The following is a 576,716-nucleotide window of genomic DNA, read 5'->3' on the forward strand; positions in this document are numbered from 1 at the left end:
GGTGCTTATTACTCAGGAACTTATGGGCTCTGTGCCACTTAGTAGTCTTCTCTGGCAACCTAGACACACTTGGATAGTAGGTTTGGTGCTCCCTCCCCTCCACACTTATGCTGCTCCAATTATGGCAGCAACACGGAACTTCTTTAGTGGGCAGTAGAGCATATCATACTAGCTCGGCTTTCACAGTGTGGAGGAGGAGGGGAATCAAGCATTGGGGGCATGTTTGGGGTCAAACGGCAATGCGCCCTTTTGCTGATCTTCAGCGAGCTTATGCTTTGCCTGATTCGACTTTGTACCCATATTTACAATTAACTCATTTTGCCTGGGCCAATATGCTTGCTTTGCATCTTTCCCTGGGAAAATCCGACTTTGAGAAGTTGTGTGAGAAAGCTCATGGTTGTACTAAAGTATTATCGATGCTATACCAATTCCTATTGCCACATGACGTGCCTAACTATACTTTTCAGCAGACTTGGGAAAAAGATCTCCAGGTAATTTGGACTCCTCGAGTCTGGACGTCTATTTTTCAAAATATAGGTAGAGGGTATATAGCGGCCTCTCTTATTGAGAATTCTTATAAGGTGCTATACCACTGGTATCTGTGCCCCTCTCAGTTGCATAAATACACACCTCTTTACCTGGATACCTGTTGGTGGTCCTGTCTGGAGAAGGGTACTTTTTACCATATGTGGTGGGCATGTCCCCGACTACAGGTGGTCTGGGAAGAGATACTTCAATGGTCGAATACTTTGTTTCCTGGGCTGACCTCCCTTACACCTGCGCAAGCGTTATTAGGCATGAAACTACCTGGGCTATCGGAGGATTCTAATCGGTTAGCCCAGTATATATTAACTGCTAGTCGATGCGAGATAGCGCGATTGTGGAAATCCCCCAGTGTTCCCACAAAAGCAGCCATACAACAAAAAATGCAAAAGATTGTTTTATTATCCCAAATTACAGCTTATAAGCATAAGAGAGTTTCTCGCTTTGAGTTGATTTGGAAACCCTACCAAATGTGGCTATCTTCTATGTCTCTGGGTAATTCAGCTTAGCCACTACCTTATGTTTCACGTGTGACCAGATTCCTTGGGCAGCCTGGCTCCTCACTTACACCTTTTGTGTATTTTCTATGGCTTACCCATTTCCTTTTGTGTGGCACCCAATAATTCTTTCTGTTACAGCGTTAATGTGAGCTTGGGGGGGGGGGGGGGGGGGAGGTTTACTACTTATAAAACTCGTGGTTCCTATTTTGGGATGTAAACCGTATCTGTGAAGTCTGTTATACTCTTGTTCACCTTGCTGTTTTATTTTCATAATAGCTATCCTTTATGTTTTGTACTGTTTACATGTTCCATTATTTGGTTTAATAAAAAAACTTTTAATTACAAAAAAAAAAAAAATATCCTTAATTTAGGACAGCTATTCATTTTACTAGAGTTAGGATCCTAGGTTAGGTGCCTAGTGCTGAAAATCTATGCTAAGCACCTAACATTCCCCCCCACCCAACAAGAGCATGGGGTAACTTACTACCCTTAACCAAAAAGCCTGATGCTACACTTCTGATGCAACTCCAACACTGCTCTCTGCTTCAACGGCAGGGGGCTGAAAGGAAATTTAACTCAAACAGTAACCAAGAGCCCTGACCTTGGTGGTCTGAGTAACTGATAAGTATGGGAGCTTGCTGGGCAGACCGGATGAGCCATTAGGTCCTTTTCTGCCGTCAGTTCTATGTTTCTATATTTCTATGTTTATGTTTCTGTCCCAGTAGCCACCCACTTTTTAGTGAGCTAAATTTAGGAATTCAGCCCTAGTTCATTTTCAAAGGCACTTACACTCTTTGAAAACTGACCCCCTAATGAATTCAGGTGCTACAGTACTGTTTATCAGCAGACATCTGTGCTAATTTCATCCTGCTACATCCAAAATGCAGGAGAAAAATGATCATAAAGGCCATAGCTAAATACAAAAGAAAGATGGTGGCCAAGTGAGATGCAAGCTTTATTGTAGTGAACCTAATAATACATCCTGTCTTGTAATTTGCTTAATGAATGAATCTAAAAATGGGAAGCACAGATCTAGGATGCCAATCTTTTAGTCAGCTGACTGGTTGCATTACCTTGTCTTTCACCATGGGACACAGCATTTAGACTCAACACCTGTAGATATCATCCTTACTTTTCTGCATGAACATAACAGCTACTCACACATCTCTACATTCATTGGAGCTCAGAGTGGTCAGGGTATAAAGGAAAACCCCTACGGTGAAGAAATTCGACCTAAAATAGTCTTTGTCCTTAACTCATCAAACTTCGTGCCCTTTGAATTACTGGACATACCGTGACTAATCTTTGAGTTAAAGGTCCCCTTTAAATAACACTTGTATATAGTTATTTTCTAACCTTTCAGAAGAGGAACGTTTCCGATCTCTGATAGCAGGAGATTCCCTGCTGTATCAGTTCATTGAATGAGAAGACGAGCAAAGACTCATGGGAACAGCATTTAATTTGACAGCATTCATTACATCATTTCAGAATTCCTACAGAGCATCTGTCAGAGGTTCAGTTTGCAACGATTCTCCCGATCCCCGCATGGAGTTAAAGCATGTTCAGTGTGCAAGTCAAATGCTGGGCGTTTAGTTTGCATTTACTCTGGATTCTGCTATTTACAATTACAGTACCTCTCGTTGATCAAACAAAACTAAAACAAAATGCCAAGGGATATATACTACCCCAAGTCAGGAAAGACCAACTTTGCTCATATTTATATATTTATATTTATATATGTACACACATAAGGATATTGTTTGCACCTCCTGAAATTATTTTTAAAAAAGTTGCTCAGCCTTCATTCTATAAAAATACCTACAGTACTCTACAAGATAGAAAAATTTGTCCCAATATACACTGATTTACACACACACACACACACACACACACACACCTGAGGCTCTTTGGAAAATGTACACTCTCCACAGCGTGCCCCGCCAAGGGGGTGCTATCCCAGAGTATATATGGGCCTACCTTGGGCCACAATTGGGTGCTAGAGAAACGCTGGCTCATAATGTAACATCAAGCCTCTTCCCTAAATCACAGCACTCTTGTGCTGCTCTTGATATCTTCATCCAAAACACATCCCTATAGTTTTGATGGGTGATGAAGACTTTCTGAGGTGGCAAGTAAGTGGTAGAATCTGTATTTGAAGCTATGGTTTCCTTACAGAATCATGTCAACCTATGACAAAAGTGATGCTAAAATGTAAATGCTCCGCAAGGGTGCACAGTGCTAAATATAGTGCTGTCCACCCAGAAATATAACCACCCTTATGATTCAGAGAACTTGTATTTCCATTGGTTCAAGCCCCTGCACAATCAGGGGGCTGGCCACTGGGCACTGCACAGGATCTCTGTGATAGGCTCTGTGTAGACAGATGTACGTCAAAAAAAGCAGACTTCAAAGTTAAAAGGGGAAATTATTTTACATTTTTTTAACAATATATAGTGCTCCAATTTAGCATTATGTATGTTGAGATGGCATTTCAACCTTGAGTTATTCTATTGTCCAGGGCCTGCCTCCTTTCTCAGCGGATCCTGCTCTCTCTTCTACTGCTTGGAGGTGAGTAGTAGAGTCTGCCATTCAAGTGAACCGAGAGGAATCCCAGCTGCAATATTCTGAGGCAGAGCTGATATGGAATGACAGGCAGTTACAGCTGTAGGCAGGGGCAATATGCAACTGATTTTACCAAACAAATGAAAAAAAAGACAAGAAAATGGAAGCCAAGATACTCTCTGAAAATACAAAGTTGCACATTTAAAAGAAAACTCTCCAGTGTATGCTTACGAGGAGGAGAAAACTTTACTGCCCGCCTCAAATAAGAGGTCAGAATACCTCAACGATGGGAGCAGTGCTGCTTACTGCAGGGAAACCTAACAGGTAACAGACAACCACTAAAAGAAATAAACTAAAACTAATTGAAAAAAATAAATAAATTTAAATAAAAATTAAAAACAAAATTATTGAAAGTTTCTCTTTTCTATCTGATGCAGTCCTGCTACTAAGTAAGCTTTGTAATAGTGGTCAAGCTGTGTTAGAACCACTCTACAATAAATGTATTTGTTCTAAAGAGAGCCCATTGGCAGCTTTCTCCTTCACCCTCACCTAGAAGAAACATCACAAGTCCAAGGACTACCTCCTCTCTGCACAACGGGACAGTCAAGTCAGCCAAAGCAGAGTATTTGGTTGGTTAATAAAAGTCTAGAACTGTGGCTAAGATTGTACTTTAACTGAGAAGGGAGCTCATTCCTTTGAGAAGATCAAGAAAAGGCCACAATGGGGCCGATGCAATATTTGTGCACAGAAAACGGGCGCTCAGTGTTGCATGCCCGTTTTCCTAACCCGTGCCCAGCCACCTCTCCTGGGCACGCGATGCAATATTTAAATTAGAGGTCGCGCAGAAAAGAAGGCGCTAGGGAAAATGTGTGCGTCCCTAGCACCTCCTCAGCATCGGGTGCGCGGGAGAGGTGGCTGTCAGTGTGGGTTGGGAAAACGGACGCTCAATCTACGAGCGTCAGTTTCCTCCCGCTACAGGCATAGACATGCACAAGATACACGGCCTGGACCTTGTATCTTGTCTGTGTCTATTGGACATCCAGAATTTTTTTTTTTTAACTAAATCTGCTTTCTTTGGTTCCTCCGACTTAGTATCATTACAATACTATTAGGAGGAATCACAAAAAGCTGGATTTTTCTTTTTTTTCAATGCGCCCCTTGAGCATGGCATACCTTTAAGCCAGCCCCAGGCTGGTGTAAAATCTGCCTGGCAATGGGCACGCGGGCAATTTTTTGCATCGCAGGGATTAGCTAATAGCCTCATCTACATGGAATTTACATGTGATGAGTGTTTTTAGCTATGTGGCGATTTGGACGCGCGTTTTGGACATGCTAATCTCCGTATGACATCGGGGGTTATGGACGCGTGTCCAAAACGTGCATCCAATCACGTGTTAAGCCGTGCACTAGCTGCTGCGCCTGGTATTGCTTTGGCCTCAATGTGTTCATACATAGGGCCTCCTTTAATCATCTCCTCCAACAAAAGTACATGAGCACAGACCTCTGCTAGGCCCTCTTACCTGCCAGCCACACATCCTCCTGTCAGACTGAATAAAGGACTTGAGCAAGCAGAGGAGAGAGAGAGGAATCAAGCAGTTTGGCCCAGCTGGAAGTTAGTAAATCCTGTGTGAAGGGATTCCCACTTTACATTCACTGTTCACAATGGGCCCTTTTTCACAACAGATATACCAAGAAAAGATCCAGAATAGGTCAGTTCAGGACTGAATACAGATGCTTTTTCCTCTCAGTATTTAGCCAGCTCTTCAATGCAGCAATTCAATAGCAAATTTCAACCTTTGGGATATGAAAGGAGTCGTCAGTTACAAACTAGCAGCAGCAGTTTCTTGTTTCAGAAGAACCAAAATAATTAACACAAAAAAAAAATCAACACTATTTTGTAATCTTCATGCTGCTGGTAAATTCTGAAGACATGTAAAATATTAGAGATTGTCAGGGAAAGATTTCTCAGGTAGTGTTTTAAATTCCTGCAAGGGGATCTGCCTCCATTGTTTACAGTGTCATTAGCAGAGTCCCACATAACCAGGACAGATTATTGCAATCGACTGCCCCACCTTCCTGTTGAATTAACGTCAAATAATGTTCAGGCACGTGGGAAATCGACCGAAGTCCAATGATCAGTGCATCCTGAAATAGAAAAGCAATGTTCACATGTCAGGGACTGACCTACACCAGTTGAAGCACCCTGCTGAGTCACAGGGCAGGAGCTGGTTTCTGCATGTTCTCCTGAAGGTGCCATGGGACTCCAGACTCAGCAATGCCACACATACATATGCAATGTAACATGGAAACTACCACCAGCCTGGCACAGGTGCACACTCTGCCTCTCCTCTTTTCTTTAAAGAGTTCTCCCGGTTGAAGTTTCCTTTCTGTGGTTAATGTTACACCACCTCAGCCATTCAGCTTGTCTTTCTTTATTTTGCATCTGCTTGTTTAATCTTCTCTATTTTTTAGAATTGCTTTAAAGCATTTATTGTGATTACATTTTACAAATGTTTTGTGTGCTATTTTTTTTTTGCATGGGATGACTTGATTTTCTGTTTGAATGCAAAAATTCAGAACAGGATGGAGAAGTGAATGATACAAGCCCCCTCCCACCAATTCAGCATCAGCTCCTGCAGAACCCAGCTGTATGTCATAAGGAAGCAGAATGGTCACCAAAATAATTGTATGCCGATGTGACATTATGGTCCAGTCCTGCGACAAGGACCAGAAGGCACTGGATGGAGCTAGAGAATCAAGACTAGATGCTTAATCTCAAAATAACAAGGAGAACAGCTGCTAACATAGATACAGGGAGAGATCCAAGCTCAGCTGTTTTTTTCACTGTATTTAAAAGTTAAACAGTTTCAATTGTAGAATGTTTGTGTCCAGTCAAACTGGCCTACTAGTCATAAAGTACTACAAAGAAAGCCAATTATACAATCTCAGAAACAAATACAAACAGAAAAAAAGGAAATAGCCTGTAACAAATGATGTAAGAGGCTCCTTCCTAAAATCTGCCATATTGGTTCAGACCAAAGGTCCATCAAGCCCAATATCCTGTTTCCAACAGTGGCCAATCCAGACAATAAGTACCTGGCAGGTTGACAGATACCATGTTGCTTATCCCAGGGATAAGCAGTGGATTTTCCCAAGTTTACCTTAATAATGATGTATGTACTTTTTTCCAGGACCTTGTCTAGATCTTTTTAAAATGCAGCTACATTAACAGCTTTGTCCACATCCTCCAGCAACAAATTCCAAGGTTTCATTATGCATTGAGTAAAAAATTATTTTCTCCTATTTGTCTTAAATGTATCACCTAGTAGGGATGTGAATCGTTTTAGGACGATTAAAATTATCGTCCGATAATTTTAATATCGTCTTAAACCGTTATGGAACACAATACAATAGAGATTCTAACGATTTATCGTTATAAATCGTTAGAATCGTGAGCCGGCACACTAAAACCCCCTAAAACCCACCCCCGACCCTTTAAATTAAATCCCCCACCCTCCCGAACCCCCCCCAAATGAGTTAAATAACCTGCGGGTCCAGCGGCGGTCCGGAACGGCAGCGGTCCGGAACGGGCTCCTGCTCCTCAATCTTGTTGTCTTCAGCCGGCGCCATTTTCCAAAATGGCGGCGAAAAATGGCGGCGGCCATAGACGAACACGATTGGACGGCAGGAGGTCCTTCCGGACCCCCGCTGGACTTTTGGCAAGTCTCGTGGGGGTCAGGAGGCCCCCCACAAGCTGGCCAAAAGTTCCTGGAGGTCCAGCGGGGGTCAGGGAGCGATTTCCCGCCGCGAATCGTTTTCGTACGGAAAATGGCGCCGGCAGGAGATCGACTGCAGGAGGTCGTTCAGCGAGGGTTCCGGCGCCTCGCTGAACGACCTCCTGCAGTCGATCTCCTGCCGGCGCCATTTTCCGTACGAAAACGATTCGCGGCCATTTTTCGCCGCCATTTTGGAAAATGGCGCCGGCTGAAGACAACAAGATTGAGGAGCAGGAGCCCGTTCCGGACCGCTGCCGTTCCGGACCGCCGCTGGACCCGCAGGTTATTTAACTCATTTGGGGGGGGTTCGGGAGGGTGGGGGATTTAATTTAAAGGGTCGGGGGTGGGTTTTAGGGGGTTTTAATGTGCCGGTTTTGCGATTTTTAGATTTTTAGATTTTTCACGATTTTTCACGATTTTTCACGATATTTTACCCCCCCAAACGGCAACAATACGATTCCCTCCCCCTCCCAGCCGAAATCGATCGTTAAGACGATCGAGGACACGATTCACATCCCTATCACCTAGTAATTTCATTAAAAATCTCCTTGTCTTTGTACTTTTTGAAAGATTAAACAACCAAATCACATTTACCCATTCCACTCATTATTTTATAGACCTCTATCATATCTCCTCTCAGCCATCTCTTCTCCAACCTGAAGAGCTCAAACCTCTGTGATTTAACAACTTTGAATAATTTTGTATAAACAATTCTGATCGCCTTACTTCTTCCCATCTGTAGGTCTTTTATAAATATATTAAAAAGCAGCATTCCAAATACAGATCCCTGGAGCGCTCCACTATTCACCTTTCTCCATTGAGAAAATTGTCCATTTAGCCCTACTCTCTGTTTTCTCTCTTTTAACCAGTTCTCAATTCACAAGAGAAAATTGCCCCCCCATCCCATGATTTTTTAATTTCCTCAAGTATCTCTCATAAGGTAATCTATCAAATGTTTTCTGAATATCCATATGTACTATATCAACTGGTCAACTTTATCCACATTCACACCTTTATCCACATGCATGCCTTCAAAAAAAAAAATGTAGCAAATTGGTGAAGCAAGGTGTCTTTGGCTAAATCCATGTTGTCTATGTCTATATGTTCAGTAATTTTGTTCTTTAGTTTCAACCATTTTTCCCGGCTCTGTCAGGCTTACCGGTCTGTAGTTTCCTGAATCACCCTGGAACCCTTTTTAAAAACCGGCATTACATTGGCCACCCTCCAATCTTCAGATACTGTAGTTGCTTTTAATGGAAGTTTATAGATTACCAACAATAGGTTTGCAATTTTATTTTTCAGTTCTTTCAGCATTCTGAGATGTATACCATCTGGTCCAGGTGCTTTGCTACTCTTTAGCTTGTCAATTTGCCGTAGTACAGAAGGATGTTAGCAAGCCAGAAATAATATTACATCTCTTAACATGATCTGAATTGGTCTAAAATGGGCTACCTGGTCTTCTCTCAACATTCACCTTGTAAGTCCAGAAGCAGCAAACAACCTACATATATTTAATAAAAATAGTTCAAGACCAAAATATAAACTATTGTAAATGTCTTAATAAAAATAATCATATCCTAGGCTAGTGTTTCCCAACTTTTTCAAGCCCAAGGTACACCTGCAAAAACAAAAATACCAATCTGCACACATGGAGAGGAGTGATATGGTGAAAAGAATAGCTAGGTAAGCATTGAAAGCTCCATGTTTTCTGCCAAATTTTAAAACAAAGGGAGAGAAGAGATGGAGACACACATGAGCCTGTCACAATGGACCAGTTTCCTCTACATAAAGGTACAGGAGAAGGCTGTGGTGAAGGCAACCGGCTCAGTTAGTTACCTTGGCTACTGCAGGTGGCTGTTACAGCTCCTCCACTGCAATTGCTCCCAACACTCAGTGAGCCACATCCAGTGCATGCTCTTCCCATCTCACTCAGCCTAGGGATAAGACATAGGCTGAAAGGACTCAAAAGATGCTCACGAGGGGGAAAAATAAAGAAGATGCTGTGTGCATTGTGTGTGCTGTACAAAGAAGGACCTGGATATCCACATACTGTCCATTAATTACCACAGTTCAGGACTCATACTATAGCTAGGAAGAAAAGATATTGATTGCAAATGTTCTCAGAATGGAACTGCTACATGCTAAGAGACACCTCTGGTGACTATTGTTGCTCTAAGGCAGAGCTTTCCAAAGTGTGTGTCTGGACACATTAGTGTGTCGCCTGTAGTGTGGAGGTGTGTCGCCCGGTCCACAGGGCCGGCGGAAGCAGGGAAGTATAGCAGGAAGATCGGCGGGCAGTGGTGGAGCTTACATCACCACGGCCCGAAGAAAAGGGTCACGTTCACTCCTTCTCCTTCCTGCCTGTGCAGCCCTGGAAGAAAAACGTTGCCGGAGCCGCGTGGGCAGGAAGGAGGAGGAGCATCTGCTGCATACAGAAGAAGAGCAGCATTAATGGGCCGTTGCGGATCCCACGTCGCGACGGCCCGAGAAGAGGAGGAAACCCGATAGCAGGGCCGCTGCAGATCCCATGTCACGGCCAGGGAAGATCAAGGCCTCTGAAGAGCCCATCCTTTGGCAACCCGTGCAGAGGGACAGCATGTGCCAGTGAGAGCCTGTGCTTGAGCAAGAGAGCATGTAGGAGTGAGAGAGCCTGTGTGTGTGAGAGTGAGACAGCATGTGCACGAGAGAGACAGTATGTATGTATGTATGTATGAGAGAGAGGCATGTGAGAGTGAGAGCTGTGGATGTGTGAGATTGCATGTGAGTGAGAGCCTGTGTGTGTGAGAATGTGTGAGATAGCGTGTGAGAATGAGAACCTGATTGTGTGTTTGAGGGAAGACAGATGGAGAGAAAAGAAATAGAAAAAAAGACCCTGTAAAAGGAATTGGCAAAAAAACAAGAAAGGAAAGGTGGAAAAAAAAGCCTGTGACCAACCGATTAGAAAACTAAGATCAGACAGCAAAGGTAAAAAAAAAATTACTTTTTAGTGATTGGCACATGTAATCTTTGGGAATGTGCAAGAGTAGCACTTTCTCTATGCCGATCTCACAATGTACGAGATCAGCATGGAGGAAGTGGAAGCCTGCAAATATTTATTATGAGATAGGTTGTGTTGTGAAACATTTTATTTATGTACATATTTAAGGAAACATACATAAATTGTTGAAATACATTTTGTTCGTTTAACCTTTAACTTCTGGTTTGCTGGTAGACTGAATTACTGTGTCACGAAATTATGTTTGTCTAAAAAGTGTGTCACCAACATGAAAAGTTTGGAAAGCTCTGCTCTAAGGTGTTGAGAGCAGAGCCCAGGTGCAGGTCTGGATCTGAGCATCAGGCAGTGGTGACTTTTTCGTGGCACACCCAATCAGGTCTGAAGGCACACCGGTTGGGAAACACTATTCTAGACACAGGCATTCAAGAATACTGAAGGCATATAATCCCACAGTTCAAAATGTAACTGCACTTGACAACCCCACAGTCCATGTGTAATGCTGAGGAAGGACCCTCAGTCTCAAGATACTGAAGTGGTCTTAAGACTGAGAGTCCTCCCTCAGCATTTCACCCTGGCTATAGGGTTATCATGTGCAGTTACATTTTGAACTGTGGAACTATTAGGTACTTTCAGTATTCTCGAATGCCTGTGCCTAGGATATGATTGTTTTTATTAAGATATTTACAATAATTTAGATTTTGGTCTTGAACTTTCTTTACCTGCATTCAAGCTTTTTACTTGCATTCACAAGTATTAAAAATATATATAGGTTGTTTGCTGCTTCTGGACTTACAGGATGAATGCTAGAGAGGACCAGGTAGCCCATTTTAGATCAATTCTGGTCTTGTTAAGAGGCATAATATCGTTCCCAGCTTGCTGACACCCTTCTTTATTAGTTTAGAATGGTGCCTCTTACATCATTTGTTTCAGGCTGTCTCCTTTTACTGCTATTTTATAATACAACTATGGATAAAACAGCTTAACCTGTATCCTTCACATGACTGTTTAGGACCTCATATTCCTATTTCTCTTCCTGTCCTCAGGTGCTCTCTGTCTTTGGGAAGACAAAAATGGGGACAGACTAGAACAGTAGAATATACTAAGCTGAGGACAATAAAGGAAACAGTGAGTCTTATAAAACTAGCAGACTTCTCAAGCTGCTGTGAATCATCTGCTAAACAGGACAAAAATCCAAAAAAGGTTTTCTATAGATCTAGTGAGGGCATTTTTCAAAGAATAGAAGGAGGTATTTGGGGTCCTCACACACAGGCTTATGCTATATATTAAAGCTCCATTTGAATATGCAAATCTTGTCAAATCCCTTTCCATTTCTTCCAGGAGTTGGTAGCCTTGTGCTATGAACTGTACCAATATATTAATACACCTTGGCCAAAATAAATTGTGATGCTAGGCCTCAACAGACCAGCACTGTAGCTTGGATTTAGCTATCCTTGAGAGGGGTGGCTCCTGGCCTGACATAAAGCTCATTGTTCTTTGGCTGGGGAAATGGCTAGTATGGTCCTAAAATAGCTCTTAAAGAGTATCCAGCACACATTTTTGTTGGAAATAGCACTATAATTGAATACTAATCATTTACTCTAAGGGGCTGGGATTTTGGAAACAGTGTCTTTTTAAAAATCACTCCTTTCTAATATGTTTAAGGTGGTAGTAAGATAATAGGAACCTATCACTGAATGAATACAGCTCTTACTCTATATGTACTGCTCTCTGTACCAGCCTCCTAAGTGATAATTTGTGGTACTGTTTTTGAGAACACTATAATACTCCTCTAAGTTGATGTCTGATAGTGCTGAAAAGAGCTTAGAGGAAATGTAACCTACATTGAGCACAGGAGCTCGATATGATATTAGAAAACTACATATCAGAGTAGGAAATAGAGAGGAAAGTGTTGCAGGAAGAAATTATCATTAAAAAAGGTCTCTAAAGCAGAAGTACTTGAGGTATTTGTAACACAACATACCCCAGTTCATAATTCAATATCCATATTATGGGCACATCTCTCTGGGTGAAGAAGATAAGCCCAAAGTTTAAAAAAATGCCTAAATCCTTTTCTCCTGTGTCCTTTCATTAGTTACAAGATAAAGACCAATTTTGTTCTATCCAGTAACTTGATATTAAAATCTCTTGACTGCCCTAACTTGCACTCATCCTTCTCTTTCCTGGCACCAGTCACAATGGGTTTAGGTCTTTGAGTAAAGTAGAGGGAGAGATAGTCATTTCAAAGCTAGGGTGCAGTAATACTGCAAGCATTTAGGCAGGACTGTCAAGAAGGAAAATAGTGGTCCAGGAAGGGTCTCTCCCTTCTAAAGACACAATTTACAGGAGGGTCCCCCTCTGATGATGTGGTTTGGACCTCAGGTGATGACAGTGCTTGCCACAGAACCTTTACCTCTACTACTAGACTGATTGGTAGCAGAATGGCTCGCTGGCATTTCTCCAACCCCACTCCTTCTGATGGACCTGCATTTGAAGACTTGTGGCCTTGCTTCTTTGGACTACAAGCACCATGATGCACTTTGATACTTGGCCTGACATCTTTTCCTGCAGCAGCAGCACCACTAGTTAGTTATTCTATCACAGGTCCAAGTCACATTCTACCAGAGTCACCATTGACTCATAGGAAAGGTCTTGCTTTTCCCCACTGTGAAGGAGCGAACATTTCTTCCCTGAAATGTGGGCAGCTGACCACTAAAGGGAACTCTAAAGGTTGGAGAGGAGATGATGTCATTGTGGGGCAATATTTATTATAGTTTCAAAGGATCCTGGCCTCCAAGGCCTTGTAGAAGTAATTGGGAAATTAAGAAAGAAACAAAGAAAAGCAAACAGAGGAGAAAAGGCCCAGAGAGAGAAGGGGCTCAACTGGATAGGATAGCTGAATCCGAGAGCTATCATGCTGGTAGGAAATCTCCATTTAAGAAGCCTGTGGGTGTCAGCAGCTAAGAAATACAGAAGCTGGTCAGGCATAAGAACAAGGGTGTTTCTTGCTGCATGGATTTATGTTAGCTTGTATTTAGCTTCCATAAACATGCCTGGAACGCCTTGATAGCTCAGGTCAATGAACTGATCTGTAAATAAGGATCTCTGAGTGGAAAAAAAGAATGAAACTGTGTATGGCATGCTTCATCTCTTGGGAGAACTTTAGTTCCTACCTTAAAGAGCTTACTGAGGGACATGCTGCATCACACTTACTAAGATGGAGAAGATTACAAGTCTCAAAATGTTTTTAAATAACTTAAAATCTCAGTTGTGTCACTGAATGCCATGAGTGATCTCGACTTGTCTGACTACCGCTAAGTAATTATCTTTTATCACATTCAAGGACAGGGAGACTGGTTTATAGCAAATACGAAACTAAGGCCTGTTTCTACCTTAAGAAATTCTGGGATTGTTCTAGCAATTGTTGCTCATCCAGTTTCCAGGCTTCACTGGAAAAATGCAAACTAAAAACCCAACTTTTATCCTTGGTTCTCTCAATGTACCACAAGTACATCTTTGCCAAGCAATTTCTGTCATATTTCAACCCCAGAACATGTAATAATGCCTGAGAAATCAATCACTCCATCCACATGCATCCATATATCATTCGCAGTTAACCAGGTTCTATGGCATTCTATAAAAATCTGTTTAAAGCCACAAGTGCAGTATCCAGAGATGTGAATGGGAGGGGTCCATAGACCACTTTCACCAGATGCGGCATGGAAGACTTACGTAAGAGTCTTAAGATAAAGCACCATTAGAAAGCCTGAAGGAGCACACAGGACACCCCAACTGTCATTTATCTATTTTTTAAAACTATCTTTAGTCATTGTAATCCATGAAAACCAATAAGATGCACACTGGATTAGGACACTGACAGAGTGAAAACTGTCTTTTAAAAACTAATGTGGTAGGAGCTTGTTTGCTGTGCCCTATAATTGTCTCACAATTATTGGTTAGAACTTGAGGTTTGGAAGCTGCTGGTTTTAATGCTTCTGTGAAAAACTGCACCAGGATTTTGGAATCTGTAACAGACTTACCAAAGCATAACAAAATCCGGCATTCCTGCCCAGCAAGAACCATGGCACCTTTCACAGGACATGATACCAGATATAATGTCAAGGGCAAGAAGAATGCAGAAGGGACAGGAAGATCAGAGCAGCCTGCAATACCTGCACTCGACAGACCCTGTACTCTGCTTCGCCTGCCACTCCCTCCTTCCATATTTCTGTGCCCTGGCTTTCTCCACTACAATGTGCATTGCCGCTCCAGACCAGGAAACATCCCAGAACAACAGAGGGAAAAAGAAAGCTCACTCCCTCGTCCTCTCTCATTTCCAATGTCTTGATTCAGTTGTTGCTCCCCCATCCCTGCCCTCACAAGCCCTGCCTTCATCTTGCTCTACAATGGCACAGTCTTTCACGGTTTTCCTCTCAGCTGAAGGAGATCTGAGACAGGAGCAGTGGTGGCGATGGTGAACTGCCAGTGCTCATATGGTCTTACTTCACTTCCAGGATGGATGGATTAGTCTCCATGATGGCTACAATAATGCGGTCAATGTAGTCCTGAAGGCGAAAGTTGATGTCTTCTTGTTTCTGAATCGCCTCCATGAGCTGGAGCAGAAGGGAAGAAATCAGGGAACAGTAGTTAAGTTCAAGTCAGGGCCAGACTATCAGTATTGCCTCTGGTCTTCTACATATCAGTCTGCATATTTCCTTGCTTTATTTCTACTTTGAAAAGTGCTCTCTTTTATGCCCACCTCCTGTTTTGAAATATCTTTTTGGCTGTATTTATGCTGTAGATATTCCCAGGTGAGCTAGCTCAACTATATGATGATTATGAGGAGAACAATCCCTGGATTACTTGGACCCACAATGATGGGACATGCTTAATTAAAAAAAAAAAAGACTTCAGATACTTTACCACTTATTACTCCTCGGGAAAGAAATGAAAACCTCAAGAATAAAGAGAGTAATGTTACTGTTCCAATGATTCTGCTTATACTAAATGTTGATTTAATTATTTACAGCTGTAGGCTATTCTAAATTTCTGAAATCATTTATTTAGCAAAAGCATGCTAATAGCCATTCATTTATTACCATCACAGCCTTGTAATAATATAACCCAAGGTCCACTCCCAGACTAGTAAGTCACTAAAGAACAGACGTTTAGATTAATAAGATGTCTCAGCCAATATGGGCAGAGAAAGGTGGTGAATACAATTTGACTGACACAACATATGATACCTTGTTATATTGAAACGTTTCTCTGTTTATCTATCACAACACTACAGATGTTCATGTAGAAGTAATTATTCACAACTGACACTAAAGGAAACCAGATAAAGACAGGATCTCAGGCTCTCAATGGACAAATTTACCTTTTGACCCACAATCTTAACACAATGTAGTTCAGTTTTTCCCTGGAACATGGGGTTGCCTTGAATGTGTTGTATCATCATTGTAAGTCTACTAGGCAATAGGGATGTGCAGCAGGGACGGATTTGTCCCATTCGGTATTCGTCGGGACCCAAATCTGCTGCATCCATTCTCGGGGGACCCCGATCCGTTCATTACTTACATATGTATTCGTTTCCCAAAAAACCCCCCATCCCAACCCTTTAAATTTAATTTATTACAACCCCCCACCCTCCTGACCCCCTAAGACTTGCCAAAAGTTCCTGGTGGTTCAGCGGGAGGCCTGGAGTGATCTCCTGCACTCGGACCGTCGGCTGCCAGTATTCAAAATGGCGTCGATAGCCTTTGCCCTTACTATGTCACAGGGGCTACCGGTGCCATTGGTCGGCCCCTGTGACATAGTAAGGGCAAAGGCTATCGGCGCCATTTTGAATACCGGCAGCCAACGGCCCGAGTGCAGGAGATCGCTCCAGGACCCCCGCTGGACCACCAGGGACTTTTGGCAAGTCTTGGGGGGGGGGACTCCTGACCTCTCCAAGACTTGCCAAAAGTCCCTGGTGGTCCAGCGGGGGTCCTGGAGCGATCTCCTGCACTCGGGCTGTCGGCTGCCAGTATTCAAAATGGCGCCGATAGCCTTTGCCCTTACTATGTCACAGGGGCTATTGGCACCATTTTGAATACCGGCAGCCGACGGCCCGAGTGCAGGAGATCGCTCTAGGATCGCTTGTTGAATCAACAAAAAGGTCATTAAGGCAGGTGGCACCTGGAAGAAAGCCCCTAAATTATGAAGAAAACATTTTTTTAACATAGTAATTGTTTAGAGGAGAAATCTACAATACAAGAGAACACCCAGGGAAACTTTCAAAAAGAAAAGAGGAGCTGGAAAATAAACTGGAAAGTTTGTAATCTGCTTGTAATGGGTTTTTTTTTTATGAGAGATAAGGCCCTCAAATCACACAACCTATTACCTCCCCAGCCTGTCTGTTGCAGAGATTTTCCTAGGAATAAAGCCCATTTCTGCCAGGAAGTGGCACAGTGAGATTTGGCTCCCTGAAAGCAGAGGTTTTAAATCTACCCTACCTCATCCCTGGAGACAGAGCTGATTTCCGCAGCAAGGGACTCAGAGAAGGAAGTGGAGAAAAGGTTTTTGGCTCCTTGAATGCTGAGGTTTATAATCTGGCCATTGAGCTCATCATTTTGTTCCTTCAGATTTCGGTTATCCTGTTGTAAAAATGTAAACAGCATGTAATAGGATATAAACAGTATTTTGGCCTATCTGACGATAAAGGGCATCTGCCTATTAACAGCATTATATTGTACTATTCCTGGAAAACAGTTATGCAGACATTTCAAAATACAAAGATCAAAAGCAGGGCCTGGTGATGGGATGTCATATTCACATCCATGAATAGTAAAACAGCACATCACAACTCATACTGTTAGCAGTAAAATGTTTTTCTTTTCCCACTAACAAAAACAGGGAAAAGTCAGCAGTGTGGAACTGTTTCTTGCATATATATTTAGGTCAATAGTCAGTGGTGTGGCAAGTAAGAAGTTAGTTAGTTAAAGTTAACCAGCTAATTTTGGTTGGGATGTTTAGCAGGACTTAACCAGGTAAAGTCTCCCACTGAATATACTTGGCCAAAGGTACCTGAGTAACTTTGTTACTCACTGGACTACGAAGCATGTTGAGCAGGTACCAATCCTCCCGTTCCTTACCTTAAAAACAGATGATGGCTAAATCTGCACCCCCCCCAACTCCCAAAGTGGCACACTGGGCTGGATACTAAGTGTGACGGAGCTGACAGCTCCCGGCACATTACTATTAATTTATTCATTGGCTGGACCCAATTCCCATTCAGAAATGAGTTACTTTAACTGTGTAAAGGTGTCCAGATAACTTTACCACTAAGGAGGTGAAAAGCAGCTCCTTGCAGGGCACGAGGGTGGCGAAGGGCCACTCCTGTTTTTCAGGATTTTAAAATTCTACTCTGGAAGTCTTGGAACAGAGTAAGTCCTTACTTGTAATAACTGCTCTCTCAACATTTTCATACATTCACATAGATGGCTTACAAGATCTGTTTGCATGGAGCTTCCCATAGAATCAGAGCACTCTCCTCAAGCCTCCACTGTCTACCTTTTGCTCCAACCTGCAGGGTTTTTTTTCAAGCTAATATCTAGAGAAACGCGAGCATGTGGCTCCCATAGAGGTAGGTAGGTAGGTAGGTATATGGGGTGTGCAAACCCCTTAATTTGGAGAAGAGCAATTACAGCTAAGTAATTCTTCTTTATCTAGAGGTAAGTATTTCATTACATTCACATTGATGGGATGTCTGTAGAAAAGGATTAAAATAAACACTTTCAAATACTAACATTGGGAATGGGAGCTGTATACTCGGTGAGAAAGACCAACAGCACGGGAATGTAACTAGCTGAACTCTAGGAAACCAACAGAGAGTCTGACAGAGGATTTCCTTCTTTGTAGCCAAGAACTGAAAACATGAGCATTAAATTAATATATAAGTAGTCATAAGGGGCTTGCTTCAGAGCATGCAATCCTAAAAGGGAAACTCTCCTGCCAGCAGGGTCAAGAAGACGCGCAAGAATAGGAAGGCAATTTTTAAAGGCATTTCCACGCGTAAAACAGTCTCTTTGAAAACTGCACGCCCTCTCTATGCATAAGAGTACATGGGTAGTGCTAACACATGCGTACGTTTTCATGCAGGGAAAGGAAGAGTCCCTGGGGGAAGAGTCAAGGAAAACTTTACACTTCTGTGAATAGTTGTGCACATGTGCGTGCGCATGAAATTTCAATGGAAAAAGTATTCTCACAATTAGTAGGTGCAGGTCTCTGTGCATACTTTTCCCAACTCAGTTTTCAAAGGGAACTTTTCCCCTTTTAAAATTGATGTAAAGTCTGTGGATAAGAGGCTGACGTTACACTTCTGTGCATAATTTGAAAGTTGCCCTCTAGAAAATCAACCCACTTTTAGAAGATGACATACATAAACAAATTCTGGTGTTTTACATAACAGCATCATGCATTAAATAAAAAGATTTTACACTGTAAGGATCAAAACATCCCCACACACAGTTACAGGAGACTAGTACTCATAAGAAAAGATGGCACTCATTAGAATATGTGAGGGCCATGGGATCTTTGTGAAAAGGACAGTGATGAGTTATAAGTCAAATCACAATTAGAATATGTGTAAAGAAGAATATCAGGAAAAATTCAGACTAAGAGCTCCCAAACCAGTAGATAAAGAACATAGGTTACAAAAGTAACAAAGCATGTTTCTTATGGGTATTTGATCCTGGGACCTGAACAGCTGTGCCCACAGGCTGGAGAACAGTTGATGTGACTGGAATAAAAAATTGTAAATTATCAATTTACAATTATAATAAAATTGTAATAAAATACAATTGTAATAAAATAAAATAAAATTATAATAAAATTATAATAAAATTGTAAAATATCAAAATAGTTGATGTGACTGGAATAAAAAATTGTACATTATCAATCTATAGATGATATTCAATGCCCAAACTTGAAAGTAGGCTACAAACGGGACGCATGTAGATGTTGAGGATGGCTGACAATGCTGAGCTTTGCAGAACCCTAGTTGTTAATGGGCTTCAGGCTGAAACAGACTATTTTAATTGAACCTGCTGTTTCCTATCAGTCAGATAAGAACAAAACCACTTACATGCAGTGTCCTGTATGCCACTGTCAGCTACGTGGGACAGCAAAATCGAATGGTCTAAAGTATCGAAGGCTGCTGATATATCATGAAGAGCCAAGACAAGCTTTTACCTCCATCAAAGCCTCTATGAATTACATCAAAACTTGACAAATGTAAAATCTCAGTATTGAGACCATGCATAAAGTTGTACTGATGGTGATCAAGAATCTCATGTTCTTCTAAATGATCTTGCAGCTGTTCTAACACCATCTCTTCAAGCACTTTGGATAAAAATGGTAATGAAGAGATGGCTTTTTCAGAATACAGTGAACGCTCACCTGTTTCAGAGAAAAAGGAACAAGCCCAGCCATGAGAGAAAGATTGACAATCTTGGCTAGGGGGAGTTACCAATCTCAGTGCGTTTACTGTAGTAGAACAAAGATTCAAAGGTCAAGATACTCAGCCAGATACTCAGATACTCAGCCAGATAATCAGATACTCAGATATTCCAGATACTCAGCCAGGTTTCAGTTATAGAATCTCACTACCTAATCGTTATCTTTATAAGTTACTCCCCAGTTCCTTGATCCAAGTTTATTCTCCCGGTTTGATGTAATCACATTCTTACATGCTTGTTTCTGTTATAATGTAAACCGAAATGATATGTAACTTTGCTACATGAATTTCGGTATATAAAAATGTTAAATAAATAAATAAATAAGATGAATTGCTCAGTTTATCCAAATAATTATTAATTTCAGTGCCAGAGATCTCAGCAAATGTGCCCGTCTCCTAGTAATGGATCTCTCTCTGGCTGGATCATGAAGAATTTAATTGGGAAATTATCACAAATTTCCATGATTTCTCCTGCTTGGAGGAGGAGGAGGGAGAATCCCATTGTTGATTTATATTGAATGTTAATGGACATGCTGATGTTTTTACTGCTGTTTATAAAATGAATACATCAAAAATTGCTCAGGGGAGAACACAGACTTGCCACTATCTCCAAAGCTATTATTGGACTGTTGTGTCAATTACTTCACTATGCAAAAACGTTCACTAGTCTTACTCTTGACATTACGAATCTTTTTTTTTTTTTAGCATTATTTGAAGAAAGTATAAGATTTTAACTGATCAAGATAAAGAACCTTATTGTCAGAAGTTTTTGATTTATGCCATCACCTATCAGCTTTACAAAAAGTTTGCTTCTCAATCCAAAGTTCAGAATTAAACCAAGGTGGGATATGAGATCTAACCAGCATTTGTTTACTGGAGCTACAACATTTAAAGAATGCCAGAGTGAATCAAACCATACAATAGTCTCAGCAGAGGTTAGCTGGGCAAAGTAAGCAACCAGTTTCACAAGGTGACTTGGCTCAAAGAATGAAAAACAATGTTAGAAGGGGTAGTAACTGACTGTAAAGACTGCATTTTAAATGACACATTAATTAAGAATTAGTAAGACTAGGGAATTTCAGTAGCCACAAAGTTCAATGAATTGTCATCACTCAGTGCATCATTAATAAACACAAGATTTAGAATATGACCATGATGATAGATAGGCTAAACAATTCTCTGCTGCCAATCTAGGGCAACCATAGTAATTAAAATTTCATGACAGACCTTAAGTAAAGGAAATTCATCAACTCTGAGACCAAAATCCCCTAGAACAATTCTGCTCAAATCAACTTTTGGCATAACTAATACCTCAATAATTGGGGAAAAATTACTCATCATAAGTGAGGGAGAACAATAACAGGCATATAGTTTGTCCAGATGTAACAGCTAACATTTCAAACCTAAAATTTAACTGAAGGTCAATTAAGGAGGTAGACAAGGCAAAAGATTTTTTTAAAGCAATTAACAAGCCACCATCACACGTGTAGGTACGAGGTTTGAAGAAAATAGTATATGTAAAGGAGGAAAGCTGATTTAGCAGAACAGTGTTGGTTTCTAGAATCAGGTTACAGACACACAAAAGATATCGGGTTTTACAAACAAAAAAAATCAGATATCAAATCAAATTCTTTACGGCTAGCTTGAGCATTAACCAAGTAAAGCAATAAAAGCACAGGATCATCAAGAGTAACAGCTTTTTTCAATGGAATCACATAATGAGACAAATTAAATAAATGATGGGAGGAACAGGAGATTCCTCACCTGTCATTACCAGTTGTGATCAGTATTATAACTGTAGCCATAGCAAAGTAAAAGGCTTATAATGTAAAATGGAACTTACAATAACAACTGAGGCATAAAGTCAGAAACATAAAGAAGTTCCTTTGTGCAGGTGACAGAGTGCATGCTGCCATTCACCACCAGCTTTTATTCCCCCCTCCGCTCAGTGCCATCACTGGGGGTGTAGGGAAGGGCAGTCAAAGTGGGTATGGCTGGTGCAGAAAGCCACTCCCCACAATAAGGCTCCAAGATGTTAAACTACCAAGATGGTTTGGTGTGGGGAGGCACACAGATGCCTTGGGAGATAGAAGTAAGAAGCAGCATTCACGGCTAGTTCTTTAACACTCTCCTACTCCACTCCCACCAGCTCAGTGGTGTCACTGGGGGGCAGGTAAGGCACCGTTAAGGGCCTCCAATATATGCAAATCTATCTCATGCATATTCCTCATGGATAACTTGAAAACCTGCATGGTTAAGTGTACTTCCAGGAGATGGTTGGGAGACACTGGCCTAGAGCCCTTTGAAAATACCCCCCTTACAGTTAGTTGTAAAGTCTTTAGCAATATCATTAAACAAACAGTCACAGAAAGTAGACTAGATACGTATGGGACAAAAACCAAGAACAGCTCAGCTAAGCGGATGCCAGAAAGATTAATCTTATGGTGCAGAAAATCACTGGTAAACAAATCTGCACCAGAGCTGAAAAACAACATCAGCTCCCAGAGTTGCGACCCATGGGAACTTCAGGCCCAGTGATGGAAGAGAAAGCACCATTGCCAACAGATTTAAAACTAATTACCCCAGCACATGGAGCACTTATTTATTTATTTATTTAGGTTTTTTATATACCAGCATTCATGATAAAATCACATCATGCCGGTTTACATTCGAACAAGGTGTGCAAAAAATACAATAACTGAATCTAGTGCAGAGGAGTTGCAGTTACAATGAACAGGGGTAATGGAACTGGGACAAGAGAGAACGAAGCAGAAGAAGGTTAACATCATAAATTAATAATTATTTACAGCACCGGGGTGGCTACATTCTTTGAATATATAGTTGTGATTCAGGTGTGGTCAGGGAAGGCTTGTTTGAATAGCCAAGTTTTCAATCTTTTTCGGAAGGTTGGCAGGCAAGGCTCCTGGCGGAGGTTCGTGGGGATGGAGTTCCAGAGTGATGGTCCGGCTGTCGAGAAAGCCCGTTCTCTTGAGGTTATATGCCACGTGAATTTAGTATTGGGTATCTGGAGGGATCCTCTGTAGGCTTCTCTGGTCGGTCTAAGGGAGTTGTGTGGGCTGAGCGGGTGTTGAAGGTCAAGTGACGTACGGTGGTGGATGGACTTATATATGATGGTAGCGGACTTATAGATGATTCTGAAGTGAATAGGGAGCCAATGGAGATCTTTTAAAATGGGTGAGATGTGGTCTCTTCTTCTGGTATTCATGAGTATTCTTGCCGCCGCGTTTTGTACCATCTGCAGAGATTTAGTGTATGAAGATGGAAGTCCTAGTAGGATAGAGTTGCACTTGCACCCACTGCCAGGCTAGTACCAAAATGTTGATATATTGTACAGCTTGTAGCATTGTCCAGGAAGATGCTGACAGACAAGAGTGCAGCTACCTCAATCGCCTCACCCAAGTCAGGCCACGGGAAGAAGTGTATGGTGCAACTGTGCCAGTTCCGGGTAGAAAGATGCAGCCTGATGGCAGGCTAGTCAATAATGTGTGTTTTTTATGACATTATGAAAGCCCTAACAAGGAGCAATGTGTCTGGGTCATTGGATGCTCAAACACCTGTGCTGAGTGGAACAATCCATCAGCTCTGGGAGGTGCTCTACAAGCTGACACAAAGTTCAAGCTCAAACTTGTGCCAGTCTGGTAGACATCCTATGAACAGACAGTGAGAGTTCAATCACTAATTCTTTGCAAAATGCGTTGGTATCACTGGCACCAAAAGGCACAGTGCGCTAGCTTCTAAAGGTGGTCCAAGAAGAGGCACAAGACATGGTGCCTCAGCTCTGAGAATCGGTTCAAGCAGAGGCACCAGGAGGCACATTGAGCTGGCTCTGGAAGACAACTGAAGTGCAAGGAGCAGGAAACAGTGCATCAGCTCCAGGAAGTAATTTAAGCACAAGTATCAAGAGGCACAGTGTTGGCAGAGCCTTGACACCCGGATATAGCAAACAAAAGTGCCAAAATAACAAATATTGTGCATATACTCTAAATGGTCCAGAAGAAAAGATGCTTCCTGATCAAGGAAAAGAAAACATCCTAAGCAAATTGAAACAGACTGATGCAATAACCTGTGCATTAAGAGTCTGTGCACTGAATTTCAGCACACAGTTTTAATGCACAGGTTAAAATCTTGTTTAACTCCCGAATCAGTAATCTAATGTATACTAATGCATGGGGAGTTAAACTGTGCAAACACCGAGTCAAGAAGAGCCTACTTTCTACTAGATAGTGTTCCCTGAACAGAATGGAGGAGCAACAACAAACCCCCACCAATGGGAAACTGCCCTCCTTTTACATCAGGATCGGCCCACTTGGGGTAAGTGGACACCCTGAAGAAGAATCAGTCAGCTGCAGTCTGTTGAGCAGATTCAGGAAAAGACTAACTTCAGTGGAAGAGTGTTGATCCGAAGGTGCAGAAAAGATATACAGATCAGAAAGGTATCACTCTTTAAAGGCAGCTGAAGATCTGTACCATGTAAGAAAAGAAAACAAGAAGTGCTACAAAGATTAACATTTATTAGGAGCAAATAGAGAAAACTGCTTCTGCAACTATACCTAAAGGAACTGATGTTTGGACAAGTAGAGGCTTGAGGCGAGTACAGCAGAATTGCAAGCTTAGGAAGCTTCTGCTGGGTCATGGGATCCAATGATTATACTTACCTTTGGAAAACAGTAACTCTTCTTTGCAAGTAACAGAATAGCACTAGGTCCCATGGATGGGGAGAACAATTTTCAAAAGCCATTTGCCTGGATAAATAAAGAATTACTTGGGCAAAGGGGCTGTCTGAAATGTGCTCACCCTTTACCCAGCTAAAAGTATTCTTTGAGTCCACAAACGTGTGTACTTTTAGCTGCATTACAAAGTGACATTCCCAGGGCATGTTCAAGTTGGGGGAAGAAAAGTACATTTTCAGATCTCAGTGCATTATTTTACATGCAAAATGTATCCGCAGAAAAAGTAGCTGCAAATGCCAGCAGATACTAAAAAAATGCATGTACTTTCTCTCTGAAAGCTGATGCAAAGACCACGGATAAAAAGCATCTATGGATTACTCAGTAATGTGGGAAGCTTCAACATTGCCCCAATTAAGCATCTCACTTGAGTAATTTCATGCCATATCTAGCCATTCATTTTCTGTCTCTGTCCATTGCCTTTAATTGGCTTCTGCCGTACCTGTTTGAGTCTCCTGATTTCCTGCTCCAGCTCGCTTTCCCGTGTTCTGCTGTTGTACTCCTGAAGCCCAGTGCTGCTGCTCCGGCCTCTCCTCTGCTCCAAATCCAGCTTAAAGAGCTGCAGCTGCTCCAGCTGTTTCCTGAGGTCCTCAATTAGCTGTTGAAGGCAATACAGCATGGGTCATTACTAATCCAGGCTAATTACTGAGGATGTTGCATTAGTAAAGGACATCTAGAAGAGAATTTTCTAAGCTATTTACCTGGGTAGATTACCCTAGCTGAAACCTGTTTCCCCTCAAAGCTAACATCAAGCATAAACTTTTACATTTCACATACTTGTAGCATCAGTAAAAAAGGACAGTTCTGGGGAGGGGGTGGCGAAGTGGTGTTTAGGCCGGGGGAGCAAACTGCATGCACATTTCCATTTTCAACTGTACACAGGAAGTTTGTCCCCTCTTACTGTCTGCAAAAATATGAAGTGCAAATACAGATGAACATTTTTAGCGTACACATCTCATAGGTGATTTTCAAAGGGAAACTACTCAAGGATTATGTTAGCACTGAAGGGTTCAGTCTGGAGTGGTCCAGACTGAACACTTCAGCATTAAGCAGCTTACAATAAAAAGACATGCAAGAGATGTGGAGGATGGGGACCCAGCCATCGTATACCAGCAACACCTATGGGTGGGATTCAGGGTGCCTGTGTATCAAGTTCTGGATGAAAGTAGGCCTAATCAAGGAAACATAGAAATGATGGCAGAAAAGGATCGATGGTCCAGCCAGTCTGCCCAGCAAGCTTCCCATGGTAGTATCTGCCGCACCGTGCAGATACTACCACGGGAAACTGCTTGACGTGCTTTGCTTGTGGACTTGGCCGTAGAAGCGGTCCTGTGTTTTTCCCTTAATGTCTGAGCATCAGTACTCCAGACTGAAAAAAGTCATGGCTCATATTGGTTGTCCCTGAATCCAAATTTCTCTTTTCTTTCAGCCCCCACCCCCTCCTTCAAAGCAGAGAGCGATGTTGCAGTTGCATCAAAGTTGTCAACACAACAGCGTAAAGGTCTTCAATCTTAAATCAAAACACAATTCCTCAAATATTACACTTTAATAGCCGATGTTGCTGTGGGGAAATGCTATCATCACAGGAATTGTGTTATCTAAAACGTGATGATCTTTTTATACTTTTTTAAGAATTTTTTACTGCATATAAAATATTTTCTGAATGAATTTCACGTCAAATATTATGAGTACTTCACTACTCTCTGCTTCAGGGGAACTCGCCGTCTTGACCAATCGATTGTTTATTTCTGAGAGACAAAAGGTAGTCAATTATAGTCTAACCAATTTGTGAAAAAGTATGTTTCAACTCCAAAAAATGAGTCACCTTAGGTGCTGTCTTTTTTCTATATATAGACTCCTATGCTCAATTAATCGTTTCCTCACAGAGGGAGATGTTCAGCCAACATAAATAAGATCACAGGGACATTTAATTAAATAAATCACAAAAGTAGAACATACTTAATTGGTTGGACTATTACTGATCATGTACCTGAATTGAATAGAGGGGGTGACCGGTTAAGACGGTTGGCAATGAAAGAACAAATGTGGATTTTTAAGTTAAACTCAAAAGCCCCGATCAGGTTAAATGAGGATATCAACTGGAGTAGTATACTGTGATGTGCTTTCATCTCATTGGTTCATTGGAAAAAACAGCATATTGATTGGTTGATGGAGATTTGAAATCAACGAATATCATTGACTACATTTTGTCTCGCAGTAATAAACAATCGATTGGTCAAGACAGTGAGTTCCCCTGAAGCAGATAGTAGTGAAGCACGCTCTTGAAACGCTGCCAGCGTCGGCTGATGTTTGTTTATCCTCGCTGTAAAAGTTAGGACCCTCATTAGTTGCTGTCTAAATCCAATTCTCCTTTTCCCCTGCCATTGAAGTAGAGTAATGTTGGGGTTGCATCAAAATTATCAAGGCTTATTGCTTAAGGGTAGTAACCACAGCACCAGCAAGTTACCCACCATGTACACTTTCTTTGTTTCCTTAAGGACTTGGCCATAGAAGCAGTCCTGTGGTTTTTCCCTTATTGTCTGCATAACAGTATCCCAGACCATGGAAGTTGGGGCTCTCGGTTGTCATAAGAACAGAAGATATGCCATACTGGATCAGACCAAGGGTCCATCAAGCCCAGTATCCTGTTTCCAACAGTGGCCAATCCAAGTCACAAGTACCTGGCAAGTACCCAAACATTAAATAAATCACAAGCTACTATTGCTTATTAATTAATAGCAATTTATGGATTTTTCCTCTAGGAAGTTATTCAAACCTTTTTTTAAACCCAGTAACACTAAATGCTGTAACCACATCCTCTGGCAATGAATTCCAGTGCTTAACTATGCGCTGAGTGAAAAAGAGTTTTCTTTGATTTGTTTAAATGAGCTACTTGCTAACTTCATGGAGTGCCCCCTGGTCCTTCTATTATCTAAGAAAGTAAATAACTAATTTACATTAACTTGTTCAAGTCCTTTCATGATTTTGTAGACATCTGTCATATCCCCCCTCAGTCGTCTCTTCTCCAAATTGAATAGCCTCTAACTTCTTTAGCCTTTCCTCATAGGGCAGCCGTTCCATGTCCCTTATTTTGGTCGCATGACTGCACAGACAATGAATGCAGAATGTTTCAAATTGCTGCATGAATTGCAATCACAATAGAAACAATGAAATTTAAAGGACCACCTCTCCCAGAATGCTCCAGAAGGTTTACTTCAATAATGTGTGGAATACATCTGGACTGTGCTTCTAAGATGGTATTTTTTCAAAATGTCCACGCCTGTTGCACTTTTACCTTTGTAGCTGCTTTCAGTTTTTTTCTATTTTTCTCATTTTATCAAATTTGATCATATTATGATCACTATTGCCAAGCGACCCCAACACTGTTACCTCTCTCACCAAATCCTGCGCTCCACTGAGAATTAGATCTAAAATTGCTCCCTCTCTCTTTGGTTCCTGAACCAATTGCTCCATAAACAGTCATTTATTCCATCCAGGAACTTTCTCTCTCTAGCATACCCTGAAATGTTCTTATCCAGTCAATATTGGGGTAACTGAAATCTTACTCACACAAAGGAGTCGGTGGTTCACCACAATATAGAAACAAATATACACAAATGTGGAACCCAAACAAACTTCAAAAATTAGCCTATGAAGGTGTCAGCAAGCCTTGACGTTATGTGTCACTTTTCAATTAGACACTAACCGGTCTTATCGATCATTCACCTTCCTAAGAAAAATCTGTCAATGGTGATTGAAATTAACCCAAAAATGCATGTAAATCCAGTTCATTATTTAATCCTAATGGAGAAACAGTTTTTAAACGATAGATCCAACGTTGCTCTGATTGTAATAAAATGCGCTCACGGTCGCCACCGCACCAATGTAAGGAAACATGATCTATTGCACAGAAACGCAAGTCCTCAAAAGTATGTCCCTTATCCAAACAATGTGACACTAATGGTTCATTCACTCTTGCATTTTTAATATTGGAGCAATGCTCGATCATGCGTGGTTTTAAAATACGCTTAGTCTTCCCAATATACAGTAAGGAACATGGACATTCAATTAGATATACAACCATGGATGAATCACAAGTGGTATCAAATCGCAGAAAAAGTTTGTAACCAGATGAAACAATCAATTGTTCTTGAATGGTCATAGAAGAATGACAAACTGAACATGTATTACAAGGATTGTGTGAACCAATGGACCGCTGAGGAATAGATGACATCATAGAACTGTCAGATATAACCAAAAAGTTTTTTAAATTCATAGCACGTGAAAAAGTGATACGAGGAGGAAATTTGAAGACATCATTAGTTTGTAAAACATGCCAGTTTCTAAGGATGGATTGACGAATTTTATAAGCCACAGAAGAATAAGGTAATATGCAAGTATGACGTGTAGACTCGTCCATTGGTCGAGGAAGAAAAAGCCAATCACGATTTGAATATTTAGCTCTTAAATAGGCTTTTCGAATACTTGAATATGGATAACCTCTAGCTGTAAAATGGTCAAATAAAATTCGAGATTGTTTTTCGAAATCCCCTATAGTTGTACAAAGGCGTCTAAGACGTATAAACTGGCTAACAGGTAAGTTGCATTTAAAGTTCCTAGGATGTGCACTAGAAAAATGCAAATAAGTGTTTGAACTGACTGGCTTCCGAAAAAGAGATGTTACAAATTTCTCAGCCTTAATAGTGATTTGTATGTCTAAAAACGTAATAGATGTCGAATTGATGGAAGCAGTGAACTTCAAATGTGTATTTTTTGAATTCATCCATTTCAAAAAAGATGCAAAACTGTCTTCATCCCCTCTCCATAGCATAAAGACATCATCTATATATCTTTTCCAGACAAGCAATTCATACTTGTATGGATGATCTTTCAAAAAAGATTCTTCAAAATGATGCATGTAAAGGTTAGCCAGGTCTGGGGCCATAGTGGCCCCCATAGCGGTACCACAAATCTGAAGGAAAAAACTTTTGTTAAAAGCAAAACATTTTTTCTTCAAAGCTATTTGTAGCAGCTGTACCAAAAATTCACTAGGAATCCGATGAGGTCGTGGTCGTTGGTCAAAAAAGGTTTCTGCAATATCAATTGCTTCATCTTGTGGAATAGATGTGTAAAGAGCTTCCACATCTAAGGTCACCATGAATAGGGACCTTAGATGTGGAAGCAATTTCAGTTACCAAATATACACATTTGTGTATATTTGGTAACTGAAATCTCCCATTATTATTACTGCACTACCAATTTGGTTAGCTTCCCTAATTTCTCTTAGCATTTCACAGTCTCACCATCTTGACCAGGTGGACGGTAGTATACCCCTATCGCTATAGTCTTCCCCGACACACAAGGGATTTCTACCCATAAAGATTCAATTGTGCATTTAGGGGCGGATTTTCAGAGCCCTGCTCGCCTAAATCCGCCCAAAACCGGGCGGATTTAGGCGAGCAGGGCCCTGCGCGCCGGGAAGCCTATTTTACATAAGCCTACCGGCGCGCGCAGAGCCCCGGGACTCGCGTAAGTCCCGGGGTTCTCCGAGAGGGGCGTGTCGGGGGCGGGCCCGAACCGCGCAGCGTTTAGGGGGCGTGCCGGGAGCGTTTCGGGGGCGGACCCGGAGGCGTGGTTACGGCCCGGGGCGGCCCGGGGGCGTGGCCGCGCCCTCCGGACCCGCCCTCAGGTCGCATCCCGGCACGCAGGAGGCCCGCTGACGCGCGGGGATTTACGCCTCCCTCTGGGAGGCGTAAATCCCCCGACAAAGGTAAGGGGGGGGTTTAGACAGGGCCGGGCGGGTGGGTTAGGTAGGGGAAGGGAGGGGAAGGTGAGGGGAGGGCAAAGGAAAGTTCCCTCCGAGGCCGCTCCGATTTCGGAGCGGCCTTGGAGGGAACGGGGGTAGGCTGCGCGGCTCGGCGCGCGCCGGCTATACAAAATCCATAGCCTTGCGCGCGCCGATCCAGGTTTTTAGCAGATATGCGCGGCTCCGCGCGTATCTACTAAAATCCAGCGTACTTTTGTTTGCGCCTGGAGCGCAAACAAAAGTAGGCTATTCGCGCTCCTTTTAAAATCCGCCCCTTAGTTTTTATTACATAATGTACTATATTTCCATCAACAAACATTGCAATGTATTTAATTCTTGTATGCTTTTGTGTAAAGTGTATTGTTTTAATTATGAATGTTTTATTTTGTAAACCGCCTAGACGGATAGACTTCTACCCCATTGTGCGGTATATAAAACGTTTAAATAAATAAATAAATAAATTTAGTCTCATGCAGGATATTTATCCTGTTGGACTCTATGCCATCCCAGACATAAAGCCCTACACCGCCTCCCAGATGCTCCTCTCTGTCATTGCGATATAATTTGTACATGATATAGCACTGTCCCATTGGTTATCCTCCTTTCACCAGGTCTCTGAGATGCCAATTAAGTCTATGTCATTATTCACTGCCATACATTCTAATTCTCCCATCTTACTTCTTCTGGCATTAGCATACAAACATTAAAGTATGTTTTTTGTTTGTATTTACATTCTGCTTTTCAGTTGACAGGATACATTTGAATTTTTTAGCTCAGGTGAGTTTTTAGTTACAGGCACTTGGACTACTTTTCATATAATTGGAACCTCACTGTCGGGATGCCCTAATTCTAATGCTTCATTGTATCCTTTGAAGATATCTCTCTCCGAACCATGCGCTGCTGAGTGACTGTCGGCTTTCCCCTTTTTTCTAGCCTAAAAGCTGCTCTACTCCTTTATAAATGTTAGCGCCAGCAGTCTGGTTCCACCCTGGTTAAGGTGGAGCCCATCCCTTCGGAAGAGACTCCCCCTTCCCCAAAAGGTTCCCCAGTTCCTTATAAAACTGAATCCCTCTTCCTTGTACCATTGTTTCTTCCACGCATTGAGACTCTGGAGCTCTGCCTGCCTCTAGGACTTGCGTGTGGAACAGGAAGCATTTCTGAGAATGCTACCCTGGAGGTTCTGGATTTAAGCTTTCTACCTAAGAGCCTAAATTTGGTTTCCAGAACCTCCTTCCCACACTTTCCTATGTCGTTGGTGCCCACCTGTACCACGACAGCCGGCTCCTCCCCAGCACTGTCTAAAATCCTATCTAGGTGATGCGTGAGGTCCACCACCTTCATTTGAATCCAATTCCTCTTTTCCCACTGCCATCTAAGTGTGGAGCAATGTTGCAGTTGCATTAAAGCAACAAAGCATATTGGTTAAGGGTAGTAATCTCCATGCCCTTCTGCTAAGGGTAGTAACTACCGAACCAGCAAGTTACCCGCCTGCATGCTTATCTCATTTCCGCCCTCTAGCCTTTAGAGATCCACAGTGTTTATCCCATGCCCCCTTAAATTCTTTGATTGTTTTCTTCTTCACCACCTCTTCTGGAAGGGCATTCCAGGCCTCCACCACCCTCTCTGTGAAGAAACATTTCCTAGCTTTGGTACTGAGTCGTCCCCCTGGAGTTTCATTTCATGACCCCTACCTTCTATTGTTTTCTTTCTAATGGAAAAGGTTCAAAGGTTCATTGATACTTTTTAGGTATCTGAAGGTCTGTAGCATATCTCCCCTGCACCTCCTCTTTTCCCGCCACCTCCTGGCAGCCACAAATGAATGCCTATGGAGTCTCAATTTCATATCATTCCATTATAAAACAGGAGTGAAGGGTTGGCAGGCTTCAATCAGGTACAGGCTCAACTGTGGAAGAAGCTGAACCAGGTTAAAAAAAAATAATAATAAAAAGGCACAAATATTCCTGTATGGTAGCTCACTAACTTATGAAGAGTTTGGGCAAATGTTATTTTCCTAAAGCAAAAGAGAGGTTCACTACCTGACACAATCCTCTCACCAAAGAGTGTGTGCATCTCAATAAAATATCTTTGGGAGTAACCAAATATCAATTTACATAATGCTGACAGTATACATACAGTATACAGAGTAAGTCAGTGAGTTACAAGATCCCTAATATCAATTTACATAATGCTGACAGTATACATACAGTATACAGAGTAAGTCAGTGAGTTACAAGATCCCTGCCAAAAACAGTGTACAATATTTTTATTTATTTATTTATTTCGAGGCTTTTTTATACCGAAGTATAGCGGGATGCCTTCACTCCGGTTTACAGGATAACAACTTATACATAGTGGTGACCAATTGGTAACCAAATATGAATCTGAATGTAAGAGGTAAGTCACTTGCCCAGTGAATCTCTACTCCAGTCTCTACATTTCAGTGCCGTTCCCAGTGCTGGGCTCTGAAGAAAGGATGAACTGGGTATCGCTCCTTAAGGAGCAAATGTGGAGTGAATGGGCTTAGTTTATTGGGCTTGGTACTTGATATTTGATTGAATTGTCCCGTGGTGGGAGGAGGTCTGAGTAATGTAGTAGATTTGGCCTGTCCTTGGTTTTAGAATGTATTTGGTAATCTTTTAGAATGTGGTATTTATGAGCTTAGGCCCAACTAATGAGTGAGATGTTTAGTTTAACATTTTATTTTTCATGACACCGCTGGCCCCTCCCTAGTAAGAATAGGGTTTGGGTTCCAGCTGTCTTTTACGTTATTTTTTTTATTGTTTGCTGAATTACTTTTCAACTTTGTATTTATTGTATTTTGTATATTTGTGTATTGCATTTTATATAATGTATTTTTACTCTATTGTAAACTGTTTAGGGCATTCCTTTGGGATGGATTAGGCAGTATATAAATGTCAAGGTATCTGAGGCAGGGACAGAAGATGAGTGTGATGACTGCAATATTGTGCAAAGGTCTATTTTTGGGGCTGGACTAACAGTATCCTTGGAGAACAAAGGGAGCTCTAGGAAGAGAGCTGGTGATATTAAATCAGTGACAGCCACAAGTAAAAGGACAATACTTAGTGGTAAGTGGGGGGAAGAAATGATTGTTATTTTTTCTTTCCAGGAAGATTCGTCATCAGTGCAATAGCTGCAATAACAGGAATGACATGGGATGCTGAAATAAATGTGTGCCTTATCTAGCTGCTCTCTGAGTACTACATCACCGACATGGTTTCCTTATACAGTGTTCACCAGTAAACAGCCATGCCAGCCCAGAGGAGCACCCACTCACAAGCACATCTGTGCAAGGCATCTGGAATAGGAGAAGCTATCCACATTGCAATGTGCTTCTAGATCCTCCACCTGTAATATCACAAATTTCTAAATGTAATTTCATTTATGAAAAACTAAATGCAATTTAATTCTGCTCTTAACCGAACATTAGGGCACTCCATGTGGGCGTGTGAGCCGGCCTCTGGTGAGGAAAAGGATGACAGATGGTATGAAGGGTTAGAGCGCTCCCTGCCAGCCTCCACTCACCTCCTGAGTTGACTCCTTGTCTTTAGTGAACTGGTGCCTCTCGTGGCTCAGCCTGTCGCTCAGCTTCCTCTTGTTTTCTTGTTCCTCACTAAGCTGAAGAGAAAGGTCTTCTACCTCATCCAGCAATTTCCGCTTTTCCTGCAACAAGTTCAGGTTAATGCAGCCCAGTCTGGGGTAGTATAGCAGAACATTACGCCTAGTGCATGCACACATTTCCACTCTGCCTTGTTGCCCTCCTGTTTCTTATGCTTTGCTGGATTTTTTCAGCAGTTATAGTATTAGAGCCCTCACTCTATGAAATAATGTCCTTCTTTCATTTGGCATTAAAAACTGTTTTGCTGAATTGATAAACTTCTTAGTCAGACCTTCTTGCCCTCATGTCTAATACTGAAAGGAGATCCTGATGCACAGCTGACAACAGTCTGCGGTGACATGGCACTAATTCTGCAGCAGTTTGCTTTGGGAGGCTTTGCTAGGATTTCAGCATACTCTGCTTAAAGCAAGGAATGTGAAAAGCCTTCATGTTCAGAGATTTTTGCATCAAGTCGTTGGTGAGACTGCAAGGCTTTCACACTGCGAAAACAGGGAAATTAATCCTGCTGCCCTCTGCACACCCTGCTTCTGATTCACTAGAAACAGCTGCAAGGAGCTGGGACTGCAGTTCTACAATATGCACAGGAAGGGTCATTTTCAAAGGCATTTCCATTTCTTCCAAAATGCTTATCCACTCTCATCACCTCCCGTTTACATTACTGTCATTTGCTCTTTGCGGACCTCCCACTGAACCATCTTTCTACACTGCAATCTAATCAAAATTCAGCTGCACAACTTATTTTTCTTCAACATCACTATGCCCATGTAACTCCTTTTCACTACAGTGGCTCAAAATCTGCTCCCACATATGGTTCAAGCTTCTCTTACTCGCCTACAAATTTACTCACTCTGCAGCTCCTCATTATCTATCTTCTCTTCTTTTTCCTTACACCCTTCTTCATGTATTCTATTCACTGGGCAAGTCACTCTTATCTGTGTCATTCCTCTGCCAACTCCCCATTTCCATGATTTCCACCTTGCTGAGTCCTATGCCTCAAACAGATTCCCTGAGTTGGTGTATCAGGCCACATTGAAATCCAGTCTAAAACTCACCTTTTTTAGGCTGCTTTCAAATCTGAACTACTTTTCTACAGTAAACACACTTCCCATAGACTTGTCTGTCAGTAGTTTTGGTGGTATAATTTTCAAAGCAAACTTCCGTGCATATGTTTGCTTTCAAATAGGTGTAACTTATGCATGTTTTTGCCATCTAATTTATGTGGCTGTTAAAAAATTACCCCCAGGGAGAGCAAGTTTCAGCAGCCCGTGTAGGGCTAACATTTGTGCACATAGAGGTAGATTTTAAAAGGCTTGCTCGTGCAAAAACAGGCCACATATGCCCTTAAGTGGGCCGCGTGGGAGCTACTCAAATTTTAAATAGCCAGGAAGAACACACATACATTCATTCTAATAAGAGGAGTTGATCTGTACACTGCAGTCTCTGCTAGCTGCATTGTACAAATCAATTCCTTTTCATAGCTTATAAGGACTAAAATTCTTTAATGATGTCAATTTTACAATGTTAATTTTACAATTTTACAATGTCAATTTTACATTGTTTTTGTAATACTAGCCCCCAAACCCCAACCCATCTCTCAAAAACTCATCCTGAATCAAAGTGCCCCTTTACAATGGTGAAATTATTGAGTGTCAGGTACTCTCTCTCTCTTTCTCCCGGTGCGCACATGTTATACAATTGACGCGTCCATGTGTGTTCGTGCCAGTGAGTGCGCACGTGCACCTTTTAAAATCTACCCCTTGATGTCTACTCATTTGCTAAGCCATATACTTCAGTTCTGTTTTTTGCTAAGCCATATACTTCAGTTCTGTTTTTTCACCTTCTGAGATAGGATGAACCTGCTAATACTCCTGTAAAAGTGATCCTTATGTTATTATGATACGCTTTTTTTGTGAATTTTGAGCGACCAAGGGAAAGCAACTTATAAATGAAAGTGATTAATAATGTCAAGGCAGATTTTACAATATTTTGCTGGCCCATTTGCCTCACCTCCTCCAGCCGTTCAATGTTTGCTTTCAGGCAGGGGACACAGGATCGCAGCTCACTGTTCTCATCCTCCAGCTGATGCAACCTGAACACAGAAACCAAGTACACACTAAGAACTACATCCTACCACCACACTGCCTGCAATACAGGCCACAATACTAGTACAATGTTTGTACACAGATGTCACTAACCCAGCTAGCAGCAAAGGACATCAGAATAACACAGCATATGCACTAGGAACTTCTCCCAAAAGTTTGTTCCATTTTGTGTAAAAGTCTGTAGGGTTTTCTATTAATACATAGAATTTATTAAAAATGTAAAAAGTTACATAATATAGTGCAGAGCGCTTTCAACAGCGGCCTGCCTGCTCTGCTGGCAGTAGTACCTCAAACACAAAGTAATTTCTCTCAGAAATTAAGGAATCATAGCATTTGTTTGAAGTACTGTGCAAAGCCCATGTATTGTATATGTTAAAATGATGAGCAAAAGCCTTAAATCAGATTAGTACATGACCCCATTTTCAGGCCCAAACCACAGAGCCTGTCTGACTTTGGCCTTTGATTTTGTCGGCATTCCAACCCAAGGGAATTAAGAGTCTGTACTTAAGTTCCCAGCAAAAACTCAGAAATCCTTTTCTTTCCTTATCTTCGACATCTTTTATAATTTTTCTGGCATAAACATCTCATGATTTTTAATCATTCATATGCTCTGGAAAAGGATAAAAACATCGACATCTTGTATTTAGTGTCGTGTGCTGCTGCTCTGTACTCAGAACAATACTGGTATTCCATGAAGGAGGAGTCTGCAGTGAACTCCACTGACCAAGGGGAAAAATCGTCTTAACACAGAGCAACAGGAATCCCACTATTTTTCCATAGCTTGCTCTTCCTAAGAGCAAGGACACTCTTCTTATTCCTGTTTCCATCCCCACTGCTTTTATGTGTGGTGAAATGCATGCAACAGTTAGTTTTTTCCCATTCAGTAGATTTTGTATTCTAGAGGGATTTTCCTTGGCTGATAATACTGATGGCATGGGGCTCAGCCATGGAGACCACATTGCACTGTACCTGGCTTGTAGGTTTTCGATTTCTATACTCTTCTCTCTCTCCATCCTGTTCAGAACCTCCTTCTGTTTTCGGATCTCCTCAGAGAGGCTTTCCTCTGCTTTCACTTCCTGCTCCTTCAGCTGTTCCTCCAGGGCATTAGCTCTTCAAACACAAGGAGAAACTAATTTGTACCTCAGTCACAGTGTCCAAGGCTAAAGTACTGAATAGACCAACTGGGGCTTGTGCTGCATATTGAAAATGAGATCTGTTTACATCTGAAGTGCACAAAGATCCTCAAGGGCTACAAACAGGCTTGATTTTCAGGATATCCACAATGAACATTCATCAGTCATATTTGTATATATTTATTCTGTGAACCAGATCAATTTGCAGAACTTGGTTAACTGGAAAACCTGACCTGTTTGTGATTTTCGAGGACCAGAGTGATACAGCTCTGGTTTACATAATCAAAGTGATTTTATAGCCTTCCATTTTCTGTTTGGCTTCATTATTGCAACCCCTGTTAGAATCCTGATGCTGGGTTTTTGCAGTTCTGGCACCAGTGTTGAGGGTTAAAAGAAATGGTCGGGAAAGCTGTTGGAATGGACTCTGCAGGATGGGAAGAGAAAGCAAAACCCTTTCCCCCCCTCTTTTACCATCTAACTGCATCCCCAAAGCAGAACCTCACCAGACCTCCTGCAAAAAATGGCTTCTTTGGCATAGCCACACCCTGGGATTTACAAAAGATTCTCACACAATACTTAAAGTTCCAGTTTAAAGTTCTCTTCTGGGGTGACCTGCAGTAATTTTAAAACAATGGCTCAACACTCGTTTTGACTGCGTGTCCATAACCCCTGATGCAAAACGGAGATTAGTGCGATCCAAAACACGGATCCAATTGAGTGCATAGCTAATAGCGCTCATCACATGTAAATTCATGTTGATGAGGCTATTAGCTATTACGCCAATGCAAAAAAAAAAAAAATGTGCGATGCACATTTTTGCTCTCAAAAATTAACACCTGCCCTGGAGCAGCCATTAATTCTTGAGGAGCCCCAAAAGTTTACAGAAAAGCAGAAAATACTGCTTTTCTGTAGTTCCTCTGATCTAATATTGTGGCGAATTTAAGTCAGAGGAACTGAAAAAGAAGAACCATAAAAAATAAATAAATAAAGTGTGCCAGTGGTCAAATTAGGAAAACATTCGCTCAATTAAATAGCCTCCATTTTCCTAACCTGTGGCTGTGCATCTTTAAAAATGGTGCGGGCCATCCAGTGCTCCTACCATATGACAGGGGCCAGCCAATGGCACGGATACCCTGTCACATGGTAAGGGCAAAGGGCCATCAGCGCCATTTTGATTAGTGGCAGCCGACGGCCCGGGAGCGGGAGATCGCTCCCGGGACCTCCACTGGACCACCAGGTACCTGTAAAATGTTTTTTGGGGGGGGTCGGGGGTGGGTTTAGGGGTTATTTTTGTGTGCCGTTTTTCCCGCCCTCCCCCAAAATGATAAGAGAACCCCCACGAACAATATCGTGGGGTTTTCCTATCGTTTCAGGGGAGCCCCCGATTTCTGACGATTTAGAAAATATCAACGATATTTTCAATCGTCTGAAGCCTGATTCACATCCCTAGTAGCTAAGTGGTTAGAGCAGCAGGCTGAGAACCAGGGAAGCTAACGTTCAAACACTGCTGCTCCATATGACCTTAGGCAAGTCACTTCATCTTCTATTGCCTCAGATATAAACTCAGGGCCTGACTTGCTACAGCTTTTCTCCCATTCTCTATGGAAAAAATGCTTAGTAAATGAGACCCTTAGATTGTAAGGGATGAGAAATAGCTACAGTATATTAATATAACTTGCCTTGAACTACTAATGAAAAGGTGTGAACATCAGCTCCAACAGGACAAATTTTGTTGCTGTGAGGTACACCAAAAAATACAGTGTGAAATTCACCACCCTTGTGATATAATGAGAGCAATGTCTATAAGTTCTCAGGTATACTCCTTGGTCCTGACCTGCAGCACTCATAGCTGTTCCAGTACAGAGTCTCTCCAAAGGGACGACTGTTAATCAGAATTTATTGGGCAGATATTTTGAGATCTATAAAAATTTCATTTCTTCCATAAGCCATCTACAAGCCTCAGTCTCTTAAGGTGAAAGACTGAGGACTTTTGTTGCTCCCATCTTATAAACAGTACATTCCTAGATCTATTAGGGAAATTCTCGACAATTATTTCTCTTGATTAGTTATGTCATATCATGAGCCCTTGTAGTAATAATCTCAATAAAAAAAAAAATAGCAATTGCAAGAGTGCCCTAAATAAAATATTGAGTTGAAGTCCAAGAAATGCAATAGTTTTTACCCAGATCTTTCCAGAACAACTCAATTAAGGAGAAAAAAATTCTTAGAATTAAGAACAGACGTGGAAAGTAAAGGTGGGAAAATGATTGTAAAATATCCATGTAGGTGTGAAGTTTGGAGAAATGGTCAAAAATATGTTTATTTTGAGATAACACAGTTAAAAAAGTTTCTTGAATCTTCCCCCCCGTGAAAATTAGCAACAGGAACGAAGCAGAAAAAAAATATATCTCTAGGTTTGTCTTTTCCTTTTTTCAATTGTAAAAGGTATTCCTGTTTTCCTTAAACCGCTCAGATTTCTTTCTCAATCCTGGAGCATTACCTCTTACATTTCTTACTGCAGAGTAGAGATATTTACCTAAGTTATTATTGTGATAACAGTATGCAAAATCTGTAACTAATTGTTTATTTTCTTCTATGTAAGATTGTTAAAATCAGCATAAATAAAAAATTAAAAAAAAAAAAAAAGAAATGCAATAGTTTAAAGAAGGTGGAATTAATTCCAAAGAAATGCCAGAAATCTGCATTCAGATCATTCCAGGGTCCTGTTCCTAATTTAAAAATCTCTCACCAAAAAAAAAGCAAAATTAAATTTCATGTTTAACAGCAATAATCCCCCTTACTCAGGACATTACTAGCAATAAATGGTCCACTATGAATAATTCTCCTTGCTTTTGGCCCCCAATTTCCTCCTGCTGCCTAAAGACACTGTGGATCTGCCTATGATCATGCATGCCTTTTTCTTTTCAGAATTTGCACCAATGCTTTTTTTTTTTTTGGAGACCTAAGTCCTGATATTCAGAATTTGGTAGAACTTCATTTAAAAAGCAGCATGATTTCCTGCTATTGAACAGCCATACAACCTTTTTAAAGCAGCAGTACTTTCTATCTGCTCAATTTTAGCCATATCCAAATGAGAGTAATGCACTTACAAGAAGCCTTGATAAAACAAATGGTGCTTCAGGGACAGCGTTAAAAAAACAGTTCTTAAAAGGAAACTTAAAATGGCTTGGCCATGTGGGAAAGCAGAGTTGCTTACCTGTAACAGGTGTTCTCCGAGGACAGCAGGTTGTTAGTCCTCACACATCATCAGATGGAGCCCCGACATGCCAAAGTTTCTAGAACTTTGACTTGACACACTGAGCATGCCCAGCACCACGCGTCCACGTGGGGTCCCTCTCCTTTAGATCGAGGCATCTTGAAATGGCTTGGCCATGGGGGAAATATTGCTCCATCTTTTTACCCCCTTACCACCTTTGTCTCCCTTCTTACCCTTCACACAGCCCGATCCAGTAAAGTCCGTGGGAAAGCGGACTAACGCTCGCTCTCCCGGCGCGCGCACCGGCCCCTTGCCGGTGCGCGCGATCCAGTATTTAAATTAGGCGACGCGGTGCAAACGAGGAAAAGGAGGCGCTAGGGACACTAGCGCGTCCCTAGCGCCTCCTTTTGGCCTGGAGCGGCGGCTGTCAGCGGGTTTGACAGCCGACGCTCAATTTTGCCGGCGTCGGTTCTCGAGCCCGTTGACAGCCACGGGCTCGGAAACCGGACGCCGGCAAAATTGAGCGTCCGGTTTTCGGCCCGACAGCCGCGGGCCGAATTCAAAATTTTTTTATTTTTTTTTTTTACTTTTTTATACTTTTGGGGACCTCCGACTTAATATCGCTATGATATTAAGTCGGAGGGTGCACAGAAAAGCAGTTTTTACTGCTTTTCTGTGCACTTCCCTGGCGCCGGAAGAAATTAGCGCCGACCTTTGGGCGGCGCTAATTTCTTAGAGTAAAATGTGCGGCTTGGCTGCACATTTTACTTACTGGATCGCTCGGGTATACCTAATAGGGCCCTCAACATGTATTTGCATGTTGAGGGCGCTATTAGGTGCCGCGGGTGGGCCGCGTGTTTTCCTCCCCTTACTGAATAAGGGGTAAGGGAAAACACGCGTCCAGAGCAGGGTGACAGTGCGCTCCGACGGAGCACACTTTACTGGATCGACCTGACAGTTGGTGTGGATCCTTGGCTTTACTTGTTGGCTGCCTGGTATTCTGATAAAGATCAGTTTAAACATTATTTTCTCCTTGGAAAGATGCAGGCCTGGATTTATGAAAAAAGTATATTAGGACTGTGCCTAGGGCAGTAAAATTCTGGGGGCGGCATCATTCCAGCCACCCTGCAAGTCTCCAAAATCATCCTGATGCTCCATCCCTTCCCCCACGGGCCTCCAGTCCAATTTTCTTTCCTCTCGCCTCCCCCCCCCCCCCCCCCCCCCGACCAACCTCAGTTCCCAAGCTGGCACAACTGTCATAAGGCGGCAGCATGCAGGCCCCACCTCCTGCACAGAAGCCTGGAAAAGGAGGGGACATTTCAATGCCTGTGAGCACAGGACCGCAGGCTTAGTCTCTGCATACTATACTGTGATAACAGTAGTACCAGCAGCAAAACTAGAACTCTGAGGTTTGTTGGTGGGTGACAGGGCAGTGAAGAATCAGATGACCAGCTGGAGGGAGGAAGGTGGGAACTGAATCGGTTGGGGTGAGGGAGAGGAAATAACGTGTGCACGAGGCCCAGGGAATAGAGGTCTGCTGTAGGAGAAGGCGTTGGGAAAACTGAAGATCCTTGGGGGGGGAGTGGGAAGAACAGCAACTCCCCAGCACCAGTAGAACCAAGAGGTGGCAGAAGGCAAAGTTCCTCATCAGAAAGATGCCCAGTGCTGTATGATAGCAGAGGAGTACTCTTTAAACAAGAATTAGCAGCTCACCTGTGTACCAGCTGCAAGTTCTCCTGTTTCAAACGACTCTGCTGCTCTACATTGGCAGCTGTATCTTTTTCTAGCTCTGTTACTCTCTTCTCCAGGAAGACCACCTGTATGACACAAACACAGAGATTCCTTGGAAATCACAGTGATTCAGCACTATTCAAATCACAGGCACTTATTATCGCAAAGATTAAGGAGGAAAGAGCAGAAAGGTTGCTGAAAGGGGGGGCTTAGCTTCCCCCATCCCCATGAAACTGAAGCAGGTTCACAGAGGAGTGCACATCATTTGCTGCGGTAAAGAGCTGAAAATGCATCACTGTAGCAGCCAATGAATTCTGTTAACAAGCTAAGATCAGGAAACAAGAAAGTAGAAGACATTCGAGCATGAAAAGGGACATTTGAGCATGCAAGAAGGCAGAAAAAAAAAAGAGGAACAGCAGTTTTAAGGAAGAAGATGTACATGTATTTACAGATTTATGCATTGCTTTTAAGCAACGTGCATTTCCAAATTAGAAAATAAAGAAGCTCCTTGTTGCCATTCAGATGGCAAATAAATGGAGGAGGACAAGATTTCAGAACAAAGTCAAACTGTTTATGGCACATCTTTTGTTACATGTAGGTTTTCTAAAGATAAATGCCAGTTTTCAAGGATAAATGTTGCAAAATGTATATCTAACTCCATTGCTTTGGTCATTTTGCTTTAAACTTTGCTAACTAGTAACCTGAATTGGGATGTAAATCTTCAGGGATCTTAGCCACGATTGATTGTATTTAAAGGTGTTTATGACATTAGACTCCATTACTACTCAAGCTCCCTTTTTCCATCCCCCTTTGACAACCATAAGCCAATAATTGCCTTCAGTAACACAAAATCCTCGCAATAACAAATGTGCTGGTACAGTATCCTATTTGTCATCACACAGCACAGGATCAAACACCTCAGAGAACAGCAGGCCCACTTTTCAGAATCAGACCACTGCATTCATGACCTTATGATCATGATAATGAAAGGAAAATTAAACAAACATTAACATGATTAGACAATTTGGAACTGACTTAAAAGGACTCAAAGACCTATCAAAGACCTATCACATTAACTTGCCTGTCCCGTTCTGATCATCCCCTTCCCCTTATCACTGGAATGCCTTTTATGGTTCACTTATGGCAACCACACGACTTTGTATTTCCTGATAATATCCTATTTTGATCATTTGAATTCTGATCTAAAGAAGAGAATTTTAGCTCTTAAAAGCTAATCAAAAAAGGAATTAGTCCACTAAAAAGATATTGCCTGATATGTATGTCTATATTTTGTTTTTATTTGCTAACCTTTATTTCTGTGCATTCAAGTGGACTAACATAGCAACCACATTACTTTATCCATTTATCACTATGTCTGCAACATCTGACAGCATATGTGTTTCACAACTTTCTGTTAGTCCAATTTTCAAAGTATAATACCAAAAATAGTTTATAACTAAAAGCATTGATATTTACAAATAAATAGATTACTTTTTCCTGCCTGATTAGGCTTTCTTAGCCTATGGCATCATCAGTCATTGCTGTGGCAGGGACCGGATTACAGCAAGTATTAACAGCTGCTCCTCAAGGCTGTGTCTTTGATCCCCCACCTGCCAGGCGGGAAGTAACTAACTGTTATGTGACCTCCCAAAAATCTACAGTGAGTGTAAATAATGCCTGCTACCTGCAAGATTACTGAATTCTCACAACGTACTCATGCTCTGGAGTGCCGGATCCTGATGCTATTGGCCATGAACTACTAGGGAACGCACATATCAGACAAACTTCACAGCACTCACACTTTATTATCCCTCTCAAACTTCAGGAGGCGCAGCATGGAGGACAAACAGAGCTCCAGTGCATGGGTTATAAATCTATCCTGGGAATAATGCCAGGCCTTGGTCTGGTCCTGCTGCCCCATACGCGCATCATGTGATTTAGGTAACACACTGAAATATTCTTAATTTTCATTCTCTCATCTGGCAATCTTGTTTGCATGATTAATAGATCTGCTATAATAACAACATGTTTATAATATGAAAACCGTATGTTGAGAATCGGGTGGTTTAGTGTGCCCTTGGGCCTCAGCCCGGGCCCAGACCTTCAGGACCGAGCCAAGGGTTGACGGTGGCTCCGCATGGCTGACAATCTTACCCTCCGCCAGGCCGGCAAGCTCCCAAGGCCAACATCCGAGGATGTTGGAAGTTGAATGGTCCTCCAACCATTCCGAGCCCTCTCGGACCTGCTGCGAGCAGCAGGCCTGGCCTGAGTTGAGGGCAGACGGCCTTGACACGAAGACATGATAATGAATGATGCAACGGCATCCTTGGACGAAGACACGGGGTTGATGCAACGGCATCCATGACGAAGACATATGGCTGATGCAACGGTATCCATGACAAAGAACTTGACATCCAAATAGGCAAAACACAAGGCATGGACATTGGCACTGTCTCTCAGGGCGCCCTACTCAGGCCACCCGTGGGACTGAGTCGCGGACCACCCTGTCCCACTGCGCGCCCTACACAGCCCTTGCAGGCTGGTCACGGACCACGAGGAGAACGGGACAGCACAGGAAAGATCCAGGACATGACAGCTCGAGAGCGCAGGACACCAGTCCACTGCAGGCCACTCCAACCCGGGAAAGACGTCGTCCGAGGGAGTCCGGCCCACAGGACCAGAAGGCTCAGGAGCGAGAAGACGAGATGCAGGAACACACATCAGGACGTGGAGGAACATAACGAGACATCACAACATGGACCGGGACCTCAGGCGGAACACCAAGACATGAAGACTTGGTAGAAGGCAGATGAGACGAGACGAGGAGCTCCACGAAGACAGAGGACCTTACAAGGCTCTGGCAGGCAGGAGCCTCCAGAGGGAAGTCACCATGATGCAAGGCCAAGAACAGACTGACAAAGCAGCCCTTTATAGGGCTAAAGCAGGAAGTCCCATTGCAGGTGGGGCCAGCACACTTCCTGTGCCTGGCACTTTAAATCCAGCAGAGAGGCGCGGGCCGGCGCCTAAGTGAAGCAAGCAGGAAGCTGTGCAGGACCAAGGACAGCGGCCTGCACTGACGCACAGCGTCAGAAGAGGCAGGGCTGAGCCTGGATGCAGGCTCCGACGTCGGCAGTGGCTCCAGCCGCTGCAGGAGGCCCCGGGGGCGGCTCCAGCCGCTACTCCAGCCCGGGGCTGCGGCCTTAGCACCGCAAAGATGAAGAGCAATGTCGGGGGTGGTCCCGGGCCGCAAAGAAGGCTGGAAAGTCCGCGGCTCCGGCCGCGGTGAAGAGGAAGATCCAGGGCAGCCTCCGGGCCGTGAAGGGCAGGCAAGACCGCGGCTCCAGCCGCATGGGAGGCCCGACGGCAGCGTCCTGCCACGTCAGGTGAAGATATAGAGCATTGCGTGAGTGTCTGCTCGCAGGGAAACCCGCGGGCAGCGAAGTCATAACAGTACCCCCTCCTCAAAGCCCCCCCTCCTCAAAACTCCTATCAACAGTCCGAGGATAAGGGTATCAGTCCATACTGGAATGAAGGTATTCGAGGGTCCAAAAAATGGAAGCTGGTAATCCGGGGACAGCATGACACAGAGCAAAGCAGCAGAAACACAAAAGACAAACCACAGGAAACCAGACAAAAGAACAAGACAAAACAGAACACACAGCACAAAAGGCGAACAACAATCAACAAAAACAAACAGCACAACCAACAAAAACAAAACACACAGCAGCCACACGCGCAACCGCAACCAAACACCAACAGCCAACACACAGCAGCCAACATACCAACCAAACATACAGCAGCCGCACACGCAACCAAACCAACACAGCCCACGGCGCAAACACACCAACACCACGCCACCAATCAAACATACAGCAGCCGCACACACAACCAAACCAACCCTAATACACAAACAACAACATACAGCAGCAACACGCACAACCACAGCCGCAAACAAGCGCAACTACAACCAACAACACAAACAAGCGTACCAAACAACACAAACAAGCGAACCACCAAACAGCACAAACGAGCTAACAAGCACCAACAAGCACACAGCAGCCACACACGCAACCATAAGCAAACACACAGCAGCCAATACAGCACCGCGCAATCAACCAAACGCCACCATACAGTAGCCGCACACACAACCAAAGCAACACAGCGCAACCAAACAACCAACCACGCAGCCAACCATAACACAGATAAGCGCACCCACAAACACACAGCACAACCAAAGCAACCCTGGCACACATACAACATACAACAGCAACACACCCAACCACCGCCACACACAACAATGACAATCAACAAGGAGCCAAACAGAACAATCACAGCCAAAGCGAGCCACACAAAACAGCACAAACAAACAAACCGAACACAGCACAAACAAGCGCAACCAACCAACACACAGCGCAACCAACCCACACACAGCGCTAACGAGCAAACACCCACACCAACATACAACGGAAGCAACCATACAGCACAATTCATACAGACAGCACAAACAATACAAAACAAAACTGACAGCACAAACAATACAAAACAGCACAGCCTACAAACAACAAAACACAGCACAAACAACAAAACAAACCAACACACACACACACACCACAAACACACGTACCAACAAACAGCACAAACAAGCGCAACCAACCAACACCCACAGCACAGACAGACGATCAACCAACCAACCACACCCAGCACAAACAAGCAAAACACAAAAACATACGGCACAAATGAGTGCAACCATACCAACCTACAACGCAAGCAACACATACAGACAGCACACACAGACAGCACAAACAATACAAAACAGACAGCACAAACAATACAAAACAAACAAACGAGCAACAAGCAAGAACCAACAAGAAGCACCAAGAAACACCAAGAAGACCTGGGGGAGGGAACCCAGGGCGGGCAAAGAAAAACCAGCAAAACCAGTAGGGGTGCAGGCGCCTCCTGCAGGTCGTAAAAACCCAACCTGGCAATATGATGACAAAAAGTCTGGATGCAGGCGCCTCCTGCAGGTCATTACAAAAAAGAAATCCAGACAGCTGGCGCCTCCAGCAGGTCGTAACTATGGCAAACTGGCACCTCCAATAGGTCGTAAACATAAAAAATCCTGAAAAGATTTTTCCGATCCTGAAACAGTCCAGGAACACAAACAAGACTTGAACAAGGCGAATCCATCGCTGAAACACCGTCGGGCACATGGCCTTGCATTCTGTTAAGAACGGCCTTGAAAGGCCTTGAATTCTGTTGAGAATCGGGTGGTTTAGTGTGCCCTTGGGCCTTCAGGGCCCTTCAGGGCCGAGCCGAGGGTTGACGGTGGCTCCGCATGGCTGACGGTCTTACCCTCCGCCAGGCCGGCAAGCTCCCAAGGCCAACATCCGAGGATGTTGGAAGTTGAATGGTCCTCTGACCATTCCGAGCCCTTTCGGACCTGCTGCGAGCAGCATGGAGCAGCAGGCTTGGCCTGAGGTTGAGGGCAGATGGCCTTGACACGAAGACATGACAATGAATGATGCAACGGCATCCTTGGACGAACACACGGGGTTGATACAATGGCATCCTTGGACGAAGACACAGGGTTGATGCAACGGCATCCATGACGAAGACCCATGGCTGATGCAACGGCATCCATGACAAAGAACTTGACATCCAAATAGGCAAAACACAAGGCATGGACATTGGCACTGTCTCTCAGGGCGCCCTACTCAGGGCACCCGCGGGACTGAGTCGCGGACCACCCTGTCCCACTGCACGCCCTACACAGCCCTTGCAGGCTGGTCACGGACCACGAGGAGAACGGGACAGCGCAGGAAAGATCCAGGACATGACCGCTCGAGAGCGCAGGACACCAGTCCACCTGCAGGCCATTCCAACCCGGGAAAGACGTCATCCGAGGGAGTCCGGCCCACAGGACCAGAAGGCTCAGGAGCGAGAAGACGAGACGCGGGAACACACATCAGGACGTGGAGGAACATAGCGAGACATCACAACATGGACCGGGACCTCAGGCGGAACACCAAGACATGAAGATTTGGTAGAAGGCAGATGAGACGAGACGAGGAGCTCCACGAAGACAGAAGATCTTACAAGGCTCTGGCAGGCAGGAGCCTCCAGAGGGAAGTCACCACGATGCAAGGCCAAGAACAGACTGACGAAGCAGCCCTTTATAGGGCTAAAGCAGGAAGTCCCATTGCAGGTGGGGCCAGCACACTTCCTGTGCCAGACCCTTTAAATCCAGCAGAGAGGCGCGGGCCGACACCTAAGAGAAGCAAGCAGGAAGCTGTGCAGGACCGCGGACAGCGGCCTGCACCATCGCACAGCGTCAGAAGAGGCAGGGCTGAGCCTGGACGCAGGCTCCGACGTCGGCAGCGGCTCCAGCCGCTGCAGGAGGCCCCGGGGATGGCTCCAGCCGCTACTCCAGCCCGGGGCTGTAGCCTTAGCACCGCGAAGATGAAGAGCAACGTCGGGGGCGGTCCCGGGCCACAAAGAAGGTTGGAAAGTCCGCGGCTCCGGCCGCGGTGAAGAGAAAGATCCAGGGCAGCCTCCGGGCCGCGAAGGGCAGGCAAGACCGCGGCTCCAGCCGCATGGGAGGCCCGACGGTGGCATCCTGCCGCGTCGGGTGAAGATATAGAGTATGGGGTGAGTGTCTGCTCGCGGGGAAACCCGCGGGCAGCGAAGTCATAACACCGTAAGCCAATCAGAAACAAAAGCATCCTATGTTGGATCAGAAATTTTAGCTTCTCACCTCTGAAGTATTTTGCATTTAAAATGGGAAGAAATTTTCGACATCATGCAGAGACTGGTGGACTGGGCATCTAAGTGGAAGATGAAATTTAAATGTGGACGAGTGCAAAATGATGTACTTAGGGAAAAATAATCCCATCTACAGATACATAATGCTGGGCTCTGTACTGGGAATCCTCACCTTGTGGATAATACATTGAAATCCTCAGCTAAGGGTGCAGTGATGGACAACAAGGCAAAGAGAATGTAAGAAATGATCCGAAAAGGAATGGAGAATAAAATGAAAAATATCACATTGCCTCTACATGGATGCATTGTGTGACCGAACTTTGAGGAGTGCAGTTTTGGTTGCCCCCATCTCTAAAAAGATCAAGCAGAATAAGGTACAGAGGAAGGTAACAAAAATGATAAAGGGGTTGCAACAGCTCCCTTATGAAGAAAAGCTAAACAGGTTAGGGCTCTTCAGCTTGGAGAAGAGGCGGTTGAGAGCAGATAGGACAGAGGTTTATAAAATCACTGGGTTGGAACAGGAGACATTTATCTTTTCAAACACTATTAAGACTACAGGACACTCCATGAAACTAACAAGCATCAGATTTAAAACAAATTGGAGAAAGTATTTTTTTTTTTACTTAATGCACAATCAAGCTGTCAAGGCAACTAGCAGACCTGAGTTTAAAAGGGGTTTGGACAAATTCCTGGAGGAAAAGTCCATAAACCATTATTATCCCTGGGAGTGAGCAACAGGAAATGGATCTACTCTTGGGGATCTGCCGGGTACTTGTGACTGAGATTGGTCACTATCTGAGTCAGGCTGCTAGATTCACAGGCCCTTTGGCCTGACTCAGCATGGCATATCTTATCTAATAACTTCTTGTGGTCCATCACTAGTGGATGGATTGGATGGCCTGAATATGCCAATCTGTTCTTTTGTACCATGAGGGCTCTGTAACAGTGAAAGAAAGCTGAGTGCCAATGTGCTGCTAAAAAACCTGTTCATTATGCAACAGGTTAGAGTTTTTTTGCTTGTTCAACAAATTCAACAAATCCTAAAACAAGTACTGTGGTTACTCGTATAATATATTAATCATAGATACCTGCTCCATCCACCAATGAACCCATGCATGATAAAGGCTAGAGGAACGGGAATGAGAAAAGCATGCAGAGGGCAAACTTGCTGGTGCAATGGTTACTACCCTTAACAGAAGGCATGAAGATCACTATCCTTAACCAATATGCCTTGATGATTCTAATGCAACTGCAACATTGCTCCCCACTTCAATAGCAGGGGAAAAGGGGAATAGAATACAGACAACAACCAAAAAGGCCCAACTTCTAGACATAAGGGAGAAAGCACAGGACTGCTTCTATGGCCAAATCCATAAGCAAAGCACATCTTGCTAGCTACAATGTCTGTGTGTTATCATAAGGCTTGGGAGTAATCTGCACAGAGTGGCAGTTACTATCTTGAGAAGCTTGCTGGGCAGACTGGATGGACCATTTGGTCCTTTTCTGCCATCATTTCTATGATTTTATGTATTTTTAGCTTCTAATACATATCCAGTTCAAGAACAGTGCATGCCCCTGGGACTAGCCAGCCCTAAACGTTAGATTTGCCAGTCCTATGCACATGTACCTTATCAGTGATATCTATCTCTCCACAATCCATGAGGCCCTGGAAGGACTCTTCAGCAGCATCCACAGAGAAAGTGCTGTTCTGATGCAAACGCCTAAACAGCAAGCCAAAAGTTAGTCAGAAAATTGCTTTATTTGCAAATAACTTCATTTCTTCTACTTACTAAAACCATTCTTAGATTATTACTAATTAATATATTCTAAAGAAGCAGCATAAACAAGAAATGCTCAGCAGAAGGACTTAAAAGCAAATACTGTCTATCCATTTTCTAGGGATCCATGAAAAGTCCTCCCTGGAATTTGTCAGTAATTTCAAGCAACTTGGAGTCTGAAATCCATTTTTTACATTATAAGGAAAAAAAGGTGTTCAAGACCCATGAAAGGGATTCAGTATTACAAAAAGGAGCACATTCAAGTAAATGTGTTTCTTGATGCTGAACGATATTGTTCCTTTAAGACAAGTAAATTTCACTTCTAAAAAAAGAGAGTGGAATGAAAGATGCTTTCTCCGGGTTTCAGCAGTGACATCATTTTCCCTGAGATACTCTCAATAAAGTGAGGGCCAGAGAAATGTCATAGAACACCACTGTCACTAGAACTGGTATCCTAAAGGAACTGTAGAGCTTGCCACTATCGGAGACAGTTCTGACTCACTCTGCACAGTTTCAGTTCTGTACCAAATATTCTTTGCAATTAAAACCCCAATCTGGAGTAATGGACATAAAGTGTGGCCAATTAAAGATGGTTATGTGCAGAGACATCTAGCTCAGGGTGGTGGTGCCGGTGAAACAGGGCTGTTTCTTGCTGTGTGAAGTTGTCCCCTAGCAGCACTTATTGGCGTTTCCCCGACTCTGTGCCCTTAAGAGTTAAGCACTACATCCCCTGAGCTAGATGTCTCTGCACAGAACATCTTTATTTGGCTATTTCTGAAATTCTAAACCTGCTTTCCTCTCCCCTTCAGCTCTGGAAGCACATGGAGGATATGTGCAAAACTCACTAAAGGTCCATGACTGAAAAGTAAAATTACTTCTTGTCAGCTCTGAACAAACACACTTGATCTCAGAAATAAGTGAACTAATATATCTAAGCAGAGAAAAAAAAAAGAGAAGTTATACCTACCTTGCCACCTTCTTGCTGGATAGTCGTTTATCTGAACTGTGAAGGGAACAGAAATAACAGGAAAAGTGAAGGGATGAGAGAGAGGAAACAGGAAATTCACTTTCCAACATGCAGGGATAGGGGCACAGCCTTTACCATGAATGACAAACACAAACAGTGCATTCATGCATTAAAGTGCTTATCTGCAGAAACTTCCCCATGTAATGTTCCGGCTATTGCATGTGCTCTGTGAGGTACCAAATGACACACCAGCGTCCATGGCCTGAGATAATTTTTTTTCTTCTGGACAGGCTGATTCCAACTCAGAAAGCTAAGGGCTAATAATAGACTTGAATTTAGCAGGCCTCAGCTCTATGGCTTCTAAACTACTATCTATATTACATTTAATCCACCTACCAGTATGCAGGCAGCAACACACTCCCCTCAGTTGGTATGTAGCAGCAGGACATGTAGCTAGTTAAGAAAGGACATGATGGGAAACAGGAGCAAAGCCTTACACAGTACAACACAAAGCCAGTGCCCAAGTGACCCCAGACCCACTATCCAAGAGTGCTATATTGCTATCATAGAATAGATTTCCGATTTGCTGTGAGACTCAGTGCAAAAGTACTATTCAGAAACAAACATTCCAGAAGGTTCACTATTCCTAGGATCAACTGTAAAAATCCTATTTATTCAAAATCAGGTGAGAAGGGGGAAGATTTTAGATTTTTTTTGTCTCTCTGTTTGTTCTAATTCCCCAGATGCAACATATTATGCATTTTGGGGAATTGCCTTTTTTCCCCCCAGTTTTTTCATGTTTATGAAACTGAAATGTATTTGCATGGCTAAGACATCATAACTTAAAAAGTCCTTCCTGAAATGAAAGAGACACAGATGAAGACAAAAGCTGCAAAAGGAGTGATTATTTCACAGTTGAGGAGACGCAGAACATTAAAAGGGACCGACCAGCACAAGCAGTCACATAGCACATAGCAGTGTTGTCTGTAAACAGCAGTACCCACGTGGGGTGACATCATCAGACGTTGCAGAGACAGAAAAGCTATCTTAAGAGTTCAGAAAAACCAAGGTGGTCTTTTCTTCAGCATGTTCAGATCTTCCTGTGAAGTTGCCACTGTGCAAAGTCTCCTCTATAGCAAGCTAACCTTCAACTCTAGGGGAGGCGGGGAGGATCGTGCAGCCGATTTGTCCTCTTGTTTATGGAAAACATCTGTTACAGGTAAGCAATTTGGCTTTTCCCGTGGTCAGACAGGACAGATATCAGCACACACATGGGGACTCCCAAACATATGAGTTTTTTTGTAAATGCTTTTATATCACTAATGAAACTTGCAAACTGTACTGTGTTATTGAGGATGGAGGGAGAATTGAATATCCCCATGAGAATTGCTTGGCCAAAACTGTTGTTTTGAGGTAAAACATTTTCTAGGCAGTAATGAATAGTGAAGTATGGCTAGAAAACCAAGTGGCAGCCTTGCAGATATCTTGTATGGAAGTGGAGTAAAGAAAGGCTAAGGAAGCTGCCACTGCCCTGACTTGTTGGACTTTCACCTCCCTTAGAAGATGTTGTCTTGGTTGATTATATCATGATGAGAAAGGTTGGTGACCACAGTCCAAAGGCCAAAAACAGAGTGGTGCATGTTTAAATACAGCAAGGGTAATAAACATAAGGCACAATAAAAATATATAATAAAAATTTTAAAAAACTAAATACAACAAAGTTTATAAATAATGAAAGGCACAATAAAAAGATTTAATAAATTGGTACAGCAAAAAAATATATACACACACATATATATGTATATAAATACAATACAATACAAATACAATACAAATTAATTAATAAAAAAGTACAGTACATAAAAGCATTAAAAAAAACCCTCCACATGATCATGTTTCGGCATACTGCCTGCATCAGGGGTGCATACAGGCAGCAATAAAACAATACCGTTGTACTGTAAAATGCCTCTGTTTTGTGAGGAAGAGAAGAAACAGCAAAAAAAAAAGTCTACTCCTTGGGATGATGGTATTAAGGTCCCATACCAGAAAGAGCAATATGAAACGGACAGAAAATCCTAAGTAAATGTATGTCACCTGACATCAGAGGCTGGTACATCTGTGCCACTAAAGGCAGTGGCCTTATCCAAAGCCACCACTTAGATGGAGAAGTGGAGCACATCTCCTATATGCGTGTCTTTGTGCTCCTAATTTCACACGCATATTTTCCTTAGCATTTGTTAGCTTTTACATGCACAAGTCAGCACATTTTTAAACATGCACGAGTGAAGGAAATTACCAGTTTTACCAATTTGGCCACCAGTTTGCCCAATCCATCAGTCATCGATACCCTCTGGTTCTTTAGACTGAACTCCCCCCAGTTTACCTACATCCTCACCCAGTCACTATGTGGCAATAAACGTTTCTACTCTCACTTATATCAGACAATTAGCAGATGTAAATATATGCAAGTATGAGACAAAGGTGAATTTTAAAAGCCAGACACATGCATCAAGAGGAGGATTTTAAAAACTTGCACGCGATTTTATAACATGTGCGTGCCGGTGTGCGCGTGTTATAAAATCAGGGATCGGCGCGCGCAAGGGGAAGCACATTTATTTATTTATTTATTTATTTATTTATTTATTTGTGGTTTTTTATATACCGAAGTATAGCGTTTTGCCTTCACTCCGGTTTACAGGATAACAACGTAATACATACAAATATCTTATAACTATCTTTAACATTCAAAGAGTAGAACCTTATTTAACATATTAAATGGGAAAATTATATACACACATACGTGCACCGACGCTCGCGGCCTTCCGCAGTTCCCTCTCAATCCGCTCCAATTTAGGAGCGGATTGGGAGGGAACTATACTAACCTTACTATCCCTTCCCCTAACCTTCCCACCCCCTAGCCCTGTCGTAACCCCCCCCCCCCCCAATCCTTGTCTTACCATTTACTCCTGCCGGCACGCCATCCCCAGGCACAGTGGGGGCTTCTAGCCATGCCCTTCCCTGCCCCCAGACCGCCCTGCCCCTTTCCTGGGGTTCCGGGACTTACACACGTCCTGGGGATTTACGCGCATGGCCGGGCGTTTGAAAATTGGGCCAGCGCATGTAAGCCCGGGATTTACGCACGCAAGGTTTTGAAAATGTAGCCCTGATAAGGGGATTTGCAAATATGTTGGGCTTGTGGATGCTGAGCAGATTTTAAAAGCTGCTGAAATATGCGTGTATCTCCTGGAGAGCACACATCGCGGAAGTTTTCAAAAAGGGGCGGAGCATGGACCTGAGATGTGCGCACACCAATGCCCCCCCCCCCCCCCGCTGCGTAATTTAACTTCTGCCATGGATGACGTGAATGTTGAAAAATAAAGAATAGGCAGGTCTGCAGGGTTTTAAGCATCAGGGATAACCGAAGGGAGCGAAGGCTATTAAACTAGGGGGGTTTGGAAGACCTATTTCAATTGGGCGAAGCAGGGACGAACTGGGAAAACTGGGAAAAGCATCGGCATGTGTCCCTTTTAAAATCCACTGATTTATGTGTAGAAGCAGCATTTGTATGCACAGATGAACACCCATTTAAAATTTGGCACACGTGCACCTGGCCAGGCTATTTTACAACATGCAGGCATATGCCTGGAAACCATACGCAAAAGTCACTGGGAGAAGATAAGAAAAAATACCAAAGGAAACAATTTGCTGAGTGGATTTAGGAGAAAGTGCAAAAATAAGTCCTTTTGCAAAAGCTCTGAGAGCGCGTGTCTGCTTTGATGCTGTTGGATGATGTCACCCTGTGGCTGATATCTGTCCTGCTTGGTCATGGAAAAAATGCAGTCCCACTACTGCATTTGGTTTTCAAAATATAAATAAATCAATTAATTAGAATGCCCTGAAAAAAACCCTACTCTCTCCTTCGCTCTTGAACTATTATTGAAATCCATCCTCTCAGAAGTGATAAGGCTCAAGCGGACGTTACCCTAGCTGCTTTATATCTAACATATGTCACCGTGCTCTTGGGAGAGCCCTCACTTTGAATCTACAATCTGTTGATATTATAACCAAGGGCAGAATCTGCTCTTCTGCACTGTAGGTAATAGAGATCTTTTCTTCCAAATGACACGAGCACCAATATTGTGATAACCACCAACTAATCACATCACTGGGCAGCTACACTAACAACTTTTCCTTTCAAGTGTGGGGGCTCCTGAACCACCTTGCCTACTTACCACTAGTGGCAATCAAAGCGGGAACTCAGCCCCAACAAGATGAGCATCTGGCATAAAGGGACATCATCTTTCAGCTCCAGACGAGGGGCCGCTTGGGAAGTGAGAGGCTCTTGCTAAGGATTAGTTCTCGTCACATAACTAACTTCTAGTTACTCAAAAAGTAAAGAAACTTACTGTGGTTTGTTTTTAATTATCAAAGACACTTCTGTATCCCAGACCACTGAAAATTAATTTAATTAGTTTGGAGAAGCCTTTCTGGAATTTTGATGCACTCCTTAAAATAGTCTTCAAATACAGTATGTTGCCATTTCCAAAAGGAGTGGAATGAAAGAAATTCAGTACACTAACTTAGTAGCTATGCAAACACACAAATTCAATTGTCAAAACTGTTACTAAAATAGCACTGTAATAAGATGGTATTTATTTATTTCTATTCCACTTTTTGCCACTTCAAAGTGGATTACATTCAGGTACTGTAGGCATTTCCCTATCCCCAGAGGGCTTACAATCTAACTAGGTGATACATCAAGCTGCGTTAGTGCTCTAAGGTGCATTATATTGCGTGTATCGCACGGAACACATGACATTTTGCATTTCTCCACCCAGATACCCTCCCCTATTACAATGACCTTCTTTACATGAGATTTGCATGCATGAATAGTCGTGCATAGTTAATTTGATGTTAATGAGATGGTCAGTCACCTATCAGAAATGCATTAGATGTGTGGCAGGAGGCTGGGACCCTAACGTGGGTCCTGAGACTCCCACCGCACATTTAAAGTGACAGAAAAAAAAATAATGGCAAAATGGAGAGGTTGGCGGGGGGCAGTGCTGAGCCCCATCTTAACGTGGGGCTGCCTTGATCCCCCAACCTTACCCCAGTCACATGGCTGGGACAAGATCAGGTTGGTGGACTTTTGAAGGTTCGGAGGGGTGAGGGGACAGTTTTTTATTTTCTGGCTTCCAGTGAGGGGAGGGGTGGGTGGGTATGGGCAGGTGAGGCCGGGACACCATTTTTACTTGGGGGAGTGGGAAGGGGAGGCCAGGACACTTTTGGTCACTTTGGGAGGTAAGGAGGGCTGGGAGCCAAAACAGATTTTTTCTGTACGGATGGGGTAGTCACTGTGCAGGTTTTATCTATTTTTTTTTTTTTTTACTTTTTGGGAGTGTCTGGGCTGCCTCAACTAGTGGCCCCAGATTGAGACAGGAGTCAGCACTCAACCTTCCAGTTTTCGTGTGACTTTTATTTTTCAGGCCAGCAACCCTTTAAGGCAACGGTGGTCTCATGAGGTTGGGGCCGCCATCACATTAAAGAGCCACTTGCTGTATTCTTTTGGGCAGCAGTATTTGGCTGTGAGAACAAAAGAATGCGCCATACATCCTTGATACATTTTCAGGGGAGGGGCCCCACTATTGCGGCAACACCCTCCATGATAATGGGACCCCCCTCCTGCGATAAAACAATGCAGCTTGGTGCATCCAGGGTAAGTTTGTACTTGAGGCAATGGATGGTAAAGTGACTTGCCCAAGGTCACAAGGAGGAGCAGTGGGATTTGAGCCCTTGTTCATAACCCACTGCTCTAACCATAGAATGGTTTAGTAGCACATGCACTGGACTTTGAACTAAGAGAAGACCTGAAATACAAGTTCAGATCTCTTCTTTGCCACAAACGATATTACCAAAAGACATTGTCTACCTGTGCCTCAGGGACCTAGCTGAAACCAGGACCCTTGTCTTATTCTGGATTTCCTGGTCACCAAATTAAAAAAAAGAATGCCACACTAAATTCAGATTGTACAGCGATTACAATATTGTAAAATGCCACTTGTCAAAAGGTATTTTATAATACTGTACAGAATATCCTGGCTGCTTTCCTGTCTCTTCAAAGCAGGAAACTCCATATAAGCAGAGGAAACGGGAGATGAGAGGTCAAAGTATCCTTGTTATAAGCACCCATTGGATCCTGCCACTGTATATCTACAGGGATATGTAGTAGGAGATAGAATTGTTTTTAAGTGTTTATTTTATCCTAACAGTTTTCTCTTGCTCCTTGAGTGGGTTCTCAGCTCAATCAGAATCAGACCTAACTGAGCCATGGCTCCATGAGATTTCATTTGCTGCTGAGAGGCTTATTTCAGTCTAGCTTTGTAATCTATTCACAATAGAACAGACTTTAGTTTGAATTCCAGGTACGACTGTGCTAGTGGGGACTAAATGGTCACTCTCCAAAGCAGATGCAAAAAGCTGCCAGAACGGCTTCTATGGCTAGAGACATTTTTAAGAACCCAGACCACAACAACATGACTATGCTTTATCTCTATCCAAGTCTGTTCTAGTTAACAAATCTTTTAGTTTCTCATCTTAAAGCGTTCTACACTGCATTTATTCAAATATACTGTTTATTATTTAAATAGTGAGTTACAATGGGCACACTGGGTGTGAATATTCCATGCGCTGGGTGTACTGTGAAGAGATATTCCATTACAATATTAGCTCACAAATGTTTATTCCTATACAGTTTTTTGCCATTTTACTGTATTCAGGCTTTAGTCTATGCTATCGTGCTTAGACATGCTGGAGACAGAACAATTTACAACTAATCACATCTTAGTGATTCCCACAACCACTCTACAAAACTAGACAATAAGAAGTGACAAGGTGCATATGCTGTTGGTGGCTATTAGTACACCTCAGGTGTGTTGCAATGCACAAGGCCAACTGTAGAAGCAATGCAGATTTTTAAAAGTCCCTATGCTGCTAAAAGTCACTTTATAAGTGAGAGAGTTGGGCTATATGGGTTCTACATCTGTTTGCATGCTTTCAACATTTGCTTAAGTTTTTCTAATAAAATCACAAACTACTTCTTTATCCTCACAATTTCTGCAGTGTCAGACTATTTTCTGATGGTGCCATGGGCAGGAAAACCTAAGCTTCAGATAGACAATTCATGCCCAACACTCTGAAACTGAGGGGAAAGGGGCTTTTGTTTTAAAAAGTATGTGTTTAAGCCATATGTGCTCAGTTTTCTCAATAATCGCATGACATTCTGACCCATCATTTTCATAACAGGATCTTTAGCATCCCTACAGTGGGGATGATGAGTTCATGATTGGAAATGTTATAAAATTATCCAATAAGAAAATGAAAATTTGGAAGATATTGCCAATGCTCTACAATAGCTCAAAGAATTGAAGCAGTATGACTGGCTGACATGTGATCATGCTCCTGTGTGTAATATCATGCCTTTACCCATAGGATTACATGCAATCATAGGCCACTACATACGATATTGCATTCACGTGCATAAATCTCATATGCAGGGCTGTTCAAGTCCTCCCAATCCAGCTTAATGATAAACATTTATATTCTGTAACACAAATAACCAGGCTTACATCCACATGCATAAATGATAATGATGGTAAGATTAGAATGAAAGACTCCCATTGCTTAGAACTGTTTTTTTAGACAAGTGGTCTATCAAATTGTGCAACATACCCATATTTCTCTTTCAAGAAGAGCTATTACTGGTGAAACAGCACCAGATAATTCCACTACACTAAATAGGTTTAGGGACTAAATAGCCCCAACAATTCTTACATAATAAAGCAATTTTGTTTGAGGTTGGGTCAAGATCAATAACTTGTATTGCGCAAACCGTTTCTAGGCCTTTTAAGATAACTGTAGAGTTCTTATGAATATAAATCAGCAGAACTAGAAACCCAAAAGACAGCCTTGTAATTGGGAAGAGGACACCTTCCACCCATCTAGCCTGGTCTTTGTGTGACTAGAAATTTGTAAGAGTACAATGAGAGTCTCCCCTTCCCCTTGTCAGGATGGCGTGCAGACACTAACACCACATCACACTGGATCTATTACCTATTCATTTCCAGATTGTTCAGACGAGCAGAGAGATCCTCAAGGCGGTTGATTTGTTTGTGGCACTGGCTACAGTAAAACGCAAATGCCTCATCGGTGATAATGCTGTGCAGTTTTGCAGTAAGAGGGTCAGGGCTAGAGAAATCAAAAGCATCATATTCTTTTAAAAAGATAATTTATTAGATTTAATGTTGAGGCCTCCACAACTTATAGACCACCACCACCAGATAGTTAAGGAATAATGCCCTAGAGAAATATTTTTACAAGAGCTACGTGTACCCAAGTAAATCAGAGTTTACGGAATAGCTATTAATAAAAGCCTCTGTTATCACATCCTATTTAATTCTGTTAAGTGGCATGCTGGCTTTATCTTTTTTTTTTTTCCTAAGCAAACTAGAGAAACATTCTCATTTTTGGCAGGGAGCACACCGCTGCTTTAGAGATCAACTTTTATCCTACTAGGATGGAGCAAGCTGTCATATGGCTAATAACATTTAAGAGCCTATGCAATAAAACTCACACAAAGCCAAGATCAGCATGGGCTCGCAAAAAAATTTAACCGGCTCACTGAAAAGCCACTTAAAATGCAATGCAAAAGATTTATGTGATCGTGCTCAAAAATGTCAGAAATAGCGTACTCCTGACATTCTCATGCATGCAAACCCCAAAATGCATACACTAAATAGCAGGGCACACTAAATAGTGTGGGTATGCCAAGTTGTCATTTCCACTTAGTGCCTCCTGCTGGTTTCCAAGGGGCACGCAACTAAGTCTGGTACATGGGAACTGCTTGTCACTGAAGAGATGTGGAAGAGCTAATATACTCCAGGGGAGGAGATCAAAAGAGAGTGGAGAGATCCAGGGCAGAAAACGTTTATGATTTCATGTTTGCAACCATCTGACCTATCAGTAAGGATCTTCAAAGAGTGCTGTTGTAGGATGTGATTAGAGGCAGAAGGGAGCATGCAAGGGAGATTAGTTTATTGTATTTAATATACTGCCTTTCTATATCACAAATCAAAGCTGTTTACATAATTATAAAATAGATCAAACAATATAATTTGCATAATGATATTTATAACATAAAACAGACATAATATGTCTAACTCCACAAAACATATCAAATAAAACAAGAACTAAACTAGATTCAGAAGGGCACTAACGTTTGATCATTTCCCACCCTGTAGTGTAGACTAGCATTTTCCAATCCTGTCCTGTAGACATTCCTAACTAGTCAGGTTTACAGGATACCTATAATGAATATAATTTGCTTTGAAGTGCCTGATCAGATAAATAAAGATGCATGATACATTTGCATACTTTGGAGACCTAGTGTATGCAAATCTATCTCAAGCATATTCATTGCGGTAATCCTGAAAACCTGACTGGATAGGTGTGTCTCCAGGTGTCAGTCGGGACACACTGGACTGTGGGCACTACAATAACTGTACCACACAGTCTGCTACTGCCTCAAAGCTCACTGACAAGAGCTACGCATTCAAACCAAAACAATTGATCATTTCAAAAAAGCTTTTTACACTGCAAATGCTATCAATGACAGCAAAAAGCTTTGTCCTCTAGCAACGTTTTGCTTGGAAATATATTTGCCTTGTGATAAGAAAGGAGGATTTATTTTTGAAGTGCTCAATTGATTCTTCTCTGACACCTTCTTCTCTCCATTAATCACTCTTCCTCTCCTCCCTATTTCCCCGGTCTTGCTGGTACTCTGTGAAAACTTGTTTTTAACATTGGATAGGGGGTTAGAGGAAGGACTGAGGGACCCACTGGCTAGCCATGTGCCCATGGGGGAAACCCCCTTCATAGGAGGCCCCCTGTTCTTGAGACTCATCAGAGAATATTCCCTCCCCCCCCAAAAAAAAGATATTATGGACAGACATTCAAAGAAGTAGCTGGTGAATTAGTCTGGCAAGTGCAACTTGCCAGACAGATTCACCAGCTGCTACTTCTGCTTTCTTTTCACTTTTTTGCAGCTAAGGTTTCTCTGTGCTTATCCCATACCTACTCAACATTAGTTGCAAAAAAGTGAAGAGACAGCAGAAGTTAGTCTATCTAGCACGTTGTACTTTCCTCCTCCTTTTCCTCTACCTCCTTGCAGACATCTAAGATGTATATATTTTGGGTCTGGTTTTTGCTCTTTAAGAACTCCTCTGACCTCCTGGCCTCCTATTTTTTCGCTGTCACTGACAAGCAACTTTCCCATGTGCTAGGCTTTCTTATATACACCTTGGAAGCCAGCAGGAGTTAGGAGAAAAAGAAAACTGGGCATGCTCAGTTTCACATGCTCATGCTAGTTAGCTTTCCCTCGGTAAATAACAAAATTACATTAACACCAGTCTGAGGTAGGTATTAAATAGCAGCCATTTACAGTATGCCGTGCTATTTGGTATGAATTCAGTAACCCTTTATTTGCATAAGACATTACTTTATTTGCATTTGCGAACATACATTTTTCCCATATTCATGCTAAGATCTTCTAGAATCCCTTTAACAATAATATTAAGGCTTTCCTGCACTAGAATTTATTGCATAGACCCAATCATGTATTATGTATTGTTCTCTGGATTCAATTTTATAATTTTATTATTTTCAAAATGTAAAAATTGAGTTCACAGTTGTATAAGGGCAGACAAGGGTACAGAGTTAGAAATATATTTATGAAGAAAAAAGCAGGATAAACATTTGTAACCATGTTAGTAGTATAGATGGCACTTTGACGCCAATCTCGTCACAATTCCATTCATCTCTATGTAAAGCAGACATGGCAATTAAGTGGTCTGGGATAGTGGTGTTCTTAAAAGCTTTGCCAACAATAGATAAAGTTATTGCTTTAACATGACAATTTTCTGCTGTATTTTCTTTTTTAAAAGTCCTTGTTTTGATAACAGTAGCTTAGAGTTATCATGAGGTGCCATGAATAGATTTCTCAGAGGCAAAGATATCTGCACCCTTTCCTTTTTCCTCTAACAGGAAACATCCTGAAAGTCTCAACACAGAGTCAAGGAAAGTTTAACAATGAAAATAAGATATAGTAAAAATATAACTAAGTGAGAGGACAGGAGAGCACAGCAGAGTGGGAGGGAAAGGAGATGATTGTAATAGCTTATATATTCATATGGTAGAGCACCATCTGATGGACAACACAAGTATTTGTACTCAAAGGTGAGCTATGAGCTGTATTTCATTCATTTTAAAATCATGGAGAAACAGGGCTGTAATTTTGTCCAGGTACACAAAATTTCAAGAGAAGTCCTATATCATTCATGATAAAAAATCTCAAGTCCTGAAATACAAGAGAAAGAGGTTGAACACCCATAGGTATGCAGCTTGCTATGGAGAGCAATAAAGGACTAACCTAAAAATATAGCTTGCATAACTGGGGATACATTTCACTTCTGTTACAACATGAAAAAAATTTAGTATGAGGCTTTCATAAGTGCAAAGGCAAGTCACTAGAGTTACACGGCTCTTATAGAATCTATGCTTGCTTGTATTTTAATCATAGCCTCCTTTTTTTGTAAAATGTGTGTCCACAACAAAACTATATCCGATATAGTGATAACTATGTACCCCGGTAATTTAAAAAATAATTTTTACTGGGTTATTTTAAATAAAATGCCACATTTATTAATTCTTGCGACCAGCTCAAAGGCCATAAAAATGAAACTTATCTTAAAGATGGTCAGTGCTGTCATGTGCACAAATTCCCAAATTTCCTGGTATTTTCCATGTTTTTACAGAAGTGAAATGTATCCATGGTATTGATTATGTGGTTTCTCTGCAGCCGCAGAATTACAGGAGCTTAGGGGGCACTGCTCATAATGCCTCAGAGTGGACTCCTTTCCCAACTGGTCTCACTGAAGGGATGTAAAAAAAAAAAACGTGTGGTAGGAGCTGTGAAACCTTACTCACGGCCCTGCAGGCCTTAGGTTTCTCCCAAACCGTATCAGCCCCCACACACAAAGCGGGGCATACTCTGGACCTCATTTTCACCAACTCCTGTATCCAGTCCACCTCGCCCCCCACCTATACTCCTGTACTCCTGCAGGCCTTAGGTTTCTCCCAAACCGTATCAGCCCCCACACACAAAGCGGGGCATACTCTGGACCTCATTTTCACCAACTCCTGTATCCAGTCCACCTCGCCCCCCACCTATACTCCTCATTTATTGAGACCCATATTACCCTTAATGCCACTAACCCCTGCAACCACCCACAAAATAACTCCTTCTCCTATCGTAAAGCCTGCAACTCTGAGGAGCTCACCTCTGCGCTCTTAGAATCCATGGACAACCTCGACTGCTCCTCCTCCGACACCGCCCTCAGTTCCTGGGTCAGCATCACTCAAGACCTAGCCGATAAGATGTGGCCCCTCATCACCCGTAAGCAACGCACATCCCCCTCCAACAACAAACCATGGTACACAACGGAACTTCACCAAATGAAGCACAACCTTAGACACAGAGAAAGAGTTTGGCGTAAATACCCTCCCCCACAGCATTCCACTTCCTACAAACACTACCTACACACTTACCGCCTCGCCATTCAGAATACCAAACGAGACTACTACGCCTCCAAAATCCATCAGTACTCCTTCAATCCTAAAGCCCTCTTCTCCTATGTCGCAGCCCTCACCAACCCCTCCATACCCATCATTGCTGAGGAAGAAACCAGCTCGAAATGTGAAGAACTCGCCTCTTTTTTCCACAACAAAATAGCTAACTTACTCCTCAGATTTCCCCAGCTGCTACTCACACACCCCTCTCTCCCAAGCCCAACTGCAACCCCCCCCCCCCCTCCATGAAAAACTCTCTCGACTCAATCGACCTCACCTCATCTAAGGAAATTGAGGCTATTCTTAAAAAATCCAAGCCCACATCCCACCCATCTGACACCTTACCCACGAAAACGCTTCTCTCTATCCCCACCGTGATTGCTCGACCCGTGGCTGATATTATTAACTGTTCCTTGTCCACCGGCACAATCTCGGACCCCCTTAAGCATGCTATAGTCAAACCCCTCCTGAAGAAACCCTTCCAACTATCGTCCTATCTCCAATCTCCCCTTCATATCTAAAATCATGGAGAAGGTAGTTAACACTCAGCTCATGGAATACCTTGACAACAATAACTTACTGCATTCCGCTCAGTTTGGCTTTCACAAAAATCTAAGCACTGAGACCCTCCTCCTATCCCTTACAGACTTCCTCCTCACTGGTCTTGATCAAGGTCACAATTTCCTCATTGCCTTCCTCGACATTTCTGCGGCATTCAACACTATTAGCCATGATCTCCTCATCTCCCGCCTTATCAACATCGGTGTCTCTGGCACTGCTCTCCTGTGGTTCCGATCATACCTCACTAACAGACGTTTCTCCGTAAAACTTGGCCCCTCTGAATCTTCCCCCTTCACACTTTCGCAAGGAGTACCCCAAGGTTCCTCCCTCTCCTCCACCCTCTTTAACATTTACCTCCTCCCCTCCTGCCAACATCCATCTGATCTCGGACTTAGATTCTACATCTATGCAGATGATGTCCAAATCATCATCCCCATCCGTGAATCTCTTTCTGCCACCCTTTCTTTCTGGGAGAAATGCCTCGCCTCCATTAACACCCTGCTCACCTCCCTCCAACTCGCCCTTAACTCTAATAAAACTGAGCACCTCTTCATTCAAAACCAACAGACCTTCATGCTGACCCCCCTCAACAACCCCTCATCCACCTCCCTCAGCCCACAGCCCTCTGTACGAAACCTAGGCGTTCTCATTGACCCTCATCTGAACCTCAAGAGCCACATAAACGCAGTCATAAAAGGAGGTTTTTACAAACTCCAGGTCATGAGAAAGCTCAAGTCCGTGCTCCGCACTCATGATCTAAAAACTGTTATTCAAGCTACCCTCACATCTAAATTAGATTACTGCAACTCATTGTACCTTGGCCTCCCTTTCTCCACCATCAGACCCCTCCAGATACTTCAAAATGCGGCAGCAAGGTTAATCAGTAACACACGTAAATTAGACCATATAACCCCCATCCTCAAACAGCTTCATTGGCTCCCCATCTCCTCCCGTATTCTGTTCAAAACCCTCACCATCATACATAAAGCTATCTACATTCATAACTCCCTTTGGCTCAATAAACCTTTACTACCAGCTCAATCTGCCCGCCCTACTAGAACGAACCTCAAATGCACCCTACAAGTCCCTACACTTAAGTCAGCCCGTCTCTCAGCAACAAGGACTCGTGCCCTATCCATTGCGGGCTCCACCCTCTGGAATTCTCTTCCTCCCGACCTTCGCCTGGAACAATGTCCTTTTAAATTCCGTAAACTGATAAAACCATGGCTTTTCCATCAGGCCTTTCCGGTTCAGCACCTCGCCCCCCCCCCCCCCCCCCGCTAAACACCCTGTAATCAGTACAAAGCTATCATATAGACCATGCTATCTCAATCAGTTACAATTGTAAATATGTATATCAAGTAACCTTGTATAATATAGATAAGTTATTTCTATCCCTCTCTCTTCTTTTTTCAGTTTGTTCAGTTTCCGCTGTTGGAACTCTATCAGTTGTTCCCCCCCCCCCCCCTTCCCTGTTTTTTGTACTTTCCTCCTTTTGTTATTATGTAAACCGATATGATGTGTACTTTAATGTCGGTATAGAAGAGCTGTTAAATAAATAAATAAATAAATAAATAAATAAATAAATAAATAATAAAATTTAAAAACAAACTAAGTATAGCCTTCTCCCCAATAATGCAAAATGAACTATAATTCCCCAATGGGACAAACCTGAATGTTTTACCTGTATAAAATAATACAATGAAAGTACAACCTGCCATACAATCAACAAACCTAAAACTGCCCTTTCTCCTAATCCAGTTATCTGAAGAAAGCTACATTGTGCCTGCCTTCAGGCTCAGCTGGGTTCTGTTTGCTGTTCCAGCTCCTCCTTTCCCAAGCAGCCTGCAGGGAACAGGAAGAAAGGGAACTGCAGCACCTCCTCTCCTGTTGTTTTACCCCTCCCCCCAACCTTTCTCCTGTCCTGAAGGGAACAAAGGGAGGGGGTAAGGTTGGAGTGGACAGAGCAAGCAATCAATGTTTGATTCCTCAAAGATCTCTTAAACTAAATCAAAGATTATTCTGATATAAAATATGTTATACTGGGTCAGACCAAGGTCCATTGTGCCTAGCTTGTCTTTGACACTGGCCAGTCCATATCACAAGTGCCCAGCAGATCCTAAAAAGTAGATCTATTTTTTGTTACTTCCTTTCAGGGACAGCAGTAATAGTTCCTAGTCTACTTGGCTAATAATGTTTTATGGATGTTTCCTCCAGGAACATGTCCAAACCTCTTTAAACCTTTGCTGTGCTAGTCACCTTGGCCACTTGGCAACTGATTCCACAGCTTATTTTATTAAATGCATAACCCTCCCAAAGTATGAAGTTTAGTGGGGTGTTCAGTTATGGTCCATGGAAAAGTTGGCAACCCTAGCTGGAGGGTCTCATTTTAGTATTGTTTGAAAGGATAAATAACCATCCTTTATTTACCTGTACCACCCCTCTCATGATTTTATAAACATCTATCATGTCTCCTCTCAGCTGTCTCTTTTCTAAGCTGAGAGTCCTAACCTGTATAGCCTCTCTTTATTCTGCATATTGCTTTGCTATTTCCTGAAAAGCAGTTTAGAAATGTGTTAAAATAAAAGAAATAGTGGAGCCAATCTATCCCCTTTATAACTTGTGTTGCCTTTCTCTGCATATTTGCTAGTTCTGCTATATCTTATATAATTCCTGGATGGAGTAATGTCCCTTTAGATGGATTTCATCTTTATTCAAAGGTTTTTGCACCTGCATATGTAGCCATCCATAAACCAATTACAAAGGCTTGGATATGTTTTGGAAGTCTTCAACTACTGGTGTCCCACTGCTGTCAGAGAAAGCATTGATTTCAAGTTTCCAACTTCTGTTAATTCAACCCCCTTTTGTGTCTGTTACCAACACAACCCCCTTTTGTGTCTGTTACTAAGCATTTTTCCCATAGACACAATATGGGGGAAAGCCTTTAGCAAATAGGCCTCAATGCCCAATATATATATACACATGTATTTTTCTGTGTAATTAACAGCATAACAAACTTCTGATGTTGAGGGCAACTTCAGCAAACAGATCATATTCTCGGAAAGACAAGCACGTGCTCAAGAAAATATAAAAAGGATGGTTGCACTGTTTTTCAATTCAAAACAAAAATGACATTTCACAGGTAAATGTGTAATGTATATACCTTTACTTGATAAATAGTTGCTTTTTGTACTTGTTAAATTTTGTATTTATACATAGTTTTATATTGTTTTTAAACAATTTTTATAGGTTTTCAATAAAAAAATTAACTATTTTGCATTGTGAGATATGTGAAATTTTATGCAAAATAATGCAAATTTGCCATATAATTGCTGCAGAATCTTGAAAATCTGTCACAGTAAATTGAAAGCTCTGATTATGTGCCTATTATCTGTAAGCGTTCATTTCATCTTGTCCAACACTACTCCTGCTCTTCCCCTCACATTCCTACCATTAAACCCACAAATATTGTGGTCTGGTAAAGAAGACCCCTCTCACCTAAAGTTCAAAGGTTTGACTCTTCCCTCTAGCTGTCAAGTCCAGAGCCTGGGCTTCTTACCTGACTCTAAACTTTCTGCTGAAGCCTAAGTTCTAGCAGTGGCCAAATCAGCCTTCTTCCATCTACACCAAATCCAACACATCTGAGTGTTCCATGAATCCCCTGCTTTTTGCAACAGTCGTCCAGACCTTTGTAATCTCCAGCATGGATTACTGCAATTTACTGTACAATGGATTGTCCAACAAACAAATCATATCACTGCAACTCATTCAGAACACTATAGCTCAATTGATGCATGGTTTCCAGTTCTCTAGAGAGTCAAATTTGGCCAAAAGAAAAGGGAGGCAAAAATGAACTCGTTGGTGGTGGTGGCTTGACAGTCGGCAGGCATAGATAGCACACTGCCATGGGCCAAGAGAATCAAACGAAAACTTACAATAAATGACCAAAAAACTTTAACCAGGGAAAACCACGAGGAACAAAACCACAGGACCCCTCAATGAACAATCCTGTGATTCTGGCCAAAAACCCCCCCAAAGGCCCAGAACAGGAGTGTGAAGCACAAAACTAGGACAGAGAGCTCCATGGAAAAAGAAAGACCTAAGGGACCCGCATGCATGGGCATGCACTATTGAGGCACAATCAAAGTTCTAGATACTTTGACACAAGTTTTTCATGCCAAGCTCCATCAGAAGTTGTCACAGTAAGCAACAAGAGAATCCTTTCTACCCATGCAGACCCAAAAGAGGAAAAGAGGCCATTCAGCTTGCATGTAGCAAAAGCAGCAAGAATCCTCATCATCCACGTGGGCCCGGAGGAGGTCAGTGGGCCTGTGCGGAGCAGAAGCAGGAGGAGGAATCACTTCCACTACTATTATACATCTTTTATAAAGTGCTAACAGACATACGCAGCATTGTACAGATACACATAAGAGATAATACCTGTTCCACAGAGTTTATAATCTAGTCAAGCAAACATACATGACAACCGAGCCCATGGAAAGAGAAGTATTGTAGAGGTATGGTAAGAATTTGAAAGCATCAATGCGGATCGAAAGAAGGAAAAGCAGGAGTCATCGTCCCATCAGCCCATGTAGCCAGAAGAAACAAGATTTGCTGTCGGCCTAAAAGAAATGCAGTTGGGCTAAATAGGTGGGAGGATTAGGCTGATGGGGTCCTGGAGTAGTAAAGGGAAGGGTACTGGGGATGGGCAGGCAAGAGAGAAAGAAAGAGTGTGGGTGTGTGTGAGAGTGTGAGAAGGGGTGAGGGAGGGGAATAAAGATTTCCCTCCCTCACCCCTTCTCACACTTTTATATTTACATGCACCACTTTTATATTTACATGCACCTCTACACTCCGGCTAATACATTTCAATCTCAGGAGGACCTAAATCAAAGATTCCCAGTTATGAGAGCCAGGCAAGCCTGCTTTCTAGCTAACACACATCTATTGGTTAAAGAGATTTGCAAGGAAGGGGTTGTTTTTTTTTTCCTCACCAGGGCTGATTTGGCATTAAAGAGATTAAGTAAGAGCAGACCTGGCTTTCTAGCCTAGATTTATACACGAACACCTCAAGCATTAGAAGGAATATCTTGTTTCAACTTCATACCTTAATTGTATTTGTAATTTAAACATGTTTTATGAACCAAAATACATTTCCTTTGATGCCATTACTCTATTTTTTTGTATTGTTCCTTAGATGCTTCCCATTTTGTTACAAACATCAAGCACCTTATGTGCATCAGTCTCATACTTCGCGATTTTGCCATAATCATAAAATGTGTTGTATGTGTGTGTGTTCATGTGTATGTATGCTTAGGGTGGTGGACAAGGCAAGTGTATATATTGCCATACTTGTTGGATCAACAAGAATCCAAAGGCGGATGAAAAAGACTGTTTTTAAATAGAACTGACGTCTTAATATGAACACTGTGTGATGGAGTGAAGGTTCTGAATGAACCTAGAGACATGAAGCAGTGACATAAAATACATTATAAAAGGAACAGCAAAAGAGAAGTAAGAAATATGGCTTTAAAGTGGATGCTCCTGGGGACTGTAGTCAATTACAGAGTTAGGACTCTACTCCTCTGAGAACAGACCAAGAATAAGATGGTTAGCTTGTCAGGGAAGTAGATGGTGTTGCAAAGGAGAAAATGAAAGTCAGATCAGAAGTGATATCATTACAGCCAGGAAGTTTCTGGGTTATATAGCTCCTATAGCATAGGAGCAGTGGAGATTGATTGCGTTCAATTAGGGTATGACTTCTATATACCCTTTTGGCAAGGCTGAAAAGGAGCAACTGATGTCAGAAGGCCAGGAAACAGCCAGAAAAGGCCCAGATGGAAGGGGCCCAGATAAGCTGAGAGTTACCACCTAGATGGAGATAACTGTACAAGCAGGCTGGCTGAGTCTGCTGCTTAATGTAGCAGCCTGTACAGGGTACAGTAGGAAAAAGTGCTGGGTTGCAGCATAGAGCTTAAGTTAACCCATTTAAGAGGTGCCTGTGTTACTGAGAGGAACACCTAGGTATTTCAGGGAATGGAACTGTGTTGCTGCCTGTGGAGGAACAGGCTATATAAGAAAATAAAGGCATTATTTTATTTCAAGGATCTGACTATGCAGCTATTTCTGGCGATTCATCAGTGGCCAGGGCAGGCCATGAGCAGAAACCTGAAACATTTTATTGTTTGAAACGTTCTAATTCCTGCAACTTTAGGGTGACTCATATTTGTAAAATATTATCCCAAAATGCATGCACATATCCTTAAAACAATAGGAGTATATGCCTCCTATTTCCATTAATCTCTGGGACTCGATGAAGGAACAAGTTGCTCTTTCAGTAGGCACCCATAAATGTCAAACCTTAATGGAAATTCTGTTAAGTATGATTGTGTAGTCTTAATCCAAATAAAACCAAGAGATCATCAGGTTAATCAGTGAGGTTAAATGGTGTTATGCTTCCCTACTAATGGTGGATGGGGGGGAGCAATTGTGCTTGATGAATTTTTTTTTAATGGTTCTGCTGATTATTATGTAAATTGTTGTACATTTATTTTAATAATGATGTAAATGTGATTTGATGTAACTTTTGTGCATCTGTTTTTATTGTTTTAAGAATATGACTTGCTTTGAAATTGCTAATTTGCTGTGGAAGATGGAATCTAAATTTTGTAATTAAATTAAATGAGTTCATGAGTAGGGTTCTCTTTGCCAAAAGCTGTGTTATAAAAAATTGCTGAGGTTTACTTCGAGTTAAAAAGCAAGGATGCTGTTCATGTGAACTTTAAATGCCAGTGACATGAACAGGTTTACATTTTTCAGCTAAAACGTAATAAACACTCCTGAAATATAACCATGTCTTTTGGTAGAGCTGTATTAGTCATTGCACTTCATCAGTAAACTGACCAAATACTACTACAGATTCACAAATATTAGGACTAGATTTAAGAGAAATCAAACACAATGTAAGAGAATAGCCTTTTGCTTTAAATACCAACTGCACATGTCCTTACAGTGGACTCTTCTAGCCACTTCACCTGGGACTTTAAAAACATTTTGCACATCCAACTTCTGTATTAAAATGAAAGCCAATCTGCCTTTTGCTTTTCACTTTATCATAAGCAGAACGGACCTGCAGGTGAATTTTGATTTTGAAGCAGACATAGACCTAGATTTAACAAATTGCTATAAATATCGTGGAAATAGCACCTGCAATAAAAAAAGGGGGCGTGGTTAGGCTAATTTTCCTGATACCGGAAAGAGAGACAGACTCTATAGAGCAGGGGTCGGGAACCCATGGCTCGCGAGCCAGATATGGCTCTTTTGAGGGCTGCATCTGGCTCGCAGACAAGTGTCGCCATACTTCGCGGTTCCCCGCTGACCCAGCTGCTCCCCGGTCCTCCGCCGCCCGGGCTTAAAATGCTGTCAGCCCGGGCGGAACGCGGCAGGACAGCTGGAGTCAGCGGCACCGGCGTGCTCTCTTCTCCTCCCCCCCCCCCCCGCGGCCCCGGAAGAGGAAGTGGAGAGCATCGGGTGCCTGCGCGGGAAGAAGAGACCACACTAGCGTGGTCTCTTCTTCCGTGCAGGCACCCGATGCTCACCACTTCCTCTTCCGGGCCGCGGGGGGGGGGGGAGGAGAAGAGAGCACGCCGACTGGAGTCATCCGGGTGCCTGCGCGGGAGTCATCGGGTGTCAGCCAGGTGCCAGCGCTGGAGTCATCGCGCAGGCACCCGATGCTCTCCACTTCCTCTTCCGGGCCGCGGGAAGAAGAGAGCACGCCGGTGCTCTCTTCTTCCCGCGGCCCGGAAGAGGAAGTGGAGAGCATCGGGTGCCTGCGCGGGAAGAAGACTGCAGCGCGGCTCGGAGGAAAATGAAAATCTTCAACCGCGGCCGATGGGACTCCGCCTTCGCCTCTGCGAGGGCTGAAAATGAAGGAGGTTAGCGTTGGGAGGTGGCTGCTGCTGCCGCGAGTTCCCGGGGGGGGGGGGGGGGGAGAGTGAATGAGCGAGCAAGCATGTGTGTTTGAGATCCTGTGTGTGTGAGTGAGAGATTGCATGTATGTGAATGATTGAGAGCCTGTATATGTGAAAGAGAGTATGTCTGTGATTGAGATCCTGCCTGTGAGAGAGAGAGCATGAATGTAAGTTTACCATTGGGAACCTGTATGTGTAAGTTTGTAATTGAAAACCTGTTTCTTTGAAAGAGTATGTGTGTATGATTGAGATCCTTTGTGTGTGAGAGAGATCATGTGTATGTATGATTAAGAGCCTGTGTGTATAAGTAAGAGAGAGATCATGTGTGTCTGTGTCTGATTGACAGCTGGTTTAGGTGATGGAGCATGTGAGTATGTGATTGAGAGCCTGTGTTTAAATGAGAGAGAGAGACCATGTGTGTCTGTGTGTGATTGAGAGCTGATTTAGGTGAGGGAGCATGTGAGTATGTGATTGAGAGCCTGTGTGTAAATGAGAGAAAGAGAGGACATGTTTGTAAGCATGTGAATGAGAGTCTGTGTGTGAGAGAAAAAGACAGCATGTATTTATGTGATTGAAAGCCTGTGTGTGTGTAAGCGTGAAAAGATAGACAGCATGTGTGTAAATGTGTAATTAAGAGCCTATATAAGTGAGAGAGAAAAAACATTTGTATATGTGAGTGACTGAGAGCATGTGTGTATAGGTGTGTCATTGAGAGCCAGTGTGAGAGAGAGCGCTGGTATGTGACTGAGAGAGGAGAAAGTTCCAAGCAAACCACCCCACCTCCTGCTAATTCAGAACAATCTCAGGACACCTGGATATCAAACGTTCCCAGGTATGCAGAGCAAAAAAAATTTTGTATCCTTATTATTTTTCATTACTGGATCTTTGTGTCTGCTATTTTGAAATATTTTGTTGGTATCTGGAAATGTTTTATATGAGTTTTTAATTATTGGATATTCCACTCATCAGCTGTTTCGAAATATGTTCTTTTTGTTAGTACAGTTTTACTGCTGATGATTTTATATTTCTTGATTTGTTTTATAAGGATGTGTGATGTTTCTTTTTTCCTTTGTTACACTGCATACAGAGACTCTGGCTTGTTGCAGTTTCCAATTCAGTTTTTGTCTGCATGCTTCTTGTTATGCGTTTTGGTCTCTTTATTCTATGTTAGGTGAGGGACAGCACGTGATTCAGGTGAGGTTTTCTGCTGGCGTGTAGTTTCTGTGTAGGACTCTATAGCAGCCTGACTTGGTCTGTTTTCCTAATAGGAGATGTATTGGTGTCTTAAGGCCTGGTGTAATATTTTCAGAGACTTATTGTACTTTAAAAGTGTGATCTTACATAAAATGCACACATTTACTTGTATTTAGTTTTAAACATATTGTATGGCTCTCATGGAATTACATTTTAAAATATGTGGCGTTTATGGCTCTCTCAGCCAAAAAGGTTCCTGACCCCTGCTATAGAGGTTCATTTATAATTGAACTATTTATACCACTGTAAGAGAGGCGAGGTAGGTTTTGGGGGGGCATTTTTACTTGCACAGTCATACATACAAACAGTACAGTTGCCAACAGTGAAGACTTTGTGTGATTTGAAACATAGAAACATAGAAACATAGAAATGACGGCAGAAGAAGACCAAACGGCCCATCCAGTCTGCCCAGCAAGTAAGAAAAGGTAAAAAAAAAAAAAAAGAGTAGATTTGTACCATTTACACTCTACCTAGCTTGGTTGCAGCTAGATAGAGAGTGCATCAAGCTAGGTAGAGAGAATATGGTACAAATCTACTCTTTTTACCTTTCATCACTCCGAATGACAGTAAATCTTTATTGATGGCAACTGTGCTGTTCGTACCTATGACTGTGCAAGTAAAAATGCCCCTCAAACCTAACCTACCCCCAAAACCTCACCCCAAGTTCATAATGCCCCCTCTTAAAGTGGTAGAAAAGGCTCTCGCTCTCTCTCTCTCACCCCTCCCCAACCAGCATTTGCAATAAAAAACATTTTGGCCAGTAACATACAGCTAAAGCAGGCACAACGCACAGAAAAAAGGTGGAGTTATTTCCGGCATTAAAATCTGCTTTGCTGTGCTTTACTTTATCACACACCATGTTAACCAACCCTCATTTCCATTTACTCTGCCCAAACTCTTCCCACTCAAATACTAATTTTAAATTTGCATATGCATTTTGCGATGCGGTATTTATTGCATGCGTTACGGCGTTATTGCAGGTGATAGGGCCCTAATGCCCACGATAACACCCTAACACATTTTGATGAATGACCCTCATATTTTGCTCTTTTAAACAGCTACTTATTGTACTGTTAAATAAATATTGCATGCCACAGCTCAATAGATCGCACTGAGTAACAAGGAAGATAAATTCTTGGAAACTGAAAAACTGTATTTTAAATATGCATATATCCAACATGTGTGCACATGGAATGGATTATAGATTCATCTTTAAACTGAATCCATTTTATTCTCTTTAAGGTAGATATTCAAAAGGTGAGTTGTTGTTTGCACTGATTTTCACCCATTCTTCTTCTTGTTGAAATAAACAACGACAAATTTCCAGGAAAAATACAATAAAGTAGACATCAACATTAAAGAGTGGGACTTGTTTTTACCTGGGAGAAAGCAAGGCTGAGCTATCCAGGGGGTTAGTGAAACTGGAGTCCCCATTACAAAGGCTGCTGGAGGACACATCAGCCTCATGCCCTTCTCCATAATCCTCAAAGTGCTCCTCTCCCACTGTAACCATTAAGCGACTGCTGACCTCCGTGCTCAAGGTGAGATTATGTGGGTGATGTCTGTCAGGAGCAGAGATAAACAAGAGAGAGTTCAAACAGCAGAGTGAGCTTCCTTTGTACGTATGAAAGCACTGCTATCACTTTTCCCATTTATAACTACAACATTCATTGTTTTGTCCAAAATCATTCGCCTTAGAATTGTAGAAAATTAAAAAGTGAAGAACTGCAGTTCAAAGCAGGTTCAAATCTTTCTTTATTGCCTAGAAAAAACACTTTACTGGCAGATGTAAATGTTTTACTGATTATCGGAAAAGTGGGTGTGGATGAGAGAAGAAATACCTGGTTAAGAAAAAAACACAATTAAAATTTTTTTTAGAAACATTAGGTGTTGAATCAACTGAGAAAAATCCTAAAAAGTGGGTATTTCAACTACAATTCATTTCATTTGAACCAATCTTAGCGTCAATCAGTAATGACCATGCAAGATTCCAACAAAGGGAATTTACAATGCTCTAGGGGCTAATACAGAAATGCCTGGGATGGCTTTTGGGACATGGTGAAAAAAAGGCCCAAAAAGAATATTTTATGCACTTAGGGGAGGATTTTTAATGCCCTGCGCGCGTAAATCCGGGCGGATTTACGCGTGCAGGACCCTTGCGCGCCGGCGCGCCTGACCCTTGCGCGCCGGCGCGCCTGACCTTTGCGCACTGGCGCGCCTATTTTGCATAGGCCGCCGGCGCGCGCAGAGCCCCGGGACACGCGTAAGTCCTGGGGTTTTTTTAAAGGGGCAGGAGGGGGCGTGTCGGGGGTGTGGCCGAACGACGCGGCGTTTCGGGGGCGTGATGCAGCGTTTTGGGGGCGGCGACGCAGGCGTGGTTTCACCCCAGGGGCGTTCTGGGGGCGTGGCCGTGGCCTCTGGACCAGCCCCCGGGACCGGAACACGGACGGGGCAGCCGGCCAACGCGCGCAGATTTACGTCTGCTTTTCGCAGGTGTAAATCGTGCGATAAAGGTAAGGGGGGGGTTTAGATAGGGCTGGGGGGGTGGGTTAGGTAGGGGAAGGGAGGGGAAGGGCGAAGGAAAGTTCCCTCCGAGGCCGCTCCGATTTCGGAGCGGCCTCGGAGGGAACAGGCAGCACGCGCTGGGCTCGGCGCGCGCAGGTTGCACAAATGTGCACCCCCTTGCACGCGCCGACCCCGGATTTTATAAGATACGCGCGTATCTTATAAAATCCAGCGTACTTTTGTTTGCGCCTGGTGCGCAAACAAAAGTACGCGATCGAGCAATTTTTTTAAATCTACCTGTTACTGACCAGTCAGAATGCAGGACAATTCTACTTTAGTGTAAAATAGTAATCTCTAGAAAATGTGCTTTATAGGAAGGTTACTAAAGCTGCTCACTTTGGCCTACTAGCATTTGAGTATAGGGGAATGATTTTGGGTTGCCCTCCTTTCTGCAGGCTGGTTTATGGTGTGAAGGTTAAATGCACATCCAGAAGCAGTAACGTCCTTTTATTAGAAGCCCAAATAGTACGAGAGCAATTTTGATACTGTCCTCAGTTTCCCATTTGAAAATCAGATCAGTACACACAACATGGGTTCAGATGAAAAGTACACACTAGAAAGCACTCATGACAATTTGAAAGTTAAATCTCTGTGCATACTTTCATTCTCCCCTCCCCAAAGCTAACTGGCACAAATTTAGGCCTAGACTAATCAAATTGCTATAAATTCTACGGAAATATTGCACGATAGCGGCTGCGATAAAAAAGGGGCATGGCAAGGAAAATTTCTTAAACACCTCATTGCATAGGTAAATTTCATCACCCGCAATAAAATCTTGCATGGCGGGGCAAAGTATCATGCTGTGCGACGCATTAGCATGTCATGCGTCCAAACCGGGACATATGCGCAAAACTCTGGCCGGCACGCACCGACCGAGTGCACACATTTCTCTCGCTAAGCGCACGTGTGAGAAAGTATAGAAAAATGGGCGGGGCGTAGACGTATCGGGGGAGGCCAATAGATGTGCGTGTATATACTTACACACTCATGCGCATGCCAGGGTCTCCCGCCTCTTAATTTTACTATTGCTATGGATGGCGTGTAAGTCATAAAAGTAAAAATCTCGGCTAGTCAGTGGGCTATTGCAGTTGGGGATAACAAGGGGAAAGGAAGACATATACACTAGGGGGTTAGGAAGTCCTGTCCCTTGCCTGGGCGAACTGGGAACAAACTGGTGAAACTGGCAATGGCATCGGTGCATTTCTCCTTTGGTTTAAAACTTTAAATTAACCAAAGTAACCACATACAAAACCCCTCAGAGTGCAGTGTCTCTTATGCACTCCAAAGGCTATTCAGAAAAACAAATCAAACATTTTCAATTAACACTTTCTCGTTTCCTCTCAACCCTCCCCCCCACTTGCCACCCAGAACACATCTATATGAACCCCTATCCAAGCCTTAAAATACCTTCACTTACACAACAGAAGCAGGATTTTTGCGCACGTGTGCATACATTTCAATTAGGGTGCACATATACGATCTTTCAGCCTATGTTATACCATGCACGCATATACACACATATGTAATAACCACGACCACTATAACATAGGCGCGTATATACACACGTGGTATAACGGCTGAAAGTGCGTATATGTGCGCCCTATTTGAAACAGACGCGCACATGTGTGCACAAATCCCACTTCCATTGTGTAAGTGGGCCAGTGAAGCAGCCAGTATCCCGCTATTAGTACACTTCTCCCTAACATTGAAGATTTAGGAAGACAGGCAGATAAGAAAAGATGTTTTTTTTGGCCTAGCAGGGCTGTGTAGGTGTGTGTCTGAAAAATCCTTGTTTTATTGCTCATGGTAATAGCCGCAATAATGGTTGCTATAGCAAGATATAAACTGTTTTTCTCCTCTATCAGACAAAAAAAGGTGTAGTTAAATCAGATGTTAAATTTCACTTTAGTGCACATTATTTTTCTGCAAAGTGCTGTAGGAGTCCCTCATTTGCATAATTTTCTAGCTTTTGCAAACTCATCATAAGGCCCTAACGCAGTTTGATGAATGATCCTGTTAGATTGTAAACCCCTCTGGGGATAGGGAAATCCTTACAGTTCCTGAATGTAATCCGCTTTGAAGTGCTGAAAGCTGAATATAAAATAAATAAATAATAAACTGTGCACACTTTTTTTATGTGGGTATTCAGGGAAAGGAGGGCAATAACCAAACCATATTTTTATGCTAATAAACATGCATTTACCCACATAAAAACTTTTGATTATTGCTCCCCATATTCTGTTTATTTATTTATTAGATTTATATACCACCTGTCAACATTTCCAAGTGATTTACAAAAAAACATAATATAAAAATATAACACAACATTTCTGATAAAAATAAATACAATTACTACAAACTATTAAGAATGACATAAAAGCATAATCAAGAACATAAAATCAACCAAATATCTAAACCAGACACTTGTCCCTTGCTGTTGAATCACCAGATAAAACAAGAGGATTCACTGCTCAAGTAAAAGCTTTCTGGAATATACAGGACTTGCTCATCTTTAATTTCTTTTGGCAGAGTATTCCATAAGGAAGGTCCCTGAACATAATATAGCTGCTCCCAAGATGCATCCAACCTTATTTGTTTAAAAGAAGGAACACTTAAACCCTGAGAGGCTGATCTTAAATTACATGTATTCTGGTACAATTTTAAAACAGAATGTGCAAATCAGCAGATTTTGCTGACTCTGCCTTGTTCCTGAAGTAAACTTTGTTGCCTAAGGAGCCTAGAAGTTGATTACAAGCAAAGTTGCTGAGATTAGCTATTTATAAGCTTATCCTGCCAGAAAAGCCAGCCAACTATTTTGAAATTTGGATTTTCACAGTTTATCCTGACAGGCTCCAACATACTTTTTAATGTAATATTTCAGAAGTCTGTAGACATCTTTTGGGATGGATGAACTGGCAGCATATTTCTGGCACTTGGATGGCATGAAGAGTTTTCAAAGAGAATAAGAAAGATTGAACAAGGTTTACATTATTAACACCCAAGTTCAGCAAAATGAACTGAGGCCCTGGAAATAGACTCACCCAAAGTCACTCCCAGTATCGGAGCTGGGATTAGAAGTGAGACCCACTGAGAGAAGTAACATTCCCAAGTTTACAGTCAGAAGGAGGAGGAGATTCAAACTTAGGTGCAGGGATTTCTCCTGTCTGCGCTTCAGAGGTTGTCTAGTATAAGCACATTTTAAATTCTACAGGGGATGGATAAGTCTTCTCTCCCAAAATCCTAACTCTGCAAAAACATCCTGGAGCAAACAGAAGTCAGGTTTAAGGTTTAAGCAAAATTTGGGTCTAAAAGCGATGTAATTTCCTGTAATTTCTGGTCAGACAACAACCTGTAAGGAAAGTATGACCTTTTCAAAGTCAATACAGAACCTTATGCTCCCATTTGGCTTCAGTACCAATACCACGGGTGAGGAACAATCACTGTTAGACTTCTCTATTATCCCAAGCTGGAGCATCCCCTTCACTTCTGTCTCGATGACGTGGAGCCTAGGGTCGTTGTCATTCCACAATTCCAGGAGATGTAATGATGTCATGTTGCATCAGGTGGGTACAACTGGGCAGGTTCAAGAAGATATCCTTATTTTTCTCTACCAACTCTAAGTCAGCTGTCTGTGTAGTGGACAGCTGCTCCCCTCCCCACTTCAGGTCCAACCTCGGGATCAAACTCTCCGTTCTGTATCACTCCGCACTCCTGTGCAATCCACTTCTTCAGGAGGTTTACTTGGTAGATTTGAGTTTTCGTTCATTTATCTGGCTCAGTGATTTTGTAATCCATGGGCCCTTTTTTCTTCATAGGGTCCTCGCCACTGGGCTAAGCTTGCTCTCCGAAGATGGGAAGAGGACAAGGTTGTGGTCTCCCGGCTGGAATACTCGTTGGACTGTGGAATGATTGTACGCTTGGGAGCTCTGAGCCTTTTCCAGACATAGGTGGGCCGCCTCCCCGTTTTTTTTAGGTGATTCTGCACTCTGAGGACATAGTCAATGCTTCATCTTCCCAGGTATCACATGCTACGTTCAAGATTCCTTTTGGTCTCCTCCCATATAGTAACTCAAATGGAGAAAACCCCAACGAACTCTGTGGGACTTTGCGAATTGCAAACAGCACATTGTCCCAGTTCTTGCCACTTTCATCCACAAATTTCCTCAACATTTGTTTGAGCGTCTGATTGATGTGCTCAACCAGGCCATCATCTGTGGGTGATACACTGAGGCCCACAGTGTTTTTACTTTGAACAAAGTGCAGAGTTGTTTCATGACCTTGGATATGAAAGGGGTACCCTGATCCGTCAAGATCTCCTTAGGCAGCACAAGTTGTGAAAAAACTTCCAGTAGGGTGGTTGTAGCATAATCCAGTGTGATTAGAATGTACTTATTTCCTTGCATTGATCTCTCTGGTGGCCTCACAAGATCCTTATCCACTCTTTCAAAAGGGGTCTCAATTATAGGCATTATAGGCTTTGTAAGCTGGCAGGCAGGGCAGGACCAGTAATACAACTGGACCAGTTTATAAAAGCCTGGCCAACAGAACTGTGCCAGTATCTTTTTCCAGGTCTTTTCCTCCCCTAGATGACACCCTAGAAGGTGTGCTAACTGCATGACTTGCTGACAACAGAGTTTGGGAACCAGGAGTTGTTCTATAAAGTCCCTTTCCATACTTTCCTTTGTGATTCTGCAAAGTAAATCCACTTTTATCACAAAATAGGGAGGAACCGGGTCTCTAAGCTGTGCTCCCAGAACTACATTTCCATCCACCCTTTGCATATGCTCCTGGGCCCAATTAAAATTCTCCCTCTGAGCCCGCCTAAAGTTCCTCGGATCAAACCTGGTTTCCCACTCCAAGGGGCCTGATGACATTCTGGGTAGGTGGCTGTTCTCCCTCTGACTCCGAACCCTCCTCCCGGCTGCCTCTAAATTAGCAGTGTAGATGTATTTGTCTTGTCGGCGTTATCTCCAGGACTTAGAAGTCTTAATGAAAAAGAACAGAGTTATCCAATGAAAAGAGTTCTGGAAACTCCAACTCTTCATGGTTGAGGCTGGATGAACCTGTTCTAAACTGGTTCCAGAGAGACGAAGTTTGGACAGTCCCATCCAGTGATCACGGGGTAGGGTACATAAGAACATAAGATTTGCCATACTGGGTCAGACCAAAGGTCCATTAAGCCCAGCATCCTGTTTCCAAACCAGGATGCACAAGTACCTGGCAGGATCCCAAGGGGTAGAGAGATTCCATGCTGCTTATCCCAAGAATAAGCAGTGGATTTCTGCAATTCTACCTTAATAATGGTTAATGGACTTTTCCTCCAGGAACTTGTCCAAACCTTTTTTAAATGCAGCTATGCTAATAGCTTTCACCACATCCTCTGACAACAAATTCCAGAGTTTAATTATTTCAAACCTTCCACCGATGGGAATTGAGTGAACCCGTTGAAACTGCATTCTATGAACTGGGCTGTTGGAGTAATAACATTATGTGAATTCAGATATTTGACAGTCATCGTTGGAACTTTGATTATGGGATATTGAGCTCTGAACCATTAGAGAAAACAAAGAAAACAAGAAAAAAGAAAAAAAGGAAAAACCGCTAATGAGAAGTTAGCAATCAGGTTTGGACTTATAGGATATGCACATTTGGGGTATGAAATAAATGTGGTGTTTTTGGGTACTTGCCAGGTTCTTATGGCCTGGATTGGCCACTGTTGGAAACAGGATGCTGGGCTTGATGGACCCTTGGTCTGACCCAGTATGGCATTTTCTTATGTTCTTATGTTCTTATATGTACTAGTACATTTTTAGTGTGAATGAGAGGTGTATGGTGGTTTGAATATAGTGAAAACATTGTGAATATAGAATTTATGAAATAAAGATATTTAATCAATATGATGAGGTATATACATTGACAAACTGGTGAGCAGAACAGCAATGTCTTCTTGTTATTTTTGAAAAAAAAGCTGTCATAGTTACAAGTTTTTTGTATATGATTTCTCCAGGAGTACTGTAATAGTGCACCATAACTAGGGATTCTGGATTCCAGGGATTTTACTTTAACAATCCACAGAGCCTGTGGTAGAGCTCCGAGCAGCACCGACTTATAGCTGCCAGCAGCTCTGAGCTCTTTTTTGGCTCCACAGACTGTCAAACTAGAGGTCCTAACCATAAATTATTAAACCATTCATCCCCACTGCTCCCTCCACTCAAGCTTATCCTTCTGTTTCTCCCTGCCCTCAGCTCAATCCCTTTCTCACCTTCCCCACCTCGTTTCCCCCAACCCATTCCCAATTTGACCCCTAATCTTTCCTCAGAGATTGTCCTCTCTCTCCCTCCAGCTCATCCCTTCTCTCCTCCTGCCCCAGCTCATCCCTCCTTCTCTAGTGTCCTCCGGACCCCACTGTCCCCTCTTCTTTTTCTTTTTCCCTGCCCCAGCTTGTCCCCTCCTCATCCCCCACCTGTCTCCCACTCTCCCCCTCCACACACACTCCCCCTCTCTCACCACCCACAGCTCAATCCCTAGGTCTCTCTCTGCACCAGCTAGCCAGCAGGTTCCTCCTGACAACTGTCCTCCCCAGCCTGTCAGTTAGATAGTTCTTAGCAGCCAAGCAATGCCACCTCATCTCCCCAGTCAGCCAGTCCCCACTCTTCCTTCATTGCTTTCCTGGTGCTGCCCTGAAACAGCTGATGTCGGTTCTTAGTGAGCTGAGCTGCACAGTGCCTATACTCTCACACTTGGTACTGGGACCGGAAGGCCAGTGCGGATATACAGGCAGCATATGGCTCCAAGACGAGTGCCAGAAGACATCAGCTGCACTCGGAGAGACTGTAAGTGGCATAAGAAGGTGGGAAGGAACTGACAGCCTTGTGGGGATGGGTTTGAGGGAGGTGAATAGGAGATAAAATCCTGTGTGAGGATCCCAGTGGCTGCCTCTTCCTGTTTCACTCTTATCAGCCCAGGCGGACTTCCAAATTCTGTGAGGGAGGGGAATTCTGTATTGCACGACGGTACAGAAATCCATAAGGAGTGGACGTTGCAGAAAATTAAAGCCTTGTACCTAAGATGTACTATTGTATGCGCAAACATGAAGGCTTCTTTCCATTGTTTTCCCCTTCACTTTACTCCATTCTTAAATTTGAACCCAAGTGTTGTGCTGTCTCCGCCAGATGCCAGCCTGCATTTACCAACTTGAGCAGATCTCTGCAATCCTATATCAGAACAGGCCAAATGAACAGATACTAAGTTTAGTAGCCAGACTTTTTTTTCTAAGAGGGCTTGAGAGCTTGTTTGCCTTTTATTGGAAATATATATATTAAGATTATCACAGTAAGTTTTCTCATGTTTCATTTTAAATGCTATCTTTGTTAAAATAAATAATGCATTCTGTCCTTTTTTTTCTCTCATTTTCCAACCTATTCTGTCAGAGCTGTCTAGCAGCATTGCATCAGAAGTCAGCTGAGGTGGTAGCACAAATTCAGGCTGACAAGGCTAATTTTGTGTATACAGTGTTGTAGGAGAAAAATGACAGGCTTACAATGACCTTGTCCCAACAGCTCACAATACTGACAAAGTAGCCAAGTTTACAGACTGTAAAAACACACATTTTTCAAATGTTGCTTAGCCTTCTTCCAAGTGTGGAAGGCACCTACTGTAGATTCTGAGCTTTGTACCTCCTTGGACCCAAATGTAAACCGCCTGCCTTAGTCTGTGCATTTCTCTTAGGCCGGTGTGACTGTGCTCATTAGCTGAACACAAGCAGCGTTGCTTTCTCACTGTTCCCCACATGTAAACACATCCAAGTGTTTGAGTATTCTCTCAAGATACCCTAGGCCCTTTGAAAAAAAAATCCAAATATTGTTTAATGCCCTCTACCTGATTCTTAATACATTCAAAACTTACAAAATAAAAGGAAACAAGTTTGTGCAAACAGATGAATCCATCAACGTCAGAATGTCATAAGAACGTAAGATATGCTATACTGAGTCAGACCAAGGATCCATCAAGCCCAGCATCCTGTTTCCAGCAGTGGCCAATCCAAGTCTCAAATACCTGGCAAGTACCCAAACATTAAATAGATCCCCTGCTACTAATACCGGCAACCCAGTCTTTCCTGTACAAAGTCTGATGCTGCTAAAATGAAACCTGCTTTTACTTATAATGAATAGACAACATGCTACAGCCGGCTGTCAGCAGTGACCTTTTCTGTTTCAGTTTCTAGAGTTTTGTACTCACCGGCCAGGAGTATGCAGGAACAAGCCATTCTCCATTTCCTCTGTGTTGTCAGGGAACTCGGAGTTAAGGGTGGCATCAAGAGCACTATCCGTTTCCACGTCATCATGCAGCTCGTGATGCACCAGTGTGCTGGTGTCCTCGTCTGTGAAGGTTTCACACTCGCTGTAAGTGCTCTCAGATCCCATATAGGCACTGTCAGTCACCTCATTTGCCTATTATAAAATTTCAAAAAAAGAGATTGGTATTGCTATTTAGCAGGATTAGACATATACATTCAACCACAGGTGTGTCTGTGAGTGACAACCCACTGTGTGCAATGCTGTGGGAAATCTATGCTTTAAAAAAATGCCAATGTACTCTCACTCCCTGGGGCCAGTGGATGTGACAAATCTGCCATGTTTGGAGGCCGAACATCGGAAGTGCCTGCTGTTGGATGAAAAACAACAGCACTGACAACCTACGCTCTGGAGGTGCCTTCCGATCTATCTCACTGGTATAAGTAGAGGGTCTGAAATCCAGAAAGGGGAAGGAGTGAAGAAAATGGAGCTAATATCAATAGAAGACGAGCTGTGGGCTCTTCACATCTCTACCTGTGTAAAGATCTGCCACGAAAAAAAAAAAATGGGGAACTCCAGAACATACGTGAGAGATTAAAAAATGTGGCCAATGAGATGAAGGTCTTTGGTTTATGCCAAAGGGTCCACTGACCCAAAGTATAAAAGTGGATTTTTACACGAACAAAACCTGGACCCTGTAGCTCTAGAGGTCATGCCTCCTTGCCAGCATCAGCAATGAGACACCAAACAGCAAAGCTGATTTGTAGCCATCCCTGACAAATGCTATTTTTTAAAATTACAATTATATACTATTTTATTTAACCTAAACTTGAACAATTTCCAGGACTCCTGCTCCAGGGCTGTCATCTTTCTTTTGCCCTGGAGAGGGGAGAAACATTTTCTAGCCCTCTCCCTTTGGATTTCAAACTGAAGTTACAGTTTAGCACTACCCATTTGCATCTCCTGCCTGGCACCTCTTTGCATCTGGTTTTCCTTTACTTCAGTCAGTCGTCAGTCCTGTGGTCCCTGCAATGCCCAGGCAGGACTTAATTTGTAGATAAAAATGAAGTGAAATTGTAGAGGGGTGGGGAGGCGCAGTGGGGGAGCGGAGCTAGGATAGGGAGCAATCTGCGTTGGGGGGGAAAGGCCAGGACCAGTGCCGGATGTGAACCCTCTCTCTCTCTCCTAAACACAAACTCACACTCATACGCTTATATGTGAACACACTTCATGCTCTTCCTCCTCCTTATCCCAGCAATCCCTCATCACCAGCCCCAACCCCCAGCCATTCTTCAGCCATCAATGCTCAGTAAGCAGTGGGGATCAGCGAGGTAAGAAGAAAGAGGAGAAGTAGAGAGAGAATAGGGCCCTTTTTTCTACCCTTCTTCCTCTCCGCCCTTGTGACCCTGGTTCTCCATCTCAAGCCTCCTCCCTTCAACCCCCCATTATTCCTCCAGTGGACCTCATCTCCTCCCAGATCCCCCAAGTCTCACCGTCAATCTCTGAAGGTTCTCAGGCCCCACTCCCCCCTGAGGGTCACTAATTCCCCCTTTCTGGAAAATTATTCTCTCAAGTATCTCTCCTCATCTCCTTGACCATTAAGATACAGCTGTCCTCTTTGAGCTGGAATCAGCTGGCCATCCTCTGCCTTGCAGATGGGGGAGAGACTAGCATGCATAACCCACTCTCTTCATGTTGCGCCCATTGGTCGCAGACGGCTGCGACCTTTGTTGCTCATATTTTTTCCTGCACCAGCGATTCTCGGACGAATGGTGGCTTCTGCCTGTGCTTGCCGCTCTCACCAGCATTCCCGGGACAGCGTGAGCGATCCCATCCACCATCTTGAATCGGGGATTACCTAAGACGCACGTGCCAGGCCCCATCTTATGCACACCATGGCGGGACCTCAGGGGCGTCCCCGCCACATGACGTCGCCCGCCAGTGCATACTTAAACCATCCGGCCTGTGCATCCTACGAGTTAGCAAGGACTTCCTTCCTGCTTAATTCCACTCCTCTTGGAGACGCCTCGCTATTGCTATGCTGAACTCGTTCCTGACCCTGAGATTTGAATGCTATAGGTACCCGCTCCTCGGGGGCCTTGTCGCGTTCCGCTATCCACTCCTCGGAGGGCCTTCCTGTCTGGAGATTCCTCTATGACTGCTCAGGGCGTGTCTTGCTTCAGCTTCGTGAGTACACCTTCATCTGCTGACGGAACCTCCGGTATAGCCCGTGCCATGGGCCATTACCATGCTCACCTCAGCAACCTTCCATCTACACTACACAGTGAGTGTCATCATCTACCCAGCTTTGCTGACCTCCTGCACCTCTCTTGCCAACTACAGCGTGATCCTCGGCGTACCCTGTGCTGCGGGCCACTACTGGATCCATCTGAGAGGTGATTCACCTGAAGGAGGATTTCCCCAGTGTACCCCGCTCTGCAGGCCACTACCGGGGATATCATCACTGGGCAACCTTACTATTCTGGACTGTGTCTCTTCCCCCACTTGGTGGGTATTTCCTCTACGTTCCAGTACAATAAAGCACATTCTATCTGTGTCCGTCTTAGCTGAGGCCACGCCTATCATAGGAGTCCCCACAGGGCTCCTCCCTGTGAGTGGAGTCAACTCTCACTACGATCCAGGGTCCACAACCATACCAAATTATAACACTTCAGACAGGGTGGAGGAGGGTCTAAAATTCAAAAGTGCATCCTGTTCTTTGCCTCCTCAGGGGAAGAAGTAAAGGAGCAGCATCATGTGATATCCTCAATCATTCTCTCCATCCACCCACCCAACCACACATCCTATCCCTTTCCCTCCCCTCATTTACTTTTTCTCTGTCTCCTTCAATCATCTGCATTCACAGACTGCCTCTTCAGCTTGGAGAAGAGACGACTGAGGGGAGATATGATAAAGGTTTATAAAATAATGAGTGGGATGGAACAAGTAAATGTTAATCAATTGTTTACGCTTTCAAAAAATACAAAGACTAGAGGACACACAATGACATTACTAGGTAATACATATAAAAACTAATAGAAAATATTTTTTTATTCAATGCATAATTAAGCTCTGGAATTCGTTGCCAGAGGATGTGGTGAAAGCTATTAGTGTAGCTGCGCTTAAAAACAGTTTGGACAAGTTCCTGGAGGAAAAGTCCATAAACCAATATTAAAGTGGAGTTTCAGAAATCCACTGTTCATCCTTTGGATAAGAAGTTTGGAATCTGTCTACCCCTTGGGATCCTGCCAGGTTCCTGTGACCTGGATTGGCCACTGTTGGAAACAGGATGCTGGGCTTGATGGCCCCTTGGTCCGATCCAGTATGGCAAGTCTTATGTTCTTATTTCACTCATACAAAGTATCTCTGATCCTCTAACTCACACACCACAGTGTTGATCCTCTCATTCACTCTCTGCCTCCCATACAACCCAGAGCCGCACCAATCTCCTCACTCACTATTTTATTTATTTATTTAAAACATTTTATCATCCTGCCCCTTCCTATTCAATAGTCCTGGGGGGGGGTCACAATATAAACATACACCTCAGATCTCCTCACCCTTTTTTGCCCCTCACACTTCCTAATTAACTTTCTTGCTTTTCCCCCACCCTCCTGCTTTCCTCTTTCTAATCCCTTCATTCACTCTCCCTTGGTCCTCTCCCACCCCCCTCCCCCCTCCCCTAACTCACGCTCTTCCCCCTCTGGTGTGATCACTGGCAGCAGAGGCAGCAGGACCCAGGAAACCTGCCTGATAAGCAGTAACCTGGCCAGGAAGATGACATATCCAGTAGTGGCAGACGCAGTGGGGCTGACAGGCATTTTCCTTATGTCTTTGTCCTTTACCATTATCCCTCAGAACCTCCTGTATTGTACCAGGAAATTGCACAAAAGTCAAGACCAAGTGGCTGCTTCATCTCAGGATACGCAACTCCAGCACACTCTGCTTTGCTTCCTCTAAGGCCTAGGGGGCCAGAAATGACACATGCTACCACTGCTCTGCTCCTTTTCTGCAGGGGAGCCAGAAGTGAATTATACCACTGACTCTACTTCACTTCCTTGGGACCCAGAAAAAAAGTGACAAAAGGTCATTCTGGGTTGTTCCACCAGAAATTAAATCCTAGGTAACAGAGATAAAAAAAGGTTTGAATTAGCACAAGTTAACAACTTGTGAGTTGTAGTATCAATCATCAAGGCCAGGGTTGAAGCCTTGATGACTGGCACTATTGCTTCTAAGTTTCAGAGGTATGCTACTTCAAACCTTTTGCGTCTGTTCTTTTTTTGCGGTTTCTGCTTCAATAATACCCCTTCCCCTCTGGTTCTCTGTAGAACAGGAGGAGAGGGCTGAATTAGACAGCAGAGTGGTTGCTCTCTGCTCTGTCCACTCCAGCTCAGCCATCCTCTCCTCTTCCCTGAAGGCTGCCTGAAGGGGGTTGGGGGGGGTTTGGAGAAGAACCCTACTCTGTAGGGATGTGTATTCATCCTGGTTCGGGGAGCCCGAAACCCGAACGAGTTTTTCCCGAAATTTCAGGAAAAATTTGTTATCGGGTTTAGTGCGCACTAATCCGAAATTCGGGTCCCCCCCGAAGTTAAAAGGCCCGAACTGCAGGAAATACGAAAAGGTTCAGGTTTCACTCATCTCTACTACTCTGCCTCTTGTCTGAAAAGAACTGCTTTCCAGGCCCTTCCCCCACAAATTAAGCCCTGAGCACAGGAGAGGTAGCGTGGTAAATGAAAGTATATAAAAATAAAAAAGGTCCAGCTAGGCTGCCCAGCAAGATTTGTGTCATTCCGTGTAGATTACCGCTGTGCCTTCTGTTTAGGTAACTGCTGCTCTGTGCATGCTACCCCCTTGCAGAAATGTTACACCAAAATTATTTATTTATTTATTTAGATTCCGCTTTTTGCACTTTTTTCAGCACTTCAAAGCGGATTACATTCAGGTACTGGAGGTATTTCCCTATCCCCAGAGGGCTTACAATCTAAGTTTTATACCTGAGGCAATGGAGGGTAAAGTGACTTGGCCAAGGTCACAAGGAGCGACATTGGGACTTGAACCCTCGTCTCCTGGTTTGTAGCCCAATCCTATTACCTCTGTTCTTCATTTCCTTCCTCCAGCAACTATGAATCCTCTGTGTTAATCCCATGCCCTTTTGAATTCTGTTACTGTTTTTGTCGGAATGGCACCCTAGCTCAGGGATCGATGTTGATCAAACAATCGTGGCTGCTGGGGCTTTTAATCAATTTTTAGTTTTTATTGAAGTTAAGAACACAGAGATCAAATTTAAGAAGATAAGCTGCTGCTCTAGTGCCAAACAGAGTATGCAATTTCCTTGGAAGAAATAAAAGTGGGTGTTTAGGAGATTTCTTTATATGATTATATCCACCTCCACGGGCTTTTTGTACTCCAAATTCAGCTGCTATTAATTCCTAGTTAGTAATGTCGACAGTGACTAATTCAGGCAAATGTTCTCCTGGTTGAGTAATACATTTTCCATTACAAGCACCAGCTTTTGGCAGACCACCCTTTCTCAAGAATGCTATATTATGTATGTTTTATGTCTGAAAACCGCCTAGACCTCCACCCATGTATAAGCGGTATACAAAATTATTTTTAATAAAATAAAATAAATTCTGTTTAAAACGGGAAAGATTCCCTTCCCTTCTCCTCCACCTCACTTTATCTTCATTAATTTCCTCTCCCATCTTAAGGCTCTCATCCAGAAAACAACCCTGCCTTCATCTGCCCTCTCTCCTTTCCTACCTCTTCTCGTCCCCTACATTACACCTTTTTTTTTTAAATTCCCATTTTCTATTTGTTTCCTTTCCCATTCTTCTCATGATGACTTTAAGCCTCATCTGACCCACCTTCCTACCTACTCCTTTTCCTCTTACCTCATGTCCCTCACTAGGGTGGCCAACTGTCCGGTTTTGGACCAGACAGACCAGTTATTAAACGAATTGTACATGTCCGGTTAGCTACATGGACCCTTGCCTAACCCGGCATTCAGGAGAGGGGATGATCGGCAGACTCCAATCCGCCCCATGAAAGTGGCCAAAGGAGGAAGACACACATCACTCAGCAATCCTGCCAATCATTTCACTCCCCTTCGGTGAGGGGCAGATGCATCAGCCAATCAGCCACAGTGCTATGCAGCAAATGGAAGGAGGTGCAGACTGGGACTAGGAGTTCATGTGTCTGTTGATGAGATTAATAGAGCTAGGGATGACAGGGCAAGTACTTGATCATGGGGCAGAAACACCCTGGCTTGAGCTGTGTCCAGCCTGGTCCCGATGAAGCCCAGGCGTGGCGATGGGCTGAGATGGGACTTGGGGTACTTGATGACAAACCCCAGACTGCAGCACCCCGATAGTCAGGCTGAGAGCGCGAAATGCACCCTGCTGAGTGATGCTCTTGACCAGCCAGTTGTCTAGGTAGGGGAACACGTGCACTCCCTGATGGTGGATGTGCGCCCCCACAACTGCCAGGCACTTGGTGAAAACCAAAGGGACTGACGCAAGACCGAATGGCAACACTCTGTACTAGAAGTGTTCCCTGCCCACAACAAATCAGAGATACTTCCTGTGACCAGGAAAGATCTCGATGTCGGCATAGGCATCTTTTAAATCGAGGGAGCACAGCCAATTTCCTCTTTGCAGGAGTGGTATCAAGATGCCCAAAGAGACCCTTGAACTTTTCTCTTTGAAGAAACTTGTTCAAGGCTCTTAGGTCGAGAATAGGGCAGAGGCCCCCTGTTCTTTTTGTATCAGAAAATACTGAGAGTAGAGTCCCCATCCCCGTTGGCGCAGAGGAACAGGCTCGACTGCTCCGGCCGTTAGAAGAGTGGAGAGCTCTGTCAAAAGTATTTCCTGATGAGCGGACGAGGCCCATGATGGACATGGGGGTCCACGGGGACATCTCTGAAGATTAACTGGTACTCTTGGTGAATGATGGAAAGAACCCACTGGTCTGAGGTAATGTGGAGCCAGTGGTCTGGAAAAAGACGCAGCCTGCCCCCAACTGGAGGGCAGGACACTGAGGGTACAGCAGTCTGGCTCATGTTCCCCTGCTCCCAAGTCAAAACCCCATAGCGGGGCTCTGCTGGGGGGCTGGCTGAGTCCTGGAGGCCCGCTGTTGCCTGGAGCAACCCCGAGAGGCCGCACATGGCGTGGGCGCCCTTGAGGCAAGAAAGTAATGTTTCCTCTGGTGACAGAAGGACTTCCTAGAGCCCAGTCATGAGGATTTTCTGACAGAGGACGGCAGGTCAGAAGTACTGGCTGAAAGGTGTTGAAGGGTCTCATGGTGGTCCTTCAACTGGGCCACCGCATCCCTGACCTTATCTCCGAAGAGATTCTCCCCCATGCAGGGCAGATCTGCCAGCTTCTCTTGGACCTCTGGATGAAGGTCTGAGGCACGGAGCCAGGCCATCCTACAGGCACCAATGCCTGCTGCAGCCACCCTGACCGCCGTCTCAAAAACATTGGATATCACCTTGTGTTTACCTGCCTCCAGACTCTGCTGTACCACTGCTGAAAAGGCGACCTGCTGCGGTTGAGGCAGGCATTCCGACAGCTCCTGGACTTGCTTCCACAAGTTCTGGGTGTATTGGGTCATACACAGTTGGTAGGAGGCAATGTGGGCGATGAGCATCTTGCCATGGTAGACTTTCCTACCCAGGGCATCCAATGCCTTATGTTACCAACCTGGAGGAGCAGAGGCATGGGTGCTAGAGAGCTTGGCTTTCTTGAGGGCAGACTCCATAACAGATTGGTACGGGAGATGGAGCCTCTCAAATCCCATTGCTTGTTGCACTAAGTAAATTGTGTCCGCCTTCCGACTGACCGGAGGATCGGTCATGGGGTGTTCCCAGATCCTTAGGAGCAGTTCCTTGAAAATGTCATGGACTGGGACTGCCACTATTTCCTCTGAGGCATCCACAAACTGGCCATCTTTGCTGCTCTTGAGTGTTGATCTCAGGGATATCTGGTTACACACTAGGCAGTTCAGCTGGAAATGGTCAGGGCCCAGGCAGCAGTAGCAGACTTTGTGGTCATCCTTAATTGAAATTATTTGGCTACAAGAGGACTTATAGCCACTGATGGCTTTCTTCAATGCCATTGGGAAGGTTTCAGAAGTTCCTCACAGAACTTCAGCATCCTCTTTTCTTTCTTTCTTTTTTTATACTAATAATAATGTATTTATTTAAAAGTTTTTACACACTGCTTTTCCAAATATGATCCTAGCAGTTTACATGATTACATATATAATTTAAAAACAAACTTTACAATAAACATGGAGAATAGATTCAATTCATCTAGGTTATCAGCCAATATAGCTGGATGTGGCAAAAGAGATGGGCAATTATTATTATGGGCAATCTCAGGTCTGACTTCCTTATCCCATTTTCGCTCAAATTCCATTCTCCTTACCATGTATTCAGCTTGCAGATTAGATATGCACATAAGAAGAGATTTAATGATCCCAGGGAAATAAATTTGTCATTCTTAATTGTTCGTAAACTGATCAATTGACCTATATGGTACACAATTCCTATCCTTTGACCAATTGGTGGATAAATATGCATTGCCCTTCACTCAAAAACTTTGCTGGGTGCAACTACAATCCTCCATACAAACACTGCATCCTGATTCTTTTTCCCGGCCTCCTCAGGCATACACCCTATTACTTTTCGTATCTTCTCACTGTCATATTGCTTCTTATATACAGAAATATTTGAAAAAAATAAATATTTCTCCATTGTATAGGCTTGGAAACACTTGGGCCCATGAATTGTCATTACCAGATGATTTCTCATGGGAGTCCTATTGGAAAATTAACTTGAGACCATTTCTCCTTACATGTAACTCAATCATTTTTTCTAGCACATCCAACTTTCTGGACTCCCTGGACCGAATACAAAGTAGGCCTTTCTTCCTCTCATGTATGCTGGTCCTGTGGAGTAACTATGGCCTCCCTTTCTCATCTTTTCTTTTTTATCGTTCCATCACACACTCCTGTTAGTTAGAGGTATAGGATCAAATTTCCCTCATGTTGATTCTTACTAGTTCTCTAATCTACAATATTATTATTATTTTGAAATCTCTTGCTATCCATCCTAAACCCCCATACCCCAAAACAAAACTGCTGGATATTTTTTTTTATCTCAATCGTTATACAGTTGATTCTGACTAGTTGGAAAAAAGCAACGAACTTAAATATACACTTTTGGTGGCACAGTTTGTTTATACCATAAATATGAAAAAGTGGCACCAGTACGCTACCATAGATCCACCAGTTGGGTTGTTATGTGGTGATCAGTAGACCTTTTTCATTATGCCATACTGTATGTAACTGGTTTGCTCCTATGCATTATCTTATTTACAGTATATTCTGTATAGTCCTTCTTTGTACTCCTTGTTTTATCATTTCTATTTTTGAGAGAGTGTTATAGTGTATTGACATGAATCCATGTATCTAATCTGGTCTGATTCAGTTGTATATGATGTTCTTTCATGGTCTGTTTACTGATATCATTAAAAATATTTCAACTGAAAAAAAAAAAAAGAAACGGAAACATAACAGCAGAAAAAGACCATATAGCCCATCCAGTCTGCCCATCCATCTAATTTATCTATTCTTTACAATTCCCAACATTCCCTCAGAGATCATTTGGGGCAGATTTTCAAAGGGATATGCGCGTAACCCCCGAAAAGCTGCCCCTTCCATCTCCTATGTTGCATAGGCTCGGCGGCGCACGCAAGCCCCGGGACGCGCGTAAGTCCCGGGGCTTTCCTGGGGGGGGGGGGGGGGTCGGGGGCGTGTTGTGGCCGGCACGTCATCTGGGGGTGTTCCGGGGGGGGGGCTGTGGGTGTGGTTCCGGCCCGGGGGCGTTTCGGGGGCGTGGCTGAGGCCTCCGAAACTGCTCCCGGGCCAGGGAATTGCGCGCTGGCAGCCGGCTGGCGTGTGCAAGTTATGCCTGCCTTGGGCAGGCGTAACTTTTATAATAAAGGTGGGGGGGTGTAGATAGGGCTGGGGGGTGGGTTAGGGAGGGGAAGGCGGGGGGAGGCAGAAGGAAAGTTCCCTCCGAGGCCGCTCCAATTTCGGAGTGGCCTCGGAGGGAACGAAGGCAGGCTGTACGGCTTGGTGCACGCAGGCTGCCGATTTTGAGCAGCCTTGCACGCGCCGACACCGGATTTTAAAAGATATGCGCGGCTATGCGCATATCTATTAAAATCCAGCGTACTCTTGTTTGCGCCAGGTGTGCGTACATTTTTTAAAAATCTGCCCCTTTGTATTTATCCCATACTTTCTTGAATTCAGATAACATTTTTGCCTCCAACACCACCGCCACTGGGAAGCCATTCTATGCATCTACTATCCTTTCTGAAAAGTGTTATTGGGGGTCACTGGAATCAGTGAGACAGAAAAATTATAGACTTAGGAGCAGAATTTGTGAGAGAGAGAGATAAGAGGTCCGTGTGGAGCATGGACAAAAAAAAAACAGACTGAGGAGAAACAAAGGCCTCGCTCACACAGGAACTCCTACACATGCTCAGTAGAGCTAAAAGCTTTACTAGCATGGACCTGATGTCACCCACAGATCATGGCTAATTCAGCCCTGCTTATCAATGGAAAAAACATTAAATATTTGTATATAAATGGGAGAAATGGGAAAAAAAAGATAATACTTGGAAAGCCATGCACTGCATGGGAAATCAATTCCCAGATCTAGAGACAGTCTTGGAAGAAGATGATTTAGATATGATGGCTGTCATAGAGATGTGGTACATGGAAATCTATGACTGAAATATACCAGACTATAATCTATTCAGGAAGGACTAGGTAGGAATGACGGAAATGGTTCCTATTCATAAAAGTGGAAGTAAGGAGTAGTCTGACCTCTGTGGTGAGCAAATTAATGGAATTGCTGCTAAAACTGAGGTTAGCACAGTTTTTGGAATCCAATGGATTGCAAGATCTGAGACAGCATGTTTTTTTTACCAGAGGTAAATCTTGTCAGACTAATCTGATCAATTTCTCTGATTGAGTGACCAGAGTGTTGGATCAAGGGAGCGTGCTAGATGTAGTGTACTTGGATTTCAGTAAGGCGTTTGCCATACATAGGAGACATAAATAAATTGAATGCCCTTTGTAAGGGACCTAGAGTGATTAATTGGGTTAGAAACTGGTTGAGTGGGAGGCGACAAAGAATAGTGGTAAACTGAGTTTTCTCTGAGAAGCAGGGTGTTACTATTTATTTATTTATTTATTTATTTATTAAGGCTTTTATATACCGAATTTCTTGATACAAATCAAATCAATTCGGTTTACAATGAAAAAGTAGAATATACAATTAACCAATCAACAAGAGATACAGAGCATACAGTTACATTATAACAAGGAAGCCTTAACTTGGAGTAGGAAAATAAAGAAGGGGTGAACGGAGCAATAAATATATAAAATATATAAAATATATAAAATATATATATATACTAGTGGTGGGCTGTTTTTTTTCAACATTTTCATGAGTGACATAGCAGAAGGATTATCGGAAAAGATTTGAGGGTTTTTTTTCCAATTATACCAAAATTTGCAACAGGGTGGATAGCCAGGAAGGTGTGGAAAACATGAGGAGGGATCTACTGAAGCTTGAGAAATGGTCCAGGGTTTAGTAGCTAAGATGTAATGCTAAAAAATGCAGAGTAATGCTTTTAAGGTGCAAAAACCCAAAAGAGGGGATTCAGTATTGAAGGAGAAATTCTTCTAAGCCCAAAAGAAAAGTGGGATAAAGGGGATGGAATGATTCCCCTATGAGGAAAGGCTAAAGAGGTTAGGGCTCTTCAGTTTGGAGAAGAGGTGGTGAGGGGAGATAAGATAGAGGTCTATAAAATAATGGGTGGAGTGGAATGGGTAAAAGAAAAAGTACTAGGTCATACATTTAAGAAAAATAGGAGAAAATGTTTTTTTACTCGACACATAATTAAACTCTTACTTGTTGCTGGAGGATGTGGTGAAAGCTACTAGTGTAGCTGGGTTTAAAAAAGGTTTAGACAAATTTCTGGAAGAAAAGTCCATGGGCCACTATTAAGATAGACTTGGAAAAGTCCACTGCTTATCCCTTGGATAAGCAGAATGGAATCGATCAACCTTTTGAGATCCTGCCAGGTACTTGTGACCTGGATTTGCCACTGTTGGAAACAGGATACTGGGCTTGATGGACTTTTGGTCTGGCCCAGTATGGCAATTCTTATGTTTTTATGTTCTTATGGGATCTATGGGTGATTGTATCTGATGATCTTAAGGTGGCCAAACAGGTGGATAAAGTAACAGCAAAAGCCAGAAAGATGTTTGGCTACATAGGGAAAGGAATGGTCAGCAGAAAAAGGGAGGTGATATTGCCTCTAGTGAGACCTAATTTGGAATACTGGGTACAATTCTGGAGACCACATCTTCAAAAAGATATAAACAGGATGGATTCAGTCCACAGGATTGCTATTAAAATGATTAGTGGTGTTCGTTCTAAAGCATATGGGGATAGACTTAAAGATCTAAATATGTACACGCTAGAGGAAAGGCGAAATAGGGGAGATAAATAGTGACATTTAATATCTCAAAGGTTTCCATGCACAAGAGGCGATCCTCTTTCAATGGAAAGGAGGCTCTAGAAAGAGGGAGTCATGGGACGAGGATGAAAGAGGGTAGACTCAAAAATAATCTTGGGAATTATTTCTTTACAGAGAAGTTGGTGGATACATGAATATGATGAGATAAATACAGCATCTAAATTCAAGACAGCATGGGATAAATACAGGGGATCTCTAAGGAAGTGATGGGAATTATAAAGCTAAGTTAATTGGACAGATGGGCCAACTGGATGAGCCACATGGTCTTTTTCTGCCATCATGTTTCTATACTATGAAGGCCATCACACAAACTGTATGATCCAATCGGATGTTACTAACTACAATGTAATTCATGACACTCTTCAAAACAGGGCCGTTCCAGAAGTGCAGGGCAATCAAAATGGGAAGTGTTCTAAATTCTTACTTTGGAAATCATTTAAACTTTTTGACTGACCAAGTGTATTAATCTTGCCAAGTGCACTTTTGAACTATTATACAATACAAAATCAGGTCGTTATTCAAAGGCATTTATCTGGATTACATTTTTAGTTATCGATCGTCACAGTTATCCAGATAAATTTTAACCTATGTCATTCTAAGTGGGAAGTATTTCGGGGGTGTTCTAGGGAGGAATTGAGTTAGCTGAATAAGTTAACTGGAAACATCAATATAATATGGATGGGATCTTTAATGTTCAAAAGAAGGGATTCTGGAGGAGTGCATCCATCTTAAAAGGCATGATTTTTCTCCTTAGTTATGTGATACTGGTTTTAAATACACCAAAAACCTTTTGCTGTTAATGAATACTCTTACCATAAGCACTCTGTACCCTTCTGGGCTATTTCGCTATAGGTTACATGTAAATAGACTCAAACATAGGGAAGGTAATTTTCAACAGCATTTTCATGGGTAAACCAGTGTTTTACCTTTAGAAATTGTATTTTTTTTAAATAGCCCACACAATATGCAGGTAAACTTATATGTGTATATTCTGTTTGCATGACTGTTTACCTGGACTGAATGAAAGTATTCCTGGGAGCGGAGCTGTGAGAGCGTTACCCCTGCACATATAATTTTGGAATTTAAAAAGTATGTGCACAAATTTTAACGGCTAACTTTGTGCAAATGCTTAGCAGGTGTAATTGAAGACAGTTGGATTTGGTGGGATAATTTTCAGACTCATGCGCATAAGTCTGCTTTGATGTAACTTATGTGTGAATTTGCTGGCTAACTTATGTGTGATGTTACAAAATGACTTTCATATTGTCACATGTTAAAATTTAAACCATTAGTGGTACAAAAATGTTTTTGCAGAGATGGTTGGGTGCACATTAACATGCTCAGCTTTTCCATTTCACTGTGCAAATGAATCATTAACTTTAAAAGCCTGACTGTAAATTCAAGTCACGTGTTCTCCTCTACTGAAGTTGCAGTTAAAACAAATGAAAGCAGTAAGATTCCCCTTTCTATGTTGTATTCCTGAAGAGATGCTCAGGTTAAAGTGACTGAAAACTCCTACAACTTCCAGTATCTGAGAAAAACCAGTTTAGAAGATCAACATTAAGGATTCTCTCTCATCAAAGAAAGGATTTGTCCTCACTGCTCATGAGTGAGATGAGCAGTTTATATAAATCATAAGTGACAAAATTATTTCCAGTTATAAGGATCCATTTTCTCATCACTGAGCAATCATTATGCACGCCATTTACACTATAAAATAATGTTAAATCAGCTTCTAATTCATTAACAAAATCTTTGTTAAATGTACATTACAAAAAAACAAAAGCAAGATATTGAACCCTGTGGCAGCCATATCTTGCCATCCTTTTGTATGATTATTACTCACAAATGATGTTCTGTACATCATCTCAAAGTTATATCACATAAGAAGATTAGAATTATTAACCAATACCCAGATGTTGGGCTTTGGTCAATAGTTGGGTATTGGTTCTACACTGAAGAATCTTGCCAAGGAGAACAGTTTACTCACGCATTGGCTGTATTGGGGAACATTACAACTTCATTTCAACAGATGGAAAGAGTGGGATCAGCACAGTAATCAGATACATGTATGACAGGACCTAATAACTATAACTAGCTCAGTTTTTGAAGAAACACTTTCTATTGTATGTTTTTAGAATGTGTTTAGTACCTTTAATGCATATCACTTAATTTTCACCTTTTGTTGCTCCTGCAAAACTAACAGAAGCAGTTTTAAAATGTAATTTTAAGCAACTCCGAGCATCACATGTTCACTTCTTGTATTCTTTGGACCCTTAGCATTGATGAATACAGAAAGTAAATGCATTGCTAGAAGTTGAGCAGGCCTATGGTGGTGATTGACAAGGAGCTGTTAGACTCTCTTCCTTTAACTTTTTAAAATTTTTACTGCACTGAAAATAACTGAAGTCACATGAAGATTAACTACATAATCTTGAAAATAGGGTAAAATAAAAGAGTTGAAGGATATGGTTTCTAGCAAGCTGGATCTTTTGACTGGAAAAAAAAGGTGCGTATATACATTGTTGGAAGGGTGTGCCTTTAATGCTGACAGGAAGGATGAATGCCATTAAAAAGCTCAATTAAATTCTCTTTTCACATCTTCCCTTGCATATTGAGGCTAAATAATTCTCAAAGACAGAAAAATTCTAACCAGTTTCTTTGAAGGGGGAAAAAATTAGAATTTTACAGCTGTCCACAAATGATGGAGGCCTAGATCTCCCAAATATCAAATTCTATTATTGGGATTCACAATTGCCACATACCCATGCATTAAATAGGCCATTAGAAAGGATACTGGATTGGGTGATTATTAAAAGAGAACTTTTAAGAGAGTTAAGTATTTTATACCAAAAACGAAACAGAGTAATGTCATCTAACCCCATTTTAAAATCTTCTTGGTTCTTCTTCTTTGTAAACTGTTCTTTGTAAACCGTTGTGATGGCGAAACCGAACGACGGCATATAAAACTCGATAAATAAATAAATAAGGTACAAAATGCACAAGTTATTTAAACTAGTGCAAGGAAATTCTCAGGAGGCCCTACTGTGGCGAAATCCAGAGCTGATGGATAAAAACCCCTTTAATTGGAAACAATGAGAGGAAAAAGGAATCAGATATGTTAGACAATTTATTAACAGAAGGCTGAGGGCCTTTTCTGATTTGCAGTCAGAATTTCACTAGAGTGGAACGGAATATCAGAGATACATGCAACTATTGATTGCAAAGCAAGAGGAATTCATTTGTGGTCAGTTATGGGTTTGAATAAATATAGTAAAAGTTGAGCCTTCTCTCCTAAAGCTATTTCTAAAGAAGATGGTAAATTGTACTTCTTAAAAGTCTGAAACAGGCTGAGGAAAGAGTGGGAGATTTAGGGATCACTTTTGACAATGGAGGAAACTGGATTCAAACAGCAACCGAGGGCCCTGACTTTTATGGTCTGGGAAACTGATAAGCATGGGGGTAACCTGCACAGTATAGCAGATACTGGCATAAGCTTGCTGGGCAGACCGGATGAACCATTTGGTCCTTTTCTGCCGACATTTCTATGTTTCTATAAACTGGAGCACAAAAAGAGCCACGTGAGGCTTGGGATCTGTAGATTGCCAATCCTTGGCTTAGACAAAAGGATATTATTATACAGGGCATGGTACTGGGGGATGGGAGTTAGGATTTTAAACATACAGGTCAATTTTAAAAGCATTAGTCATGCAGAAACGGCCACATATTATGTAAGTGTGCCGCGCGTGTATTTTCGAAAGAGCAAAGTACATGCGTATATACATGTACTTGCATAACATTATGTGTCTGGCACTCCGCTGAGGTGATGGCCCCTCAGATGGCACAGGACCAACCTCCTCTGGCGCATGGCTGCAGGAGGGTGTGTCTGGTTGGAGAGGGACACTGGATGGTGCAGGTGTTGGCTGGGGCTGCCAAGGCGGTAAGCGAGCGAGCAGCTCCCTCCACATTTCTTGGCGCAGGCCCCAAGCTCTTCCCTTAGCCCATCTCCCTGAAGTTCAATGGCCTACTGCAGGTTGTGGATTTAGAGTTTCTCAAGCATTCGAGCATTTTGCTCAATGAGGAGGTGCTCTGCTGGCCTGGCCTCCACCTGCAGGTGTTCTGCACCCTCCTCCTCCTCCTCTGTCAAGGTCTCACGGCCAGCTGACCTGTTATGCCCTGAGGGTTATGCCCTGAGGTGGGTCACCACAGGGTTATGCCTGCTCCTTCCCCACTGATGGACCGAGATGTCACAGTGCCTCATCCTCTAACGAAGATGAGGTTGCGGGCAGCTGCCTTATGAGGCGCCTTGATCTTTGAACCCCACTTGGCCCTGCCTCTGTGTCATCTCAGGTCCCTGCAACAGTAAACATGGTACATGTTGAAGTTTCACATCATTGGTGTGTAATTGTCTAAAGAATGTTTATGTTCACAATCCATGCAGGTACTCAACTTCCCTTTCTGACCCTCTTGATACTCCCATTAAAATATTAATAGTGTACACCTTCCAAACATATCGGGGCGGATTTTAAAAGCCCTGCTCGCGTAAATCCGGGCGGATTTATGCGAGCAGGGCCTTGCGCGCCGGCGCGCCTATTTTCCATAGGCCTGCCGGCACGCGCAGAGCCCCGGGACTCGCGTAAGTCCCGGGGTTTTTTGTCGGGGGCGGGGCCGATCGACACTGCATTTTGGGGGCGGGACGTGGCGTTTCGGGGGCGGGCCCGGGGGCGTGGTTTCGGCCCGGGGCGGGCCCGGGGGCGTGGCCGCGCCCTCCGGAACCGCCCCCGGGATGCGTCTCGGCGCACTAGCGGCCCACTGGCGTGCGGGGATTTACTTCTCCCTCCGGGAGGCGTAAATCCCCCGACAAAGGTAGGGGGGGGTTAGATAGGGCCGGGGGGGTGGGTTAGGTAGAGGAAGGGAGGGGAAGATGAGGGGAGGGCGAAAGAGGGTTCTCTCCGAGGCCGCTCCGATTTCGGAGCGGCCTCGGAGTCTTGTGCGCGCCAATCCTGGATTTTAGCAGATATGCGCGTATCTACTAAAATCCAGCGTACTTTTGTTTGCGACTGGTGCGCGAACAAAAGTACGCGAAGGCGCACTTTTTAAAAATCTACCCCCATCATTTCTATCAGAGGCTTTTACTCAGCCTGCCTAGCTGCTGATATCACAAATTATCTGCATACAGTCTAGAAAATGGTTACTTATTGCCTCTAGGTCTGGTGCACTGCAAGCTCTTCTATAACATTTAGGACATATAGTGGAATAGCAAAGCTGTCAAAGAAGATTCCATTTCGTAGGGTCTGGAGGTGAGAAGACAGTATTGAGCACTAGGTCATGTTTAAATAAAAAGCTTATTCCAAGTACCAGTCCCATACAAAAAAGGCATGCCCTCTATGTCCAGACCACGGGTCCACCGTACTATCATGGCACTTTCAGCAGACACGTAGCTTTTAGTGCAGTGCCCTACTCTCAGACCAGAAGCTCTGGAGCCAAGCCCAGATGCATGCTCTTCTCTGTGGGCACTGTTGACCTATATCATAATAGCAGAAGGACTAGCTATAGGCCATGTAGATACACTAGCACTAGGTATCTTATGTACATTACTAAACGTGCTGCTGCCCAGGCTGTGACGTGTCGAGGTTCCCCACCCCACTCAACGATGCTTGTGAGATGGTGGAGAGCACCCTCCGCTCTGCCGTGGTAAAGGGCACCTGGGAGTCTGCGCCCTCTGCTTCCCTGCATGCCAGCTCCCTTTTGACGAGACATCGCAGACCTCACCATTTGTGGCACAGCTCACCCACGCTCCGGTTGTTTTTAAAAACAGCATTTAGTTTTTGCTGGATCTGCTCCCATATTTTTTCTCTCTGGTACGAGCCTACGGTTTTGGACCTCTCGTTATACAAAACACTGTAAGCCTTCATCACTTTCTTGACAAGGAGGTCAGCCTCCCTGGGCAGGAAATTAGGCTTACACATGTGTTCTGGGTGGCCCTGAGACATGGTGGCACTAAGAAAGAAGGGCCAGACTCCCTGGAGGAAAGGCATGAGGCGCGTGTACCGATATGCGCATAGAAGCGTAAGTCATGTGCAGAATCGTGCGTAAGTGGGCGGGTATTACGTGTGTATATAATTCAAGCAGATAGCATTATTACAAGCTATTATATGTATTTGTGTAAATAGGTATCAGTTACATGCGTTACTCGTAGGGTATGCTATGTTACCTAGCCAGCTTTTCTTCAGGGTGACTGTGAAACATTTCACATCTACATCCAGGTGTGAGGCTAGCTCTCTGGATTGCCTTCAATCAGGACACTGGGCTTGGAAGAGATGGCCTTAGGGCACCGAAATCAGCCTTAAACACCGAAATCAGCCTTAAACAACACATATCAATAAAAGTAAGAGAAGGCTATGCCAAACTAATGGTCCTTAGAAGACTAAAACCCTTATTAACCCAGGAACACGTTCGTACAGTACTACAAGCATTAATATTTGCCAGCACGGACTTCTGCAACACACTCTTCCTAGGTTTACCATACACCACAATCAGGCCACTGCAAATACTACAAAACGCAGCTGCCAGAATACTTACTGGAAAAGGCAGAAGAGATCATATTACCCAAACACTTGCGGATTTACACTGGCTCCCAATAGAACAGAGAGTACAATTCAAAATACTTTGCACAATTCATAAATTAATTAATGACGAAAACGCCGACTAGCTAAACACTGCTTTACGATTACATGGCCCACAAAGAAATCTCAGGTCGGCCAATAAAGCACTGCTAACCATACCCTCAGTCAGAACAGCAAAGTTGACCCAAGCGAGAGAGAGAGCTCTATCTTTGGCAGGACCATTATTGTGGAACATATTACCACTTGAACTGAGATTAATGAAAGAATTAAAACTTTTCAAAAAAGGCCTAAAAACTTGGCTTTTCAAAAAAGCATTTCACAATGAGAGCGATGACTAACAATACATACGGGGGCGGATTTTAAGAGCCCTGCTCGCGTAAATCCGCCCGGATTTACGCGAGCAGGGCCTTGCGCGCCAGTGCGCCTATGTTCCATAGGCCTACCGTCGCGCGCAGAGCCCCGGGACTCGCGTAAGTCCCGGGGTTTTTCGAGGGGGCGTGTCGGATCGGCGCGGCGTTTTGGGGGCGGGCCCAGGGGCGTGGCCGCGCCCTCCAGAACCACCCCCAACCCATCTCTCATTTAGAGTATATTACTGAACTATGTAACCGTAAAATATTGGCACACCATGGATAACCTAGAAACCTAACCAACCTATTTCGTGCCAAAATGTAAACCGTTGTGATGGTATATTACTAAACGACGGTATAGAAAATTTTTTAAATAAATAAATAAATAAAATCCTTTAGATAATTTGCTAAGGATTACCATCTAACACTTGTGAGCATGGAGAGCACTAGGTAAGGTACAGATCATAATAAAGATAGCTGCTTTTTTTTTTAGGACAGGTTGGCATAGCATATGTGGTCATGAACTGACCTCTATCAGTGTTTTTATGATAAAGGTTAGGTCCATGGGGGCCAGAGAGATGTTAATACTAATTTTTAGAATATTATGACACTATTGTTCACACTCTTTACATGGTTCATGAGCACTGGTAGGAGAAGGGCAGCAGGGGTTGGAAATGCTGGATCACAGGGCTGGCGAGGAGAATGCGGCTTTCTCTCTTCATAAAGTCTGGTCTTCTCTACACTGGTTAGTCTGAGCCTCCATCATAATTCTTCTTCTCCCATCCCCTGATTCACTATGTTCAACCTTTTTACCCCCATGTGTGTGCACATTTGCAGAGGCAGCAAAGGCCAGGGGTGGGAGCCTGAGAAAATTGAAGGTAACACAGCCAGGAGTGTGTAAAGCTGTGGGCCAGAGTGCTTTTCAGGAGCTCTACTATTTGTGACTAATACCAAATCCCTCCCTTTGTGTGTATGTTCTGTGTTCTGTGTTCTGCTATGTAAGGCTCTCGGTGACCCCTTCCAGGTCTTCTACCAGCAATACTGGGTGACAGCAAGGGGGAAGGGGGATGAAGAACAGTGAGCCTAGAGAAGAACTGCCCTGCAGATTGGCTTGGGAAGCCTGCTAAGAGGTTGTGGAACAGCAAAACATGTGCCCACTAAATAGGCCCTAGTTACCACTAATGAAAGGAAAGCAACACATGTACACTTGGTCTCTTGACAGATGCCTCTCCCTCCCTCCAGACCTCCCCCATTGCCTGTCCCACTATTCAACTTCATCCATCCCTTCTCTATACATGAGTAACTGCCTTTCACATTTTAAGTGGTGGCATGCTTTCTGGGTCCCCAGGATATGCAGAAATGTGTTAATGAAGGCTGCAATGCAAATGTGTTTAATGTGTTATATTTTCAGGTGCATGTCAATGTCGTAGCTCTTCACTGCTGTATGTGGAGATGGTGATTGCGCTCCTGAAGTTCCTTCCAACGCAGATGCTTCTCACGCCTGCACGCCTCATCTCTTGGCAGATGGCTCTCCCTCCTTGACCATTGGCACATTTCTTGAAGGTGAAATAAACTACCTAAACTCATAATACATGTCTTGAGTTCTTTAATTTACCATCTGTTCTTCCTTTTGAAGTTCTTTCATTCGCACTACATATTCCCTCTCCCAAAACCCTTGTTCCCTTCCCCCCACCTCCTTCCTCCTCTCATTACGTACTCAATAAACAGACAAGTGAATGAGGTGTAAACAATCTTTTTGCAAAACTGTTAAAAAAAACAAAACAAAATGATTTACAATTAAATGAAAGAAATAATAAAGTAACCTGGGAAGGGGGACATCCAGGGACAAAATAGTATACAAAAGTATAAAAACAAAATATCCCAGGGAGTTAGGAAGGATGCTCAGGACAATGGCATCCTGCTACCTAGGAGCTTCACAGCTTCCCCCAGGAGCTGTAAGGCCCATAGGTGTGCATCCAGCATCCCAAGCATCCTCCTTTGGTAGGCATGCAAAGCTCTCTGCTCTACTGCCACCCCCCTCAGGAAAGCACAAAACTCCCATCTTGTGAGAGGCTCATCATCGGGAGCATGTACTCCCGATGATGAGTCTCTTGGCTGCTGAGCTGGGAGTGGGGGAAGCAGAGGGCCATGCATGCCTATCTGGGCCAGCAAATGCTAGTGGGTGTGGGTCTCTGCGTCCCTAACTCCCTGGGAAAAGCAGAGAGGAGGCCTGATGGGAATGGGGTATGGCCCAGTTGTAGGACCAGGGTGCGCCTCTTGCGTGAGGGGTGGCTCCATCGCTGCCACTTCCACTCTTGGTGGTGATGGAGGGAGGGGGGAGGAGCATCCTGCTTCCCCCCCATGGCGGCTGGGGCTTCCTTCTCCACTTCTTCCTGTATTTCAACCTCTTCAGCAGCACCTTAAAACAAAAGCATGTGTGAGAATGATCTCCAGTGAAACTTTGCAATAAATTTAATTTATCTGTGGACAGTGCCCAGTAGGCTGGAAGATTTACTTACCATCAGCCCCATCCTGCTCAGTATGCTGCTGATCAAGCCACCACTTCTTCCAGAGACGCAGCTACCGCGCCATCTTCTTCAGCTCTTCTATCTAACGCAAAGAAATAGGAAGCGAAAACTGAGTGTGCTCTGCAGCTGTACTGGGATCTCCATACTGGTATGTGACAATGATTGCTACTACTATGTGATTTTAGATGGTGGTCTTGGAAATCCATTTATGCACATAGAAGTGGTGTGCTTGCAGCTGCACCTAATGTATACCTGAACATTTAACCTCCATGAAAGAGCATGATACCCCAGGGTCACTAGTCGCGTAGCTGCGCAGTGCAACTAGTGGGAATATCCTTGTGCAGTTCTAAGAACCATGCAACTAGTCCTCATCTATGCCTTCTAAAGTCATTCTTAATGGTTTGCTATCCTATAGGTCATTGCTTCTCAAGTCACTCATTGGGGCATGTGGGTTTTCTGGATATCTTCTAGGAGCATGCATGATACTGAGTAGGGGAGAGTGGCAGCTGTGTATGTCAGACTGGCTCATACATAGTCATTGTGTCTATCGTGAAAGCCTGGTTGGGTGTCCCCTGAGAACTAGCTTACAAGGTATTGCTTGACACATCAGCAATAAAACAATTTTCTAATACCTGCAAAGGTTGGTACAATCTCTTCCTTATAGCATTACTATACTTGTGCCTCTAAGGCTTCAATCATTCCATATAAATCTTCTCTATTATATGTCTGTTACCTACTATGACATAGTTAAGCAATGAACATCCATGCTAGTAATGTCAGGTTAAACCAGTATAGTTAACATACATACCATTTTAATATAACACTATGTGAAGCCCACTGGTGCCCCCCACCCAAGCATTAGCCTACCTTGCCACCCCTGCCCCCATTATGCAACAGCTAAGATTATCACTGTAAGCACAATCAACTTACCTCCGACGGTAAGAAGCCAGCGGGTTGAAGACAAGCTGCAGCTCCCTCCAGGCCCTGCACATTTGGCGGAGATGCCTCCTCTGGCCAGGCACCATGAACAGGTGTCCCTCGTCGGCTACCACCAGATGGGCATTGTCTATGGTGATGAAATTGGGCTGCCTGGCTCGTGCTGACATTTTCTGAAAGCGCACCTAGGATCAGGAAGTCCTACCCTCGAGTTTGCCTGCACACTCGTGAACAATGCATGCCTGTGTATAACACAAGGAGATCTATGTGCATATATGCGCGTACTTGGTGCAAAAACATATGCGTATTTTACAGCGTTCGCACGCATGTGCGCAAACAATACAAACTACTGTAACACTGCTGTGCACGCTCACAAACACACGTTTCTTCGAACGTGCGCACCTTTTAAAATTAACCTGTTAGGTTTTAGACTGTTTGCTGTAAAAGGTTAATTGGGAAAAAAATCTTTGGGAGATTATTTGTGCCAATTTGATATAGGCTGGGAGACTAATCTGATTGTCTTGATGTATTGTATATTAAGCTTCTCTATGTCCTTTCTGTCTATTGATTCTCCATAAAATTTTTATATACCAAAAAAAAAGATGAAACAACAAGTTCAAACTATTTAAATAACTTTTACTGCAGTGGTTAATGTAGGAATGAGAGCTATATAAATACTCCTCTGTTGCTGTAGTCCAGTACAATATAGGCTCAAATAATAAGGCATGAAACGTTTGTAAAGTCCAGGCAGAACCCCGTGAAATCAAACCACTCCCGTTTCATATTAATAAGGGATACAGATCATTTTAGAGTGTAATTTTGTAACTTATGTGGCAAATACTTGCATAAGTTACACCATTTTTCAAAGGGAACGTACACGCATACGTTTGCTTTGAAATGTATTCTATTGAAAAAGTACTTTCATAAGTTACACCTGCTATCCAAAGTATGAACATTTTTTAAAACTGAAAAGTATGTGTGCATGTAAAAACTCAACCCCAACTCCGCCCCTGGGAACATTTCTGCACAGTCTGGGTAAATGTGCGTGCAAACAGGACATTACCTGTACATTGAGAGAGCAATTTTATAAAACTTCATTTCTGCCTTGGATATGTATTGGAAAATTACCCCCTTAACTACTAATTGCAACAATTTTTTTTACAAATTCATATCCTGTAAATGATTTAAATAATGTCCCATTCAAACAGGAGATGGACTTTGTAATTTAGTACTAAGAGTTTGTTTTTACAACAGATATTTATAACTCCCCCAAGCAGTCTGTGTTACCTTTAATAGCCTAAGAATAAACAAACTGAGATAAATGAATAAAGACTTCAGCAGGGTTGTACCACCAATTACAGATAAGGAATCATCTGACTGACAAAACAATCTAATCCCCCATCAAAGCAGTAGTGCTTATTCTCACTGCACAGCTGTATCTGTGATTAAGGGTAACAAACAGAAAAAGATGCAGGTAGTGATCCTTCTACTTAGCTTTTTGGCATGCATAGTATGTTAAGTTTGTAAGGATCCTATCTGCAGATTGATCTTCCTCCAGGGACTCTAAATAGTTCTGAGTATCTTTAGTTATTTCTATTCTTTCATTCTTTCTTTTTTCTCTTCTTCTCCTCAGGAGTTTTTTTGTTCTGTTTTTCCCGTTTTCTAGATCTTGATAAATTAAGGGTTACTATTTAATAACTACTGATATTCCTGAAAGATTATGTTCTTTTGTATAAAGTTTAATGAAAAAATGTTCATTCATTTTCATGACATGCCCAATTTTTGTGATATTTATTTAAATGTATAGTCTGCTAATCCAAAGTTTTTTGCACATTGCAGGTACCAACCACCCAAAATGCACAATAATTATAAACCAATACAATATGTAACACATAAAACTAATTAAAATAACTTATCCAAGAGCAAAAATATCAACAAATACCATTACTAAATAATACCACCAAAAAGCAATTCACAAAATATAAAGCTATAGACTACATTTCAGAGACTCATACTTCTACTACCTGACTACCCAAACTCTTCCTGATCATGGGCTCACTATTTTGTCCATCTGGGTTAATTCTACCTAAATTTTCTTTCTAACCCTGAACCAGATGCTAACTTACAGGCCGATACAGTGCTGTGTGCTCCGGCATTTGGACGTTTTCGACGCGCTAGCTTTACCCCTTATTCAGTAAGGGGTAATAGCGCGTCGAAAACGTGCGTCCAACCCCCCCAAAACTAAAGCACCCGCAACATGCAAATGCATGTTGATGGCCCTATTAGTCATTCCCGCGCGATACAGAAAGTAAAATGTGCAGCCAAGCCGCACATTTTACTTTAAGAAATTAGCGCCTAACCAAAGGTAGGCGTTAATTTCTGCCAGCGCCGGGGAAGTGCACAGAAAAGCAGTAAAAACAGCTTTTCTGTGCACCCTCCGACTTAATATCATGGCGATATTAAGTCGGAGGCCCCAAAAGTTTAAAAAAGTTAAAAATAATTAAAAAAAAAATTTTTAAATGGGCCCGCAGCTTGCGGGTTGAAAACTGGACGCTCAATTTTGCATGCATCCGGTTTCCGAACCCGTGGCTGTCAGCGGGTTTGAGAACCGCCGCCGGCAAAATTGAGCGTCGGCTGTCAAGCTCGCTGACAGCCGCCGCTGCCGTCAAAAAAGAGGCACTAGGGATGCACTAGTGTCCCTAGCGCCTCTTTTTACCGCGGGCCCTAATTTAAATAAATTAACTTACTGAATTGCGCGCACAGGAGAGTGGCCTGTGCGCGCACCAGGAGAGTGGGCACTTGCCTGCTCTCCCATGTGGTTTACTGTATCGGCCTGTTAGTTCCATGAACTCAATTTACTTTTATTTCATTCCCTTATTGTTACCCAATGTACCATATGGACACTTTTCTTATCTATTAGTTGTGCTATTTACACCCAAGAAACATATTTGCAATTTTCTGTATAGCTGCATCACTGACATGCTCATGTTCTTTATTTTTATTGTAATCCGCCTTGTCACCAACTTATACTTTGTATTACCTATGTGGCTCATATTCCTCATTTTAATGTAATCAAACTTGCAACTAACCTACATTTTTTACTTTATCATGTCTTAATTTTGAATGTAATTTGCCTGAGACTAATTTAGGAAAAGGCAGGATATCAAATGTTTATAAATAAATGTTTAAAACACAAACCATTATCTAATGCAGCCTTGACAAACAAGCTAGCTCAAAGAACAAAATGCTTGGTTAAACAGCAAGGCTTTGGTTAACATACAGAATCCATACCTTCAACCTGGGCAGCCTGCCACCATTCTTTCAATGAAGAAATATTTCCTGATTGTGCTCCTGGGATTTTTTTTTTAATAAGGTTAAGATTTCAAATGGAAATCCTTACTAAAGAATCTATGTTTGACTAGTCCTGTTGGTAAGTGTGCAGAAAAATGGGCCAGGTTCCAGCACCAATAAATTAAAGCATGAAGGGCCCAGCAATATTGCTGTCATCAGCAATATTTTAACTGTCTCTTTTCTTTGATCTTTTGTCTCTGTTTCTTGCCATTTAGAGCGGGTTTGGTCATTAAGCTAATAATAAATTTAAGCAATAATAAAGTAGAGTTGCTTACCTGTAACAGGTGTTCTCCGAGGACAGAAGGATGTTAGTCCTCACACATGCATGACATCATCAGATGGAGCCCCACTGTGGAAAATTTATGTCAAAGTTCTACAACTTACTAGGCACCCTGAGTATGCCCAGAATGCCCTATATCACACATCCAGGCAGGGTCTCTCTGCAGTCTCATAACAGAATTGTAATTAAAACAAAAAATAGGAGAAACCCAACTCAGCGGGTTGGCAAGTGTGTTTCGTGAGGACTAACATCCTACTGTCCTCGGAGAACACCTATTAGAAGTAAGCAACTTTGTTTTCTCCAAGGTCAAGCAGGATGGTAGCCCTCACAAAGGGGTGAATCCCTAGCTACAGGCTGCTCCCCAACACAAAAGGGGACAGACAGACACTCAACCAGGTGCCAACGGGCACAACTCCAGTGTTGTTGGTAAGGGGGAGGAGACAGCCTGAACCCAAACAACGGGCCCAAGGTGGGAGAGTTGGGTTCTAAACCTCAAACAGATTCCGAAGGACAGAATGGCTGAACCTACTCTCGTGTCAGCCATCCCTATCCAGTCCATCCCTATCCAGTCCAGTCCCTAGTATACTTGGATTTTCAGAAGGCGTTTGACAAAGTTCCTCATGAGAGGCTTCTAGGAAAAGTAAAAAGTCATGGGATAGGTGGCGTTGTCCTTTCGTGGATTGCAAACTGGCTAAAAGACAGGAAACAGAGAGTAGGATTAAATGGACAATTTTCTCAGTGGAAGGGAGTGGACAGTGGAGTGCCTCAGGGATCTGTATTGGGACCCTTACTTTTCAATATATTTATAAATAATCTGGAAAGAAATACGACGAGTGAGATAATCAAATTTGCAGATGACACAAAATTGTTCAGAGTAGTTAAATCACAAGCAGATTGTGATAAATTGCAGGAAGACCTTGTGAGACTGGAAAATTGGGCATCCAAATGGCAGATGAAATTTAATGTGGATAAGTGCAAGGTGATGCATATAGGGAAAAATAACCCATGCTATAATTACACAATGTTGGGTTCCATATTAGGTGCTGCAACCCAAGAAAGAGATCTAAGTGTCATAGTGGATAACACATTGAAATCGTCAGTTCAGTGTGCTGCGGCAGCCAAAAAAGCAAACAGAATGTTGGGAATTATTAGAAAGGGAATGGTGAATAAAACGGAAAATGTCATAATGCCTCTGTATCGCTCCATGGTGAGACCGCACCTTGAATACTGTGTACAATTCTGGTCGCCGTATCTCAAAAAAGATATAATTGTGATGGAGAAAGTACAGAGAAGGGCTACCAAAATGATAAGGGGAATGGAACAACTTCCCTACGAGGAAAGACTAAAGAGGTTAGGACTTTTCAGCTTGGAGAAGAGACGACTGAGGGGGGATATGATAGAGGTGTTTAAAATCATGAGAGGTCTAGAACGGGTAGATGTGAATCGGTTATTTACTCTTTCAGATAGTAGAAAGACTAGGGGGCACTCCATGAAGTTAGCATGGGGCACATTTAAAACTAATCGGAGAAGATTCTTTTTTACTCAACGCACAATTAAACTCTGGAATTTGTTACCAGAGGATATGGTCAGTGCAGTTAGTATAGCTGTGTTTAAAAAAGGATTGGATAAGTTCTTGGAGGAGAAGTCCATTACCTGCTATTAAGTTCACTTCGAGAATAGCCACTGACATTAGCAATGGTAACATGGAATAGACTTAGTTTTTGGGTACTTGCCAGGTTCATATGGCCTGGATTGGCCACTGTTGGAAACAGGATGCTGGGCTTGATGGACCCTTGGTCTGACCCAGTATGGCATTTTCTTATGTTCTTATGTTCTTAATGTGTGGAGAGAATGCCTCACCTTGCAGATCTCCACGGGAACTGCTCACAAGTGGGCCACCAATGCTGCCATGGCTAACAGAATGAGCCTTTACATGACTCCCAAGACACAGTCCCTCCTAGGCATAACAGAAGGAGATGCAATCTGCTAGCCAACTGGGTAGTGTCTGTTTGGCAACGGCAATGCCCAACCTATTCCTATAAAAAGAAATAAAAAGTTGGGTGAACTGTCTATGGGCATCTGTCCACTCCAGATAGAAGGCTAAGGCTCACTTGCAGTCCAAACTGTGCAGTGTTCATTTGTCTTGGTACGAATGGGGCCTGGGAAAGAATGTTGGCAGGATGATTGACTGTTTAAGATGGAAGCCCATCACCACCTTAGGCAGGAATTTAGTGCGTACGCAAGACCACCCTGGCATGATAAAACAGTGTAAGGTGGAGAAGTCACTAAGGCCTGGAGCTCGCTGACCCTGTACGCTAATGTAACCGCCACCAAAAATATGACCTTCCAAGACAGGTACTTCAGGTCACAGAAGCGCAGTGCCTCGAAAGTAGCTTTCATCAGCTGAGCTAACACACGTGAGGTCCCAAGACACAGTGGGAGTCCTTAGGGGAGGCTTCAATTGAAGCAGGCCCTACATGAAACATACAATTATAGGCTGTACAGAGATGGGCGTACTATCTACACCTTGGTGGTATGTGTCAATTGTACTGAAATGAACTCTACACCGATAGGTGTAGAAGATAGACAAGCAGTTTTTGTGGGGGGGCAGGAGAACAAATCTAGGGCCTTCTACTCACACCACACAGAAAACCTCCTTCACTTCAGTCCATAGGACTTTTTAGTGGAAGGCTTTCTGTAAGGTACTAGGACCTGAGACATATCCTCTGAAAGATCAAGTGGCTGCAGGATTAACTTCTCAACATCCAGGCTGGGAGCGACAGGGCTTGGAGGTTGGGATGCCACAGCCTGCCTTGATCTTGCATGATGAGATCTGGGGAAGTCCCCAGACTGATCGGTCTCTGGATGGACAACTCCTGTAGGAGTGAAAACCAGATCTGTCTTGGCCAACGAGGGGCTATGAGAATCATATTAGTCACTCTGTCCTAGTGAAGCTTCAAAAGAGTCTTCGCCACTAAGGGAATTGGAGGATATGAATACAGAAGACCCTTGCACTGGTTTGCCATCTGACCTGTATAGAGAGCAGAACTGATGCACCTTCCTGTTGCAGGGAGATGCAAACAGATCTATGTCCGGGCTCCCCCAGAGGTAGAACATCCAATTCTTTACCCCCTGTTCCAGGGACCATTCGGGGGTCTGAAGGCTCAACTCAGCCTGTCTGCTTCCACATTCTCTGTCCCAGCCAGGTGTTATGGTTCGCTCCTCAAGAGGGGAGGAGTTAGCAATCTGTTAGGGTTCTCTGTGAGGAGTTAGCAATCTGTATGAATGGGATCCTGTGGAAGAAGGAGTTAGTAATCTGATATGCTCAGCTCCTGTAGAGGGAGTAGTTAACAAACTGTTAAGGTATAGACTGCGGCGTAGCAATCTGTTATGAATCTGTAGCTGAAGACTCCTGATGGGAAGGAGTAGCAATCTGTTACCAGTGGAGTGCTTGGAGAGGGCACCCAGCTGTAGAGGAATGTAGATAGGTAGATCCTTGGGGCGATGGCAGATGACTGCGCCCCCAGGAGGATATCCTGAGAGGGACCACCGGCTAGGCTTGGGTATGAGACAGACACAGATAGTTCTTTTATTAGACAGGTTAGTAGAACCACCAGAGGTGGCAGTAGTGAGCTGATATGCCCGGCAGGGCTGAAGTCCTTCAGGAACTGGAACCGCGATCCCAGGGTAGCTGAGCTATAGAGAAACTATAGATAGTGAGTAGACAGGGTATGCTGTGTTCATAGCCAGAACTAGATGACAAAACTCACATAAGGTCTTAAGGAAGCTCAGTAGCTGGAAAGGGTTAGGCCCTTGAGGAGCGAGTACCTGGTTCCAGGGAAAGCTCTGAGAGAGAGATGGTAACTCACAAATGTCTGTATCTGCGATAGCTTCCAGGCAGTAGAGAATCTTCAGAGTGTTCAGGAACATGGGCCCTCGAGGAGCGAGTACCGGTTCCTATCTGCAATCTGAAATAAAGAAAAGAGAGCGAGGCTCCCGAGGAGCGGGTACCCCTGGTAAGTCCGAGGAGGCAGAGTAGCTTGGGAGAAAAGCTGAAGCAATCCCCAGCAATCCCCTTGCTAACTTGATTCGTTAGCGAATACTGAGACCTTTTATATTGGAAGTGGATGACGTCATTTCAGGGGGACGCCCCCGAGGTTCGCGCCCTTGCTGGTACATCAGAGCGCACACGCCCTACATCATCAGGCAGCATGGCGGATCTGCAGCGTCGTGCCGGTCTGGGGACGCCGGAGGGAGACGGCAAGACGCCGCGGCATCTAACCGTACATCAGATCCAGAGGAAGTCGCCACAGAGGTAAAGAGAGTGGAGTGAGGGCATCGAGCAGCGACGGACACAACACCAGGTACATGGCCCTGAGCACCATCCCATGGGACAGGGTCCATGACCAGATCTGAACCGCTTCCTGGCACAGGAGGTACACCACCATGCCTCTCTGCTTTTTGACATACCACATGGCTACCTGGTTGTCAGTTTGCATCAGAACAACTTTGTTGGACAGCCAATCCCTGAAAGCCCCTAGTGCATACCTGATCGCCAGAAGCTCCAGGAAGTTGATTTGACAAAAGCACTCCTGAGCGGACCAGAGACCCTGGGTGCTGAGTCCATCTATATGAGCTCCCCACCCCAGGATGTATGCATCCATAATTAGGACAATTTGGGTAAGGGGACTTCAAAAAGAGAGTCCTGGAGAGATGGGGGTGACCCGCATGCAATACCGGAGGCTCTGAATGGCATGGTGCCACTGTGACCTCAGGGCCCTTTTGGCTCTGTGCATGTGTAAATGTGCGAAGGGAGTGACATGGATGGTTGTAGCCATACGGCCCAGCAACCTGAACATGTGCCAGGCTGACACCTGCTGGCTCTCTTGGATCTCTGCTGCAATGGTCAAGGTGATGGCCCTCTGGTGAGGCAGGAAGACCTTGGCCTGAGCTGTGTCTAGCAGCGCTCTGATGAAGTCCAATTGAAGTGACAGGCTGTGGGATTTTGGGTAGTTGAGAAGAACCCTAGTGACTCCAACACCCAGATGGTCAAGCATATGGACATGGTGGCCCCTGCCAGAGACATGCTCTTGACTAGCCAGTTCTTCAGGTACAGGAAAACGTGCACTCCCAGCCTGTGGAGGTGCACCACCACCATGGCCAGGCATTTTGTGAAGACCTGTGGGGCTGACGCTGGTAGCACAACACCCAGTACTGGAAGTGCTGTTTAACAACGACAAATTGGAGATACTTCCTGTGACCAGGGAAGATCACAATATGAGTGTATGCATTGGTTGAAGATGCATAGCCAGTCCCCTTTTTGCAAAAGGGGGATCAAGGTGACCAGGAAAACCATCTTAAACTTTTCTTTTCTTAGAAATTTGTTCAAGGTCCTTTGGTCTAGGATGGGATGAAGTCTTCCTGATCTCACTGAAATCAGGAAATATCTGGAGAAGAATCACCACCCTTTGTGCCCTAGTGGTAAAGGCTCGACCGCTCTGGCTGTTAAGAGGGAGGAGAGCTCCACTACTAGTACCTCCTGATGTGCTACCAGGCCCCAAAATGGGCAATGAGGGCAATTTGGCAGGACACCCAATAGGTTCAATTGGTACCCCTAACGGACGATGGACAGAACCCACTTGTCCAAGGTTATACAGGGCCACTGGTTAGCAAAGAACTGCAGCCTTCTCCAGACTGGAGGGTCCATCGGTCTGGGTAGCTGCAACTGGTGTACACTCCATACAATCCAGTCAAAACCTGTTTCTGGAGTTGACTAAGGAGCTGGCTGGCTTGGGGACTCTCTGCTGCCTAGGACAGCCGTGGGAGCCCTAATGGTGTTGAAGGGAGTCAGGAGGCAGAGGATAGTACTTTCTTTGGTGAAAGAAAGACTTCCTTGGCCCTGGTCTCGCCGGCCTCCTAGAAGAGGAGGTCCTCAGTACTGGCAGAGAGTTGTTGGAGGCTTTCATGTTGGTCCTGAGGCTGGGCCACAGCGTCCCTCACCCTATGTCCGAAGAGATTCTCTCCAGTATACAGCACGTCAGTGGGTCATTCCTACACCTCTAGTCGGAGATCTGAGGCTGCAGCCATGCCATTGTGGGCACTGATTCCCGCTGCAGAAACTCTCAATGCCGTCTCGAAAACATCGTGGGTCACATGGATCTCATGTTTTCCACACTTCAGGCCCTTATGCACCAGCGACATAAGGGTGTCCTGCTGCTGCTGGCCAGCAGGCACCGATGAACCACTGCCACGGGGAATCAACCAAAAACTCTGACTAAGAGACGCTACAGGAGGGCACCAAAAAGGACCCGATGAAGGAACAGCAAGAAAAAACGCGAACAACGAGAGAGAACAGCAAAGTTTTCCACAAGGCCAAAAAAGCAACAGTGAGCTCACTCATACCGCAAGGCTTACAGCTCCATGGAAAGAGAGAGACTGGAGAGGGACCCCGTGTGCACACGTGATATAGGGAACACTGGGCATGCTCAGTGTGCCTAGTCAAATTTCTAGAAACTTTGACATAAGTTTTACACATCGGGGTTCCATCTGATGATGTCACCCATGTGTAAGGACTACCATCAATGCTTGTCCTTGGAGAACTGCCATTCTCTTATCCCATCCACATGGACCAATTTGCTAGCTCATAAGTAACTTGCTGGTAATAACTTTGGAGAGTAAATGGTTATGAAAGATCATCTCTAAACCTATTCTTAAAAGTTGATATTCAGTAGGTCGATAAGTAAGTTATCCAGGTAACTTTATCCGGATACTCAATGGAACATACGCGGGTAAGTGTTATATTGAATATTCCTAGCTATAATTATCCATAGAACTTTAGAACAGGGGTTTTTCCAACCAGATTTACCTAGCTAATGTTGAATATCAGCATTCACCAGCTAAAATGTAACTACACCTCCATCACTGCCTCTATCCAGGTAAATTTTATCTAGGTAATAAATCCAGGGAGTGGGGGAAATTTTTCAAATTTTGGCTTTTGTTTAGGTAACTAAATGAAAACCGGACAAAGCTTTTGAATAAGAACCACTTAGTATTTGTAATAAAAATCTACGGTAAATAGAATAAAACATTTTATAGTAGGATATGTTTTATTGTTCATCTTGCCAGAGAATAAAGCAAACAACCTCAGTCGCCAAACAGTGTTACACAAATGCTACTTTCTATAATAGAGTACATACTATAAAAATAAGCTGTCAAAAAGTTGCTCTATACAAATTGAAAAAAAATGTGTTCACTGGGCTTTTTGCTGTCATATAAGAGCTTAGGCTCTTAAAAATTGTCCAGTAGATGAAAACAAATCATGGAGGCTAACTTTCAAACAATAGCATGCGGCAGCATATATACATGTATATAGCTGCATCTAGTTTTACCACAATATTTTATAACATGTATGGATAATATATATGCATTTTATAAAATGCGTGCATCTCTACCCTTCATGTGTATGTAGGCTTAAGCATGAATATATGCTTTTCATTGCATTGCATGTATCAATGCATTGAAAATGATTACTTTTCCTATTTTTAAAATATACACGCATATGTTTTATGCGTGAAAGTAGGACTCATTTGTGTAAGTCCCGATTTACGTGCACAAGTTGGTCAATTTTAAATGTCCACGGGTCAAGGAAATTAAGTTATACTAATTAGTATACCAGTTTGTCCAGTCCTTCTCTGGGACATCAGGAACTTCCTGGTTCTTCAGCCTGAACGCTCCCCAGTTCACCCAGACCTCCCACCCAATCAGTACTACACAAACACGTTAATATCAGTTAATGCCAGATAATTAGCTGGTGTAAATATTCACAACTAAATTAGAAAATGTACATGTGTGTCTTTTAAACCACAACTTACAAGTGTAAGTGTTGGCCCAGCCCTGGAACATCCCTAGACTGCCCCTTTTTTACATGTGCATGTGTGTGTGCGAAGGTGAATTTATGTATTTTTGACTTTTATGGAGTATGAAAGGCTACTTATGTGCATATATGCAAATTTTTACATGTGTAATATTTTGAAAATTCACGTTAAAGTATGCAAAAGGGTCGCTTTCCCTCTATAGATATTTACAAACATCTGGCTCCTTTGTCTTAGTTTAACATTTTTCTGAAACAGTAAAACATACTGACACTTTGCAACAATATTTGAAAGACAAAAACAAAATAAAATTAAAACAATGCAACCTCTTGTCCTTTTCTTCACCTCCTTATTTTTAAATCAATTATAGGATTATTTTCCTACAATTCATCAAATTTTACAGCACTAGGAAGTGCTATCTGGACTCTCTGTCATCAAACTCCAGTTAGCATTTAAGTTATTTCCCTTCTTATATGTTCTACCTGCAGTAGTGTAGACTCTTGGGAGTTTCCAAAGTAGCACCCTACAACATTACAGGGGAATAAAGGCATTACTGTCTCCAAAAATGGTAAAAAATACCATTTTTCCAAAAGCTGTTTTTCAGCAAATATTCCAATGTCAATTCTACTGTGTAGGTATGTAAATATGCCTAATGCCAGCCCTCAAAAGCTAGTCAAGAAATGTATTTAGTTAGCCCAATAAAAAGATATCACCTTATATATTTTTTTATTTTAGTTAACCTTTATTTCTAACTCACTGCTTTTAAGACTTAACGCCAAAGAAGCTAAGCTCCCATCTGCCCAAGATGTAGAAAAGGCTCTAGTAAAATGTGCTTTAACCAGTTTTGAATGCGAATGCCTTTAGGCCTTCTTAATATTTTCCTTAATTCATCTAGACAGATAATGGATACCCTTCAATATAATCCAAAACCCCCCAATATATCAAACATCTTAAAATGTTTTAAACAGAATTTGAAAGCCCTCCTTACATCCTGAATATGAAGCAATTCCTCCATCTCTGAACACAGATTCTGGCAGAAAGGACACTAAGACAATTTTTTGATTATGAAAGGAAGCTGGTACTTTAAAAAAAAAATGGCATTGTCTTTTGATTCAGCCTATCCAGGCCAAAAAAAAATAGGGATGTCTACAAGACAATACTTAGAATTCTCTCACTGTCCTATCTGAGGTGAACTGCTACAAGAAGCATCTTAGCATAGTCACATAGTAGATGACGGCAGAAAAATATTTATTTATTTAGACTCTTTTATATACCAAAGTATAGCAGTCAGCCTTCACTCCGGTTTACAATTTAAACAACATAATACAGCAAACGCATAGATAAACCGTGAACAGACAACTTGTTACAATTAAGGCATAAAGCAATGGTGAATAAGCAAGTAATATTGTGTACAACCAAATAAACGGTACTCACTGAGTATAAACAGTGTACAGACAGGTAAAGATGTGCATAAAATGTAGTAACTTAAATGTATCATTGAGCAACCGGTGTGTTAAAGATCTTTTGAATGGGTAAGATAGGGGTTGAGGGTGAGGATGAGTTCTTGGGAATCAGTAGGAGACTAACTAAAAATTAAACAAAGGACGCAAAAGTGGGGGGTTCGCACAAGAAATTAGATCAAGCAAAGCTGAGAGGGATAAAATGTTTGAGAAGATGCGTTTGGATTATCCAATGCCATCTGTGAATGTTTGTCTAAATAACCTTGTTTTGAGTTCCTTTTTGAATGAGTTGGTGTCGCTGATTGTGCTTAGGTAGTCTGGTAAAGGGTTCCATACATTCGGTTCTGCAATGGAGAAGGCTCTATTCCTGGTGTTGGACAGTTTAGCCGATGGAAGAGATGGTATGTCTAGTTGCAGTTTGCTGGAGGTTCTTGTTGTGCGTAGTGAATTGTGTTTTTGTATCATGTTATCGAGGGCAGTGTTATCTGTTTTGAAGATTGCGTTATGTAAGATTGTTAAAGCTTTGTATTCGATTCTTTGTTCAACCGGTAGCCAGTGAAGGCTTCTCAGAACAGGGGTGATGTGGTCAGATTTCTTCTTGCCAGTAAGTACTCTGGCTGCGGCATTTTGTAACAATTGTAGTGGTTTTAAGGTAGATTTTGGAAGGCCAATCAGAAGCGAGTTGCAATAATCGAGGCTGGAGAAAATAAGTGATTGCAGGACGGTTCGGAATTCTTGCTGGTATAGAAGCGGTTTAAGGTGTTTGAGTATGTGAAGTTTGTGAAAACCTTCTTTCGTTTTCATTGCAATGTTCTTTTTGTGGTTCAGTTCATTGTCGATCCAAATACCGAGGTCCTTAGCATTGTTCTTTAGTTGTATGCTAGTGTTGTCAATTTGTAAGGAAGGCATTGGGGTTGTTTGATCAGAGATGTTTCTTTCAATGAGGATGCATTCTGTTTTGTTCATGTTGAGGCATAGCTTTAGGTGGTTCAGCATGTTTCTGATTGAGATAAGGAGGTTTGCTGTAAGATTGAGTGCATCTTCGATCATTGTGATTATTGGGATGAGGAATTGAATGTCGTCAGCTTACATAAAATATGTGACGCCTAGACTTGAGAGGAGTTGGCTGAGTGGGAGTAGGTATATATTGAAGAGGGTGGCCGAGAGGGCAGACCCTTGTAGTACCCCAGTTTCAAGGGGGAGGAGGTCGGAGGAGATGTTATTAAGGGTGACTTTGAAGAACCTGTCTTTTAGGAATGATGTGAACCATTCCAGAGTTTTGCCTGATAGACCTATGCTTGCAAGTCTCGATATCAGGCTTTTGTGGTCTACGGTGTCGAATGCCGCAGAGAGATCGAGTAAGATTAGTAAGTGGCTTAATTTGTTGTCAAATCCTCTTATTATTTTATTAGATAAATTGAGCAGCAGGGTTTCTGTGCTGCGGTTCTTCCTGAAGCCGTGTTGTGAGGGATGAAGAATATTGTTGTTTTCTAGGTGTTCATTGAGTTGCCTCAGTGCTGCTTTCTCTGTCATCTTTGCCAGTAGGGGAAGGTTAGAGATAGGGCGGTAGTTATTCAAATCTTTTGGGTCCAGGTTGGTTTTTTTTAATATTGGTGTGATTGTAGCGATTTTTAGGTTGAGTGGAAGTTCACCTTCTTCGAGAGATTTGTTTATTATAGCTGCTAAGGTTGGGGCAATAATATGTGCCATTTCCTTTAATTCCCAGGTTGGTATTATGTCCAGATCGTGCCGAGCTGGGTTTATTGCTTTTAGCATCTTTTCCATTTCGGTCTTTGAAATTAGGTCGAAATTCGACCAAGGTGTTATAGGTGCTGTGTCAAAAGGCTCTTCAGTGAATGAAGGTTTGTTGAAGGTGCCAGTTATTTTGCTTACTTTGTTCTTAAAGAACATGGCAAGGTCTTGGCTTAGGTTATTTGTTTCGTATGTGGGGGTGTTGTTATTCTCATCTATGAGGTTTTTCACGATGTTGTAGAGGGAGCTGGATTTGAGGAGTCATTTATCTTTTGACTATAGAAGTCACGTTTTGCGTTCAGAATCATTTTCTTATAGTCGGCTAGTTGCGTGGGGTATCTTTGTAGGGTTGCTGGGCAATTGGCTTTTCGCCATTCTTTTTCCATCTTCCTGAGGTTGGATTTCGTTGTTCTGAGGAGAGAGTTGAACCAAGGGTTGTTTTTTCCTCTGTTTTTTTTAAACTGGTCCATCGGGTTGTCACGTTATTACTGTCCACACTGCCAAGGATATTTCTAATCTAATCTTCAGTTTTTTAAAGAAGAATATCTATAGCATTTAACTCCTTATTTAAGGTAATTTTATCATCTTCCTCAATTGTTCTTCACCTTCCTATATAGCTGAGCATACAAGATCCCCTTCCATCCCATTTCTAACCAAAGGATCCACAATAATTCAAACAGCCACCAATATCATAGCTGTTATTTGAACATCCAGATTCCTGTGGCTCTTCTGGATGGAGCCCCACCACCCCCAATTTGGTCAAAACAAGGAGCACATAGCTTGCCAGACAGACCCAATTTAAAGGTAGATTTTAAGTGTTGCGTGCACATGGACGCACTGATTTTATAACATGCGCGCATTTAATAAAACCTGCTGCCCGCGCGCACGATTTTATATCAACGCGTGCAAATGCCGTCTCGCGCACGTAAGTAGGGGAATTTTAGTAGATGGTGCGGCGACGCATTAGGGCCTATTTCCCTGTTCACTCCTAGTTCGCCCCAGTAAAGGAGAGGACTTCCTAAACCCCCTATCTAACCTGCCTCCCTTTTACCCTACTAGCCCCGACCCCTAAAACCCCACTGACAACCCTAATTTTTTTTTAATTTTACTACTTACTCGCAGTCCATAAAGCAGCAAGTTATGCGGTTGTTGGATCCCGGCACACGGTTATGCGTAACTCTGACTTAATGGTGCTATCCCAGCCTGCCCATACCCCGCCCCTATTTGCAAAAACCTTTCCCATGCACACTGGGAGATACGTGCGTGTCTGCTGGACTCTTAAAATCCGCGCGGCCCGGGTGTGTCTCCTGGATTTGCCATGCAGTGGAGGGCAGCTACATTTCCACTAGAACATCTAGTATTTGTTGTACTTGCAGCATACCATCCAGAATCCACTGCTAATTAATTCTATCACTGCAGCCTACCAGACAAACCCAACTATGTGTGCACTTGCATTTCTGCTAAGATTTCTAATTCTAGTTATTACTATATTTGCAGTCTACCAGAGAGACCCTGCTGCTAATGAATTCTTCTGCTTCCACAGCATGCATAATATTTGTAGGATGTACCCATGCGCATGTTTGGATTAGGGGAACTTTCAATTTTCAAATGTATGTACATGATTTTTACCCGCTTGAACACCCACATAAATAGCAGGTACAAAATACGCCGGTTATTCAAAATTACACAGAAGTAACTAAATGTCTTAAGTAGCAACAGAGTTTTATAGCTAGTGTTGTGCCTTTGAATACAACTGCTGGCAAGGCACAATTTAGGATATGGGATGAAGAACTACCTACCGCTGGATACATTAAAATAGATCTGAAGCCCCAACAAAACAGTTCAAAAGGTGCCAGTACAGACTGGTCAACATGGCCTGCCTGAACCCCCCTGTTAGAGCAAACTGGCAGGTTTAAGACTAATATGATCAAATGAGATTATTATAATGATAAGAGCAAATACACATGCAGTGGAGGGCAGACCATGGAGCCCCTGTTTATTCACCAACTCCTTGGAGAGACTTGTATGAAGGACCACCTTGCTGCAGCAATGGAAAGAGTCATTATGCATAATTCTAGATAAACACCTAAGGCCGGATTTTAATACCTACACCCGATTTTATAACATGCGCTTGCAGCCATGCGCATGTTATAAAATCCGGGGTCAATGCGCACAAGGGGGTGCACACTTGTGCACCTTGCGCGCGCAGAGCCTTAGGGGAGCCCCGATGGCTTTCCCTGTTCCCTCCGCCCCCCCCCCCCACCTTCCCCTTCCTTTCCCTACCTAACCCGCCCCCCAGCCCTACCTAAACCCCTCCCCCGACCTTTCTTTTTTAAATTGCGTCTGCCTCTGGGCAGGTGTAGATTGCGCGCGCCAGCCAAGTGTTGGCGCGCGATCCTCTGGCCACGCCCCCATCCCAGACCACCCATGCCCCGCCCCTTTTTTCAAGCCTCGTGACATACGCGCGTCCCGGGGCTTGTGTGCGTTGCCGGGCCTATGCAAAATAGACTCGACGCACGTAACCCCCCTGCGCACGTAAATCCAGCTGGATTTATGCACGTAGGGCTTTTAAAACTTGCCCCCTAGTTTGTGACAAGGCCACAAAAACATATGGAATGCTATAGTGTCACCTCAGACTACATTTTTGAATATTCTTGACTGTCTATAATTCCAAAAAGAATTTCTTCTAACAGGCAAGTAATTTGCTCTTATTCTTCTATTACAAGGAGCAACAGAATTCTTTGTATTTCCAAGCTTCTTAGGTAGCAATTGTAGATTCTCTCCAAATAATAAATTATCCTTGAAAGCCAAGTGGAAATGTACCTGCATTCCATTCCCTTTACCACAGTATTCTCCTAGCTGCTAAAAGAGCTATAAGATCATAAATGCCATGCCCAAGGAAATTAGCTGCTCCTAGTACAGAACAAAATATTTTTAATAATTCAGAACTTGCTGCAATTTGAGATTGTAATATATTTAACCACTTCACTAAAGCATAAATCATATATGGTGAAGAAATTGTTGCATTCATTGCAGCTTCAGAAGACTCCAAGACCACCTTCTCTCTTAATCATTGGGCCTTTCAGACTTGATGTTCCTACTGGAGAAATAAGCATCCGCTTAGTTAAAGTAGAAACTGCTTAATCTACCTTAGGAACATGTAGTCATTGGGACAAATCTTCATGATGTGATGGACAGAAAGTTGTAAAACTTTTATTAATAAAGAATCTTCAGTCTACATATTTCCATTCATTAAGTGAAATCTTCAAAGCAGAGTTTTAAGGAAAAGCAAAATTGCTTACCTTGTAATAGGTGTTATCCCAGGACAGCAGGATGTAGTCCTCACATATGGGTGACGTCACTGACGGAGCCCTAGTGCGGGAAAACTTTCTGTCAAAGTTTCTAGAAACTTTTGACTGGCCCTGTGAGGCCACTGAGCATGCCCAGTATGCCATGATATTCTCTGCCACAGGTGTCTCTCTTCAGTCTTGTATGTAGCAAAAGCTTTAGCAAAAATGAAATAAGACAAGGTAACATACCCAACTCCGCGGGGTGGTGAGTGGGTTTCGTGAGGACTACATCCTGCTGTCCTGGGATAACACCTATTACAAGGTAAGCAATTTTGCTTTATCCCAGGACAAGCAGGATGCTAGTCCTCCATATGGGTGATTAGCAAGCTAGAGGCTGAGTCATTTGGTGGTGAAGCAACAGTGAAGTAATGTTGGTGAAAATGAGGCAGCCGAAGATCACAGCAGGTTGGATTTAGAAGGAGTTGGGATTAAACTGGAAACAAGTTCTTTAAGACAGATTGTCCATAGGCTGAATCTTGTCGTCCTTCTTTGTCTAAACAGTAATGAGCTGCAAAGTTGTGACGAGAACTCCATGTTGCTGCTTTACATATGTCAAGAATTGGTACTGAACGATAGTGTGCTACTGAGGTTGACATTGCTCTTACTGAATGTGCCTTTACTCGCCCTTGGAGAGGAAGGTCTGCTTTTTCATAGCAAAACTGTATGCAATCTGCTAGCCAGTTGGATAGAGTATGTTTGCCCACTGCTTTACCCGGTTTGTTTGGATCATAAGATACAAAATGTTGGTTGGATTTCCTGTGGACTGCAGTGCGGTTTAAGCAGAAAGATAGTGCAGGTTTACAGTCCAAAGTATGTAAGGCACGTTCCCCTTGGTGAGAATGAGGCCTTGGAAAGAATGTGGGTAAAACTATGGATTGGTTCAAGTGAAATTCCGTGACCACCTTGGGAAGGAATTTTGGATGTGTACGGAGAACCACTCTGTCATGTAGGAATTTTGTATAGGGTGAGTATGTGACAAGGGCTTGTAACTCACTGACTCTTCTAGCTGATGTAATGGCTATGAGGAAGATAATTTTCCATGTGAGAAATTTAAGATCACAGGAATCTATGGGTTCGAAAGGAGAACGCATGAGTCTTGTTAAAACCAAATTCAGGTCCCATTCAGTTACGGGTGGTCGAATTGGTGGTTTAAGGTGCGTTAAACTTCTCATAAATCTACTGACAAGAGGTTGCGTTGAAATAGGTGCATTTCCTATTTGGTTATGGTAAGCTGAGATTGCACTTAAATGTACTCTGACAGATGAAGTCTGGAGACCAGAGTCTGAAAGATGGTATAAATAGTCTAGTAGAGAAGTTGTGGGACAGGAGAAAAGATCAATATTCTTTTGCCTGCACCACAAAGTGAATCTATTCCATTTGGAAGAATAATTCTTTTGTGTGGAAGGTTTACGTGAAGCTATAAGCACTTGAGATACATTGGTTGAAAGATTGAGCGGTTGTAAAATCAAGCTTTCAACATCCATGCTGTCAGGGATAGGGATTGAAGGTTGGGATGGCGCAACCGACCCTCATCCTGAGTGATGAGAGTGGGAGCTACTCCCAGACGAATGGGATCCCTGATCGAGAGGTCTAGAAGTGTGGGAAACCATACTTGTCGAGGCCAATATGGGGCTATGAGTATCATGGACCCCTTGTCTTGCTGTAGCTTCACTAGAGTTTTGGTTATGAGCGGTATTGGAGGATACGCGTATAGTAGGCCTGAGTTCCAAGGACAAGCAAAGGCGTCATTGGCTGGCTGGTTCTTCTGTTTGTGTAGAGAACAGAACTTGTCCACTTTGTGATTCAGGTGTGACGCAAAGAGGTCTACTGTTGGTTGACCCCATCGTTGAAATATCCTGGTCGCTATTGAGGGATCCAGGGACCATTCGTGTGGGTGGAATTGACGACTGAGTCGATCCGCCAGCACATTTTGAATGCCTGCTAGATAAGTGGCCCGGAGAAACATTGAGTGGTTCAGGGCCCAGCCCCAAATCTGTGCAGCTTCTTGACAAAGGAGATACGAGCCCTTACCTCCTTGCTTGTTGATGTACCACATGGCTACTGTGTTGTCCGTTTGGATCAGAACAGTCTTGTGTGAAAGGCAGTCCTTGAATGCATGCAGCGCATAACGTATAGCTCGAAGTTCCAGGAAATTTATCTGATAAGTTGCTTCGAGTTTTGTCCAAGTTCCCTGGGTTTGGAAATTGTCTATGTGAGCTCCCCAACCCAAGGTGGATGCATCTGTAGTTAAAGTTATCGGTGGGACTGATTGCTGAAAAGGTAAGCCTTTGCGCAAGTTGTCCATCTTTGCCCACCAAAGTAGAGATAATCGTAGCTGGTGGGTTACTTGAATTGGAGAATGCAGTGGTTGAATGGCTTGGATCTATTGTGATCTTAAAGTCCATTGGGTTACTGTCATGGCAAGTCTTGCCATAGGAGTGACATGAACTGTGGAGGCCATGTGGCCTAGCAAGGTGAAAAACTGATGAGCTGTCACTTGTTTCTGTGAGTAAATGGATCTTGCCAGTAAAGAAAGTGTCTTTGCCCGATCTATGGGTAGAAAGGCCTTTGCTAGGTTGGTGTTCAATTCTGCTCCTATGAATTGAAGCAGGTGAGTTGGAGTAAGATGGGATTTTTGATAATTGATGAGAAAACCCATGGAGTGAAGTAGAGTAATTGTTCGATTCAGAGAAGTCAGAGCTCCTTGCTGAAATTGACTTCTGATGAGCCAGTCGCCCAGATATGGAAAAACATGGACACTTTCCTTGTGTAGGTGTCCTGCTATTACTGCCAGACATTTGGTGAATACTCTGGGAGCAGAGGCAAGTCTGAATGGCAGTACTCTGTACTGGAAATGTTGATGACCCACCATGAAACGCAGATACTTGCGATGAGGAGGAAATATTGGAATGTGAGCATAAGCGTCTTGAAGGTCCAGAGAACAAAGCCAATCTCCTGTTTGAAGAAGTGGAAGCATGGTACCTAGGGAAACCATCCTGAACTTTTCTTTCTTTAGAAATTTGTTGAGATTTCTGAGGTCTAGGATGGGACGTAGGTCTCTGGTTTTCTTTGGAATGAGGAAATAATGGGAGTAGAATCCTCTGCCCTGCTGAGTCCGGGGCACAGGCTGTACAGCCCTGGCTCTCAGAAGGATGGATAATTCTGCTTGTAAGTGAATTAGTTGAGAAATTTGTTGTGGGAAGAAACTCTGTGGAGATTCTGGTGGAAGTGAGAGGAAATTGAATTTGTAACCTCGAGTTACTATGGAGAGTACCCATTGGTCTGATGTTATGCTTAGCCAATGTGTGTGAAAATAGGATACTCTTCCTCCCACTGGTAGGTCTGGTCGAGGATTTAGGAGATGGACTTGTTCTCTGGCCTGTATTTCAAAAACCCGCCGCTGGGCCTGTCTGCGCAGGAGGTCGCAGGCGAGTAGTTCTAGACTGTCTGGCTTGGGATCGTTGTTGTGGCCTAATTGACCTACCCGTAGAGGTTTGGGGGTAGTATCTCCTTGGCCTGTAATAAGGACGTCTGGTTTCTCGCCAAGGGAGTCAACAAGGAGGTTGTGTAAAGGGGTCTTGTGGCGTCTGAGACAATTGACGTAAAGTCTCTGTATGGTCCTTAAGCTGTTATACGGCTTCTTGGACCTTTTCTCCAAACAAGTTGTCCCCTAGGCACGGTAAGTCCACAAGTTTTTCCTGGACCTCAGGCCTGAGGTCCGAGGCCTTAAGCCATGCCCATCTACGAGCGGTGATTCCAGCAGCTGCTGCTCTGGAAGCTGTCTCAAAATTGTCATAGACCGCCCTTACCTCATGCTTCCCAGCTTCTAGGCCCTTGTTGATTATCGCCTGTGCTGGTTCCTGAAATTGCGTAGGCAAAGAAGTAATAATTTCTTCCATTTGCTTCCATAGATTTCTCTGATACTGTGTTATATACAGTTGATAAGCAGACATTTTTGTGTTCAGGATGGCACTTTGATATACTTTTCTTCCTAAGGAATCGAGAAACCTATGGTCCTTGCCAGGTGGGGTTGATGAGTGTGGGCGGATACGTTTAGACTTTTTTTGTGCAGATTCCACTACCACAGATTGATGTGGTAGTTGTTGTTTTTGATAGCCTGGAGCTGTCTGCACTAAATATGTAGTGTCTACACGCTTGTTTACTGCGAAGACAGAAGATAGATGCTCCCAGATACGGCGTTGAAGATCCAAGAGTACGTCATGGATTGGAATAGCCAATACTTGTTTCGGTGGGTCTACGAACTGCAGAACTTCTAAAGTTTGTTGTCTTGTATCTTGTTCCGCAGTTAGCTTAAAGGGAATGTTGTCTGCCATGTCCTGAATGAACGATGAAAAAGATAAATCTTCTGGAGGGGACTTTTTCCTCTGGTCTGGAGGTGAAGGTTCAGACATAAAGTCCTCCGAAGACGTATCAGTTTGCTGGTCATCGCAAGAGTCATCTGGGTCATCCCTATAAGGAGACCGTGGGGAAGACCTGGGAGGGTGATAAAGGCCTGAAGGGCCTGGCTGTGGATCATCCGAGGAAAGAAAATGAGAAGTGTCCTGAGCCTTTGTTGTTGGAAGATTGTCGATGACATTTTGATATCTTTGTAAAAGACGTCGATAGAATGCTAGATCCTGAGGTTCAGGAGCCTCAGATGATGTTTGCATCGATGGTACAGTAGTTGTCATCGATATAGGCATCGGTAGAAGTGTTCGGGAAGGTATTGAAGACTTCGACGGCACTGGCATCGAGATCGGCATCGAAGAGCCCGATGGTATCTGGGCGTAGATCGAAGTCGATGCCGTGATGATTCTCGATGCCATAGTAATCGACTCCATGGTTGTCCGCCGTGCCAATAAGGACACCGGCATCGGTGGGCCCACCGGCATCGGTAATGCTACCGGCATCAATGCTGGTTGCATCGGCGGGATCGCCAGAGGTGTTTGATCCTTTAAAGCCTGAATAACCGCTTGTCTGATGAGATCAGACAATTTCGGCTGTACAACTGGTGAAACCAGAGCAGTTGTAAGCGATGGTGGAGGCTGCGATGATATATCCTGTGCAGAGGTCTGCGGAGGATCTGGCATCGATTGCAGAAAAGGCCCAGGCGCTGACGGGACCGATATTTCTTGGGTCTGTGGCCGCTTTGCTGTCGATTCCTCCTGGGGCATGGATGCGGACGTCGACGGACGACGATGCCGATGCCTGATTTTAGGTTGGTCAGCCGACTTCGTCGATGCTGTGGACGATGGCGAGGACGGATGATCACCCGATCCTTCTGGGCGAGATTTTTTAAGTAATACTCGCTTAGTCGCTCCGGCGGGAGACGACCTCGATGATTTTGAAGGTGAAGGAATAAGTTGTAATTGGAACAAATGTTCCATTTTTTCCTGTCTAGCTTTTCGCCCCTTCGCCGTCATCTCAGCACATTTGGAATAACTGTTCACATCGTGTTTTTCACCGAGACACAGAACGCATTCAAGATGTGGGTCGGTGATCGACATGGTTCTATTACATATGGGGCATGTTTTGAAGCCGGTAGCCATTGTTTTTAACTGACAGTCGTCGATGAAGAATGGGAATTCGTGAGAGAAATTGAATTTTACTAAGAGATCAAAATTCGAGACAGAGGTACTCACCAGCCGGTGGAAAACCCCGAGAGACTTCTATGAGAGAGAATATTTTGAAAAATCTGTGACTATTCAGTCAGAGAATGTTGTGAGAGACTCGCAACGGCTCCTGTCCCGCGATGCCTGTAGCAGCGCGGAAAAACGAAGACTGAAGAGAGACACCTGTGGCAGAGAATATCATGGCATGCTGGGCATGCTCAGTGGCCTCACAGGGCCAGTCAAAAGTTTCTAGAAACTTTGACAGAAAGATTTCCCACACTAGGGCTCCGACAGTGACGTCACCCATATGTGAGGACTAGCATCCTGCTTGTCCTGGGATAAAGTAGTTACTTTTGGTTTTTGATATAGGAAGACAGGATCCCCTGAATTAATATTATTATTATTTTTACATTCATTAGTGAAAAAATTAAGTGCAAAATTTGGATTGTAAGACTGAGGTGAAAATGAAGAATCTGCAAAGGGTGAAAAGGAAAAAATATATATACAGGGTGTTTCAAAATGATGGACCTAATTTCAAAGCAGTATTTTTATTTGGTGATCACTTGATACTATAAAACGAGTTTGTGCCAGTAGAGCGCATTGGTTTTTATCTCTGTAATCCAATCTTCAGAAGGGTTCACCTATTTCTGTGGATTTCCGTTTCTTGTACAAGGACAGAAAATTCCGAGCACTGCAAACAGGTCTAGTTTTCAGGTCAGAGCAAATATGTAAACTAACCATACATTAAAGTCAAAAAGGCAAATAATCACTATAGAGATCCACAACAGCAGGCCTCATTTGTGCCATGTAGCCTGAGGTGCCAATCTTGCTCTTGCAGCTTTCAGAGCCGATTGGTACCTACCTTAGACCTGGATCTTGGAGCATTTCCACAGTTTTTCCTTCTTGAATAAGTAAATTGTAGTACAGGCCTGAGATAAAGTCAGTATGTTTAATGCAACCTTGGCTAGCATTTTGAACCACTCAAGTTCTTATTGGGACTAATTAGGCACCCCTAGGTTGCTTACCTGCACATTAAAAAAACAAACAAAAAAAACCAAACGTTGTTATTTAACTATTCAGTGCAGCTGAGTGAGCTCAAAAGGAAAGTTGCAATGGCTCAAACTGCAACTTCTTGTACTTCAGACAATTTGTGTATCTTGAGATACTCTTGCCCTCTAGACAAACTAATTTATTAGTAACTTGAAGCACAGGCAATCTGATGAGGGAATATTTAGTATACAATTACAGAATGGGACTTTATTAAAGTGGCTCTGTGGCACAGAGATGAGAGGTTAAGACTTTTTTTCCCCCTAATCCCCCCTAGTGATTTTATTTATAGTGCAAAAATGTCAGCATACACAGTTAGTAACCCCAGCTCCTTAATACAAACTCAAAATAGGCCAGATATATTGAAGGGGCTGCCTTCCCTTATAATACACAGAGAATACAGGCCAGCTATTCTAAGGAGCTGCCTCTCCCTTGCTACTCATGATCAGGTTGCCTTCTCCTAGAGCCTCCTCCTAGAGCCTCCTCCTAGAGCCTTCTCCAGGGCCTCCCTCCCTCCTCCTGGGCCTGTAGTCTTATTCTCCAGTATGGGATCCTCCCTGGGACCATAATTCCTTGCGGCATTATGCCTTAAGGTGGGCCAAGCCAGGTAACTGGAGCCAGTCCTCAAGGTGTTCTGGGCTCTTGGGTACATGTTCTTTCACAAGCTCATTACCAAAGCAAGCCAGGATCCTGGTGAGAAATAAGAAAAAACGAAACAATGAAATCCCCTTGCAAACTGGCCAGAAAGAATAGTTTCTCCTCTGGCACTTCTGCTCCTCAGTCATCAAACTTCCCTTTTGTGTAGTGGATCTGTAATTTACATTTCCTCTTTCAGATGCAATAGTTATGGAATCCTGAATACTTAAAGAATAGCTCACCTGCCCAAATGTAACCCAAGAGTCCTGCACCAGATACTGAAGTTCTAGTTACAACTATTAATAATCACAAAAAACAATTATTTGGACTATTACATGCCCTGCTTAGCTGTCTATGCTTTTTGTTTCCCTTTACCTTGCTGTTACCCTTCTCCTGAACAATTCCTACTATTTATTTCAACCTATTTGACTTGTTCTGTCCCATCAATAACTTAACTGCATTAAGGCAGTTATATCCAAGTTATATTACTCCCTTGTTTTATTGTAACTGCATTCCTTAGCCTTCTCTTGTTTAACATTTTTTACTACTATTACTATTATTTTATTATTATTATTACTTAGATCAATGTTATTTATTGCCTCTTGTTCCCTATCTACTTGTTAATTGTAAACCGACATGATGCGATTTTTATCGCGAATGCCGGTATAGAAAAACTTAAATAAATAAATAAAATAAAGGCAGCCTAGGGTCTTTTTTATTCAGTTAACTCAGAGTACTATTAGATACATTTGATTGATAATTCAGTTGACAATTAAAAGAAAAAGCAAAGGGATCTCAGAGGAAGCTGAGCTTTTTAAAACTTCATATAAGGCTCCCATGCTGGTGGATGTGGAAACTAGTAGTGGCAGGGCTGGATTTAAGAGTCTGCCACCTATAGGAGATGTTGGAGAGTGGGAGGTCGAATATCCTGGAGATTGGAAAGCAATGGACACTTTTCACAGAGTGTAGTGGACTGGAGCGGGCTACTGTACTGTTTGGCCTGGGTATTTGGCACCTTCAATATTTTGCGCCCTAGACAACTACATATGTTGCCTATATTTACATCCAGGCCAAAGTAATGGGTTTTCAATGCAGAACCTGCCCCATGGAATACTTCCGCAATTTCTCCATACAAGTCATATCTGAAAAGATTCTTCAATTCTGTAGATTCTGGTTCCTAAATTTCAAGAGAACTTAATATTTATTTGAATGAGAAGATATCTGTAACAGACCAACTAAAGGAATGGAATTAAAACCTAGCAAAATTCTGGACAAAATTGTCCCACAAAAAGTCCTTCTCACATATGCTCCCTTGGTACTCCCAAGAACTCTAGGTTCTGAAACAACAAGGATGCAGGCTAGAAAGAAAATGTCACTCCTTGAGCAGTACAGACTGCAACTCAAATTGCACATGACAACCTATTGTAGGGCCATAACTAAAGCCAAAAAAGATACTTCACTCAGTGTATTGAACAAGTTCCAATCCTAAGCAAGAAACTATTTGAAATGGTAAATGACCTGCGACAACTCCTACCTTAACAGAATCATACCTCTCAAGCTAAACTAACATCACATGATTTTGCCTCCTTCTGTGACAACAATATCAAGGACTTCCATCAGCACCATCAAGAAATTTCCCACATGAAAACAAAAGTAAGCTTGGTCCCTTCAAATACATTAGAAGTATGGGATTCAGTCACCCCGATCAATGAAGAAAGTCTCAAAAAACTGGCCACACTATACCCAACAACATGTACTCTTGACCTAAGCCCATCCAGGTTAGTGAAGCTAGCAAGCAGAGGCTTCATAACCAGGGCATCCAAAATTGTAATTCCTCCCTTTCAGAAGGATAGCTACCTACAGATCTGAAAAAAGCAGTGGTTTGGCCCTTATTAAAAGGCCACCCTGGATCCAGACAAACCTGAAAACTACCACTCAGTGTCCAATACCTAATTTCTGGAGAAACTAGTAGAACAAACAGTACTAGCTCAACTAAATGACTGGCTGGTAGAGGGAAAGTGGCTGGACATTTAGATAAAGCCATGGAACACAGACAGTCCTTGTCATCCTGCTGGACAATCTCTTCCAATACTGTGATAGAAGCCATGTTCCATTTCCAGTGCTACTGGATTTCTCTGCAGCACTTGACATTGTAGATCACAATATCACCACTAACAGAAGCCAGCCTAACTGGCAAAGTCCGAACCTGATTCAACTCCTTTCTCACAGGCAACAATCTGTACATTTCAGTACTCTAAATCTAGAACTGTGGAGTCCTCCAGGTCTCTATACTATCACCAGTACTTTTTAACATATACTTCAGACCACTAGCACAGCTAATCTGAACCTGGTGTCCAACTTGTATTACCAATGGACCCAGACCCATCCACAGCAATAAAAATAGCTGACTAGGTGTTTCACAGCCATTCAAGAATGGACTAAAAATAACTCCATCTGAATTCCAACAAAACATAGATTCTATGGACACAAAACATGCATGGACAACTCCCCAATTTTAAAATCCCATTCAAAAGCTACGAGCTCCTACTAAAAACACAGGTAAAAAGTTTCGGAGTCCTATTGGACTCAGAACTAATCATTTTCTAACAAATCCAGGCAACAGTAAAGAGCTGTGGCATTCAATTATGTAACTTACAAAGATTATGTCCTCTCATTGAAAAGATTAACCTAATCACAGTAGTCTGTGCTATGGCAACCACTTACTTTAATGTACCAAAGGTCTAACAGATAAAGCCCTCCACAAGCACTAGATAATACAAAATTTCACTGCAAGATTGATAGAAGGATGAAAGCCCCATGACCATATCACATCTGTCCTGCACAAAGTGCACTAGCTACCATCTCCTCAAAACCAAATTCAAAATTCTGACACTGATTTTCAAGATTTTAAGAGGAGATGGACCTATCTAGTTGAGAGAAAGCCTTTCCTTACATGCCCTCCAGACCACTAGCATCTTCACTTGGAGCCTCCAATAGAACTAGGGATCTCAAAATGAAACTCCAGAGAGGATGATAGAGGTATTTAAAATCATGAGAGGTCTAGAACGGGTAGATGTGAATCGGTTATTTACTCTTTCGGATAATAGAAAAACTAGGGGACATTCCATGAAGTTAGCATGTGGCACATTTAATACTAAAGTTCTTTTTCACTCAACACACAATTAAACTCTGGAATTTGTTGTCAGAGGATGTGGTTAGTGCAGTTAGTGTAGCTGTGTTTAAAAAAGGACTGGATAAGTTCTTGTAGGAGATGTCCATTACCTGCTATTAAGTTGACTTAGAAAATAGCCACTGCTATTACTAGCAACAATAACATGGAATAGACTTAATTTTTGGGTACTTGCCAGGTTCTTATGGCGTGGATTGGCCTCTGTTGGAAACAGGATGCTGGGCTTGATGGACCCTTGGTCTGACCCAGCATGGCATGTTCTTAACAAATATCAGGAAAAATTTCTTCACAGAGAGGGTTGGTGGATGCCTGTAATGCCCTTCCGGAGGAGGAGGAATAGACAAAAACAGTGAAAGAATTCAAAAGGGCATGGGATAAACACAATGGATCCCTACAGATTACAGGATAGAAATGAAGAAATGAATGCATGGGTTAACTTCCTGGTGTGGCGGTTACTATCCTTAAACCATAAGCCTTCTTACTGTTGATGCAACTCCATCATCGCTCTCTGCTTCAACGGCAGGGGGAAAAGGGAATTGGATTCAGACAGCAACCGAGGGCCCCGACTTCTATGGTCTGGGGAAACAAATAAGCATGGGGGGTAACTTGCTGATGCGGCGGTTACTACACTTAACCAATAAGCCTGATACTTTTGATGCAACTCAACATTACTCTCTACTTCAATGGCAAGAGAAAACTGGGAAGTGGATTCAAACAGCAACCAACAAGGGCCCGACTTTTACAGACTGGGAATCTATTAAGAATGGGGGAAACCTGCATGGCGCGACAGATGCTACCCTGGGCTTGCTGGGCAGATTGGATGTACTATTTGGTACTTTTCTACCATCATTTCTATGTTTCCATATCAACTTTATTGACAAAAGAAATCAAAAGAACAGACACCCACCAATGACCCTTCTTAGCAGCAGCACCTGCCCAATGAACCTCTCTCCCAGAAGATCTCCGCCAAATGCATGATTATTCCCACTTCAGGAAGCAAGTAAAAACCTGACTTTTGCCAGGCCTGAATGTGAAACCCATGACTTCCTCTACTTTAGAAAGCAGGTGAAGCCTATCCCCACACATGCATTGAATTAAATTGACTTCAATAAACTGCCTGGAACAATTTTGAGTGTCTTGAATGTGCTGCTACAACCTATTATTTTGCCAAGATGTTTTTTTTTTATTTTAAGTTTAGTCATTAGTGTTGATTTATTTCAAGTTTAGTCCTTATTGTTTACCTTCTTTAGACCATTATTATTAAACTGCTACTGATCTCTGATTGTATGCTGCCTTTCTAATATGTTGTACCTTGCCTTGAGTGAATTTCTTAAAGGCGGGTAATAAAATCAAAATAATTAATAAATAAACAAACAAGTAGATAAATAGTTGTCTCTTTTTGATTCTATCTGGACCATCTTTCTTTTATATTTGAGTTAGTTACAAAAACCATCAAAATAAAACAAATAATGATCACATAAACCAGCATGGAAAATGGCACATCTCAGTGGCTACTGGGTGCATCCACACCTGAAACAGTTTTGTGAGACAGACTCATCCCCATTTTACTGCTAGAGAAGCCAAGCAAAGGATGGACACATCCAACAGATGTGGAACACCTCTTTCAAACAGACACCATCCAGCCTGAAAGTTTCTTGGCTGATTGGATAATATGGCTGCCTGTTGGACAGATGTCATTCATAATTTTCCTTTAGGCTTTATCAAAGGTTCCTTATCAGAGCTAGGCAGAACCTCTTTAGATTTTTAGGCCACTCTTGTGTCACATTTTATTCAAGATTCAAGATTCCTGATTGCCTATTTTGCATAGGCTCGGCGGCTCGCACAAGCCCCGGGATGCGTGTATGCCCCGGGGCTTTCAAAAATGGGCAAGGCCGGCCCGGGGGGGGGGGGGGGGAGGGATGGTGGCGGTCCGGGGGCAGGGCCAAATCCTCCGGCACAGTAGCCTGTGCCGGGAGATGGCGAGCTGGCGCGCGCGGAGGTGTAACTCAGCGAGATAAGGTAAGGGGTGGGATTTAGGTAGGGCTGGGGGTGGGTTAGATAGGTAAAGGTAGGGGGGAGCAAAAAAGAAAAGTTCCCTCCAAGGCCGCTCCGATTTCGGAGTGGCCTTGGAGGGAACGGAGAAAGCCATCGGGAGTCCCCTTGGGCTCAGCGCGTGCACAAGTCAAAATCACAAGTGTGCACCCCCTTGTGTGCACCAACCCTAGATTTTATAACATGCGCGCGCCAGCACGCGCATTTTATAAAATCAGGTGTACATTTGTGCATGCCGGGTAGCGCGCACAAATGTACCCCGCGCGCTTAAAATTTAAAATCGGCCCCATTATTAGTTTTACCTTTCCCTAGGGACATCAGTTTGGAAAGAACCATATAGAAAATACAGAAACATGATGGCAGAAACAGACCGTATGGCCCATCCAGTCTGCTCATCCATCCAATTAATTAGCATCTCATCACTTCCGTAGAGATCCCCTGATTTATCCCACGCTTTCTTGAATTCAGATACTGTTTTGTCACTACCACTTCCACTAGGAGGATGTTTGAAGCATCTACCATCCTCTCTGTAAAGAAATATTTCTTAAGAGTACTCCTGAGTCTACCCCCTTTCAACCTCATCTCTAGAGCCTCCTTTCCACTGAAATATGCTCACCTCCTGTACATAGAACTTTTGAGATATTTGAATGTCTCTATCATATCTCTCCTATCTCGCCTTTGCTCTAGAGTATACCTATTTAGTTTATCCCCATATGCTTTAGAATGAAGACCACTAATCATTTTAGTAGCCACTCTCTAGTCCAACTCCATCCTGTTTATATCTTTTTGAATGTGCAATCTCAAGAATTGTACAGTGAGGTCTCATCAGGGACCTATACAGAGGCAGTATTGCCTCCCTTTTTCTGCTGACCAATCCTCTCCCTATGTACCCAAGTATCTTTCTGGCTTTTACAATTGATTTATCCAGCTGTTTGGCCACCTTAAGATCATCAGATACAACTACCCCTAGATCCCATTCTTCCTTTGTGCTTAGACAAATTTCACCTCCAATACTGTACCTTTCCCTTGGATTTTTGTATCCTACATGCATTACTCTGCATTTTTAGCATTAAATCTTAGCTGCCAGACCTTTGACCATTCTTCGAACTTCACTAGACCCCCTACTCATGATTTCCACACCTTCCTGGCTGTCTACCCTGTTACAGGTTTCAGTATCTAGAAAAAGACAAACCTTTCCTGACAATATTTCCATTATGTCGCTCAAAAATCTTGAAAAGAACCGGACCAAGGACTGATCCCTGAGGCACCCCCTCTAGTGACAGCCCTTCCCCCCCCACCTCAGAGAAAACTCCATTTACCACTACTCATTGTCACCTCCCACTCAGCAAGTTTCTAACCAAGTCAGTCCACTCTAGGATCCATACAGGGGCACACAATTTATTTATAAGTCTTCTGTGCGGAACCATGTCAAAGGCCTTGCTGAAATCCAAATACCACTACGTCTAGCACTTTCCCTTGATCCAACTCTTTGGCCACCCAAACAGCAAAGTTGATCAGATTTGTCTGACAAGATTTACGTCTGGTAAAAACATGCTGCCTCAGATCTGGCAATCCATTGGATTCCAAAAATTGCACTATCCTCTATTTTAGCAGTGCTTCCATTACTTTGCTCACCACAGAGGTCAGACTAACTGGCCTCCAGTTACCCAGCCTCTTCCTTTACTTCCACTTTTATGACTAGGAACCACATGTTCCCTTTTCCAGAACTACTCCAAACTCTAAAGAAACAGTGGAAAGGTCAACCAGCAAGGACATCTCTAAGTTCCCATATTACCTTCGGATGTATCCCATCCGGCCCCATTGCCTTATCTACTTTAAGTTTAGCTAGCTCCTCACAAACATACTGTTCTGAAAATCAATTGAGGTTTGCCTCACTTCCAATCTTATTTGTGTTTGTTTTATTTGGTCGTTCTCCAGGCCCTTCCACAGTGAACACCAAACAGAAATATTTGTAAAGCAATTTTACTTTTTCCTCATCAGCCTCTACATATTCCTCCCCTTCACCTTCGAGTCTCACAATGCTACTTTTGTACTTCCTTCTATCACTAACATATCTAAAAAAATAAAAAAAAGTCTTGCCCCCCTTTTACAGTATATGTTATTTTTATTTCTATTTGAATTTTTGCTTTCCTATTTTCCCAGCTTCTCTTAATTTTTCCAGATATGTCACCTGTCATCCTCATATCTGCAATCTCTTGTAGTTTATGAATGCTAACCTTTTCTCCCTTACCTTTCAGCTACTTCTTTAGAAAACCATAATAGCTTTTTCCTCTTCCCTTTATTTACTTTCCTAACAAAAAGAGTTGCCCTTATGATATCTTTTAGTTTTGCCCACTGCCCTTCTATTTCCCCTAGATTTTCCCATCCAGCTAACGACTCCTTGAAGTATGCCCCCATTTTCAGAAAGTTAGTTTTCCTAAGTCTAGGTCCCTTGCTCTTAGAATGAACCTTCATCCTTGCATCCTAATATTGAACACACCATCTAGTGGTCCACTGGCTCCAAGATGATCATCCACATCATCAGAAATACTGTCCCTGTTGGTAACCACCATGGCTAGTATCAGCCCTTCCCATGTGGATTCCTTTACCAGATGATAGAACAGTTCTCCTTGCAGAGAAAACAGGGGATTATATTTCTCTTATTTGGCACCAAATTTATGGAACTCTTTTCCTCTGACCTTGCATATTGAGAAAAATTATTTTAAGTTCATGAAATCCATGAAGATCCTCCTATTTCTGCAGGCTTTTCAATGCAGCTAGGACTCTCCTTATATTCTATGGCTTTTCTAATCATCTTACATAATTTGGCTCTCCTTTTATGTACTAGAAATAACTTAGCATTCGTTGATCTCTGAATTTGATTAGCTTGCTGTTCCTTTACGTTGTGATCTTTTATGTCTGTTTTACTGTGTATGTTTCCTTTTATTTGTTTTTGCTTTCATTCATTACATTGGTTTGTTTTATTTTATTTTAGAATGTTTAGTTTTAATCTATATTGTATTGTTTATTTTATGATTACTTTCCTCCCCTTTCCCCACCTACCCCTATTAATCTTAGCCCCCCTTATAGTTAACAGCCAGTTATGTTATTTGTTAGTTTATGTTATATGCTATATCAACTGTAACCAGATTCGACCTTTTACACCTTTCCTGCGCTTTTCGTTATCCTAGTTTTAATGACCCCTGTTCTATGTAATTTAACCTTCTTTCTAATATTATATACCCCTGTTCTATGTGAATCGATATGATATGTTTACATGAATGTCGGTTATAAAAAGATTTAAATAAATAAATAAGCAAGTTTTTTATTGTACAGTTCATGATTTACTTATGCAAGATTTGTGATTAATCAAGTAATAAATAAACTAAACTAGACTAGTTAGCAAGTTTTAAGTGAGCTGTAATCAATAAAGACCATTTAAAGTATAAAATACATACATGACAGTCTATGAGCAGCAGAGAATTCTAGGGATAGTTTTGACATCTTAAAATTTAGGAGGCTTCAAATGAGACCTAAACTAGAGCTGCTAGTTAATTTACATGTATTTTACAAAGAAACCTGGAAAGAGATTAATTAAAACATAAGGAACTCCAGCTGAGGGCATTGTGGAAAGCAACCTTGCGGAGTTTATAAAGGTTCCTGTAAGAGTGCAAGAGTTCCCTACTAAATCATGTGTGGGGCACTCAGGAAGTCAGTACAATTTTATCTTATTTATTTCCAGGAAACTGGGCAATGTGCAGCACTCAGTCCTCCATGAATAAATGACTCAGTAACTCTCCAGCTGGCTCCTTCAAAGTCTCTGCTCCATTTGAACATATTCCCCATAGCCCAAAAAGTGATAAACTGGGAGAGAGGGAATTACTTAGGACATGCCCCCATACAAAGAGCATTACTAATGATACGAACCCTGACCAAAACCATTTAAATGTTCTCTCCTAAAAAGGGAACTGTAAGGCACTCAGGATTCCCCCACTACATAGTAAAAAGAAGGTCTGGGAGCAGACAATGAGGATTAAGGATCCTTGCCTGGCATTTCATTTTGCGTTGGTCTCTTCTCTTAAGATGCCTTGTATTCAATTTTGTTTTTTAAAGAAAGTTGTTCGAGGTAGAACTAAAAGTTCATCTTCTTGGTTTCAAGCACTGAGAAGCGCAGCAACACCCAAGGTGTTTCCTCCATCCTCTGGATAGGGCACTGAGAGGAGCACAGCTAATTCTGTTTACATGACAGATACAACTAGCATGGAAATGAATTACCCTGACTTGGAGGTGAGCTGAAAAAGCTGAAGTCATGTATATAGAAAACAGGAAGAACAATAAGGCATTTACATGTAAAACAAACAGAAAAATTCACCTCTCATTAACAACTGCTGACAAAAAAAGACCTAAATGTGAATGTTAATCTTAACGAATACACTAGTTACCTTCACCAGAGAAAAATAGAAAGATACAAAAATAATACCAATAATAGACTGGTCACGATTCACGCAATTTGTTTCCAAGGGCAATGCTTTGGAAAATGTGATCAACAACGCTCTAAACTCCTGTTAAACCAGCTGGTTTCAGGTCGCCCAACACTATCCCTCCCGGAGGGTTACTGACAGACGACTCACAACTTCCCTTTCTGACGGTGGCACCTGGAGCACATTTCCAAGGACATGCCACAGTGTCCCGCAACGCATGCATCCAAAGCAACAAGCGACGGTCTGTTCTGTCCGTCTTACCTGCGTGCCAGGGGGATTCCCAGATGGAAGCCAAATTTTGAACACCCTGGGCTAACATGGATTTCTGGTCTGCCTCAGCTCTGAGCTGTAATAATTTCTCCTTCCGTTCACGTGTGCCTTTAGAGGTATGTGTGTGTGTATTCACCTGAAAGTACACAACCTCCTCAAACAAGGGAAAAAAAACCAAGTTTAATCTCTCGGCAGGCAAGCTATGTTGCATGTCCCTGCCACTATCCAGCCAAAGAAGCAGGAGGAGGGGAAAGCAAAGTCCCAGGAAGTACTCAGGCACTGGCTAACCCTTCAGGTCTCTGAACAGAGTTCCTTTTGTTCCTGACCTTGCACCTTCGCAGTAACAATCTGCAAGCAAGCAAGCACATATTTCCCTAGCATTTTACTAAAACACTTTATTCATGTGACAGAGGGAGAGCAATGTTATCGGACACCAGTTTACGTCGTTGGCCACAACAAAAAGCAAACTGATCCTGGTTTCCGCGCTCCCTTGCCAGCAGAAGCCAGCATAGGGCACTTGAAAAAATATACAAATCTGTGTGCAGCAATATAAAACAAATTGCCCCTTTTTGGGAACTCCTTCACCTGGGGATGTGAGGAGAGGTGTTTTTAAGCACTTGTCTACCTTTTCTTTCTTTTATTAAATGACAATACAACCTTCCTCCATGGAAAGTGGATTAGACATGTAAAAGGGTAAAGAAGAGATTTTACAAATTTATGATATAATAAAAGATTGGAGCCAGCACTTATCAGCAGAGCAAGGTTAGGAGAATTGCAAGAGGAATCAGAGTCACAGCCACTCGGGCCGATACAGTTAAAAACGCGGGAGAGCGGGCAAGCACCCGCTCTTCTGGCGCACGCACAGGCCACTCTCCTGTGCGCGCGATTCAGTATTTTAATTTATTAAATTAGGGCCCGGCGGGTAAAAATTAGGCGCTAGGGACACTACCGCGTCCCTAGCGCCTATTTTTTGATGGAAGCAGCAGCTGTCAGCGGGTTTGACAGCCGACGCTCAATTTTGCCAGCATCGGTTCTCGAGCCCGCTGACAGCCATGGGTTCGGAAACCGGACGCTGGCAAAATTGAGCGTCCGGTTTCGACCTGCCAGCCGCGGGCCCATTTTAAATTTTTTTTTTTAATTTTTTAAACTTTCGGGACCTCCAACTTAATATCGCCATGTATTAAGTCGGAGGGTGCACAGAAAAGCAGTTTACCCCTTATTGAATTAGGGGTAAGCTAGCGCGTTCAAAACACGCGTCCAAATGTACTGTATCGGCCTGACTGTTTGTTAGGCTGTCCGAGGGGTGAATACAGGAGCAGCAGATGTGTATGTGTGTCTGAGAGTGAGAAAGTGAGAGTGTGTGTGTGTGTGTGTGTGTGTGTGTGTGAATGAGTAGGAAGAGCAAGAGTGGGAGTGTGTTGGGGAAGGGAGTGAGCGAGGAACAACAATATGTGTAGAGGAGTGAGATGGAAAGCAAAAATGTGGGGGAGTGAAGGGACAGTGAGATGAGAGAGCAAGAGTTGGAGGGAAAGGAAAAGGTGAGAGAGGAGAGCAAGAGTGTATGTGGCATGGGCGATGAACAAGAAAGAGGGAAGAGCAAGAATAGGAGAAAGAGTAAGCATGGGAAGAGGGATGATGTGAAGATGGAGGAATAGGGGAAGGAAATGGAAGAGATGGAAGACAAAAATGAAAGAGTAGGAGAGAGGAAGATGGACTGGAGATGAGAATAAAGATATAATAAAGAGAAGGAAGCTGAGAAGGGAATGAAGAAGAGAGAACAAGCTTAGGTCCTGGTAGTAGGCTGTTAGCAGCAGTAAGTGGTGGCACTATGGTAGAACAGCTCACAGGGTGGGTGGTTTCCCCTCTCCCACATAGCTGGTCACTTGCAACAATTATGTGCCAACAGTAGGGAACATCTTGCACATGCCCCTAAAAAAAAAACTGGAGGGAATATTGCCCGCTATTTTTCAAAACAGAGCTAGCTGATCCAAGGCACTTATTTTGTTGTATGCCATACAACAAAAAAGTGCATGTCTCAGGTCAGCAATCACCATTTTAAGAATATACGAAGTTGTCATACTGGATCGACAGAGAGTCCATCAAGCCCAGCATCCTGTTTCCAGTGGTCAATCCAGGCTGTAGTCAATCCAGGCTACAAGTACCCTGGCAAGTACCCAAACACTAAGTAGATCCCATGCTACTGATGCCAGAATAGCAGAGGCCATTCTCAAGACATCTTGATTAATAGCATTTAATGGACTTCTCCTCCAAGAACTTATCCAAACCTTTTTTAAACCCAGCTACACCAATTGCATTAACCACATCCTCTGGCAATGAATTCCAGAGCTTAATTGTGCGTTGAGTGAAAAAGAATTTTTCTCCGATTTGTTTTAATGTGCTACTTGCTAACTCTATTGCGTACCGCCTAGTCCTTCTACTATCCGAAGAGTAAATAACTGATTCACATTTACCCGTTCTGGACCTCTCATGATTGCTAATTTGAAAAATAGAAATGGGAAGAGAGGAGGGTAAGAGTAATTGGGAATTTTTCATGTGCCTCTTACTCCACAGGTGGGGTAAAAAGGAGGTGATTTGGGGTCTGTAGGAGAATGCCTTGCCAGGGTACTTTGTTTTTTGCAACAGTGGGGTTTTGTTTTTTTTGTTTTGTATTTTAGGGAAAGGAGGTAGCTGGCTGCACCCACAAATTTTTTTTCTTATGTCAGTTGTACTCTCCTAGACAGGAGAGAAAGGTAGAGATGATGAAGGAGAGAAAAGAAGAAAGAAAAAAGGGGGATGGGTGCAGGGAAAGAGGGAGAATGTCAGCTGTGAGCAGAGCAGTAGTTGGTTTGGCGGTGCCCCTTCCCCCAACAAAAAGGTGTTCCACTGTCCTGGTGGAGAGGACACATCCACCTGGCGTGGCCTCTCTCCTGAAAGGGGCCCTGCAGGTGCTTTCCTCTCCTCAGGGGGAAAGGTCCAAGGCAGAAATGTGTTCCTTCTCAAGGGGAAAGTAGCCAGGGGACTTGACCTAGTCACAGAGGTGGAGAGATTCTGGGAGAGCCCATAGTCAGTAGGAGAAGGTGAAGTGAGGAAGCCACAGAAGGGTGAGAGCAGGGACACCAGGAAGTCCTATGATTTTGCTAAGATGGGGCAGAATAAACGTCTGAAGGATTACAGCATTTCTATTAAGAATGGAGGAAATTATGAAATCTCCATAGAGTAAGTACTGAAGCATTAAAACTGGTGAACTGATACCAAGATTGTGAGAATCAGTTATTGCAGAAAGAGAAAGAGACTGTGGTTAGAGTGGTAATGGCTTTTGCTGAGTGCACTTGGAAATGCTGGAGAGAAGAGGGTAGAGAAATACTGGTAGAGAAGTTCTCCTACCTCAGTGGAAAGTGTATATAATTACTAAGGATTCAATATGTTAAACCTTCTGCTTATTTTTGTAACCACTACAGCCTAACTGTGCAAGCCTTTGTAACCTAATTTAATCAGTGTTTTTTCACTCTATGTCACATACTCTGACTACTAACACCAGAAAATAAATGCTGGTTGTTGTAATTTATCTGCACGGTGAGTTCCTATTTTGGTTATGGTAAGATTTGGAGCAATGAGGAGACAGAGTCAGAGGGGTTCACCCAGGGGATTCTCCTAAATTTGAGATCCCTATCCCCAGCTCAGGGTGATCAACATCCTATGCACCTCTGGGCCCGAGTCCTCTACACCTGTGCTTGATCCAAACTCCTTTTCAATTCTTCCAAGAGACTGGCACTCAGCTCAGTCAAGTGCCAGCCCCTCTCACAATGTATGTGCCCCATCCGGGAGAGGTTACACTACTCTAGTACACAGAAGATACTGTTTTCTTTAAATTACTTCTGAATTTTAACAATTAAACCAGAATATGATAGAACCAGTGGAAACGTAAATAAGGTAAATAAAATTAGCAAGCATTGATGCTGAGATATAAATAGATATTGTGAACCATAAGCAAATATGTAGGTTTTCTCCTATGTTACAGGCAATATTTATTCCCCTCCCTAAGCATAATTCAGGACCAAGTCCCCTGCCCAATGAAATCAGCCGCACTCTTATACCTCTCCCTAACATGGGCCCACTCTCTCTCTTCTGAATATAGTCTTGGAAAAAGGCTTACTGGAGAAAGGCCGTGTGTATTTCATGTCCGTCTCATAGATTCAGCTCAATATAAGGTATCTATAGAGATAATGACGGGTGTGCCAAAAAATCAATTGAAAATGGCAGTTAAAATGAATCCAACAAGAAAAAAAAGCTTTGAAAATGCATTGTTTTTCTGTCGCTTTTAAACTAAAAATGTTCCATGGTGCAAACTAAAAAAATCAATATTGCATAAAAGTGTGGTGTGTCAGGAGTTTTTGCTAAGTTTCAGATATAAAAATGTTGCCAATTTCTGTGCAGCTGTGAAAAAGCTCTTTAATTAGAAATACAGGTTCATAGATCCAGTGAGCACTCAGCATACAACTCAAAGCAATTTAGTCAGCAAAATACTTTCTTTTGCAAACAAATATCTGTATATAATGTCAGCTCTCCCTGAAAATGCTCTTCAGCCAGGACTTGCTTGTTGTAGTAGTCTATCAAGTCCTCTCTGCTGCTCAAACTGTCAGCCTTCCAAAAAGAGACTGACCTCAATATATAAGAAACACAAAATTTGCCATACTGGGTCAGACTAAAGGTCCATCAACCCAGTATCCTGTTTCCAACAGTGGCCAATCCAGGTCACAAGTACCTGGCAGGATCCTAAAAGGCAGATTCCATACTGCTTATCCCAGAGCTAAGCAGTGGATTTCTGCAACTCCACCTTAATAATGGTTTATGAACTTTTCCTCCAGGAACTTCTTCAAACCATTTTTAAATGCAGCTACATTAACAGCTTTTGCCACATCCTCCAGCAATGAATTCCAGAGCTTAATTATATGTTGATTGAAAACATATTCTCTCTTCTTCATTTTAAATGTACAACTTAGAACCTTGACTTGAGGTAAACTGCAAATAGCAGATATATCTTTCTAGTTTCCTTTAAATATAATTAAAAAGACAACCAAGAGAGAGTGGTATCAGAAAGTTGTAAGTGTTTGCAGTCTCATGAGCTCTTGCCCTTACAGGGCAGGTTTTTTGAGCCAGTATATATTAACAACTTAGAACCTTAACATCAATATAAAAATTATACTGGAGAATAGATTAGAATTCTCTGATTTTTTCTGTGTTAAGAGATATAATTTAGGCTATGAATTATCTGTTTGATCAGCCCCCCTTTTTGTTTGGTACTTAGAAAGCAAGGAATGATATGTTAATATATATATATATATATATATATATATATAATTTTTTTTTTTTTTTTTTTTTTTTTGTTTTATTTAGGAAATTTATGTAAAAACAATGTTGTAACCTGCTTTCTTAATATATTCAATGTATTAATTGGATATATGTAATATTAAAAATCAATACAATAAATTTAAATAAATGTACAACTTAGTAACTTCACCAGGTGTCCCCTAATCTTTGTGCTTTTGAAAGAGGTAAACAATTGATTCCATTGATTTTATAAACCTCTATCATATCTCCTGTCGGCCGTCTCTTTCTCCAAACTGAAGAGCCCTAACCTCTTCTAGCCTTTCCTCATAGGGAAATCATTTCATCCTCTTTATAATTTTGGTTGTCCTTTTCTGTATCTTTTTCTGGCTATATCTTTTTTGAGACCAGTGGTGACCAGATCTGCACACAATATTCAAGATGAGGTCACACCATGGAACGATAAAGAGGCATTATAATATTCTCTGTTTTATTCTCCATTCCTTTCCTAACAATCCTAGCATTCATTTGATTTCTTGGCTGCTGCTGCACACTTGAGCAGAAGATTTCAACGTATTAACGATGATGCCTAGATCCTTTTTCCTGAATGATGAACCTCCTAATGTGGAACCTTGCATTATGTAGCTATAATTTGGGTTACTCTTCCCTAAGTGCATCACTTTGCACTTGTTCACGTCAAATTTCATTTGCCATTTGCATGCCCAGTCTCCCAGATTTGCAAGATCCTCATAATTTCTCACAATCCTCTTGTGATTTACAACTTTAAAATAATTTTGTGTCATCGGCAAAGTTGATCACCTCATTTGTTCCCATTTCCAGGTCATTTATAAATATGTTAAAAAGCAGTGGTCCCAGAACAGATCCCTGGGGGCACTCCACTATTCACCTTTTCTCCACTGAGAAAATTTACCATTTGGCCCTAATCTCTATTTACTATCTTTAACCAGTTCCCAGTCTACAATAAGACACTGCCCCTTATTCCATGACTTTTTTAATTTCCTAAGAAATCTCTCATGAGGGACTTTGTCAAATGCTTTCTGGAAATCCAGATATAGGAGTAAATTTTAAAAGAAGCGCGCAGGCTACCCGTCGTGCACACTTGTTTGCCCGATTTTATAACTTGTGTGCGCAGGTGCGCGTAAGTTATAAAATCACGGGTCGGCGCGTTCAAGGAGGGTGCACATTGTGGACCTTGCGTACGCTGAGCCACGCTGCCTTCCCCTGTTCCCTCCCAGGCTGCTCCAAAATCGAAGTGACCTGGAAGGGACCTTCCCTTCCCCCTAACCTTCTCACCCCTTCCCCTAACCTTCCCCCCCAGCCCTACTCTAACCCAACCCCCCCCCCCCCAAATGATCTTACCTTTTGCGTCTTCCGGCACACAATCCTTCAACACAGTGGCAATGGCCGCTGTGTTGGAGGCCTCTGGCCCCCGCCCTGCCCCTTTAGTAAAGCCCCGGGACTTACATGCGTCCCAGGGCTTTATGCGCGTCGCCAGGCCTTTTTAAAATTGGCCTGGCGCGCGTAACCTTTTGAAAATCCGGCCCATAGTGTATCACTGGCTCACTTTTATCCATGTTTATTTACTCCCTCCAAAAAATGTAGCAGATGAGTTAGGGAACACTTCCCTTGGCTAAATCCATTTGGCTTTGTCCCATTAAACTATGACTATCTATATGTTCAGAAATATTGGTCTTTATGATATTTTCTATCGTTTTGACTGGCACAGATGTCAGCTTACTGGTTTTAGTTTCCTGGATACCTTTTGAAAAACTGGCATTGCATTGGCAACCCTCCAGTTTTCAGGAACCATAGATTTTTTTTTTAAACATTTTATTTTAACAAACAACATACAGGCATCAATACTACAAGGATTAAATAATGAGGTTTTCATAATTCATGGAATACAGAATCCACTCTCAATAATATAGAGACTCTCTCTACACAACCCCAACCCCTCACTCTTAATAGATCTTCAAACACATCTCTTCGAGTCGAACAACTTTTACCCCCAAACCTCAATAAGGATACCATTATGCTTCCAAATAATCCCAGAACCTCTTCCAAATACATTCATATTTGTCCATTTTCCTAAGGAAATATTAATCTTTTAATAAGTGCATAGACTATTTTAATGTTAGTTTACAAATTACCAATAATAGGTCTTCAATTTCATTTTTCAGCTCTTTCAACATTCTGGGATGTATACCATCTGGTCCAGGTGATTTGCTACTCTTTAGTTTGTCAATTTGCCCCTTTGCATCTTCCAGGTACACAGATTTGTTTCAGGTCTTCTGAATCAATACATGGGTATCTCTCAGAAGTCAATGAATACTGTAGCAGTTATCATTTAGAATCCATTAAACGCAAGTGTTGTGGTATTTATTGTATATAATGGCAGAAACTATTTTCAATAGCCAAAACATGGTTTATTTAAACTTTAAAGCATCAATTGTCACACATGTAGTTGAAGTAGGTGAGTCCCCCTTGTTTCATGGACATGCTGCATTGGGGACAGATCACTAAAATTGAGAAAACAAAAATTGTGGCAAAAGATAAAATGTTCCTTTTACCAAAAACCTCTGCATTCACCAGGAGGGAATAAATTGATAAACAAAATCATATACCCACTTTTGTCAACATAACAGCATCTGTAAAGAAAGGAGTTACCAGATTCAAGTAATCGGTAAGAAATCTGGTTTATTTAAGATTCAATCTGGAGTGCCCCAGGGATTGGCTCTTTCAGCCCTTTATTTTAAATGTATTTGATTAGTCAGGTGTTTCCCTGAATTGGGATGTCGGACACAGAATTTATGCAGATGACATCCAATTCTACATTCTGGTCAGAGGATCCTACCATGATGCGATGTATAAGGTTGCTTCATGTCTGCTGAGTCTACAAGCTTGGCTAACTAAAAACAAGCTGGTGATCAACATGGCAAAAACTGAAATTTTATCTCTCTCTAGATTTCCCTCTGACAAAATGGCCATCACACTTTCTTTACTGATAGATTTAACATTAAGATTCTCAAGAAGTCCGTAACCTGGGTATAATTCTTGATACAAAGCTATCCTTTTGCCCACAAATTAAACAGGTGGTACGCTCTTCTTATTTCAAGTTACAGATGCTTCGACAGCTACGTCCATTCTTAAATGAAGGTGACCTAAAGACAGTTATACACTCCATGGTAATGGCAAGTTGATTTTTGTAATGGCACTACACGTTGGCATACCTTTGAATATGACAAGAGCACCTACAATGTATTCAAATTCTGCAGAACGGGTGGTCGCTGGAATTCCAATTTCCCACCACATAAAACCGTATTTAAGAGAAAATACCATTAGTTGTCTATCATCTGGAGAATTAAATTCAAGGTGGTGCTCTTGGCAATTAAGCGTATAAAAGCGTTGGCTTCAAGTGGCTTTAACTCCACTCTGAAGTTATACTAGCCTTCTAAGCCTTAAGATCTAGCTCTCAATTATTACTTGACAAGCCATCCTATAAAATGATTAGAATAGATGAGTCACATGACTGGCTATTTTATGTGCAGGGTCCTCTAATTTGGAACTCATTATTAGGATATCGAAAGCTGAAACTGGATTGCTGAAAATTTTGAAAATTGGTAAAAGCCTTCTTCTTTCAGACTGCTTAGAATAGAAAGTGCAGACAAGATATGATGAGGCTGTTAATATTATCTAGAAGAAGTAGAGGAATAACATGTTAATGCAAGATTAGGTGATTTTTTTATGTAGTAGTTGTATTTATGTGAGTAATATTTCATGATTTTATGTACCATAATTATGGATGTTGAATTGTAAACCACTTAGAATTGTAGATAGGCAGTTAATAAATATTTAAATACATTAATTAAAAGCATTTCCGCAGGTACAACAGTGGTTTTACCCAAGGAAATGGTCTTTGAAAAAGTACTTGCCCTATATGCAGGTAAAGTACTTGTATAGGACTCAATGCATGTATTTTTTTTTATCCACAATAGGAAGAGGTATTCTTGTTGGGGGAAGTATTTGGATTTACATACATACTTTTCAATTTTCAAAAATATGTACAGAATTTTCCTCACAAAAATTACTCCCACAAATCAGCAGCTCTAAATGTGTACAGCTACTTCTTCAGAGATCATTTTCAAAGAGAGTGTAAAGCTGCAGGTAAAAAGTATCTGCAGACGTTGCACAACTGTGGGCAGTTAAAAAAATGGCCCCCAAAGTGCCAAAAGTCATGCTCATGATCTACTACGTCAAAAACAGTACTGTCTCTTTAAAAGCAGCTTTTGCCACAAAGTTCAATCAGTGGTTTCAGAGAGCTACAGGGATTTGTCACCTTTCTGTCTTCTGGCAAGTGAAAAAGTAAATCGGCAATTAGAGGAAAAGAAAACAGCTAATTATCATTCCTCACAGGCTATAATGGGAGCTGCAAGGCTATGGGGCAAAGGACTTCCTGTAGATACTTCCACTCTGAGGGCCACCTATGGGCACAGCAGATGACGTTAATTAAGCATCCATGGTGGCTCTGCTATTTGTGTATACTGTTTATCCATCTTGAATATCTCTTGACCATCACTTTCATGACAGTTTCTATTCAACAAAACCCGAATATCCCCAGATACTTGCTCTCCAGAGGTCTAAATGATTGGTTGGGGGGTAAGGGGGCAAAAGGTGTGAATCAACCTTTTTCTGCCTGCCATTCTGTGCAACACCTTGACAAAATCCAGACAAATGCTATCTACAGTTTGGCCTGTTAATGGAACTTCAAAGAAGTCTAATTGGTTGATTTCACAATTTCTGTGCCCTAACATCCTTGTTGAACATCTGTAATATTTGCAACACACTATTTATTTTTAACGTTATGATTAACTGTAAAAAGTACTAGAATTTGTGTCACACTAGGCAAATCATAATTCCCCTTTCAGTCTTTTATTTTTTTTTATTTTACATAAGATCTTAATTGTTTCCTTCAGAATTACTCCCATCTAAATAGATTCCTTATGAAGAATGTACAGCAGTTTTTACAATGTAAAAAAAAATAGCGTGTACGATCATTATCTTGGCTGTTTTCTCAAAACTTTTATTTTACAAACTGGAATATTGAGTGTGAACCAATTACATGGATCCTCATCCTTACCGACTGCTACTTCATGATGCTTTAAAGACTTCTCAACCTCATCTTCAATGGGCAGAAAATGCAGAAAGCTTACCAATCAGGCTGATACAGTAAAATCGGCGGGAGAGCTGGCGCTTCGAGGCGAGCGCCCTCTCTCCCAATGCGCACCCAGGCCACTCTTCTGGGCGCGCAATCCTGTATTTAAATGAGGGCCCGCGGTAAAAAGAGGCGCTAGGGACACTAGCGCGGCCCTAGTGCCTCCTTTTTGACAGGAGCGGCAGCTCTTAGCGGTTTGACAGCCGACGCTCAATTTTGCCAGCGTCGGTTCTCAAACCCGCTGACAGTCATGGGTTCGGAAAATGGATGCCGGCATAGTTGAGCTTCCGTCTTCCAACCCACGGGCCGATTTTTAATTTTTTTTATATTTTTGGGCCTCCGACTTAATATCGCTATGATATTAAGTCGGAGGGTGTACAGAAAAGCAGTTTTTTCTGCCGGTGCTGGCAGAAATTAACGTCAGCCTTTGGGCAGGCATTAATTTCTGAAAGTAAAATGTGCAGCTTGGCTGCACATTTTGCTTTCTGGATCGCACGGGAAAAACTAATAGGCCCATCAACATGCATTTGCATGTTGCGGGCACTATTAGTTTCGGGGGGGTTGGCCGCGTGTTTTCGACGCGCTACTACCCCTTACTGCATAAGATCAATGTCACATTTTTAAGTGATTTTTATCTCAGCTTTATAAATTCCTTTCCTGAAGGTTAGAAACTATATTTTAAGATTATTTCTGTATGAAAAATGTTGAGAGGAGTATTCCCCGACTTCATCCCACTCCCAATCAGGCCGATACAGTACTGTATAAGGGGTAAGAATAGCTCGTCGAAAACGCGTGGCCAATTGCGGGCTAACAGTGCGCACTGTACTGTATCGGCCTGATTGGGAGTGGGATGAAGTCAGGGAATACTCCTCAATATTTTTCATACAGAAATAATCTTAAAATATAGTTTTCTAACCTTCAGGAAAGGAATTTATAAAGCTGAGATAAAAATCACTTAAAAATGTGACATTGTTCTAAGGGAAACATTTCTTCTTTTAAGAAACTAAAAATGTTACTGAGCCTTAGCTATTTCTTACTCATTTGCCATATGCTTGTTTTCAGTCCCTCTTTCTCGTCTTCACATCACTGCTGTCTCTTTCATCTCCCAGTGTTTTACTTTGAATTTTGTCTCCCTTCCCCATCATTCCAGCTTTTTCTCTTCTTTTGCCCTTCTCCCTCTTCCTCCCCACTGTCCAGGGCTGAATTTAAAAGTTTTGTGCCCACAGGCAGGATTAGAGAGTGGGAGAAGACCTTTCCCACCCTCAACGTGCCATAACAGAAGCTGCTCTTGCTTCCTTCTCTTCCTGGCCCTGTGGGAAGTTATTCCCTTCTCTTTCATCCAGATTCGAGAGAGAGATCACCAACTCCTGTTCATTTGGGCCCGGCAGGACACCAACTTTATCTTCTCCTGCCTGACCTGGCAGTAAAGCCTCTGATGTTCTCTTCACCCCATGGGGCCTGGACACGAAAGCAGGAGCATGAGGGCGATATGTGCGTGCTCTATAGATCCACTGCTGACTTCCGCTGCTGCTGCCTCATCTTCTTCCTCTCCTCAATGCTTTTTGCTCTCATCTGCTGCTGGTAAAGCAGGAGGAAGACTCTGGATTGGACTGAAGGCTTATGCTGGCTGGGAACCAGGAGGAGAGCGAAACGTGCTGGGCAGGAAGGCCTTGGGAGATAGGAAGTCAGGAGTCTGCTGGGTAGGAAGGGGTGGGAGAAAGGAATTTGGGGTTGCTGGGTAGGGAGAGGTGGAGGAAAGAGGGATTTGGGGCTGCTGAGCAGGGAGGAGAGATGGAATTGGAGGCAGAGATGGAGGTGTGGGGCCTGCTGGGTTAGGGGAGAGGGGAGGTCAGGGGATGCTGAGCAGGAAGGAGTGGGGAAGAGATGGTTAGAGGTATGCTGGGTAGAGAAGGGGAGAGGAAAAAGGGCAGGGAGAGCTGAACAGGGGAGAGAGGTGGCAAAGGGAAGAGGATGCAAGGGTAGAGGGTGTCAGGGATTGAGCATAAGGGACGATGGAGTAGTTGGGGGAAGTTTTGAGAATATGCATTTCTTCTATCTCTGAACTTTGCTTAGTGTAGGAGAAAATATGTTTCTAGTTCTTCAGTTCTGCACTGCATGCAGAAGGTCTTACTGTTACCATTCCAGTTTTTGCTTCCACATTTGTAATTTGTGGTATTTTATTCTATATTAGGTAAAGGTAGGTCTGTCTGTATTCTGTATTTGTGTGACTGAAATGAGGTACTTTACTAGCAAGTAGGGATTTGTATCAGTCTTATTTGTGTATTTTCACAATATAATATTGCACTGGTGAACTGCTGTTGTTTCATTTCTTGGAGTTAGTGTTACTTCGGTATGGCAGATTTGATAAACATGTACAGAGTGGAGTGAGTTTGTTTTTATTCCAGGTTTTTGTATTATTTAACAATGCACCTGGTAGGAGAGGGAGTTTGTGATGCTGTTATTGAGATGACACCAGAATTAGAATATCTTTCTGGTATGGTTTTGTATAGGGAAATGTCTTAGTTCTGCTCTGTACCCATTGTTAGGAAGTGGGAGGTTCCTGTGGGTGCAGAGTATACGTTTATATTTAGTCCCATGATGGTCATGTGTTCAGTGTGTCACGCATGTGAGAAACATCTCTCAGGTGTGTCCTGATAGAAAAAAAGGTTGAGAAGCACTGATCTCGGCAATTGCCTGCGTTGTCCATGCCTAAATCCAAGCCTGCCACTGTCACCCTCTCAGTCTGCACTCCACTTAGGTAGTCTTGGATAGGGATTGCCAGATCCTCTTTTGCTGCATCTTTCCTGGGAGACTTCAGGGAGGGTTTTCCTGGCCTCACAGATGCACAAACAGAAGGGAGGTGGATCTGAGTGCATTTCAGGAAGAGTTCAGACTGAGACAGCAAAACTGGAAGCAAACAAGAAAACAGCACCTTATGGCACACGTTTTAGGATACAAAGGGAGCCTGAAAGATTTACTAGTAGCACTGCTGGTAATCATGTCAGTCACTTCCTGAAAATGAGAGGTTCCATGAAATTAGTTATCAATAGCAGTAAAAAAAAAAAAAAGTACTTTTATTTATGTGCTGTATCAGATGGCTAAAGCCTCCGCAAGGCCAGCAGAGGGCAGTGCTGCCCATGAAATATCTGAACCATTCTTAATGCCTGCTCTCCTCTAGTACTTTTCATTTTAACACCAGTGGCCCATCTTATTTGGTATACAAAGAATCCTAGCTACTAATGGTGATGGTAATATTTATTTTTGCTATACCGATTTTAAATTTTAAAAATGTTTCAAAACGGTTTACAGAAAAAAAAAACAATCATAATAAGCATAGGGTCTACGTTCTCATTGTACTGTCTCTCCTCCAAGACACTAGAGACAAATTTGTCTTGTTCCAAGTTTAAGATCACCACAATGCATTCTGGTAACACCAGGGTCTGAATATAGCACCTTTTTCCTCCACCTGATTGATTTGCCCTATGGTCTCTCTTTAAAAAAAATGCATTCTTTCCCCCAAAAAAACAGCCCTGGGTAATTCACAGAGCTTGATCCACTAACGCTTTTCTCCCATTCTGTGCCTACAGAAAAAAGACCTTGATGAATTAGGCCCATAGTTTATTATTTTTATCTTACCTGGTAAAAGAGGACAAATGGGTAAAAGCATCAAGTTTTAAATGTAAAAACAATTTTACCTCCATCTTTTATCCAACATGCAGTGTAGCCTAGACAGTTAAAATTACCATTCCCTTTGTTTCACAGCAATTTTCAGTGTTTCCTTTTCTATTTTTTTTTCCTTTGGATTTGTTGGAAATAAGTTTGCAGGAAGGCTAATTTTAGTTTCTCGTTTTCTGCCATACACTCTAAAAGTAATTAAGCTCCCCACAGATTGGTAAAGAAGAAAAAGGCCCTGAATTAGTGATGACTGGTACAGTATGTCCCCCAGCGCTGCCCGAGGTGGGATGGAAAGGGAAGCAATTTCCACTAAATTACCAGTGTCACTAGCTCCATTTCCAGTTTCCCCTCCCATCCTCCACATGACCTCTAAAGCATCGCCATCACTTTTTTCCCCAAGACGAAGAATCAGAGAATCTTGTCACAGAGTGAGCTCGTTCCCACACCCTCAAGAAGAAGCCGCAGGAAGCGGAAATAGGGCTTTTCATCTTGGAACATCTCGAGACAGGGAGCGAGTGGCATCTCCTCTGAGAAAAATCAGTAAAAACAGTAACTGAAGAGAAAGCAACCAACACTCAATACAGTACAAAGGAGAGGCAGCAAAAGGAAAGAGTCTTCACCTTTCATTCGAACCTTTCAAACCTAGAGGCCATATAATAGATTGCAACTTCTACAATATAGCAGGCTTTAACACATATTATTGTTTCTCAGCACATCTAATCCATTCAGTGTGTGTCCTACATGCCTATAAATTTTACTAGGGGGAAAAAAGGGATGGTCTAAGGGCGTTCCAGGGAGGGGCTCAGTGATGCGCACAGTAGTTGCTATTTTGTAAGAGATATACATGTTTACATTACTGAACCAATCTGTACACTTTTACACCTAATTGATTCATGCAAGTGAAACTGGACTTTTCTGTGGCAAGTGTTTTCAAAACAGTATACGCGTATACTTTATAAAATATCTGACTGCATTTAATTCTGAGTGTTTATTGATGTTGTGTCACAATTATTTTGTGCGTAAAATATATGCATATACGTTTATAAAATGGGTAGAGAAAGTACGCATTTTCTTGCATTGGAAATATTTATGCGTACTGAAACATACGCTTGTACTTTTGGAGAAGAAATTTATATGTGAAGCTCCCATGCAGTATTTATATGTGAAGCTCCCATTGCACAATTTATAACATATCAGCATTGATCTCTTTGTGTCCATGGATAGGTTTGAAAGCTAGACCCCTTGGCAGTAGTATCCTCCCAGACGAATTAATGTTATATTCACTAAATGGAAACTGTATATAGAAATTCTTGTAATTCAGTAAAACTAAATGAGCACAAAATTATGCCAAAAGGAGAAGAATGAAAGTCTAATGAATAGAAAGAAGTCAAAGTCACTCTGAGAGTAAGTGGGGCTTCCCAAACCTTTCCTGGGAACACCACCCCACAACAGGGTTTGCAAACTTTCAAATGTGAAAATTCCTAACACCTGGACACATGGAGTAAAATTTTCACCTTTTTCTTTCCACACGCCTATTTATTTTAAACTTTTATTACTTGCCTTATTACTAGAAAGCTGTGCACAAACAAGGTGCATATGACTCAAATATAAAAATACCAATAACATTCTATTACAACAGTCAGGAAAACCACAATTACTTAACAACTGCCACTCCCATCATTAGGAAAACCTGCATTTGATTTGAAGAATCACAAATACTTGTTATTTTCAGGTCACACAAACTTTCTAATAACGCAATCTATTTTGCACCATTACTGTTTTTTATTTCCTTAAGCCAGTGATCAGTCTCATAGTAAGATATAGATGATGGCAGATGAAGCCCAAATTGGTCCACCCAGTCTGCCCAGTTGAGATTCCTCTGCTTAGGGTAGATGAGAATAGATATTCTCACATGCAACCATACACCAACTTCTTCCCACTATCTTGTGTGTGTTTTTTATTTTTATTTTTTTTTACCTAATATGACACCCCTTTACCCACCACTGCCATCACAGGGCTGGTGCAAGGATATGAAGTGCCTTAGGCAAAGTTTACAGCCTTGCAGAACTCACTCTCTCACACACAATTAAAAATTATGCAGTTATAAAGATTTTACATGGAAAAGGACATTCAAAGTATAGTCTTCTGAAGTAAAAATATGACTTACAACATGTGCTATGATGACAAACAAAAAATCCTGGAAAAAAAAGATACTTGGAACTCATATGGTATTAGGCCTATTATAATGTGTGTTTGGTGTGGGCTTGGCCATCAGAAAGTCATGAGTAAACTGAATTACAATTACAGTATAGTAAACCTTCCAAAAGAAAACAGCACTAACTGCCAGCACTCAAAAAGTAAAATCCTATCTTTGAAAAGACAAAACTTAAAATATCACATCAGGCCCTAAAACACCAATACACCTCCTATTAGGAAACAGAACAAGGCAGGTTGCTATAGATCCCCACACAGAAAGTATATACAGTACTAGCAGAATAACGCACCTAAGTCACTCATTCAGAACAGACAGATTCTCACCAAATACAGAGACCATAAAGTATAAACAGAAATGTGCAGTTGGAAATCACAAACCAGATTCTTTATATAATACAAGAATGGAAAAAAAGAAACATCACCATTCCTCACAAAACAATAAGGTCAAGAAATATAAAACATCTTAATAGTTAAAGCATATTTCAATATGGTTCATAAATATTTCAAAAGAGCTGATGAAAAGAATAACATCCAATAATTAACAACTCATATTAAAAGTTTACCAAACACCAATAAAATATTTCAAAGCAGTACACATATCAAACAAAATCCAATAATTCAAACAGAGGTAAAAAATATTCCAGGACTCCATACCTGGGAATTTTTGATTTCCAGTCACCTTAGATCATCATGCATTAGTAGGGGAGTGGGAGGGTGCACACTTTATCCTCTCTCATTCACGCATACACTTACACATTCATTCTCTCTCTCACAAACACTCACATATACACACTCCCTCTCTCAGACACACACACTCACACAAAAGCATACAGGCACTCACAAGCCCTCTCTTACATGCTCACTTTCTTTCTCTCACTCATAAAGGCTCTCTCTCACTCACCCACTCATCCACCCAACTCTGGCTCTCACTGACACAAACACAGGCTCTCCCACACTAACTTGCTCTCCCCCCCCTTACACACTCATATACACATACAGATTCTCTCAAACTCCCTGACTTTTGGCTCCTCACACACAGTGACTCCCTCCCCCCCACATACAGGCAGTCTCATACTCACTGACCCTCTCTCCCTCACACACATACAGGATCTCTTATACAGACTGAGTCTCATACACACACATACAGGCTCTCAACACTGACTCTCTCCCTCCCTCACAGCCTGCCCCCTCCCAGGATATCTCTTATACTCAACGACTCACTCTCCCTCACACACAGGCTATCTCACACTCTCTCCCTCACAAACACACAGACACACACAGAATATCTCATCACTCATTGATGCACTGTTCCTCAGATACACACCCAATGACACTTTCTCCCTCACCATACATACAGGTTCTCACTCTTTCACACACACTTTCTCTTTCTTTCACTTATACACATACAAACGCTGACTCTCTCTTCCTCACATACACAGGCTCTCACTCTCAAACATTCTTCTGGCCTTTGCTTCAGCACACCTATGTCCCCCTGGGTCTCTTGTTTTGTTGCAGATGGGAGAGGAGGTGCCAGTGGCTTTTACTTATTGCCCTGCGGGAAGGAGAAGAGGTACTGGTGGCCCCACTTTCTATTGTGGTGCAGCTGGGAGGTGGAAGGTGAGTCAGCGGTGCCAGCGGCCGCTTTTCTTGTTTTGCCCTGAGTGGGAGCTAAGAGGGGTGGTGCCAATGGCTCACTTTGTGCTGTACTGTGGCCAGGAGGAGGGGAGCCACGGGCAGGAGGTGAGTCATTGGCGGCTGCTTTTCTTGTTTTGCATAGGCTAGAGCCAGGAGGGGTGGTGCCAGTGGCCCCGCAGGCCTTTCATTTTAGGTCCATGGGCAGGAGAGTAAGTGCCAGAGGCTCTGCTGAACCTTTCTTTTGTGCCACAGGTGGGAGGGAAGTTGCCAGTAGCCGAGATCATAGCAGGGAGAGAGGGTATGCGTGTATGCATAGGCAACTTCCTGGAGGATGTATAGTGCTACCTTTGGCTGTGAAGTTAAACCACAGCTCCTTCAGGCTGGTTGAGGAGTTGCAGATACTGAAAGCTGCTATGCTCGAATGGAGGGTTAAAATCCAGACAATTTCCGGACATTTTAGCCCTCTATCTGGCTTCTGGACAGTACTTTCAAATTCTGTACTGTCCGGAGAAAATCCGGACAGTTGGCAACCCTACCCCACAATCAGTTAGAATTTCCCTGACAACCAATGTTTATGAGAAAGATTTTCATTCATTGAAAAACTGGTGCATCCAAATTTATCTCATGCATATTCATTGTCGATATCTTGAAAATCTGACTGGCTGTGATCACAATGCATTGGTTGGGAAGTCCTGGAATAAAGACCAGCAATGGGATCCAATGCTAGATCTTCAGAAGTATGAGATTAAACTCAGAGGTCTGGATATCATCTACAGCAACAACAAAGGAATATTTTGCTCAATTTCATTGTCAATATAGACTACAATATGATGAGATTAAAAGGTTTAAATGTGTTCGCTGTTAGCGTAAGTGATAATGCAGGGTAGGTACACAAGTATGCTATAAGAATGAGAGCTGTCTTATAATACAGCAAGGAGTATCTTATGTCGTTTATATAAATTATTGTAAATAAAGAATTTCATCAGAATGGCTGTTTTATGAGTTTCAAAAGAGCTTCGGAGACTGTAGCAGGATGAATAGTATTTGCATGTGTTCTCAACCGACCAAACACTGCAGTCCATTTTTTTTTTTTGCATGATTCTTATGAATAGAGTTATCTACATATTTCAGTTTTGTTTTAGTTTACCTCCTATCCTTTCCCACCACATATTATCTGACCTGCCAGGCCCAGTGATATATTGCCAAATCAGCAGAAAGGAAAGCTTCCTCAGGCTGAACCCTTCGATTTCCTTCCGGATACTGGATGATGCATGCAATAGTCTTCCCGTCCCCCAATCCACTGGGACTTCACAAATTTGAGAGTCACTAAACAGGAAGGGTAATTTTATGACAGCCTGCGTAAATCTGCTTTGAAAATTAGTGGGACTGCTTTTGCTTAGTGCACACATTTACACCTGCTAGTGCGGAGAACTAATGGGGTATGCAAATATTTATGTGCAGACTTTTGAAAATCCAAAGTACGTGTGTAAATGATTTTCCCACCCTAACTCCACTCCCGGGAGTGCCTCCTTGTAGTATATGTAGAAGTACGCAGAAAATCACTTCCACACCTTTATGTGTACAACCCATTTACATGTAGAAATGCTTTTGAAAATTTCCCCCCAAAATTACTAGTTATGTGTGATCCAATGAGTGACAGCTCTGAAGTCATATAGTATGCTCAGTTTCCAAGTCCCAATTTAATTCAGTTTGGTACTTGCCTCAAATGTGACAAAGTCATCAAACTCATCTGCACAAGCTGGGGAGTCCTCTTCAGGGGAATATCCCATGTCATATAACTGGAGGTCAAGATCTGCAGACAGAAAGAAAGGTCATCAGATTGGTTATTTAACTTATCTTCTGCTTTTCAGCACATCATTTATTTAGTGATGCTGAACAAAGTTAACCAGTCACTTCAATGCGGATGAAATTCAGGTACTGTACGTATTTTCTCTATCCACAGAGAGATCATAATCTAAGTTTTGTACCTGAGGCAAGGAGGATAAAGTGACTTTTCCAAGGTCACAAGGAGTAGCCTGCTGCTCTAATCACTAGAGATGTGCATTCATTTTTTCCAAATTAGAAAATCTCAATGAAATTGTCCAATTCAGCATGTTTCGGGGACCCTGAAAAATGATTGGGATTTTCCCGTTTTTTTACGAAAATTCGTTTTTTGGATTAGTGCACACCAACGGGAGTTAGCGCGCACTAACAAAAACTAACAAAAAGTAACAAAAAATAACAAAATCTAACGGTTTTTGTTAGTGCGCACTAACAGGGAGTTAACGCGCACTAACGGGAGTTAGCACACACTAACTCAAAAAACAATTTTTTTGTGAAAAAAAATCCCGAACCGCAAAAAAACGACATTTTCAGTGGCGGCCGAAAAGCAAAGAACGACATGAACACAAAAAACGATTCACATCTCTACTAATCACTAGGCTACTCCTCCACTCATGTTTTCATGATAGCTGAAATTTAGCAAAAAATGAACATTTTCTGCTACTTACTACCTTACAGCCAACATTATGAATAAGCAGGCAGAATAAACGCAATAATTAACAGATAACTTTTCAATAGTATTTTGTTTAAAAAGACATTCAATTAATGTTACAATACCAGGATGTAGCAGTGTTTCCCAATCCTCTCCTTGAAGCACACCTAACCAGTCGAGTTTTCAGGCTCGGCTGGTTAGGTGTGCTTGAGATAGTTACATATATTGGACACCCAGTGTATGCAAATCTATTTCATGCAAATTCATTGTAGCAATCCTGAAAACCCAACTGGAATGCCAAATGGGATACCAGCCCTCGTTCCCCGCAGGTTGAGCCCTTGGGTGCCGGGGCTGGTAGGACTTAGGTGCGGGTGCCTCAGAGAAGCAGGTGAAGAGGATGACGGAGACAGAATCAGCAGTCCAGGTCTGGGCAGGCAGCGAAGAAGCGAAACGGAGTTCAAGCAGAAGATCCGGGGCAGGCAGCAGACAGACAAGAACGAAGAACCAGGCCAGCCTTGCTGAAATCCAAGTACACTATATCTAGTGCTCTCCCTTGATACAACTTTCTGGTCACCCAATCAAAGAAATTAATCAGATTCATCTGACAAGATTTACTTCTGGCAAAACCATGCTGCCTCGGATTTTACAATCCCCTGGATTTCAAAAATTACACTATCCTCTGTTTTAGCAGTGATTCCAGACTAACAAGTCTGTAGTTCTCAGCCTTCTCCTTACTTCCCCTTTTATGAATGGGAACCACACCCGCCCTTTTCCAGTCCTCCAGAACTATTCCAGACTCTAAAGAAGCATTGAAAAGGTCAGCCAGCGGAGCTGCCAGGACATCTCTAATTTCCCTTAGACCCTCAGATATATCCCATCTGACACCATCGCCTTATCTACTTTAGCAGCTCCTCACAAACATATTGTTCTGAAGATAGATTGAGGTTTACCTCACTTCCAATCTTATTTGGGTTTGTTTTATGTGTTCGTAGTCCAGGCCCTTCCATAGAGAACATCGAACAGAAATATCTGTTAAGCAATTTTGCTTTTTCCTCATCAGCCTTTACATATTACTCCCCTTCACTTTTCAGTCTCACAATGCTACGTTTGCACTTTTTTCTATCACTATCATATCTATAAAAAAAAAAAGTCTTGTCCTCCCATCTTACCGTATTTGCTATTTTTCTTCTATCTGAATTTTCACATTCCTGACTACAGTCCCAGTTTCTCTTAATTTTACCAGATATAGGGCCTTATTTTCCAATATCGAATTGGTAACGCATTAGGGGGCGTTACCAATGCAAATGAGGCTTCTTTCGTGCAGTGGGGAAAAATCGCGTGCGGCGATGTTTTCGCCATTCACGAAAACATTAGCGCCACACACGATGTTTTCCCAGTGCACGATGATTCTTTCAGAATTTTATCACAGTGCACAATATTTGCCGGTTTCTTTTATCACGGTGCACGATAGTCCCAGACAGCCTGTTTCAGGCGAGAGAGAGAGAGAGAGAGAGAGAGAGAGAGAGAGAGAGAGAGAGAGAGAGAGAGAGAGAGAGAGAGAGAGAGAGAGAGAGAGAGAGAGAGAGACTTACTATAGTGCCTATGCCCTACATAGGTATTTTAACCCCTATGGGAGGGCCACCTACTAACTCGGGGTGGGGATTAGGTATGAGCGTCGGGGGTTGGGGGCCACTTTTGCATTCCACATGAGACCTACGGACAGAACAGTGGTCTCTAGTGCAGATTTGCTGGCTGTCGGAGTGAGGACGCTCACTCCAAGAAGTGGTTTGGGCAACGTTCTCTCTACCTAGCTTGATGGACACTCTACCTGGGCAACAACATGCTAGGTGGAGAGAATGTTGGCCAAATCTCCGCTTGGAGTGAGCGTCCTCACTCTGACGGCCAGCAAATCTGCACTAGAGACCACTGTTCAGTCCGTAGGTCTCATGTGGAATGCGAAAGTGGCCCCCAACCCCCGACGCTCATACCTAATCCCCACCCCGAGTTAGTAGGTGGCCCTCCCATAGGGGTTAAAATACCTATGTAGGGCATAGGCACTATAGTAAGTCTCTCTCTCTCTCTCTCTCTCTCTCTCTCTCTCTCTCTCTCTCTCTCTCTCTCTCTCTCTCATATGGCGGTAATCCTTTTCAGGCACGTAACGCAGTCCATAACGTGAGGTTGGAGTTGTAGTTAGCAGCCGGCTAACACTGCGGCTGTTTCGCCGCACATGATACACAGGTTCCCGCTTTACATATGCTCCGCCCCCTGAATACCAAATGACTAATTTGCATTCGCAAATTGCTTTTGTATACCAACATTCGTTAAGAAAACATCACATCCATGGAACAATAAGTAGCCAACAGGGCTTTACAATGAAACTGATAATAGAAACTGGGGAGAGGGGGAGGGGGGTAGGAGGGTGTGGGAAACCAAGGTTATGCTGTACAAGTAGGTAAATGCAAAAACATAGTTAAATACAATTATAGATAATGTACAATAAAAATATAATTAAATACAAGTAAAGATAATGTACAATAAAAACTAGGGGGGGGAGAGTTAAGAAAGGGGGTATTCGGTCAAGGACCTGGGGGGGGGAGGGGAGGGGCGGGGGGGTGGCGGAGGGGTGAAGGAGAGTAGGAGTGATAAGAGGAGGGGGCTCATTGGTAGGATTGCGTGAACAACCAGGTCTTGAGGTTCTGTCTGAATTTCTTAGTGCAGGTTTCAAGGCGTAGGTGGGTGGGCATAGAATTCCATAAGGAGGGTCCAGCTAGAGATAGCGCACGTTGTTTGGTGGCTGTTAGATGGAAGAGTTTGGGAGAAGGTGTGTTAATGTTTGCGGTGTAGGGTGTTCTGGTGGGTCTAGAAGAGGAACGGATGTGTAAATAGTCTGAAAACCATAGCATGTCTGGATTGTGGATGGCTTTGTGGATAAGGGTAAGGGTTTTGAATTGAATTCTGGCTGTGATGGGGAGCCAATGAAGTTGTTTGAGAATAGGTGTGATGTGTTCTTTTCTGTGGGTGCTTGTTAATATTCTTGCAGCTGCATTTTGAAGCAGCTGCAGGGGGGCAAGGCTATTCTTCGGGAGACCTAGGAGTAGAGCGTTTGAGTAGTCTATTTTAGATAATATGAGGGCTTGTAGGGCTGTTCTGAAGTCATTGAGGTGCAGAATAGGTTTGAGTTTTTTGAGGGTGTGTAATTTGAAGTAACAGTCTTTGATGGTGGAGGAAATAAATTTCTGTAGGCTGAATTGGGGGTCAAGTGTGACACCTAGGTCTCTTACAAATTGCGAGAGGACTGGGGGAGCAAGGGGGGAGTTGGCTGAGGGTGTGGGTACGGGGTTGATGGGTTGAGGTGAAATGATCATGAGTTCAGTTTTGTTAGGATTTAGAGCTAGATTGAGTTGAGTGAGCAGACAGTTGATGGATGAGAGGGCACTGTCCCATCTTTTTAGGGCACTGGCGATGGAGTCGGTGATGAGGATAAGCACTTGCACATTGTCAGCGTAGACGAAATGTGGGAGGTCGAGATTTGTTACGGATTTGTTACGAGATTTGTTACGAGATTTCTTTAGAAATCCATAACCGTCTCTTTTGGGATGTCCCAATCAACATCTGGAAGATTAAAATCCCCTTTCACAGCAATCCTGTGAATATCCTGCATTTAATCTCTATCCATCTCCTCTGTCTGTGATGGAGGTCTGTATATTCCACCAGTAAAAATAGATGTTCCATTCCCTCTTTCCAGGTTAACCCAAAGTGCCTCCTCACTGCATGTGTTGTCAAAAGCTAAATACCTGAAATATTTTAGTAATGTTTGAGATAAGTGATTAAAACGGAGAGTATAGAAGAGTTTCTCACTATATAAAGTTTTTTATTTTTACTGAGTGGATCAAGACATGAGATAATTATGCATACTCCTCCCCTCATGTACAAACAGTGAGAATGAAAGTGGGACAGCCATGATGAAGGTAATTTTAAAAGCCATTTCTATGGTTAAAACCACGTGATATATCCTTCCTGCATGTATACCATGGATTTGTTCAGTGTCAGAATGTTTGATACAGAGTTTATCTGCAAATCTTGCTGCGACAATTAATGGAAGTCGAGCAACTTTAATGGCTGATGAGATCACAGTCTGCTCTCCCATATTTTAACAGCAATTGCTATGTTTACCCATAAATTAGGGTTTTTCTGCCAAAATGAATATGAACAAGTTAAATGTAATTCTTTGCTCATACTGGCCCTGCAGAAAGCTGGAGCCCTGGTAAGCAGTGTTCCTACTAGGACTAGGTGGGCTCACAATAAAAGTAATTACACAAAAAATAGAAAATGTCGTCAGAAGATTTTGTCGAGCCCGATATTCAAAGTGCATTCAGCACTATTTAGCCAGATAAGCGAGACTTATGCGGCTAAGTAGCAGCTGCTGAATACGTGTCTATCTTCAGCAGGCACTGCTTAGCCATGTAAGTCCTATATATGACAAAGTTACACGCATAAAAAATAGGCTTGTACTGGGCAGCTCGGGGGCGGCACGAGTTAGCTGTATAACTTATACTGGTACCTACCGATATTTGGAATTAGCCACATAAGTATACATGTAAATTTAGACACACTATAGAGCAGGTCTAAATTTAGCTGGGTAGACTTATCTGGTTAAGTATTTGTATATGCGTGTATATAACATTATAACTTAGTCAGTTAAGTTACTTACATGACCAGCTTTGAATATTTACCCCTACATGCTTAGGATATTGTTTATTATTTTGTACTTATATATAGAACTGTGTTTGGGTTTCGATAATTGTACTTAACAGATGTATTTTTAGATTATTCATGTACTGCATTTTCTTGCATTTCTATGTACTGAATATTTTGAAAACCGCTTTGTGTTACACCTCCATTTGAGGAAGGCAGTATATAAGTAACAAAACGTGTAAAGGACCAACAACAGAGACTGTAGTACATAAGCTTTTGAGACCAAGCAAGTGCCTTCTTCAAATGTGCAGCCCTCATGTCATATATGAAGAGGGGTCCTGGGAGGTCTCGAAAGACAACATAAGCATTTGGGAATTTACAAAAGCAAACGAATGCTACAGTATTGGCCCACCTATGGAGGATGAAAGCAGCTGACTGATAATTTCCAACAGGTCAGAGATACGTTTCAATCCCAGAGCTGCCCTCTACCATCAAATTAAAAAATGTATGTAATGTTTCCAGAAAGTTCATTTAGTGCTCCCTCAAATAAAGGTCTTATGCTAACATATAGCATGTATATGCATAAAAAATATATGCATAACTCAGAAAAGGTCACATATATGGAACGCAATTCATTGAATAAGGTATACCCTCATAAGTGGGCCAATGTACACCTCCGCTTAACAGCGTTTTAACTTTTGTACACTGATATCAGTGTGGCTGCCCATTCAATTTTAATCACAGGGTAACCTTTTTCCAATTGCGTGACAAACACTGCCGCTTCTTTTCAAAGCAGAACTTTTCACTGCTGTCTCTCTTTTAAAGCAGAAAATTTGTTTGTATATTTTTGTTAACTTTTTTTTCAAAAACTCTTTAAGGTATCAACAAACTCCAACTAACTCCAACTTGGAATAGTATTCTTTTAAATGAATGACTTATCTTTTTCCAAAAGAACGGAAGCTAGAGTCCAAAGGCTCATCAGCCCTGCTCTGCTGAAACACCCGACACCACTGGTGTTTCGAAGATTTTCTTCTTCAGGGGCTTAAATGAGAGTTGGAGAATACAGCGATCTATGCGGCATACGCAATTGGAAAAAGGTTACCCTGTGATTAAAATTGAATGGGCAGCCACACTGATATCAGTGTACAAAAGTTAAAACGCTGTTAAGCAGAGGTGTACATTGGCCCACTTATGAGGGTATACCTTATTCAATGAATTGCGTTCCATATATGTGACCTTTTCTTTTTTTTTTAATTTATACTTTATTAAATTTCTTGTCATTTTACAATGCACATGAAAAAAGAAAAAGGATGGTTTACATTTCAATATTCAAGAAATACTTTTACAATAATAATACTTTATATAAACCAAACATAAAAAGTCCACTATATGGAGAGCCATCCTAAAGTAATATATCAAAAGAAATTAACTCTACACAAGAGTATACTAAGGAGAAGAGACTTACATTTACACCAGTCAATCATTCCCAATTTCGGAGGTTGTAACATTGTCATGCCCTCCTTTGTCTATAAGAAAACCCTCAAGATGACTCGGTTCCTGAAAAACAAACTTATTATTTTGAAAAGTGACTAAGCACTTACAGGGAAACTTAAGATAGAAGGATGCCCCTAAAGACATCACCTTCTGTTTTAGGGAAAGGAACTGCTTCCGTCTTGATACATCCGGGAATACCTGGATTTTCTGGCCACAAAAGTTTAATTCTCTATTTCTAAAGTACTTCTGAAGTACTATATTTTTATCTTGCTCCAGGCTAAATTCCACTATTAAAGTGGCTCTGGACTGAATATCGTCCGCTGAGGCCTCAAGGAAAGCCGTTAGATTCGGACTATCTGTTGTTAACACTTCAATTTCCCCTTCAGGTAACAATACATCTCTCTTTTTTATTGGAATGTAATACATTTTAGATATAATTAGATCTTTAACAATACCCAAATTTTCCTTTATGTATTTTCCAAATAATTCTTGGGCAGATATTAACCTTGTGAAAGGAAAATTCAGAAACCTTAAATTTCTCTCTCTCATGGCATTTTCAAATCCCTCCATTTTTCTATACATTATTAGAGAGTCTTTCATGAAGGCTGACTCAGTAGTTTGCAAAGTTATGATTTGCTTTGAAGTTGTTCCACTCTGTGTTTCAAGTAGTTGAATTCTTTTTCCATAATCATCCAAGGTTTTCCCAGTCTCTTTAAAGAAATTGGAGGACTGGCTCATTGAAGAAGATACCATCTTCTCCAATTTTGTTACTACTCTCCATACGTCCACTAGGGTTATATTCTCAGGATTGACTTCACCCTCATTTAATTTCTCACCATTAACATGACCCACCATACTTATCTCAGGGAGTCTTTCCTGGCCGCCTAGTGGAACAGCTGGGGCTGCAGCTGGTGTCATTGCTAGCATTTCTGGGGCATTGAAACCCATTGCCCCACTGCCCTCAGCAGAATCATTGGGAGTCTGGTTATAGGCCGGACTTGAGGAAGCTCCGGAGGAAAAGAAGATATCTGGTATCACCTCTCTAGGAGGTTGACTCACCAGTCTCACAAGGTGTTGATCCATTGGTCCTGAGGCATCTTTTCTAACCGGCGTTGATATCATCATTCTTGCCTTCCTCTTCCTCCCCATCGATATTTCTCTCGTTCGTAGAAGTTAAACTTCGAAGAATCTGAAAAAATCTCCCAGGGGCACGCCCCTTTGGCGCGCGGCTTCGGCTGCGCGCCGCAGCCCTCGGTTTTAAATAGGGCCGGCGTTCAATGATGACATCAGAGGTAGGCGGGACAAGATGTCTCGGAGAACGGGTGAGCTCCCTTCCTTACGTCCTCTGTAGCCGTGGCTCGCTCAAACACGCTGGTACCTCTCACAGCGTGTTCCTCCTTCCCAGGCTCCCGCTTTGTCGCCACAGCCCTCGGTTTTAAATAGGGCCGGCGTTCAATGATGACATCAGAGGTAGGCGGGACAAGATGTCTCGGAGAACGGGTGAGCTCCCTTCCTTATGTCCTCTGTAGCCGTGGCTCGCTCAAACACGCTGGTACCTCTCACAGCGTGTTCCTCCTTCCCAGGCTCCCCATGTGACCTTTTCTGAGTTATTGATATTATTTTGTCACATATTTCCCAGTTTTTTTGTGTTTGAGTGTAAAAATATATGCAAACATATGAATGACCACCCATTGCTTTACTGCACCACTGCCCAACATTACACACAGAGCTCCGTTTCTTTGCTTAATGGTGAGATTATTAAACTCAGTTTTATCTCTCCTGCACAATTACAGAAACCACGACAAGGAGCAGTCGAGTAAATAAATACTCATTATCTTGAAGTCAAATTTTTTTCCCAAACTAATTTTACTTCTGTAGCTCTGGCTGACCCTCTCAATCCGCCCTTCCCCCATACCCAATCGTCATGTGCGCTCCGTGTAGTCCCAGGGTTGCCAGGCAATTGTATTTGGCCTGCCCTGTCACTATGGGGTTGCATTCGCTTGCAAATTCCTGTCCACAGGAGTGGAAAAACAGATTCCGATTTAGCTGCTCATTAAGCAGCTTCAGAAATATAAAAGGTCTGTCTAAATCACACATGAATGGACAAAGAAAATTAAGTTCAGTTTTCTGAAAAGCTTTTCCTACTGTGTCATACAAAGGATTTTTTTTTTTTTTAACCATAACCTCAGAGCACAGGGAAAGCTTGTAAAATTAGGTATAAAAAATGAAGGATGTCAATAAAAGGTAAAGAATTTGAGCAAAGTATTCTAGAGAAAATCAGGTGCAAGAGGGGACAGCCAGTAAATTTTATCCTGGCTCTACTCCAGCTAGAGAGGAATTAGTGCAGATATGATGAGAAAATTCATATTTTTTATTTTATTTAGATTTTTATATTCTGCTTTTTGCACTTTTTTCTTTCTTTTTTTTTTTTTTAGCACTTCAAAGGGGATTACATTCAGATACTGTAGGTATTTCCCTATCCCTAGAGGGCTTACAGTCTAAGGCCTGGATTTATCAAAATGCACTAAATATCACATGCGATAGGAAAAGGGGTGTGTTTTATGGTAATAAGCAGTTTATCGCAATTTGCGCTAATACCTATGCGAAGCACTATCTTAGCGCAAATTGCGATAACTTTTTCGCACTTTGCAATAAGTGCCAGAATTGAAGTATTTCCTACATACAACCACTGGAGGGACCATGTTTAGTGAGAGAGAGATAGAGAGCGAGAGATGTTACCCAGGTAGAGAGTCAATCAAGCTAGGTTGAGAGAACATTGCACAAATCTCATCTTTGGGTGAGTTTCCTCACTCCGAAGGTCATCAAATCTTCACAAGAGAGCACTGTTCTGTTCGTACGTCTCACTTTGAATGTCAAAGTGGCCCCTAACCCCTATACTAATATTTATTTATTTAGAGCTTTTTTTATACCGGCATTCATGATAGTATCATATCATGTCGGTTTACAGGAAACTGGGGGTACAATAACCATAAACATTAACAATGAGAGAGAAGCAAAAGGTTACAATAAAACAGGGGTGATAGAACTAGGAATAAGAAGACAGAGCATAGATAACTTAAATATAAGGATAACTATTTGCAATGTTCTGAGTGTTCCAGCATACCTAAATCTCACCTCGAGTTACTAGGTGGGCCTCCCATAGAGATATAAATACCTATCTAGTGTGAAGACATTATGGCTAGTCAGTCAGTCTCTCTCTCTCCCTCTTCCCCCCCCCCCCCCCCCCCCCCCCGGGAGCTTAAAACGGTTTGGACCAGATTTTAAAAGGGTTACGCGCATAAGGTATGCGCGTAACCCTTTTAAAACCCCCCTGCCCCAGGTTTTGGATCGGGGGCGTGTTTGGGGGCGTGTGGGCGGTCCGACACAGTGGCCTGTGTCGGGGCCTGCCGTGTCGGCGTGCGTAAGTTTCAGATAAAGGGAGGGGAAGGTGGGGGGAGGCAGAAGGAAAGTTCCCTCCGAGCGGCCTCGGAGGAAATGGGCAGCGCGCACAGGGCTCGGCACGCGCAAGTTGCACAAATGTGCACCCCCTTGCGCACGCCAACCCCGGATTTTATAAGATACGCGCGTATCTTATAAAATCCAGCGTACTTTTGTTTGCGCCTGGTGCGCGAACAAAAGTACGCGCGCGCGCTATGTTTTAAAATGTACCCCATTGTGCGAGCGATAAAGCTCACACAAAAATTCACATTAAAGCTGTGTGACACAGCTTCGCAAAACTCTGAGCCCAGCCCACTTGGCCATAATTCCCACCCCAATATCCTCCCCTTTTTCTCATTTGCATCGAACCAAAACTTAATGGTGCTTTCGCATGCATTAATGGCGTTCTCGCATGGATTAAAGGCGTTTTTTGCATGCGAAAACGCCATATAGCACTTTGATTAATGACCCCCTAAGTTTGTTCCAGTAGTTAAGGAACGCTACATGCTGTAATGTAAGAGCATCAGAAACTTTGTAAAAGTGTGGGGATCAACCTTGACCTCTCCTGCCCCGACCTCCACATGCATTTTATCCAAATTGTGTGGAAGCTGCTGAGGATGATCTCAGTCCTGGTGGTGACAGCAGTAGGAAGGAAGAACAAGGACTAAGGTAGCGCGTTCTCAAAGGCCCCATCTCCCATAGAGAAGCACACACTGGCTCTGTCCTGCTCTCACATGCATGTACCCCAGCAGAACTACACCCATGCAGGTCCCAATCCTGGAATACCTCTCCCCTATACGTGTACAAGTATGTGTGCTAGTTTACATGAAATTGTTTGCGCAATTTTCTGAAGGGCCATTTCAGCAGGTAAAGCACTACCCTCTGAACCTGCTCAGAGGGTAATTTTAGACCACCGCTCATAGTAAAAAAAAGTCTGCATATATCTGTTTCACACAGACTTTGCCACTAATTTTCAAAGCAGGTTTATTCACACAAAATCGCTTTGAAAATGCTGGGGCAAAAACCCGTGGCACACGTACAAGTTCTATCCACTCTCAGAGGTGCAGAACCTCTGCATGTAAACTTAGCACAGACTTGTGAAAATCTGAAATATCCCTGCCCCAGCTCCGCCCCCCGGAATACCCACCACAAGTGCACATAAAAGTATGGGTGTACCCCCTGCCAGGGTGGCTTTCAAAGAGTCACTTCATACACACACAACTGGGTTTTCTGCATAAAGTGGCTTTGAACAATTACCCCCTTAATACATGAAGGAAATGCAGAGGACTTTAAACTGAGATCGGTAGTATGGGAGGGAAAAATGTTGTGCCAGGCCACTCTATTCAAAAAGTGACTGAACATATGCATCTGAAATTGTCATCTGAAAAGATCACTGCAAACCAGTTTGCATGAAAGAATGTATAGCAATCCAAATTCTTACTCTTCGGATTATTGGAAGGAGATAATTACGTGCTCCTGTACAGATGGGTCTACTGTCAGAACTGAGAGTATGGCCCAAGACAGTTAAGTCATTATACATTCCTAGAAGAAGGTGCATTTTATGTAGCAGTCACCCCTTTGAAAAATAATCTCCAGAAGATGTCAAACTCTAAAAGGAACAGCTTGCGGAAAATTACATGCTTTCTGTCTTCTATTGGTAAAAGGTTGTCATTAACCCAAGCATAAGTATCAAAAGCTGGAATAAACTATCGCCTGAACTGAAAATACAGAGCTACTGCGCCAGCTGTTAGCAGCTGCTGTAAATGACTGACGCACTGCCTAGGAAGCAAATCAGCCATCTCATGACTGGTGCTCACTATTTTCAGCCAGATGCACCCCAGGCTGTACAAAAATGTTGGCCTGCCCTAGATGGGCAGAATGCATCCTGTGTTTATGAGACACATGCTCCCTACAGTCTATGCTACTGCTGAAGCAGCACTCACAACCCCTTAAGGAAGAGCTAAGCTGGTCTTAATAAAGAACTGAAAACGCTATTGAAAGAAATAATCATCAGCGGGAACTGCGTTCTGTTCTGTGGACCATAGGAGCTCACTGCAGCTTTCAGCCTGTCAATGGGAAAAAAAAATTACACAAACAAAATTAGAGTTTAGGGTCAAGCGTATGGTTTCCTGTTGAGAGACAGCAGGAAGAAATGACCTAGAAGGAGCTAAAATAATAACTATCAGCAAAACAGCCCAGTAGAAGTGACCTGGGCAATGTGTTTTGTTATGAGCCTACAAAATTAGAAGTCCTGGGTATGATAAATTGACCTGCTTTAATTCAGTTAAAATGTTCTCTCTTGGGGCTGGCCCAGTGATTTAGTAGGAAATGCAGAATAGTTTCACGTGGAGGCCCTGAATTCGATTCCCAGGCTCCCTCCTCCCCTTGCTGGCTGGGGATACTCCATGACGGCACCTAGTGGCCAGGCTCGCCCCTCGGCTTTATGTTGGCCTTAGCCCATTTCCCAGGACTGTCACTGTGATGACTGCACTGATCTGAGAGAGGGAATAAAAGCCAGTTTGTTGTGAATAAAAACACTCATGGTGCCTTAGCCCAACAAAGACCAGTTTAACTGAGCTGGAAGCCCAAAGGTAGGAGGAGGAAACTCCTAGATCCAAAAAACAAAAAAATTCTTCTCTCTAGGTCAGAATAAACATTAAATTTGAGAGAAAAACACAATGTTATTAAATGTAAATTTTCTACTGATGTTTCCGTAAAAAAAAAAAATCCACATTTATTTTTTTTTGCTCATTTCTTCCCATTCCCCTATCCTGGTGGTTTCTACTGCTTCCCATTCCCCAGACAATATGCCTTGGCAGCTCTGGGGACCCTCAGTACCTCCTCTGAGGTATCTCTCAACAACCCTTGTTGGTTGGCAGCAGTAGCCTCCTTTCTTCCTTCTTCACCCAGACCTGGGCATATCACCTCCAAACTGTACCCATGCTCGACTGGCCCCAACCGAAGAGAGATCGGCTAATCTAGGGTTACTACAGTATACTAAACATGAAAAATCAAATGTCCTGCAACATTAACTATATTGATGGTGGTCTGGTTGACTTGATTCTCCCCTGAGGCAGCTGCTGGTGCGGTGAAATATGGACCATGTTGGCAGTTACAAGTTGAAGGTTACATGTTGAAGACAATGTGGTTCTCCCTTTGAACACTCTACCATTATATGAATGAGCGGGAGAGCTTCTTTTTCATTGTGACTGATTTTTCGTTGAGGATTGATAAGTTGAACATTGGATGTTGAAGACAATGTGATTCTCTTGCTGGGCTATATACCATTGTATTATTGTGAAGTTTTCTTTTGAGTATGGACATACTAGTCTATGGATGTAGTAAAGAATTTCTTGTTCTTTGAAAATTTGTTTTTGTTTTATTAATATTTTAGATGCGTATGGGGTTCTCTCTTTCAATTTGGCTTTTGTCAATAAAAACATTTTTTGTTTAGCTTTTTTTTAGATTGTTACGTAATTTGATGCCTAATCATGTATACATTGGTTTATAGGTAACCACTTGGTTTTTGATGCCACGTCACCAGGCTGGATCAATAAAAATATGATTGGGTTTTTTATTCTGGCAGTTTCCTCCAGCTTCTTTGGGTTTGCAGGTCAATCAGAATTAGCCTCTGTTGGGCATGGGGGAAATGTGGGGATAAAATCCACCTGCTAACTTGACCCTTTCAATTTGGGCTGGGTAGCACAGGGGATTTCACAGCAGCTTGCTAGGAAGCTATATTTTTCTTGTGTTAGCATCTACGCTCGTTAAGGTGAATTTTAAAAGCCCGGTGTGCGCCAAAATTAGGAGATATATGCACAAGGTGGTGCTGCGCGCATCGAGCAGATTTTAAAAGGCACCCGCGTATGAACGTATCTCCTGCTACGTTAGCAAATGAAAAGTTCCGAAAAAAGAGCGGGATGTGGTCTGGGTAGGGAATGGGCGTTCATAGATTTCTCAATGAAAACAGTACGTAAAATACTTATGCGCACAAGCATGCATTGGAGTGCCCTGCCGCATAACTTTACTTCAGCTATGGTTGGCATGTAAGTCATAAAACAAAAAGAATTACACAGATCAGAAGGCTATTAAAGTAGGTGAGTTTGGAAGTCCTATCCCTTGTCTGGGCAACCTGGGAAAACGGGCAATTGTATCGGTGCACATGTCTATTAAATCCCCCTACTTACATGGTAGAAGCAGCATTTGTGCGCATAGGTGCATACAAACTTAAAATTGCGCACACATTCAGCCTATTTTATAACATGCGTGTACATATGCGTGCATTGATAAATTAGCCGCGTCCCTGGGCTCGAACCAGCAAACACGCACACGTGCACCTGCGCGCCTATTTAAAAGTTACTATCATACTGTGGCCATGTTATTGAAGGTAAGTTTTAGCATTTTCTCAGTAAAATTTCTCAGAAAGCACATTAAGTCCCATTTTAACAAATGTGCAATTTGTTTTAGTTGCATACTAAACCTTGTTTAGCACAAGCTTTATCACATAGGCACCATAATGTATCATTAAATAGAACTGCCACTGTAAAACTGACATTTTTTTTGTTCTAGCAGTTTTCTCCTCTCTCTTTGGGTTTTCAGCTTCTGCCATCCCCATAAATATTACATAATATTTATTCCAATGGGTCACTTTCCTAGTGGAGAAATTATAGTATTTGGGGTCATATTACACATATGGTAGTCATGTTTACTCATTCAGCCCTTTTGGAGAAGAATTATTTTTGGCAATCATCTGTACAGTGGTTATTCTCATAGATCCTATAATTATGCAGTTAGTCTTTCCTTTAGGGAATATAAGTCATCTGAAAGTAAAGTTCATTGCACATCATCTTATCGCAGCAAAATGTATCACTGTGACAAAGTGGAAATAGAATACTCTTCTGATAGATGAGTGACTGATGAGATGCTGAATATTAGTAGTGAAAACAGTGACATACAAGGGACTGTATAAAGGACATGAGTATCTTGACATACTGAATATATATTCCTATCAGAGTACCTGGAAAACAAGCAACTTTTAGCTAAAAGACCCACATGCTTTAAATAAATTTTCACCTACTAAAACATCAAGATTCTGTGAGAGGAATTTGAATTTGAGTGCATCACTCCTTAGGGTTATCTTAGCTCACCAGGCCCACTTAATGTAATTTAAAGGATCTGAATTTTAAAAATAATCTATTTCTTGGATGACATGCAAAACAGATTGGGCACATGACCAGTACATACAGAACTGAAGGACTCTTTCAGCTTTCCTAGAAAGGTTCTGAGCATGTGCAGGAGTTTTCTTTTGTTCATTTATCCATTAGAGAAGGATGTTCTGCTGGATTATTGATGTTGTAATTTTAGACCTGCCACCATTTATTTTATTTTTTTTTTACATTTTTCACCTCTTCAATGCTCTGAAAAACTTCCCTTACTCAAGTTTTTCTCAATTTTGCCTTTTAAGTCTCCCTAGGCATTTTAGCAGGTTTTTTTGCAATGCCTGAGCATGATGTGCAATTGCAATTTTTACTTCACTGCCCTACATTCAGTGCTTATTTGCCCATTTGCAGTTGTAGCTTTCTTTTCCGTGTGTCTTTTTCTTTTTTTACCTTTCTGTATTGAGGTTTTTTAATTTTTTAACAATTTACACTTAACAATCCTAAACAGGAATAACAGTCCTTAATATCACAAACAATCCCCACAGCAGAAGATGAGAAGTCTCTCCTCCAAACTAAGTTGCCGATGAGATCCCAGCAGAGTCCTGGTATTTGTAATTCGTAAGTCCTTTTAGTAGGTCTCTCTTGGAAGGTGGGAGTGACCACCAGAATTTGTTCCAAATCGAAAAGCAAGTACTCTGTGCTGCCCTCTTCTGGGATTGTGCCGTCATGAGTTCATGCTGCAGTAAAGTTACCAGTCGAGCGTGCCAGTGACTTCCTATTGGCCTTTCATTTGTAATTCACATGGACATAATGGTTTGTACTGCTATAAGCAGAGCTTTGTGCAGGAACTGTTGATTGTAGTCAGACAAATTTTTGATAGAATCCGAGGGGATGCACAGCAAGCATAATTTAAGGTCCTTGGGTATCTGTATATGCAATATCTTCCCTAGACTCTCCAAAACTTCCCCCCAAAATAAGGCTAACATGTCACACTCCCACAAACTATGGAGATACGTCCCCCTGTGTGTACGACACTTTAAGCAAATATCAGAATCGCAAATTTTTGCAGCATACAATCAGGTTTGGGAGATAAACATACAGTGTATAATTTTAAACCCCAGCTCACGGAGGATAACATTTTCTGTTACCTTATGACACCCTCCTAAGATTTGTTCAATGCTCGCCAGAGACATGCAAATATCAGCGTGTTGTACCCACTTATTTTGGATGGACTTCAAGGTGGATTGGTCTATTAAACCCCTCAAATCCCTAGAGAAGGTGGAGCAAGAGTATCCTCTCCTACTCTCCGGGCTGAGGATATCCCGTAGCCTGTCTCACGAGGCCCCGGGCAGTTGTACCCCGAATGACAGGCTACATAATGCCTCGCCTGTAGGTAAGCAAAAAACTCATGTTTATGTAACCCATATAATTCCTGGAGATCAAAAAAACTCCAGAGGACCCCTGTCCCTGAGGCAAAGAGCTGATACACGTTCTTTAGTACCCCAAGTCTGAAATATCGAATCCGACAAACCTGGTGGGAATTGGGGATTACCACACAGTGTAACATAGGGGGTCAAACATTTCCCTAGGTGCAATTTGTGAAGGCATATAAATCGCCAAGCTTTCCTCCCCGAGGCGATGATCATATTCTGCTTGCATGTGGCAGGGACCTGCGATACAGGGATTTGCATAAGGGTTTCAGGCCTATAGGGGCGTAGCCACTCCAACAGAAACTCAATTGGCGTGTATTTCCCCGTGCCGTCCAACCAGTCTTGTATATGTCATAGGAGACACGCTAAGTTATAATCTCTCCAGCTAGGACAAGCCAGACCCCCTTGAGATCTATCCAACTTCAGAATGTTGAGTGAGATTCTAGCCTTGCGGCCCCCCCATATATATTGACGCACCATCCCATTAATACCAGTAATTTCCACCGTGGCTAGCCAGAGAGGAATTTGATGTAGGATATAGAGCCAGCGGGGTAATTCAAGCATTTTTAACAAAAGGATTTTTCCTGTCAAAGATAACAGGAGGGCTTCCTAAGTTTTCAGCTTCCTAGCCATATTGCTCAGTAATGGTCGAATGTTAGCATCGTGTATTTTGGTGGTGTCCCTAGTTAGTTGTATACCCAGATACCTCATAGTCCGATCCACCCAACGCAGTGGAAAGTCCCCCTTCCAATCCGCCTTTACAGAAACGCTCAGGTCCATGACCTCTGAAATATCAACATTTATTTTTAGGCCCGTAAAGGTACTAAAGAGGCTCTGGTGCATTAGGGCCCGTTCCAGCGAACTCTGGGGGGAAGTCAAGAAAACTAGAACATCATCTGCAAACGCAGATATCTTAAATTCCTGGCTTCCCCATCTAAAACCTTGGACCAATGGGTCTGCTTCAATCTTCCGGAGCACGGGATCTATTGATAAGATATAAAGAAGGGGAGAGAGCAGGCAGCCTTGCCTTGTACCTCTATGTAACCTAAAGTCAGCAGAGACTTGGCCGTTAGCCAAAATCGCTGACCAGGGTCATGGTATAGCATCTCTATGTTTTGTAATATCTCCCTCCTAAAGCCATATCATTTCAAGGCTGAGAAAGATACGCCCATGACACCCTGTCAAAAGCTCTCTCAGAGTCAAAGCTGACAAGCATCGCTGCAACTCCCTGTTTCTGGCATTCTTCCATTGCTATTATCAATTTGGTCATATTTGTGCTTTTAGCCCGACCTTTGACAAATCCTACCCGAGTGTTGGTGATAATATCGGGAAAGACTGCACTAAGTCTATCTGCTATAATTTTGGCAAACAATTTGGCCTCAAAATTTAGCAGCAATATTGGATATGATGAGGCTGGGGAGGATAAATCCTTACCAGGCTTCTCTAACACTGTGATATAAGCCCTAGTGGTATCCACAGGGAAGTGCCCTCACCGCTGCGCCTCCTGATAAAAATGGAGTAGGTCCTCCGCAGCTTGGGTGGCCAAACACTTATAATACTCGGCACTGAGGCCATCTGGGCCTGGGGCTTTGTTGGCTTTACTGATGTTGATAGCACTCCTGAGCTCTTCTATCCCTATGGGTCTGTTCAAGTTTTCCAGGTGACGGGCACTAATTTGCAGTATATTTAATCCTCGAAAAAATTCCTCCTCCCTCAGGAAGACCCCCTCACCCTATCCTCGGCATATAAGCAGGAACAGAATTTGCGAAATTCTGCACAGATCTCCGTCCCTTGTACAAGGGGTTTGCCATCCCCTCCTTTCAACTTATCTATAACAGTAGATCCTCTTGACAGGCGTACCATTTTGGCCAACAAGCGACCGGACTTATTCCCATATCAGAAAAATGTATGCGCCCCACCCTGTAGCATCTTCTGTGCTCGCTCATGTAAAAGGGCATTTAAAGTACGCAATATGTCATTACAGTCAGCTTGAACTTGAGGCGTATTTTGTTGATCTAGCCTACATTTAGCCTGCCCCAACTGTCGTTCTAAGTGAAGTATATTTTTAATCAATGCCTTGGATTTGGCTATCATATAGGAGGTAATTTCTCCCCTCATTACCGCTTTACTGGTTGCCCAGTATAGCCAAGGGTCATTTTTGTGGTTGGGGTTATGATATTCATAATCACTCCATTTGCTCTGTAGGAATTCTCGGAATTTGGTATCCCCACTCATATGTCTAGGGAATCTCCATAGTCTAGATGTATTCTCCCCTGTGTTAACTCCTATATCTACCCATATTAAAGCATGATCAGAGATTTCTATGGGTCTGATTTTCACCTGCTGAATCCTGGAGAACACAGGTAGACACCAGAATATAGTCTATTCTAGACAGAGTGGAGTGGACCTTCGAAATATGAGTATAGACACATTCAGTTGGATTTAGTGTCCGCCAAATATCAAGCAATTAAAGTTCAGCACACATATATGAAATTCCCTTTCCAGACATATCGGGAAGTATCGTAGCGGGGTGAGATTTATTGATACTAGGGTCTTTTACACAGTTGAAGTCACCCAGCAAGATAAGTGAACCTTTCATAATGGGCATGAGCTTACCAACTAGGCCTTGGAAGAACGAGTGTATATAAGAGTTAGGAGCATAGATATCACACAGTGTTACTTCCCGACCCTGTAGTTTACCTATCAAGATAAGGTATCTGCCCATTTCATCCGATATCTGATGTACCAGATCAAACTTAAAGTTCTTGTGGACCAAAACTGCTACTCCCACTTTGTGCCCTGAGGCCGGAGTATAACAACACTGTCCGACCCATTGTCTCTTCAGCTTGAGGCTTTCCGCCGCTGAGAGGTGCGTTTCCTGGAGGGCTGCTATCCCCACTTTCTGCCTCTGAAGGGCACTCAGTATTTTTTGCCACTTAATAGGTCAGCCTATACCTCCCACGTTCCAAGAAATATACCGTACTTTACCTATCTAGTAACTAGCCTAGTGGTGTAACTATCCAAATACTCATTCCACATGTGGGCTAGTGATCCCCCCAGCCTGGACCACCGACCCAAGGCAAACCAGAAACTCTAAACTAAAACCCTTCATCCCTGCTGCAATTAGACTGTCCCTTCCCCCGTGAAAACTCCCACCTTCCCCCTCCCCTCCCCCCACAACCATACAGAACATTATACTCATATTCGCCCGGATGAAATCAGGCGGTAGTTACGTGGAGTATGCACTCGAGTGCTGACCCCCCTTCTGTTAAACCTAACTAACAAATTAATAAGAGGCTTTGATAACAATCTGAACCACTTACTAATTATGCTCGATCTATCTGCTGCCTTCGATACAGTCGACCACAATTTACTAATATCAAGCCTTGCCAACATAGGACTTGCCAGAAATACCCTTGATTGGTTTACTTCATTTCTAAAAGACAGGTTTTTCAAAGTCACCTTTAATAACGTCTCATCTGATCCCTACCCTCTAGATACAGGAGTGCCACAAGGATCTGCCTTATCTGCCATCCTCTTTAATATTTATCTTCTACCACTCTGTCACTTCATCTCCAATCTTGGCATCACCTTCTTTCTTTATGCTGACGATATTCAACTACTTATCCCCATAACATCTACCATTGAAGAAGCAATATACCTCACAGTAAAATACCTCAATTCAATCAAAATTTTTCTCAACCAACTAAAACTATGCTTAAATATGAACAAAACCAAATGGATCTTAATAAAAAGAAACTTCTCAATTCATTCTTCTCAAATTCCCTACATTCAAATCGACAACTCCAACATTCAAATGAAAAATCCAATAAAGGATCTTGGCATCTGGATTGATTATGATCTGAGTCTTAAGAATTGCATAGCTATAAAAACGAGAGAAGGCTTTCATAAACTCCAGATCCTCAAACATCTCAAACCATTACTGTACCCGAATGACTTCAGAACAATTCTTCAAACCCTCATTTTCTCAAGCCTAGATTATTGCAACGCAATTTTCTTAGGACTACCTAAATCCTCCCTAAAACCACTACAATTACTTCAAAATGCTGCTGCACGAGTGCTCACCGGCAAAAGGAAGTTTGATCACATCTCCCCAACCCTAAAAAACCTTCACTGGCTACCAATTTCACAGAGAATTAAATACAAATCCTTAACCATTCTACATAACGAAATTTACAAAGACAACAATTCATCTCTGGACAACATGATTGCAATTCACAAATCACCCTGCCCTTCAAGGTCTTCTGATAAATTACAGCTAATCATTCCTCCTCTCTCATCTGCGAAACTATCCTCTACCAGACATAGAGCCTTCTCTATAGCTGGACCAACAGAATGGAACTCTATCCCAGGATACCTAAGTTCCATCAAAGATTCCAAAACATTCAAAAAAGAACTAAAAACATGGTTGTTTAGACAATCATTCACAGACTGATATGATCAATATATATATCAATATCAACCTTCATCTTGAACTCTAATACTTCTTTAATAAGTTTCTTCTAAATTAAGCCTTAAATTGTCTCATTCTAACATGTTATACTCTGCTGCTGCCGAGATGTTATAACTATGTTTATATTGTGTTATAATTTATAACCTGTTCATTGTATGAAGTTGTTACACTGTAAACCGGGGTGAAGGCACTCAGCTATACTTCGGTATAAAAAAAAAAAAGAATATAAATAAATAAATAAAAGGAAAGTATAGCTACTATACTATTTTTTAGGCAAAACCTATTAACTTACATTACTCACAAGTAGCTTTTTAGATTCCAAAAACAATTTTAGATCCTCTGGCTCGAAATAAACATATCTATCATTGTTAAGCTTTACTAGACATTTGCAAGGGTACCGAACTACCATTTGTGCAACTACTTGATCTGCTAATGATTTCATCTCCAAGAACTGTTTCCTTCTAGATTGTGTCATTTTTGCTTAGTAAATAGGACATCTATGGGAAAATGTTGTATAAGTATTTGTATCTTATGCAATTTTTCAGATATTTGTGTTTGTAAAAGAAAGATTAACTATCTGGTTCTTTATGAAAATAGATATCTGTATTGTAATTGACAGTTCATGTCATGATATGTCTAAAAGCTAATAAAATATAAATTAAAAAAAAAAAGTTTTCACTTATGCCCACAAATTTATGTTCGAGCGCTGCGACAACTGCCGCGCTACTGCCTCATCATCCTGGCCTGCTCCATCCGACACTCTCCGGCTGTCGGCCATATTTGGCTCCGTTGCACTCGATTTTATTTTATCTTTCCGCTGCGGCTTTGCGGTCATCTCTGTCCGGCTGCAACTCGCCAGCCCAGGTGTTCTAACCTTTAGCCAAGCGGGGCTCCTCCTATTTCACGTGGATTGAGGTCTGGGTTCTTAAAATTGGCAGGTTTTGGAGGATCAGCACCCGGAGCCCCAATGAGAGCGTCTCACCAGGCTCACCACATCATGTGACTCGTCTTTTTTCTTTTTAAAAATTACTTCTTTTGAATTTGCATCAGTCATTTTGTGGTCTATAACCAATAAGCAAGTTAGCAACATTAAGAGGTGCCATAAGTACTCCCAGGTGTCATCACTTCATAAGGAGTACTATGAGTGTTTGGATGAATACTAGGTCTCTTCATGTAGTGTCTGTAAAATGATGTTGCTACAAGTGGTGGAAACCTAGCAAGAAAGGCTTAAAACCTACCTGACTAGTGCAAGTAAGTCCAGCGGGAAGCTGGCCTCTAAGCTTGCAAAAAAGAACCAGGGAGTGGACCATAGTTGCACTAGTATCTAAGCTTTGACAAAGTGGTCCTCAGCTGCTTCAGTCTCTTAATCATAAGAACGTAAGATATGCCATGTAGGGATGTGAATTGTTTTTCTGACAACTGAAAATATCGGAAGAGCAATGGATGGCCCGCGCCATTTTTAAAGATGGCGCCGGCCGTCCATTGCTCCTACCATGTGACAGGGGCCAGCCAGTGGCACAGATAGCCCCTGTCACATGGTAAGGGCCATCGGCGCCATTTTGTTTACTGGCAGCCAACGGCCCGAGAGCAGGAGATCGCTCCCGGGACCCCCGCTGGACCACCAGGTACTTTAAGAAAGTTTTGGGGGGTCGGGAGGGTGGGGGATGCTAAAAAATCAGTTTTAAAGGGTCGGGGTGGGTTTTTTGTTTATCGGCTCGGGCGCAGCCGATAAACAAAAACGATCGGACCGCGGGAAAAACAATTTCCCTATAGTCCCCGAAACCGGAACCAATTCCGGTTCCGATTCACATTTCTAATGCCATGCTAGGTTAGACCAAGTCCCATCGAACCCAGCATCTAGTCTCCAACAGTGGCTAGTCCTAGTTGCAAGTACCCAGCAGATCCTATAAAGTAGATCTATTTCTTGTCACTCACTCCCAGAGATAGCAATGGCTTTCTTTACTCTTCATGGCTAATAATGTTTTATGGACTTTTCCTCCAGAATCTTGTCCAAGCTTCTTTTAAACCCTGCTAGACTATTCACCTTGATCATGTCCTCCACAGCTTTGATTGTGCATAGACTAAAAAATTACTTCTCTGATTTCTTTGTAATATCCTGGTTGTTATTCTAGGAAAAGTTCCTTTGTACTAGTAGTATTTGAAACAGTAAATAATCTCCCTCTATATACCTATTCCACACCACTCATGATTTTTATGAACTTCCATCATGTCCCCTCTCAGTCATTGTTTTTTCCAAGATGAAGAGCCTGTGTAGCCTCTCAAAGGAAAGCCATTCCATCCCTTTATTATTTTTGTTTCTCTCATCTGCACTTTTTCTAGTTCCGCTATGTCTTTTTTGAGATGGGGAAACCTGAACCACACATAGTACTCAAGGTGTTTTCATACCATGGATCAATACAAAGGCCTATATATTTTCCATTTTATTCTCCATTCCTTTTTGGATCATTCCTAACTTGTTCCAATTCCATTAATGATTAGTTTAATAATGTCCACGACTTATCTATCTCAAATGTACATTCTGATAGAAGTCGATTCAAAGCACCAGTTTCCTAACTGCTGCAGAACAGAAATATACATCAAGAAGGGAAAGGGAGCAGATGGGAAATGTAAACATTTTTCCCATCCATTTTTGATTGGGCACTATGAAAACGTCAGGCACTTACACCTTTCAATTCTCCTCTTAATATTGAATCTGAGCCAAACCATCAACTGAAGCAGCACTTGATAGGTAACTTGACCTGGGGCAGAATGGAAAGAGAACAGGAAATGCCAGTTTACTGGCTATCAAGAACAATCTCAAAGCTTTTGCTAATTATTAACAAACTATAGTTTTAAATATGCTGTTTGTTCTTAAAAATAAACCAGTCTAAATGTTTATATATTTTGTTTCCTCATCTCCCCACTCTCTCCCACAATGCCAGTTTCAATTTTTTACAATACAGGCAATGCTTCTTCAAAATGGAAAGAGAAAATGAGTAACAGGCAATTTTCAAACAAAAGGTATCCATGGAATATTGGCTTGTTATATGGCTAACGGCATGTGCATACACTTACACGGTTGTAACCCCTGCCCCAAAATTCAGACTGGGCAGGGGTTATAACAGGAGCTCACTCGGGTGGTCATGGGTAAGCACAGGACCCAGACCTCCTAAGGTTCTTCCCACATGGGGTTTTTTTCCTTCTCTCCTGGAGCTCTTTTGCACATCAGTCTGGTTAAGCACAACAAAAACCACAATCCACACAGTAGATGTTGTCCAAAAACAAATTTCTTTACCGGTCACTGATTGCAAAGAACAAAAATCCACAGCTGCACCCTAAAGTTTAGTGTACCCAACAGTACAGAAAATAAAGTCCAGTAGCAATAAAAATAAACTTAGTCACTCTCACAGTACCAAATCCAGCAAAACCTGGCAGGTAAGCGCATTGTGGAGGTGCTGATCCCCTTATTGCGTCCAGCTGCGGGTTATACAGTGCACTCGGCCCCTCAGCGTGTAGTGGATACTCAGCTTTTTCATATATGACCTCTTTGGTAAAGAATCCCAGGGTTTCCCTGGCTACCTTTTCACCAGATATGGAGGAGTGGTGGGAATAGGGGCTTTTTCTGACTTGATAGCTGAGTTTAAGACTCCTAGACATTGTCACTTTCTTTATTTGCAGTTGCGGGGGGGGGGGGGGGGGGGATATATCCAAATTGCAGGGCACTGGAGACAGAGTTGAGGAATGTGATGGACCTGAAACACTCCTGGGTTGTGAAGATGGGGGTACTCATAGGAGTACGCAAAGGAGTACTAAATTTTATTTCTGCATTTAGGGCTTGATGAGCTCCGAGAAAACTGCTCCTGGTCTCATAGCTGCCTGGAATGCGGTCTTGTAGTCTGATTTGGATTGGAAAGACTGGAAACAGATTTGGCATGCATCCAGAATGATTTCCTTTTGCACTAACACAAGTTCTATCATACTCCCCCCTTTTTAGTTCTGGTAGTCCATTTTGTAGGAGGGGGTATGGAAGCAGGGGAAGTTATTTGCATTTGTGGTGGGATGGTGTGGAAGTTCATACATTTTGGGAAAGCCTTCTTGATTCTATTTTCCTGATCTATGGTTATGTGCCCCTCATAGACTCACATTTGTTTGTTGGGTTTATGGAGAAAGAGAGTTTATATGAAGGGCCACAAAAAAATTGACTATCCAATTACTCCACGCAGCACACCTCACTATCACCCATATGTGGAAACAAGCACCTCGTGTCATCTGTTGGGAAACCAACGTGGCAGACATTGCTATTCTGGAATGAATGACCAATACTTTAAGGGATCCCTGTGATATATATAATGAACTTACTAACTGAATAAGCTCTATATCTTCTTCCTGCTTTCCTCCCAGGCAGGAAGGTACAAACAGCACAGCTGCAATCTAATCTACAGCCCTATAATTTTATGGTAAACCTGTCAACACTGTGCTTCACAAACATAAGAGAGCTTATTAAGCATCACTAACCCTTAGAAAGAGCAAAGAGTTTGCAAAGGAGGTTCTTTGATTCACTGATACAGTACAAGCTGTCATGAACACACAAACTAATCTTCAGAACTGTTAAATCCACTGTTCAGCTCCCTCTCCCCCACTAACTACAGCATGTTTTTCCTGCTGACTTGTCAGATTAATACAATTCATCTCTTTAAATGAACCTGCGTTTAATAAGGATGAAAAGGTTGTAACAATTTTCATCTACTCCCCAGACGTTATTCAATAATATATGGGGCTTCTAACATTATTGCCAAATCTCTCTATCCATTAAACAGCAGAAGCCACTTAACAGTTGCAGCTTTTTATAGGCAATCTGTGGTGGTTGTAGGGGCTTACAGGATTTTCCATTTCTTTGAATGGAATTGACCACAGAGTCCAAGAGAAATCTATATTTTCATGGTATGCACTGTATAAAAGGGTAAAGATTTTAAGAAAGGATTATAATAAATGCAAGATGGCACTGTCATCAGTATAAGAGTACAATTGTGTTCATGTGTTGTGGGGGGAATACAGAGTTACTTATTTGCTAATCTTACACTAAACTGGACCAGATGGATAACAGTGCCATCTGTAAGTGTAGGACCTGTTACTCCACCTTCAACAACAGATCATGGAGGGATTTTTCTTTTTTTAAATCAGCAGTTTCCTCTTACTCCTTTGGCACAATCAGAACCAGGACTAAGATCCTGGTACTGCCATCATCATCATCATCTTATTTATTTCACGCTTTTTCAGCCAAAAATTTCAAAGAGTGTTAGAGCAGGTTAAAATTTAAGAATAGTGCAGCTGGGTATCAGCTACTGATTACATTGGCAGATTCATGTTAAAAACTCACAAGATAGGCAGCTTATATTTACAATTGCATGCTGAAAATACAGAATACTTGGGTAAAAGGTCAAAAGTAGTATCAGTATGTATTATAAATATGATAGCTTGGTAATAGGTAGTGATAACAGACCATACGGTTTAATTAGGAAAGGATTCCATATGTCCACCTAATAAAAGTGCAGTGGTTATTTGCAGGGACTTTAGACTTCAGCTCAGGGTGTCAGCTGTTGGCCGAATGCTGCTTGGAAGAGCCATGTTTTTAGCAGTTTTCTGAAGGCTTGTAGGCCTGAGGTTTGCCTGATAGTTGGTTGAAGGAAGTTCCATAGGGCTGGGCCTGTTCCTCTTCTTGGTACTTAACAAGTCGTATTTCCTTGGAGGGCTGGGACAGCCAGCCAGACTTGTGACAATGACTACAGAGGTTAGGGAGATGTATAAGGGATGAGATGACGGCTGAGGTAGAGAAGTGCATTGCCTGAAAGGGCCTTGTAGGCAAGTGTTAGGATTTTAAATGTGGCACAATAAAGTGCTGGTTGCTAATGGAGGACCTTTAGGGTTTGGGTGATCTTATAAGTGTGGATTTTTCATATGTCTCTCTGCACTATTCCCTTGGATTGATGATTTATTACGTGTAGTAACTCTCCTCCTGTTGTTCGTCCATTACATATGTAAACATTTCAGCAGAAATATTGAAAGAATGAGGCTCTCCAGGTTTTACTGTTTTAAAGCTTATGCATCAAAAATTATCCTTTGCAAGAGCAAACAAGGAAATGAATTATAGAGTGTGACTGATACATGATGAGAAAAGACCAATGAAAGCCATGGTGTCACAGCCATGCTGGCCAACTTGATGATACCCCCAAGGTGGGGGAATATAGGACTCAGGAACAGGCAGGTCAGGCACAAAGTCTTCTGCCTGACCAGCCACCTTCTCATCAGGTTATGCCCTCCAGTGCTGGTGGCTGGCAGGTCTTATGGAGGGCAATGCACAAAGTCAGGGACAGGACACCCACTGGGACTGGCAGACAGTGAGAGGCAAGGGACAAGAAGGTGCCCTATCCACACTGAACACAAACAGGGTATGTAGTGATAAGACAGGGGTGGACAGGTAAGCACAGTGCAATGTAGTACCACAAACAAACCAGGACTAAACAATGCAGGAACAACAGATGGCATAAGGGAAACACACTGACAAGGGTACCACTGGCAGACACAGCTCAGAAGAGGCTGGCAAGAAAGGCCACTGAGAGGCATACACAGAACAAGAACAATGCAAGGAACACAAAGGCAAGGAAGGCCATTAAGAGGCCTAAACAGAGCAAGAACAAGGCAAGATATATACAAGTAAGGTACAAGAATATCAGGCAAAGAATACACTGCTCTGGGGCCAAAGGCTTAGAGGAGCCCCTCACTGAGATGGAGAATAACTTGTGAGAGAGGGTTTTATAGGGCTGGCCTTACTGCATCAAGTGGCCTTTATAACAGAAGCTAGAGCGGGTCCGAGCAGCCCATTGAGGACCCCTGCAGCCAGCCTCATTACACATGGTCTTACTAAACTAAATTCATTTTTCGTTGGAAACTAATTCATGGAGTCTACACCTTGTTGATCCTCTCAAGCAAGATCTTTTTGGGCATCTACTAGGACTGCTAACAGAAATTCATTGACAAAGCCTACAGACAGAAACAGAGTCATTAATCAGTGACTGGTTCTCAGTGCCTTTATTAATGATGTGTGCAAGTTGGGCATCATACAAATGCTTCCCCTACTCCTCAAGGTTGCAACACCATGACCATAATCTTTGTGGAGATTTGGCTACTGATGATTATATCTGAAAACACTCCAGATTAGGCTCAGATACACCAGAATTCTAAAAGAATTGCCAGGTCTCAGGGCAACACCAGAAAACTCCAGGTCCTGCTGCAGAAATGGGCTTTGTAAGAAAAAAATCAGCTGGCCACGTGGGCAGGAAAGAGGAGCATCAAGCCCATGATACAGAAGAAGAAACAGGGGCAGTGTCAGCCCCATGCTGCAGGAGGAGGAGGAAATCAGTGGGCTGCAAGAGTCTGAAGAAGAAGGCTGCTACCGTTTGTCGGGTCAGAGGGAAAGAATGACTAAGCATGTATGTAAAAGTGAAAGAATCACTGAGTATATGTGGGTATAGAAGAAGGAAAAGAGTGTGTGCAAGTGTTTGTAGAAAAGGGAGTGAAGAGAGAGTTCCCAGGTATAATAATGATAGACTGAAGGTGAGCGAGAATAGAACATGTACTGATTCCAGAAACAGCACAGTCTGTTGTTACCCTGGCCATGAATCATCACTGCAATGACTGGACTAGGCAGGGGATTATAAAAATTGAGCAAAGCCCCTAGATAATTTTGAATGAAGCTCATAGTACTGTAGATCAGTAGAGGCCTGCTCTGACTAAGCTGGAAAAACTAAGGAACAGAAGGAAACTGATGGGCCCCATAAAACAAAAAAAGAAAGAACAGAAGGCATATATCATCGAGGATTAACATCAGGGAGTATTTTGGTTATGTGATGTGGCCCGGTGCTCTCCCTACTGAGCATAGGGAGGGTCTGCATTAATATTTTGTGTATTGTATTTGATATAGTATTTTATTGCTTTAATGATGTAAACTACTTTGGCATTTATACTTTATGATGTAAACCACTCTGGATCCTCTTTTGGGAAAAAGATAGTTATATAAGTGAAAATATAAAAATGTAAATATAAAGTTTTTTTTTAAAATACCCTTTCCTGGTACCCTAGGACTGGTCCTCCTTCTTTGGGAATCTTGGAAGCCAATTTCCACCTTCCCTGGATGTCACAGAAGTAATTTTTCACACCCCCCTCCTACAATTGCCTGAATATCAGAGGGGCTCCCTTATCCATGCTGTTGACTTCCCCCAGATGCTACAGGCACTAATTCTTTGTTCCTCCACCTTCCTCCAAATACCACATGAACCACTTCTTTAACCTCCAAAGCTGGGAAATCTATTGAATGCCTCTTCATTTGATTCACTAGATCTGCTGCTGACTCTCATTTATGCCTCAGAAAAAAAAGCCCCTCAGTTTTCACCTCCATTGTGTGGCTAATAGGAGAGTAAACACGAACAAGGTGAGAAAGAAACAAGTGTCCTCATCAGCAATAACAGACAGCACCCAGTTAGACAGGAGTTAAAACAATGCATTTTGCTCTGCAGCAGTCTTGCCTTTTGCTTTTAGGGCATTGAAATGCAATAAAAATTACCAATATAAAAAAGAAAGACCAAATCTTAAAAAAAAAATACTAATTAGAAATCCAATTTAATTTGCCAGGTATTTCCAAACAATCAAAATCCTTTATGTTTTAGAAGACAATTCACAGGCATACATAGCATTTTATAGAAACATAGAAATATGATGGCAGAAAAAGACCATATGGTCTATCTAGTCTGCCATCCATCTAATTTATCTAGCCCTTACAATTCCCATCACTACCTCAGAGATCCCCTCTATTTATCCCATGCTTTCTTGAATTCAGATATCATTTTTGCCTCCACCACCTCAACTGGGAGGCTGTTCCATGCATCCACTACCCTCTCTGTAAAGAAATATTTCCTAAGATTACACCTGAGCCTATCCCCTTTCACCCTCATCCCATGAGCCTTTGTTCTAGAGCCTCCTTTCCATTGAAAGAGGTTTGCCTCCTGTGTATGGAAACCTGTGAGATATTTATATGTCTATATCATATCTCCCCTATTTCGCCTTTCCTCTAGGGTGTCCATGCTTAGATCTGAGTCTATCTCCATATGCTTTAGAACAGGGATCCCCAATTACCGGGCCGCAGATCATTTGGTCCGGGCCGCACAGAAAGAATAAAAACATTTTCACTTTATTTCTGTTTTATTGACTATTGCAGTCTGCAGGGTGACCACTTCCGTCTGTGCCTCATTTCCACACTTGCACACTCAGTCGTGGTTTTTTCCATGCCCCGATAAATTAAGCCCACAAGCTAATGGTTAGCTACTAACCCACTTATAAGGCTTATAAAATGAGTAAAAAACAAACATTCCTGGAGAGCTTCTTTGAAAAAGGGGAAAGACCTAAAGATGAGACAGAAGAAGACCCCAACTGCCAAAAAAAAGAAAGCTGCATTTAAAAGAAAATACCAAGAGTCCTACTTAAGTTATGGCTTTATCGCAACAGGTGATACACATGCCCCAAGCCCACTCTGTCTAATATGTGGTGACTGGCTTTCCAACGCCACTTAGAGACCAAGCACCCTGCATCAAACAAGCCTTTGGAGTTTTTTGAAAGAAAAAAATGTGAACACGAAGGATAGAAGCAATTATTAAAGGCCACCACACATCATCAAATGTGTCTGCACTGAGAGCATCATTCTTAGTGGCTAACCGCATTGCCAAGGCTAAGAAGCCCTTCACTATTGGTGAAGAGTTAATCCTGCCTGCCGCGAAGGACATTTGTCCTGAACTTTTAGGAGAGGCTGCGGTTAAAAAGGTAGCACAGGTTCCTCTTTCGGCTAGCACCATAACTAGATGAATTGATGAAATAGCAGTGGACATTGAGGTACAATTGTTAGAGAGAATTAATGTGTCACTGTAGTGTACAATCCAGATTGATGAGTCTACGGACGTTGACAACAACGCAATAATGCTTGTTTTTCTGCAATATATTTTTCAGGAGGATGTGCAGGAGGATAAGTTATGTGCATTATTGTTGCCAACCAACACTACAGGTGCAGAACTATTCAAGTCTTTGGATGATTACATATCGGGAAAACTAAACTGGTCACTTTGTGTCGGTGTATGCACAGATGGAGTGGCTGCCATGACTGGACGGCTTTCTGGTTTAACTACTCGGGTCTAAGTTTGACCACTTTTTCGGAGATGACCAAAAAAAGAATCACTATAAGAGAGTGCTTGTAGTTTGAGATTCGTATGGCTGAGCACATGGCCACCAGGAATGCTGCTTTAAGGTACAGATTCTTGAGAGATGCACATTTTAGCAGTTCAAATGATGGCCTTGCTAATGCTCCAAGGGCTAAATTAAGGTCCCTTGAGGGGACCAGAGGGTGAAAGGGTGGCCTGATGAGCTTTACCCCTTTCAGAAAGCGACCTACATCTGGATGCATTGTTACCTACCTGCCCTTTATTGGGCCCCTGAAATAGGAGATGGCTGCTACCTGTACCTTTAGGAAGTTGAGGGCTAGACCCTTATCTAGACCTTATTGAAAGAAGTCCAGGATTTGAGCTATGGCTGCCTTCCAGGGTGAAAAACCTCTTGGTGCCATATTCGGATATATACCAGAGATGTGGAGGTCTTTCGGGCCCTTAGCATAGTGGATATTACTACCAGAATGGAGTTGGGTTTTCTATTACTACCGGGCCTTGATGTAACAGGCCCTGTTCCAATGGGAGGTGTAGGGGTATGTCTACCAGTAACCTCTTTAGGTCTCTGTACCATGGTCTCCTTGGCTAGTCTGGTGCGATCAGGATTGTTATTGTTGGGTGTTTTTCTATCTTCTTTAAGGTTCTCCCGATCAGAGGCCAAGGAAGAAACACATATAGGAGACCTTCTACTGGCCAGGGGCTGATCAATGCGTCTATTCTGCAGGAGCCCTGTACTCGCCTTTGGCTGAAGAACCTGCTTGCCTTTCTATTGCCTCAAGTTGCCATAAGATTCATGGCTGTGAATCCCCATTTGGTGGTGATTTTGAGGAATGCCTCCTGACTGAGATCCAACGCTCCTGGGTCTAGCTTGTTCCTGCTTAAGAAGTCCACCTGGATGTTGTCTGTTCCTTTTATATGACAGAAGCTGACAGAAGGCTCAAATTCCATTCCACCCAATCACAGTCTACTGCATCCTGGGCTAGAATCCAGTTGTGAGTTCATATATGCCACTGCTGTCACATTGTTGGAGAGTATCCTGATTGGTTTCCCTCTTATTAGGGGGAGGAAGGCTACAAGAGCTAGCCTGATGGCCCTTAATTTTAGCCTGTTTACTGACCAGGCTCTTTCCTGTTCATCCCACTTCCCTGAGCTGTCTGTTCAAACACTGGGCCCCCCACCTGAAGCTGCTGGCATCTGTAGGGACGACCAATCACAGTGGCAAGTCCAGACTCATCCTTTTTAATAGGTTGGATAGATCTGTCCACCACCTCAAGCTGTTCCTTATTAGAGGTAGTAAGGGTAATCGTTGCTCATAATCCCTCGACATGGGAGACCATTTGGACAGGAGAGCCATCTTCAACGGGAGCAGGTATGCCCTAGCCAAAGGAAACAAGATCTATTGTTGCTACCATGAGGCCTAATAGACGTAGATAATACCAGACTTTGGGATATTGTTGCCTTTTCGTCCTGGGCATGGGAGATTAGTTTCTCCACTCTCTTTTGGGTTAAGTAAACCTTTTCCTCTCTTCTGTCGAACCATGCCCCTAGAAACTCTAGGAGGGTAGGCTATATAAGAAAGCCGTTAGGGTAACAGATTGGATTAGAAGCCAAAAGGTAGTTCAATTTTGAGCTTTATTTGAATGGAGACGCGATCTTATATATGTGCCCGACTCAGGCCGGGTTTCGCCCCACGTAGGGGCTGCCTCAGGGGCTGTATATAGTTAGTCTTAATGTATATGAGTATACTCTCATAACATGAATTCAAAAAGCTGCTTTTTGAGGAGACAATAGTTGTTTGCTGCATCCACTAAAAACTCACTGCTGCTTTTATATAAACATTTTGGAGTCAGGATTGTGTCCCTGCATTGCTGTTCGAATTGCATCAAGAGCGGGTCCGCTTTGAGACCACCAGACTGCCATAGATGTTGGGAATTAATGTTATGAGAGTATACTCATATACGTTAAGACTAACTATATACAGCCCCTGAGGCAGCCCCTACATGGGGCAAAACTCGGCCTGAGTCGGGCACATATATAAGATCGCGTCTCCATTCAAATAAAGCTCAAAATTGGACTACCTTTTGGCTTCTAATCCAATTTGTTACCCTAGAAACTCTAGGAACTGGGTAGGTGACAGGTGGATTTTTGTAAAATTTACCACCCAGCCTAAATGCTGCATTTGGTGCAAAACTGTTCCTATGGCCTGTTCGCGTACTGCTATGGCCTTTGTTTACGTACTGCTTCCGCCACTACCACCATGACCTTGGTGAAGGTTTTTGGAGCTGTTGCAATTCCAAAGGGAAGAGCTTGAAACTCAAAATGTTGCCCCAGAATACAGAAAATTAGTAGTAGCCTCCTATTTTTGCTGGCGAGTATGGGGATAGTATAAATGTTTGAGGAACTGGTTTTGTCAGCTCGGGAGCATAACCTTCTCAAATAACTTCTAGGACATATTGGTCTAGGTGATACGGATCCACTCTGAGTAAAACCGATGTAGGTGACCACCTACTGGAGTTATCTGCAGAGGGACCCCTTGATTTTCACTGAGATGGGTAGCTGGTACCTGCTGCTCCAGGAAAATCATTCCTTGATCTCTTGACTCCTCGAAAGGGCTGGGATCTGGAACATAAGAACATAAGATATGCCATACTGGGTCAGACCAAGGGTCCACCAAGCCCAGTACCCTGTTTCCAACAGTGGCCAATCCAAGTCACACGTACCTGGCAAGTACCCAAACACTACATAGATCACAAGCTACTATTGCTTATTAATTACCGTCATAGCAGTTTATGGATTTATCCTCTAGGAACTTATCCAAACCTTTTTTAAAAGGTTACATTAACTGCCTTAACCACATCCTCTGACAATGAATTCCAGAGCCTAACTATGCACTGAGTGAAAAAGAATTTTTTTTCAATTTGTTTTAAATGAGCTACTTGCTAACTTCATGGAGTGCCTTCTGGTCCTTCTATAATCTGAGAGAGTAAATAACCGATTTACATTAACTTGTTCAAGTCCTTTCATGATTTTGTAGACTTCTATCATATCCCCCCTCTGTCGTCTCTTCTCCAAATTGAACAACCCTAACTTCTTTAGCCTTTCCTCATAGGGCAGCCTTCCATGCTCCTTATCATTTTGGTCACCCTTCTCTGCACTTTCTCCAGTGCAGCTATATCCTTTTTGGACTTTTGGGGTTGCTAAGATCCAAGGTTAATAGGCCTGTATCTCCAATAGTCCCTGAGCCTTTGACGACTCCGATTTTTAAGGTTGCCTTGTAGCAAGTCTTTTGGCAGTCTCTAAGGCTCTCCCAGACTCTACATGAGTTTCTCCAATTCCTCTCCAAATAACAAGCCCTCATGAAAAGAGTTTTCCTAAAGATTTAGATGTCTCGTCAGCTGCCCAGTTTCAAAGCCATAATAGCCTCCTTGCTGCCATGTCTGAGGTGTCTGCCAAAAAGGCTACCCCAGATTCTACACAAGCTGCATCAATAGATTCAGGCAACTGCTGCACCCATCTCAATACTGTGTGTGCCACATAGCCTCGACATATGGAGGTATGTAGAGTCACTGAGTTTTTGGAAAAAACCCTGCTTTAGGATTGATTCAATCTTTCTATCCCTTCTACTGGGAAACTAAGAAGATTGTGAGTCCTCAGGAAGAATGAGACCCGCCCCCGATGACGTCACCACGCTAACGTCAGAGCCGGTAAACGATGCCGGTCCATCGGGCGTCGCGCGACAAAGGGGCTCTCCCCTTTGTGCTCCCCTTCGTGCTAACCTTTGTGCTTCTTTTAAAATAATTTTATTTATGTTTTTCTTTTTAATTAACCTTTATTAAAGTTGTTTAGGTTTTTGTTTTGTTAACATTTGTTTCGTTTTAGATGTTCAATGTATTAGACTAAGGAATTATATTTCCTGCTTATTCAGTTTCACTGTAAACAGGCCTGATTTGCATTGTATGCAAGAATGTCGGTATATAAAAATTAAAAATAAATAAATAAATAAATGGTTTTACAAACTATAGCATCTACCCTAGGGATTCTCAGAAGAGACTCCATCTCTTGTGGTAAGCGATATAACGTCCCTAGAGCTCTGGTCCCTTTTAAAAATCCCTGAGGGTTTTCCCATTTGGCTGTCACCATTTCTTTCAGGACAGGGTATAAAGGGAATACTTTGGATGGTTTACGCAGACCTTGAAAGATGGGATCCCCTTCAACCTGCCTCTCATCCCTAGCATTGGAGATCTTAAGCTCTACTAGAGTATCGGAGATCGAAGCAGGTAACTCATCTTTTTGGAACAGGCGAATAACTGCTGCCTCTTCTTCGTCTTCCAAGTGCCATTTTTCCATGTCGGAGTGCGCCGAATCTGAAAGCACCAAAGAATCTCCTTTTAGGCTCCTGAATAGGATATTTGGATAGGCCTGAAGCCCAGAGCTGCTCTGAATCTCTTCTGCGGGGGTCCTCTCCCTGAAGCTGAAGAGCTTGCAGGTTCCTGACTAGACTGCGTGGCTTCAAAGGCCTGGTGATTAAGAGGGTAAATTCTGAGGAAAAAGCTCCTTGGGAGGGTCCAGAAAGTTCCCCTTCTGCTTTGACAAGCTGCTTTGCTCCACAGGATGCTCTTAAGGGTGAGTGAGTTTGGGCCTATGAGATCTCTAGATAGGCTACCTAGTAGTAATTCTACCTCCTGATCCAAAGTCTTCGCAACCTCCCTACCTGGGGAGCTAGCCATTCCTATATGCTCCTCTGGGGGTGGAGGGAGTCTGTATTACAGATCCTGCCTCCCCAGATTAGCGTCACAGAGGGGACAGAGGGACCCAGCCACCGTGGGGATCCTCTTGGTCCTATATTCCAGGCACCTTCTACTCCTCAACATTGTGGTATGGACGCAGTCTGAGTGGGCGGTAAAATGCCGACCCAATTTTTTTTTTTTTACTTACCACATGTGTGCTAACAAATGCACATGTTCCTGCTTATGAGGTCCTCCCAATGCTGCCGCTTCAGATGCTCCCCTTTGCCTGCTCGATAGGCTGCATCAACACGGCCTGTTCCCCCACGTTGCTGGCGATCGACTTACTTCCACATAGGAGCCTCTCACTCTCTTTCCTGGGGGGAAGGAGGGGAGAGATTGCCTCTGGTTCCTGGTCGTCCCTCAGGGAGGGGGAACACCCTACAAGGGCTGCTGCACCAGAAACCCTGTAGAAAACTGGAAGCACTGCTTGAGGTACTCGATGAGGAGACCACAAAATTTGTATTTTCAGTGAGTAGGTCTGCAGTTCCAGGCGTCGGGCAGAAGACAAGGTGGGGAGACAATCCATCGATCCACCTCCTTTGGATACAGAGAATTACTGGAGGCCGCCTCCAACCAGACCCCTCTTAAGGAGGTGTCATCTCCGTCTCCACTGGACGCGGAAGAGGAATATACCCAAGAGTGGTGATTGGTCTAGTAATAGGATAAGGAACTGCACTATCCTCTCTTTGAGCAATGATGCCATTAATTTGCTCACTACAGAGGTCAGAGTAACTGGCCTATAGTTCCCAGCTTCCTCATTACTTCAACTTTTATAAATAGGAACATTTGTCCCTCTCCAGTCCTCCAGAACTACTCCTGACTCTAAAGAAGCATTGCAAAGGTCAGCCAGCAAAGTTGCCAGGACTTCTCTAAGTTCCCGCAATAAATCGGATGTATCTCATCCCGCCTTATCTACTTTAAGTTTAGTTAGCTCTTCATGAACACACTGATCAGAAAACTGATTGAGGTTTATCTCATTTCTAATCTTAATTGTGCTTATTTTGTGTGGTCCTTTTGTGTGGTCCTTTTGTGTGTCGACCCTTCCACAGTGAACACCGAACAGAAGTATTTGTTAAGCAATTTTGTTTTTTTCTCATCAGCCTCTACATAATTCCTCCCCTTGAGTTTCTCAATAGCACTTTTGCACTTCCTTCTTTCATTAACATATCCTGAAAATGTCTTGCTCCCTACTTTACCATATTTGCTATTTTTACTTCTATTTGAATTTTTGTATTCCTGACTACTTTTCCAGATATTATTGCCTGTCTTCCACTTTCTGTGATCTCTTGCAGTTTATTAATGCTAACCTTTTCTCCCTTACATTTGCTGTTACCTCTTTAGAAGACCATAGCAGCCTCTTTTTCATCTTCATTCTCGGACTGTTTTCAAATCTACAACTAAGTTATACTCATTGTATGGAGCTATGACCTCACACTTTCAAAGGACTTCTTTCATTAAAGTTCCCAAATGAAAGATTATAGTAAATCTAGCTTATTATAGTTTTAGGAGCTGATTCATAAAAAGCTGAACCCCTAAATTTAGACTCCGAAATTAGGTGCCCAAGTTAGGAGCCTATTTTCAGCTGAAAGCAACCTAAATTTTCTGCTGAAAATGCACAAATTTAGGACCTGAATTTAGACCTATCATTTTCCGAGTTTTAGGATCCTAAATTAGGTGCCTAGTTATGAAAATCAGTGCTAAAATCCTCTGTTTCCCTGTGCTAACTCTGCCCCGTAACACCCACTTAGAGGCCTAAATTTAGATAGCAAGCCCTGGTAAATTTTCAAAGGGGCCAATTTAGAAGCCAAAGTTAGATGCCTAAACTCTTTGAAAATTTGCGCCTTAGTGCACTGGGAGCAGATGTCATCTATGAATTAAGTAGACAGAGGGAGCAGAAGTCCAGCTGTATAAAAATATCAACTGCAGTAAGAGATAAAAGGAGCCAGACCAGCAATCATCTGCATTTCTATAGGCCTTTTTAGCCAAACAGGATTCCCAACACAGACTTCCAAAGCATACAAACAGCCACTGCTATAATGGAAAGCCTCTGGCAATTTTCAAAGGAAAAAAGAGAGAAGAAACAATGTTATCATTATTCATAGTTGGAAAATTAATGCACAATAAAAGTCACTTTTTCAAGGTCACAGTTAGTGTCAAAGCAGAATTTTAACGCATGATGCACAGAAGTGTCCTGAATCCTAGTACACTGCTGTAATCACTTAGACATACCTTTTTTTCTAGGTACAAAGAAGCTTCATTGACTCACAAACTACTGTTTGAACAGCAACTTTGGGAATATACAGCTGGATACTAGTATCAATGTTCCTGCTTGTGATGCTAGAAACTCTTGCCTTTTTTTGGCAAGATTTTCCTTGCAAGTGATTACTGGAAGAAAAAAGCAATCCCACCCCTTCAGTTATCATTCTTATGGAAGCTGCATGAATGTGCAGCCAGGATGCTAGGACTGCCATTACACAGGACAGGAAAGTTTCCTTTCACCTTTTCTTAAAGCAGCTTGCTCACTCCCTTCCCATTTTTCAAAACCTCTGTCAATGTAAGGATTGTAGCAGCCATCCTGTGGCTGACAGGCATGAACCACAGTTGCCTCTCATTTCACATTTCCCTCTGGGCTGACTGGTAGATTGACATGAGAGGCTTCTTGCCTGGAGAAGGGGTGAGCATGGACTCTGCTGAGGACCCAGCTAGCCTCAAGAAGAGCAAAAACTCTGGGGTGAAAACATTTCTGTGGGCTATATTTTTAAAAGGCACGTTTTCCATATATTATAGGAGACAATACAAAGATTTGCTATTTCATATTTTACTTGCATTTATATTGGGCAGGCTAATCCTAATATTTACTCTTCCATTTGCTGAAGCCCTTTGCTGTTGTACCAACTACCATTTAAAGTACTATGAGCATTTCTACCTCCTTTTTCTAACAACCCTTTCTAGGACAAGAGTTTGCAGTACCCTGCTATAGTCAGGAGAGATTTCCAAAGTTGCTCTCAGACTGCATCATAACAGCAGCAGTCACTGGTTGTTCTGGGAGGTGTGAATGGTGCACTGCTTCAGCAGGCAGCATGCCCAGTTTTCAAAAGCCTCTGAGTCAAGGATTTGAAGTAAGCAGCTTTAACAACTAAGCCATTAGAGCAACACGTCACCTTTTCTTATTTTTTCATCAAAACAGACCACAGCAGGCTAGTTCTATGGCTCAGTGCACGGCCATGCGGAATTGTCCTTGGATTCAATCCCACTCCCCAGGTCAGTTTTCACAGGCCCAGGGAAGAGAGTCATGGTCATTGCGTAAGGGAACACCGAGTGGCTGGATGCAGGGCCCACCATTACAAAGTTCCAGAAGGATCTTGGCTCATAACCCCTGGCCCAGAACTACAATAACCAGTCTAGGAGGCTAATGTACTAAAGTGCACAGAATTACACAAAGATCTCTTTATCACACTGAAGGCGACGAAGCAATGAGACAAGGCAATAGCGAAAACCAGAAGAATGCTGGGCTGCACAGAGAGAGGAATAACCAGTAAGAAAAAAAAGAGGAGATAATGCCCTTGTACAGGTCCTTGGTCAGGACTCACCTGGAGTACTGTGTTCAGTACTGGTATCCTTATCTCAAAAAGGATAAAGACAGGATACAGGTGGTCCAAAGAAGAGCAACCAAAATTGTGTGGTGTCAGCATTGGAAGACTTATAAGGAGAGGCTGAAGGATCTGAATATGTACCCCCTGGAAGAGAGGAGGTGCAGGGGAGAGATGATACAGACCATCAGATACCTGAAAGGTTTTAATGATGCACAACTGTCAAACCTTTTCAATTGGAAAGAAATCAATAGAACTAGAGGTCATGAAATGAAACTCCACGGAGGACAACTCAGAACCAATGTCAGGAAATATTTCTCCACAGAGAGGGTCGTGGATGTCTGGAGAGGTGGTGAAGACGAAAATAGTGAAGGAATTCAAATGGGCATGGGATAAACAATGTGAATCCCTAAAGGCTAGAGAATGGAAATGAAAAAGAGTGCATGGGGTGCTGGTGCGGCGGTTGCTGCCCTTAACAAATAAGCCTTGATACTGTTAATGCAACTCCACCATTGCTCTCTGCTTCAACAGCAGTGGGAAAAGGGGAATTGGATTCAGACAGCAACCGAGGGCCCTGACTTTTACGGTTTAGGGAACAAATAAACATGGAGGTAACTTGCTGATGCAGCTTTTACTACCTTTAATCAATAAGGGGTAAATTTTAAAACACTGGTGCATGTAAAAACTGGGAGATACGCGATGGCCGGGCTGCACGCACCGCGGGGATTTTTAAATAGTCCCATTCATGCACGTATCTCCTGGTACATGCCGAAAACCGGCTTCAAAATAAGGGTGGGGGCAGCGGCAGAGTGGGTGCCGGCTGGGACAGGGCCATTAGTCGCCTTCCCAGTGAAGCAGGTGCTGGCAGCCGGCCAGCGTGCACAACTTACTACTGCGCCGGAGAGCAGGTAAGTATAAAAAAGTATAGCTAGCTAGAGGGGTTTTAGGGGTCGATGAGGATAGGGGAAATGGCAAGCAGGGTAGGTAGGGGTTTTACAAAGTTCCATCCCATTCCATTCCTTTATTGGAGTGGACTGGGAGGGAATTGGGGAAAGGCCCAATCGTGTCGCCACACACTTTTAACAAAATCCCCCCCCCCCCCACCTTGCATGCCTGCCGATATAAAAACGCGTGCATGTGTGTGTGGGTAGCTGATTTTATAACATGCGTGCATCAGCACACACACGTTATAAAATCGGCGCATCCATGTGCGCGCACCGGGAATCACGCGCACATGGACACCCGTGTGTTTCTTTTAATAGCTACTTTTGATGCAACTCCAAATCTCTGCTTTCAAGGCAAGGGTTAAAGGAAATTGGATTCAAACAGCATCCAACAAGGGCCCTGACTTTTATGGTCTGGGAAACTGATAAGCATGGGGGTAACCTGCACAGTGCAGAAGATAATAGCATAAGCATAAGCTTGCTGGGCAGACTGGATGGATCATTTGGTCCTTTTCTGCCATCATTTCTCAGTTTCTATGCAAATAATGCACATTAAGTGCCTGATTTTCACAGCCCTTTACACGCATAAAACATGGTTTCGTGCACATAAATATTGATAAAGAACAGCTCATGACTCAGTTTGGATAAGAGTATGTATGTAACCCAATGTCTTGCACACTTTTAGGAAAACTGGGGATAGGTATTATGGATATAGTTTTGTATTTTAAAAAGTATGTGCTTACGTTCACCCACACAATTCACACCTTTAATAGAGCAGGCGTGCTTTCTGCGGGTGAATCTGTATGCATTCTAGGCCACTGACACATGAATTTTCAAAATAAACTTACACGCATAAGTTGGAAAATCTGGGGTAAAGTCTGCATGTAAAAGTCTAGATGTAAAAGGTACATGCAGACTTTACCGCAACACACACAGTTTATTTTATTTAAAAAATGTAGCTCAGGGATTAACTAACATTCAGTTTTTTAACACAGCCTGAGGATTCTCTATCAACTCAGTTATAGGCTCCATAGAATATTTCAGTAATCGATGTTAAGTGCCTCCCTAAATAGAAAAGTTTTCAATAATTTTTTAAATTGTGCCTTATCTAATGTCAGCCTTATTTCCTCTAGGAGAGAGACCCATATTGATGGACCAGCTACCAAAAATGCATGCTCTCTGGTTTCCACTGGTTGAGCCAGTTTTATTGAAGGCATCTCAAGTAAACCCTTATTAGCTGGTCGTAAACACGAGACAGTTGGTAAATGCAAAGAAGAGAGCTTAACCATAAATTCTCGGGATTATTCAGAAGCATATGTATTAAACGGCGACTTTGTATTTCACTTGCCACGTACGTGGTAACCAGTGGAGGGACTGAAGACTTAGAGTAATGTGGGTAGGATGTGTGCCGCAGAGTTCTGAATTATCTGTAAAGATCTGACAGAGTTCTTCCTACGCCAATAAAAAGGGCATTGCAATAACTGAAGCAAGGGAATAGTAAGGTCTTCAATATAGGATGAAAGATTTCATGTTCCAGTAATGGTTTCAGCCTACATAGGAGGCACAATTTGAAGAATGCAGTTTTAACAATAGGCTTAAAATGGTCACGCATAAATAAAGAGGTGTCTAGATTGACACCTAGATATTGCACAGAATGTATTTTTACTGGTAAACAGTGACCATTGAACATTAATGATGCTGGGCAATCCACAGGGATCTGTTGTGATAAGATCAACAGTTCTGTTTCATTTATGTTGAGAGAAAACTTGCTATAAGAAAGCCAACATTTAACAGCTGTGAGACAGATGCTTAAGAAGTCAAATGTATACTTTCATGACAATCTCAGAGAAAATAAAAATTACCTTCTAAGAGGATAATTTTCAAAAGGAATTTCTACTAATAAAGAGGTGCCCTAAATGGCCCTTTTAGAAAACTGTGAAAATAATTCTCTGGAACCTTTATGTGCAAAGGGGAGAGGTGTTCTGGGATGGAAACTTGGCAGGGCTGGGATTTGCCTGTGTAGCAAGCTACTGTAAAACCAGGTTCCTGCTCTCACGAGCTTATCATGAATTGGAGCCATACATTGTGGACTGAGCTGCATCTGGATTTGAGTAATGTATTTTGGACCTGTCAAAAAAGAGTTTTCAACCCTGCAGAGACTGCAAGCCACCACAGCCAAGGTGAAGGAATACAAAAATATGTCAAAAACCCCTGTGTGCTTTCCTGTGAAAGACAAATGTTCTGCAAGAACCAGGATCCAGCACTCATAGTGCTGGATGAGAAAAAGGGCTGTACTAGCAGAGGAGGAAGACAAAGTAATGCTGGGAGACCATTTTAGAAAGAAATGGCACAAACTGCATGGCTCTGTCTGGGGGTGAGGGGAGGGGACAGCCAGCAGACAGGAAGAGAGAGGTGCATCTGACAGCCCTGCAATCAGTTCTTCTCCTGACAAGGAATCATCGCAAGGAAGAGACAGAAGTTTGCATTCTGAAAAAATAGAGAGATTCAGGCAGCTGTTCTTGCTTCATAGCCAAGCTACATGTAAAATTCCAATATGGAACAGAGGAGCCAGGAGCTGAGGAACTGAGAAGCTTCCTTTCCAGAGATATCCAGGCCCAGACGTACATAGCTGGATCATCTTCCTAAGAGACCTAGTTAAATAATCTAAACTTTGGTCAGAGGAGGGAGACTGTTTATTTCCTTGCCTTTTGTTACAATTTCAGTATCTCATCTTAACTACTTTAGCCTTTCAGCCGAAGCCGAGCATAAACACTTGCTGGCAGTTACAGACACACAAGATAGAGCTAGGACAGTGAAGCTGATGCACCGTGGTCTTTCTAAAAGAGATGGAAACCAGGTTAGCTTTATGATTACTACCAAGCAACCCATTTGGGGAAGCTCCCCAGAAGAGAGAGACCTTGCACGCACTGCAGTGCTCATCTATTTGGTTTGTCATCTAGCCAGCTCCACCATCAACAGGGACTTCTTCATTTTCTTGCTTGTTTTTTTTCCCTTTACAATTTTGTGTTTGGGACAGGGCGCACCCTTTATAAATCGGAGACATTTGGGTGGATCTGTCCTCCCCATTTTTGAGTATTCAGGAGTACAATTTCTGAAAGTTGTATACTTCACTGTTTTTCCCCCCAATCTTTCTCCATTAGCTTTCCTTATTTTTTTTTTTATTACTATCCATATGAGTATGTTGGTTGCTCAGGCTAACAGGCCATACCCAGTATTATTTTTGCATGGCTTGATTTAAAATAAGAAAACTGCAAGTTTATATTATACTTCACTATTGTACTGTTGTAGGCATGGTCCCTTGGACAGAGATGGAGTTGGCGCAACCTGCAGGGTGCAGCCGTCAGCTGGTGGAGTCAGAAGAGGCAGAGGCCAACTGGAGTTTCACCTATACTAGACCATTGTAACATGGCAGCCTGCCGCGCATCTATGCGGAAATCTTCAGCAGCATCGGGGGTCCACAATGGAGACTTGGGGCTGGTCAGTGCGGTGGTTTGTGGGCAAGGCCCGCGGACTGCCAAACGCAGCATGTACTTTTCCCATTTAATGTTCTGGTTGGATGTACTGTCTACTTACATAATACTAGTAAAAAGTTTAATTATTGTTTTATTCTGATGTGATGATTTTATCTGGTCTGTGGTGCCACAAGTGAGAGGTTGTTTGGGAAGGGCACAGAATTGTGGCATCAGGGTGACCGGGATCCAGTCTCATCCCCCACTCAAGCTACAAATGCAAAGATAAATCATATTAGGATATAGGCAGACTACTTTTGCGAATTCTGCCTGGGAGGGGTAGGCAGGAGCCTGCCCCGACGAAGCCGCAGGAAGCCAATCAGCTGCTGCCACGTCATCGGAGGACCCGGAAGGGAGCATAAAAGCTTTCTTTCACGGAGGAATCTTTGAGGAGAAGGGAGCTTGCTCGGACCCCTGAGGCAGGAGGATTGTTCTTACCTTGCTGATAATTTCCTTATCTGCCTTAATAGGCAGACTACTTTTGCGAATTCTGCCTGGGAGGGGTAGGCAGGAGCCTGCCCCGACGAAGCCGAGGGAAGCCAATCAGCTGCTGCCATGTCATCGGAGGACCCGGAAGGGAGCCTAAAAAGCTTTCCTACGGCGCGTAGCTGCCGAGGCGCGCCTATCAACCGCGCCGTCTAAGCTGCGTGTCCAAGGGGCGCGTGGCTTTGGCCGGCTTCGGCTGGATTCGCCTGGGAGCCTCTAGGAACTTTAAAAAAATTTTCCAGACATACTTTTTTGATTTAAAAAAAGTATGCATGTAAATTCTTTCAACAAAACTGTGTGCACCAAATAGCAGGTATAAGTGCGTGCAAGTGAATTGGTGAGATAATTCTCAAAGTGGACTTATGCAAGCAGGTCTGCTTTGAAAACTGGTGTAACTTATGCATATATTTGCCAGCTAATCTATGCAATTTACAAAAGTAGTCCATTAAATGGGATGGCACAAACTATTTGACCTTTTAGCACACAAAATGTTACTATTTGCTTCCCAAACAGCTTATAAAATTTTATTTAAATTCACAAATACTGAGGGACAGCAATACAAAATTATGCAAAAAAGCTCATTAGCAATTAACATATAGCTAAACTACATAGGAAAAACCCTTTGCGAACCCGATTTTGCAAAAAAAAAAAAAAATATATATATATATATATATATTAACACCTAAATGAGGTGAAGAAGTTTTGCAAAGTTTTCCACAGGCCAAACTACGCACCATATTTGGTTACCAGGCTTATTTTCCACATACATTCCAGTACAAAAATAACATGCGCTAAAACAGAAATAGCATGTGCAATTCTGCAAACTTTAGTTCATCGGCCTCTAGGTATGTTGTATGGCAGGGAGGGGGGAGTGAAAGGAAGAATAAAATAGAAAAAAATCCCTAGGTAGTTACAAATGAAGGCTCATAGCCTGGCTCTGACTGAGTGGGAAATACAAAGGAGTTGGAGGAAACTGACAGGTCAAAATAAAATAATAAAAACTAATAAACAGTCCATGGTGCTACTAAGAGCTTGATTCACTAAGCTTTTCTGCTCCTTAGACACAGAAGCGGGGGAAAGACTTAATGAATTAGGACCTTAGTGATCTATGACCATGGTAACAGAACTTGGTTTAGATGTAAAATGCTTTGGAACTAAGAAGGAATGTTGCTTGAACTTAACACTTTCTAACACTGTATGTAGTTAGGACGCCACTACTAAATAATTCCAAGAAAGCAAGCAGATGACTATTCTAACCTTCTGCTTTTTTCACTAAGATCTGGGCCCAGGGCAATATTAGCCTCAACTGAGAATGAATTATTGAAGGAAATTCAAACCAGCAAGCACAAAGGCACACTGAGCTCACACAGTAGCTATGCTGGTATCCAAGCACCATCACAGATTAATGATCACTTGAATCCCTCCCCGCTACTTCTTCAAATCCATCCCTTCCTATATAATTTAGTGTTGTTAACACCACAGCAGGATCCGCAGCTGCTTCATTGGAAAAACTGATAAATAAATGTGCTGTAAATATTTATATTTTAAAAACTCCCTAAAGAAGTATCTATAGTAAATATGCTCAATCCAGATTACGAAATCGACAGGTGATCTAAACTAGGGCTACCATTTTTCCAAAGTCCAAAAAGAGGACACTTCCAGAAAATGAGCTCACACAACAATTTGCATACATATTATTTATTTATTTAACAAGAAGAATACAACTTGTACTTAATTAAGTGTCAGCTACAAATAAGGAGCAGTACATTTTTATGCCTAACACCAACAGACTCAATAAACAATATTTATAAATAACCAGTGCATAATGTTAAATAAGAACAAATGGAGAGAGTGGTAGCTGAGTGGTAAAGACCTAGCTCATGGGCCCCCTGGGTGCAGGGGTCAAGGGTCCCCCACCCCCCTGGGAAGACTGTCCTACCCTACTCCATCGATATGCACAATCTCTTGATCCTTAATTAACAAATATGCCAACAAGCTGAAATATTACACCTATTCGGTCAGTTTTATTCTGGGTTGCTTCTTATTGTGCCCATGCATACTTGACTTTTGTAGCAGTGCCTGGTTGTTAGTTAAGTTCCCATAACATGTTTTTGCAAGAATTATCTCTGAAGTTATACTGCACAAGCAGAATCCCTATTAGGTTGTTCTTTTTGTCTAAGGCTTTGCAACAGTAAAAACAAATGTGCTCTGTAGAGATGTAAATGTGTTTAAACATTGTGAGAGGGAACAGCAAACAAGAACTATGGGATCTTCGGTTGTTCCTAGGAAAATCCAAGGTTTTTTTATTTTTCAGAATACTTGGTCCATTTTAGTGTGACAGCAATATTTGGAACTCTTTATTATTGTTTTTCAGAAATTTCTGTAGATTGCTGCACTGATCAAAGCACCTGATGCCACCAATTTCCATGCCTTTTCTACCAGGTATTCGACACAGGCTTCCATATCAGTCCAATCAGGGTATTTATTTTATTTATTTACTATCATTTATAAATCACCTTCCAGATTAAAAAAAAATCATTCAAAGTGATGTACAATCACAACATAAAATAACAATCAAAATAATTACAATATACTCATTAAAATAATAAACAAGAACACTTGTAATTTATGTGACATGTATTGATAATTTAAATTGTTTAGTTTGATTGAATTTAATGTTTTTAATTGTATTGTTATTGATTTTAATTTGCTGTAATCCACCCAGAACAGACAGTCTGGCAAGTGGGCGGAATATAAACTTCTATCAATAAATAACAAACAAACAAAAACTTAGGGGCCGATGCAATAAATGAATGTGGAAAACAGGTGCTCAGTATTAAGCGCTCACTTTCCTAATGCTTGTCCAGGCACCTCTCCTGGGTGCACAATTCAGTAATTAAATGAGGAGGGGGTCACACTGCCAAGGAGGCACTAGGGACAAATGGGCACCCCTAGTGCCTTCTTGGCAGTGGGCGCCCAGAAGAGGTGGCTGTCAGTGGGTTAGGAAAATGGATGCTCAATTTTTTGAGCGTCCATTTTCCTAACCGGGGCACAGCCAGTTAGGTTGCTGGTAGACAAGATCATAGCTAGGGATGGGGGTAAATAAAATTCCATTTACAGAACAGAATGTTTGGAAAGAGCTAGGCAAACAAAGTGAACAAGGCCATGGGGATGGATGAGGTACATCCCAGGATACTGAGGGAGCTCAGAGATGTGCTGGTGGGTCTGCTGAAGGACCTTTTCAATAGATCCCTGGAACGGGAGTGGTGCTGCGGGATTGGAGAAGAGTGGTTGTGGTCCTGCGTCACAAGACTGGTAGCAGAGAAGAGGCTGGAAACTACAAGCCAGTTAGGTGGTGCGAAAATTAACATAGACATTGCTGAAGGAAAGGATAGTGAACTATCCAAAATCTGGTGGGGTGCTAGACATGAGGCAGCAGAGATTCACCAGGGGAAGGCCCTATCAGACAAATCTGATAGATTTTTTTGATTGGGTGACTAGAGAATTGGATCGAAGAAGAGCGCTCTATGTCATTTACTTGGATTTCAGCAAAGCTTTTGATAAGATCCCGCATAGGAGGCTTGTGTACAGATCCTTGGTGAGGCCTCACCTGGAGTATTGTGCTCAGTTCTGGAGCCTGTATCTCAAAAAGGATAGAGACAATATGGAGGCAGTCCAGAAGAGGGCAACGAAAATAGTGTGGGGTCTGTATTGAAAGACCTATGAGGAGAGGCTGAAGGATATGAATATGTATATCCTTGAAAAGAGAAGGTGCAGGGGAGATATGATACAGACCTTCAGATACCTAAAAGGTTTCAATGACTTCGAACCTTTTCTGTTGGAAAGAAAACAATAGGGGTCATGAGAATAAACTGCAGGGGGCGACACAGAACCAACGTCAGGAAATATTTATTCATGGAGACGGTGGTGGATGCCTGGAATGCCCTTCCGGAGGAGGAGGTGAAGAAAAAACAGTCAAAGAATTCAAAAGGGCATGGGATAAACACTGTGGATCTCTAAAGGCTAGAGGGCGGAAATGAGATAAGCATGCAGGCGGGTAACTTGCTGGTTCGGTAGTTACTACCCTTAGCAGAAGGCATGGAGATTACTACCCTTAACCACTATGTTTTGATGCTTTTAATGCAACTGCAACATTGCTCCCCGCTAAGACGGCAGGGGGAAAAGAGGAACTGGATTCAAACGACAACTGAGGGCTCTGACTTTCATGGTCTGGGATACTGATTCGCAGACATAAGGGAAATAGCACAGGACTGCTTCTACAGCAAAGTCCTAACGGAAATAAAGAAAGCGTACATGGGAGTAACTTGCTGGTACAGTGGTATTACCCTTAACAAATAAACCTTCATAGTTTTGATGCAATTCCAGTGGCAGGAGAAAAGGGGAACTGGATTTAGATAGCAACTAACAAGGGCCCCTACTTTTATGGTCTGGGGAACTGATAAGCAAGGAAGTAGCCCGCACAGAGAAGCAGTTACTACCCTTAACAGAAAGCATGGATTACTAACCTTAACCAATAAACCTTGATGCTTTTGATGCAACTGCAACATCGTTCTCTGCTTCGAAGGAGGGAGCTGGGGTGGGGGCTGGAGATTAAGAGGAATTTGGATTCAGAGACAACCAACATGAGCTATGACTTTTTTTTATAGTCTGGGTATTGATGTGCAGACATTAAGGAAATAAACACAGGACTGCCTGTACAGCCAATCCATAAGCAAAGCATGTCAAGCAACACCGATTGATACATGGGAGTAACTTGCACAGCGTGGCAGATACTACCATGGGAAGCTTTCTGGGCAGCTTTCTGCCATCATTTCTGATTCTATGTTTCTATGAAAGGATAGCAAGTGAGTGGAGAGTTCTTGAGGGAAACAGAGTAGATCAGCTATGCAAAGCAGACTGGAGTCTGGTTCTTCTCTCTCTCTTTAGCACCCCCATGTATCCAGACTGACTAATAGGTAGGAGATGGTTCTCTCATCATGGAGGTAGGTGTGTTGGACATGGGCACATAAAAGGATTCCTCCCCCATGACAAAGAGGACATTTGCCTAAAAATCAAAAACCTGGAGGACAAATCTGAAGAATCTCAAAAGGTGGACATGTCCTTTTAAAAGATGGCTGATGGTAGTCCTAGATCATTTAAGAAGCATTTTTAGCTGTTAATAAAGTGTTTTTATTGTTTTGCATTTGTACACTGCTTGGATCGGGTCTGGTATGTGTGGTATATAAAAAATATTTTGGAAAACTACAGGTAAAATTCAATGCATATAGGTTCTTTGTGCATACTTTTACCCGCATAATGAGCGGGCAATTTTGCAAAAGCCCAATTCAATGGGTTAGGCATTGCTTTATCCATGGAATGACTTTAAAAATTATTGCCCCCTGTATTTAAATTTGTGGATTACTATAAAATCTCTGACCCCATGTAGTATGAAAGGACTCTGAAATATCTTTTTTTTTTTTTTTTTTTTTTTTTTTTTTATTTATTAAGTTTTCAAGTTTTACATAATTCAGTATACATTATTTTACACTTTATACTTACAACTTCAATTTTTTACCAAAAGCTAAAAAGAAAACTTTACTGTTATGGTTCATTCTATGAAACATTTGCAATTGGCAAAAAATTATCTCAAAAGCTTGACATCAACTTTTTGAGCATGATACAGGAAACAAAGTTTTTTTTAAATCTGAACCATCCTGACTATTCAATAAGAGGATAAAAATAAAAGAAAATATAATAATTAGGCAATCTCCGTTTCGCAATTTACTCTGTTTCTACACCCTACCCATTTGGTTCTACCGGAGATGAGGTTGCAGGCAGTCGTGATTCAACAAATTGAATTAAATGTTCTATTTGCGTAAACACAAATGATTCCATGCCTCTCTTTAATACACATCGACAAGGATATTTTAAGGTGAAGGAAAATCCCATTGTCAAAATTCTTTGTCTTAGTTCCAGAAACTGTCTACGTTTAGTACGAGTAGCCAATGATAAATCTGGAAAGATTTTTATATTTTGTCCAAAATATTGTATAGGAAATTTTTGAAAGTATGTTCTCATTAAAGAACTTACATCAGCTGTTGAAATCAATGATACTACTAACGTTTCTCTTTCCAAAATTTGTGTAGCTGAATTCTCCAAAAAGCTTGTTAAATTTGCCGGGACAGATACTACTGGGCCAGAAGTTCTCTTTTTCAAGAAAAAACAGGAATTAATTGAAATCATATTATTTTCTGTAAATTCCAGAACTTCCGAAAGAAATTTTTTTAAAGAAACATATGGTATTTCCCCAGCTATCCTAGGAAAGTTCATAATTCTTACATTCAATTGTCTAGTACTATTTTCCATCGCTTCTAACCTTCTTGAGACTAAAGACTGATCTTTTATTAAGGCAATGTTAACTGCTTGTATAGCTTTAACATTGCCTTCTACCGTAACAATTCTAGCATCTAAATTATTTACTTGTTGTTGTATATCATCATTTCGTTTAGACAAATTTGAGGATACAGAATCAATTTTTTTTTCCAACCTGTTGACCGTCACAGATAGCCCGCTAACTAAATCCCACAGTGCTCCCAAAGTTACCGTTTCCGGTCTAGATGTCGGTTGTTCCACAACCTCCAGTAGTTCTCCTTGTGGAACTTCACGTTGTTGCTCAGCAATATTCATTGCTGCCTGTGTTATTGTTCCCTCATTAGACTCCTCTACCAAAGCGGAGGTAGCTCCCTCAGTAGCTGGCTGTTGACCGACCTCATCGGTAGGCAATGCTGCTGCTCCTTCGCTTATGGATCGTTGGGCTGGAGGGGGACGTGGGACAGGGCTGAGGGACGTCTCAACCAGGGATGTACCCCTCTCCTCTATCGAGATATTTCCAACGGTTTCACTGGGGCCCTCCTTTTCTAATTGCTGCATAAAACAATCTATTTCCAGTTGTAATAGGGAGGGAAGGGGTTCAGAGGGAAACACTCGAACTCTCCCTTTTCTCTTTGCAGGCATTTTACTGTTGCAATAATAATAATAAGGAATAGAAAGTTTTTACCGGAGCAGTTTTAGTCGGTGGTTCAGCGTTTGAGAGCGGCGTGTTCTCCCTCCTATCCGACCTATTCCGGACTAAGCCGGACAAAGCCGTGCGCACCCCTTAGGTGCGCACGGCTTTGGCGGCGCGCCGGCGTCGACGGGGCGCCGCAAGCGCTCAGGTTTTCACTGCGCTCCGGCTCCTCCCCTCACGTGGGCCTTGCGTTGTTCCGGGCTGAAGCAGGGGGTATCAGACGCCGTCCTCCCGAACTTCTCGGCAAGCGCTCAGGTTTTCACTGCGCTCCGGCTCCTCCCCTCACGTGGGCCTTGCGTTGTTCCGGGCTGAAGCAGGGGGTATCAGACGCCGTCCTCCCGAACTTCTCGGCAAGCGCTCAGGTTTTCACTGCGCTCCGGCTCCTCCCCTCACGTGGGCCTTGCGTTGTTCCGGGCTGAAGCAGGGGGTATCAGACGCCGTCCTCCCGAACTTCTCGGCAAGCGCTCAGGTTTTCACTGCGCTCCGGCTCCTCCCCTCACGTGGGCCTTGCGTTGTTCCGGGCTGAAGCAGGGGGTATCAGACGCCGTCCTCCCGAACTTCTCGGCAAGCGCTCAGGTTTTCACTGCGCTCCGGCTCCTCCCCTCACGTGGGCCTTGCGTTGTTCCGGGCTGAAGCAGGGGGTATCAGACGCCGTCCTCCCGAACTTCTCGGCAAGCGCTCAGGTTTTCACTGCGCTCCGGCTCCTCCCCTCACGTGGGCCTTGCGTTGTTCCGGGCTGAAGCAGGGGGTATCAGACGCCGTCCTCCCCTCTGAAATATCTTAATCCATAATATTTATGGATTTTATAATCGAGGGTCTTGAAGACGGCGTGTTTTCACTCAAGTCTCCCTGGTGCAGGAATTTTGTTTCTGAAACGCAGTCCATGTCGGGGACACATCAAACAATATGGGATGGAATCAGCGCATTAATTTTTCATGCAATTGTCTGAACTTTTGACGCTGTGAACATATTAATTTCAAGGTTTGACAGCGCAACAAGACATTACTCACTTTTTAACTGCATTAAAAAAGTTTATAAACAAAAAATAGCAGGAAAAGGCAGACCGATGATTACAAGTTAAGGGCCAGCAACAGAACCTAACAGCGATGCATTCAGCCTGATTATATGAAGGTCCTACCTATCAATGATCATCTTGCTGAAAAGTACATAGTATTATTTTTTTAAAACTGTTTTTATTTTGGGACATTATTAGTTTAGGAGGAGTTCTTTTCATAATTGAATATTTGTATTTTTCGCTATCCTGGGAGTACACTCATTAGGTCATTACTGTTCAGTAAATATCCAATGTGGATGTCTACTCAGATGCTGTAGAATCTATCTATGGATTTCAACGCACGGGTGTAGGGCTTTGTCAAGGGGAAAATAATAATTTGAACAAACAGGTGCTATATATACTTAAACCTATATATTTCAATGCTTAATGTTCTTCCTTTCTTTAAGTTAGATAAATAAACGAACTTGCCTTCATTTCTAATTTCTGTGATGCCTCGATAGAAATCTTCAAAACTGATCACGCCAAGTCCAGTGGGGTCCAAGTACTTAGTTAGGTCCTTGACCTGCAACAACAAATGAAAAATACTTCTAAGCAAATTCATCACTTTCAGAGAAATATATGCGGTCTGAAAATCCTTGTAAGAGAAGTCCACAGTAAAGAAAAATTTAAGGAAATACCAAGACAGCAGAAGAAATGTGAGAATCACACACATATCATCCTATGCAGTGAACAGAACAGCATTTGGCAGCAGCTAAGGAGAAGGAGCAGCAGGCTGTGAACCAGGAAAGCCAGAGTTCAAATCTGGATGACTTTCTTTGTAACCTTGGGCAAGTCACGTCACCCTCCACTGCCTCAGGTTCAAACTTAGGGGATCATATACTAAGATGCATTAGGGCTTTACCATGCAGTAAACAGTGTTTACCGGGCAGTAAATGCCTTTATGCAAAAGACGTGTGGTATTTCAAATATCGTGAGTTATCTTTCCCCAAAAAATCTCGAACAATGAGGATATTTAAATGTGCTGATTTGCATGTCAATCACTTCATTACCAGTTGATTAAATACAAATCAAATAATGAGGCTCGACTCAAAATTTGCAAGCTGTGCTATTTGTCTGAAAGTTAGCTATAGCTCGAGAGGTGTAGCTATATTTCCTCAGGACCATTGGGATATTAATGTACGATGCTCTCAGGATGCATCCTTATAGGTTCCGAGTGGCCTGGATACTTTCTTCGCTCCCCCCCCCCCCCATAAAGAGAGATCCCTGAGAGTCTAGTGATGACCTCCTATCCTACCACCAACTCTCAAGACAGGCAAAGTTGAAAAAGTAATTTTTAAAAAGTTCAAAGTTTCTAGCCCCACCCCCTCTCAGAAAAAAAAGTCACCTATCCTTCCCACCTAGCCCAATCAGCCCCCTCTCACATAATAGGGGCAAAAGTGTATATGCGGTTGACTGGTGCCATTTTTAAAATGGTGATGCCAGGCTGGAGTCCATTGGATCATCAGGGACTTGTAGAAGGTATTGAGTGGGAATCAGGTGATTCAGGGGAGTAGGGGGGGGTAATGTTTTTTTCTCAAAGGGTGTAGAGTTTGGAAATGGGGGGCAGGGCCAGGGCCAGGGCCCGGGCCAGTGATTTTGAACTTTTTTTTTTTTTTTAAATTATTTTAATTATTTTTTAATTATTTTCAAATTTGACTACCTTACAGGGTGGTGAGGGGGGTGGGACAGGGGGTCTGAATAGACCCCACTCCACTGGAGGAGGGGGGAGACAGTATGCAGGCCCATAAACCCTGAGAGAAAGGGCTTTATCATTGGCTGGGCCCATACTATGGAACACGATGCCACCCGAACTCAGATTACAGAATAATCTCAAAACTTTTAAGAAAAATCTAAAAACATGGCTCTTTAAAAAAGCCTTCACTAAAGAGTGTGGAGGGTAGAGAATGAAAGTACAAGGTAATGCAGATGAGAATGAATTTAATCAATCCTACTTTTAAGAAGTAATATTTCAAAGCGATAGTAACTCAATAATACACCTGGACTTGACCAACATTACTGAAATAATGATTTTATTTATGAAATTGTAACCAAACTTTATTGGCACCTGTTAGAATGTAAGATATCCTACATTTACTTACCTTAGTCTATGTGCCTATTTGTAAACCGTTGCGATGGTATATAACTTAGCGACGGTATAGAAAAGTTTTTAAATAAATAAATAAATAAATAAATAAATAAAAGACAGCGGCCAACATGCAGTGAGCTTTTGGGTTACTTAAGTCACAGTATTTTTGCCTGCGGTATTTTATTATCGGGGATAATACCACAAGATTCACAAACCTGTGGTCCTCCTCTCTGGGGAAAACATCATAGCAAGGGTTCTCAATCCCGTTCTTGGGACACACCTAGCCAGTCAGTTTTTCAAGATATTCTCAATAAATATGCATGAGGTAGATTTGTATACAATGAAAGCAGTGCATGCAAACATTCAACAGCAGCTACCAATAGCAGGAGGCGGCCAGCCCCACCATTGCTAAAAGGGAAAGAGTGCTCACGTGGGAACCTATAGGACTAGCTGCCCCAGCTGTAGTAAACTGAGGGAGAGGAAGACCTACAGCTGCCAAGAAAGGAGGGAGGGATTTGGAGTGTAGTGCAACAGGACCACTTGCACTTGGTATGAAGACAGAGGATAATTTAACTCTGAATGGGACGGAGGAGAGGGATGTTGCTAGTGGCTGGGAGGTGGGGACCTGGTACTGGGTAGGGAAGAGAGAAAGAGGAAGGGGCTTGGGTGCAGTGGGGAAGAGAGGGAGGGGAAATGGAGTAGAGAGAAGTTGGGATCTATTTCTATTTAAACTATAGTAATTTTACAAGTATCTAAATATATTTACATATTAGAATTCATTTATCTAATTATATATGCAAATTCAATGCACATTTTTGTCTTGAATTTTGTCCTTTTTGGAGGTTAGTATTGTTTTAGGATTCTTGTTTTCCCTTTTGAAGAAGAGTATCCTCCTTTTGCGGTACTCCCAAATTGGCCACCTTAGACACTGCTGGGAACAAAAAAGAATGGATTTTTAAAATCCTTTGTTTCTAAACAACCAGAAATCTACCAAGCCATAGTTCAACAGCTCACTCACCCACTCAGAGAAATTGTGCTACTTTCCAGCACTGCACAAATTCCCCCTCAAACAATTTTCTGAAGATGGCGCTCACGGGGAATGTGCAAAGCTAAAAGTAGATAAAGCAATAGAGCTGGATGGGATACATCAAAATGTTTTAAGAGAACAGGGGAAGTCCTGGCAGCTCTGCTGTCTGACTTTTTCAATGCTTCTTTAGCATCGGAAGTGGTTCCAAACCACTGGAGACAGGTAGATGTGGTTCTTCCTCACAAAAACAGAAGTACGGAGATGGCTGGGAACTACAAACGAGAGTCTGACCTCAGTGGTGAGCAAATTAATGGAATCTTTGCTAAAACAGAGGACAGTGCAGTTTCTGGAATCCAGTGGATTAAGGATCTGAGACAACATTGTTTTAGCAGAGGTAGGTCATGTCAAACGAATCTAATCAGTTTTGACACAGTTCCACATAGGCAACATAAACAAACTGAGCATCCTAGGTATGGGTCCTAAAGTGACTGGGATTAGAAACTGGTTGAGTGGGACATGACAGAAAGTTAGTGGTAAATGGAGTTCTCTGTAAGGAAAGGGAGGTTGCCATGGTGTGCCATAGCAATCGGTCCTTGATCCGATTCTGTTCAACATGTTCATAGGCAATATTACAAAAGGGCTATTGGGTAAGGTCACCTTTTTGCAGATGAAACTAAAATCTGCAATAGAGCAGACACCTTGGAAAGTGTGGAAACCATGAGAAGGGATCTAGTGAAGCTAGAAGATCGGTCTAGATTTTAGCAGCTATGATTTAATGTTAAAAAATGCAAGGTAAGCATTTGGGTTGTAAAAACCCACAGGAACGATATAGTATGGAGGGTGAAGTTCTTCTGTGCACAAAACAAGAGTGAGATCTGAGAGCAACCATGCCTGATGATTTTAAAGTGGCCAAAAAGGTAGATAAGATGATAATAAAAGCCATAAAGATGCTTGCTTGCACAGAAACAGGAAGAGCCAGCAGGTAAAAGGAGGTAATATTGCCTCTGTATTAGTCTCTGGCAAGACCTCATTTGGATTCTGTACAATTCTGAAGACCGCACAGTCAAAAGGAGATAAACCAGAAGATTAAATGCACAGGAGGGTGGTCTCTTTCAATGGAAAAGAGGCTCTAGAATTAGGAGCCTTGAGATGAGGATGAAAGAAGAAAAACTCAGAGTAATCTAATACAAATTTTTATTTTTTTTTTACAGAAACAGCCTCCCAGTGGAGGTAATGGGACAAATACAGAGGACCTCTGAGACAGGAATGGATTGTAAAGCTAAACAGGTGTCGTTGATGGGCAGACTGGATGGGCCTTATTGTTTTTAATCTGCCATGATGATTTATGTTTACATGTTTTTATCTCACTTCTGAAATGAGGCATGTGAACTCCGGCACATCTGTGGTTTCAAAGTGATCTGAGCTGCAGTATCAAAGGATTCCAGACCTACAAACAAGTAACTACGCACTGAACTGCATGTATTGAGAGGGAGTTCTTTTTCGCTCTGACTACAATCTAGTTGTTAATGTCAATCATGTGATAAGGTAGGCTGCAGAGGAGTGGTGGGAGAGGGAATGGAAAAATGTCCTCATGTTACCCCTTACAGATTCTCACACAGATCTGCAGGAAGCTCTAAATGAGACAAAAGCTGCCAAGTTGTTTAATGCTGTTTTTTATTTGCATTTTTCTGACATGACAGACTTCCTTACTCAAAAGCTTGCATATGAACAGGCATAAAATCTTCCAATACTGAATGCACTACATCCAAGATGCAGTGTAATATGCACTTGTCAAAATATTATCCATGAATCCAAGAGTGCCTAGCACTTGGAACCCTCTTTGCACAGCACTTCTGCTGAAATCTGAATTATTAGGGGGAAAATTTTATAAAGTCAGAATTACTTCCAATGTATGAAACCTCATATTGCTATGAATAAAACTTCATTTGTAATGTCATTTTATAAGTAAAATAGAAGAAAAACAACAAAGTAGATGGATAAAGATGGCATCTTTAGACAGGGAGTAAGGTGTGCAAAATAAGGTGGTATGTAGCAAAGCTTGATGAATAGTCTAGAGTCTTGCAGCTAAAATTTCATGTTAAAAAATGCAGTCATGCTGCAAAACCCAAAACAGTGATACAATCTAGTGGGTGAAATTCTTCTATGCTCAGAGCAAGAGTGGAATTTGGAGGTGATCGTATTTAATGATCTCAAGATGGCCAAACAAGTGGATTAGGTGATGGCAAAAGTCAGAAAAATGCTTGGGTGCATAGGGAGAAGAATGGTCAGCAGAAGAAAGACTGTATAAGTCCCTGGTGACAGCTTATTTCAAATATTGTGTACAACACCGGAGACTGCATCTTCAAAAGAATATAAGCAGGTTGGAATCGGTCCAGAAGGTGCCTACTAAAATGATCAATGATCAGGTACAGAGAAGGGCGACCAACATGATAAAGAGGATGGAATAGCTCCCCTATGAGGAAAGGCTAAAGAGGTTAGGGCTGTTCAGCTTGGAGAAGAGACAGCTGAGGGGAGGAAGTACAAAGGAAAAACAATACTGTTGGTTACATAAGATTATAGGAAATGCCATGTTGGGTCAAATCAAGGTCCATCAAGCCCAACATCCTATCTCTGACAGTGGCCAGTTCAGGTCACAAGTCCCTAGCAGTTCCCAAAAAGAAGATCTATTTCTTGTCACTCACTCCCAGGGATAGCAATGGCTTTCTTTGCTCTTCCTGGCTAATACTGTATATGGAACTTGACCAAACCTCTTTTAAATTCTGCTTTGCTAGTTGTCTTTACCACATCCTCTAGCAACAGATTCCACAGCTTTACTGTATGCTGAGTAAAAAAAAAAATAATAATTTTCCTTGATTTGTTTTAAATCTGCTGGTTGATGGAGTGTCTTCTTGTTTTAGTATTTGAAATGGTAAATAATCTTCCTTTCTTTATCTGTTTCACCTCACTCACAAATTTATAAACGTCTATCTTGTCCCCGCTCAGCCACCTCTTTTCCAAGCTGACAAACCCTAACCTATGTAGCCTCTCACCATTTGCTTATATAATTAAACAAACAAAACCTAGCCACTATAATCTGTAATAATATTTATTATTCATTATATACCACCCAACTCAGATACAGAACCAGCCCAGAGCACTGAACAACATATCAAAACATAACAATTAAAAGTTCCAAGAAAAACATTTAAGAGAAAATAAACATTTGAATTCATACCCCCTTCGCTCTGTAGAAACAAAAAGATGCATTATTACAGGAGTGGCCAACTCCAGTCTTGAAGAGTCACAAATAGGCCTGATATTTAGGATATCCAGAATGAATATTCATGGGCTGCCTCCATTGTATGCAAATATTTTCATGCATATTACATATAACATAACTTAATAACAATGGCAGAAAAAGACCAAATGGACCATCCAATCTGCCCAGCAAGTTTCTTATGGTAGTAACTGCTGCTCCATGCAGGTTTCCCCCAGGCCTTCTGTTAAGGATAGCAATTGACACTCTGAGCAGGTTACCCCCAGGCCTTTTCCTAGTTCCTCCCAAACATTCTCTTCTGTAAATGGAGATGTATCTACACCACTCTCATCTGTATTCTTGCTAGCCAGCAAAAGTTCTCCAATGTCTTCCACAGTAAAAACTGAACTGAAGAAATTGTTAAATACTTCTGTTATTTCTTCATCTTTCTCCACATCTTGCTCCTTGTTTCCTTTCAGTCTTGCAGTGTGCCTCCTTTCTCTAACATATCTGAAAACTGTTTTGTCACCATGCTTTACCTCTTTGGCAACCTTTTCTTCCACTTGGGCTTTCGCCATCCTGATTTCATTCTTTATTTCTTTCGGCTTCATTCATAATATTCATTATGGATATCATAAAACCAGGCCTGTTTGTGGATCTTGAGGACTGGAGTTGGCCACCCTTCCACTATTAAGTTGCTAGAATTGAAATACTTTAGGCATCTATCCTATAGTTCTCTCTAACTGAGTTTCCCAACTCTCTCCTGGAGGCACACCTATCCAGTCAGGTTTTCAGGATTGCCAGAATGAAAATGCATGAGATAGATTTGCATACATTGGACACCCATGGTATGCAAAGCTATCTCCTGCATATTCATTATAGATATCCTGAAAACCCAACTGAGTAGGTGTGGCTTCAGGAAAGGGTTGGAAAACACTGTTCTAGAACTCAGTGGCACAAATTCTGTCCTGTGGAATGAGTACTTAAGGATTAATTTGGTCAATGTTAAGGTTTCCTTTGGGAAAATTCCCTAAAATCTAATGGGATTACATTACTTTCTTTTCACAGGAAAAGTTAATGTAGGGGCATCAAGAAAAGAACATTCCAGTTCTCTGCTTCCTGGGATATCTGTCTTTGCAGTCAAGATACAGTTGCAGTGGCGGCTCCTGAAATGTTTGCATGAGAAGGGGGGGGGGGGAGCATAAAGGGAGCACAGTAAATTTCAGGATGGGCAAGCACCAACTAATCAAAGCAGTCCAGCCAGATGAGGGATGGCCATCGCCCGCCTGCCCCCTCCCCCATACAGGTGAACCTAAGATGACACAATGGCCCTGTCAAAATAAAAAATAAAAAAGTTAAGAGAAATTGGTAAAAATGTGTGTCTTTGAAGGAAGATTTTGCTAGGATAAACACAGATACTGCCATCTGTTTCCTAGTAAATGTTAAGTTATTCTTGGTGGGGGTGGGTGAATACATTTCTCTTCCAGCATTATGAAAATGCAAAGAGTTTTTAGACATGCCAAATTTGGATTAAGTGATGACCAGAATAAATCTGGATTGCACATAAAAAGCATGTTTTCTGCTCATACAATATGATTTATGCACACAAAAAATGCTTTTTGTACATAATTCATATTTTATGCACAGAAAAAGATTTATGCACATAAGCCATATTTTCTGCACATACAATATGATTTATTAGCTTACACATTAAGAAACCATGTGCTAATTTCAGCGCACAGTTTTAGTGCTCAGCTGATTACATTGGCCCCATAGTTAGGAAAACTCTGGAGACAACTACTAGAGCATTTTCAAAATAAGTGTTCTTTTTCACAAGGAACCCCATCCTGAGTCCCCCATCTCTTCTGTGCCACATATTCTCATTCCTTTCTAGCTGATAATGTTCTTCCTTCGACTGCATCTCTCTCCATAAGTTCTTAGATAAGTTCTTAGAGGAAAAATCCATAAACTGCTATTAATTAATAAGCAATAACAGCTTGAGATCTATTTCTTGTTTGGGTCCTTGCCAGGTACTTGTGACTTGGATTGGCCACTGCTGGAAACAGGATGCTGAGCTTGATGGACCCTTGGTCTGACCCAGTTTGGCATTTCTTATGTTCTTATGTTCATATTGGCTCATGCTCAGCATCAGATTCTTCACTGACTCCTCTTCAAACAGCCAATCCAACACCTCAGCCCCTCAGCTGGGCTGGTAAAGTGGTAGTCTTCATTGTTTTCTATACACCCAGTTTTCTTCCAGACTTAACAGATTTTGCCTCAATTTACATATGAGATGAGTACAAATTTTTTGATTTGAGAGTTATTCATAATGGGGCAGATTTTAAAAGCCCTACACGCGTAACTCCAGCTGGATTTACGCATGTAGGGAGATTAAGTGCGCCAAGCCTATTTTGCATAGGCCCGGTGAAGAGCACATGTCCTGGGCTTGAAAAAAGGGATGGGGGCAGTCCGGGGCAGGGGTGTGGCCAGAGGCCTCCTTGGGGTTTCTAGGCCGGCAGGCGCAACTTGCATAACAAAGGTATGAGGGGAGTGGAAGGTGGGGGGGGGGGGGCGGAAGGAAAGTTCCCTCTGAAAATGGAGCAGCCTCGGAGGGAACAGGGAAAGCCATCGGGGCTCCCCTAGGGCTCGGCACGCACAAGGTGTACAAGTGTGCACTCCCTTGCGCGCACTGACCCTGGATTTTATAACATGCGCACGGCTGCGCATGTTATAAAATCGGGTGTAGATTTGTGCACGCCGTGTTGCGCGCACAAAGCTACGCCCGCGTGTAGGCACTAAAATCTGGCCCAATGAGTCATAAGAAAATTTATTTTATCTGATTGAACATTTTGGCATTGTTCCATTTGAAATTGTAATACTGAATGGACTCATATGTAACATTTCAGCTGGCCACGGGGAGGCCCATGACTGGCTGCAGTTATTGTACCACTGTAGGACTCTAAAGACGCTCTCCAGGCTCTCTCTACTACTACTATTACTACTTAACATTTCTATAGCACTAGCTGACATTCGCAGCGTTGTAAGAACATAAGAGCATAAGAACATGCCATACTGGGTCAGACCAAGGGTCCATCAAGCCCAGCATCCTGTTTCCAACAGTGGCCAATCCAGTCATAAGAACCTGGCAAGTACCCAAAAACTAAGTCTATTCCATGTTACTGTTGCTAGTAATAGCGGTGGTTATTATCTAAGTCAACTTAATTAATAGCAGGTAATGGACTTCTCATCCAAGATCTTATCCAATCCTTTTTTTAAACACAGCTATACTAACTGCACTAACCACATCCTCTGGCAACAAATTCCAGAGTTTAATTGTGCGTTGAGTGAAGAAGAACTTTCTCCGATTAGTTTTAATGTGCCACATGCTAACTTCATGGAGTGCCCCCTAGTCTTTCTATTATCCGAAAGAGTAAAAAAACTATTCACATCTACCCGTTCTAGACATATAAAAAGACAGTCACTGCTCAATAGTACTTACAATCTACTCTCTTGCAACCAGGACACCACCAGCATGCTCCGAGCTCATCACAACGCGCCTCTCCCTAGGTGCGCGCACACTCTGTCCCCTTATTAAGGCTCCATAGTGAGAAAATACCCTCAGGCACCCAGTGATGACATTGGTGTGACTGGATATTTAAACCCCAGGTGAACTCTTAGCCCTCGCCTCCGCATCAAGTCCTTCTGCTTATCGAAATTACTCCAAAGCTCCTGATCCTGCCTTGCCTCATCCAATCTGCCAAGCCTTCACCAGCCTACCCTGTCTATTCAAGTTCGCCTTGCCCTACTTCCAGCCTCGCTCCGTTCCAGTTCTTTGCTTGTCTGCCTAGAATTGACCCCTTTTATGGACCTGGACTACTCTCTTGCCTGCTGCCTCGAACCTCAACTACACTTCGCTCACTACCTGCCCTGACCCTTGGCCCGAATTTGCTGTCTACTTGCTGCCTGCCCTACCTCAGCTCATCCCTGGACTCTTACTTTCTGACTGTCCCTAGGGACATTCACCTAAATCCTGCCAGCCCCTGAAACCCAAAGGGTCACCCTGCAGGGAACAGGGCTGGTAAAGAGGAAAGTCCAGCTCAAACCCTTCAAATGGCGCGTCTGCCAGCTGTCAGTGTGGGCCTAGTAGGTTCACCTGCTAAGCTGTGTCAACCATGTCACAGCCCAAGGGCTCACTTCTATTCCATTGCATTATACATCTTAAGCTTTTGTTTAGTTTGGTGTCACTTTAGACACTTAAAATTAAATTTTGGTTGGGGACTGCACCTCAGAGACAGTGACCGAGGAGTTGTTTCAATAAAAAAAATTGAGTTTTTAAAACCAATGATTAGAGACATCAGAGCTAGATAACTATGCTTATAGCAGGGCTTTCTGAGATCTGTTTCCTCCTTTTCTAAGATGTTTAAAATTTGTTTGGCCATCATACCCTGAGGATTCACAATTTATATAATTTCATGGTGGATTTTTTTCATATTGTTTTTCCTTTTGGTCTGTTCCACCCACCTCTTGCTTATATTTGATATTGTTTAAAAATACTATCTGGAAAGGCCAGATAAAATATATCCTATACATTAAAAACGTTGGAGGAGGACCAAAAAGAAAACCTCACCTAGATTTTACACTGTTAGACAATAGCTAAGTTTTTAGAATAATGCATCAAATGAAATGAAAAAGTCAAAACCAAAGATGTTGCTTGTACATGCGAGTGAATCACAGATTACATAATGTACATCATGCAATTTATATTACAGAAGTGATATGAAGGAGAAGGGGAGAAACTGGAGGAGGAAACTATTGAGTTTGCAGAGCGATAAGGTGACAGAGAGAACTCAGAATTATGTCTGCAAGAGTGTTGGAGAAAAAAAGTTTATGAGAGACAAACAGCAAAATAGAAAGGAGGGGGGACAGAAAAGGATAAAAGAAAAGAGAGGGACAGAGCTGAAGAATTAGAAGCAAGGGAAGTGGAGAGATGCATAGAGATGGAAGAAAGGGGAGGGGGAAATGATGGAGATGTGGAGGGGAGATCTCTCCCTGCCTCTCTCTCCCTCCCTTCACTACCCTGTGGTTTGCCTCTTGCCACATGACCTGGCTACGGTTGCCAGCTCAAGCCCTATCTTCATCTTTTACAACCTTCTCTCCCTTACTTCCTCTCTTCCAAGCTTCCACATTGCAGACCTCCACTTTCTACTGCTTTCTACACCTCTCCTGTCCCTATATGGGCCTCTTCTCCTTCCCTTCATCCTCCAGAGTTTCACTCCTTCCCCTTCCTTCTCCCATTTCCCCACAGACCTCCACTTTCTACACCTCTCCTGTCCCTATATGGGCCTCTTCTCCTTCCCTTCATCCTCCAGATTTTCACTCCTTCCCCTTCCTTCTCCCATTTCCCCACAGACCTCCACTTTCTACTGCTTTCTACACCTCTCCTGTCCCTATATGGGCCTCTTCTCCTTCCCTTCATCCTCCAGAGTTTCACTCCTTCCCCTTCCTTCTCCCATTTCCCCACAGACCTCCACTTTCTACACCTCTCCTGTCCCTATATGGGCCTCTTCTCCTTCCCTTCATCCTCCAGAGTTTCACTCCTTCCCCTTCCTTCTCCCATTTCCCCACAGACCTCCTCTTTCTACACCTCTCCTGTCCCTATATGGGCCTCTTCTCCTTCCCTTCATCCTCCAGACTTTCACTCCCTTCCTTCTCCCATTTCCCCATGCAGGGCTTCATTTATTTATTTATTAAAAGTATTTATGATTCACCTATAAGGAAAAAACCCTGCTAGGCAAAGTACAAACAATGGAAAACATCATTATGTAAACAAATAAAACAGTTAAAGCATTATTAAAAATATATATGTATATATTTTACAGCAAGAATAAAATCTTTATACAACATAAAATTATAGCTAAACAAGAAATAAGCAAAGCAATAAAACTACAATAAATCAAGTAGTGTCAAAGGCTTCTTGAAAAAGTAAGATCTTTAAACATAAACTTAATAACATCTTCCTCCCCGCACAAGATAAACTGGCAGGGCATTCATAAAGTTGGACCAGCATAGAAGAATGCTTGCCGCCTAGTTTTTATTAAGTGAACAAGTTTAATAAGAGGCACAGCCAGTAAACATTTATCCGAAGAATGCAGGGAGCAGGAAGGGGCACATAATGCAGGAGAATGCCAAATAGGAAGGTCCACCTTTTTCTTTTCTTTTGTTTTTTTAAAGCTTTAAATGTTAAAACCAAGATTTTATGATTAAATCATTTTTATTAAACTTTTCACAATACAATAATACCTTGATAGTGATGTGGCTTTATCCACTATCAAATAACCCACAACAATGCATGGACAGTCTAAGAACGCTTTATTCCAACCTCCCCACCCCTCTTATCACCCCCCAACCCAAAGACCTTTACCATCTTTCAACATCTGAAAATATAGAGTGTCTATACAAAGTTATAAGCTCCTCTCATTTCTCAGTGAAAGTATTAGCAATCAGACCATGAGCAGTTGGACTCAGTGACTAAATACATATTCCAAACCTTCAAAAATCTTCACCTTATACATGTCATATTTGACACATTTTTTTTTATTATACACCATTGAAAAGCAGCATTTCTGAGCTCTGTGTCGGCGCCTCAGACAAAATCCACTTCTGCAATATAGCCCTTTTAGCAAGTAAAAACATTTTCCTGCACCACAGATGGATAAATCGATCTCGAAAAGGCACCCCACCTACATTATCAAATAAAATCACTCCTATGTCAATAGGCATCCTAGAGCTGAAAAGACCCAATATATCACTTATCACCAAAAAACCTGGATGGTGGCCAAATGTTCCTATACTGCTGGCACACGTCTTACACACATCTGATGATTTCAGGTGCATATGTTTAGCCTGTTTTTGTGACATATAAAGACGCAATAAGAATTTATATTGGGTTTGTCACAAATCCATACTGCTAGTAATCTGCTTAATTCTCTTAAAATAACCAGCATAAGTTTGGCTTGAAATTTCAATGGATAATTCGTCCCGCCAAAAGTTCCTTTGGGACTGGTATTCCAAACCAAAATTTTAAAAACATACACGCAAGTGAACTGGCAACCAGTGCAATTCCCGTAAAAAGAGGGGGTCACATGCTCCCACAGCTGGCCACCTAAAGCAAGGAAAGCAGCAGAGTTTGTAGACCTTGTAAAGCTTTGAGGTGAGAGCAGGGAATCCCAACAAAGAGAGAATTGCAATAATCTATGGTGGTCAAGACAAAGGCTTGAACAATAGTATGAAATCAGTGGGGTTCAATATCCATTTCAAATGTCAAAAGCAACTGTAATTTGTAGTAGGCAGTACAAAAAATCTGTTGGATTTGCTGTTTAAAGTAAAAACTATCAAACAAAATCCTAAGCTCCGAACAAATTTCTTGAATGGAATGAGAGTGTCAAAGGCAGGAAAGTGGGTAATATTCTAATCAAGTAAGTCTGTGAACTTTTTAGAAAAAACAAACTGCTTCAGTTTTCACATTTACCAGGAAATGATTTTGACATAACCAAGAATTGAAAATGGATAAACTAACAAAACAGATTTAAGATTATTCCTTACTGGGGAAAAAAAGCTGAATGTCATCAACCTAAATTTGGAACATCATCCCATGGTGATCGAGTACTAAGCAAAATGGTCTGAGATAAATAACCTTTTGCAGGAACCAGTTCTACATAATTATGTTTAGGCCTATGAGGTGTGAACACTGTGGAGACTCCCAGGCTAAGAAACTTGGTGCGGTTACATGGTTCACAGCTGCCTAAACAGGACTCTGATCAGTTCCTTACTTACTCAGAAATTTCATCTCTAAACACCTTCAATATGTTTATCTGGGAGGACCTGTTGCTTCTGTTTCTTGCTAATGAATTCCTTCTATATAAGCAGCCATCTCCTCTTTTAGTAATGACTTTCAAAGTTTTCCCAAAACATTAATGTTAATTTAACCAGCTCATAGTTGCCTGGTTATGATTTATATCCAGTTATGAACAGAAAGACTTCATGTACCCATCTTGCCCTGAACATCACGCCCTGCTCCGATTCTTGAAAACTTAAATATGTCAGTCATGCCAGCATTTGGATGAATTTCCTCCAGTCCTGGTGCCTTAACTTTTACATAATTCTTTCTTTACTCACTCGTGAATTAATGAAAATGTCATTGGGCCTAAATTAACTCTAGCATATCTGATGGATTTTGCAACTGAAAGTCCTTTCTATTGTAAATAAGGAAGCAGTCACTTAGGACTTCTGTTTTTAATTTATGCATTTTCTCCACAGATTCAAAAAGTAAATCAAGAAACCTTCATATATAGGAAACAAAAACATATAGAAATATCCAATTACAATGAAGCTTACCCCACAATATAATGGTGGGAGGAGGATGAAAATAATAGATCTTAATAATAATATATAGAGAAAAAATATCAAAGGGATGTCTAATATATCTTAATTGGACTAAACCTTCGCAAGCCCATTACCTTGAAAAAAAATGTTCTATATTGGGTCAAAAAATGAAAACATTCCCTTTATAGTTAATCACACATTTACAGGGAAACTTAAAATAAAAAGGTTGCTCCTAGAGCCAATACCCACTGATGCAGGGTAAGAAAAGCCTTCCTAAGAGAAGCTGAGTAGCTCTGGCAACATCGGGAAACATTCCAATTGATTATCCATAAAACAAAGCATTTCTACATTTATGTTCAAATCTTATTATTAATTTTATCACAAAGATAGTGTATAACAAGATGCATGACAATTGGTTGACTATTCCCAATGATGTGCTCAATACAGAAACAAGAGAAACCAATGCACTCCACACTTAAACCCCATCCATACTACCACTCTCTCAATTACCCTTTGCCTGCAGAGTAGTTGTAATTAACAGCATTTCTACATTTATTGTAACGTTTTAACAGCCTATTCTTGTCTGACTACAACAAAAGGTGACCAGGAAGATAGCTCTCATAGTTATCTCATCCACTGAGCTTTCCAAATATGCTGACAAATTAAGACAGTGTGGGGATGAAATAAAATCCAAATCCCCTTCCTCGGATTCTCCTTGCATTTACCTTTAGGAATAACACATTTTAGGAAACACTTGGCACCTCTCCCTCTGGTATCATGAGTACTTCTTTCAAATACTTCTTAAAGAGCTCCTGTGGGGCCAACAGCCAAGTATACAGAAAGTTCAGCAGTCTGAGATTCCTTGATCTTACAGAGTTCTCCAATACTTCTATTTTATTATACAGGAGCAAACTGTCTTTCATAAAGGACAAGTTGGTAGATTGCCCACAAACTTGGCTCTCCAAACTGGAAACTTTCTCTTCGTCGATCCTCTTGTCTTGAGTCATGATCTTGGTTATAATATCTGATAAAATCCAATCATAAATCAGAGACTACAGAGGAAAATGTATCTTCCCTCCTTGTAATAGCTGTCCAAATATCCTCCAGGGTGATCTTCCTCCCTAAGTCAGGAGACTCTCCATTTCCCCAACCCTCTTCATAGCAGGCATAGACAAAGGTGAGAATACCAAAGAGCCTGGACAGGGATTCCTTCTGCTTCTCCTCACTGCCGATATTGAGCACAGCCTGGTGGGAGGGGGGGACTGTGGACCTATTCTGCAGCACTTCATCATTCAAGGTCCAGTTCTTCGGCTATAAACCAGAATTGTGATCCTGGTCCTCCTCTCTCACTGCCCCTTCAGCCAACACAGAACTCAGGTCTTCAACAATGCTACTGAATCATCAAGGAGGAAGGTGAAGCCATGACCCCCTGGAGAGAATGGTGAAGTCCTACTGACAAAGCTCGAAGTAACATCAAGCTCTCCGCTGGTTTCCTGACTAACTGCCTCTCCAGGAAGATGGGAGGCCAATAGAACAAAGAAATTAATCAGCCCTTTCCCCGGCCCGAGAGACTGAGTCATGTAGGCCTGCAACTTGCCTTTCCCTCTTCCCAGGCAACTCATCTCAAGGTAATCCAAAAGAATTCAGTTGCTAGCATCCTATACTGGCACCATATTGATTCCTCCCCCCAGGATTTTTATTTCATCTGCATCTTTAGTAATTATAATTGTGTTTCCCAATCTACCTGATCAAAATATCCTCCTACTATACAAGTTACAAACTAATAGATACCAAATTACACTGAATTCTGAATAAAATACCAAGAATTTTTCACCCACTCATGCCCCACTACAAAAAAAATTATTTCATTGTTATTTCACATGGTTAATATTCCAATTTTATTTGAAGGGAAAACAATTAATTTATTGAACTAAAGGGCTTCTTTTGGGACCTGGTTTATATCTGAAACACTTCCTAGTCTGCTACAGAGGGATCATGTACAGGAAAAAGAATCCACCACCATTCATTCAATGTATATGCATAATCGACTAGCATGGGAATTCTTATCTTCTTTGTCTGCACAGAGAATAACTAACAGAATAATATCTTGCCTGCAAGTGAAATATCATTGTTTTAACAAGTGTTCTTCCTAGAATTGTAATAAATAAGCATATAAGAAATATACACACTGAAAATATACACTCTTATCAGCATCTCCCTGTATCTTAACAAGAAAACAGAAATACAGCCCATACATTTATGAAAAAATTGGCACTCTGTTAGTTGAAGAAGTAAAAGAGCTTACTATACTCCTGTGTATATGTGTATATATATATATATATATATATATATATATATATATATATATATATATATATACACACACACTCCTATATATTTATTTATTTATTTATTATTCATTCATTTATTTGTTTTTTTTATTATTTTTTATTATTTTTAAAGATCAAAGTCTGGCTTTGAAAAACAGGATTAGTGTGCATGTCCTCTCTTACAAGACCCCCAACCTGACAAATCTTGTGGGACTGCTTTAACAGTTGAGGGCTGCAAACCATATATAGGCTGGATGCTCAAGATGGTTTTGGGAACATCAATAAAGAGTTGGTTTCTTATACAGGACTAGGACTTGCTGTATTTTGCCCAGATATTATTTCAGGAGAAAAGTCAAGCTGCAAATTAGAAACTATGCAAACCTTTTCATTTTAAATAGCCTAAACTCCCCTGGGAAGGCATACAACTCAGTCAAGTGAATACCCACTTTTGATCTTAGCGGCAGAGTATTCCCACAGTGCTAAATGCAGGTTCTATAGTGTTAAGGATTTAACTAATCACAGAACAGAAATGAAGCAAACTGACTCCATCCTATTTCAGCCTATTTAAAATAATATGATAGTTTGAATTTCACTATGACATGATAGCCCAAGTCCATTATTTTCTGAACAGGGCAATTAAAATACAAGTTAGCTGGCCCACTTGTCTGGCAGAACACTTTCACCTGTGTAGAATTACTACTGTGGAATAAATGTGTGCCTATAAATCACAACAGAAAACCATGCTTTGATGCAATTCCCTATACTACTAAGAAGAATGGATTCTACATTGTCTGAGAGTCACAGTTTCAAACCTCCAAACTTAGTCTATTCCCCAGAGATTGAAAACGCTAAAGGCAGGTCCCCCTGGGAGAGGCATCATCACATACTGCTCATATTATCACTTTTCACCCCATAGAAAGCCATAGCCTGTTCATCATTTCAAAGACTATATTTGAGATTGGCTGGCACCTAATTTTCATCAGTAAAGTTTTCTGAATCCCAGAGAAAAAGGCAGGAAGCTGCAGTGAGATCACTGTGCATTACAGAAAGCAGGGATCTAATGTACCAGCAGCTCATCCACATTCTACCTGTTCCGAGTATTTTGGGGCCCTTTTCTTCCACCTACTTTGTTCCAACAGGATGGATAGGCCAAAAAGTAAATAGCTGGCATCTTCTAGTCCAATCAGGAGACAGATGGTAAGTCCGAATGCAAATTCCAAGAAGCAATGAGCTTGCCAGAAGCCATCTTGTAGCACACCTAAAAGACTTCAGTCTGAGAAGCTACAGAGTGCCTTAACAGGATATAAAACATATGCTGACAGATATACTGTAATGATGGGGAGAAATTAAAATCACTTCTGGATGTTTCTGATGTAATATTTGTAAAAGGCAATTTTTAAAAAAGTACTTCTGTAGAGACTAAATTTATGTGGCTCAAATATCCTCACAGCTAAGGTCCCCAGTTTAGCTGCAGTATGGATTTAAGGTTAATGTTCTTGGTGTCTGATTTATCTACAAACCTAAGTAGAACAAGTTTCCAGCTACAATTTCTTTTATGGGACAATATTTTGCTTTGGTTGGTCTAAGGTCCAGAAAAAATCTGATCCTTGAATGATGCGCACATCCAGAAGAACCCCTCTCTTCCCATGTCCTTCCAAAAAGCTTTGTGATAATGTAAAAGACCACCAATATCAGGATTGCTATTGCCCAAGGATCCAGACTCCTAGGGCCCCTGTGTAACCTGTCAGATAGACCCAACTACTGCCCAAATTTTCAAAGGCCCGCGCGCATAAAATACGGGGGTTTATGTGTGTGGCTGGGCCTTGTGCGTGCCGCGCGCATTTTAAAACGGGCCCGGCCATGCGAGTAAACCCCGCTATGTACTGGGCCTCTCCAGGGGGGCGAACTGGGTCTGGGTGGGGCAGAGGGTGGGCTGGGACAGTGCGCATAACTTGCTTCTGGCTCCAGAGGAGCAGTAAGTAGAAAAATAAAAAGAATTGGGGTAGCTAGGTAGGTGTTAGGGATCGGAGTGAAGAGGGGAAGAAGGAAGGTTAGGCAGGGGGTTAGGGAAGTTCCCTCCCAGTCTGCTCCTTAATTGGCTTTTAAAATCCAGCACACATGTGCGCGCGGCCATCAGATTTTATAATATGCGCGTGCCGGCGCACACATATTATAAAATTGGCACGTCCATGTGCGTGTGCTGGGAACCGTGTGCACATGGACGTGAGCGCGCTCCTTTTAAAATTGACCCCTATTTGAGCACCTGATTTGAAAATAAGAGAAGTGAGCCATTTACTTTGATATATGTTTACTTGGTTGGGATTTTTTTTTTGTTTTTAATTTTTCTAAATAAATTAGAAAAAGCAGCTATATTATAAACTCATCTACCTAAGATGATAGAAAACAACAAAAACTGTGCTGGAACAGCTGTTACAACAACAAAAAGTAGGACTGACTGGGACCATTATGGTTTGGAGATTGACCATGCTATAAGGAAGTTGGTTTGGATAGTTTGTACAGAATTCTATAAGATTCTACGGGCCAAGCTACTTGATTTACTGTAACAGGTGTATGATAATTCCTCCCAACAAGGGAGATTCCATATGGAATTTAACCAGGCCTTAATCACTGTATTTCCAAAAATGAATAAAGATTTAACTAAGCCAGAAAGTTACAGATCGATCTCTCTTATTAATCTGGGTATATTTCCTAACCTGGTTTCTTCTGATTAAGCAGAATCTGTGAAAGGTAAACATGGAGTATGTAATATACACAAATTGTTTCTTGCATTATGGGATAAATACTACCTAAATAGGCAAGGCCTGATAATAAGTTTAGATGCAGAAAAGCCTTCGACAAGGTTCAGTGGAGCTACAATTGTGATCATACGTTTACACACCCTTGGCAGAATTTGTAAGATGTGTAGCATTTTAAAAAAACATGAGTGATAAAATAATTTGAAACATTTAAAAATAGATGTAAACTATTATGCATCACAGAATAGCAAAATCATTAACAAATCACAGTAATAAGGGAAATAATAAAATGGTCCTGTTCAAAAGTTTGCATATCCTTAATGTCTGGGCTAATAATATACACTCAAATTGACACACACAGGTTGAGATGGCAATGAAAGGCAGGTGCCTTGTTTGATTGTAATTAGTGTCTATGTATAAACAGTCAATGAGTTTCTTAGCTCTCAAGAAACCCTTGTGTATTTCATCCAAGGCTGCGCTGACTTTGGTGGTTACTGAAGCATGGAGAAAGCAAAAGAACTGTCAAAGGATCTGCAAGCAAAAGTACATCCGGAAAAGGATATAAAAAGGTATCCAAAGATTTGAAAATGCCAATCAGTACTTTCAAACTCTGATCAGGAAATAGAAAATCATGGGTTTCTGTTAATACCAAGCCATGTTCAAGTAGACCAAGAAATATTTCAGATACAACTGCCAGAAAACTTTTGTCAAGATGCAAAGAAAAATCCACAAGTAACTTCTACTGAAATATAGGCTTCTCTGAAACAAAGTGGTGTGGGTGTTTCATCATGCACAATAAGGAGATACTTGAACAAAAATGGGCTACATGGTAGAGTTGCCATAAAAAAGCCATTGCTGCACTAACGCCACAAAACAGCCCATTTACAACATGCCAAACTGCACCTAGAGAAGCCTCAAAAATTCTGGAACAAAATACTTTGGAGAGATGAGAACAAAATTGAACTTTATGGTGACAACCATAAACACTATGGGGTGGATCTTAAAAGGATTTACGCGTGTAACCGCTCCTGCGCACGCCAAGCCTATTTTGGTAGGGCTGGGGGGCGGGTTAGATAGGGGAAGCGAGGGGAAGGTGGAGGGGGCCGAAGGAAACTTTCCTCCGAGGCCACTCCGATTTCAGAGCGGCCTCGGAGGGAACGGGGAAAGCCATTGGGGCTCCCCTAGGGCTCGACGCGCAAGGTGCACTTCCCTTGCGCGCGCCGACCCCGGATGTTATAACATGCGCGCGGCTGCACACGCATGTTATAAAATTGGGCGTACATTTGTGCGCACCGGGTAGCTCGCACAAATGTACCCCGCGCACGTATGTTTAAAAATCTGGCCCTATGTTTGGAGAGGAGTCAAAAAACCTATGAAGAGAAGCACACCATCCCTACTGTGAAGCATAAAGGTGGATCTCTGCTGTTTTGTTTTTTGTTTTGGGGGGGGGGGGAGATGCAGCGGCACAGAGAACTTAAGACAAAAATTGATGGCAGGATGAAAACATCTTAGCAGAAAATACTGGAGGAGAATTTGCATTCATTAGCCAGAAAGCTGCACATGGGGTGCACTTGGACTTTCCAACATGACAACAATCTGAACTATAAGGCCAAGTCGACTCTTCAGTGGTTGCAGCAGAAGAAAGTGAAAGTTCTGGAGTGGCCATCACAGTCTCCTGATCTCAATATCATTGAACCACTTTGAGAACTCAAACATGCAGTTCATGCTAGACATCAAAGAATTTACAGGATGTGGAGGCTATTTGCCAAGAGGAATGGGCAGCTTTACCACATGAAAAAAATAAAGGGTCTCATTCACAACTATCACAAAAGACTGCAAGCTGTCACTGAAGCAAAAGGGTGTATTAAACAATATTAAGAACTAAGGGTGTGCAAATTTTTGAACAGGACCATTTTATTATTTCCTTTATTACTATGGTTTGTTTGATGATTGTGCTATTCTGTGATGCGTAATAGTTCAATTTGAAACATTAAAAATAACAGACGTGTTTTGTCTGATCGCTCATGTTTTCTTAAAATGCTACACATCTTACTAATTCTGCCAGGGGTATGTAAACTTTTGGGCACTACTGTATATGTTTTAGATTTTAGAGAAATTTGGTTTTCCAGCTTCCGTCACTCTATGGATTCACTTGCTATGCAAAGATCACCAGGCAAGATTGATTATTAATGGTCAAATGTCAGGTTCTTTTGATTTATTGGGGGGCACCAGACAGGAATGTCTATTTCCTTTGTCATATGTTTTGACTGTAGAGCCTTTGGCACTTTGACTGAAATCATATACAAGGACTCCACTTAGGGCAAAAGGTATGTCTATTTGTTGATATTTGACTTTTTAAACCCACTCTATCTGAATCTATGGAGATTATCTTAAGGTTTTCAGTGATTATGGCAGATTCGCAGGATTGAAAATTAATTACACTGAATTAGAAGCCTTGCCCTTAGAGGTTTCAATCCCAGCAAATTGGCAGGATAGTTTTCTACTATGGTGGGTGCCTTCTCACTTACCATATTTTGGGTGAAAAGTTTCATCTCAAATTGCTGACATATACAAACTAAATATTAACTGAGCACTTTCAAGATCAAATGCAAGTTTGAATGGAACTTCCCCTTAAAGAAAGGTGTATGTAACTTAAAATGATGTTATTACCTAAAGTGCTTTACAGATTGCCGATGCTGCCATGCTAGATCCCTCGGAAAGATGTTAACATTAAATCATTGCATTCAGGTTTTATCTAGAAAGCTAAAGCTAAGAGAATTAGTTACCAGTTTTTGATGAATGAAAAATCTTTGGGAGGATGAACTTTGCCAGATTTTCGATTTTATAATATTGCATGTCAGATGCGTTTCGGGTGGGAATGGCTTAAAGGGAAATGTAGATTTTGTACTCCTGAAATGGCAGTGTCTGCAATTAGCTCACTCGCTCGGTGGAGTGCATTACATCTGCAAGATTCAAAATTGTCTCCCTCTTTGAAAACGTGTCCATTGTTTACTGCAATCAAGAAAGCTTGAAAATATCTGTCATTGGTGAGGTATTTCATGGATGATACAGAATTTTTGCCATTGATGGGTAATTTTGATTTTTCTCCTGATATGCATAATCTTAAATTGCATCTCATGGAATTTAGAATCAACTGATACAGCACTGAAACTTACCAAATAATTTTTCAAAGTCTTCTACAGAGACATTAGTACTCAATTCTTTATTCCCAAACATTTCTATCAAAGGGGGCCCCAAAGAATCTGGCTGAAATATACTGGGATACTTTTTAACCCCAATATAGTGTCTATCTTGCAGATAAACACAGAAATGTTGATTAGGAATTTTAAAGTCAGTTTCTTATTGTATGCTAAGATGTATGATTACCGGGGTGCTATACTTTCTCTTTTGGTAAAGATGATCACTGTTAAACAATGGATCAGCTTGTCTTTTACTTCTGACATCTACTATTCAATTAATTTTAAAATGTATATGCCACTATCCTTCAAGAAGAACCCATAGTGGCTCTCAACACAAAACAACAATACACAAAGCTACTTCCATCACTCACTAATGACCCTTCATCTGTGGTCCAAAACCCATCCCCTACACAGTACTCACCTCTCTTAATATCCTGAGTAACAGATGAGGAGGATAGAGATATGACTCCAAGCAAGGACACCCATCCCCCTCCAAACACAGCCAGTACTTGCTTTCTTGAATTCTGTTATTATTTTACGTCTGTCACCTCTGCTGGGAGATCTTTCCAAGTATCCACCACTTTCTTTGAAGAAATACTTTCTAATGCTGCACCTGAGTCTACCCACTCTGGACTGTGACCTCTTGTTCTAGAGTATTCTTTTCCTCTGAAAAATATTTGTTTCTTATGCATTTATACCTTTGAGGTGTTGGAATATCCCCTCAATCTCTCTTCTCCTACAAGGTTTATATATTTTGGTCCTTGCATCATTTTTGTAGCCCTTCTCTGGACTGCCTCCAGCCCATCTATGTTTTGGAGGTACAGTCTTCAAATCTGGAACCGATATTCTAAGTGGGGCCTCATCACTTCCTTTTTCCTACTGGTTATGTCTCTTCCAGTTTACTGTGAGATCACTCTGTTTCTAGTCATTGCTTTATCAGGCTTTCACTATCTTGAGATCATCAGACATGAACAACAGAGGTCTCTTTCATAGTTGGTGCATGTCAGTACCTCCTTCCCCACTGTCACTGCTCCCTTGGGTTTCTGTACCCCAGATTTTGCACTTTTGTGCTTTGAAAAGATCTTAACTGTCAACATTTGACCATGCCTCATGTACAATCTTGATTTCCTGTCACTGACACCCAATGAAAATCATAGGCTCTAAGCATCTCATATTGTCATTACAGCTGTCAGGTTCTGAGCCTGAGCATATTAAACACCCAATTTATTTCAAGTTCCAAGCAGGATTTGTTTTAATCAACAGAAATAAAAGAAACTGATTCTCTTCACCACAGAGACTGAAAACAAATGCAAACTCCCCCAGGGATAGTTCACAGTTTCTTAGTAACAAGTCCTAGGTATGTCAAAGGACTCAAACAGATCAGGGACTTCAGTTCCAAACAGACAAATTCAGTTCACAGTACTCACAAACAGGCCTGGTCAAAGGTCAGAATATCCAAGTGCTCGAAAACAACTCCAACACCAAGCATCACAGATGACAGTATCCTGTTTCTATAGCATGGCTCAGTAGCCCTCAGGTTGCTGGGAACAACTTCCTTGTTCCCAGCAACCCCTTTTATAGATCTTGGGACCAATCCAGTTCTTCAGGGGTGGGGGTCTCCAACTCAGCCAGCAGGCTCAGTAAAAGTTCTCATCATTTGTATCAGCTTTCTTTCTTCAATGCCCTCCAGTGCCTTGCAGGACACAGCACCAGCCTCCCACTTGAACAAGCCCCCGGTTCAAGATCCGCCAGCAGCCAATACTAAAAATTAGAGAGTATGATTACTGGTCTACTGTAAGAACACAAATCAAGAATATAAACATTTTCAAAGGTCTCTCTATTCAACAGAATCCTGTTGTGTGAAATACAATTTTTTTTATGTATTCAGCATGACCTCTTTTAAATAGAGGTTTACTAATCCTCCCAGTTTGGCCAGGATCATACTAAACAGTTTCCTGTCCCCAGTGCTTGAAACATGGGTTCATGCAACCATTTTTCTGCCAGTAATTACTGAGAGGACTCACTTAAAGAAGCAAGTTCAAGTAACATAGCTGCCTCAAAAAATATTAGAAGGAATTACTTTGGGATGGTAACGCCTCTAGAAACAAATGTCCTAGCCAAAAGAAATACTAAAAAAAAATCTTTTTGATCTGAATTATAGGTCAGAATATGTTAGCAATTCACTTGGTAACTGTGGTTTTCTAGCTTCAGATCTCTTATGAGTACTATTTAAAAATAGATTTTTGAACTTTATGTTCTCTCTATGAAAGACTAAATTTCACAAACGTAATCTGAATTACTGTTTGTTCTCTTTATGACTGGTTAGGAATAGGGCAGGCAGAATCTAGCCCAGTAATGTGACTTGCAAGTGGAAATCTGTATCAATATCCAACTCGGGAGCCGGTTTTAACTCATAGAATAACATTTTCTCTGAGGAGCTGAATAGCAACCTATTTTCCTCAAAATTATTTTAACAGTATCATTTTACACAACTTTCAAACATTTGTAAGAAAAAAAATGCATTTGGGTAATCAAACAAATTGACCTAGGATTCTAGGAATTAGACCTCAAGGGGAAGGGCAGAGCCCAGAAACAGGCAGGTCAATATTTTTCTAAATGTGAGCTCTGTTATATTCACATCTAGAATGGCCTAAAGCACTCTCACATCTTTCCACCTCACTGAGCCAGGGGACTGAATTCAGTTTGCACTGGTTCTTGAACAACAGTCTCATTGTGTGAGGTACTCATTGACTACCTATATTAATATGCAAAAATCAACCAACTCAAAAAGGCCCAGATTTCATGATGTATATAACTTCAGTTGAGCTGTGGCACTTTAACATCCCAGAATAAAATTCAATCAGAATGCAAATCTGAGCACAGTTGGCCCTTCTCATCATAGGACTCCAATGTCCTCCTAACCCTTAGAAGAACTTTTCTGCTAATGAAAGAAGAAACATCCTACTCTCACCATACCTTTTCACTCAACATAGCATCCATAATGCAAAAAATGAAAGTGTAAGGTCGAGCTGCTAAGTAGAGGGAAAATGCTAAAGTTCAGCAGGTATGACACGGACAGCAACAAGAAAATTTGAGGTAGCAAGTACCTCAGACAACTTACAGTGGGGTAAACAAGCAGGAAATATTATGTATTTCAGAGTGCTTCAGATTAGTAGTAGTTATGTAAATAATCCTCTGTAATTCATTTTTAAGGGTCATAAAAATTGGCCAAAATTAAACAAAATATAATTCACTATGGTGGCGATGAAGACGAGAGTTGATAGACTTACCTTCAATTCCTTGAAAAGCTTAAAAATGGCTAACACAGTAAATAAAATAAAACGCTGTGCTGAAATGAATATTGCCATTTCAGTAACATGAAATAAATCGATGTGGAACCACGGAGGTTGGTCCCGATGCAATGTGTAGGAAATGTGATATCACATTGGGCATCATTTTTATCCCTGGTCTCACAGGGAAGTAATTTTTCCTCCTTTTATATGCAATTAATTTAAAAATATTTTTAAAAAGGAAGAAAAATAGTCAAAAGTGGATGCTAGGACCAATAATTTAAAATGACCCATTAGTGCTAGAAGGTGAATGAAAGTTAGTAACCTAAGCACGGGTGTTATGAAGGCCCTCATCTAACACATGCATAATTTTGGTGGTGTGTAATATTTAAAACATAATTAACTTTGAATGCATTTAATATTTATTGTATTCAACTTTTGCATTCAATATAAGTAATCCCATTGTTTTTTTGGTAATTTTAAACAGCATCCACACCTCTTGCAAATTTTTAACCTTGTGGGTTGCGTCTTTCAGATTTTTGTTTCTGAATAAATTTCATTTTATCATAATCTTCCTTTCATAGTTAAATGCTGCTGCAGTACTTTTCCTTAGTATTTCCCCTTCAATGATTATGTCAAATTTTATTACATTATGATCACTGTTACCAAGTGGATCCATCACCTTTACCTATTGCATCAGGTCCTGCATTCCACTGAGAACTAGAACAACATGAAGCACTCATTGATGGCATCTATGAATTTTACTTTTACCTCCCTTGTATTTCCTGACTTACCCTATCAATACTCAGGAAACTGAAATCTCCCATTATTATTGTATTGCCCATTTTACTAGCCAGTCTAATCTCTGTTAGAGTTCTGCAGTCTGTTTCCTCATTCTGGCCAGGTGGGCACTAATATATCCCCACTACTATACTCTTCCCTTTTACCTTTGGAATTTCTATCCATAAGGATTCCAGAGTAGTTTGTTTCCTGCAAATCTTTTATCCTATTCAAAGCTGGCCTTGTAAGTAACTTAGCTGATTAGAACTTACCCGACTAAGTTACGATGTAACTTAGCCGGATAAGTTACATCGTAACTTAGCCGTAACTTCATTGGATAAGTACATCGTACTTATCCAACGAAATGCGTATATGGGCGCATTTCGTTGGATAAGTATACCCAGCTAAGTTTAGACATGCTCTATGGGGTGTCCGTACACTTATACATCTAACATCGAATATTGGTATTTAGGCATATGTTAAATGTCTAATTTGCTCCTCTCCCAATCCACCCACTACATGCCCACTTTTTTTTTGTGCATACATTTTAGCCTCACAAAATGAGATGAAACCGCATGCGATTTGAAGTGCAGTTTACTCTCATTTTGTGAGACATTTTGATTCAGCAAGTGATTGTTATAGAAGTGGAGCGATTTGCCATTTGCCAACTAAAGAACACACATAATGAAAATTGTGATGTGATGCAATATCAAAAGACATTGTTTGTCTGTGTTCAGGAAGCATTACCAATGGCATGTTGATTGACGTTGATTTTGTATAAGCTTATATTTTAAAGAGTTGTATTGGGAATGTAGTGTGAATGGGGTATGTCTGAGTGTTATGTATGAAGGGATGATAGATGATAGATTAAACATTCTTGAAATTTATTTAAGAGAATATTTATAAAAATGATAGAGGAGAGGCTGCTGGTGAGAACATTTCCATTTATTTCTGGCAACAGAAATTCGGAGGATTTACCTGCTTTTTCACCCTTTTGCATGCCGGCCCTGACGTCAGACGCAGCACCGGAAGAACTGTACAAAAGGTCATTCTCTCTGGCGCGTCGCCACTGCTGGCGCATCGCCAAAGCCGCGCGCGACTTTGCCCGACTTAGCCCGAATTACCCGAATGAGCCAGGATATTACCTTCGTTTTGTTTCATTTTTCTCTACTAATTAGAATCAGCACCATAGACTCAAAAGTTTGAAGTAGTCTCGAAATGCCAGCAAAGAGGAAGGGAAAGATTAGGGTGTTTCCCTCAACGCCTGATTCTTCTACCCTGACTCAGCCCGAGATTATCAAATTTTTGAAGCAGCTGGAAAATCAAGGAGGAGCTGATGACTCCGTTGGGGCACAGAATGGAGATTTGTGAGACTCCCGTGAAGAGGTGTCCCTCAGTCCGGACGCTCGTCTACCCCCGATACAACGTAGTACGGATGATGGAGTGGCCCCGTTGCCGTCCAGTGAAGGGAGCGTTGCAACGGAACCAGAGGGTCCATCTGCCCTAAAGACTGTTGAACTTACAATACAACACCCCCCCTTGGAGGGGCAGGTAACATTAGATAAGATTCTGGAGGCAGTAAATAGTTTAAGTCTGGTGGTATCTAGGTTAGAGAAGAAAATTGACAATGTGACATCTGATTTTCAAGGTCAATTATCAATTGCTCAAAATCAGAGTACCCAAATTTTACAAAAAATGAATGAAAATGAAAAGAACATATTATCATTGCAAAAAGTCAATGTTTCCCATATAAAAGATCAAATTGCAAGCTCTAGACGCCTTGAGATATTGGAAAACCGAGTGCGCCATCTAAACATTAGAATTGTAAATTTTCCACAGGTCCTTGGTGAGATTCCCTATATCTCTCTAAAACGATATTTTAGAGAGGTATTATTATATAAGGAAGAGGATCTTCCCTCTATCAATTCCTGTTATTTTCTGACTAAAAAATCCCAAGTTCCTGTAAACTTGACAAATTTCCTAGAAGAATCAAGTTTAGATGTTGTTCACCGCAATACACTCGTTGTATCTTTTATTACATCACAAGATATAAACGGTGTAATGAAGAAATATTTTAAAAAATTCCCTACAATGTTTCATGGGCAGGCAATTAAATTATACCCTGATTTAGCGTTAATTACAAGAACAAGGAGAAGGGAATTTTTGGCTATGCGTCAACAAATTGTATCGTTAGGGTTTGCGTTCTTTTTGAGATATCCCTGCAGATGCGAGATAAAAAAGGGGGTAAACTCTTATATTTTCTATCAAATAGAACACTTGAAACAATTTGTTGAGGCTCAAACACCTAGTATAGAAACAGACTTGCCTATAGCTGAGTCCTCCCCTGTCAATGTTTTATCAAGTGGGGTTTAGCAACAAGCCGGACAATTATAAAGTAATTCTAGCTGTCTATGTAATACGCTTTGTAGTTTAATGATATTTCTAAAAAACTTTCTCCAAATATTTCTTAAAAGATTCTAAATAATAATCAGCCTCTATTTCTTCCTAACAGGATTGATTACTTATTTTCAGCTTAAGATTGATTGCCAGTATAGGATAAGTAATAAATAAATTGCTTCTCCAATTTACGGTTTTTGGAAAAAAAATTGCAAAAGTATATCAAAATTGAGTTTCTTATGATTTTTGATGTATGTTATGAAATATGTATTATTTTTTGCAATTGTACTTTAAAGTTTCTTATTATGTAATATGAAAATATCAATAAATAAAGATATAAAAAAAAATGATAGAGAATGATGTTTAATAAATAAATAATAAATATTTCATCTTGAATGTAGAGTTTTCAATATATAGTGACTTGGTGAGCATGAGTATATGGCCTGTTTTTGATTATAGTTAGTTGTATAAACATATAACAGGTTTATTTGCGGTTTCATTGGGATTGCATTCTTTAAGAAACAAATATACCTTTAAACAAATAACCTCTGCATAGATCAGGAAAATAAACAGACATACTTTCTTCTGTCAACATACAGTATTTGCATATGGATCTGTGTATAGCTTCAATGCAAACAGAAGCAATGCCGAGCAATGCCGGAGGAAATAGTATACACATTTTTTCAAAAACATGCCAAAACAGTCACATGGCCCCAAACTACCAATCAGAAAACTAGGATATTCAACCAATCACAGAAGAGTATTAGAAAACCTGTCAATGATGCTGTCATATTATACACATCAAACGGAATGATCTTCATAAGTATGGGGCTTAATATTGCAGATGCAGAATAACTTTAAGCAGAAAAATGGGAAGACCAAGATTAATCACTTTTTTATGTTGAAAGGTTGGAGCACCAGAAAATAAACTGCATATATAAAGAAAACTGAAAAAAAATAATGAAAAAAAAGGAGTTTGGAAAATGTAACTTATTATATAAACAAACTGTTGCGGTCTGCTCCGCTTCCCCTCTCTCCTCGTTGACCGGCGCTTACCTTCGGGCCAGGGAACACCGCGCTCACCACCCTCCGGCTCCCAGGGACGCGCATAGGCCCATGTGGCCTCCGCCATTTCCTTGCCCCGCTTGCAGTGGCCTCGCGCGCGAGTACGGACTCTTTGGGCGCCCAGAACCCAGAAGCCGGGCTCCGCCCACAGTGATGACATCACCCGCCACCCAGATATAACCGGCGCTCATACTATTCCTCTTTGCTTTGCAACGAGGTTCACTACAGTCCTGTAGCTCTGAGTTGCGTTCCTTGCTGTGTTTCCTGCCTGCCTTGACTTCGGTTCGTCCTGACTACGCCTTGCCTGCTGCCTGCCTTGACTTCAGTCCGTCCTGACTACGCCTTGCTCGCTGCCTGCTACCAGCCTTGTCCTCAGTGTGGCCTGCTCCAGTGCCTGCCGGCAGCCTTGCTTCGCCACAACTCCGGACCCCACGTCAGGCGCCCCTTGCAACTACGCCTGTAAGATAGAGGTGTCTCTGCTGTCTCCTAAGTCCCAAGGTGCTGGAACCCTACGGGCCCCTGCTGGGGGGTTCCCGGTGCCCGGGTGAAGCTCTTGTCTTGAACTCTATTCTCTCTGAACTGTCTAGTTCCTTGCTGCTGCCTCTCTCACTAGCACCCAAGTCCCAAGACGCCAGAACCCTATGGGCCCCTCCTGGGGGGTTGCTAGGTGTCCGAGTGAAGAGCTTGTGCTAGCCCTGTTACCACTGGTTGTACCTGCTTCCCTGTTGCTGGACTCTCTCTCTCTCTCTGGGGTCTAAGTTCCAAAATGCCAGAACCCTACGGGCTCCTCCTGGGGGGTCCTGGGTGCCCGGGTGAAGAGCTTGTGCCAACCCCTGTCATCTGTGGACTTCCTGGTTCTCTGTTGCTGGACTCTCTCTCTGGGGCCCAAGTCCCAAGGTGCCGGAACCCTATGGGCTCCTCCTGGGGGTCCTGCGTACCCGGGTGAAGATCCTGTATCAGACTCTATTGCTACTAAACATCCTTGCCCTCTGAGTCTTGGCTCCGCCTCCCGACCTACTCCGCCCCTCGGGGTGGGTTGGCTCAAGGGTCCACTATTCAGCCGCAGAACCCGGCCGTAACACAAACAGAGAAATAGTTAATAAAACTGAGACCATTCATTCTCCTGGTTCAGGCCGGCAGGATGTAAAGATTATAATTGAAAAACCTACCACTGTTCTCTTTGCAAAAGAATACTGGCCGTATCAGCTCCTCTGCCGCAGCAAATAACCTTATCAATGACGAAGTTTCGTAAATCATGTATCACATGATGTGCCTGTATCCAGTCTGAAACAAGAGGTGCTTTTTCCCGTTGGTGATGTAAACAACTACAATGTTCAGAGATTTAGGTGCTTCATATAGCAGCAGGCAGGGGCAAAGAATCACATGTACCACGTATGAAATATTACAGTCGGTTGAAAAATGAAGTCTATATTCCTGATTAATAACTGGGTGCTGAAACGTTATCAGTGATTTAACAAACTTATATGGTATTGTCAGCAGAAAAAGGCCAAATGGTCCATCCAGTCTGGACAGCAAGCTTCCCATGGCAGCAACTGCCGCTCCATGCATGTTACCCCCAAGTGTAGTAACTGCCACTCCGTGGCAGTAACTTACCTTATGTTAAGAATAGTATACTTACAAGCAAGACCAAGCAACTGTCAAACCCATAACAAAATTACTGCAACATTTTTACATGGTGCCTTTCTGATAATTCCAACAATACTGCTTTAATGTTCTTTGCTTTTGGATTTGGCCATAGAAGCTTTATCCCCAGTGTCAGCTTATCAGTACCCAAGACCATAAAAGTCAGGGCCCCATGCTGGCTATCTTCAAAATCCAATACCCTTTTTTCCCTGCCCCACCATCAAAGTGAAGAGCGATGTTGCAGTTTTGTCCAAATCATCAAAGCTAATTGGTTAAGGAAATAATCCCCCCATGCCTTCTGATTAAGAGTACTAACTGCAGGTCCATGCAGGTTATCACCATATACCCTTTTCCTCATTATCATCCTCAAGCCTTTAGGGATCCCCAGTATTTAACCCATGTCCTTTCGAATACATTTACAGGTTTGTCCTCATCACCTCTTCCAGAAGAGTATTCCAGGCATCCACCACCCTCTCCATGAAAAAATATTTCCTTATGTTGGTTCTGAGCTTTCCCCCCTGGATTTTCATTTCGTTACCCCTAGTTTTACTATTTCCTCTCCAGCAAAAAAGGTTCAAAGTTTGTACATCATTAAATCCTTTTAGGTTTCTGAAGGTCTGTATCATATCCCCCCCTGCACCTCCTCTCTTCCAGGGTGAACATATTCAGATGCTTCAGCCTCTCCTCACAAGTCTTTCTATATAGACCCCACACCATTCTGGTAGCACTTCTTTGGACCGCCTTCATCCTGTCTCTATCCTTTTTGAGATACAGGGTCCAGAACTGAACACAGTATTCCAGGTGAGGCTTCATCAAGGACCTGTACAAGGGAATCACCATCTCCTTTTTCTTACTGGTTATTCCTCTCTCTATGCATCCCAGTATTCTTCTGGCTTTAGTTATCACCTTGTCACATTGCCTTGCTGCCTTCAGATCAGCAGGCATGATCACTCCAAGGTCCCTCTTCCAGTCCATGCACATTAGTCTTTCACCCCCCATCACATACAGCTCTTTTGGATTACTGCACCCCAGATGCATGACTCTGCATTTCTTGGCACTGAATCACAGCTGCTAAACCTTCAACCAGTCTTCAAGCTTTCTAAATCACTTTTCATTCTCTTTATTCCTTCAAGCATATCCACTCTATTGCAGATCTTAGTATCATCTCCAAATAGACAAACTTTACCTTCTAACCCTTCTGCAATAACGCTTGCAAAGACATTGAATAGAACAGATCCCAAAATCGATCCCTGTGGCACTCTGCTTAACACCGTTCTTTCTTCAGAGTAGGTTCCAGTTACCATTACATGCTGTCTCCTGTCAGTCAACCAGTTTTCAATCCATGCCACTATCTTGGCGCCCACTCCCAAGCTTCTCATTTTTTTCACTAATCTCCTATGCAGGACTTTGCTATGCAGGATAAAAGTGATAAAAGACAAGCGTAGCAAGATCCACATGGTTTATGACCTGTGAGGGACATGCTGGGCATGCTGGAAAGTAATTCTGATGTCATTAAAAAAATCGCAAAGAAAAAAAACTTAATAAAGAGTTAGAATGTTCCAATGATGTCTGATAATATTGCACAGTGGTCCAATTCTATTGGAATATGGAAGAATGCAAGTAAGTGTGTCTGAATCAGTGGTAGTGTTAGAAGAAAGGAGAAGCCATTCCTTGTGTGCAAAAAAAGCCCATTTGAATGTTTTTTTTTTAATTAAATGTTTTGGATACCCATGTGTTAGGAAATTATTGGTCACGGTTTGTGCTTGGTTGATGAAATCAATACAAAGTACATAGCTGACGCAGTCTGAGGAACTGGCTCACAGGTACATCATCATGAAGCAGCCATGGGTGGTGACTCTTATGATGGAAGAGAGAGTGCTCTTATCCTCATGTGTGGGTCATTTGTAATCCACACAAATCTGCTGACATTTTAGGGGGGGGGGGTGTCGAATACTTTTGCAAGCCACTGTGTAATAAATTTATCAAATCTGCAATGCCCCCTGAATGAAATGGATGACCTGAAGGCAAGGCATTACAGCCCTGTACTAGGATATTCTGGCTGGCAAGTTTGGAACAGAGACCTCACCATCATTGACAGATAAAGGGAATGCAGATCTGGCTACAGCTCTAGACTACAAAACATGGAAATATATCTAGTTCCTAGCACATCGTAGTTCGTGCAGGTTATACAGGAGACTGCAGACATTTTAGATATATATATATATATATATATATATATATAGTGCGTCATTAACAGGCCTGTTGGGCAGATGGGATGGATCACTAGTTCCCCGTAAATATAGAACCCTAACAAGTCAATTACTATATGCAGTCAACTTAATGACAACATTTTGGAAATGAAATCCTTGTTTAGATCATTAGCATGGACAGATTTGCAACTTTGCTGATACTGAACGATTATGCTATGCTTTGAAAAATGAACAATTTAAATATAATGTAACTTGGGGACCATGCCATGAATACTGTGGAACACCTGTGTAATATTTAAATCTTATGTACCTATCTGTAATGCTTGAATTTCTTTTATAGGTTTCAACTCACACTTAACCTGAGATGGATGAAGTAATGTAAATGATAATGGTATATTGTTCCTTTTTGTATGCCAAAAAAATTTTATAAATAAAGAGTTTATTTTAAAAAAGTATCTGTCATATCACTTATAGTTCTTTTTTTTTTTTTTTAATTCAAGTAAGAACTGTTAATGTTTAATGCAAGTCCCTTATGTAAAGCACAGACTGGTTGGTTATTTGTTCTGCCATTGGCATTATGCCCAGGCTTCAGATGCTTATGACCTGGGCTGTTTTCTGACCAGTATATAATGAAAAATGTTTTTGGATTGTCTAGGACACATGTTTCAATGTACTGTAATATTAGCCATGGCTAGGAAACTTTTAACCACAATAGTTTCACTAAGGTGTTGAACATATTTCTGTAAAAAGATTTTTACCTCTATGTTTGCTGCTATTGGATCATTCTGTGTTACCTCCGTCTCTGCAAGTTGTGGGTCCTTCTGTCGGTATTTATCATCCACAGTCCTACTGCGAGCCCAGGGATCAGCAAGAATTAAATAAGCAAAACTGTCTCGGGCAATAACTGACACTCTGCCCCACTTCCAACAGCTTCAGGTTAATCCCCCACCACCCCATCCCGCCCTGGCAGCTGGGAATGCTACTTTTGCAGTGTCCCCAGGTTCTTGCCAATCCCAGTAGGCAAGAGCAGGATCCAAACTTGGGAATAAATTCTAGTTCTCCAGCATTGCACGACTGCCACTAAACCACTGAGCCAGCCCAGGTGTGGACATTTCAGAAGAGCACCTCTCTGATCACAATGCCTGTGGTCTTCCAGTTTGCTACTTCTTGTTAACTTTACTTTCATGATCTATATAAACTTCTGCATCTGTGTTTGCTTATCTTTTATCATTTTTCTTGCAAGGTGATGTATACTCATTAAAACAAAAACAAATAAACCATAATTTGAAAGAAAAACGTAGTCTAGGATTTTCTTTAGATATAGGCATACTGACATTCTCATTACCTTCTTTACTATGATCTGTTTTATTGGTTTAAGCAGAGTGGCTTGGCACGGGTAGAGGTGTATAAGGCTGACAATACTTTAATTATACAATCCAAATGTGTGTTTGTTTTGATTTTCTAAAGGATTCTTTGAACAAATTCAAAGTTGGTAAGGCTTCTGCGGATGTAGCACACTTCTTGAAAACCAACAAGGCACTTCACAAGCAAAAAATTACAGAAGGTTCAAAATTAAGTGGCACTAAAAAAAAGCAAAACAGATGGGTGCTACATATTAAAATCATCTTCTCCCATCTTCAACCCAACCCAACTAGCTAAAACAATAAAAAGGGAGACATTGGAGGAGGAGCAGATTTCTTAAATAATTGTCTTTTCACTTTACGAGAACATGACAGTAACAGAGTAAACGACAGCAGAAAAAGATCCAAGTGATCCATCCAGTCTGTCCAGCCAGCTTGCTTTATTTATTCTTATATTTATTCTTATTCTGTTTAGTGCCAGTTATCCCAATGCAGGTTACCCCTTATCTTCATTTCCATCCTATATCCACTACAGATTTTCTGTGTTTATCCCAAGCTCTTTTGAATTCCATTACAGTTCTTGTCTTAACTACCTCTACTTCTACAGGGAGGGCATTCCATACATCCACCACCCTTTCCATGAAGAAATATTTCCTGATGTTGTTCCTGAATCTACCCCCTTGGAGCTTCATATTATGATCCCTTGTTCTACAGCTTTCCCTCCATTGAAAAAGGCTTGATTCATATGCCTCTTTCATATCATTCAAGTATCTGAATGTCTGTATCATATCTCCCCTGTCACTTCTCTCCTCCAGTATATAAATATTTAGATCATTCAGTCTCATTTTATATGGCTTTTGATGCAGATCCCATACCATTTTGGTTGCTTTCTTTGGACCTCTTCAATCCTATCCCTATCCTTTTTAAGAAAGGGTCTCCAGAACTGAATATAGTTCTCCAAATGAGGCCTCACCAATGACCTACATAGGAGCTATTATCACCTTTTTCTTGCTAATTATGCTTCTTTCGATGCAGCCCAGCATTCTTCTGGTCTAGAACAATTATTTTTGGTGTCAAGATGGAGTTAGTAAGTTGAGTTTTGTCTCTTGATTCTCTGATTGATAGTGCTAGAGCATGGTGAAACCAGCACAAGAACCACTGGTGGATAGCAGGTCCACTAATCCTATATCCCCACCATCTGGCACGTTGAAGAGCAACACCAGAAGAATCATTCTGTTCACTTAGACGATAGCGTTCAAAGAACTCTGCATGGCCCCATGTATGAGACGATATGGACACGTAAAGATCTATCTGGTGCACGCAGATTATAAAATACGCTATGTCCATCCTCCAACATACATGTGTACATATCAGTATGCATGATTATCAGCAATGCACTGAAAGCTTGTAGAGAAATATAAATATTATAAACATACATGCAGATATGTTACACGTGAAAAAAAAAACAATTTGTTCACGTAAAACCCCAATTTATACATGAAAGTAGGTATGTTTTTAAAAGCTCATAGGTAATTTAAATCATCGGTTTTCCGATACCTCCATCAGTTCACCCAGTCCATTTCCAGCTCATTAAGATCCTCGTAGTACTTCATCCTAAACTCCACCCAGTTCAAACAGACCTCCCACTCAGTAATAGCAGACAAGTCTAATATCAATTGAACTAAGGGGTAGATTTTTAAAAGGAGTGTGCGCGGTGTACATGTGTGTGCGCTACTCGGCGCGCACACATGTATGCCGGATTTTATAACTTGCGCACGCAGGCAAGTTATATAATTAGGGGTCGGCGCGCGCAAGGGGGTGCACAATTGTGCACCTTGCGCACACCGAGCTGCGCTGCCTTACCCTGTTCCCTACCTCCCCTACCTTGCCCTACCTCCCCTGTCCTTTCCCCCTACCTTTTTTTTTTATTTCACAATTTACTTCAGCCACTGTGCCGAGAGCCTGACCCCGCCCCACTCCTGGACCGCCCCGCCCACACCCCAGCCCTTTGCCCAAGCCCTGGGACTTGCGCACGTCGCCGGGCCTTTTAAAAATAGGCCCGATGCGCGTAACCCTTTTAAAATCCGGCCCTAAATAATTAGGTGTAAAACTGTGCAAATAAATTTCCTAATGTAGTCATGAAAATCTCTTGAAAAATAGCAACCTATGCATGGGCCTGCCCTGGAACGCTCCTAGACCACCCCTTTTCTGTACAGGTAAATGTGTTTGTGAAACCAAAAATACATGAATATATTTGATGTTTATAAAATAGCATCTAAGCGAGTACAAGCTATTTACGCCCATATATGCGAATTTTACGTATGTATCTCCTTTGAAAATTAACTCATAAGGCTGTTACAAAAACTGACTCCAGAGTGCAAGGGAAGGAACAAAAACCCAAGATCACTGGAGGCAATAAAAATCTCTCACACCCTTCTCTCTCTCTGCCAGCCACCAAGTGAAAGACAATGCCCTTAAAATTAGGTACAGCAAATTTGTTGCACTATTACAATCACTCTGTTCCTGATTCCCTGATGACTCACTACTTGCGCAGTCAAGTCAGGGCTTTAAAGTCTCCTATCCATAGGGTTATGAGCATTCTCATCCTCCCCAGGGTGAATACCAGGATTTCTTTCTGATACATGCCTACCAGTCTCACTTTACCCTAGAACCCACCCCACAAGTCTGCCACATTGAGCCCTGCCCTTGTCAATCCCATTGTGCGTGTTCCCTAGCACTCTGTCTGTATACCAAACCAGCTGCAGAAATGATGTGTCTGGATTAGGACATGCTGCTGTGTGATGCTGCCCAGCTCATGCCCTGCACTGCAGTAAAATGATATGAAGTCGCTCTCTCATTGCTATGGATGTGGTGGTGGTTCTATGCATTCATGCTATCCTGCCATATACAAAATGAGCCCTATACTGCAGTGTTCAGGACCCCGAGTCGGGATATTGAAACAGAGTCAGTAAAATTGAAAAAGTGAGGGACAACTGAGGCTTGTCCCCTACAACGTAAGACATCCTCATCAACTTCAGCTCACTTTGGATCAAACCAGAGAGGGCTCTGAAGAGGAGAGAGGTGGAGGAAGCCAAAATACTCATGTAATACAGCTCTTGTCATTACATGCTAAGTAAGATTTCTCAGTAGCCAACCAAAGAAATATTGCTGCAAGTCCCTGTGTCCTCAATTTAACCAACAGCTTCAATGCAGATGTGCTACATGCCAAAGAATATTTCCATTAGTAACATAGATGGAGACCAAGAAATCTTTCTGGCAGAAATTAAAGCACTGCTGAAAGCACATTACCCAAGTAATCAGGAACAATTCAGAAGGAGTTGATAGCAGATGCTTTTAACAACTACTTGCATAGCAAAATATAAAATTGCTGAGGATTTAAATAGTCATTAAAATATGATAATACATAGAATATTTAAAAGAAAGATACAACCAGACAAAGAATTAAGTACTTACTTGTAGTAAGTTAGCAATAGTGTAGAAATGTTACCAGAGCCCGCCAGTGCCTCCGAACAATATCCGAAACCGGCTTACTCAAAATTGAAAAAGGGAGAATACAATTACTACATTCCTCATCTGACATAGACGGGGGGAGGAAAAGCCAGTCCCGATTTGTGTACAAAGCACTTTTAAATGCCCTCTTGATCAGTCTCGCCGGGTATCCCCTTGCCGCAAACCGATCGACCATATCCCAAGATTGAGCAAGGAAATCCGAAAGTGAGGAGCACAAATGACGAAGTCTCAGAAACTGACCGGTTGGAATGTTGTCACGTAAAATTCTGGGATGACAGCTATGATAGGACAGCAGGGTGTTGCGATCAATCTCCTTACGGAATAGTCACAAAATTGCTTCCCTCCGAAGAAATCAGAATATCTAAAAAAGATATCTGAATCGAGTCAATACAGAAATTGAATTGTAAATGACTATTCAACGTATTCAGCCAGTCAATAAACATGTAAAACTGTAAATCAGTTCCGAGCCAAATGATAAATATATCATCAATAAACCGCAGCCATAGATGTATAAACCAGTACCATTCAGAGGGATAAAGCAAAGTAGCTTCAAAATGAGCCATGTATAGGCACGCTAAACTGGGAGCCATGGTTGCCCCCATGGCTGTGCCTTTGATTTGTTGGTAAAAAACCTTGTCAAACCGGAAAACATTTTTTGTAAGTGCCAATTCTGATAATCGTACCAAAAATGCGGTAGATATACGATGGGGAGAGGGACACGAGTTCAAAACATCCTCTATAACTGTGAGTGCCGCATCTTGCGGTATGTTCGAATAAAGTGAAACCACATCCAAAGTGACATAAAAAAATGTTCCAGATGGTACAGAAAGATCAGCTAAAATAGAAATGAGGTCAGATGAATCCCGTACAAAAGACCTGATCTTGGGGACAAAAGGTTTTAAAAATATGTCCACAAATTTCGAAAGAGGCTCCAATAAGGAGCCAATTCCAGATACTATAGGCCGCCCTAGTGGCCTGACAAGCGTTTTATGAATTTTAGGAAGGGTATAGAAAACTGGCGTGATAGGTGAAGAGGCTACCAAGAATTTTGCCTCCCTATTGGTGATCATCTTACAATCCACTGCTTGTTGAACCAACAACTTAATCTCATTCATAAGGGGCTCTGTTGGATCCCCGGGAAGGGGTAGATAGAATGAAGAGTCACTTAACTGCCGCAAAGCCTCAGCTTCATAGTCAACCCAATCTTGAACCACAATCCCACCCCCTTTATCAACCGGTTTAATCACAATGGGTCATTCGCAAGATTGCTAATGGCCAAATCCTCATTCTTAGAAAGATTGTAGTGTACATACTGCTTGCAGGAAACTAAACTCTGAACATCTGTGTATACCAAACATTCAAATGCCAAGACTAGAGGATCTGTAGGACCGGGTGGAATCCAACGGGACTTGCTATAAACCACAGAGCCATCTTGAGAGACTGGAGAGTCTGCAAAAAATAATTTCAGTTTAAGAGATCTGAAAAATCGATACAGATGTACATGTAAATCAAAAACATTACATTTCACAGTGGGCACAAACGAGAGTCCTTTATCTAGAGCCCCTGATTCAATTACTGTTAAAGGGCGAGATGATAAATTAAAGACCGTATCAGATGTTATTGCCAGGGGTCCACTTGTTGGTGAGTTGCTCGAGTGACTCGCTGAGACGTCTGTCCTACTGGTGCAGCCCGGGAGCGCGTGTTGCGAATGTCCCGGGGTGCCTGTCCCGAATCTAAAAAAGAAGCAGCAATAGAAGAGTAACGTGAGGAGGCCAGTGCCGTATTGATTGGCAGAGGATCTTGCGCTGATGTGGTATCCAAGTGGTTCTGGCGGACCTGGCCACGACCCCGATGGAGTTCCTCTCCTGAAGAATCTTCTGAAGAAGAATAATCCTGTGCAAACGTAACCTTCCTCTGTGGTTTCTTGGCCATCCATTTGTATACGTATCCGGTCTTATAGTCTGTTTCGTCCCGTTGAAACTTATTAAACTTGATGGCTTTTAGATCATTCCAAAACTTGGTAAGATTCTCTTGAAATTCACCCAACTGGCGGTCAAAAGCTTCAAGAAAGGAAGATTGTTTGATAGTGTCTAATTTATGTGAGAGCTCTTCCTGTTATGTGGTCTGTAATTGCTTAGTGGTCTCAATGATCAAGACCATTAAATCAAGTGAGCACTTATTTAAAATCTGGTTCCAGCGAGTCAGAAAGGAGGGGTTGTCCGCGTGTAATCTGGGCTCCTTCTGAATCCGGAGACCCCTTGGAATACGTCTTACCCTACAGTACTCAGTCAAAGTTGAAGCATGGAGTTCTGCACGGGTTAAGCGTTTTTGTACATTAATCACATCAATCCACGATACCGAAGGCACATCTACTGTGGAGGATTCTGTAAAGAACGGTATGTCCGTCAAGACCGCATTCAGGGCTTCTTCTGTGTAACTGAAAGTCTGGTCATCAACAGTGGCCATTAAATGCTTCAATTTAAGGACACAATCCAAAACCACAAGAAGCAACAACCTGCACTTAGCAAGTAGTAGAGAACACGATAGTGCAAGGAAACATCAGAGTTCCACAAGGAGTTCTTTAGACAGTGTATATTTATTCAGCAGAATTTCGTATGGCAACTCCACTTTCAAACAGCAGACATCTTATAAAATCCCCCGACACGGACCCGTGTTTCGCCGTGGCTGCGTCGCGAGGGACAATAGGCATCAAAGAAATCTGAAAGGGAATACATACAATGTGGAACTATAAAGGAAAGGCTACCCAACCAATTTAATTATGAATTAAAGAAACATACCTTTATAAATACTTTCCAAATGTCAACAGGGAGCGCATTCACCCTCATAGGAGACAGACATTTAAACCTGAAAAAGGCGCGAAAAGGGATCCATCGCAAGACTCACACGGACCAATCACACCACAGACAGTAACTTCAGACCAATCACGATCACACGAACAAATACCATTCAATCTCTCTATTCAGTCCTGATGGATTTACAGTACCTAGTGTATGGATCCATCTCTGTTCCCTTCAACCCAGGTGTTCTGCGTGTCACCTCCCCTGGAGGGGCGTGTGACCACTTCCACCACAAAGAAGAAGAGATCAGAGATGGAATGTACAACTTTTTGTCACATTCTTGACAGATGAATAACATCTCCTACGTAAGCACGTATTGCAGAACATTCAGCTGCTTTGTACCGGCTTGTTTAAATGCCGGATGGCTTCAGTAATAATCAGCCTCGTTGTCAGTTTCCACAGTTGAAATGCCATCAAAAGGAAGGCTGCTTACAGGTCTGTGTGTTCAAGTTCGCTTCTTGTTTCTTTTCAATTTAATACAGAAAATGTATTAGCAAGATTTTTCTGCATATAACAAATTTTATTTTATTGAAGATTTGCGATCTCCTTGTTTCAGAACAAGGAGGCGGCTTATGAGGCAACTCACACACATGCTCAGTAGAGCGCAAAGCTCTACTAGCTTGGAGAGACAAGTCCATTAGGTGCCGCCGGATGATGTCACCAACATGAAATGGCTAATTCATCCTGCTTATCGACGGAAAACATTTCATGATGCTGACCAACACTAAGCCTTTCTGACAAAGCCGATGTCTCATGACTAAACCTGTTCTTAATATCTCTTGTTTACTCTGTTTTTTAAACTGTTGTTTTTAATGTTTTATACTGATGCTGTTAAAATGTTATTTTCCCCGACCTCTAAAATGTTATTTTCCCCGACCTCTAAAATGTTATTTTCCCCGACCTCTTAAGTTCAAGAATGCTGACACCCCAAATGACTACACCTCCGCCTTTTTCTCCATCTAAACTGTTCTCATGTCCTTTCATAAGAAGTGCTGTTAAGTTACCATTGTAACCAATTCTATTTATTTTATATAAACCGATGTGATATATTAGCTTGAATGTTGGTATATAAAAATAAATAAATAAATAAATAAAATGATGTCTAGTTTAATTCTTTGGTACAAACCTCTGCATGTGGCTATGACAATATTGATGATGAGAATCTGTATGTAAACATTAAACATCAGAGATGGCTCTTCCCTATATAGGAAATTACGTAAGAAAGAGTTAACTGGTCATCCCAGGCAATAACCAATAGCAGGGCTGCTTTAAAAATGCTTTATGGAATCAAAATGAGCTCTGATCTCCCTGAGATCAGAGACAGTGGAAGCTCTAGTGGACTAGGCGGCCATCTAGAGTGCCGCAATTTGGGGGGGGGGGGGGTGGCACAGCAACTGCATCTCCTCCTTCCCGCAGACGTCACACACAGTGATCTCTTAAGCCTTCTTTCTCTTCAGAAACTAGACTAAAAAATGACTTGGTATGACTTGACTTTGTGCTGAGTGCTGTGAATCTGGCCCTGTTCCTTAGAAGAATATTCAGAATGGTAATAACAGGTGCAGAGAAATAGATTTTATTTTATTTTACTCTGTTAGCATTGAAGGTAAGAAGACAGGAACCCTAGAAAATTACATCCTTATCTCCAAACACAAATGGAGAAAACTTTTAAAAAATGGTTATTTTCTCTTTAATTTGAATCCTTCTTCCTGATGTTTACCTCTCAACTAGGCTCAACAAACTGGTGAAATATCACAAGAAAGGAAAGAAGAGTTCTCTTGGCACATACCAAGCTCTTAATGATACAGGAAAAAGCTTTAGATTAAAATGGTCTTTCCTCCATTTGCTGCAGAAGAGAATGACATTTAGTGCAATATATCTATGGTTGAACATTTCAACTCAGCCAGTTTTTGAACTGTCCAAGTTAAAGCGAGTCTATTAGCAACTCCAGATCCTTTTGCTCACAAAATAATTTTCTTAGCAATATCATGGGTTTCCAAGACCATTTTACATTTAATGAGAACAGGTTGTATGGTCAAGGGTCAAAAGTTCTACATATTTTTCCCACAGATGAGAAGAAACGCCTCAGCACATCTGACCCAAACATTTTGCTATGATCTCAAGAAAACATATCTTAGTCCCTAACAAATGCACAGCCATGCAAAAAGGCAACAGCTCTCCTGAAATGCCAAGAATGAAGTGCTTCTCCCTGTTTGTCTACAGAGAAAAATACTCTCAATTCAATATTACCACTATTAATTTCTATAGAACTACTAGACATACACAGTGCAGTACAGACACACTAGGAGAAAGCTTCACTCTATGGAGTTTATGATCTAGTCAAGACAGATAAAACAAATGAGGTGTCAGGAAATTGATTTATTACAGAAAACAAATGTTCAAATTATGCAGGCTAAGATCCGGAAGAGCCAGTATTTAAGAGTTAAAAGCAACCTCAAAACAATGGGGTTTTAGGCAGGAATTGGCAGCATCATGCACCAACTCAAAAAGGCACAGCAATATGGAAAGTGCAAAGTCAGGGTACAGATAGCAGTTTACCCGATGAAAAAAGGTTACAAGAAGGGGTATAGCAGAGATAAGAGAGCAGAGGTAATGGAGGAGCTCAAGACTGAAGGCACTTATTCATGCATAGAAGTTTCAAGGGTATGCAGAAACAGATGGGGAGTCAATGTCCTGACTTGAGAAGAGTAGGTGGTGTCATGTGCTTGTAATGACATGAAGGAAGATAAGTCCTGCAGCTGAATGTTGAATAGACTGTAGTGGAGACAGATGGTTCAGTAGGAGGCCTATGAGAAGGCTGCAGTAATCTAAGTGGGACGTGGAGAGAGAGCAGATAAGAGTTTTGGTAGTATGTTCAGAAAGGATGGATTTTAGTAATGTTCTAGAGGGGAAAAAAAAGAACCAAATAAGTGCACCACAAACAAATCACACTGTGGATCAATCAAAAACATACATGTGGCAAGAAAAAAAGGTTATTTTTAAATAACTTACTAAAACATAGATAATTAGAAGTGGAAATGGGCACTCAAATTACAGTAAGACTATATTTCAGGATAAAAATATCCTTCATATATAGACTGCTAAAATCTATGAACCTAGCCCATAAATCACTAACTATAAGCTTTAAAAAATATTTTTTAATACATTTTTCATAAAATAAAAGTACATCCATTATAGTGTTTCAACAGTAAGCTATATAATTTTTTTTTTGCATCCAAAATATAAAGTCAACACTTATCTGTTATGTCCCGCGGCCGCAGACGGCTGCGGCCACAACCCCCTACCTCGCCTGCGGCGGCGGGCCCGCCATGGCAGCATCGAGGAAGCCGGGGAAGTCGGGCCCCTTCGCGGGTCTTCATGGTGACTGACCGGCAGGGGAAAACCTGCTTTCCTCCCGCGGCGTCGGGCTGCCCTTCCTCTGCGGCCAGAATCCAAGATGGCCACCATAGGCGCGAGGCCGCGCCTCCTCACGAAATTTAAAGGGGCCTCTAAATTGACTTCACCTGTGCCTGACGGCTCAGGCACAGGGAAGTATATAAGGAGGCTTCCCACACCCATTCTTTGACTTGGCAACGATCCTCATTGGTCAGGTCTGCTTGCTTCGGTGAGTCTTCTAGTGTCTTGAATCCTTGTTCCGGATTCCTGTCTCGTCTTGGTGTTCCTGGTTCCTGACTTAAGATTGGCAAGCGGTGATTCTCTGGTGTGTGACTTCGGACTGGCAAGTGGTGATCCCTCGGTGTGTGTGACCTCGGACTGGTAAGCGACGACCCTCTGGCACTTGACCTTGGACTTCTTCTTGACCATAGTCTCCAAGGGCCCACCTAAGTCCCAGCAGCCCGGGTCCCTACACCCGGGAAGCCCGTGGTCCCCTCCTCCCGGGGGGACCACGGGCTTCCAGGGGTGAAGCTCCAGTCAGCCCTTGCACCGAACGCTCGACTCCTTGACCTCTCAAAGGTCCACCTAAGTCCCAGCGGTCCGGGTCCCTACAGGCTCCTCCTGGGGGGACCGTGGGCTTCCAGTGGCGAAGACACAGTTCCTTTCCTCAACGTCACGACTCTTCGTCTGCCTCCACAGTCGCCTCAGTCTCCAGTGCCGAGGGTCAGCTGGTCACATCTTCTGTTCCTGCCTCGCCACCCGACGGGAGAACCTACGGATCTTCCTCCTAAGGTATACCAACAGGGAGGGAAAACCTTTCTTAAACAAAACTGAATATGGATTATATCACATCACTGAAGGAAAAATTTTCAATTCAATATTTGTTTTCTTTTAGTGACATTTTCCATATTCTGTTTTGTTGCAGAAGGATTTCCCTCTCTGTTGACTAACAGCATATTCCTTTTTTGTGATTAACCTTTGTAGTCATATGATGATTACATTGACTGCTACACTCTACTATGATAAGCTGATCTGTCAACAAGTATGCAAGTGGGCATGCTTATATCCATTAAAAAATTGATTGGTCAATGATATCGTGATTTAGAAACTTATTTAAAATTAACTCTCCATAATATGGAAAGATTATATGACATTGACAGAATGTAACCCTCAATCAGGTGACACCTGCCCAAAATGCAGCTGTCAGGCATGGACATCTTTGGTTCAACACTGAGCTGCAATATTTTGAGAAGGTAAGTGCTGACTTTGTATGTTGGATGCAAAGAAACATATAGCTTATTGTTTTAAAGTACAAAAATGGACATAGTTTATTGTATGAAAAATTTATTGAAAAAAATAAATTGTATAAAGCTTATAGTAAGTGGTTTCTGGGCTAGGTTTATAGATATTAGCAGTCTTTATATGAAGGGATATTTTTAGCCTGAAATATAGTCCTACTGCAATGAGTGGAATCTGGGCTATAATTAGAGATAATAGTGGTCTATATATGAAAAACAGTCTTACTGCAGTTTATGACAGCTCATTCCCACTGCTAATTATCTTATAGTAAGTTGATCCATAATGTGGTTTAAGAGAGAAAAAAAAAAGACATTTTATCAGTGTTTTGTAACTGAGCAGAGAAGAAACGGATGATGTTAAAGCTGTAGCCTGAGAGGACTGGAAGGATGATAGTGTTATCCATAGAGACAGAAAATTGGGGAAGTGGATTTGGAAGGAAAGATCAGTTCTTTCTTGACCATGTTAAGCTTAAGATAGTGGTGGGATAGCCAAGCAGTGATCCAAGAATGCTGAGATTTGGGACTGGACTATAAGTGAAAATTTTGGTGCAAAGTTGGATCTGGGAGTCATCGGCATAAATATTTATTTATTTAGAAACTTTTCTATACCATCGCTAAGTTATATACCATCGCAACGGTTTACAAATAGGCACATAGACTAAGGTAAGTAAATGTAGGATATCGTACATTCTAACAGGTGCCAATAAAGTTCGGTTACAATTTCATAAATAAAATCATTATTTGAATAATGTTGGTCAAGTCCAGGTATATTATTGAATTACTATCGCTTTGAGATATTACTTCTTACTGAAAGTCATAGGAGATTAGGGCAAAAAAAAGGGAATGGAGTGTAAAGAGAAGATAAAAGAAAAACAGAGTATGAGGGTAGATAAGGACCATAAAGCCTATCTAGACTGCTTATTTTCATTAGTTACAGAGACCCACTTGATCACTGGTTTTCCCCTTACTTCTTCTGAACTGGGAAGAAGGGATAGAAGGTAAAGTTTGTCTATTGCGGAAGATACTACATATGCAACAGAGTGGACACACCTGAAGGAGTAGAGAGATTGAAAAGTGATTTAAGAAAGCTTGAAGGAGTGATTAACGACTTGGCAGCTGGGATTCAATGCTGAAACGTCTCAAAACCCTACTCTTTCATCAAAACTTCATAACAATCCTTCAATCTTTAGCAATTTAGACTTCTGTAATGCCCTGTTCTTTGGGCTCCACCAAAATGCTATTCGACCACTACAACTAAAGCAAAACTCAGCAGCACACATCCTTACGGGCAAGTCGCATACAGGTCAATTCAGTAAAAGTCGCGGGAGAGTGGGCGAGCGAGTTTGACAGCCGATGCTCAATTTTGCCGGCGTCGGTTCTCAAACCAGCTGACAGCCACTGGTTCAGAAACCGGACGCCGGCAAAATTGAGCGTCCGGTTTTCAACCCATGAGCTGCGGGCCAATTTATTGACTGAACTTTCAAATCTCCAGGTTTTCTTTAGTTACAGCAAGAGCCATGGAATGTGTGCAGGGCATGGATAGCCAGGCTTGTTTTGTTTGGCGCACACAATGAACACAGCACCTCTTCATCTTCTTCCTCTCAAGCTTTCTCCTTTGAGTCTTTCCAGCTTCTGTCTTGTCCTAAGGCTGAGCAAAACATGGAGGATGCACACTGAGCATCGAATATACTCATTCTGAGTGTTGGAAGCAGCAGCAGTAGAGGATCTTTGGCAGTCAAATATGGCAGCCAAGGTAACTGAGCTGCCCATCTCATACTGACTTCTCCCTTCTACACTTGTACATATAGGAAACTGGTCTGTTGTGATGAGCTCATGTATGTCTCTGATTCCTCTCTCTCTTTATTTTAAGAATTGGAAGAGAGACTGATGGATCTTTCAGTACTTCTCTAGCTCTTCTTTGGTCTACATGCATTCTCTCCATGACCACATTGCCTGCCCTGTGGAGGTTGGTGTACCACAAAACATTTTTGTTAATCTAGGTGTGCCTTGGGCTTGAAAAGGTTGGGAAACCCTGATGCAACTCATGGGACTCCCGCTGACAGGGGCTGGGGAGAAAGTCTTGCTTTAGGGCCCTTATGGCTATGGACACCCTCTTGGTGTTCTTAATAAATGAGAATTTCACAGCACTGTTGCTCCAAACTGAAAAGAGTTTACTAGTTATAAATTGTTGTATAGTAACCAATTGATAAAAAGCGCAATTTTCTTCTGGTGATATCCATAAAGCAAAGTTAAACAGTCACCTAAATAATTCATATACATGAAGGGGCCTCCCCTGATTCTAGGTACTCATTCAGATTACCCCAGTTAACTACCATTTACTCTCCTACACTCTCTTTTTTTGATTCCGATTCATTCTTGTGACTCTCCTAATGAGAAAAGTTTATTTATTTTATTTATTTATAACTTTTTTATACCGAAGTTCAAATAACAGAGTTACTTATCATTCCGGTTTACATTACAACAAATAGCAAAATGACAGAATATGTCTTACAAAGAACAAGGATGAGAGTAACTTGGGGAACATAACTAGGATATAAGAATAATGTGTGCTTGGGGAAAAAGACTAAGATAAAACATAACTAGTAACTTGGAGAGCATAACTAGGATAAAATAACAATATGTGCAGTTGCAACACGTTGCAAAAGGACAATGTGTGCAGATGTGTGCAGATGTGTGCAGATGCAACGTGTGCAGATGCAACGAATAGGATAAAACTTTCAAATCTCCAGGTTTTCTTTACTCCCTCTGGATGCGAGACACCACTGGAGAAGCTCCTGCTGCACACTTCCATTAGTAGACAAATTTCCAAAGCTGCAAACATACTGGAAACTGCTCTGTTCCTTTATATTTCTCCAGCTCCTTTACAATATTGGAAAAAACAAATCCTAGAAGAGCAAGGAGTCAGTATAGGACACCACCCCCACCCCCAGGAATCCTAGTCATATTCCTTTAGGAGGTCCCTCACAGACTACTCAAGCATTTTCTCTCTCTCTCTCTCTCTGAAGACCCAGAGTCTCCGACCTTGAGCCATGGATCCACTATAGAAGACAGCACAAGAACCAACTTTTAAAAACAATTGGGGGTGCTAAACTCAACACAAATTGCCCCTCCCTTGTCACAGTGAAGGACTTTGCTCAATACTGGGGGTGTGAGCTGGCACCTATGGGAGAGAGAGCTAGCTCTGTGTTCTTGCTTTTATCACACCTACAAAATCTCAGGCACAGTCACTGGGATGTGTCTGTATACAGTATACTCCTCTTCTAAGCCTTAGTCACATGATCTCCCTCATGAAAGATAAACATTTGCCTAGTAAAGGACCTGTGGGCAGGGCTAATGCTTCCATTAGGCAAACTAGGTAGTCACCTAGAGCACATACCTTGGGGGGGGGGGGGGGGGGGGGGCCATCAAAATTGTGGAAGGAGGCCCGAGATCACCAGCAGTTCCTATCCCGCTGGTGGCTGAAGAGCCCAGGAGCTGCTGTGAGTAGGTAAGTCTTGGGGGTGCAAGACTGATGATTGCCTAAGGCAGCCAATACCCTTGCACTGGCCAAGCCTATGTCAAGGAACAGATGATAATCAAAGGTGCTGAAAGCAGCAGATAGGTCAAATAAGATGAGAATCGATTAAAGGCCCAGTGTCCATTCACCGACATTCAAGGTTCAATGCCCATTACAGCCAAAGAAAGTAAAATGATACAAGCATATTAGCTTAGTTTTGTTTGTTCAAGATAACCAATTCTCTACTAAAAGCAAAGTGTATTATAGAAGAATAGAATCAGTGATTACCCAAGGAAAAGGTTCAGTAAGGTAATGGGATGGAGTAATAGCTTTATGATGCCTTAATCTCACTTGCACTTGTTCATTTATGCCAAGTCCCTATCTTAAGAAGATAAAAGTTTCATTATCTCAGCAGTTTGATATAGACAGTGCTCTTTAGAGGCTATGGGTATGAATTAAGCAGTTGATTTACTAAGCTGCAGCAAATAGTGATCTGTAAAATTGATTAAGGAACTGTTTATGATTCTCTGTATTGTTTTTTTGTAAAATGTATGTGCATATTTTATGTGCCCTGCTGAGGAACTTACATTATGTAAGTAATAAATTCTTAAAATAATTCTTGCATAATTAAGATACTGACAAACACTAAAATGCATTATAGCCCCATTTCTGCTACCCATTCCTCTGCATTAAACTGCTTCATTAGACCATAGAGTAGAAGAGACCAAAGGGTGCTCATGTGCTAAAGAATGAATGAATCAAGTCAGAGAAATAATAAAAGGATTGGATCTGATTATGATTTGGTGATACCATCTCATAGAAATTTTAGTGCAAGATCTGTTAATAAAATGTTGAACTATGCACCTGGATTCCATTATCAAGAGTATTTAAAAGTCAGTGGCACTTTGATTTCTTGGTCTTTTTCTCCAAGCATTCCCCTCGTTAGTTTGTAGAGCATTCTGGGTCGTCCCACTCCCCCCCCCCTTGTGATATGTGTGCCAGAAATACTTGTATTTCTTAGTTTATAAATGTTCCTTAATCCTTTCTGAAAGTCTAACAGATTCTTCTGTAGAGTAGAGTATAATTAAAATAACCATCATGAAAATTATTTTACTCTCTATTTTTCTGAAAATGAAATACAAGATTTTATATCATAATGCTTTTAGCTACTGCCAAGCTTTATAAGAACTATAATACCTACAAGTTTTATTTTAATTTCTTTCACAAAAATCTGCTCAGAAAAAGCATTTGGCCATCTCGCACCAGTTAAAATAAAAGCAGCTTGTATTAGTTAGGAATAATTCTGGGACCCCCAGGATAGGAAGTCTTCACCGTGCGCTTGCTGGGTGTGAGCATCCGAATTCCAGAAATACTTTATAACAGAAAAGAGGCAGGGATGGGAGGTAGGAACTGCACTCTTCAGGTCAGGGAAGTTAAGGAAAAAACCTTCCCCCGCAACTGTCAGAAAAGAAAATGTAAAAGGACATCTGTCTTCAACTCCCTAGTTACTTCCTTTTCCATTATGCTTCGATGCTTGCTGTTTAAGCATTGGGTGCATAGAGGACTGATGCATTTGTGTCATATGCGTCGACTTTGTCTTATGCATCGTAGGTGGTTTATCTCTCGACACTTGCATCGAGGGTTGGTGCGTCAACTCTGTGCTTTGCACTGCATCGTGCATTGCACTTTGCCCTGTGTCGTGCGCCATAGGCGTCGATTGCACTGCCTCCTTTGGCCAGGTTGTGTCATATGTCATAGGGCACAATGTTTCTCAACTCCTGACACTCTTAAGTGATGGTTTTGAAGAAGCTTATGGGGCTTTGAGATGGTTTTGGTGGTCTCGAGCTCTCTGGGAGTTTTTCTCACCTGGCTCTGCCTGCCTTAATCTGTAGCGGTCATCAGCCCCACCAACTATGCTTATTTAGGCTGAGTAGGCCACTGAGTTTTGGGCCCCGAGGAGGGATGAGTGGAACAATGCTCTGGGGTTGGCACATAGGAGACAGATGAGACTCCTTTGTTTTCCCTCAGTCTAGCTATCTGCTCAGCCCGTTGTCTTTAGGTCTTGGCAACATTCTGCCACAATTGCAGCAGGATGCTTGCTCACGGTCAGGCCCCAGGCAGCAATAATTATGTCCATTGGTGACAGACATAATTTTGCTACACTGGCAGCACTTGAACCCTGAGGTCGTCGAAGCCATTGAAGCACTGAGAAGTGCTGTTTGGGGTTAGCAAAGTGAAGAGAAAGTTAAGAGGAGAAGAAAGAGAGAGAAGTTGAGCTGTGCATCTGTGAGTTGCATGGGAAAAAAAGAGACCAGGCAATCGCACAGGAACCACCACGCAGAGCAAACCTCTGCGTATCTTGAGAGAAGTTCCGCCCCAAGCTGCCTGGAGGACATCCCAGCAGCTTGGCTAATTCAGCCTGTTATCGACGGGGAAAAAAAGATAGCCTGTGAAGTAGTATATAAGAAACGCCCTCAAACCACCTTAAAGGACCGGCCACAAGTATTTGCCTGGTCCTCCTTAAGGACCAACACCACAAGGGATTCTGGTCCAGGGGACCTCCCTTTAGCTTGGGTTAAGTTGGCAGGGCTCAGAGGGGTTAGGGAGGCCCCAGAAAGCAGAGAGAGAGCTACCATATGCAAGATCCTCTTATGTGTAAAGGACTATGCAATATCTGAAGTAAGGTGAGCCATATCATTTATTGTGACTCCTGAAGGGAAGGTGTAAATAAAATGCACTTAAGGAACAACTAGAGTCTGCTTCCTGTTTCCTCTAGCTGTTATCAAGCCACCTACCACTGAAGCCACCACAAGTCCTCTTGCCCAAAAGAAAAGGCCAACTCTTTCTTTCTCTCTATATCCCCCACGAATATCTCTCTCTCAGGCCCAAAGACACACACACATACCCACATTCTCTCTCAAGCACAAAGATATGTACACACACCCCCAACACACACACACACTTACATACTTTTTCTCTCAGGACCTAGCAGAATGTCACACATATGCAAAGTACAGACATATCTCACCAAATAAAACAGAATAAAGAGACTACAAAATGTAAATAAAAAAATGCAGACAAAACCTGAAGTGGAAATCACATGCAACCAGACTGTTATGCAGTGCAAAAAGGAAATACAGAAATATCACTATTCCTCATAAAACAAACAAAATCAAGAAATATAAAACATCATTCATAATAGTAAGAACATAAGAACATAAGAAAATGCCATACTGGGTCAGACCAAGGGTCCATCAAGCCCAGCATCCTGTTTCCAACAGTGGCCAATCCAGGCCATAAGAACCTGGCAAGTACCCAAAAACTAAGTCTATTCCATGTAACCATTGCTAATGGCAGTGGCTATTCCCTAAGTCAGAGCTTTCCAAACTTTTCATGTTGGTGACACACTTTTTAGACAAACATAATTTCACGACACGGTAATTCAGTCTACTAGTAAACCAGAGGTTAAAGGTTAAACAAACGAAACATATTTCGACAATTTATGTATGTTTCCTTAAATATATACATAAATAAAATGTTTCACGACACAACCTATCTCATGAAAACCTTAAATTTATATTAAAAATATATATTCCAAGATTAATGTTATTGTTATAATTTATGAGAAACAATAATAAAAAAATTGTCTGTCCCCCACATACTCATCTCTCTCCTCCCCCCAGCACATGTCTGGCCCCCACACACTCATATCTCTCCCCCTCAAGCACATGTCTGTCCCCCCAGCACGTTTGCCCCCCACTCACTCATCTCTCTCTCCCCAGCACATGTCTGGCCCCCACACTCATGTACCTCGTCTTTTTGATTGTTGCCAGTTAAGTGCTTCACTCCCTTCCATGATCACCAGACACTGCTGCTTGCAGTCAGTACTCCTCATGGCCAGGCCTCATCGGCAGCAGCAGCCAATGCAAGGATGGCTGGACTCGTTCCACCAAGCCCCCCCAAAAAACGCGATTGACAGCAAAAATCACCCAATAATAAGCAACCCATAAACTGAAAAAAAAAAGTGAATCTCTAGAAAAAAAAAGCCCAAACTCGCATCAGAGTTGACCGGGCTTGCGCGACACACCTGCACACTGCAGGCGACACACTAACGTGTCCCGACACACAGTTTGGAAAGCTCTGCTCTAAGTGAACTTAATAGCAGGTAATGGACTTCTCCTCCAAGAACTTATCCAATCCCTTTTTAAACACAGCTATACTAACTGCACTAACCACATTCTCTGGCAACAAATTCCAGAGTTTAATTGTGCGTTGAGTAAAAAAGAACTTTCTCCGATTAGTTTTAAATGTGCCCCATGCTAACTTCATGGAGTGCCCCCTAGTCTTTCTATTATCCGAAAGAGTAAATAACCGATTCACATCTACCCGTTCTAGACCTCTCCTGATTTTAAACACCTCTATCATAACCCCCCTCAGTCGTCTCTTCTCCAAGCTGAAAAGTCCTAACCTCTTTAGTCTTTCCTCATAGGGGAGTTGTTCTATTCCCCTTATCATTTTGGTAGCCCTTCTCTGTACCTTCTCCATCGCAATTATATCTTTTTTGAGATGCGGCGACCAGAATTGTACACAGTATTCAAGGTGCGGTCTCACCATGGAGCGATACAGAGGCATTATGACATTTTCCGTTTTATTCACCATTCCTTTTCTAATAATTCCCAACATTCTGTTTGTTTTTTTGACTGCCGCAGCACACTGTACCAACGATTTCAATGTGTTATCCACTATGACACCTAGATCTCTTTCTTGGGTTGTAGCACCTAATATGGAACCCAACATTGTGTAATTATAGCATGGGTTATTTTTCCCTATATGCATCACCTTGCACTTATCCACATTAAATTTCATCTGCCATTTGGATGCCCAATTTTCCAGTCTCACAAGGTCTTCCTGCAATTTATCACAATCTGCTTGTGATTTAACTACTCTGAACAATTTTGTGTCATCTGCAAATTTGATTATCTCACTCGTCGTATTTCTTTCCAGATCATTTATAAATATATTGAACAGTAAGGTCCCAATACAGATCCCTGAGGCACTTCAGAACAGCTAACAAATATAATTATCTAATAATTAAAAAAATCACATACATATTTTAAAATATTTCACAAATACCAATATTTCAAAACACCAGACACTTCAAACACCACCAAATAATTCAAACTAATAAGGATTTTAAAAATCCCCCACTCTTCATACCTGGGAACTTTTGATTTCCAGTCACCCTGAGGTTCTCTGAATTAGTTGAGGGAGTTGCATACAAATTTTCTCCTCTCTCTCATATACATACATATATTTATTCTCACACAAACTCTCTCACATATTCACATATTCACATTGACTCTTACATTCACACTCTCGTGCTCACAAATCTACCTGTTGACTCAGAGGAGACTAATATATTATAGCACATATGGACTCTCCTCTCATTACAAAGAAATTTCTGAAGATAAGTTTCCAGAATTTGAAAAAATAAATAAAGGAGCAAGATAGGGAGGTGGGAGAAGGAAAAAAAAAATAGAGTAGAATCAGCATTTTAATTTCTTTAATCCTATCTAAGAGATCGCCATATCTTTCCACTTTCTTAGGCCTATTTTAATTTGTTTCAGCAATTTACGATAATTCTCATGCTCACACACATGCTCTCAGACTCACCCACACTCTCTCTCATATTCATACACATGGACTCGCACACTCTTTCACACATTGTCATCAATTCACTCGTACCCTCAACTCTTCCCTCTCCAAAATACATACGTGGCAGCAGCCTGCAGTGAACAAGTAAAAGAAATGTTTTACTTATGTTGGTGGTCAAGACTCCATGAAAGGGTCCCCAAGCTCGAGGGTTGAGAGTTCAGGGCAACCCTTCAGTCAGCTTCAATTGCCCTAGTGGTCCTTTACACCAATCAGGACTCTCTCTTTCCTCCTCCCTGTACATTGTCCCAGTGTTGCTTTCTTTCTTTCCTCTCCCTTGCTCTTTCTCCCTATCTTCCCCATTTTCCCCAAATTTCTCTCATCTCCCTCTTTTTACCCCTTCTCTCCTCCCCAACTGGCTGAATTTACTTGTGCCTAACTAAAGAACTCCAGGGTCAAACAGGTGCAATGGAGCAGCAGATGAGTCCCAGCATGGACAATTCCCCCTTCACTTGCGCAGGAGCTCTGGAAACAGCAAGATTAAGGCAGCTGCGGGAGCACAGGAAACAAGGACAAGACAACCACGAGAATGCAGAAAAGGCACTTTATGATAGCCGCAACATCAAGAGAAACTAGTGCAGCTAAAAACAAAAAAATATTGGCAGCAGCAGAGGAGGAAACAGTCAAACCAGAAAGGGAGTTCATGCTTCTGCACGTGGCAACCCTCTCCCTTCACAGCAGCCAGCTTGTGGGGGGGAAGTTGTAAGTCCTAACTTCCACTGCGGGCAGGCTGCTGTGAAAGGGGAGGATCTCTGTGCAGTGTGCGATTTCTGTAAAACTCCTATGCCTGCCACTGTCAGTGAAGAAGGGTTTAAAAGGCAGTTCCAGCCAGCTACAAGAGCCGAACAGAGACCTTCAAAGAGCTAGATGCAGTTCACAAGTCACCGGTTTGCCATCCCTGGCCTAGTAGTTAAAGCAGCACGCTGAGAATGGGGGAAGCCAGGGTTCAAATCCCACTGACTCTCCTTGAGACCTTGGGCAAGACACTTCAGCCTCCACTGCCTCAGGTACAAAACAGACTGTAAAGGAAAATAACTTGCCTTGAGCTCAGATTTGGAAAAAGGCACGTCATTAAATCTAAGATCCAAACCGAGTCGCCATTTAAAATGTATTAATAAAAGACTCACCTACATAAGCAATAAAATAAATTTTGAAGACTGTACACTTAATAGTGCAATAGTAAAGGTAAGCTATACGATGTCAAAAATGCTTTTTATGTTTTACAAATGCCATTACCCAAAACTAATGAGGCAAAACCTGAACAGAAATTATCAGTAAATGTTTGCTAAAGCTAGATCTTCTCATACTATCATTTAAGATGATAACGTACTGCAACCCCAGAGGCACAATACTTCTGCTTCTCTTTATCTATCTACCAACTCCCAAGTATCCTCCAGCACTGTTAGAAAAGATATGAGCAAAGGCCATAAAACAGGTAATATTCTGAAAAACTGAAACTGCATGTAAACAAACATCCTCTTCCCTGCTGTTTGCTTTTTTATGTCTTTATTACTTTAAGTGCCCATCAAAGTGAGGAGGGCGAAGCCATTTAAACAACTTGTGTAAATGAATTTGAATGTTTTTCAAAACTAGCATATCACATTCAATCCGCAACTCTGTTCCTCAGTGTCAGACAGTGTCATTAAATCTGATGCTCTCTACTTTCTGCCTATTGTCTCTGCAAACCTTTTGCCTTTCCATTTTGTCTCTTCTACAGCATACTTTGAACTCATTTGTTTATTTTTCTTAGACTTGCCATTGTTTCTGCTTTCAATTGTCATCTATTCTCTGCCTCACCTTCTTTCCCATTTGCTAGTTTTGAGGATTTAAATCCTGATCACCGTGTTTAGGTCAGCTCTCTGAAAATTGCCTTGCCCCCTTGATATGTACATTCAGGGGTATTTAGAGGAGGCCACACCTAGGAAGAAAATCATTTTAATAGTTTCCTGTGTTCAGTTAAGGTTGTTACAGCAAATACCAAAAGTAGACTCTAAGGAAACATAATCCGCAAATGTTCTGAAAAGTCTGCACAAATATGGGCTTTGGAGTTTAACAGAGAGGGGAATAATCAAAGCTCTTTCCATGGACAAAACAGACAGTATTTTACCCACAGAAATTGCGGCTTTAAAAATTGCCTTACCTGTCTATGGGTAAAAGTAGGTGTGTGTGGGTGAACAGCACAAACTGCAAAAGGCATTCAAAAGGATAAGGAGAGGCCAGGGAATTGAACAATGCATGGAGTTGAAAAATTACCCGCCCAGAAAGAAGGTGCAAATCTCTGCAGGTAATTTTTCACTGGGCAAAAATCAAAGCAAGCTTTTCCTTTTATTTTGGTGCAAACCCCAAGGGTAAAAAGTGCCATCAGAATTTGCTCGTGTGCCCTGTTTTGATTATTTATCCCAGAATGACCAATACACAAAAGGAGCAAATTATATAGAAAGATTCCTATTAAATCTCTTTCACACCATCTTTCACACCATCTAACTAAATTAGTAAATTTATCTAGCTCATGCAAAGACACTCTAAGCAAGTTACAATACAATATTAACAAATAATCAAATATATGTGTAACAAACATCAAAGACAAACTGTTCCAAACAAAGAGAGACTGGCCATAGGTAGGTATTTGTATCCCTATGGTAGGCCCACCTAGTAACTCGAGGTGGGGTTTAGGTAACAGTGTAGGGGGTTAGGGGCCACTTTGACATTCTACGTGACACCTACGAACAGAACAGTGGTCTCTTGTGAAGATTTGCTGGCCTTCGGAGTGAGGAAACTCAGCAACAGAAAGACAAGCTCCCTCCGCTGCCAGGCCCATTATGAAATACAAAACCCTGGAAAAATCACTCAGCACATAGAGAGCAATCCTGCCATACCACAACAGCACCAACTCCCAAGATTCACACATCAACTTCCCCACCTATGAAAAGGCAGCATTGCAAACATTACACCAGGCCTAGAATACCAATACACCTCCTATAGGGAAAACAGAACAAGCTGGACTGCTAAAGATCTCTACAGGAAACTACAAGCTAGCAGAAAACCTCACCTCGGTCACACATGCAGGACACAGACTGAAAATGCAGATTGTGACCCCAAAAAAATGCAGACAAAAATGAAATGGGACCCTCAAGAAGCAAGACCGTACACACAGCGCAATGCTGGCGAAACACAAACAAAAATGCATTGTCTCCTGTACAGAGCAAAGCACAAAAATATAAGAGATGCTCATTTCCAAAGCTGACATTTCCAATCACTAAAGCAAAAATAAAATGTTTTTTCCCCTACTTGTTTTGTCGGGACATTTTATTATTTTATTTTTTTAAATGATGCTGGTCCAAGTCTCTTGTTCTCGGCTTTCCTCTTGTTTATCTTCTGACTCCTTTTGTAAAGTCTCTTGTCCATTTTCTGTTTCTTCTCTTTCCTCCTGCCTTCTTTATCTGCCTCAGACTGATTTTCCCCCAGGCCAGCATCTCCCCCTCAATCCAGACCAGCATTTCCCTTCAATCAATCATTCTTCCCACCATGGCCCATCCCAGGTCCTCTTCCCTCAGTTTGCTTGACAGCTGATACCTGAGGACTCAGACTACAGAGAGAAGAGGTGGAAGTCAAACTGTGCTTGCAGAAAGGCCATGGTGCAGCCTAAGAAACGCACACAAAAAAAATCAGAAGGTAAGCATGGGGCCACTCTGCTACCAACAGAGCTCAGCCCCTGAAGCAACCCCTCCCCCTCCTGCTGCACAGGCTTCCTATTACTTAACACAGTTCGACTCCCACCCCTCCCCCTTAGCCCCAGCACTGTCGTGGGGGACGGGGAAAAGGAGATGAAAATGGGGTAGCGATGCGACTGTGGGAAAGGATTTGGCTGTGTCCTGCCAGGCCCCAGTGGAGCAGGAGAAGAGTAAAGTATCCTGCTGGGCCCAGCAGAGGATGGAACCCACCTCCATTCTCATGACTTACTGGTGTCCTAACACACTCCTTGAGAACCACTCTTCTAGAATGTCCCAATGAGATACTGACCCAATCAATATCGGAGCAATTGAAATCTCCCATTATTATTTTACAAAACTTATTTGCTGCTGTAATTTCATAGTCCATTTTTGTCATCTTGGCCAGGTGGACAGTAGTAAATACCCACTGCTATACTCGTATCCAAACATGAAATGTCTATCCATAAGGATTCTACAGTGCATTTTGTTTCCTGCAGGATTTTTATCCTGTTTGACTGTAGGCCATCCTTCACAAATAGTGCTACCTCTCCACCAATTTGATCTGCCCTGTCATGTTGATATAATTTGTACCTTGGTATCATAGCATCCCATTGGTTATCCTCTTTCCACCACATCTCTAAATGCCTATAATGTCTATATCTCTGTATAATGCCACACATTCTTTCTATTCAGACTTCTGGCATTCACAGACAAAGTATATTTATTTGTATGTGTATTCACAACCTGCTTATTAGCAGAAGTTACAGGCAATATAGAGCCATTCAAATCTGAGTGCTCTTTGTCTATATCCAGCTGGATTACTACAGCCTTAACCACAACCTCTCTACTGGGATATTCTAACTTTCCTGTTTTGCAAGTATGCTTGCAAGACACCTGCCTCTGAACCATGCATTTCTGAGTGACTGTCCGCTTCTCCCATGGTCTAGTTTAAAAGCTGCTCTCTCTCTCTTTTTTTTTTTTTTTTTTTTAATATTAGCACCAGCAGCAGGATTCCACCCTGGTTAAGGTGGAGCCCATCCCATCGGAACAGGCTCCCCCTTCCTCAGAATATTGCCCATTTCCTAACAAATCTAAAAGTCCTCTTCCCTGTACCATCATTTCACCCATGCACTGATACCCTGGAGCTCAGCCTGCCCCTGGGGTCCTGCGTGTGGAATGGGGAGCATTTCTAAGACTGCAGTTCCTAGGGGCTCTTGGATTTCAATTTTCTACTTAAAATCCTAACTTTAGCCTCCAAAACCCTTCCTGCATCACTGATAACTACATGTACCATGACAGCCGGCTCCTCCCAAATACTTTCTAAAATCTTATTCAGGTGATGGGTGAGCTCTGCTACTTTCGTACCAGGCAGGCGAGTTACCAAACAATCCTCATGCCCAGCTATCTACATCCCTAATGAAAAACAGACAACTCGAATGGCAATCCTATCCCATTTCTTCTGGGCACATGCTCTGCGAGAGGATAAGGCATCACCCGAAGGACAGGTCCCGGCTACGAGATCTCTTCTTGCCACATCAAGGGGATGGTCTCCTTCCAGGTGACCAGAACAAGGGCTGCTAAACAGGAACTGAGACGGCTGCATTATGTCCATGAAGGTAGTTGCTTTCTTCAACTCCTCCGGGTCTTCCACTGGCCTCCAAAGAAAGATCAGACTTGTTCTCTGAGAGCCAGGAGCTCTTTGCACAGAGTACACACAAAGCAGTTCTCACCAACAGGTAGAAATCTGTACATCTGGTGCAAAAAAAATGGATAGCCCCATTTTGTTGCTGGAATTATTCCTCTTAATTTTCGTTGAGTTATTACAAGTTTTACATTATTCTACATCATTGACTGACTCTTATTTTGAAGATTTTCCTCCTGATGGGAAGAAATAATTTACATATCAAAAAATGTATCTGGGGGCAGGTGGAAAACAAACATTAGTGACTATTTGCCCAGAAACCAGTTCTCTCGCCTTCTCAGATCAAGAAATCTTTACAAACTCACAATTATAAAACTTAGAATTAAATGCTAGTCCTGAATTAATTCTGTGTATTAGAATTAAATGCTAACCTTAAATTAAGTTTATAATTGCGTGCGTGTATGTTTTCTGGGAAAACAGAAAAAGCTTTAATTATTTGTATGCGCTACATTAAGTTCTGTTTATTTTCCCAGAAAGAACACACACACACAATTATTAACTTAGAATTACATCCTAACCTTAAACTCGCACACAATATACAGACAGTAATATTTTAAACCCCCCAGCAATTGGTTTTTTTTGCAAGATTTAAGCACTTTTTACCATCAGCAGATGCAGCTTCTATTGTCAGCACTCCCTCTGGACAAAATCCTACTTCAATGGCTTTAATTATATTTGGTTTAATTATATGAGTTTGATTAGTTGAAACTTTCTGATAGTGATATGGTTGTAGATTAACTGAGGACTGGCCACCAGCACTGAAACCCAGTGCCAGGAGATAAACATTCTCTCTGAAAAAAAAAAATCAACTCTAAGTTCGGACCCCACCCTGCCTTACCCATGTCTCTCTCATCCAAACATACCACTGTAAACATTAAGGATTTCAAGAGCCCTGAGCACTATCACCATGCAAGCCCAAATCCTCAGCTCAGGAAGAGCAGAGAGTTTTGGAACAGATGTGCTGGGAGGTTTACAGATGTAACTGATGTCACCATTTATTCTCTCCATATATATTTTTTTTTCTTTAACTGCTAAAACAGAATGTATGAGAGTACAAGCAAAGGAAGCGGCTTGAGGGAGAATGGGCAAGTCTGCAAGCCACGGCCTGAAAGCAAAGCCTTTTCTCTATTTTTAGGAAGAAGGTGAACAAATATCCTCATTCAAACAGCAAAAAAAGAAGACATAAAAGGAATACGAGACAGACAGTCACATTTTCAGTAAAATGTGGGGGGAAATCCGGATAAAAATCTCACGGTACATATCATAATCATAATTAAGCTTTGATTAATTATTAGGCTGGCCAACCCAGAGGTCCTTGGGTTGATTCCTGGGTCAGGGCTTCCACTCCCTAGGTTGCCTGGGGCTGAGGAAGCCACAGGGGCAGCATTTACTACTCTTTGGAGGGATGGGGGGGTGGGGGATTTAGGGCCCCTGAGGGCAGGATACTGGAAGGAGCCTTGCTGCTTGGTCCCTGGCCCAGGACTATTACTGCTGGGAGGTAACGTGAAATAGAGGAAAAGACAGACGGGTAGTTGCAAATGAAGGAAGGCTCATGGCGCTGGATCCCTGGTTCCAACTGAGCTAGAAGCCCAAAAAAGGGAGCAAAGAAACTGATGGGTGAAAAAAAAATTGAAAATTTCTCTTAACTTTTCATTTTTCAGTAATTTAAGAGTTTACATATGTTTAAAAATACAGTACTAGGGACTGTACTGCTACAGTCCCTATATAAGCAGGAGCTACGTTCTGAATGGCATCAAGTTACATTTAATAAATATATAGGCTACAAACCCCCAATATAAAGAAGCTATATAGTAGTGTGAGTACACAAAGTAATCTCATTCCATGGCAGACCTCATACGGGGCATACGTATCTAGTGCCAGTTCGCAGTAATACGGCAGCAGTTATAATCATTGGTCTGTTACCCAGTACATATTTTTTCAAAAAAGTTTTTCTCATGCGGTAGTGAACAATAAAAATAGGCCATTGGCATATCATAAGTTGTGCGGCAAAATGTAGATCATCGCAACTTTTATAAAGCTTTTCAGGTTTTACCACATTATGCACTTATCTTTTGTGAAGTTTTTACGGTTTAATTCCTCAAGAGGTTAGCGGAGACATGGGCGTGAGGACATGCACGGAGTCAAGCCCGACACGGACCGTGTTTCGGCTAAAAGCCTTCTTCAAGGGCCAACAATATCTGCAACAAAACATCTTAAGTAAACCAACCATTCAACATAACTTAAAGCTATAAAAGAGTTATTTCAGTAGCAGTGGTACGAACGTGAAATTGAAAATAGCAGCAGCATCATTGACGATAGTATTGTTTCTCTGCTAGAGTAAACATTAGCGCGCCATTTTTTAAATAGAAATTGACCAATCAAAAGGCATGTTCCGCCCTGGAAATACCAGGGGCGGAGCATAGAACAGTCATACCAGAGAATACCATTCGATGGCTGCATTAAGGCCTTCAGGATCTGTACAACGTAGTTGAAATATCCAACGTTGTTCTCGTTGGTTAAGAAGTTTCTGAAGGTCTCCCCCTCTCATAGTAGGAAAAATGCGGTCAATGACCCGCCATTTTAGGTCCATAAACTGATGTTGATTATCCAGACAATGTTGTACAATAGGCGCATTAGTTTTACAGGTATTGAGACAACTCCGGTGTTCAATTAGTCGTGTTTTGATATTGCGTTTGGTTCTGCCAACATAAATTTTATTGCATGGACAAATGATAATATATATAACATGAGAAGTAGAACAGGTTGAATGAAAATGGGCATCATGAGTAGTGCCAGCACTGTCAGTCCATGAGGGGCCATCCAAAGATTGCACACACATTGAGCATTTGCCACAAGCCCAATGGCCAAGGGGTGTGTCAGAGTCAGTGGGAGCACAGGTATGCGGCTGAGTATGAGTCAGCAAGTCCCGTAGGTTTTTACCTCTGCTAAAAGCAATTAAAGGAAAATCTTGAAAGACCTGATGGGTCTGCACGATATACCAATGGTCTCGTATAATCTTAACAACATCATGAGCCCTAGAAGAGTACCGAAGAGTACACACCAACGGAGGATCCAATCGACCTTCAATAGGTTCTAACAGTAACCATTCTCGTTGTGCATTATATGCTCTTTTTAAAAAAGCATTAAAAAGAGCATTAAAAAGAGCATATAATGCACAACGAGAATGGTTACTGTTAGAACCTATTGAAGGTCGATTGGATCCTCCGTTGGTGTGTACTCTTCGGTACTCTTCTAGGGCTCATGATGTTGTTAAGATTATACGAGACCATTGGTATATCGTGCAGACCCATCAGGTCTTTCAAGATTTTCCTTTAATTGCTTTTAGCAGAGGTAAAAACCTACGGGACTTGCTGACTCATACTCAGCCGCATACCTGTGCTCCCACTGACTCTGACACACCCCTTGGCCATTGGGCTTGTGGCAAATGCTCAATGTGTGTGCAATCTTTGGATGGCCCCTCATGGACTGACAGTGCTGGCACTACTCATGATGCCCATTTTCATTCAACCTGTTCTACTTCTCATGTTATATATATTATCATTTGTCCATGCAATAAAATTTATGTTGGCAGAACCAAACGCAATATCAAAACACGACTAATTGAACACCGGAGTTGTCTCAATACCTGTAAAACTAATGCGCCTATTGTACAACATTGTCTGGATAATCAACATCAGTTTATGGACCTAAAATGGCGGGTCATTGACCGCATTTTTCCTACTATGAGAGGGGGAGACCTTCAGAAACTTCTTAACCAACGAGAACAACGTTGGATATTTCAACTACGTTGTACAGATCCTGAAGGCCTTAATGCAGCCATCGAATGGTATTCTCTGGTATGACTGTTCTATGCTCCGCCCCTGGTATTTCCGGGGCGGAACATGCCTTTTGATTGGTCAATTTCTATTTAAAAAATGGCGCGCTAATGTTACTCTAGCAGAGAAACAATACTATCGTCAATGATGCTGCTGCTATTTTCAATTTCACGTTCGTACCACTGCTACTGAAATAACTCTTTTATAGCTTTAAGTTATGTTGAATGGTTGGTTTACTTAAGATGTTTTGTTGCAGATATTGTTGGCCCTTGAAGAAGGCTTTTAGCCGAAACACGGTCCGTGTCGGGCTTGACTCCGTGCATGTCCTCACGCCCATGTCTCCGCTAACCTCTTGAGGAATTAAACCGTAAAAACTTCACAAAAGATAAGTGCATAATGTGGTAAAACCTGAAAAGCTTTATAAAAGTTGCGATGATCTACATTTTGCCGCACAACTTATGATATGCCAATGGCCTATTTTTATTGTTCACTACCGCATGAGAAAAACTTTTTTGAAAAAATATGTACTGGGTAACAGACCAATGATTATAACTGCTGCCGTATTACTGCGAACTGGCACTAGATACGTATGCCCCGTATGAGGTCTGCCATGGAATGAGATTACTTTGTGTACTCACACTACTATATAGCTTCTTTATATTGGGGGTTTGTAGCCTATATATTTATTGTATGTCAGTTAGCTTTTCCCCTTTCTCCAAGATCAGGTGATCGAGTGCTATTGTGATCACATCAAGTTACATTTGCCAGACTCTGCTACATTATTCATACAAAGAACATGTTGAATACTGCAAAGCAGAAAAAGCACCAGCTGAAAGGGCTGTGTGTGTCCTGCTCTCCTACAGAAACTGGTTACTGCCTGTCAGAGCCCCAGCGCAGACAGAAAGACAGTTTTTCTACGGCGCAACACAGGCATCATACAGACAGGGCTTGAATACTGACGACTTCAGAACTAACTTGGTCGAATGTTTTCTTACAAAATAAAATCAAATTGGAGCCCAATATCCTGAGTGAATGATTGTCTTTTATTTTTAGGACCGTTGGTAACTGTGCTCAAATTATCCGCCATGGATGGCTCCTCTAAAAGAACACTGGCATGGTTTGCTCTCCATCACAAACTGGGCCAGATTTAGGCACAGGTAACATAGAAAATGTGCCTTGGGTGCCAAATTCTGAAGGTGCTGAAAAACTGGGACTCCAGTATCAACTAGTGATGATCAAGGCAAACAAATGATCGTAAAGCACAAATTATGCACAACAGATTTCTTCTTTCCTATCACTATTCTCAATCTTATTTACGTTGAGTATTATGATTTGTTTTTTCTCTCTCACTTGCATGTAACAAAATACTCTGAAAACTCAAAAAGAAAACAAAGAACTCTGTTATAAAATCAAACAATGACTTTCATTTACAGCTGCTATTTTACCCTGACAAAGATGGTGTAACTGCTCAAAATTCTGAGCACATTTCTAAAAAGCACATGCATATTTCAATAATCTTCAGCTGCTTTCATTTTCAAAAGCTGCACAAGGGTAGGTGATCTCCCTAAAGAAATGTTTTTATACTCATATGCTTCCATGCAACACTGTATGCTGCATAAAGCAAGAATTAAACTAGTCATAAGCCTTGATGACAGCTGAGATTAAAATAAAGCCAGAGTACTCAGCCATAAAAAAACTCATAAGAATGGGGCCAGGACTCAGGACTCAGGCCGTAGTATGCAGGAGACCTGTGCATGTGTGGGTGGGGGTGGTAGGGTGACTCATGGGATGAGGGTGAAAAGGGGTAGACTCAAGAGCAATCTATGGAAATATTTATTTACAGAGAGGGTAGTGGATGCATGGAACAGCCTCCCCATGAAGGTGGGGAGACAAGGATAGTATCTGAATTCAAGAAAACATGGAATAAACACAGGATCTCTCTAAAAATAATAATAAACAACATAAAACAATAATAAATAAAAAAAAAACCTGCTGGGCAGACTTGGGTCCTTTTCTGTCATCATTTACTATGCTACTGATAGGGATTATAGAAATGGGCAGACTAGACAGGCTGTGTGGTCTTTTTCTTTCATGTTTTTCTGATCAAGTCTCTAGTCCAACAGGGCTCACAGACTTGCCACACAAGACCAGGAAGGGAAAGAAGATGGCTGAAGAGCAGTGTTGAGGGTTAGTCTCAAAGATCTCCCTCCAACCCAGTGAAGGCTCAACTGCTACCCAGGCAGTTAGTCTTGGGGAGGCGGAGTAACAAAGAGGAAAAAACAGTTCATATGAAATCTAAACTTTTTTCTGACTCACTTCATATCATTTTGGAAAACAACATTTCACACACTGTTTAAAAAGGAGTATCCAGCTGTGCTCACATTAATACCTTCATGGACATAATACAGGATGCTAACAAATACATGGACTCCAATACTAAATTGCTTTCAAAATGTCTTTTAGAGCAGTAATGCTGAATGTTTCAACTGATTTACAAGCTGCTGTCTTGTCTTGTATTTCAGTTTCCCACGAGTAACCATAATACAACTTTAAAGTTGTGATCTAGCCACAAGTTTTCCAAGACCCACTACGAGATCAACGGTATATCTACACTTGCAAAATCATTGCTTTGGATAAGGTTTCCGTCTGCTCCGCTGTAGAACCTAGCCAGCTAGATACATTGTATGACAGTGATGTATCACATTGATTGTGTTCAAACCAGGATGCCACATATTCATGTGCCAGAAGTGATAAAATAACAAAACAAAAAAAAAGAAAGAATGACACTAACTCGCAATATTCTCAGGCAGAAATAATGTCTAAAAAAAAGTGCTTACGTAATCATTTTAGGAAACAAACAGCAACCTTCATATTTTCCTGCTGGCTTACCCAGCAACACACAATCAGCTCACCGCCACCCACAGGACCAGTCCCAATGGTGGGCTCCCAAGACCATTTCCTCACCTCTAAACCACAGACACAAGCCTTCAGAGTTAATCATCCTCAAGTATTCAGTAAAACAAGCTGGGGAATTGCCACATAGTAGAAGCGAGGCTTATGCACAAGGTACATGCCTGCTACATGTATATGGACGGATGAAAAAAGACACAGCAGAGCAAAGAGGTGAACACACTGAAAAATAGATCTTCCGAGTGGGACTTGGATTTTCAATGTACTTTGAAACAAATGCAAACTTACTAACTCTAAACTCACCACATACTAAATAAAATAGTTATTCAAAACTTGGGGCAGAAAAAGTGGTCTTAAGTATGCACCAGTGCAAGCAGCTCCAAGTTCTCATGCACATCCCATTTGCTGTTACTTCATTGGGATTTGATACAAAAAAAGTCAGCTGAGAATTTTTTAATCCAGCACTGTCTAAATTCACGCTCCTTTTAAATCTCTGAATTCTGAGCAAACATTTTGTTTTACTGCAGCGCTGTACTAGTCAGCAGGAAAGTACTGGAAAGGCAGGCAGAATGAAAAAGGCCTAAAGGAAGACTAAAAAAAAAATCAAATCACATGGCTCAATGCCATTCATCAAGCGAGAGAGTCGCCTTGAGCAGGTAGCATGGCAGAGGATGGTTAGGGGCACAGACCCCACACGAGTGGGGAAACACGTGTAGATGAACTGTATGAACACCCAGATTTTGTCTGTATTGTTTCAGACCGATCTATCCAACCTCAATATGGGAGCTCCAGCATGCTCCTTCCTAAGCAACCCACAGACATCTGTCCTGCCTGGCATACAATAATTGTTCTACTAAGAAAGAGCACTGTCTTACTAATCCATACCAGCATGTGCCACTGTCTGTGAAGCATAAACAGCACCAATGGTTCCAATGTAAGCTGCAAAAGGGCAGGACCAGATTTGCATGGACTCAGCCTTGCACACTGGTTCTTTTTTGATGGAACAGTTTGTACCACAGTGTTAAGAAAGAGCTCAATTTGTGCCTGCATAAATACAGGATAGCAGACGGAAGGAAAACAAAGATGGTGATAAAACAAGAAAAAGCAAGAATGTGCCTTAAGCTTCCCACTTTCTTTCAGTGCTCCCAATATCCAGAAAAGGTCAAATGGCCCAGCTCTTCTGTAAGCATTCCTCCAGTCACTGACATGTCTTGGCCTCCAGTTCAGTCTCAGATGAACTCTTTGAACCCTGTGGTGCTCCGTAGATGAAAGAAGAGTTGGGTCGGATCATGCTACAGGGGAAGGAGGAAGAGACACGTGCTGGCAAAGGGGGAACTCTCATTATCCAGAATGGCCCCAATCAGGACCACTCTATATAAAAGATATTCTACTATATTTTCTTAAATGCATCTTACTGAAGTGATCAATCTGTCTGGATATAAATAAACTTTAGAGAAGGCCTAACTACAGTGTTGCAGAGAGAGAAATTTTAACCCACATCAGTTTATTTCACATTTAATGAAAGGAATATCTGCCTTCACATGGTTAAAAGGAATTGGGGTCAGTGACTCAGTCTGTAAATTTCTGTAATAAATCTGAACTAAGCCATCACTAATCATATGGTTCAATGTAAGAAGACACCACTGCAAAAAGTGACACCATCATCCAAAGAGAGGAATGGGTTAAAACAAAAACAACAACAACAAAAACAAACCCACACTAGCTTCACAATGCATAGCTTAAAAAAAAAAAGGTTAGAAAAGTGTCAAATTTCTAATCTATTGATTAAACTGCACACAATCATTTAAAGAGAAAACACAATCGGCCAGACAAGTCTCAATGAGTCATTTTCCCAGGTTAGTTTCATCTTATTTCGATTTTACCATTCATTATTGTTAAAAGATTTTGCAAAGTGAGAGATTCACACTGAGGGCCCCGAAGAGCCACATGCATTTCTTCAGCTTCGGGTTCAACAATATTGAGTGAATGGCTCCAGTAAACTGCTCTTTTCTTTAAAAGCACAAAGTCAGGGGCTGGCCCAGGGGCGGATTGGCCTATCGGGGGACTGGGCATCCCCCGGTGGGCCGATCGCTCCAGTCACGTGGTCTGCCGAGCGCGGCCATGACAGAGCCGCGCTCGGCAGACAACGTGATGTGTCCTGGGCCGGCCTGGGTGGCGAATACCCGGGCAGGTCCAACATCGTGAATCCGCCGCTGGGGTCAGGTGTTCTGCTCTCTGGGCCAGTCGGGGTAGGGAATGTTACCATGGTCACAGCTCCTGAGGGGCAAGAAGAGTCCTTATTATCGTGAAACAACAACACCCAGTGGCCGGATTTAGGCCTGGATTTTATCAAAATGCGATAAGTATCACATGCGATAGCAAAAGGGGCGTGGTTTATGCTAATAGACAGTTTATCGCAATTTGCGCTAATTACCTATGTGAAGAGCTAAGTTAGCGCAAATTGCAATAACGTTTTCAGACTTTGCGATAAGTGCCAGACCTGTTGTATGTCCTGCATACAACCACTAGGGGGGAGGGGGAGGAGAGAGAGAGGGAGAGAGAGCGCGCCTAGCCATAATGTCAGCTCCCTAGAGGAAACTTACTCCAAGATGATATTTGTGCAAGGTTCTCTCCACTTAGCTTGATGGACACTCTACCTGGGTAACCTCAAGCTAGGTGGAGAGAACACTGCACAAATCTCATCTTTGGGTGAGTTTCCTCTCTCCGAAGGTCATCAAATCTTCAAAAGAGACCACTGTTCTGTTCATATGTCTCACATTGAATGTCAAAGTGGCCCCTAACCCCCTACACTAATACCTAAACCTCACCTCGCGTTACTAGGTGGGCCTCCCATACGGATACAAAATACCTATCTAGGGAGATAACATTATAGCTAGGCTCGCTCTCTCTCTCTCTCTCCCCCCCCCCCCCCTCCCAGATGGCTAGGCTGGTGCTCCAGGAGTGTCAAGCTTACTAAAACAGGCCTTTCAGGAGACATCACGAAATGCGCTAACACCTTACCGCCCTGTAACTCAAGCTATCGCACGGCTAAACGCTATTGAAAAAGGTGTAGTTAAAATCGGCGTTAAGTCTGTGCGATAGCACTTCGCAGACTGGCAATCCCCGCCCACTCCCGCCCCTAACTCCTCCTCTTTTTTGGATTTGCATCGCACCACATGATATGGTGCTATCGCATGCGTTAAAGGTGTTTTCGCATGCATTAAGGGCCTATCGCATGCCTTAGCGCCTTTTGATAAATGACTCCCTTAGGAGTCCATGACTGCAATGTTCCAGAGGGAGCCCTGATGCAGGGTCACCAATGAATTGGAAGGGGATACAAAGTAGGAGAAAAAAATCCCCACGTAGTCGTGAATGAAGGTTCGTGGCACAGGATCCCACCTCTGGTTCCCAGTGATCTGGAAGTTCAAAGGAGGAGGAAATTACCACCACCAGGCTCCTCCTCTTCACTCCCACTCAACAAAAGGAACCGTTTTGTGTAGGCAAGGCCCACAAAGTAGCAGATGAGCTCATCTCTCAAGTCCATTACACTAGGATGCTTCATCTTAAATTACTCTGGATCTCAGATGCCAGAGAATTACATCTTGTCAAAGCACAACAGAGACAGAAAAGAATTCCATTTGTTTTTTCTGTTCTCCTTTGTGGAATAAAATATATTTTGTTCTCTATAAAAAGCTTCCTAATCACACTTCTGCTTTTCCATGTCTTTCTATTTATATCCAAAATAAAAAAAACTTCTTGCAGTTGTTTTGTCAAGATACCAAGGAAACTCCTCCTGAAGTACATTGCAAGATAAGGAAAGGCTAGAAAAATAACAAAAACAAACATAAGAAACACCAAAAGCTGGTGAATCAAGTTACTGGAATTTCTTAGGAGTATCCTAAATAAGGGCATGGCACAGAAAGTATTCATTTTATGAGCAACATTAGAGAGTAATATTTACTATAAGCTGTACGAACTGGTTAGCTTCAAAGTGTGCAGTTTTGTTTAAAAAAAAAAAGCAGCTCTCAGGAGCAAGCAGGTGGCCCCTCTCCCACCACAAGTGGCAGCAGATATGAGATGTTTGGTTTGATGTAACCAATAGCAGTGTGCACTGGACCCATCAGCAATGTGTGTTCAACTTATTCTTGTCACACAAAAAACCTGGACACAACTCATGCATGACTTCCCAGAGTCAGTAGGAGAGGCCACCAGGGGTACCAGTTCTAATCCCAATACTGGCCCTGGTAGACAGCTGTGGAAAGACCAATGAGCAAGGGCTGGGAGTGGATGTGCCAGGCTGTCATCTTCTCAGTTACATCATGAGAACCAGCATCTGATACCAGCCTTGCCATCATAACATTGCCCTACTAGTCCTTAGAGGGACCAGGGCTGTGTGCTGTCTAGGCACTGCTTAGAGGCATGCTGAACTCTTTGGGAATTCTAAACTGAGGCTCATGCATAGGGCAAATAAGACAATTAATGCATTTTGTGACTTGGACTGGGACAGGCCTGGAATGCTTTATTATATGGTCTAATAAAGGGCAGTATCTGAATTCAAGAAGACATGGGATAAACCCAGAGGATCTCTAAGGAAGCTGTAGGGACTCTAAAGCTAAGTAGTTGGTGTGGATGGGAAGAGAATTTAATGAGTGTTCTACAATTATTCCAACATGCTGCTGCCCGCTTGCTAATTGGTTTGAACAAGAGAGAGCATATTACTTCAACTCTATGTAAGTTGCATTGGTTCCCAGTAAGGTGGAGAGCCAAATTTAGACTTTTAGTAATAGTACATAAACTATTGTATGAGGAGCATACAGGTGCTCTAAAAAATAGAATTGAGTGGTATTTACCACAACGTGCCTTAAGGCCTTCTTCTGTTAACTTGCTAAAAATCCCAGAACTGAAACAGTATAAGCATCAATTGACTAGGAACAGGGCATGTTTTTCATGTACTCTGCAGTGAACAAACTGAATTGAAAATGCGCAAAATACAGTAATTTAAAATAAAATAAATGAATAAATAGGCCGTAATGGTCTTTTTCTGCCACTATGTTTCTTTCTATTCAGTCTCCAAAAAACAACCCATGTTCCAGACCTGAATAGCAAATTTGTTTATTCACCAGCCCTCCCAAAAAGCTATTTGCCTTGACATCTTTTCCAGGTCCTCAACAGTGAATTGTCCACTCTGAAAGCATTCGACAGACCCCAGGATACATAAAAAAAAAAGTAAGTGTGAGATGTACTAGGTATCTCTCCCACAGACACAAACTGAAGAAAACTCTTTTAAACATCTGGCCCTTAGTCCTAGAATTATCAGTCACTGAATAAATCAGGGTAAAAAAACAATTGGTAACCAGATAAATCTCACTTCAATTCAATATGTATAGAGCTGGATCAGATCTGAGTACTGGTGAATTGTAGATCTCCTATGTGGGCACTTGTGCAATTCATTACCATACTGGAACAGAGAAAATCTTGTTGAGGCCCTCCTGTGGAAACTGTTTCTGCCCTTATTAATCTGCATGGTTCCTCTGTTCTCTCAGAAGGGCACAAAACAGCCAGCCTCTGGCTATCCAATGCTCTTTCAATAAACACAGCACAGAAAATGTGATACTCGGGCTTATCTGCATGTAGACTTTGTGCTACTTATCTCACTATGCAGCCTACCTGAGCTAAGAGCCCAATCCTAGTAACCAAAGAACCTGCACAAGGAGTACAAAGTTCATTATGGAAAAATAATGAGAACAACAGAGTCAAGAACTTGCTTATTCAGGGACTTGTTGGGGGGGGGATCCAGCCGCTTCCTCCTGCTCCTTGGGGCTTCCAGCTCATTTGGAACAGGGCTCTGTTGGACTATGATGCCATAAACCTTCAATCACAAATGCCCGGGTGTTTCCCCCTATTTTTTTTTATCTCCTCACAGATCTCAGCTGGGAGCCATATATCAAGGCTCCATCTGGAGCCCTGCAATCATTGGCCTTAGGTCCAGCCAGTAGGTGTCACTGCTGCGTGATGGCTGGGACTCCCTTTGCTCAGGAGCTCTGAGTGCTGCCTCTGTCCTGGCCCTGGCCAGCCCCACAGTCATAAGACCTGACCTGGAAATGAAACTCAGGCCCTCTGGCATGGCAGTGCTGCCACTTAGCTGCTGGGCTGGCCCCCCTTACTGATGTTTCATTTGAAAACTAAAAACATTTTATTAAAACAAATAAATGCATCTGATCTCCATTAAAGCAGAAACGGGCTCTATGGTATTCCTCAAGGAGGCAAAAATAAAGAAAACAAAATGCTCCAACAGTTGACCAAGCTGTATACTTATTTTTTTTCTTATGTGCACCAAGTTTACATTTAGAAATTATACTTAACATACAGAAAGTGCTCAACGTATCCAACCGTTAAAGAACTTGTTCACTTTTAAATATAAAACTCAAACTTAGCCTCTGTTAGAACCAAAAAAAATGAAGGCCCCAGACCATTTAACTAGGACCCCCATCATGTATCAAAACATAATAATTGTGAATCCATTTAGTTGGTGAGAGTGACACTAAGATGTAAAAGTCTTGATTTGCCCTTTGTATTGGCAGGGCCACTTCAATTCAGCATTGTTTTTGCAGTAATTTAAGTTTAATTATAAAAAGAGGGTATGATGCTCTATGAATAGCAAATTTTCTCCAATTCAATTTTGTTTTAAAAGCTGATAAGCAGCTGCAAGGCCTTATTACTGCAAGATGATCCATGTTAATGTGAAAGTATGGATGTTTTTCAACAAAGCAGAAAGCAGCCTGAAGCACTATGGCAACCAAACTTGCTTCTCAGCCACCACTGGTCCTGAACCACCTCTGAGGGTGTATAAATAATTCCAACTCAGTTTCACCTTGATATTTAAATTTATACCACCCCCAAGTAAAGATAAAATGTAATGATACCAAATTAGACAATCATAAGTTCCACTGAAAATATGAAATTATATTTTACATATTTTCACACCTTATCAATAGCAGAAATCAACTATGTTATATGTAATGTTGATCTTATACACAAATATTACAAAACACTGGATAACATAACCTGTGTGCATGCTTCTATATTGCATAAGCAAGAATAGAACATGTACATTTGGAATAAATAAAAGGAATTTAAAAAGCAACTGTTGTAGATGCAAAATCCATTTTCAAGGACTTGCAGAATCTAATCCTCAATACTGGGCTTTTACCTGCTCAGCTCCATAGACTGTAGCAAACTGGACAAATTCTTCCATCCGAACAAAACCATCCCCATCTCGGTCCAGAGCATCAAACACGGCTCGAAGGCGAGAGGCATCATTCTCGCACACGGAGGCGGGTTCAGCTGGAAGGGGATCGGCCCGAGCAAACTCAGTGGGCGAGTCCGCGTTCGGAAGCAGCAGATCTGCAGATCCCCCCACATCACGGTGCGATCTGGCGTGGAAGGCAGGGAACACGACGATCTCCGGCGTGCTGAGCCCCCGGCGGGACAAGTCCTCGGTGCAATGGAGCTCCTTTTGTGCGAAACTCGGAGCGGCAGCATCTGCATCTTTAGTTCGAGAAAAAGTAGGCACGAGTTCTGAGAGCTGGATCTGCGATTCCTGCCTGCTTTCTCGGTCTATGCCAGGATATAAATCACGTTCACCTCCTAGGAGGAGCTCCGGGCTTTCCTGAAATCCATTTTCCCCGTTCAGTCTCCACAGGCTGAAATTTACAGCCACTGGCAGATCTTGGGCAGCAGGCACTGGTTGTTGCAACTGCTCACCCGGGGTCAGATCTTTACTCTGGTCAGGTTCGAACACACTAAACTGGAAAGCAGACTCTAGTTCATCATTACCAACTATTAGGTCTGGTAAAGCAGGCGGTTTATTGTGCAAAGGGGAACCCTGCCGTACATCCTTGGTTTCTTCCCCCTCCTTTTCCAATGGACATAAATACTCAATCGGATCCTCTGCCGATGAGAGGAGAGTCTGATCGAGCCCCAGATTCAGGTTTGCTCCCTGCTCTTCTTCCAGGACAAAGCTCGTCGGGAAAGGCTGAGTCGCCTCAAACGGGGTCAGCACCAGCTCCGGCCCAGGAGAGATGCCTTGCCCTTTTTTGTTGCCGCTCACCGGATCCGAGACTTTCTCCAGCTCCATGATGAAATATTTCCCGTTCTGCTCAGGAAACAGCAAATTTCCAAATTTATGCACGGATTCTCGCTCGGTTTTCGTCCCGCGATCCGAGAGCGCTAGTAACAAATCCGCTTCCATTTTCATCGATAATGCACAAAAAACTGCGATCCCCTAGGTTTCCAAAGTCCCTGTTTTTAATTATTCTCTTCATCCGGGGCTCGGGTTCATTCAAACCTTCGGGACCCCGAACCAAAGGCCACCAGCCCTCTCTCGCTCTCTCCGGCTTCGCCGCGTTTTCCTGCTTCATGAGCACTGCAGTTAATTTTGTCAACAAAAATAAATAAAGAAATCCTTAGCTACCGGAGCCGGCCGTGCTGGGTCGCATTTTTCTTCCCTCAGTTTAGATCCCCCCCCCCCCCAAATCTGAGCAGATGCCGTCGTTCCATCTAAGGCTCGTCCATCCGTGATCCCTTCCCGAGAGAACCGCGAGGAAAGCAAACAAAAATAAAACAACAACAACGAATAAATGACAAACGAGCCCAAGGCTGCCAAGAAATACGGGGAGTCTCCTTCTCTCCTCGCCGCCTTTCGGCTTCGGCCGCGCTGTGCCGGCGCCGCTTCCCCTCCGGCAGGCTGGCAGCCGCCTCTCCTCGCTCAGTCACGCCGAGGCCGCCTTTCCCTCTCAGCTCGGGGACCCGGTTGCTTGGGGGTTTTAATTCACGACAACCTGGGCCCCGTCGCGAGCCGCCGGAGAAGAATGAAAGGAGTCGCTGCCGCCCGTAACCGCAGCGATGGCGATGACGTCACCGCCAGCCCCTCACCTCGCTCGCAGTAGGACTGGCTGGAACGCCGACGCCGACGCGGGTGCTCGCGCTCGCTCTCTCCCTTTCACGTGCAGAGCTCGCAGTTCTGCCGACTTCAATGACGGCGCTCGCGTCACCTAGAGGGAAATGATAAACAAATGTGCCTTTAAGGCAGAGTTGCCGTGGGCCTTTGAAGATTCTTGTTCAGGGCGCTTTGACAGCACGTGCCGCGGTGCATACACGTGCCCCCACTAAGCATTTTTCTCCCAGGAGCAAAATGGGGTAAATGCTTTAGGGAAGCTGATGCCTGTAGTGCATCAGTGGGTGAAGCAATCCGTGCTTAAAGGAGTAGCCTCGTGGTTACAGCAGTGGGCTGCAACTCAGGGTTCAACACCTTCTGCCACTTCTTGTGACCCTTGGCAAATCTTTTCACGCTCCATTGCCTCAAGTACAAACTTACAGCCCAATACAGAAAGGATCGCGGGAGAACAGGCGCTCGTGTTAGATGCCCACTCTCCCAATGCACACCCAGCCACCGCTCCTGAGCGCGCAATTCTATATTTAAATGAGGGGTCATGCTAAAAGGAAGTGCTAGGGGCGATTACACAGCCCTAACACCTTCTTGGCCCAGGAGAGATGGCTCTGTCAGCGGGAGCAGGAAACCAATTCTCAATTTTACGAGGGTCAGTTTCACGAGCCCACTGACAGCAATCAGTTAGGAAAACAGACGCCGGTAAAATTGAGCGTCCATTCTCCTAACCGAGCAGGCCAGCACATTTTTATTTTGTTCCTCTGACTTAATATATTAACTCGGAGGGTGTACAGAAAAGCAGTATTTGTTGCAGGCGTTAATTTATGAGCATAAAATGTGCAGATTGGCTGCACAGTTTACTTTCTGAATCCTGGGTGACTGACTAATAGCCTCATCAACATGCATTTGCATGTGATGAGCGCTATTAGTTTTCAGGGGGTTTGGCCATGTGTTTTTGAGGTGCTAATCACCTTGTAGTATAAAGGGTAATAGAAGCCCCTCAAACATGCAGCCAAACCCACGTTAAACAGTGAGCATGGCCGAGTGCACTTTACAGAATCGGCCCATTAGCTTGTGAACTCACAAGAGCCAGGGAAACACTTCCCTAACTGTAAACTCCTTTGAAGTGCCTGAAAAGAGGACTATAAATTAAATAAATAAATATCCATGTTTAAGGTTGCCAACTTTTCCACAGACCAGGACTGGATACTTGAGGTCTGGGGCAGGGGTGGATTGTGTGTCCTCTCTCTCATTTGCATAAATTTGCCCCACCCTTTGAACCTGTCTCTTCTGTCTCCTACTGACACCTTTGTCTCTCTTCCATTATCTCTGCCCCTTTTTTCTATACAAGAAAAATTAAAATCAGCATCATAGTGGATGTTCTGTGAGATGGCAGTAGTAGTAGTAATCATCTTTTTGTTTTGTTTTATTTTTTTAATCCTGCCAACAGACTACCTAAGGAGGGTATCTGTATATGCATTAAATGGTAAGGAGCTGACAGACTACAAAGAAGCTTAAGTTTCTCTTCCAGCCTCTTAGTGCAATGAAGGAAGGCCCTGCTATTTAGTTGCTCCCCAGAGGTAAATTGAATTACAATTACTATATAATAATCCTCCCATAACAAAAAAGCACTAACTGCCAGACTTCAAATGTTTATCCAAAAATCCACAAATGAGGGTAACTCACCCAAAGTCACAACAACCAACCCACATCAAATGTTATTTTTCTTTGTTTTTTTTTCTTTTTTTGTATCTCTTAGAACGTTGAAAAATTCCCAAAAGAACAGGTAATCAAGTCATTGATTCTCATTACAACCAAGAATCCCTTTTCACAAAAAAAAATTTTCACAAAAAAATGTATTTAGGAGGGGAGTGGTTGTTTCATAAACTTACCAAGAAACCATCCAGGTAATCCTCGTTATTTTTAATCATGAACAAACCACCGTCCCTCCACACCTAATTTATTATTTAGCACAAAACCAATTTTTTATTATTATATATTTTTGTTCTTTTTGTAATTTTTGTAAAAAGTCAATCCTTGTCAAAAATGGAAAGAGTTTGCCAGCAAAATAATCAAAGGCTGAATATGCTTCTTATGTTTTCATTAACCAACCAGAAAGTACTAAGCTTGATTCGGACGCTGAGACCTCAATTCGCAATAGCGTTTTTACCCAACAAGGCCAAGTTTCAAATCGATTCTTCATCAGGGAAAACCGCTTGCCCACCACACATCTCAGCTCTCCCAAGTTGTATCTTTGTAATCCTGTACTCGCATCTTAAAAATTTAAAATCTGCTCGCAACGCGCTGCCTATATCTTTCGTGCAGGTTTGCCATTTTGCACGAAAGATATAGGCAGTGCTCTGCGAGCAGATTTGAAATTTTTAAGATGCGAGTACAGGATTACAAAGATACAACTTGGGAGAGCTGAGATGTGTGGTGGGCAAACGGTTTTCCCTGATGAAGAATCGATTCGAAATTTGGCCTTGTTGGGTAAAAACGCTATTGCGAATTAAGGTCTCAGCGTCCGAATCAAGCTTAGTACTTTCTGGTTGGTTAATGAAAACATAAGAAGCATATTCAGCCTTTGATTATTTTGCTGGCGAACTCTTTCCATTTTTTACAAGGATTGACTTTTTACAAAAATTATGAAAAGAACAAAAATATATAATAATAAAACATTGTTTTTGCGCTAAATAATAAATTAGGTGTGGAGGGACAGTGGTTTGTTCATGATTAAAAATAATAACAAGGATTACCTGGGTGGTTCCTTGGTAAGTTTATGAACAACCATTCCCCTCCTAATTAAATTTTTTTGTGAAAAATATTTTTTGTGACAAGGGATTCTTGGTTGTAATGAGAATCAATGAATTGATTACCCATTCTTTTGGGAATTTTTCAATGTTCTAAGAGATACAAAAAAAAGAAAAAAAGAAACAAAGAAAAATAACATTTGATGTGGGTTGGTTATTGAGACTTCAAATGTTAGCAACCCTATGAAAAGGCAAAACTGTCAATATTACACCAAGCCCTAAAACACCAATACCCCTCCTATTAGGAAAACATAACAAGCCAAACTGCTATAGACCGCTACACAGAACCGCACTCTAGCAGAGTACCTCACCTCAATCACACATGCAGAACACAGTGTAATGACCAAGAAGTGGTTAAGATGTCTAGGTGACTCTTTCTTAATTTGCACAGAGCCACACAGAAAATATCTTCACATTATACCTAGCTGATTTTCTCATTTATTGTCCCAATAAATTGAGTATATAATAATCTAGGACTAATAAAAATTGCAATGCCCATAAGAATAAGGTATAATGTAAACAAGGGAAAATACAAATGTACTAGAAGATAAGATACAAGAAAATATATGCCTAGAACAAGTACATCAAAACCAGAGAATATGTCTGATTGTTCCCGCCAGTACTCAGTCATCTATCATGCTGAGTTCTTTTTTTTTTTTTTCTTTCCCATACATTCCAGCACTAGGGCAGAGGAGCTCTGCCAGGTATTGGCTCAAAAAAATTAGTGGAATGTGACCTATAGGTTTCCTGAGGGCCTCACAGACTCATCACTAGCACATATAATTCAGAGGTTTAGTTTTCCAAATAAGAAAGAGTTTAACAGAAAAGAGAAGCCAAAAGGTTTACCAAATCCTGAATGTATATATTCACAATTTATACAGTTCAGCTGGTGGTTCAATTCTTTGGTGGCCCACCTGGCCCCATAAAACCAAGATTTTTTACATATTCGATCCTTGTATAATACACAGACAGATTCTCACAAAATACAGAAGAAAGAGATCATAAAATAAAAATAGAAATGTGTAGACAAAAACTGAACTGGAAACAACAGGAAGCTAAACTCCATATGCAATGGAAAAATGGAAACATTACTATTCCTCATAAAACATCAAGCAATAAAATCAAGAAATATACTTCATCAATAATAGTAAAACCCTACTAATAAAAAATAAATATTTCAAAACAGCTGATGAATAGAATAATATCCAATAATTAAAAACTCATGTACACATTTTTATAAATTTCCCAAATATTTCAAAACAGCAGACAAATCAAACTAATATGGATCAAACGTTTCCCTGCTCTCCATACATGTCATCCTGAGATTGTTGTGGACTGGAAGGTGGTGGTAGCCCCCAAACTTTCTTCTCCACCTCTCTCATACAGGCTCACACACATACACATGCACATATGCACAAACCTTCTCTCTCTTTCACACATGCTTCCCCACACACCCCTTCTCTGTCACACGTGCTCTCAGACACACACCCCCTCTCCATCAAGCATACTCCCACCCACACACACACATGCCCTGTCACCTATGCTCCTACAAACCCACACCCTCTCTATCATATATGCTCCCAAACACACCTGCCTTCTCTCTTCGTCACATGAGCTCATTCACACAGACACACACACAATTTTACTTTGCAGAGCCCTGCAAACTGAGACGTGAGGGGTGGCAGGCAGGCACTGAGTATAGCAACAGCCAGTAGCACAATGAGACACGCACATTTATTTTACCAAGCTAAGATACAGTAGACATCAACTTTACTTTTGAGGACTTTGCTGGTAGCACCACCTGCACAGAACGTACAGACAGCTCTGACAGGAGTGGACTTACAGGAAGGGAGGCAGAGGCACTGAGGCAGCAGCTGGCAGGCAGGCGAGCTGCAACCTGACCAGTACTGTCTGGCTGGCAGCCGCACAGGACTTTACTTAGACTAACGAGGTAATGGTCAGTCACACACAGCCACAGGAAAAGTGAAGTGGCAGTAACACATTGGCTGGCACCACAGCCCCCAGAGTCAGTCGCCTCGGAGGAGCAGTCAGAGGGGAGCCGAGCCCAGAGGATACTGGTAGGTAGCAGCCGTCTAGGAGACAATCAAGGCCCAATTTGAGAGAGGGAAGGGAAGAGAACAAGCCAGGTGGATGCAGGACAATCAAACTTCATTTGAAGACAGTGGCAGGAGAACAGTGAAGCAACCTTTCTTGTGCAGCCCAGGCTGAGTAAACTCCTGCGGCTGTACCAGAAAACAGCAGTAAGGTGACTGGAGTGCTACTTTGCTGCAGCTGATTGGCCCCTGGGCTTGCTTGACTGGATTTTACATTATCCAGTTACTCTTGTAACTAGACACTGTAGAGCTGGCTGCAAAACCGGGCTGTCTGGTCCAAAACTGGCAATTGGCCACCCAAACATGTTTAGTCATTTTCACAGGGAATAACAGAAAATTCCAAACATAAGACACAAAACGAGAAACTGATCAGAAAATTCAGAAACACAACTACTCAGAAATACATCTAACAAGTGACTGAATGTAGGACATGAGCAGGAGACTGGAGGCATTTTGCAATGTAAAGCGAAAACAAGTCAGAATAACTGACAATAAGAAGTAGAAAGTCTCAGTGTGCAGTGATCTCAAGGTGGAATATTCCAGTACTGCTTAACCTCAGCACATCCCATACTAATTTGCTTATGTTGACCTAAATGTGCCCCAGCTATTGAACTTCCTGGTGCAGCATTTTTGCCAGTCCACAAAGCAACAAAGATTGCAGAATGAGAAGGAAACAAGACTTTTTCTAACCCCGTCCCGTGCACTATTATTTTTTTCCAATTGGAGAGATTCTGAAGCCGCACCTCTGGGACTGAGTCAGGGTGTGCTTTGCTCTCAGGCCTCACTTCCCTTCCAGAAGCTAGAAGAGTGCAGGGCCACTACAGGGCCCGAGAGCAGACACTGACGTAGTCTCATGCTGGCTCATTCACGTTCAGCTGCAGTTGCCCCCCTCCTAGAGATCTGCTCTCGGGACCAGCCCCAACTGGGAAAAATGTCCGCAGGGCAGAGGTATTAATCGTAGTAGTGTTGCTGGATGGCAGGGCAGAGGAAGGGAATTTTGTAATCTTTTTTTTTTTATTATTATTGATGAGCTGGTGGCTGACTGAGAGGAAGAGAAAAAAGAGAGATGTTCAACTAATGGCTGAGTGGACAGGGAGAGAAAGAAAGATTTGTTTTTCAATAATCAACTGATTTCTGGGTGGGAAGGAAGAGGAAGTTTTTTTTCCTTTCTGAGGACAATACTGTTGGCTGGCTGGGGGAGAAAGAGAGATTTTTTTTTAAATACAAAAAAAATATTTTAAAAAGTTGCTCTTAACTGGCTAGTTACCTTCTTAAAATGATACAGACGCTGCAGGGCTGACCCATGAGATGAAAGACGGGGGTGGGGGCTGATGTAATAAAACCCATGCTATAATCAGATTTAAATTTTAGCACAGGTTTTATTTAATGTGCGTGTTAAAAAAAAAAGTGTTAAAAGTGGAGTTAAACTGAAGAATCTGCACTAATGCAGAAAAGTTCTTTAAAAACAGGAGTAGGGAGGCAAGTGGAAGGTGGAAGGAGAGTGATCAAAATGACCTTGCACGCAAGCTTGGCAGTGGGCATCCTAACTCTGGCAGTCTCACATGCAAGACCATTTGGGCAAGGCATGCCAAGTGAAATCAACGGATAAGCTCTCTGGGGAAGGCACCTACAGCTGAAGAGCATGCACTTTGGTGCTGTGCGTCTTAAGTGACTGTAGTTGCCTATTCCAGAGAGTTTACCCTTTACTTTCACTTATCAAAATGGCCTTGCATGCAAGATTGGCACTGGGCATCCAAACTGGGCACAATCTTGCATGCAAGTCCATTTTGGTCACACTCTTTCCAACTTCAAGTGTTTACCTCCATACTCCTGCTTTAATGCACTTAACTGGATTTTCAGGTTAACTCCTTAGTTTAAGGTTGAGTAAACTCACATTTCTGGTAGCCATGATATTCTATTACTGTGCCCACATGGTACTGTCTTTCTACCAGACTGGGCACAGCAATATAATAACTTTGTCCACCAGAAATGTGAATTTACTTCACCTCAGACCCAGGAGTTAAATTTCGAATGTAAGCTCTCTAAGGCAGGCACCAGTCGCAGGTTTTCTTTGCTTTCCTGAACAGCTGGTCAGCACACATATAGTGCTATACAGTGGTTGGTGCCACACAGACAGCCTATGCTTTGTTCATCTAGTTGTAGGTGTGTTCCCCGGAGAGTTTATACTTTATTTTATTTGCCATGTCTTGTCAAAATGGCCTTGAATGAGAGAAATGAATGTGCCCACAAGTTGGGATGCAGAGCATCAATCTCACCTGCAATGCCATTTTGGCAAGGCATGGCAAGTAAAATCAAAGCATAAGCTCTCCTGGGCAGGCACCTTCAGCTGAACAATATGCACTTTGGCATCCTGTTCAGTTTTCGGTGTCTCCCCCCCCCCCCCCCCCCCCGATAGTTTATGCTTTAAGCTAGCCGTAGTTGCCCACCCCAGAGAGCTTATGCTTTGATTTTACTTGCCATTCTCTGCCAAAAGGGCCTTGGATGCAAGAATTTGCTCTTTGGAGTGGGTACTTACAGATAACTGAACAACATGTAAACTCCCTGGGGTGGGCATCTACAGTTAAACAGTGCACCAGTGTACTGTCTGAGGTGGAGCAAACTCACACTTCTGGTGGCCAAAGTTAGTCTATTGCTGTGCCCTGTGTGGTAGAAACAGCTAGACACTGCCACACTGGGCACTGCAATAGTATAATATGGCAACCAGAAATGTGAATTAAGTTTTACTCCTGCTCTGACCCAGGAGTTACATTTCCAGCATTTAGAAAATGTGCTTTAAGCTGTCTGCCCTTTAACGCCACTCCCTGCATTACTGAGGAATAGCTAATACCTTTTTTACATGGGATTTGTATGCACCCACACTAATAGAGCTGGTTTTTACTCCTGTTTTAGAACATAAGAACATAAGAAATTGCCATGCTGGGTCAGACCAAGGGTCCATCAAGCCCAGCATCCTGTTTCCAACAGAGGCCAAACCAGGCCATAAGAACCTGGCAATTACCCAAACACTAAGAAGATCCCATGCTACTGATGCAATTAATAACAGTGGCTATTCACTAAGTCAGCTTGATTATTTATTTTATTTATTTATTTCGGATTTTTATATACCGACATTCTCAATACAAGTATCGAATCAGGTCGGTTTACATATAACAAAAACTTTCGCAAAAAAGGCGTTACATTGAACAGCGTTTCTTAACATATAGCGTATAACATATAGCATATGTTCCTTCCACGGGGCTCCAGCGGTGAACTTGGCCTGCGCATTCGGCGCTGAAGCCCGTCGGGGTAAGGCCTCCTGTTCCGCTCACCCCGATCGGGCTCCCTCGCCGATCGCCGGCCCTTCTCTTCAGCTGCTCACCTACCTGAAAGGACGCGATCCTCCGCCTCCAGCCGGCCTCGATCGGAGCTGCGAACCCCTGCCTCCAGCCGGCCTCGACCCGGACCACGAGCCCACGCCACCAGCAGGCCCCGAGCCGAGCCGCGAGCCTTCGCCCCGAACCGCCCACAAAAACGTCGCGGCGGTGACGTCAGAGGTGCGACCGGCGGGGTATTTAAACTGCCGCTCTCCTCTTCTTCCTCCTTTTCCTTCCACGGGGCTCCAGCGGTGAACTTGGCCTGCGCATTCGGCGCTGAAGCCCGTCGGGGTAAGGCCTCCTGTTCCGCTCACCCCGATCGGGCTCCCTCGCCGATCGCCGGCCCTTCTCTTCAGCTGCTCACCTACCTGAAAGGACGCGATCCTCCGCCTCCAGCCGGCCTCAATCGGAGCCACGAACCCCTGCCTCCAGCCGGCCTCGACCCGGACCACGAGCCCACGCCACCAGCAGGCCCCGAGCCGAGCCGCGAGCCTTCACCCCGAACCGCCCACAAAAACGTCGCGGCGGTGACGTCAGAGGTACGACCGGCGGGGTATTTAAACTACCACTCTCCCTGGCGTCGCGCGCCGGGCGTCGCGCGCACGAAGGAGCGCGACAAAGGGGCCTGCCCCTTTGTTTCGACCCTCGCTTCCCCGAGCAGTTTCACACCAATATTACACTAGAGCTCAACCAGCGTCCAACATGCTCACGTCCTTCCAGCTCTCTTCCTTCAAGCAACCACCCAGTGCCCTTACAGCGCCCTCTAAGTAATCAACCTTCCTGCGCCCTCCCATCAAGCACCCAGCAAGCAAACTCAGCAAGCATCCAGCCTGCGCCCTCGCAGCAAGCACTCAAGCAACCATACTGCGCCCGCTCAGCAAGCAACCAGCAAGCAAACTCAGCAAGCAACCAGTCTGCGCCCTCGCAGCAAGCACTCAGCAAGCACTCAGCAAGCAAACTCAGCAAGCAACCAGTCTGCGCCCTCGCAGCAAGCACTCAGCAAGCAAACTCAGCAAGCACTCAGCAAGCAAACTCAGCAAGCAACCAGCCTGCGCCCTTTCAGCAAGCAACCAGCCTGCGCCCTCTCAGCAAGCAACCAGTCTGCGCCCTCTCAGCAAGCAACCAGTCTACGCCCTCTCAGCAAGCAACCAGTCTGCGCCCTCACAGCAAGCAACCAGTCTGCGCCCTCTCAGCAAGCAACCAGTCTACGCCTTTTCAGCAAGCAACCAGTCTGCGCCCATTTAGCAAGCATCCTTCCAGCGTTCTTCCAGAGCACTAACCAACCAATTATTTATCTCCTAATCTCAGCCTATCCTCCCATCTGCCATCCGCCTACACTCTGCGCCAGCCAGCTAACCTCCCACAATGTCTCTTGCTCTTCCAATACCAATCTTACAACACCGCCTCCTATCTAAAAGAACATCTACCAGACGAGCCCCTCACAATAACTTAAAAACCCTCACCCCTATCTTGATCACACCAATTACCCAGCTTCTAGGCCTCTCCCTCTTTTCACTCTCTCTTTTCAATGCACAATCTCTAACGAAGAAATCCCTAATTTTCAATGATTATCTCTCCGACGCCAAGCCAGATATCTGTGCAGTAACCGAAACATGGCTTAAGCCCTCAGATACAGCTTTAATAAACCAACTACCTACACAAACCTATGACTTCTTCTCACTCCCGAGACTGAAAAAAAGAGGAGGGGGCATCCTTCTGGCTACCAAAAAAAGCCTTAACTTCTCCCAACATCCTTTCAGCTCTAACTCAAAACTGGAAGTCGGCTTCTTCACCTCACAACATCTTCAAATCCTTCTTGTCTACGCCCCCCCGGGACTCCTAGAAGCAGATGTCTCCCCCCCTCCTTGAAATCACCACCATGCTCATCAACCTGGATACTCCAGCAATCATTTTAGGAGATTTCAATCTGCACATAGACAATCCCTCACCATCTAACAGCTGCGTAACACTCATCACAGCCCTGTCTGCTATGGGATTCCAACAACTAGTCAACGAACCCACACACAAAGCGGGTCACACTCTGGACTTGATTTTCGTCAACAAGGGCATTACGACTACATCCAATTTGAAGAACAAAAAGGTTCCATGGTCAGACCACACTCTCATCTCTACCTCATTCACGCTGAAAAAATCCAACACTCCCTACTCCCCCTCTCCTTCATTCCACTACAAGAGGCGATGCTCACCAGAAGACCTTAACAACCAATTGGTCTCACAGCTACCCCTATTAGACCTCACCGACCCGAACACTGCCATTCGCTCCTGGAACAACATAACAGAAAACATAGCCAACAAGCTCTGTCCTTCAACTACAAAAAGATCTCACACCAATGCATCCAACAGACAACCGTGGTTCACTAATGAACTCAGAAAACTAAAACAAAGTTTAAGAAAAAAAGAAGCGACTTGGCGCAAAACCCCTTGTGACATCACCATTTTTTCATACAAATCCACACTTTACCAGTACAAATCTCTCACCTCAAAATCAAAAAAAGACTATTATGCATCTAAGATTCACAACCTGGTTTTTGACGCCAAAGCCCTCTTCGCTTATGTATCCAGCCTCACTCAAACCATTCCGCGAGAAATCCCAGGCAACATGGCACAACCCAAAGCGGAAGAACTCGCTCAGTTTTTCCAAAATAAAATCACCAATCTCTTAACACAACTGCCTTCCAATACAGCCGACCTCCAGACATATCAACAACCTGCCCACAAAAACGTCAGCTTAAACACCTTTGAACCCGTCTCTTCCACGGAGATACAAACCATCCTGAGAAGAATGAAACCTTCGTCTCATCCTGCAGACCACATCCCCTCCAAACTTCTTCTATCTATTCCAGACACAATAGCCACTTCATTGAAAAATATCATCAACTGCTCTCTAGCCCAAGGAACCTTCCCAGATGATCTTAAAATGGCCTCAATCTCACCGCTCCTAAAGAAACCCAACCTAGACCCGAAGGACCCTAACAACTTCCGCCCCATAGCTAACCTCCCATTCATCGCCAAGATCATGGAAAAACTAGTGAACTCTCAACTCTCAGATTTCATCGAAGACAATCTTCTCTTCATCCCACAACACGGCTTCCGTAAAAATCGAGGCACAGAATCCCTCCTCACTTTGTTGACAGACCATATCTTACTGGGCCTCGACAAAGGAAACTCTTTTCTATTGATCTTGTTAGACCTATCAGCAGCGTTCGACACGGTCAACCACACCATCCTCTTAAACCAGTTATCGTCCATAGGAATCTGCGGCACCGTCCTATCTTGGTTCAAAACCTTTCTCAACAACAGAGGTTACAAAGTTAAACTCCAAAACAAGGAATCCTCAAGATTTGACTCTGCCATAGGAGTCCCACAAGGTTCTTCATTATCTCCGACTCTATTCAATATTTACCTGCTTCCTCTTTGCCAACTTCTCACTGACCTCAATCTAAAGTACTTCCTATACGCAGATGATATTCAAATCATCATCCCCGTCAAAGACACATACTCTAAAACTCTTGACTACTGGGAATCATGCCACCAAAAAATCAAACAACTTCTCAACAGCCTTCACCTCATCTTAAATTCCTCCAAGACAGAAATCCTACTCATCTCTCCCGAGAACAATACACCTAACATTACTCTTCCCACCAACCTACCTACTGCACAAGTTAGAGACTTAGGAGTTTTATTGGACAACCGGCTAAACTTCAAGGCACACATCAACAAAACAACCAAAGACTGCTTCTATAAACTCCAGGTTTTGAAAAGGATAAGACCTCTCTTCCATGCTCAAGACTTCAGAACGATCATCCAGGCAGTCATTTTTTCAAAATTAGACTATTGCAACTCCCTATTTGCTAGGTCTGCCTTCTTCCTATTCCAAACCATTACAGATGGTGCAAAATTCAGCAGCCCGACTACTAACAGGCACAAGAAAAAGAGACCACATATCTCCCATCCTGAAAGAGCTACATTGGCTACCAGTATACTTCCGTATCATGTACAAAACCATATGTATCATTTTCAAAACTATACATCAATGCACTTCCCTCGATCTTCAATTTCCTCTCCAAGTATACAACTCGACAAGACCTACCAGAGATGTTTATAGAGGCACACTCCAAGTTCCCCCTGCAAAAACGACTAGACACATTACCCTAAGAGATCGCGCCACCTCCACAGCTGGCCCCCTTCTGTGGAATTCATTGCCCACAGATCTCAGACTGGAACCTTGCCTCCCAACTTTTAGGAAAAGACTTAAGACTTGGTTATTCAAGCAAGCTTTCCAAGACACAATTTAATGACACAATCCAAGGACACAACCCAAGGACTCCTCAAAACATTCAGCCATTAATCATGCCATTTGTACATAACTTGTAATGTGACTTGTATATCGTTTAACCATTTATTCTTTCCTTTTTCTTCCTCTTCACCAAGTTCTGCCACCCTTGTTAATTGTAACTGTACTTTCGGTCACCTGAGTTCTAGTTTGATGTATTTAATGCACTCCCGTTTCATGTAAACCAGCAAGATATGTTCTCATGATTGCCGGTATATAAAAACCTTAAATAAATAAATAAATAAAAATATGACATATATATAGCATATAACATATATATAGCGTATAACATATAGCATATGATTAATAGCAGTTGATGGATTTGTCCTCCAAGAACTTATCCAAACCTTTTTTTAACCCAGCTACACTAACTGTACTAACCACATCCTCTGGCAACAAATTCCAGAGCTTTATTGTGCGTTGAGTGAAAAAGAATTTTCTCCGATTAGTCTTAAATGTTCTACTTGCTAACTTCATGGAATGCCCCCTAGTCCTTCTATTATTTGAAAGTGTAAATAACCGAGTTACATCTACTCGTTCAAGACCTCTCATGATCTTAAAGACCTCTATCATATCCCCCCTCAGCCGTCTCTTTTCCAAGCTGAACAGCCCTAACCTCTTCAGCCTTTCCACATAGGGGAGCTGTTCCATCCCCTTTATCATTTTGGTTGCCCTTCTCTGTACTGGAACTGCCCACCCCTGTCTTGTAAGGTATCACAGTCCACTTGTGATTTAACTACTCTGAATAATTTTGTATCATCTGCAAATTTGATAACCTCACTCGTCGTATTCCTTTCTAGATCATTTATATATATATTGAAAAGCACCGGTCCAAGTACAGATCCCTGAGGCACTCCACTGTTTACCCTTTTCCACTGAGAAAAATGACCATTTAATCCTACTCTCTGTTTCCTGTCTTTTAACCAGTTTGTAATCTACGAAAGGACATCGCCTCCTATCCCATGACTTTTTAGTTTTCGTAGAAGCCTCTCATAAGGGACTTTGTCAAATGCCTTCTGAAAATCCAAATACACTACATCTACCGGTTCCCCTTTATCCACATGTTTATTAACCCCTTCAAAAAAATGAAGATTTGTTAGGCAAGACTTCCCTTGGGTAAATCCATGTTGACTGTGTTCCATTAAACCATCTTTCTATATGCTCTACGATTTTGATCTTGAGAATAGTTTCCACTATTTTTTCCGGCACCGAAGTCAGGCTCACTGGCCTATAGTTACCCGGATCACCTCTGGAGCCTTTTTTAAATATTGGGGTTACATTGGCTACCCTCCAGTCTTCAGGTACAATGGATGATTTTAACGATAGGTTACAAATTTTAACTAATAGATCAGAAATTTCATTTTTCAGTTCCTTCAGTACCCTAGGATGCATACGCATCGGGTCCAGGTGATTTGCTACTCTTTAGTTTATCAATCTGGCCAACTACATCTTCCAGGTTCACAGTGATTTTGTTCAGTTCATCTGACTCATCACCCCTGAAAACCATCTCCGGAACTGGTATCTCCCCACCATTCTCATTAGTAAACACTGAAGCAAAGAATTCATTTAGTTTTTCTGCAATGGCCTTATCTTCCCTAAGAGCCCCTTTAACATTTTTTTTTTTTTAGCAGTTAAAACCTATTACATATCAGAGTTAACTTATTCCACAAAAAGGGCACTAAAACAGGAGTAAAAAGCTGTGCTAATGTTAGCACCCCTTATTACATCAGCCCCTGGGAAAGAGAAGTATATCTTCCCCACCCCACCTCATCGGCACTGCATCTGGGCCATGTAATTTGAGGAAGCTTCCTGGCATCCAAAAGGTTGAGAAACACTGTCCTAATAGACACAGGGGCCAGAAATGGCATTTGCTCTACACTGAAGTTCACATACCAAAGTCCCCATTCATACCAGGAGGGATGGCTTGGTTCCACGACACCTCGATAAATCTGCAAGCCAAAAACAGCAGACCGTGGAGTAAGGGACTGACCCTGGCAGAGACTCCTGCAGAATATGGAGCACAGGGGCTACAAATGCCAGACTCTCCAGTAGAATTCAGAACCCAAAAGGTTAAAAATGGTGGCAGCTACGGGCCAGATTCACTAAGCTACCTTTCCACAGATATAGAATAGAAAGAAAGCCTTAGTGAATCAGGCCCATCTGTGTCATAAGTTTTCAAAATTAAGTTGCCTGCCCTAAGATTTTAACATTTTGGAAATAAATTGCATTACACGTAGTCAAACCTTTGGGCTTTTAATTGGATTATCTATACATAAAAGGTTACGGTGATGATTCATCTGTTAGAAAAAAATATATATAAGGTGATATCTTTTTATTGGACTAAAATACATTTCTCGACTAGCTTTCGAGAGCTAAGTCTCTTTTTTTTCAAGTCAAAATTCAAATGAGCAAATTATACAATTTTACTAGGAAATATGTGTGGTTACAATCAGTGAATCATAAAAGGCATACCCCATTGATAGGGTGCATTCAAATGGACTAACACTGCAGCTGTTAGAAACAGCAAGATGTACTGTGGTAAGAGGTGGAAATCCCCAACAATGCTTTATTGATGCTTTGTTTCTGGGTTGTTCTTTTAATGGAAAATTTGACATTTACATTATATAGATATAGAATATATACCTTTGATGACCTTTTCTTGAACTGGTGGGTGAATGGATTTATTCCACAAAAGCAGTTGTATCCTGCCACACTTTATATAAACTCAGTCCTCTGAAATTAGAATTTTAGGATGTACTTTGATCGAGTTTCACGTTTTAGCTTCTACTGAATGAAAAGATTGTGGACAGTCTTGTTCTAAATTAGAAACAGCTGCCTGTAGGCATCTCATAGAAGTACTAGATGCAAAAATAGAGTATTTATTTCATATAATTTAAAGTTCACATAGCAGTCCCCAGCAGTAGGATGATTTGTCTTTCATGCTTGTCCTATTTGTCGGTCTGAAGATGGCTGATAAGACCAATCTGGGATCATTAAACCAGGGAATCAAAATGTCAGTTCATATGTGATCTTAATATTATATTAATTCTCTTTTTCATCCATTCAGTCTCTGAGGTGTCTGCTTGATTATGTTTTTAGTACTTGTTTTGCTGTGAGAGGTATATTGTTCTAGAATCCTTACATCCATAATGAGAAAAAAGTGTAAAGCTCTGATCTACAATATTATAAAAAAAATAAAATAAAAATTAATATCTTCAAGCTTTATCATGCCTACACTGTAACCTAGACCAAAAAGAGTGGCTTCAGGTAACAGACAGAGGTTTTGAAATGAGGTTTGGAGAGAGTGTTGATGAGTTGAACACACCCTGAGGGATGGGGCAGAGGGTTATTTCAGAGAGAAGCAGCAGTAGAGAAGGATCTACCACTGGAAGTGGTTTAATTATGGTTTAGGTCACCTTTCTTAGAAGTGCAGGAATAAGAAAGGTGAATAGAAAGAAAGGAAGGTCCATGAAGAATTCTAGTTAACAAAAGGGAAATCTCTGCAGATGAGTGGGAGATGGTCCCTACTTCAAGCAGGTAAGGAGATGAGCAGCATCTCCTAAAGGAGCTAGGGAAGGCTATAGAGGAGGGAGCTGATGCAATTAAAATATGAGCATGGCACAGCAGACAACAAAACAAAGTACAGTTTTCCCCAACCTCAACCCCACAAAAGCAATTGGCAATTTCCAATAAGGACTTTCATAAGGATGCCGAAGTAGGAACTAGAGGTCTTAAAGGCCAAAATTAACCCACATTTTAAAGAGCCTCATTGGTCAGTCCTTCTCTAAGGACCACTAATTTTTCCAATAAATTGATACAGACTGACCTTCGACCTTAAAATTCTATACCTATATATATATACACATATATATACACATATATATATATATACATACACACACACACAAAAAGAATGTGTTAAAAAGGTTGCCCCTCTGCTAAATAGATTTTGCTTCAGCTTCCTTTGTCCTCTACTGCCCTCTAGGGAAAAACCATGTCCACAGCATATACATAAAATACATGCATGTACTTAGAGACCTCTGTTTTCACTTTTTATTTTATTTTGCCTGGGAATTTAACAGTTTATTACAAAAACAACAGGAGAACTCAGGTGGTGACTTCTAATTTTTTGTTCTTATAAGAAAACACTGATAAATTCCTGGGAAAAATAAAAACTAAAAAAAAAAAAAAGGTGGTCCCTTCATAAGACTGCATAGTGAAAACATGCAGCAGATACACAAAAGGAATCGCATTAGCATGTTTGAAATTCATGAGCATGGCACACCTTCTAGACCTCAGTGGCATCATTTCTTAGCCATCAAGATTAACCCCAACTCGAAGGCACAGGTATCTCCTGGCACCACATCCCTCAAAGTCACTAAACCGTCATGTGGGCACAAAGAAGAGACAGAAAGGGGGAAAGGCAGAGAGGTAAGTTTGAACAAGTGGATAGACAGTCCTGGGAAAGTGACCAAGAGCTCTGTCCTGTCACTTTATCTGCATCCCTCCTGTCCTGTTCTTACCAGCCTCCAACGCATCACTTCCGGCTGCTCTCCTTAATTCACTGAAGCAATCATATTATAGGGGGGAGTCACAAACTAGTGCAACTGGTATGAGATCCCATTGATCAATATTTATTTATTTTGGATATCATGTCACAAAAATAGCCTCACAAACACATCCTGCACAATGCACGCAGATCCTTTTCTAGGTGACGTTTGGAACCAGGTTGCTCCCAGGGGAACTGGAGAGACACTGCGTGGTGACAATTTAGGGAAACTGGCACAGCCAGCAAATCAGAATCTCTAAAGGATGAAGCTTGCTAGCCATTTTGTTGCTAATAATTCAGTTTTACTTTGCATGTCTTTATGATGCTTTTTGAAATGTTTTTAATTAACATATAAAAGTTTTAGTATCATAGTGTACCACAGCACCCAGACAGCTGGAGTCAAGAGACCGAGCAGCAGGACCCATCAACCCTCTTCCTTCCATTTGCCTTCAGGCATCACAACTGTAAACAAGTGTCCAATCCTCTTTAGACTATTACAGTGTCCCCCTAACCATACCATTTTTAATCAATAGTGCAGTTCTGCTTCTGTATTACTGCACAGTGCACACCACATAGAGAATGTAGTGCTCTTATGAGTGATTAGAAAAATGTTATATTTAAACTAAAAGCATATTATCACCGATCCTTAGAGACACCACCAATGCGTGGGTGGTTCCACGTGTAGTGTGTATGTCATGTACCCTGTGCAAATAAGAGTGGAGTAGACAATGCCCCAGTTGAACAGGTGCAAGTCTCAGCTCATTAGGATTCCTGACCAGGCACAATAAGTGAATATACATGGAGGGGGGGGGGGGGGGGAAGAAATGACTCATTTTTTAAAACACTCTTTATCTGGATTGTCATTTATGTTAAAGGGCATGGGGCAGAGCTGGTATGGCTGCTTGCAATAATTCCCCCTCACATGGGTGTACAGCAAGTCCACGGGACTCTCCCTTTTAACCTGTCAGACTCCTCAGGTACAGGTTTAATAACAGCCTAATAGGAGGTGGAAGCAGCTTATATTTCAAGCAGTTTAGACCACAGTTCTATCACCCCCTTAACACCACTGTTTGTACAGACAAATATGTGCACAGATATTAGACATAGGGCAAAAGACCCCAAAAGGGGGTCACATTAGCACAAGTTGTGTCCATGGTTTATGTAACCCATGTCACTGCCATCTCCTCTTCCCCACCATTCTGCATGGAACATTACCCCTAATATTTATTATCCATATAGCACTGTCCGTGCACCTCTCGTGGCCTAATATAAATAACACATGTTCACAAGCTCAAGACCCCAGCCCACAAAAGAACAATCCACATTTGAGAACAGGGAAATTAAGTGACATACGTAGGATCAAACTGTAAATGGTGGTCTTAACTGCACTTTTGCTCTAATCACCAGGGTGCAGCAGAGTTAAAATTAACAGGTAGAAAAAAGCAAGAAGAACAGGCACATGATATTAACCCACTAAAAAATAAAATTAGTTCCAGGAAAACTAAGAGAAGTTGGAAAGAGATGGTACCTCGGTAAGGCTAATAGGTATTTAAAGATTAGATAATATGGATGCAAACTTACAACTGGAACAGCAGAACACGTGAAGACCATTTTATATTAGGGTCTGTCTAGCATCTTGCTTTTGGTAAAATGAATGTAATTTACAGTTAAAGGGCCAGGCCAGACATCTCTGCCTTCACGATTCCCAGCTCCTGGCAGAGCTTCCCTTATTTGTAAAACATTTTGCTAAGCGTTCCCTAGAAAACCCTCTAAAAACCTACGCTTTGGTGTACGTGTAAACAGTTTCTGTAACAGAGCCTTCCACATTCAAATGTGCCTCGTAACTCTTCCACAAGGGACGACAGATGGAGGAGAAAACATGGGGGCAAAGGGATGCAAGCGAAGCTTATTTTTGCCTTGGCTCCTTAAGGTGATTATTGTCCAGACCAGTCCAAAAGTCCTCGCAGGAGACTTCACATTAATCCTGCCACCTATTCTGCTTTTTAGTGGCTCAGCACAGAATTTTCCCCTCCCCACAAAATTACTTGCATGTACAAGAGGAGCTTTGCTTCACTGTGACCTGTCTAGACACCATCACAAAATGCCCAGAAGTCCTCCTTCAGTCCCAAAATACTGTCACGAAGGCAAGAAATAGAGAGAGGATTGCACTTCAGCTGCCTACTCTGTCATCATAAGCCAGATCCAGGGGCCCCACCCCCAGTTACAAAAGGGTCTCTACGGGCCCTCACAGTCATTTTCTGCCAGGTCCATAGGTCAGATCTGTAGTTTCTTCTGCAAGCCCTTCATCATTCCTCACTCGTCTTTCTTCACCTCTGTGGCCCATTGATCTGTAAAAGACACCATTGGAGGTCAGTATGTTCCACAGGAAGAGCAGTAATGGGTCATGGAAGATGCAGAAGCAGAGCCAAATATTATTAGTGTGACTGGGCAAAACCCAAACAGACAGTCTGGCATACTGCATGGACGTCGATCTCAAACACAAAGAGAGAAACTGGTAGCATGCATTGTAGAAACGATCAGGCCTATGTAATCTACCCATTTAACCCTGGTCAGGAGCCTCTGTGCTTTTTCCAGGCCTTCTTGAATTTTGATACCATTTCTTCCCCTCCCCCCCCCCTGCAGTGAGGGGCTCTTCCAGGCACCCATGACCCTTCCTGTAAAGGAAGCCTTCCTTTTATGACTCCTGAGCCTATCGTCAAACGTTCTACCAAATCCTCTTGTACTACAACCATTGTACACTATTTATTCCGTTACCATATGTAAATGTTTATGGTCATCTTTATGGAATTGGCAAAAAAAAAAGTGTAAGAAAGCCACCCATCAGTTAAGTTTGTACAATTTTATCTTAATGTTTGCTCAAATCTTCTCCTGGATACGAAAATAATACTAGAAAAGTGTAAAAGCAAAGATTGGTGTAGAAAGGCCTGAGAGACGTTTGCCCCACCTTGAAATTCACTCCTTAGTGGGAAGTTCTACAATGGTTTCTGCACAAGTGGGTTGGTTTTTTTTTTTTTCTTAAATGATATTTCTGTGGAAAATGTTCCCTTCCACAAGTTGCAGGAAACAAAAGCCTTGGATAAAAAGATTATTTCAAAACTGGGCAATCGACAGCCATGATTTTCCACCTGCTCCTTAAATCTGGCCCAGTCTCTCCTCACACTGGACTTCTGGTGCAGCCTCTGCTTTTACTACTTTCTCCAGAACGGATTCATATACAAATATTGCAATCGCCTTGGGCGTCTCCCTCTGCACCCCCGAATCCCCTGTGGTTCTCCCTATCCCCTTGGGGGTCACCCTAGAAGCTGGTTACAGCCAGGTCTGTCCTTTTGCAGCACATTTCAAATGCGCTAAGAAGCAGAAGAAGGCAGGTAACCGGTGCTGAATCCCGGTTTACTCTCTGTAAGCCCAGGTGGGATGAATGATGGCAAGTCCATTTTTTATTTGTAGACAGAAACATGTTTGGGGCCCCTTAAACTCTTGGCAAGACAGATAGCACAATGTGTTTGCTTTTGCCAGGATGCCACTGGGAAGAAAAAAAAAAAAAAAAAAGAAGGATTACACTCCAGAGCAAATATATCAAAGCCTTTATTTTTAGGCCTGCCAATCAGAGCAATTACAGCCACAATATGTGATCACTTTTAGAATTTATCCGATTCAGAATTACTGGATGCATTGATCAATTTACAGTCTCTCATGTTCCAGCTTTGGTTACTAACCAATGCACGCTCCATTTAATCAAAAAGATGTGCCCTTTTGCTGCAGCTATCAGCCTAAGCCTACATTCTCCCCAGCGTAGTGCCCAACTCTTTCCACGTCACTCCAAGATTTCACCCCACACAGCAAATTTGTTTCTTGGCAGTTTTACTTGTTACATTGAAAATGCCTGGTCACCTGAATCCATGGTTAATCTACGGAAAGGACAATGCTGTCTCCGCGTGATCTCATGTGGCAGACACCTTTGCACCCAACAGGAACTATACCCGCGCACAGGTAATGTTCAATGCTGAGGCAGGGCAGAGGTGAGAGAGCCAGCTTGAGAAAATAAGTTGCAGTGTAGGATTGTGACTATTAGGATCTAATATAAAATGCTGTAGAATTGTTTGGGGAGTTTCCAAGCTCCGTTTCCCTCTCTCTCTCTCTACTGCCTGCCTTGTTCCTTCCTACCGGGGGGACGACAAGGTAAACAGCTGGCGGGCAGCAAGTGCCACTGGCTCAGCTCCAGTCCAGAGGTGTCTGCTTGTTTTGTATATTTCCGATTAGGATTGGTTTGCTGTACCTTTCACAAACAGTATCAGCAGCTGTCATTCTTCTGATCTACAATACAAGAGAGGTTATACTCAGCACTGTAAAGGGCCATGAGGATGGCAGGGTTCGGGAGAAGCAGCCTGTGATGTCTTCTACGTGGCATCTGAGCCTCAAGAGGGCACGTGTTACACAGAACCTAGAGGTTAGCAGAGGGAGATGCTCTACCAAATATTGCTGAGAAGTGATTGGCAGAGGTCAGCCAGCTCCCGCCATCCACCACCAGGGAGGTGCCAGTCACGTAGGATGCCAGGGGACTCGCCAGATACAAGGCGCTGTGAGCAATCTCCGTTTTATTGCCTGCCCGCTGCAGTGGAACTGTGCTGAAGTGAGCAGCTTCTTCTGCCTCAAGACCACCTGAGGAAAGAGAGCACATACTATGGTCATGCCTAGAAGAGACCATCTTTAAACATGGTCTTATTTCAGGCAGCGTTAAGACGCAAATATAGGAGAAATAATGTGTGATCTTCCGGACCCACTCCCCTCCCATTGCTGAAATGGAGTCTCACCCCACATCCCAACTATCCCATTTTCTACAATCCCAATCACATCCGATCACTAGGGCTCTTAAGGTGATCGGATGTGGTTGGGATTGTAGAATTTGGTTATCATTCTGGTTTTCTTTCCCTCTGCTGGTCCCCTTTATTGGCAGAGGTCTGCAAGGGAATCCTCCTCTGCCTTCTACCAGGCAGAGCTTGATAATGACTCTGATGCCAGCAGGGGTTGCAGTTCCTGCTCTGCTGATGATTGCCCCACTTCCCACTGGAGGAGGCAGTTCAAGCTGTCAGGTTTGACAGCAAGTGGTTTGTAAAAAAAAAAAAAAAAAAACCAAAAAAACAAAACAAACAAAAAAAACAAACCCAGTTAGAAATGTCACTGAAGTTACCCAGATTCTATATAATGCAGATCTTCCCAAACCCAAATCTTGCTAAACTTTGCAAACTTTCATGTTTTGTTGCCTGATGAACAATTTTAAGCAGACTCCTCGAGCTGAGGGTGAAGAAGCAAAGCTCCCCTGTGTATCTGAAGCCGAACCAGCTGTGGGTTGCGTCCTTGCTTTGTCACAGCCACTAAAGCTGGCAGAGCTAGAATGTGCTTGAGAAAGAGCCACGGGGACTCCCCAACTTACCAAGCCGGCGGAACCCCTCCGTGCCAGAGATAGGACCCGGGGCCAGGCTGTTTATTCGCACGTTGCTGGGGCCCCACTCCACAGCCAAGTGCTTCGTCATGGTGTCTGAGAGGAGGAAGGTAGGCAGGAATGAAGAGACAACAGCAATGCAGAGGGAGCAATGACAGATCACAGGAGAACAGGCTGGGGGGGCAGTTAACAGAAGCAGCTGGGGCTCTTCAGGGAAAATCCATGCCGCAGTTTTACTCAAGTCATCTCAGATGTCATTCAGTGCATTCATGCCATGCAGCGCATCCCTCTCATTTTTGCCAGGCATGAGCGGCTGGAGGAGGCATCATTCAGTGGATGTGTTCCCCACAGCACGTCCTCCAGTCCCCTCTTCCTCTCCCCACCCCCATTGCCTGCCATGAGCGAGCTGCCAGGGATGGCATCATTCGATGTTAATCCAAAACGCACCGACACATTGAAGTAACAGCACGTCAGCACACAACAGTGAGAGAGCAGCAGGTGCAAAGCGGAAGGACTTCGGGTTAGTGTTACTAGGGCAATGTCATCCCACAAGGGGAGTTGTGTATGGAGTTCAGGAGGAGAAGCTGCAGGGCAGGGCGGAGGTGAATTAGCAGAGCTGGGCTCCTGTGTCATCTTTTCAGGCGAGGGGGTTAGCTTGTATCACATTTTATATGGTAGTTACTTTGTTTGTAGCTGTCTTCTGTTTGTACAATTTTATGCATTTTGCATTGTACTCTGCCTCAAATGCTGGATGCGTGCAGGACACAAATTGGTTTTTTTTTAAATTTAAATACATGTAAAGAGAAGTCTGCGCCACACCTGGTTCTAGCCAAAGTTATCACCAAACATTAAAAATACTCAAAATTTTTACATAACTAGGGAAATAGAAACAGCAAATGAAAGAAGTGCTTACCTACAGCTGCCTTGGCGGTGCCAGCGTGCATCTGGAGCGCCCGACCTCTGTAACCCAAGGTGGCAGTGATATTTACAATAACACCACCATGATCCTAAAATGACACGAACAGTAACTTCCATCAGGGTTCAGGAATACCAACAGGGGTGGACTGGAGGCCTCCTGCACAGATTTACTTCTGCCAATGTGGTGCGCACACAGTTTCACAGGCAGCAGTGCAATGGTAACAAAAACAAAACCTACATTTTTAAGAAATTTAAAATAAAAAACTCTTTAGCTTTGGTTTCTTTGATAACGGCCACAGTGAGAAGCTGAAATTGTATATACAGATACAAGACAGAGCTGGAGATCTGGAACAAGTCATAGTCAACAATAGATATAACATACATAGAAACACCAAGACACAGTCATAACTGGATAGCACAGAGAGGAGGGGTCAGCATGGATGGAAACCAGAGCTGGAAATGAAGCAGTCTACACACTAGCACTTTTCTCTGCTTCACTCTCTCCCTGATGAATAGATAAGGTGGTCAACTGCAGCAGGTGGGGGACCCACTCACTTAGGGATGAACTAGCATTTGAAAATGACATGGAAAACACATGTTTTGTTTCAAACCTGAAACTACACAAAAATACAACAAAATTTAATTTTGTTTTAGCACATGCTAAAACAAACAAAAAAAAATGAAATAAACATGAAACAAAATTATTTAAAAACTAAATGAAAAACTTCTCATGCACACCACTAACCCTTACTGGCTACCAGAGTTCCAAGAGCTGACACAGCATGCTTTCCTGTAAGCATAATTCTCAAACTATTTTATAAGAAATCTGTCATACTTCTGAACTAAACAGCTTTGTTAAAATAGCAAAGCATTTCTGGAACATGACATCTTGAATAGCTTTATCAGGACTCGATGTATATGTGAAAGATCATATGACAACAGCTAGCCTATTTCAATCTTCAATAAATAAAGTATTTGCAAAGCTGGCCAATGATCAAAGTCACTTGTCTGCAGACATTTAGAAAACCAAAGGTTGAAATGGACTTCAAAACTGAAGGGCTGAGAGGAAGAGAACCAACAAGATGGCTCTGATTGCCATACACATCTACAATTCAGTCTTTTAAAATGCCAACCCAGAGGCTTGGAAAAAAACGTAGAAGAAACTATCCCCGTCCTACCTTCTGAGAACATCCCAGAGGTCTGAATGAAGGCGCTGAATGAAAACATGCTACCTTATCAGAGTCTGCTGGCAGGAGAATAGCCATGGGAGCAAGATTTCTCAGGACACAGAAGATGCTTCAGGAGTCAATGTTTGCTGCCTTAAGGTTCTTGAATTATCCTAACTAATCTTGGGGATAGTTTAGTTTGTGAAGTGGATAAAGCTGTGTACCTTTTTTATTCCAAGTTAATATGTTAGTGTAATTTCAAAGCTTGCAAGAATATGCCAGAGAATGTTGTTATGTACAACAATTTCTAAATTTGTACCTTTTGGAAGTTTTGATAAATTCTGTGCTTAACCGAAAAAAAAACAAACAAACAGATATTTCAGTAATTCTAGACCATCAAAATCAAATCCTTGTTCTAGACTTGAATAAAACTATGCTACGTCATTTCTCAAAGAGCTGTGAATGTGCTCCCTCCTATGCTGCAGCAGGCCCTGCGCTCCCTGCGCCCCGGCTGCTCCTCCCCTCCCCCCCCCCCACCAACTTGTGCTTCCCCCTTTCTGAACAGCAAGCAAGCGCTGGAGGCAGAAGAGCAGCAGCTCATGGATTCTGGGGCTCCCTCCCTCCCCCCCCCCCCTGCTCTGCAATCCTACGCTGGGCTTGCCATGTCCCGGTGGGGTTAGGGAGGAACATGGAAGAGATGGGATGAGATGGGGGGGGGGGGGGGGAACGGGGACACACAGGGTGAGACAAAATGGAGAGGAGGAAACAAACTGAGTACGCCTCAAAGGGATGAGAGAGGTATAGAAGAGAGGCAGAGGAGGGGAGAGAAACCCAAATTGTATCCCACTTCCGGACTGTAGATGGCCTACAGATCAGGGAGGATTTGGGAACCAGCTGCCCATAACATGAGATCAATTGACACAGGATAAAAGCAGAAAATAAGAAAAGTCTTCTAAGGTGAGAACAAGGACGTTATTTACACTTTCGAATAATAGAAGGACTAGGGGGCATTCCATGAAGTTAGCAAGTAGCACATTTAAGACTAATCGGAGAAAATTATTTTTCACTCAAGGCACAATAAAGCTCTGGAATTTGTTGCCAGAGGAGGTGGTTAGTGCAGTTAGTGTAGCCGGGTTCAAAAAAGGTTTGGATAAGTTCTTGGAGGAGAAGTCCAATAACGGCTATTAATCAAGTTTACTTAGGGAATAGCCACTGCTATTAATTGCATCAGTAGCATGGGTTCTTCTTAGTGTTTGGGTAATTGCCAGGTTCTTGTGGCCTGGTTTGGCTTCTGTTGGAAACAGGATGCTGGGCTTGATGGACCCTTGGGGTCTGACCCAGCATGGCAATTTCTTATGTTCTTAAGGCTGGACCAGGTGCACGGATGTTCTCCTGACAACTGCAGCTGTTAAATGGGGGGGAGGGGGGGGGCTACCCAGGCCCTGTGGTAGGAGTACCTGAGCCAGTAGGGGGGTTTTCACTCGAAGGCAGTAAATTACACGACCAAGTTATGTTCTCACCGATTCCGTTGGGACTGTCTGCCGTCAGGGTAGGGTGGCCCCGGTATGGCATCAGACCAGAAGCCCCTGTCTGATAGGGCAGGCGCTTTACTTGCGCATGGCATGCTGACTGGTAATGCCCAAGGCAGATGCCTCTTGGCTTTGCTTGCCAGTGGCAATTCACTACACACCATCTGTATACCTTCTCTTCAGAAATAATCTTTGCTGCAGCTTAGGTTCTTATTGTATTGCTATTTACGGTTATAATAAAGCTGTGGTTTATTGCGTGCTTTGTTACAGTATGGAGGGGTGAGTAGCCCCCTCCCCTATGAAGGGATAGTCGCAACTGCCCAGTGCCATCCACATCGGCGTTTATTTGCCACAAACACTGAATTTCTGCTTGAAACCGATGCTCAGCACTATGCACTGCAGCGGGCACATTCTGACTGCTGGTGGAGGGGAGCAACATTTCGGGGTAGATTTTATAAATCTACACGCGCGCGTACTTTTGTTCGCGCACCAGGCGCAAACAAATGTACGCTGGATTTTATAAGATACGCGCATAGCCGCGCGTATCTTATAAAATCCAGGGTCGGCGCGCGCAAGGGGGTGCACATTTGTGCACCTTGCGCGCGCCGAGTCCTGCGCGTGTTGCCTGTTCCCTCCACCCCCCCCCCCAGCCCTATCTTAACCCCCCCTACCTTTATTCGAAAAGTTACGCCTGCCTCCAGGCAGTAGTAACTTACACGCGCCGGCTGTCTGCTGGCGTGGCAGGCCCCGACACAGGCCGCTGTGTCAGGGCACTCAGCCACACCCCCGGACTGCCCACACGCCCCCCGGACACGCCCCTGAGCAGACACCATGCCCCCTGGCCATGCCCCCGACCACCCCTTTTTGCAAGCCCCAGGACTTACGCACGTCCTGGGGCTTGCGCGCACCACCGAGCCTATGTAAAATAGGCTCGGCGCACGCAGGGGCATTTTAAAAGGGTTATGCGCGTAACCCTTTTAAAATCCGGCCCTTCATGTTTCTGGAGCACATCCTAGTGCAGGAGCCTGCAACTTTAAAAATGAAAAACCCCTTATGAGGGGCTAGTGCTCCCCTAGCGCACAACCCTGATGTGCATGGGATCACGAAGAAGGTACATACCCGGAAACACTTCTCAAAGAGCACTTTGGAGGTGTTGAAGGTGCCTAAGGTGTCAATGTCAATCACAGTCTTGTAGGCATTAAATGACAAAGCACTGGCTGGGCAGAGGAAGTTCCCTGCAGCATCTGAGAAGACAAGACACACAAATCAGTGCACCACAGAATGACAGAGCTGCAGCCGGTGGATGGTAAAGGATTATCCCCTGCCGGGATGGGAATCAGATTGCATATGAGAGACTAGATCCAGAGTCCATGTACCACAGAGAAGGGGCGTTGTGGGCCATGCTACTGATCTGTTGCCATGTAGCACCTTCTCTCCGACCGCCTGATTACCAGCACCAGTTAATGTCAATAAGCAAATGGCCACCAGACTTCAGAGAATGCTCTTCTTTCAAAATAACCCTTCCCTCCCCCAAGCTCACCAGCTGATTTTGACCATCTTAACGCAATCCAAGTTGATCCTCACTGTCTGAAGACAGAGGTCACCAAGGAATCACAAAGATTGGTTCCCAATTATTCAGGACATTACCCACACCACAACCATTAAAAAAAATGTGTTAAAATAATGTAAACGTGCAGGCTGCTTTGTATTTTATTTCCAACAAACTTGGTATAAATTCAGAGACCCCTATGTTGTAGGTCACATACTGCATGGCTGAACATATGAGAAAAGCCAAGCCAAACCATACAAGTTAATTCTAGATTAAAAAGTGTCTATGAATGTTCAAATCTCATCAATTAGCCCAAACATGCCAACATTTTCTTCTCTCTTTTTAAGGGCGTTCATATAGGCATGAATTATTAGACCCAAGTCATAAAGATCATTGGCACACCACTGAAATCACTGGCCCAAAAAAAATGTTTGTACAAACGCAACATTTTGCATTTCCCAACACATTGGCATTTTAGCAACTATGTGCAGAGTTCGACTGCGCCTACACGTTGGCTGTTAGGCTCCTTTCTGTGCTCGTATGCTCAGACTCTTCCCACGTTGTCATTGCTGTTTTGTGAAAATGACAGAGGTGGATTTGCCTGGCATCTAAATGCGTGAATGCCAGAGCAGAGACTGACTGCTTCGCATCGAGGCTTGTTCTGTGAAAAGCCGCAGACCCAGGCAGATGAGTCAAAATGCAATCGTGCCAGGAAGTACAACATATTTTTTTATGAACTTTAAATTTTCTTAACGTTTTCACATTAAGTAGGTCTGCCCTTTTGAAATTTGTACAAAATTATTTTCGGGGCCGGCGATCATGAGGGTGGGCCACCGATCTTTGTGACTTGAGCCTAACACCTTATACCTCTATGAACGCCCTTAAAAAAGGAAAGATACATAAAAAAAACCCAAAAAAAAAACCAACCACTCAAAAATGCTGGTCTCTTGAATTTGTATAGATCACGTTTCCATCCTTGAAGATGACAGTGCTGCACCTGGTCCCCTTCAAAAGAGGAGATTAGGGCAGCACTGCACCCCACACTCCCATGGAGAGAGGGTGACAGCAGCACGGTGCCAGCTCCTGCCGCCGCAGCTTGCTTTTGGTTTGCTGGGTAACCTGATGCCACTTTTCCTGAAAACACCTACTGTTGATGAGTATATCAATCCGCTCAAACTCCCGCAGAGCCTCGTCCACGGCAGCCATGATGGCAGGAGGCTGCCGCACATCCAGGGAGAGAGGGAGGCATCGCTGACCCGTGGCTGCCACCAGCTTCTTTGCGGCCTGAGGAGGGAGCGAGGGGAACAAGTGGGTTAAATACAGACACTTTTGTCTGAATCGCTCTCCAATAGAGGCAAAAGCATACAAAGATATTCAGCAAGGGATCGGCGTTGCCCCTCCAACTCAGAAGTTTCTACACACAGAGCCTCAATTAAACATTCTCCAAATTAAGGTGACTTTCAAAATGTTCCCAAAATAAAGACGCTGGAAGCCCAGGTTTTCAGTTGCCTCCAGCATTCCCAGCGGAGAAAAGCAGGGCTCGGTGGGAGGCACGCGTGCCACCTCATACCAGCCAGCTGCACTCAAGCGTAGAATGGGCAAACCTCCTCCGGTGGCTCACAGCCCTGCCCGGTCTGTGCCAGAGCTCAGGGAGGAAGCAGATAGTTACAGGGCACCGGCAGCTGCACCCTGGCATTAGTAGCACAAGCATGGGATGCTGCTTACTGCTGCACTTACCTGCTCTACACACAACCTTTGAAAAAACATAAGCACCGAAAGCTACAGATCGTGGACCCACCACCCATTTCCTTTTATAGTAGATACATGTTACTACAAACAAAGAGGAGGGCCGCTTTCCTCCGCAGCTGGCAAAGGGCTTGAGAGAAGCCTCCTCTCAGACTATTCTTTTGCCTGGTAGGGGTCAGGCTGCCTCCCTGGGTAGAAGCGACAAGTGCCCGGGCACGGTCTTTACTCCCTGCAGCGTGTCTTATAGTGAGACAGACAGGAAATAAATGCCTGGGGTTGGGGTCTTTCTCCTGGCAGCTTGAGTCACAGTGAGACAGAAGGGTCAGACATTAATCTCTTAGCTTTCACACACACTATTTTTTCTCTTCTGATAGTACGCATCCTGCGGGGATAACACAGGAATATAGTTCACCTTCCTACATGTGCTCCTTGATCAGATGCTTGCTAGTTATCTGGTTCGTTCACACTTCAGGCAACACACTCGTTCGTCAGAGGGCTGGGCTTGTGCCTTCTAGCCAGGGAAAGATTTAGGATTTTGCTGCCCCTTAGGGACTTCTGGTGCTTTTACTCCCTCACCTCCTGTAAGGGGCTGTTACATGCTAGCGAAGGGCTGTCCTCTACTGAAGGAGGTTAGCCAGCTTGCTGCCCCTAAACCTTTGCCATCCTAGGCACAGAAATAACGGGTGCCTACTGACAAATCCAGGGCAGCTCCTAGCAGACCCCCCGATGACAAGACTGCAACAGACCTACAACCTGAAGACATTGGTCCTCGCTGGCCTGCCAGCACAGTTTTTAATGCAGATTCAGAAGACAGCCAGACATTAAAGAGGAAAATGTTCCAGGAAATCCTAGTATGACAGCTCCTTGGTCCCCCGTCCCCCCCTCTCCTCTGCACAGAAGCAAAGATGATGCTTCCTTAGCTGTCCAAAGTGGGTAGGTGGAGTCCTGGGCCTCTGCTCTCATTTGTATTTTACTTTATTTTTATGATAGGGGTTAAACAACTGATTTCAAAATATAAGTTACATCAATTCAGTATCAGTTTTGCTAAAATGTATTTGCTTTTATATACCAGCACATCAAACCTGTGCTCTTTGCAGCGTACTTGTAATTTATTATTTAATATTTCCTCCTCCTAGGCCTTCCAGCATGCACCATCAAACCACTTCAGATGGTCCTGAACGCCTCTGCAAGAATTCTATCAAATGCCAAAAAGAGAGATCATATCACCCCAATTCTCCACCATCTCCACTGGCTTCCAATTAAATACAGGATCCAGTTCAAGTCTTTAATGATGATACATAAGGCCTTACACAACATCGCACCTCTCAACCTAACATTTCAAATTCAATTACACACATCTGTGAAACCAACCAGAAGTGCCTATCAGAACAGACTAATCACACAACCTGTGAAATCCGTTCTGAGGAAACGTGCATTATCCACAGCGGGCCCTTCACTTTGGAACTCGCTCCCTCCAGACCTTCGTTTAGAACCATGCCACTCTACATTTAAAAAGAAACTTAAGACTTGGCTGTTCAAACAAGCTTTCCCCTAGAGCCAAGAACACGAAGAAAAGTCTTTTCAAGCCCACAACGAGTTATTCAGATCTATTTTTTTCTTCCTTTGTTAATCAGAAATTTACACATGCTGACTTCAATGTAAAACTTATTACTTTGTTTTTGTTCAATGTAAAACTTCTTTTATTCTGTTCTATGTAAACCGCTATTTGTAGCGATAGTTACTGTTCTTTGTGAACCGGGGTGATATGTATATTATACAGGAACCTCCGGTATATAAATTAATTTAAATAAATAAATAAATATTTCCCAATTCACAATATCAAAGCAGTATACGTTCAAATATTTAAAATAATCTACAACAAAAATATAATGGTCACCATAAAAATTCAACAATATGTTCTCTATAAAGCCTATAAATTCACTAATAATGCAGGTACAATCAGCCAAGTCAATAAAGGGCAACTGATTACAGATTCTCTAGTCTTATGCTTGTCTGAATAGCCAGGTTTCTAATCCTCTTCGGAATCTCTGCAAATTTGATTCTAGATGAAGTTCTAATGGAATTTCGTTCCAGAAGAGTGGCGCCAAATAGCCGAAAGAAGACTGGCATCTGTGGAATAACCAAAAGAGCCTGCCGAGATGAAAGTAAAGCTTGAATAGGGCAGTAACAGATTAATAAACTGGCTAAGTAAGCAGGATAAGTTTTTAAATGTCTGCGCAGAGGTTAATTCGTGAAGCTGTGGGCAACCAATGCAGCTTGTGCAACAGGGGAGTCACATGGTCACATTTTTTTAGCATTAAACAGAAGAAGCTTTGCTGCTGTATTTTGCAGTAACTATTCTTTTTATAGAGGATACAACGCGACACTGGTACAGCAAATTACAGTAATCTTCTCACCATGGCATGAACGACCTTTTGGAGATCATTTATTTTCAGAACAGATACTCAAGTATTTCAGATGAAAGAAGGTTCTACGAGTTAACACTGCAATTGGATTATGTAATGATAATTTAGAATGTAATTTCACAACCAGGGAAGTAATAACATCCTCAGGATAATTTATTTCATTTTTTCTAACCCATAAGGCTTCTGTTTTAGAAAGGTTTAGTTTCAGCTTGTCGTTCTTTAACCAATTATTTAAGTTTTCAGTAGCCTCAGAATCCAGAGACAACATAAGCTATCAACTGTAGGACGTCAGCATATAAAAGGCTATCAAAGCAGCCAAAACAAATAAATAAATATTAAAAAGAATTAGAGGTGGTAGAGACCCCTGAGGCACTCCATACAATAGCTTCTTTTCAGAAGAAAATATCTGATTCCAGTTTACTTGATAAGATTGGTTTAAAAGCTATTTAGCCAACCAATTTAAGGCTATTTCAGCCAGTTTTATGTCAGAGAGACCATCTAACAGACTAACAGAATGAAAAGTGGCTGGCATGTCAAGAATTATTTAAACATCCTTACCCTTGTCTGCTTTCAAGTTTATTTCACATTCTGAGTAGCCAAAGCACTCTCAGTACTGAAGCCAGCATGAAAATGGTGAAATTACTACTTACCTGATAATTTCTTTTTCCTTAGTGCAGACAGGTGACTGTGGGTTATGCACCTCTACCAGCAGATGGAGACAGAGCAAAGCTGACATTGCAGTATATATACCCCTGCAGTATCATCAGCACACTAGTATTCGCTGCAAAAGCCAACTGTGGACAAACTAGCAAAAACTTGATTAACAGATAACCATTCCAGCATTCAGCAAAACAGGAAAACACGGAGCTCAGATAAGGAGTGTAACCACTAATCTAAGGACTGGATTGACACTTACCAGTACTCTCTGGAACACACAACCACGCACGCAGGAGGATCGTAGCACAACATTCGGCAGCCAAGGGTGGGAAGTTGGATTCACCTGTCTGTACTAAGGAAAAGGAAAGTATCAGGTAAGTAGTAATTTCTCCTCTTTTAGCATACAGACAGGTGAATCCAAAACCAGTGGGATTTACCAAAGGAACTGCCAAATAGAGCGGGAGAGGCTGCCCACGGCCCAGTCAAAACCTCACGTGCAAAGGTTGTGTCCTCCTGGGCCTGCACATCCAGGTGATAATGTCTAGAAAAGGTAGGTAAGGAAGACCACGTTGCAGCCTGGCAAATGTCGATGGGAGACAACAAACTAACTTCTGCCCATGACACTTGAGTCCTAGTGCAAGGAGCCCTATCCTGACTAAGCAATGGTTACTCAGCATCCACATACACAGCCATGACTACCTCCTTAATCCAGTGGAATATTGTAGCCAGCGATGCTGTCTCACCTTGTTTACTCCCATCATGGAGAATAAATACCCAATCCATCTTTCTGAGAGGTTCAGAAATCTCTAAATACCTCACGATATGCCTTTTGTCATCCAAAGGCCGTAACAGGCGATATTCCTCTGCATCTTTCACCCTGTCCAGAGACAGCAAGGAAATGGACTGATTCAAGTGAAAATCTGAGACCACTTTTGGCAAAAAGGCAGGAACAGTTCACATAGAAATGGCTCTTGGCAAGACAAGGCCTGTAGTTTGGATACTTGACACACGCAGCAAATTGCCACAAGAAACACCATTTTCAAGGTCAGTAGGGCCCATTAAAAAATCCAAAACTAGACAGACTCCACAAGAGCACCAGTAACCGCAAAGGAGGACAAACATGCTTCACTCCTTTCAAGAAACGAGCCACATCTGGATGAGCCGACAAGGGCCTCCCATTCACCACATCCCTGCAACAGGCAAGAGTCGCTCCCTGTACCTTCAAGGAATTAAGGGCCAACCCTTTACTCAATCCATCCTGCAAAAGTTCCAAAATGAGTGGGATCTTAACCGAACAAGGAAGAACCCCTCTATCTTCACACCAAGCCTCAAACAAACACTCGCCAAATCCACACATAGGCTAAGGAAGTGGAGATCTTTCTTGCTTGAAGCAAGGTGGCAATCTCTGCTGCAGAATATCCACGCTTCAGCAACCGAGCTCTCTCAAGGGCCATACCGCAAGAAAAAATTGATTCAGATCTTCGTAAAAAAACAGGCCCCTGCCAGAGCAGATTCCTGTGCGCTGGAAACCGGAGGGGAGAGTCCACCAGAAGCCTTCACAGATCTGCATACCATGGTCTCCTGGGCCAATCTGGTGCCACCAAAGCACCTTCCCCCATGACTCTTGACCCTCCGAACCTGTCTGCCTAACATGGGCCATGGGAGAAACCATACAGCAGCTTGCCTTCCGACCACTCCTGCACAAGAGCCCCATGACTTTGGATCTCTCCTATGACTGAAGAATTGAGGAATCTTCGCATTATGAGAAATCGCCAGCAAGTCCAGAAACGGAAGGCCCCAGCGATCCACTATTAGCTGGAATGCCTCGTCTGACAATTCCCATTCTCCTGGATCCAGAGTCTGCCTGCTGAGAAAGTCTGCTCTTACATTGTCTTTTCCTGCAATGTGCGAGGCTGAGATTTCCTGAAGATGTACTTTTGCCCATTCCATAAGTTGGTCTATTTCCTGTTACACTTGCTGGCTCTTGGTTCCTCTCTGCCGATTGATGTAGGCCACTGTCGTTGCATTGTCTGACATTATCCAGACCGTTCAATCCTGCAACCTGCCACCAAACTGCAAGCATGCCAACCGGACCACATGGGCTTCCAGTTGATTGATGTTCCAGAGAGATTCTTCTGCACTCCAGCCTGCCTGCCTGCATGTGTGTGTCAGAGAGAGGAAGCCTACCTGCCTATGAGAGAAAAAGTCTGCCTACATATTTGTGTAAGAGAGGGCGCCTAAGCCAGCCTGCCTGCCTGCCTGTGAATGTGTGTGAGGAGTGGAGAAAGTTTGTGCAACCTCCCCCACCAACTAATCCACAAGCAGCTTAGGGTGACTGGAAATGATATGTTCACAGGTATGGAGATTAGGAGATTTTTCCATCCTTAGTTTAAATTATTGGGTGTTTGATGTGTCTGATATTTTGAAATATTGTATTGCTGCCTGGAAAAGTTTTAAATTTTTATACGAGTTCTTCATTATTGAATATTATATTCAGTTATTTGGAAATATTTTTATTAGTATGATTTTATTATGATGTTTTATATGTCTTGATTTTATTGTTTAGTATTTGAGGAATGGTGATATTTCTGTTTTTTTCCATTATTACACTGCATACAGAGTAGAGTGGTTTGTTGAGGTTTCCAGTTCAGTTTTATTTATACTTTATGCTCTCTTTATTCTGTATTTGGTGAGAGAGCGTGTCTGTGTTTGCATGTATGACTGATATGAGCTATTCTGCTAGCTTGTTGTTTTTCTGTAAGGATAATTAGCAGCCTGGCTTGTTCTGTTTTCCTAATAAGAGGTATACTGGTGTTTTAGGGACTGGTGTAATATTGGCAGTGCTGCCTTTTACTATGTAGGACTGTTACTGTTTGAGTACTGGCAGTTAGTACTCTTTTGTTATGGGATGTTTACTATATCATTGTATTTCAGTTTACTTGCTTTCTAATGGCCAAACCTACAACCAACACACCTTACAAAAGGCCTAATACCATGTGGGCTCCAAGTGTATTTTTGCAGGGTTTCCTGGTTGGCACTATAGCAGTACATATATGTCTATACAACATAATGATGCTGGGCTTCAAGGCCAGCTAGCGCCATTTTTACATTCCAGCAGGTAGGGGCAGGAGCGCCTGGGGGTCCATCCCTGCCACTTTTAGGTGTTTTGGACTCATGGACAGGGTAAGATAGTATTAGGGGAATGTACCAATTTTGAACGTTTGGCTCAGAGGGCTTTAATCAGCGGGAAAGGGGGGCCCAGGACAGGGTATGAAATTGGCAGTTTCTATTGTGTGTTGGTTATTGGGGAACACACAATTTGTGTTAAAGAAAAAAAAAGAACCAGGGGAGGGGCAGCACAGTAATTGTTTGCACAGGGCAGCAAAATTGGTAGTATTGGCCTTATTGGCTCGGTTTATAGTGCATGGGTTTGTTGGTTATCTGTGTGAAGTCCTGTGTCACCATGGATGTCATGAATTCTAGTGCATTCCTGTTAAGGTCGTGTCATTCTGCATTTGGAAATCCCCAGGACAAGCAGATTAATGTTAATTTTGAATAGACTAATGATTAGCTGGGTTAACTGTTCATTAGTGTGGCTCATGTTTTGTAGGGCTCAGTAGATGAGCAGAATATCTAGGTTGTTGCCCCATGAAGCTTTAGGAATAGTTATTCTGAGCCTATTTGTTGTGTAATATCTATTTGTTCCTTCCGAACTACTCTTGCCACATCACTTCCTGCTCCCTTGTTATTCTAGGACACGAGTACGGGATGTAGCCAGGAGGGCTCATTTCATCGAGTATAACTGTCTCTACTTCATTAAGCCAAGTTTCTAAGCACCTAATCAAAATTAAAGCTACAAAACATACTTTATTTTCAACCGAATACAGAAATAGCCTTAAAGTCTAATATTTATTTACTGAAAATGACCCCTATTTTGCTCAAAAATATAGGGGTAGATTTTAAAAGGTGTGCGCGGGAGTAGATTCTTCGCGCAACCCGGCGTGAACAAATCTACTCCCAATTTTATAACATGCGCGCGCTGTCGGGCGCAAGTTATAAAATACAGGGTCGGCGCGCGCAAGGTTGTGCAAAATCGGCAGCCTGCGTGCGCCGAGCTGCGCGGCCATCCTTCGTTCCCTCCGAGGCCGCTCTGAAATCGGAGCGGCCTCGGAGGGAACTTTCCTTCCGGCCCCCCCCCCACCTTCCCCTCCCTTATCTAACCCACCCCCCAGCCCTAACTAATTCCCCCCGTACCTTTATTTTACAAGTTACGCCTGCCTGAAGCAGGCTTAACTTGCGCGCACTGGCCGGCTGCCGGCGCGCCATGTTCCAGTCCAGAGGCCGCGGGCACACCCACGGAACCACGCCCGCGCCCCAGAACACCCCCGATGACGTGCCGGCCACGACATGCGTCCCGGGGCTTGCGCGCACTGCCGAGCCTATACAAGATAGGCTCAGTGCGCGCAGGGGGTGGAAGGGGCAGCTTTTCGGGGGTTACGCGCGTAACCGTTTGAAATTCTGCCCCGGAGTGAACAAGAGAAGGAAAATCCTCCGGGAATCGACTTTGTTTTCCTATTAGTAAATGAAATACACATTACAGGTCTCGTACTAACACAGGACTACAGATGTCAATCCACTGAGAGCCACCGATACGCGCCCCACTCACCTCAGATACTCTCTGAAAATTCCTGCTGGCAATGATTGTGTGACAGCCATGTCTACAGGGATCAAGAAACAAGAGAGTCAGTGCTGGTGCCCAGCAACACAGAGACAGTAACTGCAGTCAGAATTTTTGGTGGAGGATTTTAAGCAAAGCAGCATCTAAGCCACATCGCAATAAACATGTTTATACCAAGTATAAAATCAACAATCATACTTATATAACTGAAATACATGTTAATAGCATTAACATTTTAGAAATCAGTCAACAGATTTTAATAAGTATAGAACTAAATGGCAATTTAAGGATGAGCTTTGTCATCTTCACTTCAGCCCCATCTCACTCTCTCACACACACACACACTTACTTTCAGCCTACACCAGGGGTGGGCAGTTCCGGTCCTCGAGGGCCACAAACCAGTCTGGTTTTCAGGATATCTCTAATGAATATGCATGAGAGAGATTTGCATGCACTCTGCCTCCATTGTATGCAAATCTATTTCATGCATATTCATTAGGATATCCTAAAACCTCGACTGGTTTGTGGCCCTCGAGGACTGGAATTGCCCACCCCTGGCCTACACCCTCTTAGGCTTCTTCCTGCCCGCCAGCTTCACCCCCTTTCCAGACTACCCCCTTACAGTGTTATTTTTTCTCTTCTTCCAGTTGCTCCTTTCTTCCCCTGGACCAGTGATTCTCAGCCCAGTCAGAACATCCACAATGAATATGCATGAGATGGATGTGCATACAATAGTGGCGATGCATTCAAATCTCTCTCATGCACGTGGATATCCTAAAGCCTTGGCTGGCTAGGTATGTCCCAGGACTGCGTTGACAACCCCTGCCCCAGAGTGCTCTCAGATTCCCATCAGCCCCAGCGCATTCGTTTCAGTCCTTGCTCCGGGCCCCAAGGCACCACAGGCATCTCCAAGCCAATTTTCACCCCGATGTCATGGCAGTGGGAGTAGGCTGGCTCAGAGGACAGCAGTTTGCTGATTTGCTCTACCCCACCAGGTACCCGGCCAGTTGGCTCTCAGAATTTTACCATCCCTGCTGGGTCCAGGCAGTCGGGGCTCCTTCATCCATACTGCCAGACCCCTAAGCTCTTGGCTCCAGGGAGACACCTCCACAGCAACCAACATGCACATGGTTTCACCTTGTCAAGGTGCCTGTTATTTCCCGCCTGCGACAACGGTGTCTCAGATGGACATAGTGAAACCATAAATGCCTTTTATTACGTAAAAGGCCCCATCAGCCAGGTAAGACTGGATTTAGGGAAAAACACATGAGCAGGAGATACAAAACGAAAAGGAGGCCGTGGAAGGAGCCAAAGCTAGCGGGGTCCCATACCTCATGAAAATCTCTGCAATACGGAAGCCGATGCCCGATCCACCTCCTGTGATGAATGCCACGCAATCCCTGTCAAGTTGTAAAACATTAAAATGGAGAACAATTATTATGACAACCAATATGGGCTTTTCCACAGTCATTCCTCATCCACTGTTGTGTGCCATACACAGAAGACTGGGTCCAGGCGCTGCCAGCTGCTGAGAGAGATGGCGGTAGAGGAGCTGGGGACTGCTAGGAAAGGTGCGAGCAGAGTGCTGGGTCGCACGGTCACCATGGGAGGGAAGCAGGTTTGAGTTTCTGGATGGGACTGAATTCACAGTCCATGTGAGCAACAGCCTACAGCAGAAGGCATTACAAGAGCTCATGCTGCAGCCAGGGGATCTTGGCTCTGCAGTAATTCGCCCCACTAATGGATGATTCATGAACAGAAAGTAGGCAGCTTTCTATGCAGAAAGCTGAAGAACCTGGAATTTAGTTTATTCCAGTGCAGCTTCTTTCATCCAGCTCTCATCAGGAAGACATGTAGATCCTCATTACTTGTAAGCTGACTCTGTTTACTTTTTTTTTTTTTTTTTTTAAACATTATTTATTTGATATTCTGCCTCTTTCTAAGAGTCTCAAGGCGCACTGCATTCAAAGTTAATTAAAATTACAGTTACAGCCGAGTCACAATTTACCTTCAGTATAGATAACTTCTGCCCAAGGAGCTCTCTGACCAGAGTTACCCAGCTATCTTTGATATTCAGTGCTGCCGGGACAAAGTGAAATCTCGCTCCAGAAATGCCCCCAGCTCCACCTCTTGTTACCAGGGGAAAAAGTTTGCCCAGACAAAATTTAGCTGGGGAGCAGGGAGACATTTCTAACGTGAGCTTTGTCCAGTTAACTCTTCTTACTCCTTTCTCATTAGGGAGCAGTGGTACAGAGCCACAGGGGTGACTAAGGCAAGCCGCTGCCTCAGGACCTGATATTCCACAGTACTGCTGGATCACCAGCTTACAAAACTGCAGCTGGACAATGGAAACAAACCCGCCAGCAGGAGCGGGACTCTCCTTACACCGGGGTTTAAATGCATCGGCAGCACATGATGAGCAGCACACGGGTGCGCAGTGGTTACGCATGAGAAGGGGCGAATTCAGAGACTTCAGACTTTCCATTCTCCCGTGGAAATCGGAGCGAGTCCCGTGTCTTGTTTGTTGGGGGAAGCAGGGCTTTGGGGTTGCCGCAGATGCAACGGGCTCAAGACCGGAGGAGGGGGGAGGGAAGAAGGCTGCTCCCTACTGCAGTGAATCCTCTACTGGCCAAAAGGTGAGGCACGGGGGGGATAGGTTTAGGGCGAGGGACGTGGCGAAATGTGAGGAAGGAACATGAGTTCCAACGCACGGGAGGAAAGAGGGATGAGCAGTACACGCACCTCCCCCCTGTGGGAGGTGGTAGAGCGCGGATGCGCAGCACTCGCCTTCTCTCCAGCACAAGGTGGCAAGGAGTGGATGAGCAGTGCTGAGGTTTTGCAAGGTCACGGACCTGGAATCTCTTTGAACTGTGGCAAACTGCCGCCTTTTCCCCACTGCAGCTGGAGTGGAAGGTGGAGACCATTACTGGCCATGACTCAGCACTTATTTTAATTATTTTATTTTAAGGAAAATCACCACTGCCCCCCAGGCAATGAAGAGGCACACACTCACTTAAGGATGCTGGGGTTGAAATGATATTTATAGTCCTGGAGACAGTCATCTGTGTCAACATCCTGTGGGGGCCTCAAAGAGCTGGGTATCTGCAGCTGGGACATGATGACCCCTTCACCATTAACTGAAAGAAGAAAAAGGACAGATCAGAACAGACATCATCCATCATTCTCATCCGCTGCATTGACTAGGAGGCCCTACCAGCCTGTCGGCAATTCACCATGGAGCCAGTAAACTGAGCTCCCATTCCAGATACATCAACATCCAGAAGTGCTGATCCGAGCCTCGGGCTCATCAGCAAAGCAGACTATTGCTCTGGCTATTTATTTATTTAGATTTTTATTTTCCACTTTTCAGCACTTCAAAGCAGATTACATTCAGGTACTGTAGGTATTTCCCTATCCCCAGGGGGCTTACAATTTAAGTTTTTACCCGAGGCAATGGGTTGATGCTCCAGTGCCTCTTATTCTGCGTACAGAGTACTCTCATGGCAGTGGCACGGGAACACAACTTTCCGCTGTACTGTTTTGTTTTTTTAAACTCTTGGCCCAAAAATCATGCCCAAAAATCATCCATAAAAGCTTAGGCTGTTGAGAAGACTTTGAGCGTTACTCTCTTTGGTTGTGTTTTGCCTCAGATTGATTATTGTAATGGGTTGTTGGTGGGATTGCCGGCAAAAAGTATTCCTAGGTTACAGGTTATGCAAAATATGGCAGCTAGGTTGCTTTACAGTTGTGCTCGGAAGTTCAGTGCTGTTCCTTTATCAAAGCAGCTACATTGGCTCCCAGTCCAGCAAATAGCACAATTTAAAATCATGTGCTCGATATATATAAAGTATGTCAAGGATAGGGGGCGAAGTACTTACAGCGGTTGGTAGAGCTTTATACACAAAGGAGATGCCTTTGCTCAGCATCAGAAATTTTATTTAGAATTCCAACAGTAAAGGAGGTATCAAGAAGTGCAGTTAGGATGCATCTCTTTTCTGTTGTGGGACCCAAACTGTGGAATTCAGCACCAAAAGAGTTACAAATAGTTAAGTTATCTGCTCTTCTGGAAAAAGGTAAAAATGTGGCTCTTTTCATGAAAGTTCAGAATACAGTGTATTCTTTAGATTTTCATTTATTGTATTACTGCTGTTATAGTGTGGTTTTATTTTATTTTGATTGTATGATATTTCTATGCAGATTTCTTTGTAACCTGATTTTAATGTATGGGGTTTCTGGAATTGTTGTACACCACTCCTTAGTGAGCTGTTAAAAATGAATAAATAAATAAAATAAATAAAATCTGTTGACATAAAAAGTGTATTTCAAGAAAAATGTCAATCCTTGAATCCATCTGTTGGAATGAAAAGGTGTGGAAACCCCAAAGGCACAGTCACTCTCATAAACCCTGGTCCTTCAGTGTATGGGCAGCACATGCTGGCTTTCTAGCAGACGTGAGCACAATGGCTGTGCTGTGTGGGGACTTGCGTGGCAGGAGATTTGGGGACATTTTATAAGGGCAGATGGGTTTTCATGCTTGCTGTGAGCTGGATCCCAACACCCACGGACTAAGGAGAACCAGTTTTGAGTTATGGTTGTTCATCATATCAGTGCTTATGGAAACTGAAAACAAAAGACCCTAATCATATGCCACAATTTTCCCTTCAATCACATTTTTGTTGCTGGCTGTCATGATATTTTGACATAATCAATACATTACCAGTCTTTTTAGTGCTTTTGTGCAAAACAAGAATAAATTGGAATGCCATGTTATGACTCTCAAGCTCGGGTACATGAATATCCAAGCCTCTGTTCTTGCACTGCAGTGATCATGGACTTTGTCTCACACACCAGAACAGAGAGAGATCCCAAAAGCTTCTTGCCAAGGTGCCCCACAAACTGAAGATTTCACTACTTTATATGTAAAGCAGTTCACTGCATGCTCGCTTGTGTTTCAAGTCACACAATTCCCTTTCCAAGGCCGTGCAATGAGGTGCAGGAGGCCCCTGTCTGCCAGGAGGTGAGTGCACTGAGAAAAGCCACATATTCAGGACCTGGGGAGGAGGAGGCAACCTTTCCAACCACAGACGTAAGGCTGGATAAGATCAGCCAAGGGGACTTCAATCGCATGGACCTTCCTCCCGGAGAAGGAAAAGCAAGAGATAAAGAAGGCTTTGATCTGACAAAAAAACTTTGTTTTTTCATATGTTGGAGTAACCCACACAAAGTGGCAATGGCTACAACCCTAACGGAAGTGACACTGCTGTATTGCATTTCCAAGGCGGCTGCAAATCTAACAAAACGAGACAGTCGGATGTGTCAGAAAACAGCCTCGGCAGTTTTGTGGGCTGTGCGGATTACCACAAAACTCGGTGGTAAGATGTGGAAGGGCACCCAGCTGCTGAATGAAGTGCGGGACTTGTAAGAAGCAGTGCGGACCTAGAACAGCTTACCAGCAGAGGTCAACATGGTCATGGCTTGTGGCAGGAACAGGATTGAGAGGTTGGGTAAAAGCATGGGGACTTGGGGTTTGACTTAAAGATGAAGATGTATATGGCCATCTACCCGAAGCAGTAGAGAACCAGACGACAACAGAGTAGACTGAGATGGGCCAGGTGACCTTCATCTTTAAACAAGTTTTTTATAAAGATAAAGAGAAAGAGAAAAACAGTTGATTGATAAGGACGCACCAAACTAGAAGTTGCTACTTGTAACCTACAAATGCATATTAATGTTAAATTTCAAACCGCCTAATATGTTCCCATTAGACAAACTTAACTTACACACATAGTCTATATTGTAATGAATTGTTACCGTACTATGATGGCACATGATTAATTTGTAATCTATACCACTCATTTTCATTATCGTGCCTTACTGTAAACCGTTGTGATGGTTATCTAACTTAACGACGGTATAGAAGAGTTTTTAAATAAATAAATACATACAAAATCTGTAATCATCTGGTACGGGGTGGTCAGCTCCGGTCCTCGAGAGCCCCAAACAGACCTGCTTTTCAAGACATCCACAACAAGTATGCATGAGATAGATTTGCAAACAATGGAGGCGGTGCATGTAAATCTATCTCCTGCACAATCAGATATCCTAAAAACCAGGCCTGTTTGGAGCTCTCGAGGACCGCAGCTGGCCACCCCTGATCTAGTATGTCATTTTGTAATATAAAATATCATAGCCGGTAAGGAAAACGAGGACCATTCACACCTCCTCCTGCAATACTGCGGGCTCTCTGGCTTTACCCTTTATTGAACTGCAATCCCATTCTTGCCTCAACCAGTGACACCGAGAGTCACAATTTGTGAGACAAAATATAATTTATATAAATCATATGAAAGAATCACATTGTATAAACAAAATTTTTTAACATCTAATATACGAATATTACACTAAAGAAGTTAAAATTGCTATTACACAAAATATTCAGTGTCATACAAGAATACGTCTCTTTAATGAAACATAACAAATACCCATGTAACATGTAATGCAATATCTACCCAGCTAATCACTATCTCATTCATAATATTAAATGCTCATTCACTATTGCCCATCTAAACCGCCATTCTTTCAATACAGCTAATGATTCTGAACAAAAATAAGAGTACCATCACTGTGAACTAATCCATATGTTGCACTAAAACATTACAATGTAACTGATACAAACATTGGAGCAGACATTGTATAAACAAATAGGTATATTACATTGAAGCAGACATTGTATAAATGACTTGGTCTATCAGAGGAAATAGTCTAAAAAATAGATATGGGCAGCCAGTACTGATGGCCCCTCCCCTCCTTACAGTACAAAACAGTAACCAGTAACACTCACAGACAAAATTGGAGTTAAGCAAGGCCGCAGCTTTATTGCTAACAATAAACAGACACCAGAGTCAAATTGTCATCACAAGTGTCCAACTCCAGGAATCATCTGCCACGCCCCAGCATGACGACTCCTTCGCAGGCCACCAAACCTGCAAATCTCCAGCAGCCTCCCGCCACTAAACGGAGACCCCCACCACAGCCCCCAGCAAGGGGTCCCCAATCCTGTGGCTGAACCCAGTCCCATGAAGCTAAGCCAGAGACAAGAAAGTCCGCCACCCAGCGGATTCCTCGCTCTACACCCCACCCCCAAAAGAGTAATTGCTCTGGTAACTCCACTGTACCCTCCCCAAGCTGCGACAAACATCACCACCCCATAACAAGAGAAGAGGGAGGAAAGGGATCTCCGAGGCAGCGCGAGCCAAAGGGGGCGGCGCGGCCGGGTGCCACCCCCTTTTATAGCCCCACCCAGCCAGCCAAATTATGCCTCCCCTGATGCATCAGGGCCGACCAAACAGGCCCCTCCAGGTCCCGAGGAGGCTGCCCCGACGAATCAATTTAAAAAAAGACAAAGGCTGTAGGACGGGGGCAGGCCGGCGCTAATCGTCCCGCCCACCCTGCCCCACCCCCTGCCCGGCCCGCACATGGCTGACCGGAGGAGCCAGCCCGGCGCCCACATTATTGTGGGCCTCCGGGACTGCGTTCCAGCAGCCCTTCCAATAGCTGCTGTAATTCGCAGGCTGTGCTCAGTTTCTATATAGCTAAATAAACATCTCTCATAAGTTCATTAGAACACTATAATGGTCCCCAATTAATTGAAGTTCTAAAGCGGTCCCACTTAAAAGTTCTAAAATGGTCATTAGAACTTCAATTAATGTGTTTGATTATATATTACATTGTCAATTTTCAATGGGATACATTTGTCTGCTGATACACCTATTTGTTTATACAACGTCTGCTCCAATGTTTGTATCAAATGTCACATTGTAATGTTTTAGTGCAACACATGTATTAGATCACAGTGATGGTACTCTTATTTTGGCTCATAATCATTAGCTGTATTGAAAGAAGCGGTTTAGATGGGCAATAGTGAATGAGCATTTAATAGTATGAATGAGTTGATTAGCTGGGTACGTATTTCATGCTACATGGGTATTTGTTATGTTTCATTAAGAGACATTGTATTCTTGCATGACACTGAATATTTCTAGTAATAGCAATTTTAACATCTTTAGTATAATATTCATATAATAAAGGTTATTTTATACAATGTATGTGATTCCTTCATATTGTATATGTATTGTACTTTGGAATCTTCCTTCACATAACCATGTACCTTTAAAATATCATTTATGTTAAGTTACTCCCAAGTTAACTTTTTGAGCTTCATACATTTGCATGAGCCTTTGTTTTAGAGCGGGAGTGGGCAAACTGGGCCTGTGGGAACATTTTATCCAGCCCAGATGGATTTTTTTTTTTATGACCCTAATAATAGAATTACCAGCCTCTGTGTGTACCCAAGCGATCAGAGCAAAAAAATGTGCCTCTGCTTTCCATTTGGCACAATAATAAAAGGAGGAAACCCCTCCTAGGGAAGGATTATTCTCTCCCATGTCAATTTTATCCTCACAGGATTTGCAGGAGGATTCAGCTTTTCGGTCTCCCCTCAGAGTTACAGGCTGCTGCCAGGTCCTAACTTTCCTTCAGAAGCCGCCTTGGAATAAAGTCACCTAGAGAAGATTTTTTTTTGTGTGTGTGTGTGGGGGGGGGGGGGGGGGGGGGGAGACGGGGGACAAACAAACACAGCTAGAGACTGTCATGAGAGGGTGCTTGTTTCGTCTGCTGCACTTGGGTGGGTACAGGGTGGGTGGCTTGAATGTTCCATTGCTTCTTATCCTCTCACAAAAAAACCCCCAAACAAACAAACAAAAACTTGCATAATAAACAATTGGTTTTAAATGCTTCACAGCCAGAGACTGTCATGAGTGGGTGCTTGTTTCGTCGCTAGCAGATCCGGGCATTCTACAGGGGCAGGGGGGAGCATAGCACCTGTACGCGTGCCTCCCTAAATGACAGAACAGATATTCCTGCTGCACTTGGGTGGGTACAGGGTGGGTGGTTTGAATGTTCCATTGCTTCTTGTCCTCTCACAAAAAAAACCCCAAACAAACAAACAAAAACTTGCATAATAAACAATTGGTTTTAAATGCTTCACAGCCACAAAAGAAACAAAAAACTTTCACACACGGAGCCTCATTAGTGGCTTTTGCTGGCACCAGGAATGGTCCACTCCTGCTACTTGACTGGAATTGAGGGGGCACTCCATCCCCCACCCCCTGATGCAGGTGAGGGCCACTAATGTGACCCTGTGTAATAATAATAATAACAACACAAGTTTGATCACCTCAGCTCTGGCCCTTCCTTTCCACTGAAAATCTCTGCTCAGCAGGAGGATCCTTTCTGGATGGTTTATAAATAAAATGCAAATAAAATAAATAAGAGCTTCTTATGCAAGATTTTTCTCTCCTGAGGAATTTAAAATGTCTTTCCACCCTCTAGAAAGCAGGGGCAAAGTACAATATTCTAGTTAAGTACAGCATGAACCATGCCAACAGGCAACAGCACTAGCTCAGTTACAGGCCTGGCCAAAGGTCTTGCAGTGCTCAAAGAGAAGCCAGTCAAGCAAAAAATGCTCACAACCAAAAACCACTAATGCTACTGCCTGTCCTATTTGGGTTGCCCAACTCCGTGACTGCCTATGAACGCTATTCCAAACATACAGATAGCCTAATAGCTACTGGGCCATTCAAGCAAGGCTGCCTCATCCCCTGTCCCCAAAACCTGCAAGCAATACGTCAGAGCAGTGGGTAAGCTCTGCAGTGCTCGGTCACGCCTTTCAAACAAAACTTAAAACAGGAAACCAACCGGAAGACAACCTATGGCAAGAGAATCGATCTGCTCTAAAATGATGTAGAAGTTACAAAAGCTGTAGTTAAATCTGTAATGACTGGCCCTCGCGTCTTCTGTTTCCCTCTGCCTCTCCTAAATGGTTATGTTTCCTCTCTTTTAGGTGGGTGCTTTCAGAAGTGGCAAAGAACTGGTGCTCGAGGTATGTATGGCAAGGGGGAGAGGAGGATGCATTCCACCTCTCTGCAGCTGCAGACAGACAATGAGATTCAAATGGAAATTTCTCCCATCCCCCATATAAAAACCCTTACCTTTTCGTGCATGCTTGTAGCGGGGCCTTCCTTTAGTTATGTGCAAACTTGAGGACAGACTCTTTGCAGGCTGCAGTAGCTCTATTGCACCAATAGAAAAGCTACCCAGAGATCATGTACATGAGCATGAGAAGCTCTTTAAATATACATAGCGGTGCAGTCCTGAAAGCTCGTATACATGGTACAGTGTGGAGAACTTTTATACTGGATCAGCCACAACCAAAAAAAAAAATCTCGTTTTCTCCAGGCTCAATACAGATACGAGGGAGAGGTGGGGAAACATGAAAATAACTGTCTTCAAAGAAAATATCTGTTCTAGTTATCAAAGCATAGCACATTTATAACTCCACGAGATTTAATTCTTTTAATACGGGGAGGTGGTCGGCGGTCATAAAATCTGTTGCTGCTGGGTCCCCTGCAAAAAGGAATCCCCACCCCGAATCAAGCAGTTACGAGATAGCCCCTGCCTCTTGCTCCCTTAGAGTTTAGGGGAGCGTCCCGCACTCGGAGACACCGCAGGACCTTACCTGTAGCAGCCGCCGGTGATTGCCTCCTGCGCACGCGCGATCCTAGCACGAACACACGCGACGGCATGAGGGGAAGTTTGGCAAAAAAAAAAAAGTTTCCGCATGTCGCACAAGGGCTGCTGGGAGTTGGAGTTCATTTCGGCGAGGCAACCTCCTAGAACAATTTTTATTTTAAATTGCACAGGAGTATTTTCCTGTTTTGGGGAATCTGTCCTTTTTAATCGTTTTTCTTTCCTATAAAGAAAATGGTGCTTAATCAGCTAAAAGGTCAACCCAGGACCAGTGCAAGGGTATTAGGCGCCTGGGCACCCACCCAAACATACCAGTAAAAATTATACAACGATAAAATGAAGAAATATAAAACATCAACAATAGTAAAACCATAGTAGTAAAAGGAATATTTCAAAATAGCAGACAAATAGAGTGACAACCAATAATTAAAAACTCAAAGAGATTTAAAATATATATATATTTCAAACAGCATATACATCAAATATTAACACCCAATGATTAAAACTAACAAAACTACTTGGGAACTTTTGATTTCCAGATGCCCTGAGATTGTCCTGGATTAGCTGATGGGGTAGAGAGTGGGGGCTGTTGTGCACAAACTTTCTCCTTTCATATATACACACACACAATTATACACGTTTGTTCTTTCTCACACACAAACGTACACAGGCTCTCCCACACCTGCCCACTCTACGAGACAAAACAAAATATTAATCCTGAAATAAATGGAGAGTGGGTATCAAAGCTCAGAGAGACCTCATATTTAGATGCCAAAAGGCTAAGCTAATGAAAGCTTTTGATAGCATTGAATTATTTAATCATTGGTCTCTGTGGGCTGTGTGTAAAGGGTGCTCAGCCATGAAAGCTACCCAATATGCACTTAAAGTCTGCAGGTACTTCCAACACGGATTGCTCAAATTTTGAAGCTTAAATCCAAGAGATGTACTTATCTTGCAATGTAATATCCGTCGACAAGCCTTAAAGTGATGTTGAAAAAATGGTAAACTCCGACATTGTCCCGACACAAAGTGTTTTGGAGAGAACCTCCTTCTTCAGGGGGTCGGGTACCACTGTGATCGGCTCTGTCGTTGTCCGGGAATGTTTTACATGTGATGCAAGAGTGATTATTTGTACGGCAGCGCCGATGGCGTCTCAATATAGCTTTTCACGATGCAGAACTGGTGGCAATGGCTTGGCCGTGAGACATCTATCGGCGGGGCCTGCCTGGCTTATGCCCAATCCAGAGAAAAAACATTCCAAAAAGAACATAATGTTACGATTCCTACTCGCAGTGCTCACCCCACGAGCAGGCCTCTCCACCTACCTTGTGCTGTGCTGCCTTCCTGACGCAGCCTGGAGGCCACCGACCTTGGAGCCGTCCTGTGACAGTCGGGCCCTGCCGCAGACCACCCAAGCAGCCAGGAGGCTGCCACTGCTGCCGCGTTCCCACGGCTTGGACCACCGCACTTCGACCTTCCAGGAGGCCGCTCCTAGCTTCGCTGTCCCTCGCAGCAGGGAGCCGCAAGTCAGCTGTCTTCAGCGGCAGAGAGCAGCCATCGCTAAGGCTCTGCTTTGCAGCCTAGTGCCGCCCCTGCCTGTCCCTCGTGGCAGGAACGCCACCATCAGCTGTTTCTGCTCTTTCTGCTTGCCTCTAGGAGAGTGGCCGTGCCTCTTCATTTAATTTAAAGGGCCCGTGGCCGGATATGCCCTGGGCCCCACCTGGTGACTTCATCCTGGGAGTCTTCCTGTTAGCCCTATAACAGGGCTTCACTTCCAGTTCTGCTTTGCCTTGCATCAGAGTTCTTCGCTCCTGGAAGTCTCATCTTCCAGTGCTCCGTCAGGTCTTCGTTCTTCATTGGAGCTCCATGTCCTGTCCTGGTCTTTGATTCCTTGTTGCTTGTCCTGATGTCTGTGATCCAGTTTTCGTGTTCCTGATATTCCGTGATCCAGTCCTGATGTTCTGTGATGAGCCTGTCTTGATGTCCTGAGCCCTAGGTTCCTCATCGCGACCTTTCCTGGCATGCCGTGTCCTGGCACAAACCTGCCTCCTCAACTGCAGCACAAGCCTCCGGAGGGTCATTATTCCCTGTATCCATCTTCATCCTGTTCCCTGAGGCTCATTCTGGCCCTCTGATTCCTTTGTGGCTGCTCTGTCCATGCCTAAGACTCTGTTTGAACCTGCTCTGCTCCGTGACCAGCCATGGGTGGCTATATAGGGCGCGTTTTGATGCAGGCTTCTTCTGAATCTTCGCCATGTTCCAGCTTCAACTTCCACGTATTCATCTGGAGTCTGCTTCACATCAAGCGTGGTCCACAACCAGCCCTTTGGGTCTGCCCTGTGGTGGGCTGTGTAGGGCATGCTGTTTCATAGCTTCAATCTAGTCCTCGATCCTGAACTTTGATCCTGAACTTCCTTGTTTCGAGTCTTCGTCTGAGCCTCCACGTTTCAAGCTCCTTGTCTGAGTTTCCACATTTCAAATTCCTCGTCTGAGCATTCCATGTTCCAAGGCCTTTGTCTGTCCATGGCCTCTGTCCAGCCTACCACTTATTGCTATTACCCAGCGGCAGGTCTGAAAGGGCTTGCAATGGTTGGAGGACCATTCAAAGACCACCATTGCATTGTTTGTCTTCCTGAAGCATGCAGGTCTGGTGGAGAGTTTGAACCTTCAGTTTCCACCCATGCTTGGACACGTCTCGCCTGCCTCGGTACCACCTTGGAGCCCTCTGAGGTTGTGCCATGGGCCAAGGACACAGATTTCCCTCAAATGGGACCACTCTCCTAGCGTTCCCTAACACACAATACCTCTAAACATAAGAAACCTTGATATAGTGAAGAGCTAAGGCACATTAAACAAACCCTGAGAAAATCTGAACTTGCCAGGTTCTTATGGCCTGGATTTGCCACTGTTGGAAACAGGATGCTGGGCTTGATGGACCCTTGGTCTGACCCAGTATGGCATGTTCTTATGTTCTTAATGGCAGAAAAAAACAATCTATGGAATCCCTAGGAAAATACAAATCACTTAAGAAAATACCGTGAACAAATCAAAGCATAAAAAAAAAAAGACTATTACACTAAACAGATTCATGTTGTAATATTTAATTCCAAATTACTCTTTGAAACAGCTTACTCAAAGACCCATCTTCCTCCATTTCAAATAACTAAGACTTCTCAAAGAACTCATGCAATGAATATGCCACTTCTTTCTTAGATAAAATCAATAGGTTAAAAACAATTCTCCATCTACTTACCATTAAAAGAACCTGGAGAAAAACATGGGAAAGCAAAATGGAACTCATTCGACACAGTATCTAAACTTAAAATTAACCAAATCATTGGTCCTACCCATTGGACTCAATTACTACAAGTTCCCTGAAAAAGGTACACAGCATAATCACTCCAACAATCGCAACTATGAACAACCACTAGCTTTCAGAAGGATTGGTCCCTGATAGGGCAAAACAAGCTATGATTAAACCAATCTTAAACAATAAAACTGGCAGAATTGATGATTGGGACAATTACCAACCAATTTCAACCTGTCTTTCATTGCTAGAGTCCTAGAAAAAGCAAAGTTATCACAATTAGAAAGCTACCTAGAAGACAATAACATTCTATACCCAAACCAATTCGGATTCAGAAAAGATCGCTCAACAGAAACCCTACTCATTTAATTATCCAACCCTGTTTTACAGGGGTTTGACAACGATGAATCCTATATCCTGGTACTAACTGATCTAACAGCAACCTTCGACACAGTAGACTCTGCTTTGCCAGCAGTTGAGAAAAATTGGAATAGACGGAAATGTTATCAAACGGTTCTCTTCCTTCCTAGCAGATAGATCATTCCAAATAAAACTTGACAATCGCATATCTGACACCTTCCAATTGATACAAGTGTCCCCCAGGGTTCAGCATGCTTGGCTACACTATTTAAAATCTATACGCTGCCTCTATGTACATTACTAGCAGAACTAGAAATCAACTTCTTCCTATATGTAGACAACATACAGTTCTACATCCCATTCGACAAATCATTTGAAAAAACTGCATCAACTTTGACAACATACATGGAGGCAATACAACAAAAACTCTCTCAGTTGAAACTAACACTAAACACAACCACCCCCACCCCTGAAATTGTGTGGCTAAGGAGAAATTCCACAATAATCAAACTGCCAACCCTAAACCTAGAAAATGTTAACATTACACCCTCAGATCGAGTACGGGACCTAGGAATACAGATTGATGAGAACTTTACAATAAAAAAGCATAAGCGCAACTTAATTAAAACAGGATACTCCAAACTGAGAATATTACATCGGCGGAAACCATTACTAATAATACAGGACTTCCTCTTAGTTTTACAAACATTAATATTTTCAAACATTGATTACTGCAACTCCCTATTACTAGACCTACCCACAGGACTATTAAAACCACTACAGCTACTACAAAATGCTTCTGCTAGACTCTTACTAAGGACAAGGAAATTCAACCACATCACCCCCTCGCTGATAGCACTGGACTGGCTCCCTGTTCAATCCAGAATTCATTATAAAGTATTAACTCTAATTTTTAATATCATCAACAACGTTAACCCATGCTTATTAGTAGTGACACTTCAACCATATACACTGCAGAGCCCTAAGATCACAAAATAAAGGACTTTTAAAAGTGCCTACAACATGAAATATACATCTAACTCAAATAAGAGACCTAATGTTTTCCATAGCTGGCCCCAACTTGTGGAGCTCTCTTCTAGAGTCAATACATATAATAACAGAAAGAAAGAGTTTCAAACATGAACTGAAAACATGGCTTTTTAGAAAAGCGTATTACCTAACATAAAATACCAATATGCCGATTACCTCACTGTCAGAACCATAGATTATGTGAGTAGATTGAGCAATAAGTATTGAGCTAACTAATGAAATGGAAAAAATAGATTACGATCCACCAACATAGCACCCTAGTTAACTTGTACTCAATGTTGATGTATTGACCTAGAATACAAATTTGCTGTTATATTGAACAAGATTAAGTATGTATGACCTAGAATATGTATTTGCTGCTGCATTGACCTAGAATATGAATGTTGACCCAGAATATGAATGCTGATTTTGTAAACTGTTGTGATCTTATTTGGAATGAAGGTATATAAAACGCCTAAATCAATAAATAAACCTAACTTGTCCAAAGGTAGTACCAGAAAGCTGAACTAAATTGAGAGGCTGGTCCAGGTAAAATGATGGCATTCGGTGGAGTAGATACTGCTGGAGGGCCGACAGTGTCTGGTCTTAATTGGATCCTGAATTACCCTCTCAGGCAGAGATACACAATTGGTTTTGTGATCTGCATCAGGATCTTAAAACTTACAAACAAGAATTGCTAGATCTCGTGGGTGAAATGAAGGAAGACATAGCCAATATGAGGAGACTGTTAAATGAATCTGATATGAGAATGGATTCGCAGGCCACAGACCTCTCCCGACTGCGCTCCGAATATAAAACTTTGCAAATGGAACAATTGACACTTGCAGAGAAACTTGAAGAACTTGAAAATTGGTCCCACGTGATAATTTGTGCTTCTGAGGGGTGCCAGAGACCCCAGAATACCAGGACTGTGACATGGCAGTAGATCAGATTTGCCACAGTATTTTAGCTTTTTCTATGTCATTGGATGCATCCTCTACTTTTAAAATAGAGCTAGAGCATACTCACTGCTCATTGGGACAGCAGCAAGCTAACAAGCCCTGTGACATAGGGCCTCATTTTCCAAAGCTATCTCAGGCTTGTGCTGTTAGCGCAAGCCTGTGATAGCTAGCGAAAGTAGCGCAGGCCTGCGCTACTGAAATCAGGGCGGAGTCGGCCCTAGAAGAGGAGAAGTCGGGGGCATCACTGGGGAAAGGTAAGGCCCTTTTCGCTCGCTATTTCGTGCCCAATAACTACACCTTCTATGGTGTAGTTATTGGGCGCGATGCCGGCAGCGATTGCACCGTGGCGGTGCGATACTTTAGAAAATGAGGCCCATAGTGGCATGTTCCCATAGCTTCGCAGCTAATATTGGTCAAAAGTAGATGGCGTGGAACTGGAATGCACATGATATATCTATCTTTGCTGATCTTTCTGTTGTGTCCGTCGGTTCCCGACGCCCTCTCTCTGCCCTCCTTACCTCTTTGGTGCATCCCTCTTCACCCGTGGGAAGATTGGCTGCCGCGGCATTCTTCTGCCGAAGTCCTCCGGCGTCCCCGGACCGGCTGGACCCTGCAATCCGCCATGTTTCCTGGAGGCCTAGGGGCGCACGCGCGGCACGGCCCAGACTAAAATACCGGCAATGGCGCGAACCTCGGGGGCATCCCCCGAAGATGACATCACCAACGACAAATATATAAGGTCTTAGAATTTGCTAACAGATTGAGTTAGCAAGGGTTACTTTACCTAAGCTACTCTGCCTCCTCGGACTTACTGGGGGTACCTGCTCCTCGGGGGCCTCGCTCTCTCCTTTGTTTTTCGGGTGACAGTCTGGAACCGGTACTCACTCCTCGAAGGCCCTCGTTCCCAGACTTACTCGGTACTCTCTTCTGCTTGGAGGTCATCGCTGCCAACTACATCAGTGAGTTACCATCGCTTTCTCAGAGCTTTCCCTGGAACCAGGTACTCGCTCCTCGAGGGCCTATACATTCCAGCTCCTGGGCTGCTTCTAAGAGACTATTGTGTGAGTGTTACCATCTGGTTCAATACATGAACTCTGCATACCCTGCCTACTCACTATATTTCAGTTTCTCTACAACTCAACCTCCAGGGATCTCTGTTCCAGTATCTGAGGGACTACAGCCCAGCCGGGCATTCCAGCTCACTACTGCCACTTCTGGTGGTTCAGTATACTGTTTAATAAAAGAACTAGTGTTGTCTGTCGCCATACTCTGAGCCTGACCAGTGGTCCCTCTCGGGATCTTCCCCCAGGGGTGTGGTCATCTGCCACCGGCCCAAGGATCCATCCACAGCTCTCCTGAGTAACAACAGATTGCTAACTCCAAGCAGACTGTTAAACTCCGAAAACAACACTTTCCCTGACCACATTGCAGAAACGACTAGAATTCCAGCCAGTCACAGCCCAACTCCGCAAAGAGAACATCTGATATAGATGGCTACTTCCCTTGGGATCTGGTATTCAGTTCAGGCATCTCTCACCATGTTAAAATGATCCCAGAAGCTAGCAAGGTCTTTATGGACTTCATCTTCCCAGCGATGTTGAGAGCCCAGACCTTACCTTCACATAAAGAAGACCAGCACCGATGGCAATGTGTTGAAAAGGGAGGACAGCAGCTCCAGAGGAATTCAGAGGGATCAACAGTCTCTAAAGGAAGCCATCTGAGAGCGCTGAGCAAATTTGGTGCTCTTTTCTCAGCTTTTTAAGCCACATTCTTTTTCTAACAGCCTATTGTTGGCGTTAGATGGACCTTTATTAATAATCTGAGATTGGTGTAACTTTTATAATAAGGTTGCCAGAACAGTTTGATATACAGTTTATTTGTTCTTTATTTAATGTTTGCCGGTGGTGGGGACCAGATGACCTTAATGATATTTCAGCCTTTATTGTTTTTGGGTCTACGGAATTTTCAGGGCAGATCCATTAAGGAGTGGGATTGGGGGGAGGGGAAGTATTGGAGGATGTGTTGGGTTATAGCTTCTCTCTGTTAGTTTATAGTGGGGGGGGGGGGGGGTTGAGTGAGAGGATGGAGGAACAGGCACCATTTATGCCTGCAATTCTCAGGTATATATTCTTTCCCAAGGAGATTTTTCACTTATTATAGTCATGGGTATATATGCACATTTCTAGGCACTTTTCTATACATCCAAGGTGGTCTTGAACATTTTCTCATTAAATGTTAAGAGACTCAACTCAGGATGGAAGTGGAGTCTTCTCTTTAATGACTTGCGCCGTCTGCAGGTAGCGATAGCCCTAGTACAGGAAACGCATTTATTAAAGGCCTGCTTTGAATACTTGATGCATTGTATAGGCTTCCCATCTCAATATTGGGCAGCGTTATTTCACTATACAGCTAAGTCTAGGGGCACGAGCATTCTTATGCATACAGATTGTATATACACACTCAGAAATGTGAGTTTATAACGCACAGTTCTGCAATGTAAAATTGTTGACACACTTTGCTCAAATCTTCTCTGTTGGGTTCTCATTTCCTCCACAGTGCTCTCTGGCAGCTGATTAGCAAAGCGATAAAGTCCTACCACTCTGTCTTGAATAAATCAGAAAGAGAACACTATCTACACTCTCATACCTGCTCTCTTCCACACACTAAATATTCATATGTACCCTCAATTTCACAGGATGCGTTAGTGTAACTGTAGTGCTAACTATTGTAAAAATAAAGAACACAGCCTTTTATTTCTATATATATAAAAATCTCCCAGGGCTGTGCAGGTTAATTTTGCTAAAACATTACCACAACATTTATGTTTGCTGTATTTTATTTCAGCTTGCTATATTTTTAATATCTTCTTCTAAGTTGTAAAATAGATCTATTCCCTTCAAAAACTGTTTAACACATCACTAATCTGAATCCTTTCAGCTCCTTTGGAGTCTCACAGACCATTATCGATAGGAACAGCGTTCTGTGACACTGACACCTGTCAGCAAGGCACTAGGTTCAATGCTATACAGGTTTCAAACTCAGATTCAGAGAAAGAATATTTCCTCAACAAAGCAGGAGTTCACAGAAATTTTCAGAGCATCTCTCTCATCTTTTTAAACCTGATTAGAGCAGATCTATTGTACATCTCACAATGCTGCTCCAATATTACGTACATTTCTATGAAAACTCTTACAAGTTATCTTGCATTTATTTTCAATGACAAAGTTTCCATCTTTCACTGCGCAGTGCGCACTCCTGTCACAGCAGCTGGTTATTTTTCGTTACATTCATTCAATTAGGTGAACGCTAGTCTAGTTTTAACAATATGTTAAGCAGTAGCTTCCTCAATGACCTAATGCATCCTTTGATCCCCAGTTTGTCAACTGTCTCACTCCACCCAGACTTCCCGCACCGGCTTCTCTGTTGCTTTGCAACCCAGCACACGCAGAGAGGCAGGGGGAGGCAGAGTGAGCCTCACCACTGCTTCCTCCTGCTGCCTGTTCCATGGGCCATGACAGCACTGAAAAAAACCAAACACTTTTGGCTTTTTTTTTTTTTTACTTACATATACTGTATACTTTCAGTACCTCAATGTCATCCACTTTAAAGTATCATGAAAGACAGAATATATAAATAAACTTTGTTAAAACAGGAGAGCATGTCAAGGAGTCATTAACTGGATGGAAATATCTAAGGAAAGTAGTAGAGCAGTGCCTGAAACTAAAAAAAGATAATGTAAATGCAACAGACCTTTTTGTTGGAAAAGTACATAAAAAAAAAAAATAAAGCCACTTTTTTTTTTTAAAATAAAGTAGTAACTGAAAAGGTAAAGAAAAAAAAAAGATTAGCATTTATAAAGTACAAGACATTACAGAAAAAGGAAGGCAAGCAATAATATTATAAAAGCTAAGAGAAGCTGGGGAAGAAATCAGGAAAGTAAAAATGCAAATAGAAGAAAAAATAAATACAGTAAAATGAGAAAATAAAGACTTTTTTTTATAGCTATCTTAGGAATAGGAGGAAGTGTAAAAATTACAGATTCAGAGGAGGTGGGGAAGAAACGTGTAGAAAAAAAAAAAGAAAAAAGCAGACTTGCTTAAAGTTTTCCATTCAGTATTCACTGAGGAAAGGTCAAGTGTACAACTACAGAAAACAGACACAAAAGGATGGAAGGGAGGTAAACCTTAAACAATTTTTAGAAAACTGTATGTGAGTTACTAGCTAAGCTTAAAGTAGATAAAGCAATGGGGCCAGAAGGAATCCATCTGAGGGTTTTAAGGGAACTTGGATAAGTTCTAGAAGCTCTGCTGGCTGCTCTTTTCAATGGATCTTTAGAGCATGGAGTAGTTCCAGTGAACGGGAGACAGGCAGACGTGGCTTCTCTTCCTAAAAGTGGAAGTAAGAGGAGGCTGGGAACTACAGGCCAGTCAGTCTGTCATCTTTGCTAAAACAGAGGATAGTGCAGGTTCCGGAATCCAATGGATTACAAGATCCCAAGTGGCATGGTTTTACCAGAGGTAGGTCTTGTCAGATGAATCTGACCAACGTCTTTGATTGGGTGACCAGAGATTTGGATGAAGAGGGAGTGCTAGATGGAGTTTGCTTTGATATCACTAAGACCTTTAATATATGTTTCCACATAGGCGACTTACATATACAGTGCCCTTGATATGGGTCCTAAAGTGACTGGGTTAGAAACTGGGTTGAACAGGAGGCAACAAGAGGGATTTTTCAAATTGTGTTCTCTCCTGTTCCTAGGGATGTGTTGCCAGAATCGGTCCTTGAGCATTATTTTCATCATTTTCGGAAGTGATATTGTGAAAGGCCTTTCATTTTGTACAGTTTTATTATTTTATTTTTAATGTTCCTATAATTATATTTTCAGTTTTAATTTTTCTGGTACTTCTCAGAACTTTTGCTTACTCCGTTATCCACACACCTCAACTTTAGATTTGGTAAGCAAAGCTCAGCCAGAAACTTCCCACAGGCCAAAAAGGACTTCCACTATCTGTCTGCTGAAGAACGAGGTTGACTGTGGTTGTGACACTGTTTTTCCCCTTCACGAGGCTCCTTCAGTTTCTATCGGCTCTCTCTCTCTCTCTTCTGTCCGTGCTGGCTCCTCTTACAATTCTGGGAGAAATTACATTTCCCCTCCCTTTCCTGATCCCCTTTTCCTGACTCTTGGGCCTGATCACGTGACAAATATCCTCTCCTCCCTTCCTCAATATAGGGTTTGCTTACCCCTTCCATTGGATTTTACAGTCTTTTTTTATGCTTGGGGATTTTGGCCATTTCTCTCTGGTTAGCAGTCTCTCTCTCCCCGCGTAGACTATCAGGCCGATGCACTATTGGCGCATGTTAAACGGGCGCTCATGATTGAGCTGCCTGCTCCCTTAACATGCGCAGATCCACCTCTCCTGGTTGCCCAATTTAATATTTAAAGCGGGTGCTGCGGTAAAAAGGAGGCGTTATGGGAAGTTACGCGCCCCTAGTGCCTCCTTGGCAGCAGGCTCCCAGGAGAGGTGGCAGTCAGCCAGTGAGGAAAGTCGATGCTCAGTCTTATGAGCGCTCCTTTTCCTAACCTGACCGTCAGCACACTTTTTTTTTTAACATTCTATTTCAGTTCCTCTGACTTAATATCGCAACGCTATTAAGTCAGAGGAACTGAAAAACATAACAGAAAAGCAGTGTTTTCTGCTTTTCTGTAAAAAATTTTTGGGCTTTTCAAGAATTAACTCCTGCTCCAGGCAGATGTTAATTTTTGTGGGTTAAAATGCACACATTGGGTGCACTATTTTTTTTTTTTTTTTTTAACCGGGGGAAAATAGGTAATAGCCTCATCAACATTAATTTACATGTGATGAGCACTATTACCTACGTGCTCGACTGGACATGCATTTTGGACATGCTAACCCCCATTTTGCATCAGGGGTTGTGGATGCGTGCCAAAGTGTGTTGAGCCATGCACCAGTGCACGGTATTGCATCGGCCTGTGGGTGTTTAAACTGTCCCTCCAGGGTTGACAGATTACTTTTTTTTTCCCTCTAGCTGGCTTCTCTCTTGCTGGACAACCCACTGGTCCATCCATCACACCTCTTCACCCCTCTCTCTCTCTATCGCTCCTGTAGTCTGCCACTTTCTAATCCAGCCATTATTAAATCAGTGTACCACAACACACCACCATATTGTAATATATGGCAGGTGTGTCACTGTCCATCCAGGCTTGAAAATGCTCACAACCTGGGAGGAATACTGCAGCAGAGCCGGTGACAGCCTTAGGCACTGCCTTGAATTCCTCAGGTCTGGCAGCAGCATGGCCTCCACGTGGCCAATAAGGAGGCCCAGGCAGGAAGGAGAGGAGCAGTATGGGTTGGGAGTACGAACAGGAACAGCCAATTATTAGGAGGAGGGGAAAAAAAAAAAAAAAAAAAAAAAAAAGTGTCAGCCCCCATGGCTCCAAGAAAGAGGAAAAGGAAGAGTTCCATCAGCTGCAGGGACTGGAGGAGGCAGCTGCTATCACTTATGCTTCTGGGGTAGGGAGTATGTGTGACTGAGCGCCATGTGAGAGACTGTGCAAGATTGTATGTGCACACAAGCATGTGATCCAGCATGGGTGTGAACATTCATGATTGAGTATGCATGTGATTGAATGTGTGAGCACATGCCTGTCATTGAACATGTGCAATTGTGTATATGTGCGATTGAGTATATGTTTTTGTGTACATGTAGGATTGGGCATGTGTGTATATATAAGAGTATTTATTTATTTAACACTTTTTTATACCGACCTTCATAGTAAATAAACCATATCCGATCGGTTTACATAAAACAAGGGTATAACTGAAGCAATAAATAAAAGTAATTAACAAGAGAAGAGAATAAGGTAAAGTTACATTTAACAAGGAGTAAAAACTTGGGAAGCTTCAGAGCTGGAAGAAAGTTAAAGGCAAAAAGTAATTAAAGAAGCATAGACCAAAAAGGAATTAGATTAGAGCAAAAGATGCTTTAATCAGTGAGTGCCAGAGTTCTTTGTCTGAATGGTTGGAGGACTTTAATCTTCTACGTCCAGGTGAGGAAAAAGAAGATTAAGGGATGTCTGGAGGATCATCGAAGGCTTGGTGGAACAGCCACGTCTTAAGTTTTTTTCTGAACGTAGTGAGACAGGGTTCTAGTCGGAGGCTTGAAGGAATGTTGTTCCAAATAGATGGACCTGCTGTTGAAAAAGCTCGGTCTTTGGTTGAGGAAAGGCGTGAGGCTTTAGTTGGGGGGTAGTTCAAAGTACCTTTATGATTATCTCTAATTGGCCTATTGGAGGAATGAAGTTTGAAGGGGATTTCAAGGCTGAGTTGGAGTTGGTGATGGATGGATTTATGAATTAGGGTGATTGCTTTGTAGAGGATTCTGAAATTTACCGGTAGCCAATGTAGGTTTCTGAGGATGGGTGAGATGTGATTTCCTCGGCTGGTGTTGGTCAGAATTCTCGCTGCAGCATTTTGAATCATCTGAAGCGGTTTAGTGGTCGATTTGGATAGGCCAAGGAGGAGGGCACTGCAATAGTCTATCTTGGAGAATAACAACGCCTGGAGTACTGTTCTGAAATCTTTGAAAAAAAGAAGTGGCTTGAGTCGTTTCAGAACCTGGCGTCTGTAAAAGCAGTCTTTGGATGTAGAATTAACCATTTTCTTAAGTATGAGCAGCAATGCTGCTTCTCTCCTCCTGCTAATCTATGGCAATCTCAGGGTGACTGGAAATCAAAAGTTCTCAGGTATAGAGAATGGTGATTTTATTTTATCCTTAATAGTTTTTATTGGGTGTTTGCTGTTTTGAAATATGTTATTGTTATTTAAAACAAAAATTGTCTTTATTGGATGTTATTCTATTCATTAGCTGTTTTGAAGTATTTATTCTTTTTATTAGTATGGCTTCACTATTGTTTTATATTTCTTGATGTTATTGTTTGATGTTATGAGGAATGGTGATGTTTCTTCTTTTCCATTGTTGCACTACAAGTCTGTCTTCTTGTGGCTGCCAGTTTTTGTCTGCATGCTTGTATTTCTACTTCATAGTCAATTTATTTTATATTTGTAAGCGTCTGTGTTCTGCATGTGAGACACAGGTGAAGTATTCTGCTACCATGTAGATTGTGTAGAGATTAATTGTAACTTGGCTTTTCTGTTTTCCTAATACAAGGTGTATTGGTGTTTTAGCATCCGTTATATTTGCAGTGTTGATGTTTTGAATACTGGCAGTTAGTGCTGTTTTGGCATGGGAGATTTACTATATTAATTATAATTCAGTTTACTCATGGCTTTCTGAGGGCCAAACATCCAGCTAACATGTGTTACAATAGACAATACCATATGGATTCAGTGTCTTTTTTCCTTAGCACCACAGCAAGGGATATAAATGTGTGATTTTTTTTTTTTTTTAACCGCAGAAGACTATGAATGTCATTTTTCATGTAAAATCATTATAAATGCATTATTTTTAATTGCTGGGGAGAGTGATGGTGTGAGGGGGGAGGGTGCCAGGTTGCCTAATATCCTTGTGCTGGTCTTATGCAGATTTCCCTCCTTCTCCTGCTGGTTCCAGCAGGACACAACTCTAGTCTTCCATCCCTGCTGGATACCAGCACAAAATGGCAATTTTCCTTCTCCTCTGGGCCTGTGATAACTGATTCCATCTTCCTCGGCTGGGCCTGGATGTGTCAGCTGAAGAAACGAGGTTGGCAGCCTTATCGGGGGGTCAGAGTTATGTAATTGCTATGCAGAGATTATGCTAGTCTTCCTCTTGTCTCATTTTTAACAATAGAAGTAATACTTAGGCCAGGGGTTCCCAACCTTTAGGGGAGCACAGACCCCCTTTCAGCCTTCAAAAATTGTGGACCCCTGCATGCATCTATTTTATTTTTAGATGTAGTTAAATGCCCAATAGAAAACTGATTAATTTAGTAAATATGCACTCCCAACAATCGTTTGTAATATATAAAACTTATTAAATAAGGAATGCTCTCTGATATAAACTACACTCTCCTGCCCTGCCTTTTATGGCCCCTTCACGAGTGCCATTCCCCACCTCCACGATGGCTGCCTCTCCAAGTTCCTTTCCTCCACTTACAGACCCTTCCCGAGTGCCTTTCCCTCTGGCTTTTTCCTCCCTGTAACTCCTTTTCTGTCCCTCCTGCTTCCCTTTCTGAGAGTACACCCTCCTGCCCTCACCCCTCCCCATGCCTTTCCTCCTGCCCTGGCCCCATGCCTAATGCCTTCCCCTCCTGTGTTCCCTACCTTGGTGTCCCCCCCCCTCTCCCAAATGGCCCCCTTCCTGAGTGCCTTGCCTCCTGTCCTCTCCTCTCTCCCACAGCCCCATCTCTAGTATTTTTCTATTTATTGATTTGGATTTATCACCCCCCTTTTTTTTTTTTTTTTTTTAAATAAGATATTCACCCAATGCAGGGCACAACATATTCAAAAGTAACAGTCAAGTTTAGTCCTCGGACATCTATCAATGACAGGACTAAACTTGAAATAAGTCAACAGGACTAAGAATACAACAAATCTCAGTAAAATCAACACAGGACTATTTAGGTAAGAACAAAAACATCTCAGCACTAGGGGTTGTAGCATTAAGGCATTCATATGAATACAGGTTTAAGGTGCCAAGCAGTTTATAGCACTTCTCTCCTGCCTTAAGGCCCTTTCCAAGTACTTTCACTCCTAGGCTCTCCCATTTGACCTAACCTCTCTGTGCTGATCCATCCTGCCCTCCTCCCCCCCCCCCCCCCCACCATGACCATCCCACTCCCCTCACTATCAGGCCAGCAGGACAGCCAGAGCACGTGTAGCAGTGGCCAGAAATGCGCCTGGTGGGGTCATCGCCCCGCTTGCTGCCGCCAGTGCCCGTCCCCCCTCCTCCTCCTCTCTCTGCAGCTTCAGACTCTGCACGGTAGCACTCAGCCGCACCCTACCCTGCCGCCTCTCCCTGCCAGTTTGGGCTTCTTGAGGCTGCGATCTTTCTCTCCTCCGCATGGGATCAGGCAGCAGAGCTCCTCAGAGGAGAGGTCAGCCTGCTCCATCTCTCAGCAGTTGCACTTTTGCCTCCCTTCTGACGGATCCCCTGTGATGGTCTTGCAGACCCCAGGTTGGGAACCACTGACAGTCTTTTTTTTTTTCTTTCAGCTATAGATTGTAGTGAGCAGTGTCACATATGTGAGCACTGTGTCGGGTGTCACGATGGGAAAAAGTTGAGAAGCACGGTTCTAAAATCAACTCCCTCATTACTCCCAGCTGCTGGAAAAAAGGGTTGGGGAACGAGGCACCTCCTGAAAACCCCAGCCAGGAGTGAGCTCTCTTACCTGCATGAGACGCTAACAGGCATTACAAAAAAAACCTCCTTATATGGCTCTAGGAATGGTACATTTCTGCCTTAGAAGATCAGGAGAAAGAAAAGCAAATCAAATCCTCCTGATTTTTCAGATTCCTAGATTTGCCTCACTCCTCCTCAGTCTGCACACTCTTGGCCCTTTGAGAATGCAATCAGATCACAAAACAGATACGGCTTCTGAATAATACTGAGCTTTGATCAGGAGCCAGCGTAGGAGATGCCGCACATTTCCTAGTGACCTCAATACCAGAATTACTGCGTGCGACATCACCTAAAACCAGCTCCTCACACAAGGGGAAACAAGAACAAAAAAAAAAAAATAAGTTTCCTGTCGCCGTTCACAGTCTACCACACCCATGTTTCAAAGGCAAGCAAAGAAGGGAGCTGGAATAAGAGTAGAGAAGGCATCCAGAGCTGCCCCGATACCAAAGGAGGACACTGCAAACAGGTTCACAACAAATTGGATTTTTAATGTTAATCCTTGCATTGTAATAATGTAACATTCTTCCATCTCGCAGATAACCAGCACCCAAGGAACAAGGACCCTGAAAAGTTAAGATTGCTCCAGGCATCTACTGGAGGAATTGCACTAAGATGTCCTGCTCTCCCAGCCCAGGAGCACACAGTGGCACCATCGGTCCTGTTTGGCTGCGTGCAGGAGATGAACGAGCTGTCAAGAGGTAGTGTGCGTCCCGTGCGAGGTGTGGTCATGCCTGGTAAAGGCTGCCGTGGTCGCAGCAGTCCCAGTCCACCAGCTCACTGCTACGGAACCACAGGCCGATCTCCTTCTGAGCCACTTCCACAGAGTCGCTGGCATGAATCACATTCCTAGTCCGGAAACAAGGAAGGGAGAGTCTTACAGAAGGGATCCTGGAGAGTTATAAGTCCCTACAGTAATCCGCAGGCTCTGAAAGGGGGCAGCATGGGCACGGTAAAAAGCAGCCCCGTCGCCAGATGGCCATGCCCCAGAGCCGAGCCACCAGGACGTGCAAAGAGTCTGTGTAGGGGGCATGTCCAAGTTGGAATGAAGGGGGCTCCTTTCTCCTAGTTTTGTAAGGAAAAACCGCCTCTTTTGTCTCAAATGGAAGACAGCGCAAAGAGAAGAGAGCTGTAAGAGGATTCTGTTGTATCAGACAACGTTATACAAGTTACTTGTACTAGTTGCCATCAGAAAAAAACTGAATTCATTCCAGTTATCAATCAAAAGCCATAAGGAGCTAGTCAGAGTGATTTTGGCCAGACCTTAATCATATATTACCCCAGTGTGGTCCTATACCAGCAACTGATAAAATCCACCCAAAAACATCCACTAAAAAGCACCCAAAAGGCTGGACCCAAAGGCTGCATTTCATGATCAGGCAAGTGTCCTCTCTCCATGTTTAAAAAAAAGCACAAGATTTGCACCTGCACATTTTTTTCTATTCCAAAAGCTGGAGGATATTAAAGCCTTGCAAACAAAGGATTAGCTCTATCTCTTACTCGCTTCTGTTGGAGGACTCTCACTGCGACAGAGTGCAGATCATGGAAAATGTAATTAAAAAGATACAATTGGAACAGAACAGTTATTAGGGATGTGTTTTTCATTTAAAGACATTGCTTACTTTGTTTCATATTGTTTTTAAAACCAAATTAAAAAAAATATTCACAAAATTTTAATTTAGTGCACACTGTTAGTGCACACTACTGCAACTCCAATCTTTTAAAAATAGTTTAATTGCTCTTCCAGATTAAAATAAAAAAAAATCAAAGCAATAGTGTGCACTAAATGAAAAATTAAAAAAAAAAACCAAACAGAAACCTAATGAGTGGGTGGGTAGGAACGAAAAGTCCCAAAAGTTTTATCAATGCACGCCCCTAGTAATTATACACCAGCCTACCAAGACAGAAGAGTCTTAGTTACAATAGCAGCTACTCAGTAATTTGTGACAAGTTATTTTACAAGTCTGGCAGAAGCAAGGAAGGTAAAAGGGTTTAAAGGAACAGGAGCATCCCTAAGACCCTGGGATTCACTTCCTGTCCTTGAGGGCCACAAGTGGGTCAGGTTTTCTGGATCTCTCTAATGAATAAGCACGAGAGAGATTTGTAAGCAATTGAGGCACTGTATATGTAAGTCTCTCTCGTGCACATTCACTGTGGATGTCCTGTGTCTCCCCCTGCTGGAAGGATCTCTCTATACAACTCTGCACGTGCAGCGCCAGGACAGCTCTGCCATGTGCAGCTGATGTGCTAGGATATCTACCCCTTACAGGGCATTCGTAACCTTGCCATCAGTGGCTCGTGGGTAATACCTTACCATTTCCTTAGAGTTTCTTTCATATCCTCCCAAAGACTTGCACCTGAAAATACAGGCATATGGAAAACAAACAACAGTGGCCTGCTAAGGAAAGTACACCTCATCCCTCCCCAAGAAAAGGGATTAAAGCAGCAGCGCTACCCAGCTACCTGTGAACGATACAGGGGACTACCCTGGGCATCTTGTGCTGGTGGCAGCAGCAGGGCCACCAGCACCAGTTTTCACTTGGCCAGCAGAGAAAGGAGGATAGGGAAGCCCTCTTTTAGGAGGGACCGAAGATGTACACTTAACGCAGAGGTGCGAGGGGGAATCTCCCTTCTAAAATGTGCATCGCTGCACTCCTGCACCCAGGTCTGCCCTCCCCATCACAATCTGTACCTGCTGATGTGAACGCTGAAGTCTCCTCGGATCGTCCCAGGCTTTGCTTCAGCCGAATCTGTCTCCCCAACCATGGCTCGAGATGTTCGGACCACATTATAACCTTCCCAGACCTGCGGGCGACAGCACAGAGGCTTTGTAGCTAAGGCTGCCAGAGGACACATGGCAGAGTGAAATGGGCATTCCACAGAACCTGCTACTGCTGGCACAATCACCACTTTTAGTTTACAATCCTGGTCTCAATCACACAATGCTGGGATAACCCTCTGCCTTTCTTCCCTGTACAAGGAAAATGCTGTCAGGTATTTTTCCAAAATGTAAAAACTTTTGTTGTTAACAAATATGGAATCTATCTGGCTTTAAGTTCTGTACTGTGGATTGCCAGTTTCTTCTAGCCAGGAAAAGTGCCGGTATAGTCTTTTCCTGATTTCCCTGTAAACTGCCATCTTAGTTCCTTTGAATTTCCTGTTTCAAAGGTTGTTAAAGTGACATCACAGTGCTGTGGGAACTTATTATTTAATCGATCATCAGGGAAGCCTCTTTGAACTAGAGTTAGCAGCAGGTGGAAGGCAGGGGCCAGTTCGGGAGACATCCCACAACAGTTATGTAAGGATACGAGTTGTAATGTCTGTTTTGGAGTGGTGGGGGGTAAGAGGACCTGAGATGGGAGTCAGAGGGGAGTCAGAGAGCAGCAACAGTATCAGCCAGAAGCCAGGGCATACTAGAGGCAGTAACAGTGGTGAAAAGTCTGGGGTGCCAAGGTGAGGGAGTAATGTGGCCTGGGGATTCAAATAATAGACTGAACTAGGGAAGCCTTGTTTCAAATCATTTCTCCCATTGACATTCCTTGTGACCTTGGGCAAGTCACTAACTGCCCTTGCCTCTGGGTCAGGGACTTATCACCATTGTACAGCACGCCATACATCCAGAAGCACTATAACATTGATATGCATTATTATTATTATTAAAAGATGCAGTGGTATGAGATGTGTGTCTTGGTTGGGGGAAGGAGGAAACCATTGACCACTGCAGGTCTCAGGCTGCTGAAAATCCAGCCCTCTGACATCACTGAAAGCGCATCTCGGATACATTCTGGTACTGGCAGACAGAAGGCAGCACGATGGCTTAGGAAAAACAAAAAAATTGTACCATCTTGCTAGCTGCAATTTCTCTTAAGGTAAAGAGGACAATACGTCAAACCTATGCAGATGATACGTCCCCTTGAGAGAGACAGAGGACAAGAAATGCATCACAGGCATATTTGTCAACCTGCTGCATCACCATGAAGGAGAATGCTGGGATTTGGAACACCTTTTGTTTCTAGGATGGGCACAGAGGTACACATAGATAACATGCATGGCAGATCAGCAATCTGACATTTGTACAATGATTGTTCAGAAACTCCTTGGGGAGTGCAGCACCCCGCCACCTTCACATGCAGCCTTACCATGGCAACCAGCGGGCCAGAGCTCATGTAGCGGATCAGCGCAGGGTAGAACGGCTTCCGTCTAAGGTCATGGTAGTGATCTGCCAGGATACCCTCAGGGGCCTGAACAAAGTGAGAAAAGAGAGGACATGAGACTCATAACAGCCCTTTGGGATCAGGGACAGCAGGTCCTCCCCAAGAGGAAGTGAAGGCATACAAACTCTGGCCATTCAACAACATGGGCAAGGATTTAACCAGCCTTCGTGTCAAGAGACATCTGGCCAGTCCTGCCTCTCAAACATCTAATCCTGAGGTGCTTGCTACTGCAGTTGAAGGGCCAGAATGCACCAGGACGAGAGTTAAAAGGCAACATTTCCTGGTCATGTAGAGTGAGCCTACCAGAATCAGTACACAGACATGCAGTCACACCTCAGAATTATGGTAATGGTAATTTTTTTTTATAAAATCGATTTTTGCAATCACATCAAAATGGTGTACAATAAAAATAATAAAAAAAAGGTAATATAATAAACCAATAAAAGATTAGAAAGGTAGTACAATATAGCAAAACCAAAATACAAACAAAAAAAGCAACACATTAATACACAAAATACATTAAAATCAATCAAAACAAAAAAGTGAACAGAGGATTTCATAAGAACTACTGATGTGAGGGAAAGAGGGGAAGATTCTTCTCACTACTCATGAAAGTAAGGGAGAGAGCAGATAAAGTAGTACACAGCACAGTGGGATCTACCCAGTTCCAGAGGAATCAAACAAACAATCTTGAATAAAAATCCTGAAACAGAGGATGACAGCAAGCTTTTCAGACAGATCTCTCTCAAATCCCCAAAGTCTGATGGCACGAAACATCCAGAAGTGAGAGGCTACCCAAGTGCCCCCTTTTCCGTGGCGAGAGGTACTGTGAAGGTTCCACATTCCTACTGCACACTGCAGAGCCAAGGGGGTTACTGGGATCTGAATCTGCAACTTTCTGGCTTCCAGCCAGAGACTACTGCTAAGGTAAGGGAGCAGCTCCCCTAGCTGAGCTAGAAAGACTTTAATCAGTTTGCTTACATCCATCCCAGGTGCCTCTTCACCCCACCCCATGGGAAAGAGTGCCAGGTGTATCCCCTGGCCACCACTTGTAAGACTGAACAAGCTTCATGGCCCTATGCTGACAGCACCAGGTGCAGAGATGTCGCTATGAGACTAAGTGACTACTTCTGTTCCCATTCCAGGGGGGGGGGGGGGGGGAGGGGATGAGCTCCCTCCTGGAGGTTGGGAGCAGAAACAAGATTTGCACACTTGCAATACCTTCCCAGAGGATGGAGGCTGGAGAAGAGGGGGAAGGAGATACCTGAGGCGCGCACCTGCAGAATGGGAGAAGGGGGATCATTCACGCCATTGGACGCACCTGCAGCATTTTCATGCCTACTAACTTGAAGCCACGTTGCTCAAAACGCGTAATAATGTCTCCAACCAGCCGTCTTTGCACCCCATCTGGCTTCACGGCAATCAGCGTCCGCTCCTGGACCCTGAGAACAGCTACAGGGTGGGAAAAGAAGGCAGAAATTGTAATAACAGAGTGGTGGTTACCACATCCCTAGCATGAGGAGGACACCCTCCATATCCCAGAGGAGCTGGGACCCATGCACTTTTGCTGCTGGTCCCACTACATTTCTACAGAAGTAGCACAGCATGCAAGGGGCGCAGATAAACCTGTTTATGCCTTCACCGCCTCATGAGGAGGCCAATGTAATAAGCCACGCTAAGCCTACTATGGGATTTTGCTCGTAGCGCAAGATTTTCAATGCTAAGCTTGCCCAGGTATGTAATAGGGGCTTTAGCAGTTAAAACCTGCACTAAAACATTGACAGCAAGCTTAGCACAGGTGCATGCAAATTGCAGGGTAATAGCTTAATTAGCTATTACCCTACAACGAAAGGAGGAATGCTAGTGGGGAGGCTGCCTAGCACGTGTTCTACTACCGTGGGAAATATTTTTTTTTTTAAACACTTTACTGTTGTCAATAAAAAAGGATGACATCTCCATAATATAAGAAAAATAAAAATATAAGAACAGTAACAGAACAAGCACTTGATGACAATTTATTTATTTACAGATATAACCTCAACCTCTCCACCCCCCTGCCTCAGTCTTTCCACCTATCTACAAAGTACAAGATCCCATTTAGCAGCACAAGGTGATATGAGCAACAAGTCATAGAAGTGATCTAGCAAAGAAATGACTAATGCGAAACACGTTTCCTCCAAGACATATAAGGACCCCATATGAGATGAAATTTCCGAAGATTCTGCCGTTTAGTAGCTGTGATTTTGCTCAGTGTACATCTGACAACAGTGTATCTAATCTGGAGAGCAGCACTTTTAAAGGCGGAGCAATCTTCTGCTGTGAATATCTCACAATTTCAATCCTGGCCGTTGTGCAAAACACAAAACAGTACACACTTTCAACAGGGCAATTCAGGAGCGCAACCTCCGCCGACAAGTCAATGGTTTCATGTAAGATCTCTGAAATAAGAGTCATTATCTGTTTCCAAAACAACTGAACAGGACAGTCCCACCAAATATGAAATACAGATCCTACAGAGAGACAACCCCTCCAGCAAAGGTTACTAACAGTGGGGTACAACCTGTGCAATTTATCCAGAGAGAAATACCATTGATATAACAGTTTGTCGCTATTTTCCAGGATTAAAGAAGAAACAGGATTTGCTGATTTTAAGGAAAATAAGATCCCATTCCTCCTCTGAGAAAGAACGACCCAGATCCTCCTCCCAAGCATGAATATGCAAGGGTTTAACATCCTGTTTGGAATTCAACACTACATACATTTTACTGTGGGAAATTCAATGCCTACTCAGACACAGGCATTAAACTTCCCACAGGCTGGATCGGTGAGTCCTCCACCACTCCCCAGCCCGTGGAACAGCACTCTAGGTCTTCGGTCCTCCGTCCCTCCCATTATTTTCCTCTGGAAAAAAGATACATGCTATGCAACTCTGAAGCCCAATCCCCCCTCCCCACCCAGGAACCCCTGCTGGAGAAGACCCCGCTCAACAGATGTTCCCTCACTGACCTCCAATTGGTCCTTTCACTGACATGTGACAGAGGAAGGACCAAATCAGCATAAGAACATGCCATACCGATTCACATCTACCCGTTCTAGACCTCTCATGATTTTAAACACCTCTATCATATCCCCCCCTCAGCTGTCTCTTCTCCAAGATGAAAAGTCCTAACCTCTTTAGTCTTTCCTCATAGGGGAGCTGTTCCATTCCCCTTATTTTGGTCACCCTTTTCTGTACCTTCTCCATCGCAATTATATCTTTTTTTTGAGATGCGGCGACCAGAATTGTACACAGTATTCAAGGTGCGGTCTCACCATGGAGCGATACAGAGGCATTATGACATTTTCTGTTTTATTCACTATTCCCTTTCTAATAATTCCCAACATTGTTTGCTTTTTTGACTGCCGCAGCACACTGAACTGATGATTTCAATGTGTTATCCACTATGACACCTAGATCTCTTTCTTGGGTTGTAGCACCTAATATGGAACCTAACATTGTGTAACTATAGCATGGGTTATTTTTCCCTATATGCATCACCTTGCACTTATCCACATTAAATTTCATCTGCCATTTGGATGCCCAGTTTTCCAGTCTCACAAGGTCTTCCTGCAATTTATCAATCTGCTTGTGATTTAACTACTCTGAATAATTTTGTATCATCTGCAAATTTGATTATCTCACTTGTATTTCTTTCCAGATCATTTATAAATATATTTAAAAGTAAGGTTCCCAATACATAGAAACATAGAAACATAGAAATGACGGCAGAAGACCGAATGGCCCATTCAGTCTGCCCAGCAAGCCTCACACATTTTTTCTCTCATTCTTATCTGTTTCTCTTAGCTCCTTGTTCTATTCCCCTTCCACCCCCACTATTAATGTAGAGAGCAGTGATGGAGCTGCATCCAAGTGAAATATCTAGCTTGATTAGTTAGGGGTAGTAGGGGCAGTAACCGCCGCGATAAGCAAGCTACACCCATGCTTATTTGTTTTACCTAGACTATGTTGTACAGCCCTTGTTGGTTTTTTTTTCTTCTCCCCTGCCGTTGAAGCAGAGAGCCATGCTGGATATGCATTGAAAGTGAAGTATCAGGCACATTTGGTTTGGGGTAGTAACCGCCGTAACAAGCCAGCTACTCCTCGCTTTGTGATTGCGAATCCTTTATTTCTTCACCCCTGTCGTTGAAGCTATGCAGGATATGCGTGAGGCATCAGTTTTTTGTTTTTGTTTGTTTTTTTTTCCCCTGCCGTTGAAGCAGAGAGCTATGCTGGAAATGCGTGATGTATCAGTCTTTCTCCCATGCCGATGAAGCAGAGAACCATGCTGGATATGCATGGAAAGTGAAGTATCAGGCACATTTGGTTTGGGGTAGTAACCGCCGTAACAAGCCAGCTACTCCCCGCTTTCTTCTCCCTTGCCGTTGTAGCAGAGAGCTCTGCTGGATGTGTGAAGTATCAGTTATTCTTCTCCCCTGTCATTGAAGCAGAGAGCTATGCTGTATATGCATTGAAAGTGAAGTATCAGGCATATTTGGTTTGGGGTAGTAACCGCCGTAACAAGCCAGCTACTCCCCTCTTTGTGAGTGCAAATCCTTTTTTCCATTACCTCTTGCTGTTGAAGCTTAGAGCGATGTAGGAGTCACAGTAAGCATGTGTATGTTTATTTAATAAGGGTATTGTGTCAATAGCCATCATTCTGGCGAGTCACCCACTCTTCATTGGCGGCCTCTTGACTTTATGGATCCGCAGTGTTTATCCCACACCCCTTTGAAGTCTTTCACAGTTCTGGTCTTCACCACTTCCTCCGGAAGTGGTGAAGACCAGAACTGTCTGGTGAAGGGCATTCCCTGTCTGGTGAAGGGCATTCCAGGCATCCACCACCCTCTCCATGAAGAAATACTTCCTGACATTGGTTCTGAATCTTCCTCCCTGGAGCCTCAAATCGTGACCCCTGGTTCTGCTGATTATTTTCCTACGGAAGAGGTTTGTCGTTGTTTTTGGATCATTAAAACCTTTCAAGTATCTGAAAGTCTGTATCATATCACCTCTGCTCCTCCTTTCCTCCAGGGTGTACATATTTAGATTCTTCAATCTCTCCTCGTACGTCATCCGATGAAGATCCTCCACCTTCCTGGTCGCCCTTCTCTGTACCGCTTCCATCTTGTCTTTGTCTTTTTGTAGATACGGTCTCCAGAACTGAACACAGTACTCCAGGTGAGGCCTCACCAAGGACCTGTACAAGGGAATAATCACTTCCCTTTTCTTACTCGATATTCCTCTCTCTATGCAGCCCAGCATTCTTCTGGCTTTTGCTATCACCTTGTCACATTGTTTCGCTGTCTTCACATCATTAGACACTATCACCCCAAGGTCCCTCTCCTGCTCCGTGCACATCAGCCTTTCCCCCCCCCAACGAGTACAGTTCATTCGGATTTCCACTCCCCATATGCATGACTTTGCACTTCTTGGCATTGAATCTCAGCTGCCATATCTTCGACCACTCTTCCAGTTTCCTTAGATCCCGTCTCATTCTCTCCACTCCTTCCGGCGTGTCCACTCTGTTGCAGATCTTAGTGTCATCCGCAAAAAGACAAACCTTACCTTCTATCCCGTCCGCAATGTCGCTCACAAAGATATTGAACAAGACCGGTCCCAACACCGATCCTTGTGGTACACCACTTAAAACCGCTCTCTCTTCAGAGAAGGCTCCATTTACCATCACACATTGTCTTCTGTCCGTCAACCAATTTGCAATCCAGGTCACCACCTCGGCACTCACTCCCAAGCTTCTCGTTTTATTCACCAGTCTCCTGTGCGGAACCGTATCAAAAGCTTTGCTGAAATCCAAGTAGATGACATCTAGTGCTCTTCCTTGATCCAATTCCTTGGTTACCCAGTCAAAAAAGTCAATCAAATTTGTCTGACAGGATCTTCCCCTGGTGAATCCATGCTGCCTCTGGTCCATCAATTCTCCAGACTGTAGATAGTTCACTATTCTCTCTTTCAGCAGTGACTCCATTACTTTTCCCACCACCGAAGTGAGGCTAACCGGTCTGTAGTTGCCTGCCTCTTCCCTGTTCCCACTCTTGTGAAGCGGGACCACCACCGCTCTTCTCCAATCACTCGGCACCACTCCCGTTTCTAGGGATCTATTGAACAGGTCACACAGCGGACCCGCCAGAACATCTCTGAGGTCCCTCAATATCCTTGGATGAATCCCATCAGGCCCCATGGCTTTGTCCACTTTCAGGTTCTTTAGTTCTTCCCACACATTTTCTACTGTAAAAGGATTTTCATCTATTCCCCTTCCCTCCAGTTTCTTGTTGTTTAGAGATGGTCCTTCTCCAGGGTCTTCTTTAGTGAACACAGAGCTGAAGTATTCGTTTAATATTTCTGCCATTTCTTCATCTCTCTCCACACATTGATCATTACCACCTTTCAATTTCACTATACCACTTTGGACCTTTCTCTTTTCGCTGATGTATCTGAAAAATGTTTTGTCACCATTTTTTATCTCCTTGGCAATCCTCTCTTCTGCTTGACTCTTTGCCAACTTGATTAATTTCTTTGTCTCCCTCAGTTGATACAAATATTCTTCTTTGTGCTCCTCCCTTTGGGATCCTTTATATTTCTTGAATGCTGTTCTTTTAGCTTTAATTTTGTCAGCCACCTCCTTTGAGAATACAGATCCCTGAGGCACTCCACTGCCCACTCCCTTCCACAGAGAAAATTGTCCATTTAATCCTACTCTCTGTTTCCTGTCTTTTAGCCAGTTTGTAATCCACGAAAGGACATCACCACCTATCCCATGACTTTACTTTTCCTAGAAGCCTCTCATGAGGAACTTTGTCAAACGCCTTCTGAAAATCCAAGTATACTACATCTACCGGTTCACCTTTATCCACATGTTTATTAACTCCTTCAAAAAAGTGAAGCAGATTTGTGAGGCAAGACTTGCCTTGGGTAAAGCCATGCTGACTTTGTTCCATTAAACCATGTCTTTCTATATGTTCTGTGATTTTGATGTTTAGAACACTTTCCACTATTTTTCCTGGCACTGAAGTCAGGCTAACCGGTCTGTAGTTTCCCGGATCACCCCTGGAGCCCTTTTTAAATATGAGGGTTACATTAGCTATCTTCCAGTCTTCAGGTACAATGGATGATTTTAATGATAGGTTAAAAACTTTTACTAATAGGTCTGAAATTTAATTTTTTAGTTCCTTCAGAACCCTGGGGTGTATACCATCTGGTCCAGGTTATTTACTACTCTTCAGTTTATCAAATCAGGCCTACCACATCTTCTAGGTTCACCATGATTTGGTTCAGTCCATCTGAATCATTACCCATGAAAACCTTCTCCATTACGGGTACCTCCCCAACATCCTCTTCAGTAAACACCGAAGCAAAGAAATCATTTAATCTTTCCGCGATGGCCTTATCTTCTCTAAGTGCCCCTTTAACCCCTCGATCATCTAATGGTCCAACTGACTCCCTCACAGGCTTTCTGCTTCGGATATATTTTAAAAAGTTTTTTACTGTGAGTTTTTGCCTCTATGGCCAACTTCTTTTCAAATTCTCTCTTAGCCTGTCTTATCAATATCTTACATTTAACTTGCCAATGCTTATGCATTATCCTATTTTCTTCTGTTGGATCCTTCTTCCAATTTTTGAACGAAGATCTTTTGGCTAAAATAGCTTCTTTCACCTCTTCTTTTAACCATGCCGGTAATAGTTTTGCCTTCTTTCCACCTTTTTTAATGTGTGGAATACATCTAGACTGTGTTTCTAGGGTGTTTTTTGTTTTTTTTTAAACAATGACCACGCCTCTTGCACACTTTTTACCTTTGTAGCTGCTCCATTCAGTTTTTTTTTCTAACAATTTCTCATGTTATCAAAGTTTCCCTTTTGAAAGTTTAGCACGAGAGCCATGGATTTGCTTACTGTCCCCCTTCCAGTCATTAATTCAAATGTTATCATATTAGACAGTGAATCAGGCTGTGCAGACACCCTGCTAAAAGGAATGGCCAGAAGCATTTAGACCCACTCTCCAATTACTGGAGTAAAGAATTAGGATCAAACATATCTTCTCCAGATACGATGAAGCATTTCTCTAATATTAGGAATATATCTATGATGCATATTTTTGGGACATGCAGTTTAAAACATTGCAGCATTCTTACACGGGCACTGTGAAAGCAGATAAAATGGGTATTATTCAATCTGATATTTGTCTTAAATGCACAATGGGCCAACGCTCCCTTATCCATAATTTAATATTATGTCCTAAGATATTCTCTTTCTGGGATGCTGTATTTACTGATACTGAATATATTTTTCTTGTAAGCTTCCCTTTTGCAGCAAGTGGCTATTGCATGACTCCCTGCAATAAAAAATTAATGCAAATGGATTTATTAATAGTGTGATAATGTATATTCTTACATTGTCTTAAGGATACAGCATCCCCATCTACACTATAGTACCAGAATATGACTAACTGGATACAATCAGAATGCCTGGATGTCAGAAAATATCCAAAAATTACATGCAGGTCTGGAAAACATTTTGCTTTTGTCATCTCCAGTTAGAGAACTGCACATATTGTAGTTGATCCCCATATGGTCTATAACCTGAGGATATTTGATAATGGGTCTTTTTAGATATTTTGTACTAGAATGAATGGGATGTGAAAGGTTGTCTTTTGTTTTGTCTTTGTTCTTTATAGTTTCAAAATTGATGAGGTATTGTCATGTACCTCATTTAATGCAATGTGTGTTTGTATTCGTTCTGCTTGGTGTTGTGTCACAATATGAACATTCAAAGAAACAAACCGCAGACCGATCCAATATTGCAAGTAGCGACCAAAAGCAGAAAAATCAGTAAAACACCAAGGATTCTTTATTAGCACAAACCATTATAAAAAGCCTGACTCAGGCTGAGTTTCGCTCTATTGTGAACAAAACAAATACAATACATTACATATAAATAACACACAAACATTTAAATAATACAGACATAATACATTGAAATATTAAATAAAATATCAAAAAATAAAAAAAATTGAGCATAATGCCTTAACATTCCACAAAGAATAAAAACAAATATTGAACAAATAGATAAATAATGTGAGTAAAACTCGAAATAAAATTGTAAAATCTGTGATACATGCATATATTGTGACATATGGTAAGGAAAAAAGAATTGCTGTTGAGCAGGGTTTACCTATGAATGTATTGCAGTATACAAGGCTGTCTCCTTATTGCAATCATGTATGCTTACCACAGATTAGACACAACTTGATCAATAACCTTGAGCAAAATGTATAAAAAAATAATGGTGTCAACAAAATTACCCAACCATTAGTTTATACAGACAGAGCAGCAATGTCCCTCATGAATCAGCATCTACACCAGTACCACCTTCAGCCCCTCCTGGCCATGCACAAGACAACCCAGTGGAAAGAGATCGCTGCACTGGAAGAGACACCAGAATGACTAAGGAACTGGCTGGGATGAGCAGTGCCTCAGCACTGGCGCAAGAGACACACATATAATCACAGAAGAGAAGGCAAAGCCAGCGGCTTATATTCTGCATATACCATCAGACAGCCTGTCAAAAGCAATGCTGCAGCCAGACCCCACCACCTACACCAGGGAGGAATGCACAGGGATCTTCAGAATAGGATAGTGGCTAAAGAGTCTTGAGTTTGAGCAGCTCCCCTCTGAAACTGTGGATCCCACAGTCACACCCCCTCCCCTCTCACCAACACAGGCAGGGACCCATGGCCCTTTGATGCCTTCAAAATGTGGCACCCTAAGCAGTTGTCTATGCCTAAATCCAAGCCTTATCCCTGTCCCTTTGTCTGTCCCCAGCATGCTTAGGTTCTAGCAGTCAAATTACAAGAGATCACAATATCTGGAAAAGCTAGGAGAAGCTGAGAAAGTAGTCAGGAAGGCAAACCTTCAAATGGAAGAAAAATAGCAAATACAGTAAAATGAAGGGAACAAGACTTTTTCTGTTTGGTGTTCCCTGTGGAAGGGCCTGGAGCAGGACCAAATAAAACAAATAAGATTGGAAGTGAAGTAAAACTCAAATCAGTTTTCATAAGTGTGTTTGTGAGAAGCCAACTAAATGTAAAAGTAGATAAGGCAATGGGGCCAGAAGGGATACAACAGAGGATATTGAAGGAACTTAGAGAAGTCCTAGCAGCTCCTCTGTCTGACCTTTTCAATGCTGTCTTAGTCAGGAGTAGTTCTGGAGAGAGGCAGATTTGGTTCCTATTCATAAAAGTGGAAGTGAGGAGGAGGATGGGGACCCACAGATGGGTTATTCTGACCCCTGTGGCAAGCAAATTAATGGAATTGCTGCTAAGAGAGAAGATAATGCAATTTTTGGAATTAAATGGATTGCAAGATCCAAGGCAATAATTTTACCACAGATAAATCTTATGAGACAAATCTGATCAATTTCTTTGAGTGACCAGAGAATTGGATCAAGGGAGAGCACTAGATGCAGTATATCTGGATTTCAGTAAGGCCTTTAACAGTTCCGCACATAAGACATAAATAAATTGAATGTCCTTGGTATGGATCCTAGAATGATTGACTGGGTTAGGAACTAGCTGAGTGGGAGGTGACAAAGGGTAGTAGTAAATGGCGTTTACTCGGGGGGGGGGGGGGGGGGGGGTATCTTACTAGTGGTGTGCCTCATGGATCAGTCCTGGGACCAGTTCTTTTCAACTTTTTGTGAGCAAAATAGCAGAAGGATTGTCGAGAAAGGTTTGACTTTTTACCAATACCCAAATCTGCATCCAAATGGATGACGAAATTTAGTATGGACAAGTGCAAAGTGATGCACATGGGGAAAAGTAACCCACACACACTGTAGTTATACAATGTTACGTTCCATATTAGGAGTTACCAACCAGAAAAAAAGATCTGGGTGTCACAGTGGACAATACATTGACATCAGTTCACTGTGCTTCAGCAGTCAAAACAAACAGAATGTTAGGAATTATAAGGAAAGGAATGGTGAAAAAAAACGGAGAATGTCATAACCTGCAATAATCAGGCTCTGTATCACTCCAGGGTGAGACCGCACCATTAATATTGTGTGCAATTCTGGTCATCATAGCTTAAGATATAGTTGTACTGGAGAAGATTCAGAGAAGGGTAACCAAAATAATAAAGAGGGTGGAACAGCTCTCCTATGAGAAAAAGCTCAAGAGGTTAGGGCTGTTCAACTTGGAGAAAATATGACTGAGGGGGAATATTTTAGAGGTCTATAAAATCAAGAGGCCTAGAATAGATAAATGTGAATCAGTTATTTACTCTTTTAGATAATACAAAGACTAGGGGGCACAGCATAAATTTAGCAAGTAGCACATTTAAAGCAAAGAGAAAATGTTCTCTCACACATTGTACAATTAAGCTCTGGAATTCATTGCCAGAGGATGTGGTTAAGGCAGTTAACATAACTGGGTTTATTTGGACAAGTTCTTGGAAAAGTCCATAAACTGCTATTAAATCAGAATGACTTAAGGAATAGCCACTTTTTCTTACTGGCATTAGTAACATGGGATTTATTTACTGTTCGGGTATTTGCCAGGTATTTGTATCTGGACTGGCCACTGTGGGAAACAGGATGTTGGGCCTGAAGTACCCTCAGTCTGACCCAATATGACAACTTATGTCCTTAACAAGGTAGACATAGGGATGTGAATCGGTACCTGACTCGTTTCAAGTATAGAGTTCGGGTAAAAACCGCTGTAAATCTTCGTTCCCGCGATTCTTACCGGTTTTAATCGGCTGTCTCATGCCGAAAAAAAAAATCACCCACCCCGACCCTTTAAATTTAATTTCGAATCCCCCACCCTCCTGACCCCCCCCCCAAAACTTTTTTTTTTTTTTTTAAAGTACTTGGTGGTCCAGCAGGGGTCCCGGGATCGATATTAAGTTATAAAGAGGAAGATATTCCTAGATTATCAAAGATATATTATTTTCCAAAAAAATTGAGAAATCATGAACAGAAAAATGATAATGTAAATGTAGAAGGATTGCCTAGCTTAGGTATAACATTTCTAGAAGAGTCCATTGACTTAATAGATAATAGGGCAACCTTATTTGTGTCTTTTGTAGCTGAGCAAGATAAGGTTGTACTTTTCAAAAAATTCTGTCCCAAAATGGAACAGATGTTCCATTTTGGGGACATAAAGTCCAAATATTCCCTGATGTCGCTCATGCCACTCAGGCAAGAAGGAAATATTTATCTTTAAAAACTAGAGTAGTAGCATTGGGAGCGACATTCTCTCTTAAAATTTCCCTGTTCTTGCTTTATTACATACCAGGGGGAAAATTTTAGATTTAATGATCCGACACATTTAGAAACATTTCTGAGAGATAAAAATGGAGAAATTACTTACCTGATAATTTCGTTTTCCTTACTGTAGACAGATGGACTCAAGACCAATGGGTATAGTGTACTCCTGTTAGCAGTTGGAGACGGATCAGATTTTAATCTGACGTCAGCTCCTAGTACATATACCCCTGCAGGAAGTGCAGCTCTTCAGTATTCTCCTCGAAAAGCATTGTGGATATATGTATGACTGACTGATTGATTAACTTAAATAACTTCATAACTTGTTAGAACGTTTAAAACTTGATTAACTTGAACTGGTTGATTGACTATAGCTGGAGACCGCCAGTGTACTTAACTGGAAAGCGTCGACACCCGGCAGGGTGGATGTCCTAGGTAGATGAAAACATGGCTTACCCTTGATTCATTGACAAAAAAACATGTATAAAACGAAAGCCAAGGGTGGGATGCTGAGTCCATCTGTCTACACTAAGGAAAACGAAATTATCAGGTAAGTAATTTCTCCATTTCCTAGCGTGTAGCAGATGGACTCAGGACTAATGGGATGTATAAAAGCTACTCCCGAACCGGGTGGGAGGCTGCCCGTGGTCCACTTAGAATTCCCTTGCAAATGCCGTGTCCTCCTGAGCCTGCACATCCAGATGGTAGAATCTGGAGAAGGTATGGATGGAGGACCACGTTGCCAACCTGCAGATCTCGGCAGGTGACGGCATTCTAGTTTCTGCCCAGGATACTGCCTGGGCTCTGGTAGAATGGGCCTTGACCTGTAGAGGTGGCGGTTTTCCAGCTTCTACGTAGGCCGCCTTGATGATTTCTTTGATCCAGTGGGCAATGGTTGCCCGCGAGGCTGCTTCTCCTTGTCTCTTTCTGCTGTGAAGGACGAAAAGGTGGTCCGTCTTTCGTACTGGTTCCGACATTTTCAGGTATCTGGATAGGAGTCTGCCGATGTTGAGGTGGCGTAGACTACAGGCTTCTTCCGAATTCTTCAAGCCATCCATCGTTGGTAGTGAGATGGTTTGGTTAAGGTGGAAGTGAGAGAACACTTTGGGGAGGAAGGAGGGCACCGTGTGTAGTTGGATGGACCCCGGGGTGAGTCTGAAGAACAGCTCACGGCAGGACAGTGCTTGTAGTTCCGAGATGTGGCGGGCCAAACACACGGCCAGCAAGAACACCGTCTTTAAGGTTAACAGACGGAGGGGTCTGAAGGCAGATCCCGCTAGGAACTCCAAGACGAGGTTGAGGTTCCATAGAGGTACTGGCCACTTTAGTGGTGGGCAGATGTGTTTTGACTCCTTTTAGGAAGCGTGATACATCTGGGTGCGAGGCTGTGCTGTTGCCCTCACTCCCGGAGCCATAGCATGACAAAGCTGCCACTTGTACCTTGATGGAGTTGAGGGACAGACCCCTTCTGTAGTCCATTCTGTAAGAATTCCAGGATTACGGGGACATTGGAGGAGCGTGGCTTGACATTGTGGCCTTCGCACCAGGCCTCAAAAAATTCTCCAGATCCTTATGTACGTTAGAGATGTGGAGAATTTGCGTGCTTGGAGGCGAGTATCTATTACCGCCCTCGAGTATCCGCTCTCTCTCAGGCGGGCCCTCTCAATGGCCAGACGGTAAGAGAGACTTGAGCTGGGTCCTCGTGAAGGATCAGACCTTGTTGTAGTAGGTCTCTGTGTGGGGGGCAGGGGTAGTGGATTCCCTGCCAGTAGTCTTCTCATGTCTGCGTACCAGGGTCTTCTTGGCCAATCTGGAGCCACCAGAAGAACTAGTCCCCTGTGTTGCTGTATCTTGTGTATGATTGCGCCCAGCAAGGGCCACGGCAGGAAGGCATATAGCAGGGTCCCCAGTGGCCAGGTCTGTACCAGGGCATCGATCCCCTGGGACTGCAGATCCCTCCTGCGGCTGAAGTATCTGGGTACTTGAGCGTTGGATCTGCTTGCTAGAAGGTCCATGTCTGGGGTCCCCCACCGATTCACTATCATCTGGAAGGCTGTGGACGACAGCTTCCATTCTCCTGGGTTTAGACTTTCCCTGCTGAGGAAGTCTGCTGTGTTGTTGTCTTTCCCAGCGATGTGGACGGCGGAGATCTCCTGGAGATTTGCTTCCGCCCACGCCATCAGGAAGTCTATTTCTAGGGACACCTGTTGGCTTCTATTTCCACCCTGTCGGTTGATGTAGGCCACAGTCGTGGCGTTGTCAGACATCACCCTGACAGCTTAGTCTCGGAGTCTGTGGGTGAACCGCAGGCAGGCTAGTCTGACTGCCCGTGCTTCTAGGCGGTTGATGTTCCATCCCGCCTCTTCTGTGTTCCACCGTCCTTGGGCGGTTAACTCTTCGCAGTGTGCTCCCCATCCGTTTAGACTGGCATCTGTGGTGATCAGGGTCCAGGTTGGGGAGGATAGTCTTGATACCTGCAGCCACCACCATAGTTGGGTCCGGATTCTGCCCGGGAACGGTAGACGTACAGTGTAGTTCTGGGACCGTGGGCTCCACCACGATAGAAGTGAGCGTTGTAGGGGCCTCACGTGGGCTCACGCTCATGGCACCACTTCCAGTGTGGATGCCATCAATCCGAGGACTTGCAGGTAGTCCCATGCTGTGGACGAGGAACGCTCAGCAAGGTCTGCAGCCGGTTCCACAGTTTTGATCTCCTTGTGGGGGTCAAGCTGACCTTGTCTTCCTTGGTGTCGAATCGGACTCCTAGGTATTCCAGCGACTGTGAGGGCTGTAGGGAGCTTTTGTTTGTGTTGACCACCCATCCTAGGTTTTCCAGTAGTGCGATGACTCTGCTGGTTGCTTGGTGGCTTTCCTCCGGTGACTTTGCCCTGATCAGCCAATCGTCTAGGTAAGGGTGAACGAGGATTCCTTCCTTCCTCAGTGTTGCCGCCACCACTACTATTACCCTTGGTGAACGTCCGGGGTGCTGTGGCTAACCCGAAGGGTAGTGCCCAGAACTGATAGTGACAATCCAGGACCTTGAAGCGTAGGTAGTGCTGGTGCTCCCGATGAATTGGGATGTGTAAGTAGGCCTCCAAAAGATCCAGGTATGTGAGGAACTCTCCTGGTTGTATTGCACGTATGACGGATTGTAGGGTTTCCATGCAGAAGCGGGGGATCCTTAGGTGGCGGTTGACCGACTTGAGGTCCAGGATAGGCCTGAACGTACCCTCTTTCTTGGGTATGACAAAGTAGATGGAGTAATGTCCAGTATTCATTTCCTGTGTAGGCACCGGGGTTATGGCCTCGAGGGCCAGAAGTCTGGATAGAGTAGCTTCCACTGCTGCCCTCTTGAGGAGGTCGTGGCAGGGGATTCCACGAACCTGTCCGGAGGGGTTCGAAGGAAATCCAGGTAGTACCCCTCCCGGATGATGGCTAGGACCCAGCTGTCCAAAGTTATCTCGATCCATCTGCAGTAGAATAGGGCTAGTCTGCCCCCTATGGCTTCTTCCCTGGTTGGCTGATTCTCATTGTGGGGCGCAGCTGGGGCCTGTCCCCCCTCTTGTTGTGCTTGTTCCAAAAGGACTGGTTCCTGCCCGTAGGGCGGGGTGCTTGACAGTTGCTCTTGTAAGGGTTGAAGCGCTGCGAGCTTCTGCCCCTGGCGGACCTGTGGAAGTGACGCTGGTTTCTCTTCGTCTTGTCTTCCGGCAAGCGTGATAATGGGGAGTTGCCCCATTTGTTGGCCATTTTCTCTAGTTCGCTGCCGAACAGGAGGGATCCTTTGAAGGGCATCCTTGTGAGGCACGTCTTGGAAGAGGCGTCAGCCAACCAACTTCGAAGCCAGAGTTGTCTCCTGGCCGCCACTGCGGACACTTCTCTGGCTGCTGAGCGCACTAGATCGGAGGCAGAGTCAGTGAGGAATGATACTGCTGGTTCCATGTCTTCTCCTGGAGTGTTGTTCCTGGCTTGTGATAAGCAGGCACATGTCACCAAGGTGCAGCAGGCCGCAATCTGCAGGGACATGGCTGCAACTTCAAATGACTGTTTTAGGATGGCTTCCAGGCGCCGGTCATGTGCATCCTTGAGCGCCGCTCCTCCCTCCACTGGGATGGTAGTGCGCTTGGCGATTGCGCAGACTATGACGTCCACTCTAGGGCATGCCAGAAGCTCCTTGGTCGCTGGGTCCAGGGGGTACATGGCTTACAAGGCTAGTCCCCCTTTGAATGTGGACTCCGGGGCATTCCATTCCAGGTCAATTAGCTGTTGTGCCGCCTGTAAGAGAGGAAAATGGCGAGATGTCTGGCGAAGGCCCTCCAGCAGGGGGTTCATTCTAGGTCCCCCCGAGGTGCCTTGGCCCGGGATAGCGAGTTCCGTTAGATATTGGGATACGAGGTCCAGGAGCTCGTCCTTTGTGAAGAAGCGTCTCATGGTTCGGTGTGGCTCCGTCCCAGAGGGAAGTTCCCCCTCGTCCAGGGGCTCGACTTCCTCTTCGAAGAAATCAGTGTCCCCGAAGGTGGGGCTTCTGGGGAGCGGGAGCCTGTTCCTAGGCCTCGAGGGTCCTGGGGCATGAGGGTCCTTCGGTGGAGCATGTGGCTGATCAGCCAGAGGTTCAGTTTGCATCTTGACAAAGGCATGAATCCCCCTTGAATAACTCCACCCAAGATATCGACGCTGGGTCTAAGTTGAGGGGCGCAGGTTCTCTGGGGGTCCCCATCTGTGGGGTGGTCCCACTGGGGCCTCCTAGGTCCGGGGTACCCCCTGAGGAGCTAGCACTGGGCCCTGGGTGGGACTGGCCCTGACCTGGATCTCCCAGGGCCTCCTCACAGTGTGCGCACAGGGCGTCTGCCTCCTCGCTCTGTGCGGCTCTGATGTGGCATGCAGGGCAGAGGCCTTGGGTTTTTATTCCTGTTTCTGGAGGCGCCATGTCTGTGGACGCTTAAGCTCTTGTGCGCTCCAGTGCGCCTGAGATGTGTGCGCAGATATGCGCCTAGCCGTAGATATGCACCCGGCTCTGTGCGTGCAACTTATGCGCACAAGGATTTTTGTGTGCTTAGCTCGATTTGTGCGCTCGGATCGAACGGCGGGCGGCGCGGCAAATAGGGCCAAGATGGCGACGGCGAGCATGCGGGTAATATAGCGACCTCCTCGGAGGGTCTCCATGTGGGCAGACCCTTGGAAATAGCCGGGGCCTGGCCCTGCTAGGGCGGATCAACCCGGTGGCACTGGTTCCGATCGGTGACCTGTGCTCCTCCTCGATCCTCGGAGACCGGATTCAAACAGAAGATTTCCACCTTACCTTGTCTTCAGCGCTTCCCGGTTTCGTTCTGGGCTGTCTCCGGCTGTGGGGGGGAGAGGGCAAATACCTTCACCGCCGCGCTCGAGGGGTGCACCCGCTGCCTCTCAGCCGCGCCCGAGGATCGGGGGCTAGGTCCTCGCCGCGATTCGGCCGCCGGACCGAGGCTCACCTCTGAGGGACCACGGAAATCACCTCGGGAATCTCAACTGGGGGAGGGACCCAAGGGTATCACCACAGGAGAGCGGGGCTCGTCTTCAGGTAGGTTTTCCCCTTTAATTTTGGTTTTCTTCTTTGGATTTAGTTCAAATACTGCGAGAGCGTGCAGATAGTCCCTAACTGCCATGGAGATGGAAAATACTGAGGAGCTGCACTTCCTGCAGGGGTATTATGTACTAGGAGCTGATGTCAGATTGAAATCTGATCCGTCTCCAACTGCTATCAGGAGTACACTATACCCATTGGTCCTGAGTCCATCTGCTACAAGCTAGGAAATCAAGCTTTGAACTTAGAGGCAGACGTTCAATAAAAGATAGATAACTCTACTTTCCTTCAAATATTATGTTTTCATTAGAACTCAGAAGTGTATGAGATTTGATTGATAAATTATATATAAATGAAATTTATATTATTTTTTCCTGTTAAAAGTCCCCCAATTATGGATATGTCAAATCATGAAGATTATTTGTTACCGTAAATTGATATTAGTTTATACATTTGACACATTTCTTTGTTTTCATGATTGAAATCAATGAAGAAAATTTAATAAAGTATATAAATTAAAAAAAAAAGCCCAAGGGAAAGCTACAGTATTGGAGGTGAAATTCTTCTAAGCATAAAGGAAGAGCAAGATCTGAAGGTAATTGTATTTGATGATGTTAAGGGTGGCCAAACAGGTGGATAAAGCAATGGTAAAAGCTAGAAAGAGACTTGGCTGCATAGGGAGAGGAATGGCATAGGGAGAGGAATGGTCAGCAGAAAGCGAGGATATTGCCCCTGTATAAGTTCCTGATGAAACCTCACTTGGAATACTGTGTACACTTCTGGAGACCGCACCTTCTAAAGGATATAAACCAGTTGGAGTCTGGTCCAGAGGGAGGCTACTAAAATGACCAGTGGTCTTTGTTCTAAAGCATATGGGAACAGACAAAGATCTAAACATGTATACCCTAGAGGGAATGTATGAGAGAGACATTTAAATGTCTCCAAGGTTTTCATGTACAGGTGATAAGCCTTTTTCAATAGAAAGAAGGCTCTAAAATAAGAGGCCATGAGAGGAGGAGTAACCTTAAGAAATATTTCTTGACAGAGTGGGTGGTGGATGCATGGAACAGCCTTCCAGTGTAGGTGGTGGAGAGACTAGGATAGTATCTGAATTGAAGAAAGCATGGGATAAATACAGGAGATCTGACAGAGTGATGGGAATTGTAAGGCTACATAAATTGGCTGGATGGACACAGTCTTTCTGCCATCATGTGTCTATCATGGTTATTCTACTCTCTTAGTAAAGCATTTCTTCATTGCCTCCCTCCATGTCATGAATCCTAGTCCTTGAATTTCTCTCTTTATGGAAAATACCTTTGTGTTCTTTATTGAAGCCAGGCAAATATTTCTGTCATATATCCCCTCTCTCTTCTTGCAAGAGCCTCTGTATTCTTCTGCTCCTAAGCCACTGCCTCGTAATAGAAAGCTTTTTATCTCTGGGCCTCCCCTGCTCCCCACCAACCAGGCATCCTTTCAGAGATAAAACGACCCACCTCTGCCTCTGAAAACCTCCTGAGCCTTCCTTTCATCAGATTGGATTCTGTTTTTAATAATTACTCTTCTTTTGAAATCCAAGCTCAAGGTGAGTTACAATCTCTGCAGGACAATCTATTTAGGATTTTTATGTACCGTCATTCCAGGTGAGAATCTCTAGGTCACAACGGCGTATTAGGTTAAAATAATAATGAACAGAGGAAAAGTTAAAAGGAAGGCAGGCGAACAGGAGGACAATTACAGGAAAAGTTAGAGAGTTAAGTGAAGACTTAGTTATTGAGTTTGCCAGAAGGCATTAGGAGCTTTATTTACTGAAGGTTTTCTTCAGTTTGGTGTCTGGGAAAAATGCTTAGTAAATGGTCTCCTAAGTTTGTATCTGCGGATGAAGTGAGTTGCCCAAGATCACACAGAGTGTCAGTGGGAGAAGTGAAATTTGAACCCTGGTTTCCCGGGTTCTCAGCCTCCTGCTCAAACCCCTAGGCTTAGACTACACCTTCTTCCAGATCAGTCTTTAGGGAGGCTGTCAACATCTCTGTACCAATCCAGAAAGTGACCCATTGGACCAGCAAAATGTTCCAGGCAACAACAAGAAGACCAAGAAAGGTGGAAGGAAACCCCCAGTAGACACTGCAGACTGTTGGGGGGGGGGAAGGGGTTTCCAATTAAAAAGTTTTATTGAGCAGTTGTCAATAAATAGTTAACAAAAGAAGAAATCTGATTTACATAAACTTTACCTCTGACAGCAACCACCAGAAAATTAGGAAATTTAAGACTCAGCCAATGAGATCCAAGGATTGTCTAAAGTCCAGACCTACTCTCCGAGGACGCCTAAAGCAATCCAACAGCTTTACGGTTACAAGTCTGCACCAGGGAAAACAAATATTACACAGGGACAGCCCTGCAACGAGTTAATTTTGCACGGGAGATTTTGTTTGCAAATGTTATTAGAACCTTGCAATCCTGTTCCCCAAATGCTCGGCCGCTCGGGACTTTTACTAGCAATAGATCAGACAGAGAGATTAGTACATAAGCACGTTTCGCCCCAAAGTGTAAAGAAGCATAACGCAGCCCTTCTTGTCCAGTTGATCACATGCTCCTTGGGTCAGGACGCAATAGCTCGGAATGTGGGGCCGCTCTTTAAACAAGAGAAGCGGGTTTCTCCCTTTAACCTGCTCCTGTGACTGGATCACAAAAGAGGCCTCTGTAGCGGGCGCCCACCAGCCCAGCCCAGGCCCCCCTCTTGTATTCTGCACAAAAGCCGAGGACGGGCGGAGATCAGACCCCCGGGAAAGAAGAAAGGCGGACGGGGCTTCGCCATCCCACGTGGCACCGACCGCAACAAGTCCGGCAGCTCAAGCAGCGTTCCGCACCCGCCCCGGGCAAGGAAAGCCGGCGGCCCCCCTATTGTCTACCGTAAGGCGCACTCCGCGAGCCTCCCCGCTCACCCATCAGCACTCACCGCCGCTGCTGCTGGAGAAGCTGAGCCGCTCCCCGCACCGTCCGCGCTGCGTCTGCAGGAGGCATCGGAGCAGGCAGAGCTGGAAGAAGCCCATCGCGCCGTCGCAGGCTCCGGCCGCTGCCCACTGGACCGGCTGAAGAGGCGCCAGCTTCCGCCCCCGCCCCCTTTATCGCCGACCCCCCAGGGGGCGCTCGAGCAGCTGCCCGGCCAGGCCATGTGGTCCCGAGAGGGCTCCAGAGACTCCCCGGTGAACCAAGCCAGGTCACCCGGGCCAGCTCACATTAGTTTACTAAAAGGGCCGGTGTTTGTTAGGTTTTTTTTTTTTTGCTGCCCTGTGCGAAAAATTACTGTGCTACTGCTGCTGCCCCCGTTCAGTGTCTGTCCTGGGCCCATCAAATACAGCCCAGCTTTGTCCTGCAATCTATATTTTTTTAAAAACTGACACCCCCAACCCCAGAACCCATAGATAGGGAAGGGTATTAGGTACCCTAGGCAAACCTTACAGCCTTGCATACAGGCTACCCCCCATCTGTAACCATTTGAATAAGATACATATCCTGGCTACACAGGTACTTTTAATCAAAAAAATTGCCAGCATTTTTGTTACACTGAATGACGTCAGAAGGGAATCACAAGATGCTTACACTTTTTATTTAACAAGTTTTTAAACTACGCAGGAATAGAAGTCAATAGAAGTCAAAAGATACATAGTGCTTCAACAAAATCTGAGAAAAGGCAGCACAATCCACAGACAGACCCTCCCACCCACCTGCAAAACAAGAATCTTCAATAGGTCTTATAACAAGCATGATATGGACCCCAAACATTTTGATACTTAAAACTTTCATTTCCTAAAGCAAATGCTCAGTATCGGCTATCACCCGAATCTGGTCCCACCAATGATGCATCCTTGAACTAGTTTTCGAGAAGGTGGCAATAAGTAATAAGTAAGTAATAAGTGGCAATAATTAGCGGCAAGCAATAACTAACCCACCAATGACCCGTATTTCCAGGGAATTGCCGAACCCACCCATCTACCAAGAAGACACAGTGGAGGAGTAATACCAATAGGGAATCCCAATATATCAATGATTTCCTGCGTAACTTGACTCCAAAAAATGACGTACACTTGACAGTATCACCACATGTGCATGTACGTTCTCAACTCGCCGCAACCCTGCCAGCACAGCACAGGTGCGTCCCCATGAATTTTACTATTAAAAAAAAAAAGAGATGTTCGGTAAGTTCTATGTAAAATCGGACTATTAATTCCACTCGTGTAACACAGATTGGGCTGTGGTGAGCAGCTAGCCAAATGTGCTTCCAAGCCTTCCAGTCACCGGCAGTTCCCAGATCTGAATTCCATTGAGCAGTCAATGTCGGGGGCATTTCTTCACCAATCCGACGAGCTCGTATGCCCCAATAAATGGCCGTTATCTCCTTTACTGAAGCATCGGGATCCCCCAAATATCTATCCATTCAAACATCAAAACAAAGGGCCAAAGCCTCACGCAACCACAGGTAATGAGCCCGTGTATGCTCAGGCAAACCATACTCCTCATATAAATCCTCACAGGACTGGAGACCGCCCTCAGCCCAGAGTGGCATAATTGCACATAAACCCAGGTCTCTCCAGGTTTTAAACTCTACCTACCTAAGTGCCCCCCCTCCCCCTAATAATGCCCCAGGTTACAGCGCCCTTCCTATAGAGTGAAAATAAGGTGCTGGTCAGCAGAACTGAAACAGCCAATCCTGTGCGCCTCTCATCACCACTTCTCTTGATTTTCAAAGCGAGGAAGAATTCACTAATGGCTGACACCAGCCTATGCAAGCAGCACTTTGCTATGTTCTTTTTTTATAGGCAGGTTTTGTTTTTTTTTAAGCTGCCCACTTTGACAATGGTCAATACACAATTGTATCCCCATTGAAGTTGGGTGGCGGGGCATAATGCCCCTTCCGAGCCCCCCCCATCCCATCCCACAGAAACATAGGGTACAAGTGCTCAGTCTGAACCCAAAGGCATTCTCTGCTCATAACTGAAACCTTGTGTTGAGATCTTAGAAGTGTAATCATGCCACAGGATGCCGTTATCATCTCTTCAGATTTGTCTCAGCTTCTTCTTGGCTAAGATCCCCTATACTTGTATCGTATAAATGTGGGGAATGTAGGGATTGGGGTATAAAATGAAAAATCAACATTAGAAGAGATGCTTATTCATAGTTGTACTTTATTATTTAATCATCTTGTACAATATTATTGCATTATGATTCTACATTTGATTTTTAACTGTGGGCTTTTTCTGTGTTGATGTCCAATAAACAGTTAATTACAAAAAAAAAAAAAAAAAAAGAAATGTCATTCTTGTGGGCAGGATCAAAAGCCAGGAACTGAGTTTTGAAGATAGAGAGTATGCTCTATATCTGCCATCAAGGTCTAGGTTTGCATTTGTCATTTATTCAAGTCATTTACTTTTTTAAATATTCTTTATTTATATAAATTTCCAAATAATCACAATGGAAAAAAGTGCATACCTTGCTTGAATTGTCCTGTTTTATGTGAAAGGATATATAATTCTAGTTTTGATTTTATTTCAGTTCTGGATGACACTACCCTTGTATGTTATGTTGACTTCAAGACACCTTTCCTATTTTGACTTCCAGTTTAGTATATGGAAGTCAAGATTTTATTTAGAAGACCTTGAGCCACTAGCCAATTGAACACCAGATGCAGATAAGTGCTCATTTTGAAATGTAGCCCCTGATGCAATCCATTGTTTGAAACATCAGTTGATGTCAGGCAACTTATGTTGTTTGACACAGTATTGGGATCTAGGTTGGACTTCTAGAAAAACTTTTTAGGTGCAATACAAAAAAAAATACTATAAACTGAACTTTTGTAGGGGTAAATGATAGAGAATACACCTGTTAGAGACCATATGCAACACTGGCTACCCCTTTGCCTTACACTTTGTAAGGAAGGTGTTGCATGTTCACATACTATTACCTTGTCTCTCTTTAGTTAATATAAATTGCCAAATACATTCATCAAGACAAACTTTAAAGGGAAAATCTCAGACTTATACAAGAAAAAAATAGTAAAATTAAGTCATTTCCTTTTTAAAAATCTACACCTACATGCAAAATCTTTTCTGCTTCACTTCATAGAGTAGGTGCCATAGTATCATCATAAATGACAGCTGATGAAGACCATCAAGGCTGCCCAGTTATCTTCCTGCCCAGTTTTTTTTAGAGTGGGTTTAAGGATAGCATGTTTCAGAGAGTTGGGTACCTTAGGAGGAGGAGATCCCGCCAGAAATTCCTGGTGCTGGCCCATTCTGGCCAGGTAAGCATTGTGAAGCAGGAGAACAAAATCCATGGAAAACAGAGGTGGCCCCAATGGAGGAAGAGTGGGAAGATCCCCTGACAGAGGAAAAGGCTCCAGAGGTAGAATGGGTGTCAAAACCGGCAGCTGAGATGAAAAAGGAGCATCTTGCTCTTCTCCTGTTAGCGCCAGAGGAGCCAAGTCTGGAGACAAAATGGCCACCGTTCCCACGGTCATCGGGATCAGGGCCGGCCCCTGAGCATCGAGGTGTGCCAGAAGACTAGAACCAGAGCGGCCCAGCAGTTGAGAGAGTCCCTCCCCACCAGGGAGGCAAGCTGTGCAAATCCCCTCATGGGAGAGCCTCGACCCGGGCTCTCCACAAGCGCAGCACCTGGACAAACAAGGCATGGGGATCCCCGACGGAGCCGCGAGGGAACCAGCTGTTCTTAACACGAGGAACAGGCAGGGTTTAAAGCTGAGGGACGCGGGAAAAAACCTCCGCTTTAGCCTGTTCTTCCTAACGCTCACCAGGTTCGTGGCTGTAAGAAGCGGGTAATAGCCTCCGCTTCAGTCCTGCTCTCTCTACCTCAGCGACCCACAGATAGAGGCACAGAGGAATAACGCCTCTCTGTGCCGGCTGCCCCGAGGAAAATGACGTCTCAGGGGCAGCGGGTCGGATAGCAGCCACAGGGGGAGAGGTCGGCACCACTGACTTGCACGCCGGAGAGAGGAAATAACCTGTCAAAAGGAAATAAAAACAAACTTACCCCGACAACAGAGATGGGAGGGGTTGGGAGAGCTGTAAATAAATAGTACTGCCTGCAAGCTCTAGAATGCTCCTACTAAAACAGGAGCGGAGGCTACAGGAAAGCTCTCCAAATAATTCCCTCAGAAAATTCAAAGATTTTTTTTTTTAATTAGACTTGATCCATCCAAAAGAAAGGAAAACTGAGGAAAATGGAGAAAATTCCTAAAATAGCTTTCTAGTCATCTCAGTGGGGAACAAAAGCCACCACTGTCAGCTGCTGGAGTCAAGAGAATACTGAGGATTAGTAGAGGGTGCACTACCTTATAAGGAAGCATCCTTCAAAGCTCTATCTGACTCCATCTGCTGGAGGGGGGAGATAACCCACTGTCTGGACTGATCCTGGTAGGTACAGGGAACGTGACTTTTCTTCATTAACACTATACTTGTATCGTATAAATGTGGGGAATGTAGGGATTGGGGTATAAAATGAAAAATCAACATTAGAAGAGATGCTTATTCATGGTTGTACATTATTATTTAATCATCTTGTACAATATTATTGCATTATGATTCTACATTTGATCTTTAACTGTGGGCTTTTTCTGTGTTGAAGTCCAATAAACAGTTAATTACAAAAAAAAAAAAAGAAATGTCATTCTTGTGGGCAGGATCAAAAGCCAGGAACTGAGTTTTGAAGATAGAGTGTATGCTCTATATCTGCCATCAAGGTCTAGGTTTGCATTTGTCATATATTCAAGTCATTTACTTTTTTTTAATATTCTTTATTTATATAAATTTCCAAATAATCACAATGGAAAAAAGTGCATACCTTGCTTGAATTGTCCTGTTTTATGTGAATGGATATATAATTCCAGTTTTGATTTTATTTCAGTTCTGGATGACACTACCCTTGTATGTTACGTTGACTTCAAGACACCTTTCCTATTTTGACTTCCAGTTTAGTATATGGAAGTCAAGATTTTATTTAGAAGACCTTGAGCCACTAGCCAATTGAACACCAGATGCAGATAAGTGCTCATTTTGAAATGTAGCCCCTGATGCAATCCATTGTTTGAAACATCAGTTGATGTCAGGCAACTTATGTTGTTTGACACAGTATTGGGATCTAGGTTGGACTTCTAGAAAGAAATACTATAAACTGAACTTTTGTAGGGGTAAACGATAGAGAATACACCTGTTAGAGACCATATGCAACACTGGCTTACAGCTATCCCTTTTCCTTACACTTTGTAAGGAAGGTGTTGCATGTTCACATACTATTACCTTGTCTCTCTTTAGTTAATATAAATTTCCAAATACATTCATCAAGACAAACTTGAAAGGGAAAATCTCAGACTTATACAAGAAAAAAAAATAGTAAAATTAAGTCATTTCCTTTTTAAAAATCTACACCTACATGCAAAATCTTTTCTGCTTCACTTCATAGAATAGGTGCCGTAGTATCATCATAAATGACAGCTGATGAAGACCATCAAGGCTGCCCAGTTATCTTCCTGCCCAGTTTTTTTTTTTTTTTTTTTTACTGCTTTGGGTAGATGAGAATATAATTTCTCCTACTTAAATAGAAAAACTCAGTGCACATGCTTTCCACTTTATTTAGATTTTTTTTTTTAAAGATGATTGAATTATAAATATATATGAACAATGTGTGAATGGAGAGTAGTCAGTTCTGAAGTCTTGATGATTGACACTACTGCCCACAAGTTTCAAACTTGTGCTAATGTAATACCTGTTTGTAGTCCATGCCAGTTTTCACCATATCTTTTAATCAACTTTTCAACCCTGTTCCTACCATTGCCCTCTAGATCTTTCCCAAGCATGTTTAAATGCCATTCCAATGATGACCACCTCCATTTCTGCCTGTAATGTAGTGCAGGTCTTATCATCCTCTGCTTTTTATGAGACCCATATTCAACACCTAGATCCTCCCATGTCTTACCACCACGCTTTGTAATAATCCAAGCAGCCACCAAAACTAGTGAGGCTGTTTTCTGAAACATCCAGCCATCTTTTGTTCATAGTAAGGGTTAGGGATCATGGCTGCTTCAGGCAAGTCATCTCAGCCTTTTTGGAAGTCTAATGTAACTGTATCAGTCACCAGTTTCTGCCCGTTGGCTCATATTCTCCCTTCTTCAGTTGTTAAAGTTACAGTGCATATTCAGAAAGTATTCAGACCCCTTCACATTTTCCACATTTTGTTATATTACAGCCTTATTCTAAAATTAATATGCCTTTATTCCCTCCTCAGGCTACACCAAATACCACATAATGATAAAAGCAAAATCAGGTTTGTAGAAATTTGTGCAAAATAAAAATAAAAACCAAAACAAAAACCACCCAAATCTCACCTTTACATAAGTATTCAGACCCTTTGCTATGACACTCAAAGTTGAACTTGGGTGCATCTTGTTTCCATTGATCATTCTTGAGTTGTTTCTCCAACTTGACTGGAGTGCACGTGTAGTAATTTCAATTTGATTGAACAGGATTTGGAAAGATGCACACCTGTCTACAGTACATATTTCAGCACACACTCTTCCCTCCATTTCTTATCTCGCACCTGCTCCTGCCACTGCACTGTGTCCATCCCAAGCATATTTAATTCCAGTCAGTTTTAATTGCTACCACCTCTGCTGCTAGGCTACTCCAGGCATCTACAACCCTCTCAGGAAAGAAGTATTTTGTCATGGAGCGGACTGGGAGAGGCCCCATTGTGTCACCCTCATGTATTTTGCAAAAATACCCCCATGTGCGCACCGCTTGCACAGCTTTTAAAATCCAGTGTGCATGGCCATCGGATTTTACAGCGTGCATATTATAAAATCGACGCGTCCATGTGCACGTGCCGGGAACCATGTGCGAGTCTTAAAATTGACCCGTCACTGTATAGGGAGTATACTGCTATCAGGTAGCTCTACAGATTTAATTTCATTTGCAGGAAACAACTAATTGCTTTGGGTCATAAAAAACTGTATTTATTCTCATATCTTACAAGACATTTGCAAGGAAATCTTAAGACAAATTCCTCACAGATACTTCAAATTTATGCTTTTGTTTAACTTTAGATAAATCAGGGAAAATCCCCACCTTTTGACTCAAAACAATGCATTTTTATAATGAAAAAAAAAAAAGTTATACATTTTCGATCAGGATCCAGACAAAGTGACTAACAGAATGGATCTAACCACCTCCTGCTCAAGGCACCTCTTTAGTATCCACATCTCCTACATGAGAACACTTACACTTGCCCACTGGTAAATAAAGGACCTTGGAAGTAGAAGGGATTGCCTCACTTGGACTCTTTAAAATCTCAATTCTACTTTAACATAAGATTTGCCATACTGGGTCATACCAAAGGTCCACCAAGCCCAATATCCTGTTTCCAACAGTGGCCAAGCCAGGTCACATGTATCTAGCAGGATCCCAAGGCTAAATAGATTCCAAGCTGCTTATCCCAGAAGCAGTGATTTCTGCAACTCCACCTTAATAATGGTAAATGGATTTTTCCTCCAGGAACTTGTCCAAACCTTTTTTTTTTTTTAAACACAGCCACACTAATATCCTCTGGCAACGAATTCCAGAGCTTAATTATGCATCAGGTTAAAAAAAAAAAGTTCTCTGATTAACGTTTACTTGTTCCATTCCACGCATTATTTTATAGACCTCTATCATCTCTCAGCCATCTCTTCTCCAAGCCGAAGAGTCCTAACCTCTTTAGCCTTTCCTCATAGGGGCATTGTTCCATCTACTTTATCATATTGGTCACTCTCCTCTATAACTTTTCTAATTCTGCTATATCTTTTTTGATAAGTGGTGACCAGAATTGCACACAATACTCAAAATATGTTGGCACCATGGAGCAATACAGAAGCATTATGATATTCTGTTTTATGCTCCATTCCTTTCCTAATAATTCAACAGCTAGTTTCTTTTCAAATTCTCGTTGCCTTCCTTATCAATGTTTTACATCTAACTTGCCAGTGCTTATGCCGTTTCCTTCATTTGGATATTTTTTCCATTTCTTGAATGATGTTCTTTTAGCTATTATAACCTTTCACATCTCACCTTTTAATCATGCCAGTATGCATTTAGCCTTCCTTCTCTCTTTTCTAATGCATGGAATACATTTGGTCTGGGCTTCCACAATGGTATTTTTAAACAAGGTCTATGCCTGATGTAAACAATCTTTGCACCAGCTCTTTCCATTTTTTCCCCCTAAATTGCATTTCCTCTTTTTATCATAGTCACCCTTTTGAAAGTTAAATGCCGTTGCAGTAGGTTTCTTTAGTGTCTTTCCTCCAATTATTAAGTCAGAATTTTGTTTTAATTTTGCAGTTTCAGATATATTACAATCATAAATCAAGGTAAACAAAGAGATCTAACAAACATTTCTCTTTAGGCAATACATATATTTACCATCTTAATCAATCCTGATCTCTAATTATTAAGGTAATATGGGAGGCAAGATATATAGAAATTGAAGCTCTCAAAAAGAACAGCAGCACTCTAACATTTCTGAATTATTGGAACTTTCGTCTCAGACAGAGATTCAAGCAAGAGGAACTTTATTAGTTTCATTTGCCTTTTAATCAGATAGGAATTTAGTATTGAGATTCTTTTTAAAAAAAACAGGATGGCTCAATATTATAAGCAGCAAGTCTGGATTTATCCAGACATTGTCTGCTCTACACAAGAGCATAGGAAAAGGTTCCTAAACATGGGGCCTGAAGTTATAAATCATGGAGCTACCATGTTATTAAGATACCCATGTAAATGCTTAATTAAATTTCCACAAGAAAAATATGTATTTCTAGAGCTGGAACAAATAAGAGGATTTTTAGATGGCAAGGTTTGAATTGTGTTACTAAGAAGGGAAAGGGGATATTGTCCTGTGTGTTGGCTTATTACTAGTGTGTTTGTTATTAAGTCAGAATTTATCATGTTGTAATTACTATTGCCAAGTGACTCCAACACTATTACCTCTTGCACCAAATCCTGTGTTCCACTAAGGACTAAGATTTTAATAGTTTCCCCTCTTGTTGGTTCTTGTACCAGCTGCTCCATGAAGCAGTTATTTATTTCATCCAGGAACTTTACCATTCTAGCATGTCCTGATGTGGGATTTACCCAATCAATACTGGGGTAATTGAAATCCCCCATTATTACCGTGCTGCTGATTTTGACGGCTTCTCTAATTTCTGTTAGCATTTCATTATTTGTTTGCTCACTCTCACCAGGTGGACAGTAATAAATCCCCACTCCTATTTTATTCCCTTTTTACCAGGAATTTCTATCCATAAAGATTCAGCATTGCCTTTTGTTTCCTCCAGCACTTTTATTCTGTTTGATTCAATGCCTTCTTTAATATAAAGTGCCACCTTCCACCAAACTGATCCATCCTATCATTTTGATATAATTTGTACCCTGGTATCACACTGTCCCATTGGTTATCCTCCTTCCACCAGGTCTCTGAGATGCCAATAATACAGTATTTAGCTCTATGTTCTGTGCTATATAATCTAAATCTCCCATTTCTTTTTATTTATTTTTTAAAGACTTCTAGCATTTGATTACAGACATTTCAAAGTATGTTTTTTTTTGTTTGTATTAATAATCCACTCAGCAGTTGATGGGGTAATTTGGAATCTTTCTGCTCTGTCAGCTCTTTACTTAGTCACCTGGTCCACTTTAGCATTAATTGCAACCTCTCTACTGGGATGCCCCAATTTCCCTGTTGTTAGTATCCTTCAAATATACATCATGCTGAACCATGTGCTTCTGAGCGACTGTTGGCTTTCCCCCATCATCTAGTTTAAAAACTGCACTATCTACTTTTTAAAGGTCAGTGCCAGCAGCCTGGTTCCATGCTGGTTCCATCCTTTCAGAAAAGGCTCCCCCCCCCCCCTTCCCCAAAATTATGTCCAGTTCTTAACAAACCTAAAACTTGCTTCCTTGCACCATTGAATCTCTGGAGCTTTGCCTGCCTCTAGGGTCCCGCCCGTGGAACAGAGAACATTTCAGAGAATGCTATCCTAGATTTCAACTTTCTACCTAAAATCCTAAATTTGGCTTCCAGAACCTCCCTTCTGCACTTTCCTATGTCACTTGTACCCACATCTATTAAGACAGCCGGCTTCTCCCCAGCACTAACTAAAATCCTATCTATGTAACATGTGAGATCTGCCACCTTTGCACCAGGAAAGAAAATTACCAAGTGATCCTCACGTCCATCAGCCATAAGAACATAAGAAATTGCCATGTTGGGTCAGCCCAAGGTCCATCAAGCCCAGCATCCTGTTTCCAACAGAGGCCAAACCAGGCCACAAGAACCTGGCGATGTCCTTTCGTGGATTACAAACTGGTTAAAAGACAGGAAACAGAGTAGGATTAAATGGTCAATTTTCTCAGTGGAAAAGGGTAAACAGTGGAGTGCCTCAGGGATCTGTACTTGGACCGGTGCTTTTCAATATATATATATATAAATGATCTGGAAAGGAATACGACGAGTGAGGTTATCAAATCTGCGGATGATACAAAATTATTCAGAGTAGTTAAATCACAAGCAGACTGTGATACATTACAGGAGGACCTTGCAAGACTGGAAGATTGGGCATCCAAATGGCAGATGAAATTTAATGTGGACAAGTGCAAGGTGTTGCATATAGGGAAAAATAACCCTTGCTGTAGTTACACGATGTTAGGTTCCATATTAGGAGCTACCACCCAGGAAAAAGATCTAGGCATCATAGTGGATAATACTTTAAAATCGGCAGCTCAGTGTGCTGCAGCAGTCAAAAAAGCAAACAGAATGTTAGGAATTATTAGGAAGGGAATGGTTAATAGAACAGAAAATGTCATAATGCCTCTGTATCGCACCATGGTGAGACCACACCTTGAATACTGTGTACAATTCTGGTTGTCGCATTTCAAAAAAGATATAGTTGTGATGGAGAAGGTACAGAGAAGGGCAACCAAAATGATAAAGAGGATGGAACAGCTCCCCTATGAGGAAAGGCTGAAGAGGTTAGGGCTGTTCAGCTTGGAGAAGAGACGGCTGAGGGGGGGATATGATAGAGGTCTTTAAGATCATGAGAGGTCTTCAACGAGTAGATGTGACTCGGTTATTTACACTTTCGAATAATAGAAGGACTAGGGGGCATTCCATGAACATAAGAAAATGCCATACTGGGTCAGACCAAGGGTCCATCAAGCCCAGCATCCTGTTTCCAACAGTGGCCAATCCAGGCCATAAGAACCTGGCAAGTACCCCAAAACTAAGTCTATTCCATATTACTATTGCTAATGGCAGTGGCTATTCTCTAAGTGAACTTAATAGCAGGTAATGGAGTTCTCCTCCAAGAACTTATCCAATCCTTTTTTAAACACAGCTATACTAACTGCACTAACCACATCCTCTGGCAACAAATTCCAGAGTTTAATTGTGCGTTGAGTAAAAAAGAACTTTCTCCGATTAGTTTTAAATGTGCCCCATGCTAACTTCATGGAGTGCCCTCTAGTCTTTCTACTATCCGAAAGAGTAAATAACCGATTCACATCTACCCGTTCTAGACCTCTCATGATGTTAGCAAGTAGACCTCTCATGAAGTTAGCAAGTAACACATTTAAGACTAATCAGAGAAAATTATTTTTCACTCAAGTACAATAAAGCTATGGAATTTGTTGCCAGAGGATGTGGTTAGTGCAGTTAGTGTAGCTGGGTTCAAAAAAGGTTTGGATAAGTTCTTGAAGGAGAAATCCATTAATGGCTATTAATCAATTTTACTTAGGGAATAGCCACTGCTATTAATTGCATCAGTAGCATGGGATCTTCTTAGTGTTTGGGTAATTGCCAGGTTCTTGTGGCCTGGTTTTGGCCTCTGTTGGAAATAGGTTGCTGGGCTTGATGGACCCTTGGTCTGACCCAGCATGGCAATTTCTTATGTACCCAAATACCAAGAAGATGCCATGCATGCTACTGATACCAGTAATAGCAGAGGCCAGTCCCTAAGTCAACTTTATTAATAGCAGTTAATGGACTTCTCCTCCCAGAACTTATCCAAACCTTTTTTGAACCCAGCTCCACTAACTGTACTACCCACATCCTCTGGCAACAAATTCTAGAGCTTAATTGTGCGTTGAGTGAAAAATAGTTTTCTCCGATTAGTCTTAAATGTGCTATTTGCTAACTTCATGGACTGCCACCATCTACATTCCTAATAATCGAATCTCCAAGTGCAACAGCTGTCCAACCCTTTAAGACTTGGAAACAGCTACATTTTCCACAGATCCTTACATATGCGCTGCTAATGCAGACCTGCAGCACTCATTATATGCCAGCACAGAGACTCACGTCCTATTCTGCCAATCCACCTCAATCCAGACTGCCATCTCTGTACTGAGTCCCAAATACAGCTCTGCAAGTGCACATCAGTCCTGACCTGAAGTGCCCCCTCCTATGCCAGTAGAGCCCACCAACAGCTAACCAGAGATATACACACACACACACACACACACACAACTCAATGTTCTTGTTCTCAGAGTCATAACTGGAGAAAGAAGGAGAGGGGTAATGGAGTTGTGAGTGAGCTTTGGGGGCCTGTTTTTCCTAGGTGTAGGTGGGATATAGAATTGGTCCACTGCTGCAGTCCTTTTCCCCCTGATCCCTGCTGAGAGGAGAGAGCATTTAAACCACATTTGGGGGTGGGGGGTGGGGTGGTAATCAATGCAGTTAAGTTCTGCAGTAACCAGATAGATCTTGCACCATACAATCATTTCTTATTGCAATGGAGAGTAAGGTAATAGTAATAGTAGTAGTAAGGTGCCTATGTGTGAGTGGGTATGTAGTCATCTGCAAGTCTCTGCCCAGGGCCAGTGTATGAGCATTTTGCACGCCAGGCACGTCTTCAGCCATGCCTCTCCCACCCCTAACTTAACTCCAGCACTGCGCTCTGGCACAGCACCTCTCTGGACCGTTAAGATTTTGCTGGCTTGTTTGCCTCATTAAAAACAGTGGATCTGGCTCTACCCCAGGCGTGCTTTGCACTACTTACGGAGCTGCTTTTTCTCAAATGATTTTTCTTGCTGCACCCACATTTGCAAATCTTTCCATCTTAACCAGCACAAACCATGATTTCAGTTTGGGGCTTGCTATTCTGATCATGACCAGTTTTTCCGGTTGTTAGGAATGGCCTTTCGTATTGGGTGGGGGGAGGCAATGGCTCAAGCTCTTTGGGAAATGAAGTGGCTGCACGGCTGGGAAAGTTAAACAAGGCTGTACTGATCTAAATTATCTGGGGATTTTGATCTCCAGTGCGGAAGGAACTAGGGATAAATTAATATACAGCAACAGGGATCAAACAAAGAGGAAAAGATGCAATCTTAACCAAAATCTCAAAAAGTAAAAAAGAGAAATTACTTTTGTGACATCCAGTCCCCTTATCTTTCATTGAACTGTTCTGCTGCTTACATCGATCCAGGTTTAGAGCTTGGGATTGTTGATCCCTCCTGACTCAGTTGTTATACAAAACATAGTGTGTGGCAGGGGACCGTGTAAATCCATTAAAAAAATCTGCTATTTCTTAGACATCTGTGCAATAAAGATTTCCTAAAGATAAGAATATTGGATAGCTTAGAGTACATAATATTGCTACATATTTTATTTTTTTCCTTCTTCTCTAAAGTTTGTTCATTAACTGGCTGAGATCAGAACAAGGAATATCTGTTTTTTCTGTCTGATCAGGTTCAGTGTTTGACCTGTCTGGGGCTATCTAGTACCAGGATGCCTACCAAGCTACAGCTGGGCATAAATCTTGTCAGTTTTAATTAGACCAACTAGCTTTACAAAACCTAGACTACAGCCAGAGAATGAGAATATAAGAAAACAGCAATTACAGCGTCCTTTAGAATTACTAGAGGGAGAGCACCAGTAGCAATCCATTGTTTTTTCTCTAGGCCTCGATTTTTTCACAGATACATTGACTCACAACAGAGGGACTATGAGGGAGGTATCTTTTTTATCTTCATGTACTAAATGTTATCTTTTATTATTGTAATGTTAATTGCCTTTTACTGATTCATACAATATTGGTGTGATGCTGTGTGATATTTACCTCTGCTGCTTTTTACAATATTTAGTAAACCAAGTTTTTGCTTTTATAAATCTGTTTTGTGTTCTCTATGCTGTAATTACCACCATTCAGGCTACCACTTACACATTTTAACATGTAACTCCTTTTAAAATTACCTTTCAACATCCCAAGGCTGCCATGCTGTAGTGTCAAGTTATGGAGACCATAGTTCTATTGTCAGAGATACACTTAGGTGGACAGCTTGAAGATGCTGAAACTAGCAGTTGGACTACTTTTATATGAACAATAATTTACCATGGTGATATTGTGATTCTACGAGTTGGTGGCATATAACTTGGGACTTTTGTGCGATTTAAAACTTTATAGAAGCAGCTGCCTTTATTTTTTAATTGCAAAAAGAAAAAAAGGTTTCAGTTATAGCACTGTGCATCTGCCAAACACAACTTGCTGCTTTGCACTAAATATATCAGTACAGTATTTTTAAATCCATGCCTATAATCCATATTTCAATTTTGGAATGCCAGTCATACCTGGGTTAATTTGCATACATATTGTGTGTGTATTTGCTCCCTGGAAAGAGATGAACTTTGTGTTGAGTAGAAAGTGGAGTGATACTTTGTTCCTGTGGTTCTCAAAAAAGGAAGTAAATCACTTATATCAACATTTTCTTATATAGAGAGCACAGTAAACGCATCTTATCCTGGCCAATTTTGGTCCAACTGTGTTTGAGTTCCTCCACCTATGTGCCAGTCCAATGCTACTAACATCAATATTGATTTTATGCCAGTTCTCCTGCTTCATAGCATTGCCAGTGTTGAGTAGCAAGAAATGTAAGGACCCAAGACCTCCACTCCCCTAGGATGAAAGCTGGCTTTATGGAATAATAAAACAATATGCTGCAGGTGGTCAAACCTCCGTAAGTGATAGCTGGGAGATATATTTAGATACTGTATAAAAGGCCAACTTAGCAGTCTGGCTAGGCCAACTGGTCTTTATTTGCCAACATCGATTATGGTACTAGGACTGTAAGGATGGTGTTTGCACACGGCTTGCATGACTCCTGTTGGTCAGTTTTGGTACTGGAGCCAACTATTTTCCAGTGCACAGCTCACAGAGGATCTCAGATCATGTTTGTTTTAATTAAATATTTATTGTGCTTCACATACCATCCTGAGCCTACATTCCTGTTCTGACAGATGATAGGACATGCCTAAGAGCCCCTGCTCCATGGATGTGGGTATGTCTCCAGCATCCTTCTCAGTAAAGAACAAGGCAAAGAACGTATTCAGTTTTTCGGCTACCTCCTTGTCCTCCCTTAGCACTTGTTGGTCCCTTACTGGCTTTTTTTTTTTGCATGTACTTGAAAAAGAATTTGAAAAGATGCTTTTCTTGACCTGTCTTATTACTGTTTTGCATCTAACTTGCCAGTGCTTATGTTCTATTTTCATCATTTAGGTCTGCTTTCCTTTTTTTTTTTTTTTAAACAATACTATTGGAGAAATTACTTACCTGATAGTTTTGTTTTCCTTAGTGTAGACCAGAGCTTTCCAAACTGTGTGTCGGGACACGTTAGTGTGTCGCCTGTATTGTGCAGGTGTGTCGCGCAAGCCCGGTCAACTCTAATGCGAGTTTGGGCTTTTTTTTTTCTAGAGATTCACTTTTTTTTTTTTCAGTTTATGGGTTGCTTATTATTGGGTGATTTTTGCTGTCAATCGCGTTTTTTTGGGGGGCTTGGTGGGTGGAACGAGCCCAGCCATCCTTGCATTGGCTGCTGCTGCCGATGAGGCCTGGCCATGAGGAGTACTGACTGTAAGCAGCAGTGTCTGGTGATCATGGAAGGGAGTGAAGCACTTAACTGGCAACAATCAAAAAGACGAGGTACATGAGTGTGGGGGCCAGACATGTGCTGGGGGGAGAGAGATGAGTGAGTGGGGGGCAAACGTGCTGGGGGGACAGACATGTGCTTGAGGGGGAGAGATATGAGTGTGTGGGGGCCAGACATGTGCTGGGGGGAGGAGAGAGATGAGTGTGTGGGGGACAGACAATTTGTTTTATTATTGTTTCTCATAAATTATAACAATAACATGAATCTTGGAATATATATTTTTAATATAAATTTAAGGTTTTCATGAGATAGGTTGTGTCGTGAAACATTTTATTTATGTATATATTTAAGGAAACATACATAAATTGTCGAAATATGTTTCATTCATTTAACCTTTAACCTCTGGTTTACTAGTAGACTGAATTACCGTGTCGTGAAATTATGTTTGTCTAAAAAGTGTGTCACCAACATGAAAAGTTTGGAAAGCTCTGGTGTAGACAGATGGACTTAAGACCAATAGGTTATGTTCCCCTGCCAGCAGATAAGGAGTCAGGTTGCAAAGCTGATGTCACAGTACATATTTCCCTGCAGTGACCTCAGCTCCCCAGTATTTTCTTCAAAAGCCATGTGGACTTACTAGTGAAAAGACAATTAAAAATATGAATAAAAATGGATAAATGTAACTGTACTCAACCATAAACACCGAACTCCAGTAAGAATATAGGTATCCCGGAGGAGCAAAATAGCGTCGATGAGAGAGGACGCATTTGAGCTCCCGATCCGAAACATTTGAACTATCATACATTGCCTAGAAATAGAAATGCCACATACAAAAAGAAAGGGGAAGGTAAGGGAGGGTACCTCGACCCCCCTTGGACCTACCCCTCTTCAAACAACGATTCGGGAATTCTTTAGCGCTGTGGGGGAATCGCCAGGAGTCTTGGCTGGGAGAGAGCAGGAGCAGACTTCAGTCTCCATCGACTCCTCTGGCTGAAGTACAGCCAAATCAGAGCCTGTGTCTGCTAAAAAGGTGGCAGCAGGTTCCATAACTACTCTGGAATTCACCCCCAAGTCATCCACCTCCTGAGAGAGAAGTTGACACAAACAAGCCACCAGAGTGCAACAGGAAGCAATCTATCTGGAAGGTCATTGCTACTGCATCAAAGGCTTAAGGATAGACAATCTAATCATGTGCATCCTTTAAGGCCACATCTCCCTCCACTGGAATAGTAGTTCATTTAGAGACAGCACAGACCAGTGCATCCACTTTAGGGAAACACAAAACGTTCTCTTTCTGCCGGGTCCAGAGGGTATAGAGCTTCCAACGCTTGGCTCCCTTTAAAACTTGCTTCTGGGGTATCCCAATCCAGATCAATCAACTCCTAGATGGCGTCCATCACAGGAAAATAGCAAGAAGTTTTCCATAGGGAAATCAGAATGGGGTTCTTAGTTGGCTCCGTCACAGAATCCGCCCCAGAACTCCCAGCATCTTCAGAGTCTGGGAAACCTGAGCCAGCAATTTATCTCTGTGACAGAACCACAACATGGTCCAATATGGTTCCAACCCAGGGTGGAGTTCCTATCTTCTAGGAATCTGGATCCTCGTCATCCATGCTATTCGGGTCCCTACCAGGGATATCCTTGGTAAGTTGAGGCATGCCTTGGGGTTTGCCGATAGGAATGGGAGAGGGAGGGGTCACTGGCTGAGGTTTCAACCAGTCAGAGGCAAGTGAGGCAGTAGACTGTGCCTGAACGAAGGCTTGTAGCCCTTGGAAGAACTCCACCTAAGAAAAGGCAGCTAGATCCATGCCTAGTCTAGGAGGTACTAGGGTGGTACCTGCTGAATTTCCCTCTCCCACAGATGACCCAGTCAAGGGTGTACTTAGAACTGACGTACTGTCAGTTAAGGCTGTGGCCAACTCATCATCTGAATGGGAGGAGCCTTGCTTAGCAAAATCCGAGAAGGCCAACTCTTCTTGGGCTTCTTCATAGTGCTGACATAAGTTGGTATCTAGGTCAGGCTGTGAAGCCCTAATATGACAAGCAATGCATAGAACAAGGCGTTAAGGTTTCTTGGTTGCCGGCGCCATTGGCAGTTGTGTGTTCAATTGGCTCACACTTAAAAAATGTGTACACAAATTTTGAGTGTCCAGGCAGGGTGCAGCGAGGTGAGCACAGCCCCTGTGCACAGCTCTTCCTATATTGCGTGCTTTCAAAGTTGTGCGCATAGAGATGCACCCAATGTTATGCGCACAGCATATGCAGAGCCGATGCACTGCGCGTACTGATGTTTTATGGAGAGCAATACAGAACGCACAGAAACGCGTGCAAGATGGCACCGCTGCAGCCCACCATGCGGTGTGCCGACCAAGCCTACAGCAGGGCATAGCACACGGGGGGGGGGGGGGGGTGTGCTGCTCATGGAGTCCGAAAATCCCTCTGTCTCTGAATTGAGAGGTAATCTTCTTCAGTTTCTTTTTTTTTTTTTTTTTTAAACTTACCTGGGCTGAGCGCTTACTGACTGAGTACAGAGATGGTCTCTGGCTGCGGGGGATAGAGGGCTTTGGCCGTCATCACTGCGCTCAGCTTCCTGCATCCATTGCCTTTCAGCTGCCTAAGCAGCAAAGTCCACACCAGGCACCGGATATCGGACCAAGGCACACCTCTGAGGGATCTCGGAAATCGCCTCAGGAATTCTCAACTGGGATAGGGATCTTTAGATATCACCACAGGAGAGCGGGACTCATTTTCATCCAATTTAGAATGTAGAATTTCTCCTTCCAAAAAGTACAGCAATCCCCATAAGGAAAGGTACGTCTACCATCTGCTGGAGACGGAGAATACTGGGGAGCTGAGGTCACTATAGGGGTATATTTACTGTGACGTCAGCTTTGCAACCTGACTCAGTCTCCATCTGCTGGCAGAGGAGCATAACCCATTGGTCCTGAGTACATCTGGTTACACGGTAGGAAATTTGGCTTTAATTGCCTCTTTAATCTCACCATTAAACCTTGCTGGCAGTTGTTCCTTTGACTTTTTCTGGATACCAGTGCCAGTCCTATCACTTTTATTCCCCCAAAGGAATACTTTGTATTAGAGTAGCACCTGGTCTATTATAGAATTCATACATACCACAAGTTACAAAGCAAGGCTGGCAAAATCCCAGGCACTTGGTCACCTTGTTGCCTGGGGCTTGATGCTGTCCTGCACCTGCCACTAGCCCAATTTAGTAGAAGGCAGCTGGCTTGAGTTTGACAGGAGATAGGTTGGCACTGCTGCTGCCAATCCAGGGTCAGTGAAAGACCTGATTAAGCTGGAGAAAGGTAGAAGAGGAGAATGGGCAGAAAGAGGTGGGGAGCTGGAGGAAGAATAAAAGCAAAACGTGAAAGAACAAAAAAGGCAAAAGCAAAGTATAAAAGCAATAAAACATTTTCAGGAAAAGATTCTTCCCTGGCTTCTAAAATGTTTTGAGTGGCACCCAAAGTTTCTGAAAAATTATGTTCTAATGTACTGCATAGTACCTGCAGCATGTGGTTAAAAGCAACAACATTTCTTGGCATGGCGGCATTACATGAGACCTGCAAGGTGTTTTTTGCATTGAAGCAGTGATGTGGTTGCTCTGGGCTTTTTGTGGCAACTTGTATATAACTGGTGCTCAGCCTTTCATAAATTATAAAGGCCTTTATAGCTGAGGGCAGACATCTAATGAAGTAAAATGCAGCTTGGAGCATTGGACTGGCAGATGACTCCTGGTTTGGGAATTAACCAATTTTACCTGGGAAGCTGAGCAGGCTGTCAGCCTACTCAGTGGCAACTGTGTATCATCTAAGTAAGCAAGGTCATACATTCCAGAAGCAGCTACATGCGCACTTTGAAAGAACTTAAATTGACATGCTGGAATCTTGTTAGGAAGAAAGGTTCTCTAGAAAATCAAATTATTACATCCATCTTTATAAATTTTTCATAAAACATTAAAATGCAATGAAACAAACATCATAAAAACAGGTCCCAATATTACCCCCCCCCCTCATAAAAAAAAGAAAACAAGCAATTTTCAAAATGAGTGACAAGACCAGGTTCTGCCTTTGTCACCCAAAGGAGACACAAAAGTCCGCTGTTAACAACAAAAGCTTTATTTCCATTAAGCGATTCGGGATGGAATGATATGAGCAGAGAGACTATGAAAACATGGTCTCTCTGGATCACCGGCCCGGGTGGAGAGGCTTTGAGGCAGTTTCAAATCAGGAGGAAATGGGGACAGCAACACCATCATGGATCCTCTGCTCCATTGAGGCAGGGAGAAGGGTCAGGGGACAGACCAGCACGGAATGATGTGAAGGCTCTGAATGTCTGAAGTCATCTTTGGCGTCTGCCTCATGATTGATAAAAATGTTTTCATTCATTTTTGTCTTAAGATTTGTCCAAGGACCCTCCAACTGAAATCTTCGGACGTAAACAAAGTGCTAAAAGTTTATATTTTAAAACAGAAAAAAAAAAAAAAATAAAAAAAAAATAAAAGAATCAGATGCTTTTCATGCTGCCAAAATGCCCTTGTCACTTCTGTGGCGGTGTTAAGACATGTCCTTCTGAGAAAGCACAGTTTGGTGGGAGAGGAGGTGGCGGCGTGTGTGACTCCAGCAGTGAATCCTCGTGTGCGTGAGTTTGTGCGCGCCTGTTGCTCCCTCCTGCTGACGGGGAGGAGCAGCGCATATCCAGCTTTTCAGTAATCCCAAGACAGGCTCAAAGCAGATACTAAAGTTTCACAGTGCCAGGGGGCAGGCTGTTGTTGCAGAGTCTGTAATAGCGCAGGTCGTTCACCAGCCTGTGCACATTCTGTGTAAACGAAGGCAGGTCCTGGAAGAGAGAGACGGAGAGCAGTGTAAAGGAAGTGGGTAGAAGGTAACCATCTGTTACACTACAGTGTGGTTAACATCTCCTTTTCTAGGTTGTGTAAAGTGGTCGCCAGGAGGGAAAAAATACCCACGGTGGAGCCTGATCACCACAAACACACTTGCCCAAGCTTGGGAAGCTTTTAAAAACAAAACAAAACATAAGAATCTTTGTTCCATCAATACAATTAATTGTCTCGCTCTCAACTAATCAGAAATCTGCTGCTAACATTCTCGTGTACTATGAATGTGCCATAATGCTAGACTCATTCCAATCAAATCTGTACATTCACTAACATTGTCAAACTTTACCAAGTGGCAAAGTTATCCAGATAAAGTTACCTGGATGACTAACCAAATAATTCAGCAGGACAAATCTCTCACTAAATATATTTGGCTAACATTATCTGGTATCTTTGGCCACGGTGCTGAATATACATGGCTAATGTTTTCCCGAGTTGATTACCCAGATAACTTTAAACCTAACCAGCTCTATTCTGATCCCCCATCCTCCTGTAAATAGTTTAAAAATTGTCAGGGCATGTTTAGTATCGCTGTCAACAAATGCTGGAGGGTCTTTGAGAATGGTGGCAAAATGGCATTTTGTGGGGGCAGTGCTCTACAATAATTGAAGTTTGGACATCAATACAAAGTAAAACTATAAAAGTTATTGGGCTGGATGTTCCATGGGACTCTGGTGCCTCTGGCAGGCGTAACTTGTGTGCACCGGCTTGCTGCCGCTGTGTCAGGGCACTCGGCCATGCCCTCGGACTGCCGCCACCCCCCCCCTGGGCCGCCCATTTTTCAAAGCCCCGGGACATATGCGCGTCCCGAGGCTGGGCGCGCGCAGGGGTACGTTTTCAGGGGTTACGCGCATATCTTACGCCCGTAACCCTTTGAAAATCTACACTTTGATGAATACAGAGTGCTGCTCCTAGATCACAAGGGAAAACCTTGTATTGGTAATGAACTGTGTCCAGGGTAAAACATTTTCTGTGAGAATTGTGAATAGGGATATGAAAATAAGCATCTTTGAGGAATCCTTCTCTAAAAAAGGTAGGATGATTCCCAGCACGTTCATCTTGAATTTTCCCTTTTTGAGATGGGTATTTAAGTCCCTGAGGTCTAGAACTGGACAAAGTCCTCCAGACTTTTTGGGGATGAGGGAGTAATTAGAATAGAATCCCTTCCTCCTCTTGCTCTGTGAGACATATTCTTCAATCAAGTGCGGAGACGGAATCTTCTCTTAATTTGGCCAACTGCTCTTTTGAATGATGACATGGAGGTGACCAGGATAATGGAGGACTGGACTGAAAATTCAGATAATATCCCCCTGCTGACAATTAATAGGACTCACTGATCTGTGGTTATTTGAGACCATTAAGGGAAAAAAAATAAAGAATTCTTCCCCCTATGGAAAGGGATTTTCAAAGTTTGTCAAAAACCTTGTGTAGGTTCTCAGCACACAACATGAGAGTCCGGGTCAGAGTACCGGTTGGGGCAGACAGTGAGCAATGGGGTCCAGAAGGTGGTCCAAGGTTGTGCCAGATGGCATGCAAGCAGAATCTAGAAGACAGTGAGCAAGCTGAAGCTGGGTCCAGAACTAGAATCAAAATCAGGAAGACTGAGGCAGAAGACACGAATTAGCAACACGCACTGAGGAGCAGGCTACTCAGGAGACCTATTGCCAAGGCGCCAGCTGATTGCAAGACACTTCCTTATATACCCCTGGAGGATGCAACATCAGCCAGTGCCACAAAGTCCCAGCTAGGGGACCTATAAAGGATGTCCAAGTTTACACGAAGTTCCATCCCGGGTCCTTGCAACAGCATGCTGCCGGAGGCCATGTCAAAGTTGCTTTGAATCAGAGGCGAGGCAGCTGGAGCCTAACAGTACCTCCCCTCCAAAGCCCCCTCCCCAATTTCTTGGGCCTGGGCTTAGTCGGGAATCGGTGGTGAAATTCTCAGAATAACTGTGGAACCTGTAGATTGGAAGCCGGCTTCCAGGAGTTCTCATCGGGGCCAAAACCCCCTGCAACGAGATATTGCAGTTTATTACAAAATTTCTGCAAGCTCATATAGCATATCCTCTTCTACTGGAACATCCCTGGCTTGAAGTAGTGGTCTTGAGAGTCACGAGACGATAGCAGGTTTAAGGAGTGACACTTGGAAGATATCATGGATATACAACAAAGGGGGGGGGGGGGGTAACCAGCTTATAGGCTACTGAGCCTATAAGACTGATAATAGGAAAAGGTCCCAAGAAACGTGGTGCAAACTTGAGGGACAGCAGATGGAGTCTCCGGTTTCAGGTGCTCCTCCAAGCTAAGCCCCCCGATTGAAGTTGTGGGGCAGGCCGATGTTTATCTGCCTGTGTTTTGGAACGTGCTGCCGACTGTTTTAGGAGTTGAGTAGAATGCCAAAGACTCAATAGTTCTCGTCCCTTAATACCAGCTGCCGGACATTCCCCGGTAGTGGTTCCGGGATCTGAAGATGTCGTCCATATACAAAAAAAATAAAAAATAAAAAATGAGCCTGTGTACTTGTTGACGTGGTTGTTATGGCAAGCCTCTGCCTTGGGAGAACTGAAGACCAGTTATCCTGACGCTGCTTGATGTAGGACCATAGGAAGGTTTTAAGTGATTGGTTGGTCTGCTCGGTCTGATCGTTAGTTTGAAGATGGTGTGCAAGTGAAAAATTGAGAGTGATATCAAATTTCTTGCATAAGCCTGGTCATTAATGTGTGGTGAACTAAACACTACTGGGGGATGTCAGATACAATGTGAGTGGGGAGACCATGTAAGCAAAAGACATTCTATATGAAGAGCTGGACTAATTCAGGTGCTGATGGTAGTCCTGGGAGGGGCATGAAGTGGGCCATCTTTGATAACCTGTTGATCACCACCCAGATGGTAGTATTCCCTGCCGATGGCAGTAGATCAGTGATAAAATCTGTAGCTAGGTGGGTCAAAGGTTCCTTGGGAGCCAGTAATGGCTGAAGTAGTCCTCAGGGCTGGCATCTGGGAGCTTTATTCGTGGCACAAGTTGGACACGAGTCTATATACTGTTTTAGATCTTGCTGAAAATAAAGTCACCGATAGTAGCGGGTAAGGAGTTCTAAGATCCTAGCGAAGCCTGGATGCCCTGCAATGCATGAGTTATGGGCCCATTTTAGTAGCCGTTCTTGAAGACGCAAAGGAACCATAGTCTTCCTTGGAGGTACGGTCACAGTAGCCGCTAACTGGATCTTGGCTGGATAGATAATGGCCTTCAGGGAGTCCAGGAGGTTCCCTTTCTCGAACAAGCAGGACAGGGCGTCAGCGCATTGGTTCATGACTGCTGGCCGATATCTCTGTTCAAAATCAAAGCGATTAAAGAACAGGGACCAACAGGCCTGGCAGGGATTTAATCATTGGGCCTGCACCAAGTATTCAGTGTAAATTGTTACTGGATATCAGGCGCCTTCCAGCAGGTGGCACTATTCTTCAAGGGCTAACAACTGCCAGCAGTTCTTGGTCACAGATGGTGTAATTTCTCTCCACTGGGGAGAATTTTCTCGAGAAAGTGGCAGAGGCAATCAGGGCACCCTGGGGATTATGTTGTACCAAGATCGATCTCACTCCAAGTGTGGAGGTATCGACCTCTAGGATGAATGGCTTAGTGGGGTCAGGGTGGCGAAGACAAGGATCATGTGTAAATTTCTGTTTGAGGCAGCTGAAAGCTTGGAGGGCTTCCTGATTCCAGTTCCGGGGGTCAGCTCCCTTCTTACTGAGAGCCTGAGTGGAGCTGCCAGCTAGGAGTAATTATGGATAAGTTGGTGATAACTGAAAAAGCCCAAGAACTGTAGAACCTTGAGCCCCGCCAGACACGGCTAGTGGAGAATCACGTTCAATTTCCCGGGATCCATCCGGAGTCCAGTCGCGGAGACAATATACCCCAGGAAGGGGTGTTCTTTCTGCTCAAAGGAGCATTTTTCTAGCTTGGGATAACACTGAAGTTGTCATAGATGCAGCAATTGCCTGATGTATGTGTGGTGCTTGTCCAAAGTTAGAGTGTGACTGAATATCGTCCAGACAATTACGTGTGAATGTAGTTAGGTCTCGAAATATCTCATTTACCATCATCTGGAAAACTGCGGGTGCATTGCTTAAGCTGAATGGCATGACCAGATATTCGCAGTGACAGTCACGTGTATTGAAAACAGTTTTCCATTGTGCCTTCTCAAACGCAAATTAAGTTGTATGCTCCCCGCAGATCCAATTTGGTAAAAATTTGTGCCTCCCTCGAGCAATCATATAGTTCTGTATCAGCGGTAAAGGGTACCGGTTCTTCTTTGTGACCTTGCTCAAGCCACAGTAATCGATATATGGTCGAAGGAACTCCTTCTTGGTCCGTAAAAGCTGTCCAGGTTTACAGGAAGTTCCATCCAGGTCCTTGGAACAGTATGCTGCCAGAGGCAATGTCAGCGTTGCTTCGAATCAGAGGAAAGGCGTTTAGTACGGGGAGGCGGCTGTAGCTTAATCCTCAACACCAGAAATTATAATTGGTAACTCCTTACTTAAGGATTGATGTTTTGCGAAGAAGTGGATATTGAAAAGGCATAACAGGAGACTGACTTCATAGTTCTTCTCTACAACGGGAAGAACTGGCTTTGAAGTAGATGGCAGTGACACGTACTTCCCAACAAAGTCACTCCACATCCTTTAAAGAAAAAGACTCTGGAAAGGGAGGCACTGAAAATGTAGGAAGAGCTTTCTTAGATGTGTCCAGCTCACATACTAAGACTGGCAGAGAAATTCTGCTTGTCCGATTTTGTTTTCTAAGTCAGCACCAAAGGAGGAGCCTTCTGTGTTGAAAATCTCGGCTCCAATTCATATGGTGCCAAGGATCTTCGGTCCAAAGACGTTTGTACCAGAGAGAATGATGCAGATATCTGCTTTGATGGTTTGTGCACCTGGAATCCCCATGGTGAAGAGGATAGTGCCACTGTCTTCCACCCCAGAGATCTCTGCTCCAATGTTTTCTGCGCAGACATCATTGGCTCTGAAACCTTGTGTCATGTCTTTGGTAAGATGCTTCTTTGAAGATATATCCAAGGATTTTTGACATTGATTTGTCGTGGTGTCTTAGAAGACCGCAGCCAACAGTTTCTTTTATACTTTTGTGTACTACAGAACTTGTGGAAGAACTAGACTCTCTACTCCCTCAAGACTCTGGCCTTATATCCCAGTCTGACCTCTTGGAGAAGGAACCTTTGCTTTCTGAAGGGGAAGAAAATTCACATTTAAGCTTCATGGTTCTATATTTAATGGCCCAAAGGGACATCTTACTGTGTGGACCACAGAATAAAGAATCATGAGATGGTCGCAAATAGGAGGCAAAGGTCATGAAGATCGAAGATGCCCACTTTCAGGCTGATACAATACCATATGCTGGCCACAGTACACGGCTCAACATGATTGGATGTGCGTTTTAGATGCACATCCAATACCCCCAAAGCAAACAGGGCTTAGTGCGTCCAAAACATGTGCATAGCCCGACACACACATTTTTACCCTAAAAAATGGACACCTGCCCTGGAGCAGGTGTTAATTTTTGAGGAGTCCAAAATATTCAGTCGGAGGAACACAAAAACTGTCAAAAAAAAAAAAAAGTGTGCCGGCAGTCAGGTTAGGAAAAGGGACGCTCAATTAACGAGTGTCCCATTTTCCTTTCCTTTCTTTTTGCTCCATTTTCCTTTCCTTTCTTTTTGCTCAAAAACAGAAAAGAACTTCTGACTAGAATAAAGAAAAAATTGTGAAAAATTGCAGCGACAACTTCTGGCAGAGACAAAAATTACACATCTGGACACTTCAGTGGACTAAAATGACTGACAGCAGAGGTGTGGGAGTTCCTGAGCATGCTGTTAAAGATGTCTAGTTCTTCTGGCGCTAAGAGAGAACATTTCCCATGACAACACCATCAGGTGACATCAACCACTTATGTGGAGAAAATGATGCCTGGCTCTTGAACCCCCCCCCCCCCCCCCCAAAGTCGAGATGAAAAGCACTAGAATCTTACCATGCTCCCGGTGTTGCTCAGATAGCAATACTGGGTGCTCTTACTGCTAGCATTGCTTTCAGAGCAACACGGGATGCTGGGAGTGCAGTAAGATTCTACTGCTTCTTAGCTTGACCTTGGCAGTTTTTAGAAGTTGTAAGTGGGTCAAGAGGGTGGGGTGGAAGGCAGGAGATGGCCCAGTATTTTATTTAAATATGGGCGACCTCAAACTACTATGACCTTGACCTATGACTCAGTTGGGGAGGGTAAGATGGAAATTGGGCCCTACTTGCTTGAGTTTTTTTTTGTGCATTTAACCAGCTATATTCAGAAAATAGCCTATTAGGTTTAAAGTTATCTGGCTGAACTACCAGGATAACTTTAGATCTGTTCTAGACCAAGACCAGACTGACTCAGTCAAGTTTAAAAGCCCCACCCAGAACACCGCCATGCTGCCTCTTTTTAATCCAAGTCAGTCATTACCTGGTTAAAACTTATCCAGACTATGGGGATGGGGCCCGCTTAGCCAAACAAATCTTTTGAATATGTACCTCGATGTATCTCTATTTCAAGGCCAATTTATTTACACTTATGACTGGAATGAAAATAAGAATTCATAGATCATGACACACCCCTTTTAAATCTCACACCATACTTGCATACTGTATCATCCCCTTTCCTGGGGGGGTAGCAGTCTCTGTACCTTCCCCCCCCAACCACCACTATGCACATCTTTTTACCCTCTAAGTGCTCTCCCCATCTCCCCAACACTTTGCATACATTGAAAGTCTCCCCAGCCTTCACCATGTACATCTGAGTGGTGAAAGCTTTTCCCTGTCTACTTCTTTATCCCCACCCCATACTGAGTTTCCACATGCCCACCATCTGCCTTACTCTGTCCATCTTGAAATTCCTTCCGAGCACATTCTTCTGGTTAGAGTCAATGCCCTCGCAGCCACTCAGGAACTCTGGTAGAAAGGCTGAATAGAAGCTGTCAAAATCGACTGAGGCCATGTTATAGACTGCAATGCCGATCTCCTCCTGCAGCAGGTCGTGGGACTTGTGGATCAGCACCTGGAGCAGCACATTCACAAATTGCAGCAGCATGGTCGTCCGGAAGATCTTCTGCAGGGGTTAAGGCACAAAGGCAGCTCAGTAAAGCAAAACCAGGATTCACCCTACAGCAACGTTGCATTCAAAATCCAGGCCATGTTAAAGGGGCATTTCAAACCAATGCACAATACTCAGAAGTTGTTTAGGAGTTATTTTCAGAAACTGGCTCCGGAATAGTAAGTTAAAACTGAGATTTATTTATATGGAGGGAAGGTGAAATGCGGGCGGGGGGGGGGGAGGGGGGCACAACGCATGGCAAAGGAGGGCACAAGGTATGCACGTCCCTGTTTTATCTTAATTTTCTTCTCTCTCTCATGTATTGCACACATCTTCAAATGATCAGAGGCCTTCTGCTTCTGATGTTGGGGTATAGGCATGAGTTGTCCCTTGACAAGATGGCCACAGGCTTGTGGTGTCACCGTGTTAGGAACCAGAACCACACATTATTTAGATCTGTTGTTATCCCTTTGTTAGTGCTATACAATGGCAGAAAACCATTTCAAGGTGGCTCTTTTCATATTTTACAGTGCTCTCTGAAACAAAGAGCACGTGTGTGCTATACTGCACTTTTTCTCCCTCACCCTTTTGCTTCCAGCTGAACTGGCCCTTAATGAGCCTCCAGTAAGGCTTTACTTATGATACCTCACTTCTGTACTTTTCCTCTCCTGTTTCGCTCAGCCATCACAGCAACAGTCTTCCAGTTGCCACAAGTATGCTTTGTAGTCTGTTAGAAGGTGTTGCTGTTGTATAATGGCTGGATTTCTATCAATAGGGGCTATGAGCACTGCCTCTGCAGCATCCCTAGTCCCTGCTGGCCCATGGAGCAGAAGCCAGATCTAGGAATTAAATGCAGGTCTCTTGCATGGCAATGCACATCTCTGCCTCAGTCATCTGCCCAGCCTCTATTTCATTTTTAACTAGGATCTGAAATATGGGTGAACATTCTCTTTAACACTGTTATGTTGAAATCTTCTGCTCAGTGTATAGTGGCGTCAAAGAATGCAAATAGAATGCTAGAAATTAGGAAAGGAACAGAGAATAAAACAGAGGGTATTGTAATGCCTCTATCGCTCCATGGTGAGACTGCACCTTGAGTATTGTATGCAATTCTGGACACTGCATCTCAAATAAAAAGATAATGGAATTAGAAAAGGGTAACAAAAATAATAAAGGGGATAGAATGATTCCCCTATGAGGAAAGGCTAAAGAGGTTAATGCTCCAATTGGAGAAGAGATGGCTGAGAGGGAATATGGTAAGAGGTCTATAAAATAATGAGTGGAGTGCAAAGGGAAACACGAATCGGTTGTTTACTCTTCCAAAAAGTACAAAGACTAAAGGACACACAATGAAGTTACTAGGTAATACATTTAAGATGAGAAATTTTTTTTGTTTACTCAATGCATGAATAAGCTCTGGAATCCATTGCCAGAGGATGTGGTAAAAGATGATAGTGTAGCTGGGTTTAAAAAAAAAAAGGTTTGTACAAGTTCCTAGAAGAAAGGTCCATAAACCATTAAGATGGATTTGGGGAAAACCACTGCTTATCCCTGTGATAAGCAGCATGGAATGCATCAACCTTTTGGGATCCTGTTAGGTACTTGTGACTTGGATTGGCCACTGCTGGAAACAGGATACTGGGCTTGATGGACCTTTGGTCTAACCCAGTATAGCAAATCTTGTTCTAACATTTGGAAGAGGGAGATCTGGTGAGCAGATTTAAAATATTCTCAGTGGAATACAATGGAGTCTAGGACTTCATAGGAGACAGAAGAAAAATAACTAAGAAAAAAAGAGAGGGAGTCTGCCCCACAAAAAAGAAAGATAAACTATCATACTGTTAAGTAACTATTTTGTTTCTTCAGTAACTAAAAGCTGTGACTAGTTATTTGCACATCGTTCAGTAGCCATGTATGATGGGTCTGTAAAATAAATGGAACAGAAGGTTGCTCACCTACTTCATAGGACATATACTGCATTGGGGAGAAGGGGCCAGGTTATGCATATGTACAGTGGATGAATAAAACATGTTGGCAGAATAATAAGGTACATAAAACAGCGGTCAACACCTTCTTATGCCAAACATACCAAGATGAAGCTGAGTGAAGGGAAAGTACATAATTAATGCTATTACCTGTACCCCTGTAACTACCTTAAAGCTATTTGCAAATGGTATGGAGGGAAGAGACCAGAATCAAGTGGAACTATAAAGAAAAGTATTGTCAGGCTGTAGATGTTTTATGGCAGTATTTGCATACTCTGATTAGGGCCATGTGATCATCTGATAATTTTTAGCAGTGGGAAAGTGAAGGTAAAACCAGAGTTCAAACAGTCTGCTGTGTACAATACAAGCAGACCACATTAGCTTGTGATCTTTATCTGCCTTCATATTCTGTCTCTCTTTGCATAATAAACAATGGGATGGGAAAAAATTAACCCTACTTTTCTGCATTTCTCCCTGCCTCGACACCTACAGACACAAACAGGTCGATACAGCAAGGCCGCGTTAGAAAGAGTGCGGCAGTGCCGGGCGCACCCTTGTTCCCCGCACGCACAGTCCTGCTCACATACCGCTCGATACTCTATTTAAATTGCTTGCAAATGCAAGCCGCGTCTGCGAAGCGTTAGGCCCGCGCAACCCATTTTACTGTATAGGCGCTTAATACAGCGCCTATATGGTATCCTGGGTGCGCTGGTACCTGTCATTTCAAATGTCATTTTCAACTGACATTTGAAATGACAGGTACCAGGAAGTGGATGGTTCCCCCCCTCCCGAAGCAAGGCGCAAGCGAAAATTAAAACAAAAGTGTAAAAAACAAAGTATAAAAAAAGTTAACTTACTGGTGGGAGCCGGCGGGCGCGCATTCAAGGCGGGAGCGAGTTCATCGAGGCGGTAGCCGGCGGGCTGTCATCGAGGCGGGAGCCGGCGGGCGGATGATTGTCAGCCCTCTCCCCTCCTCCCGAAGCAAGGCGCGAAAGCAGCCTTGCTCCGGGAGGAGGGGAGACAGGACTGAGTGTAAAGCGAAAAAAAAAAAAGTAGCAAGAGCGAGGGGAGAGAGGACGGGCAATCCTACGCTCGGGATGGCCAGTCCCTCTCCCCTCCTCCCGAGGCAAGGCGTGAAAAGCAGCCTTGCTCCGGGAGGAGGGGAGAGAGGACTGGCAGTGTGAAGCGACCAAGCGACTTACTTTTTTTTTGCAGCCCTCTGGAGGAGACGGCCATCAGCAGAAACGGATCGCTGCTCCCGGTGAAGATGGACGCCTGCACGGGGGAAAGCGGCCCCTGTGCGTGCAATTGGCCGCTCAAGACGTGACGGCATGTGACGTAGGCGGTAAGTTAGCAGGTTAAACGCGCGGCAAAACGGCAGGGTAAAAAAGGGATAGTCAGGGCGCGCGTTACTGGATGGTAGGGAATAGCTAATTCGATCGTTTGCATGCAATATACATGCCGCGTGCGGAAGGGTTTGCCCGGGGATTTTAGGACGCGGTAGGAGTAGGTTAAAGGGGATAGTGTATCGCAGGAAGGGCTAACGCGGCCGGAAAGTGAGTAGAACGCGAGTTAGGAGTGGGGTAAACGCGGCCGCACTTTACTGGATCGATCTGACAGTAACTTCTAAACCAGTCTCCCCTCAGGGTGGAGACTCTTTGAAATTCCTATTTAAGGGAATTTGTCTCCTTAGTTCATGTGTTCTAACAGAACAAATACTCACTTTATGATATAGCTTCTGTTTGGTATTCAGGGTCTCCAGGTAGAACAGATTCTGTCTAAAGAGGTGGATATCGGGCTGCAAGAAGGACTGTCCAAATGCCTAAAGACAGCAAGGAGAAACAAACAGAGAACACTTGTCTGAGCTTTACCCAGCAGGCTGCAGTCATGCTGCTTCTTCACCAGGCTCAGGGGTGCATTGGGGTAGCAGTAGTGCTGACAGGAATTACTTGCTCCATCAATGAAGGAAATGTTAACTCATCAACTTTGACGACTGCTGCTCTTGAACACGTGCGTGCTGTCGCAGCTGCCTCTCCCCCTACCCCCAAATACTCCCTTAATCCAGCCCTGAGAATAAGTTTGACAACTTGATAGGTGAGCCAAGAGACCTTATACCTTTCCCTTGAATCATTACTGAACCAATGTCCTCAATCTGATGTTAGAGTACTCTCATCTCAGAGCTACAATCAGCCCAATGTCCCCAGCATGGATTAGATAGCCCTCTCCTTCCTGAGTTATACTGAACCAAGGTCCCCAGCATAGTATTAAGGTTCTCTGTGCTACCTGAGTTGTCTTTCAGATTTAACTTTTCCTGCAATAGATCCTATGGATATTCTGCCCAAGAAAAGGGAGTTAAACTTTAATGTCTCGGTGAAAGTCCAATGGAAGTTTGTACCATGGTGCAGTAAAAATGTAATCAGCAAGGACTGTACATGTCTACATCTCTTACCAGACCCAAATATGAACAAATGATTCCTACAGTCACAATTTACAAAAAAAAGACTTTAGAGGAACCAAAATGTGCCAAGCTCCCACTCTGTCAAAAGGGAACTTTTATGCCACAAAAATAATCCCAAACAAAAACCCTACTAAACAAGGCCAACCAATCCGCACACACAGCTAAACACTGCTTTTGATATTTTATGGGCTGGACTAGCAAGGTTAAATCCTCTCTAGCAATGCCAGAGTATATTATTCAAGGCCATGGTTTTCATCACTCATCCCCTCCCTACATGCCTTCCCATCCCTTTTGCTCCATGCAGCTCTCCTTCATAACCCATTTTCTTTCATTAGCATTTTCCATTTTTTGCATCTTATCTCAAACTCTTCTCTGCCATGTTCCCCCTGCCTCCACCTCCACAAGCCTTGTATGCCACTTTATACTCCTGCTTTAGATTAATTTGTTTTCATTTTGGTGACTCCCTCACACCTTATACTGACTGCCAAATACTGTGTGTTTCTTTCCCTATGCATCCTCTTATGCTATGCCTCGTGGCATAGGGATGATACCATCCTATGTATAAGGACACCTGAATACACGAATGCAGCTTTATTAATGATAGTGGCAGCCTCAAGATCAGGGATGGCGAACTCCAGTCCTCGAGGGCCTCCAACAGGCCAGGTTTTCTGGATATCCACAATGGGTTTTGTATGCTTGAGAAAGATCTACATGCACTGCCTCCATAGGATGCAAATCTCTCTCATGCGAGCTCATTGTGGATATCCTGAAAACCTGGCCTGTTTGCAGCCCTCGAGGACTGGAGTTTGCCATCCCTGCTCTAGATGGTGACACTCACCACTGCTCGCCGCAGTGCTACAAACCCGGTTTATCTGCTGTAGACTTTGCAACCCTCAGGCTCCAAAACCAGGGGCTCTTCTGCTGAGCAAAACACACTTAGCAGAGCAACCAGGGCAACCCTATTTCATCTTATGCTTCCATGCGACAGGCATGAAGGGAGCTTGCTGCAGGAACGGCATTACAATTAGGATATAATTACTTTAGGCACCTGGAGAACTGTTCACTTGCCCACTTCACCTAGCAACTAAATGATAAAAGGAAGCAAAAATGAAGTCAAACTGGTTTATCCTAAAGGCTAACAGAGCAGGTAATTTCCTACATTGCTTACATTTTAGCTGACTAGCCTGAAATGAAGAAACACAAGGTGGCTCAGCTCCTTTTCACTTCCAAGGGACATATGTTGAGATTCTTATTCTATGGTTAATACTAGCAAATCTGCTAGCTGCTCAGAGCCTGTAAGCAAGTGGGCGGCATACAAATATTTTAAAATAAATAAACCGATACACTTATCAGAAGCTGAGAATGTATTTAAAATGCCTACACACTTGGGAGCCCTGCTAACTCATCCTAGAAGCACAGCTGCCAAAGTTTTCAGTTTGGCTCTCAAAAAAATACAAAAGTAGATGTGCTGTAGCATTCAGCTGTTAGAGATGGCTTTTGATCAGCAACCAAAGATCTTAACTCAGTCATCAAGAATAAGAAATAATATGCATGAAATCTCACCTGCATGACAGCAATGAACTGTGTCTCATTCTCCATCTGCTCCTCAGCCACCCCACGCTGCACGCTGGCCAGGACGCTGGACTTGAAGAAGTAGCGCCAGTTGTGATGTAGGACTTGGAAGAGCAGCTCAAAGAGCTCAGCCTTCACATCTGGAGAGGAGCGCTGAGGAGAGAATACACTGTGCAGTGAACCCGCTGAATCCACTTTCAAAGGAAATGGGACAGTGAAAGCCCTAGGATTTCTACTCAAGATCCCATAGCTTTCCTATCCTGCCCCATCCTCAAATGTAGGGATCTTAATGGAGGTATCAGGAGTAGGCTTCATCATAGTTGCAGAACTCAATCACCTACGTTTCCAAAAGAAACAGCCTGGTTATTCACCCAGGTGTTTACAATAGGCTTTTGACCTAGAGGTAGTGGGGAACTATATGCTTAAAACATTTATATTTTGCTAAAGTGAGGACTGAATTTTAGTTATGCTTTGAGAAGGTTTTTATATGTTAATTTACTTTATATTTACTTTTATTGTTAAGGGAGGGGTAGGGGTTATTGATTTTTAGAAATGTATTGGGGAAGGGTTTTATCTGTTATTTATGTTGGTGCCTATTTGTATATAAGAATTTTATTGTAACCCACTTAGATATCCCTAAGCATGTAGCAGGAAGATCAAATACTGAATAAACCTAAACCTAACATGGCATGCAAAAAATGCAAGTTTGCTTACCTGCCTAGACAGCAAAATGAATCAGATATAATGTGTGGGTGATGTCACCCAGTAGACCTAGCTCTGAGAGCTCGCTAAAGGTTGTGAGCCCCTCAGTCTTTTCCAGAGCTTAAGTTTTAGCGAGATATTCAACTATCAGGGAAGCAGGTAAGTATTATGCATGGCTGATTCATCTTGCTTTTATGGAGAACCCCGTCTATGGGTTGACAAGCAGGTGTGAATCATATATAATGCATGTGGCATCCCAAGCTGAGGGTTGCAATGCAGAGTAATTACTGGACTACTGGGTGAACAGGCTGCACAAAACTGCTTCTTCAAAGTTACTGTCTCTTCAGGACATGTTATCCAGACAGAAGTGGATTGTGACTGTGTGAAATTTATTTATTTATTTATAACTTTTTTTTATACCGAAGTTCAGGTAACAGAATTACTTATCACTCCGGTTTACATTATAACAAGTAGAAAACAATGACAACATATGTCTTACAATGAACAAAGGAGTGAACAACTTGGATAACATAACATAACTAGGAACAGTAGCAGTATGCACTATTAGAGCGAAACTACAAGCAGCAACTTTGCATGTGTCTTCAATGGAAGTGGCCCCGAGATGAGCCACTGAAGTTGCCATGGCTCTCATTTAATGAGTAGAGTCTAATCTGTAAGTCAGCCAGTGTGTAACAGTGTGCAATAAAGTCCGGTAGCCAATTAGACAGTTCTTTTGGCAATTGCCCTTCCCAATTTGAGATCAAAGGAAACAATTGAGAAGCTTGGTACTATGCCAGGGCAGTCCAAGGAGTGGAGAGCTCATTCTCCTTTGTGTGCATGCAGTCTGGGAAAGAACATTGGCAGAACAGCTTGGTTAATGAGGAATACAGATACTACTTTTGGAAAAAATTTAGGATGAGTTCACAGAACAAACCTGTAATGAAAAAATTGCAGATATGGTGTTTAGGAAACTATAACTTGCAAGTTGCTAACTTTTCGTACTGAAGTGACAGCAACATAGAACACTTTCTAGGAGAGAAACTTCAAGACCACTGACTCAAGAGGTTCAAAGGTAGGCTTCATGAATTGAACAAGGATTACACTGAGGTCCCAAGGAACTTTAGGGTTACTGGCCAGAGGTTTGGAATGCCACAGATCTTTCATGAACTTTGATACCAAAGGGTAGTGCGAGATATAAGGCGCTTCCATTTGCTGGCAATACTCTACAATGGCATCAAGATGACCTTTTAACTAAAGAAGAGCTGAGGCTTCAGGAGAGAAAGAAAAATAGGTATTAAAGTAATTACCTTAGACCACCAGAAAAAGAGATCCAGTTGACTGGACCCACAACATAAAAACCTCTTCCATCTAAACTGCATAATCTGATTGAAATCAACACATCCTTCTATTCCTTCAGGAAGAGTAAGGAGACTACTGTACACACAACAACCACATTGATGGGGCCAGTGATGTTAGAAGAACGATTCTGTCATCCAAACCTGTACTGGCAACTCCTGTGGCTGAACAAGTCATCCACAACCTTTAGATCCAAGTAGCATTCTGCAGAGTTGGTCTGCCAACATATTCTGGATTCCAGAAAGGTAGGTCACCTGGAGATGAAACTACTTACTATTTGACATTCAGTCTGAATCAAATTACTCTAAGTTTTGTAATAATCAAAGCATGGTTAAGTAGTTTACATTTAACATTTGTTTACATTTTAAGTAATGCAACAGTACAATAACTCACAAGAGCAATAAAATACATCAAAAAGCAAGAGCTGTCACATTCCCACATTACAACAGAAGGGATGTGTGGCAAACAATGTACACTGGTCAATACTTAACAAAATTTTTAATTGTGGATACAGTCACCTAAGTGGTACACGTTTATAACTGGGTTTTGGCTCCCATTTAGCATGTGAAGAGGGTAGATTAAACATATGGGATATATAGGAAGTCCTATGGACAGATCATTTTTTAATATATTTAAGTATTAAGTTTTTAGGAAAATCAAGTGGAAAAAGTGTTGAGATGGAAAGCATTAATAAATGGGGTAAAATTGACTCATAAAAATGTGTAGAAGCACTTGAAAGTAAGAGGGAAGAGTATTGGGAAGATATTGATGAGAATAATGTATCTAGTTTTAGTAAGGGTTGGTATGAGCTGATAACATTCCTTGAAGGAAGAGGGTGTGGAAAATGAAAGAAGAAACTTTTCTAGGCATGAGATTTTCCCATGGTAGATGGCTAAATTAGCAGCTAAGAGAAATTTTGAAGAGCAGCTAATACTGATTATTTTAAAGGGATCATTTTAGCAAAAATGAAATACTACATGGGGGTGAGAAAAGCAGTTGATAACTCAAAAGCTTTATTTGGAATTGTGAAATCTCTGGGTGGTAATTGGATAAAAAACCACGTGATATATGAAGATATCCCAGATAGAGATGAGTTGGTAACTTAGTAGCTGGTAGAGGTAAGATTGAGGACGCCCAAGAGAAGATGGGTGAGGAGTTAATGAGGCAGGAAAATGGGAATACTGAGGTTTTAGAGAGCTTTGAATGGTTGTCATTGCTGGAAGTGAAATTGGTTATGCATTTTAAGCCTTCCTATTAAATGTAGTATAGTGTGCCCCAGGGCTCATCCCTCTTACCCATTCTTTTTAATATCTTTTTGAGTCCAGTTAGCAGGATTATTAGAAATTTTGGCTCCAAACCATACATCTATGCCAATGATTTTCAAATTTTTGCTCTTTTGGGTCTAGACCTAGAATTAGGTTATAAGAATTTAGAACAATGTATTACTAATATCGAAACTTGGCTGAGACTTAATAGCCTAGTATTAAATGTTTCTAAAACCAAGGTACTATATTTGGGATAGTCTGAATTGGATAAATCATTGATATTAAAAAGAGGTAACTCCTAAAAAAGAATTAAGTTCATTAGGAGTGACACTTGATTCAACAGTTAGTATGGAAAAACATCTTTCACAGGTAATGAGAAATGCCTATTGCACAGACAAGATGTTGAGATTTATTAGACCATTTTTAGATCTTGGGGAATTGAAATATGTAGCATATGCACTGGTTCTCTCACATATTGACTACTGCAACATGTTATTTTTGGAACTTCCTTTAAAATCTGAGGAAATTGCAGGTGATTCAAAATATGATGGCCAAGTTAGTGGCTGGAAGCACAAGGACGACTCCAGCAGGTCCATTGCTGCTGGAACTCCACTGGCTTCCTGTCACTGAGAGGTCTAAGTTTAAAATCTTAACGATGGCCTTTAAGAATATAAGAGGCATTGGGGCAAAACAGCTGGAATACCATTTTGCAGTGGCACAAATCAGGTAGAAATCTCTGTTCATCAAATAAACAGCTCCTACAAATTCTAGCAGTTAAGACCTTACGACTTTTATGCCTATGGAATAGATTTTTTTTAATCTGTTCCCAAGTTATAGAATAATCTCCTATTGAACTTATGGGAAGAAAGAACTCCTGAAATTAAAAAAAAAAAATGCTAAAAACATGGTTAATGGGAAATGTAAATGAGTTGGAATTTTATTATGCAGAAATGTAATTATGTATTTTGGAAAATGTTGAGTTTTATAATATGTCGTACATTGCCTAGAAAGATCAGTCAGGTGATTAATAAATAATTTAAAATAAATAAATAGAATTTGTTTCCAAACTATGATACGAACAATCCATAACTGAGTAGGTGGTGGTACCTCTTTGATCCAAAAATGTAAAATAGTTAACTTTGCTAGCATAAGAGCTATCCAGGAAAATACATCCCCTAAAAACTGCCGCCACCCACGTCATCTCTCCAACAGAGCCTCTACCAGAAAAAGTGGCTTTTTAGTAGTTACAGCCTGCACATAAGTTAATATTGTATACCATAAAATTATATAGTTTCACACCAAGCAGAAAATTGTATGTCAAAGTACTTGAGTTTTACTTTTAATGCAAAGATTACAAGATACAATACACATTCTAACCAGAAGTATAGCAACTTCTATGCAAGATCCTAAATTGCATTTCCAGCAATTTGGAATTCACCATAAGAGAATATAGATCTTTAAATAAACTGGTCATTAGAGTAACCGTGACTATGGTGCCAAATTCAGCCGACTACTTATCCACAAGTTTTGCTAATGCTGGTAACCAGTGGTTTTTCATGACATGTCTTATACCAGCACGATATTCTATTATGCCAGTATCCTATAAGAATGAGCAAATGTGGGAAGGCACTGGGAGAAAAAAAAAGATCTGGAACAATACTTTTCAACAAGTCTATATAGTGTCTTGCTTGCAAATATACATAAAAATTAATTACTGGTAAACTGAAATTTTTCCTTGGTTGTTCAAATGAGAAAGCAGCTGAGCTACACAATTCAAATCCAAGTTGTCTTTAAATTCCCTTGGCATACCAGTTTCTGAACTAAACCATCCAGGCCCGGAAGAAAGTGTTGGCTATCTTTTTTTTTTTTTTTTGTTTATTGCGATTTTTCATTTATACAATCAAGAATATAAGTGTTGGTTATCTACTCATATATAAAGAAAACCACACAAATTCAGAAATTTCATAAATTAATAAATGAAAAGTGGAAACCCCTCATGTATACAGGTGCTATTTATGTGACGTTTAGTAAATGAAACTGCACTCACTTATTTAGGGCGACTACATTCCTGTGTCACCGAAGTGAATATGCACCTTTAAATGCAATCATTGGGCTACACTTTTTCTAAAAAAATGAATGACATTGATATTTAACATGTCATTATGCCACAACTTAATGCACTCTATTTAGAGAACAAAAAAGCGCTCTTATCTTGAAAAGCTGCGATGTTAAATCCACTGAGGATGAAAACAAAGGACGCTCATTTAGTTGGTTTCAAAGCACACGGCCCAACACGGCCGTTCACGCCGGTGACATTTTGGGTTCGTTACATTGATGATTTATTATTGTTTTGGGATACAACTGAAGAAATTTTACATCAATTTCAATGGTTTAATACTATTGATCCAAATTTAAAATTTTCAAACCAATTTGATCATCAACAGATCTCATTTTTGGACATATTGAGTGTCAAAGAAGATTCTGGCCTGAAAACCACGTATCGTAAATCTATAGACAAACAACTTTTTGATGTATCACAGCTTTCACCCTAGGGCATTTAAAAATGGACTACCTGTAAGTCAATTTTTCCACAATCAGCGTTTGTGTTCGTCCATTGAATTTAAAAAGCAATCTTATGATCTTGCAATGCGATTTTTGGATCGTGGATATCCTCTCACAGTTGTGTGTACAGCATACAAGAGGGCTGTATATTCACCTCGTTCTTCATTACTGAAATATCGAGCTAAACAGTCTATTTCTAAACAAGTCTGTGTTTTACAACACACTGACAAATCATCTGCGATAGTACAAAGTATCTACTGCCATTGGCATGTTTTACAATTACATTCAATCTTTGCTGAGGAACCACTAATTTCCTTCAAGCGCGGACCGAATATCAAAAACCAAGTGGTGCGAGCTGCGTTGCCCTCTACTGTGCTGCCTAAAAGTGATTTGGGTCATCAGTCATGTGGGAATTGCGATATGTGTCCATATACCATTCGGGGAGATCAATGGCAACATCCTATTACTGGCTGAATATATAAGAAAAAGTTTCACACGGACTGCAATTCATCAAATGTGATTTATCTTTTATAGTGTCCTTGTCCACAACTATATACTGGACGTACATCTAGAGCAGTTAAAATTCGACTAAGGGAGCACCGGAGTCATTTATGTTGTCAGAATTTGAAGGCCCTGATTGTGAAACATTGTTTACAGACTGCTTGTTTTTGAACATTTGAGATGGACTGTCCTGGAAGTGGTACAGATATCTAAGCGGGGAGCGGATATAAGTTCTCTCCTGAACTATAAGGAGCAACGGTGGATTTATATGTTGTCTTCTCAAAACCCACAGGGGATGAATGACAGCATTGAGTGGCTGACACTAGTTTAAAGAAATCAATGATGTTTGCTCATTGGTCATATGTGAGAAATATGTCGCAGATTCGTTGCAAGCTTATTCTAAGGCGGGCTATAAAACGTAAGGGGTTTAAAGGGAAGATCTTTATTGGAAACACCATGGCCACAGTTTGAGCACGTGCGAAATGATCGCATTTAAAACAAGTAGGTAGTTTTTGTTTTAAATGGTTGGTTAAAATGTTTAAAGTTTTTCTAATATTAAGTTTGTTTATTCTCTAGAAGTTGGTCAGTATACTTTTGAGGCCCCTGAAAGAAGGTTACGAAACACAAGCCGTGTCGGGCCATGTGCTTTGAAACCAACTAAATGAGCGCCCTTTGTTTTCATCCTCAGTGGATTTAACATCGCAGCTTTTCAAGATAAGAGCACTTTTTTGTTCTCTAAATAGAGTGCATTAAGTTGTGGCATAACGACATGTTAAATATCAATGTCATTCATTTTGTTAGAAAAAATGGAGCCTAATGATTGTATTTAAAAGTGCATATTCCCTTCGGTGACACAGGAATGTAGTCGCCCTAAATAAGTGAGTGCGGTTTCGTTTACTAAACGGCACATAAATAGCACCTGTATACATGAGGGGTTTCCACTTTTCATATATTCATTTATGACGTTTCTAATTTGTGTGGTTTTCTTTATATATTGTCACTGAATTTACCATACTTTTCTTCAGTTTTTGTATTTTGTTATCTACTAATGGCAAGAAGCCAGAAATCCAATCAGTTCCCCACCAGGTACAAAGAAATCTCCAGGCCCATTTAGCAACAGGGAATAATGGGTAAGGCTTCAACACAGAGAAAGCATCACAATCAGCTAAATGTAAAGCACTCCATGGTGTTATGGAGGGCCTGTAAGTCATAAACAAACAAACAAAAAAAAGCACTAAACATCAGCAGGGTTTAAGGGTCGGGGCCAACATAAGAGAAGGGAGGCTATTAAACCAGGGGGATTTGGAAGTCCCATTCTTTACCTGGGTGAACTGGTAAAACTGGTAATGGCGTCGACATGCATGTCTTAAAATCCCCTCAACTGGCGGTAGAAGTGGCATTTGTGCACATAGGCACGTGTCCACTTAAAATTATGTGCACATGTGCGTGCATTCAGGCTATTTTATAACATGCACGCATATAAGCACGTATGTTACAAAGTGGTCACGTCCCTGGGTGTGGGCTGACAAACAGAAGCACATGTGTCCATGTGCCTATTTAGAAGTTACCATCCCTACCTTTAAGCCTTGCAGATATTTTTGTGTTCTCTGAAAATGCAAATTAAGTTGACTTTTCAATCCAGATTTACTGTACTGCTGCTTGGCAGCGTGCACAGCTTGAGTAATCCTTAATATTTCAGCACCAGTTTTTCCTAGCCACATACAAAATCTTCCCAAAAGCTTTCCCTGCTTCCCCAAATGTATGAGGAGAAATTTCAGGTGAAGCATTTTCAATGTATTGTTGCCATTTAGTCTCAAGAAAGGATTTAAAATGAGCATCAATATAAAGATGGAAACCGCCACCTATAGAACGTGACAGATTGTTTTGCCTGTATGGATTGCCACGTAAATAGGAGCATGGTCAGACACAGGCATTACTCCTGTGGTAGCTGCCTGAACGGCTGAGAATAGAGGAGAAGATATAAAAATAGTCTATGCGAGAATATGAGTGAGGCATAGAAAGAAAAGTAAAATCGAACTCACTAGGATGTAGGACTTGCCAAATATCCAATAGCTGCAATTCCTTAATCAAAAAAGAAAGCCCCTCACCTCCAATGATCTGCTTCACCTGTCTCGGAAGCTTAGTATCAACTAGCAGACCCAATACCACATTAAAATCTCCTCCAATAATAAAGGCATGGTCAGAAAACTGACTCGCTTTGGTTACCAACTGAGTAAAAAAGGCATGACTGTACACATTAGGGGCATAAATATTACCCAAAAATAAATTTATTATGTAAAGATCTACTGGCAAAAATGGACCTGCTATTCAGGTCCGGAAAAACTGTCTATAGTGAAAGGAACATTCTTATAAATCCTAGCAGATGCCTAGCAGAGAAAGAAGAAAAAAAACACACTGAAATGTGTTTAGGAAACTCCTTCAGAACACTTTAAAGGACCAGCCACAGATATCTGGCCTGGTCCTCTCTTAAGAGCCATCCCAGCAAGGGATTTTGGGCCTAGGGAGGATCCCTGGGCTCAGGCTAAAAAGATAGGGTTCCAAGGTTAGGGAGGCCCCCAGGGAGAAGGCAGGAAGCCATGGTACTGATACAACATATTTTTGATGTTTTGAACTGCTACAGAGATAAACAGCCTTTTGCTGTATTTTGTGTTCTGTAAATAAGTTTTGCGTGTGGAAACAGCCCGAGTCTGCCTCCCTCTTTCTCAAGCTGTGGCTGCTCCCAGTTACCATACCAACACAGTCATTTTTAAATGTCCTAAGCGCTTCTGGAGATAGATGTGTTTTTTGTAAGACCACCACATGAGCTATTTAGCCTTTTTAAGCATATCAAGAATCTTTTTCTGCTTAATTGGAGAATGGACACTATCCACATTGAGAGAACCCACTTTCAAGATATTCATAATTAATATCAAAGATTGTAATGCACATACAATTCTCCCACATAATGTGGAATATTTCAATTAAGAGTCCAGGGGTGTTCCCCAGCAATTGTTTTCAGAAATAAAGATAAAGTAGTCCCCACAAATAATACCAACCAGAACACAAATAGAAAACCTCTTGGCTGCAGAACCATCAAAATACACCTTCGCTAGAAAGATCTATATATCTGGCATCCTACACACAGACCCCACACAAAACAGAAAAAACCCCAAAATGCTCGTCAAGGGTCTGCATCTTCAGTCCCACATTCTTCATTTCTTCTGGAAAATGCATCCGATAGGGCAATAACCAATATTCTTCTCAACAGTATCATTGCATGGGCATATATTGTATTAACAAAAGAGAAGATTAAATCTAATACAAGGCAAACATTCACAGACTGCTTGTCAGGAAGCATTCAGCTCAATCCAAAACAAAAACATCTTGCATTACAAACGACCATAATATACAGAGCTATATAAAATATCAAATCTGTTTTAACACTGCTCATCAGGAAATTACTCAGAAAGATAGCAATGCTTGAAAGTCTGCAGGTCCACATCCACACAAGCTGCAATTATTTATATTCCACTTTTTGGTACTTCAAAGCAGATAACATTCAGGTACTGTAAGTATTTCCCCGGAGGGCTTACAAGCTAATTTTACCTGAGGCAACCGAGGGTGACATGACTTGTCCAAAGTCACAAGGAAGTCGCAGTGGGATTTGAACCCTGGCTTCCCAGCCCACTGCTCTAACCGCTAAGCTACTCCTTCACATGATGAGTAAAGAAACAAAAAGAAAAGTGACTAAGCAGCAGAAAACCTTGCAGCAAACATAAAGGGGATGGCGAAAGCATACTCAATGTCCAGTAACAAAAAAAACAAACAAATAAATAAAAATCACAAATGAGAATTAAATCAATGTACGTTAAAGAGTCTAAATTACATAACTGGAGATCCTCATTAAATCTGAGTAAGGGTCGATAAAGCTTATGCAACAGCTACATCCAGTAGCAGAGAGTACAAAAAATAGCATCAGATTAAATACACACCACAATCTCTGTAGCATGAAGAGATGAGAATCTGGAAAAACGCTAAAGGAAAAAAAGCAAAATGACACAGTTCAAACCTACACTTAGTTCCAACAATCCACAAACTGTTGCCCAAAGTTACTAGAAGACTTCACTAGGAACTGCACTGATAAAGAAAAAAACCCAAGTGTGTCACAAAGCCAGATTGCACCAAAGGCAAATAATCAAATAAAGCAAAAACAGGGCCCAAATTCCAAGTGAAGAATTCAAGTCATTAGAATTAGTCATGACCCAACTCAGCTCAGATAGAAAAGAAACACAAAAAATTCGATCTCAGCAATAATAGAGATGACAACATATTAGAGGAAGGGCATGGCAAATAAAACGATGGATGTCATAATGCCTCTGTATCGCTCAATTTTTGGACCGCACCTTGAATACTGTGTGAAATTCTGGTCGCCACATCTCAAAAAAGATATAGCTGCACTGAAGAGAGTACAGAGAAGGGCAATGAATGGCTCTCCTATGAGGAAAGGCTAAAAGAGGTTACAGCTGCTCAGCTTGGGGAAGAGATGGCTGAGGGGGGATATGATAGAGGTCCACAAAATCATGAAAGGACTTGAAAGGATAAATGCAAAACAGTTGTGTACTCTTTCAGATAATACAAGGACTAGGGAGCACTATGAAGTTAGCAAGTAGCACATGTAAAATAAATCTGAGAACATTCTTTCACTCAACACACAATTAAGCTCTAGAATACATTGCCAGAGGATGTGGTTAAGGAAGTTAGTGTAGCCGGGCTTAAAAAAGGTTTGGATAAAGACATGGAGAAGTCCCTAAACTGCTATTAATCAATAGGGAATAGCCACTGCTTGTTGCCAGCATGGGATCTAGTTAATGTTTGGGTACTTGCCAGGTACTTGTAACTTGGATTGGCCACCTCTATAAATAGGACATTGGGCATGATGGTCCCTTGGTCTGACCCAATATGGCATATTTTTTTTGTTCTACATACTTCAAGGCCTGTTCTTTTGTTTAAAGAACATTATTGGCGAATGCTTTGAGCTTGGAAATTAAAATGTAAATTTAACACCTTTGCGTGCAGTAAATGTGCCATTGTGCTTCCATAACTTTTTGTGAAAAGTCATGAATAACCAAAGTTTTTGCCCATCATATTCCAGTACAGAACATTTTATTGGCTTGCAAAATCTAAAGTTTATCAGCAAACTTCAAAATTTTGACGATTACAAGTCTTGCTTTTGGGGTGCCCTCCTTCAGTGGGCTGATACGGTGATCCCTGCATTGACTGTGTTGGCTTCTTTGGCTCTGAGGGAGATGACACCAGAGGGATCTCTTGTGCCTCTGGCACCTTTCTTTGCACCTCAGCCATCACTTATCTTCTGTACTGTACTCAATCCCTGATCTGTGTTGGATCCAGGAACTGGTGCTGTGAAAGTGGGTGTGAGGAGAGGCTTTTCCAAATTTGTAGGACATGGAGTGGGGGAGGGAGCAAGAATCCCACCTCTACTTCCTATGTCGTGAGTCCGTCAATGCCTCGCTCTGAGAACAGGAGCTGCTCTGCTGTGCAACCTCATGTTGTGGCTTTGGGCTTTTACCTGATGGCAGCTTCACAGGTTCTCTAATCTTCCAGGTAGGGTACTCCTGTGCATTTGGAGACATCCTACCAGAACTGTAGCAACTGAAGGTATCATGATCCAAGCAGGGATAGCAAACAGTATGGTTATTGATAATGGACATCTGGCGTCCTTAAAAAAAGTTTGCTTACCGTAAACGGTGTTCCTTAGATAGCAGGATGAATTAGCCATGCTGTCTGGGAGTGCATCGTGTCCGGTTAGTAGGCGGAGTTTTCTCAGTTAGTACAGAGTTTTGAACTCTGTACGGCTGTGCGGTGAGCTTCCCGCGCGATTGCCTTGTTACCTCAGTCTCTTGTAGCCAAGCGATATGTATGTGGAAAAAGTTTTGGTAGAATCTGTAGGGAGGGAGGAAGGGTTTGCATGGCTAATTCATGCTATCTACGGAAACACCGTTTACGGGAAGAAAACTTGCTTTTTCCTGTTGATAGCAGGGCTGAATTAGCCATGCTGTCTGGGAGTCCCAAGCTCCCAGGTTGTGTCCATGTAATATGTTTCCATAGGTGAGGACACTACCCTCAAAAAAGGTAGAGTCTTATTCAGGTGCAAGAGTTGACAGGATCGCTGAACCCAGAGTTGCATCGGAAGATGTTTTCTGTTCAATACAGTAGTGTGATGTGAAGGTACGAAGAGAAGATCAAGTTGCCGCTTTGCAGATGTCTAGCGGCGGAACTTTCTTTAAATGTGCAACAGACGCTGCTGTTGCGCGAATTTGGTGCGCTTTAGGTTTTGTGTTCAAAGGAAGAGCATGTTTATTGTAGCAGAATTCAATGCATTGGGATAATCAACTAGCACTAGTTCTTTTGGAGACGGGTTGATTTGGAGAATTTGGATTAAAGGAGAGAAACAGCTGAGATGATCTGGATTGAGAATGGGTCCTTTGCTTGTAATAAGCCAATGCTCTTTTACAGCCTAAGGAATGGAGAAGCCTATCCCGGTCATTGTCATGAGGCTTAGGTTTGAAGATTGGCAGTGTGATGGACTGATTGATATGAAAAGCCAATACCACCTTAGGAAGGAAGGCAGGATGAGGTTGAAGAGTGACTTTATTATGGTAGAATTCTAAATAAGGAGAATAATGAACTAAGGCTTGAAGCTCACTTACTCTCCTTGCTGATGTGACAGCTACCAGGAATACTGTTTTCCAGGTTAGGTATTTGATGTGGCACAAATCTAATGGTTCAAAAGGAGGTAGCATTAATTGTTCTAGGACAATATTGAGATTTCATGGTATAGGCGGTTTTATGACTGGTGGTTGTAGGCTGAGCATGCCACGCATGAATCTGGAAATTAAAGGATGGTTGGAAATGGGAAGTCCATTATGAGAGTGGTGGAAAGCTGCAATGGCACGAATATGTACACGAACTGAAGCAGATGCCAAACCGGCTAAGTAGAGAGTGTGCAGATATTCCAGAAGTTGCATGACTGTTGAGGAGTAAGGGTCTAATCGCCTCCGTTTGCACCATTCTGAGTAACGACACCACTTTCCGGCATAGTTATGCCTGGTTGAAGGCTTTCCGGATGCGATAAGGATGTCTTCTAGTTGAGAAGGAAGTTCCAGATGGTTTAATACTTGCCGTTCAACCTCAATGCCGTCAGGTGAAGGGAACGATGCATTTGATGAAGGAGGGACCCACCCTCCTGAGTTAACAGACGTGGATGGTTTTCCAGTGGTATTGGTGGGCGAATGGATAGTCGCAAGAGATACGCATACCATGGCTGCCTTGGCTACGACGGAGCTATGAGGATCATATTTGCTGTGTCTCGGATGCATTGTTGAATTGTTCTTGATATTAGTGGAATGGGAGGGAAAGCGTAGAGTAAGCCTCCCGTCCATGGGATGAGAAAAGCATCCGGAGCTTGACGAAGTTTGCTCAGGTAGATTGAGCAAAATGTCTGTGTTTGACGGTTGTTCTCTGTGGCAAACAGGTCGATTATTGGGTTGCCCCAGCGTTGAAACAGTCTAGATGCAACGTCCCGATTTAAAGTCTATTCGTATGGATGGAAAATTCTGCTGAGGCGGTCCACTGTAAAGTTGTCTAAACCCAGTAGGTAAGTGGCTTGTATCGAGACTTCGTTTGATATTGCCCAAGTCCGTATCCGAAGTGCTTCCCAACAGAGTATCCAGGAATCTGACCCTCCTTTCTTGTTTATGTAGAACATGGCGACTTGGTTGTCTGTGTATACCATGAGATGTTTCCCCAAACTTGGGGAGAGAAGGTTTGAAGTGCTCTCCAAATGGCTCGAAGTTCCAGAAGGTTGATCTGGTGTGCGCTCTCCTGAGGAGACCAGAGGCCTTGAGATTTCAAGTCGCACAGATGGGCTCCCTAGCCTTTTCTGGATGTATCTGTCGTGAGTGTGATTTGATGGGGAGATAACCGAAAAGGTGCTCCCGAACTTAGGTGGTTGGTGTTTATCCACCATTGGATGTCTGTTTGCATTTGTGTTGTAAGATGTATTTTGGTTGAGAGTGGTTGCAAGCATTGAGACCATTGATTCTTGAGGCCCCATTGTAGGCGGCGCATGTGTAGTGTCGTGTAGGGAACCACATGAATAGCTGCCGCCATATGACCCAGTAGCTGAAGGATTTGGCATGCCGATTGATTGGGTAGACGCTGAGCTAGCAAGGATAGAGTGCGAATCCTGTCTTGCGGGAGATATGCTCTGTTGCATTGTTTTGATGAGCGCTCCAATGAACTGTAGAGTCTGGGTCGGTTGCAGGTTGGACATTTTGTAATTGATTAGAAAGCCCAATGTCTGAAGACAGTTGATTGTTTGGAATGTGTGAGTTTGCAGAGTAGCCAGATCTGAGGCTACTAACAGCCAGTTGTCTAGATAGGGAAAAATCTGGATCGAGAGCTGTCTGAGGTAACAAGGCAATCGCGCGGGAAGCTCACCGCGCAGCCGTACAGAGTTCAAAACTCAGTACTAACTGAGAAAACTCCGCCTACTGACTGGTCGCGACGCGCTCTCAGACAGCATGGTTAATTCAGCCCTGCTATCAACGGGAAAACTGTTGACTGTAGTTTTCTTGGGCTTTTCCATTCCTTTTTTTTTTTTTTTTTTTTAAAGAACTGAAAAGTTCTGTTGAGGGGCTGTCAAGGCAGTAGCAAAAACAAAAGCTGAAGGGAGGCAGAATCAGTCCAAAGAATCAGCCAAGCAAAATCTTAGTGGTAGTTCAGATGAAGACAGACTAAGGGGCTCATGAAGCAGTGTTCAGGCACAGGAACTCCCCTGCACATGCTCAGCAAAACTTTTATTGAGCTCCGAGAGATGGATACATGTCAACGCCATTGGATAATATTCCTCATATATTATGGCTGAGTCATGCCTGCTTGTCAAGAGAGCTACTTTTTAGAGAACGAACGATGAAAAAAATCTACCCCTTTTATTTTATTATATGGTACTGTCTCAGTCTCCTGACAGTCTGTACATTTGCCATTGGTTGCAGTGGCAGATTTTGATCAGCTTTACTGAAGCCACAGCAACTCCTGTCTAATCTGTGGCACCATCACAGAGAGCCGGTAAACTGAAAATGACGGATTGTATGTAGTTCTGAATAAAACCATTTTTGGATAAAAGCATTACAAACAGAATTGTCATCTTTGTGTTTAAGGCTGTGGATTTGCTCAGCCCTAAGGCTCAATATTAGTGTGTAAAGTGCTTACTATACTCATGCCCACTAGCGGTGGCATCCACATATGAAGGTTGATCTGAGACCCAAACTTATTTTATGACTGAAGTTTCACCTTAATCCTACTACTGAAGACAGGAATAGAGTGAGCTGAGTCTTAGGACTCAAAATATTCATAGATTTGTTACTGTATCCCCATCTCCTAGAAGTCAAACTGTGGAAGAGACTTCTGTACTTACAATGCCTAGCCTAATGAGCAAGAGTTCCACAAATATCTTAGAAACAGGGCGGTAAGAGAATAAAAGTGCTGGGGTAAAGTCAAGGATCTTCACTGTGTCACTGAAAGATAGCAATCACCTTCCCTACTTGGTTGGGGGTGGGAGAGTGACTGGGGAAGGGATAGAGAGATCATACTCTAACCATTCACGTAAATAGCTTGTACGCCTCCGAGGGGGGGGGTGTGTGTGATGGAATTTGGAAGCACCTCCCATCCCTCTCTCCCACCTCATGTCAGCCTTGCCCTCCTACCTCTGCAATGATAGGGTACACTTGCTCCATGCACAGTGAGATGATGCTGGGTAAGAAAGGCTTGAATGCCTGTCCCGGCTCCTGGACCACCACCTGCAGAATCTTCAGGAACTTCTCCACCACTCGACAGCCAGAGCTACCCTCATGCAGGATACTTTCTGCCAACTGCTCCCTAGAGACACAGACAAAGCCCCGTAAGAAGGGATCTCTGCTCACTGCTTCCTATAAACAGAGAGCGGAGCTTCACGAATTACTCCCCCTGAAAAAGTATTCAGATTTTCACAGGGAGGCTTGAAGGGGTCAACAGTAACATAAATAAATGGCAGCATTAAAAAAAACCCCAAACTGGCCCATCCAGTCTGCAAAGTATGATTCTTATAAGATCAAAAGCCAACAGTCAGGTCCCCTTCCATGCTCTATTACCAAGTTTTCTAATAATTCAGAGCGCAGCCCAAACTAGCAAAGCCACTATCTAAAACATTTGGCCTTCCCATGCTCACTCCACACAGGTTTCCCCACTGCCTTTTTGGGAGATCTGCATCGGCTCTGCACTTTTGCCTGCACTCATCCCACAGCTTCAGGATTTGTGGCTTTGTAAGTCCAGAGCCCAAAGGCTTCTCTTCATCAGGTGGCAGAGCATCATGACCTGAACCACAGCTCAGAGAAACAGCAGCCCTCTTCTATCGCACAACTCCCCCAAGCCGTCTTCCCACCTGATGCCCTCGCCCATCCCCTGAACTCCTCATGCTCAGCTGCTAGTACTTCTCCCTTCACATAGCTAGTCTGTAATTCTCTCATTTAATCCCAAACCCAAAGCCAGTTATTTCTTGGGGGACTTTTCTTCATCCCTATCCTGCACTGTGCTTTTTTCAGGGCTCTCTAATATATCCTTGGGGGCTTTCACAAATGTAATCTTAAAGTTTCCTCTCCCATTCTGCTGACCAAAACAGAAAGAAAAGCAACTCTATTATTAGATGATGATGGTGATGATGCAGTAGCACATGGAACAGGGAAGATTCACACCAGCCCTGTGTGCACCAGGGCCAGAGAATACAACTGCTAAAGGCAGCAGTAAGGAAAATGGAGAGGAGCTGCTTGCTCTATCTGTGCCAAGGCTCTGGTCAAACTGCTTGGCTCCTGCAATGCTGTCACTGCTGCACTCTGTCTAGTTTCAAGTAGACTAAGGGGTGTGGGTGGTCTCAACCCTCAGTTGTTGATTTGCACCGTTGCCTGGACTCAGCTGGAAGAACCATCCTACTCCAGACAAAGTAGCAGTGGCAGAAGGATGGGAGATGCAAAAAAAAAGTGGTGCTGAAGGAGAGAGAGCGAACAGAACAGGGTTGGCATAAGCTTTTGCCACCTTAGGCACCTGCCTATGCTGCCTGCTTGAAGCACCAATCCTGCAGAGGTTCTCTCTGCTAGCTGCTCTTTATTAACATATAGTTGGGTGGCAAAAATGCAACTTGTACTCTTGCATCCATGAACCCCCCCCCCCAAAAAAAAATAAAACCCAATGTGCTCTCCAAGAAAAAGCACAAGTAGGAGTTTGTTGAATTGTCAGGTATAGAGGGAAATGCGGAGCTGGCAGAAAGCTCATCTTCCATGTTCCAGTGAGACTCCAGCATCGCCCACTGCCACAAGACAAGCAGGGTGTGCAGCAGGCAGGACTATGAGCAGTGCTGTAGGTCTGAAACTGGGAAGTCAAACACATGAAAGTTTACAGTCTCAGAACTGAAAATTCTTCTTGAAATAAAAGCTGCAGGAGTGTAACTCTACCCTCTGCTGGAGTCAGAGAAATACTGGCTAACTGCAGGTGGCACTCTTGTATATATGGCAGTGCCCAAAGTTTTGGTTCTCTGACTCCCTCTGCTGGTAGGGATACACAACCCACTTCTCTGGACTGATCCTGTACATACTGGGGAACTGAAAATTCTTCTTGAAATACCTAGCAACCAAGCACAGTTAGGAAGGTGTTACCTGGTGAACATGTTAAGGAAGGTCTGGATGACTTGCTCAGTGAAAGGCACTCCCATCTGGACTCTCAGCCCCTGAAACAGGGTGAGGAAAAAACTCAGCATCTCATCTGTCACATCTGCAAGGACCAGGAAAAACAAATACATAGTAAATATAGTAGGAAGATTACATATTCTCAGTGGTCTAGATAGATCTGGGAAATAAGGACAACCAGTATTCAACACTGCAAAATACTAGAGGATACCTCTTGCTCAAAGGTTGCCTCAGGAGGCCACTCGTGCCTTCAGGTAATGAAAATATTCTCTGTTTTAAAGGGAGAATATGACAGCCTTTACTTCCCCTCATGAAGTTGTCATTGAAGAATCAGTGATTTTTCTCCTCTATTTTTCACATTTTTTTTTTACTAATCTATGATTTGTAATCATTCTGGGCATGATTGAAGCTTTTTTTTGGCTGCCCTTGTTTTCCTGTCCATTGGATTACATTCTTAGCTCTCTCTTGGTGTAACAGCTCTTTATATTTTCTCAGGAGTTAGTTGTACACAGTGTTCATGTTAAGTTCACATTTTTACAGTGGGAATCTTCTTAATATTACAGTGGCTCTCTTGGAATTACCATGGAACAGAGGAGCCTGAAAATCCATGCAGGTAACTTTCAAGCAACTCTGCGTGACCCGGGTACATGCAGATTATAAAATACATGTATATATACCCCCCCTAACATACACGCGTGTTTCCTTACGCACAAATATCTGCAATGCATTTAGAGCATGCATTTTTCCTATTTTAAAAATGTGAATGTATTTCAAGCACAAATAAAACTGCGGATTGTGGAAGTAGGTATAATTTAACATATGGGCGTAATTGAAAATCACCAATTTGCCAAAACTTCCACCAGTTCACCGAGTCCTCCTCCACGTCATCTAGATTCTCTTAGTTCTTCATTCAGAGCTCCCCCAGTTCACCCAGACCTCCCACCCAGCCAACCAATAGCAAATGATATCAATTGTGCAAGATGATCAGTAGGTATAAAATTACACAAAAGTAGTTGACCAATGTGCGCACATAAGTTTCTTATAAGATAGCCATTTGCATGCTTACCCTCTTGGTCCCACCACCAGTGTGTAAATGTGCACGAGACCAAAATATGCACGTACATTTGAGGATTATAAAATAGCACATATGTGAGTACAAGCTATTTATGTGCATATGCACTAATTTTACAAGTGTAAATGTTTTGAAAATTCCCAACAATGTCTACTTTAAAATATTTGAGGCTTCAATGTACTACTCTCCTTGGTCCCCCTTTTGCTTTTCCTTTAAAGAAAGAGATCCCACTTGAGAGACTTTAATTTTCCTATTACGTACAAGTATAAGGGAAGATAAAATCTGAACACTGATTTGTGCAATGCACCAGAAGGGAATATAGGAAGAGTCTAACTGAAAGACGACATTGGCCCATACAGCTCAACCCTTTGGGAAATTCCTTCTTCATGGTGATACAGAGAAAGGCCAAACTCTGTTGATCATCAGTTATTTTTCTAAGGTAAACAAAAATGTTGCTTCTGGTGATGAACGCAAATCCCTGCAGCAATTACTACTTTACTAAATGAAATATAAAGTATTATAAAATGGAACGCTAACATTGGCCACTCAGTAGTCTGTCTAAATGGGTGATATCTGACAGTAAGAGCCTGCTGAGCTTGCATGTGGGAGATCTGTGGTCGATTCCCATGCATGTCTTGTGCTTCTCAGGCTCACTGGTGCTGCGGATACTGTGGAGGTAGCATGCACAGTGCGTAAGGGGAAGGGAGTTTTGACCATGACAAGAGCGACACCTAGTGGCTACACTCAAGATGCATTCGTGTCAATTTTAAGAAGAGCATGGATTGGTGACCCTTTACTGAGGCCTGCAGCTGTATTAGCTGGGCAAAAGCAACAGGGGCTAAAAATGGGGGGAATCCCAGATGCCTGTCACTGAAGACTCATAGTGCCGTAGCCCAGTAGGGGTTTCCAAATGAACTGGAAACCCAGAGGAGGAATAAACTGGCAGGCCTATCAGCAACATGCTTGTGTGAACAACATACCTGATTGGTGAATGAAGGCAGGGAGCAGAGCCAGAGACACCTGAACTGACTCCTGTAGGGACTGATAACAGATCTGCCGGGACTTTGTGGCTTCTCCTGAGATATTCTCAACAATATCCTTTAAAACACTAAGCGTCTGATGGATAACAACCTTGGCTGCAATAAAAGGTATATTTATTAATTTGTCTGTATTATGGTATGTATATTTTATTGATTTGTTTTGCTAATTTTGTATACTTCCTTGAGCTTTATGGAAAGGTGGTAAATTAATTTTGCTAAACAAACACATAAAAAACTGACAGTGACTGTATTATCTACTGAAACCAGGAATTCAATATAGAGAATAAAAAAAAGGATAACCATCTTTTGAGGCCTACCTAAGTCTATCCCCAGCTGCTTTCAGTGGCTTCTCTAATCTGTGTCTTTCAATATGGATTCACAGGACAAAATGACATTTTGTCTCACTAATGAAATCCAATAACTGTTTCCTCAAATACCTTTCTAGCCGTCTTTTCAACCTCTTGCTAGCAAGTGGCTTGTGCCAGAGTCCAGCTCCTTTGTGTGAAATATGCAGCTCATTAGAAAGGGACACGTGGACTAAAGAGAAGCAAAGCACTTACTGTCCTCTAGCTGTCCCTTCCGGGGTGGATGAATGGCGTTGGCCTTCAAGTGGCGGAAGTCCCGGGTGAGCGCAGCAATTAGGTTGGTATGGTTTGTGGAACGTTCCGGCCACTGCTGCTCATTCTCAGAAAGATTTGGCCACGGCAGCAGCAGGACATTTGAGAGGGCTCGGCACACTAACACCTGGGCCTAAAGGAAATGAAAGACACCAAAAGACTCAAAACTTTTCAGAGCAAAAAATAAAGTCCTGGTAAACATTTGGGGACTCCAGATAAGAAAAAACAAACCCTTCCTATTAACCAAAATAGGTCATTTTTCTGGAATTCAATGCTGGAGAAATAGAGGATGTGTAACATGAGTGCAGTGTGTACTGGTAAGGGTGAAATGCTGCTATTTAATGAGCTAATTTGGATATTTAAGATGGTGCTCACTGAAGTCTAGAGGCAAATGACCTGGTTAAGATAGCAACTTATCTTCTGACAAAAGGAGGTAGACTTGAGAAATGTTTTCTGCTTGTGAAACCAGACAACTGAAATAAATCATTCTTCCTGCAGAGTGCATCGACAGTTACTCTGAATCATCATACCTTAGGAAGGGGTCGGCTGAATTTAGCATCTTCTAGGGTGCAAGCTCTCTCTCTCTTGCATATGTTTAGGAGCTAAATATTGACGTCAAGATGCATTAGCAAGGAAAGGGCTTCAGGTGTAGCGTTGTTACTCCTCCACTGATGGAGTGCAAATGACAATGCCTCACTATGGTCCATAGTTTGGGCTGCTTGGCAACAACCACTGTGTAGCTTGTCTTTAATATTCCATTCATGGGGGAGATCTGTGCTTTGGCCTGTTGATGTTCTCATGGCACTCCAGTATCTTCGAGGAATATCAAAGCCAGCAGGTGCAATGCACGGGCCTTGAATGAAGTGCTTGAGACGTACTCATTGTTCCAATTCTGTTTATCAGCATTCTTCCTGATCTGGTGAAGACCCTGAGGGTGGCAGTACGTTCTCAGAATGGAGACTAAGACACCTTGTTGAGGTCTTGGTTGATGGGTAGATTGTCATTAGTAAAGAAACAAGCAATGAGGCAGTCTTATACTGCATCATGAGAAGGGAATACTACACAGAATTATAAACAGTGGCATATTAAAGCCAATCATCAATATGACTTCTGAACATCTGTGAGGGTTCCTGAGAGATACTTATTTTGAACAATGTTCTATTTCAAAAATAATTTGTATGCAGTTACCTCAGCATTCAAAGTACAAGGACATATAAAATCCACATAATTAATGGTGCTTTATGCTCAATATTAATCCTATCTTCATAAAAAGTCATACTTGCCACTTTATTTTTTTCACAAGGTAAGAGTCATGTTGCAATATTGAAGCAATATAACAGCCCCACACAGCTGTACTTAAGGACTGGGACCCTCACCTCATCGGGAAGCCTCTGTGCAGATCCATCGGTGATCCTGTTGAAAATTCTCTGCACTGCGGGGATGCTGATCAGAAACACAGGACGTACCGTGGTGGCTAATGACACAAGTAAATGGCATGCAGACAAGAGCAATTTCTCCTGCATCTGGAAATTGGGAACAAGGAGGAAGAAAACGAAGGTATGAAAACTAAAAATATTTAAGTCTCTGCTCTTCAAGCATTCCCACAGTACTATACAAAAGTCTAGGAGTCTATGTAACCAGTGACTACTGGAGTAATATAGTTAAACACAGAACATTAATATTGTAAACAGAATGCTTAAACATTCCTATAAGACGTGGGATTTCTATTTTTTTTTAATTTTTCATCACTAGATAGCGGCATGTATTGCTCAAGGTGAGATGCAGCAAGATCTATTTTGTCCTGTGAAATTAACTCAGCTAGTCTGTGAGTATAGCGTACTGACAATCTCGTTTCACCACATACAGGCAAGAGACGAGGAGAGAGAAAGTGCGAGTTCTGTTTCTTTGCTGTCTTTTCCTGCCAGCAGGCTGAGCCCCAAATTACTTCCACTTTTTACCATCATCACATGGAATAAGAGGAGCTCATCAGGGCTTAGCAGGCTCCACAATGAAAAGCAGTGAAAGTATGGCAAACCTGAATTTTGGGAAGGAGAAAAAGCTTCCACCTGTGGTTTAGCTGCCAACAGTGTAATGGACATGGGTTTTGGGATGCTGCAGAGTCTAAAAGTGCCTAGTCCTCAAGGAAAGCTAGAGGCCATGCTGGCACAGAAGCAACATCCATATCAATCTTCAGCCAGCCAGGGTGAACTTGGGTCTCTTGGTTCCCCCACAACTATTTTCCACTCCCACCAAAATCTTACATACTCTGAGTGTACATGAAGAAGGTATTAATGAAAGGAGTCCTGCATGGCTCAGCAGAGATTAGCATTACCTTTTGGAGATTTACCTTGGTGCTGATGAGTGGCGTGATGGCCTCCATGGCACTGGAGAGGAGTGAGATGAATTGCTGGGGGTTCTGACGATGAACTTCATTGTAAAACTGTGCTAGCCAATGAGAATAGGCCTGCAATGCTGCTAGCGCTTGGGCATGCCTAACGAGGAAAGACAGAAAAATACTATAAAGATAAGAATAAACCAGTGCATTGTGTGTGTGTGAAACTGAAGAGATAAGGAAATTAAAACAAATGGCAGGGTCTGGGGAATTAAAGCTTGGTCAGAAATAGGACAGGAAAAGCAGATTCTGGGGGCACTGGGAGAAATTGACATGCCCAAGGTTACACACAATCAGTGGCAGAAGGTGTCAATTAGAATTCATATCCCAGGACACTCAACAGATCAGTGCTCTAATTCTCTACTTTTGCTGGAAGAATCATTTTCTCAAAACAGTGGCATAGCCAGAACTGATTTTTTTGGGTGGGCACAAGGTTAACATGGGTGGGCTGTAGGCATGCAGGTCTAAGACCTACTAGTTGTATTCTTACTGATAAATAATGCCACATACTGCACCCTTCAATGGCTAAGTAGTTTGCAACAGCCATTATGCATCATGCACGAAACTTTAAAACATTTTATCTCAATTATTTCAAGCACTTACCAGCATTAATTTGTATATCATGTAAAAAGAAAACAAACAGATCCAACCAATCATGTAATAAAGCAAGTGTTGCTTACCTGTAACAGGTGTTCTCACAGGACAGCAGGATGTTAGTCCTCACATATGGGTGACATCACAGGATGGAGCCCTGTACGGAAAACTTTTCTGTCAAAGTTTCTACAAAGCTTTGACTGACACTGGCATACTGAGCATGCTCAGCCTGCAATTATCCCTGTGAGCCACAGGTGTCTCCCTCAGTCTTGTCTTATAGCTAAAAGCGCAAGCGAAACTAAAATAAAAGTAAAAACGTATACAGACCCAACTCCGCGGGGTGGCGGGTGGGTTTCATGAGGACTAACATCCTGCTGTCCTGTGAGAACACCTGTTATAGGTAAGCAACACTTGCTTTCTCACAGGACAAGCAGGATGGTAGTCCTCACATATGGGTGAGTACTGAGCTGAGGATACCCGAGAGTGCACCAAATGCACTCAAGATGCGCGAAAGGCGCAATGACGGGGGTGGAATTTGGAACGGAGGGCATCCTGAAACCCTTAAGGGGTTGGTGGAAGGATGCTGGGTAGTTAAACTGAAAAGAATAAGAGCAGACGGACTGGTCAAACATGGAGCATGCCGGCTAGTCGTATCTAAGCAGTAATGGGCTGCGAAGGTATGGCGAGAGCTCAAGGTTGCAGCCTGATAAATATGTACAAGCAGCAGCGGCCGAGGGGAAGCTATTGAGGTTGGGACGGACACAACAGTGTGTGGTTACACACAGTGTTGTAGTAAAATGCTTGCTTGTTGGTAGGAAAAGAGATACACAGCATCAATTAGGAGGAATAGGTCTGTTTGCCCACTGGAACTCGCAGCTTGACTCTTGCCACAGAAGGAAAGAGTTAGGTGGAACTCCTATGGAGTGTAGTGTGATCTAGATAGAATGCAAGTGCACTATTACTGTCCAGAGCGGAAAAAAGAAGATTAAGGGAGACACCTGTGCTCACAGGGATAATTGCAGGCTGAGCATGCTCAGTGCGCTCAGTGTGCCAGTGTCAGTCAAAGCTTTGTAGAAACTTTGACAGAAAAGTTTTCCGTACAGGGCTCCATCCTGTGATGTCACCCATGAAAAGCTATAAATAATAATAATAATAATGTGAGGACTACCATCCTGCTTGTCCTGTGAGAAAACACAATTCTTGAACATACCCAGATCAGTCCAGAGAAGTGGGTTGTGTATCCCTACCAGCAGGTGGAGTCAGAGAGCAAAGAACTTTGAGCACGGCTACATAACGAGAGTGCCACCTGCAGTCCCCTCAGTATTTCTCTGACTCCAGCAGGTGGTAGAGATGCACTCCTGCAGTCTTAGTTTTTAGTCAGTGTGTGTTTTTGTTAGATAGTGATTTTTTTCTTTTTCTGACAGTGCTTCCTGAGGTGTTAGGCACCTTTGTGGGCCATCCCTCAGTGGAAGCCCCTGCCTAGGTTTCGCCCGCTGCGGCTCGGTGGGTGAAGGGGGGGCTCCTAGTTTTTTTTCCCCACCGAAACCACTTCATCTGCTCCCTCGACTTTCCCTGCATGAGGCTCCATAAAGTTAAAAAAACCCCAAAAAACCCCCCAAAAAACAAAAAACAGGAAAAAGTCTAGCAGCTGCATTTCTTTTTCTGAAGGTAAGGAGTGGGGGCCTCAGCGGCCGTTCAGGGAATTAGTCGGCGTTTCCCCTCAGCTCCCGGGGCTCCGGGTTGCCTCTGAGGAAAGAGGGTAAGCTATACTACAAAGCCTGTTTGCCAACACGTTTTGTCATGTTTGCAGGCTCAGCTGTTTTTATTTAGGCCTGCCGGCTTGATTTTCTTGTGTCTCCGGCGGCGCGCACTTTTTTTCACTGCAATGGCCATTTCTCCTCAAACTTCCACCGCGTGGCTGCGTGTTTTTTTTTCATGGGCCCCCGGCAGCCTGTATGTATTCGTTCATGAATCCTTTTTGCAGAAAGCCAGAAAATCATCAGAACAGGTGCAAAGCAGAGTTAGGACAATTCACATTACAACCAACATGGAAAAAAAAATATTCAAATTCTGGTGTCACCTCAGCAAAAAGATATCCCTCCATTGCTAAATTTTGTGAAGTAATACAAACTGCTGCTGCTGCTGCAAAAAAAAAAAGCCCCATCTAGAACCTTGCCATACCATACAGTCACAGTACTGACTCTCAGGACTCAAATAACAGTATCCTTATGAAAAACCAGTAATGCTAATTCTATCCCAGGCCCTAGAACATTAATACATCACCTACTGGAGTAACAGAACAAGCTGGACTACTACGGAGAAACTACATGCGAGCAGAAATACTGCACTTCAGTCACACACAGGCAAAACAGAGACCGACTTTTACCTAATATACGGGCCAATCAGTGAAAACGCGCGTCCAACGGAGCGCACTGTACTGTATCGGCCCGATAGGAATAAGAGACTACAAATTAGAAGCAGAAACATGCAGTCAAAACCAAAATCGAAAGCCTGAGAAACCAGACTGAACAGTGAAATACTGAAGAACAAAATACAAAAATATAAGAAATGCACATTCCCAAAGATGGCATATTCCAATTGCTAAAATCTCAAAATAATTTTTTCCTTTGTCGTCTGATCTTTGTATTTTTCTAAACAGTTGGTCCCAGTCTTTTCTCCCCACGTTTACACACACAGACGCGCTTATGCTCTCCCCCCACAAGCTTTCACTCCCTGGCTCCAATTCTCACCCACCCACCCCCACCCCTCCAGGATCCCATTCTAATCCACCTCCCCCAGGATCCCATTCTAATCCACCCCCCCACACACACCCAGGATCCCATTCTAATCCACCCCCCCTAGGATCCCATTCTAAGTCCTCACACACACACACAGCTCAGTTTACTCTTATCCGGCTCTATACTTAATTTTAACCAAAACGCTGAGAAGGAAAAGTAAAGGAGAGTAGATTTCATTTTTAAGTTCCCCAGGTTTATTTATTATGGCAAGGCATGCAGGCCGGTTAGGTCCTGCTATATAACAGCAAATGAACCAGGGCGAGACAACAGTTATTTATTTATTTAACAATTTTTATATACCGGCATTCGTAGGACACATCATGTCGGTTCACAATTAACTGAGAAAGGAAATTACAATGAACGAGGATAGAGAGAGTCAACGATATTACAATGAACTAGGAACCAGGATAGAGAGAGTCAACGAGCAGGGATACAACTTTGAAAAACGAACTGGATGATGATTATCCATGTTAAGAGTAGGTATGCATCAGGATGTTAAGGATGCATTTACACTTAAGAAATTAACATATGAACTTATTTACAAAATTAAAATTAAATGCAGGGGCAGGGAGAAGGGGAGAGGGGGAGCGAGGGGGGGAAAGGAGAGGAGGGGGTAGGGGTATAGGAGAACGTTAAGGCAGTGGCACTTTCAAGGAAAGGCTGTTTGTAGGAAAAGAGGGGAGGGGTAGGGGAGAGGCAGCAAGGTGCTGGGGAAGGGTGGGGGGAGGGAGCAGGGGGGGAGGGAGCTGGGGAGGGTGAGGGAGCTAGAATGGTGAGGGAGAAGGGGGGAGCTGGGAAGGTAAGGGAGCGGGGGGAGTTGGGATGGCGAAAGGGAGGTTGAGGAGGGGGTGTGTAGGCTGAGCGGGAGCTGAGTAAGATCGAGACATGACAATGCCTAGGATTGGGAGGAGTTGGGGTATGCCTGTTTAAAGAGCCATGTCTTGATTCCTTTTTTGAAATGGCTCAGTGACGGTTCTAGGTGGAGTTTAGCAGGAAGGGAAGTTACTGGCTGTGTCTCTGATAACGCTGTACATCGGGAGAGCACAGCTTCAGTTTCTCATGCTATTGCTTACTGAGTACAAAGGGATTCTACCAACACAACAGAAGATACCACCTGTAGGGAAAACTCTCTGGGACACATGCATCTCATTTTCTGAAATGACTTACGTAGTTTGGAGAGGATTTAAATTCAGTCAACAACAAATTAGATTGTAGCTTTGGATGACTGCTGTCCAAAACCCCATCACATCCACAACCCATCACTCCTTCAGCGAAGCCTGTTTCTAGGCAGCTCTCTTTATAATAAATCTCTCCATAATGTATGCTGGGAACTGGAATTTTCCAATAAGCGATAATGCAAAAGCCATTACTGTCTAATGACATAAGGGGCTTCCAGACCCACTGGCACCAAAAGACCAAGCCAGGCTCATAAAGCCCATCATTCAAAGTACAGAATAATTTACATCTATGTGATCTATGACTGACAGGATACCCAAAAGAACCATAAATAACCGGATGGAAAGTCAATCAGGATATCCTGTTCTCAAACACTTATTACTTCATTGAAGACACAATCCAGTTTATTATATCACACATTTAACCCTTATAAGAACTAACGCTGTCAAGTGTCACAAAAACAAGTTTACATGCTATGCTTCTGGGATAACTGAGACTGACTTGGTCAAGTAGATTTTAAGACTTCAGAAATAAAAAGGAAAGTTTGGGAGTTCAGATTCATACAGTAGCATAGTTGCCTAGTAAATGATGGCAGATAAGGTCCACAAAGGTCCATCCAGTCTGCCCAGCAAAGTGTCAAAATGTCACCTAACTGGAAGCAGTTGCTATGTACTCAGTCGTTTCTTACTCAGCTGCCTCTGTCGAGTAACAAAATCCTTTTAGGTCAGCAAATTCCTATGTCCCAAGAGGAATGAGAGTTGTGCAAATTTTTATTTATTTTTAAAGTTTATTAAAATACACAAAAAGATGAAACAGCAACATTAACAAAGTCCTGTTCCCTGTACGTACCCGGATCAGTGCAGACTCCTGGGTTTTGCTCCCCCCCCCTATCAGATGGAGAGAGCAGTTATCAAAACAAACTCCGCCTATAAATAGGCTGGTGCCACCTACAGTCCAGCAGTATTTCTCTGTCTCCAGCAGATGTGGGAGGTGCCAAACCTACAGTCTGGGCTGTGTGCTTTCTTGTGTTTAGTTAGGGGTTTTTTTGTCTTTTGTTTCTGGCTTATTTAAAGCTTTATTTAAAAAAAAAAAAAAGTAAGAAAACAGCTTGTGGCAGCACAGTGGTCGGAAGCCTCCCAGGGGGTCATTAGGTTCCAAGAGAGAGAGAGAGAGATAGAGAGAGAGAACCATCCCCCACTGGTCTGAGGCAGCTGCTTCATAGGGTCGAGGGCCCCTACTTATCTTTTTAGCAGCTTGGGTGTGACACCGGGGAGCCCAGTTCACTCCACCCGAAGGAATCAGCACCTTAGACCACTGCCGGGCAAGTTTTATAATTTAAAAAAAAAAAAAAAAAAAAGTTTTTCATTTTCTCCAGCGCCAGCTCTCTAACTCCGTCCTTTGTTTTTGCTATTTCTTCACAATTTTGTTAAATTTTGTTGTATTTTGTTTAAATTATTTTTTCCTGTCACAACTCGATGCCGTGTTCATCGTTTTGCCATGTTTGCGGGTTGGCCCGCGCGCGTCTCTCCAAGGAGGACCTTTGCTCTGCTTGTATCGCGGGGGAGGGGGGGTTGTTGGGAGCCGAAAAAAATGTTAAAACTGCAAAACTAGTAAAAACAAAGTCCGCCCGGGTCCCGGTTGGAACGTCTGCTGCAATTCTCTGAGGCTGATCAGTTCCCCCTCAGGGCGGGAACGGGGGAGCGCTTTTTCAATCTTTCAAGGTTGCGACTAGTGCAGCTCTGGGGGAAGGGATTTTACCTCCTCCTTTCACCCCAGCAAGTTGTTCCAACAGACAGGAAACCTTCACAGCCTATTTCCCCTACAATGGAGGATAGCCCCGAGGGGGCCTCTGACTCCTCCTCCTCTTTTTCCTCACAATTTGTGTTGTTGCTCCACAAAGCTTCTCAAGATCGAAGAGCATATAGAAAGACATGGTTTAATGGAATACAGTCAACATGGATTTACCCAAGGGAAGATTTGCCTAACAAATCTGCTTCATTTTTTTGAAGGGGTTAATAAACATGTGGATAAAGGTGAACCGGTAGATGTAGTGTATTTGGATTTTCAGAAGGCGTTTGACAAAGTCCGTCATGAGAGGCTTCTAAGAAAACTAAAAAGTCATGGGATAGGAGGAGATGTCCTTTCGTGGATTTCAAACTGGTTAAAAGACAGGAAACAGAGTAGGATTAAATGGGCAATTTTCTCAGTGGAAAAGGGTAAACAGTGGAGTGCCTCAGGGATCTATACTTGGACTGGTGCTTTTCAATATCTATATAAAAGATCTGGAAAGGAAAACGACGAGTGAGGTTATCAAATTTGTGGATGATACAAAATTATTCAGAGTAGTTAAATCACAAGCTGATTGTGATACATTACAGGAGGACCTTGCAAGACTGGAAGATTGGGTATCCAAACGGCAGATGAAATTTAATGTGGACAAGTGCAAGGTGTTGCATATAGGGAAAAATAACCCTTGCTGTAGTTACACGATGTTAGGTTCCATATTAGGAGCTAACACCCAGGAAAAAGATCTAGGCATCATAGTGGATAATACTTTAAAATCGTCGGCTCAGTGTGCTGCAGCAGTCAAAAAGGCAAACAGAATGTTAGGAATTATTAAGAAGGGAATGGTTAATAAAATGGAAAATGTCATAATGCCTCTATATCGCTCCATGGTGAGACCGCACCTTGAATATTGTGTACAATTCTGGTCGCCGTATCTCAAAAAAGATATAGTTGCGATGGAGAAGGTAGAGAGATGGGCAACCAAAATGATAAAGGGGATGAATAGCTCCCCTATGAGGAAAGGCTGAAGAGGTTAGGGTTGTTCAGCTTGGAGAAGAGACGGCTAAGGGGGGATATGATAGAGGTCTTTAAGATCATGAGAGGTCTTGAACGAGTAGATGTGACTCTGTTATTTACACTTTCGAATAATAGAAGGACTAGGGAGCATTCCATGAAGTTAGCAAGTAGCACATTTAAGACTAATCGGAGAAAATTCTTTTTCACTCAATGCACAATAAAGCTCTGGAATTTGTTGCCAGAGGATGTGGTTAGTGCAGTTAGTGTAGCTGGGTTCAAAAAAGGTTTGGATAAGTTCTTGGAGGAGAAGTCCATTAACGGCTATTAAATCAAGTTTACTTAGGGAATAGCCACTGCTATTAATTGCATCAGTAGCATGGGATCTTCTTAGTGTTTGGGTAATTGCCAGGTTCTTGTGGCCTGGTTTGGCCTCTGTTGGAAACAGGATGCTGGGCTTGATGGACCCTTGGTCTGACCCAGCATGGCAATTTCTTATGTTCTTAAGGAGAGGAAGTTAGGGAAGCTGCAATCTGGCAAAAATGTTTTTTCTCAAAGTTCTAAGCCCTCTGCTAAGAAACGGTCTACCCAAGGGAGGTGCGGAGCCTGCTCAGCCTAAGCGTCTCCGTCGGTCAGGGGTTTCACAGATTACTCCAGATACTTCTAGTCAGGAAACTGATCCAGATGACCCAGACCTCCAGCCCAAGCCCCCACAGGGGTGGATGTAGACCCTGATTTACAGCACCAAGGCGCAATGCGTGGGACGCATGCTGCGGAAGGGGATGACCCTAAGATGGTGCGCCTTTTTAGAGAGGAGGAGTTGGGTCCCCTTATTCCTGCTATTTTAGCTGAACTGGGCATTGAATGTCCCTCCAAAGGAGTCTAAACTGGGTGCTATGGATCCGCTGTTGCTGGGTCTGAGAGGCCCTGCTTCTTCTTTTCCCTTTAGTTTCTTGGCTACAGATTTGCTTTTCCAGGAATGGGATATCCAGGATCTGGGTTTGAAAGTGAGTAAGGCCATGGACAAGCTATATTCTCTGTCAGAGGATGCTTTAGAGCTGCTTCGAGTGTCCAAGGTAGATGCGGCAGTGTCCGCTGTTAGCAAGACGACCACAAGTTCGGTTACTGGAGCTACAGCACTCAGGGACCTGCAAGACTGGAAGTTGGAAGTGCAACTTAAAAGGATTTTTGAGGTTTCTACACTGGGAGTGCGTGCGGCTATATGCAGCAATTTCGCCTTACGAGCGAGTCTCCACTGGGTTCAGCAGTTGCAAGCTAACGCTGCCTTATCAGATGAAGAGGTGGTCCAGAAGCTTCGGTGGTGTACAATGCAGATGCACTACATGGTCTTTTGCGCACATCAGTCAGATCCTTGGTTTCAGCTGTTTCGGCTCGTAGGCTCCTCTGGTTGAAAAACTGGTCGGCGGATGTCTCCTCGAAGTCACAGTTTGGGTCCTTGCCCTTCAAAAGGCAAACTTCTTTTTGGTAAGGATCTAGAAGATATGATCCAATCTCTGGGGGAGAATAAGATTAATAGGTTACCGGAGGATAGACCGAAATCCAGAGGCTCCTTTTCCTCTTGGGCCAGATTCAGAGGGAATCGAAGATTTCACCCATCTAGACCGCCCGCGGTCCCTTTTCGGCAAGCTCCTAACAGGCAACAGACCTGGTCTCAGTCCTTTTGGGGCCGCCAGTTCGGCAGGCCTGGAAACTCCCAATCTGCTTCCGGTGCAAAATCATCACAATGAAGGGGCGCAAGTCCATTCTTCGGTGCCCGAGATAGTGGGCACACTGTCCCTGTTTTTGAGAAATGGACCAAAGTAACGACGGACCAGTGGGTGCTTACAGTGTTAAGAGAAGGCTACGCTTTAGATTTTGCACGGTGTCCTCGGGACCGATTTCTAATTTCTCCCTGCAGTTACGAAACCGAGCGAAGAGTGGTGCAGTACACTTTGCAACAACTTCTGCAACTAGGGGCCATCGTCTCGGTGCCTCTCGAGGCAAGAAGGAAAGGCCGTTACTTCATTTACTTCATAGTGCCAAAAAAAGAGGGATCCTTTCGGCCCATTCTGGATCTGAAGAGTGAAAACAGATGTCTCCAGGTTCCCCGGTTTCGCATGGAGACGCTCCGGTCAGTCATTGCCTCAGTGCGCAAGGGAGAGTTTCTAGCATCCTTAGATCTCACTGAAGCGTATCTTCATATAGGCATTCGGTCAGACCACCAGAGGTTTCTTCGTTTTTCGGTACTGGATCAGCATTTTCAGTTTCGGGCTCTGCCCTTCGGTCTGGCTACAGCACCCAGGACTTTCACCAAGGTGATGGTGGTAGTGGCAGCCCATCTCTGCAGAGAGGGGTCACTGGTGCATCCTTACTTGGATGATTGGCTGATCCGTGCGAAATCGAAAGCGCTTGCCCAGGAGACAATTCAGAGAGTACTTCAGCTCCTGCAATCGTTGGGCTGGGTGGTCAATCTCGCCAAGAGGCGACTGGAGCCCACTCAGTCATTGGAATATTTGGGTGCTCTATTCGACACTCAGCAGGGCAGAGTTTTTCTTACCACAGAACACATCTCCAAGCTGCAAGTCCAAATAAGAGGTTTGATGCTCAAGCATCCATCCAGAGTCAGAGATTATTTACAGGTTCTCGGATCGATGACTTCAACATTAGAACTGGTACCCTGGGCCTTTGCTCATATGAGGCCTTTACAGTCCACCTTGCTTTCCTGATGGAACCCAGTCTCCGAGCTTTTTCATCTACCTTTGCCGATTACGGAGGCAGCACAATCCAGTCTCAATTGGTGTTGGTGATGGACAATTTAACCCGAGGAGTTCCCCTGGAGGTGCCCCACTGGACAGTGATCACCACAGATGCCAGTCTCTCTGGTTGGGGAGCGGTATGCCAAGGAAAATCGGTGCAAGGACTTTGGTCTCCCGTCGAATCGCTCTGGTTGATCAATTGACTGGAAACCAGGGCGGTATGGTTGGCGTTGCAAGCATTCCATCCTCTCCTCCAGGGCAATTCGGTCAGAATTCTCTCAGACAATGCGACCACGGTGGTGTACATCAATCGCCAAGGAGGAACCAGAAGTCGCAGGGAGAATGGGTGCTGGCGGAGACCGCCGTTCAACTCATATGCGATGTATGGGGCACATCCAGCATGGACCTAATGGCAACCTTTCAGAATGTCAAAGTGCCGCGGTTCTACGCTCGTCACAGAGAGACGGGAGCTGAAGGGGTAGATGCCCTAGTGCTGCCTTGGCCCCCCGAGGTTCTGCTGTACGTCTTACCGCCTTGGTTATTGATAGGCAAAGTGCTCAGGCGGATAGAGATCCATCCAACGGAGGTCATTCTGATAGCTCCAGAATGGCCGAGACGTCCCTGGTTTGCGGACCTTCTCAATCTCGCGGTGGATGATCCGCTGCAGTTTCCAGTTCTCCCAGACCTGCTGCATCAAGGACCTGTTTGTTTAGAGGACGTTGATCACTTCTGTCTAGCAGCATGGCTTTTGAAAGGCAGAGGTTAAGTCGCAAAGGCTATTCTCCGGCCATGGTAGCTACGCTTCTCTGTTCGAGTAAGACTTCTACCAATCTCACATATGTTAAGAGTATGGAAGGTTTTTGAGTCTTGGTGTATGGACCGAGACGTCGCGCCTACTTGGGCCTTGGTGTCGGATATTCTGCGTTTTCTACAATCCGGTCTTTCTAAGGGTATGTCATGTAGTTCCCTTAGAGAGCAGGTGGCAGCACTTTATTTTATTTATTTATAGTTTATTGATTGTTTATTTATTATTTTTATTTATTCCGCTTTTCGTACTTTTTCAGCGCTTCAAAATGGATTACATTCAGGTACTGTAGGTATTTCCCTATCCCCAGAGGGCTTACAATCTAACAGGTCGATACAGTAACGTGCGGTTAAAGATTCCCCGTCTGTAACGTGCTGGGAGCGCACAATACAGACGAGTAAGGCGATCCAGCGATACAGTCTCCAGTTTCACACGTCCTTAGCGCTTCGTAAAATAGACACATAACCCTTTCCGCACGCAGCATGTATATGATGTGTAAATGAACGAATTAGCTGTATAATGAAGGAATTAGCTATTCCCCTCCGATACTGTAACGGGCGCTGATATTATCTCCTTAGTAACCCGCTGTTTTGCCGCGGCCTTAACGTGTTAGTTTACCGCCTCCCCCTAGTAGGTGTTAGGACTGTGAGTCTAGTAACAAATCCATCGACACCGCTTAAGATACTCAAAAACAATAAAACAATTAAAAAAAAGCGATACAGAGATGATCGAGAAAATGTAATGCTGTGGGACACATAAAACCTGTCAGAAAAAAAAATAAAAATTTTTAAATACCTGTCAGAGGGCCGCGTGGGTCCAGGCGGCCGGTGGCGGGATCCGGGGGGCGGGTGGTCGCGTGTTAAATCTAGGCCGCGGGCGGGTGGGCGCCTGTTCCAGGCGGCGGCGGGGGGACGCGCGTTGGTTTCAGACGGCCGGCGGCGGGAGCCGGGGGGCGGGTGGTTGTGTGTTAAATCTAGGCCGGGTCGCACAGGCGCGCATTCATCCACTCATCCCAGCATACGTCAAGCATTGGAAGTCTTTGTTTGAAGTAAGGAGGTATTGCAGGCACCTTGGAGGAGGATCTTTGAATTTTAAAATAGCACTTTAAAGATGGGGCTAAAAAAAAATCAGGAGGAAATATGCAAGAACAAATACAAGACATGGACACACATGTCACATCCACAAATATAAAATATTGTATCAGGCTAGTGGAGGAATAGCCTAGTGGTTAGAGCAGTGTGCTATGAACCAGGAGACCAGGGTTCAAGTCCTGCTGTCGATCCTTGTGATGTTGGGCAAGTCACTTTACCCTCCATTGCCTCAGGTACAAACCTACGGCTCGATACTGTAAGGCCGCGGTAGAAACAGTGCGGCAGTGTCAGGCGCACCCTTCCTCCCCGCACGCACAGTTCTCTTGACCTAGTGCCTGATACTCTCTTCTAATTGCATGCAAATGCAATTAGAAGAGAGTATCTTCTAATTGCAGCGCACCCAGGTTACTGTATAGGCGCTTAATACAGCGCCTATACAGTAACCTGGGTGCGCTGGTACTGCCGGTGGGGACTGCCTCCGGAAGTCCCCACCGGCAGTGAATGAATGCGCGCCTGTGCGACCCCTGCGATTCGGCGCTCAAGGCGTGACGTCACGACGCCCGACGTCACGGCATGTGACTGCCTTGAGCACCGAATCGCAGGGGTCGCACAGGCGCGCATTCATCCAGGCGGAGGAGCCGGCAGCTTTCGCCACCGGCTCCTCCGCCTGGATGAATGCGCGCCTGTGCGACCCGGCCTAGATTTAACACGCGACCACCCGCCCCCCCGGCTCCCGCCGCCGGCCATCTGAAACGCGCGTCCACCCCCCCCCGCCTGGAACAGGCACCCACCCGCCCGCGGCCTAGATTTAACACGCGACCACCCGCCCCCCGGATCCCGCCGCCCGCCTGGACCCACGCGGCCCTCCGACAGGTATTTAAAAATTTTGTTTTTTACACTTCCTGGTGCCTGTCATTTCAAATGTCATTTGAAATGACAGGTACCAGCGCACCCAGGTTACTGTATAGGCGCTGTATTAAGCGCCTATACAGTAACCTGGGTGCGCTGCAATTAGAAGATACTCTCTTCTAATTGCATTTGCATGCAATTAGAAGAGAGTATCAGGCACTAGGTCAAGAGAACTGTGCGTGCGGGGAGGAAGGGTGCGCCTGACACTGCCGCACTGTTTCTACCGCGGCCTTACAGTATCGAGCCGTAAGTTTGTACCTGAGGCAATGGAGGGTAAAGTGACTTGCCCAACATCACAAGGATCGACAGCAGGACTTGAACCCTGGTCTCCTGGTTCATAGCACACTGCTCTAACCACTAGGCTATTCCTCCACTAGCCTGATACAATATTTTATATTTGTGGATGTGACATGTGTGTCCATGCCTTGTATTTGTTCTTGCATATTTCCTCCTGATTTTTTTTTAGCCCCATCTTTAAAGTGCTATTTTAAAATTCAAAGATCCTCCTCCAAGGTGCCTACAATACCTCCTTACTTCAAACAGACTTCCAATGCTTGACGTATGCTGGGATGAGTGTTTGGTTGTTTGCGTGGCTCCATCCAGGGTGTAGCGTTAGCGGCACACCCTGATGTAGTTTGTTTTCTTAAGGGAGCAATACACTTGCTTCCTCTGATTTGGCATCCTTATCAGTCATGGAGTTTGAATTTAATCCTCACTGCCTTTTGCTCGGCGCCTTTTGAGCCTTTGAAGAGATCGACTCTAAAAGATCTTACCTTAAAGGTAATTTTTCTGGTGGCTATTATATCGGCTTGTGGGATGTTGGAACTCCAGGCGCGTTGGAACTCCAGGCGCTTTCTTGTAGGGAACCCTTCTTGCGGATTTCGGATTCGGGCATTTCTTTAAGGACGGTTCCGTCTTTCTTGCCGAAAGTGGTTTCCTCTTTTCATGTCCAATCGGTGGAGCTGCTGGCCTTCACGGAGTTAAACCATTCGGATCCTTTGGCTAGCAACTTGCGGAAGCTCGACGTTTGCAGAGCCTTGCTGCGTTACTTTGAGGTTACCAATGAGTTTCATGTGACTGACCATATTTTTGTGCTGTAGAGCGGTCCTAAACGAGGTCAGTAGGCATCCAAAGCTACTATAGCTCGTTGGCTAAAGGAGGCTATTAGTTTGGCCTATCTCCTTCGTGGTAGATCCCTTCCTACTGGTCTACATGCCCACTCTACTCGTTCACAAGCAGCATCTATCTTGGGCAGAGTGTCAGATGGTATCACCGCAGGAGATTTGCAGGGCGGCTACGTGGAAATCCCTGCATACTTTTGTGGGGCATTACAGATTGGATGTCCAGGCTCCAGTTTCAGGAGGATTTGGAGAGGGAGTGCTTCGAGCAGGCCTCTCCGATCCCATCCCAGGTAAGAAAGCTCTGGTACATCCCAGGAGTCTGGACTGATCCGGGTACATACAGACAATAAAAAGATTAAAACCACTCCTATTTAAATCAGATTTTCAAATAGTTCTTCAATCTTTCATTTTCTCAGGATTAGACTATTGTAATAGTCTTTTTTTGGGTTTGTCGAATTCTACCTTAAGACCTCTGCAACAGATTCAGAATTCCGCTGCCCGTTTACTAACAGGAGCACCTATGAGACATCATATTTCCCCCATCTTATTTAGCTTACACTGGTTGCCTATTAAGTTTAGGGTGAAATATAAAATACTGTCACTAATCCACTCATTAATACATGATCCGGATTCAACTTGGCTCTGTACCTCATTGCGGTTATATAAACCTACTAGAAATCTCAGATCTACCACCAAGTATCTACTTGATGTTCCCACGGTTAGGCTGGCCAGATTGAATATAACCAGAGAGAGCGCGTTCTCAGTGGCGGGACCCATTCTTTGGAACTCGATCCCAAATACACTAAGATTAATCACTGATCACAATGAATTCAAGAAGGTTTTGAAAACCTACCTATTTAAAATGGCCTTTGCAGGAATTGAGGAAACGAATATCTTTCCACAAAGATCTTCATAATAGTATTGGATGTATATTATACATACATAGAGCTTAATAGCTTGTTTTTGCTAACCTTGTGATAACACTGGTCTCTGGTTTCTTAACTTTTTCTGACTTTTCTTGTTTTAGTTATAAATTTTAGTATAAGTTATGTTAAAGAATTAGGGATTATAATTATACATTGTATTTTTTCCATCTTTTTACTTTATTTATTTTTATCTATTGATTTTGTTTTTTGTTATGTAGTTTTTTTGTTTAATTATCTTCTTTAGTTTTTTTATATTTTGAAGTTGTGAACCGTCTTGGTCAGACTTTGTCTGTGAAAGTCGATATATAAAATGTTTTAAATAAATAAAGGAAAATTAGTTTACCTGATAATTTTCATTCCTGTAGTACCACGGATCAGTCCAGAATCCTGCCCATCAGAGACATGGAAGAACGGGAGAGTCCGCTTGGTTCTTATGTATTTTGTTATTTCAGATTGGCAGAGATTTTCAATTTTTTGTCCTCGTTTTTCAAGGTTCAGGTCCCAGGAGGGTTGAGTGGACCGGTTTGTTTCTTTTATTATATATAGTTATGATGGTTTTGAGAGTTCCATTCTGCTTTGATATTGAGTAATACTGCCGGACTTGTAGGTGGCTCCAGCCTATTTATAGCTGGAGTTTGTTTTGATAACTGCTGTCTCCATCTGCTAGGGGTGGGGGGCAAAACCCAGGAGTCTGGACTGATCTGTGGTACTACAGGAACGAAAATTATCAGGTATGAAAATAATTTTCCTTAACACAGTAAGGACTGAACACTTCTCCGCCCCCCCCCCAAAAAAAAAAAAATGCACAGCAAAACAAATGCCAAATTGCCAGCTAGAGCAGGTCAGAGATGGTAAAGGGAAAAAAAAGAAAAAATAAACTGGATGAAGGAAGAAGATAGTCATGTCAGCTTAGTGACTGGAATGTTCTGCTCCGGGCATGCAATAAAGGAGACCAGGCAAAAGAATTTGTGCTATTTGTAAGTCAGTGGTTCCCAGCCTGTCCTCATGATTTCAAAGCCAGTTACTTTTCAGTATATGTATAATTATTAATGCAAGAGCCAGCAGCATGCATTGTATTCCTTTGATATGCAAGCTCATCTCATGGATATTAACCGCAGATATCCTGAAATCCCAAATAGCTGTGGGGTCATGAAATGAGATTTGGCAAAATCTCCTTACAAGAAAAATGACACAGAAGCTGATGATACTTTACTGAGGCAAAGGTTTTTAAGAACAAGAGTCTTCTTCACCAGATGCACTAAGTGTAGCAGTGGAGGTGGGTGTATGCAGATGGGGTAGATCATCCACCCACCTCCTTCACTACACTTTACACATCTGGTGACATGGATTCTTGTGCTAGGAAGCTGATGTCTCAGTAAATCTGTTAGTTTAAGGGGTACCACTGGTCTGCGTTTTACTGTTTCAGACTTGGCAATTTTCTATGAGTATCTTAAATTGAAAGCCCTCTGGGGACAGGAAATACCGATGGTACTTGAATGTAATTCAGTTTGAAGTAGCAGACCAGTCATGAATATAAATACAAGACTAATACCCCAGAACTGTATTAATCCATGGGAAGTTTGATGGGGTTGCTGGTTCTTTCCATTATATTGTAACTACCACACGAGCCACAACAGCAACCAGGGCACAAATAATTTTTTAAGAATCTGAGGCCTGGTCATATTCCAATAGGGCAAAAGCCAGGGAGCCCTCAGCTAAAATACCAGTAATGGAAAAACACTGAAAACAGACTCCTTAGAAGGGATGAATTTGGGGGTACACCCACCATATGCTGACAAGTACCTTTGTCTTCCATTATTTATCAGATTCCTCTGGAAGATTGGCAGACCTGGAGGAGCTGAGGCAGACAGAGAGGTATATAGATGAGACCTTCAGGGTCATAGTAGCCAAGTCCCAACTTCAGACTGGCAGCCCTGGTGCTGCCTTGGAGGAAGAGGGTCTCATGATTGGAGAGCATCAACCAGGTGCAGCAGGAAAGGATCCTATAGCAAGGACCTGCTCTCCAGGTGATGCATTGTCCTTTCGCACTGAGGATATCTCCCCAAGGCCTACTGCCCAGAGGGAAGGGTTAGGTCAGCTGTCATAGTTGGTGATTCAATTATTAGGAATGTAGATAGCTGGGTGGCTGGAGGGCGTGAGGATCACCTGGTAACATGCCTACCTGGTGTGAAGGTGGCGGACCTCACACGTCACCTAGATAGGATTTTAGTTAGTGCTGGGGAGGAGCCGGCTGTCGTGGTACATGTGGGCACCAACGACATAGGAAAATGTGGAAGGGAGGTTCTGGAAGCCAAATTTAGGCTCTTAGGCAGAAAGCTTAAATCCAGAACCTCCATGGTAGCATTCTCTGAAATGCTCCCTGTTCTACACGCAGGTCACCAGAGGCAGGCAGAGCTCCGGAGTCTCAATGCGTGGATGAGACGATGGTGCAAGGAAGAGGGATTCAGTTTTGTTAGGAACTGGGGAACCTTTTGGTGAAGGGGGAGTCTCTTCCGAAGGAATGGGCTCCACCTTAACCAGGGTGGAACCAGACTGCTGGCGCTAACCTTTAAAAAGGAGATAGAGCAGCTTTTAAACTAGAACAAAGGGGAAAGCCGACAGTCGCTCAGCAGCGCATGGTTCGGAGAGAGGTATCTTCAAAGGATACTAATGATGCATTAGAATTAGGGCATCCGGACAGTGAGGATCCAATAATAAGAAAAGTAGTCCAAGTGCCTGTACCTAAAAACTCACCTGAGCTAAAAAATTCTAACTTATCCCTATCAATTAAAAAGCAGAATGAAAATACAAACAAAAAACAAACTTTGAAATGTTTGTATGCTAATGCCAGAAGTCTAAGAAGTAAGATGGGAGAATTAGAATGTATAACAGTGAATGATGACCTAGACTTAATTGGCATCTCAGAGACATGGTGGAAAGAGGATAACCAATGGGACAATGCTATACCGGGGTACAAATTATATCGCAATGACAGAGAGGAGCACCCGGGAGGCGGTGTGGCGCTTTATGTCCGGGATGGCATAGAGTCCAACAGGATAAACATCCTGCATGAGACAAAATGCAAAATTGAATCTTTATGGGTAGAAATCCCTTGTGTGTCGGGGAAAACTATAGTGACAGGAGTATACTACCGTCCACCTGGTCAAGATGGTGAGACGGACAATGAAATGCTAAGAGAAATTAGGGAAGCTAACCAAATTGGTAGTCCGGTAATAACGGGAGACTTCAATTACCCCAATATTGACTGGGTAAATGTATCATCGGGACACGCTAGAGAGATAACGTTCCTGGATGGAATAAATGATAGCTTTATGGAGCAAGTGGTTCAGGAACCGACGAGAGAGGGAGCAATTTTAGATCTAATTCTCAGTGGAGCACAGGACTTGGTGAGAGAAGTAACGGTGGTGGGGCTGCTTGGCAATAGTGATCATAATATGGTCAAATTTGAATTAATGACTGGAAGAGGAACAGTATGCAAATCCACGGCTCTCGTGCTAAACTTTCAAAAGGGAAAATTTGATCAAATGAGAAAAATTGTTAGACAAAAACCGAAAGGAGCAGCTACAAAAGTAAAAAATGTGCGTGAGGCGTGGTCATTGTTAAAAAATACCATTCTAGAAGCACAGTCCAGATGTATTCCACACATTAAGAAAGGTGGAAACAAGGCAAAACAATTACCGGCATGGTTAAAAGGGGAGGTGAAAGAAGCTATTTTAGCCAAAAGATCTTCATTCAAAAATTGGAAGGAGGATCCAACAGAAGAAAATAGGATAACACATAAACATTGGCAAGTTAAATGTAAGACATTGATAAGACAGGCTAAGAGAGAATTTGAAAATAAGTTGGCCGTAGAGGCAAAAACTCACAGTAAAAACTTTTAAAAATATATCCGAAGCAGAAAGCCTGTGAGGGAATCAGTTGGACCGTTAGATGATCGAGGTGTTAAAGGGGCACTTAGAGAAGATAAGGCCATAGCAGAAAGATTAAATGATTTTTTTGCTTCTGTGTTTACTGAAGAGGTTGTTGGGGAGATACCAGTTATCAGAGAAGGTTTTCATGGGCAATGATTCAGATGGACTGAATCAAATCACGGTGAACCTAGAAGATGTGGTAGACCTGATTCACAAACTGAAGAGTAGTAAATCACCTGGACCGGATAGTATACACCCCAGAGTTCTGAAAGAACTAAAAAAATGAAATTTCAGACCTATTAGTAAATATTTGTAACCTATCATTAAAATCATACATTGTACCTGCAGACTGGAGGATAGCTAATGTAACCCCAATATTTTAAAAGGGCTCCAGGGGCGATCCGGTTATCCTGACTTCAGTGCCAGGAAAAATAGTGGAAAGTGTTCTAAACATCAAAATCACAGAACATATAGAAAGACATGGTTTAATGGAACAAAGTCAGCATGGCTTTACCCAAGGCAAGTCTTGCCTCACAAATCTGCTTCACTTTTTTGAAGGAGTTAATAAACATGTGGATAAAGGTGAACCGGTAGATGTAGTATACTTGGATTTTCAGAAGGCGTTTGACAAAGTTCCTCATGAGAGGCTTCTAGGAAAAGTAAAGTCATGGGATAGGTGGTGATGTCCTTTCGTGGATTACAAACTTGCTAAAAGACAGGAAACAGAGTAGGATTAAATGGACAATTTTCTCAGTGGAAGGGAGTGGGCAGTGGAGTGCCTCAGGGATCTGTATTGGGACCCTTACTTTTCAATATATTTATAAATGATCTGGAAAGAAATACGAGTGAGATAATCAAATTTGCAGATGATACAAAATTGTTCAGAGTAGTTAAATCGCAAGCAGATTGTGATAAATTGCAGGAAGACCTTGTAAGACTGGAAAATTGGGCATCAAAATGGCAGATGAAATTTAATGTGGATAAGTGCAAGGTGATGCATATAGGGAAAAATAACCCATGTAATAGTTACACAATGTTAGGTTCCATATTAGGTGCTATAACCCAAGAAAGAGATCAAGGTGTCATAGTGGATAACACATTGAAATAATCGGTTCAGTGTGCTGTGGCAGTCAAAAAAGCAAACAGAATGTTGGGAATTATTAGAAAGGGAATGGTGAATAAAACGGAAAATGTCACAATGCCTCTATCGCTCCATGGTGAGACCGCACCTTGAATACTGTGTACAATTCTGGTCGTCGCAACTCAAAAAAGATATAATTGCAATGGAGAAGGTACAGAGAAGGGCTACCAAAATGATAAAGGGAATGGAACAGCTCCCCTATGAGGACAGACTAAAGAGGTTAGGACTTTTCAGCTTGGAGAAGAGACGGCTGAGGGGGGATATGATAGAGGTGTTTAAAATCATGAGAGGTCTAGAACAGGTAGATGTGAATCGTTTTTTTACTCTTTCGGATAATAGAAAGACTAGGGGGCAACTCCATGAAGTTAGCATGTGGCACATTTAAAACTAATCGGAGAAAGTTTTTTTTCACTCAACTCTGAGTGAAATTAAACTCTGAAATTTGTTGCCAGAGGATGTGGTTAGTGCAGTTAGTATAGCTGTGTTTAAAAAAAGGATTGGATAAGTTCTTGGAAGAGAAGTCCATTACCTGCTATTAATTAAGTTGACTTAGAAAATAGCCACTGCTATTACTAGCAACGGTAACATGGAATAGACTTAGTTTTTGGGTACTTGCCAGGTTCTTATGGCCTGGATTGGCCACTGTTGGAAACAGGATGCTGGGCTTGATGGACCCTTGGTCTGACCCAGTATGGCATGTTCTTATGAAACCTTTAATGGTATTACAGATAAACAACCAATTATCCATTTCAAAAGTATTCCCGAAATGGAGTTTCTACCCAAATTGATTCCAGGCAAAAGTACAAAGTCAGGCCACTCTCCCACTCCCATGGATTCCAATCAATCAGTTTGAGAGTGGTATTCTTGAATTGTGATCACGATCAAGGTATGGCTCATGATTTCTCACTGTTTCCACAGAAGCCATGGGAAGAGGTGGCAGGGCTGCCACGTGGACAAGGAACATGTGACAGTTCACAGTCCTGTGCTCAGTCCAACCTTCTGTCAGATCTATAGGACAGAGGAGAGCTCTGCGCCCCTCTGTTGGGGCACCATTTATCTGGTGTGGGCGATATCTTTTCTTCTAGTTCTTAAGGGATTGCTTCCAATGAAGAGGCCTGAAAAAACACACTCAAATTGAAGTGTCCACTTTGAGAAACTAGAAAAAAAGAAAGATGAGGGACATTTTTCTGTTGGATCCAGTCATACATTAAGGCACTCTTCCAAGTGCACACATCATTAACGCTGACAGACTGCTAACAGAAGGAACTCTACATCACTACCAAGCCAGACAATGTTTCAGGGTTGTTAAAAAGCAGTAGTGAAAGCTAGTCTCTTCAAAGTGTCAATCTACTTCTTATCTCCGTCTCTACTTATTTCTAGATCTTTCCATTTTTTTCCATATTTTTTGTTTTTTATAATTTTAAAAGGATTTGGAATAAAAGGTGTGTGCATTATAATTTTAAAAGGATTTGGAATAAAAGGTGTGTGCATATTCCTACAGGTACACCATATTAAAAAAAAAAAAAAAAAAAAGTTCTTTCCAGAGTTCACTATTTTTTATATGGGTCCATGTGATGCATGGGGGTTCTGACAAAGATCAGCAAAGCAAGGCTCTAATTTACTTAGATTCAAAAAGGTTAAAGTAGCTAAATTGGAGGGGCTTTCAAAGATTATCCTATCAAATGAAATTAAAATCAGATAAAGAAGAGAGTTTTTGATTGACAGGTGAATAACTTAATTACCCACAGAATCCTTTTTCAATTTAAACTGATTTTCACCAGTAGACCAAAGTACATGCTGTATTTCAAGTCCTGCCACCCACCAGTGCCCGGATATGGCATTTCAAATCCCACCTTCCCCTCTCCCTAGGCAGCCAAGGTGCCTGCTGCTTGATGCTATCAATGTGGCATTTAAAGCTGGCCATGCCTACCAGAAGCTCTTCCCGGCAGGCTCCCTGACCCTGTACAAAAGCATAAATGTAGAGCACAGGAGTCTCAGTAATCATGCTGCTGAAGGAGAAAGGAGAAGCCTGGAACCACCATCAATACGGACGAATGCAGCTGCAATGGGGGGGGGGGGGGGGGGGGGGGAGAGGAGGGAAAGGGAAAATCTCAGGGGTGTAGGGAGAGATAGGGTCAATGCTAGGAAACAGATAGGGAGGCTGGCGAGTGAGTGGGAGAATCTGCTCAGTCTTGTTTTATTGTCCTGTCTTCTGCCCGATAAACTGATATTTACCCAGAAAAATAAGTCCATTTTTCCACTGATTTTCTTCTGTTTTTGTTCTTGTCATAATAAACCCTGATAAATTATTGGGAAAAAACAGAATAAAACCCGAAAATGAAGGTCCCTAATTATCCAGAAAAGTAGATCCTGATTGCAGCCAAAGATCACAACAAGTTGACACCCTCTATCTGGGCGGGATCTCCACTGTCCAATGAGACACTGCCCTGCTGGGACTGTCAATATATAGAATAAGGAACAAGGTCAAGGAACCTTTAATCAAAGGAGGCAATATTCATATCAGTTACCTGCCTTATAGCTTTCTGAAACAGTTTACAGGGCAAACAATGAAGACAATTTCATTTAAAAATGGCCATAAGTAGTATTTGGCCAGTTTCTCAGTGAAGCAGTGTGTTAAGCCTCATACTTACACATCAGTCAGGTCTGGTTTTAGCACAGATGGCACAGCTGTTTCAATGTTGAACAGTTTGATTTGGGAGCCATAAAGAGTAACTTTCACCAATCTGTCAGGAAGAGGTAAATCATTAGATATTGATGCCAGATAATCCTCAAAGTTATGCAAAGTAAAAGGCAGACCTGTCACAACAGCTGACTGCCTTCACTAATTCAGAGGGACAGCAATAAGAAGGACCATTTCTGCATTTTACACTGGTAACTGGACCGTTGTCAGGTTTGATAAATATAAAAATCTCTAAAAATTATCTTGTGGCCAGTTTTTTTTTTCCGCCTTTTCTGGAAAAAATTTAAAAAGTACAAAAGCCTTAAAGTCCGTTACTTACACACTTTTGAAAAGGTGCAGCTTTTGCCCAAGGACTTATTATCCTGCCCTGTCTGAAAGGTAGAAAAAACATACAAGGAAAATCTTGTTGGAAAAATGCTGAGTTGGGCAAAATCCCTTCAGTGTTTTTGTTTACAAGTTTGAGCTCATACAATTTAATTTAGTTTTTATTGAGTTTACAATAAGATATCCATAATATCATCTTAATGATTTCAATCGGGAAAATAGGCATCTATAATTCTCTTACAGAAAAACATCTCAAAAGGAAATACAAAATTGCCAAATAAGAAAACAGGCAGGGGAGGGGCAGCCTTATAAAGAACAATATACACTGAAATATGTAAAAAGAAAAAAATATGGTAAGTAAGCATATACCCCAATATTCACTTTTTGCCTAAACATTCAGAGCATATTAGGTGTGCATGTCTGAAAAGACCTGTAACTGTGAAGGCTCAAAAAAAAAAAGATATTTAGCATTCCCCAACTTAATGTTACATTTACATGGGTATTGTAGTATAAAATAAGCCCCTTTTACATGTTAATTCATCATGAAGTTGTGTTTGCCTCGTCACATCTGGAAAAATCCACAGTTTCTGTCCGTAAAACATTGATTCTCGATTACAGAAGATAAATCGTAGAATGGTATTTCGATCAGAAAGAAATGCAAATGAGACCAGTAAAGCTCCTCGTCTAGTAACTATCTCATGCGACTGTTCCAATATTTGGGTTAAATTTAATTAGGTCTCTTCTGGAGAATTATTCAATACTGACCCCTCAGACTTAGGTAGAAAAATTTTAGTAATCACCGGCATAGTGGATTCAGGCATTTTCAAAACCTGAGATGAATAACTTTTGAACAAATCAGTAATGGGTAAAATCTTTATAACAGGAAAATTTACCACCTGGAGATTACAACAACTCAAAGAATTTTCTATATTTTTCAACCTTTTAGTTGTAATTAGATCTGACTGAACCATATTAGATTGTACTTGCTCGAGTTCAGTAAACTTTGATTCCAAAATATTTAACTTAGTTCCACACAGAGATAGAATTTTAATTAGCAGAAACCTTTATATTTGTATCTACAAAAACTTTTGTAAGGTTGGAAATAGATATTTCTAAGGATTTAATAGCCTGCTAGAGTACTTCCAACGTTATTACAGGGGGTTTAGTAAACTCCAAGTTGGGGAGTGTTGCCATCCAATCTGCACCACCTCCGCTTCTTATTCCGCCCTCAAGCTGAGCTTTCGGTGTCGAAGATCTAATCACAGGATCAGGAACGGCCCCTCTCCACAGCCTCTCCAACCGGGCTCACTTCTCCTGCTGCTCTCAAAATGGGCCCATGCTCCTCAGCACTTATGCCCTCCAGAGGCACCGCCATCACATCAACTCGGTACCTCTCCCTTCATGAGTAGATGAATAACAGGCTCATTTCCAGGAGGGGGAAGGCATTTTAGGCGCCCCGGGAGTCAACGATATTTCTTCGATCTGCGGAGACTATGTTTGCTCAGCGTCACAACCGGCTATGATCTCTTCCAGAGGTTTCATTGGGGTAGGCGAGAAAAAGCCCTCTATCCGCATCTACAGGCCTCCCAAAGTTGGGGAGCTAGCACTGGCCCCCCGCAGTTTGGCCTTGCGCTTTGTAAGCGGCATCAGAAAGCAATCAGGAAATAAGGAAGAAAAAAAACACGGCTGAGGAGCTCTTCTCAGCGTCCCTCACCGTCGGCCATCTTGGCTCCACACCCCCTCATACAATTTACTGATTTGCAGGCTTTTTGCATGAAACTTAAATCTGACCCTTTGTGTTATTTATTCCCAGTTGTGGGGTTTTTCTTTTTTTAAATTACTGAAAATGGCAGCATTTTCTGTTTTGAGCATACCACAAAGCTTGACACATAATACAGCCTTGCTCCAGCAGAACAGATGGGGAACAGAAGTTCATCAACAGCTTAATAGGAAACAGCTAACAGCATCAAGCAGTCAGTCTCAAACTACAAGATGACCTTCTCAAAATCTTCTCTGCCTCTCCACTACAGATAAATCGGTCTATTGGCAACTGAAGTGGTTTCTAGATGAGTTTGCTATACTGCACCCTACACAGTCTGGATTCTGGCAAGGGCATGGGACTGAATCTGTCCTCTCTGGTTAATGAGATTGGATCTCAGGCGAACAGAGGCAGAGGCAGCAGACAGGTATTAGACCTGTCTGCTGTGGTTCATACAGATTGACCACAGATGTCTGTTGAGGAGATTAAAAGCTGTGGGTATTGGAGGCATCCTTCTGACCTAGCTGATTATGTTTCTTTCTGGCACGAAGTGTTCAGTAAGTTAGGAAAATACTTTGGCTACCTGATATAACTTTGCCTTATGGGATTGTGCAAGGCTTGATATTGTCCCCACTTTTAACATCTTTATGACTCCTATTACTTATTCTGGCTCATCACACTATTCAGTTTCATTTATATGTGGATGATATCGAGCTGTAAGCCAGCATGGACCAAGACTAGTCTTAATAAATGTTTATTAGAAATTGCCAGCTGGTTGAAGCAGCATAGACATTAAAATCTGAGGTGTACTGCCTTAGTCGATTATATAGAATATGGGTTAGTCATCTGGAAGTTGAAGGGATGATATTACTTCCTAAGAAAGCAGTATGTAACTTGGGGGTTCTAATAAAGAAGCACTCTAGGGAATTATGAAATTTTGCAGTTATCAAGGCATCTTTTTTTAATTTACGTAAGATTAGACAACTTTGCTACAGGAGAATTGGTGGCTTCTCCAATGTCTGCAACTTCTTCAAAACACTGCTGTCAGACTTCTGACAGGTGCTTGTGTTATGAGTCATGTGACTCCCATTTTGAGAGAACTTCATTGGCTTCTGATTATTTGTAGAGTCAAGTTTAGGATTCTTCAATTTATGAATGTTTGGATCCCTCTAGACCACTGTATCTTCAAAAGCTGACCTTATATGAACCCACTACATTCTTCCTGCATGGTCTTCTCCAGGTTCTTCCACCATCTCAGGTGAAGCTACAAATCACTCGTAAGACTGTTTTTAGCTGTGCAGCCCTTTATCTTGTAATGTCCGTATAGCACCATCTTATATGAGCTTCAGGAAAAAGAGTATTCTGGCTGTTAAATTGGCATTTTCAGTCTGGAATGCCTGCAAGACTGTCCTCAGTTTTGATTTTTTAATGATATTGTTATTTTGAGAATGAAAGGGTTTAGTTAATTATCTATGTGTTTATAGAGTTTTGTTTTGTATTTTAAATTTGTATTGCTTTAAAGCTGCTTCCATAAAGCAGATACTCAAATTTAAATAAATAAATTTGAAAGCTGAGTGGCAGTAGCTAGCACTTGTTTACACTGTTTCCAGGATTTGCAAATCTACAGTTTTATTTATTTAGAGTTTTTCTATACCGGCATTCGTGATTAAAAATCACATCATGCTGGTTTACAGAAAACAGGGGGGTGTAAAACGAAAAATGGAACATTAACAAGTGCAAAGAGGTCATAAAGTTACATTACAACAAGGTTGATATAACTGAGGAAAGAATTAGAGCATGATAACTGAGCAGTTAAGGATTAAATATTTACATTATATTGTGAAGTCTCTTCAAAGATGTTGCTGTCATTCAATTGGAATCTGGGAAGGCTTGCTTAAATAGCCAAGTCTTAAGCCTTTTTCTATTTTGAGATGAGCTGCATCTTCCCACAATACTGGGATCACACAGAGCAACATATACCTACAGGTTCTACTGCACACAGGTTACAAATGCTATGAAATTAATCACTGTCCGTTAGCCATCATGAGGGACATGGTCCTCCCATGGTATAGTATACCAGCGTTTTCCAATCTTTTCAAGCACAAGGCACAACAAAAATGTTGTATGGCATACCAACCTCCATGGAGCTGTCAGTGCAGACATGGAGTAGACTCATATCGGCAAAAACCTACAGAAGCACTGAAAGCCTCAACACAGTCTCTTTCATATTTTAAAGCAGAGGGCAGACATACGTGAACCCATCACAGAAGGCCAGTTTCCTCTATATACAAGTGCAGGAAAAGGAAAAAGTCAGTGTGATGCAAGCAGACAACTAAGTTAATTAACTTGGCTGCCAGAACTCTCATTGCTACTGCTCCTAGCACTCAGAATGAGTCACATCTGGTGCTCAATACATGCTCTCCTCCTCTCTCTCAGCCAAGGGCTAGGATAGAGGCTGAAGGACTCAAATGAAGAAGCTGGAGAGGAAAATGAGAAGGTGCTGTGTCAAGTGCATGTGTAGCAGAAAGTGGGTCCCAGATATCCATGCCTGCATGCTGCCCGTTAATTACCACACTCTGGGGCTTATGCTGTAGCTTGGAGGAAGAGGCACACATGATTACACAAGCCTCAGAAAATAGTTCCTACATGTTTAAAAGCCACCACTTGTATCTTGCTGCTGTATGATACTAGGGCAGAGCCCAGGTGATGGCTTCCTCATTTGAGTCCTTCAGCGTCTGTCCTATCCCTAGGCTGAGAGAGGAGGAGAGCATGTATTGAGCACCGGGTGTGACTCATTCTGAGTGTTGGGATCTGAGCATTGCGCAATGGTGACTTTTCCATGGCACACTGGATCACAGTGGAAAGCACACTGGTTGGGAATCACTGTAGTATACTACAGATGTGGTTTCTAACAGGTCATCTGCAATGTCAGAACGAATTCTCCAGAAAAAAAGCAAATATTTTAAGAATGTTAAAGCATTATTTTAACTAAGCAAGCTAAAAGATTTCTTGTATCTCTGTGCAAATAAGAGTCAAATTCCCTGGAAAGAGTTTGCTGGGGCTTTCATCCTAAACACTATTGCACAAGCATCATTTCTTAGATGGGTGCATGCTGTATATTTAAGTGCAAACACTTTTTGGCTTCATCATTACTTTAAAATACTACAATATACATACTGGTGTTTCACTACAGCTTTGAAAAATTAGTGGCTCTTGAGTTGTGAGCCACACTACTCTAGGATCATCTTTATCAGAACTCCAGATAAAAAGAACATTGTTCCTTTTTTCCTACTTACTGTTCCTGTCATCTCCCTAAAAAAATGACAGCTAAAGAATTATAGCATTAGCTTACCTCCCAACAACAGTAAAGGCATCATTAAATCTAGTAGCGAAGACATCGCCGATGAAATACTCTGCAAGGCGTCCGACAGCTTGCAGGAGGGAGCTGAGGTCTCTCAAGGAGCAATGCAACCGTCTGCAGTCATTCTCAGCTGTAATATTCAGCCTGTGACCTGAAACACAAAGGAATAGTCAGAGCTCTGACATCCCTACTGAAGCGAGGTACAATGGACAATATTATCTAACACTTATGGTTTAGCAGTATAGAGTTCCATCATTTGGTTAAAAGATGACCATTCAGCATAACCTATCTGGCAATTATTTGTGGTAAATCAGACAATTAACTATTCTTCAGATAAAATAATCAAAGCAAACCTCTCGTAAAGTATCCACCAATTAGAAGCTGAATAATTTTGGATAGCAAATTACATCATTAACCTCCAGGGACTCTTTAAAAATGTTAAAGAAAATGGCTACAGCTAGAGATTAGTCCAAACCTATGACTCCCTTTGGTTCCCCCATTAAATCTATAAATGGTAAATTTCCTGTCTTATTTTGCTAGAATAGCAGATATATTATCTTACCCATAAAAATATATATTTGCATACATATACTTTACAGAGTAGGGGGGTTCTTGACAAGGAGGGTAATATTGATAGAGGATCTCCCTGACTGCTTAATCACAAGAGTTAAGATTTGGAAGGGTTAAGTTTCAGTTTGTGCAGCCAGAGCGCTACTGCTGAGGGACAGTGGTTAAGATATGAGACTATGGCAGCTTGATCGGTTCCTGTTTTGATACATAGTTGTATATCAATAAATAGGGGGATGGGGGGGGGCATTACATGTCAAAGGACTGGATATCATCACAGGTTGGGTAGATAGAAATGTTGGAGAATTGGGGTAATCCACAGTAAGACCTCAGAGTGGAGGATTTATTGGCCCAGAAAACAGATGAGCAAATTGGTCAAGAATGATTTAAACCACTGGATGAATTAATCCTCCATATCAATGTTCGCCAAATAGTAGGTGGATGACAACATCAAATGCAGCAGATAGATTGAATAGGACAATGAGAAGTCGCCACATTCGTCTGCATGTAGGTGGACACTATTGGTTATAACTAGAAAAACAGATTCTGTGCTGTGGCCTTTCCTAAGGCCAAACTGGTAGGCATGGAGAGTGTGGGTTTCGTTTAGAAAGTCTAAAAGATGCAATTATATCACTTTTCCCACAAATTTTCACAGGAAAGGAAGGCAGTGGTTACCTATATTAGATATAAATGCCTGTATCCTTTTGGCTTCCAAGTCATAGTGAGTGGCAACTTCATACATCAAAAATACTGAAGAGGCATAGATTGCTTTACAGATGACAGATTTGAATATTCCAAAAGACAGCGACAGTTGCAGCCACCAAACAACTTCTCTAAGTGGCAGCAGGTACTGATGGGAGGCAAAAGGCTGAAAAGGATTTTTGGGACCATCATAATCAAGAGGTGAACCAGAGGATATTCATTCGAAGATTTCCCATTTTGAAGAATTTACAAATATTTAATCCTCATATGGCAGGAACTTAATGGATGCCTTTCTGGATTTTTTGTTCTTATTATTCTCTCTCATCTACTTAGGTTGCCAAAAGATCTTTTATAATTAACTATGTTTCCTGCAAGTCACCCAGGCGGTGGAGTCATTCTCCCAATTCTTATATCCTGCAGGTTTTGGAGATATGCCAAATCTTGGTATATGAGGGTGGGGGTTGGAGGAGTGGGAATGAATGATGGGGTTGCTGTTCAGATCAAATAAACGCCAACACGGTCTCAGAGTGGCATCACTGAATGTGTGGGGGCTATATATACCAATGAAAAGAATTATATAAAAAAAAGCTTCTAGATCGGGTGCCTCAATCCTCTTTATTCAAGAGGAGACTTGTGAAAAGGAGATGAAAGATTGATAAAGTGTGCCAACTTCCTACTGGTATTGTGTCTAATTAAACAAGGGGCAGAGTGCTGGAGTGGCAATTTTAAAAGCAAAAAAAATTATGAGTGGAGGTCACGCAGAGATAAAAAGGGTAGATTTCTATTCATGCATTTAAAGATTAATAGACCCTTCACTGTTGCAAATATTTATGCACCAAATTCTAGTCAAGATTCAAGCTCTCCTCAGAGCTAACAGTATTTCAGAGGAGCCACTCATTCTAAGAGTGGGGGAGGGGGATTTTCAACTGAATGTATTTCTGCTTAATTCTACAGGAAGAGGACCTCAGAAAACCATTTTATTTGAAGAGCAGTATAACAAGCATAATAAATTAAACTAAAACACAGGGCTAGCTTGATGAGAATGATTGCTGATTTAGGCTTGCTAGGTGGCTGACAGACTTTTCCCCCCCCAGAAACCAGGGACTATACATGTAACTCCAAGCCCCATAATTCACACTCATGCACTGATTTAATATTTGTTGAAAATGTAATTATACAGGACGTATCACTGGGGGCTACTGGGGCAATGGTTCAATTAGGTTCTTAACTAATTGTTTTTCCTTGAGTCCTGATAGACCAGCCCAGACAAGTGGGATTCACCTCCCCTACTACCAGATGGAGGTGGAGAGCAAAGCTGTTTTAATCTTGAGGTCCCTCTCTATATACCCTGGCACAGCACAGAAGGCATCAGTAATACTCACGAATGGACTCTGACTCTCCCAGGTTAAAGCACCATTAAGCTTTAACCCGTACGCCCTATGGCATCACTTCATATTTATTTCCTGCCTTATCTTCTTTCCAGCTTGTTGCAAGCTTCCAAGTTCTCTTCCCTGTTGATTGTAATTTTGACTCATTCCTACTTACTGTTTATCTTTCGTTTACTTGAATAGTTACCCTAGTTTTTTATTCTTGTTAATTGTAAACCGATCCGATATGGTTATTTACTATGAAGGTCGGTATATAAAACTGTTAAATAAATAAATAAATAAATAAATAATCTCTTGCCCAAGCTGAAGTGTAAAGTTCTCCTGGGGGAAAAAAAAAAATGTCCAGCCAGCAGGGGAAAAAAAGTAGCATAGGAATGAGCATCACTTCTGCTCTTCTCTCCCACACAGACACATATATATATATATATATATATATATATATATATACACTCCTCCTCTGACCATCTCTTTTTTTGAGGTGGGCTGTGGACTGGTCTGTCAGGACTCAAGGAAAGACAATTAGCAGGTAAGAACCTAACCGAACCTTCCTTATTGTCCTGCCAGACCAGTTCAGACAAGTAGCATGTACCTAAAGCAGTACTTATCCCAGTCAAGAGTAACTGCACTCAATGAACTTATAGTATATTAACATAGCCTACTATCTTTCAATATCTCCTTCAATCAATCTCCCTGTTTCATGATGCAGATGTCCTCTGTTTTCAATGCTCCCAGATATCTCTGTTCACCTACTCAGGGTTTCCACCCAGTGCTATCTCCTGTTATACTCATTCTCCTTGTTATGTTTTTGCTCATTATTGTTAATTTTTGATATGTTTAAATTTCAAACATCGTTCAATGTAACACGTTCTGTATGTAAACCGGAGTGAAGGCAACTCTGCTATACCTCGGTATATAAAAAATGCTAAATAAATAAATAAATAAACAAACTTGAGCTGCTTCCAGAACTCCTGTCATAAAAGCTGTGTCCTTTCTCACCTGAAAGTTCAACCTATAATGTTTTGTAAATTAATATAGAAATGATTATGTGGCTGCCCTGTAGATTTCTGCTGGGGCTACCAGTCTGCTCTGCCCAGAACACTGCCTGGGCCCTTGAGTGTGCCCTCAGGCCCCCTGGTACCATTTTTCCCCTTTAAAATATACGTCATCACAATTGCCTCCTTAATCCATCATGCAATCGATGCTTTCAAAACAGTTTGTCCTTTGCGGGGCCCTGCAAACAGAACACGACGACTGACTTTCGAAATTCATTTCTGGTTTCTAGAGATCTCAGCAAAACATTCCTGATGTCTAGAATCCTAAACTCCATCTCTTGGCCTTGGTAAGGAAACCACTTGATTCATATGAAATTCCAATACCACCTTTGGAAAGAAGAATGGGACTGACCTGATCATGACCTTTTTTCTTGAAAAGGAAAGGTAAGGGTCCCTGCAGAATAATGCCTGCAACACAGATCCTCCTGGCCAAACAAAGTCAAATCTTTTATGAAGACTCTAAGGGGTCTAAATGGAGCCTTTATCAAAGCCCTCAGTGCCAAGCTCAGATCCCCAGGTGGAATTAGAAACCTCTGGGGCAGACCAATGTAGCTTGCCCCTTTAAGGAAGCAAACTACATCTGGGTGCAATACTAAGGGGGTCATTCCGACTTATCCCCTACAGCGTGCTATGGCTGCAGTCTGCAACTTTAGTGAGTTCACTGCTAAACCTTTATCCAATTCCTCCTGGAGAAACTGAGGATAGAGGAAACAAGTCTTCCCTCTGCTTTACCTTTGTCTTCCTGAACCATCCTTTGAAGGTTTTTCAAATTCTAGTGTATATTACAGAAGTGGAAGATTTTTTTTTGCTTTCATTAGAGTTGATATTACCTGACTTGAGTACTCTCTCCTACTAAGTTTTTTCCTTTCACGTGCCATGCTGACAAAACTGCACTTTTCCTGCATGAACCTGAGCAGTTCTTCCCTCGAGTCTGACTAGGTCTGCAATATCTTGGTTGTCTTGCCCAATTTGGGGGTATTAAGATCCTGGATGATCTGCTATTCTTAGCACCTTTCTGACCAATGGCCTAGGCGGGAATATGTACAATGTGTTTCTGGGCCAAGTTATGTCAGGGCATCTACTCCCTTGAACCCCAATACCTTTGACTGAAGAAGTCTTTTGCTTTGGTGTTCTTGTGCATTGCATTAGATTCCACTGGGGGTGCCCCCATTTGACCACTATTTGGTTGAAGGCTCTCTCAGCCACCTCCCATTCCCCCAGGTCCACAATCTGGAGACTTAAGAAATCTGCTTGAATGCCGAGTGCCCGTTATGTGAGAAGCTGATATCTAACAGATGTGTCTCCACCCACTCAGATGTTTCGCTTCCTTCGCTACTTGCCGGCTCCTTATTTCTCCTTGCTTGTTGACATAAGACACTGTCATGGCATTGTCTGAAAATAGCCTGACAACTTTCCCCTTCACCTTTGGTAGAAAGCTTTTAGTGCCAATCTTACTGCTTTGGTCTCCAGACAGTTTGTGAAAAAATGTCCTCCCCCTGCAACCATAGCCCTTGCGCTATCTGTCCCTTACAGTGTGCCCCCTCGCCCACCCTCTTTTGCTTGCATCTGTGGTCACAATCAATCAGCAAGGATTCCAAGATGATTCCTGTCCTCAGATTGACCTTGATCAATCACCAGTCTAGGCTTCTCCTGCTTCTGAAGCCACAGGGGTTGGGGAGGGTGGGGGGGGGGGGGAATCTCCCTCCACTACTGTCCCCGGCCACTCGGAGCCCTGCAGAGCCCAGGAGTCTGTCAGGGGAAGATGAGGAGTGCCATGGGGAAGATCCTGCAGCTTTTTCTTTCAAATGTGTTCTTTTGATGCATAAGGCATTAATTTACCAGGAAGGCCACAGGGCGGTGTTTTCCCAGGCAAGGTGGTTTGCAGGGTCTGCAGCCTAGGAAGTGGTCCAAATTTTCATGGACCAGTGGTACAACCAGGATTCAGTGAGTCCTTGGAAGGCCTGCACATTCAGATGCTGCAGATGAGGCCTTGGGGGACTCGGAGGACAGGAAGCCTCCAGTAGAGGACCCTCAAGGCAAATTCTTCTCCGGAGGAACAGGATCCGGAAGAGGAGTGCGGTCAAGCCCCAACTGTTGAGAGGGATGTTCCAAAGATGGTTCGTCTTTTTTAAAGGGAAGAACTGTGGCCCCTGATTCCCTGTGTCCTTAAGAGCTTGGGATTAAGGTTCCTCAAAAAGAATCTGATAAGGAAGAGGTGGACCCAGTCATGGATGGCTTAAGATGAACAGTGAAATCCTTCCCCTTCCATAAATCGGTGAAGTTAGTGGTCAGGGAATGGGATACCCCAGAGTCTGGTTTGAAGGTTGGTAGAACAATGAATAAATTATATTTGTTACCAGAGGACACGCTTGAATTGTTGAGACTGCCAAAGATGATGCTTCAATTTCTGTGGTTACGAAGAAAACAACCATTCCAGTGGCCTGTTCTGAAGTGCTTGAGGATACGCAGGACAGGAAGTTAGAGATCCACCCCAAGAAGATCTCTGAGGTGACTGCCCTGGGCATTCGTGCTGCAGTTGGCAGCAATTTTATGTTTCGGGATGGTCTGCGCTGGGTACAGCACCTGCAGGCTGACAAAGCGATGGCATCAGAGGCAAAGCATGCAGACTATCTAGAAGCTGAGGTGGCCCATGGACCAGATGCATTATATGACCTCATCAGAACGTCGTCTAGGACGGCCGGGACACACCTCACAGATGGTTCTCACATGGTTAACATGCTGAACATGTGACAGTCATGAGGCTAAAGTAAATATACATTCTGCATCCACAGGAACCCCGTTGACCCCCAACAATGGATGCAGAGCAGAAATAGGGCATTAACCATACAACACACCATATAAAAAAAGATATTCTGGTTCTGATGACATCTCAGTAAAAGCAAAACAAACACCCATTACTACTAGGCACAATAACCCTCCTTATGAAAATGCATATCCTATTGAGAAAACACAACAAGTAAGAATGATACAATTGCCTGCATGCTAGCAAAATACCTCAGTTACACACACAGAACCGACCTTCACCACGTACAGAAAGACCACACAGTATAAATATGGAGACAGAAACTGGAATGGAAAACCAAAAAAAGCCACTCTGCATTAGGTGCAAACCTGGAGAAATGGAAAGAGAAATATAGCACCTAACAGTCCCAGGATCTGCAATAATGCACAGAAACTAATCTGCACAAAGTTACACCTGATTTATGGAACACACTCAAACAGTAACAATCCTATCTATGAAAAGGCAACACTACAAATATTAAACACCTCCTTTTAGGAAAACAGAACAAGCCAAGCTGCTATAGATCCCCCACACAGAAATAATTGTAAAATTATAATAAATGTTTCAAAACAGCTGATGAACAGAATAACGTCAAAATTAAAACTCATAAAAATTATTAAAAATTGTCCAAATATCAATAAAATATTTCAAAACAGCAGATATCACATAATACTCAATTAAAATAGCAGTCAATCAAGAAAAATAAACTTAAAATGCCACCTTTACTTACCCTCTCCAGGAACTCTCCTACTCCTTTCCCTTGAAAGCACATACCAGGAGCAGCAGCGGCTGCTGAAGCTCTGTCCTCACAGTCCTCTTCTTTAGGGCTCACAACAAGTCACTCACATACACACCCCAGTCACCTCCCTGCCCAGTCTCTCTTCTCTCACACCCCCAGCCCAGTTACCTCCCTGCCCAGTCTCTCTTTTCTCACACACACCCAAGCCCAGTTACCTCCCTGCCCAGTCTCTTCTCTCTCACACACTCAACCCAGTTAACTCCTTGACCAGTCTCTCTCTTCTCTCTCACACCTAGCCCAGTCACCTCCCCGGCCAGTCTCTCTTCTCTCACACACCCAGCCCAGTCACCTCCCCACCCAGTCTCTCTCTTCTCTCACACACCCAGCCCAGTCACCTCCCCGCCCAGTCTCTCTCTTCTCTCACACACTCAGCCCAGTCTCTCTCTTCTCACACACACAGCCCAGTCACCTCCCTGCCCAGTCTCTCTCTTCTCTCTTACACACATTTTGCTTAGAGCCCCAATGCTGTGTTCCCCTTTAATTTCACAGTGGCAGATTTCCCAGTACTGCTGCTGCCTTCTCAGCCGCACTGAAGCAGCAAACATTTTAGAAAAATATGCCATGGCACTCAGGCTTTTCTTCTGGCTGTTGGGATATCTCTAGGCTCCCGCAGCCCCCCATCTGCCTGCTTTTACGGCCACTGGGAGCTTCACTTGCCCCATCTGTAATCAGCATGGCTGAGTGCCACTTTTACTTTAATCGTGGCTCTGCCGCGTTCACTGTTGCATCGGGGGGGGGGGGGGGGGGGGGGATCCCTGGAGCAACCGGCCTCTTCGTGCTTGCAATTCACTGCCGCTTTGGGGAATCCCTACTCTACTGCAGTTCCCTGCCACAGCTGGCCTCTTCTTTTTGTGGATCACCACTGTTTAATTTCAGCACTTCCAGCCCGTGGCGGCCTTGCTTCAACAGGGTCGGGCTTCTTTGTTGCCAGCCCCCCTCAAACCACCCCATCCCCAGGGCTATGAGATGCCCCCCTTCTTTCTGCCTCACCGACCAGAGGCTTCCTCCCTTCTTCCTACTCCCTCTGGCAGGAAGAAGGGAGGAGGCTTCCGATTGGCCTGCGGGGACAGGAAGAAGGGAGGAGGCTTCCCACTGGCCTGCGGGACAGGAAGGGAGGCGGCTTCCCATTGGCCTGCGGGGACAGGAAGGGAGGAGGCTTCCCATTGGCTTGCGGGGGCAGGAAAAAGGTAAAGGGAAGTATAACTGGGGCTGTGGGACACCGGGTGCCGCGAAACACCAGTTGGTGCTTGGCGACACATTGGTGTGTCGAGACATACTGGTTGAGAATCGCTGGTCTAGGATTATGATGTCAGAGGTCTTTGCCAGGCGGCTCCTTTGGTTAAGGAACTGGTCAGTGGACGTTTGGTCTAAGTTTCATTTAGGAGCGTTACCTTTTCGGAGAGGACTTAAGAGGAGCTCGTAAAACATCTGGGAGAGATTAAAGGACATAGATTGCCGGAGGATAAGCTGAAAGGAAGAAAAGGGCCTCGCTTTAGGGTGAATAGACTGTTTTGGCAGATTAGGGCTTCAGGAGGAGCCCAGAGACAAAGCACTGGGAGGCAGCAGTTCTGGAACCAGTCCTTTTGAGGTCGAAAGCCTAACAAGAGATGGTTCCGGCCAGGGGGCATCTGGAGCCAAGTCTGCCCAATGAATAGAGGCCAGTCCACTCCTTGGTGCCAGTCAAAGGGGGTCAGTTGACTTTTCTACGAGGAGTGGACCAGGATCACAAGGACCAAGGGTTCTTAAGTGTGATAAGACAAGGTTATGCTTTAGAATTTGGTCGCTAAAGGACTTGTTCATGGTCTCTCCTTGCACTTCCATAAACAAAAGGCAACTGGTACAGGAAACTAACCGCTTACAGATGCTGGGAGCCATTGTTCCAATCCCCATAGAGGAATGGGGGATGGGAAGGTATTCCATTTATTTTGAGGTTCCAGCGAACAGCATGTATCTTCCCGAGAGCATGTCAATGGATTAAGAACAGCATATAAATTCATCATGGAAATTTGTAACAAATTTCTTAGTGACTACTAGGGACAGCACTGCTCTTTAAAGATTCCACATCATTACCTGTTTGCTGAGAAAAAAATATTTATATGAAAAATCACTAGAGCAGTCTAGAAAATATTCGCTTTCAAGGAAAAAGAGAAAACTCCATAGTTGTAAGTTCAGCAGCACACAGGAAATCATCTTGCATACCTAGAAAGCTCTGGAAATATCCTCTGAGCTAACAGAGTGGGCTCATGTGATCCATGCATTTAGCATAGTTGCACTGCTGGTCAGAGAAAGAATGTTCAACTAAAGAGCATAGAGAAAGACAAGACGGACCAGAACTGTGCCTCAACAGCTATCCTATGCATTTCCAGGCAAAAAGAACAAAGGACTCTGATCCCCAGGCCAGCTAGAAGCAGGGATGCTGAGGTAGCAAGCCAGCCCTGTGGGATTGGAAATCTCGTCATTGCATAACCTGCACAGCTAACCTTAGCTGATATGAACAGTTTAAAAAGAGGGCAAGGGTTATTTAAAAAAAAAAATATATATATATATTAGACTAAAATACCCTATTTGTAAATGAAGGTTCATGGTGCCAGATCCCAGATTTGGTTCCAGTAAGAGGGGAAGAAAAAAAGAAAACTACCAGAATAAAAATAAACAAATAGACTGCCAATGACATTACCTGTCCCAGAAGTGATCACAAATTGCTGAAGTCCAAGGTAGACATCCAGATTCTCTTGCAGAACTGAGAACTGCAAAAAACAAAGAAAATAGCACTGATTGATACATACTGTATCAATCAATATCTAAAGCCACAGGGAGTTAGTCTTCCCTTCCCTCTCATTCTGAGAGGCAGAGAGGCACCATGGTGTAATATTTCAGGATCTTAAAGGACAATCACTGATATTTTGTAAATGAACATACACAAATTTAAAATCAATACAAAATTAAAAGAATACTAAATCAAAATTAAATAATATCATAAATAAAAATTATTAGCCACCACAGTAACCAAAAATATATACAATTTCTCAAAAAGAATATACACAAATAATCAAAAGAAATACATACCAAAAAACTTCCATACAAGTTGATGACCCCATAAAAATTTTTTTTACATAATACATTTTTTGGGTCCTCATCACATTGTATGGAAGTCTTCTGGTTATGTTTGATTGTATATTTCTTTTGATTTGTGTATATTCCTCTTGAGAAATTGTATTTTTTATGTTGCTGGCTAGCCATTTATAAATGGCATGGTTTAGCTTTGATTTTGTATTATTTTAAATTTAATGTTATATATTAATGATTTAAATAATTTTTTTTATTTGTTTAAAATTTTAATCAGTATGATTTTATGTTCTGTGAGTTTCTGGCTATACATCTTGAGACCATTTTATTTCATTGTAAACATTTACCATAATGGTTTGTAAAATATTGGAAACCTCACCCGTTATTCCTTCTCATTTTTTTTCATAATGATTCCAGGCAGGTTCTTCACTCTGCACATCCCACTTAGCTATTTTATTGGCTAGCAGGTTCCTTTTGCTCCTTTGGGTTTCCAGCTCAATCTAAACTGAGCCTTCATTCTCTTCACAACTCAGTCCAGTCATGCACTAAACGTACTCAGCCAGATGTCACATCAGGGCTGCCTCAAGCTTTCCAGCCACTAAGTATCACCACTGCACAAAGACTGGTACTCCCTCCTGCCAGGGTCTGTGAACACCATCTCCAGCCAATCTATGGAGCAACAGACGGGCTTGGGAATGGAATCCAGGTCATCTGCATAGCAGTGAGTAGTGCTGCAAGAGCCACCAGGTTAGCCCATTTTTTAAATATTTTTAATGTTGCTCTGTAGTTTAAGAAATGTGGCTTCTGATGTTGCTGCATTCATGCAAGACCATCCCTGCAAAGCTATCTATGAACATGCAAGCTTGCAGTGTTATCAGAAGCAGTTTCCACCCTCACTGTAGTAAGTTAAATATATAAATGATTTTTAAAACAGATGCTATGAGATTAAAGTGTTCATTTATAATGACATTCTGGACAAAAAAAGGCATAGCAATCTCCCTAAAAAACTTGTAGGTGAGAACACAGGCCGGACAATTACCAGTGTGGAGAAGGCATGTGTTGGGAGCAATTCCATGACTTTTGCCACTACCTCCAAGCTCTGGCGAAGATACCGCTGCCACTCTGTTTGCTGCTGTGAAAGAAGAGAAGCAGATTATGATTTCAAGGAAATACAGTGGTAGGCATCCTGCATCATGTGCTAGGAGCAGGGGGTGGGGGATCAATGAGAGCCACTTCTATATAGTGAACCCTGGAACCGTCTCTGATGACTAACTGCCATTAATATGATATGAACACCAACAAGACACATTGAGTGGTTATTCATATGTCAGGAAATACCTGTTTCAGCAACAAAGGTATTGTGTTTTTCTAGTAATAATGTTATCTGTCTCCAGGTGAAGTCGTCATCTACCCATTAAATAAAGAATGCCGCAGTCTGGTCTTACCACCACTGAGAATGATAGTCCTAACACCACAAATGCAATTCCCACAAGTGTCTTTCCCATGTCATTCTGCTCATGAAAAACAAAAATCTGAAAGTCTCTCTGGTCAGCATTAGTGGCAAATTATAATTGTCCATGTAGCTATGAAGGCAGTTTATCTAAACTGTACAAAAAGCATCATAAGCAGATTTTATGGTTATGATGCATGGAGTAGATACAAAACTCCATGATAAAGAATAAAATGCAATTTCTGTACTTGGCATTTTTCCTATAGACACAACATGGGAAAACCCTTTAGTACATCTGGCCCACAGCTTAATCTTTGCAATAGTTTGATGTAGAGCTGTTTCTAAAGCAAAAACATATTTTGTAATTTTTCCCAACTGCTGACTAGAAGAGCACTTAAATGTTCGGGGATGTTAGTGGGATAACACAGCACTCGAGCTACATTAGGAAAATATATTTACTTATGATACTTAGGTTGAAATATATATATATTTTTTAAATATTGTATACACCTGAGAGTCTATAAAATATAAAGTCCCATTTAGCTTTCTCATAGATTCTTAAACAATTAAGGATTACATTATTCATCTCTGCACTGACAAGCCAACACCTAAAAACAGGCCCAATCACTAATGCTAATATAGCTTTGGATGTTCAATGAAAGCTGCAAAATGACTGGCAAAGAAAGCTTTACGACAGGATATCCATATGCTACTGGTCAACTAAAAACACATAGCAAATGTGTATGCTACTAGTGTTAACAGAGATGGTATGCTCCAGCTTCCTTCACTGTTTGCCATGACTTTCTCTGCTTGCTGGAAATGACAGCTAGCTTCACTGTCTGGACACATCGGTGGCCCTTCACTGGATAGCTGAGGATGAAATTTGACAGGAGTAGTGACAAGATGGTGAGACATGCTGCTACCAAATTTCAAACCGTCCATGAAAAAACCCCCTGCAACATGTGTATGGACAGACAAATGCCCCCTTAACAGGCACTCTTGATCTAGCTTGAGATGGTGCAAAGGCAGCATTCACTAACTCTAGGATGAAAGGGGGATGGAGTCTGGACACAACTACGGTTTGTAGCCCCTCGCTGAGGGCTGGTTGCTATAATGGCTAGGTTGGGTTTTGCGAGGAAGTCAGTTGGACCATTAGATCATGGGGTTAAAGGGGCACTTAGGGAAGATAAGTCCATCATGGAAAGACTGATGAATTCTTTGCTTTGGTGTTTACTAATGAAGATGTTGGGGCGATACCCACTCTACAGACTGTTTTCAAAAGTGATGATTCAGATGAATTGAACCAAAGCACGGTGAACCTAGAAGATGTAGTAGGTCAGACTGAAACTGAAGAGTAGCAAATCGCTCAGACCAGATGGTATATACCCCAGCGTTCTAAAATAACTTAAAAATGAAATTTCAGATCTATTACAAGTAATTTGTAACCTATCATTAAAATTGTCCATTGTACCTGAAGACTGGAAGGTGGCTACCGTAACCCTGATTTTTTAAAAAAAGCCTCCAGGTGTAATCCTAGAAACTATAGACCAGTGAGCCTGACTTCGGTGCCAGGAAAAATCATGGAAACTATTCTATAAAACAATCACAGAGCATAGAGAGAGACTTTTTCCTGGGACAAAGTCAGCATGGATTTACCCAAGGGAAGTCTTGCCTCATAAATCTGCTACATTTTTTTTTGAAGGGGTTAATAAACATGTGGATAAAGGTGAGCTGACAGCAGTGGTGCAATTGTCAAACACCTCCTGAAAATCCACAGTCCCCCCATGAGAGGCTTCTAAGAAAATTTTAAAAAGTCAGGGATAGAAGGCAATGCACTTTTGTGGACTGCAATCTGGTTAAAAGACAGGAAACAGAGTAAAATGGCCAGTTTTCATCAGTGGAGAGAGGAAAACAATGGAGTGCCTCAGGGATCTGTACTTAAAAACAGTTCTTTTTAATATATTTATAAATGATCTGGAAAGAAAAATGAGAGGTGATAAAATTTGCAGATACCACAAAATTATTCAGAAAAGTTAAATCACAAGTGGATAGTGATAAATTGCAGGAGGATCTTGTGAGACTGGAAGATTGGGCATCCAAATGGCAGATGAAATTTAATGTGGACAAGTGCAAGGTGATACATATAGGGAAAAATAATCCATGCTGTAGTTACATGATGTTAGGTTTCATATTATGAGTTACCACCCAGAAAAAAAAGATCTAGGCATAAGAGTAGACAATACAATACAGTCAGCTTAGTATGCTACAGCGATTAAAAACCAAACAATGCTAGGAATTATTAGGAAGGTAATGGAGAATAAAACAGACTGTCATAATGCTTCTGTATCACTCCATGGTCAGACTACACCTCAAGTACTATGCTCAATTGTGGTCACTGCATCTCAAAAAAAATAAAAATATGGATGCACTGGAGAAGGTACAGAGAAGCATGACGAAAATGATAAAGGGGATGGAATTGCTCCCCTATGAGGAAAGGTTAAAGAAGTTAGGGCTGTTCAGTCTGGAGAATAGGCGTTTGAAGAGAGATATTATGGAGGTCTATAAAAATCGAGAGGACTAGAATGGGTTTGTGTAAATAGACTGTTTACTCTTTCAATTAATACAAGGACTAGGGGGCATCCCCATGAAGTTAGCAAGTAGCACATTTAAAACAAATCAGAGAAAATTCTCACTCAATGCATAATTAAGCTCTGGAATTTGTTGCCAGAGGATGTGGTCAAGGCAGTTAGCTTACCTGGGTTTAAAAATAGTTTGGACAAGTACCTAGAGAAGTCCATAAACTATTAGTCAAGTTGTCTTAGGAAATAGCCACTGCTTATTACTGGCATTAGTAGTATGGGATCTATTTAATGTTTGGGTACTTGCTGGGTACCTGTATTGGCCACTGTTGGAAACAGGATGCTAGGCTTCATGGATCCTTGGTCTGACCCAGTATGGCAACTTATGTTCCTACACTTACATAAAACAAAATGAAAGAAAAAAAATAGTTTATCATACTGGTACCCGAATGCTTTGAAGGTAAGGGTGAAAAGATGGGTTCTCAATACCTTTTTGAAAGATTGTTGAGTCAATACGGTTCAAAGTGATTCCAGTAGACTATTCCAAAGTTGTGAACTGGTGACCAAAAAGGATTTCTAGTGAAGTCATGCCTTGCTAATTTGGGAGTCTGTATACATAAAATTTTATTTGCTAAGTGTAGATGCCTTGATGATTTGTATAGGTGGAGAGTAGAGGCCAACCATGAGGATGAGTCATTATTCAAGAGATGATAGATGAGAGTAAGCACCTTGTATTGATTTCTCCAGCAAGAGCTGGAGTGATATGGTTTCTTAAGTTTGCACCAAGCAAGATTCTAGCAGCAGAGTGCATCAGTTAACAGCTGGAAGGCCAAGGTACACAGAATTACAACAGTCCAGGGAGTTTAAAATAAGATACTGTAGGACTGTGCAAAAGTCTTGAGGGTCTAGCAGTGGCTCAAGGTTTTTCAGAAGACAATTTATAGAAGGACTTCATGACCGAGCAGATGTTTATTTTTATTTATTTAGGCATTTTATATACTGTCGTTCCAAACAGAAGATCACCATTGTTTACCAAATCAGCATCCATATTCTTGGTCAACATTCCTACACTATGTCAACATCCATATTCCAGGTCAACACTACAGCAGATACATACCCAGATACGAAGAAAGACATTTTTGCTTCTGAGAAGGGGGGTGTTAGAGGAGGGTACTATATGCTTAAATATCCATGCAGATGTACTGTTAAATTAGATGGGTCTTCTAGCAGTTTAATATCTGGTATTATATTGTTAAAGTGGGTCATAGATAATGCATTTTCCTTAATACAACTTTTACTTCTAGACCGCCTTATATTAGTAACCGATTGTTAAAATTGAAATTTATATGGTTATTATAATGATTTTCCTATACTTAAAAGTATAAGATATCAACCAGTTACTTTGAATATGATAATTTGTAATAGATTATTTATTGTTGTGATTATTATAAAGCAATAAAGAATTGAAAAAAAAAGAAATGCATACGATTTAACGTAAAATGCTAATATGCCAACAGCTTCGATGTCACTACCAGAGACAATGTTAGTGGAGTGAGCAATAAAACAATGAATGATATAGTGATTGTAAGTAGGATTAAAATTTGTATCTGCAGTTGTGTTGACCTAGAAATTGTATGAATATGAACTAGATTATATATTTGCTGTTGTGTTGAACTAGAATATATATGAATATGAACTAGGATATCTGAGATTTTTGCAATAAATCAGATAAGTCAATTAAACTAGTTTTTGATAGCTTTTGTTCTGAAATTTCTTTTTCTTTCTCCTTGTCTTCTGTACTTAACTGATCTTGTTCCAACTCCTTTTTCCTTATTCCTAAATAAAATGCTTTGACTATTACCGGTAAGCATTTATCTGGAATTTTCAGTATTTGTATTAGATAGTTCCTAAACAATTCCATTGGTTCTAACCTTTTTATAATTGGAAAGTTATTAACCCTTAAATTTAAAGATATTAGAGTTTTCAAGGTTTTCTACTCTTTTATTAACCTCTCCTTCCACAATTATTTGACGATTTTGTATTTTTTCTACTTGTAAAACTCGCTTATCTATCTCATTCATGTCTTTTTTTTTTGTTCTTCCAATTTTACAGTATTTTGAAAAGAGGAGTTGGTAGTTTTCATTACCTCAATGGTTAATTAATTGATACATCTAATTTTACTAAGTAATTCCACACATTTTCTAGGGTTATATTAGCTGGGGTTTTTTTTTGTTTTTTTTAACATAGTAATTAAATCTGAAACTCTCAATATCATTCTGTTTCTGGTTATTAGGGTTACTTAACTTCGGGGTACTGGTGTCCTTAGGGATTACACCAGAATTTCCCAACATGCTCGACTGTATTATTTCTTGTTCCACTTGCTCAGATGGTTCCAAAAGTATACCCTTTTGCTTCAAAACATCAGTCATATCTAGATCGCAATACTTCTTCTTGCTCGTTCCCTGTGTTTTCGGGGGCGACCCCCCCTTCACTTCCTGGTGTCCCGGGACTTAGTGATGTTTCCTCGACCAGAGGAGGGGGATTCTGCTCTAATACCTCTCCTACAGCGGTCAGTCCCATAGGGGATAAATTTGGTGAGTACAACCATTCAGATATAGTCCTTTGCCCTGTTTCTACAGCAGCTATACCAATTGGAGGCCTTACTTTGGCCTTCCTTTTGGTATGTGGCATATCCAAAAGAAAATAAGGAAAAAGAAAAAACAGGCAGTAGAGTGTATCCAATGGAATTATGCAATTTAACTTTGAAGATTTCACTTTGAGGAGGCTTAACGGAGAAGGGAGACTTGTAAGGTAAATTTATTCCTACCTGGAGCGATACTAAACTTGCAGAATCCAAGACATGTGGGCCACTACATATAATTCCATATAAAATCAAATTGCTTCCAACAGAGTCCGACAAACCCGGCAAAATCCTGGCGAAGCCCAGCAAAGCCCAGCTTAGCTGCGCTCCCCTTAAACGTGCGTGGCGTCTGCTGCGCACCGCAGCCAGTTCTAATTTATAGTCCACTTCCGGCGTCGGCAGATTCAGCTGGTAAGATGAGAAAACACTGTCGGGGCAAACTCAAGCTTACCCCCGGATTCAGCTTTCTCTCTCAGGTAAATAAAGCTCCCCCTCCTTCTCAGCCTCCAAATCGTATGCTTTTCTAAAGAGCCATGTTTTCAGTTCACACTTGAAACTTTCTGATATCTGACAGATTCTGGAAGAGAGTTCCACAACTTGGGGCCCGTTATGGAGAACATTTGGTCTCTTATTTGCGTTAGATGTGTGTTCTGAGTAGAAGGCACCAATAGAAGTCCTTTGTTTTGTGATTTAGTGCTCTCTGTGGTGTGTAATGTTGTAGTGTCACTCCTAATAAGCACGGGTTAATATTGTTGATGATACTGAAAATTAGAGTTAGTACTTTATAATGAATTCTGCATTGTACAGGAAGCCAGTGCAGTGCTATCAGTGAGGAGTGATGTGGTCAAATTTCCTTGTCCCTAGTAAGAGTCCAGCAGAGGCATTTTGAAGTAGTTGAAGTGGTTTTAGTAGTCCTGATGGTAGGAGTTGTAGTAGTCTAAGTTTGAAAATATTAGTGTTTGTAAGATGGTGCGGAAGTCCTGTATCGTTAATAAGGGTTTCAGCCAATGTGATATTCTCAGCTTGGCGTATCCTGTTTGAGGGCATCATGTATATATGAGCATAGAAATGATGGCAGAAAAGGACCAAATGGTCCATCCAGGCTGCCCAGCAAGCTTATCGTAGCATCAAAGGTATCAGACTTATTGGTTAAGGGTAGCAACAGCTGCATCAGAAAGTTACCCCCAATCTTATGTGTTTTCCCAGACCTTAAAATTTAGTGTCCTTGTTGGTTGCTATCTAAATCTGATTCGCCTTTTTTTCTTTTCCCCCCTACCGTTAAAGCAGAGAGCAATACTGGAGTAGTATCAAGGCATATTGGATAAGGGTAGTAATCGCCACACAAGCAAGTTACCCTCATGCACTCTTTTCTTCATTTCCATCCTTTAGTCTTTAGGTATCCACGGTGTTTATCCCATGCCCCTTTGAAATCTTTCATCGTTTTTGTCTTCACCACCTCCTCTGGAAGGGCATTCCAGGCATCCACCACCCTCTCCCTGAAGAAATATTTCCAGACTTTGGTTCTGAGTCTTCTTCCCTGGAGTTTCATTTTGTGACCCCTAGTTCAACTAATTTCTTTCAAACAGAGAAGGTCTGTTGATTTTGCATCATTAAAACCTTTCATATATCTGAAGGTCTGTATCTTCCTGCAGGGGTATATGTACTAGGGCTGACGTCAGATTGAAATCTGATCCGCCTCCAACCGCTATCAGGAGTACACTATACCCACTGGTCCTGAGTCCATCTGCTACATGCTAGGAAATGCAGCTATATTTTGCATCTCCTAGGTCTAAAGGATACACTTTCTTAAAATCTGTGTCCTGTTTGCAAACAGAATTTTAAAAATTTCCCATAATAGATCAATCTTTCACTAACAGGGTCTTACTACACACTATGAAACTTAAAAAGCAAGTGTGTGAATCATACAGAACATATAACATGTATGCATCGCTATCTGTAGTAAGGTGGTCTCATTATATAATACTAGATGGCAGTCTAGTTTTTGAGGTAAGAGTCTGCAGGAATTCTTCAGATATGGGAAATGCACAGCACAGCTGAACAATTCAGATATCAAAAGAAATGGTCTCAAAGTATCCACTTAATATAAAGTACTAAATGGGCCTTAAATCCATCAGATCACTGATTGATTAAGGGGCTCTCTAGTGCTTTATAATGCCATAATTCAGGAGGTCTGAATAGCCTTTACAACCTCCCCCTCCCTTCTTCCTGGTTAATGCCAATAAAGGACATTATATATTCTAAACATTGCACTGTAGTACCATTAGTGCACACCTATTAAAGCGGGCAAAGGTCAGGATTGCCTCAATCCATTTTAGCATTTCGTTTTTGAGACATAGGATGCATCTTAGTCTGTTGCTTCTGATTCTATTGGTTGATGTTATCATGCAGAAAGGTGAAGTTCAGAAAACTGAGGAATGAGATGCTGAAATATACTGAAAGTACAGCAGTCTGCATTCTCATATAGTAAACACCAGCCCGCATGGCAAAAAATCATAAGGTAGTACAACACTTAACCAGTCAAAATCAATCCAGTTACTGATAAAATGGCTTTTCCAATTCTTTAAAAGCAGGTTCTTTGCTGCTCTAATGCAATATTGTTATGAATGAAATGACATTTAAAAATCTTGTGTACCATATTGTCCCACAATTCAGATTCCATACGGTTTACAATGAACACATTCATAAAACCATCAACATATCAAAAAAACATTACAAAAATTCAAAAGAATGAAACATAAAAATTGGTCTTTACCCATACACCTCTTTAAACAGTGTCTTAAACTGCTTTTTAAATTGCTTAACATCTTGCTCCTCCCTTATCCTGATCAACAACTTATTCCATGCCACTATTGCTACACTAGAAAATGCTCTAGCCAGAGATTGTTCCAATCAATCACAGGCTGCAGGAGGTTATAATAAACGTGTCCCTTCTGAACACAAAGTTCTCATGGGCATTTGGCTGGGCTATCATACTACGAAAGCGAGTTGACAACATTCTTGCAATAGGGACTAGTTAGATGCTTAAGTGCGGTGCTGTTACCTTGAGCAGAACTGGCTAAAAAATATAGAATATACTATTTCAAGAAAAGGAAACCATAAATACTTTTTTTTTTTTTTTTTTAAATGACAAGCCACTCACAACTTGAAAACTAAAAATTATTTTCTTTTTTATTTAGTTTCTTTTTGCCGCATTAGCAAGCCTGACAACGTAATTCACTGGTTTTCTTTTTTTTTTTTTTTTTAAATATAGAAAACATTTGGAATTCTGTACTGTCACTGCCATGAGACCTTCTGAAATGCTTCCTGGTGTGCAAACAGATAAAGTCCTTTTAATAGCATGGCACCCCTCCCTTCTAAATCTGCATTATTTCTTACATCATCGTCAAGAGTCTCGTCATCTAGTTCCTCCAGCTGGGCCTGGTTGTATCGGAATTGAATTCGATTCAAAACTTCAGTCAGCAGCAGAACCAAAGCATCCTCGTACCTGCAGAGGGGAGAGAAATAAATGAAGAGCTGGGGCTTCTGAAAAGGAACAATTCTACGTTCAAGTTTGCTCCTTTGAGCATAGTACAATCAAACATGAGTAGGGAATATGCCAGTGTTGCTACAAAGGATCACATGCTGCCTCTAGTGGTCCTGCAATTCTCCATTTACTACTGACTAACATGCAAAAGGGGCCATTTCATCAAGGATATTTCTCAGGAGAAAATGTTTCATGAATCATGGTGGAGCATGGTAAAGAACCAGGAATGGCACCGAAACAGCCTCTGCTTATGTGCAGAGGGGTGAAAACCTTGCTCTTTTTGCCTTGCCATTTTCTAAGAGCTTGAGATTAGCTCAGATCCCTGCTATCAGCAAATCACAGCCTGAAAGCCTCATCTCTTGCAAGGAAAATATGTGGGGGTTCATTCTTTTTGCCAATACGTAGTAAACCTGTCTGAAGTATACTTTGCTGAGGAAGTGTGTCATACCTAGACTAGCCCTTAAGAGTAAATGCCCAGAGCTCCAGAAAAAAAAAAAAAAAAAAAAAAAAAAAAAAAAAGTGGTAGTTGGCAATATTTTTTTTTGTTGTCAGCTACAATAAGATATCAAAAAAAATCCAACCCTGTCTTTTCCCTTCTTTTCCCTCTCTCCCTCCAGCTTTTCTCCTTTTACCGTTCCGCCATCAAAGCCCTTTGTGTCATTTTTTTTTTTTTTAAATCACACTCCAGTACCATAAACCTCTTCTGGTTGAGCAGGGAGGTTCTTGGAACAGGCAGCAGAAGGGAGTGAGGAAAGGAGGCAGGCTGGAAGACCTTTTACAATTCCTTGGGGCAGGTCTGATGGGGAGAGAGGTTTCCCACAGGTCCACTGGGTGATCAGGAATGGAATCTTTCTTCAACTCAGGGGAGGCTAGGCTTGGAGACCTCCTGCAGCAACTTGGGTAAATGGGGGAGGGAAAGATGGAAGCGCCTTTTGTGGCTTACTGGGCAGGTTGGACACAACCTTCTGTGGCTCTGCAGAATGCAGTGAGAACTCTTCCACAGCTTCTCTGGTTCCTGCTCCAGGCAGTGGCTCTGGGAAAGGGAGGTAGACAGGAGGCATCAAAGCTGCATCTCTTTAGGCAGAGAAGAGAGGCTGACATTTTCTTCCTGCGGGAGGGAAGACAGGTCCCTCTCTGGCAATGTGAGCTGCTTCCTGCCATATTTATGCAGCCCTAGTAATACTATAATATTCTACAATAGCACTTAATATCCTATAGCCACACTATTGAGTAAGGTGTAAGGGTACTATAACAAAGTCAGAATAGAAGGCAGTAGGTTGGCCCACAATTTGAGAGCATATGTTAGGAGAACCCTTAATACCTCTCACCATTACGGGTCAAACAGTACAAAGACAACCAAAACAGTGGAAAGCAACATTTTTGCTTGCATTCAAAGTCCTTTGCTTAACATATTAGCACTCAGAATATACTGTCCCATTGTCCCTATGTTGGGAGAGATTTTATATTTCATTGTGCTATATAATGTTAGCTGGAGAGAATCAATGAGCTCTTCTGTAGGTCAGGTTGCAATGAATTACTGAAAGAGCTTCCAGAACCATTTGTCCCTGCTTAGGAAAATACCTACAGTACCTGAATGTAATCCACTATGAAGTGCCTGAAGAGCAGAATATAAATCAGAAAATAGTATTCTCCACCAAGGAAATTCAGGAGTATTAAGTGCCTCTTTCCAGGATGTCTAAAGGCTGATATACTTCCTTGAGTATGAGTATTTATTCAGCTAATGACCTTAATCTCTTAAAATAAAACTGTTTAACTTTTATTCTAATGCAAACTGCTTAGAAAACTATACACGATTAGATTAAGAAATACACACACTTTCTTGTTTCTAAACTTCTTAGCTACCTCCAAGTCCAATCAACTCTCTGATGTCCTAGTTGAGTTCTTGTAGCCTCACTCACCTTTTTTCTGGCTCTAAAAACTTGCAGGAGGTACTTAGTCGAGAACTATAATCTGCAAGCCCTCAAAAAAAACAGGAATGGTAAGGTGGGCCAAGCAACCTTTCAATTACATTAACAATGCCTTGAAGGTATTTTCCCCTCATAGTTCCAGTAATGACACTTGCTGACCATAAACTGGTCAGCAAAGGTCACTATCGGAACAACTTACAGCATTATTCCCCCGCATCCTAAGTATAGGTTCCTGGAAACCACCTAAGCCGTGGCTAGCCCGATATTCATCTTCAGAATCCTGGCTCACATGGGCAGATCTCCTGCAGATACAATACATACAGCACTATAGCTGGGTACAACCCATGTTTGAGCTCTCTGGCGGTATTCCATCGTGCAGTATTATGAGCTTTGTAGGCAGATTGATGCTTAGACCCCATACTATTTAATACTGATGTGCAATGGCCTTCAAGGGAAGGGCAAGATAATCATTGATTTTCAAGAGACAGCATGATGGTTCTGCAGTCATACTGTGCACTGCCATGTAGAAAGACCTGGGATTGATTCCTAATTCAGGTCTTCCAATCCCCAAATTGACCAGTGCTGGAGATGCTGCTTAGGAAGGCAATGTGCTGGACAAAGTAAATTTGGAAAGATATAAAATAAGGAAAAAATCCACAGGTAGTTGCAAATGAAGGTTCATAGTGCCAGAAAATAGTCCTGGTTTCAACTGAGCTAGAAACCCAAAGCAGCAGAAGGGAAATTGATGAGTCAAAACAAAAAAGATTTGATTCCTGGGTCTGGTTTTCCTTATTGGTAGGACTAACTCTAATGATATTTGCAGGTCACCATCAGGGCCACGTTGCTGGGCCTTAGCTGTCTCCTAACCCTGTCAGCACACTTTGGTTCAGTGCACCAACAGAGTCATGTGGGGGCACCAGTCATGTCTGATTATGTCATCGGGTGGGGACAGCAGTCACGGCTCAGTGACATCAGAGCCCTTTAAAGGCAGGGTGCAGGGAGCAGTCTACCCCTTTTGCTTTCCGACCCAATCTCCCCTTTTTATCTGGGAGCAGTAGGCCTGCATGGCCTTTATTTGGGCTTTAAAGTAAATTGATAAAATGGACATGTCTGTGCTTATATGAAAATATTTGCTGAATTCCTTCATTTGAATTTGTTTGTTTATTAAGCAGATGAGCAATGGTAGTATTAATGTAGTCAAAGGCTATCTGCCTGAGGACAATGTATTAAGTGTTATAAAATGTGATGTCCTAAATTAGTTATCTGTTGACAACTGTCACAATGTGGGCAGGCACCAGAGCTGTTGGCAAGTTTCTTACTGCTAGCGATGGGATTGCTTGCCATGGTATCAGGTCAACTGTCGACTGGCAAGGATGCCTTTGTAGCAAAATGGTGAGGCATGCAGATACATCTCGGAGGGGTAGCTCCCTTGCCTGGAAGCATGGCAGGTGGGCTGCCTTGCTTGGTTTTCATGGCGGGTGGCATGACTGATGGGCACAGCCCTTCTTTTCCTATACCACAGCTCAGGTAGGGGAGAATTAGTTAATATAATTATGTAAACCTTTATATCCCTTTGTTGAAATTTGTAAATTGTTGTGATGGCATTATCGAATGACTATATATATATATATATATATATATATATATATATGATAATAAACTGTGGCCTATACTTCGAAATTCATACTACTTATGTTTTCAGTTTGTCTTGGATTTCATTCACTGAGGGCGCAAATGTGGGGAGGGGGAGTGGGCCAGATAGGCGTTTTTAGAAGCTGTCAGCATTAATAAAATCCAAGATCTAAAGCAGTCATGGAAGGACAACCTGGTAGGCAAGATGGCATCCTGAGTGTTCAACGTGAAGCTGCTTGGTCTCAGAGATTCTGTGAAAATTTTACCGCTGCAATGCCACCAAAAAGAAAAGGAAAAGTGAGGGGTTTTCCCTCAATAACAACCCAACTCACTGACCAGGCGTTAATGATGCGCTTCATGTCGACAGGAGAAGCAGAGATTTGGGGGGGGGGGGGGGGGGGGGGGATTTCCCCGCTGCGTCAGAGGCTGGAGAAGAGCGGCTGACGCCTGGGGCGGAGGTTTCCTTCCACCCCCCTCCCCGATGTTAGATCACCAGCAGCCAGGGTGGAGCTGCCTCCAGATGCACTGCAGTCGTCGAGGGAAGATGAGGTCATTGCTCAGGCGGGGCAGGAAGGAGAGCTGTCAGCATCTGCACCACCAGGGACAGGGAGAAGCATATTGGGGGAAAGTTTCAAAAATCCGGTTGGACTCCCAGGAACATCAACCTTGGAAGGAGGACCCCTTACATCGGGTGAGCAACTAATACCCCCGGGTCAAACCAGCGGTTGTAACTTTGGAGAATCTCTGGGAATTGACTACTGGGCTCTCTGTTGCTATAAAAGCATGTAATAACAAAATGGATCATTTAACTGTTTCTTTGAATAACAAAATTTCTGACCATGAAAATTCCCTGGAAGCTGTAAAGGTTTCAGTAGCCCAAGCAGAAACGGAGATACAGCAGATTAAGAACTTTAATTTGGCTACTGTTAAGGATAGAACTGCCTTATCCCAGAGATTAGAGATTCTTGAAAATTGGAATAGTCGTTTAAATCTGAGACGGATTAACTTTCCCAGGGTAATGGGTGAAATGCCAGAAATTACCTTTAAGAGGTACCTGACTTAGGTACTCCAAATGTCTGAGGCACCTCCGATTAATTAAGTGTATTTCATACCCAAGTCACTGGTTGAGAGACAGACTACTGCTGATCTGGGAGGTTTGTCATTAGATATGCAAAACCTAACATCTTTTTTGGAATCATCAGCCATTGAAGTTATCGATTGCTCTACTTTACTAGTCTCTCTTATAGCTAAACAGGACATCAGTAAACTGATGTCACCTTATTTTCGTCATTTAAATATATTGTTTCATGGTTCTGTAGTAAGAATGTTTCCTGAACTTGGGAATATTCTGTGTTACAGTTAATAATATGCAATTTTATGCAAAATTAAATTTCAATTTACCTTACATTTAATTTAAGTTCAACATGCCATTGGCCTAATTTTAATTAAATTACGAAAATATTTAAGGATTTATTGTTATTGTTCAATGTTCTTTGTATTATGAATGTATTATATGTTATTGTTCAATGTTCTTTGTAAAAAAACCCTGATCTGACTTCCCAGACCAGGGCTATCTTTTCGTTCCATGTAAACCGGACTGATTTGTATTGTATACAGGAATTCCGGTATATAAAAATTAAAAATAAATAAATAAATAAATAAAATAAATAAATATTTCAAAAGTAACACAAGAGAGACGTAAAGGTTTCCTTTTAATGAGACAAGAAACAATATCTTTTTTTTTTTTTTACTGAGATATCCCTGTAAAGTGTGTAGTAAAAAAGGTTAATGATTCTTATATATTTTTTGTACCAGAACTGAGAGTCTTCCTTGATTCACATACTTCTTGAAAAATATCCCATAGTCTCCAAAAAAAGATGTAACCACCTTCAATCAGGACTATACCTTTTCCTGAAAGTATTACTTTGAACTCCTTGTTAACTGCCTCTGATAAAATTGTGAACTAGTAATAAGCCATTAAGAAATGTTTCTGTTATTGATGATGTATTATTAGTTTGAATAATTGTAATGGCTTATGCATATCTCTTCTGATAAAATACATATATGTATTAGTAAAAGCTATAAATAAAAAATTAAAAAAAAAAAGCAGTCATGGAAGAAGCTGACTTACAGTAGTGGCTGTCACAGATGTGGTACATGGAAAACCATGACTGGTTATAGTTATATGAGGCTACAATCTATTCAGGAAGAAAAGGAGGAACGGTTCTACATATATGTAAAAAAAAATATTAAAACAGAACCGCAGGGCTTATGAGGTAAGGACGTGGAATCATTGATTAATCTAGAAAGAGGCAATGCAAAATCTACTCCCTTGGATACTGCCAGGTACTTGTGTTCTGGATTTGCTACAATTGGAAACAGGCTACTGGGCTTTGACCTTTGATCTGACCCAGTATGGCAAATCTTATGTACTTATTCATTGATGAAATATAAATATCGGCTTTGAAGACAGAAGAAATGGAGAGATTTAATGGAGGATATTCACCAAATTATTATGAAAGAGGATGTGTTATTGTTAGGGGATTTCAAGCTGCTGGATGTTGATTGGGTCATCCCAGCTATGTGTCTTCTAGCAGCAAGGAGTTCCAGGATTGTCTGCAGGGAAAATAGCTCTGTCAACTGCTAAAGGAATCCACATGGGAGGTGGAGATTATGGACCTGGTGCTTACCAGTGGGGACAGTGTTCCTGATGATGTAGTGGACAATCATCTGGGATCCAATTATCAACCTGGTAGTGTGGTTTTGTATTAGAGCATAAGCGAGAAAGGTTCATTCAAAGGCACCTAAGACTTTAGGAAAAAACTGTTAAAATGGGGGAAGTACCTCAAGGAGTTCAAGGAGTTAAATGGATGGGAAAATCTAGATGACCAATGGGAAAAACTAAAAAGAGATATTACAAGGGCAACTAAACTCTGCTAGGATACTAGAGGTAAAAGGGAAAGCTGCAATAGTTTTCTAAAGTAGCAGCTGAAAAGGCAAGGAAAAAAAGGTTAGAGTTCAAAAACTTAAAAGATCGCAGAAAGAGAAAGGCGACAATATCTGGAAACGCTAAGAGAAGCTAGGAAAGTAGACAAGAATGCAAATGGAATGAAAAATAGCACATATGGTAAAACGGGGGGGTGAAGATTTTTTTTTTAATATATTAGTCATAGGAGGAAGTGCAACCATTACATTGTGAGACTCAGAAGGAGAGGAATATGTAGAAGCTAATAAAAAAAAGCAAATTTTCTTAATATTTGTTTGGTGTTCATGGAGGAAAGATTGTGGGGTAGGACCACAGAAAATGAACACAAGGTCTGAAGTGAAGTAAACCTCAATCGATTTTCAGAACAGTGTGCTCATGAGGAGCTAATTAAACAAAGTAGATAAGGCGATGAAATACATCAGAGGGTATTAAGGGAACTTAGAGAAGTCCTGGCAACTCCGCTGGCTGACCTTTTTCAATGCTTCTTTAGACTCGGAAGACATTCTGAAGGACTGAAGTCAGGCAGATGCTGCTCCTCTTCACACAAAATTGGAAGTAAGGAGACTGGGAACTACAGGCCGGTCAGTCTGACCTCTGTGGTAAGCAAATTAATGGAATTACTGCTAAAACAGAAGGATGGTGCAGTTTCTGGAATACAATGAATTAGTTTTAGCAGAGACAGTTCTTGTCAATTTTTTTTTTTTGACTGTGTGACCAGAGAGCTTGATGTAGTGACCATAGAGTGCTAGACGAAGTGTACTTGGGTTTCAGCAAGGCCCTTGACATGGTTTCACATATGCAACTTATAAATTGAATGTCCTTGGCATTAGCCCTAAAGTGACTAACTGGGTTAGAAACTGGTTGAGTGGGAAGTAATAAAGGGTAATGGTAAACAGTTCCCTCAGAAGAGAGGTGTTAGTAGTGGTGGGCAGCAGGGATTGTCCTTGGACTAGTTCTATTCAACATTTTCTTAAGTGACATTGCGGAAGGATTGTTGGGAAAGGTTTGTCTTTTTGCAGATGATACCAAAATCTGTATCAGTAGACAGCCAAGAAAGTGTGGAAAGACATTAGGCAGAATCTAGAAAAGCTTGAGGAATGGTTTAGAGCAGGGGTCGGGAACCCATGGCTCGCGAGCCAGATATGGCTCTTTTGAGGGCTGCATCTGGCTCGCAGACAAGTGTCGCCATACTTCGCGGTTCCCCGCTGACCCAGCTGCTCCCCGGTCCTCCGCCACCCGAGCTTAAAATGCTGTCAGCCCGGGCGGAACGCGGCAGGACAGCTGGAGTCAGCGGCACCGGCGTGCTCTCTTCTCCTCCCCCCCCCCCCCCCGCGGCCCAGAAGAGGAAGTGGAGAGCATCGGGTGCCTGCGCGGGAAGAAGAGACCACACTAGCGTGGTCTCTTCTTCCGCGCAGGCACCCGATGCTCACCACTTCCTCTTCCGGGCCACGGGGGGGAGGAGAAGAGAGCACGCCGACTGGAGTCATCCGGGTGCCTGCGCGGGAGTCATCGGGTGTCAGCCGGGTGCCAGCGCTGGAGTCATCGGGTGCCTGCGCGGGTCTTCCCGCGCAGGCACCCGATGCTCTCCACTTCCTCTTCCGGGCCGCGGGAAGAAGAGAGCACGCCGGTGCTCTCTTCTTCCCGCGGCCCGGAAGAGGAAGTGGAGAGCATCGGGTGCCTGCGCGGGAAGACCCGCGCAGGCACCCGGCTGACACCCGATGACTCCCGCGCAGGCACCCGGATGACTCCAGTCGGCGTGCTCTCTTCTCCTCCCCCCTGCGGCCCGGAAGAGGAAGTGGAGAGCATCGGGTGCCTGCGCGGGAAGACCCGCGCAGGCACGCTAGTGTCCGACGGGAAGAAGACTGCAGCGCGGCTCGGAGGAAAATGAAAATCTTCAAACCGCGGCCGATGGGACTCCGCCTTCGCCTCCGCGAGGGCTGAAAATGAAGGAGGTTAGCGTTGGGAGGTGGCTGCTGCTGCCGCGAGTTCCCGGGGGGGGGGGGGGGGGAAGGGGGAGAGAGAGAGTGAATGAATGAGCGAGCAAGCATGTGTGTTTGAGATCCTGTGTGTGTGAGTGAGAGATTGCATGTATGTGAATGATTGAGAGCCTGTATATGTGAAAGAGAGTATGTCTGTGATTGAGATCCTGCCTGTGAGAGAGAGAGCATGAATGTAAGTTTACCATTGGGAACCTGTATGTGTAAGTTTGTAATTGAAAACCTGTTTGTTTGAAAGAGTATGTGTGTATGATTGAGATCCTTTGTGTGTGTGATAGATCATGTGTATGTATGATTAAGAGCCTGTGTGTATAAGAGAGAGATCATGTGTGTCTGTGTCTGATTGACAGCTGGTTTAGGTGATGGAGCATGTGAGTATGTGATTGAGAGCCTGTGTTTAAATGAGAGAGAGAGACCATGTGTGTCTGTGTGATTGAGAGCTGATTTAGGTGAGGGAGCATGTGAGTATGTGATTGAGAGCCTGTGTTTAAATGAGAGAGAGAGACCATGTGTGTCTGTGTGTGATTGAGAGCTGATTTAGGTGAGGGAGCATGTGAGTATGTGATTGAGAGCCTGTGTGTAAATGAGAGAAAGAGAGGACATGTTTGTAAGCATGTGAATGAGAGTCTGTGTGTGAGAGAAAAAGACAGCATGTATTTATGTGATTGAAAGCCTGTGTGTGTGTAAGCGTGAAAAGATAGACAGCATGTGTGTAAATGTGTAATTAAGAGCCTATATAAGTGAGAGAGAAAAAACATTTGTATATGTGAGTGACTGAGAGCATGTGTGTATAGGTGTGTCATTGAGAGCCAGTGTGAGAGAGAGCGCTGGTATGTGACTGAGAGAGGAGAAAGTTCCAAGCAAACCACCCCACCTCCTGCTAATTCAGAACAATCTCAGGACACCTGGATATCAAACGTTCCCAGGTATGCAGAGCAAAAAAATTTTTGTATCCTTATTATTTTTCATTACTGGATCTTTGTGTCTGCTATTTTGAAATATTTTGTTGGTATCTGGAAATGTTTTATATGAGTTTTTAATTATTGGATATTCCACTCATCAGCTGTTTCAAAATATGTTCTTTTTGTTAGTACAGTTTTACTGCTGATGATTTTATATTTCTTGATTTGTTTTATAAGGATGTGTGATGTTTCTTTTTTCCTTTGTTACACTGCATACAGAGACTCTGGCTTGTTGCAGTTTCCAATTCAGTTTTTGTCTGCATGCTTCTTGTTATGCGTTTTGGTCTCTTTATTCTATGTTAGGTGAGGGACAGCACGTGATTCAGGTGAGGTTTTCTGCTGGCGTGTAGTTTCTGTGTAGGACTCTATAGCAGCCTGACTTGGTCCGTTTTCCTAATAGGAGATGTATTGGTGTCTTAAGGCCTGGTGTAATATTTTCAGAGACGTATTGTACTTTAAAAGTGTGATCTTACATAAAATGCACACATTTACTTGTATTTAGTTTTAAACATATTGTATGGCTCTCATGGAATTACATTTTAAAATATGTGGCGTTTATGGCTCTCTCAGCCAAAAAGGTTCCTGACCCCTGGTTTAGAGTCTGGCAGCTATGATTTAATATTAAAAAATGCATTTGGCTGCAGAAACCCTTAGGTGGTGAAACGGAGCACAAAAAAGCAGAATCTGAGGTGATTGTATCTGATAATCTTAAAGTGACCAAACAGATGGATAAGGTGGTGGCAAAAGCCAGAAAAATGTTTGGGTGCATAGGGACCAGTATGGTCAGCAGAAAAAAAAAAAAAAGAAGATGATATACCCTTGTATAGGTAGATGGCAAGATCTCATTTGGAATACTACATACAATTCTGGAGATTGCACCTTCAAAAGGATATAAACTGGTTGGAGTGGTTCTAGAAGATGGCTACTAAAATGGTCTTCATTCTAAACATATATATGATTTTTAACTACATAATATGGTTATAGTATGTACACATCTGGTGATGCAATTTTAACTACATAATATGGTTTATCTTTCTCGCTTAACTTGTTCCTTATCTCTCCCTCAGTCTTTACTTACTTTCTGCCCTTCCTTTCTCCCTTCTTTCCAGCCTGCTCCCCTCCCCTCCCATTGTAATTTCTTTTCAGTTAATTGTAAACCAGCGTGATGTTTTCCACGAATGTCGGTATGTAAAAGCTCATAAATAGAGACAAACAAAGATCTAAACATATATACCCTAGAGGAAAGGCAGATAGCGGAGATATGCAGGGCTGGTGCTAGGTTTTTTGCTGCCCTGTGTGAATTACTGTACTGCTTCCCCCCCCCCCCCCCCCCCAATTAATTCAGTCTCGTTCTGGCCCATCAAATAAAGCCCAGCTCCCTCCCGCACAAACGCAGAACACAGACAGACTCTCACCAAATACAAAATGAAGAAATCAGAAAGTATAAACAGAAATGTGCTGAGAAGAACTGAACTGGAACCCACAATGGAAAAACAGGAGCATTACCACTCTTCATAAAACATTAAATAAAATCAAGACATATAAAATACCAATCATAATAGTAAAATCATTCGTAAAATGAATATTTCAAACCAGTTAATGAATACAAATATTCAAAATTTCCCAAACACCAACATATTTCAAAACATCTGATGAATAAATATCCAATAATTAAAAAATGTTCTTATTTCCCACCAAAAAATTAAATATTTCAAAAGAGCAGAAACATCAAATTATACCCAATAATTAAAACTAATAAGGATTTAAAAATCTCCTGCTCTCCATACCTGGGATCTTTTGATTTCCAATCACCCTGAGATCATCGTAGATTGGAGGAGGTAAGGCCTTACAAGTTTTATCTTCCCTCTCATACACACACACACACAATAACACATTCACTCACACTCTCTCTCACAAATACACAGGCTCCATCTCCTTCACAGATACATTGTGTGCGCGCGCCTGTGAGAGCCTATATTTGAGACACAGGCTCTCACAGACACACAACTCTCAGACACATATGCTCTCACGCAGATACACAAACACAAGCTCTCACACACCCATGGCTTTACAGACACAGGCTCTCACAAACACACACAGGCTTTCACACAGAGAGACAGATGCTCTCCGACATACACACAAGCTCACACATACATACACAGGGCTTCCTATTGTCATCCAGCCGTTGTGGGATGAGCTCCACCATGGCCCAACATTCTTCCTGCTTGGGGGGCGGAGAGCAGAGGTTGTGCACAAGCGCATACAAATAAAAACACGGGCTTTTCCTTCAGCCGCCGACAGACTGAACTCCGCTGGCGACCTCTCTCCTTCAGCTGTCAGTGGGTTAAGCTCCACCTTTGGCCTCTCCTGCTGCTGGCTAGCATGCCGCCCCCCCCGGGTGTGCCATGCCATGCAAATGCTTGGTATGCACACTCCTGGTTGCACCGGGCCTGGAGATATCTACAAGGTTTCCATATACAGAAGTCGAGCCTCTATTCAAAAGAAGGTGGCATGAGATGAGGGTGAAATGGGATACACTCAGGTGTAATCTAAGGAAATATTTCTTTACAGACGATGGTGAAACAGCCTCTGTGGAGTCAGTGGAGACAAGAACCGTACCTGAATTCAAGAAAGCACAGAGGATCTCTTGAGGGAGTGGTAGGAATTGTAAAGCTAAATAGTCGATATGGATGGATAGACTAAATAGGCCTTATGGTCTTTTTCTGCCATTACCTATGTTTCTATAGTTGTATCAGGGTTATCTTTGTCTGAAGGGTCTGCACTATCACCATCAGCTTTTTTTTTTTTTTTCAATATATTTTTATTGGGTGACAAGCACAAGACAACATATCAACAAGAAAAATATATAACACCAGGTACATTGCGAGTCCCCCCATTTTTACACATCACCATCAGCTTTCATGCTGAAGCTAAGAGCAGGTCGTGCTGCCAGGATGATTTTTTTCCTTTCCTGTCGCACTTTAATAGTATCGTTCACTTTGCTCAGATGTTATCCGAGGTCACCATGTACTCAGCAAGACTATGTGATGGATATTTACTCAATTCAATCTCTCTCACCGCAAACGGATTGATTTTGCACCTGCCTTGACAGGAATGAATCTCACTCATAAGCCAGGATATACAGAGTATGATCTCATTCATTAAAATTAATTTAAGACATATTGTGCCAAAGAGCTTCCTTCTGGAGTTCATAAGGTGTTATATACACAAACAACATGCCAAGATGCACTTGGAAGTTCCCCCTGTCACATTTCTTTGGTCTCCGATTGCATTATTTGATATTTAAGGACCTTCTCTATACGATACACAGAATACTTGCTTGGTACAGACATTCTATCAATGCTATTCTTATGCTTTTGTCCTTTATCATATCATCTGGTTTTCTTGCATCAAGCTTTTTATCTATTGAAAACAGGAGGTGATCACAGCTTCATTCTCTACAATTCTATCAGTGCTTTTCTGCTACAGCGATATGTTTACACAATTTCCAATGGATAAGCTATGTCGCTTTTTTATACCTTTCTACACACAGGCCTGACAACACGTGACATCCAGCAATAAGCTGTGTAACCCTTTCTAGTTCTGTTTTACTGGGGGGTTTTTTCTATAGCTGCTGTGAACCATCTTTTCTGCAATCCACTAATCTGTGCTGCAATTATCAATCTCTCTCATCTTTAAGTCTAAACTCACTTCTCAGTCCTGAGTGAGATTTGTATCCACATAGGTTTCAGACTTCTGCAAGTCTCACAGTATCAACTCCATCTGCTCCAGAATTGGCTTTTCAGTCATCTGCTGCTATAAACTCATCCCCCCCCCAGGATGCACCTTATACATCCCTGACTTACAATACTAACATTTCACACACAATCGACATGAGCGGGATTTGAACTGTTAATCTAAAGAACGAAGGCTCTAAATCTGTGCCAATCCACCGAGCCACCCAGCTTTCCCCATGAGGCCCTGAAATCTAAAGAAAGCAAAGCATCTTTTCTCAAACTTGACAAGTTTAAAATTAATTTTTCTGTGGGAATGAAATCTAAAAATACAGAAGCTGAAACATTTCTTCCCACGAAACATCACTATAGCCTCGAAAGGTTTCCATCAACACGTGCCTTTGGATTGGACTCAAGCCAATGTCATGCATGCTGGTGGCGGTGAGACAGCAACATCCACTAGCTCAGACTGCAGAAGAAAACTTCTTCCTACGCTCCAAGCTGTTGCTTGGCAGCCAGTTTCTCTGTCCCCTACCAAAGCACCTCATACTTCACTTGGTAAAGTGATATTTACAGACAAACACAATCTGGATTCTGGAAGATCAAACAAATGTCCAGTCATATGGAAACAGTCAAGAGTGCCCATACGTGAAAAGCCATTCCTTGGACAGCACACACTGTAAAGCAAGAAGGTACCCAAGCAGAGCACAGAGTACATTTGATGAGATGGTGCAGTGACCCTCAATGGTCTGTCGCAAGTACAGTAAACTGCTCTTTGAGGAACATCAAACACCTTTGAATCTGGGAGGGAGAGAGGACCATACATCATCAAAAGGCTATTGCAAGCTTACAGACTTACAAAAAGATCAATATTCCACATGAAGCACATGATATACTGGACAAGCTGATGAGAAATAACTACCCTAAGTCAGAACTAGACGTTTTTACTGTACACAGAGTTCCCATCTCCTGTTTACTATGATGCAGAGCTGGTACGAATGATTTGCAATAGTGCCACCACCCAAATGAACTAATCTGATGCTGTTGCCAAAGAGTGTGCAGAACCTTTTGAATTGGTAAGAGGACAGGAAGCACATAGTATGCTGTCACAGTGGTTCCTAACCAACTTCCTGCCAGGCCAGTTGCTGTAGAAACTGAGTATGTAACACAGGAGGCAGCTTCACAAACAAAGGGTTCAGCCTCATTATATGCATTTTGATTCATGTAATCACAAGAAGGAGGAACAGAATGACATTTCTTGCATGATGTAAACAGCAAGGATATATTATCTGACAAATGCTTGAAGAAAAATATCTGTTACTTAAAAAGGAGTGCATGGGATATTTCATGCATGGTACTTGAGAGTGAGTAGGTTTCAGAAGGAATATTTATATTTTTTTTCTTATAATTACATAAAATTGGGGTCATATAAGGTGGAAATGTTGAACTGAACACTGATCAATATCGGTATAAAAAAATTCAAGAACATAATGCCACGCTAGGTCAAGACCAAGGTCCATTGAACTCAACATCCTGTCTCCAACAGTGGCCAGTTAGGGTCACAAATAGCTGGCAGATGTATTTCTTGATACTCTCTTCCAGGGATACCAATAGTTTTCCTGAGTTAACTTGACTAATGTTTTATGGACTTTTCCTCCAGGAACTTGTCCAAACCTCTTAAACCCAGCAATGCTAATTTCCTCTAAATGCACAGATTTCACAGCTTGTGTGTTGAATGAAAAAAGTTCTATGATTTGTTTTAAATCTCCTGGTTGTTAGTTTCATGGAGTGCCGCTTTTTTTAGTATTTAAAAAAAGAGTAAATAATTTTACTTTATTTACCATTTCGCCTACTTATGATTTTATGAACTTCTATCATGGCCCCTTTCAGCCGTTTCTCTTCCAAGCTGAAGAGCTCTAACCTGTTTAGCCTTTCTTCATATAAGAGCTGTTCCATCCCATTTACTTTTGTTGCCCTTCTCTGTACGGTTTCTAGTTTTGCATGAGTGAGATGGGACAAGAACTATATACTCAAGATATGGTCACATCAGATCAATAAGAGGCAATATGATATTTTTCATTTTATTCTCCATTCCTCTACAAATAATTCCTAGTATTCTATTTGTATTTTTGACCGTCACCATACACTGAGCTGAGGCTTTCAATGTATTGCCCACAAGGACTCCAAAATCCTTTTCTTGGGTAGTGACTCCTAATATGAAACCCGCATTATGTACCTGTAGTTGGGATTTTTCCCTATGTGCATTACTTTGCACTTTTACACATTACATTTCTTCTGTCATTTAGATACAGTCTCCTAATCTTGAAAGGTCTTTCTGCAGATCCCCACAATCTGCTGTTTTAGCAACTTTGAATATTTGTGTCATATGCAAATCTGATCACCTCACTCGTCGCTCCCTTTTCCACAACATTAATGAATAAGTTAAACAGCACAGGTCCCAGTATAGATCTCTATGGTATTCTACTAATGACTTTTCTCCATTTGGAAAACCAACAATTAAATCCTGCCCTTAGTTTCCTGTCTTTTAATCAGAGTTACCAGGTCACAATAGGACACTGCCTCCTATGCCATGGCTTTGTAATTTCCTGAAGAGTTTCTCATGAGGGAATTTATAAAATGCCTTCTGAAAATCCAAATACAATATATCAAATGGCTCACCTTTATCTGTATGTTTATTTACACCTTCAAAAAAATCTAATAGTTCTGTAAATCAAGACTTCCCTTTGATAAAAACACGTTGACTCTTCACTATTAAGTCATGTTTTTACATACACGAAGTAATTTAGCTTCTATATTTTGCCTGGCACTGATGTCAGGCTCAGTCTATAAAATTTCCCAGATCATACTGGAGTTCTTTTTAAAAATAATCAGCATTACATTGGCCACCCTCCAGTCTTCAACTATTATAGCTATTTTAGATAGGAGGTTACATATTTTATTTAAAAGTATTACTCACTCTTCCAAATAGTTCGGGGTGGGGTACAGTATTACTAGTAATAAGTTTACAATTTCATATTCGAGTTCTTTCAGGACTCTGGGGTGGACACTATACAGTCCTGGTGATTCGTGAAGCTTGATTTTGTCAAATTGATCTATTATATCTTCCATAAGGGAAAATTAGTTCTTACCTACTAATTTTCTTTCCTCGAGTCCCACAGATCAGGCCAGATTGGGTTTTTCTCCCCTACCAGCAGATGGAGAAGGAGAAAAGCTTTACTCTACTGCTGGTATATAAAACAGTGTGCCACCTGCAGACACTCAGTTTAATCTAACCAAGCTAAGAACAAAAATTATCCTCCTTACGTTCAAGCAGGGGAAAAGTAAAACTATCAGTAACTGCAATTACAACTGGAGAAACCCCTCCAACAAGAGCAAACTGAATGGCAAAACAAAATCATCTGATTTACATAACACAGACAAGAATGGTTTTCAGAAAGTCAGGGCAGGATTCTGGACTAATCTGTGGGATTTAAGGAACAAAAAGTAGTAGATTTTCCTGGGATCAGTCCAGATGATTGGGGTGTACAAAAGCTTCCCTAAACTGGGCAAGAACTTGAAAGACTCGTTTGCAGAATATTCTCATTAAACATTGCAGAGTCTGGCGTCCGAGCACCCAACCTATAATGCTTGGTAAAAAAAAGTGTGCAAAGATGACCACGTTGCCACCTTGCAGATCTCCTGCAGTGACACCAACTGACATTCAGCCAGTGCCCTAGTGGAATTAGCCCAAAGGTCAAGTGGGACCTGTAGCCTCTTGCAGATATAGACAGAGGCTATTGCCTCCTTAATCCATCTGGCAATAGATGCCCTTCAATGCCTTCTCCCCCTTGTCATTACCACTGAATTACACAGATAATCCAATTTGTAAAAGCTGTTTGTGACCTTCAAATATTGTAGAACGCTATGCACATCCAAAACATTAAGCCCACTGGCATTGGCAGATAATTCCAATTTCCTAAGAGTTGGCAATTCCCTGGAATGACAAATGGAATGAAGAAATAACTTTCAGTAAAAAGAATGGTACTGTTCTAATGGAAAACCCCATTCTCCAAAAACTGAAGGAAGGGATCACTGCATGACAAAGCCTGTAGCTCCGAAATATGCTTCTCTGAGCAAATAGCTACCAAAAAGACTGCTAGCAAAAAGACCGCATTCAGGGTAAAGTCCTTCGAAGATGCTCTTCTCAATGGTTCAAAGAGGGCTTACACAATGTCACAACCAAATTAAGATTCCGCAGTGGAACAAACTGCCGAATCAAAGGATTCGAATGCTGTATTCCCTTGAGAAATCTTACTACATCTTGAGGGCGAGGTCAGTGAAATCTTATGCACATTCCCATTTTAAAGACAATGCCGCAACCTGTATCTTAGGAGAGCTCAGGGGTAGACTGTTCTGTAATCCCCTCTGCAGAAAAGGATCCGCAGAGCACAAGGCTGAATTGGGGGAATCCCTGCTTCCTGACTCCAGGACTCTAACACCTTCTAAACACACATGCATGCCATAGACGTTGGTGGCTTGAAACAGGGTTGTGATGACTTACCCCAAAAAACCCCAAACTCTACCATTTCCTCTCAAAAGCCAGGCTGCGAGACAAAAACTATCTACTTGAAGAAAATTGGACTGTGATACAGCAGAAAACTGAGGATAAGAAACATAGAAATGACGGCAGAAGAAGACCAAACAGCCCATCCAGTCCTCCCAGCAAGCTTTCGCACTTTTCTTTTTCTCTCACATACTTATGTTTCTCTTGGCTCTTAGTAACCTTTTTTATTCTATTTCCCTTCCACCCCCGCCATTAATGTAGAGAGCAGTGTTGGAACTGCATCTAAGTGAAATAGCTTAATTAGTTAGGGGTATTAACCACTGCAATAAGCAAGCTACACCCATGCTTATCTGTTTATCCAGACTATGTAATTCAGTCCTTGTTGATTTTTGCCTGAATATAGATCCACCTTTCTTCATTCCCCCCTAGCCTCCAGATCCTTCCCTCATTGCAGCAGGGCACCTCCAAACCCCATATGCTGAGAATCCTCTCATTTTTATGGCCACAGAGGTTAAAATGAGGGGATTATTCCTCTTTACCCCAGAGTTCCTTAGAACTGTGGGAGCAGAACATAAGCAGCTTCCATTCCAGCTCAGTAAGAAACCCCCACAGAGCCTGCATCAGAGCTGCTGCTGCTATGAGCAGCCTTTTTATTGTCCACATTAATGAGAGAGACCCTAGAGTCCTTCTATTGCCCAGACAGGACAGACCTGAGGGCTCCAACTGCGACTGGTGCTCCCCAAACACCAAGCAGTACTTCCCATGCTCAGAGGGAGGTGCCATGTTTCTAGCATCATGCAGGAGTAAAACAACCTTCCTGGACTCACCTCACTCCCTCAGCAGGGAAGAATCCTTAGCACACACCAATTGCCTGCACAGCAGGCAGAATCACTGCTGAGGACTCTCTTTAGCTGGTGTCCTGATGGCTTCCAGCTGTCTAACCTTTTTTTTTTTTTTTGTAACTCTTAAAGAGGCGAGCACCCTAAAGCCCAAATAATCCCCTGAAATAAAAAGTTACTTGTTTTGGTAGTCTTCTTCCAGGGCCAAAGGGAACTTCTTCAGTGGGAGGGAGAAAGGGATTAGGGATGAGTGAGTCAGTGCCACTGGCTAACAAACCCTTCTCAAAGTCCAGGCAAAAGCCAAACAAGGGCCACCAACCCCCTGCTCGCCCCTAGTACCCCTGGGGGTAAATCTTCATCTCCAGAGTCTGACTGCAGGTTAGACACCTCTACAATCTGCTGGAGACAGAATACTGAGCGACCGTAGGTGGCATACACTCTTGGGTACCAGCAGTACAGTAAAGCTTTTCTTCTGTCTCCATCTGCTGCTAGGGGAGAATAAACTAATCATCTGGACTATCAGGGGGGGATAAGAAATCAGATTTTTGTTTGCTTTAGTTGCTCAGAGTCATCACCAAAGAATGCTTCCAGTGTGGGTATGTTCCCAACATCTTCCTCAGAAATGTTAGTTTTCCTGCTGTTGCCTTGCCCGCTGATAATTTTTATATCTGTTGAACTGCATGTCTGAGACCTCAATAAAATGTTATGTTCAAGGAATAGTATTCACCACTGAGGAGCCTATGGAGTCTCACACTAACTATGGTACATTCCCACCACCACAGGGAGAGAACGTAACCTTTTTCCTTTTGTTTTCAAAACATTTGTTTTAACAAAGGACCAGTGTGCAGTGTTGCCATGTACCCCCAATTTCCCTCTACCCATTAGGATAAAAATCTGCAATGCACTCACTAGTAAGCACTTAGGATTTTCATACACTTCATTCTCTCCACCCTCATCTTCTTATGCCCAGGCCAGGGCATGAGATCTGTGCAATGTCACGAGTAGCTCACCTTATGACCTGCACCATTATGCTCTGCTTCTCCTGACCTCACCACAGAAGCTCGCAGCTCGACGGGTTCAATACAGTAATATTAAAACATACAAATGGCTTTCTTCCTTCTTTAGATGAAAGAGCCCGTTTTACCTCATCTCTTTTGGGCTGACAATTCTACATTTTTACTTGCATGTCAACAAATTTTGGTGTTGCCAATCTAAATGCTTTCAATGTGCTGCTGGGCACTGTGACCTCCAACTGCAGCATCCAGGTAGGATATTAATATAGTATAACGAGAAGCCAGGGTGCACTATGAAGCACTTATTAAACTACACCGATTCTTCTTGCCATGTAACTGCCCCAAACTTCAACATGTATAAATCATACGGACAGACAAAACTGCTCAAAACCTTTTGTCTTCCATGCCTGCCCCAAGTCAGTCCTATTCAGCAAGGAGATTAATTTTATTTATTTTGTTGCTGCATTTCCAGAAAGAGACATATCTAGGGTTTTCTGCTTCAGCCAGTGAGGCGTGATGCATGTGGAACAGTATATGTGCTACTTATACTGACTACAAGTTTAAAGGGTTAATAGCATGGCAAAATATCAAATAGAACAGGGGCCTCTAGACATCACATGCCTTGCCAAACTAATCACTATTTTAAAAGACTTTTCCTTCCTTATTACACAGCCTAATGCTCCATAAAGCTCAGTGGCTCACACACCTAGGTGGCTAGTATATAATCTAATGCACCATTTTTCTTATTGTATAAGAGTTTCACAATGAATCAGAGTAAGGAACAAGATTTGTAGTTCCCTCGGCCCAAATTTGCAAGTGGTAACATTCTCGAGAGAGAAGATATTATCCAGAAGACACATTAAAAGAACATGCCATGGTGGAGGGCTACTTTCAACCAACCGCTCCGCTATCCTCCCCCCCAACCTTCCAACCCCCCTTACAATCCCTCATTCCTACCCCCCTCCCTCGGAATACCTTGTTACCCCAAAAAGCCAACTCTTATCAGTTCTTACCAGTTTTGACACGTTACTCCCCATGCTTAAGCTGTATCCAAGTTTTTCTCTCCCCCTGTTCTATGTAAGACAACTTTGTCACTGTTTTTATGGTTGCAATGTAAACCGGAGTGATAATTAACTCTGTTATTTGAACTTCGGTATAGAAAAGTTATAATTAAATAAATAAATTCAATAACTGGAGACCTTTTATAAAGTTATTAGCATGCAGGCAAGATCTGCCAAGGGTAACTTATAAATCTGTGAAACCGGGTCTTAAAAGTTGGTACTTGGAAGCTAAATATTCCAGATTCCGTTAGCTCTCAGTCATAACAGGCTCTACTTTAAAGCTTACCTACCCTACTTATAAGGCTTCTCTCTGGTAAATAAGGAAGCCAACATGTATGCTCTGAACTGCAGTCAGCCATAACTGAATGTCAGCTGTGCCAAGCCCCAGAGAGCTTTTAGCAGCATGTGCTGACCTTTTTCCAGACCAGATTTTCAGCAAATTTTATAAGTGATTGCAAGGCAGCAAGGGAGAAGAGGAATCTCCTTCTCTATGGGCAAAGATCCATCTGTCGTTTTGAATGCTTATAGCTACATTACATAAAAATGAAATAAAGGACATGTGCAACATCACTGCCTGAACGTCCCCTCGCGATTTATAATGTACATTCCCCATGTGCAGATCCTTGATAAACTGGGCTGCTTAAGCTTTCAATACACATTGCTAGTTACAAAAATGTGGGCACAAACTTGGGAGTTCACACATTCCAGTCTCAGCATAGTTGGCTCAGCTTTCCTCGACAATGACAGAGATGTACTAGTGATAAAGACATGATGAAAATAAGTGTTGTCTTATCTGTACAGCACTCTAGAGATCTTCACATAGAGGTAGATTTTCAAAGGGTTGCGCACGTAAGATATGCGCGCAACCCCCAAAAACCTACCCCTGCCTCCCCCTGCGCGCGCCCCGGTACGCGCGCAAGTCCCGGGGCTTCAAATAAGGGGCGGCCGTGGGCGTGACGGCGGGCTGGGGGCCTGTCCGGGGCCGAGTGCTCAGGCACAACGACCTGTGCCGGGGCAGGGAGCCAGCGGCGTGCGCAAGTTACGCCTGCCAGAGACAGGAGCTCCAGTGTCATGAGGCAGGCGTAACTCCATGAAATAAGGTGTGTGTGTGTGTGTGTGTGGGGGGGGGGGGGGGGGGGGGGATTTAGTTAGGGCTGGGGGGTGGGTTAGATAGGGGAAGGGAGGGAAAGGTGGGGGGGACGACACAAAAAAAAAAAAGATCCCTCAAAGGCTGCTCCGATTTCAGAGCAGCCTCGGAGGGAACGGAGGCAGGCTGCTCGGCGCGCGCAGGTTGCACAATTGTGCACCCCCTGCGCGCGCCGACCCTGGATTTTATAACATATGCGCGACAGCCATGACACTGGAGCTCCACGCGAGCCAAACCCAATAGGGAACACTTAACATACAGTGCTCCCTCTTTATAACAAACTAAACAATTGTTTCTCCACTGAATAGTACCTGTAGCATCAATCTAAATCTTATACAATATATATACTTTATAATATCGTGGATGGCTTCCACCCAATTGGTTATAAGTAGGGAAATTACAGGAAAATCTTCCTTCTAGGCAGCACTCACCTGTTGAGTACAGCTTCCTTATTGGCCAGACGACTCTTAATTTTATTCGTTAAATAATCCAAAAACAGTGTCCAGATGTCCAGGCAAGAAAAGTAACCTTCATGTGTTGGCTGCAATCCACAAACACAACAAAATCATTTGAAGTAACATCACAAAGGACATGTGGATCCATCAATGGTCTAATGGGGGGCATTATGATAGGAAGTGGAGGACTAACTTAAATTACAGGATTGGGAACCAAAAGAACTCCATGGACTCAGGAATGAACCAAATTTGCCAATGTGTGAATATGCCACTGAGGTGCCAAGCGCCTTTTTTACCAAATCATAACTGAGAAAACTCTCGTCGTTCTTTCAGAAACTAGTAGAATGAATACATAGAATAGTAAAAATGTTTTCAGCATAGATTTGGGTATGTTTATATCTTTTAAAAGAACTCAGATTGTACAATAGGATAGGGATTTTAAAAGGGTAAATTTATTAGAGATGTGAATCGGAACCAGAATCGGTTCGGATTTCAGTTCCGATTCACATCTCTAAAATTTATGATAATCAAGCAGAAACCTCAATTTGGACCGCATACACTCCTGCTTATTTAATCCAGTCATTGCAGCAACGGTCCCCAGCCAGAGGCCATACACCAAGGGATCCTTCCAAGACCCTGCAATCATGGACCCTAAATCTGGCCAATCAGATGTTATTGTTGCTCAAACACTGGGACCCACCCATCTCACTCAAGGGGCGGTTAATGCTGCTTTTGAAACATCCCCAGCCTACCTGGGGAGCAGAAGACCTGATCCAGGAATCAAACCCATGTCCTGTGCATTACAATACTAAGCCATTAGGCCAGCCTTGAAGGTTTATTTATATGAGCAAGCAAGTTTTGAATTCATCTCTTTTCTAGTTGTTCCTTCCCAACAGGTCTCACAATCCTCCTCCTCTGTTCTCAGAATCATCAAGCACTACAGTCATTATTTTACATCTCTTCTAGGAGACTGTAGGTCCTCCTGCTGGTTTTCAATATCTTGCTGCTTCTGCACAAGAACATAGCAGCCTAAAATGAGCAGCTAAGTTTTACACAACAGCAGTTCCAGGGAAGAAAATGCCCATACTTAAAGGCCTTAACCCTCCTGGCTACCTACAGCCCATGAATTGTGGCCACAAGTAAATCTGCTTCTTCTCAGCTGAACCCTACTGCAGTATTTTATTTAAAAACTTTAATATATCGTTGTTCTGTATTCAATCTTGACGGTTTAAAATAGAAAAATAAAATCAATATAAATCAGAAATACAATTGAATTTATGAAAAACAAATTAAAATACAATTATTATAACATAAAACAAACAAAACATAATAAATGAAAATATGCATGTCTCAATTCTTCTAGTAAAAAAACATCCTTGCCACAATAAGTTTGGTGATTCCATACCCTTAAAGGCTCTCTTAAATAGTCACTTTTTAATTTTTTTTTTTTAATCATAAAATCTGCTTGCATCCTCAATTCTATTGATAAAGAATTCCATAATTTGAGTCCTGCGCTTGATATGGCGCTCTTCCTAACTTCACTAAATGGGCTGTGCATACAGAAGGTACCACTAACAGACCTTTGGTTAGATGATCTTACGTTTTTTTGGGTGTATAAAGATGGATTGCCGCATTAAGCCATTCTGTTTTTTCACCATGAAAATATTTATGTAAAAGACACGAAACTTTTTAATCAATTCTAAATTTTACCAGTAACCAAAGGGAAATTAAAGTTGGCGTAATACGATCGAACTTTCTACATCCAGTTAACTCCCTAGCTATAGCACTCTGCAAAAGCTGCAGTCTTAATGTATATGCCGGGAGGACAAGTAAAAGGGCATTACAATAATCTAAGATTGAAAATAAAAGTGTTTGGAGGACCATGCGAAAATTGTTATAAGTGAGCAAAGGTTTAAATGTCTTAATGTGAGAAGTTTGTTATATCCATCTCTTATTTTTCTGCTAACATGCTTTCTCAAATTCAAGTCACTATCGATTATTACTCCTAAATCTCGTGCGTGTGACTAATTCAATTTCTGTAGAATCCATTTGAAAAAAAAAGTAGAGATTTACTCTCAATTTTCTGTTTAATAAAATCTTGGTTTTGCTGAGGTTCAAAATGAATTTCATATGAGCTAATAATGTTTTAATTGAGGAAATATAGACTTCAACTAATTTCAGTGTATTATCTATCATATCTTTGATTTTTACCAGAAATTGAATGTCATCTGCAAATAAGTAGTGTGTGATACCTAAACCAGCTAATAATTGACATAACGGTAACATATAAATGTTAAAGAGAGTGGCTGACAGATGATCCTTGTGGCACACAGGAATCTAGACTAGTTTTTTCCAATGAATTGCCAATTCTCACTTGAAACTATCAATTTTGTAAGTATGAATTAAACTATTGCAGAGTGATGCCACTAAGGTCAATTTTGGACAACCAACGAATTAAAATTTGATGGTTTAGTGTGTCAAAGGCAGCTGGGAGATCAAGCAGTACAAGTAAATATAACTGGCCAGCATCAAATCCCCTTAGTACAGTATCTGACAGAGCAAGCGATAATGATTCTGTGTTGAAGTGTTTTCTGAACCCATATTGTGAAGGAAATATATTTTAGTTGATGTGCTCTGCGAGTTGGGCCTGTACAACTTTTTCTAGAATCTTAGATATAAATGGCAAATTAGATGTAGGTCTAAAATTATCTAAACTATCAGGATTAGAAATTTTCTTTTTTAGAAAGGTCTAACAACTGCATATTTTAACGGGAGAGGTATCTTACCTTAGGATATTGAGAGATTTATTATCTTAGCAATAGAAGGATAGATTATATGAACCACTAACTTTAAGGTCGCAGTGGGGATTGAATCTAGTGGATGATAGTTTCAATTTCTAAGGTAGAAACATTTTCAAATATGGACCAGGAAGGTACTTCACTTGGTTTCAAAACAACTGATTGATCAGTGGCTAAAGGAATCTTGTTACGGAGACTTTCAATCTTTTCCTTAAAAAAAACAAAAAAACCACACCAGCTCATTACATTTCATACCTGGTAAAGGCCAAGTCATCACCCAGCTTCTCTCTCGTTAAATTTTGTACCATAGAAAATAATCTGGGATTAAATTTAATGTCTTGGATTTTATAAGCAAAATAATCTCGTTTTGTGGTGTTAATTAATCTGTATTTTGAGAGGAAGGGCATGGTAGACCCCCAAAGTTTTTTTTGAAGTCTTTTTGATTCTCTCTCTCTCCCGGCGTTATACCATGGCTTATTTTTTTCTGTTATTTTTAATACTTTTGATAATTACAGAGCCGAGTTCATCCACGAGGGTCGTAGCAATGTCAAACCATGACTCAATCGCATTATCAATGTTAGCAAAATTAAAATTGTCGAGAATTTCAGGCAAATTAGCCATTAAATCATCAGACGGTCTATGATAAGAAGCAAATCACATTCTTCTCCTTAGTAACAGGAGGGTTAGATTTAAAAGATACTGTTGCTTGGATTAGATTATGATCAGACGAGGGAACAGGAGTACAAGTTACAGAAGTATAATCTGCAATATCATTATTAATAAAAGAAAATTGGTTCTTACCTGAATTTTCATTCCTATAGTACCCACGGATCAGTCCAAACCAAGGGTTATGCCTCCTTTCCAGCAGTTGGAGACAGAGAAAAACTTGAAAGGCATCCTCACTTAACCTGGTATGCCTCCTGCATACCTTCAGTATTTAGATTATCAAAGCAGAAAAGGACTAACAATGAATCAAGCAAGAACATAACTGTAAACATGAACGTATAAAAATGTAAACTGTAGCTTTCATTCTTAGTATGCTGCAATAACATAACTGGAACAGGCATGCACGGACTGCAGAAATTTCCCTGTTACCCACTCCTAGTCTTTGGGCGGGCGTTTGGATTGATCCATGGTACTACAGGAACAAAAAGTATCAGGTAAGAACCAATTTTCTTTCCTGTACATATCTGGATTAGTCTAAACCATGGGATGTACCAAAGCTTCCCTAAACCGGGTGGGACCTTGCGAATCCCATGCACAGCACGCCACTGTCAAAATCTCCGGGCGCTTGAACGTCCAAAACAGTAGTGCCGAAAAATGTATGGAGCGTCTTCCAAGTAGCGGCTCTGCAGATCTGATGCAATACCAACTGGCATTCGGCCCAAGAAGCTGCTTGAGAGCGAATAGAATGAGCCTTCAGACCCTCAAGAACCAGTCGTTCTTTACAAAGGTATGCAGACGAAATGGCTTCTTTCAACAAATCGAGCAATCGTATTAGAAGTCTTTTGACCTCTCCTGGGACCGGGAAAGAATTTGTGACTTCCAAATAATGCAGCAAAGCACGTCTAACATCTAGCCTATGAAGCTCATGAGCGTGTTGTACAGTGTTTGCTAAATCAGGAAACTCTGGAAGCTCAACTGACTGGCTTAAATGAAAGGAAGATACCACTTTGGGCAAGAATGACGGTACCATTCGAAGAGAAACACCCCCCCCCGAGTCAGACATTCTCAAGAAGAGTTCCCTACAGGAAAGCGCTTGCAATTCCAAAATTTCTGTGAGCTAAGCATATGGCCACCAAAAACACTTTCAGGGGGAAGTCCTGCTGCTCTACAGCAGGTCACACAATCCGTGAAGAACCAAATTAAGACTCCATAACGGACATATCGGATGGATGGGGGGGGCTTCAAATGTCTTACTCCTCTGAGGAAACGTACCATATCAGGATGTGATGCCACTGAGCTACCAACCAGATTGCCTAGGGCCGCTACCTGCACCCGAAGGGATTTATTTATTTACAGACATTCAACGCATGATATCACATCGGTTTACATAGAACAAGTAGAGAAAGTTACATTGCAACAGGGTATCGTAACTGGGAGAGCAAAACAGGGGAAGAGAGATTTAACAGGGAGATAAAGCAAATAAAGAAAATTTAACAAGCAAACAAAGCAGATAAAGAATAACTAAATAATTATTAAATAATAATAATAAAGGACAAGCCCTTGGCCAAACCATTTTGCAACAAACTTAACATCTGGATTTCTTGCTCCCAACACCATGTCTAAAACCCTCTCCACACTCTACTATAAGAGAGAGAGGAAGACGCCTTTCTGGTTAGCAGCAATGTAGTGATAACTGCCTCAGAATATCCTCTATTTCTCAATCTCCTCCTTTCAAAAGCCAGGCTGCTAGACAAAAGCGGGCTGCCTGGTTGAAATATATAGGACCTTGACGGAGAAGATGTGGAAGATGTCCGAGTTACAGAGGTCCTTCCATGGCCAGATTGATTAGATCCGCAAACCACGGACGTCGGGGCCACTCTGGAGCTACCAGGTTTACCCTCCCTAGGTGGACCCCTCTATCCTGCGAAGTACCTTGTCCGCTAGAGACCAAGGAGGGAACACATACAGGAGAATTGATGTTGGCCAGGGAAGCACTAGTGAATCGACCCCCTCTGCGCTGTGATCTCTCCTGCAACTGAAGAAGCGAGGAGCCCTGGCATTGTCCCGCATTGCCATCAAGTCCAGATGAGGAGTCCCCCATCTGCGAGAAATGAGATCCACTGCCCAGTCTGAGAACTCCCACTCTCTGGGATCTATGCGCCTGCGACTTAGAAAGTCCGCTTGTATGTTGTCCTTCCTGGCGATGTGAGAGGCCGCTATTATAGCCAGATTTTGCTCTGCCCAATCCATGAGCCATTCTGCCTCGGCTACAGCTTGGCTTCTGGTGCCTCCTTGACGATTGATATAGGCCACCGTCGTCGCATTGTCAGAGAGGATGCGAACCGCCTGATGGCGTAAGTGTGGAAGGAAGTGTTGCAAAGCCAAGCGAACCGCTCTGGTCTCTAGGCAATTGATTGACCATCCGGACTCCTCCAGTGACCAACTGCCCTGCACAGAATGATATTGGCAGACAGCTCTCCAGCTGGAGAGGCTGGCTTCCATAGTCACCACTGTCCATCTCGGAATCTCCAGATCCATTCCTGAAGACAGGTTGTGCGGGTAAAGCCACCACCCAAGATTGGACTTGGCATGATCGGTGAGTGGTAGAAGGAATTGAAAATTCTCTGACTTGGGATCCCACCGGGAAAATAATGCTCGTTGTAACGATCTCATATGAGCGAAAGCCCAAGGAACCTCCAGAGTGGATGCCATCGAACCGAGCACCTGAAGGTAGTCCCAGGCCTTGGGCAAGGGAAGATCCAACAAGTGCTGAACTTGGCCCATCAGTTTGTTTCTCCGGTCAGGCGGAAGAAAAAAAGCTTTCCTGACTGCCGTGTCGAACCTGGCTCCCAGAAATTCCAATGACTGAGAGGGAACTAGGTTGCTCTTGGCCTGATTGATGACTCAACCGAGGGATTCCAGAAGAGTGGTCACCTTGTGGACCGCTTCCACACAGCCATCCCTGGACTTTGCCCTGATAAGCCAATTGTCCAGGAATGGGTGAAAAAGCAGGCCTTGCCTCCGGAGAAGTGCCGTCACAACCACCATGACCTCCTTCGTGAACGTCCGGGGCATGGTCACAAGCCCAAAGGGTAGTGCGTAGAATTGGTAAATCATTCCCAGGATCATAAATCGAAAAAAAAAACTTTTGATGATCTTCGCTTATGGGAATGTGCAAGTAGGCTTCCATCAGATCCAGAGAGGCCAGGAATTCCCCCTTGCGTACCGCCATGATGACGGATCGCAGGGACCCCTCATACGAAAGTGTGGCACCTTGAGAGACTTGTTTACCAGCTTGAGGTCCAAAATTGGCCGGAAGGACCCCGCTTTCTTTGGAAATACAAAGTAAATGGAGTACCTCCCTTTCTCCCAGTGCCCTGGGGAAGACTGGCTTCACCGCTCCCAGAGCCACTAGGCACTCGAGAGTCTGACAAAATCTGCATTTTTGACTTGTGGGCCACAAGGAGATATTAGGTAGAAGTCTCTTAAGAGGACGAGCAAATTCCAAAGCGTAGCCTCGTTTGATTATACTTAGCACCCACCAGCTGCCCAGTTCCGGAGACACAAAAGCCTTCTTGCCGACACAGACGACGACAGAGTACGAGAAGTGCGGATCAGGTCATATAATGCATCCGCCCCATATGCCACTGCAGCTTCCAAATGCTGCGCCTGCACAGACTCTGCCAGAGGGAGATCATCACGAGACGTGAGCAATTGCTGTACCCAGTGCAGGCTCGCACGCAGCATATAACTGCTACACACCAATCCCCAGATACCAGGGCCAACACCTCAAAAATGCGTTTGAGCAGCACTTCCAGCTTGCGGTCCTGCAGGCCCTTGAGAGCAGTCGAGCCTGCTACCGGGATCAAGGTTCTTTTTGGCAATCGCCGAAACCAAAGTGTCCACCTTAGGAGACCGCAATAGATCCAAAAAATCATCCACTAAGGGATAAAGCTTATCCATGGCTCGTCCAACCCACAGACCAGCATCCAGAGCATCCCACTCCCTGGTCATCAGCTGCTGCAGCATGGCATGGACCGGAAAAACCCGGGTCTGCATTCGAAATCCCGGTAGGAATGGGTCCACCGAGTCCTGCGGCGGAGCTCCACCCCGAGCTCTGAAAGAACTGCAGGAATGAGAGGCTCTAATTCCTCTCTCTGAAACAGGTAGACCACCTTAAGGTCATCGCCATCCAGGGGATTCTGTTTCCCCTGATCCTCATCCAATCCCCCCCCCCCCCCGCCGCGGGAGGGGTCAGAGAGGCCCCTGCATCAGCTGCCACATGTCCTGGCACCACCGGGGCGGCAGAGCCATCTAAAGCCACAGCGCCTTTTAACTTGACTACCTGTAAAGATGTGGGTCAGTCCGTGCGCTTGGCTACCTTGGGAGCCAGTCCCTGCACAGGTCTCACAGGCAAAGCAGTAGCTTGCAGAGGCCAAAAATGCTTTGTGCATAAGGAGGACAAAATCTAAAGAAAAAGAATCAGGATCAACATCCTATCCCCCTTGGAAAAAATCCTGGTCCTGATCAAACAATCAACAGGACTGGCAGGGACCGGTGACAGGGCTGGAAGAAACAGCCCCTCCCTCGTAGCATCAGCCTGAGCTGCTGCACATGTGCTTAAGATGGCTGCTGACCCTGCACTGAGGGAAAAGGGATCAGCACTGAAATCTCGCTGAGCAGGGCATTTGGAAGCCCCTCGAGGCTTGGGCAATGCTGCAGACCCTGAAAAGGAGCTGCCTTCCCCATCAGGTAAGCATCGGGAGCAAATCTCAGTTCTAGAAAGCCGCACAATGGATTCACCACATGCTACACACAAAGATGGCTGCGGCATAATGAGGGGAGAAAAACGGCCCAAAAAAGCGCGAAAAAAAGCAGCAAAATTAGTCCAATATGCGGCGATTCCGATGGGTAGGGGGGTCCTGGATCGTAACTAACCAAAAAAGAATTTTTTTTTTTTCAAAGCCAAAGCAGCCCAGGATAAGAGGGTCTGGAGCACCAGTAATCACTTACCCTGCTTCTTATCTGCCTGGAGCCCCGTGGGGTTACCAACCCCAGCTCCTTTAACCTGCCACCAGAGAGGATGACCCCGCAGGATCTAACAACCCCCCTGGAAGGATAGAGAAAACTTCTCAGCAGAAGAACTGTTTTTTTTTTTTTGTTTTTTGTTTTTTTTTAAACTTGCTTGATTCAGAACTTATAGCTAGTTAAATTTTAGTGATAGCCTAACCCCACCTCCATCTGCTGGAGACAGAGAAATACTGAAGGGATGCAGGAGGCACACCAGGTTAAACGAGGGTGCCTTTCAAGTTTTTCTCTGTCTCCGCCTGCTGGAAGGGAGGCATAACCCATGCTTTGGACTGATCCAGGTACGTACAGGGAAATAACAGGTCGAGGGTTATGTCCAGCCTTGTGAGTAGAATTTGTTACAATCTGTTCCCAGCCTAACGCAGACAAAATGTCAAGAAATGATTCACATGCAAAGGAACATGGTTGGGTATCTACATGCAGATTGAAATCACCTAAAATTATCGACGGGGAGTCTATCTAAATTATTTGCTAGTAATTCAATAAGAAGAAAGCTATTATGATCTAAAAGACCCGGGAGCAGTAAACTAGGCATACCTGAAGTGCTTTTGATTTGAAAAAGGCTACTTCAAATGGTGAGGGCAATAGAAATTGAGATATGATTTAGGCTTAAATCTTTGGCTATTAACATCAAACCACCACCCTTGTGATTTGTTCTTGTTATTGAAAAAGTCTCAAAGTGAATTACCAATTTGACTTGCTAACACTTGAGTTATAAGTTTTTAACCATGTTTCTGTAATACACATTAAGGTAGGATGAAAATCATCTAACATATCATTAATCACTGGAATTTTTTTGACAATCAACTGCGCATTAATTAGAAGAATGGACAAGACAAGACAGGTAGGCACAAAACTTTGTCAAATCCCTATTAATTTAGAAAGATCTCTGCCTTTTTTGTTTTAAGCTAATAAAGTCCCATGTCTTCTTTTGTTTAATATAGTGCTAATAGGGTTAACATAAAAGATGAGCCATAATAACACTTACATGTAACATCCAAAATTCAAGGGAGGGAGGTGGGAACCTTAAAATGCTTTCATCTAAAGGTGCGACACTAAGGGGCACACAAAGGAGCCTGCTCCTTGTGTACGCTCCTTTGGCGCACGGTGCGCCTCCAGCATCATGCCCGTGCTTCTATCCCCCTCGCTCCCCAAGATGATGTCAGCGGGGTGGGGGGGGGAGGAGCCTAGTGCAGCAGGTGTTCCGAGGTCGTGGAGGAGCTGCAGGGAACGCTGTCAAACCTCAGCTGGTAACAGGAGGCGGCAAGATGATTCAAGCCTCTGGCATCACGCTCCTATCCCCCTTGCACCCCAAGATGTCAGCCTGGGGGTGGAGACAATGCCCGAGGGGGAGCCTAGCGTGGCAGATGCCCCGAGGTTGTGGAGGAGCAGTAGAGAACGCTGTAAAGCCTCAGTTGGTAACAGGAGGCAGTGGCATTTCACAGAAAAATACTGTTGGAAATGTTATGATTTCAAGATAAAAAGGCAGAAGAACTTTCTTAAAATGGGTAAAGATGTCTGTTTACCTGGTGAAAAGTGTATTTGAAAAGCAGTGCCAGAAATTCAACCACTGGGAACTGGGAGTTGCACTCAATCCTCCTCAGGTGTACACTCACAAAGAGGCGCAGGAAGTCTGTAAACTTTTCCACGTAACTAAAATAAATCAAAGAGGGAAAAGAAATAAATGATCATAGAAGAAACAAGGATGCAAAAAAAATAAATGATATGAAATATAAAGTTTACAATCCCTTTGCATTAAAAATAAAAAGAAAGAAAATGCAACAGGCAGGTTACAGTTAAAATATAAAGCCCTGCAACAATTACCTACATGTTGGGCAACCCTTCATTCCATTAACACCTGAAATATAGCAGAAAAGACAACCTAGTCAAAAGGGACTTAACGTTCAGATAACAAAATCCTATCACCTTCAGGTGGCATACGCAAGCAAACAAAAGAATTCCATGCTAAATGGCGGTCCAGGTCGGGCTCAACACCATGGCTGTGACTGAACACAGCTGGCACCCTGAGCAGCGAGAGTCACAGGACAGGGAAGCTAAGAGGCAATAGCACTACTTACTATCTATAAAACACCTATTGATACCGGTATATTTTTGCTTAAAAAACAAAAAACCCCCACACAAACATCCCCATCAAAACCCCATAATGCTCCCCTATAAAGTGATAACTCTAGAGGGTCACAGTGAATCCCTAATTTAAAAAAAACAAAACAAAAAACACAGATGACACCCACTTGCATCCTAGCTTATGTACCAACATAGAACGTAGCTTCTTCTTAGAGCTGGAACTGATCGTGATGAAATGTCAAAACATCTCACTATCTGAAGGATTACCCATGAGAAGAAGATAATGGGAAAGGTGATATGTTCAGGCCACATCCTCCACAGAGCAATGAGAGCTCAGTTTATCTAGTACTCAGATATGGTGACGACAACCTTACAGAAAAACTACTGGCCCTTTTTTTGCTCCCTAACTCTCCCTCCAGGGTGCCAATCTAAATGTTCTGTTTGATCTGTTTATCCCTGGTAATCTAACTTCAAACTCTGGTTTTGTCTTTTTGGTACAGTTTTTCCAATATATTAAGGACAAATATTTCTAAAAAGAAAGCGCCGTCTGGCTCTGTTTTAGAGAGAACAAGTCTGGACCTTAACAATCTTGGGTCACACACACTTGCATTTAGCTTTGGAGAATTTTGATGTGTGTGGGCTCATGCACTAGCAGTAATGTGTATGGCAGCAGAGTATAAATTGTATGAATCATTATACCCTGCAATTAAAGGAGATAAGAATGGTGGTTGGGCTTCTTTTCCCTCTCTCAGAAAATGTATAGGGAAATTTAAAAGTAGACCTCTGGGCCATTCATTGTAATGTCTATATGATGTGATGTGGAACTTACATGATATGTTAAAAGGTCATAGTATTGTTTAATTTGATACATTTTGTCCATGTAGTAAACTTTTTTTCCCCCCAAAGAGATTAAAAATAAATATCTATCTATAACTCAAATAAATGAAAAGAAAATGAATTCACTGATCTCCTGGTACCAAGTCTACCGATAACTGAAGTATCTAGTAATACGGTCTTACAGCCAGATGCCCTTAAGTACAGACGTCACTGTAGTTCACAACCATATCGCGTGGAGGTTCTTCTTTTGCACACTCAATTCAACCTCTGCTTAAAAAAACAGGAGCCACAAAAACAAACAGAGGAAATAAAAACCCTTCAGCTAGTTTTTGTATCTACAAGGAATATCCCATTTCAGCCAAAGGCAGCAGCTAGACCAGGCTGCGTGGTCCACTATACATTACAACTCTGTAGCTTGATGAGCGAGATCTCATAGGCTGTCATACTTGCCATTGAACACAGGACTACATGGACTGCTCTTTTTGGAGCAGCCTGGGAAGTTTTACCCAGAATATTTGACTTTGGGCTCCAGGAGTTTCCTTCACCACCTCAGGAAAATAAAATGTTCTTAAGCTCCAAAGCTGAGGAACAGTGACACTGCCACATTAGTCCAGTTATTGTGTAAAAGAATTCTCAACTTTTCTCAACAAAAGGCCTGCAGGATACGATGAGTATCCTGACACTGAATTCAAGATTAAAATGCACATCTGACTGCCCAAATCTTCCAAGGCAGATACTATACAGGCAAGGACTATTTCTGAGAAACGCAGCAGCCAGGCTCTGCCCCAGGGAATTCAAAAGTCCAGAGAGTGTGAGATAATTAACCAAGGGAATTATTTCATAGCGGAGATGACTTCTGAAGTTCACGGATGTGATCTCATCGTTTCTATTACATCTGTCCCTGGTGTCCAGGCAGAGCAGGATTAGGGCTGGGCAGCAGCAGTAGAGGAACATGACATACATCAAGAGCATCTTCTGCTTCCACAGGGACGGTTTTCCCACTAAAACTGGTCACTATTGTGTGACCTCAGGATGCACGCAACATCTACAGGATTTATTAAACAATAAGACACAAGAAGGAATATTTAGGTGAATATGGTCAGGCCTCAGCTGTTTTTCAACCATCCAAGAAATAACATTCGACTTGGAGCATACACTCTGAAGTATCTTGTTTCAACCATAAAAATGTTTAAGTCGTTCATTTTAAGTATTTGATTCTAACCCCCACTATTATCTCTGATATTCCAGGAATGTTTCCTATTATATTATAATTTACATTAAAAGTACGTCTTGTGCAATAGAACAGTTCCGAAATAACTATGAAATTACAGGTATTCCGTACCAAGAGCAACGTCAGCAGGACCATTAACAAGAAAAGCTAAACTGGCCTGGGAGGCCAAATCCTTGGTGGAAGCAGCAGAAATCTGTCAAGAAAATATTTCACAAATAGCGGAGGTGGAACCAAATCAGGCCAGGAAGAGAAGTACACTCACGTTCTCCTAGTAATTTCTTAGTGTTGTTGAGAAATAAGTTAAGACCTGGTGGTATACTCAAACCACATCAAGAAAAATGTCAAGAATAAGAACAGAGCACACTGAGCAGCAGAGTCCATCAACTCACATGAAGGGTGAAGTATTCTTCGGGATCAACCAACAAGGGACTGCAAACATAACAACTTGGTAAATGAACAGAAAATAATTGTATACTAAGAAAGTACCAGAGCTCCAGGTTACAACTGTCAGCTGCTTTGGTTTTTTTTTTTTTTTTTTTTTTAACCTAGAAGTTGGGTAAACCTCTCTGCTTTTCCAACTGATGGACTAACAGAATTAGCAAGAGTAAACGCTCAGTGCGATTCTACATACAACAGCTTTAAACATCTCACGTTTGCCTTGCAGCAGCCTTTTCCAGTACTGAGACCCCCACACTTAGCTTTGCCAATCCACTTCAATCCTGCCCTGTAGCACCCTTTCCTTTTCTACTACAAATACCCCAATGCCTCACTTTATTCGTGTCTAGTAACATTCTTTTCTACCACAGTTTAAGTGATTTTCCAGAACCAACACTCAGTGATGGGCTGACAGATGCACAACGTGCACACATTTTCCTGATGTTCTGGGCAGACATCAAACTAGGTATACTGAATGCCTAAATCAGATCTGAATCCAAGTCTCTAAAAAAAATAAAAATAGTTAGTATTTTAATTCACTATGCTAGTTATCCCACCATCAAAAAACCACAATGCAATCCGCATCCCAATTACTATATACAGTATCTTGAGCAAAATGGACTCCGCTCTAACCCTTCACAAGTCTACTATCCTTTTTCTCTCTCTTTATTGCTTGAGACAGGAGAAAAAGATAAGACACGGATTGGAAAAAGAATTCAGGATTCCTTTACCTCATGGTGTCTCTTCTGCTGCTCACTGCCACAGCCAAATGAGGTGCCTTATCCAGCTCCTTCACCACCTCATACCTGCAGTCAAATAGCAAGGGGATGGGGAGACGAAAGGAAGGGTGTCGAGAGTAGAAAGATGGAGACAAGAGCAAGACCTAGAACACCAAACACTACTTAAAGCATAAACCCCTTAAACGACGCACTCTTACCTGGGCACACTTACCTTCTGGTCCCTTCATCTCTTAGCAGTTCAGCTCTCTGAAATTTAAAAGGATTATGGACATACCAAATAACGTAAGCTAATGGAGATCGGAAACAATTTTAGCGACTATACACCTTATTATGCTATCATTCTGCTTTGGATTATAGTCTTACCTTTCATCCAGCTCCTCTAGCCGACTCTTCACTGTATGGGCATTTGTCTCCTTAGTGATTTTCTGCAGCAAATAGAAAGTTTGCTGGAACATTCTCAGCAAATACTCCTCAAACTCCATGGGTACACAGTTCTTGGACATGAGTTCATTGATGCAGGACATGGCCAGAACCCCAAGCCGGCCTCGTTCCTGCTGCCATATGCAGTTCTGGCTGCTACCATTGACTGACGATGCCATTTTCCTGACCCGAGTATCACAACCAAAACGAGCAAAATGGAATATGGTAGTAAGAAGGGATGGCGTGATGCTGGTGGACAGAGGGATCCAGCTGAAGAGGTGGGCCAAGCACTCCAATGCCAGTGAACCAACGTACTCTCCCTCCGCATCCAGAATGGGGATTGGCTGGTTCAACAGTTTGAGTGCACTGGGAGTCTGCAACAGGTTACTTAAAATGTCACCTAGGAAAGAAAGGCAGTGTTTGAGATGCAGTGCCACATACCATTTCTGTTTCCCTACAAAAGATGATTTGCTATGTCTCCAAAAAATTCAGAAACAGACTTAGAATAAACACAAATTTATCACCTAACTTTGCAAGGATCAAACAAATGTGCATCCCTTCAGGCTAAGGGGAAACAATTGTGTTACGTTCAGAGTACAGGGTTATTCTGAGCAAAAACTTTTAAACAATCTGCAAATGGAAACAAAATCATAGTCACTACATTAAATAAACTGCAGGAGAGAGAGATCAATGTAAGTAGATTCTAGGGAAAGGTGCTATCCAAGAGCTTGTGATAACTGCCTTTCTTGAGGCCAGGAAGGAATCTAATTTTTTACTCTGCAATTGAATTGAATGCAGAAAGGGTTTCTTCACTTTTCTCTGTAGAAAATGCTAAGCTTAATCTCTAGGGAAACACCAGATTTTTTTGGTACTAGAAAACAGGCATAAATCTCTGGAAACATCATTGCTTCATGTACAAGAAGCAAGATATTGCTACCCTGCAGATGTTAAACTCGCTAGAGACTTTTGTGAGTTCCTAAATTCCACTTTGGAATTTAGGAACTCACAAAAGGGTACATGAGGAAGACTTGAAAATGTTATAACTATTTTCTGATATCTAGGTCCCACTTGGCTAAAATCTATAGAGTCCTTCTCTGGCATTTGAGTGTTTCTTTGATTTGTCCTGCCCTGAAAATCCTCCCCATTTTCAGGAGCTGCCACCTTGATAAAGCCCATTAAAACGGGATGATGGGTTCTACTGAAATGAAAATTATCTTTTTCTGAAATCCCATCCCTGGAATTAGAAGTTACACTGAGGTTGGCATTATATCGAAGGAGAAAAGTTTTCCCCCCTCCATCTGCTCTCTTTTTGACAATGTTTTCCAGTTCAGATCAATCCAAACTCCTGGATTCAGCCTTCCTGCCACCATATGGAGATAGAGAAGAAAAGCTTCACTGACACTGCTACTTAACCTACTGTGCCACTTGCAGTCCCCTCAGTATTTCTCTGACTCCAGCAGATGGTAGAGGTATAGAATCTGAAGTCTGGAGTGGAAACACACAAAAGACCAACAGGAGCTACCTCCTAGGAGTTTAGGTCCCTGGTGGGGGCCCATCCTCCCGGATTGAGATGGATGGGTTGGTGACCCTTGGTGTGTCTCGTCCCTGGACATGGAGGGGATTTTGATTAGCTGGTGGTCCAGTGCCCTTGATTCCCCGGAGAACCCTCGGAAATCAGTTGCTGCTTTACAGCATTCAGGAAAGACAGCAGGAGAGAAGTGCTCTCATACCCAGGGTCAGTGGCAAAGTGGCTCGTGGCCTCCTAAATAGCCAAGATGACTAGCAAGGAGGCATCGGCTAGCATCTGTAGGGTGCTGGGCGACACAGCGGCCCCATTGGAGCCTAAGATCTCCAAAGACTAGACTGGTCTGCCGGATAGGTCTCTGGGGGGCAGAATTCAAGTTGGACCTGGGTTTGGAGGAGGTGCCAGTGACCGAAGGGGACAACGCTAAGGTGGACCGTCTATTTCTCAGGGAAGAGACGTGGTTCTGAATTTCACATGCTTGAAGAGTTAGGAACAAAACTTCCTTAGGAAGAGTCAGATCTGGACAGAATGGACCAGTCATGGATGGCTTGAGAGTTCCAGTTAAGGCTTTTCCCTTCCACCAGTAAGAAACTGGATTTTTTAGGTTTCTGCCTTGGGTATACAACTGCCGTATTTATTTCTTTTATTTAAAAGAATTTATTACCCATGCCCTCCAACATTCGGGGTGCTTTACAAGTAATACAATCGCAATCAAGTGTGTAAAAATACAATATAAATAAAAACATGAGTACTAGAATATAACACACAGTAAAATACTGGGTTAGATGAAAAAGACAATAGAAATGAAAATGGGAAAGGAAATAAGAATAAAATTAGTACAATATAAATAAGAAATAAAAGTCTGGGAGGGAATAGCTGAGGAGATGAGGGATAAAAAGAAGATGGACTAGAGTGATTATGCTTCACATAGGCCTTTTAAAGCTTGCTTGAATAAATATTGCTTTAGGGATTTCTTGCAGTTTTGCTACAGTTTTAGGCCGAGAGCTCGTTTGCACTGGGTTCAGCAGTTGCAGGCGAAGGAAATGTCTTCATTATCCTCCACAAAGCAGGTGGAGCACTTGGAAGCAGCAGTAGCCTATATGGTAGATGCTTGGTGTGGCTTGATTAAGATGATGCAGCAATTATGTTGTCAGCGGTCTCAGCCAAGCAGTGGTTATAGTTAAGAAACAAGCCTGCGGATGTATGCTCAAAGTCTTAGTTAGGGTTCAAAGGCAAGCTTATTCAGGGAGGATTTAGAGCAATTGGTGAAGCATCTGGAATAGTCCAGAGGGGATAGGTTGCAGGAGGACAAGCCAAAGATGGGAAGAAATCCTTTGTGGCCCTTTTGCATTTTAGAAACTATAGGAGATATCTGCAGAACAGAAGCCCTTCAGCAGTACAGAGGCAAAGCTCGGGCAGCACTCAGTCCTTATTGAGGTGGGTGGAATGCTCAGAGATACCCTTGACCACTCTTTTCTTCTGACTGTCAGGGGGTGTGATTAGCCCACTTTACAAGGAGTGGACCAGAATCACAACAGACCAGTGGGTCATAGAAGTGATAAAAAATGGCTAAGAGTTAAAATTTGCTCATCTGTTGCAGGAAGCCTACATCCTCTCCATTAGCTCTCCCTATGCCAAGCAGGTGGCAGTTCATGACATGGTGAACCTCTTGCAGCAGCTAAGAGCAGTCCCTCAAAAGGAATAGGGGGAAACTGTCATTCTATTGATTTCATGGGACCATTTGTGGGGTCTGAAGGCACAACTCAGTCTGTCCGCCACATTCTCTGTACCTGCAGATACGTTGCCTTGAGCACCATCGTGTGGGACAGGGTCCATGACCAAATCTGGACCACCTTGACACAGAAGGTACAATCCCATATCTCCCTGCTTGTTGACATACCACATTGCTGCCTGGTTGTCTGTTTGGATCAGGACAAATTTGTTGGACAGCCGATCTCTGAAAGCCCATAGTGTGTATCTGATCGCCTTGAGCTCCAGGAAGTTTATCTGGCAACAGCTTTCGTGGGTGGACCAGAGGCCCTGGGGTACAGACCCCTCTACTACATGAGCTGCCCAGCCAGGGTGGATGCATTCGTAGTTAGGACAATTTGCGTAGGACAACTCCGGAAAGAAATCCCCATTCCAGATTGGAGAGTACCCACCACCAGGCCAGAGTCCCAGAGAGACGGGGTGACTAACGCAAGCCTGGAGGCTCTGTGTGGCCTGGCACCATTGCGACCTCAGGGTCCACTGGGCTCTGTGCATGTGTAAACATGCCAAGAGTGACATGGAGGGTTGCAACCATTTGATCCAACAACCTGAACAGGTGTTGTGCTGACACCTGCTGGCTCCTCTGGATCTCTGCTTCAATGGACGCCAGGGTGGCGGCCCGTGAACAAGGTAGGAAGGCTCTTGCCCGAGTCATGTCTAGCAGGGCTCCTATAAAGTTCAATTGAGGTGAAAGACTGCGATGACTTTGCATAGTTGATGACAAACCCTAGTGACTCCAACAACTGGATAATTAAGCTCATGGACTGAATAGCCCACGCCTGAGACATGCTCCTGACTAGCCAATCATCCAGAGGGAGGGAAGACATGCAGTCCTAGCCTGCGGAGGTGTGCCGCCTCCACGGCTAGGCATTTTGTGAAGACACGTGGTGCTGAAGCTAGCTCAAATGGCAACACAGGCAATCTTACCTGCTCATTCTTTTGGATCTTTCCGCTGCATTTGATACGGTAAAACACTCTACTCTAATAGACCAACTAGCCAACATAGGGATCAAAGGCATAGCCCTTAGATGGTTCCATTCCTTCTTAAGCAACAGATACTACAAAGTAAGGATAAACAACAAAGAATCGCACCCAATCCTGACAGAGCAAGGAGTCCCACAAGGATCATCACTTTCACCCACCCTCTTCAATATCTACCTCCTCCCTCTCTGCCATCTACTCTCAAACCTTAAGCTTACCCATTACCTCTATGCAGACGACATACAAATCCTCCTTCCGATCACAGAATCCCTTCAAAAAACCATCACGTACTGGAACGAATGCCTACAGCCCATCAAAAACCTACTCTCAAGCCTTAACTTAGTATTAAATGCTAATAAAACCGAAATGCTCATTGTCTCCCAGGATCCATGCACAATCTCTTCCAGCCTTTCTCTACCTAACACAAACAACTCGTTCTCATCTGACGTCAGAGACCTTGGAGCATGGCTAGATAATCATCTAAACCTAAAAAAGTTCGTAAACAATACTACAAAGGACTGCTTTTACAAACTGCAAGTCCTTAAAAAACTTAAACCCCTCCTTCACTTCTCCGACTTCAGGCTAGTACTGCAATCCATCATTCTTTCCAAGCTCGACTACTGCAACTCCCTGCTACTAGGTATTCCCGCCAACACTATCAAGCCATTACAGATGGTTCAGAATTCAGCGGCTAGAATTCTAACTAGCACTAACAAAAAAGACCATATCACCCCAATCCTTCGGAGCTTACATTGGCTCCCCATTAAACAAAGGATACTCTATAAGGTACTCACTATCATCCACAAAGCGACAAACAATCTAGCCCCCATCACATTAAGCTCTCAACTCCAACCGCACACTTCCTCCAGACCAATCAGAAGCGCATACAGAGGAACACTGCATGCTCCGCAAATAAAATCATCATTGAGCAAACGTGCGCTATCTTCAGCAGGCCCACACCAGTGGAACACGCTTCCCCCAGATCTTAGACTAGAACCCAGTTATCAAGAATTCAAAAAAAAGACTGAAAACTTTTCTCTTCCAACAAGCTTTCCCAGACGCTTAATCTTACTATGACTGACAGACTTCCATCCCTTAACTATGGACACTGTATAAAGTACTACTTTTAAGAATCTGCAACTGGACAATTATCTGTGAGCTCAAAAATTCACTTTATTTCATATATATATTAGGCATTGCTTATATTTATTGCTACGTTAAATAGTTATACTTCTTATATAAAATATTATATTTCTTTATTTATTACCAGTTAAAATATTATCACTTTATTTAGCACTATGTTAAATTGTCAACCAGTTATACTGTTCCATATGTTATACGGTTCCATGTAAAGCTCCGCTATCTGTTGAGCAGTTCTTCGTTTTATGTAAACCGGAGTGATTTGTAGTCCCTACTAGAACTTCGGTATATAAAAATTAAAAATAAATAAATAAATAAAACACACTGTACTGGATGTGCTGTTTCTCCACCACGAATTGGAGGTACTTTCGGTGACCTGGGAAGATCTCAATATGGGTGTATACATCCTTTAGATTGAGGGAGCACAGCCAGTCCCCACTTTGCAGAAGGGGGATCAAGGTGCCCAGGGAAACCATCTTGAACTTTTATTTATTTTTAGAAACTTGTTCAAGGCCCTTAGGTCTAGGATGGGACGGAGTTCTCCTGTTCTTTGCAATCAGGAAATACCTGGAGTAGAATCCCCGTCCTCACTGCCTTGGCGGAACAGGCTCAACTGCCCTGGCTGATAGGAGGGTGGAGAGCTCCACAAGCAGTACTTTCTGATGCACTACCGGCCGCCAAAATGGGCACAGAGGACAATGTGGCGGGACACCAAATAAATTTAATTTGTACCCCTTACGGATGATGGACAGAATCCATTGATCCGAGGTTATACTGGGCACTGATGCAGTTCTTGTCTGTTTTGGAATCGCTGCCAGTCCCCGGATCCCTGATGTGGATCAGCGACTGGCACCAGGACCGGTGGAGACTGTTGCAGGATAGGTGCTCCTCACCACAGGGTAGCTTCGGGGGGCATCATGGCATGAGCCAGTGGATTCCCTTGCCCGGCACTGTGCAAAGGCAACCGGTGCCGATGCTTCCTCGGCTTCCCTCAGTGCCAAGGTCGCAGATGAGGAACCAAACTTTCTTGACCTGGAGGAGACCAAGCATGGCCAGTCTCTGGCGCACTTATCCACCGGTGGCATGAGCAGAACGAACGGTCCCACCAATATTGATGGCGTGGTGTCCATCTGTGAAGCTCCAAGGTCCATCAGTATCTATGCCACCAATGCCAAAGTCGATAGCTCAGATGTGCCCGACCCAAAGAGTTTCTCCATCTTGTCGAGTGGGGCACAACGGCCCTTCTGGGTCATTTGGGCACACCTGCGACAACCCCAGATGTCATGTGATGCCCCCAGGCAGAGGACATATATCGTGGTGGTCTGTGACAGGCATGGCCCTCAGACACTGGGGGCATCGATGAAACATAGAAACATAGAAATGACGGCAGAAGACGACCAAACGGCCCATCCAGTTTCACACTTTTTTTCTTACTTATCTGTTTCTCTTGGCTCTTAGTAACCTTTTGGTTCTATTACCCTTCCACCCCCACCATTAATGTAGAGAGCAGTGTTGGAGCTGCATCTAAATGAAATATCTAGCTTAGACAGGGGTAGTAACTGCCGCAATAAGCAAACTACACCCATGCTTGTTTACCCCGACTATGTAATTCAATCTTTGTTGGTTGTCTGTATATAGATCCACTTTTCTTCATTCCCCCTGCCGTTGAAGCTGGGGAAACTGGAAGTAGCTATGATGAAGTGAAAAAAGAGGGATGCAAAATGGCAACGATGGTAGCAGGCAACAAGGCACTGCTGCCATGGGGAAGGTTGAAATGAAAGAAAATGTATTCTAAAACTTCAAGACACCTATCTAAAACAATTGAAGAGCTCCACTCAACGCAATGAAAAAACTGTGGAAAAAAAACCAGACTGAACATAAGAACATAAATTGCCATGCTGGGTCAGACCAAGGGTCCATCAAGCCCAGCATCCTGTTTCCAACAGAGGCCAAACCAAGCCACAAGAACCTGGCAATTACCCAAACACTAAGAAGATCCCATGCTACTGATGCAATTAATAGCAGTGGCTATTCCCTAAGTAAATTTGATTAATAGCCGTTAATGGACTTCTCCTCCAAGAACGTATCCAAACCTTTTTTGAACCCAGCTACATTAACCTCACTAACCACATCCTCTGGCAACAAATTCCAGAGCTTTATTGTGCGTTGAGTGAAAAAGAATTTTCTTCGATTAGTCTTAAATGTGCTACTTGCTAACTTCATGGAATGCTCCCTAGTCCTTCTATTATTTGGAAGTATAAATAACCAATTCACATCTACTCATTCAAGACCTCTCATGATCTTAAAGACCTCCATCATATCCCCCCCTCAGCCGTCTCTTCTCCAAGCTGAACAACCCTAACCTCTTTAGCCTTTCCTCAAAGGGGAACTGTTCCATCCCCTTTATCATTTTGGTTGCCCTTCTCTGTACCTTCTCCATCACAACTATATCTTTTTTGAGATGCGGCGACCAGAATTGTACACAGTATTCCAGGTGTGGTCTCACCATGGAGCGAAATAGAGGCATTATGACATTTTCCGTTTTATTAACCATTCCCTTCCTAATAATTCCTAACATTGTTTGCTTTTTTGACTGCTGCAGCACACTGAGCCGACGATTTTAAAGTATTATCCACTATGATGCCTAGATCTTTTTCCTGGGTGGTAGCTCCCAATATGGAACATAACATCGTGTAACTACAGCAAGGGTTATTTTTCCCTATATGCAACACCTTGCACTTGTCCACATTAAATATCATCTGCCATTTGGATGCCCAATCTTCCGGTCTTGCAAGGTCCTCCTGTAATGTATCACAATCCGCTTGTGATTTAACTAGTCTAAATAATTTTGTATCATCCGCAAATTTGATAACCTCACTCGTCGTATTCCTTTCCAGATCATCTAACGAGATAAATGAAGCTTGACCTACATGCCGCAAATGTGCAGTAGAGAGCAGCTCTACCGCGCATTTGTGGGCGAGCACGTCGGTCAAGCGGAGCGTCAGCTGTTAAAAAACATGGCGACGGCGAGGAGCTCTATCAGCGGTGAGGAGCAGCGGTGGCGACAGCGAGGAGCGGCGGCGAACTCGGTGGTGAGGGAGGGAGGGGCGGCAAGGAGCAGCGAACTCGGTGGTGAGGGAGAGTGAGGGGCGGAGGCGGGGAGGAGCTGTGAACTCTGGTGAGAGTTAGGGGGTGATAGTTAGGGAGGGTGAGGGGAAGGTGAGGAGAGAGGGGGAGGTGGGAGGGGTTGTGCTTGAAAATGGACTGAAAAAAAAAAGTAATGTAGCCCGTTTTAACGGGCTTAACGGCTTGTTTATATATATATTGAAAAGCACTGGTCCAAGTACAGATCCCTGAGGCACTCCATTGTTTATCCTTTTCCACTGAGAAAATTTTAACCAGTTTGTACTCCACGAAAGGACATCGCCTCCTATCCCATGACTTTTTAGTTTTCTTAGAAGCCTCTCATGACGGACTTTGTCAAATGCCTTCTGAAAATCCAAATACACTACATCTACCGGTTCACCTTTATCCACATGTTTATTAACCCCTTCAAAAAAATGAAGCAGATTTGTTAGGCAAGGCTTCCCTTGGGTAAATCCATGTTGACTGTGTCCCATTAAATCATGTCTTTCTATAAGCTCTACGATTTTGATCTTGAGAACAGTTTCCACTATTTTTCCCAGCACTGACGTCAGGCTCACTGGTCTATAGTTACCCGGATCACCCCTGGAGCCTTGATTTTTTTTCCTGAAGTGCAGCCCTGGCTCCATGAGCCATGAGCATTAGACATACAGTTCTTCAGCACACAAAAAACAACTGTTAGGAAGTACTGTACTGTGTGCAGTGAGAAGGAACAGATGGGAAAGCACTGAGAGATGTGAAACAGTACGGGTTGAGATTACACAAAATATGGGGGGGGGGGGGGGGGGTAGAGTCAATGCTCATCTTGTGCTTCCTTTCACAAATTGTGGGTAATCAGATGCTGCAATAGCATTTTTATTTACAGGAAGAATTGTGCTCAAGAAACAAGCAGTAGAGAAAACCAGTTTTAGAACTATTTAAAAACAAACAAAAAAACAGAAAGCCATTATGTTGTAAGCTTACTACAGGTAACAGTCAAAAGGTAAGGGACCAAATCTTAATGTCCACCAATTAATGCTGTTCAAAGAATGGTCAATTTATTGTAATTTTATAACGAGTCAATACAATTAGCAACACTGATTGCATTTCGAAGAACTGCATCAAGAGGGACCAAACCAGATATCTGAAACATACATACATGGTATAACGACAAAAGATTTCCAGAACTTCAAGATTTGCAAATATAAAGAACAGCATAAGCTTTTTACAAACTAAGGAGGCAGCATGTCTTCTTTAAGATATGCAGCTAAAGCTATGCCCCACCTCCGACAGCAAATCCTGTTGATATTTCAGGAACGGAAATTGCGGTGTTCTGAACATAGCAATACTACTTCCACTTTTTCACTTCTTGTAAAGGGGATTTTAATCTAAAGCATTTAAATGAAACTCCTAAACATAGCTACCTTTAACAAGGTCGCTCTTGCTCTCCAGGTTTCTACTTCTAGAATAGCAGTCCGGCTCCTACGCAACAGCATATGCCACTATCACAATAGAACTCTAGTGGTCTTGGATTAAAAAACGAAGGGAGAGGTGAATAGAGCGGCACTTGCTGCTGGAACCAGATCTGTCAGATAATTTTGAAATGAAAAAAAAAAGGGAAGAATATACATGTCCCCAAATATCATGGCATAGAGTTTGCATATGTTTCAGAACAGTGGTCCCCAACCCTGTCCTAGGGACCCACCAGTTTTCAGGATAACCACAATGAATATGCATGAGAGAAAATTTGCATGCACTGCCCCCATAACATGCAAATTTTCTCTCATGCATATTCATTGTGGACATCCTGAAAACCAGACTGGCTGGTGGGCCCCAGGACAGGGTTGGAGACCACTGCCTCAGAGTATACACATACAAATTACAAATCTGTAGTTAACAGATGCTGCATTTATAACATGGTAGCTGACGGAAGACAAAGATCAATCTGCCCATTTAATCCTATCCCCACAGCTAAGGATAAACTTGGCAGCTATAAAACATAATTGCTTGTAAGATATCACTCCTTAAGAACATTATATGATGCCATACTGGGTCAGACCAAGGGTCCATCAAGCCCAGCATCCTGTTTCCAACAGTGGCCAATCCAGGCCATAAGAACTTGGCAAGTTCCCAAAAACTAAGTCTATTCCATGTTACTGCTGCCAGTAATAGCAGTGGCTATTTCAAGACAACTTAATTAATAGCAGGTAATGGACTTCTCCCTCCAAGAACTTATCCAATCCTTTTTTAAACTCAGCTACACTAACTGAACTAACCACATCCCCTGGCAACAAATTCCAAAGTTTAATTGTGCATTGAGTAAAAAAGAACTTTCTCCGATTGGTTTTAAATGTGCCACATGCTAACTTCATGGAGTGCCCCCTAGTCTTTCTATTATCCGAAAGAGTAAATAACCAATTCACATTTACCCGCTCTAGACATCATGATTTTAAACACCTCTATCAAATCCCCCCTCAGCAGTCTCTTCTCATGTATAATCTTATAAGATATCTATGACATTCTGCACCTTACACTTTACCTCAGGGTGATCTTAATAAAAAATCTGCTCCATGTACTTCACAACATTTAAAAAGTACCATACTCTGTAGATCTCAATATAATGCAGTTGATAGTCTCACTTATGTGGACCACATTTTTGGACCCTATGTAATATAACATTTATAAATTTTGCTGTAAAAGATGAGAACGATGAGATAATTTCATACTGTACAATTTTTTAGATAATGGAAATAAAGATTTCATGGAATTAAAGATTTTATTGCTAGGAACAAAAATGCTAAGAACAAACCACCTGCACTCTGATTTTTCTACACTAGAAGCAGAGTTGCTGCATTGAGAAAAAACCTTTGCACTGAAGATGGCTCCACGCGTTTGCTTGCACATGGTGACAATTTGTCCGACCTGAAAAGGGAGTCTGCAAAAGGGACTCGCCTTGCACTGATGAAGTGCCTGTTGGCACAGAGGTGTCTGCTTTAGTTCCAAGGCACTGGCCTTACCTCCACAGTCTTTGGAGGGTGAATGGCGCCTATGACAAGACTGTCAGTCATGGCGCCACTCATAAGATGACTGCACCTTTATTGGTTTAGGTAACAGCCTCAGCACCAAAGAGTGTTTCACCTTAATTGCTGCACTGGAAGCCTGTGGAGACCCTAGAAAATCTTGCAATGTGTAGCTTCTTGATCTTCTGGCCCATAGAGGCATATCAGCACAGGTTAGAGACATTGTAGAACAATCCAAGACCCTGCACGCATCAGTCATGCTGACCTGAAGAGACATTTTAAAGGAGCAACAGGGACCTCTCTTGAAGCTCAGCTTGCTGTCAGTCATTTTGGAAAGGATTGCTGCTAAATCAAACTCGATTTTTTATTTACAGAAAATAAAATTGTTTTTCTAAGTAGATGAATGAAAAAAGAAAAAAACACAAATTAAAAGGAAAGGGAAAAAAAACTTACAAACAGCTAGAAAGAGTTCCAAAAAAACCTGTCCTTTTCAAACTAGTGACAGAATGACTGAGAAGACTTGTGTTGCAACTGCACGGAAGGTCCACATGCTCAAAGACCTCAGTTTTTGAGCTCTGAAAAAGCTCTGTCTCATGCTGTCTGTCGTCACCACTTGCATGGCTGATCCTTGTCCTTTGTGTCTACAGAGAAAGATCTGATTCTAAACTATTTAGGACTCTAAAAAGGTGTTCTCAGAGCTCTGTAATTCTTATTGTTCCTGCTCTTCTAATTAAAGGAACCAAGTTTCAAGGTGAAATCTGATTCCTGACCATGCAGGAATCATGCAATATATTTGATTCAATACCTGCCTGTAATTAAGCCCATAGTCACAGTACAGGTTTCTGAGTTGATTAAACTGGACTGTGCTCAGATATATCAGCATCAATGAAACAATCAAAACTAGTGACAACATGCCTAAAATCTAAAGGAATTCTGAAACAAAATTGCAGGACGATGAAAGAAGACTCGCAGCCTTGTTTATCTCTATAGTGCTCTTTTTCCAAGGGAAAACTGGGAAATACCTTAGAACTGACTTGAAAGACACAAGAAAAATTGAGGAAGGGCAACAGGAAGCTGGTCCTGCCTTCACTAGGAGTCCATATGTTCTAAATATCAAAATCACAGAACATATAGAAAGGCATGGTTTAATGGAACAAAGTCAGCATGGCTTTACTCAAGGCAAGTCTTGCCTCACAAATCTGCTTCACTTTTTTGAAGGAGTTAATAAACATGTGGATAAAGGTGAACCGGTAGATGTAGTATACTTGGACTTTCAGAAGGCGTTTGACAAAGTTCCTCATGAGAGGCTTCTAGGAAAAGTAAAAAGTCATGGGATAGGTAGTGATGTCCTTTCGTGGATTGCAAACTGGCTAAAAGACAGGAAACAGAGAGTAGGATTAAATGGACAATTTTCTCAGTGGAAGGGAGTGGACAGTGGAATGCCTCAGGGATCTGTATTGGGACCCTTACTTTTCAATATATTTATAAATGATCTGGAAAGAAATACGATGAATGAGATAATCAAATTTGTAGATGACACAAAATTGTTCAGAGTAGTTAAATCACAAGCAGATTGTGATAAATTGCAGGAAGACCTTGTGAGACTGGAAAACTGGGCATCCAAATGGCAGATGAAATTTAATGTGGATAAGTGCAAAGTGATGCATATAGGGAAAAATAACCCATGCTATAATTACACAATGTTGGGTTCCATCCCAAGAAAGATCTAGGCATCATAGTGGATAACACATTGAAATCGTTGGTTCAGTGTGCTGCGGCAGTCAAAAAAGCAAACAAACAATGTTGGGAATTATTAGAAAGGGAATGGTGAATAAAACGGAAAATGTCATAATGCCTCTGTATCGCTCCTTGGTGAGACCACACCTTGAATACTGTGTACAATTCTGGTCGCCGCATCTCAAAAAAGATATAATTGCGATGGAGAAGGTACAGAGAAGGGCTGCCAAAATGATAAGGGGAATGGAACAACTCCCCTATGAGGAAAGACTAAAGAGGTTAGGACTTTTCAGCTTGGAGAAGAGACGGCTGAGGGGGGATATGATAGAGATGTTTAAAATCATGAGAGGTCTAGAACGGGTAGATGTGAATCGGTTATTTACTCTTTCGGATAGTAGAAAGACTAGGGGGCACTCCATGAAGTTAGCATGGGGCACATTTAAAACTAATCGGAGAAAGTTCTTTTTTACTCAATCCCACAATTAAACTCTGGAATTTGTTGCCAGAGGATGTGGTTAGTGCAGTTAGTATAGCTGTGTTTAAAAAAGGATTGGATAAGTTCTTGGAGGAGAAGTCCATTACCTGCTATTAAGTTCACTTAGAGAATAGCCACTGCCATTAGCAATGGTAACATGGAATAGACTTAGTTTTTGGGTACTTGCCAGGTTCTTATGGCCTGGATTGGCCACTGTTGGAAACAGGATGCTGGGCTTGGATGGACCCTTGGTCTGACCCAGTATGGCATTTTCTTGTGTTCTTATATTAACTTGAGCTAAATATGGTAAAGTGAACAAGCTTCCAGGTATAGCCATTTCAGAGCATGGGATGACCACATCCCATGCTCTGAATCCATCAGCATCATGCACCAAAAAGAATGAAGAATCATCATAGCTGTGTCCTGATGCTGGGCAGTCATCCACTTGAACCCAAGCTTAGAACCCTTTGAAAAAGTCTCTAACTATGGGAACAAGAGGAGTCTTCACTCGAGGCCCTAGCCTCATAGTAAGCCATCACAGCTGAAGAAAAAAAAATAACACACACAACTTTGGTGGTCTAGACTGCCAGCTTCAGTAGTCTTTGAGAGATACACAAAGCTGGGCTTACCTTTTAGTTTTTTTAAACCTTCTCTTGAGCTTTCAGTTCAATCAGAACCAGCCTCTACTGGGATATGGTACCATGAGCTTCATTCACAACTACCTAGTGTTTGCCCCTATATTTTACACCCTTCTCCCATCTATTCCAGTGAGTTCTATGTCACTGACAACAAACCATAGTTTGTGGAACTTGACAAATATGCATCCTAAATCTGTACAACGGAGACACATATTAGCCAATGGCAGAAACTTCTTCCCTCCAGAGACTGTGAAGATGATCTCTGAAGGGTTTATCCTCTTTCGGCAGGTAGGCATAGAGTTTTTCCTGATGGATTTAGACAGCAGGAGGCAACATTCTTAAGAAAATGATGCAAACAGCTACGTGTCCTGCCTCAAGGCAGAAGTAGAAGTATTTAGGATGACCCATAATTAGCTACATTATTTTTAGCAGTTGGCCTGATTTGTTGACATCTTGAAACAAAATTTAATGAAGTGAAGCTTAAGGAGATTTTAATGAAGTAGATTTGCTGCTGAAAAGAAAAGGTTGAATCCACAGACTCAGCTTGATGCAATGCAAGTAAACTTTGCAAGAAATATCACTACCCAGCAAAATGGTTGACAAAACTCTACAATTCACTAAAATGTTAGATTTGCCAAAAACCTAAATACGGAAACTATTAGACTAGAAACAGAATCAGACAAAAGCACAATTGGAGAGGCACTTAGCATCCTCTCCCCTAAGGGTGGCAGCATTCTCTGCCTCCTAGTTCACTTCTTTTGCACAGAAGAGAAAAAATAGCAGTGAACAGCAGTCAGTGGGCCACCCTGTAGCTCATCAGGACATGGCTTCATGGGCCTCACAAAACCCTTGACGGTTGCATTTCTCAGGCAGTGATGGGGATTGTAAAGCTAAATTAGTTGGGTGGATAGGCCATATGACCTTTTTCTGCCAGTATGTTTCTGTGTGTCATACCAAAGAATGTCATCACAGCTCTAGATGATCCTCTAACAACTCACAACATTTATGTAACTTTGTGTGGCTCTATCACGGATAAATATGCTTAGAATAAAGCAGCAGCACTTACTTTCCATAATAGTGAAAATTCTATTCTGAAGTTCTTGAGGTAACAGCTATGTATTTCCCCAGCAGGCTCACGTATCACATGCATGCACTTTTCACTAGTCATATACAAGAATACATAATATCTGGGACGCGCTCTCTCAATATGACTAACAAGAGTCAAAAACAGTAACTTTGAAGGAAATGTTATAGACCTACCGGGCACAAAATGTGGAACTCTTCTAAAACTCAATTCAATTATTTGTTTTTTTAACTGCAAGACTAGACTAGTGTACTCTGAGTAAGAGGATGGATATTACATTTGTACACTGTACACTAGCTGCCTGTTACTCAAGTTCAGTAGTTTATATCTTTTTACAGATAGTTTTAACAAACTGCACATTTTGCTTCTCTCCTCTGATTTGTGTTTGTAGGAGTAGGCCAGTCAAGATATGGGAGACCAAAAAACACAGTTGGAGGGGTTTGGTTTTTCAAATTTAAAAAAAAAAAAAAAGTTAATCTTCAGAAACCAGATAAATTAAGACGACTTCATGCAATACCCTGCTTGTGAGATCCTATTTTGCCCTATGTTTCTTGGAAAAGAAAGGGATTGAACCTGACTTCCATCAGTCTGAGATGCAAGGAATAAGGCAATGAGAAGAACAAAGGAGTGAAGTTACTTTAAAAGCCGAAGCATTTAAGTGTCAGAATGATCAGAACATTTTTGAAAATAAGAACGACAATTTAAAAAAAATAAAATAAAATAACTGAGCCCACAGATTCACTTACCACGGTCTCCTGAAGTTGGGGATGGTGGTGGAGTGGCAGCAGTAACACTGTTTTTGTCCCAGATGGTCTCCAAAATACCTAGTGTAAAAGGGAGCGGGAAAAATGAAGTATGGGGAAATTTTCCTAATGATTTCTGACTTATTTGGTTGAGTCAACAATTGCAAACCAAGTGCTCCAAAAATGGTACAACAAATAACCAAAAAAGTAAAGACATACGCTTTCTGATCAACATCTCAGTCTTAAAAACCTTCATGAGCGTACACACACACAAAGCACAACATGTTTATAACATCTGTAAAGACCCCACCAGTGATTTTCTCCTTGCGCCACCATTAGTTATGAATTTCACAAAAGCTCTGTATCAAAATACCAACTGCCAACATAGGGAACACTGCCACTAACAGCTCACCTCCCTGGGTAATCCTTGTATTTTAGTAACAAGCGTCTTGTGCAGGGACTTGCAAACTGTTTCAAGATCAGCATCAACACAACAAATCATAATCCTGAACCACTAGTTCAAAAATTGTGATTTGCAAATCAATCTTCCCATCTCTGGTTACACAAAATAAGCATGGCAATAACTGCTGATCGACGGCAAAAGGAAAGCAAATGACACTAAGGCAGAGTCTAATCAGAAAAGAAAAGCAGGAATCACAAATGTCACTCTCAGCAGTACCTGTAAGAAGACCGAGTACGGTTGGCACCTGATCAAGCAGCAATTTCCGCAACTCCTCTTTCCGTGCCACGCTAAGGTCCTCGCGTGGGCAGGCTAACTCTTCCGACGTAGTCTTCAGCATGATTAGCCCCAGAGGAGTAGTGGCAGAGGACTGTATCAACTAGAGAGAAGAGCGGAGCTTAACGTAATACCAACAGCTGGGCAAATTACAGAAAGTATATCTTTTTTTTTTTTGGAGGGTGGGAGGCAGCAGTTTCATCCTGCTTCTCTGAGCTTCCAGCTCAAATCGGAACTTAGGTACCATGAGCCTTTATTAAGGATTTCCTCCCCCCCCCACCCACTTATTTTAGTCCACTGGACAGGGCCATGCAATCAGGGAAATTGAATCAAGGATTGCTAAACAGAGATGGGATCCACTTGTCAAATAAGGGGCGCAGAATGGCAAGTCCGAGGGCAGCTTTAAACTAGAATCATCGGGATGAGTGAACAAAACCCCAAGATAAGTAAAACATAGAAATGGGAAATATGGGGGAAAAAGGTACTATTTGGAAAACTATATACACTAATGCTCATAGTATGGGGAATAAACTCCCAGATCTAGAGGCAGTCATGGAAGAAGCTGATTTAGTTATAGCAACTGTCATGGAGTCCTGGCTACAATCTATTCAGGAAGGACCATGAAGAAAGGAGAGGAGGCGGCATTATATATAGAGAACAGTATTAAAACTTGGGCTTACAAGGTAAGCCCAGCAATGGTAAGGTAAGGAGGTAAGGACATCCCTACTACAGTATCAACCTAATAAATGAAGCTTGACCAACGTGCCGCAAATGCGCAGTAGAGAGCAGCTCTACTGTGCATGTGTGGGCAAGCACGTCGGACTCAGCGAGCGCCAGCTGAATATCAACATGGCGGCGTCGAGCGGCGGCGACCAGTAGAGAGGAAGGAGACCGTGAGAGAGGGAGGGAGGAGAGAGTGGGTGGGAGGGATGAGAGAGTGTGTGGGTGGGTGGGAGAGGTGGGGAGGAGTGAGGGCAGAGGGAGAATGAGGGGGGAGAATGAGGGTGAGGTGAGAGACAGAGGGATGTGAGTAAGTGGAAGAGTAAGAAGTTGTGGAGCAGAGAAAAAGGGAGGGCTGAGGGAGAGGGGATGGGATTGAGAGAGGGTGGGAGTGACTCAGGGAAGGGGAGGGAGGTGAGAGTGGCAGTGAGAGACAGAGGGTAAGACTGAGTGGAGGGAAAGGGGTGAGTGAACGAGGGGAAGGGGAAGTGAGGGAGAAAAAGTGTAGAAGGGTGCTGTGTTCGAAAATGGACTGAAAACAAATTTAATGTAGCGCTTAATGGCTTGTCTTCTAGAAGCAGGGCGATTCTGGATTCTCTGCAAGGAGAACGTTCTGTCAGCTGGTAAAGGAACCCACATGGGAGGGAGCAATATGGATCTTGTGCTTACCAACAGGGACAGTATTTCTGAAGTTGTAGTGGATAATCATCTGGGAACCAGTGACCACCGGAAGGTGTGGTTCAATATTAGGACGCAAGAGATGAAGATTCATTGTAAGGCAAGGTCCAAGACTTCAGGAAAACTACGGTAACTTTCTCAAAATGGAGAAGAACCTCAAGGAGTTGTTATAGCGCGATGACAAAATAGAGGGGAAGTAGAAGGACAGTGGGCAAAACTAAAATGAGATAAGGGTAACTCATTTTTTTAGGAATGTAAATAAAGGGAAGAAAAGAGAGACCATTATGGATTTCTAAAGGGAGTAAAGGTTAGCATCTATAAACTACAAGAGATCGCACAAAGAGGAAGATGGTGACAATATCTGGAAAAATTAAGGAAGCTGGGAAAGTAGTCAGGAATGCAAAAATTCAAATAGAAGAAAAAATAGCAAATATGGTAAAATGGGGGGGGGGGGGCAAGACTTTTTTTCTTTAAGATATGTTAGTGATAGAAGGCAGGGGAAAGTGGCATTGTGAGACTCAGAGGTGAAAGGGAGGAATATATGTAGAGGCTGATGAGGGAAAAGCAAAATTGCTTAACACATATTTCTGATTGGTGTTCATTGTGGAAGGGCCTGGAGCTGGACCACATAAAACACAAATAAGACTGAAAGTGAGGTAAAAATTCAGAACAGTTTGTTCATGAGGAACAAACTAAAATAGATAAGGCAATGGGACCAAATGGAATACATCTGAGGGTACTAAGATGTCCTGGCAGCTTCGCTGGTTGATCTTTTCAGTGTCTTTAGAGTATGGGGAGTCCCGGAGTACTGGAAAAGGGCGGATGTGGTTCCTATTCATAAAAGGGGAAAATAAGGAGGATGGGAACTACAGGTCAGTCTGAACAAAGTAATGGAATTGCTGCTAAAAGAGGATGGTGCAATTTTTGGAATTCAATGGATTGCAAGATCCAAGGCAGCATGGTTTTATCAGAGAGAAATCTTGTCAGACAAATCTGATCAATTTCTTTGATTGGGTGACCAAAGTGCTGCATCAAGGAAGAGCGCTAGACATAGTGTACTTTGATTTCAGCAAAGCTTTTGACATGGTGCTGCACAGAAAGGTAATAAATTATGCACTCTTGGTATGGATCCTAGAGCGACTGACTGGGTTAGAAACTGAGTGGGAGGCGACAAAGGGTAGTGGTAAATGGAGTTTTCTGTGAGGAGGGGGATGTTACTAAAGTGTGCCACAGGGATCGGTCCTTGGACTGGTTCTTTTCAACATTTTTGTGAGCGACAGAACGGAAGACTTGTCAGGAAAGGTTTGTCTTTTTGCTGACAATACCAACTCTTAACACAGTTGACAGCCAGAAAGGAGTGGAAAACATGAGGGATCTAGAAAAGCTCAAAGAATGGGCAACGGTCTGGCAACTAAGATTTAATGCAAAAACAAAATGCAGATCAATGCATTTAAGATGTAAAAACCAAAGAGGTGAAATTCTTCTAAGTGCAAAGGAAGAGTGTGATCTGGGGGTAATTGTATCTGATGATGTAAAGGTGGCCAAATAGGTGGATAAAGCAACGGTAAAAATAAAAAAGATGCTTGGCTACATAGGGAGAGGAATGGTCTGAAGAAAAAGGGAGGCAATATTGCTCCTGTATAGAAATACTGTGTACAATTCTGGAGACCACACCTTCACAAAAGGATATAAACAGGATGGTGGCTACTAAAATGGTCAGTGGTCTTTGTTCAAAAGCATAAGGGGACAGATAAAGATCTAAACATGAATACCCTAGAGGAAAGGCAAGATAAGGGAGATATGATAGAGACATTCAAATATCTCCAAGGTTTCCATGCACAGGAAGGGAGCCTTTTTCAATGGAAAGCAGGCTCTGGAATGAGGAGAGGTCATGAGATAAGGTTGATAGGAGTAGACTCAGGAATAATCTGAAGAAATATTTCTATATAGAGAGCATGGTGGATGTGTGGAATAGCCTTCCAGTGGTGAAGACAAACAATATGTGAATTCAAGAAAGCATGGGATAAATATAGGAGATCTAAGGAAGTGATAAGAATTATAATGCTAAATTAATTCAACAGGTGGGCAGACTGGATGAACCATACAATCTTTTTTTGCCATCATTTTTCTATGTTTCTATCAATCTGGCCATGGGTGTTCACACTGTGCCATGACTGGGGCAACCTTCCTCTAAGAGGCTGTGAATACTGCTTCTGCAGCATCCACAGCCTCAGTCAACCTAGGCAGCAGAAGATCATATGGCGGTGTGCATAACTACCCCAGAGACACTCCAGGACAGGGCTTTCCAAACCTGTCCCGGAGACCCCACAGCCAGTCAAGTTTTCAGGATATCCACAATGAATATGCATGAGAGACATTTAGATATACTGAATCTCCATGATATGTAAATTTATCTCATGCATATTCATTGTGGAAATCCTGAAAATCCAACTGGATGATGGGTCCCCAGCACTGGTTAAAGTCCTGCACTAGGGGATACATATTGAAAACCTATCCATTTTTCTAAGTTAGCTGGATAGACGTATTACTTATCCGGCTAAATAGTGCCACTCCAATCTGCTCCCAACTTATCTGGCTATATAGCAGCCGTGGAAGACATGGGGGGAATTAATGAGCATAATGCCTACATGCAACATCTACTCAAAATACAAGAATTAAGGTCAGTTGCCTTTATCTGTTGGCATTTACTATGTTACAATAAAATCCTCATGTAGTTTGCAATCTAATACTTTGGAAACATACGTGCAGCACATTTCTGACATATGTATGGCATGAAAGCCACCCAAGGTGGGGTGGGAGAAGGATATTACTACCCTATGATAGTTGGATAAAATGAAGCACAGAAAGACCACTTCCCCCAAGGTCAGTCAGCAGCCCACATCTTATGATTTCTTTTAATCAATAGTTTAAAACTAATTCAGGGTGGCCAACTTCAGTTCTTGAGAGCCACAAACAGGCCTTGTTTTCAGGATATCCACAATGAAAATGCATGAGATAGATTTGCATACAATAGTGGTAGTGCATGGGTGGCCACTCCTGTTCTAATTGCTATTACTGTTTGACATGAAACCTGTAAATTAGGTCCTGTCAGTCACACAGACATTTGAAACATTTTAAAATTTGATTGCTAGCTTTCCTTAAAAAGTCCAGTTAAGTCGGTGGTTTATTGTACTTAAAAATAAAACAATTAAGAACATAAACATAATTAAGAAATTTTAGCAGACTGATTAACAGCTACGCAGTATAAACCCATGCTCTAAATTAAGGAAAATTCTCTTTACAATTTCTCTAATAGCAACAAAACAGACGATGGAATATTATTTTTGATTTGTTTCTATGATGGGAAGATATTTGAGTCCACACATGTGTTATTACCAGTGCTTGTTACTCACAATAGCATGTGCAATTTCAATCAAGCCCTAGTTTCTAACCTGCAAGATGTTGGTAAAGAAGTCATGGTAAAACATGGGCCAGTCTTGCCTGCCAATGTCTACGATGACTTTGCAGAGTTTGTTGCGGATGAAATATGGCAGCGTCTTGTGGTGGGCCAGCAGGAGCTTAGGCAGGCAATTCCGAATCTCCATCTTATCTGGAGAGGGGACCCCCAGCCACATCTTATTGATCAGATTCTGAAAGACAGAAGATGTATAACAAACAAGGGTTAGGAATTTTAAGGGTCAAGACAGACAAATCTCTGAAAGGCATGTGTAACTCTACCCCGCAACCCCTAGAATGGCGTACAAAGAGCACTGAAGCATTACTGGTGACAGACAAGCTCTCATACAGGCCTCTCAGTGGGGCTGGTATATGTGTTGGCAATGCTACTGCTTGTACACAATGAAGACAAGCTCCATCTTCAGAAAAGGGTGGGAGGTGGAGGGGGATCTAGCATAGAAAGCCTGCCAAGGGATAACATGCCTTATACTAGGAAAATTAGGAGGTGGATAGAACTTTACCCACAACTGGAGATTATTATGGCTTCATGTATGAAAACATCTTTTAATCCTAAGTAAACAAAAGTTTAATCATCCAAATTCAACCAGGACAAGCAGCAATGAAACCTTCAGATTCACAGCTTCCTGACTGCATATAACATCCAATGAGCTCCAGCAAGAACATCAGAACTTTCATAAGCATGTTCAAGTTAGTGGCATTAAGCATTTAACCAGTGAAATTAGGCACTGCATTAAAGACTTTTTTCACAAAAAAAAAAACCATTTACTGAATCACAAATAGTTATGAAATGAACTTCTTGGTTCTCAATCAATCTGCAATTTTCAACACTCTAAACCATATTCTTCTGGGTCATCTCGAATCTCTGGGTATTGTTTCTACTGTCCTTCACTGTCTTTTCATATTATCCTAGCAGGTCCTCTCTCACCTGCCATTTTTATAGTCCCAAACTGATCCTGTCATCCCCTCCCTCTCTCACCTTCCAGCCTCCCCTCCAACTCTTCTCTCATATCCCTCCCACCCCTGGCTCCTCTTACATACACCCCCCCCCCCCCCTCACCCTCCACAGCTGATCCATCCCTCAAACACTTCCTGCATCTGATCCCTCCCTTCTAAACACCCCCATGTTGAGTGTCAGAGGCAACATTTTTCTTTTCACCCTGGTCCAAATGTGGATGATAACTGGTAAGAAGAGGGCAGGCTGCTGACAGGGTCAATATTTTTCTCTTGTGTAGGTTCAGTAGTGGGTGAGGGGTGAAAAGCAGTGGCAATCTCCCTGTGCACACTTGGCCTACCCCTTCCCCCAAGGCTGATCCTGAACATGACTAATCTGCAAGTGGCAGCAGCATTAGGAATGAAAGTCAGCATGGGGCCTGTGAGCTAGTGCAAGTTCATTGACCCTACAGTGGGGTCCTGATCTCAATTCATGAAAGGCTTCCCGTTCTCACAGGACCCATACTGACTTCTACTACTAATGCTGGTGCTGATGCCTGAAGACTTCTGTCCTTTGAGGCACTCGGGACTCCAGCTAAAGGTTTAGTGACCCCATTTGGGGTCCTGACCCCCAGTTTGGGAAACCCTGCCATAAGAAGTTCTGAAAATTGCATCAGCTTTAAAGTAATAATCATTTTATACTTTGTAACAGTTTGGTGACTGGGAACTTGCCTTTAATGTTGTGACTTCAACTCTAAACATGAAGCCATATTCCTGCAGAGGTAAGGATGTAAATATTGTTTAAACAGTTAACTGTTTACATTAGTGGTGGGCAATTCCAGACTTCAAAGGCTAATGGGTATGAATGAAAACTCTGCATGCACACTGCTTAGATGTCCATACAATTGATCTCATGTATATTCATGAGAGATATCCTGCAAACCCATCCAGTTAGGGGACCTCAAAAAATGAAGTTGACTGGCTAGGTATGTCCCAAAAATGGGCTGAGAACTACTGATTTAAATTATAGTTCAAGTCACCTATAGTTGCAGGGGGAGGTGGGTGTCAGGGGTTGAGACCCAATATGCCCCTGTGATCTCTGCTCTCCCCCCAACTATGCCCACATGCCCCTTTCACCCCTAAACATGCCTGAACACACTTCCCAAACTGGCCAACAGATGCCCATTGTGCTGAAACATATAGTACACCAGGAAACAAATCTGGAAGTCAGCCATGGACCAACTTGAGCCTCTTCCTGGCTCGCTACAAGAGTACTCGCTATTATTAAATTGTTAAAAGGACTAAACAATACTTTACTTACGTTTTAGTTTTATAACCTTAATATAAAGCCATGTTCCTGCGACACCACTGCAGCTCTATACAGTCCTATCCCTGCAGTGAAATCAGCTACTTAGTTTCCCCTACTGCTGTTTGAACTGGAAGTACCGTATTTTTTGCTCCATAAGACGCACTTTTTTTCCCCCAAAAGTGGGGGGAAAATGTATGTGCGTCTTATGGAGCGAATATAAAAAAAAACTAAAAAACTAAAAAACTTACAAACCCCCCCCCCACCCTCCTGACCCCCCCAAGACCTGCCAAACGTCCCTGGTGGTCCAGTGGGGGTCCAGGAGCGGTCCGGGAGCGATCTCCTGGGCTTGGGCTGTCGGCTGCCAGTAATCAAAATGGCACCGACGGTCCTTTGCCCTCACTATGTCACTGGGACCGACCAATGGCAGCGGTAGTCCCTGTGACATAGTAAGGGCAAAGGGCCGTCGGCTGCCAGTAATCAAAATGGCGCCGACGGCCCTTTGCCCTCACTATGTCACTGGGACCGACCGCTGCTATTGGTCGGTCTCAGTGACATATGAGGGCAAAGGGCCGTCGGTGCCATTTTGTTTACTGGCAGCCGACGGCCGAAGCCGAGGAGATCGTTCCCGGACCGCTCCTGGACCCCCGCTGGACCACCAGGGACATTTGGCAGGTCTTGGGAGGGTCAGGAGGGTGGGGGGTTGTAGTAAATTAAGTCGGCAGGTCTTGGAGGTGGGTCAGGAGAGTGGGGGTTAATTAATTTAAAGGGTTGGGATTCCCAGAGAAAGAAATGTTTTCTGATCTGGGGAGTGGCCTGAAATGGCCCTCCCCAGACCCGAAAACAAAATGGGGAGAAAAAAAAAAAAGCTATGCACTCCCCTAATTTGCTCCATAAGACGCCCAGACACTGGTTTAGCACAAATTTATTTTTTTTTTTAATTTTCCCCCATCTGAATCCTAGGTGCATCTTATGGTCAGGTGCGTCTTATGGAGCAAAAAATACGGTAGTTACTAGCACCATTTTAATAGAGTGGAATATTGTTTTTAAAAACAGATGCAGTTTCCAAAATCACTCATGATTACAGGGTTCATTTACAGAAGCATTTTTAGCAAAAAAAAAAAAGAAAAAAAAAGTGTCTCTTCTTAATGGATTTTGAAGTATGGTCACATGATGCCATCTGGAAAATCACAATGTGATTTTTACTAACCACTTTATAAGCAGGATTGCTATATATAGAGGGAAGTGAGAAATTAGGCTTACTTTAGATATCAAATTTGCATCAGCTGCCATCACGTTCTAGAAACTGAGCCAGTTAAAAGGCATTTCTTGTAATGACCAGCTCAGTCTGCATAATGGGGTACGAGAAAATGGTCAACCACCACATGTTAAACCAATCAACAAAAACATCCTCCAATTAGTATTTAAATATCCATTGGCTAAATTACACCACATGGGAACTAGTAGTGAGAAACAAAAAAAAAAGAAAAAACCCATATAAAATGTGTACACTTTATTTAGGTTCTTCATTTTAAACCAATTTTTACCCTAATTTTAGGCTGATTAAAGAGCAGCTCCAGAATTGATGATGCAGCATTCCAAATTTTTTTCTCCTGTTTTTTGTTCTTATCATAATAAACCCTGATAAATTACCAGGAAAAAAAACCCCAAATCCCAAAAACGAAATTCCCCATGTTTATCCCAAAATATCGTGCAGTGGTAGCTCTAACTTTAAGATCCAAATAAGGGAGCACACCAAAGGTTTGATAGTAATCATTGACCTGGAACAAGTGGCCAAGTTAAGGTTTATGCAGCCAAAATCAATGGTCAAAAAATGCAAACAAAATTTACTTAAAAAAATCTCTGGTAATGTAGATATGAAAAAAATTAGTTAATATATACAAATGAGTAATGGGTACAAATGGGAAATTGCCAGATTCTTGTGGCCTGGTTTGGCCTCTGTTGGATGCTGGGCTTGATGGACCCTTGATCTGACCCAGCATGGCAATTTCTTATGTTCTTAGGAGACACTCAGATGAATCTACACGAATAATTCTTATATTTAAAACCCAAACACATGGGATCTTCACAGCATTATGAGATCAGTTGGTTCAAAAGAAATTAAGGAGATTCTGGTTTTTGGTTTGTTTGGTTTTTTTTAAAAAACAGCAGCCCTTGGTACAGATCACAGGCTCGGCTGGTTACTGCTGCACTTTAATTCATGCCACACTAAACAACTCCTTTTGACAACAAAGACAGAAGTAAAAAAGCATTCATAGTTATTGTTGGTGGAATTCATGCTGCTCCAAACGGCCCGTTTTGACAAAGACAGACATCTTAAGCTGTACTAACTGCTCATTAATGAGGATGGCGTACTCTGTATGAGAATGTTTCTGTGTCAGATTAGAAGCATGCTGGTTTGCCACATGATGTGTGTGCACAAACAATTTAACTGGGTTCTTGTTATAGGTCAAGGACTACTCAGCCTTTAGTGTGAAAATCTAGGTTTGTGGGTAGTGTGATGCCCTGAAATACATGCATTGTACTCACTTTATATTTCATCATCTGGTTCAGAGTGTGTGTGTGTGTAAGTAAACCAATTAAGATGTCAAAAACTGTAAAATTATGGGGGTGAAGGGACTTGTATTTGTTTAATACAGATGTTTCAGCAAATAAAACAATCACAGAATAGTACTGTTAACCCTGTAGGCTTTGTTTATACAAATATGTCAGTAGCAGGATTCTCGTGGCTCACCTCAAATACTGTCAGGCTGTACATCATTACATAATCATTTCGGGTGCTGGACAGAAAATACAGGCAGAATCTCCAAGCGCCAATCTGCTGGGCAAAGTTATTCAGAAGCTCCTCTATAAGGGCAAAACAAAGGGACCGTAAGAATTCATAAATAAAACAGACCATATGCTATAGACTCTGCAATTCAACTTTCCCTGTAGAATTACTGGTGCAAACGGTATAAGTGTCAGATTCACATCTGACTCCTTTGCAATTAAAGGAAGATGCTACACACAAGTTGCATGATATTCTGTATAAATGTAATCACAACTAAAAGGTTTGGTAAAATAAGAGCTACAGTACAAACTAAAGCAAAAACAAAATTGAAACCAATACAATGATAAGTTATTTTATATTCTGCTTTTCAGCCACTTCAAAGTGGATCACATGCAGGTACTGTAAGTATTTCCCTGCCCCTAGAGGGCTTACCATCTTTGAACTGGAGGCAATGGCAGGTAAAGTAACTTGCCCTAGGTCACAAGGAATAGCAGGGATCTGAACCCTGGTTTCTCTTTATAGCCTGCTGCTCTAACCACTAAGCTGCTCCTCCACTCGGCACAAGTTTCCAGGAAGTACTTATCTTTGTTAGTGGTGGACACCAAGCACCCTTTACTCTATAGCAACTGCTTTTCGGTTGCCTTCATTCTGAGGTGATACTTGTCTATAAGCAGAGGGAGGATAGGATACCCCATTTCTGCAGCTTCAGTCTCGCTTCCTCTTTTCTTACTCAATTCCCTCTTCCACCTCATTCACTTTCCCTTCTCTGTTTCCCTCCCCTCTCACTCACCCCACTTCCTTTATCTCCTCACTCATATTCCCTTCCTCTCCCTCCCATTTTGATTCACACCTCCCCTCCAAATTGGGTCTTTTTTTCTTCCTCCTGCTGGTGGGATGTGGGAACCCCGCAAGCAGAGCATCAAGAGGTGCCAGCGGGCAGGTGTTCATCCTGTTATCTGGATGTGGGAACCCCGCAGCATCTCACCATGTGGGTTTTCCTGCCAGTGGGGGAGAGGAACTCCATGGCTTTTCAAACTTGTGCCGCTTGGATGCAGGATTGAAAAGGTCATGCGAAGCAGCCACCGCAGGTCTGTCATGGGGGTGGGGGGCATTTGCTGCAGTCCCAAAATTCTGCCTGAGGTGGCCGCCTCACTCTGCCTAATTACAGAACAGCCCCTGCAGGTATGCCATGGAAACGTTGTCACTGCCTGATATGCTCAGATACAGGCCAGCACCGGGGCTCTGCTCTCAGCATTGAGAGTCAGCAGTGGTGGCTCTCCTGCCTGAGAACATGTGTAATCAAGCATGCCTCTTCTCCCTAGTTATCACACAATACTGGAGTGTGGTAATCTGTGGATAACATAGTGCACCCGTAGCTGGGCCCCGCTTTGTGTGGTGCACACATTACACGAAACACCTCATCTTCCCCATCCTGAACTCCCAGTCTCCTTCTATCCCCAGATTGTGTGAGATAGGGAGTGTGCGCGGTGAACCCTTGGCAGCCACAAGGGGCAGCCACCTGATCCAGCAATGTGTACTGCACAGATTTCTCTCTTCTCCTGCACTGGTCCATGTGTCTCCCCCCCCTCCTTTTGTTTTAAAATTTGGTGGGGCATTCAGTGCTTTCCTAGCTCTTCTTAGCTATATCAGACCTCTGCCTGCACTGCCTGCTTTGAGGAGGTTGGTGTGCCACACATTTTGGTTAATGTTAAGTGTGCCTCGGGTTGAAAAAGGTTGGGCAACTGCCTTATATGTCCTAAATGTTTGTACTTTACATGCACTTGTAAGCTAGGATGTCACATCGTGTGTACTTGAAAATAGTCCCAAATTATTTACCCTATATGTTTGTACTTTGAACGTAGCTGTTATCTACTGTGCCATACCTCATGTACCTGAATGTAGACCTAAATCTGTAACATTTATTTATTTATTTAAGGTTTTTATATACCGGCATTCATGAAATGATCACATCATGCTGGTTTACAAATAAACAGGGGTGCTATAAAACATGGTTTGAGCTCTGCTAGTTGGAAAAGTGCAAAATAAATGAACATATGAATCACTATGCTGGGTGAGACCAAGGGTCCATTAAGTCCTATATCCTGTTTCCTATGGGGGTCAATCCAGATGACAAGTACTTGGCAAGATCCCAAACAGTAAACAGATCCCATGCTGCTATCGCACAGTGATAAGTAGTGGCTATTCTCTTAGTTTACTTGGTCAATAACACTTCTCCCTCCAGGAACTTGCCCAAACCTTTTTTTTTTCTTATACCCAGCTACGCTAATTGCCTTAATCATATTCTCCTGCAATGAATTCTAGAGTTTAATTGTGCTTTAAATGAAAGAATTTCTTCAATTTGTTTTGAATGTGCTACTTACTAACTTTCTGGAGTGTCCCCTAGTATTTGTAATTTTTGAAAGCATAAATAACAGATTTACATTTGCCTGTCCTATTCCACTTATGATTTTTATACTTCTAGCATATCCTCCCCCTCAGCCATATCTTCTCCAAGCTGAACAGCCCCAACCTCTTTAGACTTTTCTCATAGAGGAGCCATGCCATCCCCTTTATCATTTTGGTTGTGCTTCTCTGAACCTTTTCCAATGCAACTATATCTTTGAGATGCAATGACTAGAACTGCACAAAGTACTCCAGATGTGGCCTCACCATGGAGCGATACAGAGGCATTATGATATTTTATTATCCATTCTTTTCCTAATAACTTCTAGCATTGTTTGCTTTTTTTTTTTTTTTTTGACTGCTGCCACACACTGAACCGAGGATTTGTGAGGCCCAGGTCCTTTTCCTGGGTAGTAACTCCTAATTTGAACTCAACATCGTGTATCTATAGTATGGATTTTTCCCTATGTGCATCACTTTGCACTTGTCCACATTAAATTTTATATGCCATTTGGATGCTCAGTTTTCCAGTCTTGCAATGTCCTTCTGTGATTTTTTCACAATCCATATGTGATTTAATTCAGAATAATTTTATGTCTGCAAATTTAAATCACCTCACTCATCATTCCCTTAAGATCATATATCCCTGAAGCATTCCATTGTTTACCCTTCTCCACTGAGAAAACTGACCATTTAGCCCGACTGTTTCCCATCTTTAACCAGTTTAAAATCCACAATAGGTCATGGCCTATCCCATGACCTTAATTTTCTCAAGAGTTATATAGCTTGTCAAATGCCCCTGCAACCCATGCTATGTGGGGAAGACTTTATGACCGTACGAGTGCACATGCTAGAGAACCGTAGTTTGTGAAGGTCTCATTTGGATGCCCCTTTGGTAACCCATTGTGTAGCTAACACTCATGTTTTTGCAGCCATCAATAACATTTTACCTTTACATCAAGGATGATTACAACAGACTTATTTTACTATGTGAAGCATATTGGCTCTTTACTTTACAGACCATGGCTTAAATACCAGAATTAGATTTTTCAGTTTATTGGTTTTTTTTTTTTTATGAAGGATCCTTGAGGTTTTTGTCATCAGTTTCTTTTGACAGTTTGAATATGATTGACAATCTGTACTAGCCAACAGATAGAGTTCTATCATCCACTTATATTAAGATGGTGTTTTTTCTGCTCCCAGAATGAAGACTGTTGGAGAGAAGCATACACCAGTTTTGACGAAAGATTGTATTGTTTGCCAACATCCTGGATCTAACTTTTCACATTCAGCAACTGAATGAACTGTGTAGTATGGTGTAGGACAGTGGTTCTCAACCTTTTTCCCCATCGTGACACACCTGACAGGCCAAGCTCAAAACGTGTGACACACTGCTCATTACAATTCACGGCGGAAATAAAAAGTAAAGGTTCGGTAATTATTTTTGTTTAAAATGACACAAGGAAAAGATACGTATTCTGTATGAACAAAAATTGCATAAATAGTAAACATCCCACACCAAAACAGCACCAATTTCCAGCACTTAAACAGTAACCACCTTACCTAAGAAAAGGCAACACTGAAAATATTACACCAGGCCTAGGAAAACAGACCAAGTCAGGCTGCTATAGAGCCCTACACAGAAACTATACGCCAGTAGAAAACCTCACCTAAATCACATGTGCTGACCCTCACCTAACAAAGAATAAAGAGATCAAAACATAACTAGAAGCATGCAAAAAAACAAACAAAACTGAATTGGAAACTGCAACAAGCCAGAGTCTCTGTATGCAGTGTAATAAAGGAAAAAAGAAACATCACCCATCCTTATAAAACAAATCAAGAAATATTAAATCAGTAGCAGTAAAACCATACTAACAAAAAGAACAGATTTCAAAACAGCTGATGAGTGGAATATCCAATAATTAAAAACTCATAAAAAATTTCTAGATATCAACAAAATATTTCAAAATAGCAGACACAAAGACCCAGTAATGAAAAATAAGGATACAAAAATTTTTTTGCTCTGCATACCTGGGAACGTTTGATATCCAGATGTCCTGAGATTGTTCTGAATTAGCAGGAGGAGGGGTGGTTTGCTTGGAACTTTCTTCTCTCTCAGTCACATACCAGCGCTCTCTCTCACACTGGCTCTCAATTACACACTTATCCACACATGCTCTCAGTCACTCACATATACACATGCTTTTTCTTTCACTTATATAGGCTCTTACACATTTACACACATGCTGTCTATCTTTTCACGCTTACACACACAGGCTTTTAATCACACACATACATGCTGTCTTTTTCTCTCACACAGACTCATTCACATGCTTACAAACATGTTCTCTTTCTCTCATTTACACACATGCTCTCAATCACATACTCATGCTCCCTCACCTAAACCAGCTGTCAATCACACACAGACACACATGCTCTCTCTTACTACACAGGCTCTCAATCACATACTGACATGCTCTCTCACCTAAACCAGCTTTCAATCAGACAGACATGCTCTCTCTCTTACTTATACACACAGGCTCTCAATCATACATACACATGATCTCTGTCACACACAAAGGATCTCAATCATACACATACTCTTTCACACAAACAGGTTTTCAATCTCAAACTTACACATACAGGTTCCCAATCGTAAACTTGCATTCATGCTCTCTCATAGGCAGGCTCTCAATCACAGACATACTCTTTCACATATACAGGCTCTCAATCATTCACAAACATGCTATCTCACTCACACACAGGATCTCAAACATACATGCTTGCTCATTCACCCTCCCTCCCTCCCCAGAACTAGCGGCGGCAGCAGCAGCCTCCTTCATTTTCAGCCCTTGCGCGGAGAAAGGAGTCTCATCTGCCGCGGGGATTGACGTTCTTCATTTTTCTCTGAGCCGCGCTACTCATTCCTCCAGCTGCATCTCTCTTCTGTTTTTCGGGCCGATGCTGCCCACACTAGCATGGTCTCTTCTTCCTGCACACGCACCCGCTGCTCACCACTTCCTCTTCCGGTCCACGCGGGGGGGGGGGGGGGGGGGGGGGGGGGGGGGGGGGGGGGTGGGAAGAAGAGACCATGCCGGTGCCGCTGACTCCAGCTGTTCTGTTTCATTCCGCTCTGGCAGACAGCATTTTAAGCCTGGGCGGAGGAGGACCAGGGAGCAGCTGGGTCAGCGGGGGACCGGGAAGTGTGGCGACACACCGGTTGAGAATCACTGGTGTAGGATATGCTCAGCTAACTGAATAGATTGTGTGATATAGGACATATTCAGCACAGAAGTGTTTACAATAGGCAAGTACAAACTTTTCACTTTTGAGGCAGGTTGGTGGCCACATATGAAAGGTTATGAGTTCTAATATGCAGGCATAACATTATTAAACCTGGGCTGCTTAGCTATCTTGATTTTTTTTTTGCAATAGAAAGCTTTTATGCACCTGTTTATATGACACCTAATTTTTTTTTTAATTCAACTACTTTAGCATTTACAAGATACATCTGTGATACAAATTCACATTAAAGCGTCCCCTTTTCTCAATAATTGTGTCATCTGCAAATTTGATCACCTCACTTGTTGTACCCCTTTCCAGATCATTTATAAATATATTAAAAAGCACTGGTCCAAGTACAGATCCCTTGAGGCACTCCACTGTTTACCTTTTTTACTGTGAAAACTGAACATTTAATCCTACTCTATTTCCTGTCTTTTTACCAGCTTGCAATCCAAAAGAGGACATCACTTCCTATCCCATGACCTTTTAGTTTCTTTAGAAGCCTCTCATGTGGGACTTTGTTGAACGCCTTCTGAAAATCCAAATACCATCTACAGGTTCATCTTTGCCCACATGTTTATTCACCCCCTTCAAAAAAAAAAAATAAAAAATTGTATGTTTTGTGATTATATTCTTTATAACAGTATCCATGATTTTCCCAGCACTGAAGTCAGGCTCACTGGTTTATAGTTTCCCGGATCACCCCGTATTTCTTTTTAAATATCGGGATTACACTGGCCAACTTCCAATCTTCAAGTACATTGAATGATTTTAATATATTTCAAATTAATTGAAATAGGTCTGAAATTTCATTTTTTAGTTCTTTCAGAATCCTGGGGTGTATACCATCCGGTCCAGGTGATTTACTACTCTTCAGTTTGTCAATCAGGCCTACCACATCTTCCAGGTTCACCATGATTTGGTTCAGTCCATCTGAACCATTACTCATGAAAACCTCCGGAACGAGTATCCCCCAACATCCTCTTCAGTAAACACCAAAGCAAATAAATCATTTAATCTTTCTGCAATGGCCTTACCTTCTCTAAGCACCCCTTTAACTCCTCGATCATCCAAACAGTCCAACCAACTCCCTCTGCTTCGGATATATTTAAATGTTTTTGTAAATTTTTGCCTCTGTGGCCAACTTCTTTCCAAATTCTCTCTTAGCCTGTCTTATCAATATCTTACATTTAACTTACCAATGTTTATGCTTTATTTCTGAATGAAGATCTTTCGGCTAAAATAGCCTCTTTCACCTCACATTTTAACCATGTGGTAATCGTTTTGCCTTCCTTCCATTTTTCTTAATGCATGGAATACATCTGGACTGTGCTTCTAGGATTTTTTTTTTTTTTTTTTTTTTTAAACAATGTCCACGCCTGTTGCACACCTTTTACCTTTGTAGCTGCACCTTTCATTTTTTTTTCTATTTTTCTCATTTTATCAAAGTTTCCCTTTTGAAAGCTTAGCTAGAACTGTGGATTTACTTACTGTCTTCCTTCCAGTCATTAAATCAAATTTCATCATATTATGATCACTATTGCCATGCAGCCCCATCAGTTACCTCTCTCACCAAATCCTACTCTCCACTGAGAATTAGATCTAAAATTGCTCACTCTCTCGTTGGGTCCTGAACCAATTGCTCCATAAAACTGTCATTTATTCCATCTAGGAACTTTATCTCTCTAGCATGTCCTGATGTTACATTTACTCAGTCAATATTGGGGTAATTGAAATCTCCCTTTACTGCACTACCAATTTGGTTAGTTTTCCTAATATCTCTTAGCATTTCACTGTCCGTCTCACCATCTTGGCCAGGTGGATGGTAGTATACTCCTAACACTATACTCTTCCTCAACACATAAGAGGTAACTACCCATAAAGATTCGATTGTGCATTTAGTCTCATGCAAGATAGTTATCCTGTTGGACTCTATGCCATCCCGGACATAAAGCGCCACCCCCGCCATCAAGATGCTCCTCTCTATCATTGAGATCATTTGTACCCTGGTTTAGCACTATTCTATTGGTTATCTTCTTTCCACCAAGACTCTGAGATGCCAATTAAGATTTAATTAAATCTCAAGCAGATTGTGATGAATTGCAGGAGGACCTTGCGAGACTGGAAGATTGGGCTTCCAAATGGCAGATGAAATTTAACGTGGACAAGTGCAAAGTGATGCATATAGGAAAAATAACCCTTGCTGTAGTTACACAATGTTAGGTTCTATCTTAGGAGTTATCACCCAGGAAAGATCTAGGCTTCATAGTGGAAAACACATTGAAACTGTCGGCTCAGTGTGCTGTGTCGATCAAAAAAGTAAACAGATAGAGGTCTAACAAAATCATGAAAGGACTTGAACAAGTTAATGTAAATCAATTTACTCTCTCAGATAAGAGAAGGACCAGGGAGCACTCCATGAAGCTAGCAAGTAGCCCATTTAAAACAAATTGAAGAAAGCAAAATCGCTTACCTTGTAATAGGTGTTATCCCAGGACAGCAGAATGTAGTCCTCACATATGGGTGACATCGATAATGGAGCCCTATACGGAAAAACTTCTGTCAAAGTTTCTATTAAACTTTTGACTGGCACAGAGAGTGCCCACTGAGCATGCCCAGCATGCCATTATATTCTCTACCACAGGGGTCTCCCTTCAGTCACTTTTGTAGCAGTTAGCGTTAGCCAAAAATAAAATAATAAAGCGTATCGGAACCAACTCCGTGGTGTGGCGGGTGGGTTTCGTGAGGAATACATCCTGCTGTCCTGGGATAACACCTATTACAAGCAGGTCGATCCAGTAAAGTGTGCTCCGTCAGAGCGCACTGTCACCCTGCTCTGGACGCGTGTTTTCCCTTACCCCTTATTCAGTAAGGGGAGGAAAACATGCGGCCCACCCGCGGCACCTAATAGCGCCCTCAACATGCAAATGCATGTTGATGGCCCTATTAGGTATGCCCGAGCGATCCAGTAAGTAAAATGTGCAGCCAAGCCGCACATTTTACTCTAAGAAATTAGCGCCGCCCAAAGGTCGGCGCTAATTTCTTCCGGCGTCAGGGAAGTGCACAGAAAAGCAGTAAAAACTGCTTTTCTGTGCACCCTCCGACTTAATATCATAGCGATATTAAGTCGGAGGTCCCCAAAAGTAAAAAAAAAGTAAAAAAAAAAAAATAAATAAATTTTGAATTCGGCCCGCGGCTGTCGGGCCGAAAACCGGACGCTCAATTTTGCCGGCGTCCGGTTTCCGAGCCCGTGGCTGTCAGCGGGCTCGAGAACCGACGCCGGCAAAATTGAGCGTCGGCTGTCAAACCCGCTGACAGCCGCCGCTCCAGGCCAAAAGGAGGCGCTAGGGACACGCTAGTGTCCCTAGCGCCTCCTTTTCCTCGTTTGCACCGCGTCAGCTCATTTGCATTCTGGATCGCTCGCACCGGCCAAGGGCCGGTGCGTGCGCCGGGAGAGCGGGCGTTCGTCCGCTCTCCCACGGACTTTACTGGATCGACCTGAAGGTAAGCAATTTTGCTTTATCCCAGGACAAGCAGGATGCTAGTCCTCACATATGGGTGATTAGCAAGCTAGAGGCTGAGTCATTTTGTAGTAAAGCAACAGTAATATTGTGGTTGAAATGAATCAGCCGAAGATCACAGCAGATTGGATGTAGAAGGAGTTGGGATTAAACTGGAAACAAATTCTTTAAGACAGATTGTCCATAGGATGAATCCTGTCGTCCTTCTTTGTCCAAACAGTAATGAGCTGCAAAGGTGTGAAGAGAACTCCATGTTGCTGCTTTACATATGTCAATTATTGGCACTGAACGATAGTGTGCTACTGAGGTGGACATTGATCTTACTGAATGTGCCTTTACTCGCCCTTGGAGAGGAAGGCCTGCTTTTTTATAGCAAAACTGTATGCAATCTGCTAACCAGTTAGATAGAGTATGTTTACCCACTGCTTTACCCGGTTTGTTTGGGTCATAAGAAACAAAAAGTTGATTTGATTTTCTGTGGACTGCAGTGCGGTTCAAATAAAAGGATAGGGCACACTTACAATCCAAGGTATGTAAGGCCCTTTCTCCTTGGTGAGAATGTGGCCTTGGAAAAAATGTGGGTAAAACTATGGATTGGTTCAAGTGGAATTCTGTAACTACTTTGGGAAGGAATTTTGGATGTGTATGGAGAACCACTCTGTCATGTAGGAACTTCGTATAAGGTTCGTATGTGACAAGTGCTTGTAACTCACTAACTCTCCTAGCCGAGGTAATGGCTATGAGGAAGATAGTCTTCCATGTGAGAAATTTAAGATCACAGGCATCTATGGGTTCGAATGGAGAACGCATGAGTCTTGTTAAGACCACGTTCAGGTCCCATTGTGTGACTGGTGATCGAACTGGTGGTTTAAGTTGAGTTAAGCCTCTCATAAACCTGACGAGGGGTTGTGTTGAGATTGGTGCATCTCCCAGTTTGTTATGGTAAGCTGAGATTGCACTTAAGTGTACTCTTACAGATGAAGTCTGGAGACCAGATTCTGAAAGAAAGTATAAATAATCTAGAAGAGAAGTAGTGGAGCAAGTGAAAGGATCAGTATTGTTTTGCTTGCATCACAAGGTGAATCTTTTCCATTTGGAAGAATAATTCTTCTGGGTGGAGGGTTTACGTGAAGCTACAAGCTACATTGGCTGAGAGATTGAATGGTTGTAAAATCAAGCTTTCAACATCCATGCTGTCAGGGATAGGGATTGAAGGTTGGGATGGCGCAAGCGACCCTGATCCTGCGTTATGAGAGTGGTAGCTACACCCAGGCAAATTGGATCCCTGACTGAGAGGTCTAGAAGTGTGGGAAACCATACTTGTCGAGGCCAATACGGGGCTATGAGTATCATGGACCCCTTGTCCTGTTGTAGTTGCACTGGAGTTTTGGTTATGAGCTGAATCTGAGGATACGCATATAGAAGACCTGAGTTCCAGTGGCGAGCAAAGGCGTCCCTGGGTAAGCGGTTTGTCTGCTTGAAGAGGGAGCAGTAATTGTTCACTTTGTAATTCAGTTGTGATGCAAAGAGGTCTACTGTTGGTTGGCCCCAACGTTGAAAGATTTTGGTCGCCACGTCTGGATCCAGAGACCATTAGTGTGGTTGGAACTGACGACTGAGGAGATCGGCTACCACGTTGTGAATTCCTGCTAGATAAGTGGTCCTTAAGAGTATTGAGTGTGCTAGAGCCCAGTCCCAAATCTGCGCTGCTTCTTGGCAAAGGAGATATGAGCCCGTACCTCCCTGTTTGTTGATGTACCACATTGCAACCGTGTTGTCTGTTTGTATCAGAACAGTCTTCTGTGAAAGGCAGTCCTTGAATGCATGCAGCGCATAACGTATAGCTCGAAGCTCGAGGAAGTTTATAAGAAATGTTGTTTCGAGCTTTGTCCAAGTACCTTGAGTCTGCAGATGACCAATGTGTGCTCCCCAGCCTAAGGTGGATGCATCTGTAGTTAATGTTACTTGTGGAATCGGTTGCTGGAAAGGTAGGCCTTTGAGCAAGTTGTTCACAGTTGTCCACCACAGGAGTGACGAACGTAGTTTCTGAGTTATTTGAATTGGAGAAGACAGTGGCTGGATGGCCTGTATCCATTGTGTTTTGAGAGACCATTGCATAAGCCTCATGGCCAATCTGGCCATAGGAGTGGCGTGAACTGTAGAGGCCATGTGACCCAGAAGTATGAGGCACTGGTGAGCTGTCACTTGTGACTGAGCACGTAGAGAGTTCGCTAGGGTAACAAGTGTCTGTGCGCGGTCTCTTGGAAGGAAAGCTTTTGCTGTTATGGTGTTTAATTCTGCTCCGATGAATTGTAACAGGCGAGATGGTGTGAAGTGGGATTTCTGGTAAGTGAAGAGGAATCCCAAGGAATGGAGTAGATTGATTGTGAGCTTGAGAGAGTTGAGAGCTCCTGCTTTCGTTTGGCTCTTGATGAGCCAATCGTCGAGATAAGGAAACACATGCACCCCCTGCTTGTGTAGGTGGGCCACCGCCACTGCTAGACACTTTGTGAATACTCGGGGTACTGAGGCAAGGCCGAATGGAAGCACCCTGTATTGGAAATGTTGACCTACTAGGAATCGTAGATACTTGCGATGAGGAGGGAAAATGGGAATGTGAGCGTAAGCATCTTGAAGATCCAGAGATCAGAGCCAATCTCCTTTTTGAAGTAGATGTAACATGGTGCTTAATGATACCATCCTGAATTTTTCCTTTTTGAGAAACTTGTTGAGATTTCTGAGGTCTAGGATGGGACGTAAGCCTCCTGTTTTCTTTGGAATGAGGAAATATCGGGAGTAGAATCCTCTGCCCTGCTGAGGCCAGGGAACTGGTTCTATGGCCCTGACTCTCAGAAGGGTGGATAATTCTGTTTGCAAGAGTGTGGATTGGTTGTTTGCTGTCCAAGACGAGGTGGGTGGAGTCTCGTTTGGTATCGTGAGGAAATCCAATCGGTACCCTTGAGATGTGATGGAGAGTACCCATTGGTCTGTGGTAATGGAATTCCAGTTTTGATGAAAGAAAGCAATCCGACCTCCTACCGGTAAATTTGGGATCAGATTGATAGATAGGGCTGCTGTTCTCTGGTATTGACTCAAAACTCCGAAGTGGATGCAGTCCGAGGATGGGGTTGAGGTCTGGTTGGTCTTTGTTGCCTAGACTGTGAACATTGAACTGGCCTAGATGAGCATCCACGGGATGGAGGTGGATAGTAACGCCTCTGTCTATAATATGGGCGTTTTGCATCCTTCCGTGGTATTCTCAAGGAAGGTTGAGATTCTTGAGGAATCAAAGACAATTGTCTCAGAGTTTCCGAGTGCTCCTTTAATAAGGCAACCGCTTCCTTTACCTTTTCTCCAAAGAGACTGTCTCCGAGAAAAGGGAGATCGGCCAGTTTCTCCTGTACCTTCGGTCTTAAATCCGAGGCCTTAAGCCATGCCCATCTCAGAGAACTGATAGCCGTGGCCGATAGTCGAGATGCTGTTTCAAAACTATCGTACGCTGCACGAACTTCGTGTTTACCAGCTTCCAGGCCTTTATGTATGATATTAGAAAAAGGTTCCTGGAGGTGATCAGGGAGTGATTGAGTAATCTCTTGTACTTGTTTCCAGAGATTACGCTGGTATTGCGTCATAAATAGCTGGTAGGCAGCAATCCTGGAGACCAGCATAGATCCTTGAAACATTTTCCTTCCTAGATTGTCTAGGAATCTGTTATCCTTCCCTGGTGGAACTGAGGAGTGTGTTTTTACTCTTTTGGCCTTCTTTTGTGCAGACTCAACTACCACTGATTGGTGAGACAGTTGAGCCTTCTGGAAACATGGGATGTGCTGAACCAGGTATGTTGCATCAGTCCTTTTGACGACTGGAGGAATGGAGCAAGGGTGTTGCCATAGTCTATACATCAGTTCTTGAAGGACTTCATGGACTGGTATAGCTAAGACCCCCTTTTGGTGGGTCGACGAACTGTAAAACCTGCCTCTGATTTCTGCCTCTTACTGTAGCTGGAATGGTCTCCGCCATTTCCTTAACGAAATTAGAGAATGATAAGTCCTCTGGAGGAGATTTCCTGCATTCCTCCGGTGGAGAAGGCGCCGAGAGGACTTCTTCATCTGTAGAGACATCAGTATCTGTGTCCGTCCATGTGTCAGGTGTATGAGTTTATTTATTTATTTATTTAGGGTTTTTATATACCGGCATTCGAGAACGCAGTCCCATCATGCTGGTTCACATTAAAACAAGTGTGCATCGTAAACAAAACTAAAACAATGGTGCGGAAAAAGGCAGTTACAAATAACAGGGAGATTAGAACTTGGCAGAGAGAGAAGAGAAAGGACAGGTTATTAATTCAAACATGTAACGATAGTGTAAAATAATATAAAATTCAAACAAGAAGGTTTGTCATGGTGTATGTGAAGGTAAGGATTGGCGTGGAAGGTAGATCAGTTTGAGTCCGGGAATGCTTGTGTGAATATCCATGTCTTTAGTCTTTTTTTGAAGGTTGAGATGCATGTTTCAAGTCTGAGGTTTGAAGGGATAGAGTTCCATAACGGTGGAATGGCTGTAGAGAATGCCCGATCTCTTAGTGTGATGTGTCTGGTAGATTTGGACGGTGGTACCTGTAGCGATCCTTTGTATGCATCTCTTGTTGGTCTTGTTGAATTATGTAGTTGGAGAGGGATCTGTATGTCGATGGGAGCCAGTAGGTGGATATTTTTGTATGTGGTAAGGATGGCCTTGTAAAGTTGTAGGCTTGGGCTTTGAAGGCATCAATGGATGGGTCTTAGCCATCGATGGAAACAATGGAGACGTTGGAGGCATCGGTCTGGGAATCCTGGAAGGACCCGGTGTGTGTTCAGGAATCTGTGCTTCCTCAATAATAGCTGGTGTCCTCGGTGGCAATGGTGTTTGAGGTTTTATAGGAAGAGCACCGATAAGAGTGCCCAATTTTGCCAAAATGGGTGCAAAAATGGATGTCAGGGTCCGGCATCGGTGGAATCGCTGATGGAACCGATATTGGCTTCGGAATCGGTCCCGATGGCATCGGTGACACGATTGGCGATGGTCTCGGTAACGGCATCGATGGCGTCTCCGATGGAACCGGGAACGCGGTAGATATCGGCGTTGATGGAAGGCTTGGTGTCGATGGCGCTGGTCTCGAAAGTTGTGCCAGTCCCGGCAGGGTGTCAAGAAGCGCATTCCTGACTGCCTGGCAGATATATCCATCCAGTTCCACCCGCATAGCTGGTGAAACCAGAGCAGCTATGGGGGGAGGCAGTGACGGCAATTCCGGTACCTCCGCAGAGCCCTAGGGAGGTACGGTTCCCATCACCGGTATCGGTGGGGATCACCGTGGAGTCGAAGGCCTCTGAGAAGCCTCATCCGTCCGAGGTTTCTTAGATGGAGATCCGGGATCCTTCGATGACATACCGGATAGATGCCAGAACCGTGCGGCCTTCGATGCCAATGCTTTTCCTTGTGTTTTTCGCTGCCAGATGTCGATGCTCTTGAAGAAGGAGAGGGGGAAGGTAAGGATGTATCTCCCACCTCATCCGGAACTCGTTTTTTAAGTATTACTTTACGAATCGCTCCAGCCGGAGACGATTGTGCAGACGTCGATGCTGAAGGGAGCAACTGAAGGTGGAAAAGTTGCTCCATTTTTTCCATCCGGAGTCGTCCTTTTGTTGTCATCTCAGCGCACTTTGGGCAGGACTGGACGTCATGTTCTCCGCCGAGACAGAGCACACACTCTAAGTGTGGGTCTGTGATGGACATGGTCCTACCACAATTAGGGCATTTTTTTGAAGCCCGTAGCCACAGTTATTCGGACAGCCATCGATGACTTAGGCTAAGAAGAAAAAACGGTACGGAACAGACGGAAAAAAATCAGAAAACTTACTTCGATGTTATATATAGGGAGACCCTTGTGGAAAGAAGTTTTCCTAAAATTTTTGTTAAACTTTTTAAAGTATGGTGAAATCACCACAGGACTCCAAATTAACTGCAAGGCTAACGGCTCCGCGGAAAAAAGAAGACTGAAGGGAGACCCCTGTGCCAGAGAATATAATGGCATGCTGGGCATGCTCAGTGGGCACTCTCTGTGCCAGTCAAAAGTTTAATAGAAACTTTGACAGAAGTTTTTCCGTATAGGGCTCCATTATCGATGTCACCCGTATGTGAGGACTAGCATCCTGCTTGTCCTGGGATAACGTTTTTTCACTCAGTGCATAGTTAAGCTCTAGAATTCACTGCCAGAGGATGTGGTTACAGCAGATAGTGTAACTAGGTTCAAAAAAGGTTTGGATAAATTTCTAGAGGAAAAATCCATGAACTGCTATTACGGTAATTAATAAGCAATAGTAGCTTGTGATTTATTTAATGTTTGGGTACTTGCTAGGTACTTGTGACTTGGATTGGCCATTGTTGGAAACAGGATACTGGGCTTGATGGACCCTTGGTCTGACCCAGTATGGCATATCTTATATGCTTATGTAAATTAGTGACTGAATTTGTTAAGGAGCAGAAAGATGTCCTTGGATGCATTTTGAGCAACTCTGAGACAAAGCTGCGCAAAATTTAGCTTTCTACAGCATGCGCCACCAATAATTTTCTCTAAAATCGATACATCAGAGATCTGGAGCGGCTGTGATAAACAGCCCCTTCCAGGCCAACCAGATATTTAGCAGCTAAACATCATGCTTCAAAATAGAGATTTACTGCTTAGTTTGTGTGTATTATTGGGCAGTACATGCTAGCCAAATAACAATGTTTTCACTTTTAAAGGGTAACTTCAAAGTCCCTTTATAAAACTGGATTTCATAACAGTAAAGTATTGTGGTAGTCTATGACTGTGCACAACATTCACTCTAATGTAGCCTATAAATAAACAGAATCAATGCAACTTTATCACCCACTTAACATCCCATGCATCTTAACATCAAATAAATCACTAAAACTGAACAGCCAAGATCTGCAACCACAAAGCAGTTAAAAATGGAAATCTAAGTGTACATAAAATGGGTCTTTTTCTTAATCTTTTCTTCAAAAGACCAGCAACATTTTTTTTGCAAGTACAAGGTTGGGGAAGATAGAATTTCTCCTTTCCATTCCCTTTTATCTATTAATTTTCTTGCCATGAATCCTACTACACCATCAGGTAAGTCCTTACAGGTAGGTTGCCTGGACTGGTGTACTGGCAGATGAAGGCAGAACACAGATTCTCTTTGTGACATTATCGCCACTATGTATTGGTAGCGCAGAAAAGAGAAACTACAGTATATCCTCGACAAAGCACCTAGAAGAAACTGCATTAGCAAATTTGGAAAAATTAACATATGTCTGGAGTCAGAAACCTTCAGAACTGTTCCTCTCCCTATCTTCACAGACAAGAGACAAAAGGAGGGGACAGTAAAAGAGCAGAACGACAACTAGAGAAACAACCAATCAGAAACCTGGCTCTTCAAACAAGCTTTCAACAAAGACAAAGAGAAGGAAAAAAACAATTGATTGATAAGGACGCACCAAAAAAAAAACCCAGTTATTTTTGTTTTTAAAACCTACAAGTGCACTTTAATGTTAAATTTGAACCGTTATACAATTTCTTACCAAACAGATAAACTCAATTTAAACAAATAGATTAGTGTACTATATTGTTACTGTACTATGATGGCATGTGCTTAATTTGTAACCTATACCACTCATTTTTTATCGTGCCTATATGTAAACCGTTGTGATGGTTACCTAACTTGACGGTATAGAAGAGTGTTTAAATAAATAAAATAAATATTTACATACAGCAATCATGACCACAAATGATCTAGGCAGGTCTAACTTCCCAGGATGTGTCGAAACTGATGTAGCAGGATTCATGGAAAGAAAATTAACAGGTAACAAAATTTCTCCTTCCATTTCATCCTGCTACACTAGACCAGTGAATCCTTACAGATGGGAAGTACCAAAGCCCCACTAATTTGGGAGGAAAGACGTTAGAGCCGCCCAAAGGACTCTAGCTCCATAAATTGCATGGTCGTTACACATCCAAGCAATAATGTGTTACAAAAAGTATGCAAGGCAAACCAAGGAGCTGCCCTGCCGATATCCTCTGGTGCCACAGCAATAACTTCCACCCAGGATGAAGATTGCACCCTAGTCAAATGGACACGAATAAACTTAGGAGTCTGCCAGTTACTTAGCAAATAGGTAGAAGAAACTATGTTCCTAATCCAATAGTCCCAAGTAGGATGAGTCCGCTTGGCCTCTATGCAGACCACCAAACAGTCTATCTGTCCTCCGAAAGGAATTGGTCACCTCCAAATACTGAATGAGAATACAGTGAACATCCAGATATTTCAGAAACCTGTTCACCTGATAACACTTCTTTAGAGAAAGCTGGCAAAGTAATAGATTGGTTCAAATGAAACACTGATACCACCTTATGTAAAAAGGAGCAAGTTGAAATGATATTGAATCAGAAGAAATGACCAAGAAAAGATCCCTACAGGATACAGCCTGCATCTCGGATATGATGAGCAGAACAAGTCACCACCAAAAATACTGCCTTCAGCATACGATCCTTCAAAGAAGTCTGTTTCAGCAGCTCAAAAGGAGATTGAGATCCCACTGAAGAACCAGGAGCTTAAAAGGCAATCTCAGCTCCACATAGGAAACAAATCACACGGGCTGCTACCAAAGGTCCCTGAATCTTAACTCGTAACAGAAAGTAGCTGCGCCCTGCACTTTGAGAATTCAAGGCTAAGCCCTTCTGCCTGAAGGGAAGTAAAGATACTCAACAGATCAGAACTCCAAGAAGAAGTTGATCACACTTTGCAGAAGGTTTCAAAACAAGCCAGAGCTAAATAGAAGACAGAGATCTAGAGCATTTACGAGCTTCCAACAAAATGGAAATCACAGAGGGAGAACACTTCTTCCTCAAATGAGATCTCTCATATGCCAAGCGAGAATGGAGACAGGTCATCCATGTCGATCGGACCCTGAATATACAGTAGACAGAAAGGAGGTTCAAACTGAAGTTTTATTAGATATACATATCATTGTCTCCAGGGCCAATCTGGTACCAGGAGGATCACCCAATTGGGTTTGGTCTCCTGAACCCAACAGAGGCAAGCCCTCTGCATAAAGCTGGCGCAAACCGCCACCCGAAGATTCAGAGCGGCGACCTCAAAGACCTGTTTCAACTGGATCTCCAGCTTGCGGTCCAGCATGTCCTTCAAGGACCCTGCTCCTCACACCAGACCTTGAAAACTCTCCAAACTCTAACATAAGCCAGAGACATAGAAAAGTTTCTGCCCCAGAGCAAAGTGGAAATCACTGCAGAAGAATAACTATGCTTCAATGACCAAGCCCTCTCAAGGGCCAAACCATTACACAAAACTGACCCAGATAGTCATGCAAAATGGGTTCCTGATGCAACAGATCCTTCATAAGTGATAGTCTGAGAGGACTGCCCACCAGCAGCCTCTACAGACCGTCTCTTACGATGGCCGCCGGGACCAGAAGTACGGTTTCAGTCTGACTTGTAATCTTTTGAACAATCCTGCCTATCAGTTGCCATGATGGAAAGGCATACAACAGCCCAACCCACAGCCACACCTGAACAAGAACATCGATACACAGTGCTCTAGGATCCTGTGACTGAAAAACCTAGAACCTTCGTGTTGCCAGAGGTTGCCAGTAAATCCAGACATGGGTGACCCCAGTGTACTACAATGAGTTGAAAAGCTTCATCTGCTAACTCCTATTCGTCTGGGTCCAAGCTCTGCCTGCTGAGAAAGTTGGCCCTTACATTGTCCTTTCTGGCAAAGTGAGAGGTGGATATGTCTTGAAGATGTTGCTCTACCCATACCATGAACGCATTTATCTCTTCAGACACCTGTTGGCTTCTGGTTCCGCCTTGACTACTGATGAAAGCCACCATAGCCTCTAGACGCTCAGTGAACTTCAAATACGCCAGCCAAACTGCATGTGCTTCCAATCAATTGATGCTCCATTGCCACTCCTCATTCGGCACTCCAGTGGCCTTGCACCAACTCCTGAATGTGAGCCCCCCAATCCAAGGCTTGCATCTGTCGTGAGCACTAACCAATCTGGTGTCTTCAAGGAAACACCCTTCCTGACAATCTGCCTGTAACCACCATTGCAATTGAACGCTCACCTCCAATGGCAAGTGAAGCCTCACTGTGTATTCCTATGACTATGGACTCTCCCAGGAAAGCAATGAACACTGAAGAGGTCACAGGTGCTTAAAGACTAAGATTTTATTTTACCAACACAATAGTGGAAGTCAAACACACAAAAACAATAGTAAAGAAGCAGGGGATGTGTTAAATCTCTTTGCACTCATCCGCAATGCATGAATAACTTCATAGAGAAAAAGACTGACTTTAAGCACAGTGTATGCTGTTTTGAAAGATTATCACTCTTACCCTTTTGAAGAACCGTGTGGTCCGACTCAGTCCCACCCAACGCAGCCAATGCGAAACATGGCCCATGTCAGGGGACCAATGGCGCTATAAATAGACTATAACCTGTTTTCAGTTTGGAGATGTTTAGACTGCCTGTTTGCATGATTACTCATAAATAAATGAACATTTTCTCTATGAAGAATTTCATGTTTTGCCGACGAGTGCAAAGTGATTTAACAAATCCCCCGTTTCGATACTGATTTTATTTTGCCAAAAGACAGAAAAACTTAACATGCCATACTGGGTCAGACCAAGGGTCCATCAAGCCCAGCATCCTGTTTCCAACAGTGGCCAATCCAGGCCATAAGAACCTGGCAACTTGTAGGGAATCAAGCCTCTGTACTCATTCTGCTTACCCAGTAATGAACCACTTTAAAAAGCTCCTGCACACTGTCACCACCCCTTTAATCAAAGATACATAAATCTGTCCTAACAGACAAAAATGAGATTAATGGCAGTAGTTTGTGGTTGCACAATTCCCTTAATGCACATGCTCAATTTTTTTTTTTAAACTACATATTCCTTCAATGCATGCAGTTTACATGATCGATGTGTTTATGTCCAAGAAGGCTGCTTGTAATTTGAGAATGCTGGACTTCAATGGATAAGAACAGGTTAAATTTTTGCAATCCTCCTCCCCCCAAAAAAGGAATCCAGTGATAACATGGCATCAAGCATCTAGAGATGCAGAGAAAATATACACAGTCCTGTATGTTTGTGCTAATCTGAATTGAGCTTTGGAATCTACTTTGTAATTGTCCCTCCCAATGCAATCTTTTGGCAAGGGGGACCCACTTTAAAACCATCTTTGTTATTAAGAAGCAGTGCAGGTGCTATGTTTAATAAAATTTACATTGTAATTGCTTTCTAAATATAAGGACTGCGTATATTTTCTCTGCATCTCTTTTTGATGTGTGGCTTGATTCTGAGTGCAGATCCTTTTTCCGTCTGCTTGTGGATCAAGCGTCTAAAGACATCATGATTACTGAAGAGAGGAAGGGGCCATAGCATACTTCCTGCAAGAGATCCCTTTCCAGCAGTGTCACTAGGCATAAGGGCTCAGACTCAAAATCTATTAGCTATGTCTAATCTCACTTAGCAGAAAATAGCCTTTTGCTTCCTGCTCCAGCCCCTCCCTCGTCAGGCAGCCTGCAGGGAACAGGAGAAGGATGAGAGTGAAAGTCACTATTTGGCTCCCCAATTAAAAAAAAAAACGTCTCTTCTGCAGGGAAAAGGAGGTGAGGGGAGAAAAGATGAAGAGGAGAGACAAGCAGGGAAAACAAGCTGGAAGGAGAGAGGAGAATATACAGGAGGAAGACAAAAAAGGGAAAGAAAGGAGCAGAAAAACAAGGCAGGAAAAGAGATAAAGAGTAATGAAAATTTTTGCAATCCTCCTCCCCCAAAAAAAGAATCCAGTGGTAACATGGCATCAAGCATCTAGAGATGCAGAGAAAATATACACAGTCCTGTATGTTTGTGCTAATCTGAATTGAGCTTTGGAATCTACTTTGTAATTGTCCCTCCCAATGCAGTCTTTTGACGAGGGGGGACCCGTACTGGAGAAGGTTTTCATGGGTAATGATTCAGATGGACTGAACCAAATCACGGTGAACCTAGAAGATGTGGTAGACCTGATTGACAAACTGAAGAGTAGTAAATCACATGGACCAGATGGTATACACCCCAGAATTCTGAAGGAACTAAAAAATGGAATTTCAGACCTATTAGTAAAAATTTGTAACTTATTAAAATCATCCATTGTACCTGAAGACTGGAGGATAGCTAATGTAACCCCAATATTTAAAAAGGGCTCCAGGGGCGATCCGGGAAACTACAGACCGGTTAGCCTGACTTCAATGCCAGGAAAAATAGTGGAATGTGTTCTAAACATCAAAATCACAGAACATATAGAAAGACATGGTTTAATGGAACACAGTCTTGCCTCTCAAATCTGCTTCACTTTTTTGAAGGAGTTAATAAACATGTGGATAAAGGTGAACCGGAAGATGTAGCATACTTGGATTTTCAGAAGGCGTTTGACAAAGTTCCTCATGAGAGGCTTCTAGGAAAAGTAAAAAAAAGTCATGGGATAGGTAGTGATGTCCTTTCGTGGATTACAAACTGGCTAAAAGACAGGAAACAGAGAGTAGGATTAAATGGACAATTTTCTCAGTGGAAGGGAGTGGACAGTGGAGTGCCTCAGGGATCTGTATTGGGACCCTTACTTTTCAATATATTTATAAATGATCTGGAAAGAAATACAATGAGTGAGGTAATCAAATTTGCAGATGATACAAAATTGTTCAGAGTAGTTAAATCACAAGCAGATTGTGATAAATTGCAGGAAGACCTTGTGAGACTGGAAAATTGGACATCAAAATGGCAGATGAAATTTAATGTGGATAAGTGCAAGGTGATGCATATAGGGAAAAATAACCCATGCTATAGTTACACAATGTTAGGTTCTATTACTCAAGAAAGATCTAGGCATCATAGCGGATAACACATTGAAATCGTCAGTTCAGTGTGCTGCGGCAGTCAAAAAAGCAAACAGAATGTTGGGAATTATTAGGAAGGGAATGGTGAATAAAACAGAAAATGTCATAATGCCTCTGTATCGCTCCATGGTGAGACCGCACCTTGAATACTGTGTACAATTCTGGTCGCCGCATCTCAGAAAAGATATAATTGCGATGGAGAAGGTACAGAGAAGGGCTACCAAATAAGGGGAATGGAACAGCTCCCCTATGAGGAAAGACTAAAGAAGTTAGGACTTTTCAGCTTGGAGAAGAGACGCCTGTGGGGGGATATGATAGAGGTGTTTAAAATCATGAGAGGTCTAGAACAGGTAGATGTGAATCGGTTATTTACACTTTCAGATAATAGAAAGACTAGGGGGCACTCCATGAAGTTAGCATGTGGCACATTTAAAACTAATCGAAGAAAGTTCTTTTTCACTCAATGCACAATTAAACTCTGGAATTTGTTGCCAGAGGATGGGGTTAGTGCAGTTAGTATAGCTGTGTTTAAAAAAGGATTGCATAAATTCTTGGAGGAGAAGTCCATTACCTGCTATTAAGTTGACTTAAAAATTAGCCACTGCTATTACTAGCAACGGTAACATGGAATAGACTTAGTTTTTGGGTACTTGCCAGGTTCTTATGGCCTGGATTGGCCACTGTTGGAAACAGGATGCTGGGCTTGATGGACCCTTGGTCTGACCCAGTATGGCATGTTCTTATGTTCTTAAAAATACACAGCTGAAGGAAAGTGAGTCAAAGAAAAAGATAGATATCTGAAAGAAAAGAAAAAGGAAGAAGCACACGAAAAAGAAGAGACATTACCAGAGAATGAGAAGAGACATGCCAAGCCCCAGAAAATCAAGTCAAAGAGGGCAAAGATTGGAAACTAGGTTATTGCCTGAAAGCTAAATGTAAAACAACCCGAGACCAGATTCAAAGTATCATGACCTGAAGGTGGGAGAATTAACGAGTAGAAAACTGTTGAATTTAATTGGTTGATTTGGCTTTTCTTGGCCCACAATTCCCTTCTCTGCAGACTATATCCTCCAGCTTGCCCCAAAGGTTTGCACTGGGTCCTTATAGCTATAGTAACAAAATGTGCTTGAATCACAAAATTGCCTGATTTGAGAGTAGATTACAATTTTTTTCTCTGGTCTTCTTGTAAACTACCTGCCCTCACTGCTACCACTTTAAATTAAAATTGTTATATATTTTATTGCATGCACATTTTTAGGCAGGAGAAACGATATGAACATGCATGAGTAAGACTGTGTGCGCAGGAGAAGCAGCTTGCCTATGGGTTTGTGCTCCAAATTGTTTTTTAAGTACCCAGCAATACCTTTTGTCCCTTTTCATCCTGGACTTACCTATTTCACGTTTTCGTTCATTGGTTGTGCAATTGTGGAAAAACTCAGTCATCAGACTTTCCAAAGCTCGAAGGGAGGCCTCTTCAGAAGCCTGGAAAAGAAAGCAGAGATCATGTCATTGATTTATCACAAATTAATTTCTAGTTTTTGCTGGATAACATTTATAACAAAATGTTTTTCAGCCACAGTCTAACTCATCATGGGAAAGGGTGAGTACAGAGAATCATTTAAATATTTGAGGAAACAGTATGTAATATTTAAACAAGTTAAAAAAAAAATAAAGCCAATCTATACAACTCTGGCTATATTATTACAGCCTTTTCATTAATCCACCAATCACAAGAGCTCACTTTATTAGTCAAAGTATACCATAGCTAATTTCTAATACAGTACTACAAAGTCAACATGACTGAAGAATTTTCTGGGGGTTTTTTGCTCCATACACCTATATTATATTCCACAAAATATCAATTCTTCTACTGAACATCAGACAAAATGTATTTTTACAGTGATGACAATCAGCACTGATACAGTGGCATTGTTTCTAGATTGAACATTAGAAACACAAGCTCATTCAAGTATCTTGATTTCCCAGAGCAACTTAAAATTATTTTTGTTGTAAATCCCTTGCAAGTTTCCTAATATCTAGATTCTCAACTTACTTTAACAAGACAATCATAGTGAAAAACTGCTGGCACAAATTGTTGATTTTTAAATAGCGATGTAACCTTCAATTTTCATGTGCTCTAGTCTTATTTAAAAAGGCACAAGCTCAGTATAAAAGACTTGCATTCTTGTATCAGGCTTAGTGAGGGTGCAGGTTCATCACAGAGGTGTCATGTTTGAGCGTCAAAAAGGAAAG

At 42.7% G+C, this 576,716-nt stretch overlaps 4 protein-coding genes and 1 long non-coding RNA gene across 16 annotated transcripts in view; all 5 read right to left on the reverse strand.

Moving 5' to 3' along the window:
* Nucleotides 1-2,484: 2,484 nt before the first annotated feature.
* RAB11FIP3 (RAB11 family interacting protein 3) lies at nt 2,485-293,672 on the reverse strand. 5 transcript variants are annotated; one of them, XM_029576051.1, is made up of 17 exons: nt 291,937-293,672; nt 216,905-216,998; nt 163,297-163,388; nt 85,026-85,237; nt 75,602-75,784; nt 59,866-60,000; nt 52,153-52,209; nt 51,757-51,792; nt 50,639-50,732; nt 42,229-42,332; nt 37,135-37,275; nt 36,071-36,152; nt 33,970-34,107; nt 25,063-25,218; nt 16,871-17,011; nt 14,877-14,986; nt 2,485-5,750 (listed from the first exon to the last, which is right to left on the reverse strand). In XM_029576051.1, exons 1-17 carry the CDS (start codon nt 292,981-292,983, stop codon nt 5,741-5,743), a joined length of 2,832 nt encoding a protein of 943 aa, XP_029431911.1. In that variant the 5' UTR covers nt 292,984-293,672; the 3' UTR covers nt 2,485-5,740. The 5 variants fall into 5 exon arrangements, with proteins under 5 accessions (XP_029431911.1, XP_029431913.1, XP_029431915.1 ...); XM_029576053.1 differs by lacking the exon at nt 52,153-52,209 and having other exon boundaries at nt 291,937-293,671; XM_029576055.1 differs by lacking the exons at nt 52,153-52,209; nt 59,866-60,000 and having other exon boundaries at nt 291,937-293,671.
* Nucleotides 106,415-110,310, reverse strand: LOC115075569. The gene is made up of 3 exons (XR_003852560.1): nt 108,136-110,310; nt 107,197-107,287; nt 106,415-107,096 (listed from the first exon to the last, which is right to left on the reverse strand). It is a non-coding gene; the product is annotated as an uncharacterized LOC115075569 (long non-coding RNA).
* Nucleotides 293,673-310,933: 17,261 nt separating the features above from the next.
* On the reverse strand, nt 310,934-341,698 carry DECR2 (2,4-dienoyl-CoA reductase 2). 3 transcript variants are annotated; one of them, XM_029576750.1, is made up of 10 exons: nt 341,581-341,698; nt 334,018-334,141; nt 332,336-332,404; nt 330,993-331,044; nt 322,646-322,781; nt 321,068-321,192; nt 317,249-317,342; nt 316,327-316,431; nt 315,366-315,554; nt 310,934-313,222 (listed from the first exon to the last, which is right to left on the reverse strand). In XM_029576750.1, the coding sequence occupies exons 1-10, from the start codon at nt 341,645-341,647 to the stop codon at nt 313,188-313,190; spliced, it is 996 nt and encodes a 331-aa protein (XP_029432610.1). In that variant the 5' UTR covers nt 341,648-341,698; the 3' UTR covers nt 310,934-313,187. The 3 variants fall into 3 exon arrangements, with proteins under 3 accessions (XP_029432610.1, XP_029432612.1, XP_029432611.1); XM_029576752.1 differs by lacking the exon at nt 341,581-341,698 and adding an exon at nt 341,054-341,542; XM_029576751.1 differs by lacking the exon at nt 341,581-341,698 and adding an exon at nt 340,240-340,380.
* Nucleotides 341,699-358,078: 16,380 nt separating this feature from the next.
* NME4 (NME/NM23 nucleoside diphosphate kinase 4) lies at nt 358,079-386,998 on the reverse strand. 2 transcript variants are annotated; one of them, XM_029577165.1, is made up of 5 exons: nt 386,734-386,998; nt 363,144-363,274; nt 361,748-361,849; nt 360,301-360,413; nt 358,079-358,457 (listed from the first exon to the last, which is right to left on the reverse strand). In XM_029577165.1, the coding sequence occupies exons 2-5, from the start codon at nt 363,156-363,158 to the stop codon at nt 358,337-358,339; spliced, it is 351 nt and encodes a 116-aa protein (XP_029433025.1). In that variant the 5' UTR covers nt 363,159-363,274; nt 386,734-386,998; the 3' UTR covers nt 358,079-358,336. The 2 variants fall into 2 exon arrangements, with proteins under 2 accessions (XP_029433025.1, XP_029433024.1); XM_029577164.1 differs by lacking the exon at nt 386,734-386,998 and adding an exon at nt 382,646-382,797.
* Nucleotides 386,999-402,578: 15,580 nt separating this feature from the next.
* XPO6 (exportin 6) overlaps nt 402,579-576,716 on the reverse strand; it is a 205,463-nt gene continuing 31,325 nt past the window's right edge. For 2 of the 5 annotated variants that reach the window (XM_029576102.1, XM_029576104.1), the window contains exons 2-25: nt 575,855-575,945; nt 552,240-552,352; nt 547,224-547,421; nt 542,317-542,476; nt 541,641-541,718; nt 525,345-525,801; nt 524,973-525,047; nt 521,180-521,306; nt 511,078-511,187; nt 488,636-488,744; nt 479,609-479,701; nt 478,181-478,250; nt 468,184-468,343; nt 462,699-462,791; nt 439,955-440,099; nt 438,984-439,130; nt 437,551-437,740; nt 436,931-437,086; nt 434,849-434,963; nt 432,872-433,043; nt 416,692-416,853; nt 414,394-414,492; nt 410,470-410,700; nt 402,579-403,502 (exon numbers count right to left, since the gene is read on the reverse strand). In XM_029576102.1, coding sequence (XP_029431962.1) covers nt 403,401-403,502; nt 410,470-410,700; nt 414,394-414,492; nt 416,692-416,853; nt 432,872-433,043; nt 434,849-434,963; nt 436,931-437,086; nt 437,551-437,740; nt 438,984-439,130; nt 439,955-440,099; nt 462,699-462,791; nt 468,184-468,343; nt 478,181-478,250; nt 479,609-479,701; nt 488,636-488,744; nt 511,078-511,187; nt 521,180-521,306; nt 524,973-525,047; nt 525,345-525,801; nt 541,641-541,718; nt 542,317-542,476; nt 547,224-547,421; nt 552,240-552,352; nt 575,855-575,945 — 3,453 coding nt within the window. In that variant the 3' untranslated portion in view covers nt 402,579-403,400. The remainder of the gene's footprint in view (nt 403,503-410,469; nt 410,701-414,393; nt 414,493-416,691; nt 416,854-432,871; nt 433,044-434,848; nt 434,964-436,930; nt 437,087-437,550; nt 437,741-438,983; nt 439,131-439,954; nt 440,100-462,698; nt 462,792-468,183; nt 468,344-478,180; nt 478,251-479,608; nt 479,702-488,635; nt 488,745-511,077; nt 511,188-521,179; nt 521,307-524,972; nt 525,048-525,344; nt 525,802-541,640; nt 541,719-542,316; nt 542,477-547,223; nt 547,422-552,239; nt 552,353-575,854; nt 575,946-576,716) is intronic. The other 3 variants (XM_029576103.1, XM_029576106.1, XM_029576105.1) reach the window with 3 other exon arrangements.

This window comes from Rhinatrema bivittatum, chromosome 14 (assembly GCF_901001135.1).
Source record: "Rhinatrema bivittatum chromosome 14, aRhiBiv1.1, whole genome shotgun sequence".
NCBI lineage: Eukaryota > Metazoa > Chordata > Amphibia > Gymnophiona > Rhinatrematidae > Rhinatrema > Rhinatrema bivittatum.

Excerpts from the sequence above, each read along its gene's own strand:
- RAB11FIP3 (XM_029576051.1), bottom strand. The coding sequence starts at position 292,983 with ATGAAAATGGAAGCGGATTTGTTACTAGCGCTCTCGGATCGCGGGACG. Across the intron at positions 60,001-75,601 it reads TCAGCCTTGCTTTCTCCCAG|CCCTGACCCTCTTACTGCAA; the intron begins GTAAAAACAAGT and ends TGATTTCTCTAG. Across the intron at positions 14,987-16,870 it reads GCTCTGTCTCCAGGGATGAG|CTCATGGAGGCGATTCAGAA; the intron begins GTAGGGTAGATT and ends CTTCTGCTCCAG.
- NME4 (XM_029577164.1), bottom strand. The coding sequence starts at position 382,739 with ATGGGCTTCTTCCAGCTCTGCCTGCTCCGATGCCTCCTGCAGACGCAG. Across the intron at positions 361,850-363,143 it reads TAGGCATGAAAATGCTGCAG|GCCCCTGAGGGTATCCTGGC; the intron begins GTGCGTCCAATG and ends CACTTTGTTCAG. Across the intron at positions 358,458-360,300 it reads TTCAGCGTTCACATCAGCAG|GAATGTGATTCATGCCAGCG; the intron begins GTACAGATTGTG and ends TTTCCGGACTAG.
- DECR2 (XM_029576750.1), bottom strand. The coding sequence starts at position 341,647 with ATGCCGTCGCGTGTGTTCGTGCTAGGATCGCGCGTGCGCAGGAGGCAA. Across the intron at positions 316,432-317,248 it reads CACCGCCAAGGCAGCTGTAG|ACACCATGACGAAGCACTTG; the intron begins GTAAGCACTTCT and ends TCCTCCTCTCAG. Across the intron at positions 315,555-316,326 it reads GGAGGGGTTCCGCCGGCTTG|GTGGTCTTGAGGCAGAAGAA; the intron begins GTAAGTTGGGGA and ends CTCTTTCCTCAG.